The 527,457-nt window shown below is 40.4% G+C and overlaps 7 protein-coding genes, 1 long non-coding RNA gene, 1 other non-coding gene and 5 pseudogenes across 33 annotated transcripts; 6 read left to right on the top strand and 8 right to left on the bottom strand.

Annotated features, from left to right (window-relative positions):
* The first annotated feature begins 41,800 nt into the window (after positions 1-41,800).
* WNT2B (Wnt family member 2B) lies at positions 41,801-65,311 on the top strand. Of its 5 annotated transcripts, none has more exons than XM_077119893.1 (6): positions 41,801-42,206; positions 48,074-48,294; positions 49,351-49,628; positions 50,287-50,564; positions 54,549-54,630; positions 55,098-65,311. In XM_077119893.1, the coding sequence occupies exons 1-5, from the start codon at positions 42,019-42,021 to the stop codon at positions 54,580-54,582; spliced, it is 999 nt and encodes a 332-aa protein (XP_076976008.1). In that variant the 5' UTR covers positions 41,801-42,018; the 3' UTR covers positions 54,583-54,630; positions 55,098-65,311. The 5 variants fall into 5 exon arrangements, with proteins under 5 accessions (XP_076976008.1, XP_076976007.1, XP_076976005.1 ...); XM_077119890.1 differs by having other exon boundaries at positions 41,802-42,206; positions 50,287-50,551; XM_077119889.1 differs by having other exon boundaries at positions 41,803-42,206; positions 50,287-50,551; positions 54,549-54,665.
* On the bottom strand, positions 44,149-193,040 carry ST7L (suppression of tumorigenicity 7 like). 9 transcript variants are annotated; one of them, XM_077119887.1, is made up of 15 exons: positions 192,805-193,040; positions 190,155-190,237; positions 181,403-181,565; positions 153,422-153,476; positions 148,173-148,288; positions 142,934-143,012; positions 135,405-135,559; positions 133,858-133,955; positions 133,496-133,610; positions 131,334-131,406; positions 130,188-130,290; positions 81,290-81,440; positions 79,015-79,107; positions 73,327-73,466; positions 44,149-67,865 (listed from the first exon to the last, which is right to left on the bottom strand). In XM_077119887.1, the coding sequence occupies exons 5-15, from the start codon at positions 148,243-148,245 to the stop codon at positions 67,791-67,793; spliced, it is 1,155 nt and encodes a 384-aa protein (XP_076976002.1). In that variant the 5' UTR covers positions 148,246-148,288; positions 153,422-153,476; positions 181,403-181,565; positions 190,155-190,237; positions 192,805-193,040; the 3' UTR covers positions 44,149-67,790. The 9 variants fall into 9 exon arrangements, 8 of the variants coding, with proteins under 8 accessions (XP_076976002.1, XP_076976000.1, XP_076975999.1 ...); XM_077119885.1 differs by having other exon boundaries at positions 192,746-192,837; XM_077119884.1 differs by having other exon boundaries at positions 192,729-192,836.
* CAPZA1 (capping actin protein of muscle Z-line subunit alpha 1) lies at positions 192,244-274,060 on the top strand. Of its 3 annotated transcripts, none has more exons than XM_077119896.1 (11): positions 192,244-192,968; positions 236,337-236,400; positions 251,793-251,844; positions 255,120-255,183; positions 261,060-261,266; positions 266,856-266,935; positions 267,609-267,687; positions 268,592-268,662; positions 270,400-270,471; positions 271,978-272,040; positions 272,422-272,533. In XM_077119896.1, the coding sequence occupies exons 1-10, from the start codon at positions 192,930-192,932 to the stop codon at positions 272,015-272,017; spliced, it is 768 nt and encodes a 255-aa protein (XP_076976011.1). In that variant the 5' UTR covers positions 192,244-192,929; the 3' UTR covers positions 272,018-272,040; positions 272,422-272,533. The 3 variants fall into 3 exon arrangements, with proteins under 3 accessions (XP_076976011.1, XP_076976010.1, XP_076976009.1); XM_077119895.1 differs by lacking the exon at positions 268,592-268,662 and adding an exon at positions 253,089-253,125 and having other exon boundaries at positions 192,248-192,968; positions 272,422-274,060; XM_077119894.1 differs by lacking the exon at positions 268,592-268,662 and having other exon boundaries at positions 192,249-192,968; positions 272,422-274,060.
* On the bottom strand, positions 200,248-200,356 carry LOC143651060 (U6 spliceosomal RNA). The gene has a single exon (XR_013159809.1). It is a non-coding gene; the product is annotated as a U6 spliceosomal RNA (small nuclear RNA).
* Positions 274,061-277,290: 3,230 nt separating the features above from the next.
* Positions 277,291-298,573, top strand: MOV10 (Mov10 RNA helicase). Of its 4 annotated transcripts, XM_077119868.1 has the most exons (22): positions 277,656-277,682; positions 286,966-287,175; positions 288,406-288,485; positions 288,968-289,171; positions 289,453-289,688; positions 289,869-290,127; positions 290,908-291,042; positions 291,771-291,939; positions 292,642-292,796; positions 293,035-293,211; positions 293,330-293,477; positions 293,855-294,013; positions 294,266-294,369; positions 294,550-294,647; positions 294,748-294,964; positions 295,700-295,817; positions 295,996-296,187; positions 296,485-296,559; positions 297,472-297,597; positions 297,681-297,769; positions 298,052-298,173; positions 298,255-298,573. In XM_077119868.1, the coding sequence occupies exons 4-22, from the start codon at positions 288,999-289,001 to the stop codon at positions 298,344-298,346; spliced, it is 2,844 nt and encodes a 947-aa protein (XP_076975983.1). In that variant the 5' UTR covers positions 277,656-277,682; positions 286,966-287,175; positions 288,406-288,485; positions 288,968-288,998; the 3' UTR covers positions 298,347-298,573. The 4 variants fall into 4 exon arrangements, with proteins under 4 accessions (XP_076975981.1, XP_076975984.1, XP_076975983.1 ...); XM_077119866.1 differs by lacking the exons at positions 286,966-287,175; positions 288,406-288,485 and adding an exon at positions 277,291-277,356 and having other exon boundaries at positions 277,475-277,682; XM_077119867.1 differs by having other exon boundaries at positions 277,658-277,682; positions 287,043-288,485.
* Positions 298,574-299,034: 461 nt separating this feature from the next.
* On the bottom strand, positions 299,035-306,360 carry RHOC (ras homolog family member C). 2 transcript variants are annotated; one of them, XM_077119875.1, is made up of 5 exons: positions 306,245-306,360; positions 302,375-302,538; positions 300,982-301,102; positions 300,546-300,676; positions 299,035-299,671 (listed from the first exon to the last, which is right to left on the bottom strand). In XM_077119875.1, the coding sequence occupies exons 1-5, from the start codon at positions 306,300-306,302 to the stop codon at positions 299,498-299,500; spliced, it is 648 nt and encodes a 215-aa protein (XP_076975990.1). In that variant the 5' UTR covers positions 306,303-306,360; the 3' UTR covers positions 299,035-299,497. The 2 variants fall into 2 exon arrangements, with proteins under 2 accessions (XP_076975990.1, XP_076975991.1); XM_077119876.1 differs by lacking the exon at positions 306,245-306,360 and adding an exon at positions 305,665-305,781.
* LOC143649849 (uncharacterized) lies at positions 305,824-306,807 on the top strand. Its single transcript, XR_013159212.1, has 2 exons — positions 305,824-306,151; positions 306,618-306,807. It is a non-coding gene; the product is annotated as an uncharacterized LOC143649849 (long non-coding RNA).
* Positions 306,808-307,992: 1,185 nt separating this feature from the next.
* On the bottom strand, positions 307,993-313,596 carry PPM1J (protein phosphatase, Mg2+/Mn2+ dependent 1J). 5 transcript variants are annotated; one of them, XM_077119872.1, is made up of 10 exons: positions 312,962-313,595; positions 311,549-311,663; positions 310,761-310,838; positions 310,380-310,492; positions 309,985-310,069; positions 309,287-309,405; positions 309,019-309,082; positions 308,754-308,861; positions 308,463-308,614; positions 307,993-308,314 (listed from the first exon to the last, which is right to left on the bottom strand). In XM_077119872.1, exons 1-10 carry the CDS (start codon positions 313,285-313,287, stop codon positions 308,167-308,169), a joined length of 1,308 nt encoding a protein of 435 aa, XP_076975987.1. In that variant the 5' UTR covers positions 313,288-313,595; the 3' UTR covers positions 307,993-308,166. The 5 variants fall into 5 exon arrangements, with proteins under 5 accessions (XP_076975987.1, XP_076975988.1, XP_076975985.1 ...); XM_077119873.1 differs by having other exon boundaries at positions 310,761-310,820; XM_077119870.1 differs by having other exon boundaries at positions 310,761-311,048; positions 312,962-313,594.
* Positions 313,597-313,681: 85 nt separating this feature from the next.
* Positions 313,682-323,769, top strand: TAFA3 (TAFA chemokine like family member 3). 3 transcript variants are annotated; one of them, XR_013159211.1, is made up of 8 exons: positions 316,378-316,616; positions 317,841-317,955; positions 319,127-319,242; positions 319,901-320,050; positions 320,884-321,008; positions 321,252-321,356; positions 321,585-321,638; positions 323,446-323,769. XR_013159211.1 is itself a non-coding variant. In XM_077119878.1 (6 exons), exons 3-6 carry the CDS (start codon positions 319,128-319,130, stop codon positions 323,455-323,457), a joined length of 402 nt encoding a protein of 133 aa, XP_076975993.1. In that variant the 5' UTR covers positions 313,682-313,787; positions 317,841-317,955; position 319,127; the 3' UTR covers positions 323,458-323,769. The 3 variants fall into 3 exon arrangements, 2 of the variants coding, with proteins under 2 accessions (XP_076975993.1, XP_076975992.1); XM_077119878.1 differs by lacking the exons at positions 316,378-316,616; positions 321,252-321,356; positions 321,585-321,638 and adding an exon at positions 313,682-313,787; XM_077119877.1 differs by lacking the exons at positions 321,252-321,356; positions 321,585-321,638.
* Positions 323,770-387,749: 63,980 nt separating this feature from the next.
* On the top strand, positions 387,750-387,938 carry LOC143649379 (BBSome-interacting protein 1 pseudogene; annotated as a pseudogene).
* Positions 387,939-444,101: 56,163 nt separating this feature from the next.
* Positions 444,102-444,809, bottom strand: LOC143649378 (diablo IAP-binding mitochondrial protein-like; annotated as a pseudogene).
* A 43,053-nt stretch (positions 444,810-487,862) lies between these two features.
* Positions 487,863-488,295, bottom strand: LOC143649377 (large ribosomal subunit protein mL42 pseudogene; annotated as a pseudogene).
* A 29,073-nt stretch (positions 488,296-517,368) lies between these two features.
* Positions 517,369-518,234, bottom strand: LOC143651008 (PIN2/TERF1-interacting telomerase inhibitor 1 pseudogene; annotated as a pseudogene).
* Positions 518,235-524,884: 6,650 nt separating this feature from the next.
* LOC143651007 (monocarboxylate transporter 1-like) overlaps positions 524,885-527,457 on the bottom strand; it is a 5,581-nt pseudogene continuing 3,008 nt past the window's right edge.

Here is a 527,457-nt window from a genome sequence, read left to right as displayed (position 1 = left end):
CGCTCCTTCCACTAGACACAAATTTGGGGAGTTTAGAATATTAGCTATTGTCAGCCATATTCCTGAGTATGGATCCACTGGCTAGGTAGTTTTGAGACTTGAGCTAGGAACAGGACACTAAAGAAATGGAGATTTTTGTAAGGAGAAATTTGCCCTTACACATGGAATTGTCGAGTTAGCGCCGGAAAGTTCAGAGACCCTAGATGCCAGCTCTCATCAGACAAGGAGGCTGAATCCCAGAAAGCCCAAAGGGCTGGTCCCAGCTCACATACCTAGTGCATGGCAGAGCTGTAAAGCCAGTCTGGCTCCCTCATTTTGCCTCAGCCTACTGCTCCTCCCCGAGTTGGCCTGAGTCTAACAACTCCCAGCCCAGTGCTGCCCATGCCCTTGGGCTGTCCTTCCTTCTCTCATCAGCTTCTCCACAATGCTTGCGCTTTGATCTTGTTCACCTGAGCTGCCCGTATTCCAGGCCTTGCCCTCTGTCCCTGCCCCTGCCACATTTGTTACCACAAAAATCCTGTCCTCCTGTCTTGGAACCGGTTTGGCTGCTGGGGTGAGGCTGGGAGTGGGGAAGATAGTGGAGCTGTCTGGCTTCAGCTCTGGGGACACTTACTCATAAGGCAGGCTTTGCTTCTCAGGTGTGGACAAGAAACCACCAAAGCCATGAGCGTCTTTCCTCTCCCTGCTTGTGCGTCTGCCTTGCCACACTGGCCCGTGGAGAAGGGGCATCCGGGTGCTTTGAAAGCGACACCTCCTGCCCCTAGTCTTCCTTCCCCATCTGAACTCAGACGCACAGCCCTCCCAGGAATGGCCTTTCATGCTCTCAGGACTTAGCCATCTCCCTCCTCTGAAGTGCCTACCCTCCATTGTCCCCTTCCAATACCACGCCCCACCACTCACACCCCCACCACCCCCAAATCACAGCCTTCCAGGATTGTCCGGGCCTCGGGGCAGACAGGGTGTCCTCAGGAAAACCCCTGATCCAAAGGGATTCAGGGTGGGAGGCAGTTTGGTGGTGGTGACCCAAACACACACAGGCCCCTTCTTCATCCTAGCGTGTTTTCCCTCTGCCGAGGCTTGGTGAGTCAGCGCCACGGGGCCACACACAAGGCTCCTATTCAGGGCTCGTTTTCCTTCTGCCCTCAGATCTTGGCATCTCTCTCTCTCTCTCTCTCTCTCTCTCTCTCTCTCCCCCTTTGCAGGCCTTATTCTCAGGATGGGAAAGCTCTGCTCCCTGCCCTGTGCCTCCTCACTTTCCCCAAAAACACACTCTCACACACGCACACACACTCCTTATCTTTACTTTCTGGGATTTTGCAGCCCAAGCTGAATATGAACTCACAGGCTGTAGAACAAATTAGAAATGTTACACTATTAAAGCCTTATTCACCTATTCAGTGGGAATCTGCTGCTGCTGCTGGCTCTGTGCAGGCCCTGATCTATGCTGAAGGGACACACACACACACACACACACGCTTGCTGTCTGCCCTTCATTTCTTGGGCATGTTCGTTAAGTGTTGACTGTGTGCCAGGCATCATGCTAGAAGCTGGAATTCTCACTCGAGGGGAGCAAGTATGGCAGAGGTGACATCTCGGGGCACGTGCTCCAAATGGATAATGGGGCCTGAACTGCCTGAGAGGATCAGCAGAGGGGCGATCTGTGGGGTCCGGAGACCTGAAGGAAGCAGGGGATTTGAATGAACAGAAGGAAGAAGGATACTGGGCGGTATTGAGTGGATATCTGCACGCACTATTCATGAAGGGATACAAAAACAGGCGAGCAAGAAAAGCAGCTGGGAGCAAGCGCTCCGTCAGTCTCCGCGGAGCCTTGGACAAGGCAGTGAACCTCTATCAGCCTCCATTTCATCATCAGTAAAATGGAGAAGACAGGAGACCCTCCCTCTTAGGGTATTGTGAGAATTAACTGAGATAAAGTAGGCCAGTGCCTAGCGCCCAGTAGGTACTCCGTGGATTAGTTTGTGTCTTAGTCGAACGCTGCTGTGGGTGAAAGGGCGCCCAGAGGAGCTGGGGGACCTAAATTTGAAGATTTAGGTCCGGACGCAAAGCCGGCGGTGCAACTTGCCGGGCCGGCTCCTCGCAGCTGGCAGCCCCGCCCTTCTGCGGAAAGCGAACTGCTGGCGCCCCCTGCTGGTTCCCACCCGCCGTCCTCCAGCCGGGCCGCTCGCCCGCCTCCCTGGCAAAGCCGGGGTCTGAGCGCTGGCGCCGCAGCGAGGCGGCCTGTCCCCTACCCCCCCAACACATACACACGCTAAGCCGCCCTCTCCAGGGCTAAGTCCAGAGCACAAGCCCTGGCAAAGCCAAGAGAAAATAACAGAAAAATAGGAGAATAACAGAATGTTCAGACTAACAGAGGAAAGGGAGAAAATAACAGAAACCACAATGTAGGAATGTTGTGACCCTTGAATGGACAAGTAAAACGCTTAAAACTAGTCCAGGACATAAGTAAGCATTCAATAAATGATAGCTATTAATATTATGTAGCTCCCAGAAATGGCCCTTCGTAGCTGCTCAATAAATATTTGCTAACCAGGAGCCAAGAAGACTTAATCCATGTTTATTTATTCACTTATTCATCCAGTCACTTATGCTCCAAAAATGTCTTGCACTTCCTATACTGTAGATGCAGTAAGAAAACAAACCCTTAAGGAGCCAAGGAAGTAAGCAAGAGCCAGCACCAAATGTGGGAGGAAAATAGGATTTCTTCCATTCAGACATCCATGCAAGAGCTCCTAGATGCCAGGCACTGACACAGAGAAATAAATGATGCTGTCTCCTAGGGGAATTAGAGGCTGGTGGGAGAGACAACATGAAACAGGGTACTATTGGGGTATAATAAAGATAGGAACAAGCTGTGGCTGCACAGTTAACCGCAGCAGAGCCAGGGAAGGTCTCCAAAGGAAATGACGCCTGTCCTTGTCTTGAATGTGGGGTAGATGGTCCCAAGTGAAGGAAGGAGTGAAGGGCCTTCCAGGTGATGAGAACAGCATATGCAATGCACCGAGTTGCCATCGGACATGGTGTTCCTGGTGAGAAGTCTGGACCAGGAATGTGGATGTGGAAAACTAAGCTGGAACCCAACAGGAAAGGGCATGGTCTGCCCAGGGAAGGTTTGGTCTCTACTTGGGAGCAGATTTACCATGAAACTAGTTGAGTTTAAGTTTCAAGGCCTTCACTGGCATGGCCCCTTCCAAACCCTGGATAGGCCCAGATAATGTGTTCATGGGATTATATGTTTTATAAAATTTGCAAAAGTAAGATATCTTGACTGTAATCAGTTAAGACCACTCTTTTCACTTCAGTTTCCCCTATGTCACACTTGCCCCCATGTTGGGTGGCCTTGGAGTGGTGGCCACAAGAATTTTTGGAATTCAGCCAAAGGTAAATTGAGCTGGGGACCGTTTTTTTTAAGTGAGATGTATTTATGTGGTTTGCAGTCACTTCATCTATAGTTAAATTTTTTGCTAGCCATTCCAGTGTAGGAATGGTGTTTTAAGTTTGCTCAGGTTGCCGGAATACAATCCACCAGGGATGGACTGGCTTTTATAAAGGGGATCTATTTAGTTACAGATTTAGTTTCCGGGAGGAAAGACAACTACTTTTCATCTGGGCTTCTCTGTCACATGGGAAGGTACACGGCGACGTCTGCTGACCCTCTCTCCTGGCTTCTGGGTTCAAACAGCTTTCCCCAGGCTGCGTCCTTTCTGCATCTCCAAACATCTGAGCCTGAGCTTCCATGCTCTCCTCTGCCCTCTCTCTTTTAAGCCTCCAGCGAATTAAATTAAATGTCACTCATTGCGGAAGGCACTCCCCTTAGCAACTGCAGATGGAATCAGCCCTAGATGAACTTCACAAGCTAGTGATTTAAGTCCACAGCAACAGAATAACCAGGCAGCATCATCTGGCCAAGTTGACACCTGAACTTAACTACTGCTTCTCTCTGTCGTTAAATTTTTTGCTAGTCATCCCAGTGCAGGAATGGCTTCCACCAGTCCTCCTGCCAATCACCGAGCTGCCTCACTCAGCACAGTGGGACAAAGGAGCAGGGCCAAATGGCACTGGAAATAACGTGAGCAGTGGAGGAGAAACAATGTTTTAAATGTATGAATCCAGGGCAGGCCATGGTGGCTCAGTGGCAGAGTTCTTGCCTGCCATGCTGGAGACCTGGGATCGATTCCCAGTGCCTGCCCATGCAAAAAAAAAAAGAAAGTATGACTCCAGAAGCTGAACTGTAGAGAGCTCTTCCAGTGTAAAAATGTAAGTGGACAAATAATTTCTCATCAATGCCTAGTCAAAACAATTTATCTTACATCAGGAACATACTCAATGATGCAGTGTGCACAATAATAAATATATCACATATATTAACATTGTAATAAAAGAGTTTGGGATAATAAGACATATTTTTTTAAAGTTTTAGAGAATTTCACGTCCAATCAAGATGGAATAATAGGGACTGAATTTACTCTCCCATCTAAAATAAACACTGATCCAAATGTATTAAACAATTTTCAAGATATTGGACATCTGACAAGAAAAGACAATGGTCTTTGAAAGTTGGAAAACAAATGAGGCAAGTCCTATGACTGTCCCAGGAAGGAAGGGGATTCCAGAAGCCTGATGCTCACCTAAATTGAGGGCATGGAGCTGGAGTCTGAGGAGGGAAAAGTACTAGAGACAAGAGAGATGCATTGAGAGAAACCTCCAGATATTTGTAGAGGCTTCCCCTGCAGTTTTCAACTGAATACTAATCAGCATACATATGTAAAGAAATTGGCCAAGCCCAGTGGAAGGATTAGAGGGAACAGTACTCAGAGCTTAAAAAGGACTGGAACAGTCTCAGAACAACCAGAGTGGAAATGCTCTTAATTCACAGGACACTGGATAAAAATGTGATGCTGCCTAATTGTTCCAGATAAAGTATTCTGGAGGGTTTTTTTTAATTGTAAAATATAACATATATGCAAAGCAAAGAAAGGGAAAGCAATAATTTTCAAAACACACTTCAACAAATAGTGACAGAACAGATCCCAGAGTATGTCATGGGCTACCATTCCACTATTTCAGAATCTTCCTTCTAGCTGCTCCTAAAGACTGGAGGCTAAAAGGAATAGTAATATAGTGATTCAGCAGTCACACTCATTTGTGAAATCCTGTTTTCTCTATCAAACCTCCTCCTTCTCCTTTGGTCCTTCTCTCAATCCATAGGGGATCTTTAGGCAAAGCCCATTCTGATCTTTTCGTGTTGAGAAGGGGTGTCAGTACTAGGGGGATGTAATTAATTGATAATCCTGGAGGGGCTCATGGTCCCTCTGGGTTTCAGGATTTATCTGACCTAGGAACCCTCTGGGAAGTATAGGTTTCAGGAAAGCAAAGTTAGTGCATGAAATTTGTTTAGGGTCTCAGTTTGAACCCTATGCGTTCTTATCAGTTAACAGGAGTGTTGTTGGTGGGTGTTCTAGTTTGCTAGCTGCCAGAATGTGATATACCAGAAACCGAACAGGTTTTAAAAGGAGGAATGTATTAAGTTGCTAGTTTACAGTTCTAAGGCTGTGAAAATGTCCCAATTAAAGCAAGTCTATAAAAATGTCCAAATTAAGCCACCAGCAAGAGGTTACTTTCACTCAAGAAAGGCCAGTGAAGTTCAGGTTTCTCTCTCAACTGAAAGGACACGTGACAAAATGGTGATGTCTGCTAGCATTCTGTCCAGGCTTCTTGTTTCATGAAGCTCCCCTGGGAGTGTTTTCCTTCTTCATCTCCAAGTTTCTGGCTGAATGAGCTCTTGTGGTTCTTGTGGCTCTTTCCAAAGTTGTTTCCTCTTTTAAAGGATACCAGTGAACTAATCAAGACCCACCTGGATGGAGCCACATCTCCCTCTAATCAAAGGTTGATACCCCCAATTGGGTGAGTCACATCTCTCTGGAGATAATCTACAGTGTTGAATAAGGATTAAAAGAAATGGCTGCCTCCAAAAGATGGATCAGGATTAAAACATGGCTTTTCTAGGGCACATAATCCTTTCAAACCAGCACCGTTGGGGTTTAGCAAACCATGGCAATCAGCACTATCTAACTGAAGTTTGCATAAGAGTAGTCTCCAGAATAGCCTCTTGATCTCTCTTTAGCCACTCATGCTTTATATTATCATGCTTCTTTTTCCCCTTTTTGTCAGGAAGGTGTTTGATCCTACAGTACTAGGACCAGATACATCCCATGCCTCATGTTGTCAGGGAGATTTTCACCCCTGAATGTCATGTCCCACGTAGGGGGGAGGGTAATGATTTCCTTACAGTGCTGGACTTAGAGAGAGAGGCCACATCTGAGCAACAAAAGAGGTTCCATGGAAGCAACTCTTAAGGCCTCATTATAGGTAGTCTTAGCTTCTCCACTACAGAAATAAGTTTCATAAGGGCAAGCCTCAAATTCAAGGACTTGACCTATTTTCTTGGGAGTCCCCAATGATTGAGAGGATTCCCAGGATTTCCCATATGGGAGAGATTAATATTTCCATTTTATTTTTTCCTTTATACCCTCAAGGGACTCTAACTTTGTGTGGGGGTGTGGGGGTGGACGTGGGGAGGGGTGCACAGGCCAGGTATCAAACTCGGGTCTTCCACAGGGCAGGCAAATACTCTACCGCTGAACCACCCATGGACCCTTTACCAATACTTTTTAAAATTATCAACCCACCTTAGTCTGAGATGTATTCTCGTATCACATTAAGTTATACAGAATTACAAAGCCTTGTTCCTCTTCTGGACAGCAGGTGTTTGGGTTGCTTAAATGAGCTGTCCTGACAGGTTGATTTAGATTAAGTGTTACAAAAATTGGGGCTCTATGGGGAGAAATTCAACTTCCCCAACTCGAATTCTTGATATTCTCACAAGCAGTGTGGACAACCAAAGCTATAGGCTGAGCCCCAAGTCTTGGGGTTTGTTCATATGAAACTTAACCCCACAAAGGATAGGTCAAGTCCACTTAAAATTTAGGCCTAAGAGTCACCCCCAAGAGAGCCTCTTTTGTTGCTCAGACGTGACCTCTCCCTCCAGCCAACATGATGAGCAGTCTCACCACCCTCCCCCTCTCTGCGTGGGACATGACTCCCAGGAGTGCGGACCCTCCTGGCAACGTGGGACAGAGATCCTGGAATGAGCTGAGACTCAGCATCAAGGGACTGAGAAAAACCCTAGAATGAGCTGAGAACTAACATCAAGGGATTGAGAGAAACTTCTTGACCAAAAGGGGGAAGAGTGAAATAAGACTAAGTGTCAATGGCTGAGAGATTCCAAACAGAGTTGAGAGGTTGTCCTGGAGGTTATTCTTATGCATTAAGTAGATATCACCTTGTTATTCAAGATGTAATGGAGAGGCTGGGGGGAACTGCCTGAAATTGTAGAACTGTGTTCCAGTAGCCATGTTTCTTGATAATGATTGAACCATGATATAGCTTTCACAATGAGACTCTGTGAATGTGAAAACCTTGTGTCTGCTGCTCCTTTTATCTACCATATCAACAAAAAAGTAGAACATATGGAATAAAAATAAATAATAGGGGGAACAAATGTTAAAATAAATTTAGTTTGAAATGCTAGTGGTAAATGAAAGCGAGGGGTAAAGGGTATAGTATGTATAACTTCTTTTTCTCTATTATCATTTTATTTCTTTTTCTGTTGTCTTTTTATTTCTTTTTCTAAATCAATGCAAATGTTCTAAGAAATGATGAATATGCAACTATGTGATGATATTAAGAATTACTGATTATATGTGTAGAATGGAATGATATCTTATTGTTTTGTTTGTTGTTAATTTTTTTTAATTAACAAAAAAAACCCACAACTTTTTAAGGGGGAAAAAAATTTGGGCTCTAGACATAATAAGCTTTCACTGCCTTTTGTCTAATATACTAGATGAAGGTCTAGAGTACATATATATCATCTTTTACCCTGTATTCTGACTGACCTTAGACCCAGCCATATGGTTTCATTTTGAACTCTAATTGAGGCCTGATCTCTTTTTCAGTTACTTTAACTGTGATTATATAAAGCTGTGCTAACTTTCAGGGCTGCCACACTCCATTTCTGGGTCATAGGTGTCACAGAGTTACTCAGAGTTCCAGGGAAATACCACCTAATACACATATAGCTCAGTGTCTGAGAATCTAGAAATACATTTACAACTTCAGACTAAGTGTGGCTGCTATAAGAGCTTACAATCTAAGCTCCAATTTTCTTGTATTTTCTGAGAGACCTTGGCTTATTTGTCTTTTATTTCAGGCTTATTTTGCACAACAAATTGTCTCCAAGGTTTATTCAGTTTTCTGTGTGCCTCTCAATATCCTTCCTTTTTGTAGCCACACCATATCCCGTCATATAAATGTATCACAGTTCACCATTCTGTTTCTCAGTCACTGTACCCTTTGGCTCTCTCCATCTATTGGGCATTATGGATAATGTCCGAAATAAATAAACCATGTCTTACATATCCTTGCTTGGCTGTACAACCAGAAGCACTCTCAATTTTAGACAATTTTCATTGACCCCTGGCAACAAAAAAACCAACGCACACAGAGTCACCAAATATCAAATCTAAACTATCCCTTATCACTTTGTCCCTCTTCCCCAATTAATTGTCCTGGTAGTGTTGTGGAACTGTTGATGTCTTCCTGTCAATCATTGTCCAAAGCATGCATTTTTAGTTTCCCCCCTTTACCTATCTACTATTGACTCTTTGTCCACTATTGAGCAAGTAAAATAGTTCATGCAAAAGAATTATTTATAATTGCAAATTTAATCAGTAGAATAAATGATATTCAATCATATCCACCTTCAATGTTACTTATAACCCAGCTAATTAGTTACCATCACTTCTATCCATTCCCTTGCAATTTGGGTTCTACCTCATTGGGTAGCCTTTCCTTGTTTCTAGCTATAGTGTAAACTCTGAGATTACCTTTACTTTTGTTTCTGACTTATTTCACTTAGCATTATGTCCTCAAGGTTCATCCACATTGTCGTATGCTTTGGGACCTCATTTTGTCTTTCTACTGCATAATATGCCATCATATATCTATATACCACATTTTGTTTATTCACTCATATGTTGATGGGCACTTGGAGGTGGTTCCATCTTTTGGTAATTGTAAGTAGTACCACTATGAACAACGGTGTGAAAATGTCTGCTCGTGTCTCTGTTTTCAGCTCTTCTGGATATATACTGAGTATCAGTATTGCGGGGTCATAGGGCAACTCGATATTTAGTTTTCTGAGTAATCACCAAACTGTTTTCCACAGCAGCTGCACCATTATACATTCCCAACTGTGAATAAGTGTTCCACTCTCTCCACATCCTCTCTAACATTTGTAGTTTTCTGTTTGTTTAAAAGCTGCCATTCTTATAGGTGCGAGGTGATATCTCATTGTCACCTTGATTTGCATTTCCCTTATAGCTAATGAAAATGAGCATCTCTTCAGAGCTATCTGTATTTGCTCTTCAGAAAAGTGACTATTCAAAACCTCTGCCCATTTTATAAATGGGTTCTTTATAAAAGAACCCATTGTTCTTTTGTTGTTGAGCTATATATAATCTGATATGTGGTTTCCAAATATTTTCTCCCATTGAGTTGGCTGCCTCTTCACCTCTTTGCCAAAGCACGTAGAAGCACAGAAGCTCTTGCTCTAAGGAATTGTTCTAGTTTGCCAGCTGCTGGAATGCAATATACCAGAAGCAGAATGGCTTTTGAAAAGGGGAATTTAATAAGTTGCAAGTTTACAGTTCTAAGGCCGAGAAAATGTCCCAGTTAAAACAAGTCTATAGAAATGTCCAATCTAAGGCATCCAGGGAAAAATACCTTGGTTCAAGGCCAATGACATTCAGGGTTTCTCTCTCAAGTGAGGAGGCACATGGTGAACACGGTCAGGGTTTCTCTCTCATCTAGAAGGGCACTTGGCGAACACAGCGTCATCTGCTAGCTTTCTCTCCTGGCTTCCTGTTTCATGAAACTCCCAGGAGGTGTTTTCTTCTTCATCTCCAAAGGTCGCAAGCTAGCGGACTCTCTGCTTCTTGTGGCTATGTCATTCTTCTCTGCTGTCTCTGAATTCTTCAATTTTCTCCAAAATGTCTCCTCTTTTATGGGATTCCAGTAAACTAATCAAGACGCACATAGAAAGGGTGGAGACATGTCTCTATCTACTCAAGTTTAATATCCACATTGATTGAGTCATATCTCCATGGAGATAACCCAGTCAAGTTTCCAACCTATAGTACTGAATAGGGATTAAGAGAAACAGTTGCTCCCATAAGATTGCTTAGGATTAAATCATGACTTCTAGGGTACATAAATCCTTTCAAACCAGCACAGGAGTTTCCGTTTATCTATTTTTTTTCTTTTGCTGCTTTTGCCTTAGGTGTAAAGTTTAAGAAGCTACTTCCTATTACTAGATATTGAAGATGTTTCCCTGTATTTTCTTCTAGAAGTTTTATGGTAGTGGCTCTTACATTTACATCTTTAATCCATTTTGAATTAATTTTTGTATAGGGTTTAAGGTAGGGGTCCTTTTTCATTATTTTGGCTATTGATATCTAATTCTCTCATGCCTATTTATTGAAAGGACTATTCTGTTCCAGTTCAGTGGATAGGGGAGTCTTATCAAAGATCAATTGTTCATAGATTTGGTGCTCTCTCTCCACACTCTTGATATGATTCCATTGGTTCATACTTTGTGCCATACCATGCTGTTTTGACCACTGCGGTTTTATAGTAAGCCTTAAAGTCAGGAAGTGATGGTCCTCTCACTTCACTCTTCTTCTTTAGGATATCTTTAGTTATTCAGGGTCTCTCTCCCTTACAAATAAATTTGATAACTAGATTTTCCAACTCTTCAAAGCAAGTTGTTGTGGTTTTGATTGGTATTGCAATCAATCTGTAGATCAATTGGGTAGAACTGGCATCTTAATGACACTCAACCTTCCTATCCATGAGCATGGAATGTCTTTCCATCTATTTAGGTCATTTAAAATTTATTTTAGCTTTTTTGTTGTTGTTGTTATTTTCTGTGTACAAGTCCTTGTCATCCCTGGTTAGGCTTATTCGTAGATACCTGATTCTTCTGGTCAATACTTTTTTTTTTGTTTACTTTTTTATTGTATAATATTATATATATATATAAAGCAAAGAAATAAAAAAGCAATAGTTTTCAAAGCACTCTTCAACAAGTGGTTGCAGGACAGATCCCAGAGTTTGTCATGGGCTACCATATGATCCTTTCATATTTTTCCTTCTAGTGGCTCCAGAATATAGGAGGCTAGAGGGCTTAAATACTTTATCATCACAATCGACTTTTTCCCTTCTTTTCTTGTGAACAATAACATATACACAAAAAAGCTATAAATTTCAAAGCACAGCTCCACAATTAGTTGTAGAACATATTTCGGACTTTGACATGGGTTACAATTTCACAATTTTAGGTTTTTATGTCTAGCTGCTCTAAAATACTGGAGACTAAAAGAGATATCAATGCAATGATTCAGCATTCATATTCATTTGTTAGGTCCTATCTTCTATGTATAACTCTACCATCACTTTTGATCTTTCTATACCTCTCTTTGGGGTTATTTGGGCTATGGCAATTCTAAATTTTTGATATTGGAAGGGTCTGTCACTAATATGGGGTAGGGAGATGGAACTACCTGATGTTCTGGAGAGGCAGGGCTAGGTTTCAGGAATCTGGGTTTTGTTGTTGTTTGTTTTTGTATAAGCAGGCACTGGGAATCAAACCCAGGTCTCTGGCATGGCAGGCGAGAACTCTCCCTGATGAGCCACTGTGGCCCGCCCTCTGGTCACTATTTTGAATGGAATTTTTTCCTTAATTGTCTCCTCAGTTACGTCATTGCTTGTGTAAAGAAACATTACTGATTTTTGTACATTAATCTTGTATTGCACCACTTTGCAGAATTTATTAGCTCAAGTAGCTTTGACATAGATTTCTCAGGGTTTTCTAAGTATAGAATCATGCCATCTACAAATAATGAAAGTTTTACTTTTTCCTTTCCTATTTCGATGCCTTTTATTTCTTTCTCCTGTCTAATTGCTCCAGCTAGGACTTCTAGCACAATGTTAAATAATAACGGGGATAATGGGCATCCTTGTCTCATTCCTGATCTTAGGAGAAAGGCTTTCAGTGTCTCACCATTAGTATGATGCTGGCTATGGGTTTTTCATTTATGCCCTTTATGATATTGAAGAAGTTTCCTTCAGTTCCTATCTGTTGAAGTGCTTTTTTTTTTGAGGAAAGGATGCTGAATTTTGTTGAATGCTTTTTCAGCATTAATTGATACGATCATATGATATTTCTCTTTCAATTTTTTAATGTGCTGTATTACGTTGATTGATTTTCTTGTGTTGAACCACCCTTATATTCCTAGTATAAACCCCACTTGGTGGTGGTGTATAATTCTTTTAATATGTCACTGGATTCAAGCTGCTAGTATTTTTTTGAGAATTTCTGCATCTATGTTCACTAGGGTGATTGGTCTGTAGTTTCCCTTTCTTGTAGCATCTTTATGCTTTATTTGGTATTAGAGTGATGCTAGCTTCAGAAAATGAATTAGGAAACAGAAAATTCCTGTTTCCTCGAATTTTTTGAAGAGTTTGAGCGGGATTGGTGTTAGTTCTTTTTGGGGAGGTTTGATAAAATTCCTCTGTGAAGCCATCTCGTCCTGGGCTTTTTAAAATTTTTTTTGGTGGGAAAGTTTTTGAATGCTGATTGAATCTCTTTACTTATAACTCACTTGTTGAGATCTTCTCTTTCTTCTCAAATCAGTATAGGGAATTCGTGTGTTTCTAGGACTTTGTCCATTTCACCTAAGTTGTCTTGTTGGTGAGCACACAGCTGCTCATCGTATTCTCTTATGATTTTAAACATTTCTTCAGGATCCATGGCACTAACCTCCCCCCCGCCACACACACATACTTCTGATTTTGTTTATTTGCATCCTGCCTCTCTTTTTGTTTGTTAGTCTAGCATGAAGTCCACCAATTTTATTGATTTTCTCAAAGAACCAATTTTTGGATTTGTTGTTTCTTTCTATTGTTTTATTTTCCTCCATTTGTTTATTTCTGCTTTAATCTTTGTTATTTCTCTTCTTTCATTTTCTTTGAGGTTAGTTTGCTGTTCTTTCTCTAAATTCTCCAGGTGAGCAGTTAAGTCCTTGATTTTTGCTCATTCTTGTTTTATAATATAGGCATTTACTTTTTCAGGGTCTGTGGTAATGACCCCCCCACACTCGTTTCTGATTTTATTTATTTTTATCCTCTTTTTTTCTTTATGAGCTTTGCTAGTGGTCCATCAATTTTATTGATTTCCTCAAAGAACCAACTTTTGGTTTTATTGATTCTTTTTATTGATTTTTGTTTTCCCATTTATTTAACCCTACTTTAATGTTTGTTATTTCTCTTCTAGTTGCTTAGTTTGCTGTTCTTTCTCAAGTTCCTCCAGGTGAGCAGTTAAGAACATGATGTTTGCTCTTTCTTCTTTTTTAATACAGGCATTTGGGGCAATAAACTTCCCTTTCTGTACTGCATTTGCTGCATCCCATAAGTTTTGATATGTTCTATTCTCATTATCTTTCATCTCCAGATACTTACTGATTTCTCTAGCAATTTCTTCTTTGACCCACTGATTATTTAAAGTGTGTGTTCAATCTCCATATATTTGTGAAAGCTCTAGTTCTTTGGTGATTGTTAATTTCCAGCTTCATTCTGTTGTGATCAGGGAAAATACTTTGGATAATTTCAATCTTATTAAATTTATAAAGACTCAGTGTGTGTCCCAGCATATGCTCTATCCTGGAGGACATTCCATACGCACTAGAGAAGATGTGTTTTGTGGTGTAATGATCTATATATGCCTATGAGTTCTAATTAGTTTATCACATTGTTTAGGTTCTCTGTTTCCTAATTGATCCTCATCTGCTTGTTCTATCTATAGTGGAAAGTGGTATATACTGACGTCTCCCACTATTATTGTTGAAAAGTCTGTAGCTCCCTTCAGTTTTGCCAATATTTGTCTCATGTACTGTGGAGCTCTTCGATAGGGAGCATACACATCTATGATTGTTATTTCCTTTTGGTGAGTGTCCCCTTTATTAGCATGTAGTGCCCTTCTTTGTCTCTTATGACATTTTAAAGTCTCTTTTATTTGAATTTAGTGTAGCTACTCCTGCTTTCGTTTGGTTACAGCTTGCATAGAACATCAGTTTCCATCCTTTCACCTTCAATCTAATTGTATTCCTGGGTCTCAGAAGCATCTCTTGTAAACAGAATGTAGATGGATTATATCTTTAATACATTCTGCCAATCTTTATCTTTTAATTGGTGAGTTTAGTCTGTTAACGTTCAGAGTTATTACTGTAACAGCAGTTCTGGAATCTATCATCTTATCCTTTAGTTTTTATCTGTCAGATCTGTATTTTTATTCTTTAAATTACTGTTACTAGTACTCTTCAATTCTGTGCCCTTCTCCAGACTGCACTCTCCTTTCCTTTCCTTTTTTTTTTCAGCTGACAGGACTCCCTTTAGCATTTCTTGTAAGGCAGATCTCTTGTTGACTTGTTCTCTCAGTCTTTGTTTGCCTTTGAAGATTTCAGTCTCTCCCTCAATTTTGAAGGACTACTTGGCTGGATAAAGAATTCTTGGCTGGAAGCCTTTCTCATTCAGGATCTTAAATATATCATACCACTGCCTCCTTGCTTCCATGGTGCCTGTTGAGTAGTCTAAAGTCAGCCTTACATGTTTTTTCTTGTATGTAGTGGATTGCTTTTCTCATGCTGCTTTCAGGGCTTTCTGTTTCTCTTCAACATTTGACAGTTTGATTAGTGTGTGTCTTGGATTTATTATTTATTATTTGGATTTATTCTATTTGGAGTTTGTTGGGTCTCTATGACTTGCATATTTGTGTTATTTATAAGTGTTGGGAAGTTTTCCCTGATTATATCTTCAATGAACTTTCCCAGCCTTTTACTTTTCTCCTTCTGGGACACCAGTGATTCTTATATTTGTGTGCCTCTTGTTGCCATTCATTTCCCTAATATCCAGTTCCATTTTTCCATCTTTCTTGCCAATGGTTCTTTTATGTGCTCTAATTCAATTGTTCTGTCTTCTAGCTCACTTATTCTTTCTTCTGCTTCTTCGGATCTGCTGCCATCTGTATCAAGCATATTTCTGATTTGGTCTACTGTATCTTTCATCTCTGTGAGACCTGCCATTTTTCTATGTCATCTTTTGAATTCTTCTTTATGCTCTTTCAGTGTCTTCCTGGTATCCCTTATTTCTTTATAAATGTTCCTGAGTAGTTGTTTCATAGTCTGTGTTCCCTCCGGAGTTTTGATTTGGTCATTTGGCTGGGCCATTTCTGCTTGGATCTTCATGTGCTTTGTGATTTTTCTGTTGTGTTCAGGACATTTGATTATCTTAGTAAGGTTATTTTGCAAGTTAGTGTCCTTCACTCGTCTAAAGTTTTGTACTTACTTGGTTTCGCATTGAAGGTTTCCTTTTGCACTTAGTTTGTCAGTAATTCCCCACCAAACCGGGTCCAAACAGGTGCTGCACGCGTGGAGGCACTTGGAAAGGGTTCCCCCGCCGGGAGCTGGGGCAGGCTGGAGCAGAAGGGCGGCCAGGTCCCCCCGCCCTGCATCCCCCTGTGCTCCGCCACCCGCTGTGGTGAGGCGCATGGCCAATCCGCCTCACCCTGCTCTCCCCACCCTGATCCCGGGCCTCTCCTCCCCAAGAAACCCTGGAAAAGCCCTGTGATCACTCGACCGCCTGAAATGCATGTCATTCTCTCCCCATCCCCTATCTTGTCCGATGGAGCAAGGGTGAAATCAGTTCACCCCACGCCACGATCTTCCCCATGCAGAAGGTTCTGACTCTACAGAGGGCCAAAAATAACCCCAGACTAAATGAACTCTGCTCCCGGCTAAAAAAATTCAGCCCAAGTCTCAAGAGGCTCAAAGCGTTTCAACATAACTATATCCCAGAATAAAGCTTTGATAATTTTTATAGGAATCCAAAAAAAATACAGCACGCAAAAAGGTAAAATTCGCAATGTTTGGCATCCAATAAAAAATTACCCAGCATTCAAAAAAGCAGAAATAAGACCTATATTCAGAAGAAAAACTTACCAATTCAAAGTGACACAAAAATTGCACAAGTGATAGGGTTAGTAGGCAGTTACATTAAATTAGCTATTATAACGGTATATGTTTAAGGAAATACAGGGGAAAATGAGCAAATTAAATAAATAGAGACAAGGATAGAGAGGGGACTTCCTGGAAGATGGCGGCTTAGTAAGACGCGCGGATCTTAGTTTCTTCTCCAGGACACCTACTAGGGGAGTAGAAACGATACAGAAAGCGCCCAAAGCCACAACAGAGATAAAAAAGACAGCGTACCCCATCCTGGAACGGCTGGCTGGCTGAGAGAAGCAGCTCGGGTGAGATCGCCGAGGCGCGCGGGCCTTACCGGGCGGGGTGGCAAGCGGCCGGAGTTACTCCCTTCCCCCTTCCCGGGCCGGCTGGGAGAATTGGAGAGGCGGTCCCCTGAAACCAAGGCGACTGGCGCCCACACCACGCGCAGCCCCCGGACCAACTGAGAGAATTGGATCGGAAACCCCCAGGCCGCGGAGAACGGTGACGGGTGGGGGAGGCCCCTTCCAAACCCGTGACTCCCGGGGAACGTGCACTCTCTCGGGCGGGCCGCTGCCGCTGGCGCCCTCCCGCCACGCTTGTTGCCCAGGGCCGACTAGGAAATCCGGACGGGCTCTTTCCCTGGCTGCGGCGACCAGCAACCCTCCCTGCGTTCGGACCCCGGGCCGGCTCAAGCCGTTTCGGCTAGCGAACCCCCAGGACGGCGAGAGTTTTCCAAAGTTTAAGGTCCCACAGCACCTTTTACTGGTGGGACCCGCAGACAAACGGGTGCCACGAGCGCCACCTACTGGGCAGGATAAGAAAAACAGAACCCAGAGATTTCACAGAAAAATATTACAACCTTGCTGGGTCCAACACCAAGAGAAATCTGAATAAATGCCCAGACGCCAGCAGCAGAATATAACTGTCCATGCTCAAAAGATTGAGAATATGGCTCAGTCAAAGGAACAAACCAATAGCTCAAATGAGACACAAGAGCTGAGACAACTAATGCTGAATATACGAACAGAAATGGAAAACCTCTTCAAAAATGAAATCGATAAATTGAGGGAGGACATGAAGAGGACATGGGCTGAACATAAAGAAGAAATAGAAAAACTGAAAAAACAAATCGCAGAACTTATGGAAGTGAAGGATAAAGTAGCAAACATAGAAAAAATAATGGATAGCTACAATGATAGATTTAAAGAGACAGAAGATAGAATTAGTGATTTGGAGGATGGAACATCTGAATTCCAAAAAGAAACAGAAACTATAGGGAAAAGAATGGAAAAATTTGAACAGGGTATCAGGGAACTCAAGGACAATATGAACCGCACAAATATACGTGTTGTGGGTGTCCCAGAAGGAGAAGAGAAGGGAAAAGGAGGAGAAAAACTAATGGAAGAAATTATCACTGAAAACTTCCCAACTCTTATGAAAGACCTAAAATTACAGATCCAAGAAGTGCAGCGCACCCCAAAGAGATTAGACCCAAATAGGCGTTCTCCAAGACACTTACTAGTTAGAATGTCAGAGGTCAAAGAGAAAGAGAAGATCTTGAAAGCAGCAAGAGAAAAACAATCCATTACATACAAGGGAAACCCAATAAGATTTTGTGTAGATTTCTCAGCAGAAACCATGGAAGCTAGAAGACAGTGGGATGATATATTTAAAATACTAAAAGAGAAAAACTGCCAACCAAGACTCCTATATCCAGCAAAATTATCCTTCAAAAATGAGGGAGAAATTAAAACATTCTCAGACAAAAAGTCACTGAAAGAATTTGTGACCAAGAGACCAGCTCTGCAAGAAATACTAAAGGGAGCACTAGAGTCAGATACAAAAAGACAGAAGAGAGAGATATGGAAAAGAGTGTAGAAAGAAGGAAAATCAGATATGATATATATAATACAAAAGGCAAAATGTTAGAGGAAAATATTATCCAAACAGTAATAACACTAAATGTCAACGGACTGAATTCCCCAATCAAAAGACATAGATTGGCAGAATGGATTAAAAAACAGGATCCTTCTATATGCTGTCTACAGGAAACACATCTTAGACCCAAAGATAAACATAGGTTGAAAGTGAAAGGTTGGGAAAAGATATTTCATGCAAATAACAACCAGAAAAGAGCAGGAGTGGCTATACTAATATCCAACAAATTAGACTTCAAATGTAAAACAGTTAAAAGAGACAAAGAAGGACACTATATACTAATAAAAGGAACAATTAAACAAGAAGACATAACAATCATAAATATTTACGCACCGAATCAGAATGCCCCAAAATACGTGAGGAATATACTGCAAACATTGAAAAGGGAAATAGACTCATATACCATAATAGTTGGAGACTTCAACTCACCACTCTCATCAAAGGACAGAACATCTAGACAGAGGATCAACAAAGAAATAGAGAATCTGAATATTACTATAAATGAACTAGACTTAATAGACATTTATAGGACATTACATCCCACAACAGCAGGATACACCTTTTTCTCAAGTGCTCATGGATCATTCTCAAAGATAGACCATATGCTGGGTCACAAAGCAAGTCTTAACAAATTTAAAAAGATTGAAATCTTACACAACACTTTCTCGGACCATAAAGGAATGATGTTGGAAATCAATAATAGGCAGAGTGCCAGAAAATTCACAAATACGTGGAGGCTCAACAACACACTCCTAAACAACGACTGGGTCAAAGAAGAAATTGCAAGGGAAATTAGCAAATACCTCGAGGCGAATGAAAATGAAGACACAACATATCAAAACTTATGGGACGCAGCAAAGGCAGTGCTAAGAGGGAAATTTATTGCTCTAAATGCCTATATCAGAAAAGAAGAAAAGGCAAAAATTCAGGAATTAACTGTCCATTTGGAAGAACTGGAGAAAGAACAGCAAGCTAACCCCAAAGCAAGCAAAAAGAAAGAAATAACAAAGATTAGAGCACAAATAAATGAAATTGAAAACATGAAAACAATAGAGAATATCAATAAGGCCAGAAGTTGGTTCTATGAGAAAATCAATAAGATTGATGGGCCCTTAGCAAGATTGACAAAAAGAAGAAGAGAGAGGATGCAAATAAATAAGATCAGAAATGGGAGAGGAGACATAACTACTGACCTCACAGAAATAAAGGAGATAATAACAGGATACTATGAACAACTTTATGCTAATAAATACAACAATTTAGAGGAAATGGACGGGTTCCTGGAAAGACATGAACAACCAACTTTGACTCAAGAAGACATAGATGACCTCAACAAACCAATCACAAGTAAAGAAATTGAAGCAGTCATTCAAATCTTCCTAAAAAGAAAAGTCCAGGACCAGATGGCTTCACATGTGAATTCTACCAAACGTTCCAGAAAGAATTAGTACCAATTCTCTTCAAACTCTTCAAAAAAATCGAAGTGGAGGGAAAACTACCTAATTCATTCTATGAAGCCAACATCACCCTCATACCAAAACCAGGCAAAGATATTACAAAAAAAGAAAACTACAGACCAATCTCTCTAATGAATACAGATGCAAAAATCCTCAATAAAATTCTAGCAAATCGTATCCAACAGCACATTAAAAGAATTATACATCATGACCAAGTAGGATTCATCCCAGGTATGCAAGGATGGTTCAACATAAGAAAATCAATTAATGTAATACACCATATCAACAAATCAAAGCAGAAAAATCACATGATCATCTCAATTGATGCAGAGAAGGCATTCGACAAGATTCAACATCCTTTCCTGTTGAAAACACTTCAAAAGATAGGAATACAAGGGAACTTCCTTAAAATGATAGAGGGAATATATGAAAAACCCACAGCTAATATCATCCTCAATGGGGAAAAATTGAAAACTTTCCCCCTAAGATCAGGAACAAGACAAGGATGTCCACTATCACCACTATTATTCAACATTGTGTTGGAGGTTCTAGCCAGAGCAATTAGACAAGAAAAAGAAATACAAGGCATCAAAATTGGAAAGGAAGAAGTAAAACTATCACTGTTTGCAGACGATATGATACTATACGTCGAAAACCCGGAAAAATCCACAACAAAACTACTAGAGCTAATAAATGAGTACAGCAAAGTAGCAGGTTACAAGATCAACATTCAAAAATCTGTAGCATTTCTATACACTAGCAATGAACAAGCAGAGGGGGAAATCAAGAAACGAATCCCATTTACAATTGCAACTAAAAGAATAAAATACCTAGGAATAAATTTAACTAAAGAGACAAAAAACCTATATAAAGAAAACTACAAAAAACTGCTAAAAGAAATCACAGAAGACCTAAATAGATGGAAGGGCATACCGTGTTCATGGATTGGAAGACTAAATATAGTTAAGATGTCAATCCTACCTAAATTGATTTACAGATTCAATGCAATACCAATCAAAATCCCAACAACTTATTTTTCAGAAATAGAAAAACCAATAAGCAAATTTATCTGGAAGGGCAGGGTGCCCCGAATTGCTAAAAACATCTTGAGGAAAAAAAATGAAGCTGGAGGTCTCGCGCTGCCTGACTTTAAGGCATATTATGAAGCCACAGTGGTCAAAACAGCATGGTATTGGCATAAAGATAGATATATCGACCAATGGAATCGAATAGAGTGCTCAGATATAGACCCTCTCATCTATGGACATTTGATCTTTGATAAGGCAGTCAAGCCAACTCACCTGGGACAGAGCAGTCTCTTCAATAAATGGTGCCTAGAGAACTGGATATCCATATGCAAAAGAATGAAAGAAGACCCATCTCTCACACCCTATACAAAAGTTAACTCAAAATGGATCAAAGATCTAAACATTAGGTCTAAGACCATAAAACAGTTAGAGGAAAATGTTGGGAGATATCTTATGGATCTTACAACTGGAGGCGGTTTTATGGACCTTAAACCTAAAGCAAGAGCACTGAAGAAGGAAATAAATAAATGGGAACTCCTCAAAATTAAACACTTTTGTGCATCAAAGAACTTCATCAAGAAAGTAGAAAGACAGCCTTCACAATGGGAGACAATATTTGGAAATGATATATCAGATAAAGGTCTAGTATCCAGAATTTATAAAGAGATTGTTCATCTCAACAACAAAAAGACAGCCAACCCAATTACAAAATGGGAAAAAGACTTGAACAGACACCTCTCAGAAGAGGAAATACGGATGGCCAAGAGGCACATGAAGAGATGCTCAATGTCCCTGGCCATTAGAGAAATGCAAATCAAAACCACAATGAGATATCATCTCACACCCACCAGAATGGCCATTATCAACAAAACAGAAAATGACAAGTGCTGGAGAGGATGCGGAGAAAGAGGCACACTTATCCACTGTTGGTGGGAATGTCAAAGGGTGCAACCACTGTGGAAGGCAGTTTGGCGGTTCCTCAAAAAGCTGAATATAGAACTGCCATACGACCCAGCAATACCATTGCTAGGTATCTACTCAAAGGACTTAAGGGCAAAGACACAAATGGACATTTGCACACCAATGTTTATAGCAGCATTATTTACAATTGCAAAGAGATGGAAACAGCCAAAATCTCCATCAACAGAAGAGTGGCTAAACAAACTGTGGTATATACATACGATGGAATATTATGCAGCTTTAAGACAAGATAAACTTATGAACCATGTAATAACATGGATGGACCTAGAGAATATTATGCTGAGTGAATCCAGCCAAAAACTAAAGGACAAATACTGTATGGTCCCACTGATGTGAACGGACATTCGAGGATAAACTTGAAATATGTCATTGGTAACAGAGTTCAGCAGGAGTTAGAAACAGGGTAAGACAATGGGTAATTGAAGCTGAAGGGATACAGACTGTGCAACAGGACTAGATACAAAAACTCAAAAATGGACAGCACAATAATACCTAATTGTAAAGTAATCATGTTAAAACACTGAATGAAGCTGCATCTGAGCTATAGGTTTTTGTTTTGTTTTGTGTTGTTTTGTTTTGATTTTACTATTATTACTTTTATTTTTTTCTCTATATTAACATTCTATATCTTTTTCGGTTATGTTGCTAGTTCTTCTAAACCAATGCAAATGTACTAAGAAATGATGATCATGCATCTATGTGATGATGTTAAGAATTAATGATTGCATGTGTAGAATGGTATGATCTCTAAATGTTGGGTTAATTTCTTTTTTTCCGTTAATTAAAAAAAAAAAAAAAAAAGAAGGGATAATTGGAGATGAAGGGATACAGACTGTACAACGGGACTGGATATAAAAACTCAGAAATGGACAGCACAATACTACCCAATTGTAATGCAATTATGTTAAAACACTGAATGAAGCTGCATGTGAGGTATAGGTTTTTTGTTTTTGTTTTTTTTCTTTCTATTATTGTTTTAATTCTTATTCTGTTGTCTTTTTATTTCTTTTTCTAAATCGATGCAAATGTACTAAGAAATGATGAATATGCAACTATGTGATGTTATTAAGAATTACTGATTGTACATGTAGATTGGAATGATTTCTAAAAAAAAAAAAAAAAAAAAAAAAAAAATAAATAGAGACAAGGAAAATATAGAAAAGTCACAAATCAAACTGTTAGAGATAAAAACTACAATATCTGAGATGGCTAAAACACTGGGTTGCATTAACAACAGATTAGACTGCAGAATAAATTATCATTAAACTTGAAGAAATAGCAATAAAACTGTCCAAGTGCGGAATTGGCTGAGAACTAAAGACGCAGTATCACCTCGGGACTATGGGGAGCAGCGGGCTAAAGAGCACCATCTGCTGGGCGGGACGGGGAAAGCACACAATTAGGAGAATTTATAGAAAAAACCGACGTCCTGCTGGGTCTCCTCTCTCCAGGGACCCTTGGTACTACTCTACCCACGTCACGGTTCCCAGACCTGTCGATGGGGAGAGACTGACTTGGGGGTGACCTCTCCAGGAGAACCCTCTTCCCAGAACCAGCCCTCCAGGCAAAAGACGCTAGCCCTAAGGAAAGGAGTTTTAAAAACTACAGAGTCAAATAAAAACAGAACATATCAACAGATATATGCTGCCTACCAGAAAACCACTCTGAATATAAAGACACAAATATGATAAGTTATTATAGAATACCCTTAGTAAACACACCAGAATATAACTTCATCTTGGGTGCACTCAGAATATTTACCTTAATAAACCATATTCTGGGCCACTAAAATGTCTCAATACATTTAAAAGAATTAAATCACATAAGTCATATTCTCTGGCCACAATGGAATTAAATCAGAAATAAATAACAGAAAGGTCTATGGAAAATCTGTAAATATTTGGAAAAGAAAACACACACTTCTAAATAACCTGTGTCAAAGAAGGGAATTATGTCCACATTTCCAGGGAAATTTACACCCTTGGTGTCCCATGGGAGGGCATAAATTCATTTGCAGAGTTGGCTTAGAGAGGCCACATAAAATAAAAATAAAATAAAAATGAAAATAAATAAAGCATATATATAGAAAAACCCCAAATAAGCAAAATAAAGGGAAATGACAAAAAGCAGATTAGAAAACAATGAAATAGAAAAACAACAGATAAAAATCAATGAAACAAAAAGGTGGTTCTTTGAGATCAATAATCTCAAAGTTTGATAAACCTCTAGCCAGAATGAGCAGGAATTAAAGAGAAAAGATTAAAATTACCAATATCAGGAAAGATAAATATTAAAAGGAATATAAGCACCAATTACAAACAATTTTATGCCAAGAAATTCAGCAACTTAAATGAACTAGAGGAATTCTATGAAAGACACAAATTACCAAAACTTACTGAAGAAGAAATAGGTAATCTGAACAACTCTGTAGTTATTAAATAAATTGAATTATTACCTAAAAACTTTCCCACAAAGAAAACTCCAGGCTTGGATGGCTTCACTGGTGACTCCTATAAGCATTTAAAGAAAAAAAATTCTACACAAACTCTTCTAGAACATTGAAGAGGTTGAAACACCTCCCAACTCATTCCATAAGGCCAAGCAATAACATGACAAGAAAAGAAAACTACAGACTAACATCTCCCATGAACAAAGATGCAAAAAAATTGTAACAAAATTTTATCAAATTGAATCCAATGTTATAGAAAAAGATAATACCTCATGACTGCTTTAGTTTTCCAGTTGCTAAAATAAATACCATACAATGGGCTGGCTTAAACAATAGGAATTTGTTCACTCATGGTTTTGAGACTAAAAGTCCAAACTTGAGGGGTCAGTGCTGCAATGTTTGCTCCCTGAAGACTGTGGCATTTTAGGGCTGGCTGCTAATGATCTTTGGTCCTTGGGTTTTCTGTCACATGGCGATACACATAGTAGTGTCTTCTCCTTTCTCTTTTGGGTTGACTTCCAGGTTCTGGCTGCTCCCCATGGTGTATTTCTCTGTGTCCAATTTTCCTTGCTTCAATCACACTGGATTAAGGCTCATCCTCACTCAGGTTTGGGTACACCTTAACTAATAACATCTTTGTTTTGGTTTGCTAATGAATGCAAGATACCATAAATGGATTGGTTTTTACAAAGGGGATTTATTAGGTTACAAATTTATAGTTCTAAGAACATGAAAATATCCAAATTAACGCATCAACAAGAGGATATCTTCATTCAAGAGAGGCCGATCCTGCCTTGGGTTTCTCTGTCACATGGAAAGGCACATGGTGATATCTGCTGGTTCTTCTCCTGGGCTGGTCTCAGATGGCTCTCTCAGTTCCTGTTGGCCCATCAAGCATCCTTCACTTGACTTCATCTCTCTCTGGTCTCTGTGTTGGCTCTTCAAGCATCTGTGCTTTCTCCAGAATGTCTCCCTCTTAAGTAAGCGGAGCAAGACCCACCTGAATAGGCGGGGCCACATCTTCCTGGAAACAACCTATTCAAAAGGCACCCAACAGTAGGTCTGCACCCATGGGACTGGATTAGAAAAGCATGGCTTTTGTGCGGTACATAACAGTTTCAAACTAGCACCATCTTCAAAGGTCCTGCTCACAAATGGGTTCACATTCACAGGACCAGGAACGAGACCTGAACATGTCTTTTTTGGGGGGACATGATTCAATTCCCAGTAATAACCAATTGAGGTTTGTCCCCGAGTGTAAGATTGGTTCAACATTTGAAAATCAATCAATATAATTCACTGTATAAACAATCTAAAAAAGAACCATAAGATCATGTCAGTACATTCAGAAAGAAGCATTTGACAAAATCCAACATCCAGCTCAGGTAAATACTGAACAAACTAAAAACAGAAAGGAACTTTCTCAAACTGATAATGGATATCAAGGAAAAACCTACATTAAGCTTACAAACTTAACCATGAAAGAATAAATACACTTTTACGAGTTTTATTATTTATATACCTCAGGTTAGAAGCAAGAAAAAGAAAATAAAAGGCATCCAGACTGGAAAGAAAGAAGTAAAACTGCCTTTATTTGCAGACATAATTGTATAAATAGAAAACCTGATGTATTCTATTTTTGTATAAAAAGTTACTAAAACTAGTAAATGAGTTTAGCAAGGTTGCAGAACAAGATCAATATACCAAATCAGTTTCATTTCTTTCTATTAGCAATGGAAATGGAAATTAATAAGCTACACTATTTCAATAGGGCCAAAAAATATAAAATACTTAAAGATAAACCTGACAAAAGTCATCCCCATATATACTGAAAACACAAAACATGGTTGACAGAATTTAAAGAAGACCTAACTAAATGGAGAGATAGACTGTATTCATGGAGCAAAAGACAATATTGATAAGACATCAATTCTTCTCAAAATTGATATATAGAGTCAATGCAATCCCAATCAAACTTCCAACGGGTTTGTTGTAGACATTGGTAAGTCCAACCTAAAATCGGTACAGAAACGCAAAGGACCTAAACTAGCCAAAACAACTTTGAATAAGAGGAACAAAAATGGAAGACTTATACTACCTGATTTCAAGACTTATAAAGCTACAATAATCAAGACATTGTGGTATTTGCATAAAAACAAACAAATAGATCAATGGAACAGAAGAAAGGCCCTCAAATATATGGTTGGTTGGTTTCTGGCAAAGGTAGAAAAGCAAGTCAATGGAGAAAGGATAGTTTTTTCATCAAATGGTGCTTGAACATTTGGATATCCATATGCAAAAAACTGAACTTTGATCCATATAATGCAAAAATTAACTGAGGATGGCCCAACTCTACAAGTGAAATCATTGCCACTGTGGGATCAACAATTCCATCCTGACCAAAAGGGAGAAAAGAAATATAACAAATAAGGTCTCAGTGGCTGAGAGAGTTCAAATAGAGTCGACAAGCTACCCTGGAGGTCACTCTTATGCGAGCTTCATTTCAGTTAGACATTGCTACCTATCATAGCTTGCCAACCCCCAATCAAAACCATTCCTGCCAATCCTAAACAACATCTAGGGTGTTATATAAGATTCTACAAAGGTTCCATGCACTAGGATAATTTTTCAGAAACCTACAACCTCCAGATGGGTCCAGGAAATGCAGAGGGGCCAGCCTCTCCAGAACATCAACTAGTTCCATCACCCTATCCTATATTATCCACAGCCCTTTCCAACATGAAAAAGTTAGAATGGGCATAGCCCAAATACCCCTAAAGACTAGGAGAAAAATCAAAGGTGATAGTGGAGTTATACAGAAAAGGTAGGGTTTAACAAACAAGTATGATTCCTGAATCATTATATTGATATGTCTTTTAGTCTCCCATATCTTAGAGCAGCTAGAAGTAAGAACCTAAAATTGTGGAATTGTTACCCATACCAAACTCTGAAGTCTGCTCTACAAGTAATTGCTGCAATGTGCTTTGAAATGTATTGCTTTTTTGTACTTATGTTCTTTTTCGCAGGAAAGAAAAAAAAGTCCATTGTGATGATAAATGCACAGCTATATGATGGTATTTCAACCACTGATTGTACACTTTGGATGATTACATGGTACGTGAATATATAATATATATCAATTAAAAATAAAAAAATTTTAAAACCATTAACTGAAGATATATTATAAATCCAAAGGTAAAACCTAACACTGTAAAACTCTTAGAAGAAAACATGGGAGAAACTTGTTGTGATCTTAGGTTAGGCAAAGATTTCTTAATGTGGTACCAAAAGCACTGATTCATAAAGGAACAAGTTGATAAACTGCACTTTATCAAAATTTTAAACTTCTGCTCTTCAAAAGACACTGTTGAGAGAATGAAAAGTTAGGCTATTGACTAAGGGAAAATATTTTTAAATCACATACCTTGCAAAGGATTTGCAACCAGAATATATAAAGAACTCTCAAAACTCATTAATAAAATAAAAACACTAGCAATGAACAAGCTGAGGGGGAAATCAAGAAACGAGTTCCATTTACAATTGCAACTAAAAGAATAAAATACTTAGCAATAAATTTAACTAAAGAGACAAAAGACCTATACAAAGAAAACTACAAAAAACTGTTAAAAGAAATCACAGAAGACCTAAATAGATGGTGCCTAGAGAACTGGATATCCATATGCAAAAGAATGAAAGAGGACCCGTATCTCACACCCTATACAAAAGTTAACTCAAAATGGATCAAAGATCTAAACATTAGGTCTAAGACCATAAAACAGTTAGAGGAAAATGTAGGGAGATATCTTATGAAACTTACAATTGGAGGAGGTTTTATGGACCTTAAACCTAAAGCAAGAGCACTGAAGAAAGAAATAAATAAATGGGAGCTCCTCAAAATTAAACACTTTTGTGCATCAAAGAACTTCATCAAGAAAGTAGAAAGACAGCCTACACAATGGGAGACAATATTTGGAAACGACATATCAGATAAAGGTCTAGTATCCAGAATTTATAAAGAGATTGTTCAACTCAACAATAAAAAGACAGCCAACCCAATTACAAAATGGGAAAAAGACTTGAACAGACACCTCTCAGAAGAGGAAATACAAATGGCCAAGAGGCACATGAAGAGATGCTCAATGTCCCTGGCCATTAGAGAAATGCAAATCAAAACCACAATGAGATATCATCTCACACCCACCAGAATGGCCATTATCAACAAAACAGAAAATGACAAGTGCTGGAGAGGATGCGGAGAAAGAGGCACACTTATCCACTGTTGGTGGGAATGTCAAATGGTGCAACCACTGTGGAAGGCAGTTTGGCGGGTCCTCAAAAAGCTGAATATAGAATTGCCATACGACCCAGCAATACCATTGCTGGGAATCTACTCAAAGGACTTAAGGGCAAAGACACAAACGGACATTTGCACACCAATGTTTATAGCAGCATTATTTACAATTGCAAAGAGATGGAAACAGCCAAAATGTCCATCAACAGAAGAGTGGCTAAACAAACTGTGGTATATACATACAATGGAATATCATGCAGCTTTAAGACAGAATAAACTTATGAAGCATGTAATAACATGGATGGACCTAGAGAACTTATGCTGAGTGAGACTAGCCAAAAACTAAAGGACAAATACTGTATGGTCCCATTGATGTGAACTGACATTAGAGAATAAACTTGGAATATGTCATTGGTAACAGAGACCATCAGGAGTTAGAAATAGGGTAAGATAATGGGTAACTGGAGCTGAAGGGATACAGACTGCAACAGGACTAGATACAAAAACTCAAAAATGGACAGCACAATACTACCTAATGCAATGTAATTATGTTAAAACACTGAATGAAGCTGCATCTGAGCTATAGTGTTTTTTTTGTTTGTTTGTTCTTTTTTTATATATTTTTTTGTATTTTTTATTTTTATTTTTTCTCTCTATTATCATTTTATTTCTTTTTCTGTTGTCTTGCTATTTCTTTTTCTAAATTGATGCAAATGTACTAAGAAATGATGATCATACATCTATGTGATGATATTAAGAATTACTGATTGCATATGTAGAATGGAATGATTTCTAAATGTTGTGTTAGTTAATTTTTTTTAATTAATAAAAAAAATAAAAAAATAAAAACAACCCCCTGAAAATGGGGAACAGATGTGAATAGGCACTTCAAAGAAAGAAGATAGATGAATAGCAAATAAGCACATAAAAACATGCCCAGCATCATTAATCCTTAGGGAAATGCAAATTAAAACCAGGATGCGATACCACTACCCACCTGCTGGAATGGCTAAAATTAAAATAATCCTCCAAATGATGTGATGATGATGTAGAGCAAAGGGAGCTCCCCTAAACTGCTGGTGGGGATGTAAATGGTACAAGCACTTTGGAAAATAGTTGGCAGTTTTTTTTTACAGCTAAATGCACACCTACTTATCATGCGATTCAGCCATTTCACTCTTAGGTATTTCTGCAAGAAAAATGAAAGCTTCTATCTAGACAAAGACTTGTAAAATAATGTTCATGGCAGTTTTATATGTAATAGTACAAAACGCGAAATTACCCAACTATCCGTCAACAAGTGAACAGGTAAACACACTGGTACAGCCATATGATAGGGTACTACTCATGCAATACAAAAAACTGAACTTTTAATACATGCAACATGGATGAATTTCAACACAATTATACTGGATGGAGAAGCCAGATTAAAAAATGTAAACTTGATTCCTGACACTTCTCTGAAATAAGCCTAGAAATCATAGTTAACTTGTGAGTTAAAACGTCAAGTTAAAATGTCAAGCCTAGAAGACTATTGGTGATCAATTTATGGATAAGAAAACAGATCTGATGGAATATCAGATGAGGCAGAAAACATTTCGAATTGGTCAGGAAAGGTTACAGAATTTTGAAAGGTGGGTTAAGAGTCGCCTGATTAGCTAGAGATAGGAAGAGTATTCCAGGCTAAGTGAAAATTGTGAGCAAAGATAAAGAGTTGGGAAGATCTGGAGAAAAAAGAAAATTAAAACTAAAAATTAGATCCCTACCTTATGACATATCCCATATATATAAACAAAAACTAAAGGAAAACAAAATCAAACAAAATTTTTTAATTTTAAAAATTAAACATAAACAAAATATTATAAAAAAGCAAAATTAAAACCATAAACAAAATTAAAAGAAAAAGTGAAAGAATATGAAAAAACCTTTGCAACATATTAACAAAGGCTTCTTTTCCATAACATATTAAGAAATTTTAATAAATCAATATCAAGAAGGGATTCAGAATGAGCAAACGCTGTAACAGGCAGTGCTAAGAACTATCAATGCCCAACCAATCAGGGAAATGCAGATTAAAACAATGAAATACCAATTATTTGCTCATCGGATTAAAAAAGACATATCAAATTTGGTGAGGATGTGGGGAAATGGGCACTAATATATTGTTGTTAGATGTGTAAATTAGTACCATCTTTTCAGAGGACATTTTGGTAATATATATCAAAATTTAAAACCCTAGCCCTGACCCTCTGACCCAGCAGTTTCACATCTAGAAAAATACTCACACATTGCCCCAAGATGTATGTGTGCATTAGTTAGGGTTCTCTAGAGAAACAGAATCAACAGGGAACACGTGCAAATATAAAATTTATAAAAGTGTCTCACGTGACCATGGGAATGCAGAGTCCAAAATCCACAAGGCAGGCTGTGAAGCTGATGATTCTGACGGAGGGTCTGGATGAACTCCACAGGAGAGGTTCACCAGCCAAAGCAGGAATGGAACCTGTCTCCTCTGAGTCCTCCTTATAAGGCTTCCCGTGATTAGATTAAGCATCACTCATTGTAGAAGACACTCCCCCTTGGCTGATTACAAATGGAATCAGCTGTGGATGCAGCTGACATGATCATGATCTAATTCTATGAAATGTCCTCATCACAACAGACAGGCCAGCACTTGCCCAACCAGGCAAACAGGTACCACAGTTTGGCCAAGTTGACACAAGTCCCTGACCATGACAATGTGCAAGGCTATTTATCTTAACACTGATAAAGATACCACGAATCTGGACATAACACAAATGTTCATTAATAGAATCATGTTTTAGTTTGCTAGGCTGCTGAAAGGAGATGCTATGAAAGGGGGTGGATTAACAATGAGAATTTATTAGCTTACAGTTTTGAGTCTGAAAAAAATGTCCAAATCAAGGCATCATTAAGACTATGCTTTCTTCCTGAGAAGCAGCTGCCCGCAGTCCTTGGTTCTTCGTGACCTATGTAACCTGGCAAGGCACATGGCCTCGTCTGCTGGTCTCTCCCTTCTCTTCCGGGTTTGTTTGCTTTCAGCTTCTTACTTCCAAGGCTTTTTCTCTATGTGTCCAAATTTCATCCTCTCCTAAAGGACTACAGTAAGAGGCTCAAGGTCACCCAGAGCCATGCCTTAACTGAAATAACCTCATCAAAAGGTCCTATTACCAAAGGTCTACACCCACAGGGATGGATTAGCTTTAAGAACATGATTTTCTGGGGTACCTGCAGTGCCAAACCACCATAAATAGTAAAGTAAATGATAATGTACCCACATCTTAGAATATTACATGGTAGCTACAAAGAATAACATACAAAGATAACCTAATATGTTGCTGAGGGGAAAATTCAAATCACAGAATAATATGGATGGTTTGACCCCATCTCATTTAAAAGAATTACATATAATTTGCACTAGCAAATGCATAACAGTGTCTGAATGGAAAATGTTAAGAAGGAGTGTGGGAGGGAGGGTATGGTGTGAAGAGGGACTCTCACTTTTTACTATATGTATATATTTGTGGGTATTTCCCCCCCCCCCACATGAGTACATTGAAAACAATAAACGGGAGAATAAATCAATTAAAATAAAATGTTCCTAAGAGATGAGTAAGAATAGAGCACGTTCAGGGCAAGAATGAATCTCTTTTTGGCTGAAGCTGAGGGTATACAGGAGAAACTAAGGCTGTAAAATTAACTGAAGGCTCCTTATCTCAAGTCTTGAATAGGTTGAGTTTCTATTTCATCATTCAGACAATGGGAGCCACCGGAGGATTTTAAGGGGGAGCAGCATGATAAAAGGTGGTCGCCTGGAAGAAGTCCGACTACACGCTGAGCAGACCTTCCACAGTGCAGAGAGCCTTTGATAGCTCAGGTTACGCATTGGGAAAGAAAAAGAACATGGAGACATTGGAAGAGAATTGGCATGTTCGATCATAATAAAAGATGCAGTGCAAAGGCATTCCAAATGGCCCAGAAAATGACAGCGTCACCTGGAAACTTTGGGAGACTGCAGCTCTGAGGACTACTTGCTACGGGTGACTGATAATGGTGGTTAATCGGTTGAGAGCAGAGATACTCCTGTGGTTTGTGAATAGCCTCCTGTAAGCAGGAACATCTCTACTGAAACTGAATGCCCCCAAACCTCATTTCTGGAGAACAAGTCAGGAAAGCTGCCCTAAAGGTGTATCCCTTGGCCAAATTGGCTTTACCTGGTTATGACAATAAGAGAAATCAATCTATTCTAAAGCAAAACATATGCCAAACTTACTAAACTGCATTGCTGATGCAGCATAGTGGAAACTCAGACTGCTGTGTAGGGGTGGCAGGCGATTTCAACAGAAAGAGAGCTCTGATCCCCACAATTGTCTCTGGGCATCCAACAATAATTTATTATGCATCTCTATAATAGGTGCTGTAACACTCCTCAGCATATTTCAGAAAAATGAAAGGAGCCAGTGTTCCATTCGCACCATAGGGAGCGTAACATCTTGCTGTCTTGCCATTAATTCCACAGAGTGCTGTGACCCGAGGAACGATGATCCCAAAAACAGAAGCCGGAAAGTGAAAGGTTTGGTGACAGACATGATCAGACAATTCAAGAGATGTTAAAGCTTGGGACTTCAACTTGGGAATCTGGATCCACAGTAATGGATGAGATCTCTAAGGCAGTGGTTCTCAAAGGGGTTCATAATAATATGAAGATGTTATTTTCTCTTTTCACCTGCATTCTTTCATGAGTGCACATAGAGTTTTCCAAAGGCTACATAACTTGCAAATCACAACAGACTGCATGCAGAAGCAGATAGGAGAACACTACTATTAAGCCAGCTGTTAAAGATACCTGCAAAACTGCTTTTAAAAATGCCACACTTATCACTAAAAATGTCTTTGTTTTTGGAAGTTGTAGTCTTTTTTCATAAAAATATGGTACTAATGTAATGGGTATAGGGTCTTGTGCTGACTTGAAAGGATTATGTGCCCTAGAAAAACCATGTTTAAATCCCGATCCAATCAAGTGGAGGCAGCTTCTTTTAATCCCTATTCGGTGCCGTAGGCTGGAAACTTGATTAGGTTATCTCCACAGAGATGTGACTCGCCCAGCTGTGGGTATTAACCTTGGATTAGAGGGAGGTGTGACTCCACCCATCCCAAGTGGTCTTGATTAGTTTAGTGGAATCCTTTAGAAGAGGAAGCAGTTTGGAAAAGGTTTGAGATTCCAAGAGAGCAAAGCCATAAAAGAACATTGAGATAGCTACGAGAACTACTAGAGCGCACGGGGCCAGAGAACTTTAGAGACCATGAAGGAAAACGCCCCCTGAGGGAGCTTCATGAAAGAAAAAGCCTGGAGAGAAAGCTAGCAGACATCACCATGTTCGCCATGTGCCTTTCCAGTTGAGAGAGAAACCTTGAACTTTACTGGCCTTTCTTGAGTGACAGTAACCTCTTGTTGGTGCCTTAATTTGGACATTTTTATAGACTTGCTTTAATTGGGACATTTTCTCAGACTTAGAACTGTAAACTAGCAACTTATTAAATTCCCCTTTTTAAAAGCCCTTCTGTTTCTGGTAATATTGCATTCCAGCAGCTAGCAAACTAGAACAGGTTTATTGTTGCTATTTTTAAATGAATTTAAATAAGTATTTTTAAATGTCTCCATCTAAAGTTTGTAATAAAGTTAATTTTTTTAGAGCACTTGCAGATTTATAGAAAAATTGCAAAGATTGTACAGTGTCCCCATATACCTCATACCCAGTTCCCCCTATCATTAACACCTTACATTAGTTTGGAACATTTGTCACTCTTAGTGAACCAATATTGATAAATTCTTATTATCTAAAGTCCATACTACTCAGATTTCCTCACTTTTAACCTACACCCTTTTTCGGTTCCAGTACCTGTCCAGGATACCACATTACATTTAATCATCATACTTTCCTGGGCTCCTCTTGATTGTGACAGTTTCTCAGACTTTCCTTGTTTTGGATGACTTAGAAAGTTTTGAGGAGTACTGACCAGGTATTTTTTAGAATGTCCTCCTATTGGATTTGTCTGATATTTTTCTCACAAGGGTATGCGCTTGGGTGGAGGAAAACCACAGAAGTGCCATTCTCCTCCCTTCATATCAGGGATACATGCTGTCAACATGACTTATCACTGTTGATGCTGACCTTGACAAACAGCTGGGGTAGTATCTCCAGTTTGCCCCACTGTAGGTTATTCCTTTTGTCCCCCTTTCCGCACTGTACTCCTTGGAAGGAAGCCAGTGTGCCCGTAACACTTAGAGTGGGGAATTATGCTCCATTTCCTTTAGGGCAAAGTGTCTACATAAATTATTTGGAATTCTTCTACACGGGATATTTGTCTCTTCTCCCCTATTCATTTATTCAATAATTTATGTATATCACCAGGGACACATGGATATATATTTTATACTTTGGGCTATAATCCAATACTACTTTATTTTCTTGCTCAGAATGTTCCAGCTTTGGCCATTGGGAGCGCCTTCAGTCTGCTTTAATTTTTAATATGTATAGATAAAACCCACATAAAAGTTTTGGGGGAGCTCTATAATTTTCTAGAGTATAAAAGGGTTCTGAGACCCAAAATGTGAGAATTGCTGCTCTAAAGGATCCCCCACCACCACCACACACCCGACCCAACATCAGGCATGAGACTGGTTCTTCTACAGGAAGGAGCGAAGGTGGTGGCCGAAGCAGAGGAGGGCACCCAGGGAACACCCCCTGCTGCGGACCACACCCACATGCAAGGTCTTCTCCAGGTCTGCAAAGCCGGGGTCCCCAGGAGACCCAGCTCGCCCGGCCATGCCGTTCCGGCGGAGGCCACGGCGGGGCGCCCGGCCCGCGGAGCGAGTCACCCCCCTCGCCGAGCTGGGGAGGGGGCCCGGCACCTCGACTCCGGCTCGGCCCTTCCCTCCGCAGAGCCCCGGCCCTGGCCTGGCTGAGAAGCCCCCCTCACCCCCGGCTCCGTTTGCTCGCCCTCCAGGGCCGCTTCGGGCGCGCAGGTGTGGCGCGGGCGGGAAGGGGCGCCCCGGCGAGGGGGCCCGGCGCCGGGGACCAGCCGCGGGTTCTCCTCCCCGCAGGCGCGCGCCGCCCCCCGGCCGTCCCGCCGCGCGGCCCTGCTGAAAGCCGGCGGACAGCTCCCCGCGCGGGCCCTGCACCCCGAGGCCGGGCCTGGGCGGGGCGGACTCTCGCCTCCGCGGGCGCACGCCACACCGAGATAAACGGCTGCAGCTGGAGACGGGGCTAATTGATACAATAAGTTCTGTAATTGCCTCGAAAACAAGGTAATGATTTGGCAGAGAGAATGCTTTGATCTTATCAGCCAAGAGCGACTTCTCCAAATGAAACTTAAGAGAGGGGCTGGAGGCCTCCGACTCCCCGGGGCCTTGCCTGACACTCCGGACTTCTCAAGAAGGGGTGGGAAGGCTTTCTCCTGTAATGACTGGCGAAGAATAGTCACACCCACTCCATGAAAGAGGGGTGGGTTCTGGGCTGTTGGGGACAGAGGAATAGCTGGAATGACTTCTGCAGCCCTGAAGAGGTTGTAGCTAGTCATGTAGCAAGTCAAGGGGGAGGGGGAGGGAAGACCCCGCTGGGACTATGGAAAACCTAACTTAGCTCAAGTCCAATGGGGTTTCTTACTCAGTCAGGGCTGATGGTTTGGGATTTTCAGGCAGGAAGGGGTAACAGAGGGAGGAGAACCCTCAGTATTCTGCCTCCTCCAAGAATCTGCACACACTCACACACTTACATCCTCAGTCTGCGCTGTGGGTGTCCCTGCCTGGCAGAGGCCCCAGCACAAAGAGGATTAGAGAGATGAGCTAATGTGGTTTATATCCCAGATAGAGCCTCAGAAAGAGACCTTGTCTACCCTGATATTTAGGGGGTTGAAGGAGTAAGGAGTCCTCCTTTGGGGGCCTGCTGGCTGGCAGTGCCAGTGACCCTTCCCTGCTGGGGTCCTGAGGATACTAGAGTCCTGACTTAAGGGTCAAATTTAGGGAGAGAAGCAGAGGCCTTAGAGACTAACGAGGCGGGCTGTGCTACAAGAAACAAGAGAGAAAGAAAGACAGAAAGAGGTCCCCGCAGAGGAAATTAGATCTCTACCCTGCTTGTTTCACCAGTGAGGAAACCAAGGCCTGGAGTAGGGAAGTGACGTGCACAGAATTGTGCAAAAACGTGCATGGCTATGTTTGGGGGAAAAGTTTGGGTATTCAGATTTCTTTCAGCCCAGTGCTCTTTGCACTGTATTGCAGGGATTGCAGGGGCAGGTGTGAAAAAGAGCTCAAGAGAAAGAGGGACAGAAACAAAGAAAAAAGACACACAAAGAAAAATGAGAGGCACACAGCGACATACAGAGAGAGGAAGATCAAGAGTGAAAGCCCTAGGGGCTCAGAAAAGACAGAGAGATAAATGACGGGAGTGAACGGAAAGACAGAGACAATGGTACAGATTCATACAGAGAGAGATACATACTGAGAGACAGGGAGTGGCACAGACCAGCAGGGTGACAGAAAGAGAGAGCCAGAGATAAGAGACAGGTAGGTGTTCAGAAAAAGAGGGACAGACAGACTTTCAGACAGAGGGAGAAAGGCTGGCAGACACAGACCCACAGACAGACAAATGGAAACTGACAGACAGAGAAACAAATACAAGGAGAGGGCAGGACCAGACACACTATGACAGAAACATGAGCCAGAGAGAGAAAGAGAGCCAACAGAGAGAGAGAGAGAGGACGGAAAGACCTGGAGAGATAGAGACACAGAGAAGAGAAGTGGGGAAAACAAGAGGGCAAAAGGCAGGGCGAACTGAGGGAGGCAGAGCTTGCACAGGGCAGCTAGCAGACACTGCAGATTTTCTTCCATTGGAAGCAGGTCTCGCTTCCAGATCATTCTGGGGCCCAGCACAGGTGGTGAGGAGGAAAAGAGGACTCAATACTTAGCTTATTTGATAACAGGCATATTGGGAGAGAGGGTGGTGAGGACAAAGTGGGAACCACCCTCCCCTGAGGAGAGGCTGGTCAGTGACCACCCAGGATCCGGCAGCACACCCACTGGCCTCACACGGAACTTGGGCCACCCGCCCAGGATGGCCAGCCGCCCACCACCCGCCTGACTCCAATCTGATTACAACTGAAGCGCTTAAAGGCTCCAGACCCCTTGTCCGGCCTCCATGGTCAGCGCCCCCCTCCCATCCACAAAGCCTCCTATACTCCTTCCCTCTCTCCCTTAGTTCCCTCTTCCTTTCCCCCTGCGCCACCCTGGTGCCCCCCTCCCCCGACTGGGGAGCAGCTTGCCCTTCAGTTCAGCCACTAGCTGGGAAAGTGAGGGCCCCTATCCCAAGTTCTGCTCCTCCAAGCCCCCTTTTTGGGGCTAGACCCTCCTTCCCTCCGAAGCCTGCTTGGCTGGGCCTCTTTGAGACATATTCCACGTTCCACGCCTCACCTGGGAACTCATAAATAGCAAAGAGAGGACGATCAGGCTCTGCATAAAGCGTGAATCCCCACCTCCCTAAAACCCCCAAGTTCTTCCTAAGCTCCCTTCTCTTCCCCAGACGTCTGCCTGGGGTGGCAGGGGGGCTAGGGGGCCTGTGTGAACCTGGCCCCATTTCAAATAAGACCTGCCTCGGTTAGCAAAGAAATTTCAGGAAAGGCATCTCAGGGCCCCTTGTGCGAACAGCAGGCTCAGGAATTCCTTGACTCCCATCCAAACCTCCCCCCAGCCCCTTCTTGGCCTTTCTCTCTGCTCATTACCATCCACACCACCTCCCACCCACCAGGAAAGAGAGAAGGTCATCACCAAAGGGGCCCAGGGAAGGGGTTGGCTCCTAGACCAGGGCGGAGTAAGAGCTGTTTACCCACACCCGAGCTCCCCTTAGCTCATCTTCACTCCCATCCCAGGGCCAGTAAAAATTCAAAATTGTACAGCCACATGCAGCTAGAATGGAGTGAAAGAAGACAGAATCTTAACTCTAAGTGGCCCCATGGGGAAGCGAAGCATGAGGTGAGATATCAAGAGTGAGAGGGGATCCGTCTCCTTCGGAGCCCCACTTTTGAGAGGGCAGGAGTCTGTGATGCCACCTTGAAGGGGGAAATCCCAGCTCTGCTGCCATAGAGAAGTTGCCCTGCTGGAGGCCCTGGGGAATCCTGCAGCCTTGGAGGGATCTTGGATTCTTTCTCACGTCTCTGCTGATTGCAGCACATGCAGCAGAGCCTAAGGTGCTACCCTTACCCTCAGATGGTTTTTGTTGTATTTGCATAAAAATGCCTTGGAAATAAGACCCTTTCACTCCTCTGTGTCATTTAGGATACTCTGGCCAGTGTTGGGAACTCAGCAGGTGCTCAGTAAGTGCTGACAGCTTCACGTAGGGCCTTCCACACCAGGAGTTGACTTCCAAATCAGTGACTCCACTCCTGGCTCCTATGAACCAGGATGGGTGGGGGAAGACGGACAAGAGGAGCAGGGCAGGGGTTAGTCTGAGCCTCTGTCCTTGACTGTGCCTGGAAGCCCCACCACAGGCCCTTGCGTGAGGAGCTGAGCTCTCCAGTAGTATCTAAGACCTTGAGACTGGAAGTTTATTTTCAGATTTGAAGCTCCAAAGTGGCAGATCCCAGAAAACCTCTTCTCTGGCTCCGTATTTGTTCTCTCGTTAAGTGGCTGAGTGCTGCTCTCGCAGTCAGCTGGCTTGTGCAGCCTGGGGTTCCTCCAGGGAAGCTGGGGGCTCAAAGGGGAGGGAAGGAGGCGGAAGAAGAGGAAGACGCAAAGTCCCATCCTGGGCCATCCACTCTAGGGAAGAGGTGGCCCTTCTAGGGGCCACTGATTCTTCTGGGGTCCCTTTAGCTCAGAACCGTGCTTTAGTAGTTGACATCTGCATTCTGCCACGACACAGTTCCCCTGGACTGTGAGGACAGCTGAAGGGGCCTCAGAAGTGAGGTTGGGGCCCATGTGGGTGAGTCCACCCACAGTTAGGACTGATGTGATCATCTCCAGCTCCCCACCCTGCAACCCCGGGCCCATATGTAGAAATAAACACAGGGCCAGAGTCACACCCAGGTCTAAGCTCTCAGGGGAGTCTGGGAGAGGCTGCTGGAGCTTGCAGACCGCTGCCCAGCGTCTGGGTGGGGCTGGGCTGGGAGGAGGTGAACGAGTGGTTCAAGGAAAGGGGCCCAGGCAAGAACTCCCACCTTCCCCTCTCAGCAAAGCTCAGCATAGGGTCTCCTCCTTTCTACGGAAAGATCGGGGCCAATTTGAGCCTCCCAAATTGGGAGAGAAGGTGGGGAGAGGGGTCAGCTGGCTGACCTGAAGGGATATGATAGGAATTTCTGCGGCAGGCATGCTGGTCCTGCTTGGGCTCTGTCTTCAACCTTCTCCCACCCCCCCATCGACTCCAGCCCAGTGCCAACTCCACTATCCACCCCGTCGGAGGGTGGGCACCTTGTCTCCTCCACTACCCAGACCACCCCTGTTACCCACCAGAACGCCTCTCCTCTTCTGTAGCTGACTGCTGCAACTGGTCAGCCTTGTGGCTGGCCCCGGCCCGCCAGCCCACTCCCCCCAATCCGTCTGCTTGGGATGTTCTTCACCAAGAGCCTGCCTGGCTCATCGCCTCTCCTCCTTCGCATCTTTGCTCCTGATTACCCTAGTTACAATAGTGCTCCATCCCCTTTATCCAGGGTTTATCCCCGTGGAACTTAACACTTTCTAACATACTATATGTTTTACTTTTATGCTTGCTGTTTATTGCTTATCTTATCCCAATAAATAAGATAGAATGTAATAGAATGTAAACTCCATGAGGGTCGAAACGGCTTTGCTTTGCTTTGTTCACTGATGTGTCTTCATTACCTAGCACAGTCCTTACACAGGGTAGGGAATAAATAAATGTTGAGTTAATGAATGCACCCCTCCCCCACCACAGAGAGGGCAGGTAAAGGAGTGAGAGGTGGGGAGGGGGATAAAGGTCCCTCTGGCCTCCTCTGTCTCTGTCTCTGTGATGTCTGCAGCTTTGCTGCAGCCAGCTGTGCCCTGTCTGCACACACTCAGGGTGTCTCTAACATCTACCTCCCCACCCCACTCCACCCCCTCCACTAAGGTCTGACATTGTCTTTGGGGTTGGAAGGGTGAGCAGTTTCCAGTGCATTGTTTATACCAGCACTTTATAGTTTAGATAAATTGCTTGGGAGAGATGCAAAATTATACCTGGGAAGGAGGGTCTAGGAGGGAGAAACTTAAGTCAAATTTCAGTCGAACTCTCATTAAGTGGGAAGGCGGGGTTAAAAAAAGAATTTTTAGGCCTCAGTAAAGGCCACTCTGCCCTCAGGGCTACATGCTAGCCTGGGAAGTGCAGAGGAGAAGGCAGCTGAGTCACTTTAGGCATACAACCCGACTCCCCTTCCATTGTTACTAAGCCCCCCAGTCGGCACGCCGTGGGGAGGGGAGGGATCTGGAAAGAGTGGGAAGGAGGAAAGGCTAAAGAGTGAAAGTGGCTCTGGGGCTTCCACTCTCTCAGCAGGACCCCCCACCCTGGCCTCCGGTTTGGGGAAAGCCGCCCAGCTGTTTCCGATTCTTTTATTGTGGCAGCCCCGCCCGAGAGGGTGGAGGACCGAGGCCCTAGAGGACCCAGGGGAGACTGAGCTCTGCTTGAGCTCAGGCTCTGGGGCTGGGAGTTCGCGCCCGCGTCCGCAGGTGCTGCCCGCTCCGAGGTGGCCTTCGATTCCCTGTCCCCTGGCCGGGGAAAGCAGCCGGACCCTGCAGACGAGTGGGAGCCGTGTCTAAATGCTGCTGGGGGAAGGAGGAGGCAATGGGTTGGAGGAACTAAGGGCGAGGGACCCTCAGTGAGAGAAGCTCCCCACCGGAAACCATCGGCCCATAGCGCCCTCAGAGGCAGCGCTGAAAAAGGAGAACCCTTCCGCAGGTCCCTGAGGAGAGGCGAGATTCTACCCATTTCACAGAAGTGCATGAATGGAAAGAAACTCCATTGTCACTGTAGATTATGGGACAAAGAGAAGTGTCTGCGGTCCCCGTCCTACCCCGCGCGCCTATTCATCAGCCCCCGAGGTTGGGGTTGTGACTGAAGGGCGCTAGGACCCGGTGGCGCGGTGTCGGCCGGGACTGGGCGCTCTGGGTACTGAAGGGCGCCGCTGCTCCCCGACGCAATCCGCCGGAGCAGGTGGGCGCGCTGGACCGCCGAGGGGTGGAGGCGGCCGCCACACCTAGGGCGCCGCGGAGCGCCCGGGGCCGCCGCGGGAGGAGTTGCCCTGAGAGCCCAGCGTGTCCCGGGCCCCGGCCTCGGCCCCGCCCCGCGCCGTCCAATGAGAGCCCGCGGCCTGAGGGGCTGTCCGCACACCCGACCCGCTCCCCCACTCCGCGCCGCCGACAGTCCGACACCGCACCCTGCGCCCAGACAGCGCGCCCCGGGCGCCGGGTTAGGAGCGCCGTCGTCGGCCTGCGCACACCGCTCCTTGGGCTCCTCTCCAGGGCCGTGCGTCCGGCTCCTGGACTCCAGGTCCCCAGCTGCCGGCGATCCCCATGGCCCCCCAGGGGGGTGAGGTGGGAGCAGCCTGAGTTCCCTCCGCCGGTGCCCCGTCCACGCCCCCACCCCGGGCCGCGCAGCGGGAGCGTCTCGAGGGAGCTATGCTGAGGCCCAGTGGTGCGGAGGAAGCCGCGCAGCTCCCCATCCGGCGCGCCCGCGCCCCGATCCCAACGCCGGTGCTCAGATCCGCGGCCCCCGACGGCTCCCGGGTGTCGGGCCGCCTAGGCCTTGCCTGCATTTTGCTGCTGCTGCTGCTGACGCTACCGGCCCGCGTAGACACGTCCTGGTGGTGAGTGTGGCTCTTGGGGCCGGGAGGGTGAGGCTCTGGGTCGGAGAGGCCAGAGGCGCCTGGAGGGAATATGGAGCTCCCGGCACGTGCCGTGCTGCCCCCGGGGACCAGGCTGCCGCTTCGCGGGAGTTAGAGGCGACCTCGGCAGGACCGTCACTGAAGTCGCGAAGTGGCGGTGCGAGACGCAAGACCCGGACAGCTGATTCCGAAGTATTCATGAGGGCTCCGCGCCTCCCCCCCCGGTGAGGACGGCGCTGGGCATTTGGAGCAAAGACGCGCGTTATGTTGTGCCCCTTCTGTCTCAGCTCAGGCCCCTGTAAGGCAGAAGCTACCGTCCTAATTTCTTTAAGCATAGGTTCAAGGAGCCAGAGGGATCGCCCTCCCAGGCATTGCGGGGGCGCGTAGACGGGGTTCTCTGATCGTCTAAGGTCGCCTCTGGGCGGTGGAGAAAAGGGCGGCTGGCAAGTGCGGACCCTCTGCTGGCTAGTCCAGGAAGGCTTTGGTGAGGCAGCAGCAAACAGCATGAGCTTTAAAAACGGAAACGAGGGAAAAAACAAACAAACAAAACCAAAAACTACCCCCCATTAACTCCCACAATTAAAACAAAACACTTGGGTTTGCATACTCTGGGCATTTAACTGCAGCCCCGTTTTGAGAATGTCACTTCGAACCCTGATGCCTCCCTCCTTCATCCTTTTTCTTCTCCAGAGGACCCATTTTCCTTCTCCTCCCTCTGAGAGCCTTCTGAAGTCCCAAAGCACTGAAACCCTCTCCTTAGAATTTTCTTGCAGGCATTTTAGACTCGCCACATTTCACAAGAAGGCAGATGAGGCAAATGACATAAAAAAAAATCCACGAGATATCTGTTCTTTTCGGAATCCCCCTGCTTAGTGCCCCACCGGCCCTGGGTTGCACTCATTGTCTCCTCTCGGGAGACTAGCTGGTCCCCCCACACCTTCCCTGGGGCTGCGGGGAGGAGGTGCTGTCTGGAATTAGACTGAGAAGACTGGATCTTCTCAGTTTTCCTCTTTACCAATCACACTGGCCTCGGGACTGGGCCCTGGATCCTCTCTACCCATGCAGTGCCCCCCTTCCTTTCCCCACTCTGCTCCTCCTCCCATGTAAACACCCCACACCACACCACATAGTGTGGTCTCTTCTCCCCCTCGCACCCTGTGGTTTTTCTCCTCTTGACTTGAAATCGTGGCTGGAGGGGTGAGGGGTAGCTGGCTGAGGGGCCAGGGAGCTTGGGCTGCAGATTCCTATCATTTCAAGATGCTTCGCTCCTTCCCCAACCCCCACCCCGTTTTCCTGTTTCAGAAAAATCTCTCTTTTGGATCTTTTTTATCTCCACAGTATTGGGGAAGGCAAGGAGGGGGGTTCTGGATGGGGGAACAGGGAGGCCTATATCTTACATCTGGCTTGAAACATTCCTTAAGAAAGGGAAAGGGAAGAAGTGGAATGAAGAGAAAGGCTTTCCGAGTTCAGGGTGAGATCAAAGCCACCCTTTACCTTCCTAGGCTTGGCCTGGCTAGGGGGGCTTGCATCTGTCTTCAAGGGCACTGTCAGGAGAGGAGGAGAAAATGCTGCCTATCTGTATATGTCCCAGATGGCAATTCGCTTCTGGGAATCATGACTGCTAATCAGTTTGAAAGACATTTTGGTGTTTAAGTGAGGAAGACGTCATTCTGGTAATTTCAGCATCCTGAAATTAGGATCCTAAAGATCCAACTGAAGTTCTTCCTAGTACCTCCTTTCTCCCCTCAGGTATTCCTTCTCTTTTCCTTTTCCTTCTATTACTCCCCCCCCCCCCCCACATGTTTCATATTAAAGATTTTGGAAAAAAACCCTGGGTGGAAGAGCTGGTGGGGGTGGGGATGGGGGTGGGGGTGTTAGTCAGGGATGGGGGGAGGTGATATCTAGAGGGACTCAATAGTCCCTGTGAAATGGAGTAAGCAGAAACAGGATCAGAATAGGAAAGGGAACACAGATGATTTCTGTTTCCGCACCCCGTCCGTACCTGTCATAGCTGTAGTCTCCAGATGCCTGTCTCAGTGGTCATGACTTCTGAGACAAGGTGAAAGGCAGGTCAAATCCCCGGGGTATTTCTCTCCCTTAAAAATCCCTTACCCCCATCCAAGCAAGATTGATATTCTGTACAAGCCCTGGAAGGGATGCCTGTTGCCTGTGTGTGTCTGTGTCCCACTGGGGAGCAGGAGGCCATCACTGTCACCAGCTAAGTTAGATCTTCCTCACAGTTCCAGATTCTTCTCCCTCCCCTCCAACTACTCCCTCCCTTATCCCATCCTAAACTAGATAAGATCTCTTCTTGTTCTGACAATTAGAACAAGGAACAGGGGTTCTAAGTCATGTGCTTCCTTGGCCCAATTTGCATCTTGCAAGGGTTCGGATATAGGGAATAATAACAGCAGGAAGTGTAATAATGGGGTCCCAAAGGGAGACAGACATTGAGTGGTATAATAATTTAACATATAGAAACTGGCATTACTATTACCAACAACAGCTGCCATTTAATGAGCCCTTATTAAATGCCAAGCACTATGGCTGAGCACTTTAAGAATATCATCTCCTCCAATCCCCAAAATAATCCAATGATGCAGGTCCTATTATTATCCCCCTTTCACAAATGAGGAAGGTGAGGAGTGGGAGGGCAGTGGTAAGACACTTGCTCAAGGGAACACCATTTTAGAGCCCGATTGGTCTACTCCTGGTTAAGCACTGCACTGTGGGCCTCTCTAATCCCTGGAACGAAAATGAGCTAGGACTTTGGAGTCAGATGGCCTTGGTTGATCTGGTTCTCCTCCTTACTCTGACAGACAGAACTGGGTATCTTTGAGTAAATCACTTTATCTCTCTGAACCTCTATTTCTTCATCTTACAGGATTTTTGTGTAAAAAGGTGTTTTGTGAACTATAAAGTACTAATGAAATGTTGTCGTATTAAGAGAAGATTTAGGGAGGGTGACGGTTTCATCCCTGTGTTTGAACGGTTTCATTCCTAAACGGTCTGGGTTGAACCATGTACACTAAGGGTATAAAAACACAAAGAAAGTGGGGGGGGGGGGGAGAGAAAGAGGATCCCTGGCCTCATTAAAAAGGATGCAAACATAAAACGTCTGTAAATAGGCTGGCAGTGTCAACAAGGATAAAGATGTAAATGAAATCAAGTCTACAGCTAAGGGGACAAGGAAGTTGGGGGGTGAATCCCAGTGGTTAGGTGCTTATGTAACAAACAGTCACATAGGTACTATGTGTCACAGTTTTAGGTACTGGGGATACTGAAGTGAGCAAAAATAGACAAAAATCCCTGCCTTCATGGAACTGTTGCTCTACCCCAATCATTTGGGGGTCTTTTAAAATACAGATTCAGATTCAATAGGCCTGGGTACGGCCTTAAGTTCTGCATTTCTAATAAAAATACCTGGGTGTTGGGTGGGCTACAGTGGCTCAGCAGGCAAAGCTCTCGCCTGTCATGTAGAGACCAGGGTTCGATTCCTGGTGCCTGCCCATGCAAAAAAAAAACAAAACAAACAAACCTGGGTGATGCCAATATTGCCATTCGGGTACCCACACTTTGAATAGGAAGGGCCTAGAATAGGGTACAAGTCACTTTGTCAAAGGAAGGGATGTGAGTTGGTCAAAAGCAGGTGAAGAGGGCAATTTGGCACAGGAATCTGGGAAGGAAGTGATTTCTAGAGGGGAAAACAATGCTAGAGGTTCAGGGGAATTGGCCTCCTCTATCAGACCATGAGCCAGGGATGTCTTAAACGTCTTCGCCTCCCTAACAGATAAGCTCAGTGCTTGGATACGGTAGGCATTTTGTAGGCATGTTAAACTGAATGGGCATGGTCTCAGGTTCAGTCCACACACTGACTTATGGGGCTGTCCATTGGCCAGCAGGCAAGCACAGTATTCTGTAGTCTTGAAGTGACTACTTAGTGGGATAAAAGGTGATAGTAGAGAAATTTCATTATCTTCCCATCTCAAATACTGAGCAGAAGTTCCCACGCACACTGAGGATGGCAGAAGAAGGACCGATGTGGGCTGCAGCGAAACAGATTTAAGTCATACCACAGGAAGGACTTTTTGCCAGAGTTTGGCCTGCCTCACTCCAGACTGTCTCCCGAGGGCTGTATTATTGGTCTCCCATCACCATTCAACCCCCTTCCTCCTAAGCCCGAGTAAAAAAAACAAACATCCATTGCCTAGAGCCAAACTCCAGGGCTGAACTGAGGAAGCAGAGTGGTGGTGAGACAGGGACCAGCTCCAACTCCAACCATCTTAATTCTCCAGACAAAGCACCATGGGCAGTGGGTGTAACTCCAGGCTGTGCGTCAGGCGGCCCTTTCCAGTCTGGCCCAGCCTGGGGTGTTTATTTTGTTTCTTCCTGGAAGCTGTTGCCCTGATGGACAGTGCTGGGGATGCTGATTCCATGGGATTTGTTAGTGGCGGGCCAGCCCTCTTACCCCTCCTCCGGGACAGATGGGCCCCATCAGCTCTGCTGAGTTCCTGAAGAGGCAAGCATCAGCTCTCCTTGTGTTTGTTTGAGTTGGTGTCACCAGTGGTGATCCAGTCTGTGGGTGAGGGCTGGCTGTGGGAATGCAGGGTGAGGCATAACGCCCACGGCAGTCTGGCATCCCCCCACCCCCATCAGCCACCTTCTCTTCTCACCCACTTCTAGGCCCATTTGGGCTGTTCCCAAACCACAGGCTTGTTCATAGCCCAGACCAAATCTTTTCTGTCTGCAGTAGAAACTGGTTTCCTTGGCTCCTACCTGTTCAGAAAAGGGGATAGAAGGCGTCCTTGATGTGTTTGGGCAGAGGAACAGAGAATTCCCACCAAATCAAGGGAGGTATTCTGGGGTTGGAATCTGGAACGGTAATAAGAAGTGGAGCTGGGCTGTTGAGCTGGAGGAAGAGGGTGAATGGGTCAGATCTTGTTGGTGGCCTTGTGGGGAAAAAGGGTTTCCTGTCTGAAATGTTCTTCCTGAGGCATGTGGTATGGGGCTAAGAGTGTTTGAGTAAAGAGAAAATCATGCCTTAAATTTGAGAATGACTCTAGCAATCTACTAGCAGCCCATCCCCATTGATCCTCTTATAATTGCTCCTATTGGGCAGATTGGGGACTGGAGTTTGGGGCATCACCCTGGTGGTTTCTCTTAGCCTCTGTGACCAACCCACTACCCTATGCCAGGGCTATCAGGGGATACTGTACTCTAAAGGTTTGGGAGGATGATTTTTTAAAGACCTGGAAAGAAGGGGGTCTTCTTACCCAGACTTTAGGTTTGGCATGAAGATTTTTAGATACATGGGTCAGACAAGAGTTGAAAATCTTACTCTACGTCTCTTCTCGCTGGCCCCTCCCTGTCTGCATCCCACATCCTCAAGCCATGTCTTCAGGGACAGGCCATGCAGGACATGTTGTCTCCAGGGCTGGGTGTAAAAGTGTTATCTCCAACCCTTGCTTTTTCAGTTTATTTTTTGTGAGGCTCTTAATGTTTATTAAATAAACAGGCAATGGGTTTGTGTGACATGCCCACAGCTTCTGTGTAGTGACACATGCCTGGCCTGTGTTCTGGAAGTGTGTATCCCTTTGGCCTTTGGCCAGAGAACTGAAGATGGTGGGAGACCACTCAGTTATTATCTCTGCAGCTGCATAGCTGTATTTCTCCAGAGCTTGTAGGGAATGGTTCTACCCACCAGCCTCCGGGTGTGTGGGTTGGGAGTAGGAGAAGGAATCCTTCCAAGGTCTGCATGTCAAACCTCCCCCCATCCCTTTTCTTATTCCCCCTGCCTGATGCAGAAAGAAAGGCCAGGATGCTCTTACAGGGCCATCTCCTCCTTGCAGGTACATTGGGGCACTGGGGGCCCGAGTGATCTGTGACAATATCCCTGGTCTGGTGAGCAGGCAGCGGCAGCTGTGCCAGCGTTACCCAGACATCATGCGCTCAGTGGGAGAGGGTGCCCGAGAATGGATCCGGGAGTGTCAGCACCAGTTCCGCCATCACCGCTGGAATTGCACCACGTTGGACCGGGACCACACTGTTTTTGGCCGTGTCATGCTTCGAAGTAGGGGCCTATTCTATCCTGCCCCAGTTCTTTCCCTTTCTATGTTTGGCTGGGGGGGGTGGGGGTGTGAATGGGGAGGGTTGGCATGATTTTCCCTCCCCCCTCCCACACTTCATAGCTAGAAAAATAATTGTGGGCAGAGCCCAAGGTATCATTTGTAACAGACCCCCAGTACCTTAGATGTGTAGGCAGGGGCCCCTCTATATCCCAGTGTTCTGGGATGATGGGACAGAGGAAAACATTCGTTAGCATCTCTTTTTTCTTTTTCCTTTCTCCAACCCTTCCTCCATCCCTCCTCCCCTGCCCACTCCCCAGTCTGTGGCCTACCATGCACTATAAGGCAGAGGACAAAGAATGGTTGCTCTGCTCTTACCACCACCATCACTGACCTCACTCCAACACTCCAGTAATGGGAGCGAAGGATAAACAGAAAGGTGATATGTAAATATTTGGAGAGTTAGTGGCTTGGCCCTAGCTCAGCAAAAAGTTAAGCAGGGCCAAACAGTAAACCAGGAGAAAGGGAATGAAATGGGAATCTAGAGGTGTCAGAGGTTTAGGGGTAATAACCAGTCCCCAAGATCAAGGAGGGAAGGACAGCAGGCAGGAAAAGGTAGGATGTCTCTCCAAACAGGCTGACACCTGGGTAGGGGTTGCCACTGTCGGGGAACTGTCCAGCAGAGTAGGGCCTGAAAAGGCCTGGAATGTGGACCGAGGCAGGCTTAGCTGAGCCAGGGTTGGCACTCATTGGGAGGAGATGATTCATGATGAAACTTTTCAATGGGTAGAAAAAAGGAGCTCAGTAGGAAGCAAGAGTATAGTCAGCCCAAGAGGCATGATGTAAAAGAAGTAGATAGAAAGTAGTGAGGGCTGAGGGGAAGAGGTCAGACATTTGAGGAATGATTGGAAGGGAAGGGCACTTTGAGTAAAGGTGCTGTTGGGGGTGGCTCTGGGAAAGGAAGGGAAAGAGAAGAAGAGATCTAAGAGCCAAAGGTATAGGCTGAAGGAGACAGGTTCAGGTCTCTTTCCTGAAACACACCTCTACCTTTCTTTCTCTAGGCAGCCGAGAGGCAGCGTTTGTATATGCCATCTCATCAGCAGGGGTGGTCCATGCAATCACTCGTGCCTGTAGCCAGGGGGAACTGAGTGTATGCAGCTGTGACCCCTATACTCATGGCCGACACCGTGACCAACGTGGGGACTTTGACTGGGGTGGCTGCAGTGACAATATCCACTATGGTGTTCGCTTTGCCAAGGCCTTTGTGGATGCCAAGGAAAAGAGGCTTAAGGATGCCCGAGCCCTCATGAACTTACATAACAACCGCTGTGGTCGCACGGTCAGTGCTCATATGTGTATATGTATGTTCATGTTTACTGAGGGTGACCAGTGTATGTGTGACCATGGACTAAATGTGAAGGTGGAAGAGCTGAAGGCTTCTGGATCACTTCCAAAAGCCCAAACATCTTGAGGCAGGAGCACAAAATCCAAGGGAACTTGGAAATGCCTAGGTTCAACCAGGTACACAGTCTTTGCATAGGTGAAAAACAGGAAAAGGTAGAGGGGGAAAAAGGGAAATAACTGCCTCCACAGAGATTGAAGAAGGTAAGATCTTAGTCAATTCACTGATATTTGAGTACCTCCTATGTGCCTACTACAGTGCTGGAAAATTGCATGCTACAAAACTAGAAGGCATGGCACTCTAAAACATGTAAAAACTAGAGGATGTACAAACAATCTGTAATCATGAAAATCCTGTGACTCTAAAGTTCAAGTGGGCTAGCATAAATAGAAAAGCACTGTTTGTCCTAGGAGAAGAGGTTCTTAAATCTTGATCAGGAAGAATGGGTTGTTTGTGATGGGGGAGAAAACAGTCGAGCACAGTCAGCCAGGGCCACGTCAGACAGATCTCAGAGAACACATACTTTTGGCTCTAGGGACGACTGAAAAGTACCCTGACTGGCTGCTTCTCCCTTACATGCCTCCCCTGCTCTTAGGCTGTGCGGCGGTTTCTGAAGCTGGAATGTAAGTGCCACGGGGTGAGTGGCTCCTGTACTCTGCGTACCTGTTGGCGTGCACTCTCAGACTTCCGCCGCACAGGTGATTACCTGCGGCGGCGCTATGATGGGGCTGTGCAGGTGACCGCCACCCAGGATGGTGCCAACTTCACAGCAGCCCGCCAAGGTTATCGTCGTGCCACCCGGACTGACCTTGTCTACTTTGACAACTCCCCAGACTACTGTGTCTTGGACAAGGCTGCAGGTAAAGAAAGCAGGTGGGAACACTGAACCACAGTCCTCAGTACCAACACTCCTGGTTAATAGGGGTCTGTTCAGTTTCAGTAGTCAAAGAAGAGGATTCTGTGGGAGGAGTCAGTCTCCTCCCCCCATAAAAACCTGGTAATGAGACTGCTGACTTATCCCTCAATTTTCTAGGCCCAATGCTGCCAAAGCAGAGAAGGGAGGTCACTCAGCTTCTTGTGGTCTGAGGCTATGTAGCAATCCTTTATCTCCCCAGCATCAGTGAGACAGTAGGCACTACATAGTAGCTGTTTACTGAGTCACCCATTTCATTACTGAGCAATGTGTGGACTACACAAAACAAAAGATATAGACCTAAGCCTTTGGCTCTTTACAATCTACCTAAAGATATGAGATGAAACAAATAGGTATACAAATGCAACTACAAAAGAGATGTTACTTTTATGTTAGGAAAATGTAAATCAAAACCACAATGAGATACCATTTCACACTCACTAGGATGGCTATTATTAAAAAAAAAAAAAAAGGAAAATTACAAGTGTTGGAGAGGAATCAGAAAAATAAGAACACTCATTCCTTGTTAGTGATAATGTAAAATGATGCAGCCGCTATGAACACAGTAAGGAAGTTCCTCAGAAAGTTAAGTATAGAATTACCGTCTGACCCAGTAATCCCACTTCTAGGTATATACCCAAAAGAATTGAAAACAGGGACTCGACAGGTAATTGTACCGATGTTCACAGCAGTATCATTCACAATTGCCAAAAGATGGTGACCACCAACCAATGAATGGCTAAACAAAATGTGGTATATATACACACAATGGAACATTATTCAGCCATAAAAAGAATGGCGTTCTGATACATGAAACAACATGGATGAACTGTGATGACATCATGTTGAGTGAAAAAAGCCAGACATGAAAGAGCAAATATTGTATGATCTCACTGATATGAAATAAGCAAATTCATAGATGCAGAAATTAGAACATAGGTTACCAGCTGCCGAGGTAGGGTAGGGAGGGGGATTAAGGCTTAATATACAGAGTTTCTATTTGGGTCGACGGAAATATTTTGGTAATGGATGGTAGTGGTGGTAGCAAAATATTGTGAAAGTAATTAACAGCACTGAATTATATACTTGAATGTGGTTAAAAGGGGAAATTTTAGGTTGTATATATGTTACTGGAATAAAAATTTTAAAAACAAACAACACAAACAGTGACCCTCATGTAAGCTATACAAGTATAAAAATGTTCTTTCATTAATTGTAACAAATGTATCACACTAATGCAAGGTGTTAATAATAGAGTGGTATATGGGAACTCTATTTTCTGCATTATTTTTCTGTAAACTTATGACTTCTCTAATTAAAAGAAAAAGAATTAAAGAAAAAAAAAAGGCAGTTACTAGAGGCCAGCAAAATAAAGACAAAATTTATTTGAAAATGTGGAATTTAAGCTGTTCCTTGCAATGTAGGGATTATCTGGATAGCTAGAAGACAGGCAGATATTCTTTCCATATGCGCATCATGGTAGGTTGGAAAGCATATGGCATATTCCAGGGATAGGGAGCAGATCAATCTGACTGAGTGAAGGTTTGGTATAAGGGAGACTAAAGCTAGAAAGACTAGATGGGAACAGAATGCGAATGGCCTTGAAAAGGCCAGATTGAGTCTTCAGTGGGCTGCCATTAAAGATTGTGAAATGGAGCTTGGGGAAGAAAGCAAAATGGAGACCCCCACAAAAGATAAACCAATGGCAGGAAAAAGCAAATGGCTGTTTTTCAATCTTTCCAGGTATCTGTGGTAGAATTCCTGGAGAATCTGGAATGATATGGTATTCCCCCAAGAGAGTGGAAGTCACTATCCTGGGTCATGCCTCAGGTTCAGATAGGTTAAACTAGGAATGACATGCAGTATAACAGAACAGCCCTTCCCTCGATTACTGTCACTGGGCTCCTAGGTTTTTTTCTCCAGACTCAGCAGGCAGTGAAGTGGAGCCAAAAACCCCAGCTGTCTTCAGTACTGTTTGTTTTCACCCATCACTGTCGTTCATGGAGAGTCAAGTGGCTCGGAGCAAAACTGGGCAGAGAAACAGGGTGGGGCTCCAACCAAATAACAGAAAAAGTATTTTGTATACTTTGCAGGGTGCTAGGCGAATAAAGATTGAAGGAGCCCTTCTGATTCTCTTAGAGATTCCCTGCCACTAGGTATGATTTCCTCCCAAGTTATAATTAAGAGGGTTACTCTTTGGATGCCTGGAAATAATTTCATGAAATCTGAGGTGTAAGACTATACATCATTACCTAAAATGCACCTTTGGGGAAGGACCTCTGGAGATGGGAGGGAGAATGAATCATCTGTGTGTGTTTTTTTCTTACAGGCATAAAATTAGGTCTCATAAAACCGAATTTTTTCGGTGGTACCTGGAATTCAAAAGTTATGTTATCCCAGAAGTAAGCCAGGAATTCCTTCCAAAGGAGTACTGTCCAGTTGAACTTTCTGTGATAATAGAAATGTTCTATATCTGCACTTACGCCACTAGCTACATGTGATTATTGAGTACTTGAAAAATGGTTCATGCAAGCATGGAAGTAAGCTTTTAATTTGATTTAATTTATTTAAATTTACCACATGGGCTAGTGGCTGCCATATGGACAGTGCAACTCAAGAGTACACAAGAGGACTAAAGACCCAGGCCCTGGAGGTAGGAGAATGATACATGCAGTAGGCCCAGTCAGCCCACACTTCACAGCAGCAGTCTCCTAATGTTTTGGATTGTGTAATCCTATCATTAGAAAATTCTGAACGTGTACCTCTGATATTTGTATGTGTACTTATGTGTACTTATAAACGAAAGCTGTTCTACTGTACCAATAATATGTATAATATAAAACACATGCAAAATAGACATTTTAAATTGATGAGAGAAAAAAACAAATACAGAAGTTCTAGCATTTTCTGCCCAGATCCCAGAAGAATGTAGAGACCACTACTCTAGAACTCAATCTGTTCCCCCTCTTGAGCCTCTAGGCTAGTCACTTTTCCATCTCTGGGTCAGTTTCCTTATTAGTAAGGAAAAGGTTTGGACTAGAGTCCCTCTAGGGTCCCACCCATCCAAAATTCTAGTATGTTAGGATCTATTAGAAGAATCTCTTCTGCAAGAATCTCTTCTGCTGAACCCAGCCAGAATGCATTTCTGAGCATTCCCTATACAGGGGGATAACATCTTCACTGCCCTTTAACAGTTACCACTGTAAGGGTGTAAGGGCAAGAATATCATCTTCCTTTAGGATATGCCACCTGCCGGTTATTCTAATCAGTTCACCTCCTCAGTATAACAGAGACTATAGATACAATAATCTACTGTATTAGAGGCTGTTAATATTCCCATTTTCAGATGAGAAAACTAAGACCCAGAGTGATTAATTAACTTGCCAAATCATACAGCTAAGTAAGTGACAGAACTTAAGTAGAATTTGAAACCAGACCATCTGACATCAGGGACCATGCTTTTAATAGCCATGCTATGCTCCTTCCCTGTATAGTATAACTTGAAATATAAACTAGGGGCCAACATATGACAAATGGTAGCAGGACCAGAATTGTGGCAAAACTTCTTAGAAAGATAAATTATAGACTAGCACATTTGTTGTTGTTGTTCATTTGTTTTACTCTTTCTTATGGAAAATTTCAAACATACACAAAATAGAGAACCCATTCAGCTTTAACAACTGTGAACATTTTAAGGCTAGGTTTTAAGAAAGATATGGAGATGTGTATTGGCAGGAGAGAATTATAGGTGAAGTCAATGGACTTTGGGGAAACTTGATTATGGGAGAAAGGAGCTTGGTGCAGAGGGCGCTGAGGAGATGATCATCCTGGCTAGTGGGTACATTTTCAGGAAAATGAATTCTCATGAGGATGTGGGTTAGGGAGCTCAGAGAAACTGAAGTTAAGAGGTAACTTGATTCTAACTCCTCTCTTCTCCAATCCAGGTTCCCTAGGTACTGCAGGACGTGTCTGCAGTAAGACATCTAAAGGGACAGATGGTTGTGAAATTATGTGCTGCGGCCGAGGGTACGACACAACTCGGGTCACCCGTGTCACCCAGTGTGAGTGCAAATTCCACTGGTGCTGTGCTGTGAGGTGCAAGGAGTGCAGGAACACTGTGGACGTCCATACTTGCAAAGCCCCCAAGAAGGCAGAATGGCTGGACCAGACCTGAACACATGGATACCTCACTAGTCCCTCACTTCAAACTTCCTGACTCCAAAGCACAAGATCCTTGCATGCACACCTTCCTCTACCCTCAACTCTGGGCTGCTACAGCTTCTATTTAAATACTTGGAGAGTAATCCAGAGGGGTCCTGGTGTCCTGGCTGGCTCCTTAGCCCTGGGAAGGAGTAGACAGAGGATGTGAGAACTGAGAGGCTTCCTGATTCCCGCTCTGGAAGTTAAAAGGGAGAGTGGGAGAGGCAGGGGGTCTTCGGATTGATAGGAGTTGCACTAAAGCACCTGGTTGAAGCTCATTTTCCTTTTCCCAGGCTTCCTGATGCTTCTTGTGTGTACAAGGGGAAGGATACCTGGAGAGAACTTTTTGTTCCTACCTGGCTAAGGGTAGATGGATAGAGATGAAACCACATGTCCCATCCTTGGAGTGAGTTCAAGCAGACTGCCTGTTACCCCAAAAGAAACTCTTTGGCTACAACCTTCTTCCATTATCAAGAGCCTGGAATTGCTAGACAAGTTAGCCGTAGTGGACAAGGTGTCATTCACATGCTCATATGTTTATAAACTGCTGTGTTTTGTAAGGAAAAAAATTATATATTGATACAAACACATTCTCTCCCAATCTCTCTCTCTCTCTCTCTCTCTCCCCTTGTCAACCTGTATCAGACAGCATTGCCTCTTTTGCTCACTTGCTACCTTTTAAAACTGAGGTGGCAAGTAGTGGTTCCCAAGTCTAACAGATCATTAGAATACTTTGGCATACTCCTGGGAAAGAGTTTAGTAATAAGTCTGGCTAGACCCTGGTATTTATTTACTTTTTTTACTTTCCATGAGTTATTCTGGTGGCAAGCAAGGTTTGGAAAACACAAGTAAAAGATAAGACTCATGAAGTGTGGGAGAGGGTAAGAAGGCCTGATCTCAAGGCCCTCAGGAGGCATTAGGGTACATTAGGCAGGTAAGGATCTCTGGCTTCAGTAATTCTTTAGGAGAGGATCCTAGCCTTTGAAGCTGGGAGCAGGAGCCAGTGGTTATGGAGGTAAAGTGAGGTGGAGCTTAGGGCCAAAGTGGTGAATAGCTTAAAAGGCAGCCTTCCCCATTTACCCAGGAAAGCTTTATTTGGTAAGTCTCTAAAGTCCTAGTGATTTTTATTGTTAACTTCATGTTTAGCTTAAGTAGAGAGGTTCCTTCTACCCTACTATCTATCGCCTATTTAGGCTTACTGAAGTGGAATCTCCAGAGATAGCAAGCTTACTAATTATAGAGTCTTGAAAACCTTGATGTCCTACTTTCATGTGACTTGGACAACTGTTACTTGCCCTTTGATATTTTAAAGCATTAGAATGGTGTAGAAATTTTGCAGTTATGACAGAACTGGGTTAAAATTCTAGTTATGTCACTTACTTTCTTTGATATTTTGAACAAGATACCTAATTTATTTTGGCCTGTTTTCTCATCTGTAAAATGAGGGTAAGATCCCATCTCAGATATTGATCCCCAAACACTAGATACTCTTACCAAAGCTCCTGACTGGTCTACCTTCATGACCTCTCTAGGAAACTTCAACTGAGGACTATAAAATATTGGCAACAAGCAATGTGGGGTCTCCCTGAGGAATTTTCCATGTCAGGCCTCTGCTTTCCTTTCCCAAGTTTCCTGCAATATCCCTTGCAATCCTCACATGTATGTGAAGCAGCTTCACTTTGCACAGGTAACAGGAGGATGGGGGAGCAGCTCTGGGTCAAAGGACTAATATTTGTATAACCTGCTGGAACGTGTGTGGGAGAGTTTGGGTGGTTTTTCTTTTGATGAAGGGATTTGCTCCAGTTTCACATCATTAACACAAAACAAGAACTAGTCAGGGCCCTTGTGGTCTGCAGTAAGGGGATTCCTGTGGAGAAACAGGACTTGGTGAGTCAGGCCAGGGGAATGTCTTCTTTTCAGAGTGGAGTCAACTGGGTAACTAAAGAGCCAATGGTGGGATTAGGGAGGGGGAAATAGGATGGGAGGAGAAGAACTGATATCTTGAGCTGGGAGGACAGCTTTAGGGTAGTGGGAAATACGGGGGCCAGAGTCAGTCTGAACTCTTAAGAAGAGAGCTGAATGAATTTATAAAAGGGTGCTGCCTCATATGCCAGGCTACTGGGAAGAGTCTTAGGTCCCAGCCAACCACTACTCTCATAAAAGCATCTAGATAACTACATAAATTATGGCATAGGCTTCCATGGGAGTTCAACCTGAGTTAATTTACCTGTGTTCTATTATCTATTCCTTCATTTTTGGCTATCACCCTGTGGGAGGAAGTGGACCTCTTCTAGCATCTCAACTGCTCTGCTTTTCCTTGGACTCTAAATTCTAGTTTACAAAGACCCAAATCTGCCAATTTTCTATAAATGGTTAAGAGAAGACCAAGCTGCCCAGAGGATGAGAAATTTGAAAAGTGAGATGGGTAGATAGCAAGAGGAAGAAGGACTATTTGAGCCCAATACAGAGTCTGTGTGGCCCCCAAAAGGAATGGTGGTCAAGCAATTGATTTCTCCTCTTAGTCCTTAGCTTGCCTTTACATTCTGATTGGTTTTAGACAACTGGTGTCCACTCTGCATTATACAAACAGAAACTAATTTATTTAGAGTAAGTGTAGAAAAGAACTTTATTTGGTACAGTCAGGACTCAATTCTAATCTTGCTGTTAATCACCACTTCTCCCATTCATCCTCTATTCAATTGAGGTCTGCCCCTCAGATCAATAATCTCTTAGCCTCTTCCCTCTCTTTCACTCCTTCCTGTTGGTTATGATGTCTTTTAACTTTTAACAAGTATTTAGGTATAATGCACTGCAGTAGAAGCTGCTTGTATATAAGGTTAATTTAAAAGACACTATCTCTACCCTTTAAAGATCGTGGAAACTTTTAAGAGAAGGCACATGTCTGAAGTACCTCAGCTGCACAGCCTGTAGCTAGTTTATCTTAGTAAAAAAGAATGCCAGCCTTAGCCTAGCTCTGCAGATAAGAGCTGACCTTCATTATTACTAGCTTTAAATAATAGCACTAGTCTACAGTCTTCCTTAGAGTGAGGCTGGAAAAATGGAATCAGGAACTTCAAATTAATTAAAAGAATTAAACATTGCCTAGTCTAGAGGGTCTGTTTGCAAAACGTCTTCTAGATCCAACTCATGAACACTCTACCTCATTTCTATTCCTCCTTGTTCCAAAAAGTAATTTCTTTTCCTTTCTCTCACTTTCCTTAACAAGAACACTGCTAAATCCTTTGCCAAATTCTCAGACCCACTCAGGACATGGATTTCTACATGGCTTAATGCAAGAGAGATAACAGGATTTTTTCCTCAGACTTTTGGAGGTTTTATTTAAATGCCCTTTAGTGGTCACAGAGCAGAAGCCCATGCTAGCCGAGGAGAAGGGAGGACACCAGGGAGAGTATATTTCTCATACCAAGGAGGCAATCAGCCTAGCTTCTGCAGCCAAATTACAGCACCAGAGAACAATGTGATGCATTCCTGGGTAGGTCGGTGGGACCCTGGGCGCCTGGGTCTTGTGGAGAGAGGTGCCAGACACAGAGCTCTCCGTAAGCAATCCCGCAGAGCTGCCCCCTGGGTGTAGAAATGAAATACGGGAAAGCTTCACATTACACACAGACCTGTAGCTCACACCTGGTTATTGATGGCTTTGGTGGAGGCCTCTGCCCCCACCCTCTACATGGGAACTGTCTGCTTCTAGGGGGTTGGGCATCTTTGAAGCAATGTTGGAAAACAAGAATGACATGCTTCCTTTCCACTTCTGCTCTCCCCACTAGCCTGCATACAACCATGAGGATGGACACACACACACACACACACACACACACAGTGCAGATATATGGATACACATAGTTTTTCTCTGGGGCTGCACAGTTCTGGCCATCTTCCCTCTCCCCACAATCAAAAAAAAAAAAAAAAAGGAACTAGATTTCAATCAAATCTGTCTAAAAATCATACTAACAGCAAGGATCCAGGAATAACTAAGGAATGTTAAAACGTTACATTATCAGCATGCAGGCAGCTGTTTAGTTTGGGGACTGGTATTCCTCTGGGAGTGTGGGGGTAGAGCAGAAAGGATGAAGGAAGAGTATGGAGGGAGGAGAACAACAGTGGGGAATTGCCACCTAAGCATAGTGGCTGAGGCCCTACACCTTCTAATGACTGGTTCCTGCTGGGAGACAGGGAGATGTGTATCCTTTGTGGTGTGAATGATGGGGCAAATTCCTATGATTGGCACAATGCATAATTATGGAACCTGCTGCTCTATGACCTGTTTTGTTTTGGTTTTCCTTAATGCCTATTCTTTACAAAGCAAGATAACTTGGGGTTCTGGAGATGATCTGCACAAGAGAGAGGCACGCTAGGAGAGCAAACACAGTGGTTTTACTGGGATAAATATGTCACAGGTGCTGCACTGAACTGAGTTTTCCCAAAAATTGCTATTCTCTTTGGGTAGCTGGCAGGATCCAGACAATAGCCAGTAGGGTGTCAGTAATATCCTGTCCCTGACCTCAAAGGTCAAAAGACAGAAGAAATAGTTCATAAGCTCATTTAGTTCACCTCCAACTCAAGGTTTAAATGATCTCTGAGCACTTTTGTGGCTAGTCCCCAAGATATTTTAGTCACTTTGGATTTAAGAAAGCAAGGCAAGCATCCTCCCTTTGGCCCCCAACTCTCAACTGTCCTGATTTGAACATTGCCTTTGCTCACTTCCACTCAGTGCCTTACTGCGTGGAAGGCACTGGACGGAGCAGTCACACAGGAATTCTGTGCTTGACCAAAGGAACCGAAATCTGGTGACTTTAACACTACAAATCCCTGTAAGCAGGCCTAAGTAAACAGAGAAAGGCTAAACTGAGTGAAGAAAAAGAAAAAAAGGGAAATAGTTAATCCACAGTTGGCTTATCTGACAACTTCCAAGGTGGGGCTTCCCCCAGAATAAAAGTAATATTCATAAAAAGCTTTTGGGTTTAAAAATGCTTTAGCATATATATGTATATATATATAATCCATACAACAACCCTGTAAGGTAGGGATTATTTTCATTTTGTAGATGCTGTTCAAAGCAGTTCAGTGACTTGTACGAGGTTATATGGGCAGGGAATCCTCAAAGATTTCAAATCCTGTGTGTTCTCCTCAAACACTGAGGAAGCCCAGGGTTAGGGACTCCAGAGTCCCAACACCATCAAAATAGAAAATGATATAAAATACTCAAGTCCTGTAAGAGTCCCAAGATGGCCAAGAGAGAATATCTGAGCACAGTTCACAAAAGGAACAGACAAGGCCTTCTCTAACCTCCTCATCAACAAATCCCCTTCTGGACAATTCTGCAACCATCACCACCAGTACCAACACAAAACGTTCCACATTTAATCAACTCTGGCTCCTGTATCTCTCTACTCTTTCTTTTTCCCCCTTCAGAGTCACATTAATAAATATTTTTTAATGTTTTGTAGTGCTTTTTAAGTGGTGCTAAATATGTAGTTTGAGTGGAAGTAGTCATGACAAACCATAGGAGGAAATTAAGGCTTTGAACTTCTAAAGTATGTATCAGAATTTCCTTTGAGGTTTCACTCTTAAAAATGCTATCAACTTCTGGTTTAGCAAAGTAAGAATAGGGAAGGAGAATCCTAAGAAACAATCCTATTATAGGGCTAGATGCTTATTCATGGCCTGTTAAAAGTTCTAGGATCTCTAGCTGAGACAAACAATTCTTCTACACCAAGGCAAGAGGGATCTAATCTATGGAGAAACCCCTGCACGATGAAACTCACTACAGAATTTCTCCTGATCACAAACTTTTGTGCTCTTAATTTCTCTTCTTACCCCCATTCAAAATGTGAACCTCTGTTTAGGTCCAAGACAGTGAGAAAAGGCAGCTTTAAGAGATGATGTACACAAGGAGAACCCTTCCCTGTTCAATCCTGGAGTGCATTCTGTTAGAGACAGCATAAGCCCTCACATACCTATCCCACTCCCGTACCCCAACTGTGAAGGCAGAAGGGAAAGCTGCAAGGACACAATATTCATTAATCACAGACTTGGGATGCTACAGCTCCCTGACCTGGGCCCCTGCTTGAGCTAGAAAAAGTATGTCTCATGAAATGAGATGTCTACCTATAGTCAGGATTTGTCCCAGAGCAAAACCTTACTATTTGGTCCATCGATCTTGGCTCTCACTGTTCTCCCTGCTTCCCACCCCCACTGCCTCTGCATGTGGGCTCAGAAGTCATCATCTAAAGAATTCCACTGCTCACCTCCTGCATAGCAGCACAGCCTCATGAGGCTGCACACCAGATGGAGGGGATAAAAGTACAAGGTCATGGCTTCTAGCAAGATGCTTTTTCTTAAACTAACCCTGACTCCTGGAAAAGAGGCAGAGCAGAGAGTGTCGGGTGAGCTGCTGATGGCAGCAGCTTCATAGGCCTTCTGTAAAGAGGATAAAAAAAACTAAGTTGGCTTTTAGTGGAAATTTCCTTACTCCCATATCCATGCCTACTCCTGATCTCACGCCTACTTCTTGAAGATCTCAGTGTAGAATGCGGAGTAAGACAAACCAAAGAGCTAAATGTTTTCCAGTTATAAGGACCTATTCAGCAGGATGCCACACACACGGTGAGGTAGAGGCCAAGCCCTTAACATAGGCCCTGTTTTTCCAGGAATGTAATGATGAAATAAAGGAAAAGGATATAGAAGGTAGACTAGATCTCTGGGAAAACTGGAAAGGTCAGCAGCAGGCCTTCAAAATGTTCATGTATAATAAAAAAAAAGACAAGGGACTGGAGGAGGACTATCATTCCTAGATTGATTAGGCTTGTTGGGTGACAATGTACAGAAGCAAAATTAGAAAGAAATAAAACTATTTAAGTAGCAGAATAAAGGAATTAGATAAACAAGAATAATCAGAGAAGGCTTTTTATAGGAGGTGACATTTTTGGCTTAGAGGAGGGCAAAGGAACCCTATTTTAGTGCCTTATTCCAATATCCTTTTTTTTTTTTGTAATTAACATGGTATGTGCTTATTTTCAAGATCAGCAACTACAGGATTTAGCTTTAACTTTAGCAAGTGGGCTCTGGAAAATTCTGGGTGGCTCTTTTCTGTTCTCTCTCACACGCCCACAGAGCCAAGTAATTTTAGTCCTAACTCTTGCTATACCATTCTGCGTCGCCATTTGTATCTACTGTCAAATGGTTCACAGTCCCTTTCACAACATCTTGATCTATGTCAGTAAACACCAAGGTATCGATAGAAAAACACAAGGGTGAGTCTGTTATATACAAAGACAAAAAGAGATCTATAAACTTTAACAAAGTCCAACAAAATATTTAAGTATCACTAACTACAGCTCCCTATCATTTGAAACTCTGGGCTAAGTAAGAGATAGCATATATCCTTTTTTGTGTAGGGGGCATTAATGTAGGCCTACAGGCCCAGAACCTGGCACACATCAAGCCAAACGCTTAAGAAGTCAGAATGTGAAAAAGGAATAATTTTAAGTAGAAGGTACATGCTTCTTTCCCACATTCCCAATTTTAAACTCTGTCTGGTCCCCTGTATTCCATTTGGTATACTGTACTTTTGTGGCTAGCAGATTTATCACATCTGAGGCTATAGTGAACAGGAGCAGAGTGGCAAAGGACAGCCAAACCAGTTCCCTAATAAAAATGTGGAGATAGTTCTTATATACTACAAGATGTTAGAGCAGTAACCAAAGACAAGAGACAAATTCAGATTTCATTACCTCCAATTAGGTTTCTGGCTTCTTGCATTTGCTGAAGGTTAAAACAGAGCTATTTGAAGATACCAAAAAAGACCTACATAAATGAAGAGATGTCAGTACCGTAGACAGCTCTCAAAAAGGCAGCCCTGGGATGACTTGGGGCATATTATTACCAGCAGACACCCCAAAGAGCTCCAAGGGCAGGTACAGTTCTGCAGAACCCTAAGGCTGTGATTTTCAAACTGTGGATCATGAAATCAAGTGATGAGTTCACTAGCATTTTTGAATGGAGCAGAAAATATCACACTGCATTGGATGGTAAGGAAATGTATGGTTCTGACAAACTTTGTTACATGTGTGTATACATGTGCCACTTAGGTCATCATGTAAAAGGATTTTTTTTAAGCCATAGGTACACTGTCAAAAATGTTTTGGAAACTCGGCTTTAAGTAACAACTTCTAGCCCAACTTCTAGCTGGTATAGTTAAATGCTTTTACATTCTCTGCAGATGCAAAAACTCTACTCAAAAAAATTATTTTGCTATTTTTAATGCAATAAACAAAGTTTTGAAGCTAAAAAAAAAACAGAGCTATTTACTGGGCTTCCGTCATACTTCCTAATTGAACTTTCCTAACCTCTCAGGACAAAAGTCACAAAGACCATCCTGTTCTCCCACAGCACTTCCTTGGTGCCACTCACAGAAATAGAATAGTGGATGGTGTGTGACTCAGTGTGACACTGAGTATATAATTTTTACGAATGCTGAATAAGCCAAAAGGTGAGAAGTATCCTAGACTTCTGCTTTACTTACTTAAAAGGCACAATTTGATGTTGGAAGGGAAGCAGCCACTTAACAGGAAGAGGGTTTGTTGGTATCATCTTAGCTTTTTTATTCTTTCTCTAGGCAATTTATAAAAGGTGATTTCTGAAATTCTTCATAAAGGAAACATTCAACTGTGACACCACTATAAATTCATTAAGAAGCATGTTTCAAGTTGTACTATAATTTCCCTATGTAACGTAAACCCAGGGAATCTGACATAAGCTGACTGCTCATGCTGGTTATTATTTACATTTCTGAATGGAAGGGATTTTAATACTCATAAAATATCTAACTGACTTATTATTTTTCATCTGTTCTCCCAGCTATTATACAATAGGCATAGAGAACAAAGTCTCAACTTATATGACTGGTTAAACAACTGGGGAAAAGAGTTATTGCTCAAAAGCAATTTTCAAAAATAATAATTCCAAATAGAGCTTGAGGCAAACAAGAGATATGGTTACTCTCGATGCTATCCAAAAGAAAAAATTTCAGAGAAAAACATGTTAAGTAATGGTGTTCGTTCTCTCCTTCCAAGTCCTATGGTATTAGATGGTAGCTTTGCAGGAACTTGGGGGGTGCTGGAGTTTATTTAAATCATTCTCTGGAGACCTAACATTAGCATACTATTATAAATAGGGAAACAGGTGAATGTGATTGTGGACTCCTTACAACCCAGAAATATTAATGTGCCTCCTTACCAGCATGCTCCAAGTCAGACCTCTGAATTGGAAGAGCATCATGCCTCTAACTCACTATCTGGAGATGTATGTTTTATTAACCCACCCAAAGAATAATAATTTCTGCTTATTCCAGTAGATGTGGCTAGCTCAGATGGATTTCTAGAGGAGCAATGATCACCAGTAAATTCCAAAGCCTGATTCTTAGTCTTCTGCCTTAAAGTCATTGCTCAAATGATACTATTTCCTTTCTTCTGCTGCCCTACAGAGTTAAATCAGTATACTCTTTAACCCTGTATTTCAACCTTGCACATACTCTCTTTACTTCATGTACTTTCATCATTTTACCATATTTACTGATTATATGACTAATTAGTATAAACTCCTCAAAGAATAGGTTCTATGCCTATTTTAAAATATGTATTCAAGGTCAGATCCCCAATGATCCAATGACTTATTATTTGACTGAGATGACCCAATGAGGATAGAAAATATTTTAATGTTAATTAGAAATATTTTAGGTGGCTCTCCCTGTAAAAATGTAGAATTGTCAAGGATACAGAATTGATCAGCAAAATTCAAATTCAGCTTGGAGGAGAGGGCAAAGAAGCCCTACTTTAGTGTCTTCTTCTTCTCCTAGTATTCTTTTTTTTTTTTTTTTTAATTAACATGGTATATGCCTATTTTCAAGATCAGTCACTATAGGATTCAGCTTTGACATTAACAAGTGGGCTATGGAAAATTCTCTCACATGTTCACAGAGACAAGTAATTTTAGTCCTAACTCTTGCTATACTATTCTGCTTCACAATGACATATTATTTCATTTTCAAAACCAGGATGGCCCTTAGTCCTTATTAATCTGCCACTATAAGGAATGAGAGGATATGATGTAGGAAGTTGAAAGGGTATTTCTGTGAGAGACTTTTGTCTTATAGCAGTTGCTATGTGAATCTGAGGCAAGGTATTTCTTATTTAAATTTTGAATTGTAAAGCTTTTCAGTTTTTTTTTGGTAATTCTAAGCTATTCTGATAAAAACTTATAATGAATATCACTGTTTACAACAATATGAACTACTGCAGTTGGTATAAAGATTAAAGTCCTCCATGTTGCTTATTTGTAAAGGAATAAAATGAAGAGACCTGTTTCTAACTCCTCTTGTTTGACCGAAAAGAATTCTTATCAAATAAATTCTTCTGAAAGAAAGAGTTCTCTATCAGTCTGATTAAGTTTTTGGCTCACTGAATCTTAAGTGAGGCACTTGAAAATAATTCATTAGCCACTTCTAATCAAACTAATAAATATAGAAGAATGAACTAACCTACTGTGTGACATTATTCTCTACCTTACACTAGTCCTAACTGCCTCAACCTTTCCCCTGCCCCTGAACTATGAGCTACTGAGGACAGGGATTATATTTTATATTTCCTAAAAGTACCCAATAAATATTTGTTGATTGAATGAATGAAAGGACAAACACATTTATTAACAGTAACATTTTAATACAATTAAGTCAAACCTCAAAGATATACTATATGTTATAGAAAAAGCATTGCCATAATATAGTATGTTACAGAATAACATTTAACCATATTTTTAAATGCTGAGGCTCTTTAAAAACCTAAACTTTGAGAACAAATTAAGATAAGAAGTCTTACTGGAATCCTTCCATTCAATAAGCCAATAACGAAAGACAATCTTTTCAGGGTATCCAGGACTCTCTGAACTGCATGTTCTAGTGCAGTTCCCGCCACCACCTCCTCCTTTCTCCCTCCCTAAGGAGGCATTACAATAGCTAAAATACACCAAGAGCAAGTTAACAAGAAAAGTCTTCACAGCCAGAGCTTAGCTGAATAAGAATCTCTGGGTTCTGAATAAGGGCTAAAGCCCTGTAAAGGGATCAGAGTCAGGCAAATAAAAAATCCAGTTGAATTTTTTCAGAGGGCAAATTTTTAACTTTCAGTACCCTAGCAACAAGGGCAGAATTACGTATAAGGTTAGTAAAGTGCCTTCATCCACACTCCTGCCAGAAAACATTCTTCTATCTCACTGTAACTGAAGGAAAAACTGTAGTATATTTGCCTGCCAAGAACAGCTGTGGCTATACTCTAGATAGGGGTCTAACAACACTAAGGGACTAAGATTTAATTGTAAAACTGCTGCTACCTGGGAGGAAAAAGCTTGAATGCTGGCTTGAGTAAGAAACTGGGACTCCAGAATACTGAATAGATGAGGACAAGAGGACATATTCCTAACAGGTAGTGTGAGAACATGCTCCCTTCTTATATTTATATTCTCTCCCAAACTGCTGCTTCCTCTGTATGCCATATGCAAGCATGCTCAATGGGAGCTAGCCCTTTACTACACTTTGAACAGTACATTTATGTTTTATTTCCAAAATGCATTAAATTACAAAATGAAGTCAGAAGAATGATTATGAGGTCTGAATTCTCTGAATATCAGCTCTCTTCAATTTGCAGAGCATGATGTAAAGTCCAAATAATTTATTTTTTTAAGCCATACTGTAGAAATGGACCTAAGGTAATAGTAACATTATTTTAGGACTAAGAGATAATTTTATTTTTCCTCAAATTTTGGGAGAAACCATTAAAACCCAACTTTTTGTTGAAGCCTCATCAGCATTAAGGGACACGCTTAAATTTTCCTGTCAGTACAATTACATGTTATCTTAAGTAAATGTTATCTAAAATTCCCACTTAAGCACAAGTTATGGTATTTTAGATCAAACAAGTTATGATATTTTAGACTAAAAGTTCATTCTTTTCAGTTACTCTTCACCCATAATTCTTCACAAGCTTGCCATTTAAGTTTGAAAAAGATTGATGTTGAAACATAAGATATTCAATTATACTTTATATTGAAGTTTTTCTTTATCATTTCAGAGAGTCAGTCGAATTCCCTCTGAATCATTACAAACCAGTACCTGTTTCTTTGTGTCAGGCAGCTGCATAGTCTGAAGTTCTTTACACAGTTGTGTGAATATATGATATAAATTATCAAATACCATTCCTTCTCTCAATGGCTAACTAGTAAGAACAAGAATGAAATTGGAGTAAACCAGTTCAAAAGACAGAAAAACCAATGTACATCTTTTATTTTAAAGCATCAGAGTTCATTATATACTGTTTATTTTAAAGCATCAGAGTTCATTATATACTGTGAAGAATTTCCCAGGCAGCTTATTTGTCTACCGAATATGGTCTCTGCCTTTGTAGTAAGCATCTCTTCAACCTAACTGCCCTTTTAATTTTTCTGGCACTCCATATGTGCCCCTTCATTTAAAACTCTTCTCCAAATACATCTCTGATAGGAAGACTTCTCTAGCAAATTTACTTGCCTATCACTATTCTGTCATTCTATATACCCCTCACATTACTATATTTGGTTTAAAATTTATTTTTTTGTATTTGTTCTGGAGTAAATTGTGAAGTTACATATTATTGAAACTGAGCATATACATCGTGACTACAAGTAAATAGGCTATCAATAGTGTAATTTGCTGATTCAAATGTCCCCATGAATAACATTGGAAGATTACAATCTGTCCTCCCAATGTCTTTGATAAGAATAAATGACAGTGTAAGCATAAACTCTTAAAAAAAAGTAAGAACTAACTGAAGTCCAAGTCACTATTGGTTTAGAATTGCATTATATTGTCTTATTAATTTATTTTTCTGAATCAGAGACATCTGATTGTGGGGGAAGGGAACAAAACTCCACTGGAGAAAAAGCTAAAAACTATTCCTCAAGATTGTACACTTCTTCTGTATCCCATTATTCTCTCCATTTAGAGGACTATGTTGCATCTGCAAAAACAAAGATGCTTGCTAAAATAAAAAGTCTTTAGATTTGGGGGAAAGTGTTATAAGGGGACTCTGTATTTTCTGCAAACTTACAACTTCTCTAATGAAAAAACAAATAGGTTTCCTAACATGAGTTCTAATATCTTCAGGCTAATGGGTTTGGAATGAGCAATTTATATCACCGATATCTAAGCACAGCTCTTCTAAAAACCGCTATGCAATCCATTTACCTCAAGTACTAATGATAAAACTATAAATATACTAGCAGATGTTAATGACAGGATGTCCTAAACTTTGGCACCAAGACTTTCACTTTGAGGGGGAAAAGATGATTAAATATTCTTCCAAATAAATTCATGGAGAGCTTTTTGAACTCATAATTTATAATCACATATTAATAGGAAAAAAGGATGCTTTCCACAAACTTCAAAACTGAATTAAACCTTGGGGAAGGGATAAGGACATGCATTGAAAGTATGCTGTCCTAATTTTTATTTTCTTTTTCACCCTCTCTAAGAATTCAGAGCATAGAAAATTTGGATAAAGAAGAACATTAGCAATTTCACAAATTCTTCAGTCTAGTTCTTTTTGAAGGAGAATAATGAAGATGAAGCAAGAAAAATATCCTTGTAGGAAGTACAGAATGTCTGTACTCTTGATACAAAAATCCCAGTTAATAAAGAAAACCAAAATCAGAATATGCCAGACTGACCAAATAAAGACTTCAGAGGCACTAATACCAGAACAAAAATGTAAACACTAAAAAATTCTGACCTATCACACAATAGGCTCACTTTATTCTCTGGATAGTCTCAGGGAAACACCTCAGATGGAGTAATATGGAAACAGCATGGTTGCAGAACAGTATTTTACAGGAATACAAGCTTAGTTAAAATCCAAAATATTTTTTAAAACTCTTATCAGTTCTTACAAACAAATAAGTCTTACAACTTTGAAAAATAATCCATTTTCAAACAAAGTAAAGAAACTTAGTGTTTTTGTCAATTTAATTTCTGAATGTGGCCTTATGTATTTAATAAAGAAGTATAAAACTATCATACGTTTTTTAGCATTAATGAAGTCAGATGGAGAATAAATAAAAGATCATCTAGTAATAAATTTCATGTCACTGGTTATGACAATGGAAAATTAGGAACCTTTAAAAATACACATTTATTATTTCTTTTCTATTAGTATATGTCAAAATATAATTCTAAAATTGTCCAGGAAACAATGATGAAAATAATAGACAAAACTTCCCAATAGTTTTGATCACTATTCAGTAAAAGACACTTGGCATTTCATATCTGTTTATTATTTAAAAATATATGTTTGGGGGAGAAGTTTTAAAATTATTTTTAGGAAGGGGCTGAAGAAACCCCAGTGTGACATTCTGTAGAGAGGCCCTTTGTTAGTGTACATCTGATCTTTTACATCTTTGGAACAAATCATACAACTTGACTAATGCAGTCCTTAAAAAATTAATCAAGCCGATTGTTAGGCCCTAGTTATCGTGGAGCCAGCTAATTATGAATTGCTCAGAAATTCATCACTGGCACGTCCAACCACATTTTCCCACATAAAGATTAGTAGAAATATATGGAAACGGGGCCCATTCCCACCCCAGCATAACTACAATATGTGTTTAGTGAAACATATTTCAACAAAGTTTTGTCATAGTAAAACAATTTGAGTATCTGCTTGATTCCTGACTTTACCAATGTTGCAAAAGCCCCCCATTTAGTTAAACACCAACTAGGAAATTTTTACATACAAACACACTTCGAATTCAAAGCATTAAAGTCACACGTGACAAGCCTGAATTCTTCAGTGAGTTAGTGAAATCCTCCAAAGACCACATTTAGTCCTTGCATTGTTGTGATAACACCTTCTCAAGCCTTATTAAGAAGAAAGCTTTTCTTGCAGGAGAGAAATGAAAGGGGCCAGGAAGATGAAGATGGGCTCTCTAAGGAGAGAGCAGTGCTGCTCTTAAATAAAGAAGCTCCTTTCAGATAAGCAGAATCAGATTCCAGTTCAGTTGGTTTCCTGGCTACCCTTATTTTGAACTCTCATATTTAACCCAGCAGGCTTCAAAGCAGGTGAGAAAATGACCTACCACTTAACGGCAATTTCTCCTTTTTCAAGAATTCTGGCCTTGGAGTAGATCAGCTCTAATATCAGCACATTCCACATCTCCGGGGATTGATATAACTTTTTTTCATTGCTCTATGTCTAATGTCAGATAAACTTTTCATCTCATCCAGGAGAAAAATCAGGAAAAAAAATCATACTTGCTGAAAATGTAGTCTTATTCCACACAGCTTTATACAATTCTTCAAAGGGAGAAAGGGACACTAAAAGCACTAACCCTTCTAGTTTGTTTCCTTCTACTTATTTAAATCTGATGTACAGTAAAAATTGATAAAAATCATTACTCCCCAGTGCCTTGCTTCACAAAAAAGCAATTTGCATTTTAACAAATTCACATTGAATTTCTCTAGCATGTAAGCTAATACAAAATAAAATTAGGTGTAAAAGAGACAATGGTAACAACAGAAGAAATTTAGAAAATTTTCTTGAATTGCTTGCTATCTCTTACGAAGTTAGAAAAACAAGTATGTTTCAAAGATTATTCATTGATTTCTACTTACTTGTTTATCAAATATCTGATTTAATTGAAAATCCTTATGTAAGAAGTTTGCAATTTACCAAAAGGTTCTGTTTACAAGGGAGTTTGCCAGTGCCTTAGAACTCAAATATTTATTCATTTTCTGTGGTTCACACAACATGGATGTATAGTACTGACAGTACTGTTTAAATGACACCTAGCCATACTTTATACTATAGTTTCTATGGGAAAATGTATTTTGAATTTACTGTTAGGACAGATGTGATGGCATTAGAATTTATCACTATGGCTGCATTTGGTGATGATGAGGATGATGAGGACGATAATGGCAGCTCCAACAACGACTATGTTGACAGTAACAGCTAAGACTTGTCTAAGTACCTGACATATTTTAAACTCATTTAATCCTCACAAAAACCTATAGGTAGTAGTACTATTCTCACTTTACATGAGGAAAAGGAAAGGTTAAATAATTTACCTATGGTGCATGGCTCGTTAAGTGTCAGGCCTGGAATTCAAAGAAAAAAAATAGTCTATGTTCATAACCACTCTGCAAGCTGCTCTTTTTCTAGCTTGATAAAATAAGTACTATCCAGGTGTTCTAAATTCCTCATAGAGGGGAGAGTTTCTCAAGCTGTAAATGTACATGTAGGATTGCCTGGGGATCTTGTTAAAATATAGATTCTGATTCAAGAGGCCTGGAGTAGTACCCGAGGTTCTGCATTTCCAACAGTCTCCTGGGAAATGATGATGCCCCCTAGACCACAGACCACACTGTAAGTGATGAAAAAATACAATTTGAGCCTCTAGCTCCCTTGCTGTCTATCTACAGAGAGGCATTTATACATGTTTATAAGCTGGAGATCGCACATACAATAATCATTTTCCATTAACTCTTAAACAGAATCTGCCCTTGGAACTGCTGCACCAAATACTGGTCTGCAGGTACTTTCAGTAAATACTTAGCTTTTAGGAATTTGAAATGTACACATGAAGACCAGAGATAAAATGTGGCTGTAAAAGTCTGCGGTCAGGAACATTTTTAACACTATACCACCAACTATATAAATACCAAAAGATAGTGAATGCCTGTTTGTTGTTCATCGACTAGAATCACAGTAAATTAATAACTTTTGGCCTAAAAAGAAACTTGCACTTTAAAGTGTGTTATCATTCATCGTCAGACCCTGCTAAAGAGTGCTAAGGAACTTGTGCTATGTAATCTTTAAGGGGCTTCTGGTGCCATTAGTAATCTCTTAGGTAAAGGCAAGACACTATATACACTAACACTGATCGATAGTGCATAGAGTAAGTACAGCCCACAATAATTTTGGCCAGTACCTCATGGAAATAAACTAACAACAGATATATTCCTTCCAGTTTCTACATCTCCCTCCCTGCTCCGTTTTCCCTCCTTCCCATCCCACTGCTCTGAGAGAACCCCAAGAACCATCTCTCCCACTGTTTATCTGTGATTGCCAGATAACAGTTGCACATTTTTCCAACTGTCAAATGGATGAGATTCCCTTTCGGTCCATGTCTTTTCCATGACAAATTACACAGTAATTTTCAGCTTGATGTGCACTCATTCCCTAATCAGCACCATTGCAAACATGGTGTGATCACTAAGTGTTTTTATTTTCACTTTTTTTACACTAAAAGGAAATAGCTCCCAACTCAAAGAAAACACTGGAAACTCATTCGGTAAAACAGCAGAAACACATTCTGCTTGATACTTGACCCAGAATTAAATGCAGAGGCTGACTATTAGTCCTACAGCCAGTGGCAACTTAACAACGTAAAGGGAAGCCAGTGCTCTTACCTCTGGCGCCATAATAAAGCCAACAAATCTTTAAGGCACAAAATAAAATATTCTAGAAATGAGCCTTAAGGCAGGAAAATAAATTGTGAGGAAGAAGGGAGTTAGGGTAGACACATATAGAGAAAAATACAGAATCATCAAATACGTAATGAATCAGCATTTCTTTGTGGCCTCTAACCCTAATTACCTGTAAAAATGGAAAGATGTGAAATAAAGATGCATTTTTTAAAAAAAGGCCTGGAGACTTACAGATAATCTTTGGTAATTTTACTTTGAGCCAGGGTATGTTAATAAGTACATGTAGAAGAGAAAATAATCATAGGACACTCTTCCTCATATTAGCCCTTTAAGTACTTTCTGGGCCAGGAAATAGGGAAGCAGTTCAACACCAAAGGGTGAAAATGAAAGTAAAGGTCTATACATAGTCCTACACCAAAGATGGGAGAAAGCCATTACGAACATGGAGATACAATAATAGGCAGAATTTTTAATAAAGAGGCACAATCTGTACCTAGGACAAACGTCCCACCTACTTATTCACCAGCCTAATTGCACTCTTGAATTTAAAGTTTAGCAAATTCTTAGAATTAAAGATTTCATTTAAATGGAAAAATCAAAAGGCTTGTTTACAAAATAGGGTTTTTTTTTTTTCCAAATACCAAAGAAAATGCATTAATGGTAAAAAAGTATTGGATTATTCTTCAGTTAGTAATAAGTATTGTTTACCACCAAAGTGATCTACAAAACCAACATTTTAATGTTATAGCACTGTATTCTTTATACTTTTTTCTTTTTTTCTTCTTATTCTTTAAACTTTTAAACAACAGAAGCATAACTCAGATCACCAAAGACTTATGTTCGACAATTTATGGCAGCAACTTTACAAAACCAATTTCTGCAATTTACTGTAACAAATATCTTCTATCTTTCAACTGCTTTAGCCCAGAAGGATTAGAGATGGTTTCTTGTGTGTTTTACAGATACTCTACACAAGCCCTTGAGATCATACTTACAGCTTTAGCAAAAACACCCATGATTTCAGGAAACTGGTGTGTGAGAAGGGCTATCATTGCTGTAGAAGAACATAGTCCTGCTGTGAAATGGATGAAAAAAGGAAGTTCCTTCTTTGGGTAAACAGAAACATGATGAAAGGCTGCAAAGGAGAAAAGGCAGGAATGGATTTTATCTCAAGAATATAGTGTGAACCAGTCTTAATATTTTCAAATTAAATCTAAAAAAGGAAAATCATGTTTAAAAAAAGCACAATAAGTCTCTGATCAAGCAAAATAAAGGAAAACTATCCATTATATATCGCAGCATTGACAGCATATCTACATAGCCAGAGGACTGTGCTGGGGACAGGGAATAGGAAGGTATGGTAGGAAAGAGCACTGATTGTAAAGTCACGCTGGGCTGGCTTTGAAAAAGAGCTTTGTCTCTTATTCGCTGTGTGATCTGGAGCAAGTTGCTAAACTCTCTAGAAGTTTCTGTGGAGCTGTTACAAGTGAACACAGTAAGTGCTTAATAAATGTGAGTTGTTATAATTCTTGCTCTTTGGAAACCTCAGAGTCTGGTATAGAGATCAAGACATGTGACTGGAGATTTCCCAGAACCATCAGTTAATAACTTTACCCCATTATTAAGTATTCTACATGTGCATTTCATTGAACACCGTAAAAACTGATCTGGAAAACTAAAGTCCTAGTATTGTGGCCACAAACAAAGTTCTTTGTCTTTTTTTTTTTTTTTTTTACCATATTCTCATATTTACTTTGTTATATTTATTACCAACAGTATTCAAGTATTTACATCTTATTTGAATAACAATACTGAGATGAGCCTCTTACAGTATCTATGATGCACCTATAACAAGTAGGTGCTCAGCAAATGTCTGTTAAATTGAGAACTATTCTGGGACTTCATTAGTCCAGGAAGTTGACCACTCAGGTTTGGACACTAATCCGTGAATTCCTGATGTAATATCCTGCATAAGTAAGGGATGACTAATTGAGTGCTGAATCAAGGTCAGCTATAAATTTTAATTTTTTAAATATAATGAAACACAGAGATTACATTTAGAAGATTTCCTTCAGTAGCTATGATACTTTTATGTCTTATTCTATGTTCAGAAAATTTATACAAAAAAACAGACTCTGGATTCATTAAAATCCAGAAAATGCTCAGAGCTCTGAAACATACTTAAAGTAAAAGCATACCAGAACTGAATCTTTTTTTTTTTAGTCAGAAACATTAGAAGCTACAGACGTTGTGCTTTCAGCACCCAAAACACCAGTTCTTCTTTTGCCCTGTCCCTTAGCCACAAGAGGCTAATTTCTCCTGGAAAACTAAGAGAACAAAGCCTGGTCCTTGAGAAGAAGCGGAGCACACATTTATTATGAATATCAGGTAGTTACTGTAACCGCTATCCTGTGAGAAAACAGCAAGAATTAATAGTATTTAAACTGCATAGCATTTCATAGTTACAAAGTGCTTTAATTTACATTAGCTAGTTTGTTTTTTCCCCAACAACCTTAGGAGAGTATTACTCCCACTCTATAAGGTTGAAAACATCTTAGCTTCAGTAAAATAATGTCCTAAAATATGAGGTTTTTATACTGTAGGGGAGACCTAATTATTTCTTTTTGGATTGCTTTCTGTAGATTCATTTGTCAGTCAATGTTTGGCTAATACATCAACACAATGGATGACTAGTACAGAAATACTCCCTTGGAACTAAAGTTCAAATTTCATCACTGGCTTGTAGAGAAAATTTATCAGGAGGCATAAAAGACAACTAAATCGCTATGTGAACTAGGGGAATAGTTCAAGTCTGAACTTATGAGGTACATAAGCAAATTCCAGAAGGCTGTAAGTCATATTAAGGTTGAAGGAGAATTAATAACAGAAAATATTAAGTACTCTTGGGTTTAGAACTCCACGCAATTAAAAATCTGTTCATTCTACCACAGTTAGAGACAGAGAAGATACTCTAAGAACGTATGAAGTGACCAAATTAATTCCCCCCAGCATATTCATTCTTTCCTACCTTCTAGGATTTGCAAATGAGTAGTACCCTAAATGGAGCTAGAAATTAGTTTTGTCAAAAAGCAAAAAATCTGGTCTGGATCCCATAGCTCTGACAATACAAGATAATAACCCTGATTTTATTCATATTACTATATGAAGTTGGCCTTCTATTAGGCAAACTTTGTGGTGATTTACGGGGCTAAATGTTCTAGTCTAACATACTGTACTCTCGCCTACTGATGTTTCATGATTAAAGAATCATACTTTTGACTAAAATATCCTCATTTCTGTTAAAATGGAAAACCAAAAACTAGAACTACCACTACCACCCTAGAAAAGAAAATGAAACTTCTCATTTTATGATCTCTTAACTGCCAAAGTCAATGGATTTTTCTCGGTAATTGCCAGATCTCATATCTCAGATACTCCTCATCACTTGGAAATATTTCCTTCTTTAAGTTTCTGGGATATTTAGTTCTGTTTATTATCCTGTCTGTCACTCCTTCATTGAGTCTTCCAAACTCTTTTCAATCATCCATTCCTTAGACATTTTTGTGCACCTCTGGCCCTACCCTTGGCTCACTTCTCATTCTGTGCCTTCTCTGGATGATCTCATTCATGCCTTCGACTTCTTTTCCCATCTAGAAAATGATGAATCCCAAGTCTGTTTTGAAAGACAGAGAAAGAACCCCCTATCAATTCTGTTTAAACCTGATCCTGTCTCTGGGCCACACCTGATGAGACCAGGGATGAACACCTGGGGAAATCTGATTTTCTCTCTCAGAAATTTTAGAAGTGGGATTGAGATTTATCCATTCTGTCTGCCTGACCTAATGGCATTTACATTCGGAGCTGCAGGGGCATCAACCTTGGCTACTTAAAGAGAAAGATAGGAGAATGAAGCAAATACACTGTGAGAAGAAAAGATAAGAGATGACAAAGAGAAGGGTAAAAAGAGTGAGAAGAGGAGAGATTGAAAAAAAAGGCAGCCAGAGACAGAGACATACAGACAACTGACTGACTCCTAGAAATCCTGATGGCCTTCGAAGTTCATGGCTTCAGTCCCTGATTAGGTTCAATTTAAAGTGTTACCTTTGGGTAACCTGAGAAAACCAGATAACTCAATTTCCTTCCAACAAATTCCCTTTTATATTTAAGATGGCTTAAAGTGGTTCTTTATTTCTATATGCACAGCATGCCTACAACACTTACTGTTTATATATATACATATATAATTTATAAATATATCTTAGATCCATATATTACTTAGAGATGCAAAATATAAAGGTTGTGTTATATAGATCTGTTAAGTAGATTGTCATAAAATATTTAGGCATATGAACATATGTATATATATATGTATGTGTGTGTATATGGGCAACAAAATTGGGAGTCACCCCTGATCTCTGGAGAGACAGGCACTCCTCCCTTGAACTTCCTGATAATCTATTCTATACATAGAGCACTTAACCCATTGTTTATCAGTCTTTCCATTAACCTGTGAGCAGCCTCCGAGTTCAGAGTTGGATAAGGAAGAAAGGGTACTAACATTTAACATTTTTGTTGAATATTTACAATGTGCCAGGTATGTTTATAAGAATAAATTAATGAATTTGACTTGTTCAGAACATTTATTTATCAAATATCAATTTTTATGATAAACATTATAGAGATACGGGAACAAAAAAAGAACCCTGGCCCTAAAGGAGTTTAAAATCTAAAAAAGGAAGATTAAGAAGTAAAAACCAGTGTGAGGGGTCAGAGAAGGAAGAGATCACCTATCCCAGAGGACAGAGAAAATGAAAGGCACTGGGGAAAGACACCAGCATACTCAACTTGCCATAATCTCCCTCCTTAATTTTTCATCTATCTGTTCGAACACCAACTATTCTTTTTAGCTTATTAAGTTTGCTGGTAGATAAACTGCAACTTTTCTTCCTAGAGTTCCCTGAAGGCCCAATATTGTATATCACTTCCTAAAAACATGGTAATAGTTTATATAACCTTCAATATGTTTACTGGTTAAATCATAAAAGAGAAAAGTTAAGCAGAAATTTGCCAGTTCACAGAGAAAAAGAGTGGATGACAAGGCAGTAAAGACAAAAAATACAGACTATTCTTTTTAAGAAATTGACTTCGTGAAGGTAGGGACTGCATTGAAACACTCTCAGCAATCAAAACCCTACATACTTCTGGTTCTCCTCTTAATTCTTCGTTCTTTTTAAAATCAGGAAGTGTAGCCCTACAACTTTGTTCTGGTTCAAGAAATATTGGGCTATTCTGGGTCTTTTACTTTTCAATATAAATTTTAGAATCAGCTTGTCAATTTTTGCAGAAAAAGCCTTCTGGTATTTTGATAGGGATTATAATTATAGCTCAACTGGGGAGAACAGCCACATCTGAATAATATTGGGTCTTCTCATCCACGAACACAGAATGTCTCTCCATTTATTTAGATTTCATTTTTTTCTCAGCAATATTTTATAGTTTTAGTGTACAAATCTTACCCTTCTTTTGTTAAATTTAAGGGGTTTCTTCTTTTGATGTTGCTATGATCAGAAATATTTTCTTAATTTATTTTTGGAATATTCATTAGTAATGTACAGATATACAATTGATTTTGTATACTCTATATCTGGCAACCTTGCTCAACTCATTTATCAGTTCTAACAGTATTTTTGTTTGTTTCTTAGGATTCTCTATATACAGGATCATGCCATCGTGAATAAAGACAGTTTTACTTCTCTCTTTCCAATAAAATGCTTTTATTTCATTTTCTTTTTCTTGCCTTATTGTACTGGCTAGAACCTCCAGTATAGTGTTGAAGAGAAGTGGTAAGAGTAGACATTTTTGCGTTGTTTCTGATCTTAGAGGAAAAACACTCAATCTTTCACCATTAAGTACAATATAAGCTGGAGGTTTTTCACAGATGCCCTCTATCAGGTTGAGAACATTCCCTTCTATTTCTAATTTGTTAATAGTTTTTATCATGAATGGGTGGTGGATTTTAAAAAAATGATTTCTTACATCTACTGTCCTTTATTTTATTAATAGGGTATATAACATTAATTGACTTCCAGATGCTAAAACCAACCTTGCGCTTGTGGGGTAAATCTCACTTGGTCATAGCGTATAATCCTTTCTATATATTGTTGGATTCTGTTTGCTAATATTTTGTTGAAAATTTTTGTGGCTATTTTCATGAGGGATATTGTTCTATCCATTTCTAATAATACCTTTGATTTTACTATCAGGGAACACTGGTCTCACAGAATTAGAGGGTAAATGTTCTTTCCTGCTCTATTTTCTGAAAGAGTTTGTGAGGGACTGGTATTATTTCTTCTTTAAATGTTTGTAAGATGACTGTTCCTTTTTATTAATTTTTATATCCTTCATTATCCAGTCTTGTGCACAATAAATATTTGGAAATGAATTGAATTATGCAACTACATCCAAGAAATGGCTAAAATAATATTTAAACAGTTTCCTGAAAGGCACTTTTAAAATGGGTAACACTATAAAAACAACCTCACAACTACTTTTTTCTTTTTCAAGATGCGTGGTCTGTAAATCGAACCTGGGTCTTCTGCATGGAAGGTGAGCATTCTACCACTGAACCGCCCGTGCACCCTTCACAACTACTTTTAAGTTTAGGAAGACAAATATTTACTTACTAGGTAAAAGCTCTCTATCAGCAGTCTCTGTGCAGCTGGGATAGGGGTAAAATAGATGGCCTTTCTCTAATGGGTAGGGAATCATTCTAAAAGCTGAGGAAAAAAAATACAAATGTGACATTCAATTTGTCGTGTTTACTACCCTATACTATAGGTCAAAGCTATTTTTGAGACATATTTAAAAAAATTTCCCATATAACATTTTATTTCCCTTGAAAAACAAGATTTATTTAGAGAACTGTGAATGATCTAGTGTAGCTGGAGTAAAACTAAAGGGTGCTGTGGATAAGGTTGGCTGGGTCCTTCTTTGCCTCAGTTTTCTCATTATAGACACAATAAATCTAACTCCCCAGGTATGAATTCCATTCCTTGCAGGAATCTTCATAAAACTGCAATGTGCATACCTGTTGGGGCCACCACTGTTGGCAACCTAAATGAGTTCTCGCTAGCTTCTAACTTCACATGTGAGGTTTCACCAAGATTTCCTATAGCTGGTCAGCCTAAATCTGGTCCACTATCTGTTTTTATAAATAAAGTTTTATTGGAACACAGCCAGGTTCATTTATTTACATATTGTCTGTGCTTGCTTTCATGCTACAACAAGGGTTAAGTAGGTATGAGAAAAGCCCACAAAACCCAAAATATTTACTATCTGGCTATTTACAAGAAAAGTTTGCTAACCCCTGATCTAGAGTATCACCAACTCTTGCAGACTTCTTAAACAAGGAACCCCTATTGATCTACTCAGTTTGCTAAGTACTCATCAATATTGTGATAAGATTTTTGTTTCTCCTTTAGTGTTTGACTTGATAAACTTTTGTGAAAATAAGGATTTAGTTAGGTCTCAAGAAAAACCACAGAGCAAATCAGTGATCATTACTAGGAAATCATCTATGAAGATGATTTTTGATGGAATACAGTATGAATCATATACTCCTATGTGCCAAGTGGAATGCTAGGCATTTAAGACATATATAAGATGAATGAGATAGAGTCCGTGGCTTTGAGACACTTATAGACTACTGGAGAAAAAGCAAAAGAAGTCTAATTACTCAAAGATATTTAGTTTCTCAAGGGCATAATCAAAGCTTTATTAATCTTTATACTGTCAGTGTTAAGCAAAGTGCTAATCCTCAGCAAATGGTCAATGCAGGGGTTCCCAAGTTTTCTCGGTTCAAGTGTTCACATGGTATCCTTAGAGTCTCAGTAATTTTTATGTGTCCCTAAGTTGAAAGAAATATCTAATAGTTTTTTTATTAAGTAGTAAGACCAAAAAACTTTAAAAGTTTGTGTCCTAACAATCTAGCAGACATTTGAAAACAAAAATACACATCAATTGAAAGAAAGAAAATCTTGTTTCATTTTTAAAAACCATTATTTCTTATTAATGGGATGTATGAGCTTGTTGGGCAACTGCACAACTTCTCAACCCTTGGAATCAGATAGGACACCACCATCCTCATTTCTTGTCCACACTGTTTTTTGTGTGGTTCTTCTTTTTATCATAGTACTAACAAAACCTAAAACTTTGCAAAAATATAACATTAATATAAATAGACACCGACCTACTGTTTAAATTGTGAACTAGCTTGAGATAATAGTTTGAGCGGTGTCTGACAGTTACTACTGTATTTCCACTGAAAATTTAAATTACCTCATGGCATTCTTGGGAATCTGTTGCCAGGACCCAAGATGCCTAAGTGCAAATTTTGAAGACTGAGGGGATTAACCAATTTTAGTGAATGAGCATTGAATTAATTACTTTTTGAGTTTTTATTGATAGCTGTAGTGTACTTTCCAAGAGAATTATTACAGGGATCTAATAATAACATATTTTGTTTAGGCTTCTTTACTTTCTTGGTGATTATAAGAAGTTATAAGTAAGAGATCTGGAAGTTACTTAAAACCGTCTAGTTTTAAAAGTACTTAAAAATAGTTTAACCACATTAAAAGCTTATACGCCAAAGTACTAGTAAATTTTCATTTTCTTTCCCTACAAATGTGTAATGTCAATAAACAGATTTTATTATAGTGACTCAAGCAAATGCACTTAGCACAATACTATAACAATTTCTTATTCTTCTGTCCCTAAATGTGGTATCAATATAAATACATTAGGCATTTCCACCTACAAATCAAATGCAACACTACTGACTTAACTTTGAAACCAATCTAAAGAGCAAATCCTTAAGGAAACTCTGACAATCTCATTACAGATTGTCCGTGAATGCAATGAACAGAGAGATTATCGTTACCTTTGGAAATGCATACTTACTGCCTTCCCAAGTACACTGTAACAGATTAAGGGCACCCTCTATTCGCTTCCAGTGCTGAAGATGAAAGAAAGCATAGGCAATTGCTTCACTATCTCCCCGTTTCAGAATGTGTTCTGGAGGTAATATTAGACTTTTCATCTCTAGTAAATACTGGAAATGCAAAAAAAAAAACACAGACATATACACACAACAGGAAAAAAATGTGTTAAATTCAAACACCCACAAAAACATAAATTCAAAATGTTAAAAAATCAAAGTGATAAAAAATTTAACTACTCAAAATGGCATGAAAAGTTGACTGATTACATATATAAATGCTTATATATGCAAATTCCAAAGATCAGAACATTACCATATATAAATACAAGATGATAAATGACTTATGTGTTACCTTGCTAATAAATACAAAAAGGAAACTGATGCTGAGGAAACAATGTGAGAACAAATATTTTTTATTTTTCAAAAAAAGAAACAAGTGTAAAAAATATAAAATATAACTTTTGGAACACTTTGTGGCAACATTTCATTCATTTTTTTCTTATTCCCATTTTATAGGTAAAGGAACTTAATCATGGAGAAATTCAATTAAATTAATACTTTCTGAGTGTGATCAATAAACACTGTGCTTCTTAAGGATTACCCCCAAAACCCCACCTGTTCTTTGGAACTTTATAATGTAATGGAAAAGATTATAAAAAATTATTTCTTAAGTAAATAACTATAACAAACTATAGATAGGAATATTCCTTTTTTAATTTAGTTTTTTTTATATATAACAACTTTATTAAGATCAACTCAAATACCTCCCAACTGTTTAAAGTATACAATTCAATGACCACTAATATATTCACAGATATATGCACCCATCATCACAGCCAATTACGGAAACTTTCCATCACCTTGTAAAGAAACCCTTTAGCCATTACCCCTCTATTTACCACCCCACCCTTTCCCACAGCCGTAACAACCACAAATCTTTCTGTGTCTACAGATTTGCCTATTGTGGACATTTCAAATAAATGGAATCACATAACGTGTGATCTTTTGTCACTGGTTTCTTTCACTTAGCACATATTTTCAAGGTTCATCCATGTAGCATATATTAATACTTCATTCCTTTCTATGGTTGACTAATATCCTATTGAATGCATATACCACACTTTGTTTATCCATTCATCTGGTGATGGACACTTGGATTATTTCTACCTTTTGCCTATTATGAATAATCCTGTTTTAAACATTCATGTACAAGTTTCTGTGTGAACATATGCTTTAATGCCTCTCGGTGTATATCTAGGAGTAGAATTGCTGGTCATATGGCAACTCTGTTTAGGAGATATTGATACTGATTTATGACCTGTAGTTTGGGACTTGAGCTGATATTTAAAAATGGATAGAACATGGATGAGCAGATTGGGATGGGGAAAAGAATGAGGAGAACATATTCGTAGCACAAGGTCAGCTTGAATAGTCACTAAACTAAGAGAGTATATTTAAGGGATCAGTGAATATACCTATTACAGAAGGTACAATCTATCAATACTACTTCATATATAGCACTAAATTCTCTCTCAAACACTTGAAAGAAAATACTCACCTTAATATCAAATTCCATAATAAAAGCAATGTAATCAGTTGTTGCATTAATCAAATGTATTAATTATAAGAAAGATACAAATTTAACCCGTTGTATATCATCTTTACTATTAAAGTGGCCAATTTAAACAAAGCTTAAAGAATATATATATGCAGTTAGCTAAATACTGCCTCTAAAGACTGAGGCCAGAATGCACTTCCCCTACTAGAAGTGATTTGAAATAACTTCCTTTATTACAATCAATTTGACGCCACATTATGTGTCATGAGGTTCAAACCACCATTAACTGCTGTTACAAAATATAAAAAGAGAAACATTCCAGATGTGTCTCAAAAGATATATTCTTACACTTCACGTGCAAGGTTCCCCAAACTAATGAAACAAACTATATAAATTAAATTTGTGAAACACTTTGTAAAATTAGTACAGGTAGCAAAACTCTAGGAAGTATCTTTATTTTAGGGGTGGTGGTGGTGGCGCATGGGCCAGGAATCAAATCCAGGTCTCCCACATGGAAGGTGAGAATTCTACCACTGAACACTACCCAGGCACCCTCCAGGAAGTATCTTAAAAAACAGAAGTTGTAGTAGTTTCAAATTTTTAAGCTTTAAGTTATTAATCAATATATATGTACCCATTATATTAATACAGCTAGAATATTTTTTCTTCTTTATTTATGAAATGTGCCTTTCCAACAATTACTGAGCTTAATCCTTATTTTTAATTACTCTTACTCTTGATGTCTCTGGCTTTCTCCTCAAAGTGTAAGAATGCAGTCTGCTCATCAATTTATTTTAGTAGATGTCACAAACTATGAGATTATTTACTAATCCAGTTTGGGGACTTAACATTTCTCATTCAGTTTCTTAAAGGAATGCAGCAGAGGTTGTGTCCTGGTCAAGCAAAGCCCATTTGCTGCCTGGTTGAGTTCTCTCTCCTTAGTGCCTTGGGCCTATACTCAGGAGGGTAATATTCTTTCTAATCCTCTCTAATCCTTGCCCATTTTTTAAAAAACACAGTAAAAGATCACTAGCACCAGGCAGCTGTGGGAAAATGGACTCAAATAGCTGACCTCTGACATGACTCCTTATGCTCTTTGCAAGTGCACTAAGAACTTCTTCAGTAGGAAGCAAAGAAAATGCAGCAATCACAGTAGACTCTCTATCATAAAAAGAGTATTTCATTTTCAAGAGAAAACTGCTTAATATGGAAACCAGGACATTACTATTAAAAGTACACTTCATTTTACAGATAGAGGACACAAAATATCCCAACTGATTTTCAATGAAATTTAAACTAAACCTCAACCTGTTTAAGTATCCAGTATACTGGAAGCTACCTAGCAAATGACAAGCAAAGATACTGAATTAACAATTATTCAGTAAAACATATAAAAACTATCTATTTGATATGTCAAAATATTTTTTGAAAACCAACTGTATAGCTACATTTTCACTGTTTAATAATCTAAGTGACAATTTAGCTGGTCATCAAACACACATAGCATGTTTATTAGGAAATAAAATCTTGGGTTTTTATATTAAAAAATCTTGGCTATTTAGTCATTTTTAAAAACCCTTCCTTAAGAATGCCTTACTTTTCACTATCATGTCCTACCTACTACCTTTGCAATTTAACTTTAAAGCAAAGCCATTATTTTTCACTTCCTAATTAGACACTGAAATGAAGTCAAATGCCAAAAATATAAGGGAAATTTTAAGGAAAAGTTAGTTAAAATTAATGATAGGAGTATCAATTCTTCTTCTTTATAAGCTACTGCCAGGTATTTCTGTGACCCAGCATAAGATGTAAGTTACTAGACAACAGAAACCATATTTTTCATATTCTACTACAGTATCTAGCATGTTACACCATTGAAAGCAGACACAAAAATAGTTAACTGACTTAATCTCACATATATAGGTGTAATTCATACTTCAAACTCATACTTATATTTCAATTTTTTACATAAAAGCTATTTTCTAACTCTCTGGGTAAACTAAAAACAAAAATAAATATTCCTGCTAACTAGGCTTTTCTATAAAGCAGAATATTAAAGGTTAAAAGCTGAGGGTGGTTTTGCTTTGGTTGTTTTTTATTTTATTATTATTTTTCTGCTTACAAAAGTATATGTTCATCAAAGGACTTTGTCACTAAAGACAACCTATTCAATGGAGAAAATATTTGGAAATCACATATCCAGTAAAGGATTAATATCCAGAATATATAAAGTAATCCTACAACTCAATAAGAAAAAGATTACCCAATAAAAATATAGGCAAAATTGATGTTTGGAAATTTTAAAATAAAATTAAAAAAAATTATATTAAAATTTTTTTTAAATAGAAAAAAATATATAGGCAAAAGACTAGAATAGACATTTCTCTAAAGAGGATATACAAATGGCTAAGAAGTACATGAAAAGATGATCAACATCACTAGCTACTAGGGAAATGCAAATCAAAACCACAAAACCCAAAAGAACTGAAAGCAGGCATTTGAACAGATATTTACATGTCAATGTTCATAGCAACATTATTCACAACTGCCAAAAAGATGGAAGAAACCCAACTGCCCATTAACCAATGATTGAATAAACAAAATGTGGTATATACACACAATGGAATATTATTCAGCCATAAAAAATGACATTCTGATACATGCAACAAAATAGATTAACCTTGAAGACATCATGTTCAGTGAAAAAAGCCACACAGAAAAGGCAAGCATCGTATGAGCTCGCCGATTTGAAACAATTAGAATAAGCCAGCCCATACAGTCAGAATCTAGAATACAGGTTACCAGGGGCTGAGTTGTGTGTTAGAGAATGGGAAGCTATTGCTTAATTTGCAAAGAATTTCTCTTTAGGTTGAATGCAAGTTTTGCAAATGAAGGACAGGTTATGGTAGCACAACACTGTAGAGTGTAATTAACAGCATTGACTTATATAAGCAAATGTGATCAAAAGGGGGAAATTTTAGCTCACATATATGTTTAATAATAAAAATTAAAAGACAAAACATAGGATTGTAAAAAAAAGTTCACATTCAATGTACAAAAATGAAAACAGCATAGGGCTATGTAGTAGAAAACAATATATTATGATGCTGGAAAATAAAGAAAATGAAATTCACCTATAATCTACCTTCAGCTCTGATTCTAAAATAATAATCCAATCTATGTTTCCTGGATTTCTTTTTTTTAATTTTGGTTTTCATTATTTTTTTTTGAATTTCTTTTTTAAGCATAATATACTAACACCATTTTTCTAAAAATAGGATCAAACTGTTATATAAAACTCACTTTTTACTTCACAATACATCTTTTATACATTTTTTTCTCATCTTCATATAGATCTACTTCATTATTTTAACAGGTGTATAGTATTCCATTAAGAGCCGAGTCATTTCATAATACAGGTTAAGAAATAAGGTTATGCTGGAATTGTACTACCACCCTTAAAAGGCCAAAAACTGACATCATAAAGCAACACTCATAAAAATGGTTAACTAAAATTGCTTAAATATTTCAAGAAATGATGGGTCTAAAATTTTACTTTAACTCAGACAAGCCTTTACAACACAGTTATAAACTACAGACATTGTTTTAACATAATGTCTATTTATCAAACATGTACTGAGTGCCTGTTAGGTACTAAACAGAGTCTCAGATATAAATTGGTGAATAAGAAAAGAGCCCTGAGTTTTCAGAAGTTCACAGGGGACTAAAAGAGAGACAAAAGCAAACAAAAAAGATATGATTGACGACTGAGGTAAGAAGGGACAGAAAAGAGAAAGCTATTATTTCTGCCTGGGAGAACTGGAAGACTACTTTCTAAAGGAAATAACAGATGAGCAGGGTTTTGAAGAGTGAGTAGAAACTTGCTAGGTGGAGAAGAAATTGAGCATATATATCTATAATATTAGATATGGCCAATCAAGGGAACAGTGCTACTGGAGATAAGAAACAAGGCAGAAGTGGAAAGGAGTATGGTTAGAGACAGATATTGGGTCTAGACTGTGACGGGCTTCTATACATGCAATACTAAGATGCTGTTCCTGATTCTATAGGTGCCTATTATATATCAGGTAAAGATTTGCACAACTAGATGGAAACATAAGTCGGGTACACAATGAGGAAAGCCAGAGTTAAAAGATACAGGTTTGGAAATGATCAGCATGTAAAATATAGTTATATGGGCTGGGCCACACCTTAAAAACAAACCAACCAACTGAAAAAAAACAAAGAAAAACAAAAAACATATAGTTATAGACATACACTAAAAGACATAAAGGCTGGTACCTAGTATGTGCTGAACGACATATTACCTCTGTATCACTCTATTGTTGTTTATCTGGAATAAATCAGAAATTGTTTGTGACAATTTTAACTAATATTCAACTATGAACAATAACTCAATTACTTTTCCTTTTCACTAAATTAATAAAAATTAAAGTTACTTTGGAAGCTATAGCTAAAACGATATAATGATGTATGGTCTGATGGTTTCTTTTATGATAACTCTAAAATTGTACCTATACTCACACTCAAATTCACTTTAATTTTGAACTGCTTTGATCTTTATAATTTATCTTTAGATTACTTTGTAAATCTTACAACAGCTTTGACCAAAAGCAATATAATTCTGACCTGTAGCAATGATAATGCTTTATAATCTTCTTCCTCTTAAAAGTAGAGGTTAAAGAAAAATCTCTCTGAAGGCATGTGAAATTAAGGCACTTTGGTCTTGATCAGTCATGCACACAAAGAACCAATTTCTCTCTGCAATTAGTTCTCTCAGTGCACATTCTATGAGATTGGACAGGCAGGCACAAAGTAGAGAATCCACATGGATGTGTATTAGGGGGAGACTAAAGATAGTTCCCAGACAGAAACAAACAGAACTGCTATATGAATAAACTGAAAGATAGAAAAATACTACCTAACAATTACAGCAGCAAAGGGAAAGGGACCTTACATTGAATGGAGGAGAACATTTGCCACAGGAAAACTCCTTTCCACATCATCCCATAGAGCAGAGTCTCAAGAGATAATCAATTTCATATTTCAACTCTTCCACTTAGGCTGCAGTTACATATAATAGAAAGGCAAACGTTTCACTGTGCTCTAAGACTGAGTCAAAGACTTCAACACCACCTCTCCTTTTCTCTTTACTCCTGCTATGCATTCAGCATCTCAATCAGAATTTCAATCCAGTGCCTGTTTCCATCTTACTATACTGCTAGAATAGAAAGAGTTTGGCCCAAGAAATGCATTGGCCTGCTGCTTTCCCTTTAGCAAGTATCGTCTAACATGGCTAGGACTAAAGGCTTCAACTCCTAATCAATAAGAACAGACTTTACCTTCTATGTATTACTTTATTTTTAATTCCCTTGCACTTACAAAAGCCAACAGGCAAGGTCTGATTTCTTGTCAACATGAAACTAAATTAAGTTTAATTGTAAAATAAATAAAAATTTTTTAAAAGCTGCAGATAACATTCCTCAACTTGTACTAAAGTGAAGGAGGTTGACTAACCAAATTTTTGTTTTGCTTTGTTTTAATGTTCTACTTTATTGTTACTGTAAAAGCTTGTTCTGTAAGACATAAATAATTGTCCTGAAGCTATAAACTAAGTTAAATTTGTTAATTACTGTCTCAAGATCTTCACCTTCACTCTATCCCATCAAAGGGATCCCCAAACTTATACATTCTATCGCTGGAAGTGCTAAAATAATATGCACTAGAAAACAGTAAATACTGGGACAGTTCAAACAGGAAGAAAAAAAATGGCTAACAGAAGCACAATAAAGCAAAGATTACATGATAATACTGTTGTCTGACATTCAGACACTGTGCTAAACACTTCACATATATTATCTCATTTTATCAGAAGGCATGATACTGTTATGGTGCGTTCTGTGCTCAGTCAGGTTTTTTTTTATTGAGGTATAATTTTAAAACAGTAAAATGCATAGATTTTAAGTATGCAGTTGGATGAGCTTTGACAAATGCATACAAGCAACACCCAAATCAAGACAGAGAACATTTCCATCAGCCCAGTAAGTTCTGCTTTCCAGTTAATCTCCCACCTCAGCCATCTGAGGCAACCAGTGTTCTAATTCCTACCACTACAGATCACTTTTTTCTTTCCTTGAACTTCATATAAATGGAATAATTCAGTACACATTCTTGTTTCTGGCTTTTGTAATCATATATATATATATATATTTTTTTTTTTTACATGGGCAGGCACCGGGAATCGAACCCGGGTCCTCGGGCATGGCAGGCAAGCACTCTTACCTGCTGAGCCACCGTGGCCCACCCTACATCATATTTTTGAGATTCATCCATACTTTTGCTTGTACCAATAATTTGTTTTACTGCTGAATAGCATCCCACTGGAAAAAAATGACAATTTGTTTATCCATTTACCTGTTCAGAGGCATGTGAATTGTTTCCAGTTTTGTGCTACTCCAAACATTCATGTACTAGTCTTTTAACCTTTGTTCCCCTATTATTTGTTTATTTCTTATCCATATTTTTTACTCATCTGTCCATACCATAGATAAAAGGACCATCAGACACAAAAGTGGATGCATGCTTTCAGTTCTTTGGACTATATACCTTAGAAAATTGCTGAGTCATAGGGTAGGTGTATGTCTAGCTTTATAAGAAACTGCCAAATAGTTTTTGAAGGTGGTTATACTATTTTCATTCCCAGAGACAATGTATGATAGTTTCAATTGCTCTGAATTCTTACCATCTTATCAGTCTTAATTTGAGCTATCATGATAGGTATTAAGAGCTACCTTGTGATTTCACAGAGCTTTTCCCTGATAATTACTGATGTTGAGCACTTAGTTATATGTTAATTGGACATTTCAGTTTCTTCTTTTGTGAAGTATTTATTCAAGTCTTTAGCCTTTTTTTTAATATATATTTTTTTGGCACGGGCAGGCTCTGGGAATCAAATCCGGGTCTCTGGCATGGCAAGCAAGAATTCTGCCACTGAGCCACTGTTGCACCACCCTTGCCCATTTTTTATATTGAGTTGTCCTTTTATTAATTTGCAGGAACTCCTTATTTTTCTGGATATGAGTCCTTTCCTGGACAAATGCATTGCAAATATTTTTCCCCGTGTGCTTGCTTTTAATTTTCTTAACAGTCATTGAAAGTTCTAAAATTTAGATAAAGTCCTATTTATCATTTTTTTTCTCTTAGGGTTAAGTACCTTTGTGTCCTAAGAAATTTTTGTCTATCCCAAGGTTGCAAAGATATTCTTAGATTTCTTTTCTAGTAGTTTTATAGTTTTCACTTTTACATTTAGGCCAACAAGACATCCAAAACTCATTTTTGTATATGATATGAAGAAAGTTCATGGTTTTGTTCCCCACTAAGACACACAGATATTCAAACACTATTTGTTGAAAAGAGTTTCCTTTCCCCACTGAATTGCCCTGGTGCTTTTGTCAAAAATCAATGAGCAGTATAAACCTCCCTGGCAATGTGGGACAGAAATCCTAGGATGAGCTGGAATTTGGCATCAAGGGATTGAGAAAATTCTCTCGACCAAAAGGGGAAAGAGAGAAATGAGTCAAAATAAAGTGTCAGTGGCTGACAGATTTTAAACAGAGTCGAGAGGTTATTCTGATGTATTATACAGATATTCTCTACTTAGGTTATGGTGTATTAGAGTGGCTAGTGGGAAGTAGCTGAAACTGTAGAGGTGTATTCCAGTAGTCATGTTTCCTGAAGATGATTATATAATGATAGAGCTTTTGCAATTTGACTGTGTGATTGTGAAAATCTTGTGTCTGATGGTCCTTTTATCTATGGTACGGACAGATGAGTAAAAAATATGGATAAGAAATAAATAAATAATAGGGGAACAAAGGTTAAAATAAATTGTGTAGATTGAAATACTAGTGGTTAATGACTGGGAGGGGTAAGGGATATGGCAATTTTTATTTTTCTTGACTTTCTTCTTTTTTATTTCTTTTGCTGGAGAGATACAAATGTTCAAAAAAAACGATCGTGGTGGTGAATACACAACAATGTGATGGTGTTGTGAGCCATTCATTGTAACCATGTCAAGGATGTTTGTATGTCAAGAATGTATGTTTGTTGTTTATAATAAAAATATTTTAAAAAAATCAATGAGAAGTATGTATTGGATATATTTCTGGACTTCTTACTCTGCAGTTTTTTTTTAGGCAGGTTCTCCTGATGCAGTAGTCTTTGGCAGATCCAGCCTAAATCCTACCAGCTCAGCAAGCACAGTTAAAAGGCAGCCACTCTTCCCCAATAATTGGGAAGCGCTGTCTCTGGCGTGGCTTGAGTCACACATTTACCTCCAAACCAGTCCCTGTGGCCAGAAAGTGGGGTGAGGTGGATCCCCTAAGGAAAATTATGGTGTTATTTCCAGAATAAAGGGGGAATGGATGAGGGGCCAAAACAACCATTGTCTCTTGCAGTTACCATGGTTTCAAGATGCATTCCATCCTGGTTGCTCTCCCTGACCACCCTCTTGTGTGCTATTTTTCTGTGAAGCGTAGTTCAGAAAGTACACTCTCTCATGTGTGGTGTGAGCAGTGAAGGGCGGGTGCCGTACTTCTCCCACCGTGCTCTGCAATTTTGTTTTAAAAGTAATCATTTCAAATTTAAATATAAAATAATAAAATTTTGAAGAATTTGGTAATAGTACATTTAGAAAAAATACCTTCTTTAAAATATTGCCACAAGCAATAATGCTTGTTTAATTTAGAACAAGATCTAAATTAAAGTTGGTCAATGCTATTTGTGCTGGTTTGAAAGGAAGTATGCCCCCTAAGAAAAGCCATGTTTTAATATAAATCCCATTTCTTAAAGGTAGAATAATCTCTATTCAATACTGTATATTTGAAACTGTGATGAGATCATCTCCCTGGTTGATGTGATTTAGTTAAGAATGGTTGTTAAACTGGATTAGGGGATGACATGTCTCCACCCATTTGAGTGGGTCTTGATTAGTTTCTGAAGTCCTATAAAAGAGGAAACATTTTGGAGAATGAGATATTCAGAGAGAGCAGAGAATGCTGCAGCACCACGAAGCAGAGAGTCCACGAGCCAGTGACCTTTGGAGATGAAGAAGGAAAACGCCTCCCGGGGAGCTTCATGAAATCGGAAGCCAGGAGAGAAAGCTAGCAGATGATGCTGTGTTCACCATGTGCCCTTCCAGCTGAGAGAGAAACCCTGAACTTCATCAGCCTTCTTGAACCAAAGTATCTTTCCCTGGATGCCTTTGATTGGACATTTCTATAGACTTGTTTTAACTGGGACATTTTCTCGGCCTTAGAACTGTAAACTAGCAACTCATTAAATTCCCCTTGTTAAAAGCCATTCCGTTTCTGGTATATTGCATTCCAGCAGCTAGCAAACTAGAACACTATTCTAATTGATTTTCAAAGTGTCATAACAAGAACAATTACATCTATAGTAGAGCACTGACATTCACGGATTTAACATTTACAGTTTCAAGTATCCGTGGTAGCTCTAAACATCCATGATTTATAAGTCGTCATCATTTTGTTAAGACACAACTTGAGTTGTGTGCTGTTGGGTTTGTGCACACATGTGAGTAACTTACTAATTAATTCTTGAAGATCCTTATCTCTACACAGTTCATGACCCATTCTCGTGCTTACATTTCATGGTTGAAATTATATATTATGATGGTACCTTCGAATACAGATCATACTACTCAAGAATGTCAATGGCCTACTGTACTGAAACTAACTAATAATGTTACAGATTACCTCATTTTAAACCATGGACAGGACTTGAATAGACATTTCTCCAAAGAAGATACATATGTGATAAATAAGTACATTAAAAGATGCTTGGGGGTGCGAGAGTAGTTCAGTGGTAGAATTCTCACCTGCCCTGTGAGAGACCCAGGTTCGATTCCCAGCCCATGCACTTCCCAAAAACAAAGAAGCAAACAAAAGAAAAAACGAACAAAAAAAATTCAACAAATGGTGCTGCAATAACGGGATACTCACATGGAAAAAGAATGAAATGTGACCCCTGCCATACAGCATCCAAAAAAAAAAAAAAAGAAAGAAAAAAGATGCTCGACATCCTAAGTTATTAGGGAAATGAAAATTAAAACTACAATGAGGGCGGGCCATGGTGGCTCAGCAGGCAGAGTTCTTACCTACCTGCCATGCCAGAGGCCCGGGTTCGATTCCCGGTGCATGCCCATGTGGGGGAAAAAAAAAACTGCAATGAGATACCCCTTAAAAACCACTAGGAAAGCTGTAATGAAAAAGACAAGTGTTGGCATGATAATGGAGAAATTAGGACAGTAACATATTGCTGGTGCAAATATACAATATTATAGTTGCTTTGGAAAACAGTTTGACAGTTCCTTAAAAGTTAAACAGAGTTGCCATGATCCACCAATTTCATTCCTAGATTTATACTCAAACTGAAAATGTGTTCACACCAAACTTGTACAAAAATATTCACACAGCATTATCCGTAATAACCAAAAAGTGTAAAACACTCCAAATGCCCATCAACTGATGAATGAAAACAAAATGTATATCCATACAATAGAATATTATTCAGCTATATAAAAAAGAATAAAGTACTGATACATGCTACAACATGAAAGAACCCTGAAAACATTATGCAAAGTGAAAGAAGTCGGGCATAAAAGGCCACATGTTATATGATTCCATTTATATGAGAAGTCCAGAATAGGCAAATCAAGTCAATAGAGATAGAAAGTAGATTAATGCTTGCCAGCGTGGTGGTGGGGGTGCAGAATGGGCAGCAGCTACTAATGGATACAGGGTTTCTTTATGGAGTAATGAAAATGTTCTGGAATTAGACAGTGGTGATGATTGTATAACCCTGTTAATACACTAAAAATCTGTGAATTGTGCACTTTAAAAAGGTGAATTTTATGGTATATGAATCATCACTATAAAATAAAAATGAAAACCTTCCACAAAACTGCTTGATGTGGGCAGGCCATGGTGGCTCAGTGGCAGAGTTCTCACTTGCCATACCGGAGACCCAAGTTCGATTTCCGGAGCCTGCCCAGGTAAAAAAACAAAAAGCAAAACTCCTTGATGGTTGGACAATGAAGAATATGAGACACTAGAATGACTGAAATAGGATGCTGTGAAATATTTACAATATACGAAACATTTTCTAGTAGAAAACTAAAAAACTACAGTTTCAGCTACTACAGTAACCAAAAAATACACATTTTTCTTGTTTGGTGGCTAAAAAAAATGTTTGTTGAACCAAAGCCACAGCATAGCTAGGTAATGAAAAATAAGTATACAAAAAAAAAACACGAAACGTTAAAATATGCTGTTCTCATTCTTTACCGCAGTACTATCATAGTTACTATAACTGAAATTCATTCAGTAGAATAAAAAAATCTGTATAAGCAAAAAATATTAATGAAATACCTAGAAGAAAATTCATAGCCTGAAGAAATGTATGTAATCTTTTTCTATTGCACTTCTAATAGATTCCAGCTTTAACAAATTGCAGATTTAGACCTCCAGCCATTGCTGATGTAGTTTTGTGGAAATTTGCCAGTAAATATTTCCTATTAAAGCAACTTCATCTTCTGCCATTTTACTCCAAAGATTCATATAACCATTTTGACAAATTTGCATAATAAATTTGTTAGAACAGGAGATTTAAAAATATATACTGAAATGTCAATGTTCGTTGATTAAATAAGTTTTCATGACCCACAGTTGAAGTTTGAGGAAAACCCTTTATGTTTGCTTCGCTCCAGCTGTGAGTCAGAAAGAGACCATAGCAGAAGAGGTCTGTACATACTTCATCAGTTGTAAGATCCTAGCAAAAACAGACAGCCACAAATTCCAGAGCTCTCCCAGTTCATATAATATTAATGGTATTTAAATGGGATATTAGCCAGGTAGTTGGAGCATAAAATTGCTCCAAAAAACTTTTATAATTATCCTGTTTGATAATACTCAGCTTAAAGTGTCTAATCTACAAACAAAAATGCAAGTTTGTAGTAACATTTTACTTTAGCTGGGTATTGTTAGAGCTGAATTAACAACTGGCCTGGACATTTAGTAGAGAAGAAAATATGTCAATTTCTATTTACAAATAAAAATGATTTTGAAGTGTTAACGTATATATTTTATCAATTTTATTGAGGTATACTTTACATACTACAAAATTTACCCATGTAAGTAAACAATTTGATGATCTCTAAAACACTTATTCAGCTGTGCAACAATCACCCAAAAAAGTTCCCTCAGGTCTGTTTGTAGTCAATCCCCATTCCCAACCACAACCTCAGGTAATTACTGATTTACTTTCTGTCTGTCTATTTTTACTTTTTCTAGAATTTAATAATAAATGGAATCATACAACATGTTTTCTTTGTGTCTGCCATTCGCTTAGCATAATGTATTTGAGGTTCATCAATGTTGTTGCATATACAAATGGTTTATTCCTTACTATTGTTGATATACCATGTTTGTATGGATATACGACAATTTATTAATTCACATGTCTTTGGATTATTTCAAGTTTTCATCTATTGTGACTAATGCTTCTATGAAAACTTGCATATAAGTCTTTTTATTAATATATTTCCATTGCTCTTAGGTAGAAATGGAAACAATGGGTGACATGGTAAGCACATGTTTAACTGCAAAGCTGTTTTTCAAATTAGCTATACCACTTTATACTCCACATCCTTGTCACACTTGATATTGTCAGTTTTTGTAAGTATACCTATTTTAGTGGGATTCATTTTCCTAATGACTGATGCTAAACATCTTCTCACATGCTTAAGGTATTTATATATCTTTGGTAAGGTATCTATTCAAATCTTTAGCTCACATTTTAATTCAGTTGTTTGACCTCATTATTGAGTTGCAAGAGTTTCTTCTTTTTCTGGATACAAGTCCTTTAACAGATGGATGACGAGCAAATGTTTTTTTCCCAATCTGTGGCTTGTCTTTCCATTTTCTTAACAACGTCTTTGGAAGAGCAAAAGTTTTCAATTTTGAAAAAGTCCAAATTACATTTTTTTTCTTTTATGGATCAAGATCTTAGTGTTATACTAAGAAATCTTTCCATAACCCAAGGTAACAAAGATTTTCTCCTGTGGTTTCTTCTAGAAGTTAGAAAATTTTTGTTTTTATGATTAGGTCTGTGGCCCATTTTTAGTACGTTTTTCTATATGTGAGGGTTTAGGATTTTTCTTTCTTTTTGGTTTACATATGGATATCCAATTGTTCTAGTACCATTTGTTGAAAAGACTATCCCCTCCCCATTGAACTGCCTTAGAACCCTGGCTGAAAATCAACTGACAATAAGCATGTATTGTCATGAGAGTGTCATCTCCACTCTCTTTCATTGATCTATATTTCTACCCTTATTCCAATATTATACTGCTTTAATTACTGTAGCTGTATAATGTCTCTAAAGTGAGTAGTATAAGTCCTCCAACTTTGTTCTTTCTCAAAATTGTTTTGCCTATGCTAGGTCTTTGCATTTTAGAATGAACTTGAGAATTTCTACAAACAAGGCTACTGGGATTTCTGATAGGCAATGCATTGAGTCTAAGCTCAATTTGGGGAGGATAATCATCTTAAAAATACTGAGACTTCCAATCCATAAAAATTGTATATATCTCTATTTATTTAAATCTTCTTTAATTAATCTCAGAATTGCTTTGTGGTGTTTCAGTGTATGTGTGCATATGTTTCTTTCCTTAATTAGAGCAGTTGTGGTTTTACAGAACTATCATACATAAAATACAGGATCCCCATATATCGCCCCACTCATAATAACTTGCATTAATGTGGAACATTTGTTCCAACTGATGATAACGCATTTTTATAATTGTACTAATAAGTAAAATCCATGGTTTAACCTAGGGTTCACGATTGTGAAGCATAGTTTCATGGATTGAAAAAAAAATTTATTGTTACTATTTGTACAATTTAACTCTCCCCCTTTAATCATATTCAGATATATATTTCAGTGCTGTTAATTATGTTCAGACTGTTGTGCTACCATCACCACAATCCAATACAAAAACACTTCTGTCATTCCAAAGTAGGAACCTTGTACATTTTAAGCCTTAATTTCTGACTTCCTATACCCAACTTGTCCCCTGGTAACCTATGCTCTAAATTCTGACTCTGAGTTTGCTTATTCTAATTGTTTCAAATCAATGATGAGACCATACAATATTTTCCTTTTGTGTCAGACTTATTTGACTCAACATGATGTCTTCCAGGTTCATCTACATTGTCGCATGTATAAGGACTTAATTCCCTTTTACAGCTGAACAATATTCCATAATATGTATATGCTACATTTTATTTATCCATTCATGGGTTGATGGACACCAGCAAAGAAGATGAGAATGTGGACATATCAAACAAAGCCTTTAAAAAAACAACCTTAAATGGCTGAAGGATGCGCTGACTGAGAAGCAGATTGGCAAATGATGGTGTATACATACGATCAACTACTGGGCTACTACAAAAAGAAATGAAGTCGTGAGACATGCAACGATGTGAATGAACCTGGGGGACATTTGGTGAGGCAAAATAAGTCAAAATGAAAGAACAATCATTGTATGATCTCCTTTAGAAATGCTTATAAGAAAACAGGGGCCTAAATTGTAAGCTCTTATAGGAGACATATTTAGTCCAAAGGGGTAATTATTATTTTTGGATTCTGAGAGGCTGTTTTATATATCTATAACCTGGTATTTAGAGATAAGAATGAAGCTGATCAGGTGGGGATTAAAGTAATTCAGAGCACAGGGGTAAGGAAGACACTGTCTATATTTTAGAACTGTACCTACTCTTTAAGACCAAAGGAAGAAAGGTTTATTTTGTCCAGAACGTAAATTTCTGTAGCACATACCCTAACTCAACCTCTCTGGATAGCTCATTGAACAACTGAAACACAAGAAGCCCAGAATAAGAATGAGGGCCTTTAATCCTTTATAGTTGACTATAATGCCTGGATACATTGTAGAATATATTAAGCATAAAATCAAAAACTATTGGCAAAGTCCCCTGAGGGATGGGAGAAAAATATGGAATTATTAAACTTTACCACCAGGGAATCCCTAGACACTGTGTCAAACATCAGGGACACCCAAATCAATAGGCCAAGCCCTTGATCTTGAGGCTTACTGCTGTGAAGCTTATGTAGATAGCAGAGAAGCTTAGCCTATTTTTAGGCCTGCCTAAGAGTTACTCCTGGAGGACTCCTTTTGTTGCTCAGATGTGGTCTCACTCTGAGTTCAACTATGCAAGTGAAATCACTGCCTTCCCCTCTACAATGAACATAACATCCAGGGGTGAAAGTCTCCCTGGCAACGTGGGAGATGATTTCCAGTGATGAGTCCAGTGCTGGCACTGTGGGATCAACAACGCCATCCTGACCAAAAGGAGGAAAAGAAGTTTAACTAATAAAGTATCAGTAGTTGAGAGAGTTCAAATAGAGTGATGAGGCTACTCTGGAGGTCACTCTTACATAAGCTTCAGTGAGACACTGCTACCTATCGTAACTTGCCAACCCCCAACCAAAACGATTACAGCCAATCCTAAAGAGCACCTAGGGCAAAATATAAGATTCTACAAAGGTTCCATGGACTAGGAACTAGTTACTAGGGTAACTATTCAGAAACCTACAACCTCCAGATGGGCTTCCCTGGACCAGGTCCCAAAACACTGACGGCCCAGCCTTTCCAGAACATCAGCTAGTTCCATCTCCCTACCCCTTCCAACATGAAAAAGTTAGAATAGTCATAGCCCAAATACCCTTAAAGAGTGGGACAGAAAGATCAAAGGTGATGGTGGAGTTATACACAGAAGGTAGGATTTAACAAACGAATATGATTGCTGAATCATTACATTGATATTTCTTTTAGTCTCCAGTATCTTAGAGCAGCTAGAAGTAAAAACCTAAAATTGTGGAATTGTGACCCATACCAACTCTGAAATCTGTTCTACGACTAATTGTTGTGGTGTGCTTTGAAATTTATTGCTTTTTTGTATATGTTACTTTTCACAAAAAAGAAAAAAAAGTTAATTGTGATGATAAAAAAATATTTAGTCCTTCTAGCCTCCTGTATTCTGGAGCAGCTAGAAGGAAAAATCTGAGAGGATCATATGGTAGCCCATGACAAACTCTGGGATCTGTCCTGTGACTACTTGTTGAAGAGTGCTTTGAAAATTGCTGCTTTTTTCTTTCTTTGCTTTCTATATATATGCTATATTATACAATTTTTAAAAAATGACCTTAAAAATGCTGAAGGAGATGAAGAAAAGTACAGAGAAAGAACTAAAGGATATTAGGATATCAAAAGATGGTTGCTCCAAATTTCATTGGTAACAGAGACCATTGGGAGATAGAAAGAGGGTAAGATATTGGGTAATTAGAGCTGAAGGGATACAGATTGTGCAACAGGACGGAATGTAAAAACTCAGAAACGGACAGCACAATACTACCTAACTTAATACAATTATGTTAAAACACTGAATGAAGCTGAATGTGAGAATGACAGAGGGAGGAGGGCTGGGGGCACAAATGAAATCAGAAAGAAACACAGACAATAGACTGAGATGGTATAATCTAGGAATGCCTAGAGTGTATAATGATAGTGACAAAATGTACAAATTTAAAAAATGTTTTTGCATGAGGAAGAACAAAGGAATGTCATTACTGCAGGGTGCTGAAAATAGATGGTAATTAATATTTAAAAATTTTACCTTATGTGTGAGACTAAAGCAAAAAATGTTTGGTACAAAATTTATATTTTGACAAGTGCATTTCCTAATATAACTTATGTAGACAGCTTAACTGAACACCATAAGTACATGGAACCTTGAGTAGGACATGAGATTTTGTTGGTTTGTCCAGAGTGATGCCCCGATAAATCCTAGAGTGATTTGAACAGTGAATAAAAAGGTATTTGCACCCACAGCAGCAGACCCGCCCGCCCTCCTCTCCCCTCTTTTGTCCGCTGGCCCGCCGCGCGGCGCCCACGCCCCGCAGCAGCGGACCCGCCCGCCCTCCTCTCTCCTCTTCCGCCTTCACCGGCTCCTCCGCCACCAGACTTGACAGCCTTGCCACCCTCACCTTTCCTCCTCCAGAACAGCTACTGGGGGAGTGGAGACAATAAAGAGCAGCTCCCGGAGCCATGAGGGAGATCAAAGGGATGGCGTACCCCATCCTGGAACGGCTGACTATCTGGGAGAACCAGCTCCGGTGAGATCACCAAAGGGCACGGGCTTTCCTGGGTGGGACGGCAAGCGACCAGAGTCCCTCCCTTCCACCTTCCCAGGCCAGCTGGTAGAATTGGACAGGCGGTCCCCTTAGGCCGCGGCGGCTGGTGCCCCCACCACGCGAGGCTCCCCGGACCAACTGAGAGAGTTGGGTCGGAAATTCCCAGACTGCGGAGAACAGTGACCGGGGGATCCCTTCCAAACACGTGACTTCCCCGTCCGGATGGGAACAGTGCACTCTCCCGGGCTGCAACAGCTGGCGCCCTCCCGCCACGCGTGGCGCCCCGGGCCGACTAGCTAATTCGGCCAGACGCTCTCCCATGCTGCGGTGGCCGGCGACCCTCCCCGCATTCGGAACCCCAGGCCGGTTGGCACTCTTTCAAGACGCTTCGGCTGCTGAACCTCTCCTACGGCGAGAATTTCCCAGAGTTAAAGGACCCACAGCAACTTTCACTGGTGGAACCCGTAGACAAACGTGTGCCACGAGCGCCACCTACTGGGCAGGATAAGAAAAACAGAACCCAGAGATTGCGCAGAAAAATCTTTCAACCTGTGGGGTCGAACACCCAGGGAAATCTGACTAAATGCTCAGACGCCAGCAGTAGATAACGGATCACGCTCAGAAAATTGAACATATGGCCCAGTCAAACGAACAAACCAATAGTTCAAATGAGATACAGGAGCTGAAACAACTAATGCTGAATATATGAACAGAAATGGAAAACCTCTTCAAAAATGAAATCGATAAATTGAGGGAGGACATGAAGAAGACATGGGAGGAATTCCTGGAAGATGGCGGCTTAGTAAGACGCGCGGATCTTAGTTTCTTCTCCAGGACAGCTACTAGGGGAGTAGAAACGATACAGAAAGTGCCAAAAGCCACAACAGAGATAAAAAAGACAGCGTACCCCATCCTGGAATGGCTGGCTGGCTGAGAGAAGCAGCTCGGGTGCGATCGCCGAGGCGCACGGGCCTCACCGGGCGGGGCGGCAAGCGGCCGGAGTTACTCCCTTCCCCCTTCCCGGGCCGGCTGGGAGAATTGGAGAGGTGGTCCCCTGAAACCAAGGCGGCTGGCGCCCACACCACACGCAGCCCCCCGGACCAACTGAGAGAATTGGATCGGAAATCCCCAGGTCGCGGAGAACGGTGACGGGTGGGGGAGGCCCCTTCCAAACCCGTGACTCCCGGGGAACGTGCACTCTCTCGGGCGGGCCACTGCCGCTGGCGCCCTCCCGCCACGCTTGTCGCCCAGGGCCGACTAGGAAATTCAGACGGGCTCTTTCCCGGGCTGTGGCGACCAGCAACCCTCCCAGCGCTCGGACCCAGGGCCGGCTCAAGCCGCTTCGGCTAGCGAACCCCCCGGACGGCGAGAGTTTTCCAAAGTTTAAGGTCCCACAGCACCTTTTACTGGTGGGACCCGCTGACAAACGTGTGCCACGAGCGCCACCTACTGGGCAGGATAAGAAAAACAGAACCCAGAGATTTCACAGAAAAATCTTTCAACCTGTTGGGTCCAACACCCAGGGAAATCTGACTAAATGCCCAGACGCCAGCAGAAGATAACGGATCATGCTCAGAAAATTGAAAATATGGCCCAGTCAAAGGAACAAACCAATAGTTCAAATGAGATACAGGAGCTGAGACAACTAATGCTGAATATACGAACAGAAATGGAAACCTCTTCAAAAACGAAATCAATAAATTGAGGGAGGACATGAAGAAGACATGGGCTGAATAAAAAGAATAAATAGAAAAACTGAAAAAACAAATCACAGAACTTATGGAAGTGAAGGATAAAGTAGAAAAGATGGAAAAAACAATGGATACTTACAATGATAGATTTAAAGAGACAGAAGATAGAATTAGTGATTTGGAGGATAGAACATCTGAATTCCAAAAAGAAACAGAAACTATCGGGAAAAGAATGGAAAAATTTGAACAGGGTATCAGGGAACTCAAGGACAATATGAACCGCACAAATATACATGTTGTGGGTGTCCCAGAAGGAGAAGACAAGGGAAAAGGAGGAGAAAAACTAATAGAAGAAATTATCACTGAAAATTTCCCAACTCTTATGAAAGACCTAAAATTACAGATCCAAGAAGTGCAGCGCACCCCAAAGAAAATAGACCCAAATAGGCGTTCTCCAAGAAACTTACTAGTTAGAATGTCAGAGGTCAAAGAGAAAGAGAGGATCTTGAAAGCAGCAAGAGAAAAACAATCCATCACATACAAGGGAAACCCAATAAGACTATGTGTAGATTTCTCAGCAGAAACCATGGAGGCTAGAAGACAGTGGGATGATATATTTAAATTACTAAAAGAGAAAAACTGCCAACCAAGAATTCTATATCCAGCAATATTGTCCTTCAAAAATGAGGGAGAAATTAAAACATTCTCAGACAAAAAGTCACTGAGAGAATTTGTGACCAAGAGACCAGCTCTGCAAGAAATACTAAAGGGAGCACTAGAGTCAGATACGAAAAGACAGAAGAGAGAGGTATGGAGAAGAGTGTAGAAAGAAAGAAAGTCAGATATGATATATATAATACAAAAGGCAAAATGGCAGAGGAAAATATTATTCAAACAGTAATAACACTAAATGTTAATGGACTGAATTCCCCAATCAAAAGACATAGATTGGCAGAATGGATTAAAAAACAGGATCCTTCTATATGCTGTCTACAGGAAACACATCTTAGACCCAAAGATAAACATAGGTTGAAAGTGAAAGGTTGGGAAAAGATATTTCATGCAAATAACAACCAGAAAAGAGCAGGAGTGGCTATACTAATATCCAACAAGTTAGACTTCAAATGTAAAACAGTTAAAAGAGACAAAGAAGGATACTATATACTAATAAAAGGAACAATTAAACAAGAAGACATAACAATCATAAATATTTATGCACCGAACCAGAATGCCCCAAAATACGTGAGGAATACACTGCAAACCCTGAAAAGGGAAATAAACACATATACCATAATAGTTGGAGACTTCAATTCACCACTCTCATCAATGGACAGAACATCTAGACAGAGGATCAATAAAGAAACAGAGAATCTGAATATTACTATAAAGGAGCTTGACTTAACAGACATTTATAGGACATTAAATCCCACAACAGCAGGATACACCTTTTTCTCAAGTGCTCATGGATCATTCTCAAAGATAGACCATATGCTGGGTCACAAAGCAAGTCTTAACAAATTTAAAAAGATTGAAATCATACACAACACTTTCTCGGATCATAAAGGAATGAAGTTGGAAATCAATAATAGGCGGAATGCCAGAAAATTCACAAATACCTGGAGGCTCAACAACACACTCTTAAACAACGAGTGGGTCAAAGAAGAAATTGCAAGAGAAATTAGTAAATACCTCGAGGCAAATGAAAATGAAAACACAACATATCAAAACTTATGGGATGCAGCAAAGGCAGTGCTAAGAGGAAAATTTATTGCCCTAAATGCCTTTATCAGAAAAGAAGAAAAGGCAAAAATGCAGGAATTAACTGTTCAATTGGAAGAACTGGAGAAATAACAGCAAACTAATCCCAAAGCAAGCAAAAGGAAAGAAATAACAAAGATTAGAGCAGAAATAAATGAAATTGAAAATATGAAAACAATAGAGAAAATCAATAAGACCAGAAGTTGGTTCTATGAGAAAATCAATAAGATTGATGGGCCCCTATCAAGATTGACAAAAAGAAGAAGAGAGAGGATGCAAATAAATAAGATCAGAAATGGAAGAGGAGACATAACTACTGACCTCACAGAAATAAAGGAGTTAATAACAGGATACTATGAACAACTTTACGCTAATAAATACAACAATTTAGATGAAATGGACGGGTTCCTGGAAAGACATGAACAACCAACTTTGACTCAAGAAGAAATAGATGACCTCAACAAACCAATCACAAGTAAAGAAATTGAATTAGTCATTCAAAAGCTTCCTAAAAAAAAAAGTCCAGGACCAGATGGCTTCACATGTGAATTCTACCAAACGTTCCAGAAAGAATTAGTACCAACTCTCCGCAAACTCTTCAAAAAAATCGAAGTGGAGGGAAAACTGCCTAATTCATTCTATGAAGCCAACATGACCCTCATACCAAAACCAGGCAAAGATATTACAAAAAAAGAAAACTACAGACCAATCTCTCTAATGAATACAGATGCAAAAATCCTCAATAAAATTCTAGCAAATCGTATCCAACAACACATTAAAAGAATTATACATCATGACCAAGTAGGATTCATCCCAGGTATGCAAGGATGGTTCAACATAAGAAAATCAATTAATGTAATACACCATATCAACAAATCAAAGCAGAAAAATCACATGATCATCTCAATTGATGCAGAGAAGGCATTTGACAAGATTCAACATCCTTTCCTGTTGAAAACACTTCAAAAGATAGGAATACAAGGGAACTTCCTTAAAATGATAGAGGGAATATATGAAAAACCCACAGCTAATATCATCCTCAATGGGGAAAAATTGAAAACTTTCCCCCTAAGATCAGGAACAAGACAAGGATGTCCACTATCACCACTATTATTCAACATTGTGTTGGAGGTTCTAGCCAGAGCAATTAGACAAGAAAAAGAAATACAAGGCATCAAAATTGGAAAGGAAGAAGTAAAACTATCACTGTTTGCAGACGATATGATACTATACGTCGAAAACCCGGAAAAATCCACCACAAAACTACTAGAGCTAATAAATGAGTACAGCAAAGTAGCAGGTTACAAGATCAACATTCAAAAATCTGTAGCATTTCTATACACTAGTAATGAACAAGCTGAGGGGGAAATCAAGAAACGAATCCCATTTACAATTGCAACTAAAAGAATAAAATACTAGGAATAAATTTAACTAAAGAGACAAAAAACCTATATAAAGAAAACTACAAAAAACTGCTAAAAGAAATCACAGAAGACCTAAATAGATGGAAGGGCATACTGTGTTCATGGATTGGAAGACTAAATATAGTTAAGATGTCAATCCTACCTAAACTCATCTACAGATTCAATGCAATACCAATCAAAATCCCAACAACTTATTTTTCAGAAATAGAAAAACCAATAAGCAAATTTATCTGGAAGGGCAGGGTGCCCCGAATTCCTAAAAACATCTTGAGGAAAAAAAACGAAGCTGGACGTCTCGCGCTGCCTGACTTTAAGGCATATTATGAAGTCACAGTGGTCAAAACAGCATGGTATTGGCATAAAGATAGATATATCGACCAATGGAATCGAATAGAGTGCTCAGATATAGACCCTCTCATCTATGGACATTTGATCTTTGATAAAGCAGTCAAGCCAACTCACCTGGGACAGAGCAGTCTCTTCAATAAATGGTGCCTAGAGAACTGGATATCCATACGCAAAAGAATGAAAGAAGACCCATCTCTCACACCCTATACAAAAGTTAACTCAAAATGGATCAAAGATCTAAACATTAGGTCTAAGACCATAAAACAGTTAGAGGAAAATGTTGGGAGATATCTTATGGATATTACAACTGCAGGCGGTGTTATGGACCTTAAACCTAAAGCAAGAGCACTGAAGAAGGAAATAAATAAATGGGAACTCCTCAAAATTAAACACTTTTGTGCATCAAAGAACTTCATCAAGAAAGTAGAAAGACAGCCTTCACAGTGGGAGACAATATTTGGAAATGATATATCAGATAAAGGTCTAGTATCCAGAATTTATAAAGAGATTGTTATCTCAACAACAAAAAGACAGCCAATCCAATTACAAAATGGGAAAAAGACTTGAACAGACACCTATCAGAAGAGGAAATACAAATGGCCAAAAGGCACATGAAGAGATGCTCAATGTCCCTGGCCATTAGAGAAATGCAAATCAAAACCACAATGAGATATCATCTCACACCCACCTGAATGGCCATTATCAACAAAACAGAAAATGACAAGTGCTGGAGAGGATGCGGAGAAAGAGGCACACTTATCCACTGTTGGTGGGAATGTCAAATGGTGCAACCACTGTGGAAGGCAGTTTGGCGGTTCCTCAAAAAGCTGAATATAGAATTGCCATACGACCCAGCAATACCATTGCTGGGTATCTACTCAAAGGACTTAAGGGCAAAGACACAAACGGACATTTGCACACCAATGTTTATAGCAGCGTTATTTACAACTGCAAAGAGATGGAAACAGCCAAAATGTCCATCAACAGACGAGTGGCTAAACAAACTGTGGTACATACATACGATGGAATACTATGCAGCTTTAAGACAGGATAAACTTATGAAGCATGTAATAACATGGATGGACCTAGAGAACATTATGCTGAGTGAGTCTAGCCAAAAACTAAAGGACAAATACTGTATGGTCCCACTGATGTGAACAGACATTCGAGAATAAATTTGGAATATGTCCTTGATAACAGAGTCCAGCAGGAGGTAGAAACAGGGTAAGATAATGGCCAATTGGAGCTGAAGGGATACAGATGGTGTAACAGGACTAGATACAAAAACTCAAAAATGGACAGCACAATAATACCTAATTGTAAAGTAATCATGTTAAAACACTGAATGAAGCTGCATCTGAGCTATAGGTTTTTGTTTTGTTTTGTTGTGTTTTGTTTTGATTTTACTATTATTACTTTTATTTTTTTCTCTATATTAACATTCTATATCTTTTTCGGTTATGTTGCTAGTTCTTCTAAACCAATGCATATGTACTAAGAAATGATGATCATGCATCTATGTGATGATGTTAAGAATTAATGATTGCATATGTAGAATGGTATGATCTCTAAATGTTGGGTTAATTTCTTTTTTTCCGTTAATTAGAAAAAAAAAGAAAAAAAAAAGAGAAGGGATAATTGGAGCTGAAGGGATACAGACTGTACAATGGGACTGGATATAAAAACTCAGAAATGGACAGCACAATACTACCCAATTGTAAGGCAATTATGTTAAAACACTGAATGAAGCTGCATGTGAGGTATAGGTTTTTTGTTTTTGTTTTTGTTTTTGTTTTGTTTGGTTGTTTTCCTTTCTATTATTGTTTTAATTCTTATTCTGTTGTCTTTTTATTTCTTTTTTAAATCGATGCAAATGTACTAAGAAATGATGAATATGCAACTATGTGATGTTATTAAGAGTTACTGATTGTACATGTAGATTGGAATGATTTCTAATTGTTTTGTTAATTCTTTTTTTAATTAATAAAAAAAAAAGTTAAATGTATACCTAAAAAAAAAAAAAAAAAGGCATGGGCTGAACATAAAGAAGAAATAGAAAAACTGAAACAACATCACAGACTTATGGAAGTGAAGGATAAAGTAGAAAGATGGAAAAAACAATGGATACCTACAATGACAGATTTAAAGAGACAGAAGATAGAATTAGTGATTTGGAGGATGAAACATCTGAATTCCAAAAACAAACAGAAACTATCGGGAAAAGAATGGAAAAATTTGAACAAGGTATCAGGGAACTCAAAGACAATGTGAACCGTACAAATATACGTGTAGTGGGTGTCCGAGAAGGAGAAGAGAAGGGAAAAGGAGGAGAAAAACTAATGGAAGAAATTATCACTGAAAATTTCCCAACTCTTATGAAAGACCTAAAATTACCGATCCAAGAAGTGCAGTGCACCCCAAAGAGATTAGACACAAATAGGCGTTCCCCAAGACACTTACTAGTTAGAATGTCAGAGGTCAAAGAGAAAGAGAGGATCTTGAAAGCAGCGAGAGAGAAGCAATCCATCACATACAAGGGAAACCCAATAAGACTATCTGTAGATTTCTCAGCAGAAACCATGGAAGCTAGAAGACAGTGGGATGATATATTTAAGTTACTAAAAGAGAAAAACTGCCAGCCAAGACTCCTATATCCAGCAAAACTGTCCTTCAAAAATGAGGGAGAAATTAAAACATTCTCAGACAAAAAGTCACTGAGAGAATTTGTGACCAAGACACCAGCTCTGCAAGAAATAGTAAAGGAAGCACTAGAGTCAGATACAAAAAGACAGAAGAGAGAGGCACGGAGAAAAGTATAGAAAGAAGGAAAGTCAGATATCATATATATAATACAAAAGGCAAAATGGTAGAGGAAAATATTATCCAAACAGTAATAACTCTAAATGTTAATGGACTGAATTCCCCAATCAAAAGACACAGACTGGCAGAATGGATTAAAAAACAGGATCCTTCTATATGCTGTCTACAGGAAATACATCTTAGACCCAAAGATAAATATAGGTTGAAAGTAAAAGGTTGGGAAAAGATATTTCATGCAAATAACAACCAGAAAAGAGCAGGAGTGGCTATACTAATATCCAACAAATTAGACTTCAAATGTAAAACAGTTAAAAGAGACAAAGAAGGACACTATATACTATTAAAAGGAACAATTAAGCAAGAAGACATAACAATCATAAATATTTACGCACCGAACCAGAATGCCCCAAAATACGTGAGGAATACACTGCAAACACTGAAAAGGGAAATAGACACATATACCATAATAGTTGGAGACTTCAATTCACCACTCTCATCAATGGACAGAACATCTAGACAGAGGATCAATAAAGAAATAGAGAATCTGAATATTACTATAAATGAGCTTGACTTAACAGACATTTATAGGACATTACATCCCACAACAGCAGGATACACCTTTTTTTCAAGTGCTCATGGATCATTCTCAAAGATAGACCATATGCTGGGTCACAAAGCAAGTCTCAACAAATTTAAAAAGACTGAAATCATACACAACACTTTCTTGGATCATAAAGGAATGAAGTTGGAAATCAATAATAGGCGGAGTGCCAGAAAATTCATAAATACATGGAGGCTCAACAACACACTCTTAAACAACAAGTGGGTCAAAGAAGAAATTGCAAGAGAAATTAGTAAATACCTAGAGGCAAATGAAAATGAAGACACAACATATCAAAACTTATGGGACGCAGCAAAGGCAGTGCTAAGAGGGAAATTTATTGCCCTAAATGCCTTTATCAGAAAAGAAGAAAAGGCAAAAATGCAGGAATTAACTGTCCACTTGGAAGAACTGGAGAAAGAACAGCAAACTATCCCAAAGCAAGCAAAAGGAAAGAAATAACAAAGATTAGAGCAGAAATAAATGAAATTGAAAACATGAAAACAATAGAGAAAATCAATAAGACCAGAAGTTGGTTCTATGAGAAAATCAACAAGATTGATGGGCCCTTAGCAAGATTGACAAAAAGAAGAAGAGAGAGGATGCAAATAAATAAGATTAGAAATGGAAGAGGAGACATAACTACTGACCTCACAGAAATAAAGGAGGTAATAACAGGATACTATGAACAACTTTACGCTAATAAATACAACAAGTTAGATGAAATGGACGGGTTCCTGGAAAGACATGAACAACCAACTTTGACTCAAGAAGAAATAGATGACCTCAACAAACCAATCACAAGTAAAGAGATTGAATTAGTTATTCAAAAGCTCCCTAAAAAGAAAAGTCCAGGACCAGACGGCTTCACATGTGAATTCTATCAAACATTCCAGAAAGAATTAGTACCTACTCTCCTCAAACTCTTCAAAATAATCGAAGTGGAGGGAAAACTACCTAATTCATTCTATGAAGCCAACATCACCCTCATACCAAAACCAGGCAAAGATATTACAAAAAAAGAAAACTACAGACCATCTCTCTAATGAATACAGATGCAAAAATCCTCAATAAAATTCTAGCAAATCGTATCCAACAACACATTAAAAGAATTATACATCATGACCAAGTAGGATTCATCCCAGGTATGCAAGGATGGTTCAACATAAGAAAATCAATTAATGTAATACACCATATCAACAAATCAAAGCAGAAAAATCACATGATCATCTCAATTGATGCAGAGAAGGCATTTGACAAGATTCAACATCCTTTCCTGTTGAAAACACTTCAAAAGATAGGAATACAAGGGAACTTCCTTAAAATGATAGAGGGAATATATGAAAAACCCACAGCTAATATCATCCTCAATGGGGAAAAATTGAAAACTTTCCCCCTAAGATCAGGAACAAGACAAGGATGTCCACTATCACCAAAATTATTCAACATTGTGTTGGAAGTTCTAGCCAGAGCAATTAGGCAAGAAAAAGAAATACAAGGCATCAAAATTGGAAAGGAAGAAGTAAAACTATCACTGTTTGCAGACGATATGATACTATACGTAGAAAACCCACAAAAATCCACAACAAAACTACTAGAGCTAATAAATGAGTACAGCAAAGTAGCAGGTTACAAGATCAACATTCAAAAATCTGTAGCATTTCTATACACTAGTAATGAACAAGCTGAGGGGGAAATCAAGAAACGAATCCCATTTACAATTGCAACTAAAAGAATAAAATACCTAGGAATAAATTTAACCAAAGAGACAAAAAACCTATATAAAGAAAACTACAAAAAACTGCTAAAAGAAATCACAGAAGACCTAAATAGATGGAAGGGCATACTGTGTTCATGGATTGGAAGACTAAATATAGTTAAGATGTCAATCCTACCTAAACTCATCTACAGATTCAATGCAATACCAATCAAAATCCCAACAACTTATTTTTCAGAAATAGAAAAACCAATAAGCAAATTTATCTGGAAGGGCAGGGTGCCCCGAATTCCTAAAAACATCTTGAGGAAAAAAAACGAAGCTGGAGGTCTCGCGCTGCTGGACTTTAAGGCATATTATGAAGCCACAGTGGTCAAAACAGCATGGTATTGGCATAAAGATAGATATATCGACCAATGGAATCGAATAGAGTGCTCAGATATAGACCCTCTCATCTACGGACATTTGATCTTTGATAAGGCAGTCAAGCCAACTCACCTGGGACAGAACAGTCTCTTCAATAAATGGTGCCTAGAGAACTGGATATCCATAAGTAAAAGAATGAAAGAAGACCCGTATTTCACACCCTATACAAAAATTAACTCAAAATGGATCAAAGATCTAAACATTAGATCTAAGACCATAAAACAGTTAGAGGAAAATGTAGGGAGATATCTTATGAATCTTACAACTGGAGGCGGTTTTATGGACCTTAAACCTAAAGCAACAGCACTGAAGAAAGAAATAAATAAATGGGAGCTCCTCAAAATTAAACACTTTTGTGCATCAAAGAACTTCATCAAGAAAGTAGAAAGACAGCCTACACAATGGGAGACAATATTTGGAAACGACATATCAGATAAAGGTCTAGTATCCAGAATTTATAAAGAGATTGTCCAACTCAACAACAAAAAGACAGCCAACCCAATTATAAAATGGGAAAAAGACTTGAACAGACACCTACCAGAAGAAGAAATACGGATGGCCAAGAGGCACATGAAGAGATGCTCAATGTCCCTGGCCATTAGAGAAATGCAAATCAAAACCACAATGAGATATCATCTCACACCCACCCGAATGGCCATTATCAACAAAACAGAAAATGACAAGTGCTGGAGAGGATGCGGAGAAAGAGGCACACTTATCCACTGTTGGTGGGAATGTCAAATGGTGCAACCACTGTGGAAGGCAGTTTGGCGGTTCCTCAAAAAGCTGAATATAGAATTGCCATACGACCCAGCAATACCATTCATTCCTGGGAATATACTCAAAGGACTTAAGGGCAAAGACACAAACGGACATTTGCACACCAATGTTTATAGCAGCGTTATTTACAATTGCAAAGAGATGGAAACAGCCAAAATGTCCATCAACAGAAGAATGGCTAAACAAACTGTGGTATATACATACGATGGAATATTATGCAGCTTTAAGACAAGATAAACTTATGAAGCATGTAATAACATGGATGGACCTAGAGAATATTATGCTGAGTGAATCCAGCCAAAAACTAAAGGACAAATACTGTATGGTCCCACTGATGTGAACGGACACTCGAGAATAAACTTGAAATATGTCATTGGTAACAGAGTTCAGCAGGAGTTAGAAACAGGGTAAGACAATTGGTAATTGAAGCTGAAGGGATACAGACTGTACAACAGGACTAGATACAAAAACTCAAAAATGGACAGCACAATAATACCTAATTGTAAAGTAATCATGTTAAAACACTCAATGAAGCTGCATCTGAGCTATAGGGTTCTTTTTGTTTTTGTTTGCTTGTTTGTTTGTTTGTTGTTGTTGTTTTTTACTATTATTACTACTTTTATTTCTTTTCTTTATATTAACATTTTATATCTTTTGCTGTTGTGTTGCTAGTTCCTCTAAACCGATGCAAATGTACTAAGAAACGATGATCATGCATCTATGTGATGATGTTAAGAATTACTGAGTGCATATGTAGAACGGTATGATTTCTAAATGTTGTGTTAATTTCTTTTCTTTTTTTTTTCTTTCCGTTAATAAAAAAATAAAATAAAAAAAAAAGGTATTTGCAAAGTCCCCTTTGGGGAATGGTGAAAAAGAGGGAAAATTCAACTTCTTCAAGTTGAATTCTTGATATTCTCACAAGCAGTGTGGACAGCCAAAGCTATAGGCTGAGCCCCCAATCTTGGGGTTTGTTCATATGAAACTTAACCCCACAAAGGATAGGTCAAGCCTACTTAAAATTAGGCCTATGAGTCACCCCCACAAGAACCTCTTTTGTTGCTCAGATGTGGCTTCTCCCTCCAGCCAACACAACAAGCAAACTCACCGCCTTCCCCCTGTATACATGGGACATGACTCCCAGGGGTGAAGACCCTCCTGGCAATGGGACAGAAATCCTGGAATGAACAGAGACTCAGCATCGGGGGGTTGAGAAAAACTTCTCGACCAAAAGGGGGAAAAGTGAAATGAGACAAAATAAAGTGCCAATGGCCAAAAGATTCCAAACAGAGTTGAGAGGTTGTCCTGGAGGTTATTCTTACACATTAAATAGATATCACCTTGTTAGTCAATATGTAGTGGAGAGGCTAGAGGGAAGTGCCTGAAAAAGTGGAGCTGTGTTTCAGTAGCCATGTTTCTTGGAGATGATTGTATAATGATACAGCTTTCGCAATGTGACTGTGTGATTGTGAAAACCTTGTGTCTGATGCTCCTTTTAGCTACTATATCAACAGATGAGTACAACATATGGAATAAAAATAAATAATAGGGGGGAACAAATGTTAAAATAAATTTAGTTTGAAATGCTAGTGGTAAATGAAAGCGAGGGGTAAGGGGTATGGTATGTAGAATCTTTTTTTCTCTGTTATCGTTTTATTTCTTTTTCTGTTGTCTTTTTATTTCTTTTTCTAAATCGATGCAAATGTTCTAAGAAATGATGAATATGCAACTATGTGATGATATTAAGAATTACCGATTGTATATGTAGAATGGAATGATCTCTTAATGTTTTGTTAATTTTTTTTAATTAATAAAAAAAGTTAAAAAAAAATAATAAAGTGTCATTGGCTGAGAGATCCCAGAGTCAAGAGGTTATCCTGGAGATTATTCTTACCCATTAAATAGATATCACCTTTTTAATTAAGGTGTCATGGAGTGGCTAGAGGGAACTGCCTGAAAATGTAGAGGTATTCAAGTAGCCATATTTCTTGAAGATGACTGTATAATGATACAGTTTTCACAATGTGACTGTGTGATTATGAAAACCTTGTGTCTGATGCTCCTTTTATCTACTTTATCAACAGACGAGTAAAACATCTGGATTAAAAATAAATAAATAAGAGGGGGAACAAATATTAAAATAAATTTATTAGATTGAAATGCTAGTGATCAATGAAAAGGAGTGGTAAGGGGTATAGAAAAAAATAGGGGAAACAAAAGCTAAAATATATTGGGTAGATGGAAATACATGCAGTCAATGAGAGGGAGGGGTAAGGGGTATGGTACGTATGAGTTTTTTTTCTTTTATCTTTTTATTTCTTTTTTCTGAATTGATGCAAATGTTCTAAGAATGATCACGGCGATGTATATACAACTATGTGATGATAACAAAAAAGTTTATCTTTCTATCATGCAGCATTTGACGTTTTCAGAAAAACATTTTTATCATGTCTTCTCTCATTTAGAAACACTAAATCTGTTACAAAGTTCAAAACAGAGATTTTCCTGAGCTTCACCCCTTCTATCACAAAGGTCTGCCCAAGGCAAATGCAGTGTACAGGGTTTTCCCTGCTTTTCTGGACCTCCTTCTTGCCCTAGACTTTTGCTTGTAAGTTGTTTTGGAGTTTCCCTGTTTACAGGAGTTTGGTTGTTCCATCTGTTTCCCAGGAAACAGACAACCCTTTCCCAAGGGTTTGAAGCTAATAGGCCTTTGTCCAAGACTGCCCACCTCTATAGATTTTTGTATTGCTTCTGTTGTTTCAAGCTGCTTTTGCTTGGAGTACAAATTCTGGGAGGAGTGTCACCCCAGAGAGGACTTTCCCAAGCTAGTTTTTCTCAGCCAAAGCAGGGCCAAGGACCATATAGGGGGCAGAGTGTGGCTCCAAAGTGCCCTGAGAAGGGGATCAGGAAAGGTGCTAAATGTTTCTCTGATGGCTCCCCAAAACTGAACTTTACTGGCCTGCCCAGTAAATGAGGCCCTCCAGCTAACTGTCCCTTGGAGCTCTGGGGAAGCACTATGTCTTTAAATCTCCACTGCCTCTGCCCCAGTTTGGGGAAGGTTGAAACAATAGCTGCTTTAAGAGCGAGGGTCCACAGTGATCCAAATTCACTAATCAAAAACCATGATCATGCCAGAAACCTACACCCTCCAGCTGGGTCCCTGGTCCAGATAAGTCCTGATATACAGCCCAGCCTCTCCAGAACATCAGATAGTTCCATCTTCCTACCCTATATTAGTGACAGGCCATTCCAATATCAAAAATTTAGAATTGTCATAGCCCAAACAACCCTAATGAGAGGTATGGAAAGATCAAAGGTGATGGTGGAATTATACATAGAAGATAGGACTTAACAAATGAATGCAAATGCTGAATCATTAAATTGATAACTCTTTTAGTCTCTAGTAGTTTAGAGCAGATGGAAATAAAAACCTAAAATTGTGAAATTGTAACCCATGTCAAAGTCTGAAATATGCTCTACAACTAACTGTGGTGCTGTGCTTGGAAATTTATAACTTTTTTGCATATATGTTATTGTTCACAAAAAAAAGAACGAAAAAAAAGTTGATTGCAATGACGAAAAAGTATTTAAGCCCTCTAGCCTCCTATATTCTGGAGCAGCTAGAAGGAAAAACATGAGAGGTTCATATGGTAGCCCATGACATACTCTGGGATCTGTCCTGTAACCACTCCTTTTTTTTTTTTTTTTTACAGGGGCAGGCACCGAGAATCGAACCTGGGTCCTCTGGCATGGCAGGCAAGCGTTCTTGTTGCTGAGCCACCGTGGCCCACCCGTGTAACCACTTTTTGAAAAGTGCTTTGACAACTATTGCTTTTTTATTTCTTTGCTTTGTATATATGTTGTTATACTATACAATAAAAAAAGTTTTTAAAAAAATATATACATATTCCTTCGAGCCTCCAGTGTTCTGGAGTAGCTAGAAAGAAAAATATGAGATGATGGAATGGTAGCCCATGACAAACTGTGGGATATGTCCTGTAACTACTTGTTGAAGTATACTTTGAAAATCATTGCTTTTTTCATACTTTGCTTTGTATATATGTTACATTATACAATAAAATAGTTTAAAAAAAAACAAAAAACAAAGATAACCATATCTTCAGGACATGAGCTAAGATTGTGTTATTGACCTAAATGATAACATTTCTTTCCAAAGGGAAATATCTGCTTTTTATAGAAGATGAACCGTATCTCCCATAATACTAATGACACATATTTGAAATAAAGGGTAGTATGTAGTTTTAAGGGAAATACGACAACTCTAATTTAATTGGTTTTGATACATAATGATATGAAAGTAACTAACATATTGATAGCATTATGTCACTTTTGATGAAGTATGAGCATGAAAATAGGCCACGGTAATTACTTTTAATAAATTACTGACATAAAAAAAAAAAAAACATGATCAGTGACCTGCCATGCCCACTGCTGTTCTTAGGGAAGAGGATTTTTATGTCCCTTTGTGCCATCAGCAAGCTAGTCAGGAACTGGACCCCAAGGGAGCCTCCTTTGACAGTGGGCAATTAGTGTTAGGAGCTATCGCACTGATGGAGCAATTTACTATTCTTAACTGTTGTTTATCAGACTCTTTCTCCCCCTTTTCCCTGGATACTATACAGTGTTCTTCTGGCCTCTAGAATTTCAGAATAGTTGATTACGACAATTTCTGCCTGTTTAATAGTTGTTTTGGTGGACGGACTGAGTCCCAGCACTCCATACTCCGCCATCTTGCCAGAAGTCTCTTAATGTGTATGTTTTTAATCTCAAAAAAAGTATCCTTAAAAGCACCACAGATTATCCAGTGCAGATTCAATATTGGAGATTAATATACAGTATCAGTCCAACAATTTAATGTTATAATTAAAGTAGTGCCAGCTAATTCCACTATCCCAAACTACCTTTTGCAGTAGTTTTGAAAATCATTGCACATCATTAGAATTATTACTGCTGAGAATACATTATGTATGAGATGGTTTTCAAAGCAGCAAAGACGTTCATAATCATAGGGAGCAGAAAGTCCACATTTTGTTATTTTGAGTTTAAATTAAAAAAAAAAAACTTTAGACATCTTAACAGTTTATTTGATTTGAATAGCTGCTACTTCTCAAACAAGTAACAGATTCCTATCCCACAGTGGATATAACCAAAACAGTCATTTCTAAAATGTTTACCATGTTTCAGGCACTCACTGTTCTACCACTTTTAAAGATATGAACTTACTTAATCCTCAAAACAACCCTATGAGGTAGGAAATACTAACCCTGTTTTAAAAATTAGTAAAGTCAGGTATAAAGACATAAAGTACATTGACCAAAGTCTTATAGCAAAGAAGTAGTAGAGCCAGAATTCAAATCCAGGAAGTTTGTTTCCAGATTTCATGTTCTTAACCACTCTTCAGCATTAGAAAGGAGAAAATTTCTTATAAAAGCATCTACAGACTTCTGCTTCCAGTAATGGAAGGCTGGGTAATTTAGATCAACACCCCTCCCCCCCAACCTGCCCCAATAAGGACAAAGAGAAAATACTTTTAAAAACATACAATTAAAAAGAGGGTAAAGAAATGACAGGCCATAGTCCAAAGAAAACAGAAACCCAGAAAAGTAAGCCACAACTGGGGTTTGATTTATTGTAGGAGAATCTGTCAATTTAGACAAAATGGCTAAAGAGGCTATTCGGTCTTTCTACCAGTTTCATAAGGCTAGAGGGACAAAAGTTGTAGTCCAAGGCCTCTCAAGGATAAGAGACCTGGTAAAACCCTATAAATCGGATTGAGACCCTGAAAGGCTGCATTCTAAGAATAAGGGTAAACTAGAAATACACCAGTACATTCCTGGACAGCAGGCCAGCTTTCAGTCATCTGGGCGGTCCATCTGAGAGGGGATTAAGGTGATCCTGGCCTGCTAGTGCTCGCAGGCAAGTAAGCGCAAAGGAAATCCTCTCTGGAGGAAGAAAATACTATTCAAGGCTTCCAAATATTTTTACAATTTTTCAAATAAATATTTGGTGCATAGTCCAACAAAGGTAGACAGAAAAATTAAGCACATGAACAAGATGTAGCAGAAAAACAGGTAACAGAAACAGATTCACAGGAATTTTGGTTACTGGAATTAATAGAAAAAAAAGACTGTATAATAACTATCTTAAACCATTTTCGAAGATTACCTTTTATCAAGACTATACTGGAAATTTTGGCAGATAATTAGAAAATATAACTGATACAAATGATATGCTGGTTTGAATCTGTGATGGACCCAAGAAAAGCCATGTCCTTTAACATTCATTTAATATTGCTGGCTGGGAGCTTTTGGATTGTGACCCACCCAACTGTGGGTGGTAAGTTTTGATTAAATGATTTCCATGGAGGTGTCTCTCCACCCATTCCAGATGGTTTTGCTTACTGGAGCCCTTGCAGAGGTAACCATTTCAGAAAGAGCCCACGTAACTAGAGACTTTTAGGGATGAAGAGGGAAAATGTCGCTGGGGGAGCTTCATGAAACAAGAAGCCAGGAGAGAAAGCTAGCAGATGCCAAGTTCACCATATGCCTTTCCAGTTAAGAGAGAAAACCTGAACTTCATCAGCCTTTCTTGAGTGAAGGTAACCTCTTCCTGGTGCCTTAATTTGGACATTTTTACAGACTTGCTTTAAGTGAGACATTTTCTTGGCCTTAGAACTATAAATCAGCAAACTTAGTAAATTCCCCCTTAGGTCATTCCATTTCTGGTATAGTACATTCTGGCAGCTAGCAAACCAGAAAAAGTGATATTGAAAAGTAAAAAGAAATTTAAGAACTGAAAAATACTTGAAAGGAGTGAAATAATATCGCATATGTTTTCTGATCATGAAGCAATTAAGCTAAAACTTATCAATAAAAAGATAATTCTGTGGCGGGCCACAGTGGCTCAGCAGGCAGAGTTCTCACCTGCCATGTCAGAGACCTGGGTTCAATTCCCACTGCCTGCCCATGCAGAAAAAAAAAGATAATTCTGGTAACTTTCAGGGAAGATGGCAGAGTAAGGAGCTCTAGGCTTTAGTCCTTCCATCAAAAGAGCTATTAAACTGGCAGAGACAGTAGGAAATAACTGTTCTGGGGCTGGGGTCTAGGGGCCAGAAGGACCAAGCACAGCATCCAGGGAAGAGCAAGAGGAAGAGACTAATAAACTACAGTAAAGCACAGTGAATTGCTCTCTCTGTGTGGTGACTACCAATACCCATCCTTCATTTTCACAGTAGGCCACCCTGGAGTCCAACATTTTGGGGACAGGAAGAGACATAAAAATTCTCTTCCCCAAGAAGAAGGGTGGGCATAGCGGACCACTGAACACAACCTTTTTTTTTTTTTTGCATGGCAGTGGTAGTCATTGTTTCAACATCACACCAGACAGGGACAGAGCTGGTAGAGATTTAAATAAGCAATGCTTCCTCAGGGCTCCAGGGGAAAGTTAGGTGAAGGGCTGTATTAGCTGGGCAGGTCAGGGAAGCACAGATGTGGGGAGTCATCAAAGAGGCTCTTTGTGCCCTTCCTGATACTCTCCCCAGGGTACTTTGGAGTCAGGAATTACCCCCTTCATGGGTCCCTGACCCTGTTATGTCTGAGAAATACTGACTTGGGAAAATCCTCTCCCAGGTTATCCTCTTTCCAGAATTTGCCCCCCAGACAAAAGCAGCTACAATGAAAGGAGTATAAAAAACTATATAGGCAAAACAAAAACAAACAGAAAAGATCAAGATTCTAGGAGAAACAACAGAGAAAAGGAAGCATTCTGTTGGAGGTGAAACAACTACACAAAAAGCACAATCTTAAAAATGCACTGCATATTCAGGGCAAGAATCAGATGAAAAAGAGCTGAAAAAATCTGTTTAAACATAGGCTCTTATAAAGCTATAGAATAAGGCAGACTAAGCAACAAAGAAGAGCCTTAACACAAAACCAGTCAACAATAAAACACTAGATGAGAGAGAGAAACTGACCTTCAGAGTAAATTCTTCAAGATAATCAAACGCCTAGACATCAGCAAGAAATTATAAGCCATACCAAGAAATGGAAAAATATGGACCAGTTAAGGGAACAAATTAAAACTTCAGAGGAGACACAGAATTTGGAAGAACGAATCAAAAATGTTTAAACAAATCTCCAAAATTAATTCCAGGAGATGAAGGAAAAGATGGCAAAGAGATAAAGGATATTAAGAAGACAATGTGCGAGCATAAAGAAGAATGTAAGTATATAAAAAGAAACATATGCTTGCCCATGCAAAAAAAAAAAAAAAAAAAAAAAAAAGAAGAAAAAAGAAACCTAACAGAACTTATGGGGATAAAATCACAATAGAAGAGATTAAAAATACAGTAGAGGCATATAATAGCATATTTCAATAGGCAAAAGAAAACTAGAAGGCAGGACAATTGAAATCTTACAGACAGAAGATCAGATAGAGAAAAGAATGGAAAGACTTAAACAGTGTCTCAAGGAATTGAATCACAGCACAAAGCAAACAAACTATGTATCATGGTTGTTCAGAAGAAGAGAAGTACTGCATTTACAGTAATAACACTAAATGTTAATGGCTTATACTCCTAAATCAAAAGGCACAGATTGGCAGAATGGATAAAAAAGCATGATCCAATCACATGCTACTTAGTGTTCACTAAGGTGACTCTAAGTGACTCACCTTAGATTCAAACACACAAATAGGTTAAAAGTTATAGACTAAAAAAGATATTCCATGCAAGCAGTAGCCAAAAACGAGATGAGATAACTATACCAATAGCAGAAAAATTGACTTTAGATGCAAAACTGTTACCAGAGACAAAGAAAGGCCTCGTATGTTAATAAAAGGAACAATGCATCAAGAAGAAATAACAATCATAAATATTTATGTGCCTAACCATGGTGCCCCAAAACACATGAGGCCAACATCAGCAAAACTGAAGGGAGAAATACACAACTCTATAATAGTAGTTGAAGACTTCAAAACAGCATCTAGAAAGAGGACCAATAAGGAAACAAGTATCTTGAATAATATGATAAATTAACTAGGCCTAACAAAAATACACAGAACATTGCTCAAAACAGGATAGACCTGCTGTGTTGGGTTACAAAACAAAGTCTCAATACATTTAGAAAGATTTAAATCATACAAAGCACTTTGACAATAATGGATAAAGCTGGAAATCAACAACAGGCAGGGAACTGGAAAACTCACAAACACATGGAAGTTAAACAATACACTATTAAACAACGGTGTGTCAAAGAAGAAATTACAAGAGGAATCATTAAATGCCCCGAAACATTAAAATGAGAACACAACATGCCAAAATTTATGGGATGCAGCGAAGACAGTGTTGAGAGGGAAATACTACTGAACATTACATTAAAAAAAGAATAAGATGCTAAAAATCAAAGACCTAATTGCATACCTGGAGGAACTAGAAAAAGAACAGCAAATGAACCTCAAAGCAAGCAAAAGATAAAACAATGACTATGGCAGAAATAAATGAAATTGATAATAAAAAAAACAATAGAGAACATTAACAAAAACAAAAGTTGGTTCTTTGATAAAATTGTTAAAATTGACAAACCCTTTGTAATACTGACAAAGAAAAAAAGCAAGAAGATGCAAATAAAATTAGAAATCACTACTGACTCCATGGAAATAAAAAGGATCATAAAAGGGTACAATGGACAAATGGATGCCAACAAATGAGATAATCTAGATGAAATGGACAAATTCCTACAGACACATGAACAACCTACAGTGACTCAAGAAGAAATTGACATCTTCAACAGAACAATTACAACTAAAGAAATTGAGTCAATCATCAAAAACCTTACAACAAAGAGAAGTCCAGCATCAGATGGATTCACATCTGATGAATTCTATTAATCATTACCAATCCTGCTCAAACTCTTCCACAAAACTGAACAGGAGGAAACACTATCTAACTTGCTCTATGAGGCCAGTATCATCCTAATACCAAAGCCAGAGAAAGATATCATAAGAAGAGAAAATTACAGATCAACCTCTCTTATAAATATAAATATAGATGCAAAAATCCCCAATAAAATACTTGTAAATAGAATCCAACAGCACATTAAAAGAATTATACACCATGATTAAGTAGCATTTATCCCAGGTCTGCAAGGGTGGTTCAACATATAAAAATCAATTGATGCAATATACCACCTTAACAAAATGTGGGGAAAAAAAACACCTGATCAACTTGATTGATGCAGAGAAAGCATCTTAAAAACCCAGCATCCTTTCTTGATAAAAATACTTCAAAAAACAGGAATAGAAGGAAACTCCCTCAGGATGATTAGGGCATAAATGGAAAACCCACAGCTAATATCATACTCACTGGGGAAAGATTGAAATCTTTCCCTCTAAGACATGGACCAAGACAAGGATGCCTACTGTCACTCCTGTTACTCAACATTGTGCTGGGAGTTATGGCCAGAGCAGTTAGGCAAGGAAAAGATATTAAAGGAGTCCAAATTGGAAAGAAAGAAGTAAAATTTTCTTCATATGCTGATGATATGATCCTATACATAGAAAATCCCTAAAATTCTACAACAAAGCTACTAGAGATAGTAAATGAGTTCAGGAACGTGGCAAGATATAAGATCAGGGTAGGCCATGGTGGCTCAGCAGGCAGAGTTCTCGCCTGCCATGGTGGAGACCCGGGTTCGATTCCTGGTGCCTGCCCATGCGAGAAAAAAAAAAAAAGATACAAGATCAACATGCAAAAATAAGCATTGTTTTTATAAACTAGTAATGAGCAATCTGAAGAGGATTTAAGAAAACATCCCACTAAGAAAAAAACATTTAGGAATAAACTTAACCAAGAATGTAAAGGATCTATACACAGAAAACTATAAAATATTGCAAAAAGAAATCAAAGAAGACCTAAATAAATGGAAGGACAATCCGTGTTCATGGATTGAAATGCTTTATGTCATTAAGATCTCAATTCTGCCCAAGTTGATCTACATAATCAACGCATATCAATTAAAATTCTAACAGCCTACTGTGTAAAAATGGAAAAGTCAATTATCAAATTTATTTGGAAGGGTAAGGAGACCTGAATAGCTACAAACACCTTGCAAAAGAAGAATGAACTTTGAGCACTTACACTTTCTGACATTAAATCATATTACAAAGCTACATTCATCAAAATAGCATGTATTGGCTTAAGGATAGATATATTATTCAATGGAACAGAATTGTAAGTTCAGAAATAAATGCTGAAATCTATGGCCAATTGATTTTCTTTTAACTTTTTAATTGTATAGTATAACATATACACAAAGCAAAGAAATAAAAATCAATAATAGCAATAGTTTTCAAATCACTCTTCAATAAGTATTTACAGGATATATCCCAGAGTTTGTCATGGGCTACTTTATAATACTCTCACATTTTTCCTTCTAAATGCTCCAGAATATAGGAAGCTAAAAGACTTAAAATTTTTTTTAACATCACAATCAACTTTTTCTTCCTTTTTTTGTGAAAAATAACATATTTACAAAAAAGCAATACATTTCAAAACTTAGCACAAAATTAGTTGTAGAACAGATTTCAGAGTTTGAGATGGACCACAATTCCACAATTTTAGGTTCTAAGATTCTGGAGATTAAAAGAGATATCAATTTAACGTTTCAGCATTCAAATTCATTTGTTAAATCCTATCTTCTGTGTATAACTCCACCATCAACTTTGATCTTTCCATCCTCTTGTTAGGGGTTTTTGGGCTATGGCCATTCTAAATTTTTCATTTTGGAAGGGTCTTTCACTAATACGGGGTAGGGAGATGGAACTATCTGATGCTCTGGAGAGGCTGGGCCCTCTAGGTTTCAGGACTTTTCTGGACCAGGGACCCACCTGGAAGTTGTAGGTTTCTGGAAAGTTACTCTAGTGCATGGAACACTTGTGGAATCTTATATATTGTTCTAGGTTTTCTTTAGGACTGGCAGTAATGGCCCTGGTTGGGGTTTGGCAGGTTATGATAGAGCAAGGTCTAACTGAAGCTTGCATAAGAGCAACCCCCAGAGTGGCCTCTCGAATCTATCTGAATTATCTCTGCCACTGATACTTTATTGGCCAATTGATTTTGACAAGGCTACCAAGTCCACTCAACTGGGTAAGAATAGTCTCTTCATGAAATGATGCTGGGAGAACTGGCTATCCATATGCAAAAGAATGAAAGAGGACCCCTATCTCACACCACATACAAAAATTAACTTAAAATGATCAAAGATCTAAATATGAAAACCAGGACTACAAAATTCCTAAAAGAAAAGGTGTAGGGAAGCATCTTCAAGATCTTGTGGTAAGCAATGGTTTCTTAGACTTTATACCCAAAGCACAAATAACAAAACAAAAAAATAGATAAATGATGACTCTCCTCAAAATTAAAAACTTTCATTTGTCATGAAAGTGAAAAGACAACTTCCTCAATAGGAGAAAATATTTGGAAACCACATATCCTATAAAGGCTTAATATTCAGAATATAAAGAAATCCTACAACTCAACAATAAAAAGACAACCAACCCAAATCAAAAATGGATAAACGGCTTAAACAGATGTTCTAGTTTGCTAGCTGCTGGAAGGCAATATACCAGAAACGGAATGGCTTTAAAAAAGGGGAATTTAATGAGTTGCTAGTTTACAGTTCTAAGGCCGAGAAAATGTCCCAATTAAAACAAGTCTAAATAAATGTCCAATCAAAGGCATCTAGGGAAAGATACCTTGGTTCAAGAAGGCCGATGAAGTTCAGGGTTTCTCTCTCAAGTGAGAAGGCACATGGCGAACACAGTCAGGGCTTCTCTCTCAGCTGGAAGGGCACATGGCGAACACGGCATCATCTGCTAGCTTTCTCTCCTGGCTTCCGATTTCATGAAGCTCCCCGGGAGGTGTCTTCCTTCTTCATCTCCAAACGTCGCTGGCTGGTAGACTCTCTGCTTTGTAGTGTTGCTCTCTCTGAATCTCTCTGAATCTCCCATTCTCCAAAATGTTTCCTCTTTTTTTTTTTTTTTTTTTTTTTAAAGGAAAGACAGAGAGAAGGAAGGAAGGATAGAAGGAAGGAAGGAAGGAAGAAAGGGAAACATTTTTAAACATTTTCTTGTTTTTATTGTATTCTGTTTCTCCGTTTTTGTTACATGGGCTGGGGCCGGGAATCGAACCGAGGTCCTCCGGCATAGCAGGCAAGCACTTTGCCCGCTGAGCCACCGCGGCCCGCCCTGTTTCCTCTTTTATAGGACTTCAGAAACTAATCAAGACCCACTCAAATGGGTGGAGACATGTCATCCCCTAATCCAGTTTAACAACCATTCTTAACTAAATCACATCAACCAGGGAGATGATCTCATTACAGTTTCAAATAAAGTATTGAATAGGGATTATTCTACCTTTAAGAAATGGGATTTATATTAAAACATGGCTTTTCTTAGGGGGCATACTTCCTTTCAAATCAGCACAACAGACATTTTTCCAAAGAGGAAATACAATTGGTTAAAGAACACATGAAAAATGTTCAACATCACTAACAATTTGGGAAATGCAAAACAAACCACACAGGGACATAAGTTCACACTACAAGCGTTAGGATGTGGATAAATAGGAACACTCATTCACTGCTGGTGGAAATGCAATATGGTGCAGCCATTGAGAAAAACAGTTTGGCAGTTCCTCAGAAAGCTAGATACAGAACTATATGATCCAGCAATCCTGCTACTAGGTATATGCCCAGAAGAATTGAAAGCAAGAACTCAAACAGATATTTGCGCACCAGCATTCATAGTGGCATTATTCACAATTAACAAAAGATAAAAGCAACCTAAATGTCCATCAACCAATGAATGGATAAACAAAAATGCTGCATATACATCAACAGAATATTACACAGCCTTAAAAAGCAATGAAGTTTGGATACATGTGACAATATGGATGAATATTGAGGACATAAGTGAAAAAAATCAGACACAAATATTGTATGAGCTCACTGTTATGAACAAATTATAGTAAGTAAACTCAAAGAGTTAGAATCTAGAATATAGTTTATCAGGAGATAGACTGGAATTGGAGAATGGGGAATTGGTGCTTAACTTATACAGATTCTCTATTTAGGTTGATGGTAAAGGTGTTGAAATGGATGGATGTGATGATAGCACATTACTGAAGTATAATCAATAACACTGAATACAGAGGTGAATGTGGTTAAAGGCGAAATTTCAGGATGTATATATTACTAAATAAAAGTTAAAAGCTGGGCGGGCCTCAGTGGCTCAGGAGGCAGATTTCGTGCCTGCTGTGCCAGAGACCCAGGTTCATTTCCCAGGGCCTGCCCATGCAAAAAAAGAAGAAGAAGAAGAAGAAAGAAAATTTAACACGTAAGTGGCCTCACTTTTTCTAAGCCGAACTCTGTAAGTGAAATTATTGCCCTACCCCCTACCTGGGAAATCCAGGGGTGAGACTCTCCCTGGTGGCATGGGAGATGACTCTAGGGATGAATACAGCCCTGGCAACATGGAATCAACAATGCAACCATGACCAAAATGAGGAAAAGAAGTATAACAAATAAGGTATCAGTGGTTGAGAGAGTTCAAATAGAGTCAAGAGGCTACTCTGGAGGTCATGCTTATGTAAACCTCATTTAAACACTGCTACCTATCATAACCTGCCAAACCCCAACGAGGACCATTTCTGTCAATCCTAAAGAACACCTAGGTTAACATATAAGATTCTACAAAGGTTCCATGCACAAGGGTAATTATCCAGAAACCTGCAACCTCCAGATGGGTTCCTGGACCAGATAAGACCTGAAACCTAGAGGGGTCAGTCTTTCAGGACATCAGCTGGTTCCATCTCTCTACTCCTTATTGACAGCTCTTCCAACATGAAAAAGCTAGAATGGGTATAGCCCAAATATACCTAAAAAGTGGGAGAAACATCAAAGGTGATGGTGGAGTTACACAGAGAAGGTAGGGTTTAACAAACGAGTATGACTGCTGAACCATTATACTGATATTTTTTAGTCTCCAGTATCTTAGAACAGCTAGAAGTAAAAACCTTATATTGTGGAATTGTAACCCATACTTAACTCTGAAATCTGTTCTACAACTAATTGCTGTAGTGTGCATTGCAATTTACTGCGTTTTTGTACATATTTTTTTTTCACAAAAAAGAAAAAAAAGTGATGATAAAAAATATATATTCCTTATAGCTTCTGATGTTCTGGAGCAGCTAGAAGGAAAAATCTGAGATGACAGTATGGTAGCCTATGACAAACTCTGAGATCTGTCCTATAACTACTTATTGAAGAGTGTTTTGAAAATTTGCTTTTTTCTTTCTTTGCTTTGTATATATGTTATATTATACAATTTTAAAAGTTAAAAAAATTAACACATAGGACTGTACAACATGAACCCTATTGTAGACAATGGACTATACAGTTAATAGTACAAGTACAAGAATGTTTTCATGAATTATAACAAATATGTGATACTGATGCATGGTATTGATAAGGTAGTATACGAGAAAAAATATACCTAATGTAAATTATGGGTGATAGATAATAGTACAATTTTAATAATCTTTCATCACTTTTAACAAAAGTAACTACTGTTTTAAAAAACAAAACAGAACAATTATTCTTAAAATGCTATCATCAATTATAATAAATATTTCATACCAATGTAAGATACTGGGTATGGGGGTAGTATATAGGAATCCTGTCTTTTATGCATGATTGTTTTGTAAACCCACAATTCTCTAATTGAAAAAAAAAAGAGCAGCTAGAAGGAAAAATCTGAGATGATGGCATGGTAGTCCATAACTAACTCTAGGATCTGTCCTGTAATTATTTCTTGAAGAGTGCCTTGAAAACTATTGCTTTTTTTTCTTTCTTTGCTTCGTATATATGTTATATTATACAAGGAAAAAAGTAAAAAAAAAAACAAAAGAATTAGATGGTTTTCCTATGCTCTGCAACAGAATGAGAACTGTCCGTTCCTTCTAAATGGAATACATCTCTAAATCAGACTAGAAATCATAGTGAAAATTAGATAATATTTTGAAGATAATATTTTGAACTCAATTATAGAAAAAATATTTCCATAAGATGCAGTTAAACTTGCGCTTAGGCAAATTCAGAGTCAGAAACTAGAACAGAGCTTGCCAAGGGCTAGGGTGGGAATAGGAAATGGGGAGTTAATTCTAAATTGATATAGAATTTCTGTTTGGGGTGATGAAAAATTTTTGGCAATGTAAGGTGATAACAGAACATTGTGGATGTGATTAACACCACAGAATTATATATCATAAGTGGCTAAAATGGAAATTTTAGGTGGCATATATGTTTTAGAACAAAAATTAAAAAAAACAATCATAGGAACATAGAACACAAACTATAAACCCTAAAATAAACCGTGAAATATAACTAATAATACATTATAATAATATTCTCTCGATTGTAACAAAGTTACTATACTAATGCGAAATGTTAAAAATGGGAGGTGTATATGGGAACTCTGTATTTTGTGCAATGTCTTTCTGTAAATCTAAACTTTTCTAATAAAAAAATGAGGATAATAAAATTAAAACAAAACCCTACTTAGAAAGAAGTTTACAGCCACATATGGACATATTAGAAATGAACTATGGCTGAATTGATAAGTTAAGTCCTTTGTAGAAATATGGGAAATAGAAAATAATAAAATAAATCCAAATAAAACTGAAGAAAAGAAATGAAGAGCAGAAATGAGATGAGTAAAACAGAAAACAGAAATCAGAGAAGATCAACAAAGCCAGAGGTTGGTTATTTGAAAAGACTAATAAAATGAATGTATCCCTGGTGAATCTGATCAAGAAAAAAATAAACTAATGTTAGAAATTTAAAAGTGGATATTATAATTGATACTGTAAATACTAAAAAATTAATGAAAAGATTTTAGGATAACTTTATACCAACAAATGTTAAAATTTTGATGAAATAGATAAATTTCTAGAGAAAACACAATTTACCACAAACACAAGAAACAAAAAAACTTGAATATCTATGGGATGGTTAAGGAATCAAATTTGCTATTAAACTAAAGAAATAGAATTTGTAACTAAAAGTCTTCTCCCCAGAAAGAAAACTCTTGGCCAGTAGGTTCTACCAATAAATTCCGCCAATTTTTTAAGGAAGAAAGAATTCCAATTTTATATATATTATTCCAGAGAATAAAAAAGAGGACTACTCCTTGTTTTATTAAGTCAGCAATAAAGGAAAATTATATGCCAAAAATATAAGGAAAAGAAAGAAATAAGAACATAAGCTCAAAACAGTGGTTCTCTTTACGGAGGAGGGAGGAGGTTATGCTTGGGAAAGGGCAGGCAAGGAGACTTCTAGGGTGCTGGGAATATTCTGTTTCTTGACCAGTGGCAGTTCCTAAGCATCTGATTTACAATAAATCATTAAGGTATACATTTCAGTTTTGTATACTTTTCTGCATATGATTTATAATAAATAAAAAATTAATCAAATTTATGGAACCGGTGTCATTTAATTAAGAGAATGGTATGAATATTTCTTGACCACTACAGTTATTTTCTTGACCATACTTTTACTCTAAAAAGCTTATAATTTATTCTCACTGGAGATTCTTTTTTAAAGATTAAAAGCTTTAACATTTACTAGCTTCTAAATTCCACCACCACACACTACACTGGAATCAACAACTATAATTACATTGTAGTAAGGGCATCTAGTCTTGAATAGTCTTTGTTTCCTAATATGAGGAATTGTTTTTAAAACTCAAAATTTAATCTTAGGTGATAACACACAAAGATTAGCCAGTATCTGTGTGTTTGCAAGGTGTACAATATAAAGAAAAACGAGACGAGTACACAGTTTCACCTGGGACTAAATAATCATTAACTCAGCAATTTTTTTCTGAGATCTTCCACATCTGTTTCCTATCATTGATTATTTTAATCTACTTGTCTTCAGTCTTTTTCTACCAATCTTAGTTCAAAAGCCATGCATCTGTCTAGAAAAAGCTTCTATAGTAATAGGAAATTTGGTTTAATGATCTGAAGTATGAATGATCTTTTCTCAAAACCAAGCCATTTGATGATTTCTTCTCTATAGCTATAATAAAAGGAACAGCTAAGTGAACACACTTCAAATTCTATTTTGGCACTTTACATTCTATTTGACAGTCTATAGCGCACTAATGCTCCTACACACTCTCTAAATTTCTTTTAACACTCTCTTTATGGTAAATAATTAGCATCAAAATATAACAAACTAAAATAAATTCTGACCCAAATTTGTGGAAACTCAAGCTGTAGTCTAAACACTGTTACCAATTTATAAGCTTAAATAAAAGCAGTGTTTTCATCATGAATTTCTCACTTTTGGAACATGAGGGTTAAATTCCACAGCTCTATGAATTGCTTCCACGGCATTAATTTCTGCTGTGCTTAACCCCCTTCTGGAGGCTGTTTCTGGAGAGAATCTGTAAGAAAACCATAAAATGAAGAAATGAGCATACAAAAAAACAAATAAAAACGTTTTTAGATCATAATCCAGACCCTTAAATTAAAGAGTAGAAAGTTTCTGGTGAATGGCCAAAGACAAAGCCAGTTTATTAAAAATGAAAGGAAAGCCTTCTGGTTCAACATACAAAGCAAGATGGCATAACGAACAGAAATCCTCCGACTTAAGTGAAGAAAACCTGCAGAAGTTTTCTGAAGGCACACTTTGGGAAATATAATAAAATAAATGTTACACAATTACCAGAAGATCTCATGAAATAGAATTATATTCCTATCAATTCTTATCTGAGAGGGAGCAGACAGTAAATATTTCATTCTAATTCATACAAAGGCATAGTAATAAAAGGTGACAGAAGGGCGGGCCATGGTGGTGCAGCAGGCAGAGTTCTTGCCTGCCATGCTGGAGACTTGGGTTCAATTCCCAGTGCCTGCCCATGCAAAAAAAAAAAAAAGTGACAGAAAATGCTCATCATTTGGTACATTTCTGAATATTTTATCTGCAGAATAAAGAGAAAGTCTGTAAAGGCAGCCAAAATACAAGGAAAGCAGAATAACTCAGAATTACAATCTAAGAACAGGTAAATTTAAACCTAGTTCTCTACCACATATCATATCATCATCACAGCTACTAAGTACTGTTGTGTACTTTCTTTCTAGGCATTGCTTTTGGCACTTAATATACAAAATCCTCATACAACCACTCGATAGAGTGGATATTACTATCTCATTTTACAGGTGAAGAAGAAACTCAAACTAATGAACTTGTTCAAAGACCCAGAGCTGTTATGTTGTAAAGTTTGAATCTGAAACTAGATTTACTTAGATTCAAAAATCTTGTTCTTTTCTACTATACCAAGAGAAGTCTGAAAGCCCCCAAAAGATCAAGATTTATTCAAGAGGAAGTAGGTAGGAAAAAAGAGCACTGCTTGAAATCAGTAGAGGAAAAACATAATACTGAGTTTAGCATTCTCTCCAAATAACTGTAGTTTTCATAACTACTTACTTATCTGAAACAGTCCTCGTCTTCAGCAGGGCTGCTGTATAACAGATTGCTGCTGACTTTGGAAGGCTTATATCTGCAATAACAAAAACTTTTAACTTAAGAATAAAAAAAGTCAAGATAATTTTTGAAAATAAGATAATTCATAGTAAAAGCTCAACAGATGAAATATGGTAGAATAAGCACCTGGACATGTAGTTGGAAGATCTGAGTTTGAATCTTGATTCTATTATTTACTAGGATATATCCTTGAGCTAGTAGTAGTAGCTTCTTTGAATCTCAGCTTCCTCTTCTCAAAATAGAGAATGATATATTTCTGGCAGTTATTCTGAAAACTAAATTAAATAATGTCTGTCTAAGCCCTTAGCACAATGGTGAAATGTGCTCAATGAATGTCTATAATATTTTGCTTACAATAATACTATTCAGAGAAAAAGGCATAGTAGAATTATAACTATGTAAAAACTCTACCTTTCATAGAGAAAAACTAAGATTAGAAAATAAAAGTCCTTAATAGTGGTTAAATCTAGGAGATACAACCAAGGATGGCTTTAATTTTTATTTTTCCTACATTTTTGTATTTTCTACATAATCTTAAATCATTTTTTATAAAATGACAAAAAATTAATATAGAGCTAGCAAGAAATTAATTATGTAAGTTCATTTTTGAAGAATGCCCAAAATAATGCTGTCATAAAAGGAAGAGTGCAGAACCCTCTTGAAGTTTTGGATTCCAAAGTTATACTAACAGAGGACTAAAGCCATTAAGTTTGCTCTAACTTCTTTAGGATTTTAGAATGGTAAAAAACAGGGACTCATGAAAATACTGAAAACACAAAAACATATCTACACTGTTAGTTTTATTCTCTTTTATTTTATTTTTAATGAATCAAGTCTTATTCTGATATTTTATATTCAGTCCCTAAGCTTGTTCATTTAAGTATCATACACAGTCCATTATCCAGTAAGTTACATATGGAAAGAATTTCTCCCAAATTTCTCCATGAGCCTCCATTATTCTGAAGCATTTCCTAAGAATTCCAGATGTTTAAAAGAAATAAACTGTTCTTTCCAAGTATAACACATTTCAAACTTCCCAAGTCATAGCGATTCCCAAGCTAAAAGATAGAAACCCACAATAGGGACAAGTGTGAATAAGTGACACACATGTATGTGTTCTGTTATAGTGATAGATATGCTAGTTGGATGTTTTCAACTGGGGTTAAAAGCTGATGCCTCACCGGCAACTCACTAGGAATGAGGAGAAAAGCCATGCTTCTTTAAAATTCTCTCAACTCTATTTGTGGTAAATGAGCACTGGTATAGTATAATAATAAAAATAGTCCATATATATTAAATTCTTGCTATGACAAGATTAGTGAATAAAGAAATGGAATTGGGCAGGCAAAGGTGGCTCAGTAGGCAGAGTTCTTAACTGCCATGCCAGAGACCCGGGTTTGATTCCTGGTGCCTGCCCACGGAAAAAAAAAAAGAAATGGAATACCTGGATTTAAGTTCAGCCTTGTATATAGTCACTGGGAGACCAATTGCTTAACCTTTCTGTACTTGAGTTTTCTTATTTAATAACTGGAGAGAGTAAAAATACTTGTTTACCATTTCATAAGATTATTATAAGGATCAGATGAAATAATGAATTATGCTTTCTAACTAGAAGTATTCTAAAAATGTTATTGTGAATTACTCATGCATATTCTAAGCAACTTGTACTAGAAAGCCATCTTTGACACTCTAAAACAAAGTACCCTCCTACAAGCACAGCACCCATACTTTGCCTACTCTTTCACCTATGATACTACATTTTAATCTAACTGCTGTTCATTTGTCTCTATGTTCCACTAAACTGTAAACCCTATGAGAGTTAAGTCCATCTCTTCCGATTCATCATTGTATACTTAGTGCTTCACTAATATTAGGCACTCAAAAAAAAAAAAAAAAAGAATCTTGACAGAAGAAAAGCTTCTTCTTTTAGGTTTTTACTACTAATGTCCTGATAAAGAAGATACTAGCAACTTCTACTCACAATACTAAATACTAATTGGTAAGAATGGAAAGAGAAAATTAGGGAAATAATAGACCGAACCATATTTATGATTATATAATGGAAAAAAAGCTCTAACCATACTATTAAGAGAGTTATTACTCACCATCATATTTTGCTAGGACTGCCTGAACATCTGCATAGGCCTGTAATTCTAAAAGGGATTCTAGAAGATTTTCATGGATGTTCAACATGGTAAGAGGAGGAAATTCTTTCATCAACTGTATATAAAAAGATGAAAATCACAACAAAAGAATTCAACAGAGCTGAATCAGATTCATTAAAGGAAAAATTCTTAACAAACCTGTGGCAACTCTATCCTTTAAAAGTATATATACATATTAAATATCTTGTCATAAAAATTACCAATCGGAAAACAGTGATTCTGCCTTAAATTAATTGGCAATTTAAACTACACTTTCTTTTTGAAGGAGTAAATATAATAATATAATCATCAGATTTACTTACATCTCTCATTATTTTCACTGCTTCTCTTATTCTTCCTAATTTTCTTGCACACATTGCCAATCTTCTTTTAATATATACCAGTACATTGGTATCTCTTCCTATTTAAAAAGTGAAAAATGATACAACTATCACTTTTGTATTACTAACATATTATTCATTAACTCTATTTGCCTCCCATGCAAGGTTCATTTAAAATTAAATTGTCTCAGATGGCAGAATATTGGCTGTTGAATTTGGGTGCCAGCTATTGAATAAAGGTTTATTAGACTTTTATTTTCATGCATGTTAGAAATCACAAATTTAAGAATATATATTGACGTACTTTTACCTATAAAACGCAAGTAATCAGAATACCATGGATATAAAGTAATCCATGCATACTTGACAAGGGCATTTTAATAGTCACGGAAAAGAAACACATACATTAATAGGAAAAATAACATTAACTTATTATTTTATGTCTCTGCATAAGTAATCTGATATTTTAATATTTTCTATTGTTTTAAATGGCAAACAAAAAATTTCAAAAACAAAATTCCTATGACTAATGCAAACTATTTTCTTAAAAACTATTAACTAACAAACTATAAAACTACTTCTAGAAAGAACTCACAAATATTTATGCAACTATCCCATAACTACATTTGAAATTATACAAGGATAAATGCCATGACTTTTTACAGATATAGTTTCATCAGTAGCAGAATACAAAATTAAAAATTCCCCCAGTTGTGTTACATGTCATGTATTTATTGAAACATACTGTATACATCACTATTTGGCCTAGAATGAGACCACTAACCAAATTTTAATTTCCAGAAACAAAAAAGATTTAGAATTTAACTGCTAGCAGATAACATATTTCATAAACACATTTCAATTTATTGCCCACTATCTGCCAAAATCATGAAACTCAAACCCTCTGGTAACAGAAATAGCAGGAAGCAGCAGCACTGTTGATTCTAGCATCTTTGGTAAAAAAGTGTATTAATCACAACATCCTAACAGTGGAAAGAAAGAACCTCAGTTGCTATGATCCATATGATACCAAACACAACATGGAGAAAAATCAACAGAAGAATGAATATGTGCCAAGTATAAAGCTGGGTTTTGTGCTAAGTATGTGAAGGGGACCACTCCCTGACACTATATGCAGATACATACAGGCCATGGAGCAAAACAAATGCTGTATCTCTACTACTGCTTAAAAGGGAATAGTTGCTATCATGAATAGACTGCTCTCCTGAATGAATCCTGAATATACTTTAAGTTGTATTTCTTCCATGAAATAAATTAGCTAAGTCTAAGAGCAGCACATCTTCTGTCAATAACCAAAGCAAAACTGCTACCTTCCTTAAACATTCTCAGGTTAACACATATTTCTGTTTTGCTGGCTTGTAGATATCATGAAAAGATTAGTTATCTCCTATGAAAAGTAGCTGATTTCTAAGTGTTACAGTTTTTTTTGTGGCAGCGGTTTGGTTTTTTCAAACAAAATAGCCAATTGCAGGAGTTAAAAGGTAAAAATCAGTTCAAATTTGGCTTACTCAGTTGGGCTTCATGCTGAGGACTTTGGTGCTGACACTGCTGCGACCGCCTATAAATTGTTTCTCCTGCTTTGAGTGCCTGTTTAAATATCCTCTCAGCATCTACAATCGTTGTTGCTTCTTCCTCAGCCAGTAGAACATATGCAGTGGCACAGCTATGAAGAAAGCAAGCAAGGCAATTTAAATAAAATGGTAGAGCAACTATTTTCTCTAGGGTGTATCTCTTTGCCCTAGGTCACATTTCCCTAGCTTTATTAACACTTTCCAGCTCTTGAGGAAAAGAAAACAATCAATGTTTTAATTTATTAGGGGAATTTTGGTATATGTATGTTATGTATATTTTCTAGCATTTTTTCCCCATTTTCTATCTTTTTTTTTCTTTTCTTTATTTTTTATCTCCTTTCTCTGACCCTTTATCTTACAGTTTCCTTGGTGGAGAGGAGGAGAAAAGGAGATAATCAAAAATTATCTGAGAAATAGTTCAGGGAACTATATAATCTAGTGATCATCCTTGTACTTAGTCACTATATATTTTGTAATATCCATCTAATCGGGGGCAGGGAGGATGAAAAAAGGTTGGGATTGGGAAGAGAGTCCCTTGGCCAACTGGACATTTTTAACAATTGACTCAGAAACATATCGTTCCAGGACTATCCCTTTTTCCCAACCCTCCCCTCCCCATGCTCCGCCACTCTTCCCTTGGAATTACTCATAATCATACTGCAATAAAACTTACTACAGTCTGAATTCCCTTCTCTTCCATTCCTATCTTATTCCTCACCAATGATTACTTCAAACTTTCTTTTCTTCACCCCATTAAAACACAGATATTTCTCTTTGTAATAGCTCATGTACATCCTCTATGTAAACACGAGCTAATAAGAGTAAGTACTGTTTTGTGCAAAAAAAACAAAGCAACAAAGAGATAATATTTCCTTCTTTGGAAAAATTAACCTTAATTGAATAAAGGTTTATTAGACTTTTATTTTCATGATGTTAGAAATCACAAATTTAAGAATATACATTGATGTACTTTTACCTATAAAACGCAAGTAATCCGAGTACCATGGATATAAAGTAATCCATGCATACTTGACAAGGGCATTTTAATAGTCACGGAAAAGAAACACATACATTAATAGGAAAAATAACATTTTTCCTTCCATTCCTAGAAATAATAAGGACATCTCTAGTGAAGACAATGTCCTAGTTCTGATTTTCTAAGCCTGTTTTGTCCATATAGTAGTCATTAGCCACATGTGTTTACGGAGCACTTTAAATATGGCTAGTCTGAATTGAGCTGAGATGTGTATGTGAAATGCACACAGGATTCTGAAGACTTAGAAGAATGCCAGATAACTCAAGAGATTTTTAAAGTATATATATATAGGCTATAAGTTAAATGATATTTTGAATACAGTTAAGTAAAATATATTATTAAAGCTAATTTAACCTTTTTCTTTTTACTCTTTAACATGAATACTAGAAAATTTTAAAACACAAACATGGCTTGCATTGTATTTCCATCAGATAACACTTAAGCAAGAGGACAGAAATTATTGTAAAAGGATAAAACAAAAAGCGCTAGCAAGATGTCTATCAAACAATGGAGGGACAAGAAAGGTTTTACAGATGTGGAAAATACAAATGACACCATTTCAGCATCCTTCAAATAACAGCCCTAAGTTGAAGTGCATAATAATTTCACTACTTAACAGAGATTTCTCTCTTGTAATATATTAGATTTCTCTGAAGCATTAGATATAGTGCTGTCTCAAACACCAGGCTGTCATTCTAAAATCCAGTTCGAATGTTTTTAAACTGCCATAAATAATGCTTTTAAAAGATCTAGAAGGGCATAAATCATGCAGTAGAAACAAAATATAAACCTAATTTTAAATTACAATATAGCTATAGATTTAAAGGTGTTTTGCATAAAGTGTGAATGCATTTGTTTGAAAGTATTTTACATGGAGATGTTATTCCAAGAAATCAATTATATAACAACCTAACGAAAGGGAATTTTATTGAGGTAAAATTCATAACACAAAATCACCATTTAAATTCATCATTTACAATTCAGTGGCTTTTCTTACATTCACAATGTTATAAAATCATCACCACTAACTAACTTGGAATATTTTCTTCACCCCACAACAATTAAGCAGTCATTTATAATCTGTCTCTCTCCCCAGTCCCAGGCAGTTTCACCACAAATCTGCTCTCTGTGCCCATGGATTTGCCTACTCTGGACGTTTCACATAAATGGAATCGTGCAATACATGGGTTGTTGTGTCTAGCTTCCTTCACTAAGTATGTTTCAAAGTTCATCTACGTTGTAGCAAGTAGTATTTCATTTCTTTTTATGCCGGAATAATATCCCAATGAACCACATTTTGTTTACGATCATCAGTTGATGGATTTTGGGCTGTTTCCATTTTGGAGGCTATTATGAATAATGTTGTCATGGATATTTGTATACAAGTTTTTCTTTGAATACCTGCTTTCATTCTCTTGAGGATACACTTAGGATTTGCTGTATAACATGGTAACTCTATGTCTAACACTTTGAGGAACTGCTAAACTGTATTCCACAGCAGGTGAACAATTTCACATGCCCACATGTATGAGAATCTTAATTTTTGCATATTCTCATGAACAACAACAAGCAAGTCCCTCTGCTGTTAAGTTGTAAGAGTTCTCTATATAGTTTGCATACTACCTTCTTATCAGTTACATGATTTGCAAATGTTTTCTCTTATTCTATGGGTTATCTTTTCTCTATTTTAAGCCTCTACTTTGATGCATAATTTTGTTGATGTCCAATTTATCTATTTTTTTCTTTTGTTGTTTGTGATTTTGGTGTCATATCTAAAAATCCATTGCCAAATTCAAGGTCATGAAGATTTACCCTTATGTTTTCTTCTAAGACTTTTACAGTTTTAGCCCTTACTTTTAGATCTTTTGTCAATTTTGAGTTAACTTTTTTGTACGCTGTGCAGTAAGAGTCCAATTTCATGCTTTTGCATGTGGTTATCCAGAAAATAATAGAAAAGTCTATTATTTCCCCATCAATAGGTCTTGACACCCTCCTCAAAAAGCAATTGACCATAGGTATGTCAGTTTATTTCTGGACTCAGGCACTAGGACTCGAACCTGGGTCTCCCGGATAGCAGGCAAGAATTCTGGAACTGAGCCACCGTCACATTGCCCTCTGGACTCACAACTTTATTCCATTAATCTACTGGCAGCTTTTAGCCAGTACCACACTGTTTTAATTGGAGTAGCTTTGTGGTATATTTTAAAATCAGGAAGAGAGAGTAACTCCAGCTTTGTTCTTTTTTTTCAAGACTGTTTTGATTATTCAGGGTCATATTTAATTCCATATGAATTTCAGAATCAGCTAGTCCATTTATGCAAATTTGGATAAGAATTGCACTGAATGTGTGGATATATTTCGGAAGTATCACCATTTTAATAACGTTAACTTCTAATCCATGAACACGGATGTCTTTCCAATTATTAAGCTCTTTTTAATTTTTTTCAACAATGCTTCATTGTTTATAGTGTGCAAGTCTTACGCCTCTTGGTGACATCAATACCTATGTATTTTTTAATACTATTGTGAATGGAACTGTGTACTTAACTTCATCTTCTGATTGTTCACTACTAGAGTAGAGATGTAGAACTGATTTTTCTATATTAATTTCATATCCTACAAATTTGCTGAGCTATTTATTAGCTATAATATATAAGATCATATCATCTGCAAACAGAGATAGGGATAGTTTCACTTTTTCATTTCTAATTCAGATGCCTTTTTTTTCCATGCCTGTTTCTGCTAGAACTTCCAGTACAATGTCGAACAGAAGTGGTGAGAACAGACATTCTTGTATTGCTCCTGATCTTAGTGGGAAAGCATTCAGTCTTTCACCAATAAGTATATTAGTTGTGATGTTTTCACAGATGCCCTTTATCAGGTTGAGGAAGTACTCTTCTATTCCTAGTTTGTTGAGAATTTGTTTGTTTTTATTGTGAAAGAGCATTAGATTTTATCAAATGCTTTATTTACATCAACTGAAATGATCATGTGTCTGTTGTTCTGTTAATACAACGCATTACATTCACTGATTTTTATATGTGAACTAACCTTGTATTCCTGGGATAAATTTCACCTGGACTTGGTCTATGGGATGTAATACTTTTAATATGCTGCTAGATTAGGTTTACAGTATTTTGATGAGAATTTTTGCAGCTATATTCATTAAGAGACACTGGAGTGTAGTTTTGTTTTCTCGTGATGTTTTTGTGTGGCTTTGGTATTAGGGTAATACCAAAGGAATTAATTTTTTGGAAGAGTTTAAGAAAGATTGATTCAATTCTTCTTGAAATGTTTAGTAGAATTCATCAGTGAATTCTGGCCATCTATCTGGTCCTGGGCTTTTCTTTTGGGGGAGGTTTTTCATTACTGATTCAACCTCTTTATTATTTATTCATCTGTTCAAATTTTCTGTTTCCTCTTGAGTCAGTTTTGGTAGTTGATAGGAATTTGTCCTATCAACCAGGTTATCTACTTTGTTGGCATTCATTTGTTCATAGTATCCCCTTACAATCCTTTTTATTTCTGTACGGTTGGTGGTAAGCCCCAGGCAGGCTTCTCTTGCCATTTTAAAGCTATGTTTTCTTGATTCGGCTGTCGCCTAGTTACTGCAACCCTTTTACTGGAGCTTTGAGGAAAATGGCTCTGCCAGTTTTTGCTAATCAAAGATTCTATAAGGAAATGGCACCCTGGCACATCTTATGCCACCATCTTTTGACAGTTTGATTATAATGTGTCTTGGTGTGGAACTTGGGTTTTGTTAAGGTAGATTTATCTTTCATCAAATTTAGGAAGTTTTCAGTCATTATTTCTTTAAATATTCTTTCTTCCCCTGCTAAGATTCACATTATACACTGGTATTCTTGATGGTGTCTGATAGGCCTCTTTCTTCTCCTGCTAAGACTCACATTATACACTGGTATTCTTGATGGTGTCTGATAGGCCTCTTTCTTCTCCCGCTAAGACTCACATTATACATTGGTATTCTTGATGGTGTCTGATAGGCCTCTTTCTTCTCCTGCTAAGACTCACATTATACATATTGGTATTCTTGATGATGTCCCACAGGTCTCTTAGTTCTGTTCATTTTTCTTCGTTCTTTTTTCTTATGTACCTCCAACTAGATTATCTCAATTGATCTATTCTCAAGTGTTTTCTTCTGCTGGCTCAAATCTGCTGCTGAACCCTTCTACTTAATTTTTATTTCATTTATTGTACTTTTCAATTTTAGAATATCTATTTGGTTCCTTTTTATAATTTCTATCTCTTTATTGATATTCTCTATTTAGTAAGACATCATTCCTATGGCTTACTTTACTTCTTTGCACCTGGTTTCCTTCAGCTCTTTCAGGATAGCTAAAATAATTTATATAAAAGTCTCTGTCTAGGGCAGGCCACGGTGGCTCAACAGGCAGAGTTCTTGCCTGCATGTCAGAGACCCAGGTTCAATTCCCAGTGCCTGCCCAGGCAAAAAAATAAAAAAAAAAAAGTCTCTGTCTATAAATCCAATGCCCGAGTTTCCTCAAGGATAAATTTCTGTTAATATCTTTTCTTCCTGTATATGGGTCAAACTTTCTTGTTCCTTTGCATAGCTCACAATTTTTGTTGAAAACTGGACTTTTATATATTCTAATGCGGCAATTCTGGAAAGCAGATTCTTGTCCCCTCTCTCACTACGTGTCTGTTGTTGTTCCTTGTTACAGTTGTTTGTTTAGTGACTTTTCTATATTCTTGTCATGAGTGGCTATTAAAGTCTGTCTTCCATTAGCATAATGGTCAGCTAAGGTTTCGACACAGATTTCTTTAAATGTCTGATACCAAGAAAACAAAACAAAAACCTAATCTTTGAAGATGAGCTCTGTTTATGTGGGGGCACTCCTTCAACACTCAGAAGCAGTTTATATCTCTGCCCTAACCCTCACTCCCTGCTTCCAAAGAAACTCACAGCTGGAGGTGAGACCTTAGATCCTTCTCAGGTCTTTTCTCTACATGCACATATCCTTGAGCCTGCACATTGCCTTCAAAATTCCCAAAAATATGGGGGATTTTTCAAAACCCTTATCCCCCAAAGTATTTCGTTCCCCAGCCTTTCCTCCTGAGATTTTTGCTTTGCCATTGTTTTCCTCCACTGTTATCACTTATCTAAGTGGCAGCAGCTGATGCATTTGCCTTTAAATGTTTTAAACAAATGCTCCCCAGGGTAGCTGCTTCAGGATGGGAGAATTTTAAGTTAGGTGAAATAAAATTTTTCAGAGAGCCACCAGACAGGTCCAAATGTACAATAAGCAATATATTTGAGAATAAGGTCTCTTCTGCTCCCTCCAGTACTAAGAATCTGTATCAGGAATGTTGAGTTGTTGTCTTCAAGGCCACCACCATGCTGATAAAGAAGGGATGGGAAAAAAGGGTAAATTAAAATGCTACAGAGCTCTCTTACTGAGATTCCACTGATTTTATTTTTCTTGATGAAGTACTCACTAGGTTGCTGTAAAGTTTGTATTAGTTTCCAGAGTTCCCATAAAATTGATTTTGACAGTCTTTGCCAGTTTATTAGCTGCCTTTGTAGACTGAAGGGCTTTCAGAATTCCTTATTTCAACATTTTCAGTTTCCCTTAGGAGTCTTCTTAATAAAGATAATATATCTCTGTGTGTGAAGAGGGATGGGGAATAGAAGCAACTATAAATTCATTTTATCCAGGAAGCTTTCCTTGATTAGCCCCAACGGGGACCATATTTTTATCTTGGCATTTATTTAGTCCATATAGATTAATTCTTATTGTTCTGACCTATTTAAATATTGTGTTGTCGTGATTTTACATTTTGTCTTCTCAAAACATAAAGTACAAAGCATTATAAAAAATAAATGCCGTTAACATAAAGAAAAACAACAAATACAGTTGACCAAGTTGTATTTTACTTATTTTGAAATCCCTTCTCATGCCTCCAAGCCAGTAGCAAATAAATTTCATAGAACTGATTGAGTGCTTTAAATAAATGATTTAAACAAAGAACAAAATTGAAACTGGAGGCATAACTATTTTAGTATCCTTTTAACTTTATCAAGTATTATCAACAATTAGAACAGCACTGTCCATTTTAACAAGTATTTCTAGTATAAATGCTATTTATTTATTTTTTTATATGGACAGTACCGGGAATCGAACCCGGGTCTCCAGCATGGCGGATGAGAACTCTGCCTGCTGAGCTACCATGGCCCACCCTAGCATAAATGCTATTTTAAAGCATAAATAAGTTTACAATTTTAGAAGCAAAGCATAGATGGCAGTGAACACTCTAAATTGCATTGCTAGTATGTAAAAGGAAAAGAGGACAACTAATGACTCCCAGTCTTAGGAACATACAAAAAGAAACAAAATCATGTGTGTGTGTTCTTCAAAACAAACTTATTTTCCATATATTTCAAACTTACTCATTGTTTAATTCTAAAGCTTGATAGGCTGCTTTGATTCGAGCTGGAGGATTTCTTTCCCTCCATGCCTTCTGCATAACTGTAGGAAAAATATTTCAAAAAGCAGTTGAGATGATAAACATAAATAATCTTATGTAAAATGTGTGAATGAACCAGATGAGTAATCAGAACTTGAAAGAACATGTTCTTAAACCTAAGGAAGCATGACATTATTTACAAACTTGCATTAACCTGAAGAGAAATTTATATCTAATTTGGAATTTTTACATATAGTAAAAATAATCATATTCTTTGCCTGACTTATACGAATAACAACATATAAGGTATTAAACTAAATTGTGATATGATTATACATGAATTTTTATGGATCTAAATGCATGTTAAAATTCAGTTTGAGTAACTTCAGATTATAATCAACCCGAAATAATCCAGCTCTACTTTTATCATTCTGAAAAGGTTCTATTTTAGAAAGAAAAATATGTATTTCTAAATATACACTGCTAAAAAAAGACAAAACACTTAAAAAACAAAGTCTTTGTCTAATTAGTGATTCAATCTAGGAAGTATGCTTAGGTTTTCATTTTCTATAATAAGAGCCAAAGAAAGGTGTTAATTTAGAATATAGTGCATCTCTGGAAAATGTCAGTTTCTGCTAGGATTCAACAAAAGCCACTTAGGATCTCTCTGGAATAATAATATTAATTTTGCTACCATTTACTCTACCAAAATGGAAATTTCACACTAATTAAAGCTTCTTGAAAATTAAACAAACAAGTAAACAAAGTAGATTCTTGAAATTATCTGGTATACTTCATGTTTGATAAGAAAAACAAAAAATCTATGAATGTTGCTTTTGGAACAAAACCTATAACTGTCCAGGAAGAGTAATGTGGAAAATGTTTGAGTTTTCCTTTGGAAACAAAATATTAGTCTTGGCTCAGAAAAGGAGACAGTATAATTCCACTTGTGTAACAAAAATACATTTTTCATATCAAACATGTCACCAGCTTGCTGACAGCTAATGTTTCCTGAACTTGACAAACTGACGCAAGTCAGCATCCATCTGACAATGACCAGGTAAAGAAAGAATTCTTCTCCTAGAATGAGCTAGAACTCAGCATCAAGGGACTGAAAAAAGCTTCTAGACCAAAAGGGGGACAAGAGAAATGAGACAAAATAAAGTGTCAATGGCTGAGAGATTTCAGGGTCAAGAGGTTATCCTGGAGGTTTTCTTACACATTATACAGATATCAACTTTTTAGTTAAATTATATCGGAGAGACTGGAGGGAAGTGCTTGAAAATGTAGAGCTGTATGGAAATGTGTTCCAGTGGCCATGTTTCTTGAAGATGACTGTATAATGAGGTAGCTTTCGTAATGTGACTGTGTGATTGTGAAAGCCTTGTGTCTGATGCTCCATTTATCTACGGCATGGACAGATAATAAAACATAGAGATTAAAAATAAATAAATAATGGGGGAACAAATGTTAAAATAAATTTAGTAGATTGAAATGCTAGTGATCAATGAAAGGGAATGATAAAGGGTATTGAAAAAAATAGGGGAAACAAAGGCTAAAATACATTGGGTAGATGGAAATATTAGCAATCAATGAGAGGGAGGAGTAAGGGCTATGGTATATACGAGTTTTTTCTTTTTCTGAATTGATGCAAATGTTCTAAGAAACGATCATGGTGATGAATATACAACTGTGTGATGATATTTTAAGTTATTGATTATATACCAATGATGGAGTGATCATATGGTAAGGATGTTCATTTTTGTATGTTATGTGTAAAAAAATTAAAAATTAAAAAAATAAAATTAAAATAAAGATACAGAGCTGTAGCACACAAAAAAAGAATTCTGCTGAAACATTAAAGTAATACAAAGTATAATACTAGACTTGCAGTTTTTGATATTTACAAGTCAAATTTTGACTGAATTTTTATCAACATTTTTAATGGTCATTTGGTATTCTCACATATTAAAAATCTGTCATAATTCATCTAAAGAATTTCATTTTGATGGACACTTAAGCTATGCCCAATTTTTTGCTAATATAAAAACACAATGATGATCATATTTCAACATTTATCTTTGCATATCTGTCCAAGTATTTCCTTTTTAGAAATGGAACTGTTGGTTAAAATGTATGCATCTTTTAAAAGATTTTGGATATACACTCTGACTGCTTTCAGTAAGATTGTATTAATTTACATTATTTTAAGAAGTACAGGAGAGTAAATGTTTCTCTATTTTCTAAGCAACAATAAGCACTGTCACTATCTCATTTTCATTTCTGTTATCTCTAGTGAGGTAACAAGCAGTTTTTGCCATTTGTACATTTTCAACTTCTCTAGCCAGCTTTGAAAGCAGTCCTATATTCAGGGAAAAGAGCAAATAAAGTAAGGGGGGGGGGAAATGTACATTTCTTTCTAAAATAAGACAGTATAACTTAAAGCAAAATGTTGATTTAGTATTCAATGGTCCTCTTTAAGAGTTCTTGGTATACTCAAAAAAATTAACATATGCAATCTTCAATTCACTCAAATGTATCTATTTTTCAAGTTAACTAATATTCTAACATATTAACAAGCGGAAATGAGACCAGCAGTTATCCCAAGATCAGGTGTCACAAATGTCAATGCCCGTAAAGGTCAGGAAGGACACATGTATGGATAAACTAAAAGTATATGCACTGTCTAAAGGGGAGAGCCACCACCCAGCTCTAGCTGATTTCTAGAAAGTAGAACTGCAGGTCCAGTTTTGCTATATTTTCCAACTTTCAATAACAGCATAAATCTGGAATTTTAAGTAAATCTCTTGATTTTTAAATGTTGGGAAAAAAAAAACTATGATCATAATAATCCAAAAAAACACTACCGGTGGCCCTGAGTATATGTTTGGTCTGCGTCTTAGATATACAAATCAATAGGATAAGAATGAAATTTACTAATTTGACAATTATATGGACAATGGTCAAGAGAAATTTCCCACATCTTATATATATATATTCATATTTGTCTTTTTAAATATAAAACTACTGATATTAATCATATTTTATATAACTGGCTGAAAACATCAACATGGAACCAACAGTCCATTTCTGGATTATGAACCACAGATAAAGCCAGTCCTTGAGTTTGGTCTTTAACTGGGGGATGCATACCTCTTGAATAGCATTATGACTTTACAAGAACCAAAATGATATGCATGGTTTTAAGGAAATCAACTTCTAGAACCTCAACTTTATATGACTCATTTCTATAACTGATCTATTTAGGAATGTGCCCCTGACCTCTGATCTATGTAGAATGTTGCTTTTCTTTTCTTACCCTACCCCCATTTTAACAAAAGATATATGCTCTCTTTTCCTACTTTACAAAAGAAAGGATTATTTCTGACTTATTCTGAATCTTTTCAAGATGTATTGCTCTATAGTGTAAAAATCTACTGTGTCAAGGGAAAACTCAAAATTCGGGTTTTGAGGCAGCTTTTTAAATCAAGACATTCTACAGTGGAAAGTCCTGTCTTTTCCTTGTCTTACACATATATTTATGTATTCTGACCTCTGGATGCTCTGAATTTCGGTATATTGTAGAGTGGAAAGAGAGTGATAACAATTTTATCAACCCCCCTCCCCTTTTGCTATCAAAGAATACAATGTTCCTGAGGGGAGATCCCCCTCACAGCAAGGCAAAGAAGCATGAGTAGGAAATTATAAAGGCAGAGGAGCCTTATTTTGGCCAAGTTATAAACTCCAGGCAAAGCTCAAAAACTCATCTGTCTTTCTATCTTAGAATCCTAATTCAGAAGAGAGATGGTTGTCATGGGAATGCCTGTTAACCTGTTTATCTGGATTGAAAAATGAAGTCGAGCTTCTCTGTCAGAAAGTAGCTGGGATTGATAAGAAGGACCTATTCAACCAATTAGTTTATATGGAGGATATTTTCTCGAATTGAAATGGCTATTTTTTGCTCCAAGGACTTGAAAAAAAATAAAATTAAAGCACAAGATAACATTTAGAGTCTTATGGTCAAAGTATATTTTAATTAAAAAAAATTTATATACATAATTGTTAATTCAAAAAAATGTGTGATCAACAATGAACTCTCAAACGTCAAAATAATTACATTATAATAAAATCATATAGTGGTATGGAATGGATGAGTTCAAGAAGAAAAAAAGGGCTTATGTAAAATCTATTACTCTTAAAAAGTATTTTATGTATTTCCAACGGGTAAAAGTGGGCATAGAATCATTAGAGTCCATCAGATACATTTAAATATAAGGCACATTAATTTTAAAAATGCCTACATTTACAATGTGCAAAAATCATATTCTTTGCAATTATTAAACCTTATGAGTTCAATTTTAAGATGTGTGAAGGGAAACAGTTTTTAAAAATTCCTTTAGAAGGTATACAAACAAAAATGTTTTAAGACACAACTTATTGGCTAGCCATGGTTGCTATCTGAAAACCTGCCAATGTTTGCAGCTAAGTTTGTTGGAAGGAAAGGAAGCCTCAATTTCCAGAGTTAACTCAATCCTTAAAATTAACATGCAATACTGATTTTCCATTTTTCCCTAACACCTAAATATATAATCGCAAAAGCGATTCTTTTTCCTTCTCTGTTTGCAATTAAAGCAGTTTGTAAAACCGTACTAAATGCCCTTGAGTTTCCTGTTAGCATCCACCCTTAACATATTTAATCCAGCAAATACATATCCAATGAAGTCATTTCAATGCCGGGAGACTGGCTATTTTTCAGACCCTTACGGCTGGTGATTTTCTTCAGCATATCAATTGTCTACAGAGCTTATATGTGGCAGGTAAAAGCAGCAATAGGGTAGTAGTTAAGAACCAGACCTGAGTTTGAAACCTAGCTTTATTACTTATTAGTTGTCTGATTTAGGACATATTACTTGATCCCTCAATACTTATCTTATGAAGTCATTAAAAAGATTTAATTAGTAAATTTACATAAATTACTTAGAACAATGCCTGGTGCATAGCAAGTGCTATACAAGAGTTAGCTATTTTTAGCAAAATTGCTTAAAACATCTGTGTATCAACCTATTTTATAATCATATTTAGTTTCAATTAAATCTGGATTTCTTATCAATGATGCAAACAATTCTAAGCCAAGTAACTCCATATAATACAATAAACTCCCCTAAAGAAACTTTAATATAATTTTCATGATTGTCTACCCCATTAATAGATACAACACGTACCTGTGTCTGAAGGGCGTAAAAAGTCAGTGTCACAGGTGAAAAAGGTTTGATGATCCTGAGCTGACAAGTTCATGTCATAGTATGTAAGTGGCTCTTTTCCAGTCACCCAAGTATATCTTTACCAAAATACAAGAAAATATTTAAATTGAGTGTGAGAGAGCATTTGTATGCTACAACAGACATTATTTAAAAATAAAAATATATACTGTTAAAAATTCTATTTCAGGATGTTTTAAAATACAACTGGTAAAACAAAAAAGGTAACCTACACAAATTTCCTAGAGTATGATGATAAAGCATTAAAACCAGTGGGAAAAAGGATAGGCTATTTCACCAATAGCGCTAAAAAAACTTTTGGTTTAAAGGGAAAAAAATAACTTTGAATTAGATATATACCTTATTAAACATACTTAAATAAATTCTCAATGAGTTAAACTTAAGTATTAAAAGTAAAACTTTAAAGTAACTAAAAGAAACCAAAGGTGGATTTTTACTAGATCTCAAGATGGTAAAGGGTTCTTAAAGGACAAAAGCAAACACGTTTCCCAAACCTTACTAAAATAAGATTTTGAACTTCCATATCCACAAAAACACACAATAAATTAACAGCAAGCTAACAAACTGACCAATAACTTTATTTTATTTTATTTATTTATTATTATTATCTTTTTGCATGGGCCGGTACCCTGACCAGTAATTTTAAATAGCACATCAAAACCAATAATTTTTACTTCCACATCTCAGACTGGTGAACATATATCGTCAAGGGTAAAGTGGGATACAGATTCACACATACTGTTAGTATAAATGTGAATTAGTATATTCTTTCTAGAAATCAATTAGGTAATATCTATCAAGGATCTTTAAAATATTCTTATCTAGTGGGGGGAATGGTACATGGGATTTCATTATACTATTTGCTCTACTTTTGTTTTTTCTTGAAAATTTCCATAATAAAAAGAAACAGATTAAAGGAAAGGGTAAAAAAACAAAATAATAACAACAAAAAAACTATTCACACCCTAGTGCTACAAACTGGTTCTAAGGAAATAATCATAGACGTGGCAAAATATTTATATACAAAAATATCCCTCTAGAGTAAGTGTTAACAGTGAAATAATAATTGTAGTGATACAGATAGGAGAGGTAGAGGTACAGTATGTTACCACCATATAATAAAATATAGTATACCATTAAAAATTATATTTTTGAAGCACATTTAAGACCATTGGGAAATTCATACAATATCATGTTAAGAGAAATAAGTAGAATATAAAACTAAATATACCTTATGATGTTCTGCTTTGTTTCTATATATGTATACAGTATAAAGACTGGATGGAAATACTCTAAAATACTAACAGTAGTTACTGCTTAGTGGTAGAAATACTGATTTTTAAAATTTTCTTCTTTATACATCTCTGTAGTTTCCTATTTTCTACAATAAACATGTACACGTTTTATAATAAAAATAAGCATTATATTTATATATATACATGTATATATAAAAATGATTTAAAAATTTAAATTATTTAATAGTATAAGTTGACTTGCTACTAGATTTTAGAAATTTTGTAAGAAACTATTATGAAGAAAAAAGGAAAAAGCAAACCTTGCTGCTTAGTGACATTTTGTTAAATATCTTAAAATTATAAAAATGTTATTTATTAACAATCCACACTATTCCTAAAATGATTTAAAGCAGTTAAAACATGTCATGTACAATATCAATAACCTAAATTAGAAGTAAATAAAAATGATTTAATGTAGGAAAAACAAAAATTGGGCCATAAAATAGAGCCTGGAATGAAATGCATACAAAAGAGTTCTATACACTTGCTAAGACTTTGGTTATAATATGGCTTTAGGCTTTCTACCAATGCAATTAGATACTTTTACATTAAGACAACTGTTCAAAAAGAAGCATAAGTATTGCTGATATCACAAAATTTCTTTTTAAGATCTTCATGGAGTAAACAATGTATAATGTAATAAGGAATATCCTCAATAACTTTAATAAACTCAGTGAGATGTAAGAGGACCTGTTTCTTGCAGAATCTCTCACTACAGGCTAATTAATGGTATCTCTCAAAAAACTCAGCTTTCGCCTCCCAGGAATGCCACTGTTCTATACTATCAAATCCTTAAGCACAGGGATTACCACGCAGATATTTGTCTCCCCATCATTTTGCACAGTGCCCATACATAATAGGCACATAATATTTCTTGTTCAGCGAATTAAATAACATGACCCTTGTGGTAGTTAGGTTCAGGTGTCAACATGGCCAGGTGAAGGTATCTGGTTCTACTGCTGTGGACCTAAGCCAATGGCATGTGAACCTCATCTGTTGCTGATTACATCTGCAGTTGGCTAGGAGGCATACCTGCTGCAATGAATGATGTTTGACTTAATTGGCTGGTGCTTAAATGAGAGAGCTCAGTGTAGCACAGCCCGCGCAGCCCAGCATACCTCTTCTTAGCACTCTGCTTAGCCCAGACCTTTGGAGATGTAGAAAGGAATCACCCTGGGGAAAGTTGTTGGAACCCAGAGGCGTGGAAAGAAGGCCAGCAGAGATCATCCTGTGCCTTCCCACATAACAGAGAACCTCAGTTGAAAGTTAGCTGCCTTTCTGACCAAAAGGGAGAAGAGTGAAATGAGACAAAAATGTCAATGGCTGAGAGATTCCAAACAGAGTCAAGAGGTTATCCTGGAGGTTACTCTTACACATTAAGTAGATATCACCTTGTTATTCAAGATGTAGTGGAGACGCTGGAGGGAACTGCCTGAAAATGTAGAGCTGTGTTCCAGTAGCCATGTTTCTTGATGAATGAATAATGATATAGCTTTCACAATGTGACTGTGTGATTGTGAGAACCTTGTGTCTGATGCTCCTTTTATCTACCTTGTCAACAGACGAGTAGAACATATGGAATAAAAATAAGTAATAAGGGGAACAAATGTTAAAATAAATTTAGTTTGAAATGCTAGTGATAAATGAAAGCGAGGGGTAAGGGGTATGATATGTATAATCTTTTTTTTCCTCTATTATCGTTTTATTTCTTTTTCTGTTGTCTTTTTCTTTCTTTTTCTGAATTGATGCAAATGTTCTAAGAAATGATGAATATGCAACTATGTGATGATATTGAGAATTACTAAATATATATGTAGAATGGAATTATGTTAATGTTTTTGTTCTTAATTTCTTAATTAATAAATTTAAAACAAAAAAAGAAATTTAGCTGCCTTTCCTCTGAAGAACTATACATTTTAACTAAATAAATCCCCTTTTATTAAAAGCCAATCCATCTCTGGTTGTGTTGCATTCCAGCAGCTAGCAAACTAGAACAGATGTGGTACTGCAGAATTGGGGTGCTGCTACAGTTTGCAAATACCAGACACGTTGGACCAGTTTTTTGGATGGATAAGGGGAAGATTTTGGAGGAACTGTGAAGAGAATAATGGAGAAGACCTGGAGTGCTTGAAGAGACTGTTGGTATAAATAGAATCACTGTCAATCTGGACAAAGGGGGAAACAAAAGGGACAAATTGGAGTTTGCAGAGTGATAACCATGGAAATTTGGGTCTGAAGTCAAGAAACCTTGGCCAGGAGAGTGGACCCACCCATATACACGGAGAGGGTGAGTTTGCCCTGGAGGGTAAGGATAAGTCTCCCACCTCGTAGTAGTGGACGAGTCGCGCAGCCTCAGGCCTTGGAGAAAGTACAGCACGCACTTTGGGGGACTGGGGAGAGCCTGGTTGCCACCACATGGAGGAGTTGAGCATATGCCCCAGAAATGGCAGGGAGCCCAGGTGTGGCCCCGAGAGGGTGGAGCTGAGAAAAAGGTGGTCTCCTCAATGTCCCCCAAGGCTGATTTGGAAAGAGGCAGGCCACTGCGTAGGCCCTTGGAAAGGGTGGTACTGCCACTTTCTAAAGCTGAAGGATAAATGACTTTCAGACTTTGAAATCCAATGGTGTTCGTCCTGCAGGTTTTCAGAACTGTTTAGGTCTTATGACTCCTGTGTTCCTTCCAATTTCTCCCTAAGGAAATGAAAACCTATATCCTGTGAATGCCTTCCTTTGTATATTGTCACCGGATAACTTGTTTTGAGATTTACAAGTCCACAGCCAGAAGAGAATTTCTGTCACTTTAATATTCATTAAGGTGATGCATATAGTTGACAAGTTGACAAGGAGTAGACATGTGGTAGTTAGAGTCAGGTGCCAACTTGGCCAGGTGAAGGTGCCTAGTTTTATTGCTGTGGACATGAGTCAATGGTATGTGAACCTCATCTGCTGCTGATTACATCTGCAGTCGGCTAGGAGGTATGCCTGCTGTAGTGATGTTTGATTTAATGGGCTGGAAGCTTAAATGAGAGAGCTCAAGTAGCACAGCACAAGCAGGTCAGCATACCTCATCTCGGTACTCAGCTTGGCCCAGGCCTTTGGAGATGCAGAAAAGAATCAACCCGGGGAAAGTTGTTGGAACCCAGCTGCCTGAAGAGAAGGCCAAAAGATCAACCTGTGCCTTCCCATGTAAGAAAAAACCTTCGTTGAAAGCTGCCTTTCTTCTGAAGAACTACACATTTTTAACTAAATAAGTCTCCTTTTATTAAAAGCCAATTCATCTCTGGTGTGTTGCATTCCGGCAGCTGGCAAACTAGAACAACCCTATTTACCTCCAGGTAAAACACAGGTCTTCGCAAAATAAAAATGAATTATCTTTGACTTCAAACTTCAAAAGATGTTTTCTCATTTAGAATAAAGACTCACTTAGAAGAGAAACAGACACAGTAATATTCAGGAAATGATATAAAATACAATAAAAAATACTGTATCCTATACTGTTGCATAAATGAAGTTCATATTCACATTCAGACTAATATTTTCACAAATAAATCTTGAAACTGAGTACACATGTGTAGGGATATACTGACAGCTATAGTTTTTTTATAAATCTAATTAATTCTGTAGTAAAGCTTTCTTCCATCAATCAGGAGCCACATAGATACTTATGATGTATCACAAACATGGTTTGAAGTGATGTCTCATGATTATAAAAGGGAACACAGTCAAGATACTGCCAACTAGACCTTGGGCTAATCATTTACCACACGATGTGAACTGCCTTAATTGGAGACAGGGACTCCAACTAGAAGAGCTGTGGTACATCTTTAAAAACACATATTTCCATAATACTTTTTAATCTAAAACCAATGCTATAAACATACTGAAAGCAAAACGTAATACCTCCTATATTCTGCTCCTCTGAAAAGGTTGAGAGGGTTTCTCCATACTTTGCATTCTAAAAAACAATAAGAAAAAGCAGAAAAGTAAGACAGTTTAATCAGATGCAGTTAAACCTTCATTTATCCAACATTTATTGTGTCCTTACTGTCTGCTAAGTGCTAGCCACAAATGGTACAATAATGAATAAGCCATAACGGCCCCTCCTCCCAAGACATAGACAATTAAATCTACTCATCCCCTTATCTCTATCTCCACAGCATTTGGTTCAAAATATAATTATAATACCACATTACAAAGTGATCTGTTTGGTTTTCCACTTTCCCCTTTAAAATATGATCTCTCAAAATGGTATTCATTTTTGTATTGTTGAAATCTAGTACAGTATCTAGAACTGACACGTTTAATTGAGTTAAAAGTAGCATGAGAGGAGGAGGAGCCAAGATGGCGGCTTAGCAAGGTGTGGGATTTAGTTCTTCCTCCAAAACAGCTACTAAATAACCAGGAACAGTACAGAACAGCTCCTGGGGCCACATCAGTGACTGGACACACAGCGTATTCCAGTCTGCACCAGCAGGACCAGCTGCAAGCCTCCTCAGAACCGTGAGTTCCCCAAGCTGCAGCAGCCGGCGCCCGTCCCGCACCACTGCTTCCCAGAGGGGAAAGGAAAGACTTTACCAGCAGCAGGAACTGAGCCCAACCAGACGCCAATTGTGGAATTAATTAACAAATTCTGACCACTAAAAATAGGCCCCCAGCTCAGGTGAACCTGGTCAAAGTGAAGGCTGCTGATTTCTGCCCTGGAGCTAAGGGGGCAGGGCTGACAGAAAAAGAAAAAAAAAGAAACAGAGGTTTTTGTGGCTGTTTCTACGGAGGCTTGACTGCCTTTGGATACAGCGGCAGGGCTCCTGAGGCTGCAACTGCCCCAGGCATAAGTAGAAACAAACTCGTTTTGAGAGGAGGGGTGAAGCCCAACTCAGGTGGAATCCCTCTCTCAAGGAATTCAGACCCCAGGGCTTGGTAATTTGAAGCCATTAAAACCAGCCTACAACCTCTCCTCTGTCTCCACCATGCCCCCAGCAGGGAGAGTCTGCAGAAGTTAAAGGTATCGCATCATCTCATGCTGGTGGAACCTGCAGTCAGACAAGCGCCACATACTGGGCAGGATAAGAAAAACAGAGTCCAGAGACTGCACAGGAAAGTCTTTCAACCTGCTGGGTCTCACCCTCAGGGAAAACCGATGCAGGTGACTCTTTCCTCCTGATAGGAGGCCAGTTTGGTCTGGGAAAATCTGACTGGGGTCTATAATACCTAAGTAGACCCTCCTAAGGGTGGGGGGGGAAAAGGCACCATACAGGTAGGGCAAGAAACAACAGAACAAGAACTAAAAAATTCTCCTCTGTTAAACAAAACTTAAGCTAGTGGTCCAGAAAAAGCTGAACTGAATGTCAAAGAACAGACAGATAGCAAATTCATCCAGCAAGAAAACCCAAGGTTAAAGAAGTGAAAACTATATCCAGAATAAACTAATTAAGGTAATTAAATGCCTAGATGCCAGCAAAAAATAACAAATCACACTAGGAAAATTAAAGATATGGCCCAGTTAAAAGAACAAACCAACAACACAAATGAGATACAGGAGCTGAAACAATTAATTCAGAATATACCAACAGACATGGAAAACCTCATCAAAAACCAAATCAATGAATTGAGGGAGGATATGAAAGACACCGTAGAAGAGATGAAAAAAAACAATGGAAACCTACAATGGTAGATTTCAAGAGGAAGAAGATAGGATCAGTGAACTGCAAGATGGAGCATCTGAAATTCGACAAGAAAATATAGGGGAAAAAATGGAAAACTATGAGCAGGGACTCAGGGAACTGAATGACAATATAAAGCGCACGAATATACGTGTTGTGGGTGTCCCAGAAGGAGAAGAGAATGGAAAAAGAGGAGAAAAATTAATGGAGGAAATTATCACTGAAAATTGATAACTCCAACTCTTATGAAAGACTTAAAATTACAGATCCAAGAAGTGCAGTGTACCCCAAAGAGAATAGATCCAAACAGACGTACTCCAAGACATTTACTAATCAGAACGTCAGAGATCAAAGAGAAAGAGAATCTTGAAAGCTGCAAGAGAAAAGCAATCCATCACATACACGGGAAGCCCAATAAGACTATGCGTAGATTTCTCAGCAGAAACCATGGAGGTGAGAAGACAGTGAGATGATATGTTTAAATTACTAAAAGAGAAAAACTGCCAAACAAGAATTCTATATCCAGCAAAATTGTCCTTCAAAAATGAGGGAGAAATTAAAACATTTTCAGACAAAAAAATCACTGAGAGAATTTGTGACCAAGAGACCAGCTCTGCAAGAAATACTAAAGGGAGCACAAGAGGCAGATACGAAAGACAGAAGAGAGAGGTGTGGAGAAGAGTGTAGAAAGGAAGACTATCAGTAAAGGTAAAAAGAAGAAAAATTAGATATGAGATATAAAATCCAAAAGATAAAATGGTAGTAGAAAGCACTGCCTGTACAGTAATAACACTAAAGGTTAATGGATTAAACTCTCCAATCAAAAGACACAGACTGGCAGAATGGATTAAAAAACAGGACCCATGTACAGGAAACACATCTTAGACCCAAGGATAAACAGAGGTTGAAAGTGAATGGTTGGGAAAAGATATTTCATGCAAATAACAATCAGAAAAGAGCAGAAGTAGCTATACTAATATCCAACAAATTAGACTTCAAATGTAAAACAGTTAAAAGAGACAAAGAAGGACACTATGTTTTAATAAAAGGAACAATTCAACAAGAAGACATAACAATCATAAATATTTAGGCACCGAGACAGAATGCTTCAAAATACATGAGGCAAACACTGAAAACACTGAAAAGAGAAATAGACACATCTACCATAATAGCTGGAGACTTCAATTCCACACTCTCATCAATGGACAGAACATCTAGAGAGAGGATCAGTAAAGAAACAGAGAACTGAATAATATAATAAATGAGCTAGACTTAACAGACATTTACAGAACATTACACCCCACAATAGCAGGATATACCTTTTTCTTCAAGTGCTCATGGATCATTCTCAAGGATAGACTATATGCTGGGTTACCAAGCAAGTCTCAATAAATTTAAAAAGATTGAAATCATACAAAAGTAGCATGACAGTTGGGTAACTAACTTAAACTGTGTAATAAGTGCTATAGTAGAGATATGTTTATTTCAAGAGGAAAAAAGGAAGTGATCAATTTTACTCTGAGGAAATCAATGGTTTTAAAAAGGAGGTGGCATTTGAACTGCACTGTAAAGATCAGTAACAGCTTTTCAGATGAAAAACATTCCAAGCAGAGGAAGTCTCATAAAACCACACAGTATGGGTAAGACAGAGTTCTAGGTGAGAAGAGTGCTGTAAATGATGCTAGAAAAACAGACAGGGGGTGGGGTGGGGTGGAGGACAGGAGGTAATTTATGAAGGAGCTTATATACTGTATTAAAGAATTTATTATCCTTAGTCAAGGAGAAGCCATCAAAACTATTTAGGCAGAGGACTAATAAACATCAGACCTTTGTTTTAAATCAGCAGTTCTCAAAGTATGATTCATGGAACTGCAAAATAATAATTCTTCATAATAAATACCTAGATATTATTTGCTGTCCTAACTGTGTAGATTTGACCTTAACTGAGATGAGTGCTTCCTTAAATTTTGTGCCCTAGGGACTCACCTCAGCCTAGTCCCCACCTTGCAAGGTAGAACTGAGATGCAAAGATGAGCTGATGCTGCAAAAATCAACAGAGGACAAATTGCTAATACTTGAGCATGAAGTAAGGCAGTAGCACCAATTTATACTTAAATCACTGTATTCTCAGCCACATGTCCTAGCAGTAAAGACAATGCAAATATCATTTAAACATCATGCCAAGTATAACGACTGACTCCAGTTTTGTGAGCTGAACTGGCCACTTTTTTCATGAAACATCACTCTTAGTTGAAAGTGCCACTAAGAGACAAACTTATAGTTATTCAGCTGGGTAACTGGCAGACATATTCTTAAAAATGAATAAAGTGGGCGGTCCACAGTGGCTCAGCAGAGTTCTTGTCTGCCATGCTGGAGACCAGGGTTTGCAAAAAAAAAAAGATTGAAGTGACCTTTCAGACATTCAAGTTTCCTGCTCACCCAGAGGGATCAAATGAGAGAGTGCATATTAGATATAGGTATATGATTCCTTCTGTTGTACCAGATGGTGATTTTTTAAAAATTGTCTAATTGATAAGTTTCTTTTAGGTGTGGAGGGTAGTAAATGGTTAAGACAACAGACTTTGATGTTAGAGCTCTGGGTTCAAATCCTGACTTTGCTACTCGTTAAGTGATGTAACTTTGAGGAAGATATTTATGACTACTGAGGCTGTTTTCCTGTTTTTAAGATGGGATAATAGATTTTCCCTCAGGGTTCCTGTGTGAGGATTACATGAGGTCATGTCTATGAAAAATTTAGTTTCTGACATATACAAAACCTACAGTAATGGGCTGCCACAGTGATTCAGTGGCAGAGTTCTCTCCTCCCATGCCAGAGACCCAGGTTCAGTTCCTGGAGCCTGCCCATGTGAAAACAACAACAACAAAAAAAACCCAACAGTAACTATTGGTGTTTGGCCTGACTTCCTGATTAGATTCTAAATTTCTACAAGGCAGGGACAAAAATTATATTCCTCACAATCAAGGGTGAATGATGTAGAAACTAAATGTTTGAATCCTAGCTACCTTATCCAACCTCTCATGTACTTTAAAATTGTTCTTGCAGCAGTGTCGTTTCTTAAAAAGCCCTAAGGAAAAAAAAAGTCCTAGGGAAGAAAGTTCCAGGGAATTTTTCTTAAACCCTTATTCATTGTTTTAAAATTTCATAAACAGTGTGCATGTATAGAAAATTACCTGTAAGTCTACTACCACATCAATAACCACTATGAATGGTGTGATGTTATTTTGTCTAGTACTGTTCTATGCATATATATGCACATTTTTTAATTATGCAAGTTAAAGTTTTTTCATAAAAAATAAAATGGTCCCATATACTACCCTGTTGATGAAGCTTTGCATTAATGTGACACCTCTGTAATGATTGATAAAGGAATATTAAAATTATACTATTAAGTATTGCCCATGGTTTACCTTAGGTATATTTCTCCCATGTACCAACCTATTATTAACACTTTGCATTGGTGTGGTATGTTTATTATCATGAAAGAACGTGTTTAAACTTGAACTATTAACTATAGTTCATCATTTGCAATAGAGTTCACTATGTTATACAGTCCTGTTTTATCTTTTAATTTTTATTCTAGTAACATATATATATGACCTAAAATTTCCCCTTTTAACCACATCCACATATATAATTTAGTGTTGTTAATGACACTGATAATATTGTCCTACCATCACTACTATCCATTTCCAAATGCCTACAATCAACCTAAACAGAAATTCTGTACAAATTAAGCATTAATTTGTACATTCTCTACCCCAACTTCGCCCCTAGTAACTTATATTCTAGATCCTGAGAGTATTGGTTTGCTTATTCTAATTGTTTCAAATCAACGAAATAAAAAAATATATGTCCTTTGTGTCTGGCTTATTTCACTCAGCATAATGTCTTCAAAGTTAATACTTGTCATACGAACAAGTACTTCATTCCTCCCTACTGTGAATAATATTCCACTGTATATATACACCATATATACCACATTTTGTTTATCCATTCATCGGCTGATGGACACTTGACAATTGGGAATAATGCTGTTATGAACATCAGTGTGTAAATATCTGTTCAAGTCCATGTTTTCGATTCTTTGGGGTATATACCTAGTAGAGGGATTGCCAGGTCATATGGTAATTCCACACTTGGCTTTCTGAGGAACTGCCAAACTCTATTCCACAGCAGCTACACTATTTTACCTTCCCACCACCAGCAACAATGAATGTTTCTATATCTCCAGATCTTCTCCAAAACTTGTAATTTTCTATTTTAAAAAAGCAGACCTTTTAGTGGGTGTAAAATCATATCACATGGTTTCGATTTGCATTTCCCTAGCAGCTAGTGATTTTCATGGGCATTTTAGCCACTTGAATATCCTTTGGGAGAAATGTCCATTCAAGTGTTTTATTGGATTCTTTGCCTTTTTCTTGTTAAGCTGTAGAATTATGTTCTGGATATTAAACCCTTATTGGATATATGGTTTCCAAATATTTTTTCCCACTGAGTAAAATGTCTTTTCATTTTTATGATAAAGTTCTTGACGCACAACAGTTTTTCATTATGAATAATAGTGGTGAAAGTGGTCATTCTGTTTTTGTTTGAGACCTTAGAGGGAAAGCTTTTAGTTTTTCCCTATTGAGTGTGATATTATCTATGGGTTTTTCACATTTGCCCTTTATTATGTTGAGGAAGTTAACTTCTAGTCAATTTTTAAAGTGTTTTTATTAAGAAAGGATGCTAGATCTTGTCAAATGTTTTCTCTGCATCAATTGAGATGACCAGGTGGTTATCTTCCCTTCATTTTGTTAATGTGGTGTATTACATTAATTGATTTTCTTATGTTGAGCCACCCTGGCATATCCGGCTAAAATATACTTGATCATGGTATACAATTCTTTTAGTGTGCTGTTGGATGCGATTTGCAATCAGTTGTTAAGGACTTTTACAGCTATATTCATAAGAGAAATCGGAATCTGTCATTTTCTTTTCTTATATTTCTCTGGCTTTGGTATTAGGGTGATATTGGCCTCATAGACTGAGTTAAGTGGTATTTCCTCCTGTTCAATTTTTTGGAAGAGTTTGAGTAGGGTTGGTAGTAACTCTTTTTGGAATGAATGATAGAATTCACCTGTGAAACCATTTGGTCTTGGGCTTTTCTTTGTTGTGAGGTTTTTGATGATTGATTCAATCTGTTTACTTTGTAATTGGTTTGTTGAAATATTCTATTTCTTCCAGAGTCCTGTAGGTTGTTCAGATATGTGCCAGTTTGAATCTGTGGTGGACCCCAGAAAAGCCATGTCCTTTAATCCTCATTCAGTATTGCTGGGTGGGAGCATTTTGATTGTTCCCATGGAGATGTGGGTGGTAACTTTTAATTAATTCCACCCATTGAAGGTGGAATTGCTTACTGGAATCTTTTAAAAGAGAAAATTTTGGAGAGAGCCCCTTTTTGGTAGAGCCACAAGAAAGCCAGCAGATGCCACCATGTTCGCCTTGTGCCCTTCCAGCTGAGAGAGAAACTCTGTGTTCGCCATGTGCCTTCTCACTTGAGAGAGAAACCCTGAACTTCATTGGCCTTCTTGGACCAAGGTATCTTTCCCTGGATGCCTTAAATTGGGACATTTTCTCAGCCTTGGAACTGTAAACTAGCATCTGATTAAATTCCCGTTTTTAAAAGCCATTCCGTTTCTGGTATATTGCATTCTAGCAGCTAGCACACTAGAACAAGATGTCTCTAAGAATTTGTCCATTTCATCCAGGTTGTCTAATTAGTTGGCATCCAATTTTCATCGTATCCTCTTATGATCCTTTTTATTTCTGTGGGGTCAGTAGTAATGCCCTACCCCCTATTTCTGATTTTATGTTATCCTATCTTCTCTCTTTTTTTGTCAATCTAGCTAAAAATTTGCCAATCTTATTGATATTATCAAAGAACCAACTTCTGGTTTTGTTAACGTTCTCTATTTTTTTTTTAATTCTCAATTTCATTTACTTCTTCTGTAATTTTCATTATTTCTTTTTTCCTGCTCGCTTTGGGATTAGTTTGCTGTTCTTTTTCTAGTTCCTCCAGTTATGCAGTTAGGTTTTTTTTTTTCAGTGTTAGTGTTCAGGGCTATAAATTTCCTTCTCAGCACTATCTTCGCTACATTCCTTAAGTTTTGATATGATGTGTTCTTGTTTTAGTTCATGTCAAGATAATTATTGGGTTCCCTTGAAATTTCTTTTTCAACCCACTGTTTTAAAGTGTGTTATTGAAGGGAGCAATAGGCATTTCTACAGTAATAGTGTGAGACTTGAACACATCACTCTCTTCAATAGATGGAACAACTAGACAGAAGATCAATAAGGAAATAGTGAACCTAAGCAAAATGATAAATGAACTAGACCTAACAGACATATATTGATCATTTCATCCAAGAACAACAGGATATTCATTCTTCTCAAGTGGCTTGAGGATAGATCACATGCTGGGACACAAAACAGGTCTAATAATTTTAAAAAGATTGAAATTTTTCAAAGCATGTTCTCTGATCACAATGGAATGACATTGGAAATCAAAACCACTGAAGAACTGAAACTTTTACAAACCACAGGAAAGTTAAACAAACAATGGGTCAAAGAAAAAATTGCAAGAGAAATCAGTAAGTCTCTGAAGATGAAGGAAAATGAGAATATTACAAATCAAAACTTATGGGATGCAGAGTAGGCAGTGCTGAGAGGGAAATTTATAGCTCTAAATGCCTACATTGAAGAGGAAGAAAGAGCTATAACTAAAGGTCTAACTGAGCAATGAAGAAGTTAGAAAAAGAGCAGCAAACTAATCTCAAAACAAGTAAGAGAAAAAAAGTAAAAATGATTAAAGTGGAAATGAAAGAACTGGAGAACAAAAAAATAATAGATTCCATAAAACCACAAGTTGGTTCTTTAAGAAAATCAACAAAATTGACAAGTTCTCAGCTAGACTGACAAATTAAAAAAGAAAGAAGATGTAAATAAAATCAGAAATGAAATGGGGAACATTACCATGGGTCCCTAAGAAATAAAAAGGATCATAAAAGAATACTATGTACAACTGTATGCCAACAAACTGGACAAATTATATGAAATGGACAATTAGAAACACTGAACATCCTATACTGACTTGAGAAGAAATAGAAGATCTCAACAAACCAATCACAACTAAAGAGATTCAGTCAATCATCAAAAACCTTCCTACAAATGAAAAGCCCAGGGCCAAATGGCTTTACGGGGGAATTTCATCAAACATCCCAAGAATAATTGACATCATTTCTGCTCAAACTTTTCCAAAAAATTGAAGAAAAGGGAACACTACTTAACTCATTCTAGGATGTTAATATCACTCTAATACCAAAACCTAATAAAGAAACTAAAAGAGAGGAAAATTACAAACCAATCTCCCTAATGAATATGGATGTCAAAATTCTCAACAATATACTTGTAAATCAAATCCAAAGGCACATTAAAAGAATTATACACCATGACCAAGTGGAGCTTATTCCAGGCATGCAAGGGTGGTTCAACACAAGAAAATCAATTAATTGTGGTATAAATTAATCAATTAATGTGGTATATTAATACCACATTAATGACCCCAAACGGGAAAAAAATCACATGATTTCAATCGATGTGGAAAAGGCATTTGACAAAATTTCAGCACCTTTTCTTGATAAAAACACTTCAAAAGGTAGGCATCGAAGGAAACCTCCTCAGTAAGATAAAAGGCATTTATGAAAAACCCACAGCCATTATCATACTCAATGGGGAAAGACTGAAAGCCTTCCCTCTGAGATTGCTAATGACAAAAGGATGTCCACTGCCACCACCATTATTCAACATTGTGCTGCAGGTTCTAGCGAGGGCAATTAGGCAAGAAAAAGAAATAAAAGGCATCCAAAGTGGAAAGGAAGAAGTAAAACCTTCATTATTTGCAGACGACATGACCCTATTTGGAAAATCCTAAGAAATCTACAACAAAGCTCCTTGAGCTAATATACTAAATCAATAAAGTGGCGGGATATAAGATCAATACATAAAAATCTGTAGTGTTTCTATACACTAGGAATGAGTTGAGGATGCAATTAAGGAAAAATCCATTCACAATAGCAATGAAAAGAATTAAGTATCTAGGAATTAACTTAGCTAAGGATGTAAAGGCCATATATTGCTTAAAGAAATTAAAGAAGACTTAAATAGGTGGAAAGACATTTCGTGTTAATGGATAGGAAGGCTGAATGTCATTAAGATGTCAATTCTACCCAAATTAATATACAGATTCAACGCAATACCAATCAAAATTCCCACAACCTACTCTGCAGAATTGGAAAAGTTAGTTATCAAATTTATTTGGAAGGGAAAAGGGTCTCAAACAACCAAAAACATGCTGAAAAAGACTAAATTAGGAGGTCTTACACTTCCTGTTTTTAAAGCTTATTATAAAACTACAATGGTCAAAACAGCATGGTATTGGCACTAAGACAGATGTATTGATCAGTGGAACCAAACTGAGAGTTCTGAAATAGATCCTCAGATCTAAGGCCATTTGATTTTTGACAAGGCCTCTAAATCCACTGAACTAAGACAGAATAATCTCCTCAATAAATGGTCCTGGGAGAACTAGATATACATATCCAAAGGAATGAAAGAGGACCCCTACATCAAACCCTATACAAAAATTAACTCAAAGTGGATTAAAGACCTAAATATAAGAGTCAGTACCATTCAACTCCTAGAAGAAAATGTAGGGAAACATCGTCAAGATTTAGTGATAGGTGGTAGCTTCTTAGACCTTATAACCAAAGCACAAGGAACAAAAGGAAAAAATGGATAAATGGGAAATCCTCAAGAATGAACATTCTGTGCTTCAAACGACTTTGAAAAAAAGGATGAAAAGCCAATTCAATGGGAGAGAATATTTGGTAATCATAAATCTAATAAGGGTTTGATATCCAGTACATACAAAGAAATCTTACAACTCAAAACAATAAAAGAACAACCCAATTATAAAAAGGACAACAGATATGAATAGACATTTTGCCAAAAAAGAAATACAAATGGCTAAAAAACACACGAATAGATTTTCATCTTCATTAGCTACCAGGGAAATGCAAATTGAAACCACAATGAAATATCAACTTACACCTATAAAAATGGCTACTATTAAACAAACAGAAAACTACAAGTGTTGGAGAGGAAGTACAGAAATAGGGACACTTATTCACTGATGATAGGATTGTAAAATGATATACCTACTGTGGAACACAGTTTGGCAGTTCCTCAGAAAACTAAATACTGAGTTGACATATGACCCAGAAATTCCACCAGTTGGTATATAACCAGAGGATTTGAAAGCAGGGCCATGAACAGACAGGAGCACACTGACATTCATAGCAGCATTGTTCACAATCGCCAAAAGATGAAAACAACCTAAATGCCCATCAACAGACGAATGGATAAACAAAATGTGGTACATATGTGTGTGTTTGTATATATATATATATATATATATTGGAAAGGAATGTATATATATACACACACACACAATGAAATATTATGTAGCAGTAGGAAAAAATGAGGTCCTAAAGCATGCAATAAAAAAACATGGATGAATTTTGAAGACATAATGCTGAGTGAAATAAGTCAGATTCAAAATGACAGATATTTCATGATTTCACTAATATGAAGTAACTGAAATATCTAAACTCAGAGTCTTAAAATGTAGAATATAGGATATCTGGAAATAGACAAAAGTCAGTGGTGGAGAACAGTAACATAAAATATTCAAAAGGTATAACAACGTTGAACATAAAATGTTTACAAATAGATATGGAGTGACAGTAGCTTGTAAGTGGGAATATAAGGAATAGTACTGTACTGTAGGTCAATCTGGTTGAAAGAGAGTGTTTAGAGTCATATACATCACCAATTAACGCTAAAAATTTAAATAAGTTCTTGTATGAACTAGTACAAATGTACAACACTGATACAAAGAGTTAATAATAGAGTGGTGTGCTGGTTTGAAAGGATGTACGTCCCCTAGAACAGCCATGTTTTAATCAAAATCCCATTTCATAAAGGCAGAACAATCCCTATTCAAAACTTTATGTTTGAAACTGTAATCAGATCATCTCCCTGGAGATGGAATTAATCAAGAGTGGTTATTAAAATGGATTAGGTGATGACATGTCTCCACCCATTTGGGTGGGTCTTGATAAGTTTCTTGAGTCCTATAAAAGAGGAAACATTTTGGAGAATGAAAGAGATTCAGAGAGAGCAGAGCAGAACGACATAGCCACAAGAAGCAGAATCCACCTTTGGAGATAAAGAAGGAACATACCTCCCAGGGAGCTTCATGAAATAGGAAGCCAGGAGAAGAAGCTAGCAGATGACACTGTGCTCGCCATGTGCCCTTCCAGATGAGAGATAAACCCTGATAGTGTTCGCCATGTGCCTTCTCACTTGAGAAAGAAACCGTGAACTTCATCGGCCTTCTTGAACCAAGGTATCTTTCCCTGGATGCCTTTGATTGGACATTTCTATAGACTTGTTTCCACTGGGATATTTTCTCAGCCTTAGAACTGTAGACTAACAACTTTTTAAATTTCCCTTTTAAAAAGCCATTCTGATTCTGGTATATTGCATTCTGGCAGCTAGCAAACTAGAACAAGTGGTATGTGGGGGGGAAATACCTTTTGCAAACGACAGACTATAGTTAACAGTAATACCTTAAAATTCTTTCATTCACAATAACTGGTATACCACACCAATACCAGGGATCAATAATAGGGGAAATAAGGGATATGGGGTATTTTGGGTTTTCTTTTTGTGTGTGTGTCTATCTGATCATTATTTTTTTTTTTGGAGTAATGAAAATGGTCTAAAAGTGAGCATGATGATTGCAAGAATCAAATGATGATACTGTGAGATACTGATTTTATAATTTGGATGGAATGTATGATAAATGAATATATCTCAATAAAATCTGCAAAAAAAAAAGAATCAGTAAAATAAAATTTTAAAAAGTATATAATTTGGGTCAAGAGAGCAGCTTAGTGAGGTGTGGAATTCAGTTCGTTCTCCAGAGCAGCTAGTAAACAGCCAAGAACAGTACAGAACAACAGCTGAGGCCCTATCAGTGACAGCGGACACAGCGGACACAGCGGACACCAGTCTGGACAAGCTGGACCGGCTGTGATCCCACACAGAACCATGAGTCCCCCAAGCCATGAAGGCTGGTGCCCCTCCCTGACAGTCTGGTTCCCAGAGGAGAAAGAGACTTACTAACAGCAAGCGGCTTAGGTCAACCAAGCTCCAATTGTGGAATTAATAAACAGATTCTGACTACTAAAAATAGGCCCCAAGCTCAGCTAAACCTCAAATAAAAACTAAATGTATTAGTTTTTGCACCAGCGCAGAAGGGGCAGGGCTGATAGAAAAAACAAACAAAAATAACAGAGGTTTTTGGATTGGACAGCACAAACTACTTGAAAAGGTATGGACCCTAAAAAAAAAAAAGAGTAGGGGCACATAGGACCTGGAGATACACAGAGAAATGAACCAATTTAAGGTCTTGATTAACAAACCCGAGGAATGGGGTTCCTCCTCTGAAAAGGATTTTTTTTACAACTGCAGGACTTTGCAGGCTCCAACTGCCCCAGGCAAGGGCAGAATTAAGCTTGTCTCAGAGACAAGCTGGTCAGGTGAAAGCAGGTAATTCCATGGAGGCTGTCCCTTCCCCAGGAGAGGGGTGGGGCCCAGCTCAGGTGGAATCCCTCCCTCAAGGAATTCAGACCCCAGGGACTATAAAACTGAAGCAATTAAAGCCATCCTACAATCTCTTCTCTGTCTCAACCACAGCCCCAGGAGGAAGAGTCTGCTGAAGTTAAAGGTACCGAATCACTTTATGCTGGTGGGACCTGCAGACAGACAAGTGCCACATACAGAGCAGGACAGGAAAAACACAGAGTCTAGACCCTTCAAGGAAAATCCTTCAACCTGCTGGGTCTCACCCTCAGAGAAAACTGATGCAGGAGGCCAAGTCTGGTCTGGAAAACTCCTGAGAGGAGGCCAGTCTGGTCTGGAAAAATCTAATTAGAGTCTATAATATCTAAGCAAGCACTCCTAAGAAATAAAAAAGGCACCATATAGGCAGGACAGGAAACAAGAAAACAAGAATTGAAAAATTCTGATCAATTAAACAAAACCTATGCTAGAGGTCTAGAATAAGCTGAGCTGAATGAAAAAGGACAGAAAACAAAGCCATCCAGAAAGAAAATCCTAGGTAAAAGAATGAAAACAATCTCCAGAATAAATTAATTAAGGTAATTAAATGCCAGGACACCAGCAAAAAATAATGAATCATACTAGAAAAACTGAAAATATGGCCCAGTCAAAGGAACAAACCAACAATTCAAATGAGATACAGGAGTTGAAACAATTAATTCAGAATGTTCAAACAGACATGGAAAACCTCATCGAAAACCAAATCAATGAATTGCGGGAGGTCATTAAGAAGCAAAGGGATGAAAAATACAGAAGAAATCGAAAGTCTGAAAAAAATCACAGAACTTTTGGGAATAAAAGCCACAGTAGAAGAGATGAAAAAAACAATGGAAACCTACAATGTCAGATTTCAAGAGGCAGAAGATAGGATTAGTGAAGTGGAGGACGGGACATCTGAAAGCCAACACACAAAAGAAAATGTAGGGAAAAGAATGGAAAACTATGAGCAGGGACTCAGGGAATTGAATGACAACATGAAGTACATGAATAATGTGTTCTGGGTGGAGAAGAGAAGGGAAAAAGAGGAGAAAAACTAATGGAGGAAATTATCACTGAAAATTTCCCAACTCTCATGAAAGATATAAAATTACAGATCCAAGGAGTGCAGCGTACCCCAAACAGAAGAGATTCAAACAGACATACTCCCAGACACTTACAAATCAGAATGTCAGATGTCAAAGAGAAAGAGAAAATTTTGAAAGCAGCAAGAGAAAAGCAATCCAACACACACAAGGGAAGCCCTATAAGACTATGCGTAGATTTCTCAGCAAAAAACATGGAGGCAAGAAGATAGTGGTGCAATATATTAAAGATTCTAAAAGAGAAAAACTGCCAACCCAAAATTCTACATGCAGCAAAACTACACTTCAAAAATAAGGGAGAAATTAAAATATTTTCAGACACAAATCACTGAGAATTTATGACTAAGAGTCTGGCTCTGCAAGAAATACCAAAAGGAGCACTAGAAGCAGACAGGAAGAGACAGAAGTGTGAGGTGTGGATAAGAGCGTAGAAATGAAGACTATCAGTAAAGGTAAAAAGAGGAAAAATCAGATATGACATATAAAATCCAAAAGGCAAAATGGTAGAAGAAATCACTGCCTGTAGAGTAATAGCACTGAATTTTAATGGATTAAACTCCCCAATCAAAAGGCATAAATTGGCAGAATGAACTAAAAAACAGGATCCATCTATATGCTGTCTGCAGGACACACATTTTAGACCCAAGGAAAAACATAGGTACAAAGTGAAAGGTTGGGAAAAGATATTTCACCATCAGAAAAGAGCAAAAGTAGCTATACTAATATCCACAAATTAGACTTCAAGTGTAAAACAATCAAAAGAGACAAAGAAGAACACTATGTATAAATAAAAGGGACAATTCAACAAGAAGACATAACAATCATAACTATTTAGGCACCAAGCCAGAGTTCTCCACAATACATGAGGCAAACACTGAAAACACTGAAAAAAAAAAAATAGACACATCTACCATAATGGTTGGTGACTTCAATTCCCTGCTGTCATCAATGGATAAAACATCTCAACAGAGGATCAATAAAGAAATACATAATTTGAATAATACAATAAGTGAACCAGACTTAACAGACATTTACAGAATATTACACTCCACAACAGCAGGATACACCTTTTTCTCAAGTGCTCATGGATCATTCTCAAGGACAGACCATATGCTGGGTCACAAAGCAAGTCTCAATAAATTCAAAAAGATTGAAATAATACAAAACACTTTTTAGGATCATAAAGGAATGAAGTTGAAAATCAATAACAGGCAGAGGGCCAAAAAATTCACAAATATATGGAGGCTCAACAAAAACCAGTGGGCCAAGGAAGAAATTACAAGAGAAATCAGTAAATATCTTGAGGCAAATGAAAATGAAAACATAATATATCAAAATTTATGGCATGCAGCAAAGGCAGTGCTAAGAAGGATATTTATTGCCCTAAATGCCCGTATCAAAAAAGAAGAAAGAGCAAAATCAAGGAACTAACTGTTCACTTGGAAGAACTAGAGAAAGAACAGCAAACTAACTTCAAAGCAAGCAAAAGGAAAGAAATAATGAACATTAGAGCAGAAATAAATGAAATTGAGAACATGAAAAGAATCGAGAAAATCAACAAAACCAGAAGTTGGTTCTATGAGAAAAATCAGTAAAACTGATGGACCCTAAGCAAGGTTGACAAAAAGAAGAGAGAGGTTGAAAATAAATAAAATCAGAAATGGCAGAGGAGATATAATAACCGACCCCAAGAAATAAAGGAGGTAATGAGAGGATACTTTGAAAACTTTATGCTAATAAACAAGATAACACAGATGAAATGGATAACTTCCTAGAAAGGCATGAACAACGAACATTGATCGGGAAAAAATAGACGACCTTAAAAAACCAATCACAAGTAGAGAAACTGAATCAGTCATTATGAAGCTCCGAAAAAAGAAAAGTCCAGGAGCACGTGGCTTCACATGTGAATTCTACCAAATATTCAAGAAAGAATTAGTACGAATCCTGCTCAAACTCTTCAAAAAAACTGAAGAGGAGGGAAGGCTACATAACTCATTCAATCAAGCCAATATCACCCTCAAACCACAGCCAGACAAAAATATTACAAGAAAAGAAAATTACAGACCAATCTCTCTAATGATTATATGCAAAAATCCTCAATAAAGTTCTTGCAAATGGAACCCAGCAGTACATCAAAAGAGTAATACACCAAGACAAGTAAGATTCATCCCAGGTATGGAAGGATGGTTCAACATAAGAAAATCAATTAATGTAACACATCATATCAACAAATCAAGGCAGAAAAACTACACGATCATTTTGATTGATGCAGAAAAGGCATCTGAAATAATTCAACATTCTTTCTTGTTAAAAACACTTCAAATAGGACTAGAAGGAAGATTTCTCAGCATGATAAAGGAAATATATGAAAAACCAACACCTAACATCATCTCCAATGGGGAAAAACCAAAAGTTTGGTTCCCTTAAGATCAGGAGCAAGACCAGGATATCACTGTCACCACTGTTATTCAACATTGTGTTGGAAGTTCTAGCCAGAGCAATTAGACAAGAAAAAGAAATACAAGGCATCAAAATTGGAAAGGAAGAAGTAAAACTCTGTTTACAGATAATATAATACTATATGTTGAAAACCCGAAAAAATCCACAGCAAACTACTAGAGCTAATAAATGAGTACAGCAAAGTGGAAGTTTACAAGATCAACACTCAAAAATCTGTAGTGTTTCTATACACTGGTATTGAGCAATCTGAAGGGGAAATTAAGAAAAAAATTCCATTTATAATTGCAACCAAAAGAATAAAATATTTAAGAATAAATTTAACTAAAGAGACAAAAATCCTATACAAAGAAAACTACAAGAAATTGTGAAAAGATGTCAAAGAAGACCTAAATAAATGGAAGAGCATAACATGTTAATGGATTGGAAAACTAAACACAGTTAAGATGTCAATTTTACCTAAATTGATTTATAGGTTCAATGCAATACCAATTAAAATCCCAAAAACTTATTTTGCAGAAACAGAAAAACCAATAAGCAAATTCATCTGGAAGGGCAGGGTGCCCCAAATAGCTAAAAGTATCCTGAGAAAGAAAAATGAAGTCAGAGGTCTCATGCTATCTGACTTTAAGGCATATCATGAAGCTACAGTGGTCAAAACAGCATGGTACTGGCATAAAGATAGATAAAATGACCAATGGAATCAAACAGATTCATATATAGACCCTCTCATCTACAGACAATTGATCTTTGATAAGGCAGTCAAGCCAACTCACCTGGGACAGAACAGTCTCTTCAATAAATGGTGCCTACAGAAAAGGATATCCACATGCAAAAGAATGAAAAATTATACAAAAATTAACTCAAACTGTATCAAACACCTAAACATTAGCTCTAAGGCCATAAAACTGTTAGAAGATCTCTTCCCAGTTCTCCACCGGCGCTCCCGCCGCCATCTAGCCCTCCTCTTCCCCCTTCTCCGCCGGCGCTCCCGCCGCCATCTAGCCCTCCTATTCCCCCTTCTCCGCTGGTACTCCCGCCGCCATCTAGCCCTCCTCTTCCCCTTTCTCCGCCGGCGCTCCTGCCGCCATCTAGCCCTTCTCTTGCCCCTTCTTCGCCGGCGCTCCCGCCGCCATCTAGCCCTCCTCTTCCCCATTCTCCGCCGGCGCTCCCGCTGCCATCTAGCCCTCCTCTTCCTTTTTCTCCGCCGGCGGCGCTCCCGCCGTCATCTTGCCCTTCTCTTTCCCCTTCTGCTCCAGCGGCGCTCCATCTGCCATCTTCTCCTTCCCTTTCTCCTCATACTCCAGCGGCGCTGCAACCACCACCGTACCCTCTTCCGCCTTCAACGGCTCCTCCAGCACCGTCCTCGACAGCCTTGTATCCTCACCTTTCCTCCTCCAGAAAAGCTACTAGGGGAGTAGAAACAATACAGAACAGCTCCCGGAGCCACGACAGAGATCAAAAAGACAGCGTACTCCTTCCTGAAACGACTGATTGGCTGGGAGAAAGCGCTCCAGTGAGATCGCCGAGGGGCGTGGGCTTCCCCGGGCGGGGCGGCAAGCGGCCGAGAGTCCCTCCCCTTCTCCTTCCCGGGCCAGCTGGCAAAATTGGGCAGGCGGTCCCCTCAAGCCGTGGGGGCTGGCACCCCCACCACGCGAGGCCCCCCGGACCAACTGAGAGAACTGGATCGGAAATTCCCAGGCCGCGGAAAACAGTGACCGGGGGGGTCCCTTCCAAACACGTGACTACCCGGTCCGGCTGGGAACGGTGCACTCTCCCGGGCCGCGGCGGCTGGCGCCCTCCTGCCACGCTTGGCGCCTGGGCCGACTAGGAAATTCGGATGGGTGCTCTCCTGGGCTGCGGCGGCTGGCGACCCTCCCCGCGTTCGGACCCCGGGTCGCCTGGCACTCTTTCAAGCCGCTTCGGCGGGCGAACCTCCCCCACGGCGAGAGTTTTCCAAAGTTAAAGGACCCACAGCACCTTTTACAGGAGGGACCCGCAGACAAACATGTGCCATGAGCACCATCTACTGGGCAGGATAAGAAAAACAGAACCCAGAGATTTCACAGAAAAGTCTTTCAACCTGTTGGGTCCAAAACCCAGGGAAATCTGACTAAATGCCCAGACGCCAGCAGAAGATAACGGATCACGCTCAGAAAATTGAAAATATGGCCCAGTCAAAGGAACAAACCAATAGTTCAAATGAGATACAGGAGCTGAAGACAACTAATGCTGAATATACGAACAGAAAGGGAAAACCTCTTCAAAAACGAAATCGATAAATTGAGGGAGGACATAAAGAAGACATGGGCTGAACAAAAAGAAGAAATAGAAAAACTGAAAAAACAAATCACAGAACTTATGGAAGTAAAGGATAAAGTAGAAAAGATGGAAAAAACAATGGATACTTACAATGATAGATTTAAAGAGACAGAAGATAGAATTAGTGATTTGGAGGATAGAACATCTGAATTCCAAAAAGAAACAGAAACTATCGGGAAAAGAATGGAAAAATTTGAACAGGGTATCAGGGAACTCAAGGACAATATGAACCGCACAAATATACGTGTTGTAAGTGTCTCAGAAGGAGAAGAGAAGGGAAAAGGAGGAGAAAAACTAATGGAAGAAATTTTCACTGAAAATTTCCCAGCTCTTATGAAAGACCTAAAATTACAGATCTAAGAAGTGCAGCGCACCCAAAGACATTAGACCCAAATAGGCGTCCTCCAAGACACTTACTAGTTAGAATGTCAGAGGTCAAAGAGAAAGAGAGGATCTTGAAAGCAGCAAGAGAAAAACAATCCATCACATACAAGGGAAACCCAATAAGACTATGGGTAGATTTCTCAGCAGAAACCATGGAAGCTAGAAGACAGTGGGATGATATATTTAAATTACTAAAAGAGAAAAACTGCCAACCAAGACTCCTATATCCAGCAAAATTGTCCTTCAAAAATGAGGGAGAAATTAAAACATTTTCAGAGAAAAAAATCACTGAGAGAATTTGTGACCAAGAGACCAGCTCTGCAAGAAATACTAAAGGGAGCACTAGAGTCAGACACGGAAAGACAGAAAAGAGAGGTATGGAGAAGAGTGTAGAAAGAAGGAAAGTCAGATATGATATATATAATACAAAAGGCAAAATGGCAGAGGAAAATATTATCCAAACAGTAATAACACTAAATTTTAATGGACTGAATTCCCCAATCAAAAGACATAGACTGGCAGAATGGATTAAAAAACAGGACCCTTCTATATGCTGTCTAAAGGAAACACATCTTAGACCCAAAGATAAACATAGGTTGAAAGTAAAAGGTTGCGAAAAGATATTTCATGCAAATAACAACCAGAAAAGAGCAGGAGTGGCTATACAAATATCCAACAAATTAGACTTCAAATGTAAAACAGTTAAAAGAGACAAAGAAGGACACTATATACTAATAAAAGGAACAATTAAACAAGAAGACATAACAATCATAAATATTTACTCACCGAACCAGAATGCCCCAAAATACGTGAGGAATACACTGCAAACACTGAAAAGGGAAATAGACTCATATACCATAATAGTTGGAGACTTCAATTCACCACTCTCATCAATGGACAGAACATCTAGACAGAGGATCAATAAAGAAACAGAGAATCTGAATATTACTATAAAGGAGCTTGACTTAACAGACATTTATAGGACATTACATCCCACAACAGCAGGATACACCTTTTTCTCAAGTGCTCATGGATCATTCTCAAAGATAGACCATATGCTGGGTCACAAAGCAAGTCTTAACAAATTTAAAAAGATTGAAATCATACACAACACTTTCTCGGATCATAAAGGAATGAAGTTGGAAATCAATTATAGGCAGAGGGCCAGAAAATTCACAAATACGTGGAGGCTCAACAACACACTCTTAAACAACAAGTGGGTCAAAGAAGAAATTGCAAGAGAAATTAGTAAAAACCTAGAGGCGAATGAAAACAAAAACACAACATATCAAAACCTATGGGATGCAGCAAAGGCAGTGCTAAGAGGAAAATTTATTGCCCTAAATGCCTATATCAAAAAAGAAGAAAAGGCAAAAATGCAGGAATTAACTGTCCACTTGGAAGAACTGGAGAAAGAACAACAAACTAATCCCAAAGCAAGCAAAAGGAAAGAAATAACAAAGATTAGAGCAGAAATAAATGAAATTGAAAACATGAAAACAATAGAGAAAATCAATAAGACCAGAAATTGGTTCTATGAGAAAATCAATAAGATTGATGGGCCCTTAGCAAGATTGACAAAAAGAAGGAGAGGATGCAAATAAATAAGATCAGAAATGGAAGAGGAGACATAACTACTGACCTCACAGAAATAAAGGAGGTAATAACAGGATACCATGAACAACTTTACGCTAATAAATACAACAATTTAGAGGAAATGGACGGGTTCCTGGAAAGACATGAACAACCAACTTTGACTCAAGAAGACATAGATGACCTCAACAAACCAATCACAAGTAAAGAGATTGAATTAGTCATTCAAAAGCTCCCTAAAAAGAAAAGTCCAGGACCAGACGGCTTCACATGTGAATTCTATCAAACATTCCAGAAAGAATTAGTACCAACTCTCCTCAAACTCTTCAAAAAAATCGAAGTGGAGGGAAAACTACCTAATTCATTCTATGAAGCCAACATCACCCTCATACCAAAACCAGGTAAAGATATTACAAAAAAAGAAAACTACAGGCCAATCTCTCTAATGAATATAGATGCAAAAATCCTCAATAAAATTCCAACAAATCGTATCCAACAACACATTAAAAGAATTATACATCATGACCAAGTAGGATTCATCCCAGGTATGCAAGGATGGTTCAACATAAGAAAATCAATTAATGTAATACACCATATCAACAAATCAAAGCAGAAAAATCACATGATCATCTCAATTGATGCAGAGAAGGCATTCGACAAGATTCAACATCCTTTCCTGCTGAAAACACTTCAAAAGATAGGAATACAAGGGAACTTCCTTAAAATGATAGAGGGAATATATGAAAAACCCACAGCTAATATCATCCTCAATGGGGAAAAATTGAAAACTTTCCCCCTAAGATCAGGAAGAAGACAAGGATGTCCACTATCACCACTATTATTCAACATTGTGTTGGAAGTTCTAGCCAGAGCAATTAGGCAAGAAAAAGAAAACAAGGCATCAAAATTGGAAAGGAAGAAGTAAAACTATCACTGTTTGCAGATGATATGATACTATACGTAGAAAACCCAGAAAAATCCACAACAAAATTACTAGAGCTAATAAATGAGTACAGCAAAGTAGCAGGCTACAAGATCAACATTCAAAAATCTGTAGCATTTCTATACACTAGTAATGAACAAGCTGAGGGGGAAATCAAGAAAGAATCCCATTTACAATTGCAACTAAAAGAATAAAATACCTAGGAATAAATTTAACCAAAGAGACAAAAAACCTATATAAAGAAAACTACAAAAAACTGCTAAAAGAAATCACAGAAGACCTAAATAGATGGAAGGGCATACCATGTTCATGGACTGGAAGACTAAATATAATTAAGATGTCAATCCTACCTAAACTCATCTACAGATTCAATGCAATACCAATCAAAATCCCAACAACTTATTTTTCAGAAATAGAAAAACCAATAAGCAAATTTATCTGGAAGGGCAGGGTGCCCCGAATAGCTAAAAGTATCTTGAGGAAAAAAAACGAAGCTGGAGGTCTCACACTGCCTGACTTTAAGGCATATTATGAAGCCACAGTGGTCAAAACAGCATGGTACTGACATAAAGATAGATATTATCGACCAATGGAATCGAATAGAGTGCTCAGATATAGACCCTCTCATCTATGGACATTTGATCTTTGATAAGGCAGTCAAGCCAACTCACCTGGGACAGAACAGTCTCTTCAATAAATGGTGCCTAGAGAACTGGATATCCATATGCAAAAGAATGAAAGAAGACCCATATCTCACACCCTATACAAAAATTAACTCAAAATGGATCAAAGATCTAAACATTAGGTCTAAGACCATAAAACAGTTAGAGGAAAATGTAGGGAGATATCTTATGAAACTTACAATTGGAGGCGGTTTTATGGACCTTAAACCTAAAGCAAGAGCACTGAAGAAGGAAATAAATAAATGGGAGCTTCTCAAAATTAAACATTTTTGTGCATCAAAGAACTTCATCAACAAAGTAGAAAGACAGCCTACACAATGGGAGACAATATTTGGAAATGACATATCAGATAAAGGTCTAGTATCCAGAATTTATAAAGAGATCGTTCAACTCAACAACAAAAAGACAGCCAACCCAATTACAAAATGGGAAAAAGACTTGAACAGACACCTATCAGAAGAGGAAATACAAATGGCCAAAAGGCACATGAAGAGATGCTCAATGTCCCTGGCCATTAGAGAAATGCAAATCAAAACCACAATGAGATATCATCTCACACCCACCAGAATGGCCATTATCAACAAAACAGAAAATGACAAGTGCTGGAGAGGATGCGGAGAAAGAGGCACACTTATCCACTGTTGGTGGGAATGTCAAATGGTGCAACCACTGTGGAAGGCAGTTTGGCGGTTCCTCAAAAAGCTGAATATAGAATTGCCATACGACCCAGCAATACCATTGCTGGGTATCTACTCAAAGGACTTAAGGGCAAAGACACAAACGGACATTTGCACACCAATGTTTATAGCAGCGTTATTTACAATTGCAAAGAGATGGAAACAGCCAAAATGTCCATCAACAGACGAGTGGCTAAACAAACTGTGGTATATACATACGATGGAATATTATGCAGCTTTAAGACAGGATAAACTTATGAAGCATGTAATAACATGGATGGACCTAGAGAACATTATGCTGAGTGAGTCTAGCCAAAAACTAAAGGACAAATACTGTATGGTCCCACTGATGTGAACCGACATTCGAGAATAAACTTGGAATATGTCATTGGTAACAGAGACCATCAGGAGTTAGAAACAGGGTAAGATAATGCGTAATTGGAGCTGAAGGGATACAGACTGTGCAACAGGACTAGATACAAAAACTCAAAAATGGACAGCACAATAATACCTAATTGTAATTTAATCATGTTAAAACACTGAATGAAGCTGCATCTCAGCTATAGGTTTTGTTTTTTTTTTTACTATTATTATTACTTTTATTTTTTTTCTCTATATTAACATTCTATATCTTTTTCTGTTGTGTTGCTAGTTCTTCTAAACCGATGCAAATGTACTAAGAAACGATGATCATGCATCTATGTGATGATGTTAAGAATTACTGATTGCATATGTAGAATGGTATGATTTCTAAATGTTGGGTTAATTTCTTTTTTTTCCATTAATTAAAAAAAAATTGTTAGAAGAAAATGTAGGGAAATATCTTCTAGATCTTATAATAGGAGGCAGTTTCCTAGACCTTACACCCAAAGCAAGAGCACTGAAGAAAGAAAGAAAAAAATGGGAACTTCTCAAAATTAAACACTTTTGTGCATCAAAGAACTTCGTCAAGAAAGTAAAAAGACAGCCTATACAATGGGAGACAATATTTGGAAACGATATATCAGATAAAGGTCTAGTATCCAGAATATATAAAGAGATTGTTCAACTCAACAACTAAAAGACAGACAACCCCTTTACAAAATGGGGAAAAGACATGAACAGACAATTCTCAGAAGAGGAAATACAAATGGCCAAAAGGCACATGAAAAGATGCTCAACTTCCCCGGCTATTAGGGAAACGAAAATCAAAACCACAATGAGATATGATCTCACACGCACCAGAATGGCCATCATCAATAAAAAAGAAAACGACAAGTGCTGGAGAGGATATGGAGAAAGAGGCACACTTACCCACTGCTGGTGGGAATGTCAAATGGTACAACCACTGCGGAACGCAGTTTGGCGGGTCCTCAGGAAGCTAAGTACAGAATTGCCATATGACCTGGCAATACCATTGTTAGGTATCTACTCAGAAGACATGATGGCAAGGACACAAACGGACATTTGCACACCAATGTTTATAGCAGCATTATTTACAATTGCCAAGAGATGGAAACAGCCAAAATGTCCATCAACAGACGAGGGGCTCAACAAGCTGTGGTATATACATACGATGGAATATTATGCAGCTGTTTAAGACAGAATAAAGTTATGAAGTATGTAACCACATGGATAGACCTTAAGGACATTATGCTGAGTGAGATTAGCCAGAAACAAAAGGACAAATACTGTATGGTCTCACTGATATGAACATTAATGAATGAACTTGAAGAATTGCAGTTAAGAACAGAGATAAACAGGAGATAGAAATAGGGTAGATATTGGGTAATTGGAACCGAAGGCATACAGATTGTAAAAATTCAGAAATGGATAGCACAGTACTACCTAACTGTAATACAATTATCTTAGAACGCAGAATGAAGCTGAATGTGAGCATGATAGAGGGAGGAGACCTGGGGGCACAAATGAAATCAGAAGGAAAGAAAGACAATAAAGACTGAGATAGTATAATCTAGGAATGCCTAGATTGTATAATGATAGTGATTAAATGTACAAATTTAAAAAATGTTTTTGTATGAGGAAGAACAAAGGAATGTCATTACTGCAGGGTGTTGAAAATAGATGGTAACTAATATTTTAAAATTTTAACTCATGTGTGAGACTAAAGCAAAAAATGTTTATTTGGTATAAAATTTCTATTTTGACTAGTGCAGTTCCTAATATAACTTATGTGCACAGCTTAACTGAAGACCATAAGCACATGGAACCTTGAGTATGGCATGAGATTTTGTAGATTTGTCCAGAGTGATTCCCCGATAAATCCTAGAGTGATTTGAACAATGAAGAAAAAATATTTGCAATGTCCCCTTGGCAGAATGGTGAGAAAGGGGGAAAATTCAACTTTCCAAGTAGAGACTTTTTGATATTCGCACAAGCAGTGGGGAGAACCAAAGCAATAGGCTAAGCCCCCAATCTTGGGGTTTGTTCATATGAAACTTAACCCCACAAAGGATAGGCTAAGCCTACTTAAAATTACGCCTAAGAGTCACCCCCAAGAGAACCTCTTTTGTTGCTCAGATGTGGCCTCTCTCTGCAGCCAATATGACAAGCAAACTCACTGCCCTCCCCCTCTCTACAAGGGACATGACTCCCAGGGGTGTGGACCTTTCTGGCAATGTGGGACAGAAACCCTAGAATGAGCTGGGACTCAGCATCAAGAGACTGAAAAACCTTCTCAACCAAAAGGGGGAAGAGCAAAATGAGACAAAATAAAGTGTCAGTGGCTGAGAGATACCAATCAGAGTCGAGAGGATATCCTGGAGGTTATTCTTACCCATTAAATAGATACCACGTTTTTAGTTAAGGTGTAATGGAGAGGCTGAAGGGAACTGCCTGAAAATGTAGAGCTGTGTTCCAGCAGCCATGTTTCTTGAAGATAATTATATAATGATAAAGCTTTCACAATGTGACTATGTGATTGTGAAAACCTTGTGTCTAATGTTCCTTTTATCTACCTTTTCAACAGATGAATAAAACACACAGATTAAAAATAATAATAAGGGGAACAAATGTTAAAATAAATTCAGTAGATTGAAATGCTAGTGATCAATGAAAGGGAGGGATAAGGGGTATGGTATGTATGAATTTTTTTGTTGTCTTTTAATTTCTTTTTCTGAATTTATGTAAATGTTCTAAGAAATTATCATGATGATGTATATACATCTATGTGATGATATTGTGAATTACTGATTATATATGTAGAATGAAATGATCATATGGTAAGAATGTTCGCATTTGTTATATTTTTAAAAAATTTAAAAATTAATAAAAACAAAATTTTAAAATAATGGTACTTCCTCAAGGACTCTCCCTATCACAGATGAAAAGTACCAACAATTGCACTCAGGTAATATACGTCTACTAAACTAATATTACTATAGTGGTTTGATTTATTGAACAAACGAGACACTATGGCAATCTTGTGGAATTAACTAATATTATTACTATATGATTATTACCTATACCAAATGAAAATAACAATAATTTTAAAATATCCTTTTCTATTTGACTTTGTTGTGTTTTTTTTATTTTTTATTTTTACATGGGCAGGCACCAGGAGTCGAACCCAGGTCCTCTGTTATGGCAGGCGAGTACTCTGCCTGCTGAGCCATCGTGGCCCACCCTCTATTTGACTTTGAACATTTTATTTCCCTAATATTAAATAATGTTAGCTTTACTTTCTATTACTGGATACATATGGAGGAACTGAATTCAATTAAAGTGTGACAATGGAATATCCATAATCATTAACTGAGATTTTGATGTCTATGTAAGTATATTAAGAAGAAAAAGGTTTTTTCCATCTTTGTTCTCTTGGAAGAAATGGAACAAAATTGACTCTGTTCTCCCCTTATCATTAATAGATTCCCTGATTATTAACACAGCTATTTGTGGCCATGGGACAAAGGTGTGACTGTTAGGAAGTGGAAACAGTATGTAACAGTTCTGGGAAGTGTCCTTGGCTACAGGGGGGTTGAGGCCCTTCTCTTGACTCTTTCTCCTTCCTCTGACTGGAATATGTATAATAGAGCTGAAGTCACAACAACCATTTGGGCCACAAGGTAAAAATTACATTTGAAGATGACAGGATAACAAAATAGAAGGGGTAACGGTCTCTGATAGAGATTCAGGTCTCTATACCAGTGATGGCCTACCCAATTTTACATGAAAGAGAAAAAAACCTTTTCTCTGCTGTTTTAAGTTTTCAATCTTCTGTAGCCAAACTCAATTTCAACAGCTTTGAGAATACATTAAATAGTCACCTGAAAAATTCTGTCTGCTGGCTTCACTTTCTCTGTTGTTGGAAGAAGAATCTGGCTCTGAAATCCTGCTCTCTGTTCCTCCTATCAGTGGTCGCAAATGGTTTACAGATACTTGCTCAATAAAAGATGTGCCATGCTTATGAAAGTACCACCACTCAAATATCTATGACAAACAGAAAACATCCTTCACTTAAAATAAAATTAACAGTGAAAACTAATGTAAACTATGGACTCCAGTTAATAGTATAATTATCATAATGCTGCTTCATCAATTGTAACAAAAGTACCACACTAATATAAACTGTTTAAATAGGGAAAACTGTATGGGAAGGTGCTATATGGGCACTCTGTATTTTCTGCATGATTTTTCTGTAAACCTAAAACTTTTTAAATTAAAAATTAAAAACAGAATTGATTAGTAGAAATATGAGCTCAAATTAAAACATTATCCCGAGATGTTTCTGTTCAATTCCTCTTCTTCCAAAAAATTAAGTCAATCACAAAGTTCCCCGATAATACATGCCAAACAAAAGTGCGTTAGCATGAAATTTAGACAAGCTTAGGTAAAACTAGAAGAAACACATTTGTAAATAAAGCATTAAAAAAAATAAGATCTATTAGTGTTTAATATTAAGAATTTAATATCTGAATTTGTAGATTTTTTCCTTGTTCCTTAATTTTAAATTGGCTTATGAAATTTACAGTGCAAACACAGGCTTTACAATGATTACATGGATACTTTATTTAAATATGCCTATGGTTAAACTAAATAAGATATCCATTTTTGGTGGTTCTAAATGTATTGTTTGTCTTCTTAAATAAAAAAAAAACAGGGTGGTACAACGGTGGCTCAGTGGCAGAATTCTCGCCTTCTGTGCCGGAGACCCCGGATTCGATTCCCGGAGCTTGCCTATGCCAAAAAAAAACCTAGTAAGAGGTGTTTAATATATAATAATTTAACCCTATGTTGCATAATCATTTTATTCTATCTGTAACATAACTGAAAGAAAAACAATTTTGATAGAACAGGTATAGTGAATTAAGTAGTAGAAGCCCATATTTAACTCCCAATTCAGTCATTTATAGGTGGATGCTTTGGGCAAGTCATTTAACCTCTCAGAGTCTCAATGTCCTCATCTATTAAATGTGGTTAAAAAGAATTATAAGAAATTTCCTTTTGAACAATAAAGTACGACACCAGTATTTGACATTATCAACACAGATTAAGAATCAGGTTGATTCCCATATCAAACCATTTAAAAATCAGGATATTCACCTCTTTATGTTCCCATGGTTTATTACTGTTATAGAAAGAGGGACCAAAAGAAGCTGTCTGAGATGAATTAGCAGACTGTTTTGTATTTGGACACCTCCAACCTTCCCAATTCCCTGTGCTGGGCTAACTCCTTTGAGTTTCAACTTAGATGGCACTTCCTCAGGGAACTTTTCCTTTTATTCCACAGAACAGAACAGGTGGCTGTGTTAGGCACTTCCATTGAATCTTTTTGTAGAAAACAGCTTTACTGAAATATAACTCACATACCATACAATTCACACATTTAAAGTGTATAATTCAATAATTTTTAGAATATTCAGAGATAAGTGCAAACATCACTACAGTCAACTTTAGAAAATTTTTATCACTGCAACAAGAAAGATAACCATACTCTTCAGCTATCATTCTCCTACAGCCCCTTCCCGTGCTGTCCACTCCCTACCCCCAACCCTATGCAACCACTAATCTACTGTCTGTCACTATAGATTTTCCATTTCTGGACTTTCCTATGAGTGGAATCACATAATATGTGGTCTTTTGTGACTGGCTTTCTTTACTTAGCACATTTTCAAAGTTTACCCATGTTGCAGTGTGTATCAGAACATCAAGCTTCATAGGATTTTGCGGTTTTCTTTCGGAGTAAACTTTCCACTTACAATAATCAGTTTAACAATCGGCTTTGTAGCTACTCCTCAAACCTCCAAGCATATACTTCCTTCTGGTAGAGATAAAACGTGCAGCATCTCTAGCTCTCTCAATTCCCTCAGACTTTCACTAAAAAAATCACCACCAAAAGTGAGGCATTCCTTTGCTACCCTATCCCGATACTTCATATGCTCTTCTCTGCTTCACATTTTTCCCTTAGCACTTTTCATACTGTTTATTTTACTTATGTATTTTTTATTATCTGTTCCCTCAATATAGTGTAAAATCCATGAAGACTGGGTTTTGTTTTGTATACCCTGGAAACAGTGTGTGGCACCCCATAGGCATTCAAAAAAAAAATGAATGAATTCATTCATTCAAACGAATGAATCAATGTCCATAATTAATTTCTAGACCAAATTCCATAGAGACAGAATCTACAGTTGCCTGCTTGCCAGAGTATTCTCAACATCTAGAACACTGCCTGATGCATAATAGGCTTTCCATAAATATTTTTCGAATGAATAAATCAGGCACTACCAGTTTAAAATGCTAGATCCATTTGAACAATTTTAAGTAAGTAGTTTTCTGTGTTTTGACTGCAAAATTACTTTAATACCTTCCTTCTCTTATTTATGAACCATTTCCTTTAAAAGTCAATTGATAGACTATTCTCCCACCAAACGTGGTGGACAAAATGCATTACTTTATTTAAAGAATAAAGAAATGCATCCACAACTACCTAAGAGATTATAATCTTTTTTAAAACTATTTGCTATGACTATAAACACAGCACACCATAAAAATAATCACTTTCCAAACCTTTAGAAATGTTGTTCATTAATAACAGAACAAATAAACGATATCAGGTACCAAGAATATGCTATCATTCTGCCGTACATCATGGCCCAACTACTGCATTCATTAAATGTTGCAACATTTACAGTAAAGTGTTAGAAAATAAAGGTATACCATTTCTTTTTATCATGCCAGTTGTGCTGGTTTGAAAGGAAGTATGCCCCCTAAGAAAAGCCATGTTTTGATATAAATCCCATTTCTAAAAGGTAGAATAATCCTTATTCAATACTGTATGTTTGAAACTAATGAGATCATCTCCCTGGTTGATGTGATTTAGTCAAGAATGGTTTTTAAACTGGATTAGGGGACGGCATGTCTCCACCCATTTGGGTGGATCTTGATTGGTTTATTGGAGTCCTATAAAAGAGGAAATATTTTGGAGAATGAGCGATTCAGAGAGATTCAGAGAGATTCAGAGAGAGCAGAGAATGCTGCAGCACCATGAAGCAGAGAGTCCACCAGCCAGCGACCTTTGGAGATGAAGAAGGAAAACGCCTCCCGGGGAGCTTCATGAAATAGGAAGCCAGGAGAGAAAGCTAGCAGATGATACCATATTCGCCATGTGCCTGTCCAGCCGAGAGAGGAGCCCTGACTGCATTCACCATGTGCCTTTCCAGATGAGAGAGAAACCCTGAACTTCATCGGCCTTCTTGAACCAAGGTATCTTTCCCCGGATGCCTTTGATTGGACATTTCTATAGACTTGTTTTAATTGGGACATTTTCTCGGCCTTAAATCTGTAAACCAGTAACTAATTAAATTTCCCCTTTTAAAAGCCATTCCGTTTCTGGTATATTGCATTCCAGCAGCTAGCAAACTAGAACAGATTTTGGTACCGGAGAGTGGGGTGCTGCTGCAGTTTGCAAATACCAAGCATGTTGGAGTGGCTTTTTAAATGGATATGGGGAAGATTCTGGAAGAGTTGTGAAAAGCTTGATAGAGAAGGCCTAGAATACTTTGGAGAGACTGTTGGGAGAAATGTGGACTCTAAAGATACCTCTGATGAGGCCCTAGACAGAAATGAGGCACGCGTTATTGTAGACTGGAAGGAAAGTGAGCCTTGCTTTAAAATGGCAGATAATCTGGCAAAATTGACTCGTGGCTTTGGCTGGAAGGCAGATTGTAAAAGCCATGAGCTTGTATATTTAGCAGAAGAGATTTCCAAATTAAGTGTCGAAAGTGCAGCCTGGTTTCTCCTCACAGCTTATAGTGAAATGCGAAAGGAAAGAGATAAGCTGAGAACTGAAATCTTGAGTAAAAAGAAACCAGAAATTGAGGTCCCGGAAAATTCTGGGCCTACAGAAAGGGAGACTACAGAGTATAGTGTAACCAAATGTGGAACCAGCCAGCCATTTCAGAGAAAGTCAGGATCGGACATGGAGTTATCCAGGAAAGATTTGTGGAAACTCCTTATGTCTGATGGGCATGATCCAAGACTACTGCATAGAAAGCCAACGAGAGTGCTGTGGGACCTGTATAAACAGAGCCGCTGCCAGTCTGGACTGAGGGGTTCAGAGAAGGGACACATTGGAGGGAAAATAACTTCAGAGGCAAAACCGTGGAGGCTGAGGTCTGAAGTCAAGAAGCCTCGGGCAAGGAGAGCGGACCCACCCAAGCACGTGGAGAGGGTGAGTTTGCCCCAAAGGCAGAGAATGGGCCTTCCACCTCATTGCAGTGGAAGAGTCATGCCGCCTCAGGCCTTGGAGAAGGTGAAGCACATTCCTTGGGGTTTGGGGGGAGCCTGGCTGCCACCACATGGAGGGGTTAAGTGTGTGCCCCGGAGATGGCAGAGAGCCCGGGTGCGGCCCCAATGCTTGGAGAGGGTGGAGCCGAGAGAAAGGTGGTCTCCCCAATATCCCCCAAGGTTGCATTCAGAGAGAGGCAGGCGTAGGCATTTGGAAAGGGTGGGACTGCCACTTTCTAAAGCCCTGAGGATAAATGACTCTCAGACTTTGAAATCTAATGGACTTTGCCCTGCGGGTTTTCGAAACTGTATGGGTCCGGTGACCCCTGTGTTCCTTCCTCCCTATGGAAATGTGTCTATGTATCCTGTGAATGTTCCTTCTTTGTATGTTGGCAGCAAATAACTTGTCATGAGTTTTCAAAGGTCCAGAGCAAATGGAGAAAATTTTGCCTTAGGACAGATCATGTCTGTAACTGACTTGATGAGATTTTATACTATCTCTAATTTTGTACTTCATTGTATTGCTACTGATAGGTAATTTCTGATATTGTTATGAAATTAATGTATTTTGTATATGGGAAAAACATGTCTTTTTTAGGGGCCAGAGGGTGGAATGTGCTGGTTTGAAAGGAAGTATGCCCCCTAAGAAAAGCCATGTTTTGATATAAATCCCATTTCTAAAAGGTAGAATAATCCTTATTCAATACTGTATGTTTGAAACTAATGAGATCATCTCCCTGGTTGATGTGATTTAGTCAAGAATGGTTTTTAAACTGGATTAGGGGACGGCATGTCTCCACCCATTTGGGTGGATCTTGATTGGTTTATTGGAGTCCTATAAAAGAGGAAATATTTTGGAGAATGAGCGATTCAGAGAGATTCAGAGAGATTCAGAGAGAGCAGAGAATGCTGCAGCACCATGAAGCAGAGAGTCCACCAGCCAGCGACCTTTGGAGATGAAGAAGGAAAACGCCTCCCGGGGAGCTTCATGAAATAGGAAGCCAGGAGAGAAAGCTAGCAGATGATACCATATTCGCCATGTGCCTGTCCAGCCGAGAGAGGAGCCCTGACTGCATTCACCATGTGCCTTTCCAGATGAGAGAGAAACCCTGAACTTCATCGGCCTTCTTGAACCAAGGTATCTTTCCCCGGATGCCTTTGATTGGACATTTCTATAGACTTGTTTTAATTGGGACATTTTCTCGGCCTTAAATCTGTAAACCAGTAACTAATTAAATTTCCCCTTTTAAAAGCCATTCCGTTTCTGGTATATTGCATTCCAGCAGCTAGCAAACTAGAACACCAGTATATTTTGAATGCTCAATCTAGAATGGTTTCATTCCCTTCTCACTCTAATGGAGCTACCAAGCAGTTAATTACATTCAAATGTGGCCCTAGTTTGGCTTCTACCATGTTTTGCTAAGATGAAACAAGTAAATTACACAAGCAGAAAATGTTTGTGACAGAAGAGGCAGAAGTACATTGGATCAAATTAGGGACAGTAATCACAAAGTGACAATAACAAATTGCCCTTTGCTATATGAAATGCAGGTGGTTTTTTAGGAATGAATATGATGTTAAAGGCTACTGAATTATCTCATCTTTTTAACATAAAGGAGCAATGATAATAATTGCTAATGTCTATCAAAAGCTTTCTATGAGATAGGTCCTTTACTTGCATCATGTCATTTAAGCCTCCTAACAACACATTTTTCAGATGAGGAAATACACACCAAGTTTAAATAACTCTGGTTTAAGTGGCAGAGCAGGGATTCTTATTCAGGTTTGTCTGACTTCAGAACTTCTAACCACTGTATCAACCAACTGCCTCCACCTGCCCCAGAAACATACTTCAGTGTATGTGTGTTTACAGGTTTGATAAGCCTAGGTGGCAAAATAAATTACAAACCCAATAACCTTTATTAATAAAAACCCATCGGTATTTCAAAGGCAATGAACCAGTTTAACCCTTAAGATGTTATTTGAATTTCCTAACTTTTGTACACTTAAAATCTGTTTTAAAAATAGTAAAAACAAAATTTTAAAATGGTTTTAGGGGAAATTAGGACTCAGAGAGTTTAAGTGACTTATTCAAAGTTATCACACTAAGAGGCAGGGTCACCAACCCTTCCGGTTCCAAGACCAAAGCTTTTCGCACTATATTAGCTATTTAAAGATAGTTATTTTCTTCATTTAGACTTTTATATGCTATTGGCAAAATATACTTAATTATGACTGGGTTTTATAAATCAATAAATTAAGGCTTATATTAACAAATAGTTTTATCCGGAATTCCTGAACAGTGTCTTTTTTTTAAGCCAAGAGTAAAATCCCTTTTTTGTCCAGCTTTTCACTTAAACAAAATGGGCAGAGTTAATCACTAAATATATCTATATAAAGCAGCAATACAAATACGATCATTTCTATTACAGCTGAAGAGCACCACCTAGAGATGAGAAAAAAGGACAGAAAAATTCATTGGCCAAGCAGCATAAAACTGCTTAAGATTTTTATCTGTAGCAGTATTTTTCCAAAGTTTACACTAGGGATGCTAATAGGAATTATAAAATAAAATTTTAAAATTTAATTAAAAATGAGCTCTTGGTCAAATAGGACAAGGAAAAACTGAATTACAGTTAAACTGGCTTCCCAGCTGCAAGTGGCATCACTGCTCTCCTCACTATGAGGGACATGATACACAGGGGTGAAAGTCTCCCTGGCAGCGTGGGTGATTACTCCCAGGGATGAGCCTGACCCTGGCACCGTGGGATCCACAATGCTATCCTGACCAAAATGGGAAAAAAGTGTAACAAATAAGGTATCAGTGGCTGAGAGAGCTCAAATAGAGAGGCTACACTGGAGAGTACTCTTAATGCAACCTTCAGTTAGACACTGCTACCTATCATAACTTGCCAAACCCCAACCAAAATCATTCCTGCCAATCTTACGGAACACCTAGATGTTATGTAAGATTCTTCAAAGTCTCCATGTACAAGGCTAACTTTCCAGAAACCTACAACCTCCAGATGGATCCCTGGAACTGATAAGTCCTGAAATGCAGAGGGGCCAGCCTCTTCAGAGCATCAACTAGGTCCATTCCCTTATCCCATATTTTCGACAATCCTTTCAACATTAAAAAGTTAGAATGGGCATAGCCCAAACATCCCTCAAGAGTGAGAGAAAGATCAAAGGTGATGGTGGAGTTATACAGAGAAGGTAGGGTAACAAATGAGTATGATTGCTGAATCATTATATTGATATTTCTTTTAGTCTCCAAATCTAAACTTGTGGAATTATAACCCATACCAAACTCTGAAATCTGTTCTATAATTAACTGTTGCAATGTGCTTTGAAATGTATTGCTTTTTTGTATGTATGTTATTTTTCACAAAAAAGAAAAAAGTCTATTGTGATGATTAATGCACAGCTATGTGAAAAGTAAATAAAAAGTAAAAAAAAAAAAAAAAAAAGAAAGGTTTAATTGGCTCCTTTATTGTGAACTTCTCAGAAAAATAATGGCCAAAATTCATTAAGTGCTCAGTCCGAGCCAGTCATGTTACAAGCTTTTACACATATTACCATATTTAGTCCTCATCAGCCTATGAAATGGAAACCATGATTACAGATGAGCAAATTAAGGCTTAAAAAGTTAATTAACTTGCTCAAAGTCACATACATACCAAGTAAGTGATGGGCAGCCTGGCTTCAAAACCTAGTCTTAAATACTCCAGAGACCATAACTGGCAGCCTAAAGGCTGAATTCAGGAGCAGGTAAATTTTTAGTCTGCTCAGTGTTGTCAACATTAAAATACTGGGAGATTCTATATAAAAATCGTATATCCAGATTTTTTAAAAAATCATTTGAAAAACTGGACGATCTGGGGATAGTGGAATGCAAATCTACATGGAAACAATTAGTTTTTATTCCTATTTTAGAAGGGGCATGCATTCGCCAGATTATTAAGTCCTCAAATTAAATAAGGAATAATTCTTATACCTTGCCTATTTTTGTTACCAAGCTAGGGTTCTGCAGACATTTTGTCTGCCACCCCTGCAGTACTGCATGTAATAAAGCCTTTAATATAGAAATGAATACTGACAGTTTCTAAGAGTGCTGAGGAAGATGCAGTTTTCCCCAAATTTATTTGAATAGGTAGCACTTTCTTCCAAAGGCTGAATACATTTTGGAAATGCTGAGCTATAAGCATTTATAATTATCATAACTATACAAAGGGATTTAGTCTTTGGATAAATACCAAAATGTGAATGAAGGAAATGGAAATTACTTACAAATATTAGTCCTGATATTAAAGATGACGTCCCTGTAAGTGCCACATAGAATTTGGGTGTCAGTGAATTTAAAAATACTGTCACTGTCAAAAGAAAAAAGAAACCAAAGTTTAAAAAATGCAAATTCAAAGTATTTAAATTAAAAATATGCAGGTGAGTTTATGGCTAGGGGGACAGAAGTAATATTAATATCTAGCATGAGATTCATTTGAGAAAGTTGTAATTTTTTAAAAAAGATCATTTAAATTCCCATCACTGTATATCTTAAAAATGAATTCGCACCCATAAAGGGTAACATTTTACACTATTGACTTGTTAAATAAGCAGCCCATCAAAATGAGATTCTTGAGCTTGCTCCTGAGAATAAAACTAAGAATTTATCGGTCATATTATGGACAGGAACTTCTGTTACTCTATAAGGGCAAGAAGCTAAACAAACATCCTTTCACAAAGGAGGTTTAAAACTACTTATTTTGGTGAGACACAAAACAGTGTCTCAAATTAGAATGATAGAATTCTGGCACAGTGAGGGTAGGAAATAGCGTATATACCTGGCATGTCAGAGAGACAAAAGAGCGCAAAGAGAAAAGCAATAAACTGAGAGCTCTCTGTCCCTGACTCATTGTGAAATCCAGAACCAGATTCTTCATGTCAAATAATTGTCTCATAAATTATTTTTTTTGGACACCGGACTTTACGAAGAAATAAAAATCTATCATAATGAAATATTCTCATCTCTATGGTATATCTAGTTAACATGAAGAAAAAGAATTAACTCAATAATTAACATTCAGAGGATACCAACCAGAATTAAGGATTTCATTCACCTGCTACAAAGAACAACCAATTAGCTCTTTCAAATAATCTAGGAAGGCCAGTTTATTTAACTGGTTTTAGTGTGTTAGTTACATCGGAATTTACATAATTCCCTTCTAAAAAGTACAAAATATTTCATAACATTATCTCAGTCTTTCATGTCATCTTATAGAAGAGGGGATAACTGCCTTCTCTTATTACAGAAAAACAAACTACTGCATTGATAAGCAAAGATATCACGTAACAGAAATATTTGCATATTGTTCTGGGGTGCTCTCAGAGCTCGAGTGGAAAATTGCAATGATACGGTGAGAGGCCCAAGGCCCCAACCACTTTATCCGTGGTACTGCTAAAGGACACTATCTACAGTATCCACAGATATTATCACTTCTTATGGGTCTTCCATATTCGGTCGAAACTACATTAACAAGCCCTCTACAAACGTTGCATGAACTAATGAACTGCTGTTTATGACTTACTTTCTGCATATTGCTTCATTATTTAAGATAAAGCCTACAACAAAAATATCACGAAAACTATTTCTTGGCAGGTCTATTCTAAAACATGAGAATGGTTCAATGAAAAGGCCATGGCCTTTTTTTTGTTTGTTTTTGTTGTCTGAATGTGAGTTCTTTGAGATCTCTGTTCATCTGTTTTTTGGATGTGGGCTTTCAGCTGGGTTACAGGAGACTCAATGGAATGATTTTGAGGGGATCCTATCAACGGTGGGATATGAATTCTGTAATCCAGTCTGAGAGGGCTCACTTCTGTATTACCACCTGCAGCATGTCAGGTGGTTTTCCTCGGGTAAACCAGGAAGGAAGAGAGAGGGAGGATCCTAAGAGCTCTAGGGAGGAGCCAGGAGCTCAGCTTAGGTTTCACAGCGAGGGGTTGCGGCTCAAGAGAAAAAGAATGCACTAGCCACGCATTATCCACTCATTCTTCAAAGCCCTCCAGTGACTACAGAGAATCTCTGCCCTTTGGCCCTCGCCCCGGCACCTATTCTGAATCCCTGCCCGTCCCTGGGGAGGTCTGGGCCTCTCACCCGCTGCCAAGTTCTCACACAGCCTCAGCGGGACCCTCAGAGCGTAAAGAAGCCCCAACCCCACCACGAACCACAGCGAGGCCCCAGTTCCCGCCAGCCCGGCCCGCAGCCGCTCCTTCCAGCCCAGCGACGAGCTCAGGCCCGGAGCAGATGCAGAAGGAGATGCTGCAGCAGTAGCGACTTGGCCCAAGCCGTCACCGTCCGCCATCTTGCCGTTTCCGCAGGCGCCGGGAGCTGGGGGGGCGGGGGAGAAGGGGAGGAAACCAGGAGCCGGGAATCCTGGGATAGTGGAGGACCTGAAGCTGGCCTATTTGAAGGTCGAGTCCTAGAGAACGGAGACGGATTTGAAAGGTGGAGGAATGTCCTAAGACTGAAGCTACAAATTCCTTCGGGGGTTGGGGAAGGGATGGATAGCGACACCTGTTCTGTCCACATCACTGGACAGAGATGTGACCCCGGAGTGGTGTTTTTGCCTACATAAGAGGTGAGGGTGATCTTTCACCCCATTCCTGGGGTTGGAAAAGCCATCGATCATTCCAGGATCCGAGCAGCGTTTAGCGCTTTGGACTCGGCTGCAACGGAGATCATTGGTGCCGGGAAATTTTACAGGAGTATAACTGCTATTTAGTCGGATGGACTTTAAAGCTCGTAACCCAAGAGCAGTTCAAACACGTCCCCAGCGTCGAAGAAATGAATGAGAAAATGGATGTAACTCAGAAAAATATTTCACTTAAAAACGACTTCCTGTACTACTGGCGCTCGGAACCACCACCTCCGCCCGTAACTAACATGGCGCTCCCTCCGTCGGCGTTTCCGGGCGGGTCCTTCGCTGGGCCCCCGCGGTAATTCCATCGCTCGGTTTTTTTCCCGGCCTGCCTCGCGCGGGTGGACGGGTTGGGCCAGAGGAGCCCAAGATGGCCGACTTCGAGGATCGGGTGTCGGACGAGGAGAAGGTAAGGGGTCCGCCTCTCTTTCTGTCTCTTTTTCTCTCAGGGAACAGGGGCCCGACCCGGCTGCGCTGGGAACCCTGGAAGTGTCCTCAGGTAATATAAGTTTATTGGCCCGTGCTGGTATAAACTCCACGCAGTTGGGACGCTTCCTTCTCAAGGGGTCTTCCTCTGCCTCACGGTGGCTCTATTTCCCCATTCCTCAACGCTCTCCTTTCCCTCCTGGGCCTGAGGCACAGCCCAGTAGCCTCCCTGCGAGGGTAGACACTCTTATTGAATCATGACTGTAGACACGTTTTTGTGATTATGGGAAAGGCATTGGTGATGTCGCGACAAATCAAGAAGCGGTTGTTATACTGTCTTCGGCTAGTAGGGTTCTCCCCATCCCCCCATTATTAGATATGATTGTGGCTAATTTAGGGCAAGTCACTTCCTGGTCAGGGTGGCCTCTTAACTTCCCTTTTGCTCCTCCTTCCTCAGGAAGTGATTTTGCTGTCACGACTCTTCGACAGAGAGATGTCCCCATGTGTTGTCCGCCTTACTGTATATCCATGTTTTCTCATATACTATCGGCTTTATTAATTCCTTGTAATAAAACGTGTAGGGTTTAGGGCATTTGCTTCAGAATCTAAACAACTATGTTTCCTGTACTTTTGGTTGCATATATGTAGTAGGTCTTACTTCTTCTTAGAGATAATTTTTGAAAAATAGTTTTCGGTTTCAGCTGTTTTTGTTAAAGAATAGCCAGCGGACCTTTGTAAAAGGCCAGAAAGATTTTACGTTGGCATATAAACCTCATGTTCTTACATTGAAGTCTGCACAGAGCATCCTACCTTCTTTATCTGATGTTTCACTGTGGTATCTGATTATAGTTGAATTTGTCGATGTGTAATTTGTGTATTTATTTTTAAAAAGTGTTAAATACAAAAGCATATTCTAGTTAGATGGAATAAATTTTTCCGAAAGCTGCATAACTTTCTTGACAATTCACCAGGCTTTTCAATAAATACATGATTTTAGGTCCTGTAGAAATTAGAAGTAACTCATTAGATAATTTGTCAGAATTGTGCACAGGAAAGGACAAGACTCATGTTTTTTGTTTCCCATAGCACCAGTTACAAAGTGTGCACCCTTGAATGCTCTGTAAATGTACCTGGGCTCTTTATTTTTTTATTTAAGAGATTTGGATAGGATGGGTGTACTGTTTATTAATCCAAGAGTCCCGCATACAAAATGGTATACCTACTTAATGGCATGCTATTTTGAAATGCTGAAAGATATGCTAAACATAAAAAAGCCATTGAACATTTTAGCATTAGTTTTCTCTTATGTGGAAATTCTCATAAATGTTAAATACAATTTGGGGAAAATAAAGGCATCGTATATGTGAATTTAGGCTGGAGAAAAACTGTAATAAAATGTTTATTCTAAGACAAATAGTTATGATTCATATAAAATTAAATTATGGTGAAAGTCAAGGCATAACAAAACCCCAACTTATGGCCCACTTATTTAAGCAAAAAAAAGTATTACAACAAAATTTCACTAAGAATTTAGATAACAATAAAACTTTGAAGTTTATTGTGCCCAAATGACATTTCATTGACCAATGTTGGGTTTTTGTCTTTGATGCTAGGTTAGAATGCTTTTTAAATTAAACTTATTATATATTTTTCAAAGTACAAATTAAGGTGCCCTTGAATATTGATAGTGTTTAATATTAATAGTCTTAATATTAATAGTCTCTGTTGTGTAAGATCTGTAACCAGTCTCATATTTTCCAGTATAGTTCTTCTGTGCTTAATTTTAACTTAGTAACATAAACTAGCACATCATTATTAGGTTAATCGACTCTCAAAAAGAGTTGACAAGTATTATATTCGATAAACAGTTTTTACATTAATGACCTCTTCATTAGTGTGAGTAATTAAAAGTAGATGTTATGGTAAAAATCTCACATAGCAAATCGATATGGAGTTACTTGACATTGTTAAGTCTTATTCCCAGATGGAGATGAAACTGATCCATTATCTGTTATGAATCTGTAAGTAAAAAGAAAGGGCTTTGACTTGTAAGATCTCATTAATTAGCTGTCTTTCAACTTCGTACCTGCTCTGTCTTTTCTTCTTTCAGATTGAATTCCACAATTTAGAAAGTATATCTCCAGTAAAGTCTTGTCTATATGAATGTGTTAGAATTCATGAACAATAAGTAACCTTTACATGGGATTTTTGGCCTGTTTGACTTTCCCAGCTAAGGCACAATTAAAAATTGATTTTAAAAATCAACATATTTTGTCTTAGTTTGTATTGTGTTCTTCTTAATGGAAATCAGAGTTTTTTCTCTTTTTAACTAAGACTTCAACTGCATTTGATTTGGGGTTTTTAAAGAATTTGTATGTCATGATTCTAAATATATCTTAATACTGCTTCTTGTTACATTTTTCTGAAAGCAGTACACCCTGAGATGCATTTGTTGATATTAGTCTCTGATTTCCTTTCGAGTATTTCTGTGAAAGCCAATAAAATCAACCATTCTCTTAACTAACTGCTGAAGTTTTTATGACTTTATAAAGAGGAAGTTGAATTTTTTAACTTCTGCATTGTTACCTGAAATGGTCATGATGAGCTGTCCAAACCAGGAAGTTGAAAGTATAGTAACTTGCGGAAATAAATGCTTTTAGTCTTATCCTCGAGTTCACAGTTTCTGAGAATGAACTAGACTCTTATGTTACTTAGTTCCAAATACTGAAGACCAAAGTGACAAGATACCTTATTTAAGAGCTTGAAATACGAGATGAGATACTTGTTTGGATTCTTTGCATCGTCTGTTTCCTTTATTTCGTGATTCAGCATTTTTGAAGCATAAATGCAAAGGTAATTTTAGGGCTGGAAAAAAATATGATATGTATATTTTTTACTGTTAGCCTAACTAGTAGAATATTTGTGTGCAACTTCAGAAATACCTAACTTAGAAGTGGATCTATATGCTTTAAGTTTAGTCAGTGATACTGTCTTTAAAAACATTCTTTTTCAAGAACCTAAGTATCAAAATTATTTAGGAGAGATGTAGAAAATATAAAAATGCAAGAATTTGAGGGCTATGCTGTGTTTCATAAAAATATTTGTGCTTTAAAACTGTATTTCCTTTATCAGATATTGCCTCCTTAATTTACTAGATAAGTTGTTGCCCTTAAAGGATGAATCCCCAAAACCTGCTTGACTTGGCTGCTTTCCAGTAAGTGACTGATTAGTATTAATACTGCCATTCTTTAATCATCACTTCTTTTCAGTTAGCTTTACTGTAACAAAATCCTTGAACAGGAGCATAAAGCATGAACTGTGCAAACTCACCTTGGTTAGGGGTGTAGATTTATTATAATTTCTGCCAGAATTTCTAGTTGTTTTATTAGGACCAGCCTTAATGCTAGGCAAAATAGTATAATTTGTCAGAAAATCCAAATCCCAGGTATGTATGATTCTGAACCTATGCTTTTTCACTATACTGTTTTTTCTATCTGTGAATGAAAATGCCAGAATAGAGGCACCCATTTAATGAATTATGAATAAGGTATTGTGATTTATCAGAAAAGAATGGTTCTAAGTATAATTTGGGTTCTCCCTTTTGTGCTTCCAGACAGCTGTACAATTTTGGAAAATCATTTAACTTCTCTGGGCCTCAGTTTCTTCAGGGAGATAGGGATAATTGTATCAAACAGATCCAGCAAAGTTTAATGAACTTAGTTCAAACTCTGATGGGGCGGGCCAGGATGATAGCTCAGCAGACAGAGTTCTCGCCTGCCGTGTCACAAACCCTAATTTGATTCCGGGTGCCTGCCCATGGAAAAAAAAGATGAAACTCTAATGATACATTAAAATGTTCCAGGAGGTCCTGTCATTGTCTCCTTTCTTGCATTTGCCCTCATAGTGAGACTATGAATTCCTTGGAAACTGAAGCCATGTCTTTACCTAGCATCTAGTATAGACAGGCTGTTGGTATGGTTTGAGAGAGATCATCGCTTCACTAATTTTTGTATTTCTGCAACTCAGGCCCCATCATTCTCTATAAATTCTCCTTTCCCCCAATTATTTCTAGGTATTTCTTGTCTTCAGGAGTGTGTCCACACTCTGGGTACCTCTTTGGGCATTCATTGTTATCTACTGAATACTTGATACTATCACTGCCATGTCAGTGTTAGGAACATTTGTCTTCCTTGTGAGCATTTGCTTAGTCATTCCCATAAAGCTGCAAAGCCTTATGCATAGCAAAGTACTATGTACACTTTGAGCCCTTAATGAAAGTATTTCATCTGCTGGGTAAATCCTCTCTAGAGCTCAGAAAAACACACATTCACGCACACTATAAGACCAGATATCATTCTAGTTCGCAAACTTTTGCAAAAAAAAATAATTCTCATATAGATTAGCTCATAACTAAAAACCTTGGATAAGAGAAATTAGTCATTATGCTGATGGCTGGAGATTTCTGAACTAGATTTTTTCTTTTTTCTTTTTTTGGTACATGGTCCAGGAATTGAACCTGGGTCTCCCGCATAGAAGGCAGGCATTCTAGCTACTGAACTACCCGTGACCCTGAACTAGATTATTTTTAATAACCGTTAACTATTATTTCTCCTCCCTTAATCAGGCCCCTCCTGCCTGCCTCTGTGGTTGTGCTCATCTAACCGCTATTATCTTTTTTTTTTTTTTTGCATGGGCAGGCACCTGGAATTGAACTTGGGTCTCCGGCATGGCAGGATTGCTATTATCTTTTAAAGTCACATAGGCTCAGAACCTTAGCATTATCTTTTTTACCCTTCACCTCTCCTTTCATGTTCATTTAGTATTCAAGTCCTGTAAATTCTTCCTGTCATTAAATTCTGTTTCTCCATTTCCATTAATTTAAAAAAAGACAATTTTAAGTATTAAGAACTATAATCACATGTTTAAAATTAAAATGGTACAAAAGGGCATGGTTTAAAAATCCCTTCCCACTCCTCTTCTACCAGTTCCCCTGAGGTAGCCAGTATTACCAATTTGGGTTTGTTTTTTTTAGGTCTTTTCTGTGCAAATACACATAAACTTTTCACTTAACAATATCTCTAACCTTGTCCACATTCCTTCTGCCATTGTCTTGATTTAGGACCATTTCTTATGCTTGAATTATTTTTACTGCTAGCATGCAACGCAAAGTGTCCCATTTTAACAACTTATATGTGAACAATTCAGTAATACCAATTACATTCACAATATTGCGCCACCGTCCATTGTCAAAATTAATTGTATCTGCTCAAATAGAAAATCTGTATCCATTAAGCAGTAACTCATCATTTTCCCCTAGTTCAGGGTAAATTGTAATGTACTTACTTTCTAACTCTAAATTTGCTTGTCTAGATATTTTATGTAAGTAAAATCATGCAATATTTGTCCTGTTGAGTCTGACTTATTTCCTTCAACAGAATGTCTTCAAGGTTTATCTATTTTATACAGACCACAAAATCATCATTACCAAGATACAGTGAATTCAGTTCTGACTCTTAACTTCACATTTAGGCCATATGCTATAGGTTAAGGGCAATTCTCTGCAAGATTGCCCTCCAGACACCAGCCACGATTTGGGGGCCCAGGCTATTTACATTTCTGACCAATTGGCCACAAATTAGGTATTCCCACCACTCTCTAGGATTTGATAATTTGCTGCATTGACTCTCAGAACTGGCTGAAGCAGCTATAATTGATATAGTTTTGTTGTAGTGAAACACAAACAAATAAGAAACCAGAAGAAAAGGTACATGGGGCAAAGTCTAAGAGGGTCTCAAATGTAAACTTCCTTGACCTCTCCATGTGGAGTTAAAGCACATCACCCTGTCTTCTCAATCATGGAAATGACCTGAGACTAGGAGTTTTTATGGGGGTTTCACTGCATAGGCATGATTGATGGAATTAATGCCCATGGAGTTGAACTCAATCTTGAGTCTCCCTCTCCCTGGAAGTCAGAGAAGTCTTGTTGGTGTTACTCTATCTGCCAATAAGATTGGTCTCAAAGCCCCAGCCCTCTAATTATTGATTAGTCTTTTTGGTGTACATCCCCCCTCCCCTCCCATGGCTCTATTAACTAATAAACTATCAGGTATTGGGAGGGAGGGAGCACCCTGAATGACAAAAGACATTCCTGTCACAGGAAATTACAAAGATTTAGTGGATGTCTCCCAGGAACTGGGAACAAAGACTATCCAAATTCTTTTTTTGTCGGTGAATAATAGTCCACTACGTCTATGTACCACTGTTTGTTTATGTATTCATCTATTTTTGGACATTTTGGTTGCTTCTACCTTTTGGCTATTGTGAATAATATGACTGTGAACACTGGTGTGCAAGTACCTTTTCAAGTCCCTAGTTTCAGTTCTTTGGGGTATATACCTAGAAGTGGAATTGCCAGTCATATAGTGAAACTTTGTTTAGCTTTCTGAGAAACTGCCAAACTGTTTTCCTCAACAGCTGCACCATTTTACATTCTTACCAACAATGTACCCAGGTTCCCATTTCTCTGTCCTTACCAACACTTGCTATTTTCTACTTTTTAAATAATAGTCATCCTACTGGGTCTCGTGGTTTTGATTTGCGTATCCCTAATGACTAATGATGCCAAACATCTTTTCATGTGCTTATTGACTATTGTTTATCTTCTTTAGAGAAATAGCTATTCTACTCCTTTGTCATTTTCTTTTTTTTTTTTTTTTTTTTCCATGGGCAAGCACTGCGGATTGAACCTGGGTCTCTGGCATGGCAGGCGAGAACGCTGCCTGCTGAGCCTCCATGGCCTGCCCTGCCCATTTTTTTTAACAATAATATTTTAATGCTCTTTTATCAGCAGTAACAGACGTACCACACTAGTGGTGATATGGGTCAGTAATAGTGGGGGATAAGGGATATGGGTTGCTTTTTGTGTGTGTTTTATTTTGTTTTTTCAGAATTAAAATGTTCCAAAACTGACCATTGTGATGAAAACATAATCATGTGATACACAGTGAACCACTGACTGTACACCCTGCGCAGACTGCATGATATGTAAATACATTCCAACAGAATTATTTAAAAAAATAGAGATGACTCTTTTTTTTTTGGTATTTGTGATCATAGCTGGAAACTAATACAGACCCCTTTTCTGTGGGCTCACTCAAATGGCTGAGTTTCTTCAAGGTGCTCAGTTGTCCTCCAAACCCTGGGTATTTGGACTTTCAATGTCTTCCTCAAGGTACTTTGTCTTGCCTAGACTGATATTTTTTAAAAATATTGAATGCTTCACGGATTTGTGTGTCATCTTAGCGAGGAGCGGCCATTCTAATCTTCTCTGTATTGTTCCAATTTTAGTAAATGTACTGCTGAAGCAAGCACTCCTTTGCCCATTTTCTAACTGGGTATTTGTCTCTTTATTTTAGGAATTTGCCTAATCTGTAGATATTCTTTCTTGATAATGTCATTTTCTCTTTTGTTCCTTGTGCTTTGATGTCACCCAAGAATATGTGGCCTAATACAAGGTTCTGAAGATAATTCAAGGGGTGCATGGGCCAGGGATTGAACCAGGGCCTCCCAAATGACAGGAAAACATTCTACCACTGAACCACCCATGCACCCTTTATTTTTAATAGCAATCTTAATTGTTCTCTCTGCCTCCATCTCCTTTCTGTCTGTATCTCACTAGTTTACCACAAATTCTTTACAGCTATAATGTATTATTAAATTTTGAGCAGTATGTAAAATTTATCTTTGATATAACGGCACATATGTTGGTAGAAAAGTGTCTGTGAGATAGCATGTGCATTTGATCATAGAATAAAGTGTAGGTGGGCGGGCCACAGTGGCTCAGCAGGCGAGAATGCTCGCCTGCTATGCCAGAGGACCCGGGTTTGATTCCCGGTGCCTGCCCTTGTAAAAAAATAAATAAATAAAGTGTAGGTCATGGTATAACACATAAACAAGAAGATACAGACTACCATGTCAGAGTGCATCAAAGAAAGATGGTGTGTTTATTGAAACCTGAGATAACCTTGCCTTGTGACTTTTTTATGCTTGTTTGTTTAGCATTTAGGTAACATTTGTATTTATTATATACTAGTTACTGTATGTGTATTAATCTCATAATATCCCTATTTGATGCTTATATTATCCCCACTTTACAGTTGACTAAATTGAGGCATACTTGAAATAAAAAAATACATATATAACCAAAGATGCAGAACTAATAAACAGGAAAGTGGATATGACTGTGATGCAGGCGGTTTGTTTCCAAAGCCTGTACTTACCCACTTTGCTATACTGATTCCTCTTAATATTTTTAAGATGGTGAACAAGTCTATAGAAACAATGACACTGTCCTAAACAGCAACCAACTTAGAGTGTAGTGATCTGGATTCTTTTATAGACGTGAAAACATTGGTGACTGCATTATAATTATCACTGAATAGCTTAGTGGTTTTTTTTTAAGCTTCTTTATTTTGTGTGTGCCAATAATTTTAATCTTCTTAAATGTGTTGCAAACATGTAATGTTGAGAAATACAGTTTAAAAATTTGAAGATCGTGAAAGCTTTGCAGGCCAACTACAAGGCCAAGAGATTGTCTTGTAGAGAATGTGTCTTAGAACAGTATTGTGGACAGTAGAACCTCTGGTCTGCTTCTTTCCTGGTTTCTGTCCTAGAATTGCTGAATCAGAGTATTTGTGACTAGTACTTGGGGATCTTTTTTTTAATAACCTTATGCAATTTTTGTGCTATTCGAAAAATCACTTAGTGAACTACTGATTTGGCACTTCTGCTGCTTTGAATTAATAGTTAATTTTAAGTGGTTGACACATCTTACTGAGGGCTATGACTTTTACTTGTATAAGGTGTTGTACTGGCAGTGGTCAAGTATACAAAGATTGAAAAGTCAAGGTGCTTAAATATGTTTGTCTTTATTTTCTTTGTAACAGCCATGATGATTTGCATTTTATATTAGCTTAAGGTAGTGATTCTCAACTTTGGCAGTACATTGGAATCTTTCTGAGGAAGCTTAAAAATCCTAATGCTCAGGCAGTGCAACAGTGGCTCAGTGGCAGAATTCTCGCCTGCCATGCCAAAGTCCCGTGTTCCATTACCAAAGCTGCCCATGCCAAAATAAATGAATGAATAATCAGTCAATCCTAATGCCCAAGCCCTACTCCATTCAGATCTGTTACATCAGAATCTCTGGGGATGGAACCTAGGCATCACTGTTGTGTTTAATGCTCCCAGGTGATTTAATGTATAGCCAGGATTCAGAACCACTGATTTAAGGCAAAAGGGACTTTATTGGGTCATATATCGAAAGTATATGCGTTTGCACAACCTTCAGACATGACTGAGTCTAGGACTTAAATGATGGCCTCTGAACACAGTTTCATTTTCTCTGATTCAAAGTTCTGCTTTCCTTTGTATTAGAACCATTCTCAGGCTCCTCACGTTGGCAAGATCACTGCCAGCAGCTCTGGGATTGGATCCTAGTGTTTAAAAGGCCTTTTTAAAAAGCCCTTTAATAAGCTTCCTGAACTCTGTGTTTTGGGTTTTTTGAAATTTGGGGCCTAAGAAGAGTGTATCTTCAGCAACTAGGGATAGGACTGGAGTTCTGCCCACAGTGGTTCCCATATTAATGGGAGAAAAAATCACCAAAAAGCAAAGGATGTCGTTCATGAGTCCAGTTTTTAGGTCGTATAATATCTGCGTGGTAGTCTTACATGTGTGTAGTTGTACCTGCTTGTGTATGCTTGGTGATCCCCCCATCGCTTTGCACCTTACGTTGTCTTGACTTCTTTCACTTTTCTTTTTGTCTCTATTTTTAATATCCAGTTTAGTGCCTAGAACCCAATAAAATTGTTTTTTGTTTTGAGTAAATTAATGAATTGCTAAACACACAAATCTGATCTTTTAAAAGAAGACATACTGAAATGCAGTGATGTCTAGGCATTTGCTTAGGGAAAAAAATATGTCTAAGTCCTTCCCATATTACCTCATTGGATTCTTAAAATAGTCCTAGATATGAGCTGGTATTTATTGTACTCACAAATAAAGAAATTAAGGCTTAGGCAATTAAGTAATAAATTAATTTATCACGTGCCAGGAATCTGGCAAGTGAAACTAGGCCTGATTCCTGATTGTTAGATACTGGGTTGTTAAAGGATTCCACATGAGACAACAAGTTAAAGCTTAATAGTTTATTGCTAGAGAAAAGGAAACAGAGTGAAAGCAAGGGGAGAGCAGGCAGGTGGAAAGCAGTGAACCTGCTAGCGGAAAAGGAACGGCTCCAACCTTCTTTCTGAGAGCTTGTAGTTTTAAAGGAAAAAACTGTGCCAATAGGGGTGGGGGGTGATGTGTGGCCACAGACATCACCAAGAAATACTAGACTGGAGCAGGTTATGACTTCATGCTCATGGTTATCTGGTTTGGCCTCTGGTGGGAGGGGCATTGGCACGTTCATGCTCATCTATCTTGCTGGCACATCAAGTCATGTCAGATAAGCTGCTGAGGGAGAAAAACTGAAGGGGCCCCAATGCCACAGAATTCATTTTATATGTGAAGTTTTATTTTCGGAGACCTGACATTCCTGCTTTTTTAACTTAATAAAATTGATTGGAGCTGGGATTAAATTGGGGGGATGCCTTAGCTTAGCTTGAAGCAATTTTTGGAGGGAGCAGTTACTTTGGGTTCTCTTGGTTACTTCCTGCTGTGTCCGGGTGAAGTTGGAGAAGGAAAAATTACTTTGAGTCAGGCACAGGCATCATTATTTGGGCTGCTACAGGAGCAGGTTTTTAAATTTCTGTTGTAGCAGGAGTATGTTTTCAGGATTTTGCTGGTTGGTCACAGCTGCTGTTGACCTGTGAACAGACTTAGATAGACATTGTAAGAGGCAGGGGTTTAGGAGGAAAATTAATAGGAAGGTAATTAAGAATGAGTGAGTTGTTAATAAGATTCAAGGAGCAAAGGGATGAATTGATGAAATCAGTTGTTATTTTTGGAGAGTTCAGCATCTTTCGGTTTTAGAGCTTTTTTGGCATTGGAACAATTTGGAGATTTTAAATTTCTGAAAAACAAACTTAAGCATAATTTTATAGAGCATTATATATTTTTTAGGGTTTTTAGGAACATGGTTGGTTGCAGTTTGCCATAGTGTGGCATTTTGTAATATCTGGCAGAAGTTTGCATGAGAGTAACCTCCAGAATAGCCTCTCCACTCAATATGAAATTTCTTAGCCATTGAAACTCTGTTTCTTTTCCCCTTTCTGGTCAGTTCATCCATGTCAGGGTCAGGCTCATCTTTGAAGTTTATGTCTCATAGTGCCAGGGCCATCTGTTCTGTGATGCCAAGGTTAGTTGTATTTCACACTGTCAGTTGCCAGGTTTATATTCCTGGAAGTTATGACCCATGTTGGGGGAAAGCTCTGAGTTTGACTCAGAGAGAGACCACATTTGAGCAACAGCAGAGATATTCTGGAGATGGCTGTTAGGCACTAATTCTAAGTAGTTTAGATTACTATTATAGAAGTAAGTGTTATAAAGACAAGCCTTAAAATTGAGGCCTTGGCTTTCTGGGGAATTCCTAATAGTTTTACCTTTCCTAGTTCCTTAAGGGACTTTGCAGATGCTTTTCCATTTTTTGCCCCAAACACTCTGAAATATAAAGTATAAAACATTAACTTGTGCAAAACATCAGGATTTTGTTCCCTATTCCAGGTTCTGTGTTAAATAAAGCTAGCTGAATTTAGGTTGTTTAATTTACGACACAGATTAAATTAGTGCAAATTTTGGATAAAATAAACAGTCTTTTTCCTCACACAAATGTTAAAGCGTTAAAATACAGCAATATTATTTTATACCTTGTATATTAATTTATCTTGGTTTTAACTATATCAGTTTTATTACATTTTTAATTGGAGTTTGAGGGTTATATAAAGGGTAAAGTACCTCAGAATTTAATGATAATAGTTAATGCTTACAGTTTGAGCTTCAATATTTTTAAGTATTTTTAAATGAAGCTTTTATAGAAATAAAAACATTAGACAGTTGTTTTATAATAAGAAATTTTACCAGAAGTTTTGTTCTGTTACATTTTTACACATTTAACAGAGTTACATTATTTAATAGATAAAATATAATACATATATATTTAACTTTTAAAGTTGAGTGCAGATATTTTTAGAGAAGTGTTAGAGCAAAGCAGTACAACTGATAATTGGCTGTTTCTGTGATTTGTAGCCTTTTTAAGCTAATTAAAACCATGGTTAATAATGCCATACCATTGGTTAACATCATATAGATTAGCATTAGGATATAGTATTGATAGTGAGACTGTTGTTAAATTTTTAGGAATTTATACAATGTTCAGATATATGAATATTTTATTTATTCATAGTAGTAACAAAATAGATAATTCTTTTTAACCATTGTAATATTTTCGAATACTTTTCATGCAATAGGTTAAGTTGTTAGTACCTTACCACCTTCTTTACACAAGGTGAAAGAACAAATTATTTGTAATGTTTTTTTCTAACAGTGAGAAAATATGTTTTTTTAAATAAAGGGTAATGCCAGCATAAACATTAATAAGAATATTTTTCTGACGTAAAATATTTTAGACAATATTTAGCTGATTAAGGAAAATTGTTTTTTTAATATTTTATAAGAGCATACTAACAATTCATGTAGTAGAACACAGAAAAAACTTAACCCTAGTTTTGTATGACTACTCAGCACAACACAAAAGCTTTCCTTTTTTTTAATATATATGATAAACAGACATATTAAATTTTTGTTAGTACTGATTATGACAGACAATTCACTTTTGTAAACTCCTTTATAACTCTTTACAATCTTTTTATGACAATTCATTTTCATGAACCTTTTCTTTATAACTTTTTACAATCATTTAGAACATAATTTTTTAACTTTTATTAATTAAAAAAATTAACAAATAAAACATTAAGATATCATTCCATTCTACCTGTACAATCAGTAATTCTTAATATCATCACATAGTTGCATATTCATCATTTCTTAGAACATTTGCATCGATTTAGAAAAAGAAATAAAAAGACAACAGAAAAAGAAATAAAACAATAACAGAGAAATAAAAAAGATTCTACATACCATACCCCTTACCCCTCGCTTTCATTTACCACTAGCATTTCAAACTAAATTTATTTTAACATTTGTTCCCCCTATTATTTATTTTTATTCCATATGTTCTACTCTTCTGTTGATACTGTTGATATAGTAGCTAAAAGGAGCATCAGACACAAGGTTTTCACATTCACAGAGTCTCATTGTAAAAGCTATATCATTGTTCAATCATCATCAAGAAACATGGCTACTGGAACACAGCACTACATTTTCAGGCAGTTCCCTCCAGCCTCTCCACTACATCTTGAACAACAAGGTGATATCTACTTAATGCGTAAGAATAACCTTCAGGATAACCTCTCAACTCTGGAATCTCTCAGCCATTGACACATAGTCTCATTTCACTCTTCCCCCTTTGGTCAAGAAGGTTCTCTCAATCCCTTGATGTTAATTCTCAGCTCATTCTAGGGTTTTTATCAGTCCCTTGATGCTGAGTCTCAGCTCATTCCAGGATCCCTGTCCCACGTTGCCAGGAAGGTCCACACCCCTGGGAGTCATGTCCCACGCAAAGAGGGGAGGGTGGTGAGACTGCTCATCATGTTGGCTGGAGAGAGAGGCCGCATCTGAGCAACAAAAGAGGCTCTCTTGGGGGTGACTCTTAGGCCTAAATTTTAAGTAGACTTGACCTATCCTTTGTGGAGTTAAGTTTCGTATGAACAAACTGTCCGCACTGCTTGTGAGAATATCAAGAATTCAACTTGGGGAAGTTGAATTTCTCCCTGTTCTCACCATTCCCCAAAGAGGGCTTTGCAAATACATTTCCACTCAGTGATCAAATCACTCTGGGATTCATCGGGGCATCATTCTGGACAAACCGACAAAATCTCATGTCCCACCTGTGACTCCAAGCACTTATGACATTCAATCAAACCATCCACATAAGCTATACCAGGAAATGCTCTAGTCAAAACATAAATTTTGCAACAAATAAACATTTTTTTGCTTTAGTCTCACACACAAGGCAACACTTTAAAGTATTAATTATCATCTATTTTTAGCACCCTGCAATAATGACACTCCTCCGCTCTTCGTCATGCAAAAAACATTCTCAAAATTTGTACATTGTACATTTCACTATTATTATACACTCTAGGCATTCCCAAACTACACCATTCCGATCTTCACCATCCATCCTTCTCTCTGACTCCATTCATGCCCCCAGCCCTCCTCCCTCCACCATCCCCTCACGCAGCCTCATTCAGTGTTCCAACACAAGTACATTACGGTAGAACTTATAATTTAAAAATGGCTATAACAAATGAAATTCATCTCTTCCAACTTTTTATTACTTTTTATATCCATTCAGGGCTTGTAATTCACAATGACCATAACAAATAAATCCATTTCTTTAACTTTTTATTCCCTTCTGTATTTGTTTCACCTGTAGTTTTTATTTATTTAAACTCCATATAATTACAAGTAAATTTGATAATACCTTTATAAAGGCTTTGAGCCTGTATACTTTCTTTTAATAATGGTATTTATGGAAAGCTAACTATGAAATTCATCTGGAAGGAAAAGAGACCCTGAATAGCTAAAAGCATTCTAAAAATGTAGAACGAACTGGGAGGATTAACACTCCCTGAATTTAAAACCTATTATAAAGCCACAGTAGTCAAAACAGCATGGTACTGGCACAAAGACAGAAGCACTGATCAGTGGAATTGAATTGAGAGTGCAGATATAGACCACCAAATCTGTGGTCAACTGATTTTTGACAAGGCCCCCACATCCTCTGAACTGGGACAAAACAGTCTTTTCAGCAATTGGGCATGAAGAACTGAATATCAGTAGCCAAGAGAATGAACGACGACCCCTGTCTTGCACCCTACACAAAAATTAACTCAAAGTGGATCATATACCTAAGTATAAGAACTAGCACCATAAAACTTCTAGAAGAAAATATAAGGAAACATCTTCAAGACCTAGTAATAATAGGAGGTAGCTTCCTAAACTATACACCCGAACCACAAGCAACAAAAGAAAAAAAAATAGATAAATGGGAATTCCTCAAAATCAAATGCTTCTGCACCTCAAAAGACTTTTTCAGGAAGGGGAAGAGGTAGCCAACTCAATGGGAGAAAATATTTGGAAATCACATAGCAGACAAAGGTTGAATTTCCTGTATATACAAAAAAATCATACAACTCAACAACAGAAGAACAAACAACCCAGTTATAAAGTGGGCTAAAGATATGAATGGGTATTTTCTGAGGAGCAAATACAGATTGCTCAAAAGCACATGAAGCGATGCTTATTTTCACTGGCTATGAGGGAAATGTAGATGAAGACTACAATAAGATACCACCTCACACCTATAAGAATGGATTCTGTTAAACAGGAAACTATAAATGTTGGAGAGCATGTGAAGAAACCGGGACACTTATGCACTGCTGGTGGGAATGTACAATGGTGCGACCACAATAGAAGACTATTAGGCAGTTCCTTAGGAAACTATGTATCGAGTTGTCCTATAACCCAGTGTTGTAGTTTGTTAGCTGCTGGAATGCAATATACCAGAAACAGAATGGCTTTTAAAAAGGGAAATTTAATAAGTTGCTAGTTTGCAGTTCTAAGGGCGAGAAAATATCCCAGTTAAAACAAGTCTATAGAAATGTTCAATCTAAGGCATCCAGGGAATGATACCTTGATTCAAGAAGACCGATGAAGTTCAGGGTCTCTCTCTCAAGTGGGAAGGCACATGGCGAACACAGTCAGGGCTTCTCTCTCGGCTGGAAGGACACATGGCAAACACAGCGTCATCTGTTAGCTTTCCCTCCTAGCTTCCTTTGTCATGAAGCTCCCTGGGAGGCGTTTTCCTTCTTTATCTCCAAAGGTCGCTGGCTGGTGGGCTCTGCTTCTCATGGCTACATCATTCTGCTCTGCTCTTCTCTAAGTTGCTCATTCTCCAAAATGTTTCCTCTTTTATAGGACTCCAGTAAACCAATCAAAACCCACCCAAGTGGGTGGAGACACGTCTCCCCAATCCAGTTTAACAACCACTCTTGATTGGGTTACATCTCCAGGGAGATGATCTAATTATATACAGTATTGAATAGGGATTATTCTGCCTTTACAGAAATGGGACTTTGATTAAAACATGGCTTTTCAAGGGTACATACATCATTTCAAACCAGCACACCCAGCAATAGCATTACTTGGTGTATACCCAGAAAAGCTGCAAGCAGTGACACGAACACATTTGCACACTGATGTTCATAGCAGTATTAGTCACAACCGCCAAAAGATGGAAACAAACTAAATGCCCATCAACAGACAAGTGGATCAATAAAATATGGTATATACATATGATGGAATATTATGCAGTAGTAAGACAAAATGACGTCCTGAAGCACATGACAAGATGGATGAGCCTTGAGGACATGATACTGAGCAAAATTAGCCAGACACAAAAGGACAGATACTGTATGATTCCACTTTTATGAACAGCATAATGGTATAATCAGAGGCTTATAATACAGAAGATAGGGGAGTTAAGAGATCCATAGAAGCCAGGAATGGGTGAACCATTAGGTTGAACTCCAATGTAAGGGAATAGATAGGAGTGAATGTGATTCTCTAGTGAGTCTTGAAGATGAAGTAGATTGAAAGGGATTGTATAGACCCACATGTCCCACTGACACACTGGAAATATGAATGAGTTCTCCTAAGAATTACTTCAAAAGTATGGTTCTTATATAAAAAGTGTTTATGTCCAGGGTACAGCGGGGGAACGGCTATTGCATGCTATGAGCTATGTTCAAAAGGAAACCCTTATCACTACCCCAGCAACAGCAGAGGTAAATAATGGGGTGAGGGACAAGAGTTAAGAGGAGGTTTATATTTCCTATTTGGTGAGGGTGTGTTTATTGGTTTTCTGTCTCTTAGGAACAATAAAATTATCTAAAATTGAGAATGTTGATGAACTGTGGGCTTTGGGCCCTCTACGCAATGCCGGATGAATGCAGGTGGCTGAAGGATGCACTGATGGAGGAGTAGATTGGCAAACGATGGTGTGGTAGTTAGATTCACTTGTCAGCTTGGCCAGGTGAAGATACCTAGCTATGTTGCTGTGGCTATGAGCCAATGATATGTGAACCTCATCTGTTGCTCATTACATCTGCAGGCAGCTAGGAGGCATGACTGCTGCAATGAATGATGTTTGATTTAATTGGCTGGTGCTTTAAAGAGAGAGGTCAACGTAGCACAGCCCAAGCAGCTCAGCATACCTCATCTCAGCACTTGCAGCTCAGCCCAGCAGGCCTTTGGAGATGCAGAAAGAAAACACCCCGGGGAAAGTTGTTGGAACCCAGAGGCCTGGAGAGAAGGCCAGCAGAGATCACCCTGAGCCTTCCAACATAAGAAAGAACCGCAGATGAAAGTTGCCTTTCCTCTGAACAACTAATGAAATAAATCCCCTTTTGTTAAAAGCCAATCCGTCTCTGGTGTGTTGCATCCTGGCAGCTAGCAAACTAGAACAGATGGTATATACTTATGAATGAAGTTTGTTCTACTACAAAAAGGACAAAGTTGTGAGGCATGCAACAATGTGAATGACATGTGGGACATTTGATGAGACAAAATAAGCCAGAAACAAACGAACTAAAATGGTATGGTCACTTTTAGAAAATGCTTATAGGAAAACAGGAGCCTAGACTGTGAGCTTTTAGAGCAGACACATTAAGTCTGGAGTGGTGATTATTATTTCTGGATTTTGAGAGGCTGCTTAATATGTATAACCTGATACTTAGAGATAAAAATGAAGCCAAACAGGTTGGGGTTAAGGTAATTCAGAACATAGAAGTAAGGAAGACAGTGTCTATACTTTAGAACCACACATACTGTTTGAGTCCAATGGAGGAAAGGTTTATTTGATCTGGAACTGAAATTTTCTGTAGTGCATAATCCAATTCAATCTGTCTGTATAGCTCATTTGAATAACTGAAACACAGGAATCACAGGATAAAAAAACATCCTTCAATCCTGTATATTGTAACATCTTAGCAGATTAAGCAGATAATCAAAAAGTATTGACTAAATTCCCTGAGGGAGGGGAGAAAAACCATGAAACCATCAGGGAATCCCCTAATAGTGTGTCAAACTTTAGGGATATCCGAATCAATAGGCCATGCCCTTTATCGTGAGGCTTACTCTGGTGAAGCTTATGTAGGTAGCAGAGAAGCTTAGACCATCTATAGGCATGCCTAAGAGTTACTTCTGGAGGACCTCTGTTGCTCAGATGTGGCGTCAGTCTCTCTAAGCCCAACTCTGCAAGTGAAATCATTGCCCTCCCCCCTATGTGGGACATGACATCCTGGGGTGGAAATTTCCCTGGCAACATGGGAGATGACTCCCAGGAATGAATCCAGATCTGGCATCATGGAATCAACAATTATATTCTCACCAAAAGGGGGGAAAGAAGTGTAATAAAGTATCAGTGGCAGAGAGAGTTCAAGTAGAGTCAAGAGGCTACTCTGGAGGTTGCTCTTACACAAGCTTCAGGTAGACCTTGCTACCTGTCATAACCTGCCAACCCCCAACCAGGACCATTCCAGCCAATCCTAAAGAACACCTAGGGCAATATATAAGATTCCACAAGGGTCCCAGGCACTAGACTAACTTTCCAGAAACCTACAACCTCCAAATGGGTCCCTGGCCCAGATAAGTCCTGTAACCTAGCCCAGCCTCTCCAGAACATCAGATAGTTCCATCTCCCTACCGCATATTAGCTAATATGTTCAAACATACCCCATATTAACTATATTTGAACAAGTTCTATAACCTACCCCAAGCTTTCCTGAACATCAAATAGTTCCATCTCCCTACCCCATATTAGTGACACACCCGTCCAGTATCAGAAATTTAGAAGTGTCATGACTCAAACCACCCCAAAGACAGGTGTAATACTATACAATAAAAAAAGTTTTAAAAAATTAATAGTATTTATGAAGGGAAGAAGAAGAATATTTTACAGAGATCTGTAAAATAATGGAAGAAGGGAGAAATTTATGTTTGGGTTTAGAATATATAAATGATTATATTATAATATATTTAAAATCTTTTAGTTTAATTTAGCAAAAAAGTCAAAAAATTTTTAGCAATAGTTTTAACTGCTAAATAATGGCAGGAATGTGTTAATTTACAGAATTAAGTTATGATTTTTTAAAACTAGGTTAGAGTTCTATTTGTTTAAATGCTACTTCTTTATCCAAAGGTTTTATACATGCTGTCTGTATGAGGACTTTTTAGGTCATATTTTATTTCTTTGCTTTTTAAAGTTTTTCAGCATTTTTATTCCTTTGTTACCACTGTTTTTTTTTTTTATAAAGCCTTAATAGTTGTATATTTTAGCTAAAATATAAACCCTTAGAAGCTAAGATTTGTGTTCTTTTGTTCATGACAGACTGGCATTAATAAAATGATTATAATTTCAAATTCTGATACATATTGAGGTAACAAATGGCTAAGTAAGAAAAGTTAGATTTTTTAAAATTTAGGTAAAGTTATAAAAAATCCATTTATATTTTTACTAAATTTAAGTAGTTTTTTAAGTAGAACATACCTAAGCAGGATAAAATTGCATTTGTTCAATTCATAAATTCATCATTCATTTCCTTCTATTGTTTTTATAATATTTTATGATTATGAAGAACTTTAAAAGTCCATTGACTGTTAAGTTCTAGGAAACATACTGAGCTCATTGAATTTCTACCATGTTTAAATCTAGAAAAACTTTTTAATTGGTTGTACAGAGAGATATTAGACTAAGAGCTCGTTAAGAATTTTCTTATTAATTTGCTGTTACTATCCAGAGGTATGAGACTATACATTGAAAATGCATAGACATAAGTAGTAAATTTATTATTTGAAAAGAAGAACAAATATTTTTGAGAGAGATAAAGGATTGAATATGCCATTTCATCCCATCTTCATTTTTTGTAAAAATGAGATGAAATAACACCCTTAATTTTTTACTTGTAGTAGTATTTTCATTTTAAATTACAGTGAGGTCAAATTTTGTTATAGAAATAAAACCTTTTTATAGACTCATAACTAAAATGCTTTTAATTTTTAATATAGTCTAAAGGTTCCCATTTCAAAGAATTTCTGTAATTAGTAACCAGTTATGAATTTTTTACTAATATAAATTAGGAACATTTATATTAATATTGATATATGAGACTGATACAATTGATAATGAGATTGAACACATTAGCTAACAAATAGGCATTAAATATTTAACTAGTTAACATTTAAACAGACATGAAACACTTATGACATTACTTTAGAAGTGATTGGAAGGGGTAGGAGGCTTAGAAGGCTTTTTATGAAGGGGGCGAAGCAATAGAGTAATAAAGTTGTTAATTTGGGGAGGAGGAACTTTCAGACCATTTGTTAATCGAGTGTCATTTTGTGGACAAAGTTTTTGTTGTTTTAAAGGGTATTGTGGCGAGGTTGAAATGCAGATAAAAGTAAGTTTTTTTCTTTCTTTTTAAATTGGAGTCTACTGAGATTATGAAGTAAACATCTGAGAGGGGTAGAATCAGAAATGAGGGTGTAACCTATGATTATTTGCTATTTTTTAATATGGAGGGGTAGGGTAGGGTTGCTACTTGCTAGGGATTTTGCTTGCAATAGGCTTACAGAGGTTTGCTCATGGAGACTTATTTTTAACTGCTCCTTTCAAGGCTGGCAGTTACTAGCTCCATTGAAGGCTTACGGTCTCCCTAGGGACTTGTGGTCTGGGGTGCACTGACTCCTGTTGGGGCCCTGCAAACAGGAGACTTACAGAAGTTACCTGCTCCGTTGGCAGCTTATGGGCCAGTGTGGCTTTAAATGAGGCTAGTTTACCCAGATCTAAGATCTAATCACAACACCAAAGCAGGTGTTCCTAGTATGTTGTCGGGGATTAGGAAAGTGTGCAGTCTTTTGCTCAGGGTGTCCCTCAAGTTGTTTTTTGACTGCTACTCAGGAAAATGCTCATAGAGCTGGAGAGTTTAGACCAGCTTTGGGCCAGGCACACTGAGGCTGGCCAAGGTGTCGCTGGGACACCAAACAAAACTCACAGCAGGATTTGGGCAGAAAGGCATCACTTACCTAGGGCCGAATTAGTTGTAGTTGTTTGAATGCCATGGATGTGAGCTGACATCACATTAAGATGGTCTAAGCCAGAAACTCAAGCTGTTAATCATACGGAAACTGTAGCAACCGTGCTGGTTTTTGGACAGAATGACTAGAAGGCTGCTCCCATAGCCCCAAGGGGCCAGAAAGCTAAACCTTTAGTCAAGACTTCTGTCCCAGGTTTTGGCACCATTTATGTCAGGCTTGGGGTGGTTAAAGGACTCCACGTGACACAGTGAGTTAAAGCTTAATAGTTTATTGCTAGAGAGAAAGAAACAGTGAAAGCGAGGGGAGAGCAGGCAGGTGGGAGCCAGTGAAACCTGCTGGCAAACGAAGAATGGCTCCAAGTTTCTTTTTGGCAGCTTGTAGTTTTAAAGGAAAAAACGCGCCAAGAGGGGTGGGATGGGGGGTGATGTGTGGCCACAGGCATCACCAGGAGATATCAGGCTGGTGCAGACCATGACTTCATGCTCATGGTTATCTGGTTTGGCCTCTGGCAGGTGGGGCATTGGCACGTTCATGCTCATCTATCTTGCTGGCACACCAGGTCCTGTCAGAGAAGCTGCTGAGGGAGAAAAACTGAAGGGGCCCCCTTGCCACAGGATTCATTTTGTATTTGTTAAGTTTTATTTTCAGAGACCTGGCACTGATGATTTTGAAGAAAAAACAAAATTGGGTGAAAAAAATAGACCTTTAAGTTAGAATGCCGTAACATAGGATATATATATTCCTTCTTAGTTGTTTCCCACTGGTCCTCCTTCCATCCAGCCTGGTTTTTCATTACCTAACTCTCCCTACCCTTTTGGAGTTGGTATTTGCATTTGCTCTTTTGCTCCTGACTCTCAAGGTGTTTGGTATAGGTCTATCCCTAATTTCTTAACCTGCCTCCAAAATAATACTCATTGTATCTGACTACTTGAAACCCTTTACCCATGTCCGATCACTGTAAGAAAGTGGGTTATATTGTGTGTTGAGAGGGGCGGGGGCGGGGTGTTTTAACACTTAAGCAACATTTGTTTATGTGGTCTTTTAATTTTCAGACTCATTATAACATGCTCAGACTTTTCTCCTTTCCAGTTCTTGATCTCCGTATTTATGCTGATCTGCTAATTAAGCCAGATGGGTCCTTTTCATCGTGTGTTTGTTTCTGTGTGTGTATGCTATTGAGGATTATTACCATTTACTGAGATTGCACCAATACCTTAAAATTTTTGTTGTGTTTAACAGTTGATTACTTAAGGCTTACCTTACCACTTCGTGCTTCTAAATGAGCCCTTAGGATAAATACTTGGGAATCTTTTTACCAACAGCATTATGGATGTACTTAGATTGGGAGAGTCCTGGATAAGAACCAAAGATAATTTCCTTATGATTTAGTACATAGAGAAGTTGTAAATTAACAGGAAATGGTTGGAAAAGATAACTAGAAAATTTAGACAGGACTGCTATTTGATTTATTCTTGTATGTTGTAAATTATATGCTTAAGTGTGTCTTTTTTTTTTTTTAAGTCTGTTGTTTTTATACACCAACTATAGTAAGAAGTATAACATACAATCCTGGCTCTGTATGTGTTATGGAATTACTTTCATAAGTCTTCAAGTGTTTTAAGATATACCAGAAGAGCAGTTATTCCCTGGAGTTAGTAGAATTTCAAAAATGAAATTGCTCTACTTAAAACAAACTTGCCTGTCTTCCCTGTTTGTTTTTATCTGTCAAAAGTTATAATTGGTTTCTAATAGAGAACACAATTTCTAAGAATCACTTAAAATTATTTTTAACAGAGCAAATGTAAAACAAATTATTTGGGTATGTCACCATCTGTTTCTTATAACCTATTCTAATTTAAGACATTTTAATGCTTTTCAAGCGCTAGCCCTTACTGATAGTGATAAATCAAAGTGAACTATATACATCTAAAATTTTATTTCTGAATACATTTTGTGTCTTTGTCAAGTTTAAATTAGGTAGCTTGTTTGGGGAAAAATCCACACATACAGATAATAATACTAAGTTTTTATTCAGTGAAACAATTACTACATTCAGTTCTGAGATCACTAAGAATATATTTTTATAGGCCCCAAAGTAAATTCTCACTAGCTTCTAAGAACTTTCAGCCAGCAGGAATTTTATTTATCTGGTAAAGGGAATTGGATTCTAGAGCTAGTTTGATGCTGAAGTATATGTGTGGTAACAGCTTGGAATTCACACCTATTGCATTCTTTACCCAAGTATATTATTTTATATTATATTATATATATATATTATTTTATATTATACCCCAGTATATTTATTTTTAATATACTGAAAGCCTTAGAATAGGAGAAAAAAAGAACCAAATTGGGAGGCCTTGTGTGTTTTGTTTTGTTTTTTAAATCTTATCTCTCTCTCTCTTTTTGTCAGATAACAGCCTAAATGTCTTTGAATGGGAAAAGCTCCCTTAGGAAATAGCATTGACTTCTATGCAAATAGAACTTTCCTATCAGGATAAGAATAAAATGTATTGCCTTTAGGAGGAGGAGAAGTGCAACTGTTCTTGAATACTTTTGGAATGAAGTGAAATAAGAAAATTATTTACAAAAGCACAATTTACTATTTCCTTTGAAGTGTCACCTAGTTTACAACATGAGTAAACTTTGAGAGATGTTATAAAATCGTTGCTTTAAAAAGCCATGAGGGAGAGACACTTTAGGAAAAAAGTGATGGTGCTAATGATGGTGGACAAAATCAAGGCCTTAACCAAGGGCTAGTACCATGAGAGTTCTTGACTTAGTCACAGGAGAGAATTCAAAGACTAGTCAATGTGTACAGCCAAATAGTGTAATAAACTTGTTGTTTGAGAACCCCGGGAGTTCTAGGCTGGATGCTGTAGAACTCAGAATTCTTTGCTGGATGCTGAAAACCCAGGAATTCTCTGTGTTATGCAGGAGAGCGCAGAAATTCTCAAAGAAATCTAGACCTCTACCAGGGGCTGATGGCATGAAGGCTCTTGATTCAGCCACAGGGAAAACTCGAGGACTAGTCCGTGTGTACAGCTCAAAACCTTAAATAATGCATAGCAAAAGTACATGCTCCAAAAAAAGAAAAGGAGAAAAAAAACACACTCCAAGGAAGACGAGTACAGCATGGGCATTCTCCAAAGGAAGAAAGTAGTTTGAAGTTAGGATCCTTGCATTATATGAACTTGGAGGGGCTCCTCCTCTTTGGCTATGCTTATAAGGGATTGATGACTTGCACTTTACATTAGTTCTTTTCATTTTCCATCCTGAGTGAGGGCTACGTATGTGGGGGCTAGGTAGGTGTGTGTGTGTGTGCATAAAAAGGAACTTTTTGTATGGGTTTTAGGGTTACTTTCCCCTGCCCTGTCTAGCCTGCCTCAGTAATAGAGAATAATGGGAACTAAGATCCAAAGAATTTGAGTTGTTTTCTCAATTTAAAGGGTTTGCTCAGTTTAATAATTTAAAGCAACCAGTTAAGATAACAGTAACTGACATTTATTTGAGTCTTCTGTTATATTTTAAGTATATTCCATTGAAGAATTGATAAATAATATTGTCTCATTTAATCTTCACAGCGGTTCTAAGGATTAGGTGTTGTCCCACTTTAGGGAGAGGATGAGGTTCGAAGAAATGAAAAGCAGATGAAATTCAAATTCTATTGTCCGACTCCAGAGCCTCTATCTTTCCGTTCTATCATTGTATCCCATATTAATTTTAAAAAGTGAGATTTTGTGCGCATTTAATAATTGCCTTCTGTGTGCCATTTACCTAGATCCTGTATGGTATAGAGAGGGAAAACAAGATAATTTGTCCCCCAAAAACATGAGTTCTTTGAGACAGAATGGCATCTGTAGAACTAATTATCAACAGTAGTGATATATTATGTATTATAATAAATGTTCAAACAAAGTATGGTAAGAGTACAGAAGTTTCTTGAAATTAAGAGTACTGGGAAGACTTCATGGAAAGAAACAAAAGTACCCAACCTTAAAAGATGAGATGATTTAGACAAACAACCATGGGGAAGGAAAGAGGCACAGCTTTCAAGGACAGTGTGCCAAAGCCAAAATTCAAAGTGGTTTGGAATAAATTCAGTAGACTAATGAGAGAGGTAAAGGCTTTGATAGACCTGCTGGCAGGAAAATACACTGGCAGAAATTTGGCTTCTGAAGTATATGAAACATGGGCAGTGTAAACTGATTTAGCCCTTGCTTATAAGTGGAATGTGGGCACTATTTAGTGAAAGATTTCTCCCTAGTCTGTCTTAGTTTATCCAAAGGGCTGCAGTTGTTAAATACTGAATTCCTTTTTTTATGTGATTGTCAAGGAAGTCATTTAAAAAGGTAGTTAGGGGCAGGCAGTGGTGGCACAGTGGCAGAGTTCTCACCTGCCATGCCAGAGACCCAGGTTTGATTCCTGGTACCTGCTCATGTTAAAAAAGAAAAAAGGCGGGGGGTGGGGTACTTAGGAGTAGGTGCAATGTAGATAAAATATGTCAGGTTTTTTATTGAAAGATTATTTAATAAGCTAAAAAAGCTTGGGTTTTGTAAATTTTATCAGTTCCTTTTTTCTAGTACATTTTCTAATCCTGCTAAAATGTGGTATATGACCTCGGGCGATATATAAGATTCTACAACGTTTCCATGTACTAGGGTAACCATCCAGAAATCTACAAACTCCAGATGGGTCCCTGGACCAGATAAGTCTTGAAATGCAGAGGGGCCAGCCATCAGCTAGTCATCCCCCTATCCGATATTATCAACATCCCCTTCCAACGTGAAAAAGTTAGAATGGACATAGCCCAGATACCCCTAAAGAGTGGGAGGAAGATCAGCATTATACAGAGAAGGTAGGGTATAACAAATGAATATGATTGCTGAATCATTAAATTGATATTTCTTTTAGTGTCCAGTATCTTAGAGCAGCTAGAAGTAAGTACATAAAATTGTGGAATTGTAACCCATATCAAACTCTGAAATCTGCTCTACAATTAATTGTTGCCATGTGCTTTGAAATTTATTGGGGTTTTTTTTGTATATATGTTATTTTTCACAAAAAAAGAAAAAATACATTCTAACCTATAGTGTTTTGGAACAGCTAGAAGGAAAAATCTGAAATAGTGGATTGATAACCCATAACAGACTCTGAGATCTGTTCTGTAACTGCTTGCTTGGTGAAGTGTGCTTTGAAAATCATTACTTTTTCTTCCTTTTCTTTGTATATATATTATATTTAACAAAAACGTTTAAAACAAAATGTATGGTGTGTAAAAATCTAACAGTTAAGCAGCTTCTGGGGAATGATGGGACTCAAGACATGCTGAGTTTGATTGATTTTAGTAATGTAAAATGAAATTTTGAATCTTGAAAGGATTGGTTATTTTTGTTTACTCTTTTTGGAGAGATGTGAGGATTGGGAGAATGGGAAGAGATTGAAATCCAGAAAAACTTATCTCTCACTGATACTTAACAGATTTCAAATCTGCCCCTTTAGATTAGAAACATAATACAGTGGATTTCATACCTAAAAGTATGAAGGAGTGGATAGAGTTGTACGAGGCTTGAGTTACTTCATTTTTAAAATATACATGGAGTTATATCCTTTATTGCAGATGCCGTCTGATAACTACAGTGTACGGTGAAACTTAGTTTTTAAAATATGAACAATTTTAAAGCTTTTTTTTTTTTTTAAATAGCACTTAAGGTTCTTTTGTTTTCGTTTTTGTTTTTTTGTTTTTTTGGGGTTTTTTTTGCCAGTGAAAGCCAGCGTGTTAGTCAGGGTTCTCTAGAGTAACGGAAAGCAGTTAAATTTTATTCAAGTAAAATCCTCTTATTGAGTGATTCTCAGTTAAACAGGTGGATGACCTGTGTCTCCTCAAAGGGGAATACCTGCTTTCTCTTCTCTTCCCTGCCCCACCTTTAAAAAGGACTGAGTTAATGTTAATTATCATCACTCATTTGTATTACAGAAAAAGTATATTTTTGTTTACTCTCAGGCTTGGCCGTTTCTTTTCCCTGATTTTGTTTGCATTTAAAATTTCATCTTACTAGTTCTTTTTGCTTTGTTTTGTTTTTTCTTTTTTAATTAATTTATTTGTCATAACAGCTTAAAGACACATTCTTTTTTTCTATGAAACATAACCACATACAAACACTGATTGATCATTCTGTTCTTGTTATATAATAACTCACAATATCATCACATAGTTGTATATTCCTCATCATGATAATTTCTTAGAACATTTGCATCAATTCAGAAAAAGAAATAAAAAGAAAACAAAGAAAATTCACACATACCATACCCCATACCCCACCCTTTCATTGATCACTAGCATTTTAATCTATTAAATCTATTTTAACATTTGTTCCCCCTATTATTTATTTATTTTTACTCCATATGTGTTACTCATCTGTCGATAAGGTAGATAAAAGGACCATCAGAGACAAGGTTTTAACGATCACAAAGTCACATTGCGAAAGCTGTATCATTATACATTCATCTTTGTGAAACATGGCTGCTGGAATACAGCTTTACGTTTTCAGGCAGTTCCCTCCAGCCTCTCCATTACACCTTAACTGAAAAGGTGATATCTATATAATGGGTAAGAATAACCTCTAGGATAACCTCTTGACCGTGTTTGGAATCTCTCAGCCATTGACACTTTATTTTGTCTCATTTTGCTCTTCCCCCTTTTGGTGAAGAAGGTTTCCTCAGTCCCTTGATGTTCCAGCTCATTCTAGGATTTCTGTCCATTGGTGCCATGAAGGTCCACACCCCTGGGAGTCATATCCCATGTAGACAGGAGGAGGGTGGTGATTTTGCTTCTCCTTTTGGCTCAGAGAGAGAGAGGCCACATCTGAGCAACAAAAGAGGTTCTCTGGGAGTGACTCTTAGGCCTAATTTTAAGTAGGCTTAATCTATCCTTTGTGGGTTAAGTTTCATATAAACAAACCCCAAGATTGGGGGCTCGGCCTACTGCTTTGGTTGTCCCCACTGCTTGTGAGAATATCAAGAATTCTCCATTTGGGGAAGTCGTATTTTCCCCCTTTTTCACCACTACCCCGAGAGGACTTTGCAAATACTTTTTTATTTACTGTTCGAATCACTCTGGGATTTATCAAGGCATCACTCTAGACAACCCTACAAAATCTCACACCATACTCAAGGTTCCATGTACTTATGGTGTTCAGTTAAGCTGTCCCCATAAGTTATGTTAGGAAATGCACTAGTCAAAATATAAATTTTGTATCAAATAAACATTTTTTGCCTTAGCCTCACACATAAGTTAAAGTTTTAAAATATTAATTACGCTTTATTTTCAGCACCCTGCACTATTGACATTTCTTTGTTCTTCTTCATGCAAAAACATTTTTAATAGGTACATTTAGTCACTATCATTGTACACTGTAGTCATTCCTAGGTTATACCATCTCAAATTTATCATATATCTTTCCTTCTGATTCCTTTGTGCACCCCAGGTCTCCTCCCTGTATCATCCTCACATTCAGCTTCATTCAGTGTTCTAACGTAATTGTATTACAGTTAGGTAGTATTGTGCTATCCATTTCTAAATTTTTACAGTCGGTCCTGTTGCACACTCTGTATCCCTTCAGCTCTAATTACCTAAAATCTACCTGTTCTAGTTTGCTAGCTGCCAAAATGCAACACACCAGAGATGTGTTAGCTTTAATAAAAGGGGATTTATTTAGTTAACATATAGTTCTCCAGAGAAAGGTAGCTAACTTTCAACTGAGGTTCTTTTTTTACGTGGGAAGGCACAGGATGATCTCTGCTGGCCTTCTTTCCAGGCCTCTGGGTTCCAAGAACTTCCTCCGGGTTGATTCCTTTCTGTACCTCTAAAAGCCTGGGCTGAGCTGTGATTGCTGAGATGAGGTATGCTGAGCTGCTTTGGCTGTGCTACATTGAGCTCTCTCATTAAGCACCAGCCAATTAAATCAAACATCATTCATTGCAGCAGGCACGTCTCCTAACCCACTGCAGATGTAATCAGCAACAGATGAGGTTAACATGCCATTGGTTCATGTCCACAGCAATAGAATGAGGCACCTTTACCTAGCCAAGTTGACACCTGAACCTAACTACCACACTACCCTGTTTCTATCTCCTGATGGTCTCTGTTCCCAACTAAAATTCTCCAACTTCATTCACTAATGTCAGTTCATATCAGTGAGACCATACAGTATTTGTCCTTTTGTTTCTGGCTAATCTTACTCAGCATAATGTTCTTAAGTTCCGTCCCTGTTGTTACATACTTCATAACTTTATTCTGTCTTACAGCTGCATGATATTGCATCGTATGTATACACCGCAGCTTGTTTAGCCACTCCTCTGTTGATAGACATTTTGGCTGTTCTATCTTTGGCAATAGTAAATAATGCTGCTGTAAAGATTGGTGTGCAAATGTCCATTTGTGTCCTTGCCCTCATGTCCTCTGAGTAGATACCTAGCAATAGTATTGCCAGATCATATGGCAGTTCTGTGCTTAGCTTCCTGAGGAACCACCAAACTGCCTTCCTCAGCAGTTGTACCATTTGCCATTCCCACCAACAATGGATAAGTGTACCTCTTTCTCCACATCCTCTCCAGCACTTGTCGTTTCTGTTTTATTGGTAATGGCCAGTCTTGTGGGTGTGAAATGATATCTCGTTGTGGTTTTGATATTCATTTCCCTAATAGCCTGGGAAGTTGAGCATCTTTTCATGTGCCTTTTGGCCATTCGTATTTCCTCTTCTGAGAAGTGTGTGTTCATATCTTTTGCCCATTTTGTAATTGGGTTGTCTTTTTGTTGTTGAGTTGAACAATCTCTTTATATATTCTGGATTCTAGACCTTCATCTGGTATATCATTTCCAAATATCGTCTCCCATTGTGTAGGCTGTCTTTTTACTTTCTTGACGAAGATCTTTGATGCACAAAAGTGTTTAATTTTGAGGAGTTCCCATTTATTTATTTATTTATTTCTTCAATGCTCGTGCTTTGGGTGTAAGGTCTAGAAACTGGCTCCTAAGATTTATAGGATAATTCCCTACATTTTCTTCTAACAGTTTTGTGGTCTTAGATCTAATATTCAGGTTTTCGGTCCATTTTGAGTTAGTTTTTATATAGGGTGTGAGATATGGGTCCTCTTTCATTCTTTTGCATATAGATATCCAGTTCTCTCGGCACCATTTATTGAAGAGACTGTTCTGTCTGAGGTGAGTTGTCTTGACTGCCTTATCAAAGATCAATTGTCCATAAATGAGAGGGTCTGTATATGAACACTGTATTCAATTCCATTGGCCAGTATATCTGTCTTTATGCCAGTACTATGCTGTTTTGACCACTGTAGCTTCATAATATGCCTAAAATTCAGGTAGCGTGAGGCCTCCAACTTCATTTTTCTTTCTCAGGATATTTTTAGCTGTTCAGGGTACCCTGCCCTTCCAGATAAATTTGGGTATTGGTTGTTTATTCTTTAAGTTTTTGGGATTTTATTTCGTATTGCATTGAATCTGTAAATGAATTTAGGTAGAATTGACATTTTAACTATATTTAGTCATCCAATCCGTGAACACTGTGGGCCCTTCCATTTATTTAGGTCTTCTGTGATTTCTTTTAACAACTTCCTGTAGTTTTCTTTGTATAGGTTTTTTTGTATCTTTAGTTAAATTTATTCCTAAATATTTTATTCTTTTGGCTGTAATTGTAAATGGAATTGTTTTCTTGATTTCCCCCTCAGATTGTTCATTACCGGTATATAGAAACACTACAGATTTTTGAGTGTTGATCTTGTAGCCTGCCACTTTGCTGTACTCCTTTATTAGCTCTAGCAGTTTTGCTGTGGTTTTTTCAGGGTTTTCGACATATAGTATATCTGCAAACAGTGAGAGTTTTACTTCTTCCTTTCCAATTTTGATCCCTTGTATTTCTTTTTCTTGTCTAGCTGTTTGTATCCTTGGCAAGAACTTCCAACGTAGTGTTGAATAACAGTGGTGATAATGAACATCCTTGTCTTGTTCCTGATCTTAGGGGGAAAGTTTTCAGTTTTTCCCCATTGAGGATGATGTTAGCTGTGGGTGTTTCATATATTCCCTTTATCATTTTGAGAAAGCCCCCTTCTAGTCCTATCCTTTGAAGTGTTTTCAACAAGAAAGGATGTTGAATTATTTCAGATGCCTTTTCTGCATCAATCGAGATGATCGTGTGGTTTTTCTGCTTTGATATGTTGATATAGTTTATTACATTAATTGATTTTCTTGTGTTGAACCGTCCTTACATACCTGGGATAATCCTACTTGGTCATGGTGTATGACCATGTGTGGCTGTTTTCAATTTGCAAGACCTTTGTTGAGAATTTTTGCATCTATATTCATTAGAGAGATTGGTTTGTAGTTTTCTTTTTTTGTAATATCTTTGCCTGACTTTGGTATGAAGGTGATGTTGGCTTTGTAGTATAAGTTAGGTAGGTTTCCTTTCTCTTCAGTTTTTTTGAAGAGTTTGAGCAGGACTGGTGCTAATTCTTTCTTGAATGTTTGGTAGAATTCACATGTGAAGCCATCTGGTCCTACACTTCTCTTTTTGGGGAGCCTCTTAATTACTGATTCAGTTTCTTTCCTTCTGATTGGTTTGTTGAGGTCGTCTGTTTCTTCTCAAGTCATTTTGGTTGTTGATGCCTTTCTTGGAAGTTGTCCATTTCATGTACATTGTCTAGTTTATTAGCATACAGTTCTTCATAGTATCCTCTCATTACCTCTTTTATTTTTGCGGGGTCAGTGATTATGTTTCCTCTTCCATTTCTGATTTTATTTATTTTCATCATCTCTCTTCTTCTTTTTGTCAACCTCTGTAAGGGTCTGTCAGTCTTACTGATTTTCTCATAGAACCAATTTCTGGTTTTGTTGATTTTCTCAATTGTTTTCATGTTCTCAATTTCATTTATTTCTGCTCTGATCTTTGTTATTTCTTTCCTTTTGCTTGTCTTGGGGTTAGTTTGCTCTTCTTTCTCTAGTTCTGCCAAGTGGACAGTTAATTCCTCAATTTGTACTCTTCTTTTTTGATATAGGCATTTAGGGCAATAAATTTCCCTCTTAGCACTGCCTTTGTTACATCCCTTAAATTTTGATATGTTGGGTTTTCATTTTCATTTGTCTTGAGATATTTTGATTTCTCTTGTAATTTCTTCCTTGACCCACTGCTTGTTTAAAAGTGTGTTGTTGTGCCTCCATATGTTTGTGAATTTTCTGGCCCTCTATGTATTATTGATTTCTAACATCATTTCTTTATGATCTAAGAAAGTGTTTTGTATGATTTCAGTCTTTTTAAATTTCTTGAGATTTGCTTTGTGATCCAGCATATGGTCTATCATTGAGAATGACCTATGAACACTTGAGACAAAAGGTATATCTTGCTGTTGTGGGGTGTAATGTTCTATAAATGTCTGTTAAGTCTAGCTCATTTATTGTATTCAATTTCTCTGTTTCTTTATTGATTCTCTGTCTAGATGTTCTGTCCATTGATGAGAGTGGGTGTGGTAGTTAGGTTCAGGTGTCAGCTTGGCCAGGTGAAGGTACCTAGTTCTGTTGTTGTGGATATGAGCCAATGGCATGTGAACCTCATTGCTGCTGATTTAAGCTGCACTTGGCTAGGGGGCTTGCCTGCTGCAATGAATGATGTTTGATTTAACTGGCTGGTGCTTAAATGAGAGAGCTCAATGTAGCCCTCCCAAAGCAGCTCAGCATATCTCATCTCAACATCCGTGGCTCATACCAGGCCTTTCAAGATACAGAAAGGAATCACCCCAGGGAAAGTTGTTGGAACCCAGAGACCTGGAGAGAAGGCCAACAGAGATTGTCCTGTGCCTTCCCAAGTAAGAAAGAACCTTTTGTTGAAAGCCAGTCCATTTCTGGTGTGTTGCATTCTGGCAGCTAGCAAACTAGAACAGTGGGGAATTGATGTCTCCACTTATAATGGTAGATGTGTCTGTTTCTCTTTTCAGTGTTTGCCTCATGTGTTTTGAAGCATTCTGGGTCGGTCCGTAAATAGTTATGATTGTTATGTCTTCTTGTTGAAATGTTCCTTTTATTAATATATGTCTCTTTTAAATGTTTTACATTTGAAGTCTAATTTGTTGGATTTTAATTAGTATAGCTACTCCTGCTGTGTTCTGATTGTTATTTGCATGAAATAATCTTTTTCCAACCTTTCACTTTCAGTCTGTGTTTATCCTTGGGTCTAAGATGCATTTCCTGTAGACAGCATATAGATGGTCCTGTTTTTCAATCCATTCTGCCAGTCTGTGTCTTTTGATTGGGGAGTTTAATCCAGTAACATTTAGGGGTATTACTGTATGGGCAGTACTTTCTTCTACCATTTTGCCATTTAGATTTTATATGTCGTATCTAATTTTTCTTTGTTACCTTTACTGATAGTCTTCATTTCTTCACTCTTCTCCATACCTCCCTCTCCTGTCTTTTCCTATCTGTCTCCAGTGCTCCGTTTAGTATTTCTTGCAGAGCCAATCTCTTGGAAACAGATTCTCTCAGTGATTTTTTTTTTTCTGAAAATCTTTAAATTTTCCCTTCGTTTTTGAAGGACAGTTTTCCTGGATCTAGAATTCTTGGTTGGCAGTTTTTCTCTTTTAGTAGCTTAAATATATCATCCCACTGTCTTCTCGCCTCCATGGTTTCTGCTGAGAAATCTACGCGTAGTGTTATTGGGCTTCCCTTGTGTGTGATGGATTTCTTTTCTCTTGCTGCTTTCAAGATTCTCTTTCTCTTTGACCTCTGACATACTGATTAGTAAGTGTCTTGGAGTATGTCTATTTGGATCTATTCTGTTTGGGGTACGCTGCACTTCTTGGATCTGCAATTTTAAGTCTCTCGTAAGAGTTGGGAAATTGTCAGTGATAATTTCCTCCATTAGTTTTTCTCCTCCTTTTCCTCCTCTTCTCCTTCTGGGATACCCACAACACGTATTTTTGTGCACTTCATGTTGTCATTCAGTTCCCTGAGTCCCTGCTCATATTTTTTCATTCTTTTACCTATATTTTCTTTTACTCGTTAGATTTCAGCTGTCCATTCCTCCAGTTCACTAATCCTGTCTTCTGCCTCTTGAAATGTAACATTGTTGGTTTCCATTGGTTTTTTCCCTCTCTTCTCCTGTGCCTTTCATTTCCATAAATTCGGTGATATGTTTTTTTCAGACTTTGTTTTTTCTTTTTGTTCATTCCTTGGTTTCTTTATATCCTCCCTTAATTCACTGATTTGATTTTTGATGAGGTTTTCCATGTCTGTTCGAACATTCTGAATTAATTGTTTCAACTCCTGTATCTCATTTGAATTGTTGGTTTGTTCCTTTGATTGTGCCATCTCTTCGGTTTTCCTAGTATGATTCATTATTTTTTGCTGGTGTCTAGGCATTTAATTTCCTTAATTAGTTTATTCTGGAGATTTTCATTTTTTTTCCCTAAGATTTTCTTGCTGGATGACTTGCTTGTCTATCTGTTCTTTGACATTCAGTTCAGCTTATGCTAGACCTCTAGCTTAGGTTTTGTTTTACAGATCAGAATCTTTCAGTTCTTGTTTTCTTGTTTCTTGCCTTGCCTATATGGTATCTTTTTTCCCCACCTTAGGAGGGTGTCCTTAAGGTATTATAGACCCCAACCAGATTTTCCCAGACCAGGATGCCTTCTCTCAAGATGAAAGAGACACCTGCACCAGTTTTCCCTGAGGGCGAGACCCAGCAGGTTGAAAGACTTTCCTATGAAGCCTCTGGACTCTGCGTTTTTCCTATGCTGCCCAGTATATGGCACTTGTCTGCCTGCGGGTCCCACCAGCATAAGGTGATGGGGTACCTTTAAGTTCATCCGACTTTCCCTGGTGGGGGTGTGGTTGAGGCAGAGGAGAGGTCTTAGGCTGGCTTTAATTGCTTTGGTTTTACAGATCCTGGGGTCTGAATTTCTTGAGGGAGGGATTCCACCTGAGCTGGGCCCCACCCCTCTCCTGGAGAAGGCATTGTCTCCAGACAAGCTCTCAGAGATGCTTAATTCTGCCCATGCCTGGGGCAGTTGGAGCCTGAGAAGCCTTGGCATTGTATGCAAAGAGCTGTCAAGCCTAGAAACACAGCCACAAAAAGGAAAAAGAAAATTCCTTTTCAGAGCAGGACCCCTGTTCCTTGGGTTTGACAATCAAGAGCTTAATTTGGTAAATTGCTAAGCATATCTCCAGGTCCTATGTGTCCCCTCCTTTCCTTCAGGGTCCAGACACTTTCAAGTATTATGTTGTATCCAATCCAAAAAACCTCCGTTTTTTTTCTTTTTTTCTTTTTTCTTTTTCAGTCACCCCTGCCCCCACTGGGGCAGAAACCAGCAACTTCAGCAACCTGTGGGGGAGTGGTGCTGGCTGCCACAGCTTGGAGAACTCACAGTTCTGGGGGGACTTGTAGCTGGTCCAGCTTGTCTACACTGGTGTACACTGTGTGTCTGGTCACTGGTATGGTCTGAGCAGTTCTGTACTGTTCCTGGCTATTTACTAGCTAATCTGGAAGATGAGCTAAATCTCACACCTCTCTAAGCTGCCATCTTGGTCCCCCTCATCTTAGTAGTTTTGACCCAGTTTTCAAACTGGCTGATAAAGTTTTGAATTTTAAACTTACTTACAATTTTAACCAACTCTCTCAAATGTATACCCCTGCAGCTTTCATAGGCAAGAATTTAACTCAATTACTTGTTTAAAATTTTTCTGATAGGACAAAGTCAAATGCATGTGACAGATTGCCAAAGATAATCCTCCAGAATTTTACTACTCTGTTAATGATCTGGTTGAATATCCTAGTTCTAGTTATAGTTCCATCCCTTTCTAAGTATATGACCCTGAACACAGTTCTCCTTGATATTCTCTGACATACTGGCATCACTTAGGAAGTTTTTCATCACTTAAACTGTAATTTACAGCACTTGAACTTAAAATGATGAAATATTACTTGATGTACTCTGACTTTTCTGTTATCGTTTTTTTTTCTTTTAGTAAATTGAAGCTTTTTGTTTACTCTTCTGTTTTTTTCTCAACATTATCCCCTTATTTAACCAAGTTAACCTATAATTTAGGCTGTAATAAGGCAAAGCTCCTGGTCACAGAATATATTCCATCTATAACTTTAGAAAGCCTTACTAATTGCTTTTAGCATTTTGTCAACCTTATCTCATTCTGTCCTTTAGCTTCCCTGACCTGTTTCTTTCAATTTTGATGTCTCAGTATTCTGTATTTGTCTCCTTCCATCTTTTAAAAATTTAATGTAGTGAATGGGGATGTTGACTTCCTCCTTTATTAATTAAAAAAAATTAATTCTTTTATATCTTGCAAGTAATTATATTCCTTCTACAACTGTTAGAATATAGAGATAAGCCAGAGGGAACAAAGGGAAAAATATCTCTTGAAATATAACCACTAGAAGTAGTACCAGTTAAAATTTAGTAGTTATATATAGGTGTAAATTAATGTATATAACTTTAGTAAAATGTATATAACTTTAGTAAAACTACAGTATATCATTTTGTAAATCCTTTCCACTCAAGGGCATATCATAAGCACTTATGCTTGAACATTTACAATTTTATCTACTGTGATGTATCTATTGTATTAGATATTAAAGCTGAGAGATTTTAAAAATATTAATTCCCTTTGTAATAAGAATAACAAATCTGTTGCATGTTGATTGATGTTTAAGTTTCAAAAAAAAAAAAACAAAACTTTATTTTCCAAAACAGAAAAAGAATTAATGCAAAAAGTAGCACTGTTTTACATTTTTGCAGATCTTTTCAGTGTCACCATTCAGTTTGTTGTGGCATGTTCCCTCCATTTGTACATATTGTTCCCTATGTCTGAAATACCCTCCCTAGCCTCATCTGCTCATCCTCCAATCTAGCTCAGATATCACTGTCTATCACCATACTCTCTTATGCAGAGTTGATTGCACCTTCCTTTGTGCCCCCTCTGCCTTTTAACACCTGTTTGCCATAATTGATACATTTACTATGTTCTCCTTGCCCCATACCAGTGAGTTGGATCATCTCCATACTCATTATCACAACAAATATTTTCAACATCCTGTCTCTCATAGTATGCTAGAATTATACTGAGAGGCCAATTTCAGGTCAGTCCTAGTCATCGTTACTGACTTCATTGCTATATGTAACTATTGCCAAATGATAATCCAAATAGTTTTTTTTTCGTTTAAAGAGGTTTGTAACTTTTCTCTTTCATGTTTTATTTGTTGAGAAATAAGAAATACATTCATGTGGCACACTAAACACATGCTTCTACCTTACCTTTTAGAAGTAGAAATAGATTAGTAACAGTGTAGAAAAGGAAAGGCCCACCAGTGGACCAAAGTTTTTTTAGTAGTTTCTAATAAGAGGGAGAAAGCAGAAAAGCTCAAATACATGGAGAAATAAGATCAGAGGAAACCATAACCCACCATGCGTTGAAGAAAACTGCTTTGGAAATAGGACCATTTTGGAGGAACTCAAACCAGTTTAACAACAGTAAAGAAAAAAACCAAAACAGCCTTGGAGCTGACAGGACCAGTTGACTCCTCCCTTCTCTCCTGTTTGGACTAAACTGCAGACAGAAGCAGCATTTTCCCTCAAAATAAAGCACTGACAATAAGCATTGAGACTAGAGAGGCAGAGTTCTGTCTCGGGTATCCTCTGGCCCTTAGGAGGTTCCCTCACATATCTTTATTATCAGAAATCATCAGCAAGTCTACTCCTTCCTTCCCTCTAATCACCACAGACAATATTGGTAAACAAACAGACTGGCTAATTTAATTTAATTTAAAATTCAAAGAGAAATAGGTAATCAGTGACTGTACAATTGTGGAAAACCTATATTATGAAAGAGAAGCACCAAACTCAGCAAGCATTAGATCTAAATTCTTGGGAACCTGAGACTTTAAAATAAGTGTCACCTCAAATGGTCAGAAGGCACATGAAAATATGCTCAACTTCCATGGCTATTAGGGAAACGAAAATCAGAACCGCAATGAGATATCATCTCACACCCACCAGAATGGCCATTGTCAATAAAACAGAAAACAACAAGTGCTGGAGAGGATGTGGAGAAAGGCACACTTATCCACTGTTGGTGGGGATGTCAAATGGTACAACCAATGCGGAAGGCAGTTTGGCGGGTCCTCAGGAAGCTAAGCACAGAACTGCCATATGATCTGGCAATACCATTACTAGGTATCTTCTCAGAGGACATGAAGACAAGGACACAAATGGACATTTGCACACCAATGTTTATAGCAGCATTATTTACAATTGCCAAGAGCTGGAAATAGCCAGAATGTCCATCAACAGACGAGTGGCTAAACAAACTGGTATATACATACAATGGAATATTATGCAGCTGTAAAACAATAAAGTTATGAAGTATGTAACAACATGGGATGAACCTTAAGGACATTATGCTGAGTGAGATTAGCCAGAAACAAAAGGACAAATACTGTATGGTCTCACTGATATAAACTGACAATAGTGAATAAACTTAGAGAATTTCATTGGTAACAGAGACCATCAGGATATAGAAATAGGGTAAGAGGGTAATTGAAGCTGAAGGGATACAGAAATTGTGCAGCAGGACTGATTGTAAAAACTCAGAAATGGACAACGCAATACTGCCTAACTGGTAATGCAATTATGTTAGAACGCTGAATGAAGCTGAATGTGAGAATGATAGAGGGAGGAGGCCTGGGGCCACAAATGAAATCAGAAAGAAAGATAGATGATAATGACTGAGATGGTATAATCTAGGAATGCCTAGAGTGTATAATGATAGTGACTAAATGTACAAATTAAAAAATGTTTTTGCGTGAGGGAGAACAAAGGAATGTCAATACTGCAGGGTGTTGAAAATAGATGGTAATTAATATTTTAAAATTTTAACTTATGTATGAGACTAAACAAAAGTTTCTTTGGTACAAAATTTGCATTTTGGCTAGTGCATTTCCCAATATAACTTAGTGGACAGCTTAATTGAACACCATAAGTACATGGAACCTTGAGTGGGGCATAAGGTTTTGTAGGTTTGTCCAGAGTGATGCCCCAATAAATCCTAGAATGATTTGCATTTGCAAAGTCCTCTTGGCGTAATGGTGAGAAAGAGGGAAAATTCAACTTCCCCAAGTGGAGACATCTCGATATTCTCACAAGCAATGCTGTTTTGAAACTATTATGTACCCCAGAAAAGCCATGTTTTAATCCTGATGCAGTCTTGTGGGCCCAGGGCTATTGTTTAGAGTGGGAAGTATTATTTATTTTTGCTTTTTTTTAAACTACTTTTAAAATTTGTTTTTAAATAACAAAAAACACCAAACACAAACATTTGTCATTTTTTATCATTCTGTTCTACATATATAATCAGTAATTCACAATATCATCACATAGTTGCATGTTCATCATCATGATCATTTCTTGGAATATTTGCTTCTATACAGAAAAAGAAATAAAAAGACAACAGAAAAAAATGCATACATACCATACCCCTCCTCCCTTCCCCTCACCAATCACCAGCATTTCACCCTAAATTTATTTGAACATTTCTTCTCCTATTATTCATCTTCATTCCATATGTTGTACTCGTCTGTTGATAAGTAGATAAAGGGAGCATCAGACACAAGGTTTTCACAATCACACAGTCACATTGTGAAAGCTATATCATTATACAGTCATGTTTAGGAAACTTGGCTACTGGAACACAGCTCCACATTTTCAGACAGTTCCCTCCAACCTCTCCACTACATCTTAACTAACAAGGTGATGATAATCTGTTTAATGTGTAAGAATAGCCTCCAGGATAACCTCTTGACTCTGTTTGGAATCTCTCAGCCATTGATAACTTTATTTTGTCTCATTTCACTCTTCCCCCTTTTGGTTGAGAAGATTTTCTCAGTCCACTGATGCTGAGTCTCAGCTCATTCTAGGGGTTTTCTCAATCCCTTGATGCTGAGTCTCAGCTCATTCCAGGATTTCTGTCCCATGTTGCCAGGAAGGTCCACACCCCTGGGACTCATGTCCAACGTAGACGGGGGAGGGTGGTGAGTTTGCTTGTTGTGTTGTCTGGAGAGAGAGGTCACATCTGAGCAACAAAAGAGGTTTTCTTGGGGTTGACTCTTGGGCCTAATTTTAAAGTAGGCTTTACCTATGCTTTGTGGGGTTAAGTTTCATATGAACAACCCCCAAGATTGGGGGCTCAGCCAATACCTTCGATTGTCCGCACTACTTGTGAGAATATCAAGAATTCAATTTGGGAAAGTTGAATTTTCCCCCTTTCACACCATTCCCCAAAGAGGATTTTGCAAATACTTTTTTTTATTCACTGTTCATATCACTCTGGGATTCATCGGGGCATCACTCTGGACAAACCAACAAAATCTCATGTCCTACTCAAGGTTCCATGTACTTACTGTGTTCAATTAAGCTGTCCACATAAGTTATATTAGGAAATACACTAGTCAAAATACAAATTTTGTACCAAATAAACATTTTTTGCTTTAGTCTTACACATAAAGTAAAATTTTCAAATATTAATTACTGTCTGTTTTCAGCACCCTGCAGTATTGATGTTCCTTTGTTCTTCCTCATGCAAAAACATTTTTTAATTTGTACATCTAGTCACTATCGTTATACACTCTAGGCATTCCTACATTATACCATCTCAGTCTTTATCATCTATCTTTCTTTCTGATTTCATTTGTAGCCTCAGGCCTCCTCCCTCTATCATTCTCACATTCAGCTTCATTCAGTGTTCTAACATAATTGTATTACTAGTTAGGTAGTATTGTGCTGTCCATTTCTGAGTTTTTTACAATCAGTCCTGCTGCACAATTTCTGTATCCCTTCAGCTCCAATTACCCAATATCTTACCCTATTTCTATCTCCTAATGGTCTCTGTTACCAGTGAAATTCTCCAAGTTCATTCACTAATGTCAGTTCATATCAGTGAGACCATACAGTATTTGTCCGTTTGTTTCTGGCTAATCTCATAGAGTGGGGAGTTTTGATTGGATTATTTCTGTGCAGATGTGGCGTGCCCAGTTGTGGGTGTGACCTTTTAAATAGATGAACCTGTGACTCCACTCATTCAAGGTGGGTTTGATTAGTTTACTAGAATCCTTTAAAAGGGAAGCATCTCGGAGAGAATTCAGAGCCAATACCGATGCTTGCGGCACAGTTGCTTCAGGTTCAACATGAGACCCAGATGTTTTGGAGAGGCAAGACCCAGCAGACGTTGCTGTGTGCCTTACTGTGAGATGTTAAGCAGTGCAAAACCTGGAGAGAACCAAAGGAAGCCAAAAGATGAAACCCAGCTCTGGAGAAGCCAAGTTAGGAGCTCCCACAGAAATCAGTCTGGAAGCAGTGGACCCCAGGAGCAAGGGATCTGCAAATGCCAGCCAGATACCTTCCCAGCTGACAGAGTTGTTCTGGACGGCATCTACCTTTCTTGAGTAAGGGTAACCCCTTGTTGGTGCCTTAATTTGGACATTTTTTTTTCCTTAGAAGTGTAAACTTGTAACTTATTAAATTCCCTTTTTAAAAGCCATTCCATTTCTGGTACATAGCATCCTGGTTTCATTAGCAAACCAAAACATATAATTCAAAATCTTGGAAATTAAAAAATAGGACAGCCAAAATAATTGTTTGAATATCAGAATGGGCCGAGGTAAAGTGCAGATTAGTGAACTGGAAAATGGAACTGAGAATTCTCCCCAAAGGACAAAATTATTAAAGGTTTTGGCATCTGTTGTAGTTTGTTAAAGCTGCCAGAACGTAACATACCAGAAACAGAACGGCTTTTAAAAAGGAAATTTATTAAGTTGCAAGCTTACAGTTCTATGCCTGTGAAAATGTCCGAATTATGTAACCACCAAGAAGTTACCTTCACTCAGAAAAGGCTGATGCTGTCCTGAACACCTATCAGCTGGGAAGGCACATGGCAACATGTGCTAACTTTCTCTCCTGGCTTCTCCTCTCATGAGGATTCCCTGGAGGTGTTTTCCTTCTCTATCTCCAAAGGCCTCTGGCTATGTGGGCTCTGAAGCTTTATCCAAAATTGTTCCCTCTTAAAGGGCTCCAGTAAGCAACCCCACCTAGAATGGGTGGAAACACATCTCCATGGAAACCATCTAATTAAAAGATCCCATCCAACAGTACTGAATAAGAGTTAAAGAACATGGCTTTTCTGGGGGTACAAACAATTTCAAACTGGTGTAGTATCCATGAATAATAGTAGATCCAGATAGATGGAATAGCAGTGGACAAACAGAAGAGAGGGTTAAAATGAACAATAAAAAAATGTTTTTCTTCATTCATTTTCTTCATAGCATTCATTAGGACCTCTGGTACAGTAGTGAATAATAGAGGTGATAGATGTCATCTTTGTCTTTCTTTTTAAATTAGTGACACTGCTTATGTTTCATTATCATTGGGTTTGCTGTAGAATTCTGGTAGATAGGCTTTATCGAGTTAAAGAAGTTTTTTTCTATCCCTTATTAACTATTTTTACCAAAAACTAGTAGTTTTCTTGTTTTTGTGGTATTGGGATGGGTATTGAGTTTTATCATTTTTGGTCCTTTCATTTTTCCTTTGGTTTGTAAATTACATTAATTTATTAGTATTCAACCGTCCTTGCATTGGGATAAACAATATTTTGTATTGGTATACTACTTACCTTGCTAATATCTTATTTAGGTGTTTTGTTTCAATATTCATAGGTGGAATAGGTACATAGTTTTCTCATTTTTGTGAATGTACTATATTTGACCAACAATTAAGTTAGTCAGATTTTTTAAGAAAAATTCAAAATTATCAGAGCAGCACATATATCCCCAAATGTGAACAAACCTGCGTGGTTCATAATAGCTCTGGGATATATGTTGAAAACAAAATCAGGGAGTTCCTGAACAGTAAAGGTTTAAATAGGAAATTTTATTTCAAGAAATGTGATAAAAATTTTGTAAGCTGTTAATTTATTCCTTGTAATTCTCTTATTGTGACTTTTATTTCTCTTTAGGTACGCATAGCTGCTAAATTCATCACTCATGCACCCCCTGGAGAATTTAATGAAGTGTTTAATGGTGAGTAATGATTTGTGTGTAGTTATTAATCCTTCTTTAATTACTGTCATTTATTGATTGCTTACAGTGTCTTTTTTTAAAAAAAATATTTTATTGACACATCTTTGCACACATACAGTCTGTACATGGTAAACAATTAGTGGCTCACAGTGTTATCACATAGTTGTGTATTCATCACCATGATCATATTTTAGAACATTTGTATCACTCCAGGAAAAGAAATAACAAGAAAAGAAAAAACTCATGCATCCCAGACCCTTTTACTCCTCCCTCTCATTGACCACTAGTATTTCCATCTACCCAATTTATTCTACCCCTTATCCCACCTATTATTTATTTTTTTTGATCCATATTTTCTACTCATCTGTCCGTATCCTGAATAAAAGGAGCATCAGACAAGGTTTCACAATCACACAGTCACATTGTAAAAGTTCTGTCTTACTACAATTGTCTTCAAGAATCAAGACTGCTGGAACATAGCTCATCAATTTCAGGGACTTCTTCCAGCCATTCCAATACACCATAAATTAAAAAGGGATATCTATATAATGCATAAGAATAACCTACATGATAACTTCTCAACAGTTTGAAATCTCTCAGCCATTGACTCTCTATTTTGTCTCATTTCTCTCCTTCCACTTTTGGTCAAGAAGGTTTTCTCAATCCCATGATGCCAGATCGCAGCTCATCCTGAAAGTTCTGTCCCATGTAGCCAGGGAAATTTACACCCCTGGGAGTCGAGTCATGTCCCACATGGGTGGGGGTCAGCAGTAAGTCCACGTGCCTAGTTGGCTTAGAGAGAGAGGCCACATCTGAGTAACAACAGAGGTTCTCGATGTGTGTGTGTGACTCTTAGGCATAATCTATTTATTTATTAAACATCACATACAAATACAAACATTCTTACCATATGATCATTCCATTCTTGATATATAAACAGTTACTTACAAAATCATCACATAGTTGTATATTCATTATCATGATCATTTCTTAGGACATTTGCACCAATTCAGAAGAAGAAATGAAAACAGAAAAAAGATCCATACATACCATACCCTTTACCCCTTCCCTTCATTGATGACTAGCATTTCTTTTTTTTAATATATTTGTTTATTAATTAAAGAAATTAAGAACAAACAAAAACATTAACATATCATTCTGTTCTACATATATAATCAGTAATTTTCAATAGATGACTAGCATTTCAGTCTACTAAATTTAACATTTGTTCCCCCTATTTTTTATTTATTTTTAATCCATATGTTTTACTCATCTGTCGATAAGGTAGATGAAAAGAGCCTCAGACGCAAGGTTTTCACAGTCACACAGTCACATTGTGGAAGCTATATCATTATACAGTCATCTTCAAGAAACATGGCTACTGGAACATAACTCTACAATTTCAGGCACTTCCCTCCAGTCTCTCCATTACACCTTAACTAAAAAGGTGATATCTATATAATGCATTAGAATAACCTCCAGGAAAACCTCTCGACTCTGAAATCTCTAGGCCGTTGACACTTTATTTTGTCTCATTTCGCTCTTCCCCCTTTTGGTCGAGGAGGTTTTCTCAATCCCTTGATGCTGAGACCCAACTCATTCTACGATTCCTGTCCCACGTTGCCAGGAAGGTCCACACCTCTGGGAGTCACGTCCCTCGTAGAGAGGGGGAGGGCAGTGAGTTTGCTTGTCATGTTCACTTAGAGAGAGAGGCCACAACTGAACAACAAAAGAGGTTATCTTGGAGGTGACTCTTAGACCTAATTTTAAGTATGCTTAACCTATCCTTGCGGGGTTAAATTTCATATGAACAAATCCCAAGATTGGGGGCTCAGCCTATAGCTTTGATTGTCCCCACTGCTTGTGAGAATATCAAGAATTCTCCACTTGGGGAAGTTGAATTTTTTTTTTTTTTTATTAATTAACAGAAAAAAAGAAATTACCCAACATTTAGAAATCATACCATTCTACATATGCAATCAGTAATTCTTAACATCATCACATAGATGCATGATCATCGTTTCTTAGTACATTTGCATCGGTTTAGAAGAACTAGCAACACAACCGAAAAAGATATAGAATGTTAATATAGAGAAAAAAATAAAAGTAATAGTAGTAAAAACAAAACAAAAACCTATAGCTAGGATGCAGCTTCATTCAGTGTTTTAACATGATTACTTTACAATTAGGTATTATTGTGCTGTCCATTTTTGAGTTTTTGTATCTAGTCCTGTTGCACAGTCTGTATCCCTTCAGCTCCAGTTACCCATTATCTTACCCTGTTTCTAACTCCTGCTGGACTCTGTTACCAATGACATATTTCAAGTTTATTCTCGAATGTCTGTTCACATCAGCGGGACCATACAGTATTTGTCTTTTAGTTTTTGGCTAGACTCACTCAGCATAATGTTCTCTAGGTCCATCCATGTTAATACATGCTTCATAAGTTTATCCTGTCTTAAAGCTGCATAATATTCCATCGTATGTATATACCACAGTTTGTTTAGCCACTCGTCTGTTGATGAACATTTTGGCTGTCTCCATCTCTTTGCAATTGTAAATAACGCTGCTATAAACATTGGTGTGCAAATGTCCGTTTGTGTCTTTGCCCTTAATTCCTTTGAGTAGATTCCCAGCAATGGTATTGCTGGGTCGTATGGCAATTCTATATTCAGCTTTTTGAGGAACCGCCAAACTGCCTTCCACAGTGGTTGCACCATTTGACATTCCCAACAACAGTGATAAGTGTGCCTCTTTCACCGCATCCTCTCCAGCACTTGTCATTTTCTGTTTTGTTGATAATGGCCATTCTGGTGGGTGTGAGATGATATCTCATTGTGGTTTTGATTTGCATTTCTCTAATGGCCAGGGACATTGAGCATCTCTTCATGTGCTTTTAGGCCATTTGTATTTCCTCTTCTGAGAGGTGTCTATTCAAGTCTTTTTCCCATTTTGTAATTGGGTTGGCTGTCTTTTTGTTGTTGAGTTGAACAATCTCTTTATAAATTCTGGATACTAGACCTTTATCTGATATGTCATTTCCAAATATTGTCTCCCATTGTGTAGGCTGTCTTTCTACTTTCTTGATGAAGTTCTTTGATGCACAAAAGTGTTTAATTTTGAGGAGTTCCCATTTATTTATTTCCTTCTTCAGTGCTCTTGCTTTAGGTGTAAGGTCCATAAAACCGCCTCCAATTGTAAGATTCATAAGATATCTCCCTACATTTTCCTCTAACTGTTTTATGGTCTTAGACCTAATGTTTAGATCTTTGATCCATTTTGAGTTAACTTTTGTATAGGGTGTGAGATATGGGTCTTCTTTCATTCTTTTGCATATGGATATCCAGTTCTCTAGGCACCATTTATTGAAGAGACTGTTCTGTCCCAGGTGAGTTGGCTTGACTGCCTTATCAAAGATCAAATGTCCATAGATGAGAAGATCTATATCTGAGCACTCTATTCGATTCCATTGGTCGATATATCTATCTTTATGCCAATACCATGCTGTTTTGACCACTGTGGCTTCATAATATGCCTTAAAGTCAGGCAGCGCGAGACCTCCAGCTTCGTTTTTTTTCCTCAAGATGTTTTTAGCAATTCGGGGCACCCTGCCCTTCCAGATAAATTTGCTTATTGGTTTTTCTATTTCTGAAAAATAAGTTGTTGGGATTTTGATTGGTATTGCATTGAATCTGTAAATCAATTTAGGTAGGATTGACATCTTAACTATATTTAGTCTTCCAATCCATGAACACGGTATGCCCTTCCATCTATTTAGGTCTTCTGTGATTTCTTTTAACAGTTTTTTGTAGTTTCCTTTATATAGGTTTTTTGTCTCTTTAGTTAAATTTATTCCTAGGTATTTCATTCTTTTAGTTGCAATTGTAAATGGGATTCGTTTCTTGATTTCCCCCTCAGCTTGGTCATTACTAGTGTATAGAATGCTACAGATTTTTGAATGTTGATCTTGTAACCTGCTACTTTGCTGTACTCATTTATTAGCTCTAGTAGTTTTGTTGTGGATTTTTCCGGGTTTTCGACGTATAGTATCATATCGTCTGCAAACAGTGATAGTTTTACTTCTTCCTTTCCAATTTTGATGCCTTGTATTTCTTTTTCTTGTCTAATTGCTCTGGCTAGAACCTCCAACACAGTGTTGAATAATAGTGGTGATAGTGGACATCCTTGTCTTGTTCCTGATCTTAGGGGGAAAGTTTTCAATTTTTCCCCATTGAGGATGATATTAGCTGTGGGTTTTTCATATATTCCCTCTATCATTTTAAGGAAGTTCCCTTGTATTCCTATCTTTTGATGTGTTTTCAACAGGAAAGGATGTTGAATCTTGTCAAATGCCTTCTCTGCATCAATTGAGATGATCATGTGATTTTTCTGCTTTGATTTGTTGATATGGTGTATTACATTAATTGATTTTCTTATGTTGAACCATCCTTCCATACCTGGGATGAATCCTACTTGGTCATGATGTATAATTCTTTTGATGTGTTGTTGGATACGATTTGTTAGAATTTTATTGAGGATTTTTGCATCTATATTCATTAGAGAGATTGGCCTGTAGTTTTCTTTTTTTGTAATATCTTTGCCTGGTTTTGGTATGAGAGTGATGTTGGCTTCATAGAATGAATTAGGTAGTTTTCCCTCCACTTCGATTTTTTTGAAGAGTTTGAGGAGAGTTGGTACTAATTCTTTCTGGAATGTTTGATAGAATTCAGATGTGAAGCCGTCTGGTCCTGGACTTTTCTTTTTAGGAAGCTTTTGAATGACTAATTCAATTGCTTTACTTGTGATTGGTTTGTTGAGGTCATCTATGTCTTCTTGAGTCAAAGTTGGTTGTTCATGTCTTTCCAGGAACCCGTCCATTTCCTCTAAATTGTTGTATTTATTAGCGTAATGTTGTTCATAGTATCCTGTTATTACCTCCTTTATTTCTGTGAGGTCAGTAGTTATGTCTCCTCTTCCATTTCTAATCTTATTTATTTGCATCCTCTCTCTTCTTCTTTTTGTCAGTCTTGCTAAGGGCCCATCAATCTTATTGATTTTCTCATAGAACCAACTTCTGGTCTTATTGATTTTCTCTATTGTTTTCATGTTTTCAATTTCATTTATTTCTGCTCTAATCTTTGTTATTTCTTTCCTTTTGCTTGCTTTGGGATTAGTTTGCTGTTCTTTCTCCAGTTCTTCCAAGTGGACAGTTAATTCCTGCATTTTTGCCTTTTCTTCTTTTCTGATATAGGCATTTAGGGCAATAAATTTCCCTCTTAGCACTGCCTTTGCTGCGTCCCATAAGTTTTGATATGTTGTGTTTTCATTTTCATTCGCCTCGAGGTATTTGCTAATTTCTCTTGCAATTTCTTCTTTGACCCACTCCTTAAGAGTGTGTTGTTGAGCCTCCACGTATTTGTGAATTTTCTGGCACTCCGCCTGTTATTGATTTCCAACTTCATTCCTTTATGATCCGAGAGAGTGTTGTGTGTGATTTCAATCTTTTTAAATTTGTTTAGACTTGCTTTGTGACCCAGCATATGGTCTATCTTTGAGAATGTTCCATGAGCACTTAAGAAAAAGGTGTGTCCTGCTGTTGTGGGATGTAATGTCCTATAAATGTCTGTTAAGTCTAGCTCATTTATAGTAATATTCAGATTCTCTATTTCTTTATTGATCCTCTGTCTAGATGTTCTGTCCATTGATGAGAATGGTGAATTGAAGTCTCCAACTTTTATGGTATATGAGTCTGTTTCCCTTTTCAGTGTTTGCAGTGTATTCCTCACGTATTTTGGGGCATTCTGGTTCGGTGCGTAAGTATTTATGATTGTTATGTCTTCTTGTTTAATTGTTCCTTTTATTAGTATATAGTGTCCTTCTTTGTCTCTTTTAACTGTTTTACATTTGAAGTCTAATTTGTTGGATATTAGTATAGCCACTCCTGCTCTTTTCTGGTTGTTATTTGCATGAAATATCTTTTCGCAACCTTTTACTTTCAACCTATGTTTATCTTTGGGTCTAAGATGTGTTTCCTGTAGACAGCATATAGAAGGATCCTGTTTTTTAGTCCATTCTGCCAATCTATGTCTTTTGGTTGGGGAATTCAGTCCATTAACGTTTAGTGTTTTTACTGTTTGGATAATATTTTCCTCTAACATTTTGCCTTTTGTATTATATATATCGTATCTTATTTTCCTTCTTTCTACACTCTTCTCCATACCTCTCTCTTCTGTCTTTTTGTATCTGACTCTTGTGCTCCCTTTAGTATTTCTTGCAGAGCTGGTCTCTTGGTCACAAATTCTCTCAGTGACTTTTTGTCTGAGAATGTTTTAATTTCTCCCTCATTTTTGAAGGACAATTTTGCTGGATATAGGAGTCTTGGCTGGCAGTTTTTCTCTTTTAGTAACTTAAATATATCATCCCACTGTCTTCTAGCTTCCATGGTTTCTGCTGAGAAATCTACCCATAGTCTTATTGGGTTTCCCTTGTATGTGATGGATTGTTTTTCTCTTGCTGCTTTCAAGATCCTCTCTTTCTCTTTGACCTCTGACATTCTAACTAGTAAGTGTCTTGATGGACGCCTGTTGGGTCTAATCTCTTTGGGGTGCGCTGCACTTCTTGGATCTGTAATTTTAGGTCTTTCATAAGAGTTGGGGAAATTTTCAGTGAAAATTTCTTCCATTAGTTTTTCTCCTCCTTTTCCCTTCTCTTCTCCTTCTGGGAGACCCACAACACGTATATTTGTGCGGTTCATATTGTCCTTGAGTTACCTGATACCCTGTTCAAATTTTTCCATTCTTTTCCCGATAGTTTCTCTTTCTTTTTGGAATTCAGATGTTCCATCCTCCAAATCACTAATTCTACCTTCTGTCTCTTTAAATCTATCATTGTAGGTATCCATTGCTTTTTCCATCTTTTCTACTTTATCCTTCACTTCCATAAGTTCTGTGATTTGTTTTTTCAGTTTTTCTATTTCTTGTTTTTGTTCAGCCCATGTCTTCTTCATGTCCCCCCTCAATTTATCGATTTCGTTTTTGAAGAGGTTTTCCATTTCTGTTCGTATATTCAGCATTAGTTGTCTCAGCTCCTGTATCTCATTTGAACTATTGGTTTGTTCCTTTAACTGGGCCATATTCTCAGTCTTCTGAGCGTGGACCGTTATCTTCTGCTGGCGTCTGGGCATTTAGTCAGATTTCCCTGGGTGTCGGACCCAACAAGGTTGTAAGATTTTTCTGTGAAATCTCTGGGTTCTGTTTTTCTTTTCCTGCCCAGTAGGTGGCACTCGTGGCACACGTTTGTCTCACGTGTTTGGAAGGGATCCCCCCGGTCACCGTTCTCCGCGGCCTGGGGGATTTCCGATCCAATTCTCTCAGTTGGTCCGGGGGGCCGTGCGTGGTCGGGACGTCAGCTGCTGCGGCTTGAGGGGACCCTGTGTCTCCTTTATTAATTCCCCTATTGGTGTTTGGTTGGACCCAGTCCCTGCCACTGCCGGAAATTCCTTCCTCTCCCTGGAGGTGTGTCGGTCGCCGGCCGCAGCGGCCTGGGGAATTCGCCACCGGACCAGGAAGCCGCCCGCGGGGTGGGGTATCGGTCACTGGCCGCTGCCGCCTGGGCAATTTGCCACCGGACCAGGAAGCCACCCACGGGGGAGTGGCACCGGTCCCCGGCCACCGCGGCTTGGGTAGCCCTCTGATCTGAGACTCGTAGCCGGTCCAGGAAGCCGCCCGCAAAAGAGGGGCGCCGGCCGCCGCGGCTTGGGTAGCCCTCTGATCTGAGACTCGTAGCCAGTCCAGGAAGCCGCCCGCAAAAGAGGGGCACCGGCCGCCGCGGCTTGGGTAGCCCTCTGATCCGAGACTCGTAGCTGGTCCAGGAAGCCGCCCGCAAAAGAGGGGCGCCGGCCGCCGCGGCTTGGGAAACTTGCCTCCGAGACTCTCAGCCGGCCCGGGAAGGAGGGAGGGAGGAACTCCGGCCGCCACAGCTGCCGTGGCTCGGGGAATCGCGTGCCGCTCGGGGATCTCCCCGCAGCAGAGTCTCGCAGTCAGACTAGCCAGTCCAGACTGGGGTACGCTGTGTGTCCATTCCCTGCCGTGGTCCCGGGAGCTGGTCTGCACTGTTTCTGTTCACCTAGTAGTTTCTCTGGAGGAGGAACTAAGACGCACGTACCTTACTAAGCCGCCATCTTGGCCCCTCTCTCCGGGAAGTTGAATTTTCCCCCCTTCTCACCATTTCCCCAAGGGGGCTGTAAATACTTTTTATTTACTGTTCAGATCTCTCTGGAATTTCTTGGGGCATCACTCTGGACAAACCTACAAAATTTCAGGCCCTCTTCAAGGTTCCGTGTATTATGGTGTTCAATTAAGCTTGTCCACGTAAGTTATATTAGGAATTGCGCTAGTCAGAAGATAAATTTTGTACCAAATTAACATTTTTTGCTTTAGTCTCACACATAAGTTTAAGTTTTAAAATACTAATTACCGCTCAGTCAAAGGAACAAACCAATAATTCAAATGACATACAGAAGCTGAAACAATTAATTCAAAATGTACGAAAAGACATGGAAAACTTCATCAAAAACCAAACAGTAAATTGAGGGAGGATATAAAGAAGACAAGGAAAGAAAAAAAAGAAGAAGCTGAAAGTCTGAAAAAGCAAATCACAGAACTTATGGGAATGAAAGACACAGTAGATGAGATGAAAAGAAGAATGGAAACCTACAATGGTAGATTTGGAGAGCCAGACCATAGGATTTCAAAACTGGAGAAAGAAACACCTGAAATCCGACAAGAAATAGAAACTATAGGAAAAAAAATGGAAAAATATGAGCAGGGACTCAGGGAATTGAAAGACAATATGAGGCGCAGGAATATACGTGTTGTGGGTGTCCCAGAAGGAGAAGAGAAGGGAAAAGGAGGAGAAAAAGTAATGGAGGAAATTATCACTGACAATTTCCCAACTCTTATGAAAGACTTAAAATTACAGATCCAAGAAGTGCAGCATACCCCAAAGAGAATAGATCCAAATAGACATACTCCAAGACGTTTAATAATCAGAATGTCAGAGGTCAAAGAGAAAGAGAGGATCTTGAAAGCAGCAAGAGAAAAGCAATCCATCGCATACAAGGGAAGCCCAATAAGACTATGTGCAGACCTCTCAGCAGAAACCATGGAGGCGAGAAGACAGTGGGATAATATATTTAAATTATTAAAAGAGAAAAACTGCCAACCGAGAATTCTATATCCAGCAAAACTGTCCTTCAAAAATGAGGGAGAAATTAAAACATTTTCATACAAAAAGTCACGGAGAGAATTTGTGACCAGGAGACCAGCTCTGCAAGAAATACTAAAGGGAACACTAGAGACAGATACGAATACAGAAGAGAGAGGTGTGGAAAAGAGTGTGGAAAGGAAGACTATGAGTAAAGGTAAAAAGAAGGAAAATTAGATGTGACATAAATTCCAGAAGGCAAAATAGTAGAAGAAAGTACTACCCATGCAGTAATAACACTGAATGTTAATGGATTAAGCTCTCCAATCAAAAGACATAGTCTGGCAGAATGGATTAAAAAACAGGACCCATCTATATGTTGTCTCTACTCAAAGGACACGAGGCCAAGGACATAAATGGACATTTACACACCAATGTTTATAGCAGCATTATTAACAATTGCAAGGAGATGGAAACAGCCAAAATGTCCATCAACAGACAGTTGACTAAACAAACTGTGACATTTACATAAGATGTAATATTATGCAGCTGTAAGACAAAATAAAGTTATAAAGTATGTAACAACATGAATGGACCTTAAGGACATTATGCTGAGTGTGATTAGCCAGAAACAAAAGGACAAATACTGTATGGTCTCGCTGATATGAACTGACATTAGTGAATGAACTTGGAATATTTCCTTGGTAACAGAGACCATCAGAAGATAGAAATAGGGGTAGATATTGGGTAATTGGAGCTGAAGGGATACAGATTGCGCAAAAGGACTGAATATAAAACTCAGAAATGGACAGCACAATACTACCTAAGTGTAATGTAATTGTGTTAAAACACTGAATGAAGCTGCATGTGAGAATGATAGAGGGAGGAGGGCTGGGGACATAAATGAAATCAGAAAGATAGATGGTAAAGATCGAGATGGTATAATCTAGGAATGCCTAGAGTGTATAATAATAGTGAAATGTACAAATTTTAAAAATGTTTTTGCATGAGGAAAAACAAAGGAATGTCATTATTGCAGGGTGCTGAAAATAGATGATAAGTAATTCTTTAAAATGTCACATTATGTGTGAGACTAAAGCAAAAAATGTTTATTTGTTACAAAATTTATATTTTGACTAATGCATTTCCTAATATAACTCATGTAGATAGTTTGATTGAATGTCATAAGTACTTGGAATCTCAGGTAGGACATGAGATTTTGTTGGTTTGTCCAGAGTGATGCCCCAATGAATCCCAGAGTGATTCGATCGCTGAGTGGAAAAATATTTGCAAAGCCCCCTTCGGGGAATGGTGAGAACGGGGAGAAATTCAACTTCCCCAAGTTGAATTCTTGATATTCTCACAAGCAGTGTGGACAACCAAAGCTATAGGTTGAGTACCCAGTCTTGGGGTTTGTTCATATGAAACTTAACCCCACAAAGGATAGGTCAAGTCTACTTAAAATTTAGGCCTAAGAGTCACCCCCAAGAGAGCCTCTTTTGTTGCAGAGATGTGGCCTTTCTCTCCAGCCAACATGACAAGCAGCCTCACCACCCTCCCCCTCTCTGCGTGGGACATGACTCCCAGGGGTGTGGACCTTCCTGGCAATGTGGGACAGAGATCCTGGAATGAGCTGAAAACTAACATCAAGGGATTGAGAGAACCTTCTCGACTAAAGGGGGAAGAGTGAAATGAGACTACCTGTCAATGCCTGAGAGATTTCAGAGTTGAGAGGTTATCCTGAAGATTATTCTTATGCATTAAGTAGATATCACCTTGTTCAAGATGTAGCGGAGAGGTTGGATGGAACTGCCTGCAAATGTAGAGCTGTGTTCCAGTAGCCATGTTTCTTGATGATGATTGAACAATGATATAGCTTTCACAGTGAGACTCTGTGAATGTGAAAACCTTGTGTCTGGTGCTCCTTTTAGCTACTGTATCAACAGAAGAGTAGAACACATGGAATAAAAATAAGTAATAGGGGGAACAAATGTTAAAATAAATTTAGTTTGAAATGCTAGTTGTAAATGAAAGCACGGGGTAAGGGGTATGGGTATGTATCTTTCTTTTTCTCTGTTATCATTTTATTTCTTTTTCTGTTGTCTTTATTTTTCTAAATCGATGCAAGTGTTCTAAGAAATAATGAATATGCAACTATGTGATGGTATTTAGAATTGCTGATTGTATATGTAGAATGGAATGATATCTTAATCTTTTGTTTAATTTTTTTAATTAATAAAAAGTTAAAAAAATACTAATTACCATCTGTTTTCGGCACCCTGCAGTATTGACATTCCTTTGTTCTTCCTCATGCAAAAGCATTTTTCAGTTTGTGCATTTAGTCTCTATTATTATACACTCTAGGCATTCCTAGGTTATACCATCTCAGTCTTTATCATCTATATTTACTTCTGATTTCATTTGTACCCCCAGGCATCCTCCCTCTATCATCCTCACATTCAGCTTCATTCAGTGTTCTAACATTATTGTATTACAGTTAGTATTGTGTTATCCATTTCTGAATTTTTACTATCAGTCCTGTTGCACAATCTGTATCCCTTCAGCTCAAGCTACCGAATATCTACCCTATTTCTATCTCCTGATGGTCTCTGTTACCAACTGAAATTCTCCAAGTTCATTCACTAATGTCAGTTCAGATCAGTGAGACTATACAATATTTGTCCTTCTGTTTCTGGCTAATAAATGCCCTTAAGGTCTATCCATGTTTTTACATACTTCATAACTTTATTCTCTCTTACAGCCACATAATATTCCATCGTATGTATATACCACAGCTTGTTTAGCCTCTCGTCTGTTGATGGACATTTTGGCTGTTTCCATCTCTTGGCAGTTGTAAATAATGCTGCTATAAACATTGGTTTGCAAATATCCATTTGTGTTCTTGCCCTCATGTCCTCTGAGTAGATACCTAGCAATGGTATTGCCGGATCATATGACAATTCTGTACTTAGCTTTCGCAGGAATCGCCACATTGCCTTCCACAGCGGTCGTACCATTTGACATTCCCACCAACAGTGGATAAGTGTGCCTGTTTCTCTACAACCTCTCCAAGTACTTGTCGTTTTCTATTTTATTGATAATGGCCATTCTGGTGGGTGTGAGGTGATATCTCATTGCGATTCTGATTTTCATTTCCCTAATAACCAGGGAAGTTGAGCATCTTTTCCTGTGCCCTTTGGCCATTTGTATTTCCTCTTCTGAGAAGTGTCTGTTCATGTCTTTCACCCATTTTGTAATTGGGTTGTCTGTCTTTTTGTTATTGAATTCAACAATCTCTTTATATATTCTGGATACTAGACCTTTATCTGATATATCGTTTCCAAATATTGTCTCCCTTTGTGTAGGCTGTGTTTTTACTTTCTTGACTAAGATCTTTGATGCACAAAAGTGTTTAATTTTGAGAAGTTCCCATTTATTTATTTATTTATTCAGTGCTCATGCTTTGGGTGTAAGTTCTTGGAAATCACCTTCTGTTATAAGATATTTCCCTATATTTCCTTCTAACTGTTTTATGGCCTTAGAGCTAATGTTTAGGTCTTTGATCCATTTTGAGTTAATTTTTGCATGGAGTGTGAGGTATGGATCCTCTTTCATTCTTTTGCATGTAGATATCCTTTTCTCTAGGCACTATTTATTGAAGAGACTGTTCTGTCCGGGGTGAGTTGGCTTGACTGCCTTATCAAAGATCAGTTGTCCGTAGATGAGAGGGTCTATATCTGAACACTCTATTCAGTTCCTTTGATAGGCATATCTGTCTTTATGTCTTAGGAATAATTTTAAGTAATCTTAGCCTATCCTTTCCAGGAATAAGTTTCATGGGGGCAAACCCCAAGATCAAGGTCTGGTCTATTGATTTGGTTGTCCCATTACTTGCAAGAATATCAAAAATTTTCCACATGGGGAAATTGAATATTCACCATTGTACTTATGGTGTTCAGCTAAACTGACCATACAAATTAAATTAGATAATACGCTACTCAAAGTATAAATTTTGCACCAAATAAACATCTTTTCTCTTGGTCTCACACAGAAGTTAAAATTTTAAAATATGAACTATATCATGCGTTACCTTGTATTCTGATGTACCTTAGTCCTATCCAGATAGCTTCCTTCATATCTCTGTTTGAAGGCTGAACCCCTTTTCACCTTTTTAAACATTTCTGCTTACGTGTGTTTTTTTTGATTAATTAATTAATTACTTTTTTTGCATGGGCAGGCACCGGGAATTGAACCCGGATCTCTGGCATGGCAGATGAGAACTGTGCCACTAAGCTACCATGGTCCGCCTTTACACTGTCTTTTCATCCGCAAGGAATTATAGTTATAGCTAATGAAATCAAGGTACAAAGAGGTTAAACTAACTTATTCAAGGCCACATAGGTAAAAAATGTCAGAGCAAGGATTCAAACCCAGATCTGAGTCAAAAGCATGCTCTTAACCCATAAATTAGAATACCTATTTTATGTGAGAAAAGATTTAAGGTAATTTATTATCAATGAACAATAATACATAGTTCTCATAGTTTTGTGTTATTATAAATCACAGTTTAAATTTCTTCACTGCTTTCAAACTCAGGCAGTGCTTAGTGTAAGCCTCTGTGGTCATTGATGCCGTGCTGACCGCATCATCATAAACTGGGAACTTTACTAAATATACAGATTCCGACATTGTCTCCCCTCTAGATTCTCATTCATTAGACTTGGAGTATAGCCGTGCAGTCTGTTTTATCCCAGTTCTCCTAGATGATGCTGAATCACAGCCAGTTTCAGCACCTCTGTAGTACACTTATAGTCTTCCATACTATTGCTACTACTTGCTATCGCAACACAACGTACAGGATGAAAAATGTAGGTGAAACATCTTAAATTTAGCGATTAAATAAATCAGTGAATCTCATTTTAAGTTTTATCAGATTAATTCATCTTAAAGTTCCCCACTATTGGGCAAGCCACCTTGGCTCAGTGGCAGAGTTCTTGTCTGCCATACCTGATACTGAGGTTTGGTTCCCAGTGCCTGCCCATGCAAAAAAAATAAAGTTCACCACTATTAAAAATCAATCTTTGTGCATCTTTGTTTAGTTTAGCAAACATTTATTTTGAATTCTAGTTTTACATTAGAAGGCATATGATACTCATCTGTTCCTAGACCAGAGTCCCACACATAACAGAATAATCAAAATTTTCATTGGGAAAATTAATGATGCAGAGAAAGTGTAACCAGGAGAAATACAAATGTTTTAAGGAGGAAATTGTATAATAGAGTAAAAGTAAATCAGGGCATTCTTTACGGAATTGCATGTAGATTGTGAGAACTATAACAGCAAGAAGAAACAAATATAGGATTTCCTTAATCTTTCTTTCATATTTACCAAACCTAAATTTACAGTTGTGCTTTTAGAAAGTTTTACTTAAACTTGAACTTTCTCCAACTGATAAGCTCAGGCAAATTGTTAATAAAATTAACAACATGTGTAGTTGGAAGTCCTTTGTTTTATTTCTGACATTTGGATGTACTTTTATAGGAGTATCATGAGAATAATTGATACCAAAGGATTAGGTTAGAAATTGGCAAACTGCTTGTGGCGTGTAGGCTAGACTTTATTGGCAAGTTATTTGCCCCTGCCAGGCTCATCTGTCAACAACTCCTGTCAGTGGCCTTTGGCGTATAACTAGCCTTCCAAACTCTTAGAATTAATGTTTGGTAGTTTCTCAGTAATAAGGTCCATATTTTCCAAAAGAAGAGTGATTATATTCTTGATTACACAGCTTTTTTTTAAGATTGTTGACCCCCAACATCAGATTCCCCAAAGAAAAATATGTTTATCAATTTCACTGCCACTGAATTATGCCCAGTTTTCTTGGCCTAATGTTATAGAAAAGCCTGCAGTTCTTTAAGTAGGCTAATTTTAAAGGATTCTTTAGATACAGAATTAAAAACCCTAACTGTAACATTCTATAACCTGTTTTCATTGGCTATGAAATTCTTTGGGAATTTGTTGTTGAATTATTATAGTACAAGTAATTGTATGAAATGAGCATTGTTCATTTACATTTTAAGAGTTTCTGTTTATGTAGTATATGCGGAGACTAATTTTGCAAAGCCTGGTTTAAAAAAAAATTCTAAATTTGCATTTACTAAAACATTTTAATATCATTTTTCCTCCTCAGATGTCCGGCTACTACTTAATAATGACAATCTTCTCAGGGAAGGGGCAGCACAGTAAGTACCATTCTAAATCTGCTTACATCTTTATTCTAATGTGTGATACATTGACACTAAATAATACCCCAAGAACTATGTTTAAAAACCTTAAAAACAAAGTAGTTAGTTTGGGAAATTCTAGATGTTTTTTCCTTTGGAGAAAACATTTTCCCAAAAAATGATATTTACTTCCTCAAAGCTCATTTACTTTCATTTTACCCAAATTTTCCCCACTTCTGTGAGCAGAATTTAATGTTGGCTGTGAAGTTTTGTTTTGTAGTTCTTTTAGTTCGTGTTGAATTATTTTTAATTGTCGGTTATAGAAAGGCTGCTATTAGGAATGTTTTCTAGTTGCCAAAGGATAGTAATTTCATGAAGTATCTTAATCATTGGAATTAGCTCATAGGATAAAAACGTGTTTATTCTACCCAGTCATTGACTTTTTATCACTGTTAGACTAATTAATTAATTTTTCTAAAATATCATTTTTGTTTTACCCTTACCCTTAAAAACTTTATAGAGGTTCATTTCTTATCTTTTTGAAGTCCATGCACTAATTTTCAAGGCCCCTGTATGTGGCTTTAATCCTACAATTGTATTTTTTCCTACTCTTTGACGCAGTTTTATTGCAATTAATGTCTACCCAGCAGGCCCAGAATTCCACTGTGAAGAGGAAGCTGGATTTTGATAATGCCTGGGAAGAGGGTGGATGGGAAGAAGGGATAAGGACATCTTGACTTGATGCAGAGCAACAGATGATTATCATAAGGGCATTTGATATGATATATAATTAATTTAGATTTTAGCTATATTTTAGAGGTGCTATCTAGGAAACAGTCATCATCATCTTCCCTGTCTTTACTTTTTGGAACTCATTTTGGGACAAGAATCTGCAAATCTAGAACTTACACAACATCACTATAATTGTGTTCATGAATAATACCCTAATTATACATAGATTTAGGAATGCTAGGTACATGCTAAAAATACACTCTTGCTGATTTCTCTTAGATGCGTAGAATCTTCCAAAGAAAAAGGCATTCATGATTTGCTAGTTCATCCCTCTCTTCCCTCTCCTCTTCCATCAAAAGAAAAATACCATCTACCTATTCTTAACAGGTGGTTATCCAATCTTAATGCTTCTAGTAATAAGGAGTTAGCTCTCTCATAAGGCAAGATCTTCAGTTTATCTGTCATATTGTTCCTTGTTTTATCCTTGGAAACTACTGAAAATAAATCTGTTCTGTACTTCACTTGTTAAGGTACTGCTGGAGAGGAGGGATATGCCAGAACCCAAGGGTAATTATAACCTAAGCCTGTTGTCCCATTTCCATTCAGGAGTAACTTGAAAAAAAGTTGGTTATGTAGTTTTGATTCTTTAGTTGCATAAATGATAAAGCTTTGTATTTATACATGTTCTGATTCTTATAGACTAGGCTTTTAGAGAACCTTCTTGCTAAAGAATTTTCCTGGATCCAAGTGTTTGATATTTCCATATGGAGAAAGAATCATTCTTTTCAGTTTTTCTGTAGTAAAATGCTTCAATCTCTGAGGCATAGTCTTTATAGTAAGCACCCAGGAAATGTTAAGTTTTGATCATCATCGTCATCATCTTCTTCATTATTGCTTTCAATGTAGAATGAAGGAGGCGGATTGATCCATTTACCTGGATTTTCTGCGTATGCTTCTGACCACCAGAACCATTCACTGATAATTCCCAATCCTTCTAGAATAAGTAGGGTGTTGTAGGCCATATTAAACAATGGGTTTTATTCTGAGAGAAATAGGAAGTTATTAGTGTTCTGGTCATGATGAAACATTATCTTAACAATAGTCACTTCTGCTGCTACGTATCAGGGGCAAAAATTGAAATAAAATGAATACTTAGATACCATTGTAATTTAGGCATAGATAATGATAATTTAAACTAGAGGGGCAACAGTGGAGTCAAGCCTACAAGATTGACTGATGGTTTGGATTCAAAGTGTGAGAGAAAGAAGAATCAAGGATGGTTCCAAGTTTTGGCTCTAGCAGCTGGTAGAATGGAGACACCATTTACTTGAGATGGGAATAAATGTAAATAATTTTGATAGGAGTGTTTGTAATCTTTAGTCTTAAGATGTTTCCTAGAATGAAAGACCTATATACTCTACTCCCTTAAGCTTTAAAAAAAAAAAAAAATTAACCCACTTTCCATTAGCATTTCATTTATATTCATTTCTGAAGAACTAGTGTGTTTGGAAACTCATTTTCCTACAATGGGCATGTGCTCTTTTAAAGAAATGATTCGTTTGAAAAAAAAAAAAACACGCCTTCATGCGGGAGAGCTGGGTTCAATTTCCAGATCATGCAGTCCTGCAAAAAACACCACAACAGTAACTTTTCACCAGGTGGGAAGATCAAAGATCAATCTTAAATAATTGAAGAAGTTGGAATATTTGTTATTTTCAGTTCTCTTGAGAAGCCTAGGAAAGGCTCAATACTCTGCATAAAACTAGTAGTCTAGCAGGTATTTTGGTAGGTTAAAATTGGGCTGGAGAGGTGTTTAACTCTTCCATTGACAAATGAATTCTGTCAAGACTAATACTTTTCAAGAATACAAATGTATCATCTTGTATTGCAACTTATTTTTGTCTTTATCTTTTACCTTATCTTTTACTTCAGCTTAGTTTGTAAGATGAACTAGGGAGCCATTGAGAAGCAGAATTTTCAAATCTGCACTAAATAAATAAACAATACTAGGCATGTACTTTTAAAAATATTAAGCACATGTACTCTGTGCCTTCCTTATTCTTACTTAGCTCAACTTTGAGACTTGACTCACATTTCAGTGCTTACTTCGCCTTCCCTCTATGTCAGATACCTTTCAGTACATTAAATTATATCTGTACCTTGTCTCAGACAGCTGAGGATAAAGAAGACATTTCCAAAATAGTCTATCAGTTAAAGATTCTTTTGACTTACTGAGAACTTCTTCCTAATTAAAACTGCTGTCAATTCACGATAATGCAATTGCTTAAAATTTTGGAATTTTATAAGTGGGAGCTGTTTAGGAACTTAAAGTGGAGAGGAAACAGTAATTTTTGAGCTTGGGATGCTTCTGAGATCTTTGTGGGAAGGAGTCCCTTCAGAAAGCTAGAAGGCGTTATGTCTGGGGAGGGAGGGAAAAGGCACAAGATAATGTTTTCACATTCTTTTTCACTGTTCTGTGCAATACCTTTTGTGTTTATTTATACATAATTCTTTAATCTTCCTCCCCCCCCTTTTTTTTTTTTACTTTTTTAAAAAAACAGTGCCTTTGCCCAATATAACATGGATCAGTTCACACCTGTGAAGATAGAAGGCTATGACGATCAGGTAATAATTGTTCCTGTTAAGCTATACCTGCCAGGTGATAGAAATCCTAGAAACCAAAGTAAATGTCAGAATATCAGAGGCTGAATGAATTCATATCTTAATTTTCATAGTTTTATAAATATTCTACATATTAAAAATTCTTCCCCTGTCTGATAACACTGGAGTTTCTATGGAAAGAAAGGAGAGCTGCCTCTAACAAGAGCAGTGAAAGTAGAAGACATTGATTCTTACTGGTTTCGAGCTGTTAAATTCTTAGCAAGAATAATGAGGCATTTTATTTAATAGAGAAACAGGCATTTCTGTTGAAAACCAAGAATAGACTAAATGTTCCCATTATAACCATAGTTATTAACATCCTATGAGAGGGCTTTGAAAATGAATTAATATATCTATATATGTATTTTTTTTATAGAAGAAGAAATAAAACGAACACAGGAAAAAAAAAGATTATACCTACCATACCACTCACCCCTTGCTTTCATTGATCACTAGCATTTCAAACTACATTTATTTTAGCATTTGTTCCCCCTATTATTTATTTTTCTTCCATATGTTCTACTCCTTTGTTGACAAGGTAGATAAAAGGAGCATCAGACACAAGGTTTTCACAATCACACAGACACATTGTGACAGCTGTATCATTATTCAATCATCCTCAAGAAACATGGCTACTGGAACACAGCACTACATTTTCAGGCAGTTCCCTCCAGCCTCTCCATTACATCTTGAATAACAAGATGATATCTACTTGATGCATAAGAATAACCTCCAGAATAACCTCTCAACTCTGTTTGGAATCTCTCAGTCATTGACACTTTGTCTCATTTCCCTCTTCCCCCTTTTGGTCGAGAAGGTTTTCTCAATCCCTTGATGCTAAGTCTCAGCTCATTCTAGGGTTTTTCTCAATCCCTTGATGCTGAGTCTCCGTTCATTCCAAGATCTCTGTCCCACGTTTCCAGGAAGATCCACACCCCTGGGAGTCTTGTCCCACGTAGAGAGGGGTAGGGTGGTGAGTTTGCTTGTTGTGTTGGCTGGAGAGAGAGGCCACATCTGAGTAACAAAAGAGGTTCTCTTGGGGGTGACTCTTAGGCCTAAATTTTAAGTAACTTGACCTATCCTTTGTGGGGTTAAGTTTCATATGAACAAACCCCAAGACTGGGGGCTCAGCCTATAGCATTGGTTGTCCACACTGCTTGTGAGAATATCAAGAATTCGACTTGGGGAAGTTGAATTTCTCCCTGTTCTCACCACTCCCCGAATGGGCTCTTTGCAGATGCTTTTCCATCACTGATCGAATCACTCTGGGACTCATCAGGGCATCACTCTGGACAAACCAGCAAAATCTCATGTCCTACCTGAGATTCCAAGTACTTATGGCGTTCAGTCAAACTATCTACATAAGTTATATTAGGAAATGCATTAGTCAAAATGTAAATTTTGTAACAAATAAAGATTTTTTGCTTTAGTCTCACACAGAAGGTGATTTTTAAAAATATTAATTAACATCTATCAATTAACATATATTTTATAGGCAAATGCTAGTATATACCAAATGCCTTGTAAAACTCTGGATTCTTTTCCACCGATGAGTTCAGAGTTTGTCCTAGGGAAATAATTGTGAATGTGTGCAAAAAGATTATTCAAAGCAAGGTTTATAGTAATGAAAAATTGGGAAAAATCTGACTGTCCAACATTAAATTAAATATCTGTAGACCAAAATATACTGCAGCCATTAAAAAAAGATATAGATGTATGTTTTTTGATCTTATAAACTATTCTTGATATATTAAGCTAAAACATATTATAAAGCAAATACATAGTTATGCCGATTATATTTTTAAAGTAGGTATTTAGATGAACAGATACACACTATTATAATCAATGCATCTTAAATTCTATGAGATGCAGCATTACTTTTTGTACCACTAAGAAAGAAAAAACACTACGAATTAAATTATGACACAGTCCTGAGTAAGATGCCATTAAGTATAAGATAGATTCTGATTTCTTAGATGTTAAATCATGAGGGGAAAGTGTGCATATTTAGAATCAAAGAAAGATGGTATATAGATGTGCAGAAAAAAAAGAAGTAGGAAAATATACACCAACGTGTTTACTTTATGTATTGGGATTACAGGATCACTGAATTTAGTGTTTTTCATTTGTTTTGGTTCATATTATCTAATTTTTTCATGTAAATAGATTGATTACAAACGTAAAAGGCAAAAAGTACTGAAAAATAAATGTTAAATATTGGTTGCAGTTGATATTATATAAGCAATACAAAGAAATTATCAAAATAATAAGGTGTATGTCCAGGCCCATGACATAAGAAGTGGCCAATTTTGTCAACATCCTCATATTCCAGTAATACCCAACTTAAAAATGAAGTCATAGGAGAACACATTTTTTCACAATAATAGTAATAACCAAAAACATTACCTGAACAATAATATCAGGAAAGATGTATGAATTATTACAGTAGATGCCTTCACTGCACATAACAATGAAAAAACAACATTGGGTTAACTAAATAAAGATTTTATTATTCCCACATTAGAGGTCCATAAGGTTAGTATAAGGGCTGTTGTGGGAGCTCCGTGATGTCACCAAAGACCACGTTGCTTCTAATTCTCTATCCTCCCAATTTCAAGGTATGGTTTTCATTATAATGCCCTCAAGGTGGCTGATCCTTTTCTGAGCGCTGAGTTCATGTTCCAAAAAGCAAGGTGCAAGAGGTGCTGCCACCCAGTCCAGAAGCAGCTTCCACTGATAACTTATTACCAAACTTATATCACTTCATCTTCCTTAGCTGAGAAGTGTAATTTTTTAGCTCAACACATTGTCTTCCTGAAAAACTTTGAGGTTCTGAAAAAAGAGAGCAGATATTTAATAGGAAATTAGCAGAGTCCACCACACAGTTCATACGCATTTGCATGCGCACATATATTTTAATCAGAGACAGAGAAATAAATGAAAAATTAAATAAATTTAAGTGCCACATCTCTTAATACAAAATATAAACGATATAAGAAAGTTTGTCTTTCTAATAGATTTCATACAATTCCTATGAAAGTTGTAACACACTATCAAGGGTTATTCTGATCAAGAATAACAACGAAAGAAGACTAATGCTAGCAAACAAAAACATATAAAGCAACAATCCAAGAGTCCTTAAAAAGGGCTCATAGAATAAAATTTTAGTATCTTATAAACTAAGTATCAGGAAACAGTAGGGAAAAGAAAATGATTGATGAGACACAGGAAAGAGCTCATTTCAATTCCCAGTGCAAACTATACACCTAGATTAATTCCATGTAGATTTTTAAATTTTTTACTAATATAAATTTTTAAATATAAAAAATTTAGTAGGAAGTGGAGAGTATCATAACTGGAGTAATGATGTAGCATTAGATGAACACTAGAAGAGATTATAAAAGCAGGTGAGTTCTGCCTAATAAAAAGCTTAAAAATAAGCTTTTAAAAAGAAAATGTATATCAAGCATAATACAGAGAGAGTTCAAACAGAGTGGAGAGGCTACTCTGTATGTTGCTCTTAACACAGGCTTTGGTTAGACATTGCTACCTATCATAACCTGTGAAACCCCAACCAGGACCAGTCCAGCCAATCCTGAAGAACACCTAGGACAATATATAAGATTCCACAAAGGTTCCATGCACTGGAGCAACTTTCCAGAAACCTGCAACCTCCAGGTGGGTCCCTGGACCAGATAAGTCCTGACACCTAGTGGGCCCAGCCTCTCCAGAACATCAGATTGTTCCATCTCCCTAACCCCATATTAGTGACAGGCCCTTCCAACATGAAAAAGTTAGAATGGCCATAGCCCAAACACCCCTAAAGAGAGGGATGGAAAGATCAAAGGTGATGGTGAAGTTATACAGAGAAGATAGGATTAACAAATGAATATGAATGCTAAACATTAAATTGATCTGTTTTAGTCTCCAGTATATTAGAGCAACTAGAAGTAAAAACCTAAAATTGTGGAATTGTAACCTATGTCAGATTCTGAAATCTGTTCTATAGCTAATTTTTGTGCTGTACTTTGAAATTTGTTGCTTTTTTGTATTTGTTATTTTTCACACACAAAAAAAAGAAAGAATAGAAGTCGATTGTGATGATAAAAAAAAGTTTGAACTTCTAGCCTTCTATATTCTGGAGCAGCTAGAAGGAAAAATGTGAGAGGATCGTATGGTAGCCCATGACAAACTCTGGGATCTGCCCTGTAACTACTTGTTGAAGTGTGCTTTGAAAACTCTTGCTTTTTTATTTCTTCGTTTTGTATATATGGTATACTATACAATAAAAAGTATTTTTAAAAAAGCGTAATACATAAAAGGTCATAACTAAAGAGATTATTCAAATTCCTAAGGATGATGCCAAGAGCTCTATGAAAATCAGCAGTGTCCATGAACCAATTGCACCCACTGAGTACAGAGCAAACATGGAAAATGTAAAGTTATTAAATCACCTAGTAATTAAGGAAGTAGAGATTAAAATTTTATTGTGCACATGTTTTGTTTTTTTACTTATAAAAATTATAAAATGATAATGAGAAAGTTTCTGCGGGTAAGATTAGGAAAATGGGTATGTGCATTGTTTCTGCTATCAGTTTAAATGATGAATTTACGAGGACATTTGTTGTAATGTTCATAATAAAAAAATGAAACAACCTAGGCATACATTAATATATTAATGATTGAATATATTTTTGAACATCCATGCAATGGAATATTACAAAGCTATAGTAAAGAACAAGAAAGTTCTCCAAGTACTAATATGGAAAGATGAAGATATATTAAGTTAAAAAAAAAAAAAAAACACAAGGGTGCAAGGGTAGTTCAGTGATAGAATTCTCGCCTGCCATGTGGGAGACCCAGGTTCATGCACTTCCCCAAAAAAACAAACAAACCACAACAAAAAAAATTCAATAAATGGTGCTGCGATAAAGGAATACTCACATGACTCACATGGAAAAAGAATGAAATGTGACCCTTGCCATACAGCATACAGAAAAAGAAGACACACGCACACAACACAGAAAAAGCAACAACAAAATGCAGTTTGGTATCCTAGTTTTCATAAAAATAGGAAACTAGAATACATATTCATACTTGCTTGTATTAGAGAATACTTAAAATTAGAGGTTGTCAACCTCTTTCTGTAAAGGGCCAGGTAATAAATATTTTTGGATTTATAGGGATATAGGGTCTCGGTTGCAACTACTGTTTTGTCATGGTAGCACAAAAGCAGGCAGAGACAATTCAAAAGTAACAAAATGGGGCTGTGCTCAATAAAACTTAATTTACTAAAACTTGTGGCACCCACATACAGAGCTTATCCACCCTGTTCTAAATTAGTAAACTAGATTACCTTGTGGAAGAGGGGAGGTTTGTTAGGAATTTGGTAGACGAGAGATAAGGGTGAGAAAAAGACTTTTCAATTTAAATATAAATTTTGAAACATGAGAATGAACTATGAGAATATATTACCTGTTTAAAGGCTAAGAATAATGGCTCTGGAATAGTTTAAGGAAACTGGAAAAAAGTAGAATACAAAAATGTACCTGTAGATTATTGTTACACCTATATATGAACTATATACATAGGTAGTCTACTAGAAGGAAACAAAGAAATGAGAAATTTTTGGAAAAATTTTGCAGTTTACAGCCAATTTAACCATAAATGTATTTTCCATAAGAATAAAAATGGGTCTTGGTTGATAAATCACTATGAAAGAGAAATCTGAGTAAATGAAAATTTGACTATTTACCTCAGAATTTTCTTATAAAATGTGATTAGAATAACTTAAGTTTGTTTTTTTTGCAATTACTCATATTTGTAATTATTTTTGGAAGGTCTTAATTACAGAACATGGTGACCTGGGTAATAGCAGATTTTTAGATCCAAGAAGCAAAATTTCCTTTAAGTTTGATCACTTACGGAAAGAAGCAAGTGACCCCCAACCAGAGGAACTGGATGGAGGTCTGAAGTCTTGGAGAGAATCCTGCGACAGTGCGTTAAAGGCCTATGTGAAAGACCATTATTCCAACGGCTTCTGTACTGTTAAGTATCTGCCTGTTTCATATCGGAGTGCTTTATTTCTCACATTTCCTTTAACCTTTGGGAGCTTTCATCTGCATTTTATTCCCAAAATCATTTTTGAAACGGGTATATGGAACATTCTTTTTAAAAATCCTAATACATAAAATTCTTAAATCTCAGTATATTCTACTTCACGTTTGTCCTATAAGCTCATCAGCAAAGTTTTCAATAGACTTTAGCTTAGACATGGAGAAAACTGGTAAATTAAGATTATTGAGAGAACTACTGGCCATGACTTTCTAGTATAGACATTTTTACACAAAGCTACTTCAACATAGTTTAGGTGTTTTCTTTGGATAGTCAAAACTATTTTGAACTAAACAATTTTTTTTAATCCATAGTAATTTGATTTTCTTTTACCACCTCTAGGCTCTAAATACGGTAAATTTGGCTTAATCATGATTTATTTTGTAAAACTGTGGCATGTTATTAAGAAAAGTGTTGATTAGAATATTTTAAATATATAATGACAGTGTGACAGTATGAAATAGTGGTTAAGAGCACTGCAACTGGTTTGAATCCTAGCCTTACCACTTTTAATTACTTTGTGATTTTGGGAAAATTACTTAGTATCTCCGTGCCGCAATTTCCTCATCAGTCAAAGGAAATAATAGTTCTTGCCTCATAAGGTTGTTCTGAGGATTAGATGGGTTAATAATGCGGGTAAAGTGTGTGAAACAGTGCCTGGCATGTAGTAGCTCTGCATAAATGTTAGTTACTTTTTTTTTTCTTTTTTTCACTTGAGAAAAATCTTCACACACATACTTTCTGTACATGGTGCACAATCACTGTCTCACAGTATCATCATGTAGTTGTATATTCATTACCATGATCGTTTTTTAGAACATTTGCTTCACTCCAGAAAAAGAAATAAAAAGAAAACCTCATGCATACCATAAACCTACCCCTCCCTCTCCCTCTCATTTACCACTAATGTTTCCATCTACCCACTTTATTTTACCCTTCATTCCCCTGTTATTTATTTATTTATTTATGTCCACATTTTTTACTCATCTGTCCATATACCCTGGGTATAAGGAGCATCAAACAGCAGATTCTCAAAATCGCACAGTCACAATGAAACGTTACATCTTTATACAGTTGTCTTCAAGAGTCTAGGCTGCTGGAACACAGCGTAACAGTTTCAGGTAGTTTCCTCTATCCACTCCAATACACCATAAACTAAAAAGGGATATCTATATAATGCGGAAGAATAACCTCCAGGATAACCTTGGCTCTGTTTGAAATCTCTTAGTCACTGAAATTTTATTTTCTCTCTTTATCTCTTTCCCCTTCTGGTCAAGAAGGCTTTCTCAGTCTCTTAATACTGGGTCCTGTCTTATCCCAGCCTTTGTGTGCTGTGTCACCAGGGAGATTTACACCCATGGGAGTCATGTCCCACATAAGAGGGAGGGCAGTGAGTTCACATGCTGAGTTGGCTTAGAAAGAGAGCCCACATCTGAGCGACAAAAGAGGTTCCCTGGGGGTGATTCTTAGGCCTAATTTTAAATAGGCTTAGCCTATCCTTTGCAGGAATAAGTTTCATAGGGGTGAACCCCAAGATCAAAAGCTCAGCCTATTGATTTGGTTATCCCCACAGCTTTTGGTAATATCAGATATTCTCCAAATGGGGGAGATAAACATCTCCCCCCTTCTTCCCCATTTTCCCAAGGGGAAATTCACTTTATTCATTCCCCAAATCACTCTGAGATTTATCGTTGCATAGCACTAACTTGAACAAACCAACAAAAGCTCACTTCCTATTCAAGACAATGTACTTAATGGTGTCCAACTAAACTGACCATAAAAGTTAAATTAGGAAATGCACAACCCAAAATATAAATTTTGAAACAAATAAACATCTCAACCTTTAGTCTCACCTGGAAGTTGAGGTTTTAAAATATGGGCCATATCTTCCTTTACCTAGTCTTCTAGTATAATTTAGTCCTATCTATATCAGCTTCATTCATATCTCTAGTTGAAGTCTGATCCCTTTTTCAGTGTTTTAAACAGTTCCTGCTTGGGATACTGCTTACTTTCATAGCTTTAGAGCTCTAACTCTGTCTCAGGTGTCAATTAGTACCCAAATTTTCTGGGAAAGACCATGTTATATACAAATATCTCAGTATCTTAGAATTTAGAACTAACAGTTACACTCCTGAATATATGTGACTGCTGCTCTAAGAGCTTACAGTCTGGGACCCTTTGCAATAAGCCCCAACCTGATAAACCATGCTGTTGACTTTAGTTCACCAAATTTTATATTATAGTTAGTTCATATGATTAAGGCATGATAATATTTATCTTTTTTTTTTCCCTGACATTTCTACATACAGCTCGTAAGATTTATTCACCTAGTTGCATGCCTCACAACTTCATTCCTTGTTGTGGCCGCTTGATATTCCATTGTATGTATATGCCATAGTACCCCTTTCCATCCTCAAATTGTTGTATTGTTAGGCCACCTCCTTTCTTTGTGGATCAGAAACATTGCTGCCATAAACACCAGTGTGCAAATGTCCATTCTTGTCTCCACACTCAGTTCCTCCAAGTATATACTGAGCAATGGGATTTCAGGATCGTTTGGCAACGCCACCCTAACCTCCTGTGGAACCAGGAGCTATCCTTCCTGTCCTTCCAGGGGCTAGACTTCTCATTTCCCTACTGACTGTGAATAGGTACATCTCTCCCCCCCGCATTTTCTCCAGCACTTGTTTCTCTGTTTGTTATTAAATAGTTTTATTCATACATCATACAGTCCAGCCTAATCATATAGACATGCCTTCGCCATCATACTTTAAGACTGAAGACATTTCCTTTTCTTCTATATGGAATCCATAGCCTTTTCCCAGTCCCCCTGCCTGTTGACATTTAGTTTTGGCATAATGCCTTTGTTACAGTCAGTGGAAGCATATTACAGTGTTACTATTGACTAGACCCTAGCTAACATTGATTGTACTTTTTCTTATATATGGTCTATTTTCAACACCCTGCAACACTAACATTCTTTTGTTTTCCCTCATGCAAAAACATTTTTATTTGTGTATTTAATCACCATCATGGTACACTCCAGGCATTCCTAAATTATACCATGTCAGTCTTTATCCTCTATCTCTCCTTCTGGTCTCATATGTGTCCCCAGCTCTTCTCCCTCCGTCATAGTCACATTCAGATTCATTCAGTGTACTTATATTATTGTGCTGCAATAGGTAGTTTTGTGCTGTCCATTTCTGAATTTTTACAATCAGTCCTGTTGCACAAGATATTATTATTAATATTGTATGTTCATGTTTTTTTTTAAGTAATGGAGAAAACCCATTATGGTAGATAAGTACAGAATTCCTTTCTGAAACCCAGTATTGTAAAGGGAGAAACAGATGCCCCGTTTAGATATTAACTACTGAATCCTAAATATTCTTTAATCTTACCATTTGTAATGTGTACGATGTTTGTCACTCCTTGGACTTTCTGCCATTCCTAATTTGGAGAGCTCCAACACAGAATAACCTTCCTACTGTCTTCACTTCTTGCAGCTGTGAAATAACCTAAAGAAAATCATAGAATTGTTCTAACAATTTATACTGTATATAAATGTCTTCTTATATAGAAGACATAGTGTATGTGTATATATATATATAGAGAGAGAATAGAATGGCCCCTATTCTCAGCTATCCTGCTTAGTAATTATTATATATTATAGTCATGGAATTATTATATATTATATAATAGTAATTATTAACATATAATTATGTTACATATTATATATATGTTAGAACAATTCCATGATTTTCTTTAGATTATTTTGCAATATAATAGTAATTATTAATTTCATCTTATTCCCTATCACATTTTCTACACAGTATATTCAAAACCTTTGTCATTTTCCTCATACAAACATCTAATCCCCCATGTTTTATTAGAATTAGGACAAGCATGAAATCTTAATTTTCTTCTCTCCTCACTAAAAAATTTTTACTTTCTTAAACTTGAATCTGAAGGAACAAGGGTCCTTATTCTTGATTGCATACTATCTTACCTACTTCAAGATTTCTTGTGGTTTTAATTATTCTCTGATATATACCTAGAAATATTCATATTTATATCCTTAAAAGGGGAAAAAATTCCCTTAGTCAAAGTTACTTCTCTTTTTTCTCCTTTTTCTACCTTCTCTTCCTCTGTCTGCTCTACTTCTTTCTTTTCCTCATCTTTCTGCTTCACTACATAACCAGTGAATATTCTATCCCTATTTCCATTTCCTCAGTTACCTATTCACTTCATAACCCTTTCATTTTCACTTCAGTCTCCATTCTGTAGAAACTGCTCTTGGAATTGTTCACAGTTCCTGAATTGCCTGATCCAGTGCCCATTTCTTGGTTCTTGACTTCTGTATGACATTTCACACTTAGGCCATCCAGCTACTTCTAGAAATTAACTTTTGTTCTGACTGCTGTCAGTGCTTTCTGGTTATTCTTACTCTGTCTCATTTTTTTCCTTCCTGCTACCTTTGTAAAAGTTAGGCATCCTCCAATTCTGCTTTCTCCTCTCTTGAAAGCTCCTACTCTATTTAATGTAAGGAAAGTAACAGAATTTGATGTCAGAAGAGCAAGAGGTTTAGGTTCTACCATCACCACTTCCTGAGTGATGTTGGATAACTCAATTAACTTCTGTAAGTTTCAGCTTTATCATCTGTAGATAATATGTTTTTTCAGATTTGTTAGAGAAAAGGAAAATACACATGAAAACACATTCTGTGAACTGGTAAAGCACCGTTTGCTTTCTTCTTCAGTGATCACATTTCCTTTCACCTCTCCCACACTAAGGAACTTTTAGCGTTTCTGACTGTTTCCCAGTTTGATAAGGGCACCATCATTTCTAGTCATTGAAGCATGCAATCACTTGGCTCCTTCCTATTTTTCAGTGTTTGATTGCACTTCTTCATTCTGTATGTGACCACTCCTTTCTGTTCCCATTGATACTACCCTCATTCATTGCATAGACTTCATTCAACAGCTTCCTACCCACCCTCCAGTTTTTATTCCATTTTACCTACATACCAGTATTGATTATATCCTCAAAATAAGTTTTAGTCTTGCTGTTTTGCTGTCCCTCTATTGCCTGTAGGATAGAGTCCAAACTTCTTACCTTACATCTGTCTGATCTAAATCTACCATCCTGTTTTTCCGCTGCTGGTCCATTTCGTACACATCCTTTAACCTGACAGAACCAATTGTAGTTCACTGAACAAGACCGTTCTGCTTTAACCATTCATATTTATTCCAAGTCTCTGCTTATCAGAATCTCATCTGTTGTGTAAGGCTGAGCCTAAGTAGCACCTCTCTTGTAACCTAAACTAGAGCAATATTTCCTTCTGTATGCATGGTTTCATTGTATCACCATATCCTCTAGAACTTAGTGTGTTCAGGTCCTAGTTCATTCTGTCTGATTCTTTGTCTTCCCAAAGCAATTGTAGTTTCACAGTTGTTTTGTGTTTGTAGTTATTTATATTAAATGTGTTTTCATAGTTTAACTTTTATTTTTTTTAACAATAGGTTTACGCTAAAATTATAGATGGGCATCAGACTGTTATTGCATGTATTGAAAGCCACCAGTTTCAGCCTAAAAACTTCTGGTAAGAAAGTAGTTCTCTTCTATTTGTATCTATTTTATGTTGTAAAGAAACAAAGCAGTTGAGATTGGCTTTTAGTGTAACTAGCTTGGGGTAAGTTATTTGATTTATAGATTTCAGTTCTCCATCTAAAATGAGGAATTCAAACATGATCATTTAAATTCCTTACAATTCTAAGACTGTATAATCCCTCCTTTTTTTTTTTAAAGTAGTCTTAATTTGAATGAAAATAAGCAGTTAATAAAGAGTCCAGTTGGATATCTGAGTTTAGGTTAATAATATTTGAGTCAATTTTATACCTCAGTTTTACGGAGTTCTACTCAGACTTTAGGTTAATAATACTTGAATCATATTTTTACCAAGACTTAGGTTTATAGTATTTGATTTCAATTTTATAACTCAGTGGCCCATCCATCTGTTCATAGAAGACCTTTTATGAATAGAATAGGAATGGTTTCCTCTTCAAAATAAAAAAAAGGAAAAATGAAAGCCACAGTTACTTAGAGGAGGCTTAAGGTTAGGCCAACTTAGATCCAAACTTGTGTTTGAGTAGAGCCTTTGAGTTAAACTGGGAATCAAACTTTTTTCTTTTTTCCCCCCTTTCCCCACTCCTCTGTCTCAGTGGCTCTTTCTTGTGCTTGCTGCTAATTCTGTAGTGTTGTATGTGTTTTAATAGGAATGGTCGTTGGAGGTCAGAGTGGAAGTTCACCATCACACCACCTACAGCCCAGGTGGTTGGAGTGCTTAAGATTCAGGTGAGACCGGGCTAAAACTTCATATCTTTAAAACAAGCGTGCTAATTGGCATTTGTTCTAGTATTGGAAATAAGGATAAACTCTATGTAGATACAAAGGGCAATTGATGGCAGTGACTAGAAACAATAGTCCCCTTCCTGGGAAGGCACTTAAGCAGAGAGAGTTACTCTGGGTTGGTAAAGGATAGTCACATGGAGTATTCTGCTTGCTTATTATTTTTTTACTTCTCTAGTCTAGCTCTTCTAACTAACCTTAGTTTCAACCAAAGTGAAAAGAAGATAGCATAAGATCTGTCCAGGAATTATCAAATAGCAGTGTTTGGGAGGAAGGAAATAAATAATAATTAAGAGGTTACTATATAGCAGCTAATGTAACTTAGTATAGTCTTTTCTATTATATTATCTCATTTAAATGTATATAGATGTGTGTTTTTATTTATATATATTTTGCTCTGAAGATTATATGAATGGTTTTACCCACAGTAATTATGGAAGATTTTAAAATCAAGTAAATAAAACAGAAATTAGAGACCATGGCCAAGTACCATCACTTTGTGCAACATACTGAGTAGATTTCTAATGCTTATTTCAGAAAAGATAGGCAGCTGGATAAAGTATTCATAACACATTTAATGCCTATCTTGATTGGAGTCTTCTATTATTCTAGTAGAAGTTTAGCTTTAAAAAGTCAGAATGATGTTATTCTTAAGCTTGTCTAGGACTAAAGTCAGAATAGACACTGACTGGTTGTTGAGATGACCAGTACCTAATTGTACCTACCTTATATTGTGTTATCTTGCTTTAAAATAACAATGAGGAAGAATTGTCTTTTTTAATGGTGTAATTTAATCAAAGGATATATAGTAGCTGATCTCTGCATCCACTGTTTCCATATATATGTATAGCTTCCTTCTACAAGCAGTTCAGACTCTTCCCCGGGACTTTTCCTGGCTATGGGAGCATGCCCAAGTCTTAGGTGAGCAGGCTGAAAGTATTGAGTTCACAGTTCTGGGAGCAGCCTTCAGTGACATCTGAAGCATATTCTACTCTGTCTCCCAGAGATCTCCAGTGCCTATTACTATAACCTGCTCATAGATACAACTGTAACACTTCCTTTCCTTCTTTCTCACTTCCTCAGTTTCCTACTACTGCTTCCTGTGATTATTACTTTCCCTCAAATCTTCACCTCAGGGTCTGCTTCTAGGGAGCCCAACCTAAGGCAGCATATTGTGCAATCTCTGTTAACCCTATCTAATCATATCAATGAGTTGCCTAAGGCCCAGACTCTCATTTACATCTCTTAAAGCACAGATGTCTGATCCCGTTTTGGGGGAATATTTACTTCACTTATATATATATTTTTGAAAGTCAGAGTGAGAATTACTTGGAAAAGTCATTAAGATCTTTAGCTTTTCAGGCTACCCATTAGGCAAAAATGAGGATTTATATTGATGAAAGTCACAAATTTTTATTGTATCATTAATGTATTACATAATGGAGTTGATTTTTTTTTTTTTAGAATTTTCGTTTGAGTTCATAAACAGTGAGACTTATTGGCCTTACCTTGGTTTCCTATTCATGTCCAAGTTCTTAGGAAACAACAGAAATTCAGACCACTGCATAGTCTTTATTCTTGGACAAAAAGAATGTGCCTCACATATCTCTTTCCTTCAGATGGGTTCTAAGAAATATACAAGTCTTATTTCTTCTCTGATCAGTTCTCCATTCTTTAATATCCTCCATCCTATTTGTATTCATTCCCCCTTTCAATGTTTTTTCAGCCTCTGGATATCATTGTTCGTACCTAAAAATGAACAGATCAACAGAAGTTAGTGTTTGAGTGTGGCATATCCTATATATATATTTGTCAGGGGTGAGGGTGGGGGCAGTACATGGTCAGAGAATCGAACCTGGGTCTCCCACCAGCATTCTACCACTGACCCACCGATGTACCCTTGACATACCCTGTATTTTTAATATCCTAGTCTTTGTTGTGATTTTAGTCTCTATATTTCGTTGATTAGCCCAGTCTTCTTCTACAGAAATCTTTACTGTTCTGATTTTTGCTTGTAAATATTATAGGCACTTACCAGTTTTCTGCTTCTCCTGTGTAAAATTGGCTTTTCCTCTTTAATCTAAACCAGAAGGTGAAATTTAAGCATTTGGAGAGAATATGCAAAGTCTGGCTTTTCTTACCCAACTTGTAGTGTAATTTACCAATGAGATATTTGTGCTTCAATCCTGTCTTTACCCCCCAATTAAGCTTTCCTGTACCTGATCATATCTACTTGCCAATATTGATTATAATATGTATGGAGAGAGATGTCAGGTATTAGATATTATAATCCATTATTTTCACAAAGAAAAATTGACATTTAAATATTTGATTTTAATATTGTTGAGGGTGGGATCTTATTTCTCTTTGCATTCACTGTTCCTAGCACACAGTACCTGGGATGTAATAAACAATTAATATTTGTTGAACAATAATCAACTGCAATAATCAGTTTTCCCTGCTAAGGAGAGAGAATTCTCAAATTTTTAAGCGTTTTGTGAATTTTAATTACCATGTGAATTACCATTGGTCATATTAACTAATAAACTGTTCAGAGTTGATAAAGATTGGGGGTGACTTAAGACATGCATATGTGCCCTAAGCAATAGGTTTCCTTGTGAACTACACATAAATTTGCTTAAACATTCTCTTACACAGGTTCACTATTATGAAGATGGCAATGTTCAGTTGGTTAGTCATAAAGATGTACAGGATTCAATATCGGTTTCGGTGAGTGTAGAATATTTTAAAGTCTTTCTTGCTTGTATATATTGCTTTTTCTAAAAAAAATTTATTTTTGAGCTTGAGTAGATTGTGCCTATAGAAATTCAGTTTGCTTTCAAGGCTTTTATTTTGGCACTTTCTACTAGTGATTGCTACTTATCAGGATAAGAGTATATAATCAGCCAGCTATATAATTTCATAGATTTTGACTCAGAATAGTGATGATGACTTTAGGGAATACAAAATTCCTTCATCCTCTTTTTTTCCATTGTGCAATTTGCTTAAAGACCCTAATACCGTCAATCACTAAATACCAAGAGAAGGGAAAGTTTGCCAAACTGGGTCCGCTAGTGCTGGATTCATATGTTAAAATTGAGAAACCAAACATTTTTAGAAACAGTCAATCCAAAAATATTGGCTTTATATATTGAAAGAAGGGTCATAATTTGTTCCTGCATTCTTTTTTGCATAGTCTTAGTACTTCTTTATACTCTTTATTGAGGACCCCAAAGAACTTTTATGTACATTATATCAGTGTTTACCTTGTTAGAAACTTTAAATGTCTGTTTATTTGTTTAAAAAAGCAATAACCTGTCACTTCTTTTAACATAACTATTTTATGAAAAATAAATATATTTTCCAAAACAAAGGGAAAAAAAGGAGTGAGAATGGCATTGATTTACATTTTCACACATCTCTTTAATGTCTGATTTAATAAAAGATGGCTGTATTCTCATATCTGTTTCATACATTCCATCAGTCCTTAGAGTGAAGAAGTCATCGCACGTCATGTAGTTTCTGGGAAACTACACATACATGCATAAGAGAGTGAAAGCAAGTAATGTCTTAATATTACTGTGAAAATAGAAAATTTTTACCTTGCAAGGCCCCTTTGAAAGAGTCTTTGGGATCCTTGACGTTTTGAACCATACTTTGAGAACAGCTGCCCTAGGCATTAAACCTTACCCTCTGCCTTCAAGTTTTTTGTATTTAATGGTGAAAAGAACAGAGAGATTCTTTCATTTTGTACTTAAATCATGTAAAGCAAAACGTGATTGGCGGGTTTAGCATATGAGTGGCAAACATTGGAGTACAGTAGGTTGGACATAGGACTGCTATGTCTGAAGGCATCATTCCTATCATCTTCAAACAGAGTTTTCAAAGCATATTATGGTGTCTTTTGGACATACTCTGGTAGAGTGAAGGAGCATGTGTTCTTTGGTAAAGACCTAGATTTGAATCTCATCCTTATCACCCAGCAGCTGTATAATTTTGGTCAAGTCACTTAAGGAGATTCTCTTCTCTCATCTGCAAAATGGAAGTGATGATAAAATACCTACACCTCAGGGGTTGTTGTTGAGAATCAAAGGAGGTAATATGCTTGGAAACACTTTTTAAACTATAAACTGTTATACAAATATTAGTTGAGATGGACTGACTTCAGTATCTTTGTTCACTTTACACATTTAAAAAATATATATTCATATTTTCCACTCCTCCCCTCTCCATTAGAATGAAGTCCAAACTGCCAAGGAGTTTATTAAAATCATAGAGCATGCAGAAAATGAGTATCAGGTAAGAATATGCAGAACTAATTTTTCTAGAGCTAGTGCCTTATTTTGCTTTTAACAGCTTTTGTTAGTCTGCTGTATCTTCTGATATAAATACACATTTTGTTCAGTGTTACTAAGTGCGGAGAGTTGATAGATCTTGAAGTTTTGCATTCTCCATAAAATCCAAGGTTTAAGGATTGAAAGAGACTGTAGTCCTAGTTTCGAAATAATTTAAGTGGAGTTCTGAACTTGCTTCAGAGAATGCGAAAGTACTCACTAGGAATAAGTCCTTCCTATCCTTCATAGGGAACTCAAGCATGTCCTTTGACTACAGAATTACTTTACTTTTCACTTTCCAACCCCATTTCTGTTCAGATGACTCATCTTCAATTATCTGTTGCAGACAGCAATTAGTGAAAACTATCAAACAATGTCAGATACCACATTCAAGGCATTGCGCCGGCAGCTTCCAGTTACCCGCACCAAAATCGACTGGAACAAGATACTCAGCTACAAGATTGGCAAAGAAATGCAGAATGCTTAAAAGGCTGAATGTGGGATTCTTCACCACGTCAGGGGGAAAGGATTTTTTCAACGTGTGGTCATATGATAAATAGGTGGTTTATAAACAAGAGTGATATTTTGCTAGGGCTTTTAAAGTTAACCGGTTTTCTAGCCTCATGGAATACTGTTGAACCTCTAGCATTGTCTTGACTTTTTTGTGTTCTTTGCCTTGTAAGTTTCTGTTCCACTATTTCTGTTTGTACTTTTTTTTTTTTTTTTTTTGGCTACATTTAATGTTGGAGAGAGAGCTCTATCCAGGAGTCATTTTACCATTTAGAAAATTTTCCTAGCCAGGAAGTCCTGTTACCAATATAGACAGGTAATATGTTCAGTACTTTCCTTCAGATCCTTCTGGTACTTCATTGGTTTTTACTGATCCACCAACAGCCAAAGAGGTTATCCTACATTATAGCTAAATGGAAGACACATTCATCCTTCTCCTTCCAACTGCTTTGATCATCATTTAGGGCATCTCATAACTGTAGTTTTCAAAAATTTTGGATTAGGGCTTTCAGGTTCTTTGAGGGGGGGGGGGGCAAAGGAAGTTTTCTGGAAATTCCATTATAGCCAGCTTCTCTGGGAAGTTGTTTTTAAATCCAAAGACTTGAACCACATTCCCTGCACATGAACGTGTTTGCTTTTTTCCCCTTCCTTCATTAATTATCTCCTTCCCATTTAGTACCATTATAGTTATATAAATCTGCATTTTTAGAAGAGTTTTACCCATTTTGTTTTGTTTTTTTTTTTTCAACATTCAAAAACTGCTGACATACTGTGGATGTAGTAGAGTAAATATAAAACTTGAAAACACAGATGTTGAAGGAATAATAAGTATCTTGTGCTTTAATGCTTTTGTGGCAGCATTGTACTATAAGCAATTGAATTAAACAAATATGTAAATCACAAATAAAGAGTAAAAATGAACCAAAGTGAGAAGGGTAACTTTCAGTCGGTATCTTTCTATTGTAACCTGTTATTTAAGGGAATACTAGTGATTTATTCAAATAGGATGTAAAACTTTTTCCTAATTACTCTTCTTTAGTTGTGCCTGCCAAGAATTCATACCTAACTGTGATATAGCAACCCTTCCCAGGTATATTGGCAGGTATGTGTGTTTAATCTCAGAGTACACAGGTGACATAGATATGATATGACAGCTGTTAATGATGGATTCATTTACATTGTTTACACTTTTTATGACCAGGCCTTAAAGGAAGGTCAGTTTTTTAAAAACCAAGTAGTGTCTTCCTACCTATCTCCAAATATATGTCAAAAAGAAGGGTGATTGTGCTTCAGCTTTGTTTTTGCTCAGTAATACAGTCAAGCAAGAGTGTTTCCAAGTGACCTGTTGAGCTGTGTAAGCATTTTTATTTCAAATAAAATATATTTGTATTATTTGTCATTCATACTATCCGTCCATACCACACTATCCTCTGTATCAGGTAATCCAATAGAAATATACCTGTTTTGATCTAAAGCTGTCTGAGTCTCTCCTTTTTGATCCATCTTCAGCCTTTGTTCTCAAGGTAAGATATGAAACTGTGATTGATCTTGTTTAATGAGAATGATCGGGATGACTGGAATTGGTTCCTACCTACAGACTCAGTGAATATCTGAGTTCTTTGCAAAGAACAGCCCTTTTTGTTTTAAGTAGTGTCTGTATGGATCACATCCTCGCCACCCAAAAGCAAACTGTAATTCAAAGTTCTGTTTTGCAAAGCCCAAGTATGGTTGTAGTCACTAGGCAGGAAGCAGAAATGAAAGAATGCTTCTACCTTGAACTTGGGTAATTTTTCACATTGGCTTAACTGTAAATGCTACTTTGCTCTCATCTAATCTGGTTTAGCTACAGAGGTGTGGGGTTCTGGACAGAAAACCGAGGGAGTGTCAGTGCTTCATCTTCCCTCAAGGCCAGTTCAAATCCCCACCTTTTTGAGAAATATTTAGCTATACTCTCCTGTGTACTTGTAGTACAAACAGATTCAAACATTTTTGCTTTGACCTTAACTTTGTCAGCCTACCCCCAGGCCATCCCACTGATTTCATTAGCCCAGGCAGACCTCTGTAAAAGCTGTTAATCTCATGGCCTTCCAAAACCCAGAGTTACTTAAAGAATTGCAAGTCAACCCTCCACACCAAGTTTTGCAGAACATCCTGATTTCTTTAACCTCCCTCAGCAGCATATTTGTGTTAATTTGTGTCTATTTTATCATGCCACTGAAGCAGCCTATAGTATTCTAGGGCAAAAGTTTCCCAGCTTGGTGGAAAGGAGTTTGCTGTGGCGCCTCACTCCCGTATTTGGATTTGAAATGACACTGCTTAAGGGTGTTTCATGTGATCCTGAGTGGTTGCGAGTCCCAGTGTCTATTCTTATAATTAAGAACTTTGATGCAGGATTCACCTTGGTTCATGCGATACTTGGTAAACCTTGTCACATTCTTTCAAAATTCAAAAATGACTAATACATATCTGAATGCCACTTTATAAATTTACAATTTTATATAGAACAACCATGTGAACCAGATATTCATGACCACTTTCTATTACATTTACCTGCTGCTTGGGAAATCAAAATGAAGGGATGATTGATAAATATATAACAAAATTAGATGTCTGACAAAAATTGCATTGACTTTAATTCTCCCTTGAACAGACACAGCCTGTATAAACATACAAGATAAAGATAGATAGCCATCAGGTCAGAAACAAATCTTACACATCTTCAAATCCAAGATAACAAAAAAATTTTATGTGTAAGAATATAGCTGCCACAGCCACTCCTTTGGCTTGGTGGACTCACCAGTTTCCGTATTTGTTTTCAAAGTTTCAAGCAACTTTTCAAAGTTCCTACTGACTTTTTAAAAATTATAATTATAAAATCTTAGTTTTCATAGATTAATTTCTTTTCCATAGATTACTTTTTAAGGGCTGTTGTTGCCGTTGGGAGTTCCATCTAGTTGAAGTATCTTATGTATAAGGTTAGTGAGGACAGTCATAGAGTATAACTTAAGAGTAGAGAATAAAGAGTACAGAATTAAGAAAATAGCTGAAATTTTCTTCTCCAATGTAGTTATCTTGGGAGGCTATATGGTATTCCAATAATGCTGATGCCAAGGTTAACCTTGATTGCCTTTAGTGCGTTTTTTTATTACTTTAAAGTCAGGTTCTTCTAAGTGCGGTGGGATGGGATAAGCTTCAAGGAAGCAAGAAAAGACCTGAGCTAGATGTTGAAACATGGGGAGGGAAGATCATTCTAAACATCAAGAGCACCGTATATAAAAACGTAATTTCAACCCCTTGTGAGTGGATTTTTCCAGATGAAACTACTTTAGAGAGATTCCGTAATAACAAAAGCCACATTTTGACACAAGTTAAGGGGCTTCTACTACAAAACAGCTGTTTGCGTATGTTTTCAGAACAACCAGGAGATAGCTTGGCCAGAGGAGGGGAAGAATAAGGGGGACTTAAGATTTGCTAATCAGAATTGAGTCAAACATTAGTTTTAGTGTAGCAGATGGTAGGTTTTGAGATAGTAAGTAGCAAAGCAATTTTTAGGTGCGCACCCTGCACTCCTGAGTCCCACCAGGTAATTGAGTTTTTATCTTTGGCTACTTTACTAGTTTTTTCATCTTGGCATAATCACCCTCGAAGAAAACAAACGTTTTCCCCACTCTTATTTCCCCCATCCTGTGATTTTTGGTTCCCACTGACATTGCATTTCCTGTCACTAAGGCCTGTTATTCCTGGCTTCAGTTAGCCTGGGAGAAGGTTCAAAGGGTAGCCCAGCCGGAGCATGATCTGGGTTCTGAACATTCCTGACACGAGGTTAGACTGAGTACGTGGCCTCCTAAACGGACTACTTGGGAGAACAACACTGGCTTTGGTATATTTGAAACTGTGGTATGTTTTTTTAAAGGTTTTTAAAGTATAGCTTTCATTATTTTTCCTCATTCTAATATGTGTATTTTGTTATTCCGGAAGATAAATAAATGCAAGGATTGTTTTTGTGGTGGTCCTGCCCCCTTTAGTTTGTCTAAACAGTCTCATCAGAATTACCCCGGTCTTTCTCTTGTTACTGATGCTGTAGCTATTTACCATTTGTTGTTTAATATAATAGTCCCTCATTCTCAAGAAGCTAATATTTTGATGACTGGGCAACACTTACCTGTATAAACAATTAAAGGGCAATACAGGCGGGAGTGCAATTAAGTCGCCATATATATGGCTCAAGGGTAAGCGATCTTTCCATACAATGAAGTCTGAAAGAAAGCCACTTTTCTTCTGGCAGAGTCCTGGTGTTCCTCCCTCCCACACGCACACACCTTTATCTTAAGAGAAACTCCCTCAAACTTCTGTGACTCGTGTCTTCATCCCTCCGTTTGAAAGCCAGAGAACGGGAAATGGGGAGGGTGGGAGGGGAGGCGTGTCGCCCGCTATAGTACAGGTTTGTGTTCAGGGCAGTCGAGAAGGTGGGGGATGAGCTGCCCCGGTCCAACTGCAGCTCTCCAAGCCCCTACTCCTTTTGCTCTCCTACTTTTCCTAAGTCCCAAGGCTCTGGGCGGTGGGTGTGGGAGTAGCCTTGGCTGGGGCTCCGAGGTCCTCCGGGGCTGTTTAGGGGGCCTCAGGCTATAGCCACGTTCTGATTGTGGCTAGATGCCAGGGGAGGGAGCCTGGGGTAAGGGGAGGGCCCTGAGGGAGGGGTCAGACGCCTTAGGAAAGAGTTAATGGGGAGAGGGGGAGGGGATAGGACGAAGAGACCGAAGGGAAAGCTCAGGTAGGAAAGGAGCGGAGGGGGGAAACCCAGCGAGGAGGTGGGAGCCTGCAGGATCACGGGGTCAGAGTTAGGGGTCTTCCCCTTGCTACACCCTCAACCCAGAATCGCCAACTTCCAGCCGCGGCGGCGACTTTCAGTTTCATTTCCACGGACCCTCCTGCCTGGGCCGCAGCCGCCGCCGCCGCCGCGATGCCCAGTAAGTTCAGCTGCCGGCAGCTCCGGGAGACGGGCCAGTGCTTCGAGAGTTTCCTGATCGTTCGGGGACTGGACATGGAGACAGATCGCGAGCGACTGAGGACCATTTATAACCGAGACTTCAAGATCAGGTACGGGTCGGCCCACTCCCCGGGCCTGAATCGCGGGCCCAGCTTGCCGCCACGACCCCCGCTGCGGTGCCATCATTCCCGCCCGAGGGCGCGGAGGTTCGCAGCTCCCCCAGCGGCTGGGGCCCGTCCCGGGGCGGCGTAGACCTACCTCCCCGCCCGCGTCGTGCCCACGCCCCGCCAGCGCCGCTGCACGCTGCCCGGAGCCCGCGCGTTCCTCCCGGACCGGGCCCCTCCGCCGAGTTCCCGCGGAGAGCCCCCCCGGAAGCCCCAGTTCCTGGCGGCCCGTGCCGGGGAGAGAGGCTTTGAGCCCGCGCGCGGGGAGCGGGGGGCGGGGGGCGGGGGCTGGGGGCAACTCTCGGGCTGGGGGAGGGGAGCCTCCAGAGGGGGCCCAGGCGTCGCGGGAGCCTGCGGACGAAGCCTGCTAGTGACCGCGAGTTACGGGGACCTCTAGGTGGGGGGCTGCAGCCTTGGGTGTCTGCTACTCCTGAGAGCCGAAGACCCAGCGTAGGAGGGAGAATGTCAGAGAACATCGACGAGAGGAAAAGGCACCAGCAATGCATGGTGCCAGTCCTCCATTAGCACCTGTGGCTTCTCCTTGGAGTCCCAGGGCCAGGGCCGTTCTGTTTGGTTCTTTTTCCTCCTACCGCTTAAGTGAAAATTAGGGAGACCCTTCTCTCGTTCAAACCACACAGTTGTGCTTCGAAAACACTGTATCAGGATGCAGTCTCGGGCAGAAAACCAAAAAACAATCTAACAGGGGTAAATGTAAAGACCTGTACATCAGAGGGTGGTTGGAATTTGGGCGTAATAGACCTGAAAAAGACCTTCGGTTTTAGCAGATCCAAAGGCCTGTATGGGTGACATATGACGAGAAAAAAGCTAAAGAAATTTTAGGGAGCATAAAGGCACATGTAGTATGGGGTTGGGAGGAGGGAGGTAGCGAGTCTCCTACTGATCAGGCCATACCTGGAATACTGTTTGTTCTCAATAAAGGATGCCCCATTTTAAGGGGAACATTAACAGGCTTGAGCAGCGTCTGAAGAAGAGGCAAAGATGATGAGGACCTGTTTTACCTCTCATACTGTCCTGGGCACTATAGGGAATGTAACGATGAAAAATACACAAATTCCTGGGAGCAATAGAGACCGACACATGCGTACAGGTGGTTATAATACATGGTAAGATGAAATGAGAATTTTAACAGAGGAATAAGGAAAATGCTGGAGGAAAGCAGAGAAAGAGCAGTTGCCATGGAGTCACATCATGTCAACACTTAAGGTGCATGGATTTACCTATCCTTGTGCCTGGTAACTACTTCCTTTGGCTCTCAGTATGCAGTATGTTCCAGTACTGGTGGAAAACTGTCCAGTTGCATACAGAAAGACATATATACTGATATACTGTACATTATGGGGGATTAAAGGAATTTTCAAAAGTAATTTTTACTGTTTACCCTTGTTTTTTATGAAAATAAGATACCACTGCCCTGGGATTCCTTATTAAGAATGTTGCAGAAGGTGGCAATGACCTTAGCCTTCAAGGAGAGATAAGACGTTAGTACGTTGGAGAAGAAAATGTCTATATGAGTTCATATTCTAGGGTGAGATTCAATCAAACAAAGTGAGAAATGTCTGGCCTGAAAGGAGAACACGTGGGGGGGACAAAATATTATCCTTGAATGTTTTAGTGCTTCATAGTGAAATACACTCCAAAACACTCCAGAAGGTAGAACTTGGTGCCTTCTTCCCTACCGACTACCTCTCCACTCTCATTCCCGCCTCCCCCCCCCCCCCCCCCCCCCCACACACACACACACTGAAGGAGAAGATTTCTGTTCTGATTAGGGAGAACTTCCTTAGGCCAGGCTTCAGTGCTATGATCCCGACTGTCATCCTCCCAGTTGGAATTAATTGTATCTTCCTCTGGGCTATTCTTATAGCTCATTCTTCACTCTCTTTGCCTCCTGGTAGCTTCTCCAGGGCTGTGTCTCTCACCAGACTGCCCAAGGTGCTCTGATGGCAGGGACTGGCCCTTAATCATATTTTCACCTTCACTTATTCCCTAGTATAGTGCCTTGTGTGTAAGTAGAGAATCTAATAGAATTAGTAAGTAGAGTTGACCTACAAAAGCTCTTAGTGGGGTTCTGTGTGCCTTTGCCTTGATTCCAGCCTCCAAAGAGTGTGGTCTAGTAGGGAGTGGCAGATGTATAGGCAAACATGCAATGCAGCATTACAGGTGCTAGTATAGTGTTGAGTCAGGTAGCTCAAGTTCAGATCCCTCTCTGCCACTTATTAGTTAGTTGCATTTGACTTTGAACAACTATTTAAATCTTCCATTTCCCCATCTTGTAAGAATATGTTTGTCTTTCTCTTAGGGTTGTGTGAGGTCAGAATGAGCTATTGTAGGTAAAGTGTTTGAACTGTGTAGCATAATGTACAGCTTGGTAAGGGGTAGGTGTCGTTATTCCAGTGATAATTGAGAGTCAGTTGTGCGGAGTAAGGACTGGGTGTCATGAAAGGTTTCTGAGAAGATGCTTCTTGCCTTGGGCGGGAGAATCATTCTTTCTTATTCAGCAAATATTGGCTGAGTGCCTTCTATGAACAAAGCACTGTGTATGTTGCTGAAGATACCCAGGAGGACCTAACTGTGTAAGGAAGAAGCAGCAACTAAATAATTGCACAGAGAATTGTTTAATTACGGTTATGGTAAGAGCTTGTAAGACAAAGTCCAATGTGCAATGAGAGTGTATAACTTGAAGACCTGAACTAATCTAGGGATCAGAGAAGGCTTCTGAAAGAAAGGGATGTTTAAACAGAATCCTGAAGGAAAAATGGGAGTTAGCAGATTTAAGGTGGAAGGGGAGACCAGGCAGAGGGAGCAGCCCACATTTTCAAAGTCTTGGGAGTGAACTCAGGGAGGGAGGCAGGAGCAGGACCTGCCTCATGGGCCATGGAGAGTCATTATGGAGTGGATTTTTTTGTTGTTGTTTTTGGTTTTTATTTTGTTTTATTTTCAATCTTAACAGAAACAGGAAAGTGCAAAAAGTTTCAAAGTTGGAGACTGCCATAATCAGGGCTTTGGGGAAAATCATCCAGGGCCTCTGGCGTGGAGAATAGCTTGGCAGTTGAACTATCAGTGTAATTTAACAGTTCTTTGGCCCTCTATCCCAGTAAGAAATACATTTTACTTCAGGACCTAATATATACAACTTTCACAAAACTGTTGTACCTTCGAGACAGTATGAATCTTCACTCCCTGCCCTCTGATATTTTTTCTGTTTTGTTTCAACTTTATGAAATTCCTGTTCTTGACCCCCTAATGAGAGTTGTGACCCACAGTTTGTAAAAATACACAGCTAGGGAGCAGGCAATGGTGGCTAAGTGGCAGAGTTCTCACCTGCTGTGCTGGAGACCTGGGTTCGATTCCCGGAGCCTGCCCATGTCAAAAAAAAAAAGAGAAGAAATACACAGCTAGGTGTTCCTTTCGAAGATGGTTTCCACATCTGATGCTATGTTCTGAAATACCATTCCCCTAAGCCATTGCCCTTTTCTGAAAATGGGCCAAGGGTAAGGCATTGCAGATCCAGGATGCCCACCGTGGGAACAGAAGTTCTGGTGAGGAGCGCAGTGAAGTACTCCTCTCCTGAAGTACCATCAAGGATGGATAAGACTTGTGGCCTTCTCAGGGATAAAGATCTGTGCCTCAGTGTCTTCTAAAAAATGGGGATGATAGGAGCTGCCACCCTAAGACATTGTTGGCAGAATTAAATGAGATAATGCATTTAGGAACATAAAGAAGCACAGAGTAAGTGCACAGTAAATGTTTTCTGTTGTTTTCATTGTCCATATAATTGAAGGCTCTGAGTGTGCCTGTTAAGTCAAGTCACAGAAAAAATAGGCACAGCTAATAAACGGGAGGAAAGATCCTCAGGGAAGTGCAGATTTAAGGAAGATTCCATTTTATGCTTATCAGATTGGCAAAAAATAAAAAGAAAGTTTCTGAAGTTAGGGTCTGGGAAAAGGGCATCCTCAAACTCTTGTTAGCGAGAATGTAAATTTGTACAGTTTGTTTACAGGACAACTCGGCAAAACTTACTAAAGTTGTTAAGGTTCACTCTTCTTGGACCCAGAAGTTTTACTTGGAGGAATCTGGCCCGTAGAAGCTCTCCTACAAGTGAAATAAGGGTTTTGCGCAATGATGATCATTGTAACATTTGGAATAGCCAAAAATTGTTTCTTGGATTTGGAACATATATAATCTCTTTTTTGTGTGTCTAAAAATATATGTTTATATATGCAGAGGGAAAAAGTTTGGGAAAGAAGCACGTAGTTGGGTGTGAGGAGAGGGAGCCTTTAATTTTCAAGTTAGATATCTATCTCATTTGAATGCTTTTAAATTCTTTGGGTTACCACTCTTTCATGTATCTCAATGTACGCCATGTATATTGGCCCACGTGGGATCATTTTCATATAGCCTTTTTTATTGTGCCCGCCTCCCCATATGAACACCCCACTTCCATTTCCACATTCTACCCAACACCCATGTAACTCATGCCATCCAGGGCATTTTTTTTAATTTTTTGGTTCTTGTTTATAAATAAGTAACCACGTTATGCACACTTTCCACATCTCGCTTTTCTTACTCGACAGTATGACCTGGGCATCACTCCTCACTGTCTGGTATATACCTCTAAATGCTTTGTGGGTTTTTTCCCCAACATTTTATTATGAAAAAATTTCAAACATACAGTCAACTGGTTTTGCAGGTGCAGTGCCAACAACAGCATTTGGAAGACTTCTTAGACCTCACGTCACCCACTCAAATCGGGGTTCCCCCTGAGTCATTCAGTGATAAGTGAATATAATTTGGCTTGAACAGAAGGGAAGACTGATAGTGTTGAATTTTACCTGTACCCTGTGATCCTGGAAAACAGCATAGGTTAAAAAATCTCCCACACTTTATGTTACTGACCAAGACAGTCCTAGCTTTTCCGTAGCTTGTCTCAACTCTCAGCGATGGTTGGGCTCTAATCTTCCTGAACACAGCCCTTCCAGAATCCAGAGAGAACACATTCCACCCGTGCACAACAGTTACACTCAGAAGATAACTCCATGTCTACTGCTTGACCTTCCCCCGCCAGTGCTCTTCCAGTAGCTGATTCCAGTCCTTACAAACTTCCCCACCCTCTCCTTCTGGTTAGTGAGCTCTCTCGCTCTCTCTCTCTCTCTCACCCCTATTGTGTTAGCCTTCTGGTCTTTTGTCCTTATTGTATTTGGCTTTAAATTAAGTCATCTTTGGCCAGCTGAAAAATAATATTGAAACAGAAAGAAAAGTTGAAATAGTTGTACAGTGAACGCCTGTATACACTCCACCTAGATTCCCTAATTACTGTTTACTACATCCACCCCTAATACATTTAGCAAGCCATCTTAAATTTTATTTATGCACGTCAAAGTAAGTTACAGCCATCATGGTACTGCTCCCCTAACACTTCAGCATGATTATCATTAACCAGAGTTCAGAATTTATTTATAGTGCTTTTTTTTTAAGTAAAATTTACATACAATGAAATGGACAAATCTTAACCCTGCCATTCTATGGGTTTTAGCAAATGCATATGCCTATATACAAACCTCTGTCTATCAAGATGCAGGCATACCTCAGACTCCATCATTGCACTTCACTTTACTTTGCACCTCGCAAATACTGTGTTTTATACAAATAGAAGGTTTGTGGGCAACCCTGCTGGGAGCTTGTCACCATTTTTCCAACAGCATGTGCTCAGTTTGTGTCCCTGTATCACATTTTGATAATTCTCTCAATATTTCAGACTTTTTCATCATTGTATCTGTTACAGTGATCTGTGACCAATGATCTTTGATATTACTATTGTAATTGTAAACCAGCCCCATATAAGATGGCAAACTTAATTGATTAATGTTGTGTGTGTTCTGACAGCTTTGACAACTGGCTATTCCCCAACTCACTTCCTATCCTTGGGCCTCCCTATTCTCTGACATGCAACGATATTGAAATTAGGCCAGTTAATAACCTTACAGTGGCCCCTAAGTGTTCAAGTGACAGGAGGAGTCAATCTATGTAGCAAATGTCATAGTTGTCTTATTTTAAGAAACTGCTACAGCCAGGCCAACTTCCGCAGCCACCTCCCTCATCAGGCAACAGCCTGATGAAGGAAGGACCCTCCACCAACAAAATGATTACCACTTGCTGAAGGCTCAGATAATGGTTAGCATTTTTTTTAGCAATAAAACATTTTTTAATTAAGGTATATGCATTACTTTTTTAGACATAATGCCATACACCCTTAATAGGCTTCAGTTTGGTGAAAACATAGCTTTTATCTGAAATGGGAAAACAAAAAAATTCATGTGACTCACTTTATTGTGATTGTCGCTTTTTTGCGGTGGTCTGGAACTGAACCCACATTGTCTCTGGGTGTGCCTGTATAGAACATTATCTCCTCCCAGAAAGTTCCTCCCTGTCCTTTTCTAGTCAGTTTCCACCCTTACCTACCCAGAGGCAACCACTGCTCTGAATTTTTTCACTGTAGTACCTATTCTAGAACTTCATTTGATGGATTCACACAGTAGGTAGTCTTCTATACAATTCATCTTTCAACCAGTGTAATGTTTTTTGGTTTTTGTTTGTTTATTTTACATGCTGTATGGCGGGGGCCACGTTTCATTCTTTTTCCATGCGAGTATCCCGTTATTGCAGCACTGTTTGTTGAATTTTTGTTTGTTTGCTTGTTTGTTTTGTGGGGAGGTGCATGGGCCGGCGATCGAATCCAGGTCTCCTGCATGGCAGGTGAAAATCCTACCACTGAACTACCCATGGCACCCCGGCATAGTGCGTTTGAAACTCACCCAGGTTGTTACCTGTTTCAGTAGTTCCTTTCTATTACCTAATAGTATCCCTTTGTCTGAAAACAAACCACAGTTGGTTGATCCATTCTCCTTTTTATGGATGTTTTCAATTTGGAGGCTATTTTAATAAAGCTGTATGCACATTCTTGTACAAGTCGTTTTATGGACATGTCTTTGTTTCTCCTGGGAATATACCTAGGAATGGAATTGTTGGGTCATGGAATAGGTATACGTTTAGTTTTTAAAGAAACTCCCAAAGTTGTGCCACTTTATATCTTCCCCAACAATGTTTGAGTTCTCGCTGTTTTATATCATTTTCAGTGTTAGGTGTTGTCAGCTTTGAAAATTTTAGCCATTTTGGTGGGTGTGGTGCATTCTTTATACTGGCTGCATAATATTCCACGATATGGTTATTTACAGTTTATTCCCACAATCCCCTATGATGGGCATTTGTTTTTGTTTCCAGTTCTTGGCCACAGTGAACAGCTTTGCAGTAAATATCCTTGCACACGTGTCCTTATATGTGTGTGCTTTGCTTTCTGTAGGATCTAGTCCTAGGAATGGGATTCTTGGATTAAGAGGACACCTGTATTTTAAATAGTAGATGTTTTCACATTGCTTCCCCAAAACATTGTAGTACTCCCTTTCTACCAGCAATGTATGAAAGCAGCTTTTTCCACGTATCCATACCAGCAATGCATGTTCTGGCTTTTAATTTTTGCCATTCTAATGGAAGTAAAATAATAAATCAATTTTAACTTAATTTGCATTTTTCTAACTACTTTTGGAGACTCTTTTCATACTTTCTGGCCTTTTGGATTTTTTTATTTAAATTGAATGTCCAGTTCTTCTGTTGAATTGTCTTTTCTTGTTAATTTATAATAAAATGTGTATATTATAAAGATTAATCCTTTGCCTATCATCTGCTTTACAAGTATTTTTCTTGTAAAATTTAATTTTACAAGAAAATTAAAATTAATTAATAAAAAAATTAATTTCTTTATATCTTTTGCCGTACAAAAGTTAGTGTGTTTTTTTAGTAGTCAAAAATTTTTTGTTTGTTTTCTTTTATAGCTTCTGGTTTACATACACAATTAAAACGTTTTCTCTAGAAACTATTAGATTCCAGGGCAGTGCATTGGGCCAAGGTGAGTGTTGACCGTGGCCTGGAGGCTCAGTCTGGAAAGGAGCTGCTCAGAAATCATCAAGCTGGTACTCAGTTTATGATTTTTAATTAGCTTTTTTTTTTTTCATTTTTAGTGACTGCCACCTTAGACCAGGCATAGGTGAATTAGTATATTGGTAACAGAAATGGACAGTAATTTGAGAAATATTTTGGTAGCAGCATTCTCCATAGTAATTGAAAAACCTGCAAAGGTGAGTTCTGTCTGCCAATATGCCCATGTAGAAGTTTCCAAAAATAGGAAATTTTCCATTAAAATGTTGATTTTGTCTTCTCTTAATAGCCAGAATTTATCTGGCTACCTTGAACCTACAGCTCCTCCTGGCAGCAGTTGGCTGGAGATGAGTAGCAGTTATCTCCTTTGACCAGGCACGCCTTCCTCTATTTGTTCTGTCCCCATAGAGCCCTATTTTCTCCCCAGCACTGAGCTGAGAGCCCGGGGCTGCTTATCATGGCACCTGCTAGAGTTATGAAACTTCCTCCATGAAAGACTCAAAACATGGGACTGTACAAGGTGTCTGAGAAGACTGCAGTTATCAGAGAAGGTTCTCTAGGCTGATCCTGGCTTCTGTAGGCATTTGGGTTTGTGCCCCAAGCCATAGGACTTAGTGACTCAAGTCTCAGGATCTCGGGGAGGGATCCTGGGGCAAGTCATCAGTGACCTCCTGATTTCAGTCCCTTTTTACTGGACCCCTTAGCAGCATTTGATCCTGATGCCTAATTTTTGAAACTTCCTCCTGGCTCTTCTCCCTCTCTTGGTGGTTCCTCTGGTTACTCTTCCTCTCTGCATTGTCCTGGCCTTGGCTGGGCTGTTGTCAGACTCTTCATGCTACTTAGGGAGATCCCAAATGCTTCCATGATTTTAGCTACTACCTGAGGACTCCTTAGTCATTTAGGCTCTAATCTTGACTTTGGCCTGAGTTCTCAGCTTCTGATGCATGGAGCCAGCTACCTCTGGACCACATGAATCTCCATCCAAGCATGTCCAAGGCCAAATCCAAATGCACGGTTAGACCCTCCAGCTTCCTCCTCCTCTTCGCTTTACCTCCTATCTCAGGAATAGTCCCCAAAAGCACCCCAGTAATTTGGATGTTATCCTAGACTCATCCCTCTTTCCAGCCTCTGGTTCCCCTCCTATCAATTACCATGTTCTGCCGGTTTTACTTTCTAAATATTATCAGATACGGCCCCTCCTCTTCTATCTCTTGTCCAGGCGGTTGTCATCTTTTAATTGGACTGTTGCACTGGCCTTCTTCTAACTGGTTTCCCTGCCTACCGTCTTGCCTCCAGCAAATCCATCCTCCAAACCTGATGCCAGAGTGAGTGATCTGAAATGCAAATATGATCTTGCCACTCCCCTGCTTAAAACCCACCACCGAGGTGGCTCTGTAACTGCAGTGTTAGCCTCTGACATGGGCTGAAAGTAAGTTGTTCCTGCTCCTGCTGCTGCTTCTATTAGTACGACTGTTACTACTAATGTGGATACTAATAACGGTAGCTAACCTTTACTGGGCGTTATCTATTACAGTAGTTTTCAAATGATCCTTTCTTTTTAAAATAAACCAGAGCTGACTGAATATTGTCACTCTCTTTCGCTTGGGGTGAAGGAGAGGGGCAGAGTTGCAGGCAGGGGTCACCAGGGATCTTATCTGTTCACCCTAGTGAGCCAGCGTGCTGGTTTAGCATTAATAGTTAAATGAGGATTACTATAGCTCTTAGGAGCCAGGATTTGCTTTCACTCTGGAGAAAACATCTGGGCAGGGTGGTAGGTCGTCCAGATCTCGAGTGGGTCCATGAAGCGTGTCACAGATGGGGATGTCCTCAGGCTCGTGGGTACCAGGAAAGGGGCAGGGGAGAGGAGGCACTCCTGGCCTTGGGGTTCAAGTCCAGGCTTCTTGGTGGGCATGAAGAACTGTTCATGACCTGGTCCCTGCCCGCCTCTGCTGCCTCCTGCCACTCCCTCCCTTGCAGTTTTCACTCTAATTCAGCCAAACTGTTTGTGATACTAATCATAGCTCACTCTTACTGAGAGCTCCTTATGTGCCAGACACTGGCTACGTGGGTCACCCCAGTGTTAATAAATATCTCATGTAATCCTCCTAGAAACCCTGCAAGGTAAGTTTCTCAATGTCCCCAATTTATAAAGGAGGAAGGGAAGGCTCTGAGAAGTGAAGAAACCCAAGGTAACCCAACTGGGTATAGTGGCCCCACACATCTCTACCCGCATATGCGCGCGCACACACACACACACACACACACACACACACACGTCCTCTATTACCTCCCACCTTCATTCACGTAATTGTCCATACCCCTCCCCGACCCCGGGATGCGTTGCCTGGGTGGGTGTCTCAGGGCTCAATTCTGATGCTCTCCCCTGGGGAAGCTGCAGCCCCTCAGGCTCGTCTCCCAACCCCTCCTTGGCCTGATGAGCGGTCCTGGCAGCCCCCTCCCAGCATCATGCTGTGGTTCTGTGTTCACTCTGTGTGCGGGCTCGGGTCCCTTGCATCTTTGAACCCCCAGCCTCGCGTGCAGTATCTGGCACATAACAGCCTCTATAAGTGTTTGTGGAATTGACTAAACTAAATCCCAGGCACTGAGCCTTGAGGTTATTGTCCTTCTGACCAATTTTCCCTGTCTTCACCTTCTCTAGGCACAAAGCCAAGCTATTTGATCTCTGGAAAAGGATCCTTTCCCTTCCTGCTTGTTACCACCTGCACCCTCTGACTTCGGGTAGAAACTGCTGTCTCATCAGCCAGCTTGCCCTTTCTCGCTCCTCGCCGACAGGCGGCACCCCGGACCTGCCCCTCTGAATCAGCTCATTCGGCTTCCCCTTAGCCTCAGCTTTTCCCACTAGGTTGTTTGTGTTTCTTTCGGTCCCAAATAATTTTCAAATAAATCTTCATTTCTCTCTCTCTCTCTCTCTACCCACTTAGTCCCTCCAGCCAACACCCATGATTGGGCCTCTCTCCTCATAAATGTACAATCCTCAACTGCATTTAAAAACGATCATACATTGTCTTGGGAAGTCCCGCTGCCTTCCCGAAAAAAACATTTAAACTTTTAAAATTCCGAAGATCCCCAGCTTGAGTCTCTCTGATGCTGGGCCCCGGGTCTTGCCCTGAGGCGGGACCGCGTGTCCAGCGCCCTCCCGCGCCCTCCCCCACCAGCCACCCTGCCTTCCCTCACTGCCCAGTCTCCTCTGCTTCCGGCAGCTTTGGGACCCCTGCCCCTGGCTTCTCCTCTATGCTGTATGGAATGAAGATTGCAAATCTGGCCTACGTCACCAAGACTCGGGTCAGGTTCTTCAGACTCGACCGCTGGGCCGACGTGTGGCTCCCAGAAAAGAGGAGAATGAAGCTGGGGTCAGATATCAGCAAACACCACAAGTCACTGCTAGCCAAGATCTTTTATGACAGGTGTGTGTGTGAGAGAGAGAGAGAGAGAGAAAGAGGAGAGAGACAGAGAGAGAGAAGGCAATGTATGGGGTGTGGGGGAAGGGAGCTGTCTGAGGTTGGGTTGCGGCCCTTCGCTCAAGGAATGGGGGAAGGGATGGAGAAAGAGCGCGTAGGTGTCGGGGGAGGGGCTGGGTTTCCTTTAGCACAGCGGGCACTTTGCCGGCCTCCCCAGCCTTTCCCCAGGGCAACCCCCAGTCCAGGCCCCTCCTGCCCCAGCCCCCCTTGACTCCCGCTCTCCCCAGGGCTGAGTATCTTCACGGGAAACATGGGGTGGACGTGGAGGTCCAGGGGCCCCATGAAACCCGAGATGGGCAGCTCCTTATCCGCCTGGATTTGAACCGCAAGGAGGTGCTGACCCTGAGGCTTCGGAATGGAGGAACCCAGCCTGTCACCCTTACCCATCTCTTCCCGCTATGCCGGACCTCCCAGTTCGCCTTCTATGATGGAGACCAGGAGCTGCCTTGCCCGCTGGGCCCCGGTGAGCAGGTTTCCGAAAGAAAGAGCCTCTGGTGGTTAGGGGCATGCCCTAGGAGGGGCCAGTGCTTTGGAAATGACACTGTCGCTGTCTAGTGAGCTTCTCGCCTTGGGGGGTGGGGGAGGCGGTGCTGATGGGAGGATCCCCGCCCCACCTCCCAGTCACTCCCTCCCTCTCCCCCAGGTGACTCCTACGAGCTCCACGTCCACTGTATGACCAGCTTTGTGGGCTACTTCCCAGCCACGGTGCTCTGGGAGCTGCTGGGACCCGGGGAGCCGGGCTCAGAAGGAGCTGGCACCTTCTACATTGCTCGCTTCCTGGCCGTGGTGGCCCACAGCCCGCTGGCTGCACAACTGAAGCCCACATCTCCGTACAAGCGGACCCGAATCACCGGAAACCCTGTGATAACTAGCCGGATAGAGGAGGGAGAGAGACCTGACCGGTAACTCCTCCCTCCAACTCCGTCTAGGCTGGGGGCTTCCCCTCACCCCCGCAATCCCCGGCCACGGCAGTGTGACAGCCCTGGGGAAAGCATGAACGGGGAGAGCCAGAGCCCCCTTTCCTCCCTGGCTCTCTCACCTCGCCATAGAACCAGAGGCAGAATTCTTAATTCCTTGGGGCCTCAGAGACCTTATCTGTCTAGTAACAAAGTTGGAGATAAACAACCAGATAGGAACACCTTGTGAAAACATTTTAAGCATTTTCATCTGTATGATGAATTACCAAGGCATCCCATTGAAGCTATCTCTTTGTGACATGGCTAGAGGCTCACAAAACATCGAGTTAAAAGAGCAAGTTGTGTCACATGGCTTTCACAGCTAGACCTTTGTGCTCTTTTTGTTAAGAAGGTGTGTGTGACACACATTATACCAAAAAGTTAACCTTTGTTATCCCTGGGTGATGGGAATATTATTTATTTACTTGTTTATTTATTACCTGTTTTCTGGTTGTTGTGCGTGTGGGTTTTTTTTCCTCTAATGGACATCTTTTACTCATATAGTATCTTCCAAATGTTTCCAAAAATGAGAATGGTCCTGCAATGGCGCAGACAGCCTCATGAGGTAGTGAGCCTGCATCCTTAGGCAAACAAAGACTGGCTGGTCACCTTGGGGAAATCGTGTTGTAACGGGCACACGCCTCCTCCGTGGCGGAACATTCTCAGAGTCTTGGGAGGCGAAGGGTCTCTGTGTTTGTGAGAGCTGTTTCTTCCCCACTTCTGCAGTGCTAAGGGCTATGACCTGGAGCTCAGTATGGCGCTAGGAACCTATTACCCGCCACCCCGCCTCAGGCAGCTGCTCCCCATCCTTCTTCAGGGAACAAGCATCTTCACTGCCCCAAAGGAGATTGCAGAGATCAAGTAAGCACCACCCCGCTGTCACCCCCAGATTCCGGGGCTGCTTTCCTCCCCCGGTGTTGCTTTGTATCTCTTCCATGCTGGGTTGTTCCCTCTACCCCACTACCTCTGTCCTCAGCCTCCTGGGCTCTGTTGAGTCGTTTGCTAACTGAGCACCCACTCTGGGCCAGGCATTGTTCAAGCTGCTGGACATCATCAGCAGTGAACCAGACAAAAAGGTCCTTGCCCGTTTTAGTGGGGGACAGTGAGCAAAAGCACTTATCATTTACCTTAGTGATAAATAAGATAATTCTTATTATCTTAGTGATAAATGCTGCGAAGGAAACTAAAGCAGGGTAAGGAAGTGGGGTTGGTGCTGTTTTGCAGAGGGCAGCTAGGCCTGGTCTCTTTAAGGAGGTGATATTTGCATGGAGAATGATATTTGAATGAGAAGAGGGTGTGAGTCATAGGACGGTCTTGGGGAGAGTATTCCTGGCCATAGACATAGATCCACAGTGCAGCTGCTGGGGCAGGACCGAAGTGGGGGGCCAGGAGCCACCGAGCGAGAGCCAGCGCTTGCTTCTCCCGGCCCTTGACCCCCATCTGCGCCCTTGTCCTTCTTGTCTTCTCTGCTTCCCAGTGCTTCCCCAGCGCCAGAGATTCGATGGGAGAGGGTGGATGCTGCTGGGCTTGGGGGTTGCCTGATCCGTCCTGTCCCTCCTCCTTCTCTCCCTTCCAACCATCCTTGCCAGGGCCCAGCTGGAGACAGCCCTAAAGTCAAGGAACTATGAGGTGAAGCTCCGGCTGCTGCTGCACCTGGAGGAGCTTCAGATGGAACATGACATCCGGCATTATGACCTGGAATCTGTGCCCATGATCTGGGACCCCGTGGACCAAAACCCCAGGCTGCTCACGCTGCAGGTTGGAGCCTATAACCAGATGTGGGAAGGGTGACCCATGGGCTGTGGGCAGAGAGCATTGTTCCTGACAGTGGGGACTGTCCTGCTCTACCCTGGTGACCTCAGCAAGGAGCATGGTGGGCACCTGTGCCTAGTAAGAGGTGTCAGGCAGTGCCTTTTAGGGCAGACTTTGCTGCCCCCAGCTATATGGTCTTGGGCAAATCCCTTGCTCTCTCTAGGCTTTAGTTCCCTCATCTGAAAGCACAGACCTGGACTAGATAATTCTCAGAGACTTTTCCAGGCCTCAGCTGTTTAATGTGTGTACATAAAGCCAGGATTACACCTGAGAATGGCTTCCTGCACACCAGTGCTGAGGAAGCAAGCAGTAAGGAAGATCAGGGACAGATTCCAGCAGAAAGTGAGTTTGGAACAAGATTTTAAAGGAAGGGTAGCAACTGAGGAGACTCCCAAGTCCTGAAATCATGCACCAGAGAGTTCCTGGGATTCCAGGGCTCAGCGTCTCTGAGCAGCCTTGGGAAGGCATGTCCCCTTTCTCTTCCCCTGACTGTTTGGTGAGAAAGGAAAGAGGGGTGCAGGGGTGGCAAAGCTCCCTGCGTCTCTGTCCTTACTTCATGGAGGTCTGGAGAGCCTGGGGTTGAGCCCTTCCAAAGGCCATCCCTGGGATACAGGCTTGCTTGTGTTCATGTCCTCACCCACCCTGTAGGTTCCCGGGGTGGCTGAGAGCCGCCCCTCAGTGCTACGGGGGGACCACCTGTTTGCCCTTTTGTCCTCCGAGACAAACCAGGAGAACTCCATCACCTACAAGGGCTTTGTGCACAAGGTGGAACTGGACCGTGTCAAGCTGAGCTTTTCTATGAGGTGGGTGTTGGGGGGAACCCTCAGCTGCCAGAAGGATCTGCAGGCTTCTTTCTGAACCCCAGGGGAGAAGGGGTTGTTGGTGCCTGAGGTCAGGGAAATCCTGCACTGCCTCAGCTGCTGCCTCTCCCAGAGAGCTCTGCAGGGAAGAAATGGAGAAGGGATGGATCAAGAGGGGCCCCGATCTTTCACTGCCCACCCTCCTAACTGAAACTCTTCCCCCCTCTCTCCCACCCTAAAGCCTCCTGAGCCGCTTTGTGGATGGACTGACCTTCAAGGTGAACTTCACCTTCAACCGCCAGCCTCTGCGCGTCCAGCACCGTGCCCTGGAGCTGACCGGGCGCTGGCTGCTGTGGCCCATGCTCTTTCCTGTGGCCTCCCGTGGGGTTCCACTGCTGCCCTCAGATGTGAAGCTCAAGTGAGACTGAGGGCGGGGGGCCTCTGGGGCTACTGGGAGGGTGGGAGTAGAGGATGGAGTCAAGGGCGCTTCTGGGACACGGATGACTCCAGCCTTGTGTTCCTGGCCCCTCTGCCAGGCTGTACGACCGGAGTCTGGAGTCAAACCCAGAGCAGCTGCAGGCCGTGAACCACATTATTAGGGGCACCACCCGTCCAGCCCCCTACATCATCTTTGGGCCTCCAGGCACTGGCAAGACTGTCACCTTAGTGGAGGCCATCAAGCAGGTGGGGCCTGAGCGCAGACCTGGGGTCTGCATTCCGACTCCCCCCAACATGAAGTGGTTGTCTCTAGATTCTGGTTCCCTCCAGAATGCCCCTGCTTCTGAGAAGGCATCAAAAGGGGAGGTAGGGAGTTTGGGCCAATGTGACTGTTGAGTCCGGTTGTGCAGGTGGGGCACTGTTTAACTCTCTGACTCACCATTCTCATTTCACTAACCTGTGGGCCTGTATATTTATTGCAGTAGTTTTCCAGTATTAAAATACTACTTGGATTAGCAGGGAACTGGGGAGTGGAACTTGCCTTTTTGTATCACAACTGAGTCTCTGTCTCTCCCCCTGGAGCCCAGAAGCTGCTTCTCACACTCTGCTTCTCCCTGCCTCAGGTGGTGAAGCACTTGCCCAAAGCCCACATCCTGGCCTGCGCCCCGTCCAACTCAGGGGCTGACCTCCTATGTCAGCGGCTCCGGGTCCACCTGCCCAGCTCCATCTACCGCCTCCTGGCCCCCAGCAGGGATATCCGCCTGGTGCCAGAGGACATCAAGGTACCTGGGGAGGTACAGAGGCCCAGGGAATGGCAGGAAGTTCCCAGGACAGAGGCTGGGGCTGGGAAACCAGGAGACCTGGGTTTTGAGGCTCACTGTGTGACCTTAGGCAGGTCAGGACCCTTCTGGGCCTCAGTTTACCGTTCTGTAGAGTGAGGGAGCTGGATAAGATTCCCTGGAAGGTAGAGAGCCAGGGTGATGATGAGAATGGGGGAGCCAAGCTGTTTCCTCCTTTCCCTTCACAATGCACAGCCCTGTTGTAATTGGGATGCCAAGAAAGGGGATTATGTCTTCCCCGCCAAGAAGAAGCTGCAGGAATATCGTGTCTTAATTACCACCCTCATCACTGCCAGCAGGTGGGGAGTGTGTGTGTGTGTGTGTGTGTGTGTGTGTGTGTGTGTATCTTAATCATGTGTGTCAATAGGTGGGGAGGGGGGAAGTGCGGTTCCTGAGGCGTGAAACAGGAGTCCGGGAGCCTGGGGGAGGAAGTACTTGAGTGCCTGGACATGACCCCTTCCTGGCCTGCCACCTCCCAGGTTGGTCTCAGCTCAGTTTCCCATCGATCACTTCACACACATCTTCATCGATGAGGCTGGCCATTCCATGGAGCCTGAGAGTCTAGTGGCCATAGCAGGTAAGGGACGTGGGGCAGGCTGCAGTGTGCCACCCTGCATGGGACTGGGCAATTTCCACCCCTGACCTTCCTCCCTCCCCTCACCACCCCTGCCTCTCAGGGCTCATGGAAGTCAAGGAAACAGACAATCCAGGAGGGCAGCTGGTGCTGGCAGGAGACCCTCGGCAGCTGGGGCCCGTGCTGCGCTCCCCACTGACCCAGAAGCATGGGTTAGGGCACTCGCTGCTGGAGCGGCTGCTCACCTATAATGCCTTGTATAAGAAAGGCCCCGATGGTTACAACCCCCAGTTCATAACCAAGCTGCTACGAAACTACAGGTATTCCCGTTCCCCTGCCTCCCCCGCAATCCCATGCCTTCACACCCTCCACGCAGCCCCAGCTGAAGGCTCAGTCCTGGGATCAGGTTACTCAGGCAGGAAGTTTATAAACTGGAAGGGAGGAGGGCTCCTTTCTAACCCCATCTCTGGTCCTCATTGGCTGTGTGACTTTAGCAAATATCTTCCCTCTCTGGGCCAGTTTACATCTGGGTGCTGATCCTAGATGAAGTTCCCAAGCAATTCAAGGAGAAATTAAAAAAATAGAGCCAATGTAGTAAGTTTTTTTCAAAACCCTAATTGTTTTTCGAATTAAAGAGCTAATACATCTAAAAATGCTTAGATGAGTTCCGGGCAGTCACTAAGAGCTCAATAAACACTAACTATTGTGTTGTTTCTTTTTACAGCTTTGCTTTTAGGACATTATCTTACCAAATAATGGTGATAGTAGCTGATACTTATGCTTTTAAAGTCTCTCCTTGGCAGAATTGAAACCCAAGAATGGGTCTTTAATTTTTGTTTTTTAAAATTTGACTGGTCCTTGAAATCTTTGGACTGGATCTGGAAGTATGTTTGGTTCTGCTTCTATGTAGTTCACGGTGCCTGGCTCATGGGGAACACTTAGTAGATATTTTAGACGGCTATGGGCAGGAGGGCGTCAGGATGCTGAGTTGGCAGGATGGGGCGGAAGTCATCAGGCCCTCGGGCTCACTCTTCCTGCCTCCTCCTGCCTCCCAGGTCTCACCCCACCATCCTGGACATCCCGAACCGGCTCTATTATGATGGGGAGCTGCAGGCCTGTGCTGACGTTGTGGACCGAGAGCGCTTCTGCCGCTGGGATGGTCTGCCTCGACAGGTGCGGCCGGGCAGGGGCTCAGCCTCCCACCCCCTGTGCCCTGGTTTCCCTCCTTCTAAAGGGGCAGACCCAGGGGAGGCACTGAGTGGAAGCCATGGGCCCCTCGGTCACCTGGACCTGGGTGTGGGTGGCAAGGAAAGCAGGGAGGTCCAGCTGTTTCCTCTGACCCCATGTGCAGGGCTTCCCCATCATCTTTCATGGCGTAATGGGCAAGGACGAGCGTGAGGGCAATAGCCCATCGTTCTTCAACCCTGAAGAGGCTGCCACAGTGACTTCTTACCTAAAGCTGCTCCTGGCCCCCTCCTCCAAGAAGGGCAAAGTCCGCCTGAGTCCCCGAAGCGTGGGAGTCATCTCGCCGTACAGGAAGCAGGTCAGGCCTTCAGTTCCCAGCCAGGGTAGGACTCCACTCTATGCCCCACCCATAGTACCTCCTTAATAGCCAGACCACATTGGGTGGGCCACGATGGCTCAGCAGGCAGAGTTCTTACCTGCCATGCCGGAGACCCGGGTTCAATTCTCAGTGCTTGCCCATGCGAAAAAAAGAAAACTAGCCGGACCCCAGGTGGAGCTTCCTGGAGCTCAGGCCTCTTCCAGCTGCTTATCTCAGAAGAAAACAGAGGCCTGACTCAGTCTTGCATTGGGGGTAATGGCTGTACTTTACTTCCAGGTGGAAAAAATCCATCATTGCATCAACAAACTCGACAAGGAGCTTCGGGGACTGGATGACATCAAGGATTTGAAGGTGACCCGCACTCACCAGTAGTCTGCATTAAATTCTGCCTCCTGTATTTCCCCAGTCTTTCAGAGAACCGCCTTTAGGCTCCTGCCCTGCTACTCCAGTCCACCCCCCCACCCCCCACCCCCACTCCACCCCTGCTGCCCTGAAGTCCAAGCTCTCACTCCTGGCGATCTCAGCTTGTAGGTCTGGGGTGGAATCAGGAGGCCTGTGTTTTTAACAAGCACCCCATGTGATTCTATGACCAGGCAGGCCCGAGGCATTGCCCTATGGATAAAGTCCAAACTCTAGGACTTACCAGGCCAGTCATGTGCTATTTTGTCCCTGCTCACCTCTCCGGCCTCACCTTTCCCCTCCCACTCTTTGACTTTTCTTAAGGTGATGGTTTTCAATCCTGGCTGCAGATAAGAATCACCTGGATAGCTTTTACCACCACTGGGCCCTGCCCAACCAATTAAAACGGCTATCTCGGAACAGCGCCAGGGCTCTGGTTTAGGTTTTGATTTTCACCTCCATGAGTGATTCTGATGTGCAGCCAGGGTTGAAAACCACTGCTGTGAGATTCAGGGGCCTCTGCTGTTGGAAATTCTGATTCAGGAGGTCTGGGTTAGGGCCCGGAGTAGCATGTTTTTAACATGTGATTATCTGCAAGGACGTGAAAAACGCTGTTCCGAGGTGCTGTTTTCTCTGCCTAGAACACTTACCGTGGCCACCCCTTGAACTGGAGTCATCTTTCAGGTTTCAGCGTCCATGACATGCCTATTCTCCTTTCCTGGCCCCGTCATGGCACTTACCCTGCTGGTGACAAATCCGTACCTTCCTTGGAGTTCAGGCTCCCTGAGGCAGAGTTTATCACTCTGGGTCACTGTTGAAGCCCCTTATCTCAGGCCCTACCTCTGCCTCCCTCGCCTCCCCCAGGTGGGCTCCGTGGAAGAGTTCCAAGGCCAAGAGCGCAGCGTCATCCTCATCTCCACCGTGCGAAGCAGCCAGAGCTTTGTACAGCTGGATCTGGACTTCAACCTGGGTTTCCTTAAGAATCCCAAGGTTGGAGGGCTGGTGGGCGGCAGGAACTCTTCCCTCCCTCAGGGCCCTTTCCTCCCCTGACCGCAAACGCTTCTTCCTCCCAGAGGTTCAACGTTGCTGTGACCCGTGCCAAGGCTCTGCTCATCATCGTGGGCAACCCCCTTCTCCTGGGCCATGACCCCGACTGGAAGACGTGAGCAGTCCCACCCCACGTCCCCCTAAGTGGCCACAACTCCCAGCCCAGGGCCAGGGCATTTTTATTAAGCACCTACTTGTGGTTTATTTACTATTCAGATGTTTGCCTAAATACTCTTGTTTTATGTTTAAATTAACTGACCTTCAGAGAGGTTAAGCAACTTGCCCAAAGACACATAACTTCTAGGTAGCAGGACTGAGGCTTAGCTTACAGCCTCGGCCAGTATCCCTCCTTGGCCTGTGTTCTTCTATGCATGTGAAGTGTCCCTGTATCCCGCAGATTCCTGGAATTCTGCAGAGACAATGGGGGTTACACCGGGTGCCCCTTCCCTGCCAAACTGGACCTGCAGCAAGGACAGAACTTGCTCCAAGGTCTGAGCAAACTCAGCTCCCCTACCTCAGGTATGGCTGGGCCAGGGACAGGGGCAGGGCTGGAAGAGGAGGTAAGAGCAGGAAGACAACACTGGCTTCCTTTCTTCCTAGGGCCCCACTGTCACGACTACCTCCCCCAGGAGCGGGAGGGTGAAGGGGGCCTGTCCCTGCAAGTGGAGCCGGCATGGAGGAATGAGCTCTGAAGACACAGCCAAGCCTTCTCACACCAGCCAAGCCTTAACCACCCAACCCTGAACCAGAACCCTGCCTGAACCAGAACCCAGCTGAGCTGCCCCTCCATGGAACAGGAAGGCTGGGGAAGGGAGTTTACAAACCAAGCCATTCCACCCCCTCCCCTGCTGGGGAAAATGACACATCAAGCTGCTAAGAATTAGGGGAAGGGGGAGGAAAAAAAACTCTGAAAACAAAATCTTGTTCTCTGTATTGTCAATTTCTTCTCCGCTGGGCCCCAGCTTCCAGAGTGCCCAAGCTGACCTGCTGGGGAAGGCGGGACTGTCACACTCTGCCTAGGGCCAGCCACACCCCCTCCAGCAAGAGCAGAGAGAGGAACCCAGCCCCTGCCCCCCCCCCACAAACACATCTAGGGGAGGAAACCCAGTGGGAGGTGGCAGAGAAGCCACCCACAGGTTTCTAAGTTTAGCCCCAGCTACAGACCACTCCCCTCTCCCGCCCCTTAGGCCTAAAGCCAGGCATGACCTCATCCTTTACTCTAGACTGTTAAGACTCCACCCGGCTGGCTCTTGCTTGCTGTCCTGCCATTGCAGGCAGGGGGCCAGCCCAGCAGGCCACTTGGAAACAGAAAGTGAGACGGGACTCCAGGCTCTGAGCCAAGACAGGGACCAGGAGAGAAACACAGGAAGATGCCTCACATGTGTTGGAGCCTGTTGCCTTTATTCAAGACCCCCACCATGTACAGCCAGAGACAAGGCCCCTGCCCCAAACAGAAAAACCGGGGGCCAGGGACTCGGGGCTGTATCCTCCCAGGTCCCTACCCCAGACACTGTTCTGTGAGCCGGAAGTATATAAAGTGCTGGTGTGTGACAGATCCTCTGGGAAAGGCCAAAGGGCAAGAGCTCCACCCTTCAACCAAGGAGGGGAGGGCGACAACACTGCTCAGGAAGGGCAGGGCACAGGCCCAGGTTCCCAGAGGACTGGGAGAGGAGGGCCCACCACCACCACGGGGACTGGGGAAAGATGATGCAGTCCTGGGCTGGAGGGAACTGGAAAAGGTGCCTTCAGCGTGGAGTCTTTAAAGGGTGGGGCTGGGCTGAGGGGTCGGTGGTTTCTGTTCCCCTGAGGGGGATAGGAGTAAGTAGGGGAGGCCGTGGGGACCTCAGAGGATGGGGCAGCCCCTCCGGCGCTTATTCTTGCGGACCTGGAGGCCAGCCCGCGTGGCCATCTCAAATACCTCCCGCACCCCTTCCTTGGTCTTGGCTGAGCACTCCAGGTAGCCGAAGGCACTGATCCGGTTGGCCATGTCCCGGCCTTCTTCAGATCGAACTGGTTCCTGGGAAGACAAACAGTGAGAAGCCAAAGGAAGCTGGCTACACCTCTTACCACCTCAGCCAACTGCGACTCCTCCAGCCCTTACCCCACAAGACGCAGAGGCCTCGGTCACGTTGGGGAGCTCCCACGCAAGGATCCTCACAATTCCCTCCATTCTACCCCCTCCTTCCCCATCCAACCCTACCGCACAGTACATTCCTCTCTTGCCTGAATGACGGCCCACCACCTCCTAGCTGACCTCTCTGTCCCCGTTCTCACTTTCCTCCACTCCATCCTCTGTAGCTGCCAGAATAATTTTTCTAATATGCACACCTGACCACGTCTGTCCCCAGTTTCAAATTTTGCCATAAAGTTTTTGCAGGATGGTCTACATTCTTTACCCTGGCAGCTTTCTCCAATAAACTAGTCCTCCAGCTAGAGAGCTACTTCCCAGGTCCCCAAACAAGCCTGCTCTTTCACCCCACATCCATGTCAGCCCATGACTCCCCAGGTAGACTCTGATGGTACCACCTGCACACCCCAAGTGAAACATCTATTATAAGAAGCTTCAAGGACATTTTTTTTTCCATCTTAATGGCCCACCTTCTAGCACAGAATGGACAATAAACTGGAATAAACATGCCAAGTGGCCCTGGCCAACTTGGGCCAAGTTATTTCATTTTCTGAGTCCCATCTGAAATCGGATGAGATACTCTGAGGGCCCTTCCAATTCTCCCTCACCAGGGAGGGGACCCAGGGGGGTAGAAGGTGGGTACCACAGTGCCGCCCAGCACAGGACAGCCTGCTGGAGAGAAGCTCCTCTTCCTCCCCAGTCTGCACACCCCTCAGAGGGTGCCCTCCTCCCCAACAGCTTCCCACTCAGCCGCCCTATCCACCTGCTTCATCTTGGCCAGCTCTCTCCTGGTATGCTCGTCTTGCCTCAGGTCCTTCTTATTTCCCACGAGAATGATAGGCACGTTGGGGCAGAAATGCTTCACCTCCGGGGTCCACTTCTCAGGAATGTTTTCTGCACAGACACGTCCCAACAAGTGCTGATGCCTCCACTTAGGCTAGAAAGTGCTCCCCTGGGGGCCCCTCACCTCACAGCAGGCTTAGAGGCTGTTTGGCATGACAGTCCCTTTCACAGTTTAAAACCAACCCCTCCCTTTCTCAGTACGCCTTCCGCTGAGCCCTCCCCAGGGCCAGTTACCATAGGAAGGAGGTTAAGGCCTGAGCACCCCCACCCCCCACAGCTCCTCAGCCTCTGAAGACAGGCCAAGGCAAAAGCCATCTCTGGTTGCTTCCAAGCACTCTCAATCTGCTCCTCCTCACCCAAGCTGTCGGGGCTGTCGATGGAGAAACACATGAGGATGACATCCGTGTCTGGGTAAGAGAGAGGTCTCAGGCGGTCATAGTCTTCCTGCCCTGCTGTGTCCCAGAGAGCCAGCTCCACCTAACAGGACAGCAAGTAGGAAGCCTGAGGGCCACAGGTACAAACCCCACCCCCAGCCCTGCCACCCAGAGCTCCTCTCTGAAATCACTGATGCTTTAGGCTCACCAAACATCTACCCACTGTGCTAATCACCATCACAGGACATCAAGGAACTACATTTTTGTTAAAGCATAAGATATCTCCATTGGATCTTTGTGTGGTGAGTTGCCATTATGTTAGTCAATTCTCCCAACAACCTCTTGGAAGTTTCAACACCATCCCCACTTTGCAAACTGGGGTACCTTAAGCCCAGAGGCAAAGGGAATGAGCACAGAATGCAAAGCCAATATGTGGAAGACCCAGGAGGTGTACCCAGATTTTGTAAGACCACAGTTCCACTTCCTATCTTGTACTAGTTCCAGCATGGAGAACAGAGCAAGGAAGCGTGTGGGTGGTGAGGCAGGACATCCTAAAGTCAGTAAGGGGCTGATGGTAACAGGGTGCCAAGGCGGACTGGAAGGGACCAAAGTCAGGAAGGCGCTGGGGGTAACAGGGTGCCAAGGCGGACTGGAAGGGACTAAAGTCAGGAAGGCGCTGGGGGTAACAGGGTGCCAAGGCGGACTGGAAGGGACTAAAGTCAGGAAGGGGCTGATGGTAACAGGGTGCCAAGGTGGACTGGAAGGGACTAAAGTCAGGAAGGGGCTGGGGGTAACAGGGTGCCAAGGTGGACTGGAAGGGACTAAAGTCAGGAAGGGGCTGATGGTAACAGGGTGCCAAGGCGGACTGGAAGGGACTAAAGTCAGGAAGGTGCTGGGGGTAACAGGGTGCCAAGGCGGTTTGGAAGGGACTAAAGTCAGGAAGGCGCTGGGGGTAACAGGGTGCCAAGGCGGTTTGGAAGGGACTAAAGTCAGGAAGGCGCTGGGGGTAACAGGGTGCCAAGGCGGACTGGAAGGGACTAAAGTCAGGAAGGCGCTGGGGGTAACAGGGTGCCAAGGCGGACTGGAAGGGACTAAAGTCAGGAAGGGGCTGGGGGTAACAGGGTGCCAAGGTGGACTGGAAGGGACTAAAGTCAGGAAGGGGCTGGGGGTAACAGGGTGCCAAGGCGGTTTGGAAGGGACTAAAGTCAGGAAGGCGCTGGGGGTAAGAGGGTGCCAAGGCGGTTTGGAAGGGACTAAAGTCAGGAAGGCGCTGGGGGTAAGAGGGTGCCAAGGCGGACTGGAAGGGACTAAAGTCAGGAAGGCGCTGGGGGTAAGAGGGTGCCAAGGCGGTTTGGAAGGGACTCTTGGCCTTCACCTGCTTGCCGTCCACCTCTATGTCTGCAATGTAGTTCTCAAAGACAGTCGGCACGTAGACCTCTGGGAACTGGTCCTTGCTGAAGACGATGAGGAGGCAGGTCTTCCCACAGGCACCATCCCCCACAATCACTAGCTTCTTTCGGATCGCAGCCATGGCTAGGCCTGGGAAGGAAGAAGCAGGGAAATTTGGGGAAAAGTTAACCAAGTCCAAAAACACTTCCCTGAGATGCCCCTGGAAACTGAGGCATCCAGCAAAGGGAGGGAAAGGAAGGAAGAGGCCTCACTCAGGCCATGTTTTTGCCAAGAATCAATCATTCAGGAAACAGAGCTTGAAGTTCCTAATCTCAGGTTCAGGGACAGGACTCCCCACCCCCACCCCATGGGTTAGAATACGGAAGTGGGAGGTGAAAGAAAAACCCACCCGGGAGCCAAAGAACATGAGTTTTGATCTAACGTACTCACCACTCGCCCACTGTGGGACCCTAGAGCTCAGATATGAGTCCAGGGGAGTCAGCTTTTATTTACTTAATGTATCTGGTATTCAAGCAGAATTTATTACCACGATTTTGATATTGTTAGGTTTAGTAATCGCTAAGATCCAATTTACAACAGATTGTCCCTCACTCAGCACAAGCCACTCCAGACCAGTCACAGACCAGGAGTCCCACAGGCCAGCACAACCAGCTACCTGATGGTATGAGGATAAGGCAAGGATATTTATCAAGCCCCAGATAAATCCAGGTACCAGATCTTGATAAAAATTGTCTTTTTCATTCCCCAGAAGGCTGGCAGGTACGTGCGGTATTTCCCATCCCAACAAACGAGGAAACTGAGGCTCAGCGAGGTTAAGGTACGTGTTCAAAGTCATGGCACATAAACACAGGGAGAGAACTCAAAGCAGGGCTGTGTAATGTCAGAGTGTGTGACTTTTCTATACGTCACCCTAGAGGTGGGAAGAAGAGTAGATGCAGGGAAATCCAGACAGAGGACAGTGGCAGCAGCCAGCCGGCTTCCCTAGCCCAACCCACCCTCGGTCCCCAAAGCTCCAAGTCACACAAAGAAGGCTCAGTCCTGGCAGTGCCCACAGCCCACATTCGGGCAGCCTGCCTTCCTCCCCCCTTCCTCCTGGGCCTGGCAGCAACACTGGGTCACTCAGCCCCAGGCAGGGGACAATGACCACACTGTAGGGAGCCACACAGAGCCACAGCAGAGCGACTGAAAATAATCCACTAGGGAATCACCTCCACCCACTCCCTGGAACAGCCCCCTCCTCCCCACTGTCCAGAGAACTCAAAGGCCCTGCCCACCCCTCCCTGTGACTCAGGGTAAGAAGTCAGCTTCCGGGGTTTCCATGTGCCCCCACCCCTAACACACAGGGCTGTGCATCTGCACAGCTCATCACACCTTCCCAGCTCCTCGCCCCTGAACTGAGCCTCACTTCCTCCTTCCCTGGGGAGGTGCAGACCTCCAGCCAGCTGAGGTTCTCAGGCCTACAGCAGCAGGGGAGGAAGAGAGGGCGGGCTCTGAAGCTGAGAAGAAGTCAAGGTTGCTGGAAAAGGGGTGGAAAAAAGAGCCCGGGCTGGGAGGAGCCCCAAAAGAAGAGACAAATGAGGGCCAATCCCAGCACCAATCAGGCAGGGATTGTTTAAGAAACAAGGGGATGGTAACCCGATCTCAGCCCCAAACCAGGCTTTTTCTCTCTCAGTCCCACATCCTGTCAAAACTGGGCTGAACTCCTTTGCTCCCCACATACCACCTCACAGCTCTGCCTTCTTGGAAGCGAATCCTCCAGCCCAAGGCTAGTTCTTCTCAACGATGGGGACTTGGGCTCCTCCCTCCCCTCCACACATTCACAAAAATGAGATGAGGGGAAGTGGAAATGAGTCAGAGAGAATTTATAGGAGTTGAGAGCACACAGCCACAAAAGTCTCCCAGAGTATCCCGAAAGGCAGGCAAGAAGGCATTCACTCTGCCAGCAGAGCCCCCCCCTGCAAAAATGAAAACCATCCTGCAAAAAGGGGGGTTCCCTGATAACCCCGTTCAGGTGACTGACATCAGGATTTTGTCCAACTTCCCCATCCACTCTCATTTGCTCAACTGGTCCAGCTGTGTGAAGACAGACTGCCGTAATCCCAATCTGGGGAGAGCGATGTTTAGGAGAAAAATCACCACTGGGGCAAATGCCAGTCACCCGAGTACGCCCTGCTCTGGTAGGGCAGTTTAGGTCGCAGCGCTTGCGGGAGGCAGAGTCCAGAACGCCAAGGCAGGGGGCAGCACCCAGTAATCCGAAGCCCCTGCCTCCATCAGAAGCCTCTCCCTTTGAGCTCTAGTTGGGCAGGAGAGCAGCCGGGGCCCAGCCAGGCCAGGCCACCAGGCCCAGGGCCAATATGGCAGGGACAACAGCTAGCTCCCTGTGAGAGGTAGCCCGGAGGATCCGCCCCACGGAGCCCATCAGGAGCCCCTAAACCCGCGTGCAGGCTAGAACGGAGCCTGGAACTTCGGGGGCCTTCCCTGAGACAAGACACTGTGACCGGACCCACCCGCCCCTCAATCCTTCGCAGGAGAGCTCTCCTCCTCAACTTTAAAACCAGAGGCGAGAGCAGGACTCAGCCGGAATCCCCTACGTTATCTCTGGCCCAGCTTAGAAGTGGAAGGAAGGAGATTCTTTTACCCCACAAGAAGGTGTCTGGGTCTTTCCCTTGCGCCTCTCCAACACCCACCCTAGACAAGCTCCAGAATCATCTAGGGCGGGGTCCAGACCCAGCCCGGCCGGGCAGCCCCCACCAGCCACACCCCGCCCCTATTCCCGCCACTCGCGGGGTCCGCGAGGGGGGATTCCCACCCCCGGTCGGACTCGGACCCACCTCCCCCACTTCCCCCCTCCTCCCCCTCCCCCCCTCCTCCCCCGGGTCCAAAGCGAGCCGCCGGGCCTGGGAGCTGCGGCGCCTGGCGGAGGCTCCTCGCGGCGCCCCAAGTCGCCCCCTCGCCCGGCGGAGGCAGGTTCCGGGAAGCCGGGAGAGGAAGGAAAGAAGCTCGGGCTCGGACACTGGGAGGTGAGACGCCCTGGCCGGCAGCTCCCGGAGACGCCTCGCTGCAACCGCGGGAGAAGCCGACCGGGCCCGGCCCCCGCACAGCCCCGGACGCCGTGTCCGAGGGGAGGGAACGCGGCCCGCGCTCGGTCCAAAGCCGCCTCCCCGGGCGGGCGCAGAGAGGGACGGAAAGTATTCTCCCGGGCCCCGGCGCGCAGGACCCCCGCGTCCCCAGCCCCTGGCCCCTGGCCCAGCCTACCTTCCGCTCGGGCGCCTCCAGCTGCGTGGCCGGTGCGGGAGGCTGAGACTGACCCGAGGGGCCCCGCCTCGCCCTCCTTCAGCGCCGCGGCGGCGAGGGGCGGGCCGGCCGGGAAGGGCGGGCCCGGCAAGGGGAGGGTCGGCCCGGGGGCGGCCCCTAGCTCCGCCCGCCCTGGGCCCCCGCGGCCTGGGACCTGCGGCGTCTGTCCCGGGATGGGACGAAAGTAGTGGGGAGCAACCGTGACTGCGGGGGGGGAGGGGCGGGCAGGCCCCCCGAGAGCTCAGCCTCGGCCCCGCCTTCCAGCCCTTGGGCGCGGGCGGGCGTCGGGAAAGTTGAGAGGCGCTCGGGGTGGGGTCAGGAAGGGCCGCTGCTGCCCTCCGGTGGCCGAGCAGCCGTCCGCTCCGGCCCGACCTGGGACCTGGCGGGAGGCGAGGCTGGAAACCCGGGCCGGGCGGAAGACGCCCACCCCCTGCAGCCCCACTGCCTGGTGAGTACCCTGCCCCGCGCCATCCCCCAAGCCTTGAAGACCTTTCTGAACCTTACAGGCCCAAACCGCGGTTTCCAAATGTCTAATTCCTACCTCCCTCTCCTGGAAATCCTTCCGGATCCCCAGCTGGGACTATAGTTCTCACTCCCATTGTATCATTTGTGTGCCTCCAGGGGCAGTTAGCCCAGTCTAACTTGTCGCACCGGGTCGGTGCGTACACCTGTGATCTCCTTCCCTGAGGACCGAGATGGGGGACGAGGAAGTCTGCAGTATCCTGGCGCCCGCTGGGTACACGCGCACGCTGTAACGCTCAACCCTCACCACAGGTCCTCCGCGATCTCTTTTGCCAGAGAGGAAACTGAGGCTCAGAGAAGGGGCAGGAATTCGAGCCCAGGTTTTTCTGGCTCCAAAACTGGTGCTTTCTCCTGGCTATGCTCCTCTAACCTGTCCTTTCCTCACTTTCTAGCACCATATGTGGCACGTAATAGATTTTCAACAGATATTTGCTGAATGGATGAATGTTCGAAATAACAGAGAGTTTAAAGATCTGAAACGCAAGCCACGCATTTGATAACTGAGGAAACGGAGATCCGGAGCAGCCCTCTACCTGGACCTATTAACTCACTCAATAAACGTTTATTGAGTGTGAACTATGAGTTATGCACCGAGGATCGATTTCTGCCTGCTTACAGTCTAAATGCAGGATACAGACAACTTAAAGATAGCTAACATTTATTGAACTCTATTAATTATGTGGCTCTATACACATTAGTTACTTTAATCTTCCCAACAACCTTATGAGGTAGTACCATTAATTTCTCCATTTTACTGAGCAAATTGAGGCTCAGAGAGGTTTCAGAGCTCATTTTGGGTCTTGCAGCAGAATCCATACAGCTGGACTCTAGAGCCCCTGCTGTACGCCCTCCTGACTCCTGATAGAGACAGTTAGAATACAGTGAGGTAGTGGCTGTCATGGGGCATGCATGGGCTGTGGGATCCCCAGACCTGAAGTGTCCAAGATATGGTGATGTGTAGATTTTAAATAATGAATAGGAGGAACTCCAGGAGGGTGGGATTTGAGGATGGTGGTGGTGAAAGATGAGGCTGGAGAAGGAAGCAATGGGCAGGTAATGAAAGTCCTTATATGCCACACTCAGTTGAGTGTGTATTTTGTCCTGAGGCAAAAAGGATCTCATGAAATGTTCTCACAGAGGAATAACCAACCTAGGTTCTCACTGTGGAAAAGTCACTCTGGTTGCTATGTCTGCAGGTTATTAAGAGGAGGCCTGGAGACAGAGATGAGTTAGGAGGCTGATAAAATAAAGAACTAAGGTGTGCTATTTAAAAACATATAACCAGCAAGGCTTAGTGATTGATCAGTTTGATACAGAAGAAATGGAAGCCAAGGGGGATCAACCCTAAGACTTCTAATGTGGACAACTGAGCTGGTGCCCACTAAGAGGAAAAACCAGGAGAGAAAAGATGTTTATGGGAGGGAATGATGAAGTCAGTATGAGGTATATTGATATGGGAGGGAATGATGAATTCAGGATGAGGTATGTTGAGCTGAAGTACCTGTGGGATATAGGAGTTGTTCAAAAGACACTTGGGTTGTGTAAGTCTAAAGCACAGGAAAGGCCTGGGCTGGAAATACTGATTTGGAAGATACCAGCAGATGAGTGAAGCCACAGGAGTGGATGAGAATGCTCACAGAGGGGGTGTGGAGTAGGAAGAGAAGAGGGGGGGAACACATTTTGGAACCGTTCTGGTGTTCTTTCCACTACCCCACAGAACTTTTCCTTCCTTTCAGCTTCTAGGCAAAGTAAATAAAGACACACAACTTTATCCATCGGATTTATTTACCAATTGCAGTAATTTTGGATCTAGGTAACACCCCCATCTTCAAGTAAACTGCCTCTAAAGAAGAATCAAGTGGACAGCTTCAGCATTTGGGCTGGGAGAGGGGTGGGCAAGGAGAGGCTGAGGTGGTAGTGGGAGAGATGGGGCTGTCTCTCTCAGGAGTAACTGCCTGGCCCTCCCAGGGGGATGACAAAAACCGAGATGTCATCCCCGGAACCCAGCTTGTTGTTGGGGAGACGCCAGCCACGATCCCGGGGGGTGCCCCGAGCCCCCAGGACCAGAGCTTGGGCCAGAGCTGTGTACCTGCCAGAAGCACATGTGCACTTTAAGTATCAATATGTTATCTGGGAATGATACTGAAGCCCATATATGGGTCCCCAAGCATTGCTTCTCTCTGCCCACCTTCCTTCCCCAGTGCCATCCCTCCACCACCATGCCATGCTGCCCCTACCTGTTGGGGTCATTGGGCTCATAGGCTGACAGCACCATGTCCACAGTGGCGGCTACCTCACAATCACTGGTGACGTCCCACAGCCCATCTGTCCCCAGGACCAACACATCATCCGGGCAGTGCTCATACTGTGTCAGGTCATACACTCGCACCTAGAGGGGAAGACGGTAGAAAGGACGAGGTGCAGGGTTTGGTGGACCGGGAGGTTGGGGATTAAAGAGAGCCCTGAAGAAAGCCAACCCAAGGCACCCAGAGGAGCAAAGATGTGGCCAGGGGCCCCACACGGCTCACCTCAGGGAAGCAGGAGAGGAAGGGCTTGATGGGCAGACTGGAACTGCAGACCTTGAGACTGTGGTCTCCTAAGCCCCGGGTCACCCCAATGGTGGCCATTACTCGAGCCTGAAGGGAATGAGGAGGAGGTGCTGCTGTAGTCCTCTCCTGGACCCTCTGAAACCACAGCCCCCTTCCACCCTTACCCTCAGGGAAAACCCCCACATCCCTAGATAAATTGTGGTGGGTCCTGCTGCCTTCTCCCACCTCTACCACAGGAGTTTACCTTTTTGCCCTCCCCACAGACCAGAGGAAACCTGAGATCCTCCAGCTCGATCTTTTTGTAGGCCCTGGGGAGGGAGGAGTAGAGGAGGCATCACCCAGGTATCAAAGCCCCTCTCCCCTAACTGCTGCACACCCTCAAGCAGACCCCTTAGGAGGGCCTCATCCCCCCAACTTCCAGCCTGGCCCAGCCACCAGCTTCCACCTTGCTGCTGGCCAGGGACTGCTTGCGTTGCCATGGGAACGGGCCCCAGCTCTAAGGGAAGTGTTACCAGCCGGTCATGTTGTGGTCCCGGTACAGCATTCTCTGCCCCAGCTCCTTCGGCTGCACTCTGCGGGGGAACTCAAGGTGGGTAAATTCATTGCCCAGCAGCTCTGGTTTCAGAAAGCCCTGGGGTTGAGAGTGGACAGACAGAGCAGAGGACCAGGGGGCATCAGGGTTAACAGTACATGCTGGTATATAGATGGTATGAATAATAGCAAACCTTTAAATAGAGTTTACTATATGCCAGGTACTGCTCTACTATTAACCTAGATTGAACCCATTTATCCTGCAATAACCTTTAAAACAGGAACCATCAATGCACAGAGGGGCGAAGGGAATTGTCCAAGGCCTTAAAACTAGCAATACACTTGCCCAGGATTTACTACCAAGCAGTCCAGCTCCAGGGCCCAGACTTTCAAGCACTAAGCCATGCTCTCTAAGCATTAAGTCTGGGGCCTTCGCTATTTCCTTCCCCCACCTCACACTCTCCTTCCTTCCACAGCTGGGGCCACAGTGGGAGCTCTTTCCTGCTGCATTATCCCCCAGCTCAACCCTGCATTCCACAGTCCACAGAGTGGTCTTCCCATTAAACAGTAAGGAGCTTTCTGTCTATATGGTGAGATGTGAGAATTCTCAGGGACATAAGGTGCAGAGAGGCACAAAACCCAACAAAGAATAAGGGTGGGGAGTTTGGTTCCTACTTACAAGCAGCTGAAGACGCTGGCGCTCGGTCTCCGGGGTAAATTCCCGGGACATTGGAATGATTTCACCATTCCGGACAATGATGGCCCTGCCCAGTTAGAGGAAAGGCCCATGTGAGGTATGGCTACTACCTGAACTTATGAGCTGTGGGAAAGTTTGAACCTGGCTCTCCTGAGCCCCCACATGGAGAATTCTAGAAAGACCAGGCCTTCCCCCAAATGACCCTTAGGGTGCCTCACCCAAACCCCCTTACTTCCTTCCCCCATTGCTATTTCAGGCCTTTCCTTGTGTCTATGATCCCTCCTGACTCCCTTCAACCTTTGATTTTTTATTTAACCCCTGCTGCCTCAGAGTGTGGCCCCCTGAAGCCACTTTCAAGAGTAGCCCCCCCCCCATACCTGCTGTCGCCTGCATTGGCCACATACACCTTGCCTAACAGGTAGATCACAACCAGTGCACAGCAGCCCCCCTCCACTTGGTGGCCATGCCGCTCCTGGGCCATCTGCTCATCCTGCCACACAAGGAAGAGTCAGAGGAGTAAACAAAGAAAAGGTTCCAGGCGCACAGCCACCCCTTCCATCTGCAAGAAATAAACTGGTCCAGCCAAGCCACACTGGAGAGGAAAGATATGGGTATCATTCTTCCTTTCCCTCCCCTCTGAAGCGAGCTCTGCTCCACCTCTCAAGGATTTTCAGGGTCACCCCACCCCCAGGCCACCAGATTCCCACATTAACTAGAGCAGCTTCTTCATGGACCGCTGGCTTATGTCATCCACTCACCATGAGCTGGAAGGCATTCTCAATGGCCCCCACCACCAGGCTTTCATGGGTCACTTCCTTCTGTGAAGGCCAGCAGGACTGAGGACCAACCACATGAGAGGGATCACAGGAGCCTGGGGCTCCTGGAGTGGAAGGGAGGCAGAGTGGGGGTGGCGTGGGGTCCTGAAGGATCTCTACCAGGTCCCTTAGCTGCTCCCGGATGTGGCGATGCAGGAGGCGCGAGGCTACCTCAGCAGCTCCACCCCCTGCATGCCCATCAAACAGGCCCCAGTAGTAGAAGCAGAGTCCCTAGTGGAAGAAGAGTTGGAGGTGAGTGCACACACACATGTGCATGTAGGGGTGTGTGGGAGTGTGTGTGTATATATTATGCAGATAGAACACTGGGCATCCATATCCATATGAATATCAGAGAGTAGGTCAGAGCTTAGCGTTAACATTGAAGGCAAATTAGATTTATTCATTCATTTACCAAGGGCCTACTATGTGTCAGGAGAAACCATTAAGCTATGTGTAAGAGAATAAAATACGCAAAAATCAAGAGTGGTTAATTATTTAACTCATCCATAAGCACACGAACATCTACATTTTAAGTGAAAAGCTAAACATTCATATTAACATGGTAGAATCTTACTGATCCATGCCAGGTAAAGATGATGTATAAGAAGGGAGAAAAGCTGGTGGGTCAGGAGGCAAGTCTTGCACATGTGTCAGATTTAAAATTGGTGCCTGGAATCCCTGGGGAGAGGTGCCACAGCCTCGGGAGGCTAGGAAAGAGGATGGGTGCTTACCTGGCCTCGGCTGGGCTCCCCAGGTGCCCCTGCAACACTTCTCCGACCTTCCACATACACCAACTCACAGCAAGCCTGGTCCTCATTGTGCCGGCTCTTGCCAGCGTTGATGACCCTGCCAGGCCAGAGTGACCACGTCAGGCTGGACACCAGACCAGATCCTGGAACAACCTCCACCTTAGACACACATTTCCTCTGGCCTGCTGGCCGAGCTGACAAAGGTCACAGCCATCTGGGTTCCAGGCCAGAGAGAGGAGGAAGAGGGAGGGAGAGCAAGGCACAATATTGTCTGGGTGGTGGGCCTCATCCACTTCATTGAAAGTCCAGCAGCAGCACTCAGCCTGCCTCGGTTCCCCCAGCCCTGACAAAGGGGGAGTATCCAGTGGTGCTGCTAGAGCAGGGGCTCTATGGGGTTGGTGAGAAGTTTTACTACACTCTGCTTGCCTAGACCTACATCTCCCCTACCCCCACCCCCAGTGAACTTTCTTAGTGCCTGGCCCCCAGCGCTCCACCAACACAGGTACACCGGCTGCCATCCTAAAACCATTCAGGGAAAGTTTCAGCTGTTTTGGCAATGAGGAAGTGGTCCAGTCCAGATCAAGAGAGGAACTGAAATAGAGTAGGGGTGGCAGCCCACCTTGGACTGGGTTAGCAGTAACATAACCACCAACTCCTCCCACATGAGAAACTAACGGAGGTGGCCCCACCAGCCACCTCTCCAAGCGACCTCAGAGCCCCCATCTCCCTAATTACTCCACTTTTCCTGAAGACGCATTAAAAATGCACCCGGGGCACGCCGGCCGCTCAGGCAGGGGATTTGGGGGGGGGGCGACTTCTTGCCCCGCCGGCGCGAATCAATTGGCCGAGGGGCGTCCGTGGGGGGCACTCTCCCGCTGCCCCGGGCGCCCCCCTCCCCCCCCCCCGAGGAAGCCGGCGGCTGCCTGGTGTCGCGGGCTATTTCTGGGTGTGGAGGGGGAGGGGAACAGTAAGAGGGACAGGGAACTGGGGCGCCGGGGCTGACAGGGCGAGGAGCGAGCCGTCTTCCCTTTTCAAAGGGGACCACCCCACACTCCTCCTTCTTGAAGCCTCTCCTCCCCAACTTAGCCTTTAAACTGCCAGGTTGCGACTGAGAACTGGCCAACTCATCCTTCCTTCGCCCGGCACTCGGCCCTCCGGGCTCTGGGAGAGAACCGGGTCCCGAGGTGGCGCGGGTGAGGGAAGTCAATGAGCTGGGGGGTCCCGAGGAAGGGGACTCGAGCTGTACCCCGACTCCACACAGGGCTGGAGAGGGGGGGTGGAGCCCGAAGCCCGGCGACGGCAAAGGTCCTGGCAAAGGGGACCGACCTCCTGGCACAGAGGGCGACGTGGGGGATGCGGAGCTGGGGAGAGGGGTGGTGCCCAGGGGGCGCTCACTCGGCATAGCCCGTCCTCCAGGGTAGGCGGCGGCCGGTGTCTGGAGGGCTCTGCACGGCCCGGCCCGCGTGGTCGTCGGCGCGTCGCAGACCCCCAGGGCTCAGCTGCAGAAAGGTCGGTCTGGAGAAGCTTGCCCGAGCCTCTGTGGTCTTCGCGGGCGCCCCACTCCCACTTCCAGCCCCTGCCGGAGGGCTCTTGGGCGCTTCTGGTGGGGCGGCGGGCGGAGTCGAGGTCGCGTGGAGCCGGTCGGGGGATCTGGGGCGCGGAGGCGGGGCGCCCCAGGAGCTCACCAGGTGCGCCACGGCCGAGCGCACCCGGTTTAGCATGCTGCCTCCCTGCCCCGCCCTCGGCGCTGGCTCCGCCCCCGAGCAGGCCCCGCCCCCCTAGGGCTCCGGGGAGGCGGCGCTCGCTCCCGTGGGCCTGGTCAGGCGGTCGGCTCCGAGCAGCGCGGGCCGTTCACCCGCAGAACTTCGTCCTGTTCTGGGCCACCCGGGGAACCGCCCCACTAGCTCGCCGTCTCTTCCCCGCCCCATTCCGTCGGCGCCCTCCACCCCCATCTCCCGCAGTTTTTTTTTTTGGGGGGGGGGATGAGGACCTTTGCTGTGGGAAGGGGGCGGAGAAGAACGTTCTATTTCTGTAACTTCCTAGGCTAGACGTCGGCTAGAACTTCCGCATTGTGACGGGCCGGGCGGGAAAGCGAAGGAACTGCTGACCTCAGAGCGAAACCCGCCGCTTGGGGGGAGGCGTCGGCGACCGCTGGGTGTGAAGCACCTGGTGTGTCGGCACCTCCGGGGCTGCTGGAGCGAGAGTGAGAGCGGGCGAGCAGGTGCTGGATGGGGGGTGGAGGTGGCAGCAGCGCAGGCTGGAGCTGACCAAACTGAATTAGGGAGCTGGGGACCGAACGGAGGCCACCTCTAGCCTCTAGATCTGGAAGACTGGTTGCCACTTTCAACCTCATTTTCTTTCTCAGCACCCCGTTTCCCCCCACATGGATACTTCCCCTGACCATAGCAGGACTAGTTAGTAAGGGCAATACACAGCTACCGTTTATTGAGGATTTACTACACGCTAGGCCCTCTACCGAGCACTTTCCACACATTAGATCGTTTATGCAGCACACCAAACCATTCAAGATGGGTTTTTAAATATATATATGTGTGTGTGTGTGTGTGTCCATTTTAAGGATGAAGAAGGACTGAAAGTTCCCGTCATTTTAAGTGACTTGCGCCAAGTGTCCATTTAGCCAGTGAGAAGTTCACATCCATCTCAGCCCCCCAACACCCAAATCTGGTTATGTCTTAAGAACCGAGCTGATTTCTTAGGAGCAGGGAGGAAGAGTTAGAAGGGAGATGGATAGTGGAGAGTGGAGTGGGGAACTCCTGCCCTCCCACCCTCCTCCTCTAAGGTGGAGGCTGAGATCAGTCGGGGGGTGCTGAGCAAGTTCTGTGACTGCCGCGAGGGGGAGACAGAGGCCAGGTGAAGCCCTGCCCCAAGAGGAGAAAATGCCCAGCTTGCTGGAGACCGGGCTGTGCCCAGCAACCCATGGGTTATCTGTCCCTTCTGCCTACATCCCTCCGGGAGAAGGTGGTACTGACCTGGTGCCGGAAGAGTTCCGTCCCCAAACCTGCTATCGGGGAGTTGATCACTAGATCTCTTGAGACACTGCACCCCCACCCCAAACTATCCAAATTGGGAGATGGGCGCCCCCTCGTGGCCCTGATTCAAGTGTAGTTAGGCATCAGAGCCCACTGGCTTGGGCTCTGCCAGTGGGTACCTCCTGACCATGCTCCTCTGATTCCTGGGCCAAACTGTGTCCCCCAGAAGGGCTGGCTTTCCTGGCAACTTCAAAAACAGAAGTTCCACAATGGTTACTCAGATTTATAAACATATTATAAATTATGTCTACACTCTGGGCAGAAAAAGCCAGAGAAAAATGAGTCACAAGAGAAAATCAGACCCAGAGGCACAGAGAGAGAGGCAAAGGCAGAGAGGGGGGACAAAGAATATGCTGCTGCTATGGGTATGCCCTTCCCGTTTGAGAAAAACTAGAACTAGCTCTCAGGTAAACGGCTTAGAGAGCAGCAGCAAGCCAAAGATTGGAGAAAAAAAATATTTAACAAGCTGATCATTTTTGTTATTCAGTGTTTCTGGGACAGGTTGTTCACTACTTCTTCGTGTCCACAGCTCCCCATTCCTGGTTCTTTGCAGTCCCCACTATCTAGCTGCAAGTGGACCACAGAGCCGGGGCCCAGAGACCCCCAGTTATAGGTCCAGATGGCCAGCAGGGAAGTCAGCTGCTCCTCTAGGCTCCAGAACAGCACCCCTGGCCCCCCCGCTGTATCTAAATCCCAAGAATTCAGTTCTCCTCTCCCTGCACCTCTCACCTCCTACTCATTGTGCCTTCACACTCCCTTTATTTATTCTCAGACTGCCCCAGAACCTGGTGAGACGGTCATCACCTCTGCTCATTCCTGAAGCAGCAGTGTGTGTGTGTGTGTGTGTGTGTGTGGTGTGGTGTGGTGTGTGGGGGGGGTGCAAATGTGTGGACCTGCCATTGCTCTTCTCCACTAATAACTCAGACTTTGCTCTGAGTTGGTTCCACCAGGGAAGTGTGAGGCCTCAGCCAGCCAGGGGGATAGGGCATCCTCAACACAGGACCCTTTATTCCAGGCAGCAGGCAAGTGGCTCAGGGCTCCAAATCAGGCTATTTCCAACTCCTAACTTCCCTCTTCCCATTAACCAACCCCATAGCCCTGTTAAACTAAGAGGACTGTTCATTCAGTTAAGAGCCGAACTCACAGATCACCGCTCCCTCCCATTTGTCTAATAATTTCTATCTAAACTCTTACCTTGTAAAGAAAGTAGTACAATTATTGCAATTTTTCTGATGAAGAAACTGGGTCTCAGAGTTCACAAGTTGAGATGCAAACTCACCATCTCCCCAAAAGCCATAGGGACCTTTTCACCAACCTATTGCAGCCCTCTTCCTCACTGCCAAAGCTTCTCGTACCAATGCTGGACTCCCTTTCCTCCCTCCCCCCATACATCCGGTAGAGATTGTTTATTATTCCTTCCTAAATTTTAACGAGGAAGGCTGACGGAGTACTAAAGTAGAACAATGTTGTCTCGAAGAACTTTGTGTCGTGATGGAATTGTTCCATGTGTGCTTTGCCCAATACCGTAGACACTCGCTGCATTGTGGCTTGGGGGCCCCAAGACCTCGAGAGTTCCGAGGGAGACGCTTGGGCGCCCCTTTAAATGAACGCGGTCTGTCCATCCGCCCGATGGTACCTGCGGGCACCGAGCTAGCCTCCCTTCCTTCCTCTTATCCTCGGCCACTAGAGGCCGCTGCGCCCCGACTGTGCGGGTCCCGCTGCCCCGCCGCGCGCCGTGCGCGGTGCCGGGCGCTGTCCCGGAGGAGGCAGCAGCGCCCGCGCCGGGCGGGAGAAGCGAAGACGGTCCCTCGCGAGGAAGAGGAGGCGGTGGCGGCTGCGCGCTTCCCGGCCTGCCCGCGGGCGCCTCAGAGGAAAGCGGGCTGATGTCCGCAGAGCCGGCCTGACCCGGGCCAGAGCTCCCCGATGCCCAGAGCCGGGCCCGCCGGGCCCGCGATGCCAGCTTGGCCAGAGCCCCGCTCTCCCGGGAACGCAGCAACTTGGTAAGGGGACAGGGCGCCGGACTAAACCGCACTTAAGGCGTCTGGTCGGGACTGAGGGGAAAGTCCACCTTTCAAAGTCTTGGCCCTGGGCTCAGAAGCAAGGGGGGGACCTGAGACCTGCGGGCCCCACCCGGGGCAGGGGGGTCCCAGACTTCGCGCTGGGGATGAGGAGGACTGAGTGGGCGCTGGGGGAGGGCGAGGGACCTGAGGAAGGTGGGGATGGGGGCGAGGTATGAGGGTTCTTGCCATTCCTAAGGAGACTCCATGCTGGTAATGCAGGCTGCAAACTGAGCCTCCTCATCACCTGGATTGGAGCTTGGGGAAAAGCTGGGAAATTGAGGCAGGAGAGGTAGACTCTGGTGCTTCAGCCATGGAAGGCGGAGAACAGATCCCAGAAGCTTCTTTCTCCTGCTCTCTCTGTTGGGAGGGGAAGAAGGGGACGAAAAGAATGGCTGGTAAAGTGGCCCAAATACCAGCCACCTTACATCCCAGCTGAAGTCTTTTGGGTCTTGGGTTTCCCAGGAGGGGTGGGAGAGTTGGATTGAAGGGTGTGGCAGCTCAGAGACAAATGGACTGGGGGTCACCTGAGAGAAGACAAAGCTGCACTTGTAATGATCAAAATGAGGGCTCTGTAGGGACAGAGAGAGTAGATAACGACTCAGAAAAGAGACCACAGTCCCCAACAGCTTCCCCTTTTCCCCCTAAGGGCTTCTCCTCCCTCAGCCTTGGAAGGAAGGTGGAACCGAAGAGGCTCAGAGACACCCCCACCCCCACCCCATCCTAACCCCCTGGGGTGGTAATGAGGGTGAGAGTGGCAGTGTGGAGCTACTTCCATATAAATCCAGAAAGGAGGGGCAAGGCAGGTAGGAGGCAGAGGGAGAGGAGGAAGTTAGCTGGCGACGTTAATCCTTCCCTGGTGCATTCTTCTCTGGATCCTTTCCCTGGCCCTCAGCCCCCTGCCAAAGCCAGAGAATTGCCAAAGCTGATTCTCAGTTACCTTCCCATTATTATCACCCCTGCTTTACTCTTTGGACAGAGGCACTCCCACAGGTCACGCTTCTCTGATCCACCAGCTACTTCCTTCCAGAGTCTGTGAGGGGCCCTGCAGATTCCCAGGGAGAGGGAGAGCCCCTGCCCATGCACGGGCTCCTTGGGGAACAGCTTCAGAATTGGGCTCTACCTTAGTGCCCAGCCCACCCCCTTGTTCTTCTCCCCCGCTTGCAGGGCCACGGGCAATCTCTGTCTCTGGCAGTGCCCCAGGGGCCTTTTTCACTTGTCCAGGTAGAGTGAGTTTGAGGCCAGTGGATGAAGGAACAGAGGCTGAACGATTCTAAAAAAGGTAAGTGGCGACAGTTAAAGATGGGGGTTGTGGGTTGGATTGTGAGCTTGTGGGCCTACTGCCTCCCAGGGTTGCTCCCTCCCCCTGCTATGCCTGGGCAGCTTCCAGCTGCTCTGTGCCTCTGTTTCCCTAGGATTCCTTACGTTTCTAGCCTACCCTCTGGGATAGATTTGGGAGGCCTGAACTGTCAAGGATGGAGGAGGAGGTGGAAAAGGGAATCATGGTGGCGCAACAGGAATAGGGCAGGTTTCCAGGCTCTGCCACCCACATGCTGCAAGGCCTTGGGCAAGTCATTTAACTTCGTTTAGCTTTGGTTTTATTTCTTCTTTAAATTTAAATTTTATTTAAATCGAATAGCTGCTACATTCCTATGGTTTAAAACTCAAAAAGTAAAAAAAGGAATAGGGAGGAAAATAAATCTCTCTTTATCTCTACTCCCAGCCTATTATTAGGGTTTTTTGATACATGTTTCCAGAGCTAGTTTATGCATCATATGTAATCTCTCCTAGTTACACATTAGCATTTTGTACACATCATCCTGCACCTTGGTTTTTTTTTTTCTTTTATCAGCGGATTATCATTAGCGATCATTGCATGCATCAGTACTAAAGCATTTCCCCTTTATTTTTTTTTTTACAGCTACCTGGATGGAACTGTATTTGTACAGATGTTCCATAATTTACTGAACCCAGTCCCTTATTGGTGGTCAGTTAGGTTGTGCCCAGGCTTTTTGAGCTTCAGTTTGCTCAGCTGTAAAATATTGAATAATAATCCTCCTTTGTAGGACAATTGTGAAGGATTCAAGATCATGTGTGCAAAGTGCCTGGGTCAAGTGCTCAATCAATGGGAGTTATTATTCGACCCATGTCACAGCCTTCCATGGGACCATATCTAGTTCATCCTCCAAAACCCATCTTAATTGTCACCTCCTCCTCAAAGCCCTCCCTGATTTTCCCATCAGAACAGTCTCTCCCTTCTTCCTTCCCTTCCTCCTGTAGCACTCATCACTTTCTACTTTGAAAGCTGCCAGAGGATGAGGTGTGCATTCTACATCCTACCCACCTTTGTGCCCCCCAGCCCCTGCGAGTCCATGGCACAGAGAAAGGGCTTGGGCCTAGCAGTAGGGGAGCTCCTGCCTGGAGGCCAGCAAGGTTTGTGTTTCTCTCCGCAGGATGAGTGAGAGGGATGTGCAGAACTGGAGCACGGGGGGCTGGTTGCTGGCACTGTGCCTGGCCTGGCTCTGGACCCACCTGGCCTCAGCCTCTGTGCAGTCTTCAAGTCCCACAGGTTTGGGGGAGTTGGCAGGGCTTGGGGGGGGGGGTGTTCCCCAGATACGTGGGGAACTGGATACCATCCCACCCTATTCCATGCGGGTAGATCCCCAGGCAAAAGAAAATCTACGGATTTGAGGGTTCTGGCTCCTTCTCTCTTCTTGATCCAGGAAACTCTGTCCCCCTCTGCTGTCCCAGTCTGGGGGAAGCCTGGCCAGACCCATTGCTTCTCACCCCCTTTCAGGCAGTAAGGTGTTCTGCAGGGAGAGAGGCCCTTGGTGGAGTGGGGAGAGAGGTTAAATCTAGCCCCCTGCTTTAATTCTGTTTTCCTTCTGGAATGACTAAAGCCTGTGTAAGCGGATGATCCCTTCCACGCATTGTAAGCTCTCCAGGCCCTTTCCTGCACTCTGATTAGGCCGGGCAGAGGGGGTTAGTGTGGAACTCCCTCTTGCCTCTGCCCAAAGGCCAGGCTCTGTCAAAGGGGTGATGAGTGTGGCCTCACTGGGGAGGAAAGAAGGAAAGGGGCACTGTGAAAGGGCAGGCAGACTGCACCCTCCCCCACTTCTCCCTTGCAACTGGAAAATGCCAAGCTGAGAGGACCTGGCCCTGTGGGTAGGAGGGGTGCAGAGTTGGGGTCCTGGGCTGGGTGCCCCATCTCGTGTTGGCCCCTTCAGCCCTCGTGAGGCAGGGCACCTGCGAGGTGATTGCTGCACATCGCTGCTGTAACCAGAACCGCATCGAGGAACGCTCCCAGACGGTCAAGTGCTCCTGCTTCTCCGGCCAGGTGGCTGGCACCACGCGGGGCAAGCCCTCCTGCGTAGATGGTGAGCGAGAGGCCAGGACCCGGGGAGGGGCAGGGAGGCCTGACCGGAGAGATAAGAAGATCTGTTTCAGCCCTTGCCATCTGCTTCAGATAGATACGGTTTCCTCCTGACCCCAGGGTCTTCTCCATCAAAGGCTCAAGTGATGGGGCAACCCCTGTGGGGAGGAGGGCAGATGTTAGCGTCCCACTTCCTAGATAAAGAAAGCTCTTGTTACCTGGACACCCACCCACTCCTTTCCCGGGCCCCTCACACCTGCCCCCCTCGCATTCGCACCCTCACGCTTCTCCCATTCCTTCCCTCACGTGGACGTGCATACACTGCTCACACACGCGCCTTCCTTCACACACCCACCCCCTTTCCCACCTCCCCACCCCTGCCCATTTTCTCATGCTCCTATGGCACCCCTGTAAATGTGCCACTTGTGCTCAAAAGCGTATTAGCTTGTGCACTCCTGGTCTGCAGTCTACCTTCAAATAGCTCCCAGACCTGCACATATACACCAAGCAGTTTGTTGAAGATTGTGCCTCTCTGCTAATGACACGGTGGCTCAGCTCTGGAATCACCGCAGAGACACCTTCCCCCGCCTTCCCTCCACACTGTCTCTGGGAGGTGTAGGGATCGGTCGGGTTGAAGCTGCTATGACTGTGTCTCCAGCCTTCAGCCTGAGTGTACCGTCTCTCTGGACGGCCCAGAGTAGGGCCAAGCCAAGGGAAATGCAGTGCTCCAAGCCAGGGTGTGTGGAGGCGTGCACCTCATCCCCAGACCCCGCCCTGGACCACACACTTGTACTCCCAGAAAGCTCAGGGCTGTCCTCCCTCCTCCTGCCCCCACAGCCTCCATTGTCCTGCAGAAGTGGTGGTGTCAGATGGAGCCCTGCCTGCCCGGGGAGGAGTGCAAGGTGCTCCCGGACCTGTCAGGATGGAGCTGCAGCAGCAGACACAAAGTCAAAACCACCAAGGTATCCGGGGCCCCCCACTCTTCTCCCTTCATTTAGGGCAGGAAAGAGGGCACGGGAGCCCTGAGGATTTCGGGTGTCAGTGCCCGAAGGTGAGATCTGCCTATCATGAAGACACATCCCCAGACAGTCTGCCCTGGTCTGTGCTGGCTCTGGAGTTGGGGGTCTGGATTTCAAATCCAGTGTGTCCTCCTGGGCCAGTTCCTGATACCTCATACGCCTTAGTTTCCTCTTCTTTGCCTGAAGTGAGTTGGCCTCCAGAAAATGTCAGGTCTTTAAGAGCAAAGTGGAGATGTGAAGGAATTATCTGGATAATTCCAAGAGGAATCGCCACTGCTCCGGGAATTCCAGGTATGGTAGCGTTTCTGAGCAGCGACCCCTGCCACAGAGCCTCTCCCTCACCCCCACCCCTCCACAGAGCCTCTCCCTCACCCCCACCCCTCCACCAACTCCAAGCGGCTCCTTCGGCTCTGACAGCACCTAAGGGGAGTATTGTTTTCATGGTTTGCTGCCTACCCCACAAAACAAGGGGTAATTAAAATTTTATCAAACTCGTTAACAATTCCACCTGTGTCACAGTTAATCGGTCACAGCGTGCATCTGACATCAGCAATTATACAGACGAGTGACGTGGTGAGTGCTGCCTTATCACCTTTCCTCCAGCAGACAAGCAAACCAATAAAATAAATTAAGTAGAGAAGAAAAAGCAGCCTTTGGGTTCTGAAGGGAGCAACCATTTTCATCGAGCACAGAGCAAAAGGAGCTGAGAAGAAATTTGGTTGGATATAAAGTAGAATTTCCTATCTTCAAGCAGGCCTGGGGTTTGATGTGATAACTCTCCCAGGGAATTTTTTTTTTAACATTTTTAAATTGTGAAATATAACATATATACCAAAAAAATTGATAAATTTCATTGTACATTTTAACAAGTAGTTGTAGAACAGATTTCAAAGTCTGGTATGGGTTGCAGTTCCACAATTTCAGGCTTTTCCTTCTAGCTGCTCCAAGATACTGGAGACTAAAAAGAAATATCAATATAATGATTCAGTAGTCATACTCATTTGTTAAATCCTATCTTCTCTGTTATAACTCTTCCTTCTCCTTTGATCCTTCTCCCAATCTTTGGGGATATTTGGGCTTTACCCATTCTAACATTTTTCATGTTGAAAAGGAATGTCGTCGATATGGTTTAGGGGGATGGAAACTGGCTGATGTTCTTGGAGAGACTGGCACCTTTGGGTTTCAGGACTTATCTGGCCTAGGAACCATCCAAGGTTTTAGGTTTCTGAAAAGTAAAATTAGGGTGTGAAACTTTTGTAGGATCTCAGATAGAGCCCTGGGTGTTCTTTAGAGTTAATAAGACAGATATTACTAATTGTAAACCCTGGCAATTAGCAATATCTAGCTGAAGTTTGCATAAGAGTAGCCTACAGAATAGCCTCTTAACTCTATTTGAACCCTCTTAATCACTGATACCTTATTTTGTTACACTTCTTCTCCCCCTTTTGGTCAGGAAGGCATTGTTGATCCCATGGTGCCAGGGCCAGGCTCATTCCTGGGAGTCATGTCCCACCTTTCCTGGGAGACTCACACCCCTGGATGTCATGTCCCAAGAAGTGGGGAGGATAATGATTTTACTTGCAGAGTTGGGCTGAGAGGGAGAGAAGCTACCTATGTAACAAAAGAGGTTCTCTGGAGTAACTCTTAGGCACAATTAAAGGTAGGCTTAGCTTCTCTGCTATAGAAATAATATTCATAAGAACAAACCTCAAGATCAAAGGCTTGACCTATGAACTTGAGAGTCCCTGGTGTTTGAGAGAGTATCAGGGGTTTCCTGGGTGGGAAAGTTTAATAATTCCATATTTTTTCTCCAGTCCCTCAAGGGACTTTGCCAATACTTTTTAATTATTTGCCCAGCATATTCTGGGATGTATCCGGATATTACATTAAGCTATACAGAACTTTACAAGCCCTTGTTCCCATTCTGGGTTCCATGTGTTTGGGTTGTTTAAATGAACTATCCAGACAGGTTGTGTTAGATTGTGTGCTTCAGAAAATTTAAGTTTGAGGCAAAAGAAATCTCTCTCCCTGTGGTCTCATACTGTAAGTGGAATTTTCAAATACTTCCTAGGGATTTTTACGATTAGAAGAGAGTGAGACCCACCCTAGAGCTCAGGGCATTTGTCACTGTTTTATAGGTTTGGGTTTGCAGCCTATAGAGGCAGATCCCTGTCGCTACTCTGAAGCAACCAGTAATGATGCTTGCCTGATTTATGTTTGCCTGGGCCACCAGGCCAAGGCTTCACAGTCTGGATGCTTTAGGGGCAATGGGTTGGCAGCGATGACCTCTAAATGACCTGCATATCCTGGGAAGTCTCTGACATGCTAGGATGTGATAGGCCTTCCCTTCTCTAACCGTCCTCTGTCGCTTTCTCTCTAGGTCACACGATAGCTCTTCAGGGTCATGGTCTGGACAGGACAGGCTCAGATGAGCCATGGACTGAAGAATGACATCTAGTCATCTGCCAGCAAAATGGGGATTCGTCAGCGTGGACACACACGTCATGCCAAGTGCAGCATCAGTCTTTCCAGGGGCATTTTGGTTAGGCTGCTCAGCAATATGGATGGCTCTCCCACTACATGCACTTCTGGGGGACACAGAAGAAAGTCAAGACCCAGCCCCTGCCTTTAAGGAGTGCCCAGTCAAGTTGGGGAGTTAATGAAGGATACTTTAGATCATTTAGATTAAACTGTGTCATTCCTCTGCTCTGGCTACCGAGGAGGTTTTGGGCATGAAAGAAGTTTGGGAATGGGACCTCCCAGCTCTTCAGCCACCCTCTGGCCACAGGACACAAAGACAAGAGGTCATATTCACCACCCCCACCCCCACCCCTATCCTCCCTCACATCAGTCCAGAATCCCCAAGAAGCTGCTGAACTGCTAAAGGAAAACACGCCCCTATTCCAAACCAGCTGTATCTCATTTGGATAGGATTGGATTGATGTGGGGAAGGAAAAGGGAGTCAAGGTTTCCAGCAAAGCTGCCCCAGAGACATAGCCTGATTTGGGCTGTTTGGTTTATTAGGTGAGTTGGGCAGGACCTTAAAATCACGCCCATCCACACATCTTGGGGTTTTGTTTGTTTGCTTGTTTTGACAGCTGAGGAAACTGAGTCCCAGAGAGGTGAGGTGACTTGCCCAAGGGGTCACAACTAGGGCTCCACCAGACCTTTAAAACTGTTGATCTTCCACTTATCCTGGATGTTGGGATTTCAACCTGGGCCTTCTGTATTGTTTTGTCTAAAATATAGGAACCTGTGAAGTACTGGCTGGACAGCAGCAACATTTTTCTTAAGAGACGCTAAAACAGGAACTTTTTACCAAGGGTCATTGTTCTCTTACCTGAAATGAGCTAGAATGTGCACCTACCAGGATGTGGGACCACTTGGTCTCCACTCTGCTCTCAGTCCAGAAAATTCCAAATAGGCCCCATGGCAGCCCAGAGGCCACTCAGCCCAGTTACAGCTGGGGCAGTCCAAGCCAACATCTCCAGGCCTCTCTGACCCACCTGTTTCACGGTCCTTGGGCTGTAACTTTCTCCGAGTCCCAAAGAGAGTAGGTGGAATCTGGGGCTGGTCAGAATTCTCTTTCCTTCCAAGGCTTCTGCTAGGCAGAAAGGGTGGCAAGCTGGAACTTCTGTCCTGGATTGGAAGTTGGCATTGTCAGGCTGACACCCCGATGGCTTGTGGATGATCACACAGGCTCCAGGGATGTGGGCATGGGCTATTTGGATATCTCCTCAGTAAGGGAATTACAGCCTTGGTGACTGCTAGGATCAACTGGGATTTCCCGGAATGCAGTGGGAGAGGGGGGTGTCAGTAGAAACCAACTTGGATGATGCTAAATTCTGACCCTCAGAGAAGGCACTGCAGACAATAGGCCAGGGTTATCTCTGTTTCTTTCTCACTGCCCACCCCCCAATCAGTAGAACCCAGACCAATTGGTATTCTCCCTTCGTCACTCCAGTGCAGAGTTTATCTTGCTTTTATTATTTTGTTCTCGGTCACAGGGTGAACAAGGATGATAGTTTCTCACGAGACTGTAAACATCAGAGTCTGATGCATTACATGCACTTGAATCTCTGCATATAGTAAGACCACAGGGTGGAGTAGTGAAGGAATTGGTAAAAAAAAAAAAATAATCGTGCTCATCTCCTATAGGCAGGGGGCTAGACTAGGGGACTGGCAAACTTCTCCTGGAAAGGGCCAGATGATAAATATGTTAGTCTTTGCATGCCATATGCAATCTCTGTTGCATATTCTTTGTTGTTGTTTGTTTTGTTTTTTTTAAACCCTCTAAAATTGTTAAAAAAAATATTCTCAGCTCAAGAGCTGTATGTTATCAGGCCACAGTCCCTATTGGGAAGTTTGCCAACCCCAGTGAAACTTGGAAGGAGGGCCCTCTGGGGAGCTTGGGACTGCATCCCAGCCTCCCGGCCTGCCTTCGGTACAGTGGGAACCTGAGCATGAGGGCTGGGTCGGGTTTTGTTTTTTCTTCTAATGTTCTTTAAGAGATTGGTGAGTGAATTATTTAGGCTACAAATGAGCCAACCTTAGTAAAGTCAGACAATGGGATCCTGCTCTCTTGGAGGCCGGAATGTAGGCTTTTTCACTCCCTCCCCACCCTGCAAGCCTGGGTCCAGGAGAGGGCTCCAGTCACTGTTGCACCCATAAGCAGCTGGGCTCAGAGCTGGGGAATGAGCCTGAGGCAGGGTGATAGCAATATAAAACATCCTCCCTGAATTGCCATCTACTGCCAGCCCCTGACTCAGCCCAAGCCCAGACTCACTGACTTTTCCTGACATCCCTCATTTCTGTGTACAAAGAAGACTTCTTGGGCGGGCCACGGTGGCTCAGCAGGCAGAATTCTCGCCTGCCGTGCCAGAGACCTGGGTTCGATTCCCCGTGCCTGCCCATGCAAAAATGAAAAAAAAAAACAAAAAACAGGAAGACTTCTTTCCTTTTAGAATATGCTGGAATTTGCTAAAAAATTTTTTTAACCTCTCAAACCTTCCATTTATAGGTGGGCTTTGAGGGGTGTCCTTTATATGTGCAGGAAGATCCTACACAAGAGATCTGCTGCAGAAGGAAAAATGCCCCACCTCCCAACAGCAGCTCCCTGGAGTCCTATTTCCCAGCTTAGCCAATATTTGTGTGCATTTTGTAGCTGCTTCAGTGACAGTTCAGGAATGTCAATTAATTTTGCTGGCGCACAGGTGTCCTGGAGTCATTTGTCTTCCCCGTCTCCCCTCAGGGGATAGGGTTAGCTTAAGGTAGCTGGTACTCCCCAACCCCCTGGGCCATGAAGGCCTTAGGAAGGTCGCCACCTCCAGGGGATCATGTAGCTAATTCCTTTTGGCCTCCGGCATGGTAATTAAGGTCTGTGAGTGACATTCTAATTAATGGCTCCAGACAGTTGCTTAGAGTTGAGAGGCCTGCAGCTTCCCGAAATCAAAAGCTTCCAGCTAGAAAACAGAGATCGGGTAGTCCAACTCTCTTCTTTGACAGATGAGAAAAGGGACGCTCAGAGAGATTATGTGATTTGCCCCAAATCACAAAGCAAACTGGTGGCATGATCCAGACAAGGACTCTTTCCACTGCTGTACGTTGTCTCTTTACCCCAATTCAGGCAAGCAGCATGAAATGAAGCCAAAATCTTAGCAAGGACAAATGTAGAGCAGTCTCATTTTAAAATCACCCAACCCTGTGAGCCCAGGGAGACAGAATAAAGATGAATAGGAAGCGTTTAGAGATGTATATGCAGAAAGAGGGAAGTAATGACAAAAAGGAGGGATTGAGATCACCCATTCAGAAGAATATCAAAACACTAAAGCACAACACAAAATAAAACAAAACTGATGCCGCATTCATAAGAGTTGATTTTTGTCCTTTCTGGAGGAGACACACTGGAGCCTCAGCTAACCTCTGGAAGATCTGTGAAGCCAGCCTTGACGGCTTGTGGTTTCCTTAGACCCTAGTGCAAAGGTCTGCAGACTAAGGTCCATGGCCCACCACCTGTTTTTGTAAATAAAGTTGTATTTACACTTATGTGTCTATTTTCGTGCTACAATTGCACAATGGAGTTGTTGCAACAGAGCCTGTATGACCTGTAAAGCCTGAAGTATTTACTATTAGTACTTTACAAAAGTTTTTTCCAACCCCTGTTCTGGTGCTTTTCTCATACCTTTTTCAATACATGTTTACATCTGGAAAATGATGATTCTACGTTGTATTCCTGGATTGGGGTTTTGTGGTTGTTTGAGGATGTGCCTGTGTACCTTTTAATTCCTTCCAGGGTCACTTGTGATATATAACAATAAAAGAAACGAAGAAATAAAGACAGGCCAAGAGAAAGACTTAGAGCAGATGAAATGTTTCCATAATATAGTTTCACATCCCACATCAGTTCAGTTCATACATTCCAAGTTCGTGTAATTTCCACCTGTAAACTTAGGGAAACTATCTGCCTTTACCCATGTGTAAAGTTGTAATTGTGCATGCATGTATGCTACTGGCATTTCTGTATAACTGTGGGTTTGAGGATCTCTGTGCCCCAAAGCAAGGATGATATTCAAAATGCATACAAACCGGCTGAAGAAACATGCTGGCCTGTACTCCAGATAAGAGCGCACAGGCTGCACACAGCCTAAGCATATAACTGCACGTTCCCCCTCCATTTGCCATGGCTGTGATGGGACTTCAAACAGAAGAAGGATCATTGCCCCTCTCCCCAACATAAACAGCTAAACGGGCTCCTGATTTCCTTGGGCTTACAGAACTGTCAGTAAGTGTGGATCTGGGTGTGTGCACAGGCACAGAAGCTACTGGACTCAGATGGCTGCAAACATTGCATTTGGAATAGGCATGCAGACTGGGCATGAGGAGGACCAGTCAACTGCCTCTCAAGGCATACCTGAGGGTGCAGTCTCCCCTTCAGCCTAGCTTAGAGGGAGAGGATTCCAGCCATTTCCAAGGATGGATTGATGTACATGCTGGGAGATTCTCTTAGTGAATGTCTGCTGTGTGTCAAGCACTGTGCTAGGTTCGTTTTATAGGTAACTGTACATTAAATGGGACTCTTTCCATCTCAAAATTTGGGCCCAGGCTCCAAAGACCAGGAAAATAAAGCTAGGCACCAGCTATCCTGTAACCCTCACATTCTAAAACAAGATGCTAGACCATTTTTACAGATTCATAAAAGTGGCAGTCGTTAGTTCATTGCTGACCTCCTAGACTGTGCAAGAGTGGGCTAAGAGGCAGGCAGCAGTGATGGTCTGTCTAGAAAGAGTAGTCAATTCCTTCTTCCCCCCAGCCAAAGGGAAGGTTTACATGTTGCTTCTTTCTTACTGAAACCCAACTTAAGAGGGGGCTTCCAGAGAACATCTCCAAGAGTTTGGCTTGAATTGCTTGGAGCGTGCGGACAGAGGCCCTCGGGGCTGAAAGTAATTGGAAGGTAAGAGGCTTGTGGCTGGCCTGCTGTCCTGGGTGGTGCATCTGGAGGATTGTGGTGGGAGTCAGAGCACGGAAATTTGCATGCTCCCATAAGCCAGATGTAGACTGTCCAAAAGGGTTACCTGGAAGGGAGCAGCGACCCCGCAGAGGGCATATGGTCGGATGCCATGAGTCTGGGAGGTATAAGGGCCCTGTGGGAGGAAACATCATCCACCTCAAGGGACCCGTAAGTGGGAGGTCTCCAGCAACAGGGCATCTTCCAGGATTCCAAGAAAATGTCCCACAAGATAATGACCAAACTCTGAGATGGAAAAAGGCTTAGACGCAGACACTTAGTTATTTGTTGGTAATAAAATGGCACATGATGGTATTAGACTGTCAACTTGACTGAACTGAAATTACATTTCCCAGAATCCTCTTTGCTGTAAGTTTCTGGATTAGAAGTGGCCAAAGATAAATTTGTGAGTGATTTGAGAGGCAGAGAAGTGCAGCAGCAGTGATTACTATCTGAAGGTTGTCATGGTTAGAAGAGCTAGCAGGTTCCACGCTGTCCAAATTCTTTTTCTTTCCACATCCAGCTTTTTTTTTGTTTGCAACTCCCAGCCCTTAAGACCAAAAACAACCCTGACTAACTGCCATACGCAGACGCAGCAGCCTCCAATAAACTCCACCAACTCTCCTTTATGATTCTGCTCTAATGACTAGACATGCCCAACTAGAGCAAGTTCGATTAGTGGCTTTTGTCTGATTCTCCAACTTCTTCATTCAGTCCCTTATTTCCCTCAATTTCTGCAGAAATAGTATAATGTATTATTCCTATAATAAATCTCTTGTTCCATAATACTCTTAGCATTTTTCCTTCCCTGTCTGAATCTGGCAAATAGCTTAATAAGTACTGAAAATGGCTCCAGAGAAATAGAACCTTAAAAATAGGAATCTGGAATTCATCTTATTAGATTTTCTTAACATATTTTATTGTGAAATATAGTGCATAGACCAAAAAATGACATATTACAAAGTACATTTTAACAAGTAGCTAGAGAACAAATTTTGAAGTTTGGTATGGGTTTTGGTATGTGGTATGGTACCACAGTTTCACGTTTTTCCTTCTAATTGTTCTAAGACACTAGAGACTAAAAAGAAATATCACTGTAATGATTCAGTAACCATACTCATTTATTAAAGCCCGACTTCTCTATTACAACTCCTCCTTCTTTAATTCTTCTCCCGATCTTTAAGGATATCTGGTAGACCATTCTCACTTCTTCATGTTGAAAAGGGGTGTCAACATTATGGGGTAGGGTTATGAAATTGGTTGATGCTCTTAGAGAGACTGATAACTCTAGGTTTCAGGGCTTATCTGGCCAAGGAACCATCTGGAGGTTGTAGGTTTCTGAAAAATAAACTTAGTGAGTGAAACTTTTATGAAGTCACAGATAGAGCCCTGGGTATTCTTTAGGGTTTACAGGAATACTGTTGGTTGGGGCTTGGCAAACCATGGCAATTAGAAATATCTAGCTGAAGCTTGAGTAAAAATAGCTTCCAGAATAGTCTCTTGACTCAATTTGAACTCTCTTTGCCCCTGATACCTTAGTTTGTTACATTTATTTTCTAGCTTTTGGTCAGGTAGGCAGTGTCACTTCCATGGTGCCAGGACCAGGCTCATCCCCAGGAATCATGACCCATGTTGCCAGAGAGATTCATACCCTTAGATGTCATGAAATGATTTTACTTGCAGAATTGGACTTAGAGAGGTGGTGGGGGGGTGGGAGGGGGCGGGAGGTGGACCACATCTGAGCAGCAAAAGAGGTTCTCTGGAAGTAACTCAGACATAATTATAGGTAGGCTTAGTTTCTCTGCTGCAGAAGAGCAAGCCTCAAAATCAAGGGCTTGGCCTCTTAACCTAGGAGTCTCTAGTATTTGTGAGTATCAGGGATTTCCCAGGTAGGAAAGTTTGATAGTTCCATATTTTTTCTCCAGTCCCTCAAGGGACTTTGCCAATACTTTTTAATTATCTGCCCAACATACTCTGGAATGTATCTGGGTTTTACATTAAGTTATACAGAATTGTAAGATCTCATTCCCAACTCTAGGCTCCATGTGTTTAGGTTGTTTAACTGAACTGGCCAGACAGGTTAAGTTAGACTGTGTGCAGACAAAATAAACCACTGATCCTTTGGTCTCATACAAAGGTGAAGTTCTAAAGTACAGACAATATCATCCTTTACCCTGTATTCTGTTTTACCTTTGTCCCAGCCAGATCAACTTCATTCTTATCTCTAATGGAAGGCTGATCTATTTTTTTTTAATTCTTTTTATTTTTTTGCTTCATTAGCAGTTCTTGTATGTTGGAATGCTGACTTCCAGAGATGCACAACCCCAACTCTGAGTCTTAGGTGTCACATAGGGACTCAAAGTTTCAAGAAAATACCAGGTTATACACATATAGCACAGCATCTCAGAATTTAGAAATAACACTTAAAGCACAGGAATAAATGTGATTGCTGTAAGAGCTTACAAACTAGGCCCCGATTTTCTTATAAGTATTTCCTTAAAAGAGACCATACATTCTCACAAGCAGTGCAGACAACCAAAGCAATAGGCTGAGCCCCCAATCTTGGGGTTTGTTCATATGAATCTTAACCCCACAAAGAATATGCTAAGCCTACTTAAAATTAGGCCTAACTGTCACCCCCAAGAGAACCTCTTTTGTTCCTCAGATGTGGCCTCTCTCTCCAGCCAACAGAACAAGCAAACTCACCACCCTCCCCCTGTCTACATGGGACATGACTCCCAGGGGTGTGGACCTTCCTGGCAATGTGGGACAGAAAACCTAGAATGAGCTGAGACTCAGCATCAAGGGATTGAGAAAAACCCTAGAATAAGCTGAGACTCAGCATCAAGGAATTGAGAAAACCTTCTTGACCAAAAGGGGGAAGAGGGAAATGAGACAAAATAAAGTGTCAATGGCTGAGAGATACCAAACAGAGTCGAGAAGTTATCCTGGAGGTTATTCTTATGCATTAAATAGATATCACCTTGTTAGTCAAGATGTAAGGGAGAGGCTGGAGGGAACTGCCTGAAAACACAGAGCTGTGTTCCAGTAGCCATGTTTCTTGAAGATGATTGTATAATGATAAAGCTTTCACAATGTGACTGTGTGATTGTGAAAACCTTGTGTCTGATGCTCCTTTTATCTACCTTATCAACAGATGAGTAAAACATGTGTAATAAAAATAAATAATAGGGGGAACAAATGTTAAAATAAACTTAGATTGAAATGCTAGTGATCAGTGAAAGGGAAGGTTAAGGGGTATGGTATGTAAGAATTTTTTTCTGTTGTCTTTTTATTTCTTTTTCTGAATTGATGCAAACGTTCTAAGAAATGATCGTGATGATGAATATACAACTATGTGATGATATTGTGAATTACTGATTATATACATAGAATGGAATGATCATATGTTAAGAATGTTTGTGTTTCTTTCTTGTCATATTCTTTTTCATTTAAAAAAGAAAAAAAATGATGATTACCAAATACAAAAAAAAAGAAAGAGAGACCATACAATATTTTTGATTCAAATTGATGCTATTAATGACCCTGTTGCTAGTGGTAAAGGTGACATTTTAGACCTCGGTGCACAGTTACAAAACAGGTATTTCAGTTATTACCTGCAGTTATCTGTAATCAAATCCTTATAAAGCAATTCTTTAGGTGATCAAGTAGTTGTGTGATTGCATATTTTAGTGGAAATGAGGAATATAACAGGGTTAGGTGGTTGCTTTTCAGTGTGCTCAAGAACTTGGAGAAAGAAAATAAAGAGCTCAGGGTTTCAAATTCCCAGCTCAAGATCTGAATAAGGGAGCAAGATGTGCCCATAATTTCATTAAAAGAAATCTTTATTTCCTGTAGCTATAAAATTGAGATTTCTGAAAAGCAAATCCTAAATGGCCAGGTACCAGTCTCTACTTTCAGTGCAATCAAATCCTTGTTGTATTCTCTCATAAAGACAGTCTTCCCTTAGGAACTAACATCTCTAAACCAGCAGGGCCCAAAGTTTTGAGAACAGAAAGTAGCATTTTGCTAGTGAATCAGTAGGTGTTCTAGTTTGCTAGCTGCCGGAATGCAACACACCAGAGATGGATTGGCTTTTAATAAAAGTGGATTTATTTTGTTAGTTCTTCAGAGGAAAGGCAGCTAACTTTCCACTGAGGTTCTTTCTTACGTGGGAAGGCACAGGATGGTCTCTGCTGGCCTTCTCTCCAGGCCCCTGGGTTCCAACAACTTTCCCCGGAGTGACTTCTTTCTGCATCTCCAAAGGCCTGGGCTGAGCTGTGAGGGCTGAAATGAGGAATGCTGAGCTGCTTAGGCTGTGCTAAGTTGTGCTCTCTCATTTAAGCACCAGCCAATTAAGTCAAACGTCATTCATTGCAGCAGGCCCGCCTCCTAGCTGACTGCAGATGTAATGAGCAACAGATGAGGTTCACATACCATTGGCTCATGTCCACAGCAACAGTACTAGGTACCTTCACCTGGCCAAGTTGACAACTGAATCTAACTACCACAATAGGGATAACACTGAAAAGAGCCACTCCCATTTCCACTCCAAACTGGTTCACTGATCCAGGCAGTGAGGGTTATCATGGCGCGGGAAATGCCACGCGGAAGATTTCTGAATGGTCTGTACCCACCAAAATAGTAAGTCCAAAGCAATTCATTCCTGGAGGGATTGCAGAGATTAATGTTATCAACAGAACTTGAAGAATGTATACGGGTGGTGATTCCTACCATATCATCTTTCAAGTTGTCTATTTGTCCTGTAATGAATGCAGGCAGATCTTAGAAAATGACACTGAGTTATCATAAACTTAAAGAAACTGATCCCAATTTCAGCTTCTGTTCCAGGTATAGTTTCTATGCAGCAGATCAAGAGATCTACTGGCACCTGATATGTAGCTTTTGTTCTGGAAAATGTTTTTTTTTTTCCTTAATATCTGTTAGTAAAGATCACCAGAAGCAGTTGGCTTTCAACTGGCAAGGTCAGCAACACACATTCACTCTTCTACCTCAGCTTTATCAACCGTGAGAAGAATAATATGCTGAATGAACCTTGTGAACAGAAAGTATCAAGCACCCTAGGTACTTTCGTAAGACACATGAATGCCAGTTGGTATGAAGTAAATCACATGAAAATTCAGAAGCTTGCCACTCTGGTAAAATTCTAGTATTTTAGTGATCAACATATCCCATCACAAAATATCCAAGTTGCTGCCTTTGGCTGCTACCAACAAGAAAGAGGCACAATGTTTAGTGGGCCTTTTTGGATTTTGAAACTAATGTACTTACTTTGGGCAAGCTGCTCTGAATAATTGATCAAGTAACTCAAAACTCTGCCAGTTTTGAACAGAACCCAGAACAAGAGGAGGTTCTCCAATAGGTACAGACTACTGTGTAAGTTTATCTGCCCCATGGGCCACGTGAACCGTCATACCCAATAGTTCAGCAGACACAACGGAACCACAGACACAGGATGAAAACTTTGGCAGCCTCTAAAGGTGAATCCCAGAGCAAACTTTTAGGATTTTGTAATAAACTATGCCACTCTCTTCAGATAACTACTTTTTCTTCTGAGAGATAGCTTTTGGCTTATTATTGGGTCTTAGTGGAGACTGAATGTTGGACTATGGGTACCAAGCTACCATGTCACCTAAGCTACCAGTCATTAACAGAGTGTTTGTCCACCAAGACGTAAAGCTGGGAATTCATAGCAGTATTCCATCATCAAGGGGAAGATACACACACATACACACACAAAGATTGGCCTTGAGCAAGTCCCAGGGGCAAAAGTTAGTTGCATGAACAAGTGCCTCAGATTTCCCTCTCTCAAGTCACTCTATAGCCTCGTGGGAAGTTCCCTATGACTAAATGCAGAATAAAAAATTCTGACTGGTTTTACTGATGGTTCTATATGATATGAGTTAGTTCTGCATGATCTGAGTTGTTTTAGGCACTATCTGAATGTGGGTAGTTGCAGTGCTACTGCCCCAGTGAGGGAGAATCCTAAAAGATAGTGGTAAAGGGAAATAATCCCAGTGGGCAGAACTTCGAAAGGTGAGCATGACTGCTAATTTTACCTGGAAGGAGTATTGGCCAGAGGAATGTATCTACACTGAAAAAAATGGACTGTGGCTAAAGTTTGGCTTGATGGCCAGGGTATTGGAAGGAATATGTTTGGAAAATTGGTGCTAAGGAGGTTTGGAGATGTGTTGTGTGAATGTATCATTCCAAAATGTCACAAGGTATGAATACAGCCATGTCTTATATAAATGCTCATCAGAGAGCAGCCTCAATAGAAGAGTGCATTGTTCGTTAAGCTGTCAGAATGCAAAATGCCAGAAGTGGAATAGCCTTTAAAAAGGGAATTTATTATGTTACAAGTTTACAATTCTAAGGAAGTGAAATTATCCAAATTAAGACACAAATAAGAGGTTACCTTCACTCAAGAAAGACTGATTTCTTCTGGACAGTTCTGTCAGCTGGGAAGGTACCTGCTGGTCTTTGCTCCTGGTTCATGGCTTCCAGCTTCTGATATCAGTAGTAGTTTCCACTCTAAATGTCTATGGGCTTTCACTCAGTTCCTCTGGAACACAACTCTGGGTTCAGGCTTGCTTAGCATCTCATGGAAGGCACATGTCAGCATTTGCTTTGCTTTGCCCATGTCTAGGCATCTTCCCTCTCTGTGGGCACTCCAAGCATCTCGAAACATCTGTGTCTCTGAAATAACTGTTCTCCAAATGTCTGCGCCTGTGTCAGATCCTTCAAAAACATTTCTTCTTTTAAAGGACTCCAGCAAACTAATCAAGACCCACCTGGAATGGGTGGAATCACATCTCCATCTAATCAAAAGGTCACACCCACAATTTGGTGTGCCACTTCTCTGTGGATCAGATAACCTGATAAAAAAATTTCTGCCCTACAATATTGAAGAAACAGCTGCAAGCACAAGATTGGATCAAGACTAAAACATGGCTTTCTTGGGGTGCATAATACTTGCAAACTAGATCAACGAGGATCTTAGTAACGAGGATATCAAGAGGCCCCATTCTCTTTTTAACAATTTCCCCAGTTATCTCTGTCTTTACCCAGTGACTCGCTATCAGAGTGAGCAAGGATGGCAGTTACATATGACTCCACTGCGGAGTGTCTAGCCTGCCAACAACAGAGACCAACACTGAATTCCCAGTACGGCACCATTCCCCAAGGTGAGCTGCCAGCTACTTGGTGGCAGATTGATTACACTGGAACACTTCCATTATGGAGCGTACTGTGCTTTTTCTCACTGGTAGACAATTACTCTGGATATGGATTTTCTTTCCCTGTCCTCAATTTTTCTGTCAAAACACCATCTATCAACTGGCAGAGTATCTTATTCATGGTCCTTGTGCTCCACTAAGCATAGCTTCTGACAAGGAACTCATTCTATAGCAAATTAACTATGACAATGGGCTCACGATCATAGAAGTAAAAGGCCTTACAATACTTCTGATCGCCCTGAAGTAATTGGCCTGAGAGAATGGTGGAATGATCTTTTAGATACTCTATTACAATGCCAGCTGACTGCCAGTACTGGGCAGGGCTGGGGCAATGTCTCCAGAAGGCCATATATGCTCTGGGTCAGTAATCAATACATAATGCTGTTTCTCCCATAGCCAGGATTCTTAAGTCTGAAAACCAAGGGGTAGAAAGGGAAATGGCTTCTCTCATTGTTACTCCTAGTGAATTTTTTCCTTACCAGAACCACAACTTTGGGCTCTGATAGTTTAGGAACGGGTTTATCTGCCTAGGTTAATCATATGTAAGTAAATTATGTTGCTGTAAATACCTTTCAATGATTGTATTAGGTGAGGTACTTGCTGAAGGCAAAAGGGATATGGGATGAATAGTAAAAAAGGAAGTTATTTTTAAGTTTTTATTATAAAGGATAACATATATACAAAGAAGAGAAAGAAAAACAATAATTTTCAAAGCACACTTTAAAAAGTAGTTACAGAACAGATCCCAGAGTTTGTCATGTGCCACCTATCCACCATCTCAGATTTTTCCTTCTACTTGCTCTAAAACACTGGAGACTAGAAGGAATATAAATATAGTGATTCAGCAGTCTTACCTGTTTGTTAAATCCTATTTTCTCTGTTAATACCTCCACCTTCCCCTCTTATCCTTCTCCCAATCTAAAGGGATCTGACTTTTTCATATTGAGAAGGATAAGGGGATGCAATCAACACATAATCTTGGAGAGGCTAGTCCCTCTGGGTTTCAGGATTTATCTGACCTAGGAACCCTCTGGGAATTACAGATTCCAAGAAAGCAAACCTAGTGCATGAAACTTTTATAGAGTCTCATTTGGAGCCCTAGGTGTTCTTAAGAGTCAACAGGAGTGATGTTGGTTGGAGTTTAGCAAACCATGGCAATTAGCACTATCTAACTAAAGCTTGCATAAGAGTAGCTTCCAGAATAGTCTCTTGATTTCCTGTGCTTTTTGATTAATGATCTTTTAAGGAGCCACCATTCAAGTCTTAGTCAATTGTGTAACCCTCCCTCCCCACTCTTCATCCTTTTTCCACGTTCTGTGCTCCTATTGACATGTGAAGATGTTCCAGCCCAATCAGTCAAATGACAGGGAAAGGATATTTGAGTAGAAACGTCAGTCATACACACCGAATAAAAGGAAATGGTGGACAATGGTGATGCAGAGGCAGAGTTCTCACCTGCCATGCCAGAGGCCTGGGTTTGATTCCAGGTGCCTGCCCATGTGAAAAAAAAAAAGGAAATGGAACCTGAGCACAGTCACCAAAATGCACATGCTCCTCCTGGGCACGAGGCCCGGGTCATGCACCATGGAGACACGAAGATGAGCGCATTCCCTGCCCACTGGGAATTTACATTCTAACCAAGTGGCTAGACATGCAGTGAACTCTTCCACAAAGCTGTATGAAATGTGTGCTGTTCTCAGGAAGGGGGAGACCTTTGATCCAAAGCTCCTGAGAAGTGGCCAATATCAACCAGTGGGTAAAATGACAGCGTCCTAAAGATGCTGTCATTAGGAGGTGGTGTCACTAGGGTTCCCTCCTCCACAGAAACAGGGTAAAAAACACAGGGACCCTTTCCTCTAAAGCCTTCATTTGTTCAACACATACACCAGCAGACATTGGGAGAGGTAAAAGAAGCACAAAATGATAGCTTAATGTAATGTCTGGATAAATCCTAGAATATATTAAGCAGATAATCAAAAAGTATTGGCAAAGTCCTTGAGGGATGGAAGAAAAAATATGGAACTATTAAACTTTATTACCGAGGAAACCCCAGTTACTGTGTTAAACATTAGGGACACTCAAATCAATAAGCCAAGCCCTTGATCTTGAGGCTTGCTCTTGTGAAGTTTATGTATGTAGTGGAGAAGCTTAGCCTACCTATAGGTATGCCTAAGGGTTATTTCTAGAGGACATCTTTTGTTGTTCAGATGTTACCTCACTGTCACTAAGCCCAACTCTGCAAGTGAAATCATTGCCCTCCCCCTTACGTGGGACACGACATCCAGGGGTGAAAGTCTCCCTGGCGATGTGGGAGATAACTTCCAGGGATGAGTCTGGCCCTGGCACTGTGTGATCAACAGTGCCATCCTGACCAAAAGGGGAAAAAGAAGTGCATCAAATAAGGTATCCGTGGCTGAGAGAGTTCAAGTAGAGTCGAAAGGCTACTCTGGACGTTGCTCTTACACAAGCTTCAATTAGACATTGCTACTTATCATAACTTGCCAAACCCCAACCAAAACCATTTCAACCAATTCTTTAGAACACCTAGGGCAATATATTGGATTATACAAAGGTTCCATGTACTAGGGTAACTTTCCAGAAATCTACAACTTCCAGTTGAGTCCCTGGACCAGATAAGTCCTGAAACCTAGAGGGGCCAGCCTCTGCAGAACATCAGCTAGTTCCATCTCCCTACCCCATATTAGTGACAGCCCCTTCCAATATGAAAAAGTTAGAATGGACATAGCTCAAATACCCCTAAAGAGTGAGTGAAAGATCAAAGGTGATGGTGGAGTCATACAGAGAAGGTAGGGTTGAACAAATAAGAATAATTGCTGAATCATTATATTGATACTTCTTTCAGTCTTCAGTATCTTAGAGCAGCTAGAAGTAAAAACCTAAAATTCAGGAATTGTAACCCATACCAAACTAATTGCTGTGTCATGCTTTGAAATTTATTGCTTTTTTGTATACATGTTATTTTTCACAAAAAAAGGGGGAAAAAGTCGATTGTGATGATAAAAAAAAATTATTCCTTCTAGCCTCCAATGTTCTGGAGCAGCTAGAAGGAAAAATCTGAGATGATGGTATGGTAACCCATGACAAACTCTGGAATCTGTCCTGTAACTACTTGTTGAAGAGTGCTTTAAAAACTACTGCTTTTTTCTTTCTTTGCTTTGTATATATGTTCTACTATACAATAAAAAAAAAAAAGTTAAAAAAGAAGAAGCCCCAGATGCCATCTGACTTGAAGCTCTGGAGACATGGCTGCTCAGTGAGGAAAAGCTGGAAGAGGGGGTTGAAGACGGATTTGGGGGATGCCCGCTAGCCAGAGATGCCTGGGGTTCTCTGGAGAAGAGATGAAGCCAATGCCCATAAGCGATGGGCTGCTGGGGCCTGGCAGGGAGTCCCCAGCAGTAAATAAATTCTGTCCTTTAGTTCCCGGGAGACTTGGGGCTTAGTTCTTCCCCCTCACTCTCGCCAAGAGTCCATTTTCTCCTTAGTTTCTCCGTGTACATGGATTCCCCAGACTCAGATGGGTCTGTTTCCGTTACAGCCCGGGCCAAGCTGAAAAGGGCACGTGATGGAGCCTGTCCTCTGGGGTTTCGACCAGGGTTGGGACTCTAAAAAGCTATACGTGGCTCTCCCTGACTGGGCAGAGCTGTAGCGGGATCTCTGCGCCCTCGGGACACGCAGAGCGGACTGGTCACTGCGGGCGAGCAGCGGGAGGGACTCCAAAGTCCCGCCCCACACAGTGCCTAAGCGCCTGTCAGATCTGAGCCGGGAGGACCGGAGAGTTGAAGTTTTCTCTTCGCCAGTGATACGGGGACAGTCTTCAAGGCGGGAAGGTCGAAGTTCCCTATGTCACGCCAACCCGGGAAGTGCTCCCCTGGCCCCGCTCTGTTCGCGGACACGCACCGGCAGGGAAGCGCGCGACGAGGCAATGTGACGTGCAAATGTTTGCTTTTTGTTGATTTTTTTTTTTCAAATTAAGCTGCTAGTAAAGTGATCATCAACGATCTTTTCAGAAAAAAAAGCAAACCCTACACGTTTAATTAAGTTTACACAGATAACTGATTGCACTTGGAGACAGCAGTCAATTAGCTTAAGGGAGAGAAGGAGAAGGGGCGGGACAGGGAAGGGCGGCCTGGGTGGGGGTGCACCGTGCAAGGTGAGATCGCTGCGCTTTCCTCGCCCCGCCCTGCTCCTGCTCCCCCCCACCCCGCCCCCACAGTGTTCGGGTGGCCCGGGACGAGCGGCGACACCCGCCCATCCCGCCCGATCGGTGGTTTCGGGTCCATCCGGTCCCAAGACGCGCGGCCCCAGCGCTCGGCGAACCCGCGAATGGAGTCCCCAGGCGCGGCCCCGGCGGAACCGTGAGCTCCAAGAGCCACCGAAGGGAGTCCGCGCGTCCCGGGGCCTCGGGGAGGGGGAAGGACCTAGTCCCCGCCGAGCAGACGGGGTGCTCGGAGTCCTCCCGGGTCTCTCCGCTTCGGCGACGCAGGCGCGGGGAGGCGCGTCTCGGTTCAGGGGTCTGGACCTCGGGCCTTGGATGCGCGACCCCCAGCTCTGCGGAATGGCCTGGTCACCGCCCCCCCAGCCCCAAATGGGGCGCGGGGCCGCAGCGGAGGTGCCCCACCCCGCGGGCTCGCAGTCCGGCCTCGGCCGCCGCTAGGAGTCCACGGGGCTGCTGTGGTTCCCCGGAGGACTCCTCTCCACGCCGGACTACGTCTCCAGGCGGAAGGCTCAGGTCCCGGGGCGCGGGCAAGGACAAGAGGTGCAGATTTGTCGGCTCAAATGAAAACCCAATCGACTGCTGTCCCTCCTTATTTTTAAAAATAAACTTTATTGAGGTATAGTTAATATGCAAACAAATGGATATTTCTATGAGTTTTAACAAATTTGTATACTACTTCCGTGATAAAAATACAGAACGTTTCCATCTGCCTCAAAAATCCTCTTGTGCCCCGTCGCAGACTATTCCCCTACCCGGTTCCCACCGGCTGCGCCCAGCCAGGACGCCGCGCAATTACTGACCTTTCTGTCACTGTAGATTATGTATTTGTGATTTCTAAAGTTTCATTTAAAAGACGTCGTGTCGTATGAACTCTTTTCTGACTGGCATTTTTGGCCTGGCATATTTTAGAGAAGTTAGACCGATCAACAGTTTATTCCTTACTAGATGCACCACAATTTGTTTATCCTGTTTACCCCTCATGGATGCTTGGATTTTTTCCTGGTTTTTATTATTATGAATAAGGCTGTTATGCACATTCACACAAGTCTGTGTGGGCTTATGATTCCATTTCTCTTGGGCAAACATCTAGAAATGAAATTGCTGGGTCAAATGGAAAGTATATTTTTAATTTTATTAATAACTACCAAATTTTCCCAAACTGGGTTGGACCATTTTACTCTCTCACCAGTAGTGTATGGAAAGTTCTAGTAATCGCCATATACTTACCAACATTTGGATATTATCAGTTTTTCTTTAATCTTTGGTCATTCCGTTAGTATATAGTGTTACCTACTGTGGTTTTTAAGTTCCATTTCTCTAATGATTAATGAAAAACCTCACGTACTCATTTTAAGAAATTCATATACTTTCTTTGATTCAGTGTTTGTTTAAATCCTTTGTTCTTTTTAATTAGATTGCTTGCTTTATATTATTGAATTGTAAATGTTTTTTAAATATATTTTGAATAAAAGTCCTTTACCTGATAAAGCTTTTGCATGTATTTGCATTCAGTCTGTGGCTTGCTGTTTCATTTACTTAACTCTGTTTTGAAGAGTAAATATTTAAATTTTGATGAAATCCAATTATCATTATTTTCTTTTATGTTTTGTACTTTTTGATCCCATCTAAGGAAATTTTGTCTAATCCAAAGTCACACAGATTTTCTCCTTTGTTTTCTTTCAGAAGTTTTATAGTTTTAGTCCTGAGGGTTAGGTCTACGCTCCATTTCGAGTTAAATTTTGTATACATTGGAACGTAAGAGTTGAAGTTCCTTTCTTTTCTATATGGATATAGAAAATATCCAGTAGTGGCTATTGGTGCATTATTCCAGCACCACTTCTTAAATAGACTATTTTTTATCCCATTTAATTACCTTGTACCTGTGGTAGCCAGCCTTTAAGATAGCACCTAATGATTCTCATCACTTAGTATTCAGGCCCCTTCCACAAATGAGGATGACTGATTGTGTGCCAACAGGATATTGTGGAAATGATAGAGCAAAATTTATAAGACTAGGTCGTATAAGCTTTACCGCTTCTTCTTGCTCTCTTGGATAACTCACTGTGGGAGAATCCAGTTGTACGCTCAAGCCACCCTATGGAGAGGCCAAATGGCAAGGCACTGAAGGCTTCTACCCAACAGCCAGCATCATCTAGCCAGAGAAGTAAAGCATGACAGCTTGCGGCTGGTTCATTCCAGCCCCATCAAGCACTCAGACGACTATAGCTCCAGCAGACATCTTGACTGCAATCTCTTAAGAAACCCTAAGCTGGAACCATATGGGTTCCTGAATTCCTGAACCAGAAAAAGGTATTTCTGGATTCTTAATTCTGTTCCTTTGATTTCTATGTCTGTCCTTATACCAGTACCATACTGTCTTGACTGCTGTAGCTTTAAATAAGTCTCAAAGTTCTTGACTGCTGTAGCTTTAAATAAGTCTCCAAGTTCTCTAACTTATTTTTCTTTAAATTATTTTTATTGTGTTGTCATGGTTCATGTGCCAACTTGGACAAGTGGTGGTACCTGTTTGTCTGGTTGGGCAAGTGATGGCCTGTCTGTTGCAATGAGGACATTTCATGGAATTAAATCATGATCACATCAGCTGCATCCACAGCTGATTCCATTTGTAATCAGCCAAGAGGACTGTCTTCTGCAATGAGTGATGCTTAATCTAATCACTGGAAGCCTTTTAAGGAGGATTCAGAAGAGACAGGCTCTCTTCCTGCTTCAGCTGGCGAGCCTCTCCTGTGGAGTTCATCCAGACCCTCCATTGGATTCGTCAGCTTCACAGCCTGCCTGCAGATTTTGTACTCTAAGTTCCCACAGTTACGTGAGACATTTTTATAAACTTTATATTTACGAATATTTCCTGTTGGTTCTGTTTCTCTAGAGAACTCTAACTAATACATATATTAAGTCCTTTGTCTTTTTGTATGAATTTTAGAATTAGCTTGTCAACTCCTACCAAAGTCTGGCTGGTGTTTTGATTGGTCTTTCATTAAATCTATAGTTTAATTTGGAAAAGATAATATGTTAACAATATTGAGTCTTCTGATCTGTGAACGTGAAGTATCTCTACATTTATATAGATTTTCTTGAAATTTTCTTAGCAATCTTTTGTATTTTGCAGTGTTCAGATTTTGCACATATTTTTGTCAAATTTATCCCTAAGTGTTTCATATTTTGATACTATGGTAAGTGATATTGCTTTAAAATTTCCTATTTCTCCTTAGTTGTTGCTAGTATACAGACATACAATTGATATTTTGAATATTGTCCGTTTATCCTGTGATCTTTCTAAATACCCTTATTTGTAGCTTTATTTTTAGATTTCTTGAGGTTTTCTATGTAGATGATTATGGCATGTGTGAATAAAGACAATATTACTTCTGCCTTTTCAATTTGGAACATATTTATTTCTTCTTCTTGCCTTTTTCACTGAATAGGACTGCTAGTAAGATAAATAGAAATAGTGAGAACCAGACACTTTGTCCTGGTTCCTGATATTAGGAGGAAACATTCAGTCTTTACTATTAAATTTAGTAGTTGTAGGTTTTTCATAAATGCTCTACACCAGATTGAGGAAGTTCCCTTCTATTTCTAGTTTGTTGAGAAATTTTATCATAAATAAATATTGAGAATTTACGCAAATACTTTTCTAAATATGGTTTTCCTTTTTTAGTTGAAAAATTTGGAGAATTAAGCTTGATTTTGAACAATAATCCAACCTTGCATTCATGCATTTTCTTTTCTATGTATTTAAGGATTTGATTCGCTATTTTTTTCTTAAGGATTTTGCATTTATGTCCATGAGGATATTGGTCCACAGTTTTCTGTTCTTTTAATGTCTTTGTCTAGTTTTGGATTCAGGGTAATGGATCTAAATAGAATGAGCTGAGAAATATTCCCTCCTCTTTTTCCACTATCTGAAAGAGTTTATTCGAGTTTATATTATTTCTTTCTTCGCTGATTGGTAGAATTCACTAGTGAAATAATCTGGGCCTGAGTTTCCTTTGTGGGGAAGTTTGTAACTACAAAGAAAATTTCCTTAATAATTATAGGGATAGTTAGGCTATCTGTAACTTTTTTTTTTAATTTTTTATTAATTAAAAAAAAATTACAAGAAAGAAATACAAACATTCCCAACACATACACTCAGCAATTCACAATATCATCACAAAGTTGCATATTCATCATCATGATCATTTCCCAGAACATTTACATCGATTCAGAAAAAGAAATAAAAAGACAACAGAAAAATAAAACAAAAACAGAAAAAAAAATTTTACATACTGTACCCCTTACCCCTTCCTTTCATTGATCACTAGCATTTCAAACTAAATTTATTTTAACATTTGTTCCCCCTATTATTTATTTTTATTACATATGTTCTACTCATCTGTTGACAAGGTAAATTAAAGGAGCATCAGACACAAGGCTTTCACAATCACACTGTCACATTGTGAAAGCTATATCATTATATAATCATCATCAAGAAACATGGCTACTGGAACACAGCTCTACATTTTCAAGCAGTTCCCTCCAGCCTCTCCATTACATCTTGGTTAACACGGTGATATCTACTTAATGTGTAAGAATAACCTCCAGGATAACCTCTCGACTCTGTTTGGGATCTCTCAGCCATTGACACTTTGTCTCATTTCACTCTTTCCCTTTAGGTCGAGAAGGTTTTCTCAATCCCTTGATGCTGGGTCTCAGCTCATTCTAGAATTTTTCTCAATCCCTTGATGCTGAATCTCAGCTCATTCTGGGATTTCTGTCCCACATTGCCAGGAAGATCCACATCCCTGGGAGTCATGTCCCACGTAGACAGGGGGAGGGTGGTGAGTCTACTTGCTGTGTTGGCTGGAGAGAAAGGCCACATCTGAGCAACAGAAGAGGTTCTCTTGGGGGTGACTCTTAGGCCTAATTTTAAGTAGGCTTGACCTATCCCCTGTGGGGTTAAGTTTCATATGAACAAACCTCAAGACTGGGGGCTCAGCCTATAGCTTTGGTTGTCCACACTGCTTGTGAGAATATCAAGAATTCTAATTTGGGGAAGTTGAGTTTTCCCCTGTTCCCACCATTCCCTGAAGGGGTCTTTGCAAATACTTTTCCACTCACTGATCAAATCACTCTGGGATTCATCAGGGCATCACCTGGACAAACCAACAAAATCTCATGTCCTATAAAAAGTTCCATGTACTTAAGGTGTTCAACCAACTATCTACATAAGTTATATTAGGAGATGCACTGGTCAAAGTACAAATTTGTACCAAATAAACATTTTTTGCTTTAGTCTCACACATAAGTTGAAATTTTTAAATATTAATTACCATCTATTAATTAATTGTCATAGCACCCTGCAGTAATGACATTCCTTTGTTCTTCCTCATGCAAAAACATTTTTAAAAATTTGTACATTTAGTCACTATCATTATACACTCTAAGCACTCCTAGATTATACCATCTCAATCTTTATTGTCTATCTTTCTTTGTGATTTCATTTATGCCCCAGCCCTCCTCCCTTTATCATTCTCATATGCTTCATTCAGTGTTTTAACATAATTGTATTATAGTTAGGTAATATTGTGTTGTCCATTTCTGAGTTTTTATATTCAGTCCTGTTGCACAATCTGTATCCCTTCAGCTCCAGTCACCCAATATCTTACCCCATTTCTATCTCCTGATGGTCTCTGTTACCAAGGAAATATTCCAAGTTTATTCACTAATGTCAGTTCATATCAGTGAGACCATACAGTATTTGTCCTTTTGTTTCTGGCTAATCACACTCAGCATAATGTCCTTAAGGTCCATTCATGTTGTTGGCATACTTCATAACTTTATTCTGTCTTACAGCTGCATAATATTCCATCTTATGTAAATGCCACAGTTTGTTAAGCCAACTGTCTGTTGATGGACATTTTGGCTGTTTCCATCTCTTTGTAATTGTAAATAATGCTGCTATAAACATTGTGTAAATGTCCATTTGTGTCCTTGCCCTCATGTCGTTTGAGTAGAGACAGCATATAGATGGGTCCTGTTTTTAAATCCATTCTGCCAGACTGTGTCTTTTGATTGGAGAGTTTAATCCATTAACATTCAATGTTATTACTGCATTGCTTCTACTATTTTGCCTTCTGGATTTTATATGTCATATCTAATTTTCCTTCCTTTTACCTTTACTCATAGTCTTTCTTTCTACACTCTTCTCCACACCTCTCTCTTCTGTCTTCATATCTGTCTCTAGTGTTCCCTTCAGTATTTCTTGCAGAGCTGGTCTCTTGGTCACAAATTCTCTCAGTGATTTTTTGTCTGAAAATGTGTTAATTTCTCCCTCATTTTTGAAGGACAATTTTGCTGGATATAGAATTTTTGGTTAGCAGTTTTTCTCTTTTAATAATTTAAATATATCATCCCACTATCTACTTGCCTCCATGGTTTCTGCTGAGAGATCTGCATATAGTCTTATTGGACTTCCTTTGAATGTGATGGATTGCTTTTCTCTTGCTGCTTTCAAGATTCTCTCTTTCTCTTTGACGTCTGACATTCTGACTAGTAAGTGTCTTGGAGTATGTCTATTTGGATCTATTCTCTTTGGGATATGCTGCACTTCTTGGATCTGTAATTTTAAGTCTTTCGCAAGAGTTGGGAAATTTTCAGTGATAATTTCCTCCATTAGTTTTTCTCCTCCTTTTCCCTTCTCTTCTCCTTCTGGGATACCCACAACACATATATTCGTGTGCTGCATATCATCATTCAATTCTCTGAGTCCCTGCTCATATTTTTCCATTTTTTTCCCTATATTTTCTTTTTCTTGCTAGATTTCAGATGTTCCGTCCTCCAGTTCACTAATCCCATGTTCTGTCTCTCAAAATCTACCATTGTAGGTTTCCATTGTTTTTTTCATCTCTTCTACCTTGCCTTTCATTGCCATAAGTTCTGTGATTTGTTTTTTCAGACTTTCAATTTCTTCTTTTTTTTCATTTCTTGCCTTCTTTATATCCTCCCTCAATTCAATGATTTGGTTTTTGATGAGGTTTTCCATGTCTGTTTGTATATTCTGAAGTAATTGTTTCGGCTCCTGTATTTCATTTGAATTGTGTTCCTTTGACTGGGCCATATCTTCAATTTTCCTAATGTGAATCGTTATTTTTTGCTGGCGTCTAGGCATTTAATTACCTTAATTAGTTTATTCTGGAGATAGCTTTCACTTCTTTTACCTAGGGTTTTCTTGCTGGATGAATTTTTTGTCTATCTGTTCTTTGACATTCAGTTCAGCTTTATTGGACCTCTAGCTCAAGTTTTGTTTAACAGAGGAGAATTTTTCAGTTCTTGTTTTCTTGTTTCTTGCCCTGCTTCTGTGGTGCCTTCCCCCCCCCCCCTTAGGAGGGTCTACTTAGATATTATAAACCCCACCTGGATTTTCCCAGACCAAACTGCCCTCCTATCAGGAGGAAAGATTCACCTGCATCGGTTTTCCCTGAGGGTGAGACCCAGCAAGTTGAAAGACTTTCCTGTGAAATCTCTGGACTCTGTTTTTCTTATCCTGCCCAGTATGTGGCACTTGTCTGCCTGCAGGTCCCACCAGCATTAGATGATATGGTACCTTTAACTTTGGAAGACTTTCCCTGCTGGAGGCATGGTGGAGACAGAGGAGAGGTTGTAGACTAGTTTTAATGGCTTCAAATTGCCAAGCCCTGGTGTCTGAATTCCTGGAGGGAGGGATTCCACCTGAGTTTGGCTTCACCTCTCCTCTGGGGAAGGCACAGGCTCCAGACAAGCCCCAAAAGAGCTCACTTCTGCCTATGCCTGGGGCAGTTGCAACCTGAGAAGTCCTGCTGCTATATCCAAAGGCAGTCAAGCCTTTGTAGAAACACAACCACAAAAACCTCTGTTTCCTTCTTTTTTTCCCCCTTTTTCCATCAGCCCTGCCCCCTTGGTGCCGGGGCAGAAATGAGCAACCTCTGCTTTGACCAGGTTCACCTAAGCTGGGGGCCTATTTTTAGTAGTCAGAATTTGTTAATTCCACAATTGATGTTTGATTGTGCTCAGCCCCTGCTGCTGGTAAAGTTCCTTTCCTTTCCCCTCTGGGAAGCAGCCTGTGGGGAAGGGGTGCTGGCTGCCACAGCTTTGGGAACTCATGGTTCTGTGGGAGCTGGCAGCCGGTCCAGCTGGTCCAGACTGGGATATGCTGTGTGTCTGGTCACTGACATGGCCCCAGGCACTGTTCTGTACTGTTCCTGGTTATTTAGTAGTTGTTCTGGAGAATGAACTAAAATGCACACATTGTTAAGCAGCCATCTTGACCCAGAAGCCAACTTCTTTTTTTTAATTAATTTTTAAATTAAACAAGAAATATAACACAAACACAAGCATTCTTAACTTATGCTCATTCCATTCTACACATATAATCGGTAATTCAACATAGCATCACTTAGTTACATATTCATCATCATGATCATTTCTTAGGATATTTGCATCAGAAAAAGAAATAAAAAGACAACAGAAAAAAATTCATACATACCATACCCTTTACCCCTCCCTTTCACTGATCACTAGCATTTCAATCTAAATTTATTTTAACATTTTGTTACCCCTATTATTTATTTTTATTCCATATGTTTTACTCATCTGTTGATAAGGTAGATAAATGGAGCATCAGACACAAGCTTTTCACAATCACGCAGTCACATTGTGAAAGCTGTATCATTATATAATCATCTTCAAGAAACATGGCTGCTGGAACACAGCTCTATTTTTTCAGGCAGTTTCCTCCAACCTCTCTGTTACATCTTGACTAACAAGGTGATATCTATTTAATGTGTAAGTATAACCTCCAGGATAACCTCTCCACTCTGGAATCTCTCAGCCATTGACACTTTATTTTGTTTCATTTCACTCTTCCCCCTTTTGGTCGAGAAGGTTTTCTCAATTCCTTGATGCTGAGTCTCAGCTCATTCTAAGAGTTCTGACCTACATTGCCAGGACGGTCAACACCCCTGGGAGTCATATTCCATGTAGTCAGGGGGAGGGCAGTGAATTTGCTTGTTATGTTGGCTGGAGAGAGAGGCAACATCTGAGCAACAAAAGAGGTTCTTTTGGAGGTGACTCTTAGGCCTAATTTTAAGTAGGCTTGACCTATCCTTTGTGGGGTTAAGTTTCATATGAACAAACCCCAAGATTGGGGGCTCAGCCTATTGCATCAGTTGTCCCCACTGCTTGAGAATATCAAGAATTCAACATGGGGAAGTTGAATTTTCCCTCTTTCTCACCATTCCCTGAAGAGGACTTTGCAAAATACTTTTTAATTCACTGTTCAAATCGCTCTGGCATTTATCGGAGCATCACTCTGGACAAACCAACAAAATCTCATGCCCTACTCAAGGTTATCTATAACTTCTTGAGTGAGCATCTGTTTTCCAAGATAATTTTTCCATTTCATATAACTTACTGAGTTTATTAATATAAGGTTGCTCATAATATTCTCTTATCCCTTTTCTTAATTTGAGAAGTTGTAGCTTTATAGAAAATTCATGCAGAAAATACGGAGTTCCAAGATACCACCCTTACACACACAGTTCTCTATTATTAACAATTTGCATTAGTGCAGTAACTTTGTTACAAAACAATATTATTGTAATTATACTATTAACTACAGCCCATAGTTTACATAAGGGTTCACCATGCTGTACATTCTATAGTTTTTTTAAAAATTCTATTCTAGTAACATATATACACCCTAAAATTTCCCCCTTTAATCATATTCAAATATATAATTCAGTGGTGTTAATTACATTCACAGTGTTGTACTACCATCACCACCATCCATTACCAAAAACCTTTTACATCACCCAAAACAGAATCTCTTAAAAATTAAGCATAATTCTCCAGTACCTATTTCCCTGTCCTGGGTCTTGGTAACCTGTATTCCAGTTGCTGACTTGATGAATTTGCATATTCTAATTTTTTAATATCAGTGAGCTCATACAGTATTCATCCTTTTGTGTGTGACTTATTTCACTCAATATGATGCCTTCAAGAACTTCATTCTTTTTTATGACTGAGTAATATTCTGTTGTGTGCATATACCACATTTTGTTTATCCATTCATCTTTTGATGGGGTTCCTTTGATCTTTTGGCAATCATAGATAATGTCACTCTGAACAGTCCTTCTAGTAATATACCTAGAGGTGGGATTGCAGGTCATGTGGGAATTCCCAACTTCACTTTCTGAGGAACCACCAAACTGTTTTCCACAGTGGCTGCACCACTTTACATTTCCATAAAAAATGATAGTGTTCTCTTCCTCTCTAACATTTGTTATTTTCCATTTTTTTAATAGTGACCATTCTAGTGGGTGTCAAGTGGTATCTTGTGGTTTTGATTTACATTTCCCTAGTGGCTAATGATGTTGAACATCTTTTCATGTGTTTTCTACCCATTTGTATGTCTTCTTTGGGGAAATGTCTAGTCCAGTGTTTGCCCATTTTAAAATTAGATTTTTTTCTTTTTGTTGAGTTGTACAACTTTATTTTATTATTATTTTTTTACATATTCTGGATATTAAACCCTTATCAGATATGAGGTTTCCGCATATTTTCTTCCATTCTGTAGAGTATCTTTTTATTTTGATGATGAAGTCCTTGATACAGGCTTTTAATTTTGATGAAGTTCCATTTATCTATATTTTTTCTATTATTGCTCATGCTGTTGGTGCAAAGTCTGAAAAATGTTGTCTAACACAAGTTCCCAAAGATGCTTCCCTGTGTTGTCTTCTAGAGTTTTGCAATGTTGGCTTTTATATTTAAGGCTTTAACTCATTTTTAGTTATTTTTTAAAAATGGTATGATGTAGGATTCCATCTTCATTCTATTGCATATGTATATCCAATTTTCCTACATCATTTGTTGAAAAGACTATTCTTTCCCTATTTACTGGACTTGGCACCCTTGTCAAAAATCAGTTGGCCATGGATGTGAGAGTTTACTTCCTAACTCTCATTTTGATTCTATTGGTCTGTATGTTGGTCCTTGTGCCAGTCCCATGCTGCTTTGATTACTGTATCTTTGTAGTAAGTTTTAAAATCAGGAAGTATTTTCGTTGCCTCATAGGTAAAGTAAATACCATGCAATGGGCTGGCTTAAACAACAGGAATTTATTGACTCGTGGATTTGAGACTAGGAGAAGTCCACAATCAAGGCATCATCAAGGCAATGCTTTTTCCCAGAAGACTGGGCATTTGGGGGCTGGCTGCCAGCAATCCCTGGTCCTTGGTTTCTCTGTCATGAGACAACATACATGGTGTCTTCTCCTGGCTTCTACTCTTTCTTCTCGGTTCTGTTCACGTTCATCTTCTGTTCCATTCTATTCAGAGAAAATAATACATTGTATGATTTCAATATTTTAACATATATTGGGACTTATTTTGTGACTTGACATATGGTCTATCCAGGAGATTGCCTCATGTGCACTCTACATGTGCAGAGTGAAGAATGTGTATTCTGCTGTTGTTGGGTAAAATGTCCTAATACATCTGTAAGTCAAGGTGGTTTAGAGTATCATTCAAGTCTTCTAGTTCTTTATCGAACTTCTATCTAAATTTTCTGTCCATTGCTGAAGTGGTCTTTTGAAGTCTACAGTGATGTAGAACTATTCATTTCTCCCTTCAAATCGGTCAATTTCCTTCTTATATTTGGGGCTTTTGCTATTATGTGCATATATGTTCATAACTCTTATGTCTTCTTGTTAAATTTATCCTTTTATTGTATATAACGATCTTCTTTGTTCCTTGTAACAGTTTTTTACTTAAAGTCTATTTTATCTGATATTACTGAAGTCATTCCAGCTTTCTTTTTGTTACTATTTATATGGTATATATATATTTTTCCATCACTTCATTTTCTATGTATTTGTGTCTTTGAATTTAATGCATGTCTCTTGTAAACAACATATAGTTGGGTCATACTTTTATCCATTCTACAAATCTCTGCCTTTTGACTGGAGAGTTTATCCATTTAATTCAAGTAACTACATAATGCATGACTTTTCTCTGACATTTTGCTATTTTGTCTTTGTAAGTCTTGTCTTTTTTGTCCCTCAAGATTTCTGTTCATACCTACTTTCATGTTTATTTGATTTTTTTAGTGTACCATTTTGATTCCCTTCTCATTTCTTCTGTATATATTCTTCAGATATTTTCTTTTTGCTTACCATGCTGCTTAAATTTAACATTCTAAATCTATAACAATCATGTTTCATTTTATACCAATTTAACCTCAGTAGCATATGCATATACTGTTTCTATAACCCTCTATCCCCCTACCTTTTTTTAGCACCTGTTACAAATGATCACTTTATACATTGTATATCTACCAATATAGATTTATCAATGTTTGTTAAACCTTTACATTTTAGAACCTGCAAGAAATAAAAAGTGGAGTTACATACAAAAAATGTAAAACAATAGGACTGGCATTTATAATTATCCACATGATTAACTTTATTTCTTTATGCCACTTCAGGCCACTGTCTAGTGCAAGGTTCTCTTCTGAGCTGGTGTCTTGTCCAGGGCTTGTGCCAGTTTGTAGCCTTAGGAACTCCCCCCCCCCCATTTATAGGGATAAATAGGAGTAGAGGGGTCTACTCCTTATGCACATGGTTTAATGCAGGTAATTCTTTGCCCCAGGCTTATATTTTTTGGGGGGGTGCATGGTTCAGGAATCGAACTCGGGTCTCCCACGTGAAAGGCGAGCATTCTACCACTGAACCACCCATGCACCCCAGGCTTGTTTTTTTAATGAAACTTTACTGAGATATATTCACACAGCATACAATCCATCCAAAGTATCCAGCTGAAGGCTCACAGTATCATCTCATAGTTCATTACCACATTCAACTTTTTTCATCACATAGTTGTGTATTCATCACCACAATCATTTTTAGAGCATTTGCATCATGTCAAAAAAGAAATAAAGAAAAAAAAACATACATGCCATATACATTTTTTTATCCTTTATCCCCCAACTCATTATTTATTTTTGTCCTTATTTTTTACTTCACCTAGCCTTACCCTGGAAAAAGGGAGTGTCAGCCACAAGGTTTTTGCAATCACATGGTTACACTGTAAAAGTTAGATAATTATACAATCATCATCAAGAATCAAAGCTACTGGAACACAGGTCATTACTTTCAGGTACTTGCCTCTAGCCACTCCAATATACCATGAACTAAAAAGAGGTATCTATATAATGCATAAGAATAACCACCAGGATAACTTCTCAACTCTGTTTGAAATCTTTCGGCCACTGAAATTTTACTTTGTCTCATTGCTCTCTTCCTCCTTTTGGTCAAGAAGCCTTTCACAGTCCATGATGCTGGTCCTGCCTCATGCCTGGGAGCCATGTCCCCTGTAGAGGGGTGGGCAGTGAGTTCACCTGCCAAGTTGGCTTAGAGAGAGAGGCCACGTCTGAGCAACAAAAGTGGTGCTCTGGGATGACTCTTAGGCATAATAAAAAGGCTTAGTTTCTCCTTTGCAGGAACAAGTTTCCTTTGCAGGAATAAGTTTCATAGGGGCAAACCCAAGATTAAGAGGTTGGCCTATTAAACTGGTTGTCCCCACCACTTGCAAAAATATCAGGAGTTTCACAGGTGGGGGAGTTAACTATTTCCTCCTTTCTCTCTTAAGAGTATTTTGCAAACCTCTTTCTGTTCTCTGCCCAAATTACCCTAGGATGTATCACGGCATCATGTTAACCTGTACAAACCAACAAGATCTCATTCCCTATTCAAGATCCCATACAATCATTATTTTCGAATAAACTGACTATACAAGGCAAACCAAACAGCTGCAAAAAATATGGCCCAGACTTCTTTGATGTAAGTACTGCTTAGTTTGCTTTATCTTTTTGCAAGCTGATTCTGCTTGCAGGACAAATTCTGGGAAGGCAAGTGCAAGACAAGTTTCCTGGTTCAGCTTTTCAGCCTGCCACCCGATAGATTAGCAATGACATACAGGCACCCCAGTATATGCATGGGGGGTTACTCTGCTCCCTCTGGTATAGGACCAGTGACCCACAGTGGGAATACAGGCCAGCTCCACACTGTGCCAGGAAGGGAGTGGCCACAAGTTTCTCCTACTGTTTTTGTATACTGTATGGTGGAGTCACATTTCATTCTTTTTCCACGTGCATATCCCGTTATTTCAGCACCATTTGTTGAATTTTTGTTTGTTTGTTTTTGTTGGTTTGTTTGGGAAGTGCGGGGACCGGGAATTGAACCCACGTCTCCCCCATGGCTGGCGAGAATTCTACCACTGAACTACCCTCGTGCCCCATCTCCTACCATTTTTAAAGCTGTGTTTTCTTGATTTAGCACTCACTCAGATACTGCAACCTTTAAACTGCTTTCTAGAGTTTTGAGGAAGACGGTTCTATCAGTTTTTACTAGTTGTTCAAAGATTCTGTGGAACATCTCCCATGGTCATCTTGGTCCTCCACATTCTTAATATACTTTTAATATCTATAAAATCCGTAGCTGTGTTCCAGCTTTCATTCCTGATGTTAAAAAAAAAGTTATAGGTATTTTTTTTTCTGCTAAACAGTTAGAAGTTTATCAATTTTTTTTATCTTAAAGAAATAGCTTTTAAGTCATTGATTTCTCTATTGTCTGTCTTTTCTCATAAATTGAACTTTCTCGTCTTTAATTTTGCTTTTTTGTCCCACTTCTTTGGGCTTAACTTGGTAATATTTTTCTATTTTTTTTAAGGTGGAAGTTTAAATCATTGACTTGAGACTTCTTTTAAAATAAAAGCATTTGATAATATTAATTTCCCTTTAAGCTCTGCTGAACTGCATCTCACAGAATTTTAATGCATTTTGTTTTTTTTTAATACATACGTTTTTTTTTTTTGAAGAGCACTGCTTAATTCCTAAGTATTTGAGGGATTTTCCACATATATTTCTGTTATTGAGTTTAATTCCATTATAATCAGAGAATGTACTCTGTGATTTTAATCCTTTCACCTTTAATTTATATTTTTGGTCCAGGATGTGGTCAAATTTGCTAAATGTTCAATGAGCACTTGAAAAATATGTGCATTCTACTATTATTGGTGAAATGTTCTATAATCAATTAGCTCAAGTAAGATAGGTTTTTCAAGTTTTTTATAGCCTCACTGATTTTTTTCTATTTTCTTTTTTTATCCTTGCTGATTTTTAAAACTTGATTCTTCTACAATTACTGAGAAAATAATGTTGACATCAGCTATACTTGTGGTTGATTTATTTCCCCTTTCTGTTCAATCAGCTTATGTTTCATATATTTCAAAGTGTTATCATTTGGTGATTATACTGTTAAGATTATTTTATCTTCTTGGTGAATTGACCCCTTTTTCATTATGAAATAGTCCTCTTTATCCATGTTTTTCATGTTTTGATGTCCGCTTTATCTGATATTAATATAGCTACTCCAGCTTTCTTTGCACAGTGTTTTCATATCATCTTTTTCCATTCATTTACTTTCAATTTAGTTAGTTCTTCATATTTGGAGTTGATTTCTTAGAGAGAGAATTTTATTGTCTTGATTTTTTTTCAACCAACTTTTTTATTAAAAAAATTTTATTACAAATCTTCACACATATACAGTCCATACATGGTAAATAATCAATGGCTCACAATATCATCACATAGTTAAGTAATTTATCACCATGATCATTTTTAGAACATTTGTATCACTCCAGAAAAGAATAAAAAGAATATAAATAAAAAAGAATAGAAAGAAAAAAAAACATGCCCCTTACCCCTCCCTCTCATTGACCACTAGTATTTCAATCAACCCAATTTATTTTTTCCCTTATCTCCCCTCTTATTTATTTTTTTAATCCATATTTTTTTATTCATCCATCTCAGATTTTTCCTTTGAGCTGCTCCAGAATATAGGAGGCTAGAAGGCTTAAATATTTTTTTTATCATCACAATCAACTTTTTTCCTTCCTTTTTTGTGAAAAATAACATATATACAAAAAAAGCAATAAATTTCAAAGCACAGCACCATAATTAGTTTTAGAACATATTTCAGAGTTTGACATGGATTACAATTCCACAATTTTAGGTTTTTACTTCTAGCTACTCTAGGATAGTGGAGACTAAAAGAGACATCAATTTAATGATTCAGCATTCATATTCAAGTGTTAGATCCTATCTTCTGTGTATAACTCTACCATCACCTTTGATCTTTCCATCCCTCTCTTTTTCTTTTAATTAATTGAAAAAATTTTTACACATGCACAAACATTCTTACCATATGATTATTCCATTTTACATATATAATCAGTAATTCACAATATCATCACATAGTTGTGTATTCATCAGCATGATCATTTCTTAGAACATTTGTATCAATTCAGAAAAAAAAATAAAAAGAAAACAGAAAAAAATTCATACATACCATACCCCTTACCCCTCCCTTTCATTGATCACTAGCATTTCTATCTACTAAATTTATTTTAACATTTATTCCCCCTATTATTTATTTATTTTAAAATTTTTATTAATGAAACCAATCAACATACAATATGAACATTCTTTTTTTCATCACATAGTTGTATATGCATCATCATGATCATTTCTTAGAACATTTGCATCAATTCAGAAAAAGGAATAAAAGAAAACAGAAAAAAATTCATACATACCATACCCCTCACCCCTCCGTTTCATTGATCACTAGCATTTCAATCTACTAATTTATTTTAACATTTGTTCTCCCTATTACTTATTTATTTTTAATCCATATGTTTTACTCATCTGTCCATAAGGTAGATAAAAGAAACATCAGACACAAGGTTTTGACATTCACAGAGTCACATTGTGAAAGCTATATCATTATACAGTCATCTTCAAGGAACATGGCTACTGGAACACAGCTCTACATTTTTAGGCAGTTCCCTCCAGCCTCTCTGTTACACCTTAACTAAAAAGGTGATATCTATTTAATGCATAAGAATAACCTCCAGGATAACCTCTCGACTCTGTTTGGAATCTCTCAGTCATTAACACTTTATTTTGTCTCACTTTGCTCTTCCCCCTTTTGGTCGAAAAGTTTTTCTCAATCCCTTGATGCTGAGTCTCAGCTCATTCTAGGATTTCTGTCCCACATTGTCAGGAAGGTCCACACCCCTGAGAGTCATATCCCACTCAGAGAGGGGGAACGTGGTGAGTTTGCTCGTCATGTTGGCTGAGAGAGAAAGAGGCCACATCTGAGCAACAAAAGAGGTTCTCTTAGGGGTGACTCTTAGGCCTAATTTTAAGTAGACTTGACCTACCCTTTGTGGGGTTAAGTTTCATATGAACAAACCCCAAGACTGAGGGCTCAGTCTATTGCTTTGGTTGTCCCCACTGCTTGTGAGAATATCAAGAATTCTCCATATGGGGAAGTTGAATTTCTCCCCTTTTTCACCATTCCCCGAAGGGGACTTTGCAAATACTTTTTTTTTTTACATGGGCAGGCACTGGGAATAGAACCCGGGTCCTCAGGCATGGCACGCAAGCACTCTTACCTGCTGAGCCACCGTGGCCCGCCCATGAATACTTTTTTATTCACTATTCAAATCACTCTGGGATTTTATTGGGGCATCACTCTGGACAAACCTACATGCTGTACCCAAGGTTCCATGTACTTATGGTGTTCAAGTAAGCTGTCCACATAAGTTATATTAGGAACTGTACTAGTCAAAATATATATTGTATCAAATAAACATTTTTTGCTTTAGTCTCACATATAAGTTAAAATTTTAAAACATTAATTACCACCTATTTTCAACACCCTGCAGTACTGACATTCCTTTGTTCTTCCTCATGCAACAACATTTTAAAATTTGTACATTTAGTCACTATCAGTACACACTGTAGGTGTTCCTAGATTATACCATTTCAGTCTTTATCATTTATCTTTCCTTCTGATTTCCTTTGTGCCCCCAGGCCTCCTGCCTCTATCATTCTCAACCTTCAGCTTCATTCAGTGTTCCAACATTACTGTATTACAGTTAGGTGGTATTGTGCTGTCCATTCTGAATTTTTACAATCAGTCCTGTTGCACAATCTATATCCCTTCAGTTCCAATTACCCAATATCTACCCTATTTCTATCTCCTGTTTGTCTCTGTCATTAACTGCAATTCTCCAAGTTCATTCATCAATGTTAGTTCATATCAGTGAGACCATACAGTATTTGTACTTTTGTTTCTGGCTAATCTCACTCAGCATAAATTCAATATTGCAATTTCTTACTTTTTTTTTTTAACTTTTTTTTTTAAACATGGGCAGGCACTGGGAATCGAACCCGGGTCCTCTGGCATGGCAGGCAAGCATTCTTGGCTGCTGAGCCACCGCATGGCCCCAATTTCTTACTTTTAATTGGGATATTCAGAGACTTTAAATTTAAAGTGATTATTGATACAGTTAGGCTTAAACTAATATTTTCCTATTTGTTTTCTATTTGCCTTATCAGTTTGTTATTCATTTCCCCCATGTTCTAGTTTTCCAGCTGCCAGAATGCAATATACCAGAAATGGAATGGCTTTTTGAGAAGGGGAATTTAATAAGTTGCTAGTTTACAGTTCTAAGGCCATGGAAACGTCCAAACTAAAGCAAGTCTATAAAAATGCCCAAATTAAGGCACCAACAAGAGGTTACCTTCACTCAAGAAAGGCAGATGAAGTTCAGGGTTCCTCTCTTCCTGCTGGAAAAGCACAGGGCGAACATAGCAACACCTGCTAGCTTTCTCTTCAGGCTTTTTGTATCATGAAGCTCCCCTAGTGATGTTTTCCTTCTGCAGCTCCAAAGGTCTCTGGCTGCGTGGGCTCTCATGGTTCTCATGGTTCCCGGGACTTTCTCAACATTCTGTCGTGGCTGAGCTCTCTCAGAATCTCAAGACTTTTTCCAAAATGCTTCCTCTTTTAAACGATTTCAATAAAGTAATCAAGGCCCACCTGGAATGGGTGGAGTCACATCTCCATCTCATCAAAGGTTAAAACCCACAGTTGAGTGTGTTGCCTCTCTGTGGAGATAAACTACTCAAGCTCCCAATACACAGTACTGGATTTAAAAACTGGTTGCTCCCACAACATGGGATTAGGATTAAGTCATGGCTTTTGTAAGGCACATTAATCCTTTCAAATCAGCACACCCCATTTCCTTTTTTCTTTTTTAAATGCAATTTTATTGAGATATATTATATATTCAAAAATACCATAATCATCCAAGCACACCATCTTTTTGATTGAGTATTTTTGTGACTACATTTTGTCTCCACAACTAGCTTATTAGCTATACTTTTTAATTTGTTAAATTTTAATGAGGTTTACCATATACATCTTAACTTATCATAGTTTGCCTTTACATAATAGCATGCAACTTTATGTATAATGTAATATCCTTACAAAAGTATACTTTCGTTCCTCCCTCCCATCCTTTATGTTATTATTGTCATGTATTTTACATATATATACATATATACAAGTTCTACAATATATTATTATTTTGTCTTAAACAATCAATTTTCTTTTAAAGACAGAAAATGACACGTGTGTATATTTTCCTGCATATTTATTATTTTTAGTGCTCTTCATTCCTTTGTGTAAATCCATATTTCTTTTGACATAATTTTTCTTTTGCCAGAATAATTTCCTCTAACATTTTTTATAATATAGGTCTGCTTAATAGGAATTCTTTCAGTTTTTGCTTGTTTAAAAAAGTCTTTATGGAGAAGATGGCGGCTTAGTAAGACGCGCGGGTCTTAGTTCCTCCTCCAGAAAAGCAACTAAAGAAACAGAAACAATACGAAACAGCTCCCGGAGTCACAACAGAGACCAAAAAGACAGCGTACCCCATTCTGGAACAGCTGAACGGGCAGGGAGAATCTGCTGCGGTGAGATACCCGAGGGGCGCGCGTTTTCCTGGCCGGGGCGGCTGGCGACTGGGGTCCCCTCCACGCACGTGGCTCCCCGGTCTGACTGGGAACGTTGGATAGCGGGGCCCTCCCATCACGCTTGGCATTTCAGGCCAGCTGGGCAATTAGGACCGGCACTTTCCCAAGCCGCGGCGGCCAGCGACCCCCGCCTCCACGCGCGGTTTCCCGGCCGACTGCCGTGCAGACAAACGAGCGCCACGAGCGCCACCTACTGGGCAGGAAAAGAAAAACAGAGCCCAGAGATTTCACAGAAAAAGCTTTCAACCAGCTGGGTCCCACACCCAGGGAAATCTGATCAAATGTCCAGACACCAGCAGAAAATAATGGAAGATGCTCGGAAAATTGAAGATATGGCCCAGTCAAAGGAACAAACCAATAGTTCAAATGAGATACAGGAGCTGAGACAACTAATGCTGAATATACGAACAGAAATGGAAAAATTCTTCAAAAACCAAATCAATAAATTGAGGGAGGACATGAAGAAGACATGGGCTGAACAAAAAGAAGAAATAGAAAATCTGAAAAAACAAATCACAGAACTTATGGGAGTGAAGGACAAAGAAGAAAAATGGAAAAAACAATGGATACCTACAATGGTAGATCTAAAGAGACAGAAGCTACAATTAGTGAACTGGAGGATGGAACATCTGAATTCCAAAAAGAAACAGAAACTATAGGGAAAAGAATGGAAAAACTTGAGCAGGGGATCAGGGAACTGAATGACAATATGAAGCGCACAAATATACGTGTTGTGGGTGTCCCAGAAGGAGAAGAGAAGGGAAAAGGAGGAGAAAAACTAATGGAAGAAATTATCACTGAAAATTTCCCAACTCTTATGAAAGACCTAAATTTGCAGATCCAAGAAGTGCAGCGCACCCCAAAGAGAATAGACCCAAATAGGCGTTCTCCAAGACACTTACTAGTTAGAATGTCAGAGGTCAAAGAGAAAGAGAGGATCTTGAAAGCAGCAAGAGAAAAACAATCTGTCACATACAAGGGAAACCCAATAAGACTATGTGTAGATTTCTCAGCAGAAACCATGGAAGCTAGAAGACAGTGGGATGATATATTTAAATTACTAAAAGAGAAAAACTGCCAACCAAGACTCCTATATCCAGCAAAATTGTCCTTCAAAAATGAAGGAGAAATTAAAACATTTATAGACAAAAAGTCACTGAGAGAATTTGTGACCAAGAGACCAGCTCTGCAAGAAATACTAAAGGGAGCACTAGAGTCAGATACAAAAAGACAGAAGAGAGAGGTATGGAGTAAAGTGTAGAAAGAAGGAAAATCAGATATGATATATATAATACAAAAGCCAAAATGGTAGAGGAAAATATTATCCAAACAGTAATAATACTAAAAGTTAATGGACTGAATTTCCCAATCAAAAGACATAGAATGGCAGAATGGATTACGACCCAGCAATACCGCTGCTAGGTATCTACTCAAGGGACTTAAGGGCAAAGACACAGATGGACATTTGCACACCAGTGTTTATAGCAGCATTATCTACAATTGCAAAGAGATGGAAACAGCCAAAATGTTCATCAACAGACGAGTGGCTAAACAAACTGTGGCGTATACCTACGATGGAATATTATGCAGCTTTAAGACAGACTAAACTTATGAAGCAAGTAATAACATGGATGGACCTAGAGAACATTATGCTGAGTGAGTCTAGCCCAAAACTAAAGGACAAATACTGTAAGGTCCCACTGATGTGAACCGACATTCGAGAATCAGCTTGGAATATATCATTGGTAACAGAGACCAGCAGGAGTTAGAAACAGGGTAAGATAATGGGTAATTGCAGCTGAAGGGATACAGACTGTGCAACAGGACTAGATACAAAAACTCAAAAATGGACAGCACAATAATACCTAAGTGTAATGTAACTAGGTTGGAAAACTGAATGAAGCTGCACCTGAAATATGGTTTTTTGTTTGTTTGTTTGTATCTTTTGTTTTTGTTTTTTTTCTTTTTCCTTTTTATATATATATATATTATTAGTATTATTATTTTAATTCTCTTCTCTATATTAACATTCTATATCTTTTTCTGCTGTTTTGCTAGTTCTTTTCCTAAATCGATGCAAATGTACTAAGAAATGATGATCATACATCTGTGTGATGATACTAAGAATTACTGAGTGCATTTGTAGAATGGAATGATTTCTAAATGTTGTGTTAATTTCTTTTCTTTTTTTGATTAATAAAAAAATTTAAAAAAAAAGTCTTTATTTCACCTTCATTTTTGAAGGATAATTTTGTTGGGCCTAGAATTCTTAGTTGTCAGGGTTTGTTCTTTTTCCTTTTGGTACTTTAAAGATGTAAAATTCTTTCTGGCTTGCATAGTTTTTATTTTTTTATTTATTTATTTTTTTGCATGGGCAGGCACCAGAAATCAAACCTGGGTCTCCAGCATGGCAGTGAGAATTGCGTAGTTTTTATTGAGAAACTTGCCATCATTTTTGTCTAACCTTAGTTGCTAGGTAGGCAAATTATCCTTCTCTCTCTGGCTGATTTTCAATTTTCTTTTTATCACTGGTTTTCAACAATTTGATTATGCTATGTCTTGGTTTGAATTTTTTTTATGTTTATGTATATCCTGCTTGGGGTTCATTGACCTTCTTAGATCGTTGGCATTACAGTTTCCATAAGATTTGTAAAATTATAAATCACTATTTTCTTTTCCTTCCTTTTTCTTTTCTTTACTTCTGGGTCTTCAGTTACATATACATTATATTATTTGATGTTATTCTATGGGTCACTACTACTATGTTTATTTCTTTTTCAATGTTATTTCTTTTTGTGCTTCATTTTGTATAGTTTATATTCTGTTTCATTCCTTTTCTTTTGGAGAATTTAATCTGCTATTAATCCCATCTAGTATGTTTTTCAAGTCAGCTGTCATATTTTTAATCCCTAGAAGTTCTATTTGTGTCTTTTTTATGTCTTTCATTTTTCTCTTTATTTCCATTTCTTCTTGGCCTGTTTGAGAATTAGCATCATGTTTATAGTAACCACTTCAATGTCTGATAACTTCATCATATCTGTCATTTCTGGGTCTGTTTCTATGTATTGGTTTTATCTCCTAGATATGAGCTACAGGTTCCTGTTTCTTTGTATTTCTTGACAATTTACATTGAATGCTGAACATTGTGGTTTTTACATTGTTGAGTGCCTGCATTTTGTTGAACTTTTTCTGGCTTGCTGCATTTTGTGCTATTCCTGTAGAGATTTATTAGGCTTTAACTGGCAGGCAATTACTTGATCTTCTGGAGGCTTGATGTATTGGAGTCTAGAGCAGTCTTTATTGTAGGACTACTTTTAGCCTCACTTCTAAAATGTGGCCCTTCAAGGAAGTGTCTCCACTGTGTCTGAGGGGAAGTCATATGATTTACAGCTGTGTGTTAGCTCTGGCTATTGTTTGTTTTCCAGCTCACAGGTTATTTTTCTTTCATTGGAAGTTGTTCTTGCCAAGGCTTAGCCTCATGGGATTTTACACCGAGGATACACAAATTGGAATTCAGCACTTGAGAGGACCCCACTGCAGATATCTAGAGCTGAATCTCTGTGCCATGCTCTGCTCTCTGCTATTTTGCTTAGTTTCTAGCTGCTTCGGCATCCCCAAACTCTGACCTCTGAGTCCTCAATTTTGTGAGATTGCTGAGCTCTGTTTGCATTGTGGCCTAGAAACTCTTTCCAGGAAGCAAGATGGTGCAATCAGAGGGCTCACATTGTTTGTTTCCCTTCTTTTTCCTTCTTTATTTTGTGCTTGCCCAATGGAAGGTAGATTCAACTTCCCAGGCAAAATTGATTTGGATATGGAGAGTGATGATGCCATGCATGCTTCAAGAGAGTATGAACAGTTTTACTGTTTGCATAATGGGACTTCCTGAGGAGAGCAGGGCAGACACCCAAGCCATCAGAGTGGCTTAAGCAACGAAGCAAACAAGTCACTTTGGTTTTGAATGTTGGGGGGCAGGATGAGCATTCCTGAATGCAGGCTGAATTTTGGGTGTTTGAATTATTTCCCAGGCCAATCCAAGGAAGGGAGTACATGGGCCATCCTGCTGGCCTGACATGATGGGTCAAAATAGGATAAGGGAGATGGGGTTTGTAAATTGTCAATAACCAAACATAAAAAAATGGAGTCAACTTCTTTTCACAACTATCCTGCAATTACTATTTCAAAACAGCTGTTTCTTATATTTTGTCTATTTTTCCAGTTACTTGAAGCATAAGGGCAATTTCTAAGTAGGTAATCCTTCATGAGCGGTGCTCCATTTAAAATTTGGTATATTAGTTTCCTAGCTGCAAAAACAAATACCATACAATGGGTTGCCTTAACAACAGGAATTAACAGCAGGAATTTATGACTCACAGCTTTAGACACTAGAAAGCTTGCTTCCTCCTGGGGTCAGTATCTTCTGGCTGACTGGCAGTCTTTGGGGTTCCTTGGTTTTTCTGTCACATGGCAATGCACAGGTCAGCATTTTCTCCTTTCTCTTCCAGGCTCCCTTGACTTGCAGCTTCTTTTCCCTGTAGTTTCTCCTCTGTGTGCAATTTCTTTCGCTTATAAAGACCTCAGACATACTGGGTTAAGGCTCACCCTCATTCAATTTGGGCACACCTTAGCGAATAATATCCTAAAAGGTTTTATTTACACATTGGTTCATGCCCACCGGATGAGAGGTTGGGATCTGAACATGCCTTTGGGGGTGGAAGGGGGGTGGGCATGAATCAATTCCCAACAAATAGGTATGTAGTGATCCCAGAGCAGGTAGGCTGGGAATGCCTGTTTTGGGATAGTTAATCCAGAGATCCTGGGGTAAGCTCTGGGCAGACAAGCAGCACAGGGCAAGTAGATCCTCCCTAGGGAGGCTTCCAATGCACCATTGGGGAAGGTGAGGACTTCAGAACTTGTAGAGAAGGCTTTGCACAAGCTTGCATAGCCATGGGCTGGAATATATGTTTACTGTTTGCAAATATTTGGCCATTGTCAAAGCATTTATACAAGGCAGTCTCCTCCATGTCTTAGGACAAGTGGGGAAGGTAGAGATGGCAAGTGAGTTAAGTGTCTTGCAATTAAGGATCCCATCCTGACTGACTCTTAGTTGACAGGCTAGTGGACAAGGGGAAAAGAGGGGCATGGACATGGGAGAAGGGCTGGCGTGGAGGGATTCGTGATTTGCCAAATTGTGTGCCAGCACCTACTTTTCTTTCTTTAAGCATATGAAAGGATTATTAATATCCTATTCTTCAGATAAAGGCACAAACGTACTCATGTACTACACAGCTATTAATTGGCTGGACTGAGACCCTGGGCATTCAGCGAGCAGGGCCTCGCCATAGCTGCAGACCTGAGCCCTGTGAAAACTGAAGACTTGGACTTTGATTCTCCATAGACCCGAGAGGCATCTCACTTAGTGTGTCTCTCTCTGTTTCCCAATTTCAGGGACTCCTGGGCTGAGCTTCTGCCAAGTCTCTCAGCAGGTAGGTCTGGGCTGTAGCTTGTCTTCCCATCAATCTCCTGACCTGCCTGGTACTTCAGATCCAAGCTGGCCTCCTGTCCATGGGCAAATTGTCACAGGGTGGACACTGGATGGTAGGAAGTGTTGCCAGACAAAGGCGGAGGATTGTTATGCCTGATGCGCTCAAACGACCAATTCCTGAGACACCAGGCTTTCAAAGAGAGAAAGTTTATTACTAGGCATGAAGCAGAAGAGCAGATGGCCTATCAGCCCAAAATCTGTCTCTCCAATTGCTGTGATTCTGATAGTTTTATTAGAGAAAAAGATGGGCAGGGTTTAGAATAATGAGCACAGTGGCCCCAGATGATGTAATTAGACGTGATCTAATTATTGGGCATGTGCAGATTGATCTCATGCTTAGGCACAGAATGTATGTAAGAATGTATGTAAGAATGTATGTAAGGAAATCACGCCCATACGATGATGGGCGTGATTTTTAGTATTATAATGAGATAATATTATAATGAGAGAGTATAGGTGACTGGTAGGCTAAAATCTAAACTACTGTGCATGTCAAGCAGGTCCATTTTGATTAGATCCAGTCCCAGTCATCAAGATTAACTTTAGACTCAGGGTGGGTTAGTTCTAGGCTGACCTAAGACCCTTCATTATTAAACACTAGGGGCTGTCTTTAATGATGAAAAGACTCTAAAGTTAAAAACTGGATAACTGCGTACAAATGAAGGTTAGTCACAAGGTTTTTGCAATCACAGGGGCAGAAGATAAAGGCTATACAACCATTATCAGAGATCAAGGCAGCTAGATTACAATTTAGAGATTTCAAGTTTTCCCTCTGTCTACTCCAACATACCAGAAAGCAAAAAGGAATATCCATATAATGATTCAGTAATCAAAATCATCCCTTAATTCTTAATTTCTTAGTTTTACAGAGGGACAGCTGTCCCATGCTGGCAGAGCCACTCGCTCAGCAGGGAGACACTAAAAGGACAGTAGAGAAGAGTAGGAAAGAGAGGTGGGACAGAGGACCTTACAGCCTCTCTTGAGAGTCCCGTTGTCTAGGGTCACACCCTGTCCTTGTGTTAGACAATCAGCCTTGGGCAGATCATCTCTGCTTTGACACCTCTGCCTTAGAGTCCTTGTCTCATAGGTGAAAGGCAAAAGGGGAAGGTTCCTGTGGCTCCTCCAGGCTGATGCTTTACTGTAGGAGCCCCATGGCTGTTGGTGGCCCTGGGGCTGTTTGCTCCAGGACCCTTCCGCTCCTGCACCTGGCACTCATATGATGCCTCAACCTGAGTCATGGCCTCCTCCAGTCCCTGCCAAGGGCTCTTGAAACTGCCAGTTCCCCAGGCTTCTATATGGGGCTTCTCTGTAACTTTTCTATGTAGAGATAGACTGCAGGCTCATCCAAGAGGTCACAATACAGAGTGGTTGGGAGTGTGGCCTTGAAGCCTGGCTGCTGGGGTTTGAACCAGGACCAACCACTCATAAGCTGAATGTCTTTAAACAAGTCATTTAACCTCTCAGTGTCTGTTTCCCTATTGTCAAAATAGGGCTAACACTGATATGTTCATCAAAGTCTTGTTACAAGGAATACATGCATCTGGATAGAACATTCCACATTTAATAAGCATTTGTTGTTCTTATCTCCTGGGACAAGAGGAGGTAGGGATGGGGATATGGGCTGGAAGGAGCATGCTGATCCACCAAAGAATTATAAACAGCACAGTTTGGCTGCTGTTCTGCAGCATTTCCTCTTGTCCCTGGAGCAGGGAAAACCGGATTGCTCTGAAATTAATACACAGTTGAAGGTCTGGGAATGAATTTCCTTTGAGGAGAAATTAGTCTCTGGCAAATATTTCATTAAGGATGATGCAGATGCAACAGGGTTGCCCTGCTGATTCCGCCTCATCCTCTTCCTCCTTTCCCCAGCCTTTGTGGATTTGGGACTGGCTTCTCCAAGGCAGCCCTCCACCTCCCATCTCAGCATCCCCTACCTCCAGGCCAATGTTTTGGATTGACACTGCCCTCCTACACACTGCCCTGATATTATAGGTGTTCCTGTGTGGCCTCGGGGTCATTAGTTGTGTGCTTAGAGGAGGTAGTTTTGGCCCCCATCAGATCATGAGAACCCTGGGAGGTGAATGACCTCTATTCTTCCCTCCTCAAGGTCACCCACACACAGAAAGGTGCCCCAGCAACACAAAATCATCCCTGTTTCGGTTTCATTCCTTGAAGATGAGACAGTCAAGTTATTTCTCTGCTTTCCCCCTCCACTTTCTGCTCATGGGCTTCTATTTTCTGGTTCTGCGTGGGGTTGGGGAGCATGTGTCTGCACGTCTGTGTATGCTTTAGTTTCCTAGGCTGCTGAAAGCAACCACCTCGTAATGGCTCAGCTCGAACAATGGAATTTATTAGCTTACAATTTTGAGGATGCAAGCCCTTAGGTAACATTCACTCTTACACTTCATATCCTATGACTTAAATACTTTAACATGAATAATACAACTTATGTCATATAATAAGAGGAAAACAAGGCATTGGCTTATGTACAAATGCAAACATACAGCAAAACAGGGAGGGAATTTTCATACAATTACAGTCCTTGGTTCTGTAACTGGTCACATGGTCATAGTTCATATTTATCACTACCAGACTTTCATTCCTGAAGTTTTGGGGCCATTAATTAGTAGTCCTGCCTGGATTGGGTTGTTGCACTTTTCCATTACTTTAATCACAGGGCATGGTAGTACTAAGAGATGCCCTAGGACATCTGTATTCCAGGAAAGCTCTTCTTTACATCCATTGTGTGAATGCAGGTCTATTTCCCCTGATAGTCAGGGTCAATCACCCCTGAGAGAACAGTAATCCCTTTTGTGCTTGTTGATTCAGTGGCATGAGAAGTTCAATGTGGCCAGGTGGCAGTCTTAACTTCCAGTTCAATGGAATCATTGTTGTGTCTTCTGGTAGAAGCACTCCTCCTTTTGGAGCTAAGACCTGTAGACCAGCAGAACTTAAGGTTTCAGGAACAGGAAGCAAAAATTTTCCTAGTGCACTACTAGGGGTGATAGTGAGTGGTACCACTCTCATTTCCACCCCTTGATTCCTGGACTCATGAATCCTGGCTTTGGGAGAAACAGCACCATATAGTGGAGCTAAATCAGAGCATACACAGCTTCCTGGAGAACATTGTCCCAGCCCTTCAAGTCATTGCCACCAACTTGGCACCATAACCGGGTCTTCAAAAGGCCATTCCACCATTCTGTCAACCCAGCTGCCTCTTGCTGATGGGGAACATGGTAAGACTAGAGAATTTCATGAGCATGTTCCAATTCCCATACTTCATTTGCTGTGAAGTGGGTTCCCGATCAGGAATACCATGATGGTAAATAAGGCATTCTGTAAGTCCACGGATGGTAGTTTTGGCAGAAGCATTGCATGCAAGAAAGCAAACTCATACCCAGAGTATGGGTTTATTCCAGTTAGAATAAATTGCTGCCCTTCCATAATGAAAGTGGTCCAATGTAATCAACCTGCCACCAGGTAGCAAGCTGATCACTTTGGGGAATGATGCCATATCTAGGACTGAGTGTGGGTTTCTGCTGCTGGCAGATTGGATACTCAGCAGTGGCCTTAGCCAGGTTGGCCTTGATGAGTGGAAGTCCATGCTGCTAAGCCCATGCATAACCTCCATCCCTACCATCATGCCCACTTTGTTCATGAACCTATTGGGCAATGGCAAGGGTGGCTGAGGAAAGAAGAAGGCTTGTATCCACAGGATGGATCATCTTATCCAGTTGATTATCAAAACTTTGCTGAAGAAACCCTCTGGTGAGCATTCACATGAGACACAGATATCTTCAAGTTCTTTGCCCTTTCAGAAAGGTCAATCCATATACCTCTTTCCCAGACCCTTTTGTCACTAATTTTCCAGTCATGTTCCTTCCAAGTTCCTGGCCATCCAGCCAAACCATTAGCAACAGCCCATGAGTCAGTATATAAATGTACCTCTTGTCATATCTCCTTCTAAGCAAAATGAACAACCAAGTGCACTGCTCAAAGTTCCACCCACTGGGAGAATTTCCCTTCACCATTGTCCTTTAAGGACATTGGGTTGTAGTGCTGCAGCTGTCTACTTCTGGATAGTCCCTGCATATTGTGCAGAACCATCTATAAACCAGGCCCAAGTTTTCTCTTCCTCAGTCAACTGACTGTAAAGAGCTTCCCAAGAAGCCATAGCTCTCATCTAGGAAAGAAGGTAATGTGGTCAGAGTGGGGGCCATGGACATTTGGGTCATGTCATCATGTAACTTGTACCTTCAGGACCTACTTGGGTCCTTTCTCTAATATACCATTTCCATTTTATGAAGAAGACCTGCTGCGCACGTCCAACTTTAAGGCTTGGTGGGTCAGACAACACCCAGCTAATGATAGGCAACTCAGGTCTTATGGTAATTTATGGGCCCATGGTCAAGTGATCAGTCTCTCCTAAGGCCCAGAAGCAGGCTAAAAGCTGGTTCTCAAAAGGAAAGTTGTTATGTGCAGTGGATGGTAAAGCTTTGCTCTAAAATCCTAAGGGTCTGCATTGTGAGTCTCCTATAGGGACCTGCCAAAGGCTCCAGACAGCATCTCTATTTGCCACTAACTCTTCCAGCACCATTGGATCTGCTGGATAATATGGCCCAAGTGGGCCTAATATAATGGACCGGTGTGATGTCTTGAGGAAGGGAGAAATGATCAAGATCCCGCAGACAAGATTGTGACATAGGACTAGTGAGTTGATACACAACTGAGGCAGGACAGTAAAGGTATATTGCTGGCCTTGCCAGCTGAAAGCAAACTGTTTCTGGGGGTCCTTATTGACAACTATTGAGAAAAAAGCAATTGCCAGATCAATAGCTGCATACTGGTATGTGGTGATATGTTGATTTTCTCAAGCAATGACACCACATCTGGAACAACATCTCCAATTGCAGTCATTACCTGGTTAAGTTTACAATAATCCACCATCATCCTCCAAGTCCCAGGCATCCTTCAAGTCCTTAAGAGTGGCACTAATCTCTGCAATCCCTCCAGGAATATAGTATTGCTTCTGGTTCACCTATTTTGCTATGTAGGGGCAGTTCTAGTGGCTTCCACTTGGACTTTCCTACCATAATAGCCCAAGTCAGAGAACCAGTGAGGGGATTCTGTCCATTGCTGAGTATTACAATTGCAATTATGTATTCTGGAACTGGGGAAACAACCAAAGAATGTGTACTGGGACCCACTGGACCCACAGTGAGACAAAACTGAGCTAAAACTCCATCGATCACCTGACCTCCATAAGCCCCCACTGACTGGTGGACCAGATGATGTTTTGGGTCCCCTGGAATTAGTGTCACTTCTGAGCCAGTGTCCAATACTCAAAAAAATATCTGATCAATTCTTTTTCCCTTATGCATAGTCACCCTGGTAAAAGGTCATAGGTCTCCTTGAGGAAGACTGTGAGAAAGGTTAACAGTGTAAATTTGGGGCAGTGTAAAGGGGTCCTTCCCCATGGGTACCCAGCCCTTCCCTCATTCAAGGGGCTCTGGGTCTGTAAACTGTTACAAGTCTGGGAATTGATTAAAGGACTATGACTCTCTGTTTTTGTAATTCAGGTTAGATTTCTGTTACTTGACCTAGAATTCTGCTTATACAACTCAAACAAGAATTTAGTAAACTGTCTACTTATTATACTTCTAAGTACCCTATGATCCACTAGCCAATGCCACAAGTCTCTGTGAGTCAGATTATTTTGACTGCTGCTTTGAGTCTGCTGCCCATTATGGTGGCCATGCCCACCTTGTCTATGGTGAATAACTATCACCACATGGCTTCTGCAACTTGAGATCTGGTCATCCCCATTGTGTTTAAGGATTCCAGCTCAGTGATGGCAGTTCCCACAGTAATATCTGACCTGCAGAGAAGAATGACTACAGAGCTCTTCAGGGATGATGGAGCTAATGTCATGAATTTATTTCTCAAGGTTCTGGTCAAAGATGTATCCTCTGGACATTCTTTGGGTGTGTGAGCAGGTCTTCCATGATAAATCCACTCTAACATTCTAGTCTCTCTGAGTCTCTGGATCCCCTCATCTACATTATACCAAGGCAGTTCTGGCAGTTTGACCTCAGGTAATGTTAGCCACCTTTGGATCCATGTTTTGGCTAACCTCCAAACAGTTAGTGCCTGTTCTAGTTTGCTAGCTGCTGGAATGCAATATACCAGAAATGGAATATCTTTTAAAAGGGGGAATTTGATGAGTTGCAAGTTAACAGTTTAGTCTGTAGAAATATCCCAATTAAAGCAAATCTATAGAAATGCCCAATCTAAGGCATCAAGGGAAAGATACCTTATTTAAGAGGGCCGATGAAGTTCAGGGTTTCTCTCTCAAGTGAAAAGATACATGGTGAACCTGGTCAGGGTTTCTCTTTTGTCTGGAAGGGCACATGGCAAACATGGTATCATCTGCTAACTCCCTTTCCAGGTCCCCAGGAGGTGTTTTCCTTCTTCATCTCTAAAAGTCGCTGGCTGGTGGACTCTCTGCTTCATGGTTCTGTGGCATTCTCTGCTCTCTCATAATCTCCTGGCTTTCTCTCTTGTTGTTCTCTCTGCTCTCTCTGAATCTCCCACCTTCTCCAAAATGTTTCCCTCTTTTATAGGATTCCAGTAAAGTAGTCAAGACCCACATGGAATGGGTAGAGACACATCTCCACATATCAAGTTTAATACCCATACTTACGAGTCACATCTCCATGGAGATAAGCTAATTAAAGTTTCCAACATACAGTACTAAATAGGGGTAAGAAGAAATGGATGCCTTTACAAAATAGGAATAGGATTAAAACATGGCTTTGCTAGGGTACATACATTCTTTCAAAGCAGCACATTTCCCTTTCTAACCCCTTGAGCTACAACAATGAATGCAGACTCTTTGTTTAGTGGGCTCATATCAATAAATTCAGCTTGATCCAGCTTTATATTCCTTCCACCATTGCCCACACCCTTAATATCCAGTCCCACTCATTTCCCCCAGATTTATGTCTATATGGATTGGAAAAACTCATGCAGTTCTTTTGGAGTGCAGCGTACCTCCTCATGGGTCACATTTTGGGGCTTGTTGGGACTTTAGTCTAGTTATAGGTATTGAAGAAAAGAGGGGTGGTGGGGGTGGATCATGAAAATAAATAGCAGTATCTGTCAAACATATTACTGTAGCACGAAAACCAGGAATGAGGCCGCAGGCCTCCAGGAACGTTCTGCGAAGTTAGAACAGGTTGAGACTAAGGATCCGCAGTTTCGGGAAGCAGGTTTTATTAGCTCGTGCACACGAGGGCCCAGATGAGTCACCTCAAAAGTCTGAGCCCTGAACAAAAGGCAACCTTAGCTTTTATAGACTTTTTGACATGTTAAAGACAAGGTACACAATTGGCTGATTTAAGCTGAGAATGGCCCAGAGCTGAACCGTTGAGGGGCCCCCACCCCAGGAATGTCTTCTTTTGCCTATGTGCATCTTTACCGTTCCTGAAGACTGGGGGAGGGGTTTTCTATACCAGGAAATGTGCCTTATCTCACTTGCCTGCAAGGAGAGGGGGTTTGGGGATTTTTCACAGAGAGCACAGCTAAACCAGAAAGACAGAAAGGCCTGCCTGCTACATTACCTCAGGGCATTCTGTTGCAGTTTCATCTGGTGAAAAAGGATTAGTCACTCCGGAGGGATGAATGAGGGCTGTTTCCCTAGAGGAGGTGGCTAAAGGGTTAGCAGGCACTGAAGGGTTAATCTTGTTAGGTGGAGGTTGGATGTCAGACTCCTCTGGGGAGACAGGAGACTGGGAAGCTGTTTCTTCAAGGCAGGCTGGAGGTCAGGAAGCTCTCTTCTCAGGGCAGTCCATTACAGGTCTATCTAACAAAGGCTCAGAGGGTCCTTGGGATCTCGCCTCCCCATCACCATTATTATCAAGCCATATATCACCATCCCACATCTCAGGATCCAGTTCTTTTCCAATCAAAGCCCTTACTTTAACAGGAGGCACCCTGTGAGGTTGAGATTTTAGCTTATGTAGTATGCCAGTTTGAAAGGATTTATGTACCCTGGAAAAAACATGTTTTAATCCTAATCAATCTTGTGGGAGCAACTGTTTCTTCTAATCCCTAATCAGTACTGTAGGTTAGGAATTTGATTAGGTTATCTCCATGGAGATGTGATGCACCCAATTGTGAGTATTAACTTTTGAATAGAGAGAGATGTGACTTCACCCATTCCAGGTGGGTCTGGATTACTTTACTGGAATCCTTTAAAAGAGGAAGCATTTTGTCTGAAAATACTTTAATTTATCCCTCATTTTTGAAGGACAATTTTGCTTGATATAGAATTCTTGGTTGGCAGTTTTTCTCTTTTAGTAATTTAAATATACCATCCCACTGTCTTCTCACCTCCATGGTTTCTACTGAGAAATCTATGCATAATCTTATTGGGTTTCCCTTGTATGTGATAGATTGCTTTTCTCTTGCTGCTTTCAAGATTCTCTCTTTCTCTTTGATCTTTGACATTCTGTATGCAAGTGTCTTGGAGTACGACTATTTGGATCTACTCTCTCTGGGGTATGCCGCACTTCTTGGATCTGTAATTTTAAGTTTTTCATAAGAGTTGGGAAATTTTCAGTGATAATTTCCTCCATTAGTTTTTATCCTCCTTTCCCCTTCTCTTCTCCTTCTGGGACACCCACAACATGTATATTCATGTGCTTCATATTGTCATTCAATTCCATGAGTCCCTGCTCATATTTTTCCATTTTTTCCCCTATAGTTTCTGTTTCTTGTCAGATTTCAGATGTTTCATCCTCCAGATCACTAATCCTATCTTCTGCTTCTCAAAATCTACCATTGTAGGTTTCCATTGTTTTTTTCATCTCTTCTACCATGCCTTTCATTCCTATAAGTTCTGTGATTTGTTTTTTCAGACTTCTGATTTCTTCTTTTTGTAGAGTTTACTTAACATTCCTTGCCTTCTTTATATCCTCCCTCAATTCATTGATTTGGTTTTTGATGAGGTTTTCCATGTCTGTTCGTATATTCTGAAGTAATTGTTTCGGCTCCTGTATTTCATTTGAATTGTGTTTCTTTGACAGGGCCATGTCTTCAATTTTCCTAATGTGAATCGTTATTTTTTGCTGGCATCTAGGCATTTAATTACCTTAATTAGTTTATTCTGGAGATAGCTTTCACTTCTTTTACCTAGGGTTTTCTTGCTGGATGAATTTGTTGTTATCTGTTCTCTGACATTCAGTTCAGCTTTATTGGACTCCTAGCTTAGGTTTTGTTTAACAGAGGAGAATTTTTCACTTCTCATTTTCTTGTTTCTTGCTCTGCTTGTGTGGTGCCTTTCCCCCCCACCCTTAGGAGGGTCTACGTAGGTATTATAGACCCCAGCCGGATTTTCCCAGACCAAACTGGCCTCCTATCAGGAGGAAAGATTCACCTGCATCTTTTTTCCCTGAGGGTGAGACCCAGCAAGTTGAAAGACTTTCCTGTGAAGTCTCTGGACTCTGTTTTTCTTATCCTCCCCAGTATGTGGTGCTTGTCTGCCTGCAGGTCCCACCAGCATAAGAGGATGCAGTACCTTTAACTGTGGCAGACTCTCCCTGCTGGGGGCATGGTAGAGACAGAGGAGAGAGGTTGTAGGCTGGTTTTAATTGCTTCAAATTGCCAAGCTCTGGTGTCTGAATTCCTTGAGGGAGGAATTCCACCCGAGTTGGGCTTCACCCCTCCCCTGGGGAAGGCTCAGGTTCCAGACAAGCCCTCAAATGGGCTTGTTTCTGCCTATGCCTGGGGCAGTTGCAGCCTGAGAAGCCCTACCACTGTGTCCAAAGGCAGTCAAGCCTTTGTAAAAACACAGCACAAATAACTCTGTTTCTTTTCTTTTTTTCTTTTTCCGTCAGCCCAATGGGTGACCTCTGCTTTAACCAGGTTCACCTGAGCTGGGGGCCTATTTTTAGTAGTCAGAATTTGTTAATTAATTCCACAATTGGCATTTAGTTGGGCTCAGCCCCTGCTGCTGGTAAAGTCTCTTTCCTTTCCCCTCTGGGAAGCAGCCTGTGGGGGAGGGGTGCTGGCCACTGCAGTTTGGGGAACTCACGGTTCTGGGGGGTCTCGCAGCCTGTCCAGCTGGTCCAGACTGGGGTATGCTGTGTGTCTGGTCACTGATGTGGCCCCAGGAGTTGTTCTGTACTGTTTCTGGTTATTTAGTAGTTGTTCTGGAGGACGAACTAAAACGTGCACATTGCTAAGCTGCCATCTTGGCCCCCTCCCCTAAAAGAGGAAGCATTTTGGAGAAAGCTTGAGAATGACGAAGAGCAGCATAGACATTAGATCTACAAAGTCCACAAGCCAGCAACATTTGGAGATGAAGGAGAATGGCCCCTGGGGAGCTTCATGAAGCAAGAGGCCTGGAGAGGAAGCTAGAAGATGTCACCATGTTCACCTTATGCCTTTCCAGTTGAGAGAGAAACCCTGAACTTCATTGGCCTATTGTTGGTGCCTTAGTTTGGATGTTTTTATAGACTTGCTTTGGGACATTTTCTCAGTTTTAGAACTGTAAACTAGCAACTTATTAAATTCCCCTTTTTAAAAGCTGTTCCATTTCTGGTATATTGCATTCTGGCAGCTAGCAAGCTAGAACATGTTGTAAATCTACTACTCACACAATGAGGCTTTGTATCTGGTTTTCAGAGATCTCAAGTCTGTGACCACAAATAAAAGGTTTTCATTCAGGGCACACATGGAAACTTTTACATCATTCATATGGTGCTTAATGTTCCAATTTAAAGCTTTCAGCTGATCCCTTTCTCTCATTAGCTGGATTAGAATCCAGCATATCTAACAACAACCAGTCAACATTGAAAGGTTATGGAGATGAAAGAGAAAAAAAAAAGGCAGACAAAGAAACCTTAGAGTGAGGGGGTTTATTTCTGTGCTCTCAGGCAGAGCTCACAGACCCCAAGGTAGGGGGTGGTGAGTCTGCACCTGGGTCTTGATGTGGGTAGTTTTTAAGCAAGGGGGTCAGGTGACTTTTGCAAGGGTCTTATCACAATGGTTCATCTCCTTGTTCTGGGAACTACTTCTGTTTGTGTCTGGAAGGGGCAGCACATTTTGCACAGGTCGAGTCACGGTGACCTTCCCTGTTCTCCCGACCTAACATTCCAGCCTTTTTGTGATAATAGGGTGCCAAGATCTTTCTAGCTACTTCCTGCTGTGTTGGAGCAGTGTGGGGTTATAGGCTGGAACCATCATAGTCAGGAGAGGGGACAGATTGGCTATAGGAATCTGGTGAGGAAGGTAGGTAGTGATAATGACGCAGGAGCATTTGGTTGATTGCAACCTGTGACAGTTCCTTCATGCCTCCTTGAAGGAAGTTGAGGAGACAGGGAGCTAGGAGAAAGAAAAGACAGATTAGGATAACTGGTCCTAGTAGTGGGAGGAGCCATGTTGCCAGGGGAGAAGAAAACCATGTCAGGAAGGAGTTGGTTCCCTGTTTTTTATGGTAGCAATCTTCTTTCAGTTTGTTCAGGGTTTGAATATGTTGTTCTACTAGACCCGACTCGTTGATGTAATAGCAGCATTCCTCTTGGAGGAATATACACGTTCCTCCTTTTTCGGCTGTCAGCAGGTCCAAGGCCCTTCGGTTTTGAAGGGTCACCTGGGCCAGTGAGGCAAGTTGACATCACAGAGAAGACAGGGATTCTCAGGTTGATTCCAGGGCCACTTGTAGTCGAGTCTTGAAGTTTTGAGAGGTTAAAATATGGTGTCCCAGCACCCCTCCCACTGTGGCTGAGGCTATGACTGAGGCAACCAGACTGATGCCCACCAGCATAGGAAGGAAGGCAGCCCTTTTGGAGTGAGGAAGGAGCAATAGCCAAGTTAGCTCAGATTCACCATAGAGGGCTAATTGAGGAACTACAGTCAGCAGGAAACATGGTCTTGGGGCAGTGAGGTTGAGGCACTGGGTAAGAGTCCCTTTACACCAGAAATATTGTCCTTTAGGGACGTGGGTGGAGCTGTGGATGGTGAAGTTAGCTTGGCATTTTCCATGGAGCTCCGCTTGGCCCACAGTTGCGTGAGTAAGATAGCAGATCCTTAGGGGGTATGGAAGGTTGATGGGCTCTGGTTCCCATAGGAGGATGTTTTTTAGGGTAGTATGGCAGGAATCAGGGTTTCGATTGTGTACCTGGGTATGATTTATAGGGACGGCTGCCAATAGGGGCCTTCCCAATGAAGCACAAAGGAAACAGTGGGTTATGTTGGGAAGTATTTGTGTTTGGTTGAGAAATCGTAAGGTATGTTGGAGGATTTGGATCCATGTTAGAGGGGCCGTTGGGGCAGAGAGTTGGGCGAGGTGGCTGGAGAGGCTCTGCTCTGCTTGTAAATTGTTGATAGACACCTGGGTATGAGTATTATTAACAAGGATATACTCGCGATGTATCTCAATGGTGCTTACGGAGTACCGGGACCAGCCGCCATAGTACAGTTTGCCTTGAACCCCCGTCACCCATCTAGTGTCCCAGGGGTCTGCAATATTTATGTAAAATCGTTTGGAACTGATGTAGAAGAGTCCCGCCCCATTGTCAGCATTATGTATTCTGCATGACCAATAGGGGCATCCCCCATATATGTTGTTATAATTGTCCTGGTTACAGTAATTTTTAGTCTGATCATATGGCAAGCAGGCATATGGCCTCCAGTTGCTAGCAATCGATTTGGGAGTTATGGGGATGGTTAAAGACTGGCTACAGCCTGTGAGAGGGCAGTCTCCTGTACCAATTACATGTTTGACCCATTTGTTGTCTTGGTTGCACGTTTCCTGGATTTTGAATCTCCATACATGGGAAGTGCCCTCAATGGGGGTTAGGAGGGTGAATAGCCCAAGTGAGGCAAATGTGAGTGGGCCCCAGAGGGTGACAGGTGTATGGGCTCTCATTCTGTTTGTATAGTTTGATCCGTGACATGTGGTGCCAAGAGGGGTCGCCCAGAAGCTTTACCGCCCTAGCAGTGGTGAGAATCACCATTTATGGGCCAGCCCACCGTGGTTGGAATGGTCCGGGCTGGAGCTGTTTAAAGAGTATTTCGTCCCTGGGCTGGAGACCGTGGGGAGGATCGGCGGGACCAGTCTCCTCAGGTTGTGGCAGGAATCGATCCACGTATTCCCACAGCAAATACCTGATTAAGGAGAGATAAGGTAAGTAAGAGCCCAGGGGAGGAGTCTGCACTGGCAGATGGTGATTGAGTAGGAATGGGCGGCCGTACATGAGCTCAAAAGGACTTAAGAAAGTAGGTGCCCGTGGAGCGGCACGTAGTCGGGCAAGGGCCAGCAGAAGGAGGTCGACCCAGGACTGTTGTAATTCAATGGCTAATTTGGTTAACTGCGTCTTGATAAGACCGTTAGCTCATTCCGCCTTACCTGAGGATTGGGATCTGTATGGCATATGTAGTTTCCAGTCTATTCCCAAGGCAGACGAGGCCTGCTGGACCACCTGAGAAATAAAGGCTGGACCATTATCGGATTAGATGGAGGTAGGTAGTCCAAAGCAGGGAATGATTTGTTTTAGGAGGATGTCAGCCACCATTTCAGCCATCTCCTGTGTAGTAGGGAAAGCCTCTATCCAGCCTGTTAAGGTGTCAATTATAGTTAGTAGGTATTGGAATTTTTTGTGGGTGGGCATGTGTGTGAAATCGATTTGCCAGTCCTGCCCTGGAAGGTGGCCTCTCAGTTGATGGTTGGGAAAGTGGGGCGCAACCCTCCTTGTGGGTTTGTCACCTGGCAAGTGGAACAGGAGGAACAGACCAACGTTATAAGGTAAGTCAGGGATGGCTGATGGAATAAAGGCTGGAGGAACCATGTGAGGGCCCTGGGTCTGATATGAAGTGACAAATGTACTTGAGAAAGAATATCAGGGGCCTGTTTGGTTGGGAGAGCCATCTTGTTATCGAGGAAGATCCAGCCCTCCGCTGTAGTAGAGCTTTCCTGTGCAAGGAGGTTTTCATGTTACCAGGAAGAATAGGTGGGTTGAAGGGAGGGGTGAATAAAGAAAAGAATTGGTGCTGGAGGGTTTAAAGGTGAAGGTTCTCTGGTCAGTTCTCGTGCAACAGCATCGGCCCAGTTATTTCCGCGGGTGACTTTGGATTTATCTGTTTGGTGTCCTTTGCAATGGATGATGGCCACCTGTGACGGTAACTGAAGTGCCTGAAGCAGGTGTTGGATAAATTTAGTGTTAATTATAGGTGAGCCCTTGGTGGTAAGGAACCCTCGCTCCCTCCAGATGGCCGAGTGGCAGGGTGCAACCAGAAAAGCATATTTGGAGTCTGTGTAAATGTTGGCGGATTTATTTTTTGGCTAGGTGTAAGGCTCTGGTGAGACCAATTAGCTCAGCCTTTTGGGATGTGGTTCCCTCTGGGAGCCGTACTGCCTCAAGTATTTCAGTGGAAGAAACTATAGCATATGAAGCCCTGCACTTTCCCCATTGGTTTATTTTTGAGCTGTCAACAAAGAGGGTGAGGTCTGCCTGTGACAGTGGTGTGACTGAGAGGCCCTGGTGTGGGGAGGTGAGATCTTCCACGATTTCAGTGCAAAAGTGAGTGGGCTGTGGAGAGGGGTTTGACAGGGGACCATGAGGGAGAAGAGTAACAGGGTTGAGGCCAGGTGAGACAGAGTGTGACATCTGAGTTTTCCAAGAAGAGCAAGTGAAACTCCTGGAGGACGGAAGGACTGAGCAGGGAGAGAGATTTATGGGATAAGAGGTCTTGTAAATGGTGGGGTGACAGGACTTGGAGAGGCCTACCTAGACTAAGTTTAAGAGCTTCATGAATTAGGGTTGCGGCCACAGTCAGTGCTCGGAGGCAGGGAGGCCACCTATGGGTGGTGGGGTCCTTAAGCTGGATTAGAACTGGTTTATGATGGGAAGTTATTAGGGAAGTTGAGGTATCCCATACCTCTGGGTTCACTAGGTGAAGCAGTAGAGGAGGTGAGGGAAGGGTGGAACCTTGGGTGGAGGTGGAGGCCACACATAAGTGTAATAGTAAATTTGTTTGAGGTCTTTGTATCCAGTGAAGTGAGGCCCCCAACTTGATAAGAAGATCCTGCCCTATTAGTGGGCTGGGACAAGAAGGCATCACTAAGAAAGAGTGTGTAATGGGGTAGCCTTCTATTAAACATGTAAGTGGTCCAGTAGTTAAGGGGCATGAAGGACGGCCATTTATGCCCATAACCATGACCTGGGAAGGAAGGAGTTGACCCGAGTAAGAGGGGAGGATGGAGAAGGTAGCCCCCATGTCCACCAAAAAGGATGTAGACTTACCTGCTACCTTGATTGTTACCCTGGGCTCAATGAGGGTGATTAGGGTCACTGAGGCCGGGTGTCATCAGCCGTCAGTGGCCAGGCCCAGGACTGCCAGTGGTGGGTCAGGGCTTGGAAGGACGGCACCTCCAAAGCCAGGCACTTAGGGGCAGTCACTTTTCCAATGTCCCTTTTTTCCACAGAGAGGGCATGGTCCCTTGGGCGGTTGAGGACTTGGGCACTGGCAGGACCAGTGTCCGACAAGGCCATATTTGAAGCATTTTCCTGGTGCTGGATTAGTCGTAGCTGACCTCTTGTCAGTTGAAGTGAGCTGCAGGGCCGCAATCGGATTGGGTTTGTAAGTTCGCCCTTTGGCGGTCCTGGGACTCCTTTTCCACCCTCTTCAACTCATCATGAGTATTAAAAACTTTAAAGGCCATGTTTATCAGGTCACAAATAGGGGCCTGAGGACCGTTCTCGATTGTCCTAAGTTTGCACCTTATATCCGGAGCCGACTGGGATATAAAATGTGTGGCTAATACAGTCTTACCAGCCTCCAAGTCAGGATCTAGGCAGGTATATTAGGAGAGGGCTTCTGTGAGCTGGTTTAGAAAAGCAGCAGGATTTTCCTCAGGACCCTAAGTAACTATGCACCTGGTTAGCATGAGCCCTGGCCACATTGAAAATGCGGTCCATCTTGTCTATAGTCAGGGAAGAAGAGCAGATCACATGAATGTCATGCCAGGTAAGGTCATAGGTGTTAGCCAGATATTGGATTCCTTAGCATAGGTGGTTGGATCATTGGAGAAGGAGCCCAACTGTTTCTCAATCTGAGAGAGATCAGCCAAGGAGAAGGGAGTGTGTATTTGAATTAATCCTTCAGGTCCTGCAACTTCCCTGAGGGGGCAGAGTAAAGCACTCTTTGAGTGGGTATGGGAGCTTATAGGTGAGGAAGGCAAGGCTGTCGGGGACGGTGAAGGACCAGGCAGTGGCAGAGGAGCCGGTGAAGGGGAAGGAGGGCAAGGTGGTGGTTGGAAAGCCACTGAGTGGAAGGAGGAAGTAAAGGGCAAGATGGTGGCTGGAGAGCTGTTGAGTGGAAGGAGGAAGTAAAGGGCAAGATGGCGGCTGGAGAGCCTCTGGAGGAAGAGGACGGTAGAGTGAAGGAGAAGAGGATAGTGTCCCTGAGTATGGTGGAGGCCCTGGTCATCTAAAGGGAGAGGAATCAAGGGGGTCAGAAAAGGAGGAAGTTCCATCAGGCTGTTCATCCAGGAGTGAGGGCTTAGGGGTCTCTTAGGCTAGAAGAACCTGGATCATAGAGCAGGAAGTGCAGAGAGAGGGGCAGGAGTGCAGGAGAAAAAAAGCCTGGACATAAGGAATTTCGGCCCATTTGTCATTCCTCTGGCAAAAATTGCAGAGGTCTGTAAGGATATTAAAATTGAAAGTCCCATCTCAGGCCAAAGGGAATCATTGTCCAATCGATATTGGGGCCAAGCCTTATTATAAAAGTAAATGAGGCATTTTGGCCAGATGTCTGGAAGTAAATCCAGGGTGGATAGGTTAGTCAGGAGACAACCCAGAGGAGTGGAAGGTTTGGCTTTTGAGGATTTGTTGTCCATATTGGTGGGTCTCAAAGGACAAAGGACTGGCCCAGGGGATATTGGCATCCTAACACCCTGAGAGAGTCCTCGGACCTCTTATGATTGGGGGCTCATCTCCCCAGGGGATGTCTCACCCTGGTTTGAGGCCTTTTCAGGTTCTGGACCCGAGAATCGGGAGGGAAATGAGAAGCGGGGAGTCCCCATGACTTTTCAAGTCCTGGGAAAAGGGTGTGAGGTTTGCAGACTTCCCTGTTCACCTCAGTCCTCGGAAGAGAACCTGACATGAATTCACGATTTTCAGAGGGTAGTTTACAGACAGGCTCTCTCACAACAGTGAGACCTGACAGCAGGGCTAGGAGGGAAGGGACTTACCCAATCTGTGATGGATGTAGCAGTGGGTCAAGAGATCCCCTGTTGCTGGATATGTGGAGGAAAGGGGAGAGAGGAGGCTGGGTTGCCCCTGGCCAGGTGGGTGGCACTCACACCCTGCTCCCAGGTTTCGGCACCAGATGAAAGGTTTTGGAGATGAAAGAAAGAAAAAAAGGCAGACAAAGAAACTTAGAGTGAGGGGGTTTATTCCTGTGCTCCCGGGCGGAGCTCACAGAACCCAAGGTAGGGAGTGTTGAGTCTGCGCCTGGGTCTTGATGTGGGTGGTTTTTAAGCAAGGGGGTTAGGTGATGTTTTGCAAGGGTCTTATTGCAATGGTTCATCTCCTTGTTCCGGGAACTGCTTCTGCTTGCGTCCAGAAGGGGAGGCACATTTTGCACAGCTTGAGTCATGGTTACCTTCCCTGTTCTCCCGACCTAACAAACATAATCATACCTCTTAATTCCACAAAACTCTATAAGGTGCCAAAGACATCTTCACCCGAAATTCAACTTCCCCATGTGGAGAATTCCTGATATTCTTACAGGCAGTAGGGACAACCAAAGCAATTGGCAGCACCCTCAACCCTCAGCGCCCTCAAACCTGGGGGGTTGTTCATATGAAACTTATCCCTACAAAGGATAGGCTCAGCCTACTTAAAATTAGATCTAAGAGTTACCCCCAGAGAACCTCTTTGGTTGCTCAGATGTGGCTTCTCTTTCTCTCAGCCAACACGACAATTTGTTCTCAAGCAATACTGTTTGTTCAAACCATGACTTCTCAGTTTGAGTGCAGACTATAGATGGGCCCCTACAGCACTTGGCCTGATTCAGAGACCCACCTCTCAGAGCACAAAGGACACCTAGATGTCATCTAATCCATCCCTTCTCTGAAGCCTGGCTAGTTGGATAAAGAAACAAGACCCAAGCCCAGCATGTATCATCACCCTGCCTGCCCCCCTCTTTCTCTCTATGCCCTCTCATATTCCATCCTCCAGGCATGCTGAACTGTGGGCAGGGCCACAGAAGCATGACAACAGTCCTCTCAGTGGAGCAGATACAGGTTCTTCAGCCCAACCACCTAATGTCAAATCCTAGGTATGTAACCTTGGGCAAGTTATCAAACCTCTCTGTGCCTCAATTTCCACACACTAAAATTTGAATAATATTAGTACCTACATCATACCATATGAAAACCCATGGCAAGTGTATGCACAGTTCCTGGCACAGTTAGCTATCTGCTCTCACTTGAGAAGATCACATTTAAATAAATACCCAAAAGAAGTGAGGGAGGGTCTGTAAGGGCAAAGTTCATGGGAGGGAAGCAGATCTAGAAGTTTCCAGAAACAGATGCTGAAGGGCAGAGAGTAAAGGGGATCAGAGAATGAGTCAGAGGTAGGGATGGCAGGACCCCTTCTAGACTGTAGGAATGTTTCTGAGCAGAGGACTGACATGATCTTACATTTTAGTAAGAACACTCTGACTGCTCAATTGGGAGTAGAGTGAAAGGGACAAGGGCAGAAGCAGGGTGACTAATTAGGAGCTGTGGCATAATTCAAAGGAGAGATATGGGAGGTTTAGTCCATGCTGGTATCCTGGAGGTGATGCGAAGGAGTCATATCCTGGGTGTATTTTGATCATAGATAAGATTTTCTGACAGGTTGTGAAATATGAAATAGAGGAGTCAGGATGACTCTAAGATTTTTGGCTTGGACACTGAAAGAATGGCAGGAGAATGTCATCTACTGAAAAGAAGATATGGGAAAAGCAGAGTTGAGGGTTATGAAGCTTTGGAGGTCAATTTTGGATATAGGTTTGCAACTTCTACTAGCCATTCAAGTAGAGATGATAAATACATAGTTACATATAATATTTCACTTTGCATTTTCCTGATGGCTGGTGATGTTGAGTCCCTTTTCATGTGTTTACTTGTTACTCATTTCTCTTTGCTGATGCAATGTCAAATCATTTGCACATTTATTTATTTTTCTTTTTTTATTAATTAAAAAAATTAACAAACAAAACATTTAGAAATCATTCCATTCTACATATATAATCAGTAATTCTTAATATCATCACATAGTTGCATATTCATCATTTCTTAGTACACTTGCATCGATTTAGAAAAAGAAATAAAATGATAGTAGAGAAAAAAAAACAACTATACGTACCATACCCCTTACCCCTCGCTTTCATTTACCACTATTTCAAACTGGATTTATTTTAACATTTGTTCCCCCTATTATTTATTTTTATTCCATATGTTCTACTCTTCTGTTGATATAGTAGCTAAAAGGAACATCAGACATAAGGTTTTCACATTCACAGAGTCTCATTGTGAAAGCCATATCATTTTTCAATCGTCATCAAGAAACATGGCTACTGGAACACAGCACTACATTTTCAGGCAATTCCCTCCAGCCTCTCCACTACATCTTAAACAACAAGGTGATATCTACTTAATGCATAAGAATAACCTCCAGGATAACCTCTCGACTGTGTTTGGAATCTCTCAGCCATTGACACTTTGTCTCATTTTACTCTTCCCCCTTTTGGTCTAGAAGGTTCTCTCAGTCTCTTGATGTTAATTCTCAGTTCATTCTAGGGTTTTTCTCAGTCCTTTGATGCTGAGTCTCAGTTCATTCCAGGATCTTTGTCCCATGTTGCCAGGAAGGTCCACACCCCTGGGAGTCATGTCCCACGCAGGGGGGGGGGGGTGGTGAGACTGCTCATCATATTGGCTGGAGAGGGGCCACATCATTTGCACATTTCTTAATTGGGTTGTTTGCGTTCTTATTATTGAGTTTTGAAAGTTATGTACTCTGAATTCAAATCTTTTGTCAGATATTGATTTACAAATATTTTCCTGAGGTCCGTGATTTGTGTTTTCATTCTCTTAACAGTATATTGAAGGGAAGAAGTTTTTTTTTAATTTGATAATGTTCAGTTTATCAATTTGTTTTCTTTGTATGTTTTGGTGTTATATTTAGAAAGTCTTTGCCTAATTCAAGTCACTAAGACTTTTCTCCTATATTTTGTTCTAATAATTTCATGGTTTTACATTTAGGTATATAATCCATTTGTGTTAAATTTAATATCATTTAATTTAAAGTTCTTTTCTTTTATTATTTCTTGTAGGTAGATACCAATTGTTCAAGAACCATTTGTCAAAAAGACTAGCCTTTTGTGGTAATTAGGTTCAGTTGTCAACTTGGCCAGGTGAAGGTGCCTGGTTCTGTTGCTGTGAACATGAGCCAATGATATATGAACCTCATCTGTTGCTCATTACATCTGCAGTTGGCTAGGAGGCGTGCCTGCTACAATGAATGATGTTTGATTTAATTGGCTGAATGTTTAAATGAGAGAGCTCAATGTAGCACAGGCCAAGCAGCTCAGCACATTCATCTCAGCACTCACAGCTAAGCTCAGGCCTTTGGAGATGCAGAAAGGAATCACCCTGGGGAAAGCTGCTGGAACCCAGAGGCCTGGAGAGAAGGCCCACCGAGACCACACTGTGCCTTACTGGTTAAGAGAGAACCTCAGATGAAAGTTAGCTGCCTTTCCTCTGAAGAACTATATATTTTTGACTAAATAAATCCCCTTTTATTAAACACATCTCTGGTGTGTTGCATTCTGGCAGCTTTGGCAGACTAGAACACCTTTCTTCACTGAATAGCCTTTGCACCTTTGTGAAAAATTGTCAGTGGCATCACCAAGATGGCGTAGTGAGGTAATCTAGGGTTCTGTGCCACAAAGGAATTTTTAAACCACAAACAAGTCTGGCAGAACTATCTTTATCAGAGCTCCAGAAAACACTTAAAGAGGTGCAGTAGCTGGATGGGCACTGAGTCAAGAAAAAAAAATAACTTAAAAATGGTAAAAAGTACTTGTGATGCCTTTGATGGCCCTTCTACTGCCCCATCTCTGGCTCCATGTGGAGCCAGACATGCTCCCACTGGTGGTCCCTGGTCCCTGTCCAGAGGGAGCAAATAACACTTATGACACATCAGAATGTATGTATGTCTGTATCGGTCCATCTGGTGGCAGCCTGAAACACTGAACCAGGGCACTCATCTCAGGTTTGCTGTCCCCAAACTCATTCTGCATGCAGAAGCTGCTCATTGGGCAGCAAAAAGAGTGTAATGATCAAGTCACATCTGCCTAGGTCAAAAGGCTAATAGCTTTAAGACAAAAACAAAAACAAAAACAAAAAAACAGAGGATCCCATACCAGGAGGAAGAGGAATGGTCAAGTCTATAAATGGAGAAATTCTTAGGGCCACATGTGCATGCAGGGACAAGACGCAGATTCAGAAAAGGTCTGAGAAGACTCCCCACTTTTGCTTCAGTCTGTTCTCCAGGCTACTGTTAGGCTGGCTAAACTCTGAAGGAGGACAGTAGCCATCACTGAGTCAGTCGGCAAAGAACATGAAAAGTATTTTCTTTTTCTCTTTCTTTTTGTACTCAGTTTGTGGCATTCAAGGAAATCTCTGTCATAAATACTAACTGGATACAAACTTAAGGTATAGACACCCAAGTGACTAAATTCTAGAGTTAAGACCTTTAAAATATTAAAAATTACAATGTGCAACAAAATATTACAAGGTATACAAAACAACAACAACATCAACAACAAATACAAACAGGAAACAATGGCCCATCCAGAGAAGCAAGACGAAGATCAGAAACCACCAGCAAAGAAACACAGCCTTTGGGAATACCAAGGTTGGTTTTTTTTTTTTAACTGCTTTAAATAAGTTTAAGAACTAAAGGACAGATTTCCAATGGGGTCATGAGGAAGGTTGTAATAGTCTGTGCCGCAATCCTCCTTAAGAGGTGTCCATTCCCAACACATGGTACGAAGGAGCTGTATCCAATACTCCAAACTCACTGCATCCAACAATTCAGACATGGCAGAAGTGATGTTCCCAGAAGTTCTTCCAAAACAAGGGCAGTTGTCTGTGGAAGATGTAAGCACAATGGTGCTGTGTAAACCCCAACTTTTACCCTTGAAATCTCTGACTCTGGAAAAACTGGAGAAAATGCAGCAAGCTGCACAGGATACAATTTGCCAACAAGAAATGGCAGAGAAGGAATAACAGCAAATAACTGGCTGAATGATGATTTAGCACGTCCATGAACACCCCGCCAACTACTTAGTAACTAGAAAATAATGTGCATCTGTATGCGAAAATACTGCATATTGGTTTATTTGTTAATAAAACCAATAGTATTCATATAAATGATATAAAATATTGAAGACTGATGAAGCCTATATTGTGAATTTTAAAATGTTGGTTTCTGTTGAACACAAAACTTTCAACTAAATTTTATAGTTTGTTTACCCAAGTGTTTAGAATTGCAAATAATTATTCAACATTCCTACTGCTGTCAGTTTTATGGATAACATTCTTAGGCACAGTATCTAAGTGCAACTTTCTGTATACAGAGAATCGCTGCACCTCTATTAAAAACCTACAGTTGAAGATACATTCTAATCATGAATCAGGTGTTTATATTGGGCTTTTATGTTGCCTACCATAATATTTATGCATCGTATCATGTTTAAAGCTAACTTGCCTGACCAACTGATCCTAATCAATAGACAAAACTGTTTTCTTAAACAAATTTGACTTTTTAAAAACCTTTATCTACTCCATATAGTCACCTATATTCTTAGTTATATTAATCTTTTAAACTTAATTATATGACTATCTTTATCTTCCAGTTATCAAACAATTAAAAACCTGAAAATGGTTATTATAATTATCTGTAAGCCACACTAATGTGAACTTTAAAGAGCTCGTGAAAAATACTTAGTTCTAAAAGACTACATCTAACCTTATAGGTATAATTCTAAGCATACCTCTGTAAATTCTGAATATAATTCTAGACTGATTTGCTGTAGTTAATAATAGACTATTTACATTCACACAAACCTTGAGGCCTTGCTGAATAATTAGGCTCTACAAAAGAGAGATTAGAAATGTGATCATCCTTTAGATCATTGTTATTTATTCATAGCTAGTATTATTTCCTCAGACACTGGTAAATGTAAAAAGTCAAGTCTTTGAAGAATAATTTTTTATAACACTAACAGTCAGTAATGGACTTTAAGAATGATGAGAGATATTATACAAATTTTAAAAACTTCATTAAGCTCTAGATAAGACCAGTAAACATGAGAGTTAAGTATGCATGTATTTTTCCCTAATATAATATTAAAAGAATTTATTTACTACTATACTATTTTGGTGGGGTTTTTTGTTTTGTTTTGCATGGGGAGGCTCTGGGAATCAAACCTGGGTCTCCAGCATGGCAGGTGAGAACTCTGCCTGCTGAGCCACTGTGGTCCACCTTTTACTACTGTACTTTGATTTAAATGCTTGCTCACTAGATTCAAATGTGCTTCTTTATATGATTTAAAATTTGCTGTGTGTGTGAAATAAATTTTAAAAGTTTTTAAACAGAAAAAGAAATAACTATAGGATAACACGGAGAAAGAACTAATGATAAATGGTCAAAATGGGATTTCCCTAAAGAAACAGAAATCATAGAAAGGCACCAAACTGAAGACCATAATAAAAAATTCCTTCGAGGGGTTCAACAGCAGATTAAAGTTGGCAGAAGAATCAGTGAACATGAAGATAAGACAACTGCAAGTATTCAGACTGAAGAGTGAATAGAGAAAATAATGATGAAAAGGGAACAGACCGTAGGGAGATGCTGCCAGTTTTCCGGGCATTGCTCCCCAAGTGGAATTTCCTACAAGGACAGCCATCAGAAAACATCTGATTCTGCGTGGAAACAGACTTCATGAAGGAAAACTTAGGTCACAAAGGCCTTTATCTCCACCATATGGACCAATATTCCTCATTTAAAATAACATACAAATGAAGCCAAAGGAGAATGAACTTGAGAAACTGCCCAAAGGCCTGCAAGCTTGGGCACTTTCTCCACATCCCACCAGGCATTTCTTCCAAGATCAGTCAACTCACTTGAACTTTGGAAATAATTTCAAAGCCTCCAGAGAAATCAAACCTCCATTTGTAGTTTAACACGTGAACCAAAAATTACTTTTCAGAGTCCTTTAGAATAGCGAGTGTATGGATGAAGGCGGAATAAAGGAAGGTTGAATCGTTAAAAAAAAAAAGGGTAATATTAAAGAGAGAATTCAAATTGAGTAATAACTATGCAAAGTCACAGTGCAGACATCTGGATGAAATGTTCACTTCACACCTAGATGTTATAGCTTCTCTGAGACAAACTTTAATCATTAATTCATGTCAATCTCTAAATATGGAGGTTAGAAAAAGCAGCCACTCTTTCATTTAAAATAAATTCCTATAATAGATAGCATGTTCTTATTTCCTTCAATGTGATATTTAAAAAAATATTTGGCTTTAACACTTTCATTTAATGACTGCTGCTCAGACTAGAGGGCAAGGAATGCTTTCTTTTCATTGTGAATTGACCATATCCATTGCACTGTTATCTGTAAAGCCAAAATAAAAGGTTCTTCCATCATGGAAAAAGAGAGTGAACAGACCCTAAATACTAGCAAATTAAATCCAACAGTGCATTTAAGGATTACATGCTATGACCAAGTGGTATTTATTCCATGAATGCAAGAGTGGTTCAAACATTAGAAAATCAATCAATGTAATTTACTGAGGCAGGCTAGAACAGGGAGAGAGGGGAGAAAAAAAAAGAAAAAAGGAAAAACAAACAAATAAAAAACCGTGACGGAGCCCTTGAACAAGGATGGTTAACCAAGGTCAGGAGGGCATGTGTGTCTGGCACAGACACCTGCCTAGGGGCTGCCCACTTACAGGGAACACCCAGCAGCAGCCACTCATCTGGAGCCAAACTAGCCACACTTGAGTGAGTCATCTACAAAGAATGGTGGGACCAACCGACCCACACAAATGCACCATCTACCATCAGGCACTGCCCTGCAGAGAAGGAAGGGTGGAAGGAAGGATCTTGAACAAAGAAGTGGGAGGGAAGGAAGTAAAGCAAAGCAAAGCTACCATCTTGTAAGAGTGCCCGCATGTTCTCTTACATGTGTTTCTAATAAATTTCCTACCTACTTGCTCTATCTGTGCTGTGCCCTTGAATTATTTCTCATGGCGCAGCCAAGAACCTGGAAGCCAAAACTGGCAACAATGCCATGTTAATAGGATGAAGGATAAAACTCACGTGATCATCCCAGTTGACTCAGAAAAGGCATTTGGCAAATCCACCACCCTTTCTTGAAAAAAATATTCAGAAAACTAGGAATAGAAGGAAACTTTGTGAAAAAAATAAGGGGCATATATGAAAAATGCAGAGCTAGTGACATACTCAATGGTGAAAGATTGAAAGTACTCCACCTAAGACCAGTAACAAGACATGGACGTCTGCTTTCACCATGCTATTTGACTATAATTAATGCAAATTAACAGAGACAGAAAGTAGATTACAGATTACCAGGAAGGAATGGGGAATGGGGAGTTGGTGCTTAATCGGTGCAGAGTTTCTGTTTATTGTGATGGAAATTTTTAGTAATATGATTAAAGTCACTGAACTGTATGCTTGAAAGTGGTTAAAATGGGAAATTCTGTGTTGTATATATGTTAACTGTAGTAGATTGATTTATATATCACAGTTTAGACATGTTCTTAATCTTAATCTGCACCCCTGTGGAACCCATTGTAAATAGGACCTTTGAAGATATTTTTAGTAAGGTGTGACCAGCTAAAGCAGATGGGCCTTAGCTGGGATTACTGGGGGCCTTAAAATACAAAAACTGGAAACTGGGGTCAGAAAAGGCTGTAGGAAATTTATATTTTGACAAGTGCATTTCCTAATATAACTTATGTAGAGAGCTTAATTGAACACCATAAATACATGGAACCTTGAGTAGGACATGAGATTTTGTGGGTTTGTCCAGAGTGATGCCCTGATAAATCCCAGAGTGATCTGAACAGTGACTAAAAAAGTATTTGTAAAGTCCCCTTTGGGGAATGATGAGTGTGGTAGTTAGAGTCAGTTGTCAACTTGGCCAGGTGAAGGCACCTAGTTCTGTTGTGTGGACATGAGCCAATGGTAGGTGAACCTCATCTGCTGCTGATTTACATCTGCAGTCAGCTAGGAGGCGTGCCTGCTGCAATGAGTGACGTGTGAGTTAATTGGCTGGTGCTTAAATGAGAGAGCGCAATGTAGCACAGCCTAAGCAGCTCGGCATTCCTCATCTCAGCACTCGCAGCTCAGCCCAGGCCTTTGCAGATGCAGAAAGAAGTCACTCCAGGGAAAGTTGTTAGAACCCAGGGACCTGGAGAGAACACCAGCAGAGACCATTGTGTGCCTTCCATGTAAGAAAGAACCTCAGTGGAAAGTTAGCTGCCTTTCCTCTGAAGAACTAACAAAATAAATCCCCTTTTATTAAAAGCCAATCTGTTTCTGGTGTGTTGCATTCCAGCAGCTAGCAAACTACAACAGTGAGAAAGGGGGAAGATTCAACTTTCCCAAGTTGAATTCTTTTTTTTTTAATTTTTATTTTTATTTATTAATTTAAAAAACTAACAACAAAAAAATATTAACATATCATTCCATTCTACATATAATCAGTAATTCTTAATATCACATAGTTGCATATTCATCATTTCTTAGAACATTTGCATTGATTTAGAAAACGAAATAAAAAGACAACAGAAAAAAGAAATAAAACAATAACAGAAAAAAAAAAAGATTCTACATACCATACCCATTACCCCTCACTTTCATTTATCACTAGCATTTCAAACTAAATTTATTTTAACATTTATTCCCCCTATTATTTATTTGTATTACGTATGTTCTACTTGTCTGTTGATATGGTAGATAAAAGGAGCATCAGACACAAGGTTTTCACATTCACAGAGTCTCATTGCAAAACCTATATCATTGTTCAATCATCATCAAGAAACATGGCTACTGGAACACAGCTCTACATTTTCAGGCAGTTCCCTCCAGCTTCTCCATTACATCTTGAACAACAAGGTGATATCTACTTAATGCATAAGAATAACCTGCAGGATAACCTCTTGACTCTGTTTGGAATCTCTCAGCTATTGATGCTTAATCTCATTTCACTCTTCCCCCTTTTGGTCGAGAAGGTTCTCTCAAACCCTTGATGTTAATTCTCAGCTCATTCTAGGGTTTTTCCTCAGTCCCTTGATGCTGAGTCTCAGCTCATTCCAGGATCTCTGTCCCACGTTGCCAGGAAGGTCCACCCCCCTGGGAGTCATGTCCCATGCAGAGAGGGGGAGGTGGTGAGAGTGCTCGTCATGTTGGCTGGAGAGAGAGGCCATATCTGAGCAACAAAAGAGGCTCTCTTGGGGGTGACTCTTAGGCCTAAATTTAAGTAGACTTGACCTATCCTTTGTGGGGTTAAGTTTCATATGAACAAACCCCAAGACTGGGGGCTCAGCCTATAGCTTTGGTTGTCTGCACTGCTTGTGAGAATATCAAGAATTCAACTTGGGGAAGTTGAATTTCTCCCCATTCTCACCATTCCCTGAAGGGGGCTTTGCAAATACTTTTCCACTCACTGATCAAATCACTCTGGGATTCATCGGGGCATCACTATGGACAAACCAACAAAATCTCATGTCCTACCTGAGATTCCAAGTACTTATGACATTCAATCAAACTATCTACATAAGTTATATTAGGAAATGCACTAGTCAAAATATAAATTTTGTAACAAACATTTTTTGCTTTAGTCTCACACATAAGGTGACATTTTAAAATATTACTTACCATCTATTTTCAGCACCCTGCAATAATGACATTCCTTTGTCATCCTCATGCAAAAACATTTTTTAAATTTGTACATTGTACATTTCACTATTATTATACACTCTAGGCATTCCTAGATTATACAATCTCAATCTTTAACATCTATCTTTCTTTCTGATTTCATTTATGTCCCCAGCCCTCCTCCCTCTATCATTCTCACATGCAGCTTCATTCAGTGTTTTAACATAATTGTATTACAGTTAGGTAGTATTGTGCTGTCCATTTCTGAGTTTCTGTATCCAGTCCTGTTGCACAATCTGTATCCCTTCAGCTCCAATTACCCAATATCTTACCCTGTTTCCATCTCCTGCTGGACTCTGTTACCAATGACATATTCCAAGTTTATTCTCGAATGTCGGTTCACATCAGTGGGACCATACAGTATTTGTCCTTTAGTTTTTGGCTAGACTCACTCAGCATAATGTTCTCTAGGTCCATCCATGTTATTACATGCTTCATAGGTTTATCCTGCCTTAAAGCTGCATAATATTCCATCGTATGTATATACCATAGTTTGTTTAGCCACTCGTCTGTTGATGGACATTTTGGCTGTTTCCATCTCTTTGCAATTGTAAGTAACGCTGCTATAAACATTGGTGTGCAAATGTCCATTTGTGTCTTTGCCCTTAAGTCCTCTGAGTAGATACCCAGCAATGGTATTGCTGGGTTGTATAGCAATTCTATATTCAGCTTTTTGAAGAACCGCCAAACTGCCTTCCACAGCAGTTGCACCATTTGACATTCCCACCAACAGTGAATAAGTGTGCCTCTTTCTCCACATCCTCTCCAGCACTTGTCATTTTCTGTTTTGTTGATAATGGCCATTCAGGTGGGTGTGAGATGATATCTCATTGTAGCTTTGATTTGCATTTCTCTAATGGCCAGGAACATTGAGCATCTCTTCATGTGCATTTTGGCCATTTGTATTTCCTCTTCTGAGAAGTGTCTGTTCATGTCTTTTCCCCATTTTGTAATTGGATTGGTTGTCTTTTTGTTGTTGAGTTGAACAATCTCTTTATAAATTCTGGATACTAGACCTGTGTCTGATATGTCACTTCCAAATATTGTCTCCCATTGTGTAGGCTGTCTTTTTACTTTCTTGATGAAGTTCTTTGATGCACAAAAGTGTTTAATTTTGAGGAGTTACCATTTCTTTCTTTCTTTCTTTCTTCAGTGCTCTTGCTTTGAGTGTAGGGTCTATAAAACCGCCTCCAACTATAAGATTTGTAAGATATTTCCCTACATTTTCCTCTAACTGTTTTATGGTCTTAGACCTAATGTTTAGATCTTTGATCCATTTTGAGTTAACTTTCATATAGGGTATGAGATACGGGTCCTCTTTCATTCTTTTGCATATGGATACCCAGTTCTCTAGGCACCATTTATTGAAGAGACTGTTCTGTCCCAGGTGAGTTGGCTTGACTGCCTTATCAAAGATCAAATGTCCATAGATGTGAGGGTCTATATCTGAACACTCTACTCGATTCCATTGGTCAATATATCTATCTTTATGCCAATACCATGCTGTTTTTGACCACTGTGACTTCTAGTATGCCTTAAAGTCAGGCAGTGTGAGACTCCAGCTTCATTTTTTTTTTTCCTCAAGATACTTTTAGCAATTCAGGGCACCCTGCCCTTCCAGATAAATTTGCTTATTGGTTTTTCTATTTCTGAAAAGTAAGTTGTTGGGATTTTGATTGGTATTGTGTTGAATCTGTAAATCAATTTAGGTAGAATTGACATCTTAACTATATTTAGTCTTCCAATCCACAAACACTGTATGCCCTTTCATCTATTTAGGTCTTTGATTTCTTTTAACAGTTTCTTGTAGTTTTCTTTGTATAGATCTTTTGTCTCTTTAGTTAAATTAATTCCTAAGTATTTTATTCTTTTAGTTGCAATTGTAAATGGAATTCATTTCTTGATTTCCCCCTCAGATTGTTCATTACTAGTGTATAGAAACACTGCAGATTTTTGAGTGGTGATCTTGTAACCTGCCACTTTGCTGTACACATTTACTAGCTCTAGTAGTTTTGTTGTGGATTTTTGGGGGGTGTTCACATACAGTATCATATCATCTGCAAACAGTGAGAATTTTACTTCTTTCTTTCCAATTTTGGTGCCTTGTATTTCTTTTTCTTGTCTAATTGCTCTGGCTAGAACTTCCAACACAATGTTGAATAACAGTGGTGATAGTGGACATCCTTGTCTTGTTCCTGATCTTAGGGGGAAAGTTTTCAGTTTTTCCCCATTGAGGATGATATTAGCTGTGGGTTTTTCATATATTCCCTTTATCATTTTAAGGAAGTTCCCTTGTATTCTATCCTTTGAAGTGTTTTCAACAGGAAAGGATGTTTAATTTTGTCAAATACCTTTTCTGCATCAATTGCAATGATCATGTTATTTTTCTGCTTTGATTTGTTGATATGTTGTATTACATTAATTGATTTTCTTATGTTGAACCACCCTTGCATACCTGGGATGAATCCTACTTGGTCATGATGTATAACTCTTTTAATGTGTTGCTGGATTCAATTTGCTAGAATTTTGTTGAGGATTTTTGCATCTATATTCATTAGAGAGATTGTTCTGTAGTTTTCATTTTTTGTAATATCTTTGTCTGGTTTTGGTATGAGGGTGATGTTGGCTTCATAGAATGAATTAGGTAGCTTTCCTTCCACTTCAATTTTTTTGAAGAGTTTGAGCAGATTGGTACTAATTCTTTCTGGAATGTTTGGTAGAATTCACATGAGAAACTGTCTGGTCCTGGACTTTTCTTTTTGGGAAGCTTTTTAATGACTGATTCAATTTCTTTACTTGTGATTGGTTTGTTGAGGTCATCTATTTCTTCTTGAGTCAAAGTTGGTTGTTCATGCCTTTCTAGGAAGTTGTCCATTTCATCTACATTGTTGTATTTATTAGCATAAAGTTGTTCATAGTATCCTGTTATTAACTCCTTTATTTCTGTGGGGTCAGTGGTTATGTCTCCTCTTCCATTTCTGATCTTATTTATTTGCATCCTCTCTCTTCTTCTGTTTGTCAATCTTGCTAAGAGCCCATCAATCTTATTGATTTTCTCATAGAACCAACTTCTGGTCTTATTGATTTTCTCTATTGTTTTCATGTTCTCAATTTCATTTATTTTTGCTCTGATCTTTGTTATTTCTTTCCTTTTGCTTACTTTGGGGTTAGTGTGCTGTTCTTTCTCCAGTTCTTCCAAGTGGACAGTTAATTCCTATATTTTTGCCCTTTCTTCTTTTTTGATATAGGCATTTAGGGCAATAAATTTCCCTCTTAGCACTGCCTTTGCTGCATCCCATAAGTTTTAATATGTTGTGTTTTCATTTTCATTTGCTACGAGATATTTTCTGATTTCTCTTGTAATTTCTTCCTTGACCCACTGGTTGTTTAAGAATGTGTTCTTGAGCCTCCACATATTTGTGAATTTTCTGGCACTCTGCCTATTATTGATTTCCAACTTTATTCTCTTATGATCTGAGAAAGTGTTGTGTATGATTTCAATCTTTTTAAATTTGTTGAAACTTGCTTTGTGTCCCAGTATATGGTCTATCTTTGAGAATAATCCATGAGCACTTAAGAAAAAAATGTATCCAGCTGTTGTGAGCTGTAATGTCCTATAAATGTCTGTTAAGTTTGGCTTATTTATCATAATATTCAAATTCTCTGTTTCTTTATTGATCCTCTGTCTAGATGTTCTGTCCATTGATGAGAGTGGGGAATTGAAGTCTCTAACTATTATGGTAGATGTGTCTATTTCCCTTTTCAGTGTTTGCAGTGTTTGCCTCACGTATTTTGGGGCATTCTGGTTCGGTGCATAAATATTTATGATTGTTATGTCTTCATGTTGAATTGTTCCTTTTATTAGTACATAGTATCCTTCTTTGTCTCTTTTAGCTGTTTTACATTTGAAGTCTAATTTGTTGGATATTAGTATAGCTACTCCTGCTCTTTTCTGGTTGTAATTTGCATGAAATATCTTTTCCCAACCTTTCACTTTCAACCTGTGTTTATCTTTGGGTCTAAGATGTGTTTTGACAGCATATAGAAGGATCCTGTTTTTGAATCCATTCTGTCAGTCTATGTCTTTTGATTGGGGAGTTCAATTCATTAACATTTAGTGTTATTACTGTACAGGTAGTACTTTCTTCTACCATTTTGCCTTTTGGATTTTATATGTCATATTTAATTTTCCTTCTTTCTACACTCTTCTCCACACCTCTTTCTTTTATGTTTTGGTATCTGTCTCTAGTGCTCCCTTTAGTATTTCTTGCAGAGCTGGTCTCTTGGTCACAAATTCTCTCAGTGATTTTTTTGTCTGAAAATGTTTTAATTTCTCCCTCATTTTTGAAGGACAATTTTGCTGGGTATAGAATTCTTGGTTGGCAATTTTTCTTTTTTTAGTAATTTAAATATGTCATCCCACTGTCTTCTCGCCTCCATGGTTTCTGCTGAGAAATCTACACATAGTCTTATTGGGTTTCTCGTATGTGATGGATTGCTTTTTTCTTGTTGCTTTCAAGATCCTCTCTTTCTCCTTAATCTCTGACATTCTAACTAGTAAGTGTCTTGGAGAATGTCTATTTGGATCTATTCTCTTTGGGGTACACTGAACTTCTTGAATCTGTAGTTTTAGGTCTTTCATAAGAGTTGGGAAATTTCAGTGATAATTTCTTCCATTAGTTTTTCTTCTCCTTTTCCCTTCTCTTCTCCTTCTGGGACACCTACAACATGTATATTTGTGCACTTCATATTGTCTTTCAATTCCCTGAGTCCTTGCTCATATTTTTCCATTTTTTCCCTATACTTTCTGTTTCTTGTTGTATTTCAGATGTTCTGTCCTCCAGTTCACTAATCCTAACCTCTGTCTCTTGAATTCTACCATTGTAGGTTTCCATTGTTTTTTTTTCATCTCTTCTACTATACTTTTCATTCCCATAAGTTCTGTGATTTGTTTTTTCAGACCTTCCATTTCTTTCTTTTGTTCATTCTTTGCCTTCTTCATATTCTCCCTCAATTCATTGATTTGGTTTTTGATGAGGTTTTCCATGTCTGTTCATATATTCTGAATTAATTGTTCCAGCTCTTATATCTCATTTGAACTATTGGTTTGTTCCTTTGACTGGGCCATATCTTCAATTTTCCTAGTGTGATTTGTTATTTTTTGCTGGCATCTAGGCATTTAATTACCTTAATTAGTTTATTCTGGAGATTGTTTTCACTTCTCTTACCTAGGGTTTTCTTGCTAGATGAATTTGTTATCTATCTGTTCTTTGACCTTCAGTTCAGCTCTTTCTGGACCTCTAGCTTAGGTTTTGTTTAACAGAGGATAATTTTTCAGTTCTTGTTTTCTTGTTTCTTACCCTGCTTGTAAGGTGCCTTTTCCCTCCCCACCCTTAGGAGGGTCCACGTATGTATTATAGACTCCAGCAGAGTTTTCCTGGACTAAACTGGCTTCCTATCAGGGGAAAGGAGTCACCTGCGTCAGTTTTTCCTGAGAGTGAGACCCAGCAGGTTGAAAGACTTTCCTGTGAAGTTTCTGGGCTCTGTTTTTCTTATCCTGGCCAGTATGTGGCGCTTGTCTGACTGCAGGTCCCACCAGCAAAAGACATTGCGGCACCTTTAACTTTGGCAGACTCTCCCTGCTGGGGGTGTGGTGGAGACAGAGGGGAGGTTGTAGGCTGGTTTTAATGGCTTCAAATTGCCAAGCCCTGGGGTCTGAATTCCTTGAGGGAGGGATTCCACCTGATTTGGGCTTCACCTCTCCCCTGGGGAAGGCACAGGCAGGAGACAGCCCTGAAAGCAGTCTGTTTCTGCGTATGCCTGGGGCAGTTGCAGCCCAAGAAGTCCCGCCACTGAATCCAGAGGCAGCCAAGCCTCCATAGAAACAGAGCCACAAAAACCTCCATTTCCTCCCCTTTCCTCTTTTTCTGTTAGCCCAGTGAGTGACCTCCGCCTTGACCAGGTTCACCTGAGCTGGGGGCCTATTTTTAGTAGTCAGAATTTGTTAATTAATTCCAGATTAGGAGTTTAATTGTGCTCAGTCCCTACTGCTGGTAAATTTCCTTTCCTTTCCCCTCTGGGAAGCAGCCTGTGGGGGAGGGGTGCCGGCCGCCGTGGTTTGGGAAACTCACGGTTCTGGGGAGGCTTGCAGCCAGTTCAGCTTGTCCAGACTGGGGTACGCTGTGTGTCTGGTCACTGACGCAGCTCCGGGAGCTGTTCTGTACTGTTTCTGGTTATTTAGTAGTTGTTCTGGAGGATGAACTAAAACGTGCACATTGATAAACCACCATCTTGGCCACACACCCCCAAGTTGAATTCTTGATATTCTCACAGGCAGTGTGGACAACCAAAGCTATAGGCTGAGCCCCCAATCTTGGGGTTTGTTTATATGAAACTTAACCCCGCAAAGGATAGGTCAAGCCTACTTAAAATTAGACCTAAGAGTCACCCCCAAGAGAACCTATTTTGTTTCTCAGATGGGGCCTCTCTCTCTAGCCAATACAACAAGCAAACTCACCACCCACCCCATGTCCACGTGGGACATGACTCCCAGGGATGTAAACCTTCCTGGCAATGTGGACAGAAATCCTAGAATGAGTTGAGACTCAGCACCAAGGGATTGAGAAAACCTTTTTGACCAAAAGGGGGAAGAGTGGAATGAGACAAAATAAAGTGTCAATGGATGAGAGATCCCAAACAGAGTCGAGAGGTTATCCTGGAGGTTATTCTTACGCATTAAGTAGATATCACCTTGTTATCCAAGTTGTAATGGAGAGGCTGGAGGAAGCTGCCTGAAAATGTAAAGCTGTGTTCCAGTAGCCATGTTTCTTGAAGGCATTGTGTCTGATGCTCCTTTTATCTACCTTGTCAACAGATGAGTAGAACATATGGAATAAAAATAAATAATAGGGGGAATAATTGTTAAAATAAATTTAGTTTGAAATGCTGGTGATCAATGAAGGGGGTAAGGGGTATGGTATGTATGAATTTTTTTTCTGTTTTCTTTTTATTTCTTTTTCTGAATTGATGCAAATGTTCCAAGAAATTATCACGATGATGAATATGCAACTATGTGATGATATTGTGAATTATTGATTATATATGTAGAACAGAATGATCAAAAGTTATGAATGTTTGCATTTGTTTGGTGTTTTTTGGTATTTATAAAAAAGAAAAGGCTGTAAGGAGAAGCAGGAAGTCGGCAGGAACCTGGAAGAGAATGGAAAGGACATCACCATGTGACGTGAGGCAGAGATGCAAGCCAAGGAATCCCAAGGATTGCAGCAAGACAGTGCAATGGCATTAAAAAAATTTGTATTTGTTGCCTTGTATCCTGCCCGGCTCAGTCGTAAATTTCCCTTTTGAGCAACCATTCCACTTAGCCCTGTCCTGGGCATAACTGCAATTAGCAAGGCATATTCCTTTCTATGGTTTGGATGCTAAGAGCTGCCCTTGCAGCTTCTTCTCCCAAGGGTCCCTTACCCTTTTGCAGCGCATCATTTATCAGCAAGGTTAGCGTCATTACATGGTCTGACTGATAAGAAGTTGCTTTCAGCTTCTCCAAATGGCCCTTGCTGCTTCTGCTTTTCATTTGGTATGGTTTGAAACTTCCAATCCACAGTATCTGTGGGAAAGCCCTACCCCATCCCTCGGAGTCATAATAAAGGCAAGAGCCAGAGACCCACATATGCTTCCTCATGCCCATGGTCTCCAGAGCCCCTCGCGGAAGCCCCAGCGGCCCCTTCACCACTCTCATTCTCTCCTCTCCCCGGCTGGTGCCTTGAGCCTGCAAAGCTGTCCCTTCAGGCATTCCTGGCTGGTTATCAGTGTTTGCACTTCTTCATCCAAAGAACTTTCATTAGAGACTCCAAAACAGCCAGCACCACAATGCCGCTGACCCTGGGAGGAAGCAAGTCTGCTAACCTCTGAAGCCAGAGACAGTAAATCCTCCTTGTTTAATGTTAAAATAAACTTAGTAGTTGAATTGCTAGTGATCAAAAGCAAAGGGAGGGGGAAGGGGTATGGCATGTATGCATTTTTTTCTTTTAATTTCTTTTTCTGAATTGATGCAAATGTTCCAAGAAATGATCATGCTGATGAATATACAACTATGTGATGATATTGTGAGTTATTGATTATATACCAAGAATGGAATGATTATATGGTAAGAATGTTCGTGTTTGTATGTGGCTATGTTAAAAAGCATAAAAGTAAAATTCTCCTTGTTTAAGCCAACCCATCATGTGGTATTTGGGCTAATAGCTCAGGCACACTAAGGCATTGCCACAATGAAAAGAAAAGGCAAAATAAAAAAATTAATTGTCCATGTATATGAAGGTCTATATATGGACTCTGTTTTGTTCCATTGTCCATTTTGCCTATGTTTATGCCAATACTACTCTGTCTTAGTGGCTGTAGCTTTATAAATCTTGAAATCATGTAGTTAGTCTTCCAACTTGATGCCTCTTTTTCAAAGTTGTTTTGGCTATTCTAAGCCTTTGGCATTTACATGTGAATTTTCAGAATCAGCTTCTCAATCTCTAGAAGAAAAGCCTGCCGGGATTTTGATTGGGACTGCATTTGATTTATAGTTCCATTTAGGAACAACTGGGTAGAATGTAGGGGTGAAAGTCTGAATAGAATGGATTACACAGCAATTTTTTATAGGGTTTTGACTGACCTATTCACTTATTTTTCTTCCCCAACAAACTGGAGGCACATTGAGTCCAAGGGCTCTGCTTTATTGTTCGCTCTTATGTCTGTAGCCCTAACATGGTATCTGGCATGTAGCAGTTGCTCAAAAAATACTTGTGTTACAGGGACACATTCAACAGATAAAAACGATTCTTATTTGCCTCTGCTCTACTCTGTGTCTTTCTTATAGACAGAGTCCAATCCTGCAAATGCTTGTTGAATCACTAATGTGATTGGAGGAATATTTCCAGGGTTCAGTGTGTCTTTTTAAAGACTCTGTGTGTGTGTGTATGTGTGTGTGTGCTCACATGCACAGAGGTTTGTGGGAGATGAGGGTGTTTAGAACACTAGCAGACCTTCCTTTAATGCACTTTGATAGATGCCTTTCCATTTGTTCTTGAGGATTTAGGAATAGCAGCTGTGGAAGAGCGGATGCACTTCTCCCTTCTCTGTTCTCCCATAATAAACTTAATTTTATTAGGAAGTGCATTAGATAATCATGTCTGTTCCTCCACCTCTGAAACTCAACTTTCCCCAAGCCTGGAGCAGGATTAAATTGCCTTTATTTAGACACATTGAATGTAGCTGCTGCCAGCTGGGGGAAGATGAATCTGTCCTGTGGTGTGAGGGTCTCAGCTCTGGTAGAAACTACAGGAGTTGTCCCTGGGCTGCACAAGGGGCTGAAATAACTGATTCAACTCTGCATTTCTCTTTGTATGTTTTGTATGCTATTTGGCTGACACAATTTCCAGTGACTAATGAGCCGAATGGTTAAAGTTTATTTTTTCAATCAAAACTCACTTTATTCTGGCAAATAGGAGAGAAAAAAGGGAGAGGAAGGGAGAGAAAACATCGATCAAGCTCTTTTAAGAACCAAGCTTCCTATTACTATAACTGCTGGAATTTGGCAAATACCAAGAAAATAACTTTTCAGAAGTGCAAAAAAAAAAAAAAAGAAGAAGAAGAAGAAGAAAAAGAACCAAGCTTCCTTTCTGCAGAAAATCAAATTGCCTGACAGAGGAAAACAGCTTCTTCTTTCAAGATGCATGGGGCTGGGTTTTCTGCTCTACACTCACTAACCCATTTAGGGCACCAGCTTTAGAAGGGGGTACACCAGAAAGCAGAGTGGCAGAGCAGGAAGTTGGGTTAGAATCTGGCTCTGCCACTTATCAGCTCTGTAACTTTAGAGAAGTGACTTCCCATCTCTGTGGAGTTTCCTTATCCATGTAAAGAATTGGCAACTCTTTTACAGAATGAGCAAAATGGGTTTGGAACAGTGCGTGCTGTCTTCACAAGTAGTAGACATGCAGTGAATAGCTAGTTATTATGTGTATCTGGTTTGTGAATCAAGTGTGAATAGGAGCCTATGTGTGTGTGTGTGGCAGATGTATGATGCGTGAGAGGATAAGAGGAAGTGTGAGGCATGCAAAGGGTGAGTGTGGAATGCGACTGTGTGTACCTGCGGTTCTGAGAGGATGTGTGGCTGTCTCTGTGAACTAAGTGCACGTTCTCCATTCTTCTAGTTGAGGTCTCCAGACAGGCATGGGAGGAAACCTTGGTGGGGGTGGGGGCAAGGGAGGGAATTCCTCAGGGGAATGTCTGGGAATTGTAGGGGTGTGGCAACCCTTTCCTTGCAGCAATAGGGGCTCTTGAGCTCTTCCTCAGTATTCTAGACACCACTTCTCTGCCTTCCTTAGTCCCTGATGATTTGTTAAAAGACTTCAAAGTAAAAACTTCAGACTAGAAATCTCACTTGCCATTCACATTTTTGACATTGAAGTCATAACCTCAAGGAACATGTCTGTGAATGCTAATTAACCTCTAGAGAGGGAGAGAGAGGAGAGCAAAAGAGAGACACAGCCAGACAGAGCTGCAGTGGGCCAGGAAAATGCTGCGGGGAAAGCAGGGGAAAGGAGAGCAGGTTACTTCTTGAATTCTTTAAAATGACCTCAAGGATACACATGCTTCATGAAAGTGAGAAAGACTAAAGATCAACAACAAAAGGATATGCTCCAGATGAGTAAGTAGGAAAAGAGTTGGAGCCAGCATGGGAATTTCTCCTTTCAGAGGCAAACGAAGGGAGCCAGACCGTCTTACCTGCCCCCCCCCCGCCCCGCCCACCACCACGCACACACAATCCCGCACTGCAGGGACCAGGCGAGAGGTGTGCAATAGGCACCTAGAGGATGGGATACGACCTGAGGGTAACTGGTGAGGCTGCACCCCCTGTCTTGCCTGCTCCACACCTACTAACTAAACCCCAGCCACTTATATCAGAACTCCAACTTGAACAAGAAGCACAAAAAATGAATATTCAGCACTAGATACTTTTGTAAATACTACCTCATTTAATTCTAACAATATCTATATGAAGTAGATTCTTGGGAAATATTATGCCCGTTTTGTAGATGAGGTTATTAAGCATGAAAAGGTCACCTCTGCTTTCCAGAAACCTACAACCTCCAGATGGGTCCCTGGTCCAGAAAAATCCTGAAACCTAGTCCAGCCTCTCCAGAACATGAGACAGTTCCATCTCCTTACGCCATATTAGTGACAGACCCTTCCAACATGAAAAAGTTAGAATGGCCATAGCCCAAACACCCCTAAAGAAAGGGATGGAAAGATCATGGGTGATGGTGAAGTTATACAGACAAGATAGGACTTAATAAATGAGTATGATTGCTGAATCATTAAATTGATATCACTTTTAGCCTCCAATATCTTAGAGCAGCTAGAAGGAAAAACCTAAAATTGTGGAATTGTAACCCATGTCAAACTCTGAAATACGTTCTATAGCTAATTGTGGTGCTATGCTTTGAAATTTATTGCTTTTCTGTATATATATTAATTTTCACAAAAAGGAAAGGAAAAAAGTTGATTGTGATGATAAAAAAAATTTAAGCCTTCTAACCTCCTAAATTCTAGAACAGCTAGAAGGAAAAATGTGAGAGGATCATATAGTAACGCATGACAAACTCCAGAATCTGTTCTGTAACCACCTGTTGAAGAGTGCTTTGAAAACTAGTGCTTTTTTATTTCTTTGCTTTGCATATATGTTATACTATACAATAAAAAATTAAAAAAATAAAAAGGTCACTTCTGGGTCTGACTCATGTGAGTGGATGAGGCTACTTCTATTATGGGAGTTTGAAAGTTTGCTGTCAAATTATTTCAATCTTCATTTTTTTTTCCTGATTGTCAAGTAAACATGTGCTTATTAAAAGGCATTTTTTTTACCTTTTTTTTTTTTGCATGGACAGGCACCGGGAATCAAACCCAGGTCTCTGGCACGGCAAGTGTTATGGTCAGGTTCATGTGTCAACTTGGCCAAACAAATTACCTGTTTGTCTGGTTGGGCAAGTGCTGGCCTGTCTGTTGCAATAAGGACATTTCATAGAATTACATCATGATCATGTCAGCTGCATCCACAGCTGATTTCATTTGTAATCAGCCAAAGGGGAGTGTCTTCTGCAATGAGTGATGCTTAATCTAATCATGGGAAGTCTTTTAAGGAGGCTTCAGAAGAGACAGGCTCTTCCTGTCTTGGCTGGAGAGCCTCTCCTGTGGAGTTCGTCCAGATCCTCCATCGGAATCTTTGGCTTCACAGCCTGCCCTGCAGATTTTGGACTCTGCGTTCCTGCGGTCACATGAGATACTTTTACAAATTTTATATTTGCAAGTGTTGCCTGTTGATTCTGTTTCTCTAGAGAACCCTAACTAATACAGCAAGTAAGAACTCTGCCTGCTGAGCCACCATGGCCTGCCCTAAAAGGCATTTCTAAAATACTAAAAGTTACAAAGAAGAATATAAAAATATCTGTAATCCATACAGATCTCTAATTTCTCCTTTATATTTTCTTTATAGTTCTGATAATTGTTAGGTTGGGGAACAGGGAGGGGCACTGCAGCTGGAGCTGCAGAGGCTGTGTCACCCTCCCAACCTGACTTCCGGAACTAATGAACTGCCCCTTCAGGACGTCACCTGACCTCCATCCTTAAAAGCTGCCTGCACTGAAGCCCACGTGCGCACTCACCTCCCTCCATCTTGGGTTTGGTGAGTTCTGCCTGGGAGCACAGAAATACACCCCCACACTTTAAATTTCCTGGTCTACCTTTCTTCTTTCTCACTCTTTCACCTCCTATACCTTTCAATAATCACTGTAACCAATGAGATGCTCTGTTAAGAGGTATTTAAAAAACCAGTTTATTTTCTTCATATAGCAGGAAGTCTTGAGGTAGGCAATTGCTGCTGCTGATTTATTCATTCAGCAATTTATTGACATCTTGAAAATACTGTTGGCTTTTGCCTCATGGTTACAAAATGGCTGCTGCGGTTCCAATATCACAACCAAGTTCAAACCAGTAAAAAAGAAGAAGGAGCACTAACGCCAACTATTCCTTTATAAGGAAAAGCCTTCCCCGAGTTACCAGGACCACTTCTGTTTACAACCTGCCTGCCATAACCATCACAAAGCCACACCTACCTTTTAGGGTAGCTGGGAAAATAATTTTGCTCTTCCAGACTCTCTAGTTGCAGTGGAGTAGGGAGAAAGAGGTCAGGAATGGGAATCAGGTTAGTCAATCAATGATGTCCACTACAGATGCAATGCTCTGGTTAGCCAGACCTGGTTCATATGCCCCCCTTTAGAACTGGAGTAGCTTCTGTTTTCCCAGAATCACATGAACCAAAAATGACAGAGGAAAACTGGGTGCTCTAAACATGAAAGGAAAATGGATGCTTGTGAGTCAAGAATGAAAGCTGTTGATTACATTTTGTTTCAATTAGCTTTTACTGTATAAGAAATCACTTCCAAATGTAGTGGTTTAAAACAAACATTTATGATCACAGTTCTACCAGTTGGGTGGTTCTTCAGTCTTGAGATGGCATGGCTGGGACTGAGAATAGCCTTACTCATATGTCTGGGGGTTGGCCAGCTGGCTGGTCTCTTGGGACCTCAGCTGAGATGCTCCTCTCGGCTCCACAAAGTCTCTCATCGTCCAAGAGGCTAATGTTCTCAGGGTTCAGGAAAGTAGTAAGAGAGCACAAGTCTGAATGAATAAGCACTTTTCAAGTCTCTGTGTCTTATTTGCTATTGCCCCTTGGCCAAACTAAGTTATACAGTGAAGCCCAGAGCCAGTGTAGGCAGGGGCCACCCAAAGTCGAGGCTATAGGAAACATGAATCCTCAGGGGTCATCACCACAGCAATCTACCCCATCTACTTGAGGCAACATATGATATGATCTCCCCAAAAGGGAGTAAGATTAGTCACTAAACATGTAAAGTAAGGATGACTCATGCTTGCCTCAACTTTATCTTAGACAATCTCTCAAGTCTCTTAGCTCTCAAAGGTGAAATGACAATAGTTACTATTGAGTGGGCACCCACTGCCTATTAGATGGATATTAGTCCACTTATGTACTGCCCCACACTTTCCTCCCGCTCCTACTCTGAGTATCTTTTAGTATATTTTCAAGGATTTTTGTCCTATTGAGGTATATTACATTTTGATGTAAGTAATAATTTTTGAGATTCAGCACTTAGTCCTTCCACACAGACGGCTTTATAAAAATCCTCACCACAACCTTTTGAGATACCGTGTAAGGAAATGAGGCTCTGAGAGGTTAAGTGACCTGTTCGAGGTCCCTTGGCTAGTATTTCCAAGGTAAGGGTCTCCTTTCTCAGGCCGCCACCTGGATCCTCAGAGCAGACTGGGCCCGTCCCCATGAAGTCAGGTCACGAGGGGAGTTATTGGAAGCTCTCTCTTCCTCCTTGGAAAAGTAAACAAAGTGTCTGCTGCCTCTGGACCCAGGCCCTGAGCTCCCTCATGGGGCAGTCCTCTGTCTTAGTCGTGGCTATTCAGGAAGTCTTGAATGATTTTGGTGATATGCTTTTTCCCACTGGATTCTCCGACAGGCCTCAACCAACCTACTTCTCTAAGGCAAACAAGTCGGGTAGGTGGCTGGGGCACAGATCTTCAACAACCTTGGGTGGTGGTGCCCTCTGGCAAATGAGCAGAGCACAGAGGTCTCTCCTGCTCTCGTGGGCCACATGGACTTTCCATCATTTACAGCTGAAAGCAACTGAGCAGGATGAACGGTGCTAGGAAGGGATTAGGATGACCCATTAGATGGCCCTCCTGTCTCACCAGTGTGGAGTTCTAGGATGGGCCCTGGCTAGGGGTGTGAGTGCGTGTGTATGGGAGGCACTTTCCCAACTCCTACTTGGCACTGCTGTGCACTGCATTAGCACTTCTTTTAAATATGATTCACCAGGAAGATGGCAGCTCTGTTGTTTAAAAAATCTAGGCCTGCCCGTGTCCCCTCACGATTGTGCTGGTGAGTTCACAAAAATATCAGGCTTCATGAAACATTCAATAAAAATGCAAGATGAGGCTGGCAACAGTGGTTCAGTGGCAGAGTTCTCCCTGACATGCTGGAGACCCAGGTTCGCGTCTCGGTGCCTGCCCATGTGAAAAAAATGAGGATGAGTCTCAACTGTTTGGAGCATATTTTTTTTCATAGTGTAGTTTTCAGCTGTGCAAGTAGGCCAGACCCTCTAAAACAAGTCACCTGCTCGGTGTCGCTCATACCTGTAGAGCAAAACCAGGTTCAGTAAAGCAAGGCAGCACTCTATTCTTTGACCAAAGAATGGAGAAGGGAAGACCCACATCCAAAAGGCATCTTCTCCCCAAAGGGAAATGAGTGGGATTCTTCTATAGGGAATCAGGGGATGTGCATTCAAGTGGTCGGGGCAAGGAGATTTCCAAAGAATTCAAGGGGTTTCTAGAAGATTTTTGGTTTTGACATGCGCAATCCCTGGTCATGTAAAACATACTTCTGCATACATCGCATGTTTAGAAAATGGTGTCTAAATCCCACCCAGAGGTGGAGAATTTACTATTATAATGAGCAAAGGTTGAGTTAATGCCAGAATTGGGGGCTTAGTGTAAATGTTCCTGAAAGGAGACTTCCCTGCCATGGCAAGAGAGGTATTTGAGATAAGCATCAAAATGGGTTCTTGCTATTTCTTGGGCTGTTTCACAGTGGAGTGAGGGAGGTGATGGCTGTAGGAGCTGCAGCTTTCAGCAGCTTAGCTTCTTTGCAAGTGTTTGCAGTTAACTTCTTCTGGAAATAAGCACACCTCAAGCAAAGACAGAAAGTTAAATAAACTTTTTATGAGCAACCTTTTGGATCAGACTTCATCCTGGTGATACGATAACAAATTAATACGTGATACCCTATGATGATATTGTCTTATAGATAGTATTTATTGTCAGTAGCAGTTGCCTTGTTTTTAATATTTAAAAAAAATTTGTGAGTAGTTGGAAATTATTGATTCTGTTTCAGGCAAAAATCTCCACTATTCTTTGAAATTTCTAGAATTAAGATACGTAAAGAGGATCCCACAATAGCAAGGTTTAAAATGCTGCTACTGTTTACAACTACTTATTTGTATGAGTTAGAATTTGTGTTCTGTGTAACCAAAATAAAATTAAAAAATAAACAGGATATATAATATTGCAGCTATCATCCAAGATCTCAAATTTGGTTTTTTAATTTATTGTACCAACCTATGATTACTATAGTCATTAACTTTTAGTAAGTGAATATTATAAATCTTAACTTATAAGACATTTATTCACATAAAATACTATTTTATTCTGTTTTATATATTGGAGTTCTGCATGAAATCTAAACTTGAAAAGTTTAAACACTATGTAATCAAGCCACTATTATTCCCATTTTACAAATAAGAAAACAGACTCAGAGAGGTTGAATGGCCCAAGGTAAATAAATGAGCTAATGAATAAATAATAAATAGATGGACATGTAGCTGGCCCACTGAGGACCTGAAGCCAGTTTTTTCAACTGCAATTGAAAGTTCTTTCCACAGCTCCCTCTGATTGGTCTTAAGCTCTTGGAACTGTCTGTATCAAGTCTGGGCTCACCCAGAAGGCACTCAACTCCAGGACAGAACTAAAAATCGTGAATTTTTGGTGGAAGCTAGAAGGAAACAAGAGTAGCAGCAGCAGTTTTCCTGGCCCTGAGAGATTATCCCCAAGGCGCAGCAGGAAAAGGAGCAGGTGCCACTCCCTAAAGCCATTTGGAAATGCTGCTCATTGCCATTTGGGGGTATTGGAAAGCTTTTGTTCCTCATTCAGCCCAAATATTAAAACTTGTTTGTGTTTTAATTAGAAAAAGCTATCCTTGGGAATGGGATACCTTCTAGTCAGCTTTTGAAAAAGCCAGATAGGCCATCACAGTGGCTCAGGATTTATAGAGAGTGAACCCAGATGTGCCTTGTGAATTAGATATGGCCAGTACCAATATTGTCTTTGGGTGGGGCTTGTGGCAAAAAAACCAGTCAAAGTGAGTTAAATGAGCTGAACTGCAGTATACCACCATAGAAAAATAACTGCATGCTGCCTATAATGCCTTACTGCAAGTTGAAGGACTAGCTTAGAAATAGCCAGTGAAATTAAGAGCAGCCATACAGTGGTGTATAGGGGACAATACCACTAAGCCTCATTCCAGCAGGGCACAACTGAGCACATTAATGAAATGGAAAGCTTATCTGCTGCAGGCAACATTTCCAACAATATTTCTGCCCCTTAAATGCAGAAATGCATGATATCCTGAAACCAGTTTCTGCTGCAGAAGAACAATGCTTACCCTGCCCTGTTGCTTCTCCCCAAGTGGCTGTCTCGGTGCCCACTGCTGATGCATGCAACAGTGTACCTGCACATAAACCTGCCTGCTATACTGATGGGTCAGCACATGGGCACCTCCCACCTAGATGGCAGTAGCCATGCAACCTAGTACAGTCACTATATGGTGGGAAACTAGGACTATGCAAGGCAGCCTATGGACTGAATTAAGGGCTGTATGCATGGTCCTTGTTCATGAACCAGCTGTTGCATTAACTATTTGTGCTGACAAGGGCAGTGTATCAGGGCCCGACAGTATGGATATCCACGTAGAAGCAAAAGCAATGGACTGTGGTCTGCCGCCAGTTATGGGGGAAAAAATGTGGGAAGACATCTGGACTATGCATCACAAGTGAAAGGTAACCATGTTTCATATCTCTACCCATAACACAGATTTTTTACCTGGCAATATTGAAGCAGATGCTTTAGCAAAAATTCATCATCTAAAACCAACTTCACACGAGGTTGCTAAATGGTTGCATAGAAACACAGGACATCGAAGATAGCAGACTCCATGGAGACTGCACAGAAATTCCAGCTGCCCTAGACCAGATAGCAACTGAAAGAAGCCATGGATGCTGGTCCCTCCTGTTTACTACAGCACCCAAGAATGCTTCCTTATCAACTCAGTCACATCAGCTGCAAGCAGCTGATAAATCATATTGGGCCCCTTCCCTTATGTGAAAGTGTAAAATATGCTTTCACAGCCATTAGATATGGCTACTGGATGTTGCTGGCTTTCCCATAGGGAAAGCTAGTCAAAGAGCTACAATATATAGCTTAGAAAAGCTCAGTGCATTCTTCAGAGTCCCGAACATGTGGACAGTGATGGGACACTCCTTTACCAGACCACTATCGCAAGCCTGGACTACTGAACATGACATCTTATGGACATTTCATTTGCCTTATAACCCTACAGCAGTGGGGTTAATTTAAAGGATGAATGGGTTTTTAAAAGATGATAAGCAATCTCTGCAGCTTCAGACATGCCAGTTGTATCCAGCCTCAGTTCACCACCCAAGCAGCTGCTCCTACAATTATTAGACTGGTAAGACCCATGCAAATGCTGCAAATTCAGGTAAAAGGACCAGCAACATTACAACCACAACAAAGAAATGAAAATAACTTTCTCTTGTCTGTGCTATAAGCATTAGAAACTGGGGGAAATAAAATCAATTGATGATGGTACTGGCCAATGCAGCCACACTGGTTGGGAATCCTAAACCCTTGGATTATCAAAGTTGCCCAAAATTTAACTACTACTCCACAGGTTATACACAAAATGACAAAAGTTGTATATATAACCAACCTGGGGCCCCTCCCCCTAAATACCTTAAGGCACAGTATGTATGACTCTATGGACATTTATTATGCCCAGGCCATCTGTGGATTTGACTCCAGAAAGCTCCCTGCAGGTGTGTGTGTGTGTGGGGGGGGAGTGTGGTATCTGTCTACTAATGGAAATTTAGCTTGTATTCTTTTCATCCTTAGTGCCATAGCAAATACCTTTCTGCAATAGGCTTTTGTGGTCAACTATGTGCACAGCAGAGCTCAGTGCTGAGTGTGCACTGAGCTGTCACCGTTGGGTGCTACCAGCTTGCCTTGGACTGTGGCCCCTGTGAATTGGACAGCATAGAGTACCCTGCTGGCCAGGCAGAACTCAGCACATCAGAAAAATCTGGAAAAAAATCCCATTTAAGACTGAAATCATGGGTTTTATCAATCATCCATAGTGGTATCACTTTGTGGAGTTGTCTGTGTTCTGATGTTCTGTTGTCTCTTATACTGTTGTTGAATGCAATGTCTGTCCTATGATTAACAGCGTCTCCTGTGTGGGGGTGGATTGTAAGGAGCCAGGGCCCCACCCCCGCCCCGCCTCCATTTTGCAAGCAAGTCACACAGCTGCCTATATGGCCAGGACAGATGCTAAAGGTCAAAGAATGTAAGACTCCCCTCCCCTCATCAAGTTTTGCAGGACTCTGTATCTTATAAGTCATCTCCCCAGAACTCCTTTCCTCTCTTGGTTCTGGGTGGAGTGCAGATTTCCATTTCCCAGCTGGCTGCCATTGGGAAGAATTATTCTCCTGTCCATAAGCCCCTAATTAATACTCATGGTTAATCTTCTGTCAGGTGTTTTCTTTGGTCTCAGGGTTGTGCTGGACTGGAACACTGAGGCTCAGAGAGTTTTCAAAATGTGCTGAAGTTAACCCAGCTGGTTAGTAGCAGGCTCAGGATTCAAACCTGCATATTCTGGCATGTCCCCTCCTTCTCAACTCCTCCTCACCCTCTTCTTCCTTTCTAAAGTTATAATAGACAGAAAAGTGGGCAGACTAGTACAACTCATTCTCATATACCCATCACCTAGATTTGACGATTGATGACATGTTGCCCTATTTCCATCAGTAAAACATCTAATAAAGACTAAAAATGTAACATAACCACTGTCTGAGAAATAAACTAAGCTGCAGAGGCAACAAAAGCATTTTTTTAAGGTCTCAGAATTCTAATTCAGGGAGCACAAATTCAAGCAGCAACCCAAATCAGGTCCTTGCCTTGGCACTTCCAGGCAAGGGTTTTTAAAGGAAAAGAAGATTAGGTAAGTCATCATTTGTAGTTGGTGGATAGTTGGGGTACTCCAACTATCCTTCAGGTTAGATGATTAACTAAGGTATTTATCCTATGACTTGTTTTATGGTATCCAGATATCCCTAAGGTTTTTGAGGAACACTGTTGCTTCAGGCTTTGCATACTTGGGCAGTTTGATATCTGGGTGAGATTTGCATAAGAGTAACCTCCAGAATAATCTCCTGACTCCATTTAAAATCTCTTAGCCATAGTTAACTCTATTTTGTTTTATTTCTTTTCACACTAGTATACCATGATCACATTTAAATAAATTAACAATAATTCATTTGTATTATCTAATACTCAGTTATGTTCAATTTTTTTCCTGATTATATAAATTATAATGATAGAAAAAGTCTTTATGAGTATATAAAAAGTTTATAATTATATCAAAAATCTTTTTATGGCTCTTTATTTAAATCAGGGTCTAAAATTTATGCATTGTCTTTGGTTGATACTTCTGAGTCTTTTAATCTGTATCCTCCCCCCACCCCCTTTTTTTTCTGAAGCCTTTAAGTTGTTGAAGAGGCATGGTTATTTGACCTGCAGTATTTCCCGCATTCTGGATTTGGTTGATTATATTCTCATGGCATTTTTTGACATGTAAGTTCATCCCTACATATTTTATGTGGAATGCAGTTAGATCTAAAATGTTGATTAACACAGCAGACACTGTTGAGGTCTCTCCCATTTCCATTCATTTCTACATGCCAATCTCTAACAGCAAACACCTGTTTCTCTTTCCCTGAGGTCTTTCTTTCTGATTGTCAAACACATGCTCCTCTGTTCAGGGCAAGTTAGGAAAGTAAGGGAGGTGATGTCCCCAGAAGCAGCCCTCAATCAATGGACTGGGAGCTGGTGGATAAATGCTTCCTCCTCCCTGAGATGGGAGCGACTCTGAAATCTATTCTTGTTGCCTCTTATACTTTCCCAGTGAGTTTGAGCTCAGTGCTACAATGCATCTGTCTCATTTTCCCACTTTTCCACTCCCCTGTTGGAGGTTTTTTTTTTTTTTTCTTTTTTCTTTTGGATCACATGCCAGATAAATGACTTAAAAGTGAATCCTTGGGGAGGGAGTAGGAGGATGGCAGAGTAGGGAGTGCCAGGACCCAGTCTTTGCATTAGAACAACTATAAAACAGGACAAACCTGTTTTAAACAATTATTTTGAAATTCTAAAGGCCAGAAGAACATTATACACCACCCGGAGAAAACCTGGAGGAAAAGGCTGATAAATTTCTATAAAGAGCAGTAAATTGTTCTCTCTTCACGTTAGTTACTCATGTCCAGCTACTGTTGTGAGAATAAAATTAAGGTTAGTTTCCACACAAGCTGGTGCAGGGTGAGAGAAATGGAACTAACTGAACAAAGGGCTGCAAAATATCTCAGACTGGTCTTGCATGCAGGGAAAGGAGAGGGCCTCTGACACAAGGCTAGAATTGGCGCCAAACCTTATATAGGTAAAAATAAGTTTAAATAAAGGCCAGGGTCTCTGAAATGTAAAGCGTAATCAAAAGCGGGAAAGTTTGGCAGGAAATTTGAATTAGTTAGACTATCTGGATAGGCTATAATCTCTGGAGTATTCACTCAGTGGAGAAATACAGGAGGGCCCTGCATGCTAAGATTAAGGTAAAAAATCTGTGGCATTCTATCACCTGGTGTGCCAGACACTATATTTTGGTTGTCCACCCACTCTTGCAAGATTATGAATAAATTTTTTTCTTCTCCACAATCAGGTGAGCGTTTATCATCTTTCAGGTATGGCTTTCTTTCTAACACTGTGGGGTTCAGCCTCTAGTGAGTTCACTGGTAACAGAAAGGGACATAAAAATCCCCTTCCCCAAGACCAGGGGTAGGCACAGCTGAACACTGAGCAGGGCTTTTGAGAATCAACTCTGGATCACTGGGGGTGGGCACTGAGGGCCACCATTGTTTCAACCCACCATGGACAAAAGCAGCAGTGGCCAGGGTTTCAGCCAGCCCCAGACAAAGGCCTTAAAGATGCTGACTTCCTCAGGGCTGCAGAGGATAGTTAATTGAAGGGCTGCATTTGATAGTCAGTTGAGAAAAGCTCAGCTTTGGGGATCCTTGGAGGAAGCTCACGGTGCCCCTCCTGGTTCCCTCCCTAAAGCACTTTGGAAACAGTTTTTACCTTTATCATGGGTTCCTGATTCTGTTTTGGCTGGGAAAGACTGACATGGGAAGTTCTTTGTGGTGCGCCCCTCCTCCCAGAATTAGACCTCCAAGCAAAAGTGACTTGAGACAATGAAAAGAGGGTAAGAAACATATAGGCTCACAATCTGGGGTAAAGGTCTGCCAGCCTCAAACACGCTGAGAGGGAGTTCTGTGAACTGGGAAACAAACAACCAAACTCTTGTAAACAGGGAATTCCAAATCAACTGACAAGCAAAAGCCCAAGACCAGACACAGGACCAGAAAGACAAGGAGAACCCTGCAAACAGCGATTGCCTTGGGCAGACCTTCCTGACAGTAGGGCTGAAGCTAAAAATAAATCTGCCTTATCACCAGCTGATTAAAAATCAAGAAACAAATATCTCAAGAAATAAATCCCAGAGTTAACATTTAAAAATATTAAAATGTACAGTGTGCAACCAAAGCATATAAGAGAAGCAAAGAAATTCCAACAAAGGAGACCAGAATATGGACATACTGACAAAGCTTTAAAAAAATGATCTTGAAAATGCTCAAGGAGATGAAGGAAAATGCAGAGAAAGAACAAAAGGATATCACGAAAAGAATGAATGAGCAATAGGAGAATCTTATTAAAGAGATAGAAAATTTTAAAAGGAACCAAACAGAACTAGTGGAGTTGAAGACCACAATAACTGAAATAAAAAATTCCCGGAGGGTTTCAAGAGCAGATTGGAGCTGGCAGAGCAGAGAATCAGTGAACTTGCTGACAAGACACTTGAAATGAGCCAGCAGAGGAACAGAAAGAAAAAGAATTACTAAAGTGAAAATAGTCTAAGATACTTCTGGGACACCATCAAGCATACCCATATATACACTATGGGAGTCCCAGAGGAGAAGAAAGAGAGAAAGGGGCGGAAGGAGTATTCAGAAAAATAATGAGAGAACTTCCCAAATTGAACAAAAAAATGTGAATATGCACATCAAAAAGCTCAATGAACATCAAACAGGATAAACATGAAGTAAAATAACCCCACCATATATTAATCACATTATCAAGTGCAAAGGACAAGGAGAGAGTTCTGAAAACTACAAGAGAAAAACAACATGTTACATACAAAGGGGTCTCAATTAGACTGACCTTCAGTTACTCATCAGAAACCATGGAGGCAAAAAGAGAGTGGGTTGAAATACTTATGGTGCAGGAAGAAAACAATTGCTAACCAAGAATTTTATATCTGGCAAGACCTTTCTAAAATGAGGACGAGATTAAGTCATTCCAGATTTAAAAAAAAAAAAAAAAAAAGCTGATGGAGCTCATCACCATGAGACTTGCCCTACAAGCTAAAGGAAGTTCTTCCAACTGTAAGAGAAGGGAGAAGGGCACTAGACAGTGGTTTAAAGCAGCATGAAGAAATAATGACCATCAATAAAGGTACCCATTTGGGTAATTACAATTACCAATATTATTGTAGTGTATTGTTTGGTGTGTAATTCCACTTCTTCCTTACAGGTGCTAAAACACAAATTCATAAAAAGTAATGGCAAATCTATGGTTTTGGGCATACAATATACAAAGATATAAATCGAAACAAGAGCCAAAAAAAAAAAAAAAAAGGCAGGAGACAGAGAAATATAGGAAAAGTATATGCGCGTGCTTTTGAAGATAAGTTGGTGTTGAACCAAATATGATAATTATATGTTTAGAGTCCACAAGTATAACCCCATGGCAATCACAAGAAAATACATCCAGATAGAAAAGAGAAGACACTCAGTAGAGTTCAACAACAACAAAAATCAAATAAATGTAAGAATAGACATTACCAGAAGAAATGAGTATCAAAAAAAAATAGGACATACAAAGGCTAAGTAGTAAAATAGTAGCAGAAAGTCCTGCATTATCAGTAATGACTTTAAATGTAAATGGATTTGGGGAATGAAAAAATCCCCCTTGACCAAAAGGGGAAAGAGAGAAATGAGAGAAAATAAAGCTTCAGTGGTTGAGAGATTTCAAACAGAATCGGGAGTTTATCCTGGAGGTTATCCTTACGTATCATATAGACAGCCCTTGTTAGTTTATCGTGTATTGGAGTGGATAGAGGGAAGTACCTGAAACTGTTGAATTGTGTTCCATTCTTGAACATCTACATTGGCTCTGCCTTTCAGCTCTGAGCTCTCTCCAAAGTGTTTCCTCTTTTAAAGGGCTCCAGTAAACTAGTCAAGACCTACCTGGAATGGGTGCAGTCACAACTCCATCTAATCAAAAAGGTCAGACCCACAAACAAGAATGTGTTCCATTCTTGACTTTTGAAGAAGACTGTATAACTATACAGCTTTTACAATGTGACTGTGTGATTGTGAAATCTTGTGTCTGATGCTCCTTTTATCCAGAGTATGAACATATTAGTAAAAAAAAAAGTAATAAGGATAAATAAATAAGTAAATAATAGGGGGAGATTAAGGATAAAATTAGGGTAGGTTGAAATATTGTGGGTCAATGAGAATGAGGGGTAAGAGATATGGGATGTATGAGTTCTTTTTATTTATTTATTTATTTTTCTGGAGTGATGCAAGTGTTCTAAAAATGATTATGGTGAAGAATACACAACTATGTGATGATATTGTGAGCCATTGATTGTATAATATGGTTGGACTGTTTTCAATGAAAATATCTAAAACAATTTTTTTAATGTAAATAGATTAAACTCTCCAGTCAAAAGACAGAGATTGGCAGAGTGGTTTAAAAAAAAAAACATGACTTACCTGTGCTGTCTTGAATCTATGTACCCGCAAAAGCCATATTTTAATACTGATCCTATCTTGTGTGTGTGTGGGGGGGGCAGCCATTTCTTTTAATCCTGATTCAATATTGTAGGGTGGAAACTTCTGATTAAATTATCTTCACAGAAATATGACATGCACTATTTGTGGGTGTGACCTTTTTGATTAGATGGAGATGTGACTGCACCCATTCCAGGTAGGTCTTGATTAGTTTACTGGAGTCCTTTAAAAGAGGAAACACTTTGGAGAGAGCTCAGAGCTGAAAGGCAGAGACAATGTAGATGTTTGCAGATTGAGACAGAAATAGCCTGGGTGCTAAGTAAGGACTTAGAGAAACAGCCAGAACCTGAAGAGAAGAAATCTCTGGCCATGCAGATGCCAAGCTAAGAGAGAAAACCCAGAGTTTTGTCACAGAGCAGCTAAGTGAAGGTCCACAGGTCCTTACAGATGAGACCATTGGCATCAGAAGCTGGAAGTAACAGAGCCGAGAATAAGGGCCAGCCAACACCAGCCATGAGCCTTCCCAGATTACCTTTCCTTGAGCCAAAGTATCTTCCTCTGGATGCTTTAGTTAGGGCATATTTATGGCCTTAGAACTATAAACCTGTAACTTATTAAATTCCCTTCTTAAAAGCCATTCCATTTCTGGTATATTGCTTTCTGGCAGCATTAGCAAATGAATACACCAAATTATAGCTGTTTGCAAGAGATTCACCTAAATTCAAAGATACAAGTAGGTTAAAAGTGAAAAAATATATACCAAATAAGTAGTAACCGAAAGAAAGCTGGAGTAGCTATATTAATATCAGATAAAATGGACTTTAAGTCAAAGCAGTTACAAGGAAAAAAGACAGTCATTATATGTTGACAATGTATATATATAAAATTCAGCAAGAATATTTAACAATTATAAATGTATATGCACCTAACAGCAGAGGCCCAGATTATATGAAGCAAATGCAGACAGATTTTAAGGGAGAAGTTGATGCTTCTGTACTAAAAGTAGGAGATTTTAATACATTACTTTCAGTAATGGATAGAACATCTAATCAGAAGATCAATGAGGAAATATGATACTCGAATGGTTCCCTAAAGCATCTAGACCTAGCACAGATATATAGAACACTTCACCCAACAATAATAGAGTACACATTCTTGGCCTGTCCCTCCAGCCAACATGACGAGCAGTCTCACCACCCTCCCCCTCTCTGCATGGGACATGACTCCCAGGGGTGTGGACCTTCCTGGAAACGTGGGACAGAGATCCTGGAATAAGCTGAGACTCAGCATCAAGGGATTGAGAAAAACCCTAGAATGAGCTGAGAATTAACATCAAGGGATTTGAGAGAACCTTCTCGACCAAAGGGAGAAGAGTGAAATGAGACTACGTGTCAATGGCTCAGAGATTCCAAACAGAGTTGAGATGTTATCCTGGAAGTTATTCTTATGCATTAAGTAGATATCACCTTGTTGTTCAAGATGTAGCGTAGAGGCTGGAGGGAACTGCCTGAAAATGTAGAGCTGTGTTCCAGTAGCCATGTTTCTTGATGATGACTGAACAATGATATAGCTTTCACAATGAGACTGTGTGAATGTGAAAACCTTGTGTCTGATGCTCCTTTTAGCTACTATATCAACAGAAGAGTAAAACATATGGAATAAAAATAAATAATAGGGGGAACAAATGTTAAAATAAATTTAGTTTGAAAGGCTAGTGGTAAATGAAAGTGAGGGGTAAGGGGTATGGTATGTATAATCCTTTTTTTCTCTATTATCGTTTTATTTCTTTTTCTGCTGTCTTTTTCTAAATCGATGCAAATGTTCTAAGAAATGATGAATATGCAATTAGGCGATGATATTAAGAATTACTGATTGTATATGTAGAATAGAATGATATCTTAATGTTTTGTTTGTTAATTTTTTATAATTAATAAAAAAGTTTTAAATAAATAAATAAATAAATAAAATAATAGAGTACACATTCTTCTTGAATGCACATGGATCATTCTCCAGGATAGACCATATGTTAGAATACAAAATAAATCTCAGCAAATTCAAAAATATTGAAATAATACAATGTGTATTCTCCAACCACAATGAAATGAAGCTAGAAATCAATAATAGAGGGAGGAATGGTACATTCAAAAATATGTGGAAATTAAACAACATACTCTTAAACAATCAATGAGTTAAAGAGGAAATCACAAGTAAAATTAAAAAATGTCTTGAAGTGAATGAAAATGAAAACACAACACACCAAAACTTATGCAATGCAGCAAAGACAGTGCTGAGACAGAAATTCATAGCACTAAATGCTTACATTAAAAATAAAAAAAGGGAATTCATGCCTGCCATACTGGAGACCTGGGTTCAATTCCCAGAGCCTACCCATGAAAAAAAAAAAGAAGACTTCAAATTAGAGACCCAACCTCAAAACTGAAAGAACTAGAAAAAGAGGAGCAAACTAAACCCAAAACAAGCAGCAGAAGAAAAATTTAAAAAAAAAATAGAGCAGAGATAAAGAAATAGAAAACAAAAATCAATAGAATCAACCAAACCAAAAGTTGAGTTCTTTGAAAAGATCAATAAAATCGGCAAACCATTAGCTAGATTGACAAAGAAAAGAGAAAATACAAATAATGAAATCATAAATGATAAAAGGGACATTACTACCGACCCTACTGAAATAAAAAGACTGTAAGAGGATACTATGAACAACTGTACACCAATAAACTAGATATTCTAGATGAAATGGACAAATTTTTAGAAAGAGTCAAACTACCATATTGACTCAAGAAGAAATAGAAGCTCTCAACAAACCAATTACTAGTGAGGATATTGAAATGATGATCAAAAACCTCCCAGAAAAGAAAAGCCCAGGACCTGTTGGCTTCACAGGTGAATTCTACCTAACATTTTGAGAATATTTAATTCCATTTCTTCTGAAACTCTTCCAAAAGTTTGAAGAGGCAGGAACAGTTCCTAATTAATTGTACAAGGCAAACATCACCCTCATACCAAAGCCAGATAAAGATACTACAAGAAACGAAAACTACAGATCAATATCCCTATAGATACAGATGTGAAAATCCTTAACAAAATGCTAGCAAACTGAATGCAACAGCATATTAAAAGAATTATGCACCATGGTCAAGTGGTATTTATCCTTTGTAAGCAAGGGTGGTTCAACACAAGAAAATCAATTAATGTAATACACCACATTAACAAATCAAAGGGAAAAACACATGATCATTGCAATTGATGTATAAAAGGCATTTGACAAAATACAGTACCACTTGTTCTTAAAAACCCTTCAAAACATAAGAATAGAAGGAAACTTCCTCAATATGATAAAGGGCTTATAGTAAAAACCCACAGTACTATAAATCTTCTAGAAGAAAATGTAGGGAAACATCTTCAAGACTTAGTAATAGGAGGTAACTTCTTAAACTTTACACCCAAAGCACAAGCAACAAAAGGAAAAACAGATAAATGGGAACTTCTCAAAAGCAGATGTGTTTGCACCTTAAAAGACTTTGTTAAAAAGGTGAAGAAGCAGCCAACTCAATGGGAAAAAATATTTGGAAATCACACATCAAAGGTTTGATATCCTGTATACAAAAAATAAATAATACAACTCAACAACAAAAGAACAAACAGCCCAGTTATAAAATGGGCTAAAGATATGAATAGGCATTTTTCTGAAGAGAAAATACTGATGGCACAAAAGCACATGAAGAGATGTTCATTTTCATTAGTTATTAGGGAAACGCAGATCAAGACTACAATGAGATATCACCTCACACCTATAAGAATGGTTGCTATCAAACGAACAGGAAACTACAAATGTTGGAGAGTGTGGTAGTTTGATTCAGTTGTCAACTTGGCCAGGTGAAGGTACATAGTTCTGTTGCTGTGGACATGAGCCAATAGTATGTGAACCTCATCTGTTGCTCATTATATCTGCAGTCAGCTACGAGGTGTGCCTGCTCTAATGAATGGTGTTTAATTTAATTGGCTGGTGCTTAAATGAGAGAGCTGAACATAGCACAGCCCAAGCAGCTCAGCCTACCTCATCCAGCACTCACAGCTTGGTCCAGGCCTTTGGAGATGCAGAAAGGAGTCACCCTGGGGAAAGTTGTTGGAACCCAGAGGCCAGGAGAGAAGGCCAGCAGAGATCACCCTGTGCCTTGCCACATAACAAAGAACCTCAGTTGGAAGTTAGTTGCCTTTCCTCTGAAGAACTAACAAAATAAATCCCCCTTTATTAAAAGCCAATCCATCTCTGGTGTGTTGCATTCTGGCAGCTAGCAAACTACAACAGAGAGGATGTGGAGAAATTGGGACACTTAGGCACTGCTAGTGGGAATTTGTAATGGTGCACCCACTGTGAAAGAGAGTTTGGCAGTTCCTTAGGAAGCTAAATATTGAGTTGCCCTTTGACCCAGCACTACTTAGTATATACCCAGAAGAGCTGAAAACAGTGACAGAAACAGACAAATGCACTCCAATGTTCATAGCAGCATCATTCACAATTGCCAAAAGATGGAAAACTCCGAGTGCCCATCTACAGACGAGTGGATTAAAAAATTGTGGTATATATATATGATGGAATATTATGTAACAGTAAGATGAAATATGTCCTGAAGCACATGACAAGATCGATGAGCCTTGATATAATACTGAGTGAAATGAGTCAGACACAAAAGGATAGATACTGTGTGACTCCACTTATATGACCATAATAAAGGTAAAATCAGAGGTTTATAATACAGAACATAGGGGATTTAGAGATTGTGCTGGTTTGAATGGATGTATGTCTCCTAGAAAAGCCATGTTTTAATCAAAATCCCATTTCATAAACATAGAATAATCCCTATTCAATACTGTATGTTTGAAACTGTAATCAGATCATCTCCCTGAGATGTGATTTAATCAAAAGTGGTTGTTAAGCTGGATTAGGTGATGACATGTCTCCACCCATTTGGGTGGGTCTTGATAAATTTCTGGAATCCTATAAAAGAGGAAACATTTTGGAGAATGAAAGAGATTCAGAGAGAGCAGAGCAGAATGTCATAGCCACAAGAAGCAGAGTCCACCAGTCAGTGACCTTTGGAGATGAAGAAGGAACATGCCTCCCCTGGAGCTTCATAAAACAGAAAGCCAGGAGAAGAAGCTAGCAGATGATGCCATGCTCACCATGTGCCCTTCCAGATGAGAGAGGAACCCTGACCTTGTTCACTATGTGCCTTTCCAGATGAGACAGAATCCCTGACTGTGTTTGTCATGTGCCTTCTCACTTGAGAAAGAAACCCTGAACTTCACTGGCCTTCTTGAACCAAGGTATCTTTCCCTGGATACCTTAGATTGGACATTTCTATAGACTTGTTTTACTTGGGACATTGTCTTGGCCTTAGAACTGCAAAATGCCAACTTATTAAATCCCCCTTTTTAAAAGCCATTCCGTTTCTGGTATATTGCATTCCAGCAGCTAGCAAACTAGAACAGAGATACATAGAAGCTAGAGATGGGTGAACAGTGAGTTAATGAGGTTGAACTCAAATGTAAGGGAAGAGATAGAAGTAAATGTGGTTCACTAGTGGGTCTATCAGTAATAGATTCTGGCAGATCAGGTCCCAATCAAGGTAACACAGAACACAGGGGTAAGGAAGACATTGTCTATATTTTAGAACCTCACCTACTCTTTGAGACCAAAGGAAGATAGGTTTATTTGGTCTGGAACTGAAATTTTCTGTAACACAAAAACTAACTCAGCCTGTCTAGATAGTCCTTTTAAACAATTGAAACACAGGAGCCTACGATAAAAATGAGGGCCTTTACCCTGTATAGCTTAATGTAATACCTAGAAATATCCCAGAATATATTAAGCAGAAAGTATTGGCAAAGTTCCTGGAGGGATGATAGAAGAAGAATGAAACTATTAAACTTTACCACTAGGGAAACCCCTGATACTGTGTCAAACGTTAGGGACACCCAAATCCACAGGGCAAGCCCTTGATCTTAATGCTTATATATGTAGCAGAAAAACTTAGCCTACCTATAGGAATACCTAAGAGTCACCTCCAGAGGACCTCTTTTGCTGCTCAGATGTGGCCTCACTCTCTCTAAGCTCAACTCTGCAAGTGAGATCATTGCCCTCCTCCAAACATTGGACATGACACCCAGGGGTGAAAGTCTCCCTGAAAGCATAGGAGATGACTCCCAAGGATGAGTCTAGCCCTGGCACCTCGGGATCAACAATGCTCATCCTGACTAAATTGGGGAAAGAAGTGTAACAAATAAGGTATCAGTGGCTGAGAGAGTTCAAGTAGAGTCGAGAGGTTATTCTGGAGGTTACTCTTATGCAAACTTCAGTTAGACATTGCTACCTATCATAACTTGCCAAACCCCAACCAAAACCATTCCAGTCAATCCTAAAGAACAGTGAGAGCAATATATAAGATTCCACAAAGAAAACATGTACTGGGGTAACTTCCCAGAAACCTACAACCTCCAGATGGGTCCCTGGACCAGATAAATCCTGAAACCTAGGGGGCCCAGCCTTTCCAGAACATCACCTAATTCCATCTCTCTACCCCTTATTATTGAGATCCCTTCCAACACGAAAAAGGTAGAATGAGTATAGCCCAAATACCCCTAAAGAGTGGAAGAAAGATCAAAGGTGATGGTGGAGTTATACAGAGAAGACAGGGTTTAACAAATGAGAATGATTGCTGAATCATTATATTGATATTTCTTTCAGTCTCCAGTACCTTAGAGCAGCTGGAGCAAAAACCTAAAATTGTGGAATTGTAATGCATATTGAACTCTGAAATCTGTTCTACAACTAATTATTGTGCTGTGCTTTGGAATTGATCACTTTTTTGTATATATGTTATTTTTCATAAAAAATAAAAAAGTGACACACACACACATATATACATATATTCCTTCTAATCTCTAATGTTCTGGAGCAACTAGAAGGAAAAATCTGAGATGATGGTATGGTAGCCCATGGCAAACTCTGGAATCTGTCTTATAACTACTTGTTGAAGAGTGCTTTGAAAACTATTTCTTTTTTCTTTCTTTGCTTTGAATATATGTTATATTATACAATAAAAAAAATTTTTTTAAAAACCCCACAGCTAACATCATATTCAATAGTGAAGGACTGCAAGCTTTTCCTCTAAGATCAGGAACAAACATGAATGCTCACTGTTATTCAACGTTGTACTGGAAATTCTTGTCAGAACAATTAGTCAAGAAAAAGAAATAAAAGCCATACAAATTGGGAAGGAATAAGGAAAATTTTCACTATTTGGACATGACACGATCTTGTATGTAGAAAATCCTGAAAAATCTATTACTAAGCTCCTAGAACTAATAAATGAATTCAGTCAAGTGGTGGGGTGTAAGATCAACACCTCCCAAAATAGTAGTGTTTATATATACAAGCAATGAACAATTGGAAGAAGAAATCAAGAAAAAAGTTCCATTCTCAATAGCAACCAAAAGAATCAACTATCTAGGAATAAATCTGACCAAAAAAGTAAAGGATTTATACATAGACAATCTCAAATCGTTGCTAAAAGAAAATCAAGGAGTCATGAATAAATGGAAGGATATTCCATATTCATAGATTGGAAGACTAAACATCATTAGGATATCAATTATACCCAAAGCAATTTATAGATTCACTACAACCCCAATTAAAATTTCAACAACCTTCTTTGCAAATATGGAAAAGCCAATCATCAAATTTATATAGAAGGGTAAGGGGCCCTGAATAGCCAAAGACATCTTGAAAATGAAGAAAGAAGTTAGAGGATTCACATTCCCTGATCATAAAAGTTACTACAAAGCCATAGTAATCAAAACAGCATGGTACGGGCACAAGGACACATATATAGATCGATGGATTCAAATTGACAGCTAAGAATCAATCCTTATATTTATGGTATTAGGGATATGGTGGTAATGGGAATCCTGTATTTTATGCATGATTGTTCTGTAAACCCACAACTTCTTTAATAGAGAAAAGGAAAAGATTAATTAAAACTAAATCCTTGGGTTACACAAATCAAGATGGCTATATGCTGGTTCACTTTTTTTTGGAAGAATACTTTAATGTGGTTTTGCATACTTCCTATTGCATCTCATCAGGAAGAATATGATGCTTGATTTTCCCACTTTTATTGAAGTAAGAATTGATCAAAAGTTTAAGCGATGTCAGACTGATCCACTTATTACAAATTCCCCAACAAACCTAATGGTTGCCTAGATTAATAGTTTCACCATGAGTTATAAAGATGGTGATTTTATATTTCAAAGATTCCTCTTGAAAGTTTTAGTGGTGTTTCTTCTACTAAAAAGAACTTATTTCTATCATCTGTTTGGTGAACTTGAATACAAATTTTACAAAAAAGTCAGGATCAATGCTTCATTGATTTTTTTTATTATTTATCAATTTTCAGAAAAATGATTTGGTGTCCCAGTAACCTCCAAAGGTGACATAAGAGTTTCTTATTTACGAGTATAATTTTGAACTCTTCCATTACATATTTTTTGATATGTTGTAATCCAGTGCCATCGTTATTCTTCCTGATGCTCATATTTTCCCAGCATGGTTAATGGGTGCCCAGTCAAACAGGTTGCTGTGTCTTTTGCTCCAGGCTCATCTTATACATGTCCAGCTCCAGCCTGGAATCAACCATTTCTCTAAATAGCTCTGCTTTCTTCTAGTGGGAAGTGATATTGAAAGCAAACATGGACGATTGCTGTCTCAGCTACTGGTTTATCACTGCCTCTAGTTCTTCTCAGTGAACAGTCAGGAAATACATATTTTTTACAAAGAGAGAAATGTATCCTGAGGTCATATTTTATTTCCAACTCAAAATATATATGACAGAATTTACACTTAACTTCTTTCGCTTTTGTATTTGCATCTTATGTGGCTGATATCTCTTGTCCCTTATTCTGAGAATTCTGGACCATAAAGACATGAATGTAATGTCTCATTTGTTTTATTGGACCACACACACACACACACACACACACACATATATATTGGTTTATTAAAGCTGCTGGAATGCAATATACCAGAAATGGGTTGGCTTTTTTTTTTTTTTTTAACTTTTTTTCATTGTATAGTATAACATATATACAAAGCAAAGAAAGAAAAAAACAATAGTTTTCAAAGTACTCTTCAAAAAGTGGTTCAGGATCCCAAAGTTTGTCATGGGCTATCATATGATCCTCTCATATTTTTCCTTCTAGCTGCTCCAGAATATAGGAGTCTAGATGACTTAAGTAGTTTTTTTATCATCACGATTGACTTTCTTTTCCTTCTTTTTTTGTGAACAATAACATATATACAAAAAAGCCATAAATTTCCAAGATCAGCTTGTTCAATTAGTTGTAGAGCATATTTCAGACTTTGACATGGGTTACAATTTCACAATTTTAGATTTTTGCTTCTAGCTGCTCTAAAATATGGAGACTAAAGGAGATATCAATTTAATGATTCAGCATTCATATTCATTTGTTAAGTCTTATCTTCTATGTATAATTTCACCATCACCTTTGATCTTTCCATACCTCTCATTGGGGTTGTTTGGGCTATGACAATTCTAAATTTTTTATATTGGAAGGGTCTGTCACTAATATGGGGTAGGGAGATGAAACTATCTGTGTTCTGGAGAGGCTGGGCTATATTTCAGGACTTATCTGGACCAGGGACCCATCTGGAGGTTGTAGGTTTCTGGCAAGTTACTCTAGTGCCTGGAAACCTTGTGGAATCTTATATATTGCCCTAGAGGTTCTTTAGGATTGGCTGGAATGGTCCTGGTTAAGGGTTGGCAGGTTATGATAGGTAACAAGGTCTACCTATCATAAGCATAAGAGCAACCTCCAGAGTAGCCTCTTGACTCTGTTTGAACTCTCTCTGCCACTGATACTTTATTAGTTACACTTCTTTTCCCCCATTTGGTCAGGATAGAATTGTTGATCCCACAGTGCCAAGTCTAGATTCATCCCTGGGAGTCATTTCCCATGTCACCAGGGAGGCTTTCACCCCTAGATGTCATGTTCCACGTAGTGGGGAAGGCAATGATTTCACTTGCAGAGTTGGGCTTATAGAGACAGGCCACATCTGAGCAACAGAGTTCCTCCAGAAATAAATCTTAGGCATGCCTATAGGTAGGCTAAGTTTCTCCGCTACCCACATAAGCTTCGCAAGAGTAAGCGTCAAGATCAAGGGCATGGCCTATTGATTTGGGTGTCTCTAAAGTTTAACACACTATCAGGGGATTCCCTGATGGTAAGGTAAATAGTTCCATAGTCTTTCTCCCCTCTCTCAGAGAACTTTGCCAATACTTTTTTGATTATCTGGTTAATATACTCTGGGATGTTTCCAAGCATTACAATAATCTATACTTGATTAAAGGACCTCTTTCTCATTCTGTTCTCTCTGTGTTTCAGTTGTTCAAATGAGCTATACGGATGGTTTGAATTAGATTGTGCACTGCAGAAAATCTCAGTTCCAGATGAAATAAACCTTTCTTCCATTGGTTTCAAAGAGAATGTGCAGTTCTAAAATACAGACACCGTCTTCCTTACCCCTATGTTCTGAATTACTTTAACCCCAACCTTTTCGGCTTCTTTTTCATCCCTAAATATCAGATTATATTATAAAAGAGGCTCTTAAAATCTAGAAATATTAATCACCACTCCAGACTTATTGTATCTACTCTAAAAGCTTACAATCTAGACCCTTATTTTCTTATAAGCATTTTCTAAAGATGACCATATCATTGTTGTTTTTTTGTTTCTGGCTTATTTTGTCTCACCAAATGTCCCACCTATTCATTCACATAGTTGCATGCCTCACGATATTGTTCTTTTTTGTAACAGCACAACCTCCATTCATAAGTATACACCATTGTTCGCCATTCTACTTCTCCATCAGTGCATCCTTCAGCCACCTGCAGAAATGAGTTGACTTTTACAATGGGGATTTATTAACTTGCAATTTACAGTTCTAAGGCTGCGAAAATGTTCAGTTTAAGGCATCAACAGGATTATACCTGAATTCTGGAGACAGGCTGTTGGCATCTGGGGCACCTCTGTCACATGGCAAGGCACACGGCCGACATCTGCTTGTCCTTCTCTCCCGGGATTCATTGCTTTTTGCTTCTGGCCTTAGTGTCATCTGTGATCTTTGTGGGTTCTCTCTTAGCTTCTCCAGGGGCTTCTCTCTAAACTTCTCTTAATTTCATCTCTTAGCTTCTTTATGTGCTTTATCCTCTTATAAAGGACTCCAGTAAGCAGATTAAGATCCACTTTGAATGGGGCAGGTCACATCTCAATTGAAATAACCTAGTCCAAAGGTCCCATCCACAATAGGTCTGCGCCCACAGGAATGGATTAAAAGAACATGGCCTTTTCTAGGGTACAAAGCAGTTTCAAACTAATATATATATATATATATATAATAGTGGCAGACTGCATTAACGGTGTCAATCCTTCACTCTGTCTGTATTCTTGCCTTTGCTGTGTGTCTTTTTCAGTCTCTCTCTACAAACGTTGGGTCTGTCTTATCCTCTCTAAATTTGGGCTCTCATAACTAGCTTTGGCCAAAAGAATGATTCAGCAGTGATAGTGTCCATTCCAAGCTAGATATCAAGGCTCCTTGTCTGTTTCTGCTAACTTACTTGTACCTCTGCCACGGTCATGAGACAAAGCCTGGACAAGCATTTTGGAGACATGTGGAGCCTTAGTTATTCCAGCCAAGGCTAACCTAGTTCCACCAATGGGCCATCAATACTTTCATTATTTAGTTTCAGAACCTAAGCGGCCATATATATATATATATTCATGTCCTTACATCCGCCTATTTTTTTATACTAAACGTTTCATACTGTTCGCACTCTTCAGCGCCTTGTGGCATCCTTGTGATCCCGACATGGCCTGATGTCTGCTATCCCAGACAAATCTGGCAAAAGTATAGAGCTGAATTATTCACAGATGCCAAAAGATGGACGCAACCCAAGAGTCTATCAACTGATAAATGAACAAACAAAATGTAATATATACATACAATTCAGCTTAAAAAGAAATGAAATCCTGATGTACGTGACAGCATGGATGAAGCTTGAGGTCATAATGTTGAGTGAAATAAACCAGACACAAAAGGACAAATATTGCATCATCTCACTGATATGAACTAATTATAATAAATAAACTTACAGTGTTAAAATCTACAATATTGGTTACTGGGAGATAGATTGGGGTTAGAGAATAGAGAGTTGATGCTTAACTTGTACAGAATTTCTATTTCGGCTGACTGTAAAGGTTTGGAAATGGATGGTAATGATGGAAGCACATTATTGTGTGTGTAATAAACAGCACTGAAATATTAAAAAAAAAAGTATAATAGCACTGCATTGGAGGTAACAAAGCAAGAAGGCCAATTAGGGGAAGTTTTAATGTTCCGGTATCTAACTTAAGACAGAGTCCATATAGACAGCTACTCCAGCACGTCAAAACTTCTCATTCCTCCTCAGCTACCCATCCACTCCCATGACCATTTCCTGGACTCTCATTACAGGGAGCACTTCTGCCTCTTTTCATGTAAAGCTCATGTTCTTTCCACTCACATGTGCTGTATTCCTTCCATGTTCTCTACATTGGCTAATGTCACCACAGCCCATTGGCCACTTAAGGCAGACACTTGATGTTATCATTGATTCTTCCCTTTCCTCAACCCTAGTCATTTCAGGTTCATTCAAAGTAGATGAATTTAGTGCTTACTGGGTACCAAACACAGGGCTGAGTCCCAGCAACACAAGGAACATTTAAACCTGCTGTCAAGAAGCTCCCAGGCTAGTGGAGAATGATGATGAAGAGTGATTGCAGTCCACTGGGATCACCTCTTAACCTCTTAGATAATTATTTCCATTTTACAGATGAATAAGACTCTGAAAGGGCCACTTGCCTGAGACCCTTAAATGGCATAACTATGACTCAAATTAGATCTTGTGTGACTCCATGAAGCATATCTTTTCTCTTACAAGTGGCCAGAAATTCCTGCCCATTTTGTCTTCTGACGTTGACTTCTTCTCCGTTGCTACTGTCAGATGCTCGTTATCTCTCACTTAGACCTTTGATGTTTCCTCCTAATTGGCCTTCTCGCCTCACTTCCTCCAATTTCAGTCTCTGTGCTGCTACCAAAGTGATCTTGGAAAGCAGAAGTCAGGTCATGTTATTCCCTGCCTGTGCTAGTTTGAAGCTGTTATGTACCCCAGAAGAGGCCATGTACTTCTAATATATTCCTGAAGGATAGATGAAATTAAGAGAATCTTGTAGAGAAAAGGCCTGGGGAAGCTAAGATAGAACACTCAGAAGCTCAGAGAAGAAGCCATTGGAACCAGTAGCTGAAAGCAACAAAACCCAGGAATGAAGGACCAGCAGATGCTGGCCATGAGCCTTTCCATGTGATAGAGATGTCCTAGATGCCAGCAGCCTGTCTTCAGAGTGCAGACTTTGTCCTGTTGATGCCTTGAGTTGCACATTTTCATGGTCTAAGAATTATAACTTGTAAATTATCTCCATTGTAAAAACCAACCGATTTCTGGATATTGCATTCCAGAAGCGTTAGCAAAACCAAAACACTGGCCTGGCTCTTGCCCACCTCTCTGGCCTCATCACTTGAGGCACATCCCCATCCTCATGCCCCTCCAGCCCAGTCCCACTAAACCACCTTGGTTCTCCAAACTGACCTCAAGCAAGCTCCTTAACCACTCTGAGCCCCAAGTTCCTCATTAGTGCAAAAAGGATAATAATAAAACCTATCATACAGGGTTATTGTGAGCTTGTGAGCATCAAGTGAAAAAATGCATAGTAATGCTCTTAGAATTAAGAGCACATTCAATAGATGTAGCAGAAATTACTGTTATCGACATTGAGGTGACTTTCCTCCCTCTTTATTTGGCAAACCCTACCCACCTCTCATGACTCACCCTTCTACTAGTAGGAGGCAATTCTTAGTAGAATTGCTGATTGTTTGTGTTGTCTCCACCGTTCCCCATATAGACTTTTAGCAGCGATTTACAACATTCTAATTCACTGATTAGTTGACCTGTCAACTAGTCTCTTAGATTGTCAGTCCCTTGATTACAAAGTCTGTGTCTTTGTGCATTGATCTTGTTTCCTCAGCATTGAGCATGGGGCCTGATTCATGGTCTGTCTGGATAAATGTTTGACCAATGGTGGAATGATTGTGTAGGTTATTGAACTTCTCTGGCCAAGAACTTCAGCTGTCTGAACAAGGAATATCCAAAGTTACTTGTTAGTGACAGAGCCAGAACTAAAACTTAGGTTTCCCAACTCCAGCCCAGATTCTTCCCACTGTATCTGAAAACTGGTGCTTTTCTCTCCTGGAGGAGAGGTTGCTAATCTCCTGTCATTCCTGCATCTCAGCACGACCCCCACCCCCACCCTAGAGGCCCCAACATCTGTCTCTGCTGATGAAATGCTGGATTAGTAATGACTCATTCAGCAAAGCCACTTTGCACAGTTCTTTGCATTTCATCAGAGGCTTCAGCAACTTTCTCCAAAGCCCCTAAAGCCCACATTTGAAGGGAAGATTTCAATAAGAAAGTTTCAGATCAGCACCAACCCATGTGCAGACATGACTTTATCCCTCTACATCTTGACACCAAGCCAAAGCAATGGGTTCTCTGCTTGACACGCTCAAATGACCAATTCTTGACATACCAGGGTTACAAAGAGAAATATAGCTTATTGCTAGGTGAGATGTAGGAGATCAGCAGTCCTATCAGCCTAAAAATCTGTGTCCCGGAGCTGCAGTAATGCTGATGGTTTTAAAGTACCAAAAGATGAGCAGGTTTTAGGATAATGAGCACAATGGCTTGAGATGACGAGGTCAGAGATGATTTGGAATTGCAGTGGGCTGACTCAAGGCCTTTCATTAATAAACATTAGGGGCTGTCTTTAGGGATCATAAGACTCGAAAGTTAAAAACTGAATAGAGGGACACAAGTCGGGGTCAGTTGCAACTTTTTTTTTGTTAATTGTTAAACTCTTTTATTAGTTCTACAAGTGCAAGGCTTAAAAATTTCATACAAACTTTGGATAACTGTATAGCATAAGAGTGTAAAATATACCACCAGTCATAAGGTTTTTACAATCACCAGATCACAAGACAACAGCTATGGAGTTAGACAATCATTATCAGAGATCGAGGCTGCTGGATTACAGTTCAGAGATTCCAGGTATTTCCTTCTGTCTAATATACCAGGCAGTGAAAAGAAATAGCTATATAATGGTTCTATAATCATAATCATCCCCTAAGTTCTAATTTCTCAGTTACAGTATCCTTATTTCTAGGCCTGAAGGAAGGAGACAGGAATCCCAGAGAGAGACAGGATGACAAAAGAGCCCTAGGATGCATTATTTGCTCTCAGAACAAATTAATTAGTGCCTGAGGAAGGCTGAGTCGAGCTTTACTAGAGTCTGGAGGCAGTGGAAGGGATTTAATGTGATAAATGAGGATGGTCCCAGATTCAGGCCTAGACACCTCTGAGCTCAGTTCTCTATTCCCTCCTCCTGATAGCAGACAAAGACCATGGATTCTTTTGCCGGACATGCTCAATAACCAACTCCTGAGACACTGGGGTTCAAAGACAGAAACAGTTTATTACCAGGTGTGTAGTAGGAAAGCAGATGGCCTAGCAGCCCAAAATCTGTCTCTCCAAAATCCAGTAACTCTGATAGTTTTATTAGAGAAAAGATGGGCAGGGTTTAGGATAATGAGCACAGTGGCCCCAGATGATGTCATTAGAGGTGAGCCGATTACTGAGCATGCGCAGATTGACCATATGCTTAGGCACAGGTGTGTGAGCAAATGGTGGGGAGGTCTAGGTGTCTTGTAGGCTAAAGTCTGAGCTACTGCATGTGTCAGGTGGGCCCACTTTGGCTAGAGCCAGTCTCGGTCATCAAGATAACTTTAGATTTGGGGTACAGTAGTTCTGGGCTGACCCAAGACCCTTCGTTAATAAACATTAGGGGCTGTCTTTAGTGATTTCAAGACTCTAAAGTTGAAAAACTGGATAACTGGATACAAACGAAGATCATGAGATTTTTACAATCACAGGGGCATAAGATAAAGGCTGCACAACCATTATCAGAGATCAAGGCAGCTGGATTACAATTTAGAGACTTCAGTATTTTCCTTCTGTCTACTCCAATATACCAGAAAGTGAAAAAGGAGTATCTATATAATGATTCAGTAATCACAATCATCCCTTAAATCTTAATTTCTTGGTCACACTCCTCTGTGCTCAGAGCTAGTGTTGTGTCATCAGGGAACTCCCTGTGTACCGAATACCTTCTGGGACCCAACTGGCTTCCTTCACCCTAACTCTGATCAATCCGGGGATTGGCACAGCATTTGTTTCCGTGGAAAGAGGATGACTGGAGTCAGTGTGCAAACTTGGTGTAGGCCCTGTGCCACCATGAGTGGGCTGTGTGACCCTGGGCAAGTCACCGCTCTCCTCTGGGCCTCAGCTGCTTTGCTATAAATTGGGGAGCAGACTCTCAGTAATCCATCTTGCAGAGTTATTGTGAAGGTGTATAATAATAAAAGAGATTGTGGCTGGACTTTGTCCCCAGTGCTTGGGGAGTAACCTGAATCTTTGGAATTTCCCACAGCAGAGTGGTTTTGTTGTTGTCATTCATGGTGGGCACAGAATCAAGCCCAAAAACGACTGGCTAAGGGGACGTCAGGGTGGTGGGGCCACACCAGAAAGACAGACCAGGCGATTGAGGGACTGGGGCTTCGAGTCACTCCTGCCCGCCTGACCTCTGAGAAGAGAGGGGGGCTGGAGATTTGAGTTCAATCACATGGGTTTTTGATTCTACCAATCATGTCTACGTAAGGAAAGTCTGGACCCTCAGAACCCAGGTAAAAACAGTGAGCTCATATGTTTTTAACTATGGACTATAGTTAATACTACAATTACAATAATTTTCCTTCATTAATTGTTTTATGCAAAGTGCTAATAATAGTGGGAGATGGGGAGGAGGTATATGAGAACTCTGGTTTTTCTACAACTTCTTTAATTAAAGAAAAATTGTATTTAAAATATTTGCATTCCATGATTGATAACGGTACTGCTATATAGGGTGGGGGTGACACATTCTGATTCCATGCAGAGAGGATGGGAAAGCATGTATCTGAGACCCTCCCAGAATTTGCCCTAAATGTCTCTTCTTTTGGCTTCTTATTTGTGTCCTTTTACTATAATCAAACTATAATTGTGAACATAGCACTTTCAGTGAGTTCTGGGTCATCTTGGTGAGTTATTGAACCTAACATGGTGGTGGGAATCCCCAAATTTTAGCTAGTTGGTCTGTTCTAGTTTGCTAGCTGCTGGAATGCAACACACTAGAGATGGATTGACTTTCAATAAAAGGGGATTTATTTCGTTAGTTATTTGGAGAAAAGGCAGCTAATTTCTTATGTGGGAAGGCATGGGGTGATCTCTGCTGGCCTTCTCTCCAGGCCTCTGGGTTCCAATAACTTTCCCCGGGGTGATTTCTTTCTGCATCTCCAAAGGCCTAGGCTGAGCTGCGAGTACTAAGATGAGGTATGCTGAGCTGCTTGGGGTGTGTTATGTTAAGCTCTCTCATTTAAGCACCAGCCAATTAAATCAAACATCATTCATTACAGCAGGCATACCTCCTAGTCAACTGTGGATGTAATGAGCAGCAGATGAGGTTCACGTATCATTGGCTCATGTCCACAGGAATAAAACTAGGCACCTTCACCTGGCCAAGTTTATAACTGAATCTAAGTACCACATGGTCAGGCCCTGGGGACCCCCCACATTTTGGCTAGTGTTGAAGTTCAGGCAGTTCTATGGAGGATTCTCTTACCCTATGGAGTCTGGCCTAATTTTGTATAGTTGGAACTGAAGTGTAGCTGGATTTGAAGGTTTTGCAATGTACACAGAAAGTGAAGTGCAGTCTATTTGTCTGCAGGAATTGTGTTTATCATCCTGTTCCCAGCATCTGGAAGAGTCCCTGACATTGGAGTAGGAGTTCAATAAAAATATGCTGAATAAATGATTGTAAAAGTGTCTTTGTCAAACACCATTACACAGGATTGTCTTTGTTGCTGCTCAAATATGATTTATGGCCCCTCCTTCCATGCTGGCTACTTCAGGAAAGACAGAAAAGGGAAATACAATCCTGTACAGCCCTTTTCCTGCCTCCACCCTCTTTCCCAAAGACAAAGGTGAGGTCATTTCTGTCAGATCCCCTCTTCAATCTTTCATATCTCTACACTTTATACTTCACCTTTCTTGTTCATCATTGTATTTCATCTTAAACCAATTATTGAGGAAAGCCAGTCAAATGGGGAGGCCCAGGCCCAAGGATGGTAAAATGACTTGAATAGTCTACAGTTTTAGACACTTCTCTCTAGGCACTCTAATACACCTTAAACTAAAAAGGAGATGTCTATATAATGCATAAGAATAACCTCCAGGATAAGCTCTTGACTCTGTTCAAAATCTCTCAGCCACTAATACTTCATTTTGTCTCATTTCTCTCTTGCCCCTTTCAATCAAGAAGCTTTTCTCAATATCTTGATGCTGAGTCCCAGCTCATTTTAGGATTTCTGTTCCATGTTGCCAGGAAGGTCCGCATCCCTGGGAGTCATGTCCCATGTAGAGAGGGGGAGGGTGGTGAGTTTGCTTGTGGTATTGGCTGAGAGAGAGAGAAGGAGAGAGAGGCCACATCTGAGCAACAAAAAAAGGTTCTCTGGGGGTGACTCTTAGAACTAATTTTAAGTGGGCTTAGCTTATCCTTTGCAGAGATAAGTTTCATATGAACAAACCCCACGATTGAGAGCTTGGCCTATTAATTTGGTTGTCCCCACCACTTGTGGAAATATCAGGAATTCTCCAAATGGAGAAATTGAATTTTCCCCCCTTCTCACCATTCTCCCCAGGGGACTTTTATGCAGGTTTTTAAATAAGCCATCTTATTTGCAGAGGTGAATGCCCAGGGCATGGCAGCTGGAGGCAGGCAGTCTGCTGTAGGTCGTATCTGGTTGGGTGCTTTCTGCCATTGGAGATTTATGTTTGTCTTCTGTAAAAAAGGCATGATAATCCACCTCCCCAGCTAGGGGCTGTGGTGAGATTAGTTAGAGATGAAGGTATGTGCTACCATTTGGAAAGATGGTGGGAGATGATGATGATTGACAACTCCTATTCTCCTAGCATGTTGAAGAAAGATCTAGAAGTCAAATACCCAAGAGAAAGCTGGGCAGGTATTCTAAGAGAGAAATGGCTTTAGATTTAGACCTTGATTAAATTTTTGTGTTACGTAACTTTGGAAAGAAACCCATACCTGAAAGAGAATAAATGCTCAACTGTAGAGAAGGAAAGAATTTATTCATGATCTTGCAAGAACGGGTACCCAGCTGAAAAATGGTGGCTGGTGCACCAAACAATAGAACACTACAGATCTTATACCTAAGCCTAACACACAGGCCCCTCCCCTGTTTCTCTGCTTAGTGGATCCTCCAGAGGTTGCAGCCTGTCTGGATAGTCTAACTAATTCAAAGTCCCCATGGAAGGTTCCTGCTTTTAATTAGACTTTACATTTCAATGACTCTAGCTATTACTTATTTAAACTTGTTTCTACCTATTTGGCTCCAATTCTAGACTTAAGTCAGACACTCTCTCATGCCTGCAAGACTGGTTTGAGCTGTCCTGCAGCCCTTTCCTGTGCCAACTTGTGTGAAAGCTAAACTTAATTTTCTTACTGGTAATGAGGGTGGCAGGACCTCCCCAGGCTGCCCCCAAATTACTGATCAATTCATACCCAACCTACACCCAACCCTCAAGGAGGAAAAATCACTTTCCTACCATCTCCAACCTTTGGTCCAATTATTACTCCCTAATGGGTGGGAACTGCCAGGCAAGAGAGACAAGCTGCTGCGGTAATGAAGGGCTGTTTTACCGTTAGCAGGAGGGAAGGACAGGGCAGGATGTGGTAGAGAACAGGTGAAACTCTTTGTCCCAATGGATGCAGATCATTGAACAGATTGTGATTTACAAACTCTTTCCCTTCAAGACCTGGAAGCTTCAAAGAGTAGAAAGAGAAAAGCAGAATGAAGGAAAGGACTAAGAAAGGAGCAAAGATCTCTGTTTATTCTGCTCTTTCTCTATTACTGGCCAAGGCTGCTGTCAGTAAATGTAGCAAATCTGTTGATGCCAATCTTGTTGGAATAACTCACTAGACTTCAGTTCACTGAGGAGAATTGTAAAAACTTTCATGATACTCTGTAAAGGCTTCATGTGTTCTGATGGATATGGTCTTTTCAATGTCTGTGGCCTCATCCAAGGATGGAGAGGAGAAACTGTGCACTGGTAGGGAGGAGTGGTGTCACGGATAGACCCATTTTCTTTTCTGTCCATTCTAGCAGAATGATAGGACATGGAGTGTAAATCACACAGACTTGGGTTCCAGTTCCTACTCTGCCATTTAGTATCTGTGGCAAGTTATTTAATGTTTCGAAGCCATGGTTTTCTCATCTTAATAAACGAAATAAGAGTGTGTCTACTACATAGTCATCAGTAATAAAAGCAATTCTTATGAGGGCTAATTGAAATAACGCATGTAAAGCACATAGCATTGTGCCCGGCATAAGGTAAGCATTAGGAAATGTTACTTATGATTATCAGGACAAAGTCCTTAAGATGCTCCTAGTATTCCTGCAGAAGAGGAAAACTGCAAGAGAAGGTATGTGATAAAAGAATGCTGGACCAGCAATGTTTCTATCATCTACAACACAGGGCCAGGCCAGTGAACGTGAAATTAAGGATATATGATTAGCTTGGTCTCTGAACTTAGGAGATCTAAGCAACTTTGCAGATGAGCACAGCTTTTTTCTGACGCTCCTGCTTTCTTCCCTTAAGGTGTCCCATTTGGTGCTATAGAAGGGAAAGTAAAAGTGAAAACAAGGCAAACGTGCTTTCATTCTGGCTGACTGTCTCCCAGGCTGGTAGTTAACTGGCTGTCAAAGGAACACTTTTACGTTGATGTCAAGAGGGCTCCAGGACTTTAGTAAAGGGGGAAGACAACCCTGGGGAATAGAGGAGGTTTTTCTGCTGCATATGAGTTTTCAAGCAATTTTCCCCCCTTTGTCCTTTAACCCCAGAAGATTAGGGAGATGGTCACTGACAGTTCTTGTAATCTGCATTACAAAGTAATGTATGCAAAACTAATACATTACAGCACTGCTCCATTATTATGTTAGAACGAATTGGCTTGGGGTCCTGGCCAGTTATAGTGTTCTAATTCTAATTCAAATTTCCCTGATGCAATTAGCTAAAAAGAGGAGGAGCATTTGGAGGGAGGCAAGGAAGAGAGAAAAGCAGGGCAGGGATCTGCAGAGCTAAGTCTGTGCTTGTGTGTGTGTATGTGCGTGTTAGGGAGTAAGGGATTTGTATAGTGGAATCTGGCCTAAAGAAAAACAGTTCCTTTATGAATAGAAATTGGGTGGATGGACTGATTGATTGATGGGGTGTTTTCCTCTCCCGTCTCTCCCTCCCCTCTCTTGCCCTTGAGGAAGGAGGGCAGAATGAGAAGTTGCAGAAGTAGCATAATTAGTTTGCATAGACCAGGAAGGCAGGTACCACTCTCGGAATTCTCCTTGAGTGTCTCATTTATCTTTGTGCCCCCAGCTCCAGGCCAGTGGGATTCAGAGACTCCAGGTTTAAATGACTGCTGTGAGATAGGGACCATGGAAAAGCACCTTTCTTTCCCCCAAGGAAAATAAGAAGAGACTTCCTTGGGAGATCCTATCCCCCTCACCACCACTATCACTGACAAAGAAAAAATTGTACCAGACAATGTGAAACAGGCAAAGATGACTTTATTCAAAGCTCCACGCAACAGAGAAGAGAGAGAACAGAAGGCTATTGTGTGTGTGGAAAAGAGAGAGAGAGGGTGGCGGTGGTGGTGTAGAGACCAGAAGGCAATTGCAATAGAAGAGAGAAAGGGGGTGTTACAGGAACAAGGCCATGGATTTTTTTAGCCCAACACGCTCAATAACCAATTCCTGAGACACAGGGGTTTCAAAGAGAGGATGAATATCTTACTACACATGTAGCGGGAGGACAGACAGCCTAATGGCCCAACATCTGTCTCCCCGAGTTTAGGGGGTTCAAGAATTTTAAGGATTTTAGCAAGGCAAGATGAGGTCATTTCAGATAGTAAATTCAAAGTAAAAAAAGAGACAAATATTATTATCATTTCAATAGGAGAACATAAGTTGAAAGGTGGGGAGATAGAGCTATCAGTTCAGCACTAAAGGTATAAACCAAAATGAAGAAGTAGTTAATGGCCAATTTCATTAGCATTAAGACTTTTCATCTTTATAATTATAGCTATAATTATAATTCTTTGTAATTATAAGAACAGTTCATTCTCTTATAAACGGCTTTTTATACTTATTTCAGATATCCAGGCAGTTGGACCACAATTTAAAGATCTCAGGTGTTTCCCTGTTTATTCCAACATTCCAGAAAGGAAAAAGGCATTTATATATAATGATTTATTAATCAAAATCATCCCTCAAATCCCAATTTCTTGGTTACAGGGGCAGGAAAGTTTTTAAAGACTTGGAAGAACTAATAGAAGCGAACTGGAGGGGACAGATTGAGCAATGGGATTTATCCATTGCATGGTGTTATCTCCCGAGTTTACTGCTGAAGCCAGGTGGGACATGTTCTATCTGGATTCTGTAAGAGTCAAAGAGAAGCTAGGGGCCAAGAGAAAGGAGAAGCCTGTTTAAAATGTAATCAAGCTAAGGAGACATTAAGACCATCTTAGTCAGTAGCACAATGGGGAGCGGGTGGAAAATTTTCTAACCTATGCTGTTTGCCAAGATCACAGTGTCCAGGTAAAATTCAACACTGTCAATCAGCATCGCTCAGACATCTTCTGATCTCCCTCCCTGGCTGTCTAAGAGGGAATCTAAAAGGGAATAGAAATTGCAGATGAGGGGAAATTTACCTTGTCAAAGTATAATTTTCAAAAAGTGAAAACATGACTCTCATGTAAATATATAGTGAGCATTTAACTCATTAAAGAGGAATAGGCTGAATAGTAAAGCTATTTCAAAGAAGAATATATGAGACTATATAGAGTCGGAGTAAGAAAGATTGCTAAGTTAACTACAAAATTTAATGTCCTATTGGGCAATAAAACTGTAACCTTTGGATATATCTTTTCTGCTGTACAGAATTCATTTGCATCACTACTGGACAAAAATTATTCCATCAATTGTCTATAAATTAACATCTAACTTTGTACTGTGTAGGTCATAATCAATAACCAATATTAAATCAAAGATACATGTGGCATAATTTTATTCTTGGCCTGGTGGCTTAGTCTCTTTCTCTCCCTCCCTCGCCATTTTGGCACGTCCGGTTCTTCTAAGCCTCTGAATTACAAGCCTCACCAGCGACTAGTGATGATGCAGCCTTGTCTCTCTAACCCTATTGGCCTTCTCCTTAGTCCTCCACCTACCCAACATCCTCTGCTATGGGTACACTCAGGAACAGCATCTCTATGGTCACAGTCACTCATCCGTCCTCCCTGTGTGATTGGCTACCCTCCCCTGGAGGCCACACCCTAACTCCGCCTCTCCTCAAACTGTATATAATCCAGGGCTCGTCAAGCCTCGTGGTCTTTAGCTTCTGGCGGCCCTGGCATAAGCGCCTACTAACAATAAAGCTACCTCGCTTCATGCCTTAATTGACTCGGCCTCCAGTCCTTTAGACCCGCAGCGAGGTCTCCTGCGCGCGCCCCTTGGACCCAGACCCCCGGCTCGAGCCCCTTTTCTGCGTGCGGCAGTGTCGTCTAGCAAGCAGTGAGAAGCTGAGGAGTAGAGGTTCCCCGATAGCTTAGCGGTTGGGCCAAACCACAGATACAGACCATAGAGAGTCAGAAGATACTTAGGTAGTCCCTTCAGAAAATGCTTTAGTATAAATTTGAGGTGTGCTCAGTAATATTTTTGCCTTGATTTCAACTTTCAAATAATTTTTTTCTTAACATGCAGAAGAACAACTTAACTCTGCCATAGTTTTATAGATTCAATTATTTGGCAGCTGATACCTCTGACTGGGCAGGTTGGAAGTGTGGGCTATCACCAGTAAAGAGGCCCCAGGGATGAATTTTACCCAGGGCCTGTTCCCATCCGTGTCCTCCCAGTTTTTCTGTGTCACCCCTACCCTCAATTGCTGCAAAAGAAACTGGAGAGAATTGAGTAACTGGAGCCTGGATGGGTCCCTGGAGGTTTATTTGACTTTGCTTTGGGGTACAGATAAGTCACCTGCTTCAGCCTGGTGAGGGTTCCTGCCACTTCTCCCAGAACAGAACACATTCCTACAATTGCAGGTCAAGATGCTGGAGGCTTGAGGATGATGTATTTGTGCACTACCTCTCCTTCTGCCACAGGCACATATACTCATACCCACAGTCATGCTTGCAGCAGCCATAATAAAGTTATGTGCACAGCACTCTGCGAAGTGCTGGGAACTGAGAATACAACAAAAGTATGCACAATTACAGTCCAGCCCTTCATGCTGCCCTTTCAGATCCCCACTACCAGAATAAGTCTCCCTCTTACCAAATTTTATTGCCACCTCCATCGGGGTCACCTTGCTGTTGTAAGGTCAGATGCTCGATAGATCTCTTGCCAGGTTCACAAACTCAGGAATGTTTCCTCAAGGATCTGAGAGCCATCTCTTTGAAGTATGATCACCAGGGAAGATAGTGCTGTATCTCCCAATTTCGTGGGGAGATGGGCCAAATTTTGGTAGTCTCCTGACTCCGAATTGTAAAAGCTACTTCTGGTCATAAAGATGGGAAAAATGATCAATTTTTCTTGACAACATGATTGTAACAAGTTTTATTCATGGACCTATATAACAGAACAAGACTGCTTTCTGTTTTCTTTTATTTTTTGGAGAGAACAAATACTAAATTATATTTGAAAACATGAATAAGGTTGAAAACTGAGGCTAAACAGCTACTGATACTATGGGCATGACAAAAAGGTGCCCCCTCTCTGGCACAAGTTGGTGAGATGCTTTTGGTTGAGAGGGCAGCTATGCTTTATGGGGTGAAATGTTAAACAGGGTGCGGTGCCAAAGGGCTAAGACCCGGTCCAGTGCAAACCTGAGACCATGAGTGGGGTGGGGGGTCAGGGGTCAGGCACTCACAACTCAAAGCCCATGGGCCCAGGAGGCAGGCCTCTTCTCTGTGCAGGGCAAGCTGTGATGAACCCTCGACTGGACAGCATCCACCCATGCTTTCCCCGCTGTGTGAGCAGACGTGGGCTGCAGCCTCAAGCCCTCAGTCCTCCCGCAGGTAAGCCTCCTGCCTTGGCTCTGCCCTCCCTTTCCTGTCCTCTGCATTTTCTGACAGAGTTTTTCTGTCTGTGCCTCTGCCAACTTAGTTTCTGCCTTTTGGGCGAGCTGACATACCTCCTGCACCTGCGACTTCACCAGCTGACTGTGATTTCTGGCAGTGACAGAGGCCCGATCTGCTCCAATTTGTAGGCAGTGTCCGCTGCCATCTTTGAGAGACCCACTGCAGTCATCCAGGTGGTTTCTAACTTTAAGTATTCTTCTTGTTTTGAAGTCATCTCAACTCTGGCTCCTATAATCACCTGCCGCCCTTCATCTTCCTCCTGTGTATTCATTTTCCCAGGTAAAGTTGTATATTGCTGGTAGAGAGAAATCAAGGTGTGAACAGCCTTAGTATACTCAGCGATTGCCTCGATCAATGCATATGTGGTCTGAGACAGAAAGGTAGAGGTGCTGTCTGTTACCAAGGACACTGGCCTTGCATTAATGCATCGCTGCTAAGAGAATGAGGCTCCAATTTCTGTGCAATAGGAACTGCACACAGGGTTACACCAAATCCAGCTGCCACAGTTTTATGCCATGACCTTGTCAATTCTGAGAAACAGTGCTTCTTAAAGTTAGCCACAACAGGAACATGTCTATATGTGAAGAAGGAGGAAACGCTACATGACAGCCAATTCCTGAGAGCCACCATCCCATGGGGGATGGACACCGCACACACCGCCGGAAGTGACCGCCTTCCTGTTTTGCAATCTCTTTAGCAAATTCCTGTGATGCATCACATAATGGTGTAATGCTTATTTGATAATAAAATTTTCTTTCTATTCTACCTTTGTGGATATGTTTACTGGGATGGGAGTATTACAGGACAAAGGCTGTGGATTCTTTTGCCCAACCATTCAATAACCAATTCCTGAGACACCAGGATTTCAAAGAGAGAAAGAGTTTACTTCGAGGTGCGTAGTCAGAGAGCAGATGGCCCTATCAGCCCAGAATCTGTCTTCCCAAACTGCAGTAATTCAGATGGTTTTATTAGAGAAATGATGGGCAGAATTTAAGATAATGAGCACAGTGGTCCCAGATGATATAATTAGTGGTGATATGATTAGAGCATGCGCAGATTGATTATATATTTAGTTACAGTATATATGTAAGGTAATGGCAGAATGAGGTCTAGGTGACTTGTAGGTTAAAGTCTAAGCTACTGCACGTGTCAGGTGGACCCACTTTGGTTAGATCCAGTCTCAGTCATAAAGATAACTTTGGACTTGGGGTGGGTTAGTTCTGGGTGAACCCAAGACCCTTCATTAATAAACAACAGGGACTGTCATTAGTGGTCACTGGATAACCGGGTACAAATGAAGGTTAGTCACAAGGTTTTTATAATCATAGGTACAGATGATAAAGGCTATACGATCATTCTCAGAGATCAAGGCAGCTGGATTACAATTTAGAGTTTTCAGGTATTTCTCTCTGTCTACTCCAATATACCAGAAAGCAAAGAGGAATATTTACACAATGATTCAGCAATCAACATCATCCCTTAAATCCTGATTTCTCAGTTACAGGAGAAGATTTTGTTCTTAATTATATTTCCCCAACACTGTCTATCTCAGGTTAGAGATCTTCATGTAGGTAACCTTCTAAAGAGCCAGCCTTATTTTATTAATTTTTGTTCCTCCCCCAAATTCAACCATGCCTGGCCATGGCAGGAAGTCAAGACATATGATAATCGTATTTCCCAAGCCAAAAATCACACCTTTATAATATTCACCACATGGTCTGATGAGATGCTATATATTTAAAGTGGGAACTTGTGGCAAGGACTAGCTGGAAGCTTACCAAATCATGTCCTCTTGTTCTTGCTTCAGGTTCTAATGACCCCCTCACCTGGACTATGGAAGTAGCCTCCTAGCTGGTCTTGTTGTTTCTTGATTCTCCTACATTAAATCCACACAGCTGCCCATTGGAGGCCCCCCTCCCCCATGTTTTAGGAGCTTGTGTCAGTTGGGATTTTTTGGTTTCAAGCAACAAAATTTAACTCTTGCTAACTAAACAAACAGAATTTACTGGAAGAATATGAAGCATCCCATAGCATAACAGGAATAACTGGATAAGCAGGTCTTAGAAAGGACAGGGACCAAGGCAGCTCCAGGAATCTAGGTCCCAAGAACTAATAGACAGTGTACTCGCAGCACAGCAGTTTGGGTGAATCAGTTCCAATCACCTTTGGTGTTTGGGTTGCTCCACTCAAAACTCAAATTTCAAGAGGAGAGTATCTAAATGGCCCAAATGGGTTTTTTTTTTTCTGATAAGGTAGTTTTACTGAGAAATTTGCACATACCATAGAATCAATCCAAAGTGTACAATCAATGATTTTTAGTATATTCACAAAGCATACATTCGTCATGGCAATCAATTTTATGTTCACCCAATATCCTCTTTAAATCTGTCATCTCTTTTGTTGTATTTTCCCTCAACTTGTAGATTTGATTTTTGATGTGATTTCTCATTTCCATTTGAACATCCATAATTAGTTGTTTCAATTCCGTATCTCATTTGAAATGTTGGTTTGTTCCTTTGACTGGGCCAAATCCTTGATTTTCTTAGTATGACTTGTTATTTTTTTTGCTGATGTTTAGGCACTTGATTTCTTTAATTAATTTATTCTGGAGGTCATTTTCACCTAGCGTTTTCTTGTTGGTTGACTTTGTTCTCTATATGTTCTTTGGCATTCAATTCAACTTATTCTAGACCTCTTGCCCAGCTTCTGTTTAACTGATCAGAATTTTTCAACTCTTGTTTTCTGGTTCTTGCCTTGCTTATATGGAACATTTTCTTTTAAAAAACATTTTTATTTACAAAACTTCACACACATATAGTCCATACATGGTGTACAATCAATGGCTCACAATATCATCACATAGTTGTATATTCATCACCATGATTATTTTTAGAACATTTGCATCACTCCAGAAAAAGAAATAAAAAAAACCTCATACATGCCATACCCCTTACCCATCCCTCTCATTGACCTCTAGTATTTCCATCTGCACAATTTATTTTACCCCTTATTACCCCTAATATTTATTTATTTTTATCCTTTTTTTTTAAACTCATCTGTATACCCTAGGTAAAAGGAGCATCAGAAACAAGGTTTTCACAATTACATAGTCATATTGTAAAAGCTGTATCATTATATAAATACAAAAAAAACATATAAAATATTGTCTTCAAGATTCAAGGTTATTAGAACACAGCTCAACATTTTCAGGTACTTCTCTCTACCCACTCCAATATACCATGAACTAAAAAGGGATATCTATATAATTCATAAGAATAACCTCCAGGATAACCTCTCAACTCTGTTTGAAATCTCACAGCCACTGAAATTTTATTTTGTTTCATTTCTCTCTTCCCCCTTTTGGTTAAAAAGACTTTCTCAATCCTGTGATGCCAGATCCTGGCTCATCCCTGAAGTTCTGTCCTACATTACCTGGGAGATTTACACCCCTTGGGAGTCATGTCCCATGTAGTGGGCAGGGCAGTGCGTTCACCTGCCAAGTTGGCCTAGAGAGAGAGGCCATATCTGAGCCATAAAAGAAGTTCTCTGGGGGTGACTCTTAGGCCTAATTTTAAGTAGGCTTAGCCTATCCTTTGCAGGAATAAGTTTCATAAGAGCAAACCCCAAGATTGAGGGCTTGACCTATTGATTTTGTTGTCCTCATTGCTTGTGAGAATATCAAAAATTCTCCAAATGGGAAAGTTGAATATTTCTTCCTTTCTCCCTAGTCCCCCAAGGGGACTTTGCAAATACTTCTTTATTTACTACCCAAATTACTCTGGGATATATCAGGGCATCATATTAAACTGGACAAACCAACAAAATTGCATGCCCAATTCAAGATTCCATGTACTTATGGTATGGAACCTTTTCTTAGGAAGGCCTCCTCAGATATGATCGACCCAAGTCAGATTTTCCCAGACGAGACAGGCCCACATCTCAGGAGAAGGATGTATCAGTAACAACTTTCCCTGAGAGTGAGACCCAGCAGGTTGTCAAACTTTCCTATGACGCCTTTAGACTCTGTGCATTTCCTATCCTGCTCAGCATGTGGAGCTTGTCAGCCTGCGGCTTCCCACCAGCATAAAGGGGTGCGGTGTCTTTAATTCCCAGCAGCATCCTCCTCCCAGGGGTGTGGTTGAGACAGAGGCTGAGGTAGAAGGCAGGCTTAGATTGCTTCTGTTTTCCAGCCCCTGGGGACTGAATACCTTGAAGGAGGGCCATTGCATGAGCTGGCCCCAGCCCCTCTTTTCTTGGGGAAGATATACTCTTTAGGGAATTATCCACTCCCCCACCCTCCCATGGTTCTTTAGTTTGTCCCTCAGACCTATTTTTACTCAGCCCTTGCCTGGTCCTGCTGACAACTGAGAATGCCTCAGGCTTTCTCTAATGAGCAACTTGCAATAGTTTAAAATAATAAAATAAAATATCCCTTTTCAGAGTCAGTCTCCAACACCCAAGTTTCCAGTATGCTGGGCTTGGCTGACTCCAAAATCTTCCATCTTTATTCTATTTTATTCTATTTCACTTGGCTTTTTTTTCTGTCAGCCTACCTCCTTTCTATCAGTATTAAAATGGCAGTTGAAGCTTGCATGAGCTACCTTCCCTTGTTTCCAATAGAAACTACTTAATGATACACCCCTTGGGGATTATCCCCATTCACCTGACTAGTTACTTTGTCTCTCAGACACGCATTAATTCCGCCCTCACTTGGGCCAGTGCTGAAGCTGAGAATACTTTAGTTCTATCTAATGAGCTGTTAAGAGAGAAAAAAAGCCTTTTCAGAGCCAATCCCCAGCCCCCTGGGTTTGACAGTCAAGAGTCAGAGTTGGTACCTAAGGCTCTGTGCCCCTTTTCTTGGGTCCCAGCCCTTTTCCAGCATTTTGTGCTCATCCAAGTCACAAAGCCTCTGTTATTTTTTTTTAACATCTGCCCCATCCCCTCTCTGCCGGGGTGAAAACTCCTGGTTCCTTTAGTGTTTCTTCCAGGTTTATATGTGTTCAAGGTTTGTTTTCAGTAGTCCAAATTTGTTAATTAATTCCACAGTTGGAGCTGTGTTGAGCTACCTTTCTTGCACCTAGTAAAGTCTGTTTCTTTTTTCCTCAGGGACCCAGCCTGCCGTGCCCATTGGGAGGGGTGCCAGCATCCATGGCTTGGGGGACATACATTTCTGTGTGGGATTCAGCTATTCCACCATTCCAGACTCATACACAATGTGTGTCTACTCACTGAAGTCCACCAAACAGTTGTTCCATGCAGTTCCTGGCTATTTACTAGCTACCCCATAAGAGAAACTAAATTCCGCACTCACTACATTCCGTCTTGCCCCACTGCTTCCTGTTTCTCCACAGTCAATTTTAGAACATATTCATTACTCCAAAAAGAAAACCTCTGTACTCCTCAATAGTCACCACTCAACCCTGCTATCCTTCCCCATCCCTACTTAACCACTAATCTATTTCTGTCTCTATAGATATATTTGTACTTGCATTTGATATAAATAGAATCATACAATATGTGGTACTTTGTGTCTGGTTTCTGTCATTTCACATAATGGTTCTTTTTGCATAATGTTTTTGTTAATTTATTATTATTTTTTAATTAGAGAAGTCATGTAAAATGCAATGTTCCCCTATGCCTCCTGCCCCCACTATTGAGATTCTGCATAAGTGCAGGTATCCTCATCACAACTGATGAAAGACTATTAAAATAGTACCATAAAATACAATCTATAGTTCAGATTAGGCATTTCCCCCCCATACACCATCTTATTATTAATACCCTCTATTGGTATTGCACATTTGTTAAATTCATGAAAGAACATTCCTACACCTGCACTATTAACCCCCATCCATTGTTCACAACAAGGTTCATTGTGTTTCACAGTCCCATGTTTTATCTCCTACTTTCATTCTTTTGTTGCTTGTGATTTGGGTGTAAGGTTAAGAAGGCACGGCTAACACAATATCATGAAGAGCTTCCCTATATTTTCTTCTAGGAGTTCTAGAGTTCTAGAGTTTTAGGACTCTTCTAGGAGTCTTGGCTTTTATATTTAGGTCTTTGATCCATTTTGAGTTAATTTTTGTATATGGTGTGAGATAGGGGTCTTTTTTTATTCTTTTGCATATGGATATACAGTTATCCCAGCACCATTTGTTGAAGATACTATTCTTTCCCAAATGAGTAGACTTGACAGTCTTGTCAAAAATCAATTGGTCATAGGTAGAGGGTCTATTTTGAAATCTCAGTTCAATTCCATTGGTCAATATATCTAACCTTGTGCCAGTACCATACTGTTCTGACCACTTTAGCTCCATAATATACTTTACAGTCAGGAAGTGTGAATTTTCCAACTTAGTTCATATTTTTCAAGATGTTTTGACTATTCTGGGAAACTTACCCTTCCGAATAAATTTGATAATTGACTTCCATTTCTGCAAAGTAGGCCTTTATTTCTTTTGGGTAGAATTAACATCTTAATGATATTTAGTCTTCAAATGCATAAACATAGAATGTTTTTCCATTTATTTGTCTTCCCAGATTTTTTCTAGAAACATTTTGTAGTTTTCAGTGTACAAGTCCTTTACATTCTTGCTTAACTTTATTCCTAGATATTTGATTATTTTAGTTGCTAAAGTAAATGTAATTTTTGTTCTTGATTTGCTCTTCAGCTTGGTCATTACTGCTGTATAGAAACACTTCTGATTTTTGCATATTAATCTTGTACCATTTTGCTGAATTCATTTATTAGCTTTTGCAGCTTTGTTGTAGATTTTTCAGAACTTTCTATATATCGGATCATGAAATCTGCAAATAGGGAAAGTGTTACTTCTTCCTTTCTAATTTGGATGTCTTTTATTTATTTTTCTTGCCTAGGTGCTCTGGCTAGAACTTCCAGTACATTGTTAAATAACAGTCGTGACAGTGGGCATCCTTGTCTTATTCCAGTTCTTAGGGGGCAATTTTTCAATCTTTCACTATTGAATATGATGTTAGTTATGGGTTTTTACTTATGCCCTTTATCATGTTCAAGCAGTTTCCTTCTATTCCTATATATTTTTAAAGTGTTTTTATCAAGAAAGGATGCTTAATTTTGTCAAATGCCTTTTCTGTGTCAATTGAGATGATCATGTAGTTTTTCCCCTTTTCTTTGTTGATGTGGTGTATTACATTAATTGATTTTCCTGTATTGAACTACCCTTGCTTACCTGGGATAACACCCACTTGATCATGGTGTAAATTCTTTTGATGTGCTGTTGGAGTCAATTCGAAGGTATTTTCTTGAGAATTTTTGCATCTATACTAATAAGAAAAATTGATCTGTAATTTCTTGTCTTTATCTGGCTGTGGTATTAGAGGTTTTGTTTGTTTGCTTGTTTGTTCATTTGTTTGCCTCATAGAATGAATTAGGTAGTGTTTCCTGCATTCAATTTTTTGTTTTTGTAAGAGTTTGAGCAGGACTGGTATTAATGCTTTTTGGAATGACTGGTAGAATTCACCTGTGAAGGCATCTGTTCCTGGGCTTTTCTTTTTTTTTGCAAGGTTTCTGATGAGAGAATCAATCTCTTTATTTGTAATTGGTTTGTTGAGGTTTTTAATTTCTTTTTGAGTTAGTGTAGGTCGTTCATGTGTTTCTAGGAATTTGACCATTTCATCTAGGTTGTCTGATTTGTTGGCATACAGCTCTTCATAGTATCCTCTTATATTTCTTTTTATTTCTGTGGGGTCAGTAGTAATGTTCCCTCTCACATTTCTGATTTTATTTATTTGCATCCTTTCTTTTTTTTCTTTGTCAGTCTAGCAAAGGTTGTGTCAACTTTACTGATCTTTTCAAAGAACCAACTTTTGGTTTTGTTAATTCTCCCCATTTTTTAAATTATCATTTTCACATATTTCTGCTCTAACCTTTGTTATTTCTGTACTTCTGGTTGCTTCAGCATTAGTTTGCTGTTCTTTATTTCCCCCAAATGTATAGTTAGGTGTCTGAATTTTGTTCTTATTTTTTAATGTAAATATTTAGAGCTATAAATTCCCCTTACAAGATGTCCTTCACTGCATTGCGTAAATTCTGATATGTCATGTTCTCATTTTTATTTGTCTCAATATATTCACTGATTTGTAATTTCTTCTTTGACCTCTGATTCTTTAATAGGAGTATTATTTAGCATCCCTATATTTGTGGATTTTCTAGTTCTCTGCCTGTTTTTAATTTCTACCTTCATCCATTATGTTCAGAGAAGATGCTTTGTATGATTTCAATTTTCTAGTTTTATTGAGACCTTTTTTGTGACTCAACATGTGTTCTATCCTGGAGAATGATCCATGTGGACTTGAGAAGAATGTATGGCATGCTGTTTGGGGGTGCTATGTTCTTTATATGTCTGTGAGGTCTAGTTCAGTTATCGCATTATTCAATTTATCTTTTCTTTATTGATCTTCTGTCTAGATATTCTATCTATTGATGAGAGTCTTATACTGAAGTCTCCAACTATTCTTGTAGATGTGTCTATTTCTTCCTGCAGTTTTGCTAGTGTTTGCCTTATGTATTTTCAGGTAATGTGGTTAGGTGCATAAATATTTATGATTATTATTTCTTCTTGGTGGTTCCCCCTTTTATTGATATACACTGTCTTTCTTTGTCTCTCATAACAGCTTTGATTTAAAGTCTATATCATCTGATATTAGTACGGCTACCCCAGATCATTTTTGGTTACTATTGATTGGCATGGAATATCTTTTTCCAACCTTTCACTTTCAACCTATTTGTTTTGTTGGGTCTGTGGTGAGTCTCTTATAAACAACATATAGTTGGATCATGCTTTTTTATCCATTCTGCCAGCCTGTTTCTTTTTTATTGTGGAATTTAATCCATTAATATTCAGTATTATTAGTGTAAAGGCAGGACTTTCTTCAACCATTTGTTTTTGGGTTTTTTATATGCTGTTTTAAACTGTAAAAGCTGATGGAATACAGTATATCATAAACAATGGCTTTTTAAAAAGGGATTTATTAAGTTGCAAGTTTACTGTTCTAAGGTTGTGAAAATGTCTAAATTAAGGCAAGGCTATAAAAATGTCCAAATTAAGGCATCCAGGAAAGATATGCTGGTTCAAGAAGGCCAGTGATGTTCAGGGTTTCTCTCTCAGCTGGAAAGGCATATGGTAACTTCTGCTAGCTTTCTCTCCTGGCTTCTCATTTTATAAGAATTACCTGGGGGCATTTCCCTTCAGCATCTCCAAAGGTCTCTGGCTGTGTAGGCTTTTTTGGTTCTGTTGGCTCTGAGCTTTTTCCAAAACAGTTCCCTCTTAAAGGGCACCAGTAAGCAACTTGTTGCATGAAAGACAATGTGATATTTGTGGCCACTTGATTTATAGACTCAGATTCACAGACAACACAGACTTCAGTGATATAAAAACAGAATTTATTAGGAAAGTAATTAAAAGATTACTAGAAATGAGACATAGTTACATCACCAGATGGGACAGCACCAACACCCAAAGAGGAGTGCTGGGGAATCTCAGAGACAGCCCTCAGGGTCTGATGGGTAGGGTAAAAATCCACAGCAGAGCATCCTCTTCTAGGAAAAGATCTGTCTTCTCTCTCTCTCTCACAAGACTCTCTCATCTAACTGCTTGCATGCAGTTTATATGGTATCTTTACAGAATAGTAGTCAAACTCCAATTAGCATAAGTGACTGGACCCAGCTGGTCCTCTGGGAACTGGCTATGAACAGAGAGAGGTTTCCTGGGACCTAGATAACTCTTTTTTAGCAAAGCACATCTCTTTCTGGAAGGATAGCCCGTCCTCCCAGCTAACGTGCACATTTCAACAGTTTATTACCAACATCACATAGTGGCCACCTCAGTTAAGCAAAACAAACTCTACAACAATTATTATCAAGGTCATGCAATGGTAACCTCAGTTAAGCAGAGCAGACTCTACATATTTAGTTCTTACAACCCCACCTTGAATACGTGGAGGCACATCTCTATGGAAACCATCGAATCAAAAGTTGTCACCCACAATAGGGTGGGTCACATCTCCATGGAAACAATAAAAAAAGATCCCACTCAGTAATATTGAATTAGGATTAAGAAGCTTGGCTTTCTGGGGTACATGACAGATTCAAACTGGCACATGTATCATACCTTTTTTTTTTTGTCTCTCTTTTCCTTTATTGTAACCTCCTTTTCTGTACAATTGATCCTTTATGATGTGTCTGACTGGTCCCTTTCTCATTTCTGTGTCTGCATATTTTTATAATACCTTCTTTGTGGTTTTATTTGGGTTTATATTCCAAAACCTACATCTATAATCTACTGTTTTAAAAAGATACCACCTTAGCTTCAATGCATTCATGTTCCTCTAATCCCTTATCCCTCTCTTTTCCATCTTTGGCTATTTCTGTCCCACTTCATCACTTTATATTTTGCACATCTTTTATCAAGACATATACCTTTTTCTTGTTCAACTGTGTTCTGATACTTATATGAATTATAAAGTAGAGTTGTGTATTGAGGATACAATACTTTTGGTTTCCCATTTACCCTTTTAGTTACCCTTCCAGATTATCTTCATTTCTTCACACTCCCCTAAGCACTCTTTCCTGTTTTTTTCCTTTCAACTTGCAAAACTCTCTTTAGTAATTCTTGTAGGGGAGGTCTTTTGTTGATAAAATGTCTCAGTTTCTGTGAATATTTTAAGCTCTCCATTATTTATTTATTAAAAAAATTAAGAAACCAAATAGAACATCAACATATATAATCAGTAATTCACAATATCATCACTTAGTTGCATATTCATCATTTCTTAGAACATTTGCATTAATTCAGAAAAAGAAATAAAAAGACAATAGAAAAAGAAATAAAACGAACACAAGAAAGAAAAAAAAAGATTGTACCTACCATATCCCTTACGCCTTGCTTTCATTGATCACTTGCATTTCAAACTAAATTTATTTTAGCATTTGTTCCCCCTATTATTTATTTTTATTTCATATGTTCTACTTGTTTGTTGACAAGGTAGATGAAAGGAGCATCAGACACAAGGTTTTCACAATCACACAGTAACATTGTGACATCTCCCTCATTTTTGAAGGATGGTTTTGCTGTATAAAGAATTTTTGACAGGCAATTTTTCTCTTTCAGTACCTTAAATATACCATACCACTGCCTTCTCACCTCCATAGTTTCCTATAAGAAATTGGCACTTAGTCTTGCTGAGGATTCCTCACATTTCTCTTGCTGCCCTCAGAATCCTTTATTTATCTTTGGAACCTTATATTCTGATTAGTATGTGTTGGAGTTAGTCTATGAGGATTTATTCTGTTTGGAACACATTGAGACTTTTGGACATGTATATTTGTGTCTTTCATAAGAGTTGGGGAGTTTTCAGCCATTATTTCCTCAAATATTCTTTCTGCCTCTTTTCTCTTCTCTTCTTCTGGGACACCCATGACATGCATGTTTGTATGCTTCATGCTGTACTCATATACCTGAGACATTGCATCAATTTTTTCTAATCTTTTCTCTATCTGTTCCTCTGACAGTCCCATCTTCTAGTTTGCTGATTTATCTTCTGCCTGTTCAAACTTACTGTTGTATGCATCTAGTGTATTTTTAACCTTTACTATCATGACTTTCATCCCCACAATTTCTATTATGCTTCTTTTTATACTGTCAGATGATTGTTTGTGCTCACACACTGTCTTCTTAATATTATTTATCTCTTTACTCATATTTTCCTTCAGCTTCTTGACTTGATTTAGGAGACTTTTTTGAACATTTTTGATTAGTTGTTATTAACTTCTGAGTCTCCTCTGAAGTTCTAATTTGTTCCCTTGACTGAACCACATATTCCTGTTTGTTTTTTATGGCTTGTAGTTTTTTTGCTACTATTTAGGCATCTGATTATCTTGAGGAGTTAATTCTGAGGGTCTGCTTCTCCCTCTTGTCTAAGGTTTTATTTTGATTGACTTTGTATTAAGGCTCTTCTTTGGTGCTGCAGCACCATGAAGCAGAGAGTCCATTAGCCAGTGACCTTTGGAGATGAAGAAGGAAAATCCCTCCTGGGGAGCTTCATTAACCAGAAGCCAGGAGGGAAGAAGCTAACAGATGATGCTGTGTTCACCATGTGCCCTTCCAGCTGAGAGAGAAGCCCTGACTGTGTTTGCCATGTGCCTTTCCAGATGTGAGAGAAACTCTGACTGTGTTTGCCATGTGCCCTTCCACTTGAGAGAGAAACCCTGAACTTCATCTGCCTTCCTGAACCAAGGTATGTTTTCCTGGATGCCTTAGATTGGACATTTCTATAGACTTGTTTTAACTGGGACATTTTCTCAGCCTTAGAACTGTAAACTAGCAACTTATTAAATTCCCCCCTTTAAAAGCCATTCCATTTCTAGTATATTGCATTCTGGCAGCTAGCAAACTAGAACAATTATGCTTATTTATTTAAAGGCTGGTGTGCTGGTTTGAAAGGAAGTATGCCCCCTAAAAAAAGCCATGTTTTATTATAAGTCCCATTTCATAAAGGTAGAATAATCTCTATTCAATACTGTATGTTTGAAACTGTAATCAGATCATCTCCCTGGATGATGTGATTTAGTCAAGAGTGGTTGTTAAACTGGATTAGGTGACTACGTGTCTCCACCCATTTGGGTGGGTCTTGATTGGTTTATTGGAGTCCTATAAAGGGGGAAATATTTTGGAGAATGAGATCCAGAGAGAGTAGAGCAGAATGACATAGCCACGAGAAGCAGAGTCCACCAGCCAGCAACCTTTGGAGATGAAGAAGGAAAATGCCTCCCGGGGAGCTTCATGAAACAGGAAGCCAGGAGAGAAGGCTAGCAGATGATACTGTATTCGCCATGTGCCCTTCCAACTGAGAGAGAAGCCCTGACTGTGTTTGCCATGTGCCTTCTCATTTGTGAGAGAAACCCTGAACTTCATCTGCCTTCTTGAACCAAGGTATCTTTCCCTGGATGCCTTTGATTGGACATTTCTTTAGACTTGTTTTAATTGGGACATTTTCTCAGCCTTAGAATTATAAACTAGCAACTTATTAAATTCCCCTTTTTAAAAGCCATTCTGTTTCTGGTATATTGCATTCTGGCAGCTAGCAAACTAGAACAGCTGGGGTAAGCAAAGAAGACTTCAAAGAGTAGATGGGATTTGGTCTTTGTTTTGGTTAGGTTTGGTTCTTGTGTCAACTTGGCCAGGTGTTGATGCCCACTTGTCTGGTCAGGCAAGCACTGACTTGGATATTTCATGGCTGGTTGATAAACCAGAAGGTTGGTGAATTAAATCATCAGCCAGTTGATTACAGCTGTAGCTGATTACATCTACAATCAATAAGGGTGTGTCTCCCGCAAATGAAATAATCCAGTTATTTGAATTTGATTCAACCAAATGAAGATTTTTAATGAGGAAGAGAGAATTTGCACTGTTTGTTCACCAGTGGGCCTCACCTGTGGAGTTTGTTGAGACCCTTCCCAGAGTTGCCAGCTTCACAGCCTGCTGTACAGGTTTTGGACTCTTGCATTCACACGGTTGCGCGAGACACCTTTATAAATCTCATATTTACAGATATCTCCTGTGTCCTGCACCGCAGGGCACTTTACAGATGAGAGACCAAAGAAAGCACCAGGCACAGACTGAGGTATGAAACTTTATCATGTGAATTTACTTACAAGAGTGAAAGAAGTTTAGTTAAGGTATAATGGAGAGGCTGGAGGGAACTGCCTGAAAATGTGGAGCTGTGTTCCAGTAGCCATGTTTCTTGAAGATGATTGTATAATGATATAGCTTTAACAGTGTGACTATGTGATTGTGAAAACCTTGTGTCTGATGCTCCTTTTATCTACCTTGTCAACAGATGAGTAAAGCATATGGATTAAAAATAAATAAACAATAGGGGGAGCAAATGTTAAAATAAATTTAGTAGTTTGAAATGCTAGTGAAAGTGAGGGGTAAGGGGTTTGGTATGTATGAATTTTTTTCTGTTTTCTTTTTATTTCTTTTTCTGAATTGATGTAAATGTTCTAAGAAATGATCATGATGGTGAATATACAACTATGTAATGATATTGTGAGTTATTGATTATATATCAAGAATATGATCTTATGGTAAGAATGTTTATGCTTGCATGCTGTTATGTTTAATAAATAATTTTTTAAAATACAAAAAAAGTGAAAGAAGGCAGCTGATCAGAGAATCAAGGGGCTCTAATGGCAGCTGGTACAGAGCTCAGTGTGAAAGTGTGCAAAGCAGCAAAGACAGCAGAGGGTCTCATGAAAAAAGATTATAGGTTAACAATAAACATGATTCTGGGAAGGGGAGTAGGGAATAGATCAACATCTTACACAGAGAGGGGTCTGGTTTCTTGCATACATTGATCGTCTGTGCCTTCTTCCTTTGTAAAGAGGTTAGCTTAAACATTAACCCACCCAGGTCATGCAAGCAGCTGCATGCTTCAGAGTTTCACAAAGACTTAGGGAATGGCTCCGCATACTTTTGGCTATTTTTCTCTAGAGAACCCTGACTGATATGGTCTTGAAGGGGGGGGAAAGTTAGGCTCACACAAAGGCGAGAGTTAATTATGCCAGAATGTTCTAGGAGAGCGGAGACCTTGTCCAATTTGGTCACTGCTGTACCTTCCCCCACACTTCTACACCCCCCAGCACATCAAACAGTGCCTGGACAGTTGTCACTCAATGAAAAAATATTTGTTGAGAGAATAAAGAGGTGGCAACAATATTAGGCAAGGGTGCATTTGTCATAGGAGGACACTGGAGGAAGGCAAGAAGCTGGGAACTGGGAGCTGGAAAGACTCATGTCCTCTGCTCTGGAAACAGGTTTCTGCAAGCCTGAGAGTGGGGGGCTCCAGGAAATGGAAGAGCAGAGCTGGGGTGGGACATGGAGGCCTGTTGTGGGGAAGGGTGTGGAAATTGTCAGGTCAGATGAAACATGCCCAGTGGTATATGTTTTCTGCCCTTTACAAGTCAGAGTGTGAAGTCCTCAGAGACCCTGGCCAGTGCTGCCACCAGGCTCTAGAGCCCCTTGGCTTCCCGGGCCACCAGAGCCCAGGACCCAGGGCTGGACCCAGCACCCAGTGACGTTTGAATGACTTCTGAGCACCCACAGTCTGCTTCCTCCTCTCTTCTCCACAGATTATTTTCCTCATCTAACAACTTAATATTTAACACTCAGAGTATGCTGGCTTCCTCTCTTCTTTCTCTCTCTTAAATCTTTTAAGTCTTTCTCAGGCTCCTATGTGAATTTTGAATTAAGTTGTTAACAACCAATTTAGTAGCTAATCTGTATATAAAAGCACAATCTCCTCAGCCTATCTACTCCCTCCCCTTCCCCCTTTCTCTCACTCTTCATCTTCCTTGTTCCTTCCTCTGCTCCCCTCCCCAGACTTTTTCCCTCCCTTCTCCCACTCTTTCCCTCTTTCTCCTTCTCCTTCCTCCCTCCTCCCTTTTCTGCATACTAATGATGAGTGAGGCAAGGCTGCCTAGCGGGGACCCAGGGCTGCCTGCTCTGGGAAAGGAAGGGAGGTTTACCTTTTCTGGGCTGGGGGTCGTGGTGTGCATGAGAGAAGCAAGAGGTTGAGTGAGAAGGGTGCAAAATAGTGAAACTGCATATTCCAAGACTCCGAAATTAATTAGAGGGACATTGAATGAGAAAGAAAGCAGAGAACAGGGGAATAAAAAATGGAATTTAGAGTCAGAAAGACTTGCATTGAAAATCTAGTAACCTCTTGCTTAATGTTTCCTCCTCCATAAAATGGGTTGTGATGAATATTCAATGAAGTACTATAACAAATATAAAAGAGCCTGGCTCAGATCAGGAGATTTTAAAAATGGAAGCTATTTATTATTATAATTAAATAATATGTGGCATATTTGCATAATTGACAGATATAAAACATGGAATAGAGGAAATATAAAGAAAGGAGCTTACACTGTGGGGAAAATATGGGACACAATACTTGTAAAATTAAGAGCTCTTAAATGGTGAAAATCAATACTACATGAATTTAAAGTTAGGTTTAAACCTAATTTAAAGTTTGGTTTTTTTAAAATCTAGCTCCCAATAGACTAATGACCAAAGAATAAGAAGAGAAAATTCAGAGAAAATTAAAATGGTAAACTAATTGAAGACGTTATGGAAAATGTCAATCTTTGAGAAAATATTTTAAAAATGAAAATCAAATAGCACTTTATGGCCTCTAAAGAAAAACCTCTTAAAGAAACCATCCCAATTCTAGTGAAGTTGGGATAAAACAGGCACAGTCAGATAAGGCTGTAGTAGCACAAATGGGCACAATCCTTTTGAAACCCAACATAACAATATGTACCAAGAGTAATGCACCACTTTTTCCTTTTTGTCTCTTTTCCTTTTGCTGTTTCATCCATTTGATGCTACCTAAAAAATGTCCTCATTTCTTATTGCCTTTTACTGTTCATTGATGTCTGCTAAACATGATTTGTCCTATAAAATAAACAGGTCAGATAAAGAGCCCTACCCTGCGGGTCTTTATGTTCTAATAGGGGAGGCAAGATGTTAGAGATGCCCTAGAGAAGAATAAAATCAGTGAAGAGACAGGTCAGGGCCAATGGAGTGATTGCCCGGTTTCGGGCAGGTCCTGGTGGACAGGCTGCATGCCAAAGGAAGAACAGGGAACCAGGTAACCAGGCAGGATGCAATGCAAAAAATGAAATTGTCCTGCGGGTGAAGGAGCCCATAAAAAACTCCTAGGACAATTTTTCCATCTTCAAGAACCTTGAAGAATCATATATTGATAACAAAAACTTAAGAGATGCAACTAAAATGTTTTACACTGTTTTGGTATCAAATATATTTCTTTATAGTTTCTTAATTTTCTTAGTAAATTTACATTAGCCATGAGCATAAAATTAAGAAAAAAATAAGATTAGATGGATAATCCTGGTGGATCAGTTCCATGAAGTTCTCTGAGTTAGCCCTGGAAGCTTAGCCTAGAGCTCACTCCTCAGTCCTTCCAACAATTTTGTAAGTACCTAATCCTCTGTTTTAAATTTCCTTCAGCTTAAAATATCAGAAGTGGTTTGTTTCCCACACAGAGTCAGACCATTAAATAAGTTTGATAGAATAAGCCAAACGGAGTAGCGTCAAAGACTCAACATGATAGCTACATCATGTCAGCAAGAGAACAGAGCTGCTCATTACCATGCTGTGAGTTTCTCTCTCATATCAACCAAATCTCTCCTTAATTAACCAAGACCATTTTCTCCTTCACCGTCCTCTGTAGAAAACTGGAAGAGCTAGACACTGGGCTCTGTTTCAGACACTGGGAAATTAGTATCTCCTGAGAAAGCTGTCTCTCAGCCCAGCCTGTTTGTGCCTGGGATTTGATGGTGGACTCCACTCTCAAACTGGGTGGCAGTTAAAAGGCCCTCCTGAGGGGCCTTCTAGAAGTTTAGTCAGAAGCCAGTGTTGGATAAAACCACTGTGCCACACCTTCCATCCACGGGAGAGTCCTCTCCTGAGGCAAAAGTACTTAGAAGATCAAAAGCCTCCTACCTTGTCCATTGAAGCTAATTTCCCTTTAGCCGACGCTGCAGCAAAATGTCCTAATACCCATGATGGGTGATCAGTCTTCAATAAATAATGCTGGTTGTTCTAATGTACCTGGCATGAAATATTCAGAGCTATTAATGCATTTTAGTTTAAGTAGTCATCAGGGCTTTAGTCCAACTCAGTGGTGCGTTTAGGTTCCATCATCTTTTGTTTTTGCCCAGATCAGATGTGGAGCACAGGTCTAGAGTTCCAGGAAGAGGCACGAAGTGGTCGATCTTATGCAGAAGGTGGAGATCTGTGTGATGCAGGAATATGTGATGGGGGGCAATGGCCAGAGCCCTTACATGGGGTCCAGGACTCCTGGGTCTTATCTCTGGCCCATTGCTAGCTTTGCTAAAGAACTTGGGGTTCACCTGGCTATTGGAAGCCAGATAAGGGCATTATAGGAGTCCTTGTTTATGGGCATTCAAAATGCTTCCAATCTCTTGAGTCTGTATAAGGGGATGGGGAGAGGGGGAGGAATCTATATGACCATATAGATTGGGAATGGGGCTCAAATTACCAAGCATTAGATCCTGCACAGGAAACTTTGGATAGCTGGAGCTTTGAGAGGGCTAAGCTCAGATATTCTGTCAATACAGAGATGGTTGACTTGCCTATAAATCATGTCTGAGGAGCTGTGGCCCTGATTGGCAGGTGATGAATTTGGGAAGAGTCTGAAGAGTGAGCTGAGAGGAATGCGTGAATCCCTGCCTAGTGGGACAGGAGTGCTTCTTGCCTCCCTTTCTCTTTTCTTGTTAAGTTTTAGGACATTTAGTGGGAGGTAAAGAATTGTTGGTATGGGAGCTCTCTAGACAGACAGCAGAATTACTTAGACTTTCCTATCACCCATTTCCTTGCATGCTCTTCTATTTCCCAGATCTCTAAATTTCCCACCCTGCCCCACCCCAGGTGGAGTCCATTAAGACCTTCTTCCAAAGGGATTTGAAAGGAAGGGCAGGGTTATTTAGTTCTGCTAAAGCCTCCCTGTCTCCTCTCCTCCTCTGAAAAAGAGATGGGATTTGAATACTGGAGACTTCAGAGATGGAATTAGTTCTCCGAGGTCTACTTTCTGAATCCCAACTGAAAGTCTAAATGTTTTTTATTTTTAGGGAATGCCCTTAGGGAATGCGGACCTCCTCTCACTCTTGCCCCTCCTCACTAAGGCCACTCATGTGCTTTCATTATGGGTTTCTTTCACTGCCAGTTCCCACAGCTTTGTTCTGATTTCAGAGCTATAGACTGATTTACTCTCCCCAAGATGGCAGCTCTCTCATTTGATGCCTGCTTCCTTCCCCTAAGCTTTGTTTTACTCAACCACCTCTTAGCTCTCAGAGGCCTTAATGGGTGTGTGTCAGTTATTCAGTGATTGTCTCTCAGCTTCAAACTCACCCTCCTATACTCTGCTTTGTGATGCTGGGGTAAGAACTTTGAAAACTACATTTTCTCCTTTGTGGCTGTTGCCCTATTCTGTCAATAGGGGGTGCCAGGGGGCACTAGAAGGCTGGAAGAAGAAGGCGGGATACGCTTCTCCTCTTTGTTTACAGTTCCTGTCAGCATTGCCCAGCTTTGCTTCTTCGTACAGCCAGAGGAAGTTTGTTCCAGCACCAGCAGTTAGTTCCAATCAACAATTGCTCCTCTTCCGTTCAACTTCCAGATGTTGGATGCCCCAGGGCTCGGTCCTTCTTCACCTACCCATTCTCTCTAAATGATTCCCAACACACCTGATGGATTCATGTGCCACATATTCTGATGACTCTCATATCTAAATGTCTAGTACAGAACCTTTCTATACTCCACGTGTGAAGTGTTAGACATTTGGGTGTTGACCAAGAAGGCCTTAATTTCCCTTTCGCTTGACTGAACTTTGGATCTCCCCCCTGACCCTAGACCTCCCCTGACCTCCCTCTCACCGGGTCCTTATGCTATCCAGGTGTCTGAGAGGCACCCAAGCAGTTCCTCACCTCCCTCTTCCTCTCTCCTGTCCCTTATAAGCTCAGGGGCGTCTAATTGGAGCAAAAGAAAACATTCCTAACCAACTAGTCCTCATTGCAAGCTCAGTACATTACTCGCCCACCCTGCAAATCAGCCTAACACCCTCCACTACCACCAAAGGAGTGATACTTTTCCACCAGCTGACCCCAACCCTTAAAAACCTTCTATCCTTTTCCTGAACAAAGTTGAGTTCTGATCTCTCTTCCCAGCTGCAGCAATCCTTGAATAAAGTCATACTTGCCTGTTTAACATAGTCTGGGGCAAATTTTTCTTTGACACTGTATAACAGCCATCTTCAACTTAACATGGCCCAAAACCAATTTTAAAAGTTTCTCCTCTTTCGAACATCCTTCTCCTTTGTCTTCTTCACCTCAGATATTGCCAACATCCACCTAGTTGCTCAAGCCAAAATCCATAGGGCATGGCTGGGTTTCTCTTTACAATGCTCCCTCCTCCACCCAATCCATGGCATCTGACTATTTTTCACCGTCTTTGCAGCTTTCACCTTACGCTAAGCTACCACCAGCTCAGAGCGAGTCCGGTGGAGAATTAGGAACGCTCCATAAGTAAGGGTTACATTCCAAAATGCTCCGTCACAAAATCTCGATGGCGTTTCATCTCTTACCAAAAGGAAACATAGAATAACAAATCTGTTGGGGTGAAACCTGAGCAATGATTTTGGGGTGGGGGTGTGGGGAACTGGGTGGAAAGCACTCACAATAGGGATGGAGGGGGACTAAAAGCAGAAAGTTGTCCTTCTTAACAATCTTCCCTGATTTGGAGGGGCCATGTGCTTCCCCAGTTATTACCTGTAATTGATCGGGGCTGGTGCTATGCTGGGGTGATAGCCTATAATATCCCCTAATGACTTCACAGGGTTCAACCCAGGTAGGATCCCAGACATTTCAAGATAATGACTTTTCTTCCTGTTTTATTCCAAATGTGTTAGCTCCCTGCATGGGTTGAAAGGTACTTATTAATGCAAGTGCATTTGATCATTAGGTTGGTCCTGGCTTCATTAAGCACTGAGAAGTCTCTTGCTTCTGGGTCCGGACAAGATAAGGAGTTAAAAAACTGGATTCTCCTTGCAAAGACCCTCTAGGGTACAGAAAGTGTAGACAGTGCTTTCCTGTCAGGTTCCTGGGTTAGCTGAGTAGCAGTAATTAGCTGGAAGCAGGAGGCAGGCCCCAGTTGGGGCAACTGGAAGTGGCCTTTCTCCCATTCATGCCACCCACAAGCCAAGACTCAGTCTTCTTATCTGTTAAATGGGACTTTGAACCAAAGAATATGGTGCTAGAAGGACCCTCAGATATCAACGCCTACACCTCGACCCTACAGAGGAGGATATAAGGACATGAGGCCCAGAAAGGAGATGGGATTTGCCCAAGACCACAGTTTGCTGAGCCAAAACCCCACCCAGAGCCAGGTCTCTCATGGCTGCTCCAGCCTCAGTAATCCCCGATGCACCTCACAGGTGCAGGGTTATCCCAAGGGCCAGAAGATGGAAGAGAGAAGAGGAAGCAGGGTGAAGAGTGAAAGCTGCCAGGCAGAGGGTAGGGGTTCCTGTCTGGGGTGCGAGGAGCGGGGAGGCTCAGGAGCCCTGGGTTCCAGCCCTCACTCAGCAGGCAGGTCACCAATGGGCGTCCACCTCCTTGAGCCTCACTATCTGCCCTGGCTGGGCCCTGGGGAAGTGGGAGGGACTCTCAAGATGCTTTGAAAGTGCCTTGAGGAACAAAGCTGTCCAAGCCGTCCTAAAGGCTGGCCTTGTGGTCACTCGTCTTCTGTTGCCCCCAGTACCTCTGCCTGTGCTATTTCCCCAGGAGCCCAAGGGTACTGCTGCAGCCAGCCACCCACGGAACTTGGACAACCTCACCAACAGCTGCTTCTCCACTTGTTTTCTGAATTATTTAGCCCTCTATCCCCCGATCTCTGACCTTTTACAATATTAAACTTTAAGTAGGCCTGGGCCTTGGCTTGGGAAACATTTCCTCACAATTTCCTGCCACCCCACTCTGTCTTAAGCCCAGAGCATCTTGCAGAAGGCTCATCTCCAGGTGGACTGGCTCTCCCCTTGGCTGTGGCTCTAGGTAATTGACTTGGCCTGGGTCCTAATTAGGGAACTGGCCCTGCCAATTTTAGACGTGGGCTCAGCCCTCAGCCCAGTCTCCAACTTTGGTCATTGTGGTGGTGGGCTCTTCACCCTGCAGAGCACTTGCTGAATATTTAATATCCTTTATCCAGCCTGCAGATGCCAGTCCCAGAGCTGGAGGGCTCCCCAGAAGTCATCAAGTCCGTTCCTCTGCCGTCAGACTGGTGCACAGCTCATCTGGTGTAGACAGATGGCAGCTTCTTAAGCAGCTCTGGCCTGCCTCACCCCACCCCGGGGAAGTAAAGCCCAGACAGTTTAGGGGTTGAACCAGATTAATGCTTGGGCTATATCCATCAGACCTGGAGAAGTTGGGGGGCGGGGTGCTATTTGGAATCCACTGATTACTGAAGATGGCCCAGAGAAAGGGCCCAGAGAAGGCCGTGGAGCTGGGGGAGCTATTGTGGAGTAGGGGGTGTGGCTGTCAGGGATAAAAAGTCCTTGGGTGCTCTGGGACCCAGAAGATTAGCATCCTGCTGTGTGGGGCTCAGCCTGTTTCTTGCAGGCGAGTCCAGCTGAAACTAAGAGAATCCTGCCTGTTTCTATAAATATCATTTGCATATATCTGTTTGCATATTCTGTAACCTGGACAAGCCAACAGTCCTGCCTTCCCTACACTTTTTGCCTCGTCTCTGAGCTCAGCCCATAAAATCTGCCATCTGGCTTGTGGAACGCCCAGAAGGAAGCACTCCTTTCTCCATCCCTCTACGCTCCCCCCCGCATTGGCTCTCTTTTTGCCTTTCTGGGTGTCTCCTAAACTTCTGGTTCTTCTGGGGCTCAGTTTCCTGCCTGCAGCCCTCCTATCCTCAGTCCCAAAATGGCAATAGCCCACCTAAGTCAGGCGCACTGAGTACCTCTGATATAGCTGGAGACCCACCTCAGAGCAGGAAACGACACCACAGGGATGACAGATGCTTCTTCCCCTTTCATTTTCATCAATCTCAGGTGGTATGTGCTTCCATATGTCTGAATTGAATCTCTCCTGATGCCATTAAAATCCATACCTGTCTCACCTTTTCACAGCAGAATCAAAGGAGTGTCACCCCAGCAAATGCAGCCTCCAAGTTCAAAGGGCTCATGTAGGAGCTGGTGGCTTCTCACTCCCAGCCCAGCCCAATGCCCTGCCCAGTCCACAGTAAAAGGAACAAAGAAAGCCTACACCTTTGTAAGGCCGAGTCTGCTTTCCCATGACTGCCACATACGTGATCTCAGGTCCCATGCCACCCCGAGAAGTTGGTGGAAACTCTGGGGACCCAGGACGCTGATGCAGCTGACAGATTTGGGGAAAGGAGCTCCATTCCCAGCCCTGCCACAGGGAGCTGTGGGATCTCCTGGAAGAGTCTCCCTCCTGGTGTGCTCCTACGCTCACCTGCATGTCAAGAGAGTTGGCACCCACCCCTAAGGGCTGCAAACATCGGAATTTGGGAGGGTGAAGCTCCATTTGACCCAAGAGAAGAACAAGGCACACAGCTACAGTGTGGTTCAGGCTGGACGCCAGACTCTGAATTCTCCTTCAGGGCTCAATCCTGTGGCAGGTCCTCCACTGGGCTGTCCCTCACCTACCTCCCCAGATCCTGTACCAGATATGGAAGGAGGTGGGACCTCTAGTCCCGGGAGCTTGAGGAGGGCTCTTTCCTGCATCCCTCTCTTCACAGACACTTCCCCACCCTGTCTGGTGAGCTCAGACTCTTCCTTCACACCTCAGTGCAGAGGCCACTTTCTTTGAGCCTTCCTTGGCCTCTCCGATCAGGGCAGGGGACCCGGTGCAGCCTCTTAGCATCCTCTCCTGGTCCTTTGGGGCCCTTCCCATGTGTGTGAATTTATGATAATTTCCCTGTCTCCTCTGTGAATCTGTAACCTCCAGGCAGGGCAGGAAAATATCTGCTGTGTTCACAGCTACATGTCCTGAACCAGGCACAGAGTCCTTCCTATATGTAGCATGAGCTCAATACATGTTTATTCAGTGAACAAATAATTTTCTGAGCCCTGGGGGAAGTGGTAGGCAGTGTCCCCAGTGTGCTGTGACTCTGGCCTCTGAAAAGGTCTAGGGCTGGGGTTCGGAACTTATGTGCCAAACCCTCCGAGTCCCTGCAGTCATGTGAGTAGGTGCCTAGTGAGCCTGGCAGGCCAGGCAGGGGCAGGTGACCAGCATGATGGGACAGTAACATCAAGCTGTGGCTGTTGCCTAAGTTTGTCTATTTCCAGGAAGTCCCTGGGAATTGGCTAATTCAGAGCTTCTTTGGGCCAGCAGCAACAGCTGGGAATTTGTGATAATTGTAAATTTCAGGTGGCCTGAGACCTATTGAATCAGAATCTTGAGATGGGGCCCTGGAAGGTGTGTTTCAACAATTCCCAACTTTTCCAGGCTGAAGTTTGAAAACCACTGTGTAAATCTCCAAGCCAATCAGAGGCCTCTCCTGCCACCCAGGGGGCAATATAGCTCCAGCTTAGAGCAACGCCAGCTTAGTGGCTTGGGTGGCTGTTGAGGGTCCCGCTTAGAGAGAGAGTGTCCAGGCCACTGGGTGACTGCTCTGAACAAGTTCTGCCCCCACCATTACTCTGGACCTGGTCTGTCCCCAGGACAGGAACAGGATCTGAACTGTCCTCTCCTTCCCCCAGCCTGGCCCAGGCCAGCTGCTCACGTGGACCTCTGCTCTGTGGCTCTTCCTGGCCAAGGCTGACCAGCATGGGCAGAGCCTTCTAGCAGTCCAGGCAGCTCTGTGAGATGATGAGCCCCTCCCTATCAGCCTTCAAGCTGGGGTGCCCATTAGCTGGGTCTGGGACATTAATCTCGGATTACTGTGCAGGAAGGGAGGCTGGACTGATGACCTCAGAGTTTCCCTTGATGATTCTGAAAAATGGAGATTGCTTAATGTGTACTCATACCCACAGCACTTTTTTTCTTTCAGCTTTCATTTTCTGAAAATGTCTTTATTTCACCTTCCTTTTTTTTTTTTATTAATTAAAAAAATTAACTAACACAACAATAGAAATCAATCCATTCTACATATGCAATCAGTAATTCTTAATATCATCACATAGGTGTATGGTCATCATTTCTCAGTACATATGCATCGATTTAGAGAAAGAAATAGCACTACAACAGAAAAGGAAATAAAGTGATAACACAGAGAGAAAACACAAATAAAAATAAAAAGTACAAAAATATATAAGAGAAAACAAAACAAACAAAAAAAAAACTATAGATCAGATGCAGCTTCATTCAGCGTTCCAAGATAATTACATTACAATTAGGCAGCATTGTGCTGACCATTTTTTTTTTTTTTTTTGACGTCATACCATTCTACATATGCAATCAGTAATTCTTAACATCATCACATAGATGCATGATCATCGTTTCTTAGTACATTTGCATCGGTTTAGAAGAACTAGCATTATAACAGAAAAAGATATAGAATGTTAATATAGAGAAAAAAAATAAAAGTAATAATAATAAGAACAAAACAAACAAAACAAAACAAAACAAAAACCTATAGCTCGGATGCAGCTTCGTTCAGTATTTTAACATGATTACTTTACAATTAGGTATTATTGTGCTGTCCATTTTTGAGTTTTTGTATCTAGTCCTATTGCACCGTCTGTATTCCATCAGCTCCGGTTACCCATTATCTTACCCTGTTTCTAACTCCTGCTGAACTCTGTTACCAATGACATATTCCAAGTTTATTCTCGAGTGTCGATTCACATCATTGGGACCATACAGTATTTGTCTTTTAGCTTTTGGCTAGACTCACTCAGCATAATGTTTTCTAGGACCATCCATGTTATTACATGCTTCATAAGTTTATCCTGTCTTAACGCTGCATAATATTCCATCGTACGTATATACCACAGTTTGTTTAGCCACTCGTCTTTTGATGGACATTTTGGCTGTTTCCATCTCTTTGCAATTGTAAATAACGCTGCTATAAACATTGGTGTGCAAATGTCTGTTTGAGTTTTTGCCCTTAATTCCTTTGAGTAGATTCCCAGCAATGGTATTGCTGGATCATATGGCAATTCTATATTCAGCTTTTTGAGGAACCGCCAAACTGCTTTCCACAGTGGTTGCACCATTTGACATTCCCACCAACAGTGGATAAGTGTGCCTCTTTCTCCGCATCCTCTCCAGCACTTGTCATTTTCTGTTTTGTTGATAATGGCCATTCTGGTGGGTGTGAGATGATATCTCATTGTGGTTTTGATTTGCATTTCTCTAATGGCCAGGGACATTGAGCATCTCTTCATGTGTCTTTTGGCCATTTGTATTTCCTCCTCTGAGAGGTGTCTATTCAAGTCTTTTTCCCATTTTGTAATTGGGTTGGCTATCTTTTTGTTGTTGAGTTGAACAATCTCATTATAAATTCTGGATACTAGACCTTTATCTGATATGTCGTTTCCAAATATTGTCTCCCATTGTGTAGGCTATCTTTCTACTTTCTTGATGAAGTTCTTTGATGCACAAAAGTGTTTAATTTTGAGGAGTTCCCATTTATTTATTTCCTTCTTCAGTGCTCTTGCTTTAGGTGTAAGGTCCATAAAACCACCTCCAATTGTAAGATTCATAAGATATCTCCCTACATTTTCCTCTAACTGTTCTATGGTCTTAGACCTAATGTTTAGATCTTTGATCCATTTTGAGTTAACTTTTGTATAGGGTGTGAGATATGGGTCTTCTTTCATTCTTTTGCATATGGATATCCAGTTCTCTAGGCACCATTTATTGAAGAGACTGTTCTGTCCCAGGTGAGTTGGCTTGACTCCCTTATCAAAGATCAAATGACCATAGATGAGAGGGTCTATATCTGAGCACTCTATTCGATTTCATTGGTCGATATATCTATCTTTATGCCAATACCATGCTGTTTTGACCACTGTGGCTTCATAATATGTCTTAAAGTCTGGCAGCGCAAGACCTCCAGCTTCGTTTTTTTTCCTCAAGATGTTTTTAGCAATTCGGGGCACCCTGCCTTTCCAGATAAATTTGCTTATTGGTTTTTCTATTTCTGAAAAATAAGTTGTTGGGATTTTGATTGGTATTGCATTGAATCTGTAAATCAATTTAGGTAGGATTGACATCTTAACTATATTTAGTCTTCCAATCCATGAACACGGTATGCCCTTCCATCTGTTTAGGTCTTCTGTGATTTCTTTTAGCAGTTTTTTGTAGTTTTCTTTGTATAGGTCTTTTGTCTCTTTAGTTAAATTTATTCCTAGGTATTTTATTCTTTTAGTTGCAATTGTAAATGGGATTCGTTTCTTGATTTCCCCCTCCGCTTGTTCATTGCTAGTGTATAGAAATGCTACAGATTTTTGAATGTTGATCTTGTAACCTGCTACTTTGCTGTACTCATTTATTAGTTCTAGTAGTTTTGTTGTGGATTTTTCCGGGTTTTCGACGTATAGTATCATATCGTCTGCAAACAGTGATAGTTTTACTTCTTCCTTTCCAATTTTGATGCCTTGTATTTCTTTTTCTTGTCTAATTGCTCTGGCTAGAACCTCCAACACAATGTTGAATAATAGTGGTGATAGTGGACATCCTTGTCTTGTTCCTGATCTTAGGGGGAAAGTTTTCAATTTTTCTCCATTAAGGATGATATTAGCTGTGGGTTTTTCATATATTCCCTCTATCATTTTAAGGAAGTTCCCTTGTATTCCTATCCTTTGAAGTGTTTTCAACAGGAAAGGATGTTGAATCTTGTCAAATGCCTTCTCTGCATCAATTGAGATGATCATGTGATTTTTCTGCTTTAATTTGTTGATATGGTGTATTACATTAATTGATTTTCTTATGTTGAACCATCCTTGCATACCTGGGATGAATCCTACTTGGTCATGATGAATAATTCTTTTAATGTGTTGTTGGATACGATTTGCTAGAATTTTATTGAGGATTTTTGCATCAATATTCATTAGAGAGATCGGCCTGTAGTTTTCTTTTCTTGTAATATCTTTGCCTGGTTTTGGTATGAGGGTAATGTTGGCTTCATAGAATGAGTTAGGTAGCTTTCCCTCCACCTCTATTTTTTTGAAGAGTTTGAGGAGAGTTGGTACTAATTCTTTCTGGAATGTTTGATAGAATTCACATGTGAAGCCGTCTGGTCCTGGACTTTTCTTTTTAGGAAGCTTTTGAATGACTGCTTCGATTTCTTTACTTGTGATTGGTTTGTTGAGATCATCTATCTCTTCTTGAGTCAAAGTTGGTTGTTCATGTCTTTCCAGGAACCCGTCGATTTCCTCTAAATTGTTGTATTTATTAGCGTAAAGTTGTTCATAGTATCCTGTTATTACCTCCTTTATTTCTGTGAGGTCAGTAGTTATGTCTCCTCTTCCATTTCTGATCTTATTTATTTGCATCCTCTCTCTTCTTCTTTTTGTCAATCTTGCTAAGGGCCCATCAATCTTATTGATTTTCTCATAGAACCAACTTCTGGCCTTATTGATTTTCTCTATTGTTTTCATGTTTTCAATTTCATTTATTTGTGCTCTAATCTTTGTTATTTCTTTCCTTTTGCTTGCTTTGGGGTTAGCTTGCTGTTCTTTCTCCAGTTCTTCCAAATGGATAGTTAATTCCTGAATTTTTGCCTTTTCTTCTTTTCTGATATAGGCATTTAGAGCAATAAATTTCCCTCTTAGCACTGCCTTTGCTGCGTCCCATAAGTTTTGATATGTTGTGTTTTCATTTTCATTCGCCTCGAGGTATTTGCTAATTTCTCTAGCAATTTCTTCTTTGACCCACTCGTTGTTTAGGAGTGTGTTGTTGAGCCTCCACGTATTTGTGAATTTTCTGGCACTCTGCCTATTATTGATTTCCAACATCATTCCTTTATGGTCCGAGAAAGTGTTGTGTAAGATTTCAATCTTTTTAAATTTGTTAAGACTTGCTTTGTGACCCAGCATATGGTCTATTTTTGAGAACGATCCATGAGCACTTGAGAAAAAGGTATATCCTGCTGTTGTGGGATGTAATGTCCTATAAATGTCTATTAAGTCTAGTTCATTTATAGTAATATTCAGATTCTCTATTTCTTTGTTGATCTTCTGTCTAGATGTTCTGTCCCTTGATGAGAGTGGTGAGTTGAAGTCTCCAACTATTATAGTATATGAGTCTATTTCCCTTTTCAGTGTTTGCAGTGTATTCCTCACGTATTTTGGGGCATTCTGGTTCGGTGTGTAAATATTTATGATTGTTATGTCTTCTTGTTTAATTGTTCCTTTTATTAGTATATAGTGTCCTTCTTTGTCTCTTTTAACTGCTTTACATTTGAAGTCTAATTTGTTGGATATTAGTATAGCCACTCCTGCTCTTTTCTGGTTGTTATTTGCATGAAATATCTTTTCCCAACCTTTCACTTTCAACCTATGTTTATCTTTGGGTCTAAGATGTGTTTCCTGTAGACAGCATATAGAAGGATCCTGTTTTTTAATCCATTCTGCCAATCTATGTCTTTTGATTGGGGAATTCAGTCCATTGACATTTAGTGTTATTACTGTTTGGATAATATTTTCCTCTAACATTTTGCCTTTTGTATTATATATATCATATCTGATTTTCCTTCTTTCTACACTCTTTTCCATATCTCTCTCTTCTGTCTTTTTGTATCTGACTCTAATGCTCCCTTTAGTATTTCTTGCAGAGCTGGTCTCTTGGTCACGAATTCTTTCAGTGACTTTTTGTCTGAGAATGTTTTAATTTCTCCCTCATTTTTGAAGGATAATTTTGCTGGATATAGGAGTCTTGGTTGGCAGTTTTTCTCTTTTTGTATTTTAAATATATCATCCCACTGTCTTCTAGCTTCCATGGTTTCTGCTGAGAAATCTACACATAGTCTTATTGGGTTTCCCTTGTATGTGATGGATTGTTTTTCTCTTGCTGCTTTCAAGATCCTCTCTTTCTCATTGACCTCTGACATTCTAACTAGTAAGTGTCTTGGAGAACGCCTATTTGGGTCTAATCTCTTTGGGGTGCGCTGCACTTCTTGGATCTGTAATTTTAGGTCTTTCATAAGAGTTGGGAAATTTTCAGTGAAAATTTCTTCCATTAGTTTTTCTCCTCCTTTTCCCTTCTCTTCTCCTTCTGGGACATCCACAACACGTATATTTGTGCGGTTCATATTGTCCTTGAGTTCCCTGATACCCTGTTCAAATTTCTCCATTCTTTTCCCTATAGTTTCTGTTTCTTTTTGGAATTCAGATGTTCCATCCTCCAAATCACTAATTCTATCTTCTGTCTCTTTAAATCTATCATTGTAGCTATCCATTATTTTTTCTATGTTTGCTACTTTATCCTTCACTTCCGTAAGTTCTGCGATTTGTTTTTTCAGTTTTTCTATTTCTTCTTTATGTTCAGCCCATGTCCTCTTCATGTCCTCCCTCAATTTATCGATTTCATTTTTGAAGAGGTTTTCCATTTCTGTTCGTATATTCAGGATTAGTTGTCTCAGCTCTTGTGTCTCATTTGAGCTATTGGTTTGTTCCTTTGACTGGGCCATATTCTCAATCTTTTGAGCATGGACAGTTATCTTCTGCTGCTGGCGTCTGGGCATTTATTCAGATTTCTCTGGGTGTTGGACCCAGCAAGGTTGTAAGATTTTTCTGTGAAATCTCTGGGATCTGTTTTTCTTATCTTGCCCAGTACGTGGCGCATGTGGCACACGTTTGTCTCAAGTGTTTGGAATGGGTCTCCCCCAGTCACCGATCTCCGTGGCCTGGGGCTTTCGGATCCAAATCTCTCCGTTGGTTCAGGGGCCGCGCGTGGTGGGGGCGTCAGCTGCCGCGGCTTGAGGGGACCCTGTGGCTGGTTGCGGGCCGCAGCGGGCCTGGGGGATTCCCCACCGGACCAGGAAGCCTCCCGTGGGGGGGGGGCTTCCGCGGCTTGGATAGCCCTCCTATCTGAGACTCGTATCCGCGGACTCGAAGCAGAGACTTGAAGCCGCCCGCAAAAGAGGGGTGCCACCTGCCTCGGCTTGGGAAACTTGCTTCTCCAATACTCTCAGCCGGCCCGGAAAGGGGGGAGGGAGTAGCTCGGACCACCGCAGCTGCCGCTGATCGGGAGATCGCACGCCGCTCGGGGGTCTCACTGCAGCCGAGTCTCGCAGTTGGTCTAGCCAGCCCAGACTTTGGATAGCCCTCTGATCCGGGACTCGTAGCCGCGGACTTAAAGCCGAGACTCGAAGCCGCCCGCAAAAGAAGGGCGCCGCCTGCCTCGGCTTGGGGAACTTACTTCTCCGATACTCTCAGCCGGCCCGGGAAGGAGGGAGGGATTAGCTCGGACCGCCGCAGCTGCGGCCGCTCGGGGGTCTCGCCGCAGCCAAGTCTCGCAATCAGACTTGCCAGCCCAGACTTTGGATAGCCCTCTGATCCGAGACTTGTAGTCGCGGACTCGAAGCCGCCCGCAAAAGTGTGGCGCCGGCCGCCTTGGCTGGGAAGCTTCTTCACCTTCCTTTTTTAACTGCAAATTGTATTGAGGTATATTCACATACATACAATCTGCCCAAAGTATACAGTGTCTCAAAGTGTCATCACCTAGTTGTGAAATCATTATCACATTCAATTTTAAACCATTTTCACTGTTCCAAAAAGAAAAATAACTGATAGATATTAAAAAAGAAAATCCTAAACACCCCATACCGCTTACCCATACCCACCCATTACTGACCCCTGGTATTAGTGTGGTACACTTGCTACTTTTGATGAAAAAATATTAAGATATTACTGTTGACAATAGTCTATAACTTGTAACAGGTACTTTTGGCAATAGGCACCCCCTATGCCAATCAGTTATTAATTTTTTGTGCAAGTGTCATACATTGGTGCTACTTCATGAAAGAACTTATCTATATTTGTCATCTTGATCTTAAACAACGTCTACCTCAGGGTTCACTGTGTTACACAATCCCATATTTAAATCTCTAGCTTTCCTTCCGGTGACATACACAACTCTCAACTCCTTCCAGCCCAATTCACCTACAATTCAGCATTATCACTTATAGTCCCAATAATGAACTACCGCCTTTATCCATTTCCATACATTTAAGTTCAACTTTGTTAAAATTTCCCCATAGCATTTTCTTTTCTTTTCTTTTCTTTTTTTTGCATGAGCAGGCACTGGGAATTGAACCCAGGTCTCTGGCATGGCAGGTGAGAACTCTGTCTGCTGAGCCATTGTGGTCCACTCTTCCCATAACATTTTTTTGTTGGTTGGTTTTTAAATTTATTTTATATATTAAACATATCAACATACAAACACACTCTTACCATATGATCATTCCATTCTACGTATATAATCAGTAATTCACAATATCATCACAATAGTTGCATATTCATCATCATGATCATTTCCAGGAACATTTGCATCAATTCAGAAAAGGACATAAAAAGAAAACAGAAAAAAATTCATGCATACCATACCCCTTACCCTTCACTTTCATTGATCACTAGCATTTTGACCTACTAAATTTATTTTAACATTCATTCCCCCTATTATTTATTTATTTTTAATCCATATGTTTTACTCATCTGTTGATAAGGTAGATAAAAGGAGCATCAGACACAAGGTTTTCACAATCACACAGTCACATTGCAAACGCTATATCATTATACAATCATCTTCAAGAAACATGGCTACTGGAACACAGAGCTACATTTTCAGGCAATTCCCCCCAGCCTCTCTGTCATGCCTTAACTAAAAAGGTGATATCTATTTAATGCGTAAGAATAACCTTCAGTTATTCTGTTTGGAATCTCTCAGCCATTGACATTTTATTTTGTCTCATTTCACTCTTCCCCCTTTTGGTTGAGAAGGTTTTCTCAATCCCTTGATGCTGAGTCCCAGCTCATTCTAGGATTTCTGTCCCACATTGCCAGGAAAGTCCACACCCCTGGGAGTTATGTCCCATGTAGAGAGGGGAGGGTGGTAAGTTTGTTTGTTGTGTTGGCTGGAGAAAGAGGCCACATTTGAGCAACAAAAGAGGTTCTCTTGGGGGTGACTCTTAGGCCTAATTTTAAGTAAGCTTGACCTATCCTTTGTGGGGGTTATGTTTCATGTGAACAAACCCCAAGCTTGGGGGCTCAGCCTATTGCTCTGGTTGTCCTCACTGCTTGTGAGAATATCAGGAATTCTCCACTTGGGAAAGTTGAATTTTCCCCCTTTCTCATCATTCCCCCCAAGGGGACTTTCCCATAGCATTTTTTGTTTGTTTTTTGTTTTTTACTTTTTCCCCCATAGCATTTTAACAGTGTTTATTTAAAGCCTGCTGGTATCCCCAAGAAGCAAACTCTGAGATGGACATTTATTAGGGAGTTCTTTCAGGATCACCGCCTGCAGAGCAGAAGGGCTGGTGCAGGATAGGGTGGAGGGACTGCAGCCTGAAGGCAGCCTGGGCCAACCCCACCGGCAGCCCTAGAGCTGCCCCAAATCAGGTGGGAGGGCTGGGCCGACCCAGCCCTGTTGGCCAGCCAAGGGGTGCAGGCTCCTCGGGGAAGGTGATCTGAGCTAGGGCGAGGGGGCTTCCTTCAGCTGAAGCAATCCTGGGAGGGGGATCTTGGGTGGCACCTCCAGCACCCTCTGTGAGAGTTTAGGCAGCAGTGAGCCCGGTGAGGAGGTGATTTGAGACAGGTGATCCTGTCCTGTGTTTCTGAATTACCGCCCTTGAGCATCTCCCAGAAGGGCACTGGGCAGCGTCCTAGAGGTTGTGCTTAGCCTCCTCTGCTTTCCTCTTTCTCCCCCCGTTGTCCCCCACCACACACACAAGAAGAGGTTCAGGCTGGGGGCAGGAGGGGAGGAAAGTGGGAGCAGGAGGCTGCCCAGGGACCAGAGATCCTCACTCTAATTGCCAACAATTAGATCTGAGAGAAACCAGCTCATTTCTATTCTCACCATGCAGGGCCCTGATTACAATGCACATTTTAAACTCAGATTTCTCTTTTTATTTTTGAAATGTCCACAGTTGGTAATTAACTTTCCCTTTCTGTGGGTAAGCAATTAATTAATGTCCTGTTAATGATGATGGAGGTCAGAGCACTCTGATTTGCCTGGGACTTTGTTGCTTTCATTTTCTTCCACTTTTTAAAAGAAGTGGCATCAGTCGGGAGGTGGCGGGGGAAGAAAGGAAACACGTATTTGGTGAGCAGCTGTTACTTGGAACAGGATTCATCGTTAGAACGTTCACAGAATTCTTACAACACAGAGGGTATAAATGGTTTTCCTTGGCCCAACAGAAAAGGACATGTGCAAAAGTGTAGACCCCTAAGTGAGCCTTCATGCTCCCCCAGGCGCAGCTTCGTACCCCTGGGTGTGGGGGTGCCTCCACTGCCAGCCTCTGTGCCCTCCAGCCTTCCACCCTCCCAGGCCTGAGTCCAACATTCCTTCACACAGGCCTCGGGGAGAGAATGTGCCTCAAAAGGATTTTGTATTAGCTGCTAGTGAGTGTATAAATTGGTGCAACCCAGTTTGACAATTTCTTGTAAAATGGAATGTTTGCGAACCCTAGGACCAGCATCCTACTCTCAGGTATGTATCTGGAGAGACTCTTGCACCATTAGACGTTAATGTACTTAGCAGCACTGTTTAAATGGCAAAGGAATAGAAACAACTCCAACATCCGTCGACAGGAGGATGAGTATGTAGATTAAAAAAGAAGACTTTGCAAACATAAGAAGTACAGAAAGGTGCTCCTACTTACAGAGTGGGAGAAAAAAAGGAGAGGAGTTTTATAAAAGCTTGGAGCTTTTCTAATAACGAGGGCGACGCCACAGGGGGAGGAAGTCTGGGGCTGTGAGGAGATGTAAAGCTTTACCCTTGGTGGGTCCCAGGGCAGTTCTGACGGCTGCAGCAGGGTTTGAGTCACCGCCTGCGTCCCTCTGCGCGTGCGTGCTCCCATCCACAGGTGCATGGTGACGGCCATGGAAGCACACCTGGCCGCTCCGGGATGCCCCGGCACCCAGCCCCCTGCTCCCTACCCACCCATGCCAGTGCCCCTCCCTCCTGCCACCCACTTCCCTCCCGCTCCCAAGATGTGGCCACTCTGCAGAGCACTCCGCTGCCGCCGCTGCTGTGTGGTTGGTAGTTTATATGGCATCTTTTTTTTTGAAATCTAAGTTTAAGTTTATGGGAGACACGGGATCTCCGGGGGAAGAGCATGAGCCTTTGGGATTTAAAACAGAAGAAAACACTTCATCCTCTCTGCACAGGATGACATCAGCTTGCCAAAGGAGAGTACCTGCTGAGAAGGACCACTGGCCCCTAGGAAGCCTTGTATCGTGAATGATGAAAGGCACCAATTGAGGGCTCCTGCATTTAGTGATGCGATCTTGAAATTTACTAAAAGACTGAAGAACATTTGCACTTGGATTTTAAGTTACATATATACAAAAAAAAAAAAAGATTTACATATAAGCCATGTAAAAATAAAGGGAACTAACTTCCCCTTACCTGGGACCTGACGTCTAGTGGTAAAAGTTTCCCTGGTTGTGTGGGAGAGGACTCCCAGGGATGAGCCTGGCCCTGGCACCATGGGATCAACAATTTCATCCTGACCAAAAGGGGGGAAAGAATTGTAACAAAAATAAGGTATCAGTGGCTGAGAGAGTTCAAATAGAGTTGGGAAGCAACACTTCTAAGTCACTCTTAAGCAAGTTCCAGTTAGACACTGCTACCTATCAGAATTTGCTAACCCCAAACCAAAACCATTCCAGCCAATCCTAAAGAACATTTAGGGCAATATGTAAGATTCTACAAAGGCTCTGTACACTAGGGTAACTTTCTAGAAATCTACAACCTCCAGATGGGTCCCTGGACCAGATAAGTCCTGAAACCTAGAGGGGCCAGCCTCTCCAGAACATCAGCTACTTCCATCCGCCTATCCTGTATTAGCAATATCCTCTTCCAACATGAAAAAGTTAGAATGGGCATAGCCCTAATACCCCTAAAGAGTGGTAGAAAGATCAAACCTGATAATGGAGTTGTACAAAGAAGGTAGGGTAACAAATGAGTATGATTGCTGAATCATTATATTGATATTTCCTTTAGTCTCCAGTGAGCTAGAAGTAAAAACCTAAAATTGTGGAATTATAACCCATACTGTTCTAGTTTGCTAGCTGCCGAAATGCAACACACCAGTGACAGATTGGCTTTTAAAAAAAGGGGATTCATTTTGTTAGTTCTTCAGAGGAAAGGCAGCTAGCTTTCATCTGAGGTTCTTTCTTACGTGGGAAGACTCAGGGTGATCTCTGCTGGCCTTCTCTCCAGGCCTCTGGGTTCCAACAACTTTGGAATTTCTTTCTGCATCTCCAAAGACCTGGGCTGAGCTACGAATGCTGAGATGAGGAATGCCGAGCTGCTTGGGCTGTGCTACATTGTGCTCTTTCATTTAAGCACCAGCCAATTAACTCAAACGTCATTCATTGCAGCAGGCACGTCTCCTAGCTGACTGCAGATGTAATCAGCAACAGATGAGGTTCATGTACCATTGGCTTATGTCCACAGCAACAGAACTAGGTACCTTCACCTGGCCAAGTTGACACCTGAATCTAACTAACACACATACCAAACTCTGAATTTGTTCTGCAACTAATTGTTGCGATGTTCTTTGAAATGTATTGCTTTTTTGTATATGTGCTACTTTTCACAAAAAAGTCAATTGTGATGATAAATGCACAGCTATATGATAATATTGTGAATCATTAATTTTACACTTTAGATGATCATATGGTATGTAAATATGTAATATATACCAATAAAAAATAAAGAAAATTAAAACCAAATTGGACCATTCCAAATTTCGTCTTAAAGATAATCTTTGCTTCACTAGCTTTCTACTCATATGTTTATTCCTTAGCTCTTGGGCTTATTTTCCTTGCACTTATGCAAATCTGGTAAGCCTTACAGGTTTGTAAAATCATATTTTATCAGTTCTAAAATCGTATGAATTTCTTCATATTTTTAACTTGTCTGAGATTGGGATGCAATTTACAATTGCTGTCAGCCAAGTGATGGTCACAATACAACTATGATATAACTACAGTCTGTGTCTGAGTGAGGTTGGTTCTAGTGTCATCACTTTAAACAAGTTGCACACTGTTGGTATCAAACTTGTTAGGTTTAACTGCTATTTCAATTTGCAGAAGCTACCAAAATGCAAATACCCAGAAAGGGATTGGTTTTTATAAAAATAATTTATTAGTTAACAAATTTACAGTTCTAGGGCCATGAAAATGTCCAAATTATAAGGCATCAACAAGACAACACCTAAACTCTGAAGAAAAGGCTGCTGGCATCTGGAACACCTCTGTCAGCTGAGAAGGCACGTGGCTGGCATCTCCTGGTCCTTTACTCCTGGATTGCATTGCTTTCAGCTCCTGTTTCCAGTGGCTTCCTCTCTGAGCTTCTGTGGGTCCCAGCATCCTCATGGGTGTCTCTCTCCCTCTGTGTTCTTCACCTAGTGCCATCTGTCTGCAATCTGTATCAGCTCTGAGCTGCCTTTATGCTTCCTATCTTTTATACTGTTAACAGAGGGCTCCAGTAAAAGGGCTAAGACCCGCCTTCAATTGGACGGAATTACATCTGCATGCAAACAGTTTAATCAAAAGGTCCCACCCAGCAGTAGGTCTGTCCCCACAAGATTGGATGAAAAGCACATGGCTTTTCTGGAGGTACATTCTAGTCTACCAAAGCTGCCAGAATGCAACACACCAGAGATGGGTTGGCTTTTAATAAAAGGGGATTTATTTAGTTAAAAATGTATAATTCTTCAGAGGAAAGGCAGCTAACTTTCCACTGAGGTTCTTTCTTACATGGAAAGGCACAGGGCGATTTCTGCTGGCCTTTTCTCCGGGTCTGGGTTCCAACAGCTTTCCCCGGGGTGATCAGCAGCAGATGAGGTTCACATGCCATTGGCTCATGTCCACCGCAGTAGAACTAGGTACCTTCACTTGGCCAAGTTGACACCTGAACCTAACTACCACAGGCTATATAACAGTTTCCAAACAGCACAATTGCCATTTAAAAACATCTTCAAAAAGATTACAATTCAGTATTGAAACAAAAAGTTATTGTGTATGCAGAAAAGCATGGAAACAGAACAGCAGGGCATACATTTGATATTAGTGAAACAAATACTCGTCATTGGAGGGATTTCTTACAAAGCAACAACAAAATGCTTTACAGGCCATGAAAAAGGAAGACACAAGTAGGCAAAGCTGCGCTACATTTTGTTAGTGAAACAGATGCAAAGGATTGTCTATCACATGCCAAGTGATGCAATCGAAGGCAGGAGAAATTGCCCAAACCCTCAGAATCAAGGAGAAAAAGTTGATTGGTGGCCAATTCATGCATCAAGCAGGACTCTCGTTAAGACATCAAAACATTGCTTTGTACAAAGCTTCCTGCGTTCATTAATCTGAAGACAGTGGTGCAGCACGCTTTCAAGAAATGCTACATCGCTAATGCTCTCGATGGTTACAGAGGGCAACGTTGTGTGGGAAAATGCATGTGTCCATGGCTGGTTTGAAAAGTGATTCAGACGAGTTGGACTCAGAATATGAAGTGATAGTTATAACTTAGCCAATTTCTCTCACACATTTTCCTTTGCATATGCACCAGATTTAAGCAATAAAAATCTGTTTACCACCAAAAGAGCACTTTCAATAAATACAAAATAAACATTGTACCTGTTTAGAAAAAGTGAGGCAGAGAATAAGACATTCCCAGATAAACAGAAGCTGAGGGAGTTCATCCTTACTAGACCTGCCTTACAAGCAATGCCAAAGGGAGTTCTTCAGACTAAAGGGAAAGGGCACTAGACAGTGGTTCAAAGTGATATAAAGATATAAAGACCTCCAGTAAAGGTAACATATAGGTGATTATAAATGCCAGTACTATTGTATTGTATTTTTAGTATTTAGTTCTAGTTTTTACTGCTTACAGTTTCTAAAATGCAACTGCATAAAAGTTAATAATAGGGGGTGCAAGGGTATTTCAGTGGTAGCATTCTTGCCTGCCACGCAGGAGATCTGGATTCGATTGCCAATCCATGTACTTCCCAAAAAACAAACAAGCAAAACAAATAAACAAAAATTCAACAAATGGTGCTGTAACAGCGGGACACTCACATGGAAAAAGAATGAATTGCGACCCCACCATAGCATACAAAAAAAGAAGTTAATGATAAATCTATTGTTTTGGAATACAATGTACAAAGATATCATTTGTAGCAAGTCCAAAAAAAAAGTGGAGGAACAGAGGGTGTAGGGACAGTGTATGTATATGCTGTTAAAGTTAGGTTTGTGTCAAATCAAATGTGATTGTTACGGACTGAGAATGTTAAATTCAAGCCCCATGGCAACCACAAGGAAGACACATGAGATCTATTTCCGGAGAGTCCCCAGGCATGAGCACATTTAAAGCCCAGGTGCTGGCTAACGCAGTGCCTCCACGCCCATTGATTTCCTGTCCTGGCAAGGCAGAAAGCTGAAAACTACACTTCCCCAGCTAGCCCCTTCGACAGTGATGGATGCAGACTCCATCCTCCCCTGACAGGTGGAAGGCGGAAGTGAGGCAGAGGGCGCTGATGTGCTTTGAGCCCCGCAGTGGTGTCTGGTGTCCTGTCACAGTGGCTGCAGCAGTGGAGGAGCAGCCTGCTCCCTGGATCCCAGCTGTGGCCGTGCATTCCGGAACTCAGCGAGGCCAGCAGCAGCCTCGTGATGCCCCGCCTTCCTGCCTTGGCAGAAGTGGCAGATCCTCAGGAGACACAGCCTTACTTTCTCCCCTGTCAGTAAGTGCGAGAGGCAGGCTTTGGATCCAGGTCCTTCTGACTCCAGTGCCTGGGGAAAGGTGTTAATGTGTGCCTGGCCAGGTGTGGGAGGAGCTCCAGGAGCTCTCAGGCAGCAGCTGGACTGGCTTCCCTGAAGCAGAGTTCCCAGGTGTAACCCCCTTCCAGAGAAGCAGGAGCAGCTCAGGTGTCTGGGGAAGGTCAGACTTGGGCTGGAGCTGACCTGGTTGGGACTCACAGGGCAGGGAGGCTGCCTGAAAGAGACAAGCTCTCTAGACCCCATGTCACCTCCCTGGTTAGGCCAGGGTTTGCCAACCCTGGTCAGCAGTCATTGGAAAAGACTTCAGGGATTGGTACAAATCCAAAGAGGTGAGTGTTGTGACACTCTCTCAAACGTTAGGGACTCTCAAGTCAATAGGCCAAGCGGTTAATCTTGAAGCTTGCTCTTGTGAAGCTTATTTATGGAGCAGCGAAGATAAGCCTACCTATGACTGTGCCTAAAAGTTACTTCCAGAAGATCTCTTTTGTTGTTCAGATGTGGCCTCTCTCTCTCTCTCTAAGCCCAATTCTGCAGGTAAAATCATTGCCTTCCCCCGTACATGAGACATGACATCCAGGGGTGAAAGTCTCCCTGGCAACATGGGATATGACTCCCAGGGATGAGCCTGGCCCGGTACCAAGGGATCGACAATGCCTTCCTGACCAAAAGGGGGGAAATAATTGTAACAAATAAGGTATCAGTGGATGAGAGAGTTCAGATAGTTGAGAGGCTACTCTGGAGACTACTCTTAAGCAAACTTCAGCTAGACATTGCTATTTATCATAGTTTACCAAACCCCAGTTAAAACCGTTCCTGCCAACCCTAAAGAACACCTAAGGCTTTATCTGAGATTCAACAAAGGTTGCATGCACTATGATTTCTTTCCAGAAACGTACAACCTCCAGATGGGTTCCCAGGCCAGATAAGTCCTGAAACCCTGAGGGCCCAGCCTCTCAGAATATCAACTAGTTTCATCCCCCTACTCCGTATTATCAACAGCTCTTTCCAACATGAAAAAGTTAGAATGGGCATAGTCCAAATACCCCTAAAGATTGGGAGAATGACCAAAGGAGAAGGTGGAGTTATAACAGAGGAGATAAGATTTAACAAATGAGTATGACTGCTGAATCATGATGTTGGTATTTCTTTTAGTCTCCAGTGTCTTGGAGCAGCCAGAAGGAAAAATCTAAAATTGAGGAACTGTAACCCACACCACACTCTGAAATCTGTTCTATAACTAATCATTACAGCGTTCTTCAAAATTTATTGCTTTTTTTGTATATATGTTATTTTCACAATAAAAAAAAAAAAGGCGAGTGGTGAGATGGAGTATTGGCAGTCTCGAAGATCAGGAGGCCAACTTGATGGAAGCATTTTGGAGAATATACAATGGTTTAGTCTTATCAGAACCTCAGAGCTGAACGGAGCTGGGGCGCCTGATAGAAGTGACGATTCATACCATCTGAAGCCATGCAGCAGGACATCAAGAAGTGACTTTGCAGAAAGAGTATCAGTAATCTGGACTGGAATGTTCCTTCTGCTCGCTGAGCACACTCCCTCCTTCTATAAAGGCTGGTAGAGCCATGGGGGTGGGGTGGGGGTGGGGTGGGGGTGGGGGGACAGGGGAAAATGCTGTGTAGTGAGGAGAAACATAAATCAAAAGGAGTTGGTCAGTGCGTCAAATGTTTAAATTACATCGAACTTTGGCTGACTCTATTTGAGGGCACTGAGCAAGGCCGCCGAGGACCACTCTCCTCTCTGTGGAGAGATTCTCCACTAAGCCTACTTTCATGCACTCATGCGTTATTTTATGAATTCAACAAATATTTGGATGCTATCATAGGTCACGCCCTTGACTGCATACTGGGGTTATAGTATTCAGATGCTCAGTACCCCCACCTCACGGAGCTAACATTCCAGGGAAGAAACATTTTCCTAAGTTTCCTTGTTGACTAGTCCCCCATTCAACACATTACCTTAAGGCAGCTGAAAACCATTTTCTTTTCGATAATTTTAGATGTGCTACCCCAATCAGACTTTGGTTGTGTCTTCTATAGTTAGGACCTTAATTCCTGGAGATTTGGTCTCAGGAATGCAAACATTCACTTCCTACTATCTACTAATCCAAGTTTAGCCAAAGGAAGAGAATGAGGAAGTGAGATCTGGCAGGGGAGTAGAACACAGATGCTTCTTCATTCATTTCTCCAAGGCAGCCCATAGGCTTACAGAGATCTCCTCTCTTCTGCCCTTCAGCCGACCTAGGCCAGGGAAACACTCTGCCCTCAATTCACTTGAGTCTAAAGTTAGGCTTCTGGACTTCTAGGGTCCTCATCACACTAATTGTAAGTATTCATTTCCTTTTATTGCCCCCAACAGATGAAAGCTTCTTATTGGGTTTCTATCTTCTTAGCCTAGCCCAGAGAGCAATACTAAGTCTGTTAATATATGCTTGCTCAGTTAAGATAATTTGCACAATTTCAAAGGCCATTCAGTTCTACTGAGGTCCCTATATACCTATCTCTGTTTCTTGGTTGTCTTCTTAGCCAGGAGAAATACCATCCTTCTTCTTATAGACTCATCTCAATCTAACACTTCAGGGCCTCACTCAAATGTCACCTCTTCCAGGAAGTTTCCCCAGCTGCCCAGTCAAAAGGGATGTTTGTCTTTGCTCATTGTCTCAAGAAGTTCACAGTCTAGTATCTGTCAGAAAAGCAAGTTAATCCAATAAGTGCTACTTATGATAGAGATAATGATAATAATGGATATTGAGCATTTACACTAGATCTGGGACTGTGCTAAGGATTATGCTGCCAGTATGGGAGTTATGTTATTATTCTCATTTTACAGATTGTGTTATGAGGATCTTTATATAGATGCTCAGGTACAGCAAGGACAAGTGACACCAGAGATATATGGGAGAAAATTTATTAGTACTCACAGATCCCAGAACAGAGAGGAGCTGCAGGCCTTGTGTGGCCACAAGGTAACACATCAGGAGCATAAGCTCAGCCATTGGGGGCAGGGGTGGGGGCTGAAGAAGACCGTGCGGACCCAGGGACTCTGCCTTTTATAGCATTATAGGGATGGGGTTTCAGCGAATGGGCAGTCAGGTGTGTGACTGAGTGCTGATTTGAATTTGGTGCCCCTGAGATACCTGATGGAGCTGGGGGCTAGTAGGGAGGGAGTCTCAGGGTGTATTACCTGATAGGGACAACTTGGGGTTTACTATCAGGAAAGGACATTAGCAGCCTGTGATTATAGGAGAAGAGACCTGGAAAGGGTGCAGCATCATTGGCCTAGCATGGACTTTTAGTTTTGTCTCTCTTATTACAATCGACTCTGTGATCCCTCCTCATCACTGGTCTGGCGAGGTATGTGTGTAATGATGGTTGGGGTCCTTAGGTAAGCAAACCGCTATTGCAGAAAAGTAATATTTAGGAGGACAGTATCAGCACAAGCAGTCCTGCTCTGGCTTTTTGGGAGCAGAGGGCACAGGCAGAAGCGTGGCACAGTGCAAACAGGGCAAGTCCAAGGGGGTCAAGTCTGATGGTAAGGATGTTTCCAGCAACTCTTCCAGGGGTAGGAGCACTGTCATCTTCAAAGGTGAACTCATGGGTTGGGATATGGTCATCTGGGGCAATTGAGCAAACCACTGGGAAGCCTCTCTTTGGTCCTTTAGGACCAGCTCATCCAGAATGGATATGTATTTTGAGTGCATTTGCATGCAATATTAATGATTGCCCAATGTATAATGGTGGTGCATTCCATAATAGTGCTGCTTTGTACTACAGGCAATACCCTAAAGCAAAGGTCCTAATCCATGGGGGAGTGGAAAGAGGACTTAACTTGTTCGCAGGCTTGTTGCCAATTGCCAGAAATACTGCCAGATAAAATTTGTATGGGAATAAGTTTTAAGCCAGATTGCTTCCATTCTAAGCATAACTTGTTTATTTTTTATATGAAAAGATATTTTATTACTATTTTACTATATAACATATTAGTAAATACAAAAAATATTTTATTATTATTTTACTATATAACATATTAGCAAATATACCAGATTACATTTTCTCAAATGGGAAATAAGGCAAAAGATAACATTTCAGTTTCCTAATGAGAAACTGAAAATCATCTCTCTTTTGGGGGATTCGGTTTCCTATGATATCTGTAATACCTCCAGTGAGGATACCACGGTGCTTAGTGGTAAAGAACATTTTGCTAAGTTGTTCTATCATGGGTCCTTGCTTAAAATGTTCTTCTTTTTCTTATAATCTGGTTTTCAGCACTTGGTCATGTGTTTCTTCATTATTCTGCACAGGGTCTGGTTGAGGGATAGGCTTTGTGTGTTCATGTGGAATATCCACAGAAGGGTGGTAGTACACTATCGTCCTGCCACTGGATGTCAAAGCAAGCTCTACTTTGCAATTACAGTCATCTGGAAGAGAAGAGAAAGTTCATAGATTTATGACAAACACAATATGGAAGCTCCATTTTGGATTGGAAATAAATGTTTCAAGATAGTTCTACTTGATATCACCCATTTTACCACTGCTACTGCCATGGTGAGTCAAGGAACTTACCCGGTGGGTGTAAAATGATGTTTTGAAGAAAAACTGCTTTAAAAATCTGCTTCTAGATATACATATTTTCAAGCTTCCTCAGATGTGCACCGTGAACCTACCATCTTGTCCCAACTTGTTTATTTATTTATTTTGGGGGGGTGCATGGTCTGGGAATCGAACCCCGGTCTCCCACATGAAAGGTGGGCATTCTACCACTGAACTGCCCATGCACCCCAACTTGTTTATTTTTTTTTATTTATTTTTTTATTTTTTGTTAACGGAAAGAAAGAAAAAAAAGAAATTAACACAACATTTAGAAATCATACCGTTCTACATATGCACTCAGTAATTCTTAACATCATCACATAGACGCATGATCATCGTTTCTCAGTACATTTGCATTGGACCAAACATGTTCTGTGACATGCTATTTTCAGGTAATGTCTTAGTGCTTGCCAGCACATTCAGTTGGCCCAGTTTTTGAGACAGTCCTGCTCAACACAGGTGCTGTTGCTGCAGTCTTCCCTGGTGGTGATTTTGAGGCCCAAGGGCTCAGCTAGTAACCCAATGGCCCATTCTACACATAGGAAAGTTAATACCCAGAACCATAGAGAGCACGACAATGGTTGAGCTTTGGTAAGGCAGCCTCAGTTACTTGGGGAATTTGAACCACCACCATTGGAGAGGAGTTAGGTTATACATAACTCTCAATTTCCTAGATGAGTGTAGTCTCACTCTACTCAATAATGAAAATGCATATGGAGGAGGTGAGGTTTCACTTTCATTTGGAGTTGTTACTTCCAGAAGTGGTTAGCATCCAGCGGTATACCTAATCGTCAACACGGACAGGAACCCACGCCTTTCTACTGCTGGGGCCTGCAGCTATGATTCTCATTTCCTAAAATGAGTTGGGGGAATTGGGGTTAAGTAGTCAGTCAGCCTCTGTACCCTGAGTACAAAGGAAGAGTCTCCTGGAGAGGTAATTGCCCCTCCCAGTGATCATGTCTCAGGTCAGGACACATAGAGAGGGTCTCCAGGGCAACTTATGACAAGGGACCATAATTTATGATCCATGCTAGATTAGGTCATCACTCCCTGTATTGTGGTGAGATCATCAAAATCATATCTATAAGGGAAGTTTTATTGACTGGCTTTATAAGAAGGCTTCATAGACCACGAAATGAGCAGGCCTTCCCCTGATTACCGAGAGAAGAATTCCAGGAGGCTGGAGGAAATTAGTGTGAGGAGGTTGGAACCCAGCAGGTCAGGAATTGAGAAGGATCAAGGCTTGAGGCAATGAGGTGACCCATTTGGGGGATGATTGTCCCTGAAGGAGTTTGAGTAATAATTCTTTAAAAAACCCAGCTGCCTGGGGTCTATAAAGTAAGTGGAAATTTCAGGTGCTGCTTTGCTCTAAAGCCCTACGTTGCACTGCACAGGAAGGGAAATATATGCCTTGATAGGAGTCAATGGCATGAGGGGAATCAAAGGGGATCAGGATGGTTTTAGTGAGGACAGATATCATGGTCTCACCAGTGGCTGAGGATTGGGAAAGTTTAACAGGAGCCCAGTAAAGGAATCAGTCCTTTCTAGTGCATGTCGAAAACCCCTGCCAAGGGGGAGTGGGTGAATACATTGACGTTGCATCACGTGGAACTTAACCCCAGCAGGGAGCACGCCAGTGTTTATTTTCAGAGCATAAGTCACAATGCTCTGTATAGACAGCAAGAAGAGGACCTAGGGGTACACTACGTCTCTGGGCCAAATCAACTAGGACTGATGTTCCCCTATGGCCAGAGGTGTTACGGGCCCCTGGGAGAAGTTGGGAGACTCCTAGGAAGTGTTCTCTCGAGAGTGAATCCTAAAGAGATGGTCAACAGTATTATTAAAAATGCCTCCAGTGTGGTATGGTTTGTGTATGCAGGAACAAGTATATAGGAATGGGTGATGATGCCAACTGTTCCCAGATGCGAGAGCCTCAAAGGGGTCAGCCCTGAATGAGAAAACCTTCTCATTTCCATTGGCCTGACTATGTCACAAGACCAGTGGCCTCTGCCCAAGCATCAGTAAAACATAGAGTTTAGTCAGGCAGCAGCCCAGGGTGTCCTGTAAGGCCAAGTGCTCCTCTTCTAGCTCTGCCAACCATGCAACTCCTAAAGGGCCATGTCTGGTAAACCATTTCTGGCACCGCTACTGGGGAAGTACACTGACTTTCTTTCCATGTCAAACAGTTGGTCCTAAGGGGCTTCCCACTGGGTCAGAGAAGGAGGTTATAGGGATGTCACAGCCAGTCTTGAGATCTGCGGACAAGGGGCTGAACATGGGGGAGCCTCATACTCCTGTAGCTTGGAGAGGAAGGACCTCTCCTGCAAGTACCATTTCCATTTTACCAAGGAGGCTTAAGTGTCCTAGGCCTCGGCTGGAAGTGTCCCTCACCCGTGGCATAATGGGGATCCAAGTACAGAGTTTTACTAGCTGTGGACCAAGATTTCTAGGATGGCCCAATAGGTGACTGTAAGGACCCAGGGCCCTGCCCCCTCTTCCATTTTTTTTTTTCATGGGTAGGCACCGGGAATCAAACCCAGGTCTCTGGCATGGCAGGATAGAACTCTGCCTGGTGAGCCATCGTGGCCCACACCCCACCCCTCCCCTTCCATTTTGAGAGCAAGTCACATAGCCGCCTACATGACCCAGACAGACGTTAAAGGCCAAAGAATATAAAACTCCCCTCCTCTAATAACCAAATCTCAGGAGAGTCTGCTGAAACTCCAGTGTAAGCAAACCTTGTGAAATTGTTAAGCTTTATAAGCTTTTCTCTGAGCACATCTCTCTCTCTGTTCTCTTGGCTTTGGGTGGAATGCAGACTTTCATCTCCCAACCGGCCACCATTGGGATGATCTGCCTGTCCATAAGCCCCTAGTTAAATTCATGGGTAATCTTCTGTCTAGTCTGTTCTTTGATCTCAGGGTTGTGCTGGGCTGGAACAGCTACCAAATCTGCTATGTGAAGGGGGAGTATCAGGTGGTGGTCAAGAACAATCTCAGTACAAAACCCATGAGGAGCCATTGTTTTCCATGCTTTGTCCAAAGGTTACATGAGGCATGGTTGGGGTAGCCAAACTTTCTAGTGGGAAGTCAGTTCCTAGGGGACAAGAGGCATGGCTTAGGAGACTGTTTACTGTTCCAATTCAAGGGCCCCTTATGGGGTTCCCTGCAGTGGGACATGGCAGATTTATGGGTGAGTTGATATAGGGCTGTAGAAGTATTGAAAGGCAAATGATGTCAGAACATGAAAAGATTGAGGAGCTGTGTGTGGTGCAATGTGTGTAGTGGACTTAGCTATAAAAGTTGGTAATTTGACTGCTTGGAGAGTCTGCTGGCCCTCCAATGACAGGTGATCTTACTGAACTGGCAGTTCCTTGACTCTTGTGGGGTGCAATTGTCCAGTCTCAGTCCTGTAAGTGTTGTGTTAGCCTAGCGAGATCCTCCAGGAATCCTCTCTACAGAATATCATCAATATAACAAGAGAAATGGGAGCCTATAAGGAAATCTTATCTAAGCTTTGTCTCCATAGATTATGCCCTTTAGTGGACTGTGTAAATAGCCCCTTGGCAGCCAGTAAAAGTATATTGAGAGCCCTCAAAAATAAAGTCAAATTGTGGCTAGAAGACAAAAATGAGAAAAGAGCTAAATCACAATGGCAAAATAGTCCCTGGCAGCCCTTTGAATGGCATACACCATTTGGAATGGATGCTTTGATTGGGAGGACTGTACATTCAGATCTCTATAATCATTAGGTAATCACCATTCATTAGTGGAGGCATTTAAAATGGGCCATAGAGAGAGATAATGGATATACTATCACCCCTTTCTCTAAGAGATCTTGAATAATGGACCAGAGCCCCACAGATCCTTGTTTCAGGTGATATTGAGGTAGGTTGACTGTTTTTACCAGAAGGGGCAGTTTCGCAAGTTCCCATTTCTCATATCCCACTTGCAAAGCCAGTGGCTTAATCTTGTTCCAGGTTTGGCTTTGGTATGTTAAAGCATTAATTTAATAATGAGAAAAGTCAAAGCAAGAGGGCTACCATAACTGGTAGCTACTTAGTAAAAAAGGTGTCTACAGAAACATCCAAATAGACTTATTTACCCATGATGGGCTGGCCAATGATTTCTTGTAGCTGGAAGGGGGTTCCTTATGGTTAATGGGGATTCCTGGGAAAACTGTAATTTGAGCCCCTCTGCCTAGCTGGGCCATAAAGACTTGTTTCTTACTGTATGCCAATGGACCACCAGGGTATATGGGCCATTGTTCCCAGATTGGGGACAAGGCCCAGGAGCTACCAAATTCCTAGGGGAGGGGTACAGGGGGCTGCCAATAGCATAAGCAGCTAAGGGGTATGGACTCCATGGAGTTGCTATATCTATGGCTCTTTCAGCTGGGTAGCCTCTAGAGGAGGGGTCTGGGATTTGAAGGTTGTTTGGGGTATCCTTAAATTGATGTAATCTAATCAAAGGTCCCGATAATTTGGGAAGCTGCTGATAAAGAGGTGGGGCAGGTTACCTTGGTAGAGGGAGAGGTTTGTGGATAGGGGTATGAATGGGGTATGAATGGGGGTGCCACCCTCAGGCTCAGGTACTGTTACCCACCCTGACAAACCAATATTTGGAGTCAGAGTGGGAGTCCCTCCTACAGCGTGAGAGCTCCACCTCATTTATAGTCTTCTTGGTGGGGTGTGGCACCATAATCGGGTGGCTGGGGCTGGGGATAGGTGGGGAGGGAAAAAGAAACTAAAGCCCAGGACCTCTGGCAAGGCAGTGTGGGACATTGAAAGTCCGAGGGGTTGGGAGATGCTGGAGGGTGGAGTGACCCAGCACCCTTGGAGGGGAGGGGTTGGGGGATAGGAAAAAGGTAGGAAGGGACTCCTGCCATGGTGGAGGGGACCCAGGAGAGTCGGGCCTCTGTGTCTTCCCACTGCCACCCCCCAACTTGACTTCTCCCTGTCACTAAAGACCTTTTTTTTTTTAATTAGAGAAGTTGTAGGTTTGCAGAAAACCCAAGAACTAAATGCAGAGTTTCCACATACCCTATTAATAGCATCTTGTTTTAGTGTGGCACATTTGTTACAATTCATGAAAGAATATTATAAAATTGTACCATTAATTATAGCCCATCATTTAAAATAGGGTTCACTATATTGTACAGTCGTCTGTTTTTTTTAAATTTTATTCTAGTAACATATATTCCACTAAAATTTCTCTTTTTAACCTTTTAATATATAACACAGTGCTGTTTATTTCATTCACAATGTTCTGCTACCACCAGGAGCATTCATTACCAAAACTTTACAATCAACCCAAATAGAAACTCAGTAAAATTTAAATATTAACTCCTCATTCCCTAATCCTACTTTATCCCCAGATAACCTTTTTCTAAATAATGGCTCTATGTGTTTGTTTACTGTAATTATTTCATATCTGTGAGGTCACATTTGCTCTTTTGTGTCTGGCTTATGTCACGCAACATGATGTCTTCACGGTTCGTCCATATTGTGGCATGTATTAGAACTTCATTCTTTTTCATGGCTAAATAATATTCCATTGCATGCATATACCACATTTAATTTATCCACCCATTCATTTTTTGATGGACACTTGGGTTGCTTCCATGTTTTGGCAACTATGAATAATGCTGCTATGAACATAAGAACCAGAATTATAAAACTCCTAGAAAAAAAAGGTAGGATCTTATGTTAGGGAATGGTTTCTTAGACTTTATGTCCAAAGCACAAGCAGCAAAAGAAAAAAAATAGATAAATGGGAGTTCATCAAAATTAAAACTTTTGTGCCTTGAGGGAATTTATCATGAAGATAAAACAACTATATAATGGGATTATTTGGAAACTAATAAGGATTTAATATACAGAATATATACAGAAATCCTTCAACTTAACAGCAAAAAGACAGATAACTTGTTCTAGTTTGCTAGCTGCTGGAATGCAATATACCAGAAACAGAATGGCTTTTTAAAAAGGGGAATTTATTAGGTTGCAAGTTTACAGTTCTAAAGCCGTAAAAATGTTTAAACTAAAGCAAGGATATAGAAATGCACAATCTAAGGCATCTAGGGAAAGATACCTTTGTTCAAGAAGGGCAGTAACGATCAGGGTTTCTCTCTCAGCTGGAAAGGCACATGGCAAAAATGGTGACTTTCTCTCCTGGCTTCTTGTTTCATGAAGCTCCTCAGGGGTGTTTTCCTTTTTCATCTTCAAAGGTCTCTGACTGCGTGGGCTCTTGTGGTTCTCGTGGTCTGAAGCTTTCTTCAAAATGTTTCCTCTTTTAAAGGATTCCAATAGACTAATCAAGACCCACTTGGAATGGGTGGAGTTGCATCTCCCTCTAATCAAAGATTAATACCCACAATTGTGTGTGTCACATCTCTGCAGATATAATCTAATCAAGCTTCCAACTTACAGTGCTGAATAGGAACTAAAAGAAACAGCTGCCTCCACAAGATGGATCAGGATTAAAATGTGGCTTTTCTAGGGGACATAATCCTTTCAAACCAGCACACAACCCAATTAAAAAATAGATAAAAGACTTGAATAGATAGTTCTCTAAATAAGATAAGCAAATGACTAAAAAGCACATGAAAAAATGTCCAACAACATTAGCAATTAGGGAAATGCAAATCAAAACCACAATAAAATAACATCTCACACCCACTAAAATGGCTACTACTAAAAAAATGGAAAAGTACACATGTTGGAGAAGATATGGAAAGCTACGAACACTCATTCATTGTTGGTGGGAGGGTAAAATGGTGCAGCCACAGTGGAAAACATTTTAAAGATCATTCAGAAAGTTAAAAATAGAACTAACACTATGTATTAGTCAGGGTTCTCTAGGGCAACAGAACCAACAGGAGATATTTGTAAATGAGATTTTATAAAAGTGCCTCATGCAACTGTAGGGATGTGTGCATCCAAATTCCACAGGGCAGGCTGCCAGCAGGCAATCAAAGGTTTCAATGAACTCCCCAGGAGAAGCTGGCTGGCTGATGAAAATCCTCTCTTCTGACTGCTGAAGTTATTCTTTCTCCTTATAAAGCCTTCAACTGATTGGATTGAACATCTCTCATTGCTGAAGACACTCTCCTTTGTTGATTGTAGATGAAATCAGCCATAAATGCAATCAGCTGATGATTTAAGGCAACAAAATGTCCTCGCAGTCATGGTTAGGACAGTGATTGCCTGACTAGACAACTGGGCACCATCACCTGGTCAAGCTGACACATGAGCCTAACCATCACACCCTGCTATACCACTTCTAGGAACATGCACAAAAGATTTGGAAGCAGAATGTGGATTTTAAGGTTTTTTTTCAATAGTGTTAAATAGATGCCTTCTGTTGTTTCCAACTGCATGTATTTGAAGGAGGACTGGCCAGTGTTAGCAAAGTAGTTTATGGCTATGAGACTGAAGGGCACAAACTAATTTTCATATAGAATAAGCCCAAGAGTTGATGACCTTGATACCATTGTCACTCCTCCATATACTATAGAGCTAACTAATCACAGACTAGTTACATTGAGCATTTTATTACTAAATGCATATTTAGTAATATGCAATTACTTTGAGATAAAATCTCCTGATTACATGATAGATATCAAGATATCTCATAATTCTGAATTAAAACCAGAGTATATTGAACATTCAGCATTACAGACATTAAGAACAGGCTGGCTACTGTGGATACTGAAGCTCTTTCCTTTAGTAGAGCATAAGCTTCAGGAGGTTGAGAGCTTTGTTTTGTTCATCACCCTGTTCTCAGTACATAGAATATATGTCTGACACATAGTAGTGCTCAAGAAATATTTGGTAAACAATAAAAGATTTGGTGATATATAGGAAGAACTTAAAATCAATGAACTAGATCCTGAAGGAATTATTGCTTTGATATCAATATTCAAAACAGTATCAGGGATGGGCCATGGTGGCTCAGTGGCAGAGGTCTCACCTGCCATGCCAGAGACCCAGATTCAGTCTGTGCCTGCCTATGTAAAAAAAAAATTAATTAATTAAAAAAAATTAAAACAGTATCAGGGAGTGAGAGTGCTCAGGAAAAACTTGAAAATGATTACTAATAAATGTGGCCCAAAGAATCAAAGCACCCCACTTGACTCTGGTGGCTCAAAAGTTGAGGAAGAATATAATCCAACATGGCAGAATGGGATAGGTTGAGTTCAACCCTGCTCCAGAGAAGAGCTAAAGAAGGGATGGAGGGTGACTGAAATGGTGATTCCAAGGGTGTAAGTGAACTGGGAGAGTCTTCTGCACCATATAGGGTGGCCCTGGTTGCAAAAGCTGAGGAACTGAGAAGCAGAGAACTAGAGACTATTTGGCTAGTGCAAATAGCCAAACATGGAAGCTAGAAGCCCTCAGGAATGCAGAGATGGGGAGACAAGGACGAGGAAGTAAGCCAAACCACGTTCCTCAACCGGACTACTCTCACCAGAGTAGCCCCGCAACCCATGACTCACCCCACACCCCACACACCTGAACCTTGTTACCTGTCCCCCATCCCTCCAAGCACCCCTGCCCCACCAACGCCTTGTGCATACCTGTCCCACAACCCTACCCCAAGCGCACACACACACCTGCCCCAGCCCAACCCACCTCTCCTGCAACAGTACAGTCTCGCTTTGCCCCTCCCTAGCCTGACCTCCCAGCCCCTGCCCCCTGTAGGCGGTCGACAGGACATAAAGGCTGCGGGCGCTTACCTCTGCCCCAGCCCATACAGTTATGCCACCCCACCCCACAGCCCCTGTGAGCTCTGCTCATGTGTATATCAGTTTGCGGCCCTCCTAGATTTGCACATGCACACAGCCCCCAGCCACACACCCAAACTCTGGGCAAGCACTGACGTGTGCAGCCAGGCCACATGTGCCCCCAGCCCACTCAGGCGCAATGCCAGCCCACAGCCCTGAGCTCTGTGCATGTACACAAAGGGCACCATGCTGTAGACCCATGCCTACATTTAATTTATTTTAAAAAATTAAAATTAATTTAATTTATTAAAAATAAATTTGTTAAATTTATTTAACAAATAAATTAGATTTATTTAATAAATAAATTAAGTTTATTTAATTAAAAATTAATTAAATTTTTTTTACATAGGCAGGCACAGACTGAATCCAGGTCTCCGGCATGGCAGGTGAGAGCTCTGCCACTGAGCCACACAGCCACATCCTCCCCACTGCTTGGCACCCATGCTCACAAGCACCAGCGTAACTACCACAACCTGCTCCTATACATGTACTGCAATGAATCACTGTTGTGCCCCACTCCACACCCTGCATTCTGCTCCACACCCGTCCTGCAAATACCAGACTTTAGGCTACAACTTCCACAGTAAACCAATCAAAATGTGTACATACCAGGAAGACAGCAGAAGATCACTAAGCATATCATGATGCAGACAGATATAGCCCAGACTAATGACCAAATTAAAACACCAGAGGAGACAAGACATTGGAAAAACTAAGCAAAGATGTTCATCTAACTCCAAAAAATAAAATAAATAGGATGGCTAATGACATAAAAGACATCAAGAAGAACCAGAAGATCATAAAGAGGAATTTGAAAGAATAAATAGAACACTATCATATATCACAGAGATTAAGGATGTTGCAGACCAAATAAAAAACATACCAGAGGGCAAACCATGGGGGCTCAGCAGGCAGAGTTCTCCCCTGCCATGCTGGAGACCCAGGTTCAATTCCCAGTGCCTGCCCATGCCAAAAGACAAAAACATACCAGAGACACACAACAGCAGATTTAAAGAGGCTGAAGAAAGAATAAGCAAACTAGAGTACAGGACAACTGATTCTGAACACTCAAAACAGCAAATGGCAAAAAAGATGAAAAAATTTGAATTAAATCTCAGGGAAATAATGAACAAAGCAAAGTGCACAAATATAAGAATCATGGGTGTCCTGTAAGGAGAAAAGAAGAGTAAAGGGCTAGGCAGATTAGTTGAGGATATAATGGGGGGAAAACTTCCCAACCCTTATAAAGGACATAAATATACAAGTCAAAGAAGCGCAATGAACTCCAAATAGAATAAAACCAAATAGGCCTTCCCCAAGACACATACTAATCATCTGTCAAATGTCAAAGAGAAGCAGAAAATTCCAAAAGCAGCAAGAGGAAAACAATCTATATACAAGGGTAACCACATAAGACTAAGTTCGGACTACCAAACTGGCACTATGGAGGCAAGAAGACAGTGGTATGATATATTTAAAATCCTGAAAGAGAAAGACTTCCAGCCAAGAATTCCGTAGCCAGCCAAATTGTTCTTCAAAACTGAGCAAGAGATTAAAACTTTCACAGACAAACAAATCCTGAAAGAATTTGTCAACAAGAGACCAGCCCTACAAGAAACACTTAAAGGGAGTTCTGCCAGTTGAAAAAAAAAAAAAAAAGACAGGAGAGGGAGGTCTGGAAGAGGGCACAGAATTGAAGAGTACCAGTAAGAGTAACCTAAAGGATAAAAAGAGAAAGAGGGGAAAAGAATATATAAATCTGAGAAACACAATCCAAAAGATAAGGTGGTGGGTTCAAGAAATGCCTTTCAGTAATAACATTGAATATTAACAGACTAAAATTACCAATTAAAAGATACAGATTGGTAGAATGGATGAAGAAATATAATCCAGCTACACGCTGTTTACAATAGACTTGTCTTAGACACAAGGATACGAATAGATTGAAAGTGAAAGGATGGAAAAACATGTCCTATGCCAGTTGTAACCAAAAGAAAGCAGAAGTAGCTATACTAATATCAGACAAAATAAACTTTAAATGTAAAGACATAATAAGAGACAAAGAAGGACACTATATATTAATAAAAGGGATAAGTCACCAAAAAGAAAAACCAATCATAAATGTTTATGCTCCCAATAAAGGAGGTCCAAAGTACATGAGAGCAACATTGGCAAAATTGAAGGGAGTGATAGATGTTTCAACAATAATAATAGGAGACTTCAATACACAACTCTCCTCTATAGATAGAACAACCAGACAGATCAACAAAGATAGAGTAGTTACAGAATTTGATAAGTGAATTAGAGCTAACAGAAATATATAGGTCATTGCACCCCAAAACACCAGGATATACATTCTTTTCTAGTGCTCATGGAACATTCTCCAGGATAGATCATATGCTGGGGCACAGAACAGGCTTTTATAAATTTAAAAGCATTCAAAGCATTCAAAGCACTTTCTCTGATCACAATAAAATGTAGTTGGATTTCAATAACCACCAAAGAATGAGAACTTTCACAAATGAATAGAGATTAAATAACATACTCTTAAACAACCAATAGGTCAAAGAAGAAATTGCTAGAGAAGTCAGTACCTACCTGGAGATGAGTGAAAATGCGAATACAACATATCAGAACTTATGGGATGCCAGAAAGGCTGTGCTGAGAGGGAAATTTATTGCCTTAAATGCCTATATTAAAAAACAAGACCCAGTGAATTCCCACGCAAAAAAAAAAAAAGAAAGAAACAAGAAAGATAAAAAAATCAAGGACTTAAGTGCTCACCTGGAGGAACTTGAGAACAAAAACAGCAAACTAACCCCAAAGCAAATAGAAGAAGAGAAATAACAAAGATTAAAGCAGAGTTAAAGGAATGGGAGAACAAAAGAACAAAAGAAAGAATCAATAAGGCCAAAAGTTGATTCTTGGAGAAAATCAATAAAATCGCTGGGCCACTAGCAAGACTGACAAAGAAAAAGAGAGAGAGGATGCAAATAAGCAAAATCAGAAGAGGTGCATTACCACAGACTCTGAAGAAATAAAATAAATCATCAGAAGATACTATGAACAACTACATGCCAACAAACTAGACAACTCACGAAATGGATAAGTTCCTGGAAACATACAAACAAGCTACACTGACTCAGGAAGAAATAGAAGATCTCAACAAACCAATCCCAAGAAAAGAGATTCAATCAGTCATCAAAAATCTTCCTACAAAGAAAAGTCCAGGGCCAGATGGCTTCACAGGGGAATTTTATCAAACATTTTAAAAAGAATGAACACCAATACTGCTCAAGCTTTAAAAAAAATATTGAGGATAAAGGAACACTACCTAATGCGTTTTATGGAGCTAATATCATCTTAATACCAAACCAGGCAAAGATGCTATAAGAAAGGGAAACTACAGGCCAACCTCCCTAATGAACATACATGCAAAAATTCTCAACAAAATACTAGCAAACCGGATCCAACAAAATATTAAAAGAATTCTATACCACAACCAAGTGGGGTTTATCCCAGGAATGCAAGGATGGTTCAACACTAGAAAATTAATTAATGTAATACAGCACATTAACAAATTGAAAGGGAAAACCACATGATCATCTTGATTGATGCTGAAAAAGCATTTGACAGAATTCAACATCTTTTTCAGATAAAAACACTTTAAAAGATAGGAATAAAAGCTAATTTCCTCAATGTGATAAAGGGCATATATGAAAAACCATAGCCAGCATCGTACTCAATGGAGAGAGACTGAAAGCTTTCCCCCCTAAGATCAGGAATGAATCAAGAATGCCTTCTGTCACCACTATTATTCAACATTGTACTAGAAGGTCTAGCTAGAGTAATCACACAGGGCAAAGAAATAAAAGGCAGGCGAATTGGAAAAGAAGAAGTGAAACTTTCGTTATTTGCAGATGGCATGATACTATACTTTGAAGATCCTGAGAAATCTATAACAAAGTTATTTGAGCTAATAAACAAATTCAGCAAAGTTGCAGGAAGTCAAATTAACATTCAAAAATCAGTAATGTTTCTATACACAACTGAGGAGTCAGCTAAGGAAAAAATTCCATTCAAAATAACAACTAAAAGAATCAAGTACTTAGGAATGAACTTAACTAGGGATGTAAAAGGCTTGTACACTAGAAAACTACATAACATTGCTAACAGAAATCAAAGAATATCTAAATAGGTAGAAAGACATTTCCAGCTCATGGATAGGAAGGTTAAATATAGTTAAGATGTCAATTCTCCCCAAGTTGATCTACAGATTCAACACAATACCAATCAAAATTCCAACAACCTACGTTGAAGACTTGGAAAAGCTAGTTACCACATTCATCTGGAAGGGAAAGAGACCTAATAGCTAAAAGCATCCTAAAAAAGAATGATGTGCGAGGATTAACACTTCCTGACTTTAAAACTTATTATAAAACCACAGTGGTCAAAACAGCATGGTACTGGCACAAAAATAGAAGTATCGATCAATGGAATCAAATCAAGAGCACAGAAATAGACCATCAAATCTATGGTCAACTGATTTTTGACAAGGCCCCCAAATCCACCTAATGGGGACACAACAGTTTTTTCGATAAATGGGCATGGGAGAACTGGATACCAATAGTCAAAAGAATGAAAAGGACCCCTAATCTTATACCTCACACAAAAATTAACTCAAAGTAGATCAAACATCTAAATATAAGAACTAACACCATAAAGTTTCTAGAAGGAAATATAGGGAAACATCTTCAAAACCTAGTAATAGGAGGTAGCTTCCTATACTTTACACCCAAAGCACAAGCAGCAAAAGCAAAAATAGATAAATGAGAACGCCTCAAAATCAGATGCTTCTGCACCTCAAAAGACTGTCAAAAAGGTGACTAGGCACTCAACTCAATGGGAACAATATTAGGAAATCACACAGTCAAAGATTTGATATCTTATAGACATAAAGAAATCATAAAACTCAATAACAAAACAACAAACAACCCAATTATAAAATGGGCTAAAGACATGAATATGCATTTTTTTGAAGAACAAATACAGATGGCTTAAAAGCGCATGGAGTGATGGTTATTTTCATTAGCTATAAGGGAAATGCAGATTAGGACAACAATGAGATACCACCTCACTCCTATAAGAGTGGCTGCTATTAAACAAACAGGAAACTACACATGTTGGAGAGGATGTGGAGAAATTGGGACACTTATGCACTGCTGGTGGGAATGTATAATGGTGCAACCACTATGGAAGACAGTTTGGTGGTTCCTTAGGAAACTAAATATTGAGTTGCCCTATGACCCAGCAATAGCACTACTTGGTATATACCCAGAAGAGCTGAAAGCAGTGACACAGACATTTGCACACCAGTGTTCATAGCAGCATTATTCACAATCACCCAAAAAAATGGAAACAACCCAAATGCCCATCAACAGATGAGTAGATTAACAAAATGTGATATATACATACAATGGAATATTATGCAGCAGTAAGGCGAAATGACATCCTGAAGCACATGACAAGATGGATGAGCCTTGAGGACATAATGCTGAATGAAGTTAGCCAGATACAACAGGATAGATGCTGTATGACACCACTTTTATGATCACAGTAAAGGTAAAATCAAAGACTTATACTATGGAATATAGGGGACTTAGAGATACATAGAAGCTAGAGATGGGTGAACAGTTAGCTAATGAGGTTGAACTCAAATGTAAGGGAATAGATAGAAGTGAAGGCAGTTCTCTAGCTGGTCTATAAGTAACATTACCATTTTGAAGGTGAACAAGATTGAAAGGGGTTGTGTAGACCTACGTGTCCCACTCATTAACCCTAGAAATAAGTTCTTGCAAGAACTATTTCAAAGGTATGATGCATATACAAAGAGTGTTTAAGTCCAGGGTACAGGGGGAAAGCTACTATTGCATGCTATGGGCTATGTTTAGCAGGAAACATCAGCAGTACCACAGCAACAGCTGAGGTAAATCATGCGGGGAGGGACAAAGATTAGGGTAGGTTTATGTTTCCTATTTTGTGAGGGTGTGTTTATTGATTATCTTTCTCTTGGGTACAATGAAATTATCTAAAATTGAGAGTGTTGATGGACTGTGGACTACGGGCATTTTACATGATGCCTAATGAATGCAGGTGGCTAAAGGATGTGTTGACTAAGTAGACTGGGGAATGATGATGTATACAGATGCTTGAATATTGTGCTGCTACAAAAAGGAATGAAGTAGTGAGGCGTGCAGCAATGTGAATGTACCTGTGGGACATTGGGCGAGACAAAATAAGCCAGAAACAAAAGAGTAATATTGTATGGTCTCATTTAGAAAATCCTTATAAGAAAACAGTGTCCTAGATTGTAAGCTCTTATAGCAGACACCTTTAGTCCAGAGTGGCAATTATTATTTCTGGATTTTGAGAGGCTGTTTTATATATCTATAACCTGGTATTCAGAGATAAGAACAAAGCCAGACAGGTCAGGATTGAGGTAATTCAAAACACAGGGGTAAGGAAAATATTAACCATATTTTAGAACCGCACCTACTCTTTGAGACCAAAGAAAGAAAGGTTTATTTTGTCTGGAACTTAAATTTTCTATAGCACATAATCTAACTCAAGCTGTCCAGATAGCTCATTTGAATAACTGAAACACAGGGAGCCCAGAATAAGAATGAAGGCCCTTAATCCTGTATAGTTTAATGTAATGCCTGGATATATCCTAGACTATAGTAAGCAGATATTCAAAAGTATTGGCAAAGTCCCTTGAGGGATGGGGAAAAAAAACATGGAACTATTAAATTTTACCATCAGGGAATCCCCTGATACTGTGTCAAACATTAGGGACACCCAAATCAATAGGCCATGCCCTTGATCTCGACGCTTACTCTTGTGAAGCTTATGTAGGTAGTGGAGAAATTTAGCCTAGTTATAGGCATGCCTACGAGTTACTTCTGGGGGACCTCTACTGTTGCTCAGATGTGGCCTCAGTCTTTCTAAGCTCAACTCTGTAGGTGAAATCATTGCTCTCGCCCCTATGTGGGACATGACACCCAGGGATGAAAGTCTCCCTGGCAGCATGGAAGATGACTCCCAGGGATGAGTCCGGCCCTGGCACTGTGAAATCAACAATTCCATCCTGACCAAAAGGGGGAAAAGAAGTGTAACTAATAAAGTATCAGTGGCAGAGAGACTTTAAATAGACTCAAGAGGCTACTCTGGAGGCCACTTTTACATGAGCTTCAGTTAGACATTGCTACCTATCATAACTTGCCAAACCCCAACCAAAACCATTCCAGCCAATCCTGAAGAATACCTAAGGTAGTATATAAGATTCTACAAAGGGTCCATGCACTAGGGTAACTTTCCTCAAATGAATCCTCAAATGAACATTGCACAACTATGTATGGCTTGTGAGTAGTTAAGGGAGTGGCTGGTTTATTATAACTTGAAGACCTAAGGGACACAATTGAAAAGCTGAAGGGGGAAAATAAAAATGTTCACACATTATAGGGAAATTTGGAATATGTACATTGCCTCCTTATGGGTTTAGGTTCAGAAATCTCAAACTCAAATGCTTTTAGAAAGCAGGCAATATACTATACATGGGTGAAGCAAATAGACATAAGTAGGGAGAGTGGAGACTGAAGGGAGATGGGAATTGCATACTCCTTCTAAAGACATTAAAACATCTTAGGAACATGGGCAGGCCATGGTGGCTCAGCAGGTAGAGTTCTCGCCTGCCATGTCGGAGACCCAGGTTCGATCCCTGGTGCCTGCCCATGCAAAAAAAACAACATATTAGGAACAGCAACAGGAAAACACCACGCTGATCAAGCAAACGTGGCTGTGAGCTGGTCTCTGCTTAGACGGCCAGTGTGAGAGTTCTAGATTTAGGTTGTGTATCATTTCTGAGAATTGATGTTTATTCTCAAGAGGCACTTTTGTGTGTGTGTGCAACTGTAGCGATGTGTTCAACAGTTACTGGCTGAACAAAAATTTTAAGAGTAAGAGGCATATTTGCCTCTCACAGTGCTGAGGAGACCTAACTAGCAATCGTGCTTGGAGGCCCCTGGACTGCTCAGTGGGGCCGAAGCACCGAAGGCCAAGAGGACTGGTCTGTGGGGACCACATGAGGTGTGTGTGGTTTATTGTTTTTTGTTTGGTTTTTTTTGACTGAATAATTTGGACTCAAAGAAAGAACTGTTGGGCACAGCAAGGGACACGATGAGACAACTCCACAGGTAATGACTTGAGCTTCCCACACAGCAGAGGTTAGGAAAAGGCAAGGCTCTCATACTACAAATAGGATAGAAACATTATAAATTGGGTGATTTAGAAGACAACCTCCTGTGAAGAGTGTAATATCTTCTTAGCTTACCTGGGAGATGGGAAAAGTCACTTAGCAGGATAACCATTAAACATTACAATTTGGATGTGTGAATATATATATATATATATATATATATATATATATATATATATATATGTATAAATTAGTATAAGTTTAATCTTGATCAATTAGTATAACTCTTCACGTTTTGTTTTTCCAGATGATGCAAAGTTGTTATTATGTTAGTAAGATGTCATAAGGGAGTGGACAGTGACTACTTGTTCTTCAACAGCTTTCCCTCAGCCTAAAAGGATTTGTATATCATTATTGTTATTATTGTTAACAGCTTATAAGGCTATAGCTAAAATAATTATCTTTTCAAAACTGAAAATTTTCTGGACTTCATGCTCTGAGGAGTAAAATATTTGTGAGATAAATTATGTGAAATCTGGACCTTTACAGGTAATTTGGAACATATGGTTGCCTCACCAACTTACAAGCAAACTAACAGACCTCTGATGACCTTCATATTCTTGAAACAGAAATTTATTTTTGCCTCTCTTAACTTAGGGGCTCATTAATGAAGAATTAAGTTCATTTTTACACCCCTTAGAGTAAAGGTTAAAATGAAGGAATGAGTCGTATCGGTCATCTTTTTTTTCCAGTTCCGGGTGGGTTTTTGTTTTGTTTCGTTTTGGAGGTGCGTGGTGCGGGAACTGAACTGGAGCCTCCAGCATGGAAGGCAAGTGTTCTACCAGTGAACCACGCGTGCACTCTCTGGGTAGTTTTTGTTGAAATTGGTAGTGGCATGCAGAAAGAGCTATGTGAGTGGGCAAAGTTCCTGCTACGCTTTTGCTTCTTAATCACTGAAGATGATTCGAGAGGTTCTTTGCTAAATCGAGTAGACTGAAATACTGGTGGTCAATGAGAGGGAGGGACAAGGGGTATGGTATGTATGAGCTTTTTCTTTTTTCTTTTTTATTTCTTTTGCTGGAGTGATGCAGATGTTCCAAAAAAAAAAAAATGATCATGGTGATGAATACACAACTATGTGAAGCTATTTGTGAGCCACTGATTGTACACCATGTATGGAATGTTTGTATGTCAAGCATGTTTGCATATGAAGTTTTTACAATAAAACTATTAAGATTAAAAAAACAGGTTATTTGCCACAGTCCAACCCTCCTGAAAGTTGTTCCAGCTTTTTTGAGGCCTAGATAAATACCAATCGTTGAACTTATGACCTTCTAAATGACTTTCCTAATATCAAAGATCAATATGCCAAATATTCTGAGAGTTGAACCAAGTTGTGTCGGTGTTCCCTCAGCTGAAGGAGGCTGGCAAAAGTGAATGAAGACCCTCTGCTTTAAGAGTGAAGTCCATATTCCACTCTTGAATGTTCCTATTGTTTAGCCTAGTGAACTTTAACCCACAAAAGACTTTCTCTGAACAGACTCATCAAAAACGAGGTCTTAAAATTTTTTTTTATTAGGCTGTTTACTTAGAGCTAAACCTTAGACAGGAAGCCAACTCACAGTGGTCGGTTTCAAAAAGGTTAACTTTGGACTGAAGAGATTTTTAGAAAAATACAACTTTCAAATAGACATGTGAATGACGCCTGTAGGCTTGACTTTATCTGATGATCACAAGTATTTCCTCTCTCCCAGGGAACATCTCAGGAGGATGCTGTGTGTTTAGGAGAACAACTTTAATGGGAAATCTTTCTCCAGACATGGTGTGAGGAGTGCGGTTGATTGGGTGGTAAGTGACAGATTTGAATCGGAGTGGTTAGGTCTGCAGGGGGGAGGAGAGAGAGAGGGTAGAAAAGTCAGTGCAGAGTCTTAAATATGCCTTCATGTCCTTTCATTTACATAGAGCTTCCTGGGAATCTCACATGCCTGTTTATTTGCTGCTGTTTTTGGTGTAGGATCTAGGGTACGGTCATAAAGGTAAAACAATTACTATCTTCAAAGTCTCATTCTTCTACTTTAAGAATGTTCATTTCCTGGGCTTCCCTGAGAAAATAAATAAAGCAAAACTACATTTTGTCCAAGTAGACTTTCAGTATTTGGGGACCATAAGAAAAGAATAAGATGAAGAATGGATGAAGGATGCAAGAACAAAAAGAAGCGTCTTTGTAAAATTATGTTTGAAAATGATGATTTAACTTCAAACTTCTGGTAAAATTGATTAATTTTCGTAATGACTCATTTACATGTAGGTAATGTTTCTAAAAATCCCAAGTATTTGGATCATAGTCCAAGATCTGGATATAAATGAGTAAATTGCTCCCATAAAACACATGCACTTTGCCTCTCAAAAGGTGAAAGAGCCCTCTCACGCCATTTAGACCAGTGTGCGTAAATTAAATGGATCAGGTGTAGAAACCAGAGGTGCTGGCAGCAGAGAGAAATGAGAGCTGACAGGAGAGTCTGTTCGGATGATCTAGAATAGGACAGTTCTAGTTTATGGTATAGTGGAGAGGCTGGAGGGAAGTACCTGAACTGTAGAGCTGTGTTCCAATAGCCTTGTTTCTTGAAGATGATTGTATAACGTTATAGCTTTTACAACGTGACTGTGTGATTGGGAAAACCTTGTGTCTGATGCTCCTTTTAATAGGGTATGGACAGATGAATAAAACATATGGATAAATAATAAACAAATAATAGGGGGGACAAAGCTTAAAATAAATTAGGTAGATGGACATACTAATGGTCAATGAAAGGGAGGGGTGAAGGGTAGGGTATGCATGCGTTTTTTCTTTTTTCTTTTTTACTTCTTTTTCTAGAATGCTACAGATGTCAAAAAAAAAGATCATGGCGATGAATACACAACTATGAGATGATATTGTGAGCCACTGATTGTATACCATGTATGGAATGTTTGTATGTTAAGAATGTTGGTGTTTGTATGTTGTTTTATTAATCAAAATATTTTTAAAAAAATAAAACAGAAGAAGACAGTGTAACCGGCTGGAGCTATGTAGCCCAGACAATAACTCTGGAGGTTACTGATAACCATAAAAGACCTACCATTTTACTGAACGTTTACTAGGGTCTACTGAGCGGTATGCTATATGGCAGGTATAAACATTATACCCAATTTACAGTTGAGGAATCAGAGACACAGAAAGATCAAGGTCACGCATGACTCTCCTACTCATGGTTGTAACCCGCTGGTTTGTTGAAGAAACCCTGGAGTAGGGCTCCCCCACCCCCAACAGGTCACAAAGCAGAGGCAGTGGCTTCTCACTGCAGCATTTCCTTATCAACGAGGGGTCAGGGTCAGCATCCAGGAGGCCGTCGGTGGCCAGTCCCGCTTCAGAAGGGCGCTCTCAGAGATTGCAGAGGAGGTCAGCCAATTGCCAAAGAAATGCAAGACGCCTTCATCACGAGCCTGGGCCCTCCTACCTGCGTGCCTGTGTGCTCCAACCTGATTCTGGGTCATTACGTTTCGTGCCACCAATCACTGTGTATGCGGTGCGGCATAACCTATAAGGTCGGGATGCAGGGATGCAGCAAAGAAGGGGCTACTGGCCACATCCAGTGCCACAACTGTCCCCCTGGAGGGGATGCCCTCTTCCCCGGTAAAGGCTCAGGAGGGAAACGGGGTTAAGAGGAAAGTGTAACTGGACTCCCCAGCCTCAGATCAGAGGGCAGTGTGTGGAAGGTCTCCCAGCCCTCCTCACACACCAGGCACATGATCCGACCCCTGTCCCGGTGCCACATTGTCCTCTGACCCTGCTAGCGGCCATGAACTCCACCTCCAGGGCAGAGTCCTTTTGGAGTGAATGGCCATACAACCTAGGCTTAGGAGCTCTGGAGGGGTGCCAAAGGACTTAAGGTCCTCCACTTGCCAGCCAGAAATTCCGCTAGGCAAGGTTGTGGAGTCCCAGGGACTTCTCCCAATGGGGCTTGCAAAACTCACAGTTTAGGATAGGAAGTCGTGGAACGCTGAAAATAGGGAACACAAAGCAATGCAAAGCACCATGCACAACGTTGTCAGCAGGAGAGAGCCCTCCCAAATAGTTTCACCCAGTTGTGAAAGCCAGGCTCTTTGTTAATCAGGAGCAAGTATGACTGATGCACATCTGGAATCTTGCAACTGCAGTGACTAAACCAATCCTTCAGACTATGCCAATTGTGTTGTAAGGATCTTTTCTTCCCTTAAAAAAATATTTAGGAGAATTTTATTAACATGAAAAGAAATTTTTAAATAAATTTACAATGATGTTTAGTAACAAATATGTACAAAGGACAAGAGACTCTTCCCTATAATGGTTTCCACTGAAACATTTCCATGAGGTTGAACACTTTCCCCCCAGGACAGGAAGCTGCTAAAAACAATACGGATGACTTAGGTGAGTCCTTTGTACAGAGTTTCTCAGAATTCCCTTAATTGCACACCAAATAAAGATTAATTTCATATCTTCTTATTGCCATTATAGTTTAATATTTACGACAGCTGTTGACTAAATTTCTTAAAAATGTAAATTACAAACTCTTCCTATGCTGGTTTGATAAATTCCACTTTAAACACAACTTAAGTTTGCGTAACTAAGATAGGCCATGTCTGTGTGTGCATTCCTCACATTATCTGGAGTTCCACGACCTGCACACCCACTACAGGTGGGATGTAAGGATTTTATATGGATTGTCAGTGCAGCAAGGATGACTGACACCAGATGTATGAAAGAAAAGTTTATCAGGACTCACAGGTACTACAACTGAAATGAGTGACAGGCCGTGCAGGATGTGTCAGGAACATAGGCTCAACCAAGCAGGTTGGGAGCCCAAGAAGAGCATACGGACTCGGGGAATATGCCTTTTATGGTATTTACAGGTGGGCTTTCAGCAGTTGATAAGCCACATATGGTTGGGAAGTGTTTATTTGGATTTGGTGCCCCTGTGAAACCAGACGGGTCTCCAGGCTATTGTGAAGGTTATCTTGGGGTGTTTATCTTTATGGACAGTTTGGGGATTCACTATCAGGGAAGGACATTAGTAGCCTGTGAATGTATGCAAAAAGAGAACTAGGATGAATGAGGCATCATTGCCCAAGTGAGGGCTCTTAGTTTAGTTTTTCTTACAACACAGATATAGAAATTGAGTTTTAGAGAGATTAATTTATTTGCCTGGAACCCACCTGGTAAGGGTCTGATCTGGAATTTAACATTGTTTCATATCCTTAATAACCCCTGCACTTTACCCATGAAGAGTGTCATGGTCAGGTTCATGTGTCAATTTGGCCAGGTGGTGGTGCCCAGTTGTCTGGTCAGACCAGCACTGGCCTGTCTGTTGTTATGAGGACACTTCATGGATTTAAATCATGATTACATTGGCTGCATCCACAGCTGGTTGCATTTGTAATCAGCTAAGGGGAGTATCTTCTGCAATGAGTGATGCTTAATCTAATCACTGCAAGGCTTTTAAGGATTCAGAAGAGACAGTCACTCTTCCTGCTTCAGTCAGTGATGCTCTCCCGTGGAGTTCATCCAGACCTTCATCAGAGTCACCAGCTTCCCAGCCTGCCCTATGCATTTTAGACTCTTCCATTCCCATGGTTGTCCAGCCAGCCTCTCCTGAGAGTCTGTTGAGGACCTTCATTGGAGTTACCAGCTTGCAGCTTGCCCTACAGACCTTGGACTCTACATTCCCACGGTTATATGAGACACTTTTATAAATTTTATATATACAAATATCTAATTCTGTTTCTCTAGAGACCCCTAGCTAATACAAGGAGACATGAGACTCTAAAATGGGCCATTTGCTTAAGTTGAGGAATGTATCAGTCAGGGTTTGTGGAAAGGAGCAGAATCACTAAAAGCAATATGAAATAAGTGATCTATTACAGAAATTGTAGGAAACTGTGGGAACTGGAGAAGAATTCTATGGGAGGTTGTTCACTCTGCATTTGGTGTGGGCTCAGAATTGTTGTTTGTCTTTAGGAAAGAAAAGGTGGAAGTGAAGTTGGGGAGGGCAAGGACAAACTGCTCTCCAATCTCTGGTCTCAACTGAAGAGGATGCTCATGTCCAGACATGTTGCTGCAAATGCACCTGGCCCAGGACTTGAAGAAAGAGAGAGGGTAGAAGCTGGAGGAGCCGTCAGTCTGGCCGTTGTACCTCACCAAAAACGGGAGCCAGCAGACATTGCAACATGTTGCAATAGAACCTGGTATCCCACACCAACCCCTAGAATGGAATGACTGATCCTTCACTTCTAACCTCCGGTCTAAATTCCTCTTGTGGCCAGTGGCAACCTGGAACCATATATGAAAGGGAATTCCAGGAAAATAACTTCCACGTAGCTAAGCTGAGACAGAATAAAGCCACCACAGGGAGTCATGTATAGCTTGATGCAAACTGTAGTCCGAAGGTAGAGAAGGAATTAGTGAGGGGGAGTAGAGAGGGATGGCAACCCCAGCAAAGGATGAAGCCCCTGAGGAGTCACGTTAACCTGGGACAGGACTGTGCACTCACAGACTAAGATTAGAGAGAGGCGAGACTGAAGAAACAGACAGGCGCTGAGTCCGAAGGGCCCTGTGGATCAAGCAAAGTTGGAATTTTACTCTAATTGTAAGCAGGGGAGTGCTGCAATTACATCTTAGCTTATTATTTTTTTTTATTGTTTTTGTTTGGAGTGATAAACACAGTACCTACCAGTGAAAACAAAACAAATAATACCTATGGAGCTTTTAGGAAGACCGTTTTGGCAGTGTTACACAGAATTGTCAGAACTTGGCAATTTGGCAAAAGGGTAACTATGAGTCCTTTCAGAGTCATGCTGGACCCTTGGCTAATAGACTAACTGAAATATTACTTAATTCTCTAGATCCCAGAATATGGGAGAATATGCCTTTGTTGTTTTTCTATTTACTATTGGTTAAGGCCTAGGCTCTGGCATGTGACGTATTCCCTTGCACATGTTTTGCCTTCCAGAGATGCAAACAATCTCCTGTCCAGTAAAAACATAACCCAGAAGGTTAATTGTTTTCTATTGAGTATGCATAGTCTCTTGCATTGTCCATTGCTATTTTTACCAATCTGCTGATTTCTTCATTAATAAAATAAATAAATTGTTCACACATGCTCACTATATATTTGTATGAGAGTCATGTTTTTAATCTTAAAAATTAAACTTTGGCAGTGGCAGTGTTGAGAATGGATTGGGAGTGATAAGAAGTAAAGCTGGGGAGTCACATGAAGGTTATTTCAGGAATCCTGACAAGGCACTCTGAGGGCTTGAGCTAAGGCTTTAGTAGGGGAGAAGGAGAAAAGGAGGTAGATAGAAATCTTCACACATATACATTCTGTAAATAGTATGCGATCAATGGCTCACAATATCGTCACATAGTTGTGTACTCATTATTATGGTTATTTTTTAGAACATTTGCATCACTCCAAAAAAATAAGTAAAAAGAAAAAACTCATGCATACCATACACTTTACCCTTCCTTTCACTGACCACTAGTGTTTCCATCTACCCAATTTATTTTACCCTATGACCCCCTCTTATTTATTTATTTTTCATCAATGCTTTTTGCTCATCTGTGCATACCCTGAATATAAGGAGCACCAGATGCAGGGTTTTCACAATCACACAGTCATACTGAAAATGTTATATCTTTATACAATCGTCTTCAGGAATCTGTGCTACTGGAACACAGCTCAACAGTTTCAGGTACTTTGCTCTAGCCACTCCAATACACATAAACTAAAAAGGAATATCTATATAATGCATAAGAATAACCTCCAGGATAACCTCTTGACTATGTTTGAAATCTCTCAACCACTGAAACCTTATTTTATCTCATTTCTCTCCTCCATCCTTTGGTCAAGAAAGTTTTCTTAATCTCTTGATGCTGGGTCCCAGCTTATCCCAAGCTTTCTGTCCCATGTTGCCAGGGAGATCTACATCCCCAGGTGTCATGTCCCATGTAAGAGGGAGGGCAGTGAGTTCACCTCTGAGCAACAAAGGAGTTTTTCTGGGGCCTAATTTTAAGTATGCTTACTCTATTCTTTGCAGGAATCAATTTCATAGGGAAGAACCTCAAGATCGAGGGCTCAGTCTATTGATTTGGTTGTCCCACTGCTTGCTAGAATATCAGAAATTATCCAAATAAAGAAGTTGAATATTTTCTCCTTTCTCCCCATTCCTCCAAGGGGACTTTGCAAATACGTCTTTATTCACTGCCCAAACCACTCTGGGATTTATCAGAGCATGACACTAACCTGAACAAACCAACAAAATCATCTCATGCCCTGTTCAAGATTCCATGTACTTATGGTGTTCAACTAAACTGACCATACAAGTAAAATTAGGAAATACACTACCCAAAATATAAATTTTGCATCAAATAAACAACTCTCCCTTCAGTTTCACACAGAATTCAAACTTTTACCCTCTTCTGATATACCTTAGTCCTATTCAGATCAGCTTCATTCATATCTCTACTTGATGTCAGATCATCTTTTCAACTTTTTAAACAGTTCCTGTATGGGTTAATGCTGATTTTCATAGCTTCAGAGCTCTAACTCTGAGTCTCAGGTGTCACATACACACCCGAAGTTCTTGTGAAAGACCATGTTATATACAAACAGTCCAGTGTCTCAGAATTTAGAATTAACCATTACAACTCCTGAATATCTGTAACTGCTGAAAGAGCTTACAATCCCAGACCCTTTAAAATAAGCCCCAACCTGAAAACCAATGCTCTCGACTTTAGTTCACTGAATTTTTATCTTATAGTTAGTCTATATGATTGAGGCATGATAATATTTGTCTTTTTATTCCTGACATTTCATTCAACACACAGTTTTTAAGGTTCATTTACCTGGCTGAATGCTTCACAACTTCATTCATTCATTCTTCAGGAGCTCAGTAGTCCCTTGTATGTATACACCACAGTCCCCCTTTCATTCCTCAATCGTTGTACCCTCAGGCCACCTCCATCCTTTGTGGATCGGGAACTGTGCCACCATAAAGACCAGTGTACAAATGTCCATTCATGTCCCCATACTCAATTCCTCTACGTATATACTGTGTAACGGGGTTCAGGATCCTATGGAAAACCCACCCCTAGCCTCCTGTGAAACCACCACCCTGCCCTAAAAGGGGCTAGACCTCTCATCTCCCTACTGACAGTGAATAGGTATGTCTCTTTCCCCACATTTTCTCTAGCACTTGTTTCTCTCTGTTCATTTTTAAACAGTTTTATACACACATCATACAATCCAGCCCAATTGTATACACATGCCTTCACCACCATTCTCTATCTGACGACATTTCCTTTTCTTCCACACGGAATCCATACCCCTTTCCCAATCTCCCCACCTGCTGACATTTAGTTTTGACATAATGCCTTTGTTACAGTCAGTGGAAGCATATTATAATGTTACTGTTGACTATAGACCCTAGTTTACATTGATTGCACGTTTTCCCATATGCCATCTAGTTTCGACACTCTGCAATACTGAAATTCATTTGTTCTCCCTCATGCAAAAACATTTTTAATTGTATAGTTAATCACTATCATTGTACACTCTAGGTATTCCTAAATTATAGATATAGGAAATATTGATGCAGAACAACCTACAGGTAATGGTAACTGATGAGAAATATGCAGGGGAGGAATTGGGTAGGGTGGGTGGATAGGTAGAACGGGTTTAGGACTACTCCACTTCCTTAGTTCAGAAAAGTACCTTCTGCAGAACCAAGTTTTCCTCTGTTTGTGTTATCTTTTCTTTAGCATTCAAGAAACTGGATGTTCTAGTTTGCTAGCTGCTGGAATGCAATATACTGGATGTTCTAGTTTGCTAGCTGCTGGAATGCAATATACCAGAAACGGAATGACTTTTAACAAGGGGAATTTAATAAGTTGCTAGTTTATAGTTCTAAGGCCAAGAAAATGTCCCAATTACAACAAGTCTATAGAAATGTCCGATTTAAGGCATCCAGGGAAAGATTCTTTGGTTCAAGAAGGCCAACGACGTTCAACGTTTCTCTCTCAGCTGGAAGGGCATATGGCGAACATGGCAGTGTCTGCTGGCTTTCTCGTGGCTCTACCAAAAGTGACTCTCTCCAAAATGTATCCTCTTTTAAAGGATTCCAGCAAGCAACTCCACCTTCAATGGGTAGAGACACACCTCCACGGAAATCATCTAATCAAAAAGTTATCACCCACAATTGGGTGGGTCACATCTTCATGAAAACAATCAAAATGCTCCCAACCAGGAATATTGAATGAGGATCAAAGGGCCTGGCTTTTCTGGGGTCCACCACAGATTCAGACAGGCACACTGGATAATGCTGAGATTTACCCAGTTCTACAACTGGGCCAATACCTGTTACTAAATACCTCTGTAGCTTTTAGTGTGAAAAACATTCAGAATTACAGTGTCATACAAAACACTCAGATTCTTTTATCCCCATTCCCCTCTCCACACCACCCCCCCCAAAAAACACCTCCAAAATGCAAAAACAATAAAGTATAGGTGAGAGATACAGAGAATAAAACTCAGCAACAAGATAAACACCTTAAAGTGAACCTTGTCTTGCTAATCACACATACAAAACGATTATCAGCACACAAAACAACGTAATCCCAGCTCTATTTCCCTCCAGCTTTTTCATAGCTGTTGTCCACTTCCTCCAGAGACCCAGTTAGAGTGGGCTCAGCAAAAGCAAGTTTTTTTTTTAAAGTATTTCTATCAAGAAATCTTCACACACATACAGTCCATACATGTTGTACACTCAATGGCTTGCACTATCATCACATGGTTTTGTATTCATCACCATGTTCACTTTTAGAACATTTGCATCACTCCAGAAATAGAAATAAAAAGAAGAAAGGAAAAACTTACACATCCCATATCCCTTACCCTTCTCTCTCATTGATCACTAGATTTTTCATCCACCCAATTTATTTTACCCTTTGCCCTCCTGTTATTTATTTATTTATTATCTGTATTTTTTTGCTCATCTGTTCATACCCTGGATAAAAGGAGCAACAAACACAAGGTTTTTGTAAAAGTTATGTCTTTACATAATTGTTTTCAAGAATCAAGGCTGCTGGGACACAGCTCAGCAGTTTCAGGTACTTCCCTCTAGCCACTCTAATACATCATGAACTAAAAAGTGATATCTATCTAATGCATAAGAATAACCTCCAGGATAACCCCTCCACTCTGTCTGAAATCTCTCAGCCACTGAAACTTTATTTTGTCTCATTTCTCTCTTCTGCCTTTTGGTCAAGAAGGCTTTCTCAGTCCATGACATTAGGTCCCAGCTCATCTCAGGAGTTCTTTCCTATGTTGCCAGGGAGAGTTACACCCCTGGGAGTCATGTCCTAAGTAGGAGGGAGCACAGTAAGTTCACTTGTTGAGTTGGCTTAGAGAGAGAGAGGCCACATCTGACCAACAAAAGAAGTTCTCTGGGGTGACTCTTAGGCATAATTATAAGTAAGCTTAACCTATCTTTTGCAGGAATAAGTTTCTTAGGGGTGAACCCCAATATTGAAGGGTTAGCCTATTAATTTGGTTGTCCCCACTGCTTGTGATAATATCAGGAATTCCCTGAATAGGGAAGCTGAATATTTCCTCCTTTCTCCCCTGACCCTTAAGAGGGCTTTGCAAATGGTTTTTTTCAGAGCCTAAAAAGGAATTTATTTGTTTAAGAGAGCCATAATTTGTAGCATTAAAAAAAGCTTCTCTGGGAATATGTTTTGGGAAAAAATGTGGTAAGAGGGCAAGACTCAGCAACCCATGGGCATGTTAGAAGATGTCAACAAACTATCTCAGGTTAAACTATGCTCTGACTTCAAGCCAAGGTTTTTGCCCTGGCAATGCCTGACACTAGACATCCTGGCTAGTGATCATTTATTTGGAACATTTCTTCTTCTTTTTCACTGGTGTTTGGGGTACTTTGGGGTAAAGTCCTGGTCCCCAGGTGGCCACATATTATCCTCCCACCCTCATCAGGAGCATCAGAATTCTCATCACGGCAAGGATCTCTGAGCAGGTATTCAACTTTGTCTCTTCTTGTCTGTGCATGCCGGGCTCTCTTCTTCTTTCCTTTTCAGGCTCCTGGGCCTTGGGTTGGGTGAAATTCTCCAGGTTTTTATCTGTTTCTTCTTTGTTTCTTTTCTTTCCCCTTTTCCCATTTAGTGTGGGGCTCTGAAAGTTCAGGACCTGCAGCTGTGACCCGTAGCTTGTTCTTTAGCTCTGCCATCCTCTTGGCAAAATACTCCTGATTGGAGAAGGCACTGGTTGTCGTAGTGGAAGTTTCTCATTCTCAGCTGGAGTGGTGGGGCTGGAATCATCCTCAGGATTCTTCTTACTCTGCCTTTTCCCCCAAAATGCAATCAAGATCCATTTTGCTCCAAGATGATAGATCCTTCTCTTTTGTGAATTGCATGTAAGGAACGTGGTTTTTGGAAATTTTGGACTCTTTTTCAAAGCAAAAGGATTTCTTCTCTTTGTTGTCTGAGGGTTCTGCTGTTTCTCGCCCAGTTGAGAGGGAAGCTAGTTCAAATCATCTTGATGAGCCATCAGCGGTCTTCATTATCAACTGTTGCTCCAGGTTATATTAAACTTGAACTTGAATGTCATCTGTAGCTCCTTACTTCTAAGTCCCTAAACCTTTTCCTTTAGACCACCCCATCTTCTCTGGCATCCTTTGGCCAAGCCGGGAATCATCGTTACTCCATATAGTGCTTCTTGGATCCATAGCCCAGTTCTGCCTTCACCAATGCTCAGCCAGCATTGACATGGGCCTTGGAACATGAATGACTGCCGTAACTTGGCTGCCTGTTTGTTGAGAAGCTAGATTCGCTGAAGTTGCACCTGGAGGCACATGGCTTCAGCAATGGGTGCATACTCTGCAAATACTTTTTTATTCTCTGTCCAAATTACTCTGGGATATATCCGGGCATCACTCTAACCCGGACAAACCAACAAGATCTCATGCCCTATTCAAGATTCTATTTACTTAAGGTGTTCAACTAAACTGACCATACAAGTTAAATTAGATAATGCATTACCCAAAATATAAATTTTGTACCAAATAAGCATCTCTCCCTTTGGTCTCACACAAAAGTTGAAGTTTTAAAATATGGACCATATCATACTTTATCTACATTCTGATTTACCTTAGTCCTATCCAGATCAGCTTCATTCATATTTCTAGTTGAAGTCTGATCCAAAAGCAAGCTCTTTTAATTCTGGAATAAGTAAAGTATATTTGGAAAAGAAATCTGCAAGTGAAGAAATCACATTACGAATTTCAAATTCTTTGGGAACCAGCAACTTTCTTGTTCATTTTGGTGCAGAGCCTGAGTGGCTTGGCTGTTATCACCCTACAGGATTACCCAGGATTCTGGCCTTTTCCATTCTTGTATTTATTCCCAAAGCTTCCATCCATCACAGCCTTCAGCTCTAGTTGCTGCTGAGTTGTTTACAGTCCTGCTTTGACAGCAGGGCAGATGCATGCTAAATGAAGCTCCAACTAATGAGTTGGTGATTTTTCAAAAACTCTTTAGTTTGGAATTTGAGATTTACAGAAAAGTTGCCAAGATAGGACAAAGACTTCCACATACTTTCCACTCAGCTTCCTTTGATGGCAAAGCAAAAAAAATTAACACTGATACAATCCTATTAACCAAACTATAGGATATAGAACCTTTCTCAGGTTCTGAATCCAGTCCAAGATACTATATTACCTTTAAAGGGATCCGTGTTTTGTTTGGTTTTTTAAAAAGGGAATTTATTAAGGTGCAACTTGACAGTTCTAAGGCTGTAGAAATGTGCAAACTAAGGCAAGGATATAAAAATCTCCAAATTAAGGCATCCAGAGAAAGATATCCTGGTTCAAGAAGGCTGATGATGTTTGAGCTTTCTCTCTCAGCTGGAAAGGAATGTGGCGATGTCTGCTAGCTTCCCCTTCTAATTTCATAAGGCTTCCCTGGGGTGGGAGGGTGGGGTCATTTCCTTCTTCATCTCCAACAATCTCTGGCTGTGTGGGCTGTGTTGGCTCTGGTGGCTCTGAAGCTTTTTGCAAAACGGTTCCCTCTCAAAAGGACTCCAGTAAGCAACCCCACCTTAAATGGGTGGAGACACATCTCCATGGAAACCATTTAATCAAAAGTTGCCACCCACAACTGGGTGGGTCACATTTCTGTGGAAGCAATAAAAAGATCCCCCCCAGCAATATGGAATAAGAGTTAAAGGACATGGCTTTTCTGGGGTACACAATAGATTCAAACTGGTACATTGACCCTTTAGACCATATTCTTTCCAAATGCAAAATACATTTATTCCATCACAATATCAGGAAGCCTTAAACCATTTCAGTAACAATACAAAGTCAGAAACGGTACAAAATCTCATCAAAGTCAGCTAAAGGCATGGTCTGTCCTAAGGCAAAATTCTCCTCTAGCTCTGGACCTGTAAAACTCTTAACAAGTTATCTGCTACCAATATACAAAGGAGGGACAGTCATAGGACACATGTTTTCATTTCCATAGGGAGAAATTGGAAGGAACACAAGGGTCACCAATGGAAAGAGTTCTGGAAACCTGCTGGGCAAACTCCATTAGTTTTCAAAGTCTGAGAGCCATTTATCTTCGGGGCTTTGGAAAGCGGCAGCCCGATCTTTCCCCAAGGCCTATGCAGTGGCCCAGCTCTCTCCAAATGCAACCTTAGGGAATAATAGTGAGACCAGCTTTTCCTTGGCTCCACCATCTCCAAGCCCTGATGTGGCACAACTTTTTCTGAGCAAGGAGGTGGAAGGTCCATCCTCTGCCTTTGGAGCAAACTCTCCCATTCCAAGTGCTTGGGTAGGTCCACTCTCCTGGCCCAAGGTTTCTTGACTTTAGACTTTAGCTTCCATTGTTTTGCATCTGAAGTTATTTTTTCCTCCTATTTGTCCCTTTTCTGTCCCTTTTAGTCCAGACTGGCAATGGTTTTGTTTCTACAGATCCCACAACACTCTTACTGGTTTTCTATGCAGTTTGCTGAGATATATGCTCATCAGACAAAAGGACTTTCCACAAATCCTTTTCGGATAACCCCATCTCCAATCGTCACTTGTCCTGTAAGGACTAACTGCTTCCGTGTTTGGTTAAACCCTCCCGTAGGGCTCTGTTCTCTGTGGTCTCCCTTTCTCAAAGCCCAGAGTTTTTCAGACCATCAAGTTCTGGTTTCTTTATATCCAAGAGTTCAGTTCTCAGCTTGTCTATTTTCTGTCGTATTTCACTATAAGCCACAAGGAGAAGCCAGGCTGCCTTTCCCACATTTAATTTGGAATTTTTCTCAGCTTAGTATCCTGGGTTGTCTCCTTTAAATTCTAACTTCCATCCAACAGCAGTGCTCAATTTGGCCAAATTATTTGCTATTTTAAAACAAGGGTTGCCTTCCTTACAGGCATTGTTTACAATGACACATTCCTCATTTCTGCCTAAACCTTAGTGAGGAATGTCTAGAGTCCACATTCCTGCCAACAGTCTCTTCAAAGCATTCTAGGCCTTCACTATCAGACTTCTCACAACTCTTCCAGAATCTCCCCTTCCCCATTTAAAAAACTTTGATTTCCAACATGTTTGGTATTTACAAACTGCGATAGCACCTCACCTCTCAAGTACCAAAATCTGTTTTGGTTTGCAAAAGCTGCCGGAATGCAACATACCAGAAACAGAATGGCTTTTAAAGGGGGAATTTACTAGGTTGCAAGTTTATAGTTCTAAGGTCATGAAAATGTCCAAATTAATGCCTCCTGGGAAAGATACTTTGGTTCAAGAAGGCCAGTGGTATTCAGGGTTTCTCTCTCAGCTGGAAAGGCACATGGTGATGTCTGCTAGCTTTCTCTTCTAGTTTCATAAGGCTTCCCTGGGTGGAGGGGTGCATTTTCTTTCTTCATCTCCAACAATGTCTGGCTGTGTGGTTTCTGTTGGCTCTGTGGGTCTGGGGTCAGTGTTTTTAATTTTACCCAGCTCCCTGGGATTTTGCCTGGATTATGTGATTGATTGTAAAAGGATTTTGCAAACTGTTAAGAATTACATAAATATTAACAGCTGTTCTTTATTCAATGTTGTTCTGGTTAATGATTTAATTAACTTATGCTTTCCTCACTGCATTGCAGGATGTTCATAGCAGATTCAAACATCATTATTAAAACTACTCTGAAACAATATGCTTTGTATGTTTGCAATTAATCTTCACATCAATAATATTGCTTATTTAACTAATAAGGTTCAGAAAAGCTAACTAATCTGCTCAAGAATAATATATCTCAGGACCTTTTTAGGCCTCTTAAGATTGAATTAGCCACCTTTTTATGTGCTTTCCCATCACAGCAATTACCACACAATCCTCTAGAAACTGTAGACTAGAAGCTGCAGGAACAGAATTTCATTTTGTTCACTGCTATCTCCCTTCTACCCAGCAAATAGAGTCAGACACATAGAAACTCCAAAACACACAGCTTAGAAGAATGGATGGTGAATGAATGAATGAAGGCTCATCCTGTATCTATTCATATCTACATTTTCCTTATAATTCACTACTTGTTGTCTGTCTTTTCCTACTAGAACGTAAGATCCATCGGAACACAGATCCATTTAAAAAGCTGTTCCAACATGTTTGGTATTTGCAAACTGCAAAGCACCCCACTTCTTAGGTATCAAAATCTGTTTTGGTTTGCAAAAGTTGCCAGAATGCAACATACCAGAAACAGAACAGCTTTTAAAAAGGGGAATTTACTAAGTTGCAAGTTTATAGTTCTAAGGCCATGAAAATGTCCAAATTAAGGCAAGCCTATAAAAACATCCAAATTAAGGCATGTTTTTCTCCTTGCTGAATTCCCAGTACCTAGGACAGTGCTTAGAACTGATACATGGTGGGGGTCAATGATATCCATTGAATGAACATGTGGAAAGGTAGAATTCCCCCTTCACCAACATCACCCTGTCTTTTACTGACATCAGTGGATTTGTGGTTGATGCTGATTTCTAAGAAAATGCTTGAGAACAACCGTAGCACTATGATGTGGCTAAGTGCTGAAGGCCTGGCTTCCTGCAGTCACTCTTCACTTGGAGTGAGCTGATGAGCAGGAGGGTAAGTACAAGCTGTCGCCAAGAGCACTGACTCCAGGAAAACTTGCCACGTTCCATGGCATTGCTAGTGCACCAGCAAATGCGTGGCTCTTGAGTTCTATGTCACTTTCCTTTCGCAGAGTGCAAATCTTGAAAAAGAGAAGGAAAAAAAAATCTGTTTATAATCATCATTAGCTTTATTTTCTCAGCAGACAACTTTTTTGACAAAACTTTTCTATTTCAAAACTATTCATTTTTTTTCCTCTGCAAACACTTCCTATGTGCTACTTTAAGTGTTTTTAGTAAAAAAGGTAACAATTACATTAAGGAAAACTGGAAAACATTTAAAAAATCACCTTCCCAACCAAATTATGGTTAGAATTTTGCATTTATTTCCTACACCATCCCCCTACCCTAAGAGATTATATATACGATATAACTAGTTTTTGTTCTGCTTTTGTGGTAGTTTCTGGTTTTAGGGACTGCAGAATAGATCATGCCCTTAGATTTACTCCATTCCTGTGGGTGTAGACCCACAGCGTCTACAGATCTATAGATGGGATGCTTTGATTCGTTTTTTTCAGTTGAGGAGTGCTGCAGGGCAAGTCTTAATCCTCTTACTAGAGTCCTTTATAAGAGGATAAAAGCCACAGAGAAGCTAAAAAATTAAGAGCACCTCACTAGAAGAAGCCCCAGAGAAGCTGAGAGGAAGCCACTGAAACCAAAAGCTAGAAGCAACAAAAACCCTGGAGAAAAGGACCAGCAGACACTGCTATATGCCTTACTATCTGATAGAGGAACCCAAACTCGCTGGTAGCTGGTCTCCAGAGAAGGTATCCTCCTGCTGATGTCTTGAATTTGGACATTCTTCACGGCCTGGGAAATGTGAGCTTGTAAGTTAATAAATCCCCATTGTAAAAGCCAACCCATTTCTGGTATATTGCACTTCATCAGCTTTAGCAAAAATAAACAGGTTTTTTTTTTCATTTAACATTATCCCATGCTATAACATAAGATCTTCCCATTCTATTAGATTTCATAGCCATTTATTTAAATATATTGTCACACGTTTTAAGGATCTTTTCAATATATTGTTCAATTCCCTATCAGATATGCCAGCAAAAGTCATCTAAAAAATTCAAAAACCAAAACTTCAAGGCAATTAATATCTTCAAGACATTGTTAAATATCAGGATTTTAAAACAAAGTTTAACTAAAGATATGCAGATGGCAAATAAGCACATGGAAAGAGCATCAGTCATCAGGGTTGTCTAAATTAAGACCACACACTATATACCTACTAGAATAGTAAAGTTAAAAACACTGATAATACCAAGTACTGATGAGGATGAAACTAAGAATTTTCATACGTTGCTGGTGGAATAACAAAATGGTATACATGCTTGGAAAACAATTTGATAGCTTCTTATTCAGTTAAACACACACTTGCCATATGATCCAGCAATCCTGCTCCTCAGCATTTACCCAAGAGACGAGAAAACATATTTCTACACGAAGAAGTCTGTATGACTATTTAGAGCAGTTTTATTCATAAAACTAAAGTGAAAGTAATCCAAATATCCAACAGCTGGTGAATAGATACACAAATCATGTTACATCCATGCAATGGAATTCTACTCCAGCAATGAAGCTACAGAATAATCCAATAGCATGAAAAACAAAACATTATGCTATGTACTCAACAGCATGGAAAAACAAAACATTATGCTATGTGAAAGCCCTACACATAAGGCTACATATTCTGCAATTCAATTTATACCATTTTGGAAAAGGCAAAAGCATTGGGGACAGAAATCCAGGTCAGTGGCTGCCAGAAGCTGTGGGTGAGGAAAGGGGACTGGCTGCAAAGGAGCAAGAAGGAACTATTTTGGTTGTTATAAGTATTTTATATTTAGTGGTAGTTTTTTTTTTTAATAACTTCAAACCTATACGAAAGTTGCAAAAATAATACAAAAACAATACATCTCCTCTAACAACCATTCCAGGTACATTTCCTGAGGATAAAGACATTTACTATCTAATGGAGGTAGTTTTTTTGACTGCATGTTTTTGTCAAAGCTCATCAAACTATTAATGAAATTGTACTGTGTGTGATTTATACTTGAGTACATCTGACTTAAAATAAAAGCTATTTCCTTCCCTCATTCTTTGCAAATTCCCTCCCCCCAAAGGATGTGATCTATTTATTTTGGACAACCACTGAAAAAAAACTCCTTCAGTGAATGCCTGGTATGATTTTCACAGCAATACTCACTCTTCGCATTAAGCACCACTTGCAGAACATAGGTCAGTAAAATCAGTACATCTTTCGTCAAAAACTCCTCTTTATCCAAAATTTCAGGCTGGAATTTCCGTCTCTTTGGAACCTTTCTCTGTGCCTTTGTTTCTTGGCAGCATCCACATTGGTTGCCTCCTTTTTTTTTTTTTGCTTCTCTTCTGGTTTCTGTTCTTTTGCCACAGATGCATGCCAAACGATAAGGGTTATGCCACATGTCCAGTATGTACATTTGTAGTTTCCATAAATGTTATTGAGAGAACCTAAAGTCAGTCTGAAAAATGAAGGAAAGAAAGAGAGGGAGTTAGGGAGGAAGAGAGGGAAGGAGGAAGGGAGGGAAGAAGGGAAGAAAGAAAACTTGTTGTGTAGATTCAAGAAAACAGGTATACCTTTTCCCAAATAAAGCCTAAAGATCTACTCAGAAAGCAAATGTAACTTCAAATTCCAGTCTCCTAGAGCCCAAATGGCAAATTAGCCTAAAACTGAAGTGCTAAAAAGAATCTGATTTTAATTTACGATGTCAGACAGATTTAGGATGATTCAATATGTTTTAGTTAGAGAAACTCAACAATAATTGAATTGCAACACACCAGAGTTAGAAAAGACTTAGAAATCATCTAGTTCAACCCTCTCATTTTATAAAGGAAAGGACTGATACCCAAGAGAGATTTAGGAAGATGGCTCAAGGTTACACATCTAGTTTTAACTCAAGTTTCCAGGACTTCTAGACTGCTGGTCTTCCCCAACATCAATATTTCCCAAAGAATGTTTCCATAAATACTTGTCCCATGCTAATGTGCCATGCAGGGCACATTAAAGAATTTGGTATTTACCCTAAGAGCAATGGGAAGCAACTGGGAAGTTTTAATAAACTGGGATGTTAGACATGTAAAGATCATCTTGCATGCAGAGTAGAAAACAAATTGAAGGTAGACCAGTCAGGAGGATATTAGAGCAACCCAGATAAGAGAAAGGAGCTTGGGTGATGGTGGTAGCTTTGGAGGGAAGAAACAGTCAGATTAGAGAGATTTAGGTGGTGGAAATTGGCAGGATTTGGAAACTCACTGGGCATGCAGAGGAGGAAAGAAAGGGAGGTGTTTAGACTTAGTAGTGGAACTTCTTTTATGCATCTGTTCTTACTTTATAATGCATAATCTCAAAAGCATGAGTAACATCCAGAGGAAGGCCAAATTTTTACTGTAATTATTAAGATACAAAGAAATAAATTTAAAATGTAAAGATTTTGGTATTCTTGGGAATAATCCACCAAGTTTTAAGGTTAATTAAAGCTCTGTGGTCTTGGGCAAGTTATCTCACTGTTAGGAGCCTTTTTTTCTTCATTTATAAAATAGGCACAATAATATTCCCACCTTGTAAACTTGTGAGATAAGACAATATACAAAATGACCAGGACGGATCCTGGTATATATTGCTAGCATTTACGTGGTAGCTATTTTATTTTTTCAAATAGTACCACTAAGATATGTACTATGATTCTAATGAAATCACCACCAGTGCTTCAAAGATTATAATGAAATCACCACCAGTGCTTCAAAAGTATATAACATACTTTTTGACAATAAATATGTTTGTTTTATGAAGAGAAAAATAATTTTAAAAGAAACAACTGTGGCTTGTAATAATTTTTTAATTTCCCTTTCAGCTTGATGGTTCAATTTAGTTCAATTCTATAAGTATTTGAGCAGTTGTGCCATGCCAAGCATTGTGCAACAACGAGGGTACAGAAAGGAGGAAGACTTGCTCTCTGCCATCAAGCATCTCACTAATCTCTGTTTCTGTCACCTCCCCAATCTTTGTACTTATCATACGATAGCAGAACCACAGAAGTAAGGAGACATACCACACCTTAAAGTGGTGGCCCCAGGAAGACAGGACAGCATTCCACAATGGTCACCAATCCCACAGCGCTGGAGAATCTCTGGGGTCCAACAAGGTCCATCAGTGTTTCAAATAATACCGAGCTGAGCCACCCAAATGCAAATCCAAAGAATCCCACGTGGACACAGAGCTGGTGGCTAAAGGGAGGAGCATATGACATGCTCCATTTGCAATGACGGAAGCACCAAAGCAATCCTGAACTCGAGGTCTTACCCCCTTTGTGTTGGCTACAAGTTCCATGGAAGATCTGGCTATCTTATGTCAAAAGACATAACAGAAAGAAGGAAGTCAGACTTCTCACCAGGGAAATGTTGACTCTTGACATAATTACAAAGAAATGCTAAAGGTGTAAATAATCCAAAAAATAGTAGCACATTACTAGAAGGTATAGCACAAAGCTTCTGTGGGTAAACAGGGATGAGAACAGAAACTTGTTAGCTGCTTGGAAGACTGATTGTTTCTACTCCCTGGGGGTTCTATTATTAAATTCTGTGTTTGTATCACCTGCACCTTTTCTTGCATCACATTTTCCAGCCTCCAGGAAGGTTCCTTTAGATCTTTGTTCCCCTGCCTTTGTTGGCTTGGGCCCTGTTGGTCGTATCAGGGCTCCAGCTACACAGCAGTCTAGTAGGAAGCCCAGCAGAATTAGGAAGCTTCCTCTCCACCAAAAAAACATCAGAGTCTGGTTGAGGGGGCTGGTGAGGAGCACA

This window comes from Tamandua tetradactyla, chromosome 11 (genome assembly GCF_023851605.1).
Source record: "Tamandua tetradactyla isolate mTamTet1 chromosome 11, mTamTet1.pri, whole genome shotgun sequence".
Taxonomy (NCBI): domain Eukaryota; kingdom Metazoa; phylum Chordata; class Mammalia; order Pilosa; family Myrmecophagidae; genus Tamandua; species Tamandua tetradactyla.
This window is presented reverse-complemented; position numbering and strand designations above follow the sequence as displayed.

What these genes read in the sequence shown, in the direction of transcription:
- MOV10 (XM_077119866.1), top strand. Translation starts at nt 277,546, where the DNA reads ATGCCCAGTAAGTTCAGCTGCCGGCAGCTCCGGGAGACGGGCCAGTGC. An exon ending in GGGATGGTCTGCCTCGACAG is followed by an intron (nt 295,818 to 295,995) that starts GTGCGGCCGGGC and finishes CCCCATGTGCAG; the next exon opens with GGCTTCCCCATCATCTTTCA. An exon ending in ATGACATCAAGGATTTGAAG is followed by an intron (nt 296,560 to 297,471) that starts GTGACCCGCACT and finishes CGCCTCCCCCAG; the next exon opens with GTGGGCTCCGTGGAAGAGTT.
- CAPZA1 (XM_077119894.1), top strand. Translation starts at nt 192,930, where the DNA reads ATGGCCGACTTCGAGGATCGGGTGTCGGACGAGGAGAAG. An exon ending in AGGATTCAATATCGGTTTCG is followed by an intron (nt 270,472 to 271,977) that starts GTGAGTGTAGAA and finishes CCTCTCCATTAG; the next exon opens with AATGAAGTCCAAACTGCCAA. An exon ending in ATGCAGAAAATGAGTATCAG is followed by an intron (nt 272,041 to 272,421) that starts GTAAGAATATGC and finishes TATCTGTTGCAG; the next exon opens with ACAGCAATTAGTGAAAACTA.
- RHOC (XM_077119875.1), bottom strand. Translation starts at nt 306,302, where the DNA reads ATGGGAGTGAGAACTATAGTCCCAGCTGGGGATCCGGAAGGATTTCCA. An exon ending in CGACAGCCCCGACAGCTTGG is followed by an intron (nt 300,677 to 300,981) that starts GTGAGGAGGAGC and finishes GTGTCTGTGCAG; the next exon opens with AAAACATTCCTGAGAAGTGG. An exon ending in AGCTGGCCAAGATGAAGCAG is followed by an intron (nt 299,672 to 300,545) that starts GTGGATAGGGCG and finishes TTGTCTTCCCAG; the next exon opens with GAACCAGTTCGATCTGAAGA.
- ST7L (XM_077119879.1), bottom strand. Translation starts at nt 192,223, where the DNA reads ATGGCGGACGGTGACGGCTTGGGCCAAGTCGCTACTGCTGCAGCATCT. An exon ending in ACGAGGACTGTTTCAGATAA is followed by an intron (nt 130,291 to 131,333) that starts GTAAGTAGTTAT and finishes GTTTTCTTACAG; the next exon opens with ATTCTCTCCAGAAACAGCCT. An exon ending in TGATAGAGAGCTTTTACCTA is followed by an intron (nt 73,467 to 79,014) that starts GTAAGTAAATAT and finishes TCTCCTTTGCAG; the next exon opens with CCTTTCATCATGTTTCTGTT.
- TAFA3 (XM_077119878.1), top strand. Translation starts at nt 319,128, where the DNA reads ATGAGTGAGAGGGATGTGCAGAACTGGAGCACGGGGGGCTGGTTGCTG. An exon ending in GCAGTCTTCAAGTCCCACAG is followed by an intron (nt 319,243 to 319,900) that starts GTTTGGGGGAGT and finishes TGGCCCCTTCAG; the next exon opens with CCCTCGTGAGGCAGGGCACC. An exon ending in CAAGCCCTCCTGCGTAGATG is followed by an intron (nt 320,051 to 320,883) that starts GTGAGCGAGAGG and finishes CTGCCCCCACAG; the next exon opens with CCTCCATTGTCCTGCAGAAG.
- WNT2B (XM_077119888.1), top strand. Translation starts at nt 42,019, where the DNA reads ATGCTGAGGCCCAGTGGTGCGGAGGAAGCCGCGCAGCTCCCCATCCGG. An exon ending in TGGCCGTGTCATGCTTCGAA is followed by an intron (nt 48,295 to 49,350) that starts GTAGGGGCCTAT and finishes TTCTTTCTCTAG; the next exon opens with GCAGCCGAGAGGCAGCGTTT. An exon ending in ACAACCGCTGTGGTCGCACG is followed by an intron (nt 49,629 to 50,286) that starts GTCAGTGCTCAT and finishes CCCTGCTCTTAG; the next exon opens with GCTGTGCGGCGGTTTCTGAA.
- PPM1J (XM_077119870.1), bottom strand. Translation starts at nt 313,287, where the DNA reads ATGCTAAACCGGGTGCGCTCGGCCGTGGCGCACCTGGTGAGCTCCTGG. An exon ending in AGAATGCCTTCCAGCTCATG is followed by an intron (nt 310,493 to 310,760) that starts GTGAGTGGATGA and finishes CTTGTGTGGCAG; the next exon opens with GATGAGCAGATGGCCCAGGA. An exon ending in TCCTCTCCTGCTTCCCTGAG is followed by an intron (nt 308,615 to 308,753) that starts GTGAGCCGTGTG and finishes CTTCCCCTCTAG; the next exon opens with GTGCGAGTGTATGACCTGAC.